Source organism: Acinonyx jubatus, chromosome B4, assembly GCF_027475565.1.
Source record: "Acinonyx jubatus isolate Ajub_Pintada_27869175 chromosome B4, VMU_Ajub_asm_v1.0, whole genome shotgun sequence".
NCBI classification, from domain to species: domain Eukaryota; kingdom Metazoa; phylum Chordata; class Mammalia; order Carnivora; family Felidae; genus Acinonyx; species Acinonyx jubatus.
In genome coordinates this window covers 133,744,784-134,274,088 of record NC_069387.1, presented here as the reverse complement: position 1 = coordinate 134,274,088, position 529,305 = coordinate 133,744,784, and the positions used below count along the sequence as shown (strand labels likewise).

General features: G+C 51.9%; 6 protein-coding genes, 3 long non-coding RNA genes and 1 pseudogene across 20 annotated transcripts; 5 read left to right on the top strand and 5 right to left on the bottom strand.

Moving 5' to 3' along the window:
• Window positions 1-17,332: 17,332 nt before the first annotated feature.
• Window positions 17,333-51,319, bottom strand: SAMM50 (SAMM50 sorting and assembly machinery component). The gene is made up of 15 exons (XM_027070513.2): window positions 51,143-51,319; window positions 47,082-47,192; window positions 43,858-43,959; window positions 42,051-42,138; window positions 40,077-40,183; window positions 39,095-39,225; window positions 38,767-38,854; window positions 36,377-36,505; window positions 35,877-35,948; window positions 35,084-35,170; window positions 32,472-32,542; window positions 29,945-30,012; window positions 25,064-25,210; window positions 24,250-24,391; window positions 17,333-17,517 (listed from the first exon to the last, which is right to left on the bottom strand). The coding sequence occupies exons 1-15, from the start codon at window positions 51,161-51,163 to the stop codon at window positions 17,472-17,474; spliced, it is 1,410 nt and encodes a 469-aa protein (XP_026926314.1). The 5' UTR covers window positions 51,164-51,319; the 3' UTR covers window positions 17,333-17,471.
• Window positions 51,320-54,102: 2,783 nt separating this feature from the next.
• Window positions 54,103-70,473, bottom strand: PNPLA3 (patatin like phospholipase domain containing 3). Its single transcript, XM_027070514.2, has 9 exons — window positions 70,151-70,473; window positions 67,315-67,547; window positions 65,636-65,701; window positions 63,143-63,352; window positions 62,218-62,278; window positions 59,666-59,881; window positions 57,916-58,048; window positions 56,840-56,945; window positions 54,103-56,413 (listed from the first exon to the last, which is right to left on the bottom strand). Exons 1-9 carry the CDS (start codon window positions 70,335-70,337, stop codon window positions 56,366-56,368), a joined length of 1,260 nt encoding a protein of 419 aa, XP_026926315.2. The 5' UTR covers window positions 70,338-70,473; the 3' UTR covers window positions 54,103-56,365.
• Window positions 70,474-70,697: 224 nt separating this feature from the next.
• On the bottom strand, window positions 70,698-77,655 carry LOC106967324 (uncharacterized). Its single transcript, XR_001428925.3, has 3 exons — window positions 76,092-77,655; window positions 71,831-72,003; window positions 70,698-71,008 (listed from the first exon to the last, which is right to left on the bottom strand). It is a non-coding gene; the product is annotated as an uncharacterized LOC106967324 (long non-coding RNA).
• A 20,476-nt stretch (window positions 77,656-98,131) lies between these two features.
• On the top strand, window positions 98,132-110,977 carry PNPLA5 (patatin like phospholipase domain containing 5). 2 transcript variants are annotated; one of them, XM_027070516.2, is made up of 9 exons: window positions 98,133-98,436; window positions 98,821-99,053; window positions 101,324-101,389; window positions 101,697-101,906; window positions 103,359-103,419; window positions 104,731-104,916; window positions 106,959-107,091; window positions 109,430-109,546; window positions 110,137-110,362. In XM_027070516.2, exons 1-9 carry the CDS (start codon window positions 98,244-98,246, stop codon window positions 110,219-110,221), a joined length of 1,284 nt encoding a protein of 427 aa, XP_026926317.1. In that variant the 5' UTR covers window positions 98,133-98,243; the 3' UTR covers window positions 110,222-110,362. The 2 variants fall into 2 exon arrangements, with proteins under 2 accessions (XP_053082882.1, XP_026926317.1); XM_053226907.1 differs by lacking the exons at window positions 104,731-104,916; window positions 106,959-107,091 and having other exon boundaries at window positions 98,132-98,436; window positions 110,137-110,977.
• A 9,580-nt stretch (window positions 110,978-120,557) lies between these two features.
• SULT4A1 (sulfotransferase family 4A member 1) lies at window positions 120,558-154,034 on the top strand. 2 transcript variants are annotated; one of them, XR_003424175.2, is made up of 8 exons: window positions 120,558-120,778; window positions 137,257-137,387; window positions 138,522-138,602; window positions 139,111-139,237; window positions 143,584-143,678; window positions 149,625-149,763; window positions 150,926-151,058; window positions 152,453-154,034. XR_003424175.2 is itself a non-coding variant. In XM_027070518.2 (7 exons), exons 1-7 carry the CDS (start codon window positions 120,610-120,612, stop codon window positions 152,563-152,565), a joined length of 855 nt encoding a protein of 284 aa, XP_026926319.1. In that variant the 5' UTR covers window positions 120,558-120,609; the 3' UTR covers window positions 152,566-154,034. The 2 variants fall into 2 exon arrangements, 1 of the variants encoding a protein (XP_026926319.1); XM_027070518.2 differs by lacking the exon at window positions 150,926-151,058.
• Window positions 154,035-165,998: 11,964 nt separating this feature from the next.
• On the bottom strand, window positions 165,999-167,388 carry LOC128316520 (uncharacterized). Its single transcript, XR_008300564.1, has 3 exons — window positions 167,256-167,388; window positions 166,897-167,046; window positions 165,999-166,419 (listed from the first exon to the last, which is right to left on the bottom strand). It is a non-coding gene; the product is annotated as an uncharacterized LOC128316520 (long non-coding RNA).
• An 859-nt stretch (window positions 167,389-168,247) lies between these two features.
• On the top strand, window positions 168,248-413,297 carry EFCAB6 (EF-hand calcium binding domain 6). 7 transcript variants are annotated; one of them, XM_053226901.1, is made up of 31 exons: window positions 168,248-168,471; window positions 191,944-192,089; window positions 200,456-200,667; window positions 212,749-212,837; window positions 218,455-218,521; window positions 236,696-236,832; window positions 240,385-240,497; window positions 250,531-250,655; window positions 257,266-257,414; window positions 279,267-279,377; window positions 283,794-283,899; window positions 290,288-290,455; window positions 293,454-293,507; window positions 293,604-293,764; window positions 299,133-299,306; window positions 300,894-301,062; window positions 323,148-323,262; window positions 325,518-325,651; window positions 330,350-330,582; window positions 341,212-341,308; window positions 346,997-347,115; window positions 355,963-356,157; window positions 361,379-361,534; window positions 367,826-368,018; window positions 371,260-371,451; window positions 392,756-392,983; window positions 402,014-402,247; window positions 404,754-404,919; window positions 406,710-406,894; window positions 410,716-410,865; window positions 412,982-413,293. In XM_053226901.1, the coding sequence occupies exons 2-31, from the start codon at window positions 191,951-191,953 to the stop codon at window positions 413,102-413,104; spliced, it is 4,494 nt and encodes a 1,497-aa protein (XP_053082876.1). In that variant the 5' UTR covers window positions 168,248-168,471; window positions 191,944-191,950; the 3' UTR covers window positions 413,105-413,293. The 7 variants fall into 7 exon arrangements, with proteins under 7 accessions (XP_053082876.1, XP_053082880.1, XP_053082878.1 ...); XM_053226905.1 differs by lacking the exon at window positions 355,963-356,157 and having other exon boundaries at window positions 412,982-413,297; XM_053226903.1 differs by lacking the exon at window positions 279,267-279,377 and having other exon boundaries at window positions 412,982-413,294.
• Window positions 413,298-425,320: 12,023 nt separating this feature from the next.
• On the bottom strand, window positions 425,321-501,336 carry MPPED1 (metallophosphoesterase domain containing 1). 4 transcript variants are annotated; one of them, XM_053226898.1, is made up of 7 exons: window positions 501,312-501,336; window positions 487,317-487,615; window positions 479,094-479,275; window positions 448,802-449,027; window positions 430,789-430,904; window positions 428,876-428,989; window positions 425,321-427,693 (listed from the first exon to the last, which is right to left on the bottom strand). In XM_053226898.1, the coding sequence occupies exons 2-7, from the start codon at window positions 487,538-487,540 to the stop codon at window positions 427,575-427,577; spliced, it is 981 nt and encodes a 326-aa protein (XP_053082873.1). In that variant the 5' UTR covers window positions 487,541-487,615; window positions 501,312-501,336; the 3' UTR covers window positions 425,321-427,574. The 4 variants fall into 4 exon arrangements, with proteins under 4 accessions (XP_053082873.1, XP_026926329.1, XP_053082875.1 ...); XM_027070528.2 differs by lacking the exon at window positions 501,312-501,336 and adding an exon at window positions 500,114-500,346; XM_053226900.1 differs by lacking the exon at window positions 501,312-501,336 and adding an exon at window positions 495,042-495,734.
• Window positions 460,607-460,707, top strand: LOC113602963 (uncharacterized; annotated as a pseudogene).
• A 97-nt stretch (window positions 501,337-501,433) lies between the features above and the next one.
• On the top strand, window positions 501,434-508,355 carry LOC113602695 (uncharacterized). Its single transcript, XR_003424176.2, has 3 exons — window positions 501,434-501,551; window positions 501,795-501,925; window positions 505,875-508,355. It is a non-coding gene; the product is annotated as an uncharacterized LOC113602695 (long non-coding RNA).
• The last annotated feature ends 20,950 nt before the right edge of the window (window positions 508,356-529,305 follow it).

The following is a 529,305-nucleotide window of genomic DNA, read 5'->3' as shown; positions in this document are numbered from 1 at the left end:
CTGTCTCTGCTCCTCTCCTGCCCATGCTCTGTCTCTCAAAAATAAACATTCAAAAGAATAAGTTAATTTAAAAAAGAAATAAATAAATGTCATTACACCATGAACAGATTTCTCTAGAAGACGCCTGGCCCACCTGTTCCCAGCAGGACTACTCACTACAACCAAGTGATTCCTAGCTGTAAGAGGAACTGAGCTGGGTTTTACAGGATAGTAGGGTTCCTAGAGTTTTGTAGGAATCGTTTGCACAAAAATATAATCATGTTTTAAATGCAGGCGTGGTGCTTGTTACCAAGAAATCCGTGCAAAGTGATGATGTCTCAGTCGTGTTTATAATCATTCCCTTTTCTGCAGAGACAACATGTGCACTCACACACACAATTTTCCTCGCACATTTTGGGCTGGAGAATTGGATGATCTCTTATTAAATGCAGCTTTGAAGGTTGTTTTAAATTATTGCGTTCGTTGTAATGGCTTGTCTCGTGTGTGTGCCACAAATAACAATCAAGAATCGACTTAATGGCCGTGGATTAATTAGTAATTTTTTTTCAGGGCTAGACGAAGGAGGGGCAATGATCTAACCCCCCAAAACTCTCCTTCCCTCCTGGCCTGGCTCTTAGGGATTTTATACAGCATTTCCGCTGGGGCAGTCTAACCCAAACCACTTTCCAAATCGCGGTACAGAGCAGCAAACATCGATACTCACTTGAAGACTGGAAAGTACTGTTTTTTCATTAAAAAAGAGAGAATTTCACAAGGAGCAGAAACGTGATCTTAGTTCTGTCCTCGCCAACTCGGCCTCCCTCTTCTTAGCATGTCACACACGTAGAGCCCACGCCCGTACTCTACATCCATTTTACATTTGGAGAATAATTACGAAAATCGGATTACACGCAGCTGCCCCTATGAAAGAAAACCATTTGATGTGCGTTTGGAGTGTGGCTTCCAAAGAGGCCAGTTCCTTAGGAGCTTCATTGAGGACAGGGAACAAATGTCTCCTGAGTGCGTGCCATTTGTCCTAACGCTTCAGCAGAGATCTCTCAAAGACGTTCTGTTGAAAGGCGAGGGTACACCCTTGAGGGAATCCACTCACTTGACGTGTAAGAACAGATGGCCTCTTTGCTACGATGACAGTGGTCCCCCCCCCCCCAAGGGCAGAGGGACTGGCCCGGATGCGGGCACCGGGAAGCACCTGGCCATGCGCCCGTTCCGTGCGGTGGTGTGGGTGGTAGTCACGTGGGTGTAGACCTGCGTGCTGAGGGTTTGCACGTTTTCCTGCATATCAATTAGTTCTCCCTCCGTAACGTCTTGGGGAAAAATCAACGACACCTGTAGGCAGGACAACTTGAGTTCTTTACCTTGCCTGCTTTGGGGTTGCGTTCCCTTAAAAACGTGCCTCTCACGGCACCGCAGCTCGGCTCTCGAAGCTTTTAAGGAGGGTTTTAGAGCTTCCCGCTTTCTTCTATTGCCCCTTCACAGAACTAAAAACAAGTGTCTCTCCAAAAACGCAAACCAGCCCTTAGCTCTTTGGGAGAGGAAAGGGAACCCGTCCAAGGGCGTATGGAGCCTGTGAAACATTTTCTTGTGTTGCTCATTCTCAAACCTCCTAGCAGTCGTGGGCGAGTCCCAAGTGTGTAGAGAAGCGAAGGGAATCGTTAATTCAGTGACGGGGTGCCCGCACCGTCTCTAAAGTCGGCTTTCGGGGGTGCGATGCCATCAGTTTGCTCCCGGAAGGATCTGGCAAGAGAGTACCGCGCGGTGTTCGCGGGAAACGCCGGGAGCGCGCAAAGATGACCACACTCGCCTGGAATTTAAAACCTGGCGCGGTAACGCTTTCTCCCCTACCGCGTGCGGATTAAACAGGAATCCCTGACAGCAGTGATCAGCAGCCTCTTACTTGGTGATTTTGGAAACATCAGCAAAGTTTGCAACAAGGGAAGTTGGATTTCCACTTATTAGCAACTCCTCTGAGTTTTCATTTTGCTTAGTAGGCAAACTAAACCACATAGGCGCTTTGTTCCTGAAAGCATTTTATAGATGAGGAGAGGGCGACAGGTTGGCACGGAGCTGTTGGTTCCTTCCGCGGAGGAGAGTGGGTGGGGCCCCCTGAAAAATGATGCATCCCCCTCAAGAAAGACTTCCCCCAAGCTTTTAGGGAGCAAGCCCCTTGAAAAATGCCAGCACTTTTTATATGGGTGGGCAGAGCGGAGGCCAGGCCTATTAGACATTCACACCTTAGTCTGAATTTCTTTTACTATTAACTTGCCTTATATATGTATCATCTGCCTACACAATGAAAGGCTTTGCTTTCCTCCTCCCACTTAACGTGGGAGCAGTGAGAGAATGACAGCCATGCTTTGGGTGGCGGGGAGGATGATGAAGGGTAGGGCACTACCCACTTCCTCCTGGCTGCTGGAGGGAGCAGACTCGGCCACCACAGCCCATCATGAGGACATCTCTGGGGCTGGGAAGGACAGTGGCATAGGGCAGGGGTCTGTTAGGGGGCAGACAGCGGATATTTTCAACTTCGCAGCCCATATGGCCTGTCACAACTCCTCAACTGTCCTGCTGCAGCCCGGAAGCAGCCGTGGACAATACATAAGCAAATGTGCGTGGCTGTGTTCCAATAAAACTTTATTTATGTGCACAGAAATTTACATTTCATAGCATTTTCACCTGTCACAAAAGATCTTCTTTTGATGTGTTTTTTTCCAAAACCTTGTTTAAAATGTAAAGCCATTCTTAGCTCACAGGCCATACAGAAATAGGCATTGGGCCAGATCCGGGAGCAGATCGTGCCCAAACCCAAACTGAATTTGACTTACTGCACATTTTTGCCAGAAAGCCCTAACAGCGGTAACGATGGTGAGACTGCTAAAAATCATCGTCTACAAGATGACCAGGATTCAGATCCTGTTGTGTTGAGCTCTGAGGAAGTACACAAAACCTTTCCTCGTGTTACAAATGCCTTTTTAACTTAGCACCTCCAAGAGTGGGTTGGTAACAATCCCACTTCTTACGTATTTTATTCTATAAAACTTTCTGTGCTATTATATAAAGTAGAAGTATATTGCAACATAGCTTGTCTTTTTGGAAAATAGGAACCACCTAAATGTGCATCCGTGATTACGTAAATCGTAGCGGAGTCCAGCTGCACCGAGAGAACATTTCGCGCATGTTTTCTCGCGCGGACGTACCATCCGTGGTGTGGTTTCGAGCGGAAAAGCATGATCCCAGACCTTGGGACACACTCGGAGCAGAAGCAAAGACCTGCCCGGTGGAGCTTACGTTCTAACGGCCAGGGAACTGAATTAGCGATCTGTAAAACCCACATCCACCCCTGCAAACGTTTTACGTACATGTGTATACACGCATACATTTTACACATGTACATAAACCTTTAGGGAAGCCCACCTTTTATTTATTTATTTTTTTTTTAATGTTTTGCTTATTTTTGAGACGGAGACAGAGCATGAGCGTGGGAGGGTCGGAGAGAGAGGGAGACACAGAATGGGAAGCAGGCTCCAGGCTCTGAGCCGTCAGCACAGAGCCCGACGCGGGGCCGGAACCCACGAGCCGTGAGATCACAACCTGAGCCGACGTCAGACGCTCAACCCACTGAGCCCCCCAGGCGCCCCGAAGCCCACCTTTTAATCTCCAGATACGCTGTCAAGGGGAAACGACTAACGCGAACTTTGCCTTTCCGTCAGTGCAAAAAGTAGCAAATGGGTGTTCACGCGGAGTGAGGAGACCTGACCTCAGGGCTAATTGGAACAGGCTGTGATTGAGAAAGCGGATCCTCAGGCGGAGCCGGAGCATCAGTTGAAAACAGTGTCATTTATCAGTGGTTCGCTCGGGTTCCCAGCTCGCAGGGGGAAAAGCGTGTTCCAGGATTATCCACCTGCCACACCTCCCACAGTCTGTTACTGACGGAGGTCAGAGGCTGAGCAGCTGGGAGCCAATTACGCTCTCGAATCGGGAGTGTTAAAACGTGAAGCTGCACCGTGTATGGCAAATTATCTCAAGACTGTCAAAATTTCAAACTTCAGGAAATCAGTAAAATGCAATGCTTGAAAAGACTGTTCAATCATCAGTGCTATTTAAGTGGTTAGTATCAAAAACTGTTAAAATATGGAGCACCCCCCCCCCTCCCGCCAGGAGCACCACGGCAGCCGAACGCGGGCCCTTGTGTCGCAGAGTCCGTCCAAGAAGACCTGCGACTGAAGACATTTTTCGACAACGAATGCGGTCGTTTCCACGTAATGTGAAAAAGAGATGTGAAACGAGAATCTTTGTTCTAGAAGCATCACGCATAGTAGATGTTCCGTGAATAGTGGATGAGTCACAAAAGCCTGTCTCTGAAGGGAGAAACGGCCCCAGTGCCCGTCGACAGGCGAACGGACTAACGGAATGTGGTCAACCCACGTGTATGCACCTGAGATTCTGAGCCGGGGCCACAGCACGGAACCCCGAGGATGTCGTGCTCGGTGAGATGAGCCCGACACGGAAGGACAACCTCGTATGATTCCCTAGAGGAGCCACAGTCGTCGAGATGAAAAGTAGAATGGCAGTCAACAGGGGCTGCCGGGGGCGGGGGGTTTGGCGGGGACAGAGTTTCGGGTTTGCAAGACGAAGAGTCCTGGAAACCGATGGTAGTGGTGGCTGCCTAACACTCCGAATGGACTTCGTACCACAGAATCATACACTTGACAATGGTTGCAACAGGTGCACCTCGGTGGCTCAGTCAGTTAAGCATCTGACTCTTGACTTTGGCTCAGGTCACGCTTTCGTGGTTTCATGGGTTCGAGCCCTGTATCGGGCTCTGTGCTGGCATCGGGGAGCCTGCTTGGGATTCTCTTTTTCTCCCTCTCTCTCTGCCCCCCCGCCCCCACTCATGCTCTCTCTCTCTCTCTCTCTCTCAAAATAAATAAACTTACAAAGATAGTTGTAGTAGTAAATTTTATCTTATGTATATGTTACCGCAATGTTTCTCATTTTAATTTTTTTAACCACAGGTTTTTTAATTTTTATCTACTTATTTAAAAAAATGTTAATGTTTATTTATTTTTGAGAGGGAGAGACAGCGCGCAAGCAGGGGAGGGGCAGAGGGAGAGGGAGACACAGAATCCGAAGCAGGCTCCAGGCTTTGAGCTGTCCGCACAGAGCCTGACACGGGGCTCGAACTCAAGAACCTCGAGATCATGACCTGAGTCCAAGTCAGATGCTTAACCAACAGAGCCACCTAGGTGCCCCCAAACTTTTTTTTTTTACATCCTGTGTCTAAGACCCAAAGTAAATCAAGCCCGCGAACTAAAGGCAATTTTAATAAACTGGAAAGCAGTGCATTGGGATGCAGGCGAGACCCGGCCCTTCCTACAGAGGAGAGGCAGCAGGAAAGAGAGACAAGGAAACAGAGCTGACAAAGAAGGAAGAACAGAGAGTAAGAGGGTGTGTCAGGGGCAGCAAAGGGTTCACCGGAGGGCCGGCCTTTGGCAAAGAAAGAGCCGAAGAAGATCGAGGCAGCAGCGACCAGGACCCGGAGGGGAAGGACGGAGGTGGGGAAGGCAGTAGAAACAGACCCTGGGGTGGCGGAGGAAGCCACCAAACAGGCCCCCCACTAACCTGCAGAGCAGGCACAGGGGGAATGGCCCTTGCTTAGGCGAAGTCGCCTGCAGTCTGATGGGAGCACCCAGCTGACCCCATCGGGGCCTCCTCCCAGCTGATTTGTCTGTGCTCCCTGCCAGACGATCATCATCTGTGCCTTTGTACCCCACATCCAGGCCTGGCACACACCAGAGCTGTGTTTGCTGAATGAGTGAATGAATGAATGAGCGAATGAATGAATGAGCGAATGAATGAGTGTATGAGTGAATGAGTGAATGAATGAGCGTATGAGTGAATGAATGAGCGTATGAGTGAATGAATGAATGAGTGAGTGAATGAGTGAATGAATGAGTCTATGAATGAGTGAATGAATAAATAAAAGGCAAATGATTGATGACAGTGGGTTGGGAGCAATGACTGCATAAGACTATCATGGCCACTTGGGGTTATGGGACGTCTGCACCCCCACAGGAAAGCTCTTCTCCATCGATGCAAATTATTTATAGCTCCTCATGCACTCAGCCCCAGTGACAGCCTTAGTGATGAGGGACACAAGAGAGGACGGGGTGGCATGGAAACACTAGGAACAAAGCTTCTCTGTCACCAGCCTTGTTCAGGGGGGCTCTGCTGTGGAGGGCAAGGGGGGTGCGGTGGGGAGCCGGGCTCTAGCCTCCAGGCAGAGGCTGCCGGTTCGGACCTCCCCGTGCTTCCCGGTGGGTCTAAAAGGCACACGCGGGTCACCTGGCGTCTCCGGAAAGCGCAGGTCCTGGCGGAGGGGGGCTGGGCTGCGCCCCGGACTCCGCACGTCCAACGCAGGTGCCCTCCGTACGCCTGCACCGCACTTTGAGTGGAGAGGCTCTTTGACCAAAGTGTCCCCCCTGGGCTTCTGGAGTGAGAAGTTGCCCGCCAGGGACGCCAGCTGCCTTCTCAGCAACGTTGATGTTTATGGGGCCAGGGAGACCGACTTTTAAGCGTCAGCTGCCTCGAAGTAAAGCACAGCACCCCACCTGCCACGAAGGCGGCACAGTGACAACCGAGGGACCAGGCCTGTGCCCGGGATTTCCGCACTCACAGTGTGTTAGCCAACCACGTGTTTCAAATAACTACTTTCTAAAACTCGTGTGCTGGCCATCTCCCCTCTCCCCCACCCTTTCCGTGAACAGGAGACCCGGTGGGAGCCAGGCGGTGGTGGGACAGGGAGGTGCTGACCCCTGACAGGGAGGAGGCGTCCTCTGTGCAAGAGAAGGGCACAAAGGTCATCATGACGTCCCCTGCACCGACACCTAAAGGTCCCCTTTGAAATCCAGTTCCTCGTTTTGTTTTTATTTTTTTAATGTTTATTTATTTTTGAGAGAGAAAGAGAGCGAGTAGGCAGGAAGGGGCAGAGAGAGAGAGAGAGAGAGAGAGAGGATCCCAAGCAGCCTCCACACTGTCAGCGCAGAGCCCGACGCGGGACTCGAACTCACAAACCGTGAGATCATGACCTGAGCTGAAATCGAGAGTTGGATGCCTAACCGACTGAGCCACCCAGGTGGCCCCCAGCCCCCCGTTTTAGGAAAGGAAGTGGAGTCACCACATGAGGCTCCAAAGGACAGGCCAAGGGCCTCTCCCATCCTGACCCCCACCCCCCCCCCCCCACACCTGCCGCTTTCCCTTCCCCCTTCCTGATGCCTTTCTCAGCCAGTCCAGACATCACGGCCCAGACCCCGCAACGTGTTACGACGTGGTGACCACTGGCCATGGCTTGAACCGTTTCCCCAAGAAACATAGGCTGAGTCCCATCCCCCCATCCCCCCCCCCACCCTGTCCCCAGGAATGTGACCTTATTTGGAAATGGGGTCTTGGCAGGTGTGATGGAGTTCAGGCACGCCATGGGTGGGTCTTCGTCCGACGCGGCCAGGAGAGCCCACGTGGAGACAGAGGTGGACGCTGGGGCCGGGATGCACCAAGGGCTCCTGGGACACAGAAGATGAGAACAGCGGGGGAGGGATTCTCCGAGTCTTTGGAGAGAGCTCCGCCCTGCCGACACCTTGAGTTTGGACTTGGGGTCTCCAGACGGGGACAGGATCAACGCCTGCCGTTTCAGGAGCCCGGTGTGCGGTGCTTTGTTAGGGAGGCTCTAGGAGGCCCACGCTGCCCTCCCCGAGCGCGGGCTCCTCTACCCACCCCGTCCTGGCGGGGTCTTGCCCCCAGAAGCCTCTTGTCCCTGGGCCGTGCCCCTGGGTGCTGTCATTCATCCCCACAGGCCTCAGAGCCCCCCTGTGCTGCGACTCCAGTCTGCGCCTGCAGCCCAGACACTCTCCCACGCCTCAAACTTCGGGCAGATTCTTCCCCGAAAGCCCACCCCTCCTCCAATCTGGTCCTCGTTCGCCACCCAGGACAGGCTGGGCTGAGCGGTGGGTACCCAGGAGGCGGGCGCCCGTGCCCCGCTGGTGCGGCCCTCGCTCGCTCCGGGGCCTGGTGACGTGCAGAGGCGTCCTCGAGTGGGGTCCAGCCACAACCAGCCCCAAGTTAGCAGAGGGGCACCCAAGGGACAGCAGGCGTATTTGGAGGATGGCACTGAAGCCTGCCATACTTAGTGAATTCACCCAGCCACCGGGCAGGGACAGGGGCCTCACCCGTGGCCGCGCCCCAAGCCCTGTGAGGTCGGCCTCCTCCGCGTCCCTGTCGCCCAGCCCCCCCCACCCCCGCAGGAAGCCTGCGTTCACACCCCCATCTCTCAGCTGGATCAAGGTAAGATCTCCTAACGGGTAAAACCCAAGCTCATCACCGCCCTCCCTGCCTTCATGGCTCATCCCTGCCGGGCCTGCTGCCCGAGGCCCCCACGGTCTTGCCTCCCGAGTGCCCAGTGTCACCTCCCGCCAGCCTCACGCCAATCACAGCCGCCCAAGTAAGCCACCCACAGCCCCCCAGGTTCTCTGCCCACCTCGCCCGGCTGGCGGGCACCCTCCTGCCCTGGGGACCCTGCTCTAGGTCACTTCAGCCTGACTCCCTCGAAGACCTGGCTGGCCACTCCCCCCGGGGGGCGTCTGTCTTTCCATTCCTCGGACGTGCTTCTGGTCTAGCAGTATCACACGGGGGAGCAACTGAGTGCTTTCCTTACACAGCTTACGTTCTGGACACAGATCACACACGCACACACACGCGGTAGGTTGGCATGACTGAAGAGCACTGTGTGGACTCAGCATTGATACTGAGAATTCCCACACACGTCTCGGGTCCAGCACTGGCCTGTGGTCTCCAGTTTCACCCCCTCAGGGGTCCGCGAGCTACACCCCAAGGCCAAATGTGGCCTGCGGCTGTTTTGTGTGGCCCCAGAGCTCAGGACGGTTTGTGCATTTTTATTTTTATTTTTTAGGGTTTATTTATTATCTTGAGAGAGACAGAACATGAGCAGAGGAGGGGCAGAGACAGAGGGAGACCGAGAACCCGAAACGGGCTCCAGGCTCTGAGCCGTCAGCACAGAGCCCGACGCGGGGCCCGAACCCACAGACCGCGAGATCATGACCTGAGCCGGAATCTGACACATAACCGACTGAGCGCCCCCCCCGCCGGGCGCCCTGGTTTTTATTTTTACATTTTTAAATGGCTGAAAATTATTAATGATAGAACACTTCCTGGCAACCTTTTGCCCTTTTAAGGGTCAAACTCTTCACCCCTATGGCAGATTTTGATGTGAGAGCACTCATTCTCCTTGGAGAGAGAAAGACATTTTTCAAGTGCTTGCTCTAACTCTGCTACTACTTGGAAAGATGACATTTGGAAATAGTCACAAGGAACGCTTGAGAGAAGTGTTCTGACTGGAGGTCGAGACTCCACAGCAGGGCCCAGGACACTACCGGTGGTAGTTGAGGTTTATACTCCTCGCTGGGTTCCAAACTCGGGCACCTCTACAAGCCTTTTGCCTGTGTGTCTGGTTGCACCTTATCAGTTTCAGGGGCGCATTAATTCATCTCCCCATGAAACAGCCAAGAGCTTGCAGGGGAACCACTGACCTCCGCCCCCATTGCTGTGGCCTTCCAGAACCATCCAGGCTCCCACAGGCACCGGCAGCCCTGTTTTGGGAGCCGTCAAATCTGGAGCCACGTCAGTGAAAGGGCTGCTTGCATCCCCAGCGTTTACCGACCTGCTGAGGTCTGTTTGCAGTTCACATTGATCCCACTTGTTTCCTAGGCTGCCTTTGCATTTCCGTTCCATTAGCAAAGGATGCGAACTCCAGATTTTAACGTTTACATCTCGGGATGAGCATCAAGACGGGATTGGACTTGGGGGCGCCAGGGTGGCTCGGTCAGTTGAGCGTCTGTCTTTGGCTCAGGTCATGATCTCGCGGGTCGTGGGTTCCAGCCCCTCGTCGGGGTCTGTGCGGACAGCTCGGAGCCCGGAGCCTGCTTCGGATTCTGCGTCTCCCTCTCTCTGCCCCTCCCCTGCTTACTCTCTGTCTCTCTGTCTCTCTCTCTCAAAAATAAACATTAAAAAAAAAAAAAAAGACGGGATTGGGACTTAAATCACCAGAAATATACACCTTCCCTATTTCATCCAAGTTTTCTTTTTATTTATGTAGTTAGTTTTTTATTTATTTATTTTGAGAGAAAGGGACACAGAGGATCCCAAGCAGACTCTGAGCTGTCAATGTGGAGCCCAACGTGGGGGTCGAATCCACGGACCGTGAGATCACAGCCCGAGCCAAAGTCAAGAGTCTGACTGACGCTTAACCAACTGAGCCACCCAGGGGACCCCGAGTTTTCCTTTTAAACCAATATTTCTTATGAAACCTGCCTGACAGACACACCTCAGCCAGGTGATGAAGGTGGGTCATGTGGGTGGCACATGCCCTGAAGCATGATGGGAAGGGGACTTTACCTCTGCAGTCTTCCTCCCCAAACCCCGTAACTCCACAGACGTTCTCATGTTTTTGGGAGAAAAGCACCACCAAGTCCAATTGAGGGACAGTCTACAAAATACTTGCCCAGAGTTCCTCAAAAACGTCAAGGTCGTCAAAAACAAGGAACGTCAGGGATACTGTCACAGCCAGGAGGGGCCTCAGGAGACAGGGTGACTCAGTGTAACGTGGGATCCTGGATGGGGTCGCTGGGCCAAATCAGGACGTCCGGTGGAAACAGGAAATGCGAGTACAGACTTTGGTTAATAATAATGTATGAATATTGGTCTGTTAATTGTAACAAAATGCACTCAGACTAACGTAAGACATTAATACTGGAAGCTGGGTGTGGGGTATATGGGAACTCAGCACCATTTTCAGAATTTGTCTGTAAATCTAAAACTACAAAATGGAAAGTGTATTCAAAAAAATACCATCATTGATTTTCACAGAGCTCTTGCATTTTCCCCACCTTTATTGCAAAATAAAGATTTCTAGAATTTTCAAAGCGCCTAAGGGGGTCGGCTGGGGAATGTGTTATGAACAAGATGCAGCACCCCAAGATGCTTTCGAAATCAGTCCTCTATTTTTAGAATCCTTTTGGACCAATGGTTCCTAACCTTCCTTAAAATTCACTTCAGAATTAACCCTTTTGCTGCTGGCTTAGTCAGAAGACAGGGGCAGCGTAGGCTCACGGCAGGGAAACGGAGGCGACCGTGGAAGGGCCGCCTCGTCGCCTCGTGCAAGGTCAGGCCGGAGGGGGGGGGGGTCACCCTGCCCGCAGCAAACCCGACCCAGCTCCTGCACCCGGGCACCGCGGCCGGCAGGGGGCGCCCGGGGCACTTGATCCATTTCCCCTTTTGTGTGCCTTCGGCTCTGCCACCAAGTCGCCTGTGTAAATATCTAGCTTGATTGGCTTTTTGTTTTTTCCGTTACTCAAGCCCAGAAAAAGGGGAAACTTACATACTTATTTTCTCTGACGACAGGGTGACATCCACACAGACCCTGATAAGGACCGCGTGTTTCCCGAGAACCAGAACGAATCCGTCTGTGTTGGAGGCACCTGCCCTGGCCCTCGCCCCTGGCCCCGGCCCAGCCCTAGCACGCGTGTGTGGAATGAACGAGCAGACGAACAACGGGAGTGGCAGCAGTGACAATTCGAGACGGCTCTGACTCCCAAACGGTGCTTTTCCACCCCGGGCCTGTTTCCTTTCCCCACCAGGAGGAGACAGCAGGAGGCAGTGTGCAGACAGGCAGGGGCCCTGGGGGGGCGGCACGGAGGCTGCCGGAGGCAGGACCCCCCCCCCCCAAACCGCCCCGGGGTAGTTCTTTCTCTCGGCGCCTGGTGAGCAAACGTGTCTGGGGTAAAGCTGCCCGAGGAATCCTACGAAACCTTTAGCAGCCGCGGTAACATCTGGGGAAACGCCACCCTGCTGACCTAAGCACTTCCTCCCGGTGAGGACGGGGTGTCAATTTCCATCCCTCCGTGTTCAGCGTCAAGGCCATACCACAGCCTCTTTATTATGCTCTAATATTTCTAGCAGTGCCTCTGCCTGCTTCGAATTTCAGGGAAATTACACTTAGATGAGCAGTAATTTCTGGGTATGATAATAAGATCGAAGCAATTGTACTTGGGTCTCTCACTCCATACGGGGAGGTCACCTTCTATTTCACAGTGATGGATGGATCCAGGCTTGCTATTATCTCAACCGTCTGAAGTCAGAGTATTTTAATTGACCAGCACATCTATCTAGTGACAAATGTAGGAAATGCTTCCTCCATTAGAAATGAATTGATTGAAAAGGAAAAGGAGGAAAGGAAAAAAAAAAAAAAAAACGGGAGAGAGAGGCTGTAATTTTCAGTTTGTCCAAAGTCACAGAATGTGTTCTCTTCAAAAACTATTTATTTTCCCAGCAAGATAATGGTGCATCTCCTTCTGTATGAGCGTTCTTTGTTCTCACGAGGCGTCTGATGATTTGGCAAAGGAATCTGGTGATTTACTCGTCACAAAAATGCCATGTGGAAAGTCACAACCCAGGCACGGGGGCAAGATGTCCGAGATGACCGTAAGCCCCACTCTAGCAAAGCCTTGTTCATTTTTAAAACCAGGGCAGCCGGTTTGACCCCAGCAAAGCAGTGCTGAGACGGCGTCCCAAAGCTCCCGTCTCAAACGGGACTAAGTGGGAACGTAAGACGCGTCCGTTTCATTCCAAGTGTATGCCGTTGTATTTTCTCTCTCCCTCACTTCCAGGCGATACCATTGCAGAAGAGACCCTATTTTCTGCCTGCTAACGCCGTCCTCTGGATCACATCTACCAGCCAAGGCAGAGCCCACGTGCACCGATGCAGACTGCGCTCCTGCACCCCTCGTACCCCAGCCCCCGCCCCCATACCCACTCCGCCCCCAACCGGGGCTCTGGGGCGCCAGGCCCTTTATATGCACTTCCTGCTACACACAGGTTCCTCCAGAAGAGCAACCTGAGGGCAGGGAGATGATGAGGAGAGATCAGCGGTTCATGGCGGCGTGTGGTCCCTGGGCCCCTGAAACTTTCACGGGGTCTGTGAGGTCAAAACCGTTGTTGTAAGACCAAGGCGTTACTTAGGGATCTGGCTCACAATGACATCTGTACTCCCTGCTTTGCACCGTGCGGCAGGTGGGAGTGCCAGTGCCCGAGTCCTCGCCTCCCGCGGTCACCGCGCTCTCCCCCGCACGCGCCGGGCAAAGCCGAGAGGCCAGACTCGCTGACCGGTGGCCTCAGGGAAGCAGAAATGCCCAATCCCCTTAAATCTCGGCCGCTTTAACATTCTGTGTGACGACACGCGGCGAGCTTGCGCACAGAGGCGCGTCTGCTCCAGGAAAACGCTACGTGGTGGGGCTTCAGACAGAACCAGCCACCCTTTTCATGGAGCATCGATCGTTTGTGCTTGGAGGAGTGACCAACTGGTTATTCAGACTTGGGTATTTGGTCGGCGTTTCCTTGAAAATGAAGTGAGCCTCAAGGAAAGCAACTGACAAGTATTCACCATCAGTGATAAAATGTGAGCTTCCGGGCAAAAACTGGACTCTGGGGGAATTTGTACCCGCCCCCACGAACTTGGGCAGCTTAAGGATTCTCCTGATGAAATCGGCGATGGCATTAACAACCGTGATCTTTTTATCTTACACGATCATGACTGGGCCACTATTTGGAAGATCTGCATATTTTCTGGGTCTTGGGCGCCTGGGTGGCTCAGTCGGTTGAGTGTCTGACTTCGGCTCAGGTCACGATCTCGTGGTTCATGAGTCTGAGTCCCGCACCGGGCTCTGTGCTGACAGCTCACAGCCTGGAGCCTGCTTCCGGTTCTGTCTTCCTGTCTCTCTGCCCTTCCCTCGCTCATGCTCCGTCTCTCTCTCTTGCTCTCTCTCTCTCTCAAAAATAAATAAACATTAACGTTTTTTTTTTTTTTACTTCTCAGTCTTCATACCCCATATGGTAAGGATTAGTATGAACCCACATAAACCAAAGCTCTTTGGGGGTTCTCCACAATTTTTGACAATGTGAAGGGGTCCTGAGACCAAAACGTTTGAGAATTGCTGTTATATTTAACAATCGTCTGATAAGATCAGTTAAAAGATTAAAAAAAAAAAAAAAAAAAAGGAATCTATTTACTGTTCCCGGGGCTCCCGTGCTGGGTGCTGGGAGCGAGCTTCAAGTGGTTACACTGTGGAGATCATCGGCCACGCTCCCATTTCGGAACAGGAACTGACAGCCTCAGAGACTTCTGGGAGTGTCCTAACCCGTGCCACAAGTGCCTTATCTAGCTAGTGGCAGAGCCGGGGGATGGCGTCCGGTCTGAATCCCGACCAGGTGCCGACTCCTCACCCCCTGCACCGAATGCTCAAAACCAGGCGAAACAGTCAACAGCGTTATGCATCAGCCAGCGTTTCTTTGGGGGCAGAAAGCCTTGGAAAACCCACAGGCGGCAGGCAGCCATCCAGGGCCGTGCAAGCCATCGCTGAAAGGTGCCAAACCAAAATCCTCTCCTTGACAGAAGACAACCCAAGGCCCGGAGGCCAGATGGGGGTTCGGCGAACAGCCCACAGGGCGAGAGCCAGGCTCCCGACCCAGGGCTGTTCCACCCCGACAGTTTCCCCCGGAAACTTGCCTCCTCCCCAAACATGCTGCCCCTTCTGACGGGCCAAAGGCAGGAAGCGCGGAGGAGAAGCCGGCGGGGCAGCCGCAGGCTACAGGAACACCACCTCCCAGCCCCAGCCCTCTGCTGCTCTCGGAAGGAAGGCTTCTCGTCGTCAGACCCAGTTTTTCACGAGAAGCTAGAGATCCGAATTTTGAGTGCAGATGCCGGAGTTTAAACACTTGGCTTAGAATGCAGTTCTCTGGTTCTGGTTCTCTAGACTGAGGCCTTCTCTCCCTTGCAGACCTTTACCCATACGGTGTGCCTGCACTCATCTAACTGTCCCAAAGGTTAGTTTATCTGGTCTTCAAAAAGAAAAAGGAAATCCACCAAGAAAGAGGATGCTTAGCTTAGGGAGGTGCACGTACGGGGAGGGCAGGGCCCCTGTAGGAGCCGGCACGGGGGGAAGGTGACCCGGTAACGCCAGGGGCAGATCGTCTCGGTGTGGCCGACTGGACCGTCCCCTGTTCCGGTAACTGTGGCACTTGCTCCCGGCTGGGTCATCGGACCGGCGGACGTGACGGGCACCGCTGGGTGAGCACGCTGCTGCTGAAGCCGCGTGGAAAGGTCACTCGAGTGGTGCAGAGACCACACGTCCGCGGTGACAGAGGACGCCAGCCGTCACGAGGGGCTTGCCTCCCAGGAAGAACGGGCTCACTGATTTCGTCTCCTCGTTACAAGGGACAGCTGAGCGGCCCGGCGCGGGACAGGGCGGCGTCCCGGTCAGAACAGAGAAGCGGCCTTCGTGGCCCACTGGCCGCAGCCTGGAGCCGGCGGTTAAGGAAACAAACATCCAGCTCTCTTCCAGACCCGAACACGCAGGGACTTACAGAAAAATGGAGGGAGTACACTGAGGACGCGAAGATTCACGGAGGCCGGGTGGTACTCTGCGGAGGGATTGGTTAGCTCTTCGGGTTTCCTTCCCGTCGCATGTGATGCCCTCAGACAGCAGTGATGGGCGATCACTTTCCACGACGAAACTCGCCTGGCTTCTGGCCATGTGAAGTGCGGCTCCAGCCTGCCCACCCGATTCCGCCTGGGAACGAGCGGATGTCTGACTTCCACCCGCCGCCGTTTTCATATCTGCTGCCAAGCGGCCGCCGGGCCACTCGTTGGCAAATGGCACGCGCCCTGAGCGCACTGGGGCGGCTGGACCCGGTGGGTGCGCTTTAATGAAGGAGCTGGTGCCAGTGACCCGGGCAGGGCTTGATGAGACACGTCCCCTTTCAAAAATGACTTCTCCTTCCAGCTCTCCGGTGGCGCAGTAGACGCATTCTCAAAGGTCACGGTGTCTGAGAGAAATACTCGGGTCTTTCTGTTCTTAATTTACAGTCTGAACGTGGCAGTGTTGTAACAACGGCCTCTTACTTTGCCAAAGGCATAAATGCGAGACCGTAAATGATGAAACAACTCGGGGGAAAATGTGTATTTCCCCATGTTCCCAACTAATCAGAGCGGTCCAACTGTTACGCTTCTTACATCTTCTCTGCACCATCCCTGTAGGCCACACAGGCAAAGGCAGGGCAGGGGGAGGGGAGACCGTGCTTGGGGGGGCTCGAGGGCCGTGGTCCCAAGCTGCTCCCGCCAGCCAAGCTCACTGGGCAAAGACACAAACAAATCACAGGGAGGCCTGGAAGTGAAGGAACTCAGCCCCAGCTGCGAGAGAGAGTAAAATGCTACCGGGCACTGTCTCCAACCCCGACATTTCTTCCACAGGGAGAATTCAGAGAGGTTTAACTTTCAAAAACACTTTTTTTTTTTCACGTGGCCAACTATGTATATCTTGGAAATGTGACTTTGACAGATACGAGGTGTGTTCAGAAGAATAAGGGCCCCCAAAGATGCCTGTGTTCTCATCCCGGGAACCTGTGACTGTCCCAGAACACGGCCAGGGGGAATTCACGTCATAGACAGACCCGAGCTGGCTGATCTTACATGAAGAGAGCAGCCGGGCTGTCCAGAGGGGCCCAACGTACTCACGAGAGTCTGAGAAAGCACCAGAAGGCAAGCAGCAGGGGGACGTGGGCAGATGCTGGGTGGTGAGCTTTGAAAGCACAGGACACGGCCATCAGCTGAGGCGGCCAGAAGGCCAGGAAGCGGACTCTCCCCTGGAGCCTCCAGAAGGAACGCAGTCAGGCTAACACTGGTTTCATAAGGCCCATTCAGGAATTCCGACCTCCAGACCTCCGGTGACTGTGTTGTGTTTGCGGTAACTCGTTAGAGCAGCTCCGGGAGCTGGTAGACTTGTCTTACTAACACTATTACCCCTAAAGAACACATTTTCCCCCTCTGCCTCGGTGTCCCCAGCGTTACACGTGATTCTTCCACGCCACCCACATGCGCTTAAAGGGCTCCGACACCCAGAACTGTGACTGCAGCGGCCACCAGAGGGTCCCCCCTCGGCATCGCCCGCACCCCACCCACACGCCCTCCGCCAGCAGCCCGGGCGTCCCTGGGGCTCTGCCCAGTACTTTCCGGTATAAGGGAACCAGACACGGAGGCTCGGGGAGCCTGCGAGGGAAAGCAATCAGGAGGCTGTCTGACGGGACCTTCCGTGGGGGCGGTCCCCGTGGAAGAATGCATGGCCATTTTAAACGCCCTGTCCCCTCCACGTGGTCCTTGGGAAAAGCCAGCGTGGGACACAGAGGTTGGGAAAGCAAATCACGTCCACGATGCCGCTGAGTATTCGTCTTTAAAATTTATTGACGTGCTTTCCCACAAGGATGGCAAAGAGTGGCTCGACGCGTCTGCTCGGAAAGTGACTCACTGCCACCGAGTCCCAGGGCTTCTCCTGCGGGGTCTAGAGGACGCGGTCAGCTTACAGGAACCTGATCCCGGCACCAAACTGCACACCGTCGCATATCCTAAAAAAGCAAAGGGCAGAAAGTCAACACCGTGGCTGCTCTGCTCACGCCCCCAGCATCATGAGACCACAAACGGGCACTGGCCTTCCAGAACCATCGGTGGACCGGCCCCTCTCCTGGCCCCCCCCCCCCCCCCACCAGCCCTGCGGCTTCCTCCTCTGCTGACTTAAGAACCAGCCTTTGGAGGACAAACAAATGGTTAAGAGGAGCGGGCACAGATCCCTCCTTCGTGCCTGCCTTTCGTGTCCTCCAGTCCTTCCCCCAGAGGCAAAAAGCAAAGAAGGACCTAGGAGAGAAATGTTTACAATAAGAAAACCCCTGAGGGAAAAACAACAGCTTTGGGTTTATTTCTAAGGCTGCCGGGCAAGCAGCGAGTTGTGAGAGGCTGGCTATGTGGAGCAGAGTGGTGACAAGAGAGGTGACCCGCCTGGAAGCCACAGAGGTGGCTGGGGAAGGCGGGGACAAACACAGCCCTCAGTGGGGTTGGGGAGGCCAGGAGGAGGCAGAGGGGGGAGGCTGGCGGAGGGAGACAGTGCAGGAGAGATGAGGGGGAGGGGAAGCCGGCGGAATTTGGGCCGCCCGGGCTCTAGAAGGATTCCGGGGGCCAAATGCCGTGGCAGCGTCCCGGCCCCACAGGGAACCTGCTCCTGACACAGGAAAAGGACGGGTGCAAAGGAGTCGCCCTGGCGACAATGCTGACGACAGGCTGACACTCCACAGGTTTTATTCTGTGGGTTTTACTCCACGTGCGGCCGGCAGACCACAGGGCCCATTTTCAGATAAGCGACAGGATGCGCGAGGCCCCAGTCGCAGCAGGAGGAGAGCGGGACCCCGTGCCCAGACACAAGGGCACCTGCGGGCCGTGCTGCCTGAGCCCAGAGGGCCCGAGCCATGGGGCCTCCTGTCTGCGCAAAGGCAGGGTCGCGGCCCGGCCACACCCGGGGGAGGAGACCCGGCACCCGTGCGGCGGACCCCATGCTGGCGCAGGGCTGGTCGTGGTGCGGAGGGCAGAGCCCGAGCCGGCCCGTGGCACTGCCCACCTGGAGGCCGTGCCCAGGGGCTGGACCCCCGCTGGACACGGGCAGAGGGGCCTGGCCCGGGGACGTCAACGCCAGGAAGCAGAAGCTTGGAGGAAAAACGGTTTTCTGAGCCCAAATGGCTGCTGACAGCGCATTCGCGGGACATGGTGTTTTCCCAAGTTGTGGACAATTCCCAGAAGATGGGCAACGAGGGTGGCTCCTCTGTTCTGAGGAAAAGTTGGCATTTTTATCGTCATAACACCCGTGCCCTTGCCCAACCTCAGGGTTTATGGCATATGAAAACCAGCAGGAAGTTTTTCTTCTTCAACCTGCAAGTGAGGGAACAGGACATCCAACCCGTGAGAGGCTCGAGGCGGGCCTGTCGCCATCGCTGGGACCCCTGCGGCACCCCTGCTCGCGGGCCAACTGCATTCGCAGGGGTGCTCCAGCCAGAAGGGACGGGGGCCCCTGTGGTCTATGGTAAACCGCACCAATGTCCTTAGAAACGCGAAGATATACAGCCCCAACCAGGGCTGCGTTTATGAGTTAGTTCTGCTCGAACCTAAGTGATTTGTTTTGTATTTTACACCCTGGGGTCCATGAAAGCCGTCACTGCCTGCACTCACTCCTCAGACAGACGCCTGAAAATAAGCTACAAGTCCGTCAAGCCCCGGCTTTCGGGCACAAGCAAAGGCTCGTTCACTCGAACCGCGTTTGGAGCCCGTCCCGGCGCAACAGAGAAAACCTCCCCCCACGAACACAACAGCGTCGCAGGGTTACAAGAGGCCACACATACCTTCCCGTCGTGTGTCCACCTCAGAAGGAGGTCCTCCGAATCTCCCCAGGGCCCCTTCCCACCCCGGGGTTGCGAACGGGCCTGGCCGCGTGCCCTCCAGTGCCACCGTAGACGACGACCCTGCCTGCACCCTGCCCGCCTCCAACTCAGCACCGTGAGGGCTGCCACGGGGTCTCGATGAAGGTCACGCCGGGGGACAGGCACAGACCCCAGGGACACGGGAACACCAGGTGCCAGCCGAGACACGGGGAAGGTGGTGGCGAACCAGGCACACGAGGGCCAGAACTTGAAGCCCTCACGTGTGCACCCAAAGTGAAAAGGAGAGAGAGGATGTGAGACTAGAGCGACCGGGCCCAAGGGCTGCCCGAACCTCCCTCCCGCGCCTACACGAGGACAGTCCTGGTGCCCCTGGCACTTTGCACTTGCACACCTGGGCTCGGGCTGCTCTGAGGTCTGGAGTGCCCTCCCCTGCGAGTCCCCAGCTGTCTGTGTCAGAAAGCTTCATCCCGGAAACCACCTCCCCCAGGAAGCCCTCGGACACCCTCCCCAGGTGGGAGGAGCCTCTTCCTCCTCTTCCTCCTCCTCGCGATGCATGTCTGTCTCAGGAGCCCCCCCATGTTCATCCCCAAGTCTCTGGGGGCCGCACTCAGGGAGACCGGAGCCACAGAACACGGGTAGGTCTCAGACAAGTGTGCCTGTCACCAAGTCTCCCCACCCCCCCCCGTATGAAACGCAGCCAACGTTTCTAAGCGGTTTCCGTTTGTGTAAAGGCCTGAAATGCTAATTATAGAGTCTGCGTGAAGAGTGGGGGGAAACCTACAGGTGATTCACACACACACACACACACACACACACACACCATCCCTGTCCTGCGACTGCCTAACTTCAGAAACGAAGATTAAACTGTGACGATATCACTCAAGCTTCACAAAACGCCCAGCTGGATAAAACATCACAACAAAGCCACACGTGGGGTAAAAGTGGGTCCCACGTCCCCGGGTGCCAGGCTGAGCCTGCGTAGGGGACACTGCAGCACCTGCTGCGACCGCCACGATCGGGGCCACAGAGCAGAGCCGGGCAGGGAGGGCGGTTTCCTCATGTTTGGGTCTTTAAATACCATATGCACAGCATGCCTCTTCCTCCCAGAAGAAACCACACTTGAGATTTGTGTCTGAAACAGATTTTCCAACTCAGAGAGAGGCAAAGCTGAAAGGTGAGCGGAAGCATTCTCTGTGAAGATTCTGTGAGTGGAGGAAAGCCTGGGGGCGGCTCCGGAGCCGGGTTACGGATCCTGGGAGCACAGCGACATCCAGTGGCCTTGAACGGCAGCGGGAGGGCTGAGCTGAAGGACAGGAGGCCCCACAGCCCCAGGCACTGGTCCCAAGTCCAGAGGAGGCCGGGGTGAGACAAGGCAGGGCCCGCCAAGAGGCCACACATCTCCTGCCATCTCAAAACTGGCCGGGAGAGGAGCAGTCAGTTCTTGGCGGCCGATGGTCACTTGGTTACACAGATGGTGTAGCTACAGCCAAAAGCCCACGTGCACTTCTTTCTAATACAAAGCAGTTAGAACGTACGCACTTACATAATTCGCACTAACATTAGCACAATTAACACACACTGAGTGTCATGGAAACAAGCTATATAACCTCTGAAATGAGAAACCACAGAATTTGAGTTTGAATAAGGAGATCTTCCAAGAAGACGAGTGAGGAAGAGGTGATTTTTCTCTTTCCATGATTAGTACACGAGGTGCAGAGGGGCGCCTGGGTGGTTCAGTCGGCTAAGCGTCCAACTTCGGTTCAGGTCATCATCTCACGGTTCGTGGGTTCGAGCCTGGCGTTGGGCTCTGTGCTGACAGGTCACAGGCTGGAGCCTGCTTTGGATCCTGTCTCCCTCTCTCTCTGCCCCTCCCCTGCTTGCGCTCTCTCTCTCTCTCTCTCTCAAAAATAAATAAACATTAAAAAAAAATACTCGAGGTGCAGAAAAGCCAGTGTGGGGATGAGACCACACCTGGTCTCTCAGAGGACTGGGGGGGTGGGGGGCGGTCCGTGCTCACGTGGTTTTGGTGCAGAGGAACAGACACAAGTTCTGGCCCCCGCTTCTGCCGCAGACCCACTGCTGGCCCCGCCGAGGCTGGCCGTCCTCACCTGTCAGCAGGGCTAACACCCTCCTCTGCACAGAGCTGTCGAGAGGCTTCTATAACAATACCAGGGGCTTCGCGCGACATCTCGTGCAAGGTAAGCATTCAATAAATACGAATGATCGCCTTCCCTCCGCAAACGTTCTCGTGGCTCTCGGAAGACACGGAGTGGGTCTCCCTCGGCGCGGCCGGTCCGCAAGCAACAGCCACACCACGAGAGCGCGTCAGGGATGCAGTGTCAGGGCCACCCCAGACGGAGGCACAAGATACTTTGAGAAGCGCGGGCTCAGGGGGCCTTAGCACCCACATCTGACCTCATCCTGGTGTTGGCGTGGCCTCGACACCTGCACGGCTGGTGCTCCCAGTTAGCTCCCAGTTAGTTAAGCCAGGGAGACCCACATTCGCACCTGTGGTGGGAAGAAGGCTTTGTGGAAAGCAGCCTGTAAGACTAGGCTCATTTACCCGAGACTGTAAAGGTATGGAAGCTGCTAGAAAGTTACCGAACGTGAAAACCTTGCTCTAGGAGAAAAATTCCTGTTTCACATTTCATTATCTCTGAAATCGGGAAACCAAATCCCATCTACAGCACCTCAGACGCGGCCAGGGGGCGGCCAGCGCGTAGGCGGAGGGAAGATGTCTCTGAAGGGAACACGCTTTGCTTCCTGCGTGCAAAGGGCCATGGCGAGTCCACGAGGCCCAGCGTGAGCAATAACCAGCATTTACGCACAGCACGCTGAGCACTGCTCCAAGTGCCTCCCGCACATTCATTCATCCGGGCAAGGTCACCAGCGCCCATTCTCTGGGCAGGAAAACTGAGACCAGAGAGGCTAAGTCCCTCACCCTGGGTCACACAGCCACAGAAGCACCAAGCCTGGACAGCGGGGCTCCCGCACAAACACGGGGTGGAGGGGAGTCATCTGCGGCGGGCACCGGAAGGAAGGGCGCTAACGTCACTGGGAGCCAGGGCGGCCCTAGAATCAGCCTCCCTGTTAGAGCCTGAGGAGCAGATACCTGTACGGGACCCGGACAACAGATCCTGAACTGCACCTAACAGCTAGTGCTTTCTTTTTGTATGTTTTTTTCTTTTTTTTAATTTATTTTGAGAGCACATGCACGCGCATGTGAACGGGGGAGGGGCAGAGACAGAGGGAGAGGAGAGAATCCCAAGCAGGCTCTGTACTGTCAGCACAGAGCCCGATGCGGGGCTCGATCTCACGAACCAGAAGATTGAGACCTGAGCTGAGGTCAAAAGTCGGGACGCTCAAACCAGCTGAGCGGCCCAGGCGCCCTGAGAAGGAGTCCTTTCTCAAAACCTGGCGACGCGGCTACCCTCTAGAAAGCACCACCACCGACCACGTCGAAGTAGAAGACAGTGGGAGGAAAGCCAGTAGTCTTTCCTTAAGTCAGGACAATCTCCAACGTCACGCTTGAGACTCGGGCTATGACTCAGACAGCACTGCCACTTGGTGGCCACGTAAGTGCAGAAAGAACGCAGAGAAGAGAAAAACACAGCCTACGGCACTGAAGTATCAACATGAAAATGACAAGAGACAGTATAAACACCGTTACGGGCAGAATGTTTATGTCCCCCCCCAAGTTCCTACGTTAAAGCCGTAACCATGAGGTGGTATCTGGAGGGAAGGTCTCTGGGGGGTAACTGGGTTTAGATGAGGTAATGAAGGAGGGGTCCCCACAGTGGGATTAGTGTCTGTATAAGAGGAGGCCTCACAGGGCTGGTGTGCTCTCTCTGCCATGTGAGGACACAGAAAGAAGGCGTCCATCTACTGGCCAGGAAGAGGGCTCTCGCCGGGAACGGACGTGGCCAGTACCCTGCTCTTGGGCTTCCCAGCCTCCAGAAGCGCAAGACGTGTTTAAGCCCTACCGTCTGTGACATTCCGTCGAAGCAGCCTGATGTAACGCAGACCAGGACAATACTTCTGGCCTCCTTACAACGTATATGGTGGATACCATATAAACCAAGAAATGGAATTGATCTGTGTGACCATAAGTGACCTCAGGCCACAGGCAACCACGCGATGTTGAACACATCTTGCTTAGTAAGGGGGCTGGTGGAGAAAGGCCAGGATGGCAGGTTCCTCTGCTCCCAAGAGGAGGCTCTGGAGAACGAGTCCCCTGTGGCCAGGAGCAAAGCCTTGTCCATTCCAGTGCTGAGCTCCTGGCCTGCAAAGTCACGCACCAGAAATCCCTCATTCCATTTTTAACGAGCAGGATCAGTGACGCCTCACCAACTCCTCCAGCCAGACCCGGACCCACGGAGGCGCCCGCATCATTTGGTAACAGGCTGACAAGCGGGATGGGAACACGTCACATTTTTCCTCCAGACTGGACGGAGGAAAACACCATGGAGAAAAATATTTTTCGCATTCTCTTTCTTTTTTTAATTTTTTTAGAGTTTATTTATTTTTGAGAGACAGAGAAAGAGAGAGAGAGCGAGCGTGACCAGGGGACAGCAGAGAGACAGAGAAAGAGACACAGAATCTGAAACGGGCTCCAGGCTCCGAGCTGTCAGCACACGGCCCGACGCAGGGCTCCAACTCCTGAACCGCGAGATCATGACCTGAGCCGAAGTCGGCCGCCCAACCGACTGAGCCCCCAGGCGCCCCTATTTTCATTGTTTTGCTAGCTATTCAGCAATTTTCTACTAAAAATCTTGACTCTTAAAGGCCACGGACAAAATGATTAACCAGGTGCAAACCAAAACAAGATGACTAGCCGGCACAACGACGTAACCGCGGGGAAGAACTCTGAACACTTACCTGTCCCCCTTCTGCACGCCCATGGGGACACAATAATTAAGTTCCAGCCGGGCGATGTTGCCGAGCCTGAGGACGATCCCGGCACCGTAGGACCAGCGGATGCACTCAGCCAGCTTACGAATGTGAGCCTTGGGGCCCTCCCCTGGAAAGAGGAAAGGGGAAGGAGGATGTGACCTCACGTGAGCTGTCCTCAGGCCCTGGCTCTCTTCCCTGCCATGTGGCCTAGCAATTCAAGGAGAACACATGAAGTGGGTCTAGGACGGAAATCAAGAGAGGGCTTGGGAGCGAGCATACTTCCTCTCACTGCCCCGGAAGCAATTCTCTGGGCCCAGCACATACTGTCCCCTCGGCCTGAAAGGGCATTTCCCCAGCCCCCGACCACCAGCACACCTCCTGCTCCACGCCTCCGTCTGAGGGCCTTGTCTTCCAGGGGGCTCTCCAGACACCTCTTCACAGCCCCCTAACTGGATGCATTGGCCCTCAGTCTCCTCCGCCCCGAGCCCCGTGAGGAGGAAGCACACCCAGCTCAGCTCTGTGGCCGTAATGACCAGCACAGAGCAGGTGCTCCAGAAATGTCTGCTGAGCGAATGTGTAAGCAGATTTTTGCAGGACAGCATCTGATGACGATTTTTCACCTGTGTTCCATTCACCAATTTTATTCTGAGCACCACGTCAGGCATCGTAAGGAGTTTTTGTCAGGCAAGGCCGTCTCTAAACATAAAGACTACGAAATCTACCACAGAGGCCACGCGTGCCGTGCTTTAAACACAAAGGCCACGGTGCCGCGGTGGCCTGCGAGCCCCCCAGGCCTTACCGTAGTTGAGATTGCAGAGATTCCCCGCGTTGAGGAAGAAGTGTGTTCGGAAGAGTTCTCCGAAGCCGCCCTGGCCCGGCCGGAAAGGCAAGGGGGTGTACAGGTGCAGGCCGCCGGCCCAGTACGCTTCTCCGCCCAGGTAATCTCCTAGTCAAGGAACAGGTGCAGAGAAAACAAAGGCTCACGCGTGCAGAATCACATTGAAGCCCCGCAAGCTGTACGAGCGAGGGTGTGTGTGTGTGTGTGCGCGCGCGCGCGCGCGCAGGCCACACACTGCGCAAGCTCGCCAAGTCCCCGTGCTGGCCACCTCACTTTGTTTCTTTTATTTTCCTCTTTTTAAAGTTTCTTTCTTTACTTTGAGAGAGTGAGTGCGCTCGAGAGCGGGGGAGGGGCAGAGAGGGAGGGAGAGGGAGGGAGAGCGGGAATCCCAAGCAGCCTCCCTGCCGGCACCTGTCGGTGCAGAGCCTGACGCGGGGCTTGATCCCACAAACCGTGAGACCACGGCCCGAGCCGAAATCAGGAGTCGGGACGCTCAACTCACTGAGCCATCCAGGGGCTCCACGCTGGCCTCACCTGGTGCATTTCTTTCTCACCTGGTTTATTTTATAAGCTTGGACTGGAAGAACGATGCTAGTGTCGTTTAGAAAAGGATGACATGAGAAATGTATCCTATCTGTAGAGTACGCGGGATAAGGCGAGAGAGCTCTTGGAAACCGCCTTTTCCACAACTGCTAGGTTACCGGATCGCGGCCGCCCGGCAAAGGAAGTGGATTCCTCTGCCACAAGTTCAAGAGCACAACACGGGCCAGCACGCAGGACGGGGCTCTGCGGTGTCGGGAAACGGCCGTCCGTGCTCGTCATCAGAAGGCCCAGCGCGCCCACTGCCCGCGGTGTGGGGAAGCAGCAGGCCCGGCTCCACATGCGCAGGGCAGGGGCCCATGGCTGACGGTTCGTAGCCGCCTACGGTTTGCTTGCTTCTTTTTGACCGAGGTTACTTTGGCCAAAATTGAAGGCTATCCACTGAGACATAAATGTATTATTTCTACAAATGCTCCCATCCAGTCCTTTTTAACTATAAACGACTATGATGTTAAAGCAACAAGAAAACAAAAATAACCCTGAATGTTTACACTTTGTTGCAAGACGCTATTTGTAGAGCCTCTTGCTCAGTACTCTTTAATACAAAATGACGGAATCATGAAAAAGAAAACCGTGGTGTCTCCAAGATTAACCTCAAGGAACAACCTGCTTGTTCATCCAAAGACCAGCCGTCTCCTCAGTCCCTGGTCTAGTACCGACCTTCCAGAGGGAACAAAAATGACCAGTAACAGGAGGTCAGCTGTGTTTGTTTGCCAGTTCCCAGTAACTGCCCACCTTTTAAACAACCTATTTTATTCTGGTCATAAAAGTAATACACTCATTGCAGAAAATCTGGTAAGTCTAGGGAAGTAGAGACAAGGGGAAATATCTTTTAATTTCTTTTTTCTAATGCGTATTTATTTTTGAGAGAACGTAAGCTGGGGAGGGGCAGAGAGGGGGGGACAGAGGATAGAAGCGGACTCTGCACTGACTGGCAAGCTGACAGCAGTGAGCCAGATGTGGGGCTCGAACTCACAAACCGCAAGATCACGACCTGAGCCGAAGTCGGACGCTCAACCGACTGAGCCACCCAGGTGCCCCTGTCTTTTCATCTCTACTATTAAAACACTCAATCAGCTAACACGCTGGTGTCTTTCACCCAGCGAAGTGTGATGAATCCTTCAGAAGATGAAATGTGAGTCATCACATACATACACGTATAGTTTAGTCCTGCTTTTAAAAAGCTGGTTTAATAGTTGGAAACGTGATTTCAATGCCTGAATAATCACTTGTGTACCACACTTACCTATTCCTGTCTACTGTCATATTGGTGTCTAACTTCTGGACAAGGTGGACACTAACCCGTGGAGTCCCCTGCACGCACAGTTAAACGCTTGTCGTGCAGCACAGTGTGCACACAGCAAAGTACGCACGTCCTAAGCACACAGCTCGGTCAGTTTCCCCACGGGGAACACACCCAGACTGAGAAACAGGCGTGTGCAGCCCTCAGAAGTCTCCGCTCTCCTTGCTGACCACTCCCCTGCTGTCCGAGGCACAGATTGCTCCAGCCTGTCTCTAAACTTTACGTGGATCGAATCCCATCTGACGCCTCCCCTGGGCCTGGCTTTGCTGTTGTTGATTTTGCACATTTCTGAGGCTCATTCCTGCGTATTCGGCCAGGGGCTCTTGCTCACTCAGCCTCCTCGCTGGGTGGTAGTCCACGGGGTGAAGATACCGCTATTGCTCGCCCACTCCAGGGTCGACGGGCATTTGGTTTCTAGTTCTCAGTCTGGAGCTGTTATTAACAGTCCTCGCACATTTTAGGCTCTTGATACGGACTATGAAATATCAAACTACTTTCACTAAAAGTTATACAATTTACGTTCCTGCCCATAGACTCTTCCCAAGGGCCTAGCTGATTGGGAACCATGTGGACTGTCATTGTGTTTTAATTTTCAGGCACATGACAAACTCCTAAACTTCCATAGAGTCACTATATAATACTTCCTTGTAATGAAAAGGGTAACACTACCCCTGATGTGTTACTTCTCTTTAAAAAAAATTACACACTAATAAACTACTCTAAAAACAAGTGACGAGAAATGTATACTCTGTCCAAAAATTTATGCACAGGGCAGCCATTATTTGTCACACTACAGAACGGAGACAACAAAGATACTAAAAGAACAGTTCAGAAAATCAGGGCCCAAGACTTTGTAATGGAATAGCACACATCCGTTCAAAGGATGTTTTTCAAGTTTTTAGTGACGTGCGGAAATACCTCGGATAGACTGTCGATGTCGGAGAGGGTTCTTGAAAACAGGAATTCTCACACTCTGCGGCACAAGTATGGCTGAAACAGCCTTTCCAGAGAGCAACGCAAAGCTTTAAAACATTCAAGATCCTTGACCTAGCAATTCCACACCTACAACTTCACATCATAGAGTAAAACTTAGGAGCACAGAGACTCAGCTTATTCACGGATACACTGTTTCCTGATTGTGCGGAAAAAAGAAGGCCTGAATGTCCAACGCTTGGGGTGTGGTCTGGGAAGATGAGAGTATGGCAACAGGATGAGATGCGCGGCCGTGAAAACCGACCGGAGTTTCGTCTCCCCGACTCACCGCTCGCGGGAGTGCAAACGCCGTGCCATCTTGGAAGACGGTCTGGCCATCTCGTACGAAGGCAACACACTTCTCTCCTCTGACGCAGCAACCGCTCGAACTGCTATTTCCCCAGGTCAGTCGAAAGCTGTGGTTTTATGTCCAGACAAAACCTGCCCGCGAACGGAGACGGCGCAGACACGCAAGGAACGCCGCTCGGCAGTAGAAGGACACGAGCAAACGCGCCGCAAGAGACCCGGAGGAACCTCGGGGAGGCCGGTGTGAAAGGGGCGCGTACCGCAGGATTCCAACTACGCGAGCCTCTGGAAAAGGCCGAACCGTGGAGACAGGAGGCGGCTCGGGGGTTGTCAGGCAAGGGGCGGGGGAGGGTGGAACCCTGGAGGGCGCCGTAACGATGGCTGCGTGCCAGAACCCACGGAACGCCACAGCACACAGCGGGAGCCCGAATGCAGACGGGGGATTTAGTGAGAATGCGTCAGTACTGCCTTACGACGGCAACTTGACCTCGGGGTTGTGAGTTCAAGCCCCACGTAGGACGCGGAGACGACTTGAAAACTAATGCGAGGGGCGCCTGGGTGGCACAGTCGGTTAAGCGCCCGACTTCAGCCAGGTCACGATCTCGCCGTCCGGGAGTTCGAGCCCCGCGTCGGGCTCTGGGCTGATCGGCTCGGAGCCTGGAGCCTGTTTCCGATTCTGTGTCTCCCTCTCTCTCTGCCCCTCCCCCGTTCATGCTCTGTCTCTCTCTGTCCCAAAAATAAATAAACGTTGAAAAAAAAAATTAAAAAAAAAAAAGAAAGAAAGAAAACTAACGCGAGACACTGGTCATCGAGGACGCTAGGGGACGGACGTGGAAACTCTCTGTACTTTCTGCCCAACTTTTCTGTGAACCTCAAACTGCTCCCCAAAACAAAATCTACTCATTTAGAAAAGTTACAGTACGTTTAGTAAGACGAACAAAAAAAAGACGAAGGTTATTAAAAACGACGCAGTACTCGTTCCCGTAAAACCCTTCCTCATACGCGCTCCTGAGGGCGGTGGGGGGAGCAGGTTGGAACGCAGCGGGCGGACGGACCAGAACACCGGCGCGAAGGGGTGCTTGTTCAGACGACAAACGCTCACGCGTATCATCGCTGGGGAGCGGGACCACGGGTCGGCGCGGAGCGTTTTTTACTTAGATTTTCTCATTTTTCCGCAGTTCCCTCAACAATTACCTGCCCGTCCCTGCCGTGGGATACACGCCATGTTAGGTGTGAATTGCGCCATGGGGAAACAGGAGCGTGTGATGCTGTGGGAACCGGAACAGAGCTGACCCCTGAACGACACGCTGCGGGCCGTGCAAGTGCACTTACACACAAATGTTCGCTAGGTACAGTTTTGTAAAAGTGTTTCCTCCTCCTCACGATTTCCTTCACAACCCTCTCTTTTCTGCAGCTTCCTTTAGTGTGAGGATAGAGTACATGAGACACACGACCTACAGAGTAAGTGACGACTGACTGTTACCAGTGAGGCCTCCGGTAGGCCATTCGTCGTGGAGTCTTCGGGAAGTCCAAAATTATGCTCAGATCACCTGCGTGGGGGAGGGGGCTGGCCCGCTTTGTTCAAGGGTCTGGCGCGCACACTTTCAAAAATGCGACGTGACCCTAATTTCGGCGCGGCGGTACCGTGAGCAGAGACTGACCTTCGCTCTGTGGCCCCACGCTGTGCATGCTGAACCCCCGCACACTGGTCGGTCCTCCGAGGTAAAACCTAGAGCAGAATGGCAGATGTCACGAGGGGCGCCTGGGTGGCTCAGTCGGTTAAGCATCCGACCTCGGCTCAGGTCATGATCTCGCGGTCCGTGAGTTCGAGCCCCGCATCGGGCTCTGGGCTGACAGCTCAGAGTCTGGAGCCTGTTTCGGATTCTGTGTCTCCCTCTCTCTCTGACCCTCCCCCACTCATGCCCTGTCTCTCTCTGTCTCAAAAATAAATAAATGTTAAAATAAAAAATTAAAAAAAAAAAAAAAAAAAAAGAATGGCAGATGGCACAAGAAAGTCACCAGGGGAAAACCTACAAGCTACAATGAAATGCAGAAAACACTCGAGTGAGGCTCACGTCTGCTACTGCATTATCAGCGACACTGTCACATGGCAAAACTTTGAAGGACTGGGAAGACGCACAGGAGTACTGGGGCATTTCATAAAAATCTAAACCAACACCTCAAACTTCTGGGGGATATAAGTGAGATAGGAGGCACAAATAAAGACCTCTCTATAGAGGTCTATAGACCGTCTCTATAGAGACGAGGGACAGTGTGGACTGTCCGTTACAAAGGAATTATCTCCTGTCTATAAGAATTCATTACGTCACAGCTCTGTTTCAAAACCACCTCCTATGTGCTCAGGGTGACATTAAGTTTTAAAAAGGCAAGATAAAAATCATACAATAGTACAATCCCAACTTACAGAAAGCGAAAAATAATACTAAAAGAAAACAGACCAAAACAGAATTATTGTTACTCTCGGGGCGCCTAGGGGGTGCAGTTGGCCAACTGTCCGACTTCGGCTCAGGTCATGATCTCATAGTTCGTAGGTCCGAGCCCCATGTCGGGCTCTGTGCCGACAGCTCAGAGTCCAGAGCCTGCTTAGGATTCTGTGTCTCCCTCCCTCTCTGCCCCTCCCCTGCCTGGTCGCTCGCTCTCGCTCGCTCTCTCTCTCTCTCTCTCAAAAGTAAGTACACATTTAAAAAAGTAATAAAACAAAAATAAAACAAAACTTCATTTTGTTCAAAAATAAAACAAAAAATCATATTCTTCACAGGGTTCCTTAGATGCAAACAATGAAACATTAAAATGTAGCTTTCAAACAATTTCTCATGACGTGGTGAATGGTTTACTCCACAATTTCTTTTTTTTTTAATTTTTTTTTTCAACGTTTATTTATTTTTTGGGACAGAGAGAGACAGCATGAACGGGGGAGGGGCAGAGAGAGAGGGAGACACAGAATCGGAAACAGGCTCCAGGCTCTGAGCCATCAGCCCAGAGCCTGACGCGGGGCTCGAACTCACGGACCGCGAGATCGTGACCTGGCTGAAGTCGGACGCTTAACCGACTGCGCCACCCAGGCGCCCCCTCCACAATTTCTTTAAAACTTTTTAAAAAGCAGGGAGAACACAGGGGCACCTGTTTTGGCTCAGTCAGTGGAGTATGCAACTTTTGACCTTGGGGTTGTTAAGTTCGAGCCCCATGTTGGGTATAGGCATTACTTAAAACGAAAATCTTCTTTTTTTTTTTTTTTTTAACGTTTGCTTATTTTTGGTAGAAAGAACACAAGGGGGGTAGGAGAAGAGAGAGGGAAACACAGAATCAGAAGCAGGCTCCAGGCTCTGAGCTGTCAGCATGGAGCTCGACGTGGGGCTGGAACCCACAGACCATGAGATCATGACCTGAGCCGAAGTCGGTCGCCCAACCGACTGGGCTACCCAAGGGCCCCAAAACTAAAATCTTTAAGGGGCACCTGGGTGGCTCAGTCGGCTAAGTGTCCGACTTCGGCTCAGGTCATGATCTCATGGTTCATGGGTTGGAACCAGGTGCTGGCAGCTCGGAGCCTGGAGCCTGCTTCAGATTCTGGGTCTCCCTCTCTCTCTGCCTTCCCCCCATTCATGCTCTGTCTCTCCATCTCTCTCAAAGATAAACATTAAAAAAAATAAATAAATAAAATCTTTAAAACAAAATGTAAAACAATTAAAAGCAGAGAGACCACAAAAGCGTATGCAAATTATAGTATGTTGACAACATAATGTGCACGTGAACGCACACACGCGCACACACACACACAAGCACACGTCCACAAATAACAGACTGGAAGGAAATAATTCCAAATGTTAACTCTGTTGATCACCGAGCAGGATTTTTTTTTTTACTTCCTTAAATGTCTATTTTTATGTTTCTGCAATGCGTGTGAACTATATTCTCTCATGGTCAGATGGGAATATAAGATTTTTAATACTATGAAGTAAGTTAACTCCCTCCCCATCAAAAAAGCAAAACCTATTCAGCATGAGGTATGTTGGATATTTTGAAGTTAGCTTAAACATAAAAACTGAAATAAAATTTAAAATATTCCCTCTCCCGAATGGTTAAGGTTCTCTGAAAGAACTTCTAAGAAACCAACCAAAAAGAGCCAAAGGAAAGCATGTGCAAGATACCCCCTCGCCCATTACTCCTTACCTGTCGGCAATGCTTGAGGGCTTATCGCCAATGGGCACCAACATCCCACCCCAGAGGGATGCGGAAAACACCTGCAGAAACAGACACACAGCCGTTTTCTTCCGCGCCCCTTCCCGGCGATGAGCCCCCTGGGCTGGAAACCACACCAAGATCTGGCCACAAGCAGGGGCAGAGCTCTGCGCTGGGGGCTACACGCCGGGAACATGTGGCTTGGTGACAGTCTTTTGTGGATACTCTGAAAACCTGCCACTTCCAATTTCAAACAAGATACAGGAACACAAGATACAAACCCCAAGCCCAAAGCCCCAGCAGGGCGTGGCTTCCAGGGCTTTGATTCCAGGAGGGGTGAGGCCGAGCGAGGTGGGAGACGCCCCACGCGGCCAGGGGACGGCGCCTTCCCATGTGTCCTGATCTCTAGCGGGCCCTTCGAGCCCCCAGCAGCGCTCCCCGCTTCCTACAGGCGCCCCATTCATCCCGACGGTGACACCAGACTGGGCCTCCCTCCCGGAGGAAACCAGTTTCACCTTCACGGCAGTGCCCAAAGCCCTCTGCCACCTGGTCCAACCTCTGTCCTCCCTGCGCTCTCCCTCCTCCTCCCCCTGTCTGGCCCCGGCAGACCCTGGCTCATCTTGGAACAGGCCCCACCCAGCTCGGGCCCAGACAGCCCGTGGCTGGCTCCCCTGCTCTGCCCTGGGTTCTGCTGCCTCACCCAGGATGCCTTCCCGGACTATCTTACAGAAGACAGCACCCACTTGGGGCCGCTTTCTCTTTGCTCTGTGGTCTCATTCCTCAGGACGCTCGCCGCCTGCTAAATTGCACACACACACACGGACCTGCTTGCGGGTCTCCCTTCACTAGAACGTGAGGGGGCAGGAGCCGCGTTCTACTTCCTGAGGTACTTTTGGTGCCCAGACGGTGCTGGGCAGCCGATACAGATGTGCTGGGTGAGGGGTGGTGATGAGTGACACCTGGAGACAAGCACAGGCGCTGTGAGCACCAAGCAGGAGCCCCGACCTGGCCCGGGGGTCAGAGGAAGCCTGCAGGAGATGAGCCCGTGCCAAACTGTTAACAAGGCTGGGACGAGAGGCCAGCCAAGAGCAGAAAGAAGGGACCCCAGCAGAAGACAAAGTACGAGCGCCTGGACGTAAAAGATCCTCGTCCTTCTGGGAGACGGGACGTAAGTTTAGCAGAGCCAAAGTACGGGGAGGAGGGGACAGAGACGGGACCACAGACTGCGTGCCCCGTCAACAGCACCCCCTTCACGCAGGACAGCGGTACCCCATGGCTTGCATTTCAGAAAGACCAGCACGTCTGCAGTGTGGAGGAGAAGGGGGAGCAGACATGGCCCAGAAAAGGACATCCCTGCCAAGGCGGGAAAGAGCGGCATGGTATTTGAGTGACACTGAGCGGCCAGAAGAGGCGGGACCTGGCGCCTGGTGGCCTTCAGGGTGAGGGCTCTGAGCGGTCAGGGCAGTCAAGGGCAGCTGGGCAGACAGGTGTGTGAGCCAGTGGACTCGGGAGCCCGGGTCAGGCACAGATTTGGGAGGGAGGGAAGAGCTGGTTTCAGACGCGCCGAATTTGAAGCGTCTGCGAGGAGGAACACAGTCAAAAGGCCTGGCAGCACATGACGCCGGGGGCGGGAGGGAGGACTGTGCCCAGCTCTGGGAGCACGGCACAAGGACGGAGCTGCAGCCCCAGGCGGGACGAGACGCCCCAGGGACTGTGGCTGCGTAGGACCTCTCGCCGAGAATCCAGGGGGAGTGTGACAGGCCACGACAGGACTCCACCAAGAGGAAATGGAGGGAGACCACTGAAACGACGGCACCCAGAGATAACGATGTCACGGGCTGTGGCGAGGCCCAGGGAGGGGACCTGGAGCCGCTCACTGAACTGGACAACAGCGAGGCCACCGGACCAGCAGCAGCAAGGGAAAGGCAGGAAGGAAATTCAAGGGGTGATGAGCCCAGGCCTGGCCAGGGGCAGTGATAAGGGACTTCAGAAACAGACCAGTGTATCATTTCATTCACGCTGGCTCCCCGAGTTTTACGGTAGCAAAGGGCACAGGTCGGGGGAAGGGGGGGCAGGGCACAGAGAGCTGTCCCCAGTCCCCGGGGCTCTGGGAGGACGGGAGAACACGTCAGGGGCTCCTGTGCCTCGGTCAGAATCCAGTCACTTACTCCCCATTCCTGAGCAAGTCAGGAGAAACCAGACCAAACTGGATTAAAGATCTAGAAAAGAAATTCCCGGAAGTGCGCAGAGCCCTGCAGACTCAGCAAAATAAGGTGAAGACTCAGAATTTCTATGGAAGTGACCTTAGGAGGGAAAGGAAGCACACTCCTCGGTCCTCCATACACGTTCCCACAACGGCCCCGAGCCGACAAACGGGGAATCTGCTCTCCTGGGTCCCGCATAAAATGGCTGACGGGTTCCTTATAAAGAGAAGAAGGATTGCTTCTCCCCAGAGTTTCCTCAACCCTGGCTAGGTTGGAAAGGTCAAGCACGAATGTTCTGCGCTTGTGGTCTGGGTCAGGCCTTCACTACCTAGGACCTGAGCTCCTGACAACAAATGCGGGGGACAAAAATGCAGGTGGCCGTTCCGGCTGGACACTCACTGAGTCGAATATGAGCTGTTTATTCAACTGAAGCTCGAAATCTTCTTTGATGAAGCTCACGTCCCCTCCGGTGTAGCCGGCCAGTTCCTGTGGGCGAATAATCCGCAGGTCAAAACGGAGCAGGCAGACTTAGGCCCAGGCTTCGACACCACGTCACCGCGAGGGCTCTTTAATTTTGTTGTTTTGTACTTTTAAACGGGCAAGAGACTGCTTCTGTCTGTGTCCTAGAAGCTCGATTCTAGTTGTTCTAGAAGGTACCGGGGGACTGTCAGAAACGGAGAGGCCTCAAACTTAGTGAACAGCTGCACAGTGACTCCCGCACGTGAGCAAGAAAGACCGGCAGCCCGGCTCGTTCCGCCCAACCAGCGTTTGGAAAACAGAACTCGCCCATCGTGTACAATTCGGCCCGCCCCAGAAAAAATCTGATTTCTCGCTGGTCCTCTCATCCCGAAGGCCAGGCGGACAACCAGGGTGCCACCCGGCCGGCATCCACAGTCTCTGCCTTGAGGTGTCTAACCAGTGCCAAGGGACTCATTCAGCCCACTCACAACCCTCCTCCCGGCCTAGGAAGTGACCCCAGCCCTAAGGCCAGAACCCCACCCCCGCTCCGTCTGTGGACGCAGGACACGGCACTACGGGGAACGGGTCCAGAGCCGACACCCCCTCCAGCCGTTCTAGAACAATCTCCATAATTAAAGGAAGGCGCGCCATACAGAGAATGTGCCTCCCGTGTGGGGCTCTCTCCCCTCCCGGGTCACCGGCCAGCAGGTCACACGCTGCGAAGGAAGGGTACCTGGTTAACTTTCAGCAAAGCACCTCTCCTGGGCATGATGGAGGAATTCCGGGAGTCGATGACCATCGCGTGCTGGAAGAGACGCGCGTGCGCATCGGGCATTTCGCTGTGAGCGGGCGCGTCAGGCGACAAGGAGCGCGTCCTGAGCACCAACCTCAGGCTGGACTCCCGGCCGCACCCCTTGCCCTATCACGTCACTTCGTCGTCAGAAAATCCCTCTGGGAAAGCAGCACCTCGTCCCTATTTCACAGCTGGGGGGGGCCCACAGGGTGGGGCAGACCTCTCAAGGAGCTTGACCCTGACCTGAGTGACCTGCGCCAGCTTCCGGCTACACCCCAGGACCGGCTCTCAGGCACACCTTTGCTGGCACCACTGACGGTACCCACGGTAACAGGGGCGGTGCCACCAGCCGCCCAACCCACGGCCCTCCTCGGTCCCCGGTGACGTGGAGACTACCCTCCCAACGCCTGCGAATCGCAGTGGGACAGGGGAGCCCTTACCGAAAGAGAGGACTTCAGCGAGTGCCCGCTTTCCTTCCGCACGGCGAAGGACGCCGCCCTCGAGAGGCAGCCCAGCTCCCGCCACACGCCGTCCCACTTGACCGTGTGGCTGGTCTTCCACATGGGAAACTGTAAGCACACATGGGGAGTCGTCCCCAGTCGGGCCTCAGGAGGAGGCGTCGTCACACGGCCAACCAGTTAAATACCTAAGATGCATTATTTTGAACGGTGGGCAGGAAGGGCAGCGGGAGGGGATAAAGCGGGGACACTGCTCAAAGCGGCAGGACCATGCCCCGGGGAGGAGACGGGCCGCCTGTGTGAGGGCCGCACTCAGCTCTGTAACCCACGGGCCTCTTTTCCGGCTCTAGGATGGCTTGACCTGGCCGCCCCCCCCCCACCCCGACCCTCCCAGCCCTGGATCCCAAGCCAGGCCGGGGGACGGCAGTGACCCACATCGGCCGGCGAGAAGAGGGAGACGGAGGCGCTGCTGAGTGAAGAGCGTCCTTCCTGCGGCCAAAGGCCTGAGCCAAGTGAACCGGGGCGAGTGGGACCTGCCTCTCGCCCCGACCCTCCGGCCCCCGGGTCAGGCCCACCTACGTTCCCATCTCTGAGACGCCCAGGTTGTTTGTGAGCAGTGAACGCTGGCTGGTGGCCTCGGTGCGACGATGAGGTGACTCTTATGAGGAAACCAGGTCACCTCACACTCCCTGGAGCGAGTCAGGCGCTGGGCACCCTCTCGGGCCTCGCTCAGGGTGAGAACGCGGGGCACCCGCGTCAACTCGATCTCTTATCAAGCACCCACCAGGCACCGCGTCAGGTGTTGGCGAAGCAGAGAAGATACAGGCCAGCCTTGCTCACCTGCCATTTCTGCCCGTAGGGCCGCACGAGACTCTGCTGCTCCCCCAAAATGCCTGAGGCAGGTGTACTGCTGGCCTAAATCATTTCTTCCAGAACTTATAAGGCAGCTCGTCCCAAGAGAAACACAACTGCCCACAGAAGACACATTTTATGTTTCGGTGTGCACAGTCAGGAGGACGAGGCAGAGGCCAGACGGTGCCTCTCGTCTCCCGCAGTGAGCCCCACCCTGCGTTGGCACCAAGAGCGCACCATGCCTCCAGGAGCTCGTCTCTCAACCCCAGGGCTGCCAGCCACAAGTGCCCTCTGTCCCTCTTCTCCCTTTTCCCCTCCCCCACGGCCTATTCCAACAGAGCTTCCACCTCTGCTATTTCCTGTGGATAAAGGAGGTACTTCTAAGAATCTGCTATTTAGAAAAGGCTTAGAACAAAGGGATAAAGGGGGACACAGGAGAAGGATGGGGAGAAAGCCTGCAGTCCCTGGCACACTGTCGATGGCCTCCGGAGAGGGCAGCGTCAGCCGGGGCTGGGGGGCCCTTCCCCACCCTGCACAGGGCGGGAGGGAGTCTGAAGGCTACTCCTGTCACACAGGGCAGGTGGCCACACGGAGAATCGAAAACGGAGCTACAAATGCTCACGTCGCGTCCTGAGCCAGGGGCCGCCGGTCCGCCTCCGTGCCGGGGGCTTCCCCGACCCTGGTCTGTCTGCGAGGCTGAGGAGCCCGAGTGGCCAGCGTCCCCCGGGCTGACAAGGGCCGAGCGGCACAGCAGCGCTCGAGCCCCGGGGGTGACGGCAGGGCTCCAGCAGGGGCTCTCAGACCAGAACCGCCAGGGAGCAGGCGGGCAGACGCCCCAAGATGCTGGTTCGGCAGGCAGGCGGGCCCGGGAACTTGCATTTCTAACCAGCTCACGGGCGAGGCCATGCTGCTGGTCTCAAGGCCACCCCTGGAGAACTGCTTTTACTCGGCACCGCGTGCCGTCTTTCCTCACTGACCGAAGCCCGAACAGGAGGGGAGGAGGCGGCACGAGTGTAAAAAGGAAGGGAGAGAGGGCAGGGTCGTCAGGAAGCCAAAAAGTGGTCCGACGGCAGGAATGCCACCTGCTGTGCTTTGCCACGTCCTGCTGGAAGCGCCCTTCAGGGCAAACCAGCGAGGGAGGCCCTCGGTAACCTGAAGCGACCCTGCCGGCTCTCAGAAGCTGTCGGCCTCAGCACATCCACGGAAGGATGAGCACACGGCCCCACGGGAAGCCAGAAGCGCAGCCGCCATGACGGAGCCGGGCCACTCTCTGACCCCCGGCAGTCCAAGCGCGGCCCGTGGCAAGGCGCCCGGACGGGAAAGCAGCCGACAGCAGAGGGCCAAGGACAGAGGGTGACCCTGGCCGCGACGCACACGCTGCGAGAGCCAGCCCGCTGCCAGGCCTGCCCGCCCCCTGCCCGCCCCCGGCCCACCCCCACTTGCTGACTTTGGCAGTCAGCTACGCAGGCGCCTGGTCCCCCACGCAAGCGCACGAAAGGGAAGGGCGGGAGGTCACTCACACTGTACTCGGCCGACACCCCTCTGTCCGTCTCCCGCAGTGAGCTCCAAGGGAACTGGCCGGTGACTTTATACAAGTTTACAGAGAAGCTAGGAGACAACGGGACAGAGCTTTAACAGCTGAAACAGGGATTATAACTTGTACACATTTAAATCAACAGACTTAAAAATACACTTCTGGGGTTCATCTTCAGGAGGAAACCTATGGCACGCTGTAACAGGGCAGAAGCGTCAGCCGATCCTGTCAAGTGTCTTTTCGCAACCAAGGCCTCTACTTTAACTCTTAAACCAGCCAGGCCACCGTACTCAACGATCTATTTGGCTTCCTACTTTCTTTCGAAGTTTCCGGGCCGTGGTTTGAAGAAGGACAGGCCATACGAAGTTTCTTTCGTTCCGTAGGAAAACTGAAAAGTCACCTTTTCTGCACGGCCTAGAAGATTAGGGAGTTTGAGGCCAAGCACCTAAGAGGAACAGAAAGACAGCGGTGGTTTAAACGGGAGGAATGGCAACTGTTAAGAAGGACTCTGCCAAGGGGTCCTCCTAAACACAGGACAAAAATGCAGACTGAAGGGCTTGCCTTTCATCTGGAATTGCTTTTACTCATCAAAACATGCCTTTGTTGGGGGCGCCTGGGTGGCTCAGTCAGTGAAGCGTCTGACTTCAGCCCAGGCCATGATCTCACGGTTCGTGGGTTTGAGCCCTGCATCAGGCTCTGTGCTAATGGCTCGAAGCCTGGAGCCTGCTTCAGATTCTGTGTGTGTGTCTCTCTCTCTGCCCCTCCCCCACTCACGCTCTGTCTCTCCTTCAGAAATAAACGTTAAAAAAGAAAAAACAAACATGCTGAGTGCATGTGCTCCCCACATACGCCTGGTGACGACAGACAGGCCCCACTTCCTAACTGCAAAGCCAGGGAATCAGGAGAATTTGAACTAGAAAACTTAATACAAACACTCCCCAAATCGTCCCTAATGAACCACTGACGTTACTATTGTTGTCAAACAATCTATAACATACTCTGGTCGGGATGGGTGAAGCAGGCGAGGAGCACCAGGGGTCCGGTGCGTGGGGCTGCTGAATCGCTACCTCGAGTGCCCACGCTAACGTAGCACGGCATGTTAACTAACTGGAAGCATAATTAAATTAAAAACTACAACATACTATGATCAATTCTAGGAAGATCGCTGAGAATCCACGCGTTAGCCCGCAGAGACGGCGGTGTGTGACAGAGTCTTAAACCCACCCTCAGTTTTGAGAACGGGCACAGTTTCAAAGCTCCTACGTGAAAGTTCCACCGCGAGGAAGTACATCATACCATACTGCCTTCGTTGTTCCCAACCATGGTGTTGTAACTGCCCGTCAGTCTCCGCAGTTCGGTTACTTCAAAGGTAACGTCCAACCCGTTTGGAAGGGCGTCATCACCTAAGTGTACGAGAAATGCTGGTCAGTAGGACAGGTAGAACCTGTGATTTCACGTAGGTCCCACTGCTAACAAGGAGACAGAGCCTTCTGAAGTCAGCGTGCTTTACGATCTTCGGAAAACACACCCTCTGTCTTAAAGTTTGAGAACACTCCGACACAAAAATCACAATTTACTCCTACACCTGAAAAGCTGTGTCTGGCTCCTGTGGCAGAAGAGACCAGAAACAGTCAGACTTTGCTACAAGGAGGGAACTACAAGCAGCAGGATTTGTTTCAGCACACGTCATTTGCTGAGGGCATTTGCTGAGGGGTCCTTGAAAACACGTGGGCCTCCGTGCAACTGACATTAAATGCAGAATTCCTGTGACCAGAGGGACTGCGGCAACCCCGAAGGAGGAGCAAGCAGTTCAGCACAAATTAAGAGGCAACTGTCCTCGTCCTTCTGCGAAGCCAGGGGTGCGGTGCCTGCAGCTGCCTCGACGCCCGCCATGTGCCCCGGGATGCCAGGGAGCAGGGCCGAGCTCTGCAAGGCCTGGGGGCCGCTCACAGAAGGGCAGGACCCACCCTGCCACCCCGGCTGGGCAGCGGCCACATGTGGCGAGCTGCCTAAACACTGGCTCCTGGATCCTCAGACACAGGCCAGGGTGCAGCCTTGGCACCATTTTTTTTCCTTTAAATCAATAGACTTCACTGTTGCGAGAGGCATTAGGTTTATAGAAAAATCAGGCAGAAAGTATAGAGAGTCCCCATAGAGCCACCCCCACCCCGACACACTTCTGTCTCCGATCATCTTGCATCGGTGTGGGACGTCTGTCACAAGTCACACATCAATAGCGAGACATCAGGAGGAAATACAGGGAGGTCTGCACGGTCCGTTCTCGGTGCTGCACATCCTAGAGGGTCTGACAGATGGTTGATGTCGAGCACCCCCGCCACAGAACCACGCGGAACAGTTCACTGCCCTACCTGTTCTTTTTCACAACTTCCCGGGTAATTCTAGCGGGCAGCTGGGACGGAGAACCCGACAGAAGCGCCCCCATGGACCACATGCACGTCACGTTTACGACAGGCAGGAGAACGCAGAGGCTACAAGCTGCCAACAAGACCAGCCAGGAGGAGAGCACTCTGGAGCAGCAGCAGGGGCCGCTTGGGTCACTGGGGCAACTTAAACCTCTCTGAGCCCTGGTTTCCTTATCTGGAAACACGTTTCCTGCAACAACACTAGCCCCGGGCCCGGGTTCTGGTGAGGACGGAGCTGGACACACGCGCGGAGGGCAGAGCCTCGCCCGGGGCTCTCCCCGAGGGCACAGAGGAGCTGGCCGCCCCGGCCCTGCTCCACCGGACTGGAAGCTCTGCCGCTGGACTCACCCTGGTACCCAGCACAGGGCCTGCCCGAAGCAGGTGCTCACCGGTCAAAGAAGAAACGTTGACTAGGTTGACAGCCTCGCACCATGTCAGACGGCAAACGAGCAAATGAGCAAAAACGAAAAAAGTGAGCTCTTGATTCCTGGCGCCCTCCTGTTTAAAGCACACGTGTAGGTGGAACCTGGCTGCCAAGAGCCCGTTCGGACACCTGCTGGGCTGGGCTACCCCGAATGAAGCCTGGCCCCCTTCCTCGCGGTCCTTCTCAGAACGCCTGCACTCTACAGGTTCAGACGACAGTACCTTCAAAGTTCACCAGTCTTCCCTCAGCCTGACATAAAACTCACCACCATCATCCCAGTTACTCCCCTGGGACGGCTTACTACCTATGTGCTCGGTACACCTCCAGGAGCAATCTACGTCTGGCCACACGTACAGCTTTCGTGATCCCGCAGGATGGGCGGGAGGGGAAGTCAGAGACACTAGGCCAACAACAGGTAGGTACCTTGACATGTGTCGATCAAAACATCCACTTGTCTAAATATTCCCAGGCGAAGCAATTTCTCCCGGGCTTCGTGAGATTTGCGCATCACCTGTGAGAGAAGGAAAAGAGACTATCTTCCTCCAGTGGCCAGGACGGAGGTTTAGTGCTTGGTGCCGAGCCACCAAGAAGAGAGCCCCGCTACGACGGGACGCGTGAGGGGACGGACGAAGCACGGGAGGAGGACGGCCAGGTATTTCACCCAGCAGGTGGGCACGAGTTCCACAAAAGAGCTCTCCACGCAGCGTCAAAAATGAAAGGTGCAGAAACACAGCGGTTATCACGGAAAGGCTGCACAAGGAGCCCCAGCCGTGCTACCTCTGCAGAGCGAGCCCGGGGCTGGCGGGGGAGGGGATACCTACCTTTCAGCTCAATGGCCTGGGGACCATCACACTGTGCTTATGTATCACCTTAATCTCTGTTTTTAATGTTTCTCTCTTTATTTTTGAGATTGCACGTGCGTGTCAGGGGGGCCAGAGTGGGAGACAGAGAATCCTAAGCAGGCTCCAGGCTGTCAGGGTAGAGCCCAACTTTAGTCTTTTTTTTTTTTTTAACGGCAATCTTTTTTTTTTTTTTTTTTAACATTTATTCATTTTTGAGAGTGAGAGTGAGAGAGACAGACCATGAGCAGGGGAGGGGCAGAGAGAGAGAGACACAGAATCCGAAGCAGGTTCCAGGCTCCAAGCTGTCAGCAGACGGCCTGATGTGGGGCTTGAACTCACAGACCGTGAGATCATGACCTGAGCTGAAGTTGCTTAAGCAACTGAGCCACCCAGGCGCCCCTAAATAGCAATTTCCTTAAGGTGAGAAAGGCCAAACAGCTGGGTACTGATGTGGGGAACAAAGGCAAAAAGGAAATGTAGCTAGAACTAAATTTCCTTACCACCTGCAGCGCACTGACAAACACCTGAGGCAGGCAGAGTAGAACATTCCTCCAGGAGCTCCCTAAGGTCTCAATGTTAATGCTTTGCCAGAGGGAAAAGCCACCTTAGCTTGACCGCAGCCAGGCCTCCAGTATCTTAGGAATCCTCTTTAGCATCTGAAAGTCCTTTTGGAAACCTCCCCCAACTCCCCCAGTACGTAACCAGTCACTCCTCACAATCCTAGGGCAGCTCTTTCTGCCCACGGCTCCTTGTCCCCACACTTTAATAAAACCACCTTTTTGCACCCACGACATCCCAAGAATTCTCTCTTGGCCAACAGCTCCGAACCCCAACAGTTTCCCACATCAGGTACTGACGGGCCACCTGGAGGAGGCTGTTGGGGGACTCTGCCCGGACATGTCCAATGTGGTTCCAAGGGCTGAGAAGGACAGAAGGCGCCCTCCAGGGAGAGGACCGGAGATGCTGACATCCAGGACAGAGACCAGGGGATAAACGGAGCCAAGGCCGCAAGGTGACAGCAGGAGTGGCTAACAGCGGAGCACCCACCACACATGGCAGCACGCTGGAGCACCGAGCGGGGTGCGAGGGAGAGAGCCAGCCGTGGTGCCTATGACAACGCTGGCGGGCGGCGAAGAACACGGGACGGACTAGCCTCTGGGGCAGGAGAGACCAGAGGTGAGGGCGTGTGCAAAACACATTAGGTTTGCGGGAGGCACTCGGGGGGACTGGGGAGGCTCAGCCTGGGCGCACCAAGGCTCCCCTTCAGGGTGGGGGGCAAGGTCATGCGCAGAGAGGCTGGGGCGCAGCTCAGTGGTTTGAGACAGACGTGGAGGTTCCTCGGGAGGGAATGGGAAACAGGGAATGGGAAACAAGTAGAGAGAACTTGCCTCAATAAGGTTTTTCGCCTTAAAAACATCTCCGATTTCACATATGATGAGATCATCTTTGGTTCTTCCGAGTCCATCAAAATGAACGTGTTGAACGACCACCTAAATGTGACAAAGGGACACTGATTGTCATTTTTTTGTTTTAAATGCCGTTTTGGTTTTTTTCCAATTGCAGTGGAGATAACATACAGTGTTATAGGAGTTTCAGGTGTATAGTGTGATTCAACACTTCCACACATTATGTTGTGCTCCCCACAGTAAGTGTCCTCTTAACCTCCTTCACCTATTTCCACACATCCCCCCCCACCAACCTCCCCTCTGGTGACCATCAGTGTGCTCTCCATGGTTAAGAGTCTGTTTCTTGGGGCGCCTGGGTGGCTCAGTCGGTGAAGCATCCCACTTCGGCTCAGGTCATGATCTCACGGTTTGTGAGTTCGAGCCCCACGTCGGGCTCTGTGCTGACAGCTCAGAGCCGGGAGCCTGCTTCGGATTCTGTGCCTCTCTGACTCTCCACCCCTCCCCTGCCCACATCTCTGTCAAAAATAAACAAACTTAAAAAAAAAAAAAAACACACACACAAAACTCTGTTTCTTGGTTTGTCTCTTTTTGCTCATTTCGCAAATTCCACATACAAGTGAAATCATGTAGTATTTGTCTTTCTCTGACTTACCTCACTTAGGATTATACTCTCTAGTTCTATCCACGTCCTTGTATATGTCAAGGTTTCGTTCTTGTTGTCTGAGTAATATTCCAGTGTGTGTGTGTGTGTGTGTGTGTGTGTCCATCTGTTGACGGACATTTGGGCTCCTTCCATAATTTGGCTACTGTAAATAACACTGCAGTAAATGTAGGGGTGCATGTATCCCTTAGAATCAGTGTTTTTGTGTTTTGGAGGTAAATACCCAGTAGTGCAATTGCTAGATTGTAGGTCAGTTCTGGTTTTAACTTTTTGAGGAACCTCCGTGCTGTTTTCCACAGTGGCTGCACCAAGTTGCATTCCTGCCAACAGTGCATGAGGGTTCCTTCTTCTCCACATCCTTGCTAACACCTATTATTTCTTCTGTGTGTGATTCCAGGCATTCTGATAGACGCGAGATGATATCGCAGCATGGTTTTGATGTGCATTTCCCTATAGTGAGTGAGGTGGAGCATCTTCTCATGTGTCCGTTGGCCATCTGGATGTCTTCCTTGGATGTCTGTTCGTGTCTTCTGCCCGTTTTCTAATTGGATTATTTGTCTCTTTCTGGTGTTCAGTTATATAAGTTCTTCGTCCATTTTGGATCCTCACCCTTTATTTGCAAATATCTACTCCCATTCCGTAGGTTCTCTTTTCATTCTGTTGATGGTATCCTTTGCTGTGCAGAAGCTTTTTATTTTGATGCAGCCCCAACAGTTTATTTTTGCTTTTGCTTCCCTTGCCCCAGGGGACCCATCTAGAAAAAAGTTGTTACTGCTGATATCAGAGAAACTACTGCCTGTGCTCTCTTCTAGGATTTTTATGGTTTCGGGTCTCACATTTAGGTCTTTGATCCATTTTGAGTATATTTTTTGTGTATGGTGAAAGAAAGTGGTCCAGTTTCATTCTTTTGCACATAGTTGTAAAAGGACACTGATTATTAGGTATGAGACACAACAAGAGATCAAGGCTAAAGACAAATGTCTGAAAAGTAAGTCAAGGATTTTTTTTCAAGTTTAATGATCCACACTTCTTCATTCCAGACTTTATTTATTTTCCTGCCTTTTTAGAACAACTGGTTATCTGAACCTATTTTTTGCCAGGTGTTTACTTCCTGTGACTGAGACTTACAAGGTCTCTGTAGCCAGATGATCGCTGATGCTATGACCTCCAACTTAATAACTGCGTATCTTGCTAGAGCACTTGTGCGCATTTCAATAAGCATGATACATGCTGGCTCAGAGCCTCTCGCCTCCCTGTCTGTAGATGCTTATTTAATTCATTTATTCAGTGACAGTGCACTGCACCGATTACCTACAAGCCAGGTTTTATTCTAAACATTGAGGATATAGTAGTGAACAGGACATAAATTCCTGAGTCAGTGGAGCTTATCTTCTAAAGGGGCTTGCAATAGACAAGTTTACAGTTTCGTAGATGGCAATGAGTAACAGAGAAATAAAGCAGAGATAATAGGGAATATTAAGGAAATGCATAACTGAGGGTAATCAGAATATTGCAAAAGGTCTTCATCATATAATCACTGAAAACGTGCTTACACTTCTTCAGCTGGATTTAAATTTCAAAGGGAGCAAGGTTTAGGAAACGTTTCACTCTTTTTTCTGGACACAGTATAAACTTAATTATGATTTGGGTTTGTCCTTGAAATACTTAGGTTTTTGTTTTGTTTTTTTAAATAACATAAATATAAAAATGTCTGTCTAAACTTCCCCAGGTAGAATGCAAACTGGTGCAGCTGCTCTGGAAAATAGTGTGGAGGTTCCTCAAAAAATTAAAAATAGAACTACCCTATGACCCAGTAATAGCTGCTAAGAATTTACCCAAGGGATACAGGAATGATGATGCATAGGGGCACTTGCACCCCAATGTTTATAGCAGCACTTTCAACAATAACCAAATTATGGAAAGAGCCTATATGTCCAACAACTGACGAATGGATAAAGAAGATACGGTTTATATATACAAGGGAATACTACCTGGCAATGAGAAAGAATGAAATCTGGCCATCTGCAGCAATGTGGATGGAACTGGAGGGTATTATGCTAAGTGAAATAAGTCAGGCAGAGAAAGACAGATACCATATGTTTTCACTCATATGTGGATCTTGAGAAACTTAACAGAAGACCATGGGGGAGGAGAAGGGGGTAAAAAAAGTTACAGAGAGGGAGGGAGGCAAACGATAAGAGACTCTTAAATACCGAGAACAAACTGAGGGTTGATGGGGGGTGGGGGAGAGGGGAAGGTGGGTGATGGGCACTGAGGAGGGCACCTGTTGGGATGAACACTGCGTATTGTATGGAAACCAATTTGACAATAAAGTATATAAAAAAAAAATAAAATAAAATAAATAAACTATTTCTCTAAAGCCAGAAGCTATTTTTCTAAAAGTCACCAGCCTTTCTAAAACAGTTGGCTATAAACTCTTCTTCAATGAAGGCACTGAGACAGGTTAATCCTCTGTCTCCCTGGGGCTCTATGGAAGCCAATGTCTCTGGCAGTGACTTCATCACGCACTTCAACAAAAACTCACATCTTTGTTTTCGAGAATCTCCTGTTTAGCCTCAGGTTCAACTTCAACAAACTCAGCTTCTTCTCCTAATGCCCCGAAATCAGGTCCATTGGCTGGAAGAGGCTCCAAACTCTGAAAGGGAGGGAGAAAACACAGTTAAATAAACTTACACAAAAACACAAAAATCTCTGGGGCGTCTGGGTGACTCAGTCAGCTAAGTGCCTGACTCTTGCTTTCGGCTCAGGGCACGATCTCACCGTTCAGAAGCTTGAGCCCCACGTCGGCTCCACACTGATGGTGCGGAGCCCGCATGGGATTCTCTGTCTCTGCCCCTCTCCTCTCGTTCTCTCTCAAAATAAATAAATAAACGTAAAAAAAAAAAATTTTTTTTTTTAATCTTTTGAGTTTTGTCTTTGGATGGTGTTCCAGAAAGCTCGGTACTGTGTTTCCCTCTGTTGAGTGGAGGCTGGGGAGAACAGGGCAGACGTAAGTACTGCTGACGTACAAGCCCCGGATAGGCAGTGAGCCCTTGGTGGCCAGTGTATTACTCATGACTGTGTCATGAACTGAGGTCTATGCGACTATGGCTGTTTGGTTCTGTATACCTAAGGCCCATCTCAAGAAAAAAGTAGTTCAAAATAAGATGCCACAAAGGCATTTATCAAAGATAAAACAAATTGTTTTGGTGTTACAGAAATTATCCTAATTTTTTTCATCCAGATTGGATATATCCTAGGATAGGATAACTACGTTGACAAACCAAGTTACTAAAACATGTTTTTCTGCACCCTGAAAGTCTCATTCACACATTAAAAGGAGCTGCGTATGTTCATAAAATGTGCCAGAAAGCAGTCACTTGCTGCAATCTGAACCGACATCATCTCAAAAGCATTAAAGCAACTTCGAAATAAGAATTGCACAGGCTGTGCCTGGTATAGACTTCCAGGGGGCCATGATAATACAACAGAATGTTTAAGAACACACACATGGTATTACGTGTTTAATATGGGGACTTGCCTAAGTACGGGGACTCCCAGGCCCTCCCGGATATGGATTCAGGGCCCGTGTGGCACTAGGCAAATGCACAAATTCGCAGATTTGGAGGAACACTGTCCTAACCAGTATCTGGCTGCTTCTTGCTCCCCCAATTCTCTACAAATAGGTGCTTTCAAAGCGCACAGAAGCGTTTGACTCTGCGGCGTGTGCCGCAATGGAGACTCTGGGACACTATCCCCTTTTCCCAGACATAAGACAGACTCTTGTCAGTACGTCCTTCCTCCAACACGTCACCGGTTCTCTGGAAAGGTAACGACCTGGCATGTCCTCTTCTCCACTCCTGCTCTAAAAGACTGTGATGGCCCTCAAGAGTGCCTGCAGATAGAGAATCCAACGAGATTCCTTAGCAGGGCGTGCGAGGAACCGCCACCAGAAAGCCCACACCTGCTCCTCCAAGTTCAACCCCCAGCACTCCCGACTCTTACGCGCACGTCTGCGCATACCTTGTTCTCTCGGCCCAGAATAACTTTCTCCCTAAAACGATCTGCCTTAAACGTCATCTATGTGAGTCAGGCTTCTTGGGGCAGAACCTGCCCTTCCCGTAGTGGGACACCTCTAGGTTCTGGAAGTCTGTGTTACTGCCTGCTGAGCACTGGGCTAACAGCCGGGGATGTAGCAGTGAACAAGACAGACCGAGCCCTTGCCTCACAGTGGCTGAAGCGGGATATTTACGTGAGTGAAAAGGGAAGACCACGCTGGACAAAGAATAGATCATTTATTTCATGTCGTCATCTTTTCATTTTTGTCGTGCGATACTTTTTTTAATGTTTATTCTTGAGGGAGGGGGAGAGAGAGAGAGAGAGAGAGATAGGAGGAGGGGCAGAGAGAGAGGGAGACACAGGATCCCAAGCAGGCTCCAGGCTCTGAGCTGTCAGCACAGCACGCGGGGCTTGAACTCACGAGACGGGAGATCACGACCCGAGCTGAAGTCAGACGTTTAACCGACTGAGCCACCCAGGTGCCCCTGTTGTGCAATATTTCAAAAAACTGCATCATTACTGTATTTCTCAAAATGTTAACTAATTGAAAAAGTAACTTTTTACCTGCACCATTTCACAAATATGCTTCCTGTATTTAAGTTTACACAGTGTAAAAAAGTATATTAAATTTGTGCAAACTTTGCAGAGTATACACTATGGTTAGGAACATATGCACGTAGTCACTCTATTCGATCTGAATGCTTAGCAAATACGCACAAGGTGCATAGTCCATTATGCAAAAAAAAAAAAAAAAAAAAAAAAAAAAATTCCATTACAGTTCCCGAAATTTCAAAGCATGAAATATGGTCTACCAAAGATCTGCCACTCCCATTTATACCCTTTAATCAGAATTTCAAACTTTGGAGGCACCTGGGTGGCCCAGTCAGTTGAGTGTCCAACTCTGGCCCAGGTCATGACCTCATGGTTTGTGAGTACGAGCCCCGTATCAGGTTCTGCACCGACAGAGCAGAACTTACCTGGAATTGTCTCTCTCCCTCTCTCTGCCCCTCCCCCACTTGTTCTCGCTCTCTCTCTGCCCCTCCCCCACGCGGACGGTGCACGCGCTCTCAAAAATAAATATTAAAAAATAATAAAAACAAGAAAAATAAGAAAACAAAACTGATATTTATAGTAAACACCACCCGCCAAATATAAAATGCCTTCTCACTGCAAATCCTGACCGAAACGTCCAAATAACACTGGCCGGTGGCATGTGCTGCTCAAATCAAAGAACATTTCTTGCCAACATACGAATCAAAGGAGCAGCAATGTCAGCGTCAAAGGAGCTCAATAAAAGCAAAGACTTTTGTCGTTGTTTTCTGAATCGCCAGCGCCTATAGCCATGCCAGGCACCTAGCAGACCACCGGTAAATGTTACGGTAATAAATGAGCGGAACGTTTACTTTGTTGGAGATGCTACGAGGGATGCAAACCAAGTCAGATGCAGCTCCTGTCGTAACATCTAGAAACTTAGACTGGAAGCGCTCAGACGGGCGGCACAGGAACAATATCAAGGAAGTCAGCGCGTCCAAATGAGGCCAGATAAGGAGGAGGTGTATGTAGCAAGTGGCCTGAACTGAGCTCTAGAAGATGGGACTGTGTCCCGGGGAGGAGGGGGGAACGAGTGGGGGGGGGGGTGAGCCAGGAGCCGCGGAACAGCAAGAACAGGGCAACGAGTGTGTCACCACAGCCACGGTGTTTCATTTGAACGCGTGATCCGTGAGGCCGAGTGAAGTCCAACTCCCAGGGCCAAGCCGAGGGGCCTGTGCGAAATACTTGGGGAAGCTCACGGCCAACTATGGGAAACTTCTGAGCAGGACAAGTGAAACAAACCGTGTCATAGTATAAAAGTAACGTTGAAGGCTGGGAGGTCTGAGTTTTGGAACATTCTGAGGCTCTAACAAGTGTGACCTGGGCCAAGTACTCATTCTCTGGCCCTCAGTTAAGATTAGGACCAAGGAGAGCAGTTTGGCCAGCAGGTAGGACGCACCAAGGACCCAAGGACCTTCACCTATCGTGTCTTAATTCTCGCAACAAACTGGAAAGTACTATTCCCGCCTCCACTTTAAAAGGGGTAACTAAAGCATGGAGAGGTTCTGTCTCTGCACCGTTAAGCAGGAGAAAGGCAGGCTTCTAGACGGGTCTGGGCCGGAGGTCTTCAAAGGATACTTGCTCTAGGGTGCACCGCGACCCCGGCAGGGGCTGAGCGGGAGCCTGCGGAAGGCGACCGGTAACCCGGCTCGGCTGAAGGTAGAGAAGTCAGGTCGTGCAGAGAAAGGCTTATTGCTCTGCTCCAGGTCACCACGGAAAGCTCGCTCGTCCCTTCGGGGCCACTGCCTCGCTGGGCGACCTTGGGCAAGTCACGTCCCTCCTCTGAGGCCCGGTCTCCTGCTCGGAGGTCTTTGCGGCCTCCTTCCACCCGGCCTGCAGGCCGCGCCGCCCCCGGCGCTCCCGTAACTGGGAGGAACCCCGGGCGCCGCGGCGAGAGCGTCTCCCCGCGGTGCCTGCCCAGAGGTCACGCGGCCCGCGGGTCGCTGGGCCTCTTACCCGGGCGTGCACTGTCCCCATGGCTCCCTTTCCGGCCGCCGCCTCGCAGAGCTCCCCGGACCCGAACGCGGCACGGCTGGCGAGGGCAGAGGGCGGGCCCGCGGTGGCGGAGCCGTCAGTCAGTACGACGCCTACAAGCCCTCGGACGGGGAGCACTGGGGGCAGCCATGATAACCCGCCCCCCGGCTCACGGTCTTTCCGCTCATTGGTCCTTAAGAGCCCATGACCCGGATGTTCGCACGGCCCTCGGGAAGTCCCGCGGCCTGGAGACTGCGCAAGCGCGGAGCCTCCAAAGACGCCCGCGTAGCTGCTGGCGCGTGGGGCGCGGGTCGCAGTGAGGATCCCAGGCAGCGGGAGTCCGGAGTCGCCCCCGGGAAAGAGCAAACCCGCTGGTGGGTGCGCTGGGGCTTCAGCCAGGTTCCTCCCTTAGTCCTCCTGGCGCCCCGGCCCGGCGGATGCTGTGCGGGCCCCACGCTCCCGCGAACCGCCGAGGCTCGCCTCCCTTGGCCTCGGGGGTAGCACAGATCCGGGTCGGCGCCTGCCCCCCTCCGGCCGGCCGCCCGGGTCCTAACAGTCGCGGAAGCCCCCGAGGGCTGTCCCCGTTCGGTAAAGGGAAGGGGAGGGTCATACCACGTCTCTGGATAGGAATCAGGGAGCGTGACAACGCCCGGCACAGCACAAGGTTCTGGGTGGGCCGTAGGTGCACGACCATCGTCCTTTCAACCGAGCCCATAAGTGCTAGCGGGGACTCCACCCCCCCCCCCCCCCCCCGCCCCGGGCACGGGCCAGGGGCGGAGAACCGGATGGCCACGGGGCTTCACCTCGCCCCTCGGTGGAGGCAGCAGCCCCCTTCCCTCCGTCAAAACCATGTCGTAAATAGTAGCCACGTGTAGTGATGAAAGCAGGGAGAAACAGCTGAGTGATGGGATGGGGGAAGAGGGACCATATTATGTGTCCTCTCCCTTCTGATAACAGTATCATTTCAACTCCTTTTCTTCTCCCCCCCCCGCCCCCTCCCAGAGTTCCTGACACCCTCTCCCATTTAAATAGCACCCCAAGTCCCCAGGGGCCCTGGAGACCACATTCCCCTTCTTGCCTGGGAAGAAACCCAAGCCAGCGCTGCTAGGGCCAAGTCCTAACCTCCCAGCACCCCTTGCAGGTTGACCTACCCATCTACACTCCCCCCTACCCACCCACCCCGCTCCTGGGGTTCAGGAAACCTGTCCCTGACCACCAAAGTGAGTCTATTGGTATCTCCTGAACCCCAGCTCAGACTCAAGAGGCTATTGGAGATGTGAAAACTTGGCCATTTTCAAAGCTAATCTAGGAGCAGACTTTAAGCACAAGTCACACAAGCTGGACACTTGCTCAGAATTCATTCTGCCAGTTCCTGTTTCCTCATCTGGAAAATGGGGATGATAGCAGTTCCTAAGGCATGGCGGTATACTGAGGATTTGATGAGCTAAAGCGTGGGGCCTGGCTCACTGCAGACACTGAATAAACTACATCTTCCTGCATTCTCTCCTTCATTATTGTCTTCTGAAAGGTAATCCATGAGGTTGACCTGCAGACGGCAATGAGTCCTGAGCCAAATATTCAAGAGCCTATTGTGTACAAGGCACTGGTGACAGAGTGACAGAAGCCACATCAGGAACACAGACAGCTTTATCCTCAAACACTATGTCTGACAGTCAGAATGCACATTAACATATTGAAGGCTCTGAGAAGTCCTGCAGTACCTCGATCTCACTTTCTTGAAGCCGGTATTTCCTGAATTGATTGGGTCATAGAGACTTTGGGTTCTGGTTTTTGAGGCTCTTCAGCCCTCGGTGACAGTGTTCATCAGGCAAAAGGTAGAGTAGCATTTCCCCACCCCCATCCATGTGACTTGCTTTGGTCAACAGGTTGAAGGCCAAAGGGATAGTTATCACTTCTGGATGACAACGTTTGAGCACCATATTCCTTTCCCACTGTCGCTGCAATCAGTGACCCTCCAGATGGGGGGACAGTTTCAGGCTAGGCCAGCCAAGTCTGATGGGTATGCAGTATAAGAAATCAACCTTCTGGGGGAATCTTTGTTAAAGGCCACCTAACCCAGACTAACTAACTGATCAAATCCCTTAGTGATACCCGCAAGGACACCAGCTTTTGAGAAACTTGGTTCACGAAGTATAGATCTGGCCCCGTGAGTAGTCGAAATGCAGTTTAGTGACTACACTGGCTCCCTTAATAAAATGAAACCTCAAATCTCAGAGGTCATGAGGAAGGGACACTGGGTCTTCCCACAGATGCCCATAGAGGTCACTCACCTCTTAGCTTGGAACACGACTGTTAGGATCCGGGCAGGCAGCCAGAGGGGAGCAGGCTCCCACCTGGATCCAGGCTACCCCCGAGGTCAGGGGAGGTGAGCCTTGGCACTTCGCGGGAGCGTGTGGCCCCACACGGCACCCGCCAGGCATGGGCTCCAGTGAGTAGGCTCAGGACGAGGCTGGGTTCGTTCCATAGTCCAGCAAGATTGGGACCAGCTGGAGGGGGCGGGGGAGAAGGGGTTCAAGGAGTCTCTGGTGCCCAGCTTAGGTGACTTGGAATCTGACAGGCACAGGGCAGTTGTGCACTGGAGGGTTATACTGGTGAGTAGCCGAGGAATGGCCAGTGGAGGTGGCCAGGTGGGCTCAGAGACTGGGGGGGTTCCTCAAGGTGAGGCCCCCAGATGCAGCTGTGAACTCTCAGTACAGCAGGCAAGGCTGAACCTTGGGGACAAGCCCAGCACTCAGGACAGTCTGGGGTCCCAGAAGGAGAGGGACTCTAGGGGAGGGTCTGGGCCAGTGTCTAGGATAGGGTCCATGTGGAGACCACCTGGCTGGCGGGGCCATAAACCTGGGGGAGGGGGGGCATTTGAAGGGGCTCAAGGGAAGAAAACGAAAGCAGGGCTTCTGGGAAAGGACGCAGACAGGACGGAAAACGTTTCAACATCACATTTATTAGGAGATCTTTTCCAGTGGAAGTGATAAGTATTTACCATAGAAATTTGCAAAACCCAAGTGCAACAAATAAACTACGATTACAGATAACAGCATAATGATCACTACCGTCAGTGCTTCTGGTGAAGATGCTTTCAGCCTTTTCTCCATAGACCCACATGCACACCTTTTGTTGTTGTTGTTGCTGTTGTCATGGTTAAACCAAGACTAGGTTCATGCTCTGCACCAAGTTTCATTATCTGTTCCCCAAATAAAGACTGTGGCTCCCTGGCATTCAGTAGACTACACAGTGATGATTCCTGACAGTGGAAAATTCCAGAGCACAAACGTACCATAAGGAGGAAGGGGTTCGTTTGCTAAGGTGGTAGGAACTTGAGAATGTGTTTCCGCGCTGAGAAGAACCCTCAGCAGTGCCGGAGAGGTGAGGGCCTGTGGGGGGTGCGAGTGGGGTGGCATTTAAGGCACAGGTGGTGAGTGGAGCCTTGGCCATTTCTAAAAGAGTATTATCCTTCTTTGTCTTAGCACACATTTTCTAAAAATGATAAAACACGTGTTCATTTTCAGGAGGTTGAACCATTTCCAAAAGTAGTAAGAAAATAAGTTGCATGTCATTCTACCAGCCGTTAACAGTTGCGGTGATCAGGAAACTTGAGAATCGGGGGCTCAGGGCAAGGCGCGAGGGTATGCTCCAAATTGCCCAGGTGGGTGTGGACCCGGCCTCTCCTACCCCCAGGCCAGCTCAGCAAGGGGGACAGTGCCTTGCTCTGGGGCTCAAGAGGTGGGGAGAACCTACCGCTCACGAGCCCTTGCCTCACTTAGGGGGCAAAGCGCTCTCAGAACAGGAGCCTTGGTGCCCACATCCTGGAGACACAAGGACCCAGCAAGGAGCCACAAGCGGGGTTCTGTGCGCTGGGCGGTGGCCACGAATGTTCACAAGGAGCCTGCCTGGGAGGTCCCAATCTCCTGGCAGCTCAAGGCTCACACAGAGGCTGTTCCTAGAACCACATTCTCTTTTCAAGGGGATGTGTTTGCAAGGAAGTGCTCTGTCTGAACCTGCTGGTTCTTCAGCTGCAACATGCTTACACAGTATAGGTGACGGCTGCAGCTTTGTGAGCTGATGCTGAGGATTTTGAGCTGATCAGTGTCTTTTCTGTTCCACTCGAATGCATAAATGGAAACAGCACGTTTCACCTTGAGTCACATTACTCTGTCCTTGCTGACAAACCACACCTGGGGAGAAGGTAGGTCCCTGTCTCTTTGTCTCTGTTAAGGCTCTGGGGGTACAGAAGCGGGAAGGGGCCATTGAGGAAAAAGGGGCGCAGACCACAAGCCCCTTCTGTTGTGCTGGGCTCCTGCCTGGGGGCCCGGGATGCCTATCTGTGCACCGGATTTTTCCTAAGGCTTGCTAACACCTCACTGATTCACATAACCTATAATGCAACAGATAATAAGATTCCTGTATATTTTATGCAAAACTCTTATCACATATTTAGGCTAGGGCAAAAAAGTGTTCTAAAACTTAAGTCAGTTACTGCCTTTTAATGGCCATGACCAGCAGCGCCCTCCCTGGAGAAGGCTGCCCCCCCCACCCCACCCCCCACTGACCACCTCCTCTATGGGAGATGGGATCACGTTTCTCTTCCTTGCAGCCCCCAAGACTGCACAACGGGCAGCCCAGCCCCCAGGCACAAGCCTCCCACCACCTGTCACGACACCGGCTGTGTGAGGAACCCTGCGCTGGGAGGGCTACAAGACGGAGTTGGCAACGCCCCTCCCCACCGGGCTTCCCGTTGCCTTTTCCCAGCCAGATGAGCTGACACACACAGGCACTTACATATCAGACTTCCTTATGCTCCCGACCACCACACACACACCCTAAAGTAGCTTAGCCTGAGCCTGGCTTTTCGTAAACACAGTACATCGCTTTTGGTTTCAACAATCTGTAAATTCGGCACAGAGGCAGGACCCCACGCGTCACAGACACTGGAGCATTAGACACCAGCGTGCAAGTACCCAGGCAAAGATCAGAAAGGCCTAGCATCTATGAGAGGACGTCCTAAACTCGTCTCCTCAAATGACTCAGAAACTCGTCTGCCCTCGGAGGGTAGGGAAGTAGGGGTCTTGCCCAACCCCAGCCCCAAAAGGCCAGGCCGGACAGGAGGGTGGCGCTGCTGAGTGGCTTGGCCCCTGGACGTCCACAGGTGTGCAGGTCCGCTAGGGAGCCAGGAGGCTAGAAACGCCCTCATGTTCCCCGGGGGAAGGCCGCTGGCTGCTTGCCGGTACCTGGGGTCTGAAACACATGAAGGACACTAACTCAGGTCTTCAGTCTCGGCAAGGATGGAGGGACACCACCAGCCAAAGCTGAGCGCCCCACCGTGCACGCTCTGGGCGCCTCCGGGTGGTGGTGTCCAAAGCCACGGCGTCCCCCACACTTCCATGCTGGGGTGATGTCACCATCCTGGGATTCTAAGCCTGTGGCCCTCCCAGCCACCTGGACACTTCCCACTGGATGCCCACGGGCACAACAGAGCCCATCAGTTTCCTCACACAGACCAGCTCACCCACCAGCCTGCACCGCGTGCCATCCCCGGGCCTCCTCCTTCTGACCGGCAAGTCTGAGGTCCGACGAGAATCTACGTGACTAGGCACACACACCCCCACTTCCAGATGAAAGGGGTGCCTGCCAGACCCACACACCCACAACCAAATCATCTACCTGGCGCGTGGGGAAGAGATGCGTCACCACTCGAGAACACGTGTGCAAGGTGATCCACTGTAGCCACCGGATGTCCTCAGGAATATCTGGAAGCCACGTCACCAGTCTGCAGGGATAAAAACAAGACACAGACACAAAACACACACACACGTAGCCGCATGAAAACAAGCCCAAACAAACACAAAACCAAAACGGAAGGCGGGTATCTTACCACCATGCCCTTTGTCCAGGTAAACCGCCAGAGGCACTCCTCTAATTCTAATCTGATCAATCCCAGAAGGTGGATTAGGGACGGTCAACCAAAGACAAACCGACGTAAAAGCCCCAGAGCAAAGTTAGGTCACTCTGGGCTTGCTTTCTGGGCTCCAGAAAGCTCAAGGGGTACACGTGGAAATAAAAGAAAAAGGGCCTGGTTTGCCAGGCTTCCCCCTTGGGGCAAGGTGCCCGCTGTAGCTTACGCAGAGAATCTCGTAGCCAAGGTAGCCCAGGGTTGTGTTCGAGCCCAGCAGACTCCCCCGACCCCTGACGCCCAGGTCACCAAAAGGACCCGTGTGGTGGGCTTTGTAAACGCCTGATCAGACCCAACCCCAGGGCAGAGGTGTCGGGGAGCAGACGGCTAATTCAGTAGAGCGGGGAAGGGATCTGGACAGGTTCACCAAGGACAAGAGGACTGAGCTGGATTCTGAAGGGTGGTCTGGCCTCTAAAAGGTGGACGGAAGGCCATGCCGACCAACCCCCCTAAAAAGACCGTAAACGCCAACGTGAATCTGAAGAAAGCAGACGTGACACAAATACCCTGAATTCAAGAGTCTGCCTCATGCCCTCCCGACACACCATGAATAAAATCCCCAAATGAAAAGCGCAGACCTACAAGAGGGAGCAAACGAGAAAAGCATCGAGAAAAGAGGGGGGCTCTTCATCGAGAAAAGTGAGGCACCTTTCGGGGTGCTCCTTACAGACAGGGAGCTCCATCCCGCTCTACCAGGAGCCAGGCCACGGGGGAAGACGCTCACGTGGATTCTCCCCATCTGCAGCCAACCAGGGAGGAAGGCACAAAGCCACACAAAAACGCTCACCTCTGGACCACAGCAACGGCAGATTCCACGGGCAACGTACAAGGCAGCATCGCAAAGGACAAGATCTTAACTGGCAAGGAGTTGCAAATCCTGCTCACGCATCTCTGCTGGCTTTTAATTGCTTCACTCAGAGCTGAAAAATACAATTTGGAGGCGTGCCTCCCACCAGTGTGAACACCAAACCACCTTGTCCAGCTAGTGCTTGGAATTTCTGTGAAATACATAAATCCTGGCATACAAAGAATCACACGCATTCACAAATGAGATCCAACGGGGAGTAAGCCCAGAAGAGCCCTTCGATAGCCCACAGGACAAAGGGTTCCCAACGAACAACTCTCTTTTAAATGAGAACCATTTTTCGGGGTGCCTGGGTGGCTCAGTCGGTTGAGCGTCCGACTTCGGCTCAGGTCATGACCTCACAGTTCATGGGTTCGAGTCCTTCTTCGGGCTCTGTGCTGGCAGCTTGGAGCCTGGAGCCTGCTTCGGATTCTGTGTCTCCCCCTCTCTCTGCCCCTCCCCTGTTCACACTTTGTCTGTCTGTCTCTCTCTCTCTCTCTCAAAAATAAATAAGCATTAAAACATTTTTAACAATAGCTAGTTTTGGTGGGATACACAAACTTCCCAAATACCCCATCGACTTTATGAACTTTTCTTTGGACCTACAGCCGCACTCTGCTTCCTTCTGCCTGGAACCCTCTGGCCTGCTACCCCTCCCCTCCTTTTTTTTTGTTTGTTTGAATTTGTTTATTTATTTTGAGAGACACAGAAATGGTACGGGTGGGGGAGGGAGAGAGAGACGGAGAGAGAAAAAATCCCAAGCAGGCTCCGTGCTGCCGGTGGAGATCCCAGAACTCCTGAAACCACAAGATCATAACCCGAGCTAAAAGCAAGAGTCAGGCACTTAACCTACTAAGCCACCTGCTGTCACCCTTTTGTAATGACCTCCTGACACCTCAGATCACATTAACCCAGGCAGCTGCTGGCTTGTACGGTTATCACAGTAGGGGTGTTGGTGCCTTGGGGCAAGGGATGATGTACAGTCCGTCTTTGAATTTCCCCAAGTGCCTGATCTGAAGCTGGCTTGGGCACTCCTGTCCACCTAATAGTTGATGATGTGATAAAAATAGATCACCACTTGGGGTACCTGGGTGGCTCAGTCGGTTGGGCGTCCGACTTCAGCTCAGGTCACGATCTCACAGTCTGTGAGCTCGAGCCCCGTGTCAGGGTCTGTGCTGACAGCTGGGAGCCTGGAGCCTGCTTTGGGTTCTGTGTCTCCCTCTCTCTCTGCCCTTCCCCCACTCATGCTCTGTCTCTGTCTCAAAAATAAATAAAAACATTAAAAAAACTTAAAATATCACCGCCCAATGGAGATTCAACATTGTTGGGGAGGCAGGGAAACACCGGGGCGGGGGATCCTCAAGAAAGAAGGCTTTGAGACGGGTGGGCAGGCAAAGAACGGTTCTGAAACAACAGACCCACCCCCGTGGGCCCCGGAAATCCAGTGTGCCTGGTACTCAAAACAGCTGGAGTCAGCTTCCCTCTGGCCATGACCCCACGGGAAGAGAGACTGAGCAAGGTGCCCGAGGCGGGTGATGGGCCTGCACCTGGAGCGGGGCCCCCACACCCCGCCCTCTCCATCTCCTGCAGGGCCGGGTCACCTTCCTCCACAACACACAGGAAAGAAGCCCCTTGGGTCGCTGTCACGGGAAACGACACCGCCTGCCATCCCCGCCCCCCGAGCTGCCGGCACCTGTGGTGAGCCTGGGCGGCAGGGTCTCCAGGATGCTCTCGTCCCAGGGCAGGATGCTGACACGCAGGTGGTCCAGCAGCTCGTCTCCCTCCATCTTCGTCCCCCAGGCAGCCGCCCTCGGGGGAGACCCCGGCCTCGTGTGTTCCGAGGAGGGCACGAGGAAGCCCCACTCTTCTGGAGATAAACTCGGGCCCGGCCGAGGCCCGCTGCAGATGCCTACCAAGGGTGCGGGAAACCAGGCACCAGGTGAACTTGGGCGGCCGGGGTCACTGCTCACACACCCACCCACAGAACGACGTGGGGGCAAAGCCACGGGCCGTAGGGCCTGTTGCCAGCCAACTACGAGGCGAGGCGGGGATCCACGAGGGCAGGCGTTCCCTGCCAGGGAGAAAGAAGGGTGGGACTTTGAAGCCAGAGAGATGTGAGTTTGGCTGGCTCTGGCTTGATCACCCACTAGCTGTGTGGGCTCCACAGCCACACGAGGGGGCATGAAGGTAAAATGGGAATTCTAATTAACGTGTAACGACTGAACCACCGGCTAAGCCTGTGTCGCGGGCCCTGAGTTAGGAACTTCATAATAATCTGTTCCCAGAGGACAACCCCTACCTGGGCCAGCCTGGCTGAGGGCCCCACTTAGATCTTTAGACTCAAACCCAGCACAGAAGCTGCAAATGCCAGGCTTTGGAATTACCAAGACTCCAACCTGGGCATTCTTAATCCAAACTCCCTTTGCTACAGATGGAGAAACAGAGGCCCTGGGAGGGAGGTGGTTTGTCCAAAGTCAGCGAGTTAGGAAAGTCACTGAATCACCTGAGTGCGACCCTAAGGGGTCTGCTGCTGTCACCGATTCCCAGGTTCCCTCCAACTTCCGTCCCCAGCCCAGACGGCTCTCCAGCACTTTGGGCCCTGACATCAACTGCCTCCAGCACAAGTGGCCAAAAATGTCCCTGGGGCACTGCACACCCACCCGGCCCGCAAGGAGCAGGCCACCCTTCCCAAAGAACACGTTCCCTCCCCCTCCTGAGAGCCCTGAACCGGGGGACAGAGCATCCCCTGCCCGGGCTGCTAAAGCCAGGACCCGGGACTTCGTTCCAGATTCTTCCCCTTCCTGAATCTCTAACTGGTCATCTTTGAGCCCTGTCCCCTCGGGCCTCGCCAGTCCCCCAGAGACCAGCATCTTGCCCTCTCCACCTGCAGCCAAAGCCCTCTGCTGACCCCCCTCACTCCTGCTTCAGCAGCCCTCAGTGGCTCCCTACGGCTGCAGGCGTCAGGAGTCAGCCAGGTCCAGCCCTGCCCCTCCCCCCCTCTGCCCACCTCTCAGCGTCCCCCACCCCCTGCCACTCCAGCTACGTGCACCTTCTTCCCATCCTCCAACCAACCATGCTCTCTGTGGTCTGCAAGCCTCCTGTTCGTGTCCCCCGTGCGTAGGACGCTCCCATCCATCCCAGAGTTGCAACATGATTGACATCTTCCTGAAGCCATGCCTTCCCCCAGGCCATGCAGATCCCTCCTGCGTGATCCTACGGCATCCTGTATCTTCCTATCAGGGCACTCGGCACACGTCATCCTTCGTTTACTTATCTGACCACCAGACTAAGCTCTAGGAGGGCAGGGGCCACATCTGCCTATTCACTGTGGCATCCCTGGCACAGAGCCAATAGCTTGGCACCTAGAAGGTATATAGTCAACGCTTTCTGAGTGGACAGATACGTGTGTGTCCTTTTAACCATGACTTCTCCTTGGTCTTGGCCAAAGACTAATTCTGAGAAGCCATGCGGAAAACATACGTACTTTTATTATTTTTATTTTTTTAAAGAGGGCGCAAGCGGGGCAAAGGCAGAGAGAGAGGGAGACAGAGGAACTGAGGACCCGAAGGCGGCTCTGCACTGCCAGTGGTGAGCCTGACGCTGGGCTCCAACTCGCCAACTGTGAGATCACGGCCTGAGCCGAAGTCGGATGCTCAACTGACTGAGCCACCCAGGCGTCCCAGGAACCAACGTTTAGTATTCAAGAAAAATAGCTCCAAACACATCTAATATTGTGAGAGCCCAACTCCCATAGCCCAGACCAGCCAGATGACCCAAAGGCAGGAACCTGTCCCACAAAGGACGTCAGCTGACCTTGTGGGTGTGACCCACACCTGGCTGGAGACAACTTGGGGCTCAGGGCCGGACACCTTGCTTAACTTCCTCTCTTGTTTACCGAAACGTTCAAAATAGTTCGAGCAGAAAAGAAAAATGAACAGAACGGCTTTTGCTGTTCAGACAGGTGCCACTAAGGAAGGAGAGAGCCCTGGAACTGTGACACCCAGTGTCCCGGCCCCAGCCCTGCCGCTCAGTGAGTGCAGTGTGGCCCCTGGCTCACATCCATCTCCCCCTTTATAAAATGGGACAAAGATTTCCTCTCTCACAGCGCTAACATGCGGGGTAAGCAAGTTGCGAAGTGAAGACCCTCAGCCCTGAGTTTCTACCTAACCTCAACCTCCAGCTGCTGACTGCTAACGAAAAGCTTGTTAGAAGGACACGTCTGCCCCCCACCTCGCCCATACATACCATTCTCTTCCAAGAATCTGGTGGCGTCTAAATACCCGCGAAGGCATATCTCTCCAAGCACCTGGCAACACATCGAGTAAGGTCACTGCAGTGGAGGGGGCCGTTCCGAAGGCTCCCGAGACAAACGGAAGAACCCTCCCCACTCCGAGCTGCTCAATGGCCCAGCACAGCCCCAGAGACGCTGGACAAAGGGCTCCGTGCTCTGAAAAAGCACAAGTTCCACTTTCATGCAAGGCTGGGCTCAGAGGACATCCCCTCCGTGGAGCCTTTGCTGGTGGCCCAGCATGACGGGGGCTGGTTTCTCTGGGCCCCCTCCATCCCAAGACCAGCCTCCACCCTAACAAATACCGGGGCCCGTTCCAGCTGTCACTGGGACAGTTAACGGCAGCCGTCTCTACTCCTCCGAATACAAACCACACATGCAAACCAAGGTCCAGCCTCCCCTTGTCGCCTGGAACACACACTGTCCACACAACAGCCTACACACAGCCTTCCTTCTCCCCAGAGCACCATTCGTGTCCAGGGTTTAGACGTTTTACGCTTTGGTTTTCTGTTTTTGTTTTTTGTTTGTTTGTTTGAATATTAGGGAGGAGAAACCTCCTACAACAATCGAGAAAGATGAAACCACCAAATGTGGTGTGGTTCTTGACCACACTTGGAGATAAGAATCAGAGCCCCTTGGAGGTGGGATCTGAGCTACAGGGCTGTTTAAATCTTCCCAGGTGATTCCAGTGGTCAGAGTGGGGCAGCACTGAGCTCCCAGGACGGACACTCTTCCCTGAGTTCCTTTTCACTGGGGGGGGGGGAGCAGGGAGGGGAGGGGAGGGATCTGATTCCGTTTGTGGCAAGAGCCATTGGTAGACATCCCGGCAAATGGGGAAGCAGAGAAGAGCTGCACCCCCAAAACACACAGCCCCCAACTCACCTTGAGATCTGGAGGAAATAACGCTCGTATTAGAAGGTAGACATTCTCCGGGCAGAGGCGCAAACTGAGCTTGGTTAATTCCACGTGAAGAAAGTTTGTGGACTTGACTTTAGGGCAGATATCATACTCCCCAAAGAAGGGGGACACGGTGATGGTCGTTTTGGAATCAAAGAAGGGGATGTTGTTAGTTATTCCTCCATCCACGTATCGCTTTTATGGGGAAGAAAAAAGGACGCAGCGTCAGAAACTCCGGGCTGGTGTTTTATGTGTATTTCAGATTGTGGGGAGAGGCCTCTCAGAGCCTCAGGCTGGTATGGTGAGAAGACAAGGTTCTGGAAACTTTCCGTCAACAAATCCTCATTGAACATTTCTATGCCAGGCCAGGCTCTAGGCTGGCACTCAGGATTGCTATATCCTGTTGTGTAGTTTGTGCACCGCACAAAAAGTGCCTGGCCATGAGGCGGACAGAGGCTGGAGCCCAGCCCACATCGTGCTGGCCAAGTCTGAAGCCCAGGAGGCCACCTCTAGGTGTGCCCATATAATTTGCATGAAAGGGATCTGTTTGGGCAGGAGCTCTGTGTGCGCTGGAGACAGAGTATGATGTAGACCCTGCCGTGAAAGTGACAGAGGTCATGGGTTAGATTCCAGACCCCTCTTGCTGCTTGGAAAATCAGAACGAGCACCTTGAGGAGCTTTGGAGACCTAAATGGCCGTGAACCTGGGATCAAGGCAGCCAGAAAAACATTTTTTGTATCCACGGCCTAGTGGCATCTGGGATCAGCTACTGTGGGCATCAATTTCCCTACATCCATATCCTCCCACAACTTTAGGCTGGCACAGGCAGGTTTTGGTACAATTTGGACAAAGTCTGCACCCATCAAAGTGAAGTCTAGAATGATTCCCAAATCCAAGGCCATCACAGCTCAGCTGTCTGTGCCCACAGAGGAAGGCCTTCAAATACCACAGCCGGAAGACGCCCAGCCAATCCTTCCCGAGGCCTAAACGAGTGCAGAGAACGGCCCATGCTCAGCCACATCTTAGGCATGAAGAGATGCTCGCCTTAGGGGCACCCGTGGCGCTCAGTCAGTTGAGGGCAGACTTCGGCTCAGGTCATGATCTCACGGTTTGTGAGTTCAAGCCCTGCCTCAGGCCCTGTGCTGACGGCTCGGGGCCTGGAGCCTGCTTCAGATTGTGTGTCTCCCTCTCTCTCTGCCCCTCCCCCACTTGCACTCTGTCTCTCTCTCAAAAATAAATACACATTAAAAAAACTAACGTATTGGGGCGCCTGGGTGGCTTGGTCGGTTAAGCGTCCGACTTCGGCTCAGGTCATGATCTCACGGTCCGTGAGTTCGAGCCCCGCGTCGGGCTCTGTGCTGACAGCTCAGAGCCTGGAGCCTGTTTCAGATTCTGTGTCTCCCTCTCTCTCTGCCCCTCCCCCACTTGTGCTCTGTCTCTCTCTCTCTCTCTCTCTGTCTCTCTCAAAAATAAATAAACATTAAAAAAATAGTTAAAAAAAAACCACATATATGCCTGCAGAACAGACAGCTCGGCCTGTGTATCCCCATCCCAAGTAGGGCTCAGCAATGGGCCAAAGCACATACTTGTGGAATGGAACCAAATCCAAGCCCTGTTGGCAGCTTCTGCCCAAAGTCATGGGCCGCAAAGGGCAGAATCGGACCCACGGTGGGCTGAAACCCTCAAGCCCTGAGAATAAAGCACTACCTTAAGCAAGTAACAGACCCTTAAGCATCTGATACTTTAACCAGGGCACCGGGGACCTATCCTTGGTGCTCTGGCAAAGATTAAGTGAATCAGCTTACCTTCCAGGTAGCCAGATAATTAATTCTACATGAAGGTGGTTTTGTTTCCCCGGGCCACCTAGAAGGGGGCTATGGCTAGGGAACCTCTGTCTGAAAGGCCAAGAGAGCAAAAGACTCTGCATTTGGGGACGGGTCCCAGGCTGCCTGAAGCAAGTGCTCTGCAGGCAGGAGCTGTGCAGTTAGTTTAAAAGCAGACTCGGGGCGCCTGGGAGGCTCAGTCGCTTAAGTGTCTGACTTCAGTTCAGGTCATGATCTCACGGTCCGTGAGTTCGAGCCCCACGTGGGGCTCTGTGCTGACAGCTCAGAGCCTGGAACCTGCTTCGGATTCTGTGTCTCCCTCTCTCTCTGACCCTCCCCCGTTCATGCTGTGTCTCTCTCTGTCTCAAAAATAAATAAACATTAAAAAATAAATAAACAAATAAAAGCAGACTCGGGGTGCCCGGGAGGCTCAGTCGCTTAAGCGTCTGACTTCAGTTCAGGTCATGATCTCACGGTCCATGAGTTCGAGCCCCGTGTCGGGCTCTGTGCTGGCAGCTCAGAGCCTGGAGCTCCTTTGGAATCTGTGTCTCCCCCTCTCTCTGCCCCTCCCCTGCTCATGCTCTGTCTCCCTCTCAAAAACAAATAAACACTAAAAAAAAAAAAAAAAAAAAAAACGAAACCAAAGCAGACTCACCACGCCTCTGAAGGAAGGAGGCATTAGGCCACAGTAGAAAGGGATGAAGGAGGAACAAACCAAGGCCTGAGGAGACAAAAGGAAGTGAAATTACAGGCCAGAACAGCCTGTCTTCGATTCCCCTGGGCCAGCATGAGCCTTCTTCAAATGGACAGAGAAGCAAGCCTAGAATGCTCTTTGGAGATGGGGTGCTTGCATGAACGAGCTGAATGGGTAACAAACAAACCCTCACGCTTGTATTTCAGGCCTAAGGAGAAGCTCCTAAAACACTGTGGGTATCAACTTCCTGTCCCTTTCCCCACGGGAGAGAGCCGTACGGGGCCCTCGCAGACGGGACCCAGCGTCGCTGACTGACAGGGAAGACACCAGACAGGGGCTTTGCAAATGCTGACCTTCCTTAGAATCACGTGGCAAGCATGCCGCCCACACGCTCCACGGCCTACCCCAGGATTCTGACGTAGCAGGCTGGAGGCACCCGAGAACCTACCATCTGAACAGGCTTCTAGGTGCTGCCGATGCTGGGGGTCCAACCAGCACACTGAGGAGCATGGAGCCATGCGGCGGGAAGCAGGACCGACCCCCTGAGAGAACCCGGCTCCTGCGAGCACGGGCCACTGCTGGCTATCTAGACAAGGCTTCTGGAAACAAGGCTAAACAGAGGTTGATCCTGGCTGCTGAGATGCTACTGGTTACACGTGCCAGGCTGCTGGCTCCTATGGGGCATATTAAGTGCAATATAGTCCGAGTAACTCTGGTAAAAGGCATCAGCCAAATTAAATGGGATTTTGAGGGGCGCCTGGGTGGCTCAGTCAGTGAAGCATCCGACTTCAGCTAAGGTCACGATCTCACAGAGTTCATGGGTTCGAGCCCCACGTCGGGCTCTGTGCTGACGGCTCAGAGCCTGGAACCTGCTTCGGGTTCTGTGTCTCCCTCTCTCTCTGCCCCTCCCCTCCCCTGCTCATGCTTTGTCTCTGTCTCTCTCAAAAATAAATAAACATTTAAGAGAAAAATAAACAGGGGCGCCTGGGTGGCTCAGTCGGCTGAGCGACCGACTCCGGCTCAGGTCACGATCTCACAGCTCGTGAGTTCAAGCCCTGCGCCAGGCTCTGTGCTGACAACTCAGAGCCTGGAGCCTGCTTTGGATTCTGTGTCTCCCTCTCTCTCTGCCTCTAACCCACTCGCATTCTGTCTCTGTCTCTCTCAAAACATAAATAAACATTAAAAAAAATTTTTTTTAATAAAGAAAAGAAAAATAAATAAATAAACAGGATTTTGATACAGTAAGTGATCTTCTCCGAGCTAGACCCTTAGGCCAGAGGCGAGTAATCCCACCCTCGTGGGACCTTACTCCACATGTGCTCATCGCAGAACACACATCATGGGGATCGGGATCCTTGGAAGACGTGGTCACGAGCCACGTCTTGAAGGGGGGCAGGTAGTATTTGAAACTGAAACTGACTGCGGGCATCCAAGGTTCACCTATGCTAGGACCAGACCACCGGAGGCACACCCAGTTAACATCACCATGGGGGCAGGAAGCCAACCAGCATCCCCCCTAATCCAGTTCCCCTGCGTCTTAAGAAACGAGGCCAGTTGCCCAAGACAGCCCTCTCTGGGTTGCAGCCAAAGTGAAATCGCTTTTCTTACTGGACAATCCCCCGTGTAAGCAAACTGCTTACATCCACAACTTCGTCTTTGGACTGAAAATCAGACACCAGCACACTTTCCCCATCAGACACTCTGGTGAGTGAGACGCACATTCTGCCAGAGACGAGCGTGTGGACGTTGGCTGGCAGGTGTCTGTGGAGATGTTCTCGAATGTAGCTAGTCGCACGGAAGGACGGATGGAAGATGCCGATGTTCCGTCTCCTGGCAGCATAGACGAGGCCCATGAGCACACGCACAATCTTGTCTGGGGGGCGGCAAGACACAAATATACAAAGGATGGTGCCCCGTGGAGATGGCAGTGACCAGAAACCAGGCGGCAAGGAAGCTGCCAACTGTTTTCCAGTCCTGCACGAACACGGCAGCCACAGGCGGCTACGGAGCCCTTCCGACGCGGCTCAGTCCAATCCGAGATGTATAAACGACGCACCTGAGTTCAAAGTCTTCGTACAAAAAAAAAAAAAAATCTAATAAGATATGTCATTAATAATGTTTTTATATCGATTAGCTGTGAAAACGAAAATGATAGGCTGGCTGTATTAGGATGAATGACATTTTCATTTCAATTGTATCTTTCGCTTTTTTTCAGCTCGGTGGCTGGGAAAATGTGAAACAGCACACGCAGCTGCACTGTCTTTCTATTGGACACTGCGGGCCCAGGTTCCCGCCGCGGGAACAGGCCCCCAGAGGCCCAGGGGAGCTCGCTCTCACCTACACGCCCCCAAAGCCCGAAGCGGGAACTCCTCAGGAAGGGAGCATCAGCACAAAGGACCTACCTAACACTGCAGGAAGCAGAGAATGAGTGCAGGCTGGGGCCCCAGTGCGAAGCCTGCCTCCAGCTCCTACTAGCCGAGCGACCTCAGAAAGTCGCTTCACTGCCTCTCTCCGTCCAGATTGTGCACGTTTTCACTTTGGGGACAGAGGGGATTAGATACACTACCATCTGTAAGGTACTTAACCCAGAGAAGGCTCCTCGTAAAGGACTAGATTTAATCTTCAGGCTCTGACACCAGGATTACCGCTGTCCAGTGGACATGGGCCACACTCGTGCTCCGTCCAACCTCACTCAGCGGCCTGGACCACTCTGGCTGATTTGCACGGCGCTGGCGTGGCAGGACCACGAGTCCCCACCCTGACCCCTGGGTCATAAATCCTGAGATGCGGAAGGACAGACATAAGCCAGCCCGTCTTGGCCCACCTCTGACCTCAGCTCAACTCTCCCGACACGTGTGGCCCCACGGAGCCCAGGTGGAAGGGGCAAAGTTGCACACAGCTGGCACATTCTGCCTGCCCTTCCTGCCAAGCACCTGGCTTAGAAGCACTCACGGGAACTCTTTCCAAGTTGCAGCCCTAGGAAACTTTCCTCAGTGGTCCCCAAATGAGACAGGAGGTTAAAGCAGGGCTCCTGCCCAAACCTCCAGACCCCACTTTCCAAGGATCTGGTGGTCCCCAAGCCTCCCCCTGTTCTACAGGGCACAGACCAGGACTGCACCTGTCCTCTGCCAGTTAGGAACCCTCTCTATACTAGAGTCAGCACAGGCCACCTTGACACACAAAGGCCGTCTTTTATCACTCCCGAAGCCCAGAGTGTGCCGACTGGCTATGCGGCCACACGAATCCTCCCTGAGGCCACAATTCCTGCCCTTTGCTCCCCTCCCTGTCAGTGGAGAAGCCAGCTGGGGCCTCTCTCCTAATCCCCACCTCCCAGTCAGCCCAAGGCCTGCTCACTGATCCTATCTAATTGCAGGGGATTCTTGGTCACCGGGATCAAAGTCATTCCCTGCTGGTGGAGTCTAACAGTCCCCATTCCCGGGAAAGGCAAAGAATAAACTGCTAAGGAAGTTGAGCAGGGGCCAGTGAGGTGCACGGTCTTCCGGTCTGGGGATCTCTGGGTGCCAACAGCTCTAGCTGCCACCAGTCCCAGGTCCTGTCCCCTGGCTCAGAACCCTAGGCCACACCCTAGTTTGGCCCAGCTGGGCACAAGCTCTACATCTGTCCCTCCCACAACTACCCACATACATAGATGTTTCATTAGCACAAGATTCAAATGCACAGGACCTCATTTCCAGCGGCACTGAGCAGGGTGGGGTGGGTGGAAGGATGGCATGGGGGATGTCCAGGGATCTACCCCAGCCCCTAGGAACGATATCTAGCACTCCCCCAATACACACACACACACACACACACACACACACACACACACAACATGCGCCCCACCCGGCCTTGTCCCTTTAACCTCAAATCAGCAAACCTGCCCAGGAAAACTCTGGAGGGTTGTCCTCCCCGTGAAAGGCTATCCAGCCCCCAGGAGGTGGGACGGAGGGGGGGATGTCCCCAATCCCTGTAGTCACCAGAGCGAAGAAGGCTCCCCCCACCCACCCACCCACCCACGGGTCAGAGGCCAACGCCCTGCTCCTGGGGGCAGGCCCGCCCTGCTCCGGACCCAGGGCAAATCGCCCAAAGCTTTGTGAGCTGATGGGGACCATAGGGGCCAGCTTCACCCTCGACGCCCCATCCCCGGTCCTGCTCCCTCCTCCGCGTCGCTCCAGATGAGCCCACTCTCAGTGCCGGGGCGAAGGGCTTCCCGCAAGCCCGGGCGCCAGGGCGGGGTTGGGGTGGGGATGCGCTCGGGGTTCCCACGCCCACGGCAGCCAACCCCAGGCGCGTCCCCCTCCCAGGCTGGCGAGTGAGCCACCCGCCGGCGCAGGGCGAGAGGACACTTCGGAGGAAGCCTCTGTCCGGGCAGGGGCCCCGGGGATGCACCCCGCGGTGTCCGCGTCCATTGTCAGCTCCACCGGGCGCCCCGCGACCCGTCCCCGCGCGGAGCCGCGGCGGCGGCCCGGGACATACCTAGGGGGATCCCAGCGAGGAAAGTGACGCAGTGCAGCGCCCCGGCCGAGGAGCCGAAAAACATGCGCGCGTCGCGGAGGAGGTGCGGGGCGCGCTCGCTCAGGCAGCTTGTCACCCCGATGTGGTAGACGCCCAGGAAGCCGCAGCCCGAGAAGGACAGGCTCCAGTCGCGCCTGGGGTCGTACATAGCGGCGGCGCTCCGGGGGCCCCGCGCGGGGGCTCTCGGGTCCGCGCGCGCCGCGGACGGCCGTCCAGGTCCGGGGCCGCGGTCCGCCCTGCACCGCCGGCGCCCGCGCGCGCTCCCGGGGCGGCCTCCACGCCGCGGCTCAAGCAGTCCCTGCGTGACGTCAGCCCGGCAGCCCCGCCCCCTCGGGCCATGCAAATGAGGGGCCGCCAGAGCTCTAGGGGAGGGGGGAGGGGGGAGGAGGGAGAGGGGGGAGAGGGGAGGGCGTAGGGGGGAAGGGGGGAGGGGGAGGGGAGGGGGAGGGGGAGGGGAGGGGGAGGGGGTGCTCCTGGGTCTCGGCTCGGGAGGCAGGGCCGGGGGCGGGGACGGAGAAGAGAAGAGGACCTTGCCCCCAGGTCTGCGGAGGAGGGAAATTTTCCATCCCCAAGTGGCCCTGCACGTCCTGGAGAGAAACCGCTCCCTTTCCCCGTTCCTTCCCATCCCTTAAGTCAGCGACAAGTAGCAGTTGCCCTCTTAGCTCCTTGGGATCCTGTGATACTATCTTTTCCCTTTTCACACGGGACCTCGAACCTCCAGCAGGCACCAACATCTCAACAGAGTGGAAGGTCTTTGCTTGATTTTCCTGCCGTTTTTGTTTGTTTGCTTGCTTGTTTTTTGTGTGATGCCTTCACTTCCTGGCAAGTGGTAGAGATTTTTCGTTGAGTGATACTGACATGAGGTTTCCGTTCCACCGTGTCATGGATAAGTTGAAGTTGGGGATAACCGGTGCTGGGGAGGGAGTTTGCGGGCATCTTTAGGAAGTGCCAAAAATGCCCCCTGACCCTTGTGCCCTGCACAGAGCATTTCCACAGCAGCCTGTGCAGGGAGGTTAGGCATCTGTCCGGAGCCAGAAGTCTGGGTCTCCCGGGCCATCCTACTTCCCTGTCGATGTGGACAGAGAAACCTCCTCCCTTCTCTACAGACGGGGGCGTGGAGTACAAGGAGTGTGGGCTTTGGAATCAGGTCACCCCTCCCTTTCTGTGCCTCAGTGTCCTCATCTGAAAATGACAGGCTTCCTGTCAGGATTCAAGATGTCACTCGTGGGGGCGCCTGGGTGGCTCAGCCAGTTAAGCATGGGACTTTGGCTCAGGTCATGATCTCACGGTTTGTGGGTTCAAGCCCCGCATCGGGCTCTGTGCTGACAGCTCAGAGCCCGGAGCCTGCTTGGGATTCTGTGTCTCCCTCTGTCTCTGCCCCTACCCGGCTCCTGCTCTGTCTCTCTCTGTCTCTCTCTCTCTCTCAAAAATAAATAAACGTGAAAAAAATATCAAAATACCACTTGTGAAGCGCCTGGACATGTGGACTGTGCATGACCTCCCCACCCACAAACCTTCCTGAGCCCGAGACATCCCCTGCTTTGCTGAGCCTGTGCCCGTGGGAGTGGGGAGCTGGGAACAGGGCAGGGAATTGCACAATGTGCTCCTTCCCAGCTGGGGTCAGACAGGGCGATGTCCAACCTTCTTGTTTCAACTCCTCTGTTGTAAACAGGTGTTCTTCTTGTGGCCTGCTGATTCATGGATGGATTTCACATTTTTGTGCTTTTTGTTGCTGATATTGCTATCTAAAATGGCTCCACACATGATGCTGAAGGGCTGTCTGGTGTTCCCGAGTCCGAGAAGGCTGTGCGTGCCTTGCAGAGAAAATACCCGCATTAGATACGATTCGTCCAGGCACAGGTTACAGTGCTGGTGGTGGCTCTGAGTTCAATATTAATGAGTCATCTAGATACATATATATTTCTATATAATATATACTTCTGTTTTTATTTTTTTATTTTTTTTTATTTTTTTTTTTAATGTTTATTTATTTTGGGGACAGAGAGAGACAGAGCATGAATGGGGGAGGGGCAGAGAGAGAGGGAGACACAGAATCGGAAGCAGGCTCCAGGCTCTGAGCCATCAGCCCAGAGCCTGACGCAGGGCTCGAACTCACAGACCGTGAGATCGTGACCTGAGCTGAAGTCGGACACTTAACCGACTGAGCCACCCAGGCGCCCCTATACTTCTGTTTTTAAACGGAAAACACGCGTAACTTAAAGGTTCTGTATTGATGGGTTGGCAAAAGTGTTAACGACCAGAGGCACATAGGAACTCAACCCTGTATCTCCTATAGGAACAATTCAGGGGTCACTGATTAAGCATAAGCATAATTCACAGCGATAGAACCACTGTGAATAACGAAGACTGGCTGTACTTCACCGAAACTCCGTGAAGGGGAGCAGGTGGGTTCTGTGGACCCTGGGGGTTCTTTCCTCCATAGAACCAAAAGCGCAGAGTTGTCTGCTCTGACGGTGCTCGCTCAGTCCCTTCACCTCCTCCTGCAGGGCTGGGCAAAATGAGAGCAGGCATCCTTCACCCAGTTAAGAAACCCCAACATCCGGGGACTGAGCCTGAGGGTTTGGCTTCTCTATCAACCTACCAGGTGTCCTGATCCTTTTTCTGTGCTCCCCTTGGTGCCCCTGACTTGCTTCTGACCCTTCTGCCTCCATATTCCTTGCTCAGCATTTTCTAACCGCCACCGGTGGCCTCAGGGAAGGCGTTCCCCTGATCAGCCCAGCGTCAGCCTCCCTTCACCTCCCTCAGCCCCCACCCTGGGCTCAGCCTCCTGAGCTTTGGCTGAAATTCACACTTTTCTCCTTCCCCTCCTCCTCCTCCAACGCCTCCTTCTTTAGCTTTGTAGTGAAATGTACCAAGCATAAAATTGACCATTTTAATACATTTTTCATGTTTATTTTTGAGAGAGAGAGAGAGAGAGAGAGAGCGAGCGCATGCGCACAAGAGCAGGGAAGGAGCCGAGAGAGAGGGAGACAGAATCCGAAGCAAGCTCAGAACTGTCAGCACAAAGCCCAGCGCAGGGTTCCACCCCATGAACTGTGAGATCATGACCTGAGCTGGTCGGATGTTCAGCCGACTGAACTGCCCAGGCGCCCCTTAATACTTTTTAACAGCTCAGTGGCACTAAGTACCTTCACAATGTATGCAGCCAACACCACTGTCCGTTTCAGGACTTTTTCATCTCCTAGAACAGAAACTCTGGCCCCATTAAACATTTCCCTCTTCCATTCCCCACAGCCCCTGGCACCCACCATTTCATTTTCTGTCTCTGTGGATTTGATACCCAAGGGACCTCAAAGAAGCAGAATCACACAGCATCTGCCCATTTGTGACGGGCTTATTTCGCTGAACACCATGTCCTCAAGTTTCAATGACGCAGGTGTCAGAATCTCCTTCCTCTTTAAAGCCGAATAGTGTCCATTGTACGTATCGATGGGGTTCAGAACACACCCCCCCAGAATATAGCTTCTTGGCGTAGTGAATATTTTCAGCTGAAGGAATCTGAGAAATGGCAGCTACGGGGACTCTGACCCACCCTGAAGCGGGTCTCAGACCCTCACGTGGGAGGTGGCTTCCCCTATGCCCGGAGGAGAGGAGCCTGCTTGTCTGCAACGATTCGGGGACAGAGGAATCTGAGCCAATGGGCCCTGCTAAGTTTCCAGCCGTGTTCACAACACTTACCTCTTACCCTTTGTCCTCCCATATTTTTCCACGACTTTCCACTCTTCGTTAAACTGAGCATTAAAACACTCAGGTTGAACCCTTCCTTTGGGTATTCATTTCTTTGTTGTTGTTTTTTAATGTTTATTTATTTTTGAGAGAGAGAGAGAACAGGCAGGGGAGGGGCAGAGAGAGGGAGACAGAGGATCCGAAGCAGGCTCCACACTGTGATCGCAGAGCCCAATGCGGGGCTTGAACCCAAGAGCCGTGAGATCATGACCTGAGCCAAAGTCAGATGCTTAACCGACGGAGCCACCCAAGTGCCTTTGGGTCTTCATTTCTAGATGAAGCCTCCTGTGTCACATTACTTATATTAATGCATAACTATGCTTCTCTCACAAATCTGTCCCAGTCGGGAACTGAAGAAGAGATTTCTCCTGCCTTCGGTACATTCCGTGTATGCGCATGCATTCACATGATTCCCTCCCGCATCTCCAGTAAACACCTCTCTTGCTCCATCCCGGTCCCAGGACCCCACTCTTCAACCCTGGTCCTCAGGGATGACATAATTTTCAGGTGTGTCCCTGTCCCCAGAACGGGATCCGGGAAGTCCTGTGTCATCCATGCATTCCCCCAATTGTCCTGGCTCCTGGGGAATAGGACAGTCCCCGATGGCCGTGTTGGGAGGGCATGGAATCGGCTCTGGGAGACCTGGGCGACGCCAAAGGTCTAGTCACTGAGCCGTGGGGAAGTCAGACGGACGTTCCCTGCCACACACAGAGGCTTCGTAGCTGCCGACCAGCATTGCCCGCCTGCCAGAGATGATGCTGTGCACACAGCCTGGCCTCCCCAGCCAGCCCCTCGCGGTGTCTATTGAGTGAATGAGTAAGTGAACGAATGAGGGAATGAACGCTAAAGCGCCCTCCTTTCCCTTGTCCTGGCTACACACGGACGCTCCTCCAAGTTTAACCACCTTCACAGACCTCCACGTTTTCTTCACTATTCGTTAGTAGCCTAGGTGTGGTCTTAGACGGATTCTTCCGGAAGCCGACCCAGAGACCAGGATTTGAGTGCCAGGTGATCCCAGGAGACACTGGGGAGGGGGGGGGGGGGTGCAAGGTTGGGGTCTCAGAGGCAGGAGATCACTCTGGGTAAACGGGGCTCACTCGCACTGGGGTCCTCGAACAGAAACAACACGCCATAGGGAGCAGATAGGAGGGTTTTTTTTTCATTTTTTTAATGTTTATTTATTTTTGACAGAGAGCGAGCAAGCATGAGTGGGGGAGGGGCAGAGAGAGAGGGAGACCCAGAATGCAAAGCAGGCTCCAGGCTCTGAGCTGTCATCGCAGAGCCCGACGCGGGGCTCGAACTCACGGACCGCGAGATCATGACCTGAGCTGAAGTCGGAGGCTTAACGCTTAACCGACTGAGCCACCCAGGCGCCCCACAGATAGAAGGTTTTTAAAGGCAGCAGGGGGCAGATAAAGGAAATGGTTTCCAAAGAATGCATTGTTTCTGGGCCCGTTTAAGGGGAGTGGAACCTGTCAAATGGGCAGATCACCTCACTACTGCTGAGCAGGTAATGCTGGGTTAACTGGTTGAGGGCTATATTCCTGGGAGAGGCTGAAATTGAAATTAGCTCAGGTATGAAGTCTTTGTTTGATGATCTGGGCTTAGCACAAGTGACTCCATTTCGAGCTTGTTATTTCTTCTTAACGCAAGAGGACGTGGCAGAGGGCCGCTGGCTGGGGGGCGAGACACTGTTAGCTGCAGGGGGGCGGGGAGGGAGAGCCAGGGAAGCCTTCTTGGAGTGTGGGTACCCTCAGAACAGATGGGATCAGAAGCAAGAGCCTTGTGACAAGGGGAGGGAGGGAGCCAGCCAGAGGGAGACAGGTGAATTGGGTAAGCGAAGTTGCAAGTTTAAGACCAGGCAAAAGGTCTCCAAAGCAGGGAGACAGGAAGATAAGGAGAGGAGGAGGCGGAATCTAGGGGACCAGTAGGAGTCCCCATGTGATACCTGCTGCAACAGAGAAGCTGAGGGTTTAGGCAGGGGAGTGGCAATCTTATTTACAAAGCAGGGAGAGCCACCTAGCGGAATTCGGCAGGCTGGTGAACTTGGACGGGAAAGAAGTACCTTTTCATTTTCACTGCGTCTAACTGCAATGTAGTATTTCCTTCACACGCAAATGTAGGGAACAAACCACAGTAGTGTTATTAGAATTACCTGCAACTTTAGGGGCGCCTGGGTGGTTTGGTCGGTGAAGCGTCCAACTTCTGCCAGGTCATGATCTCACGGTCCGTGAGTTCAAGCCCTGTGTCAGTTCAAGTCCCCTCCTGGAGTTCAAGTGAGTTCAGTTCAAGTGAGTTCAAGCCCCTCCTGGAGACTGCTTCAGGTTCTATGCCCCCCCCCCCACCCCCTGCCCTCTCTTTCTGTGCCCCCCGCGCTCGCACTCTGTGTGTCTCTCTCTCTCAAAAATAAACATTTAAAAAATTAAACTAGGGGCACCTGGGTGGCTCAGTTGGTGAAGCATCCAACTTTGGCTCAGGTAATGATGTCACGGTTTGTGAGTTTCTGCCCCATGTTGGGCTCTGTGCTGACACCTCGGAGCCTGGAGCCTGTTTTGGATTCTGTGTCTCCCTCTCTCTCTGCCCCTTCCCCACTCACACTGTCTCTCTCTCTCTCTCTTTCTCTCTCTCTCTCTCTCAAAAACAAATAAACATTTAAAAAATCAAATTAAAAAAAATAGAATCACCCGCGACTTTGTTCCTAACGGAAGTCACCGATCTTTTTTATTGCATTGCAGTTGTGGATCTGAGATGATATTTACACTTGTGGGTTTGAAATCCTGGTGTCTGAGAAGACCCCAGGTGTGAGAGCTTATTTAATGCACGGACAAAGAAGCACATCTGCTCTCATAGCCACGATTAAAACAGATTTTGATGACTGGATTCAAAACCAAGTGGTTTCCTTTGTGATTCCACGAATTTCATCTCACGTGTTGAAAAACCTTCCTCTGAGAAGGGGTGGCCGTGGGGGTGGGTTGCCGGCCACCTGCAGGGCAGGGGCCCCGGAAGAGGTGGGGCCAGTCACGGGCAGCTATTCAGGGGGTGCTTGCACGAGGGGGCCGGAGCTGGCGACGGAGGGGTGGGTGGGCTACTTGGGCAGCAGAGAAGAGTGGACCTGGCTGGTGGATGGAGGCGAATCCAGAAGGGCAAATGGGGGTCCCGCGTCTGGCGCGCTGAGCTCTCTGAGCCCCGCGAGCCTGCTGGACAGCCCAACGCAGATATCAGGTTAACACGATTTCGGGGGGGTTGGGGTATAGAGGTGGTAGTTAGAGCCCGGACACCAGAGGAGACCGTCCAGGAGGGGTAATAGAGAAACAGGGCAGGCCCACATGGGGGGAGGTGCTGGAGGGAAGAGAGAGACAGCCTAGAGAGCAGGTGTCACAGAGAAGAACCGTGGAGGTGGCCTTGGCACACGGGACAAAAACCGGTTGGGGACGGTGGGGGAGGAAAGCGTGGGGACAGCTGGCGGAGTCAGCTCCTTGAAGAAGCTGGAGTGGAGAAGGAGGGAGGGAGGGCAGTCAAGAGGGGCTTTTTGAAAGAGCTGGTGTTGGGGGCGCCTGGGAGGCTCAGTCGGTTAAGCGTCTGACTTTGGCCCAGGTCATGATGTCCCTGTTCATGGGTTCCAGCCCCACGTCAGGCTCTGTGCTGACAGCTCGGAGCCTGGAGCCTACTTTGGATACTGTGTCCCCCTCTCTCTCTGTCCCTCCCCTGCTCGCAATCTGTCTCTCTCTCCTCTCTCTCAAGAATAAACATTAAAAACTTTTTTTAAATAATAAAAAATAAAATAAAAAGCTGGTGTTTTTTATGCAGGCGAGAACGGTCAAGGAGAGAGGGCTGCATTGTACAGAAGATGAGGAGGACGTTGCTGGGCAGGTTCTTGGAGAAAAGGACCCAGTGGGAGGAAGAAGCTTTCCAGAGGCCATTGACTTTGGACGGGCCCTTTGGATTGGGCCCAAGTGTGGCCCAGGGGATTGTCAACATGAGACGGGATTGCACATAGTCTCTGTGACGATGAGGTCACTGGGTGAGAGTGGATGGCGAGGAAGGCGCATACGGGCGGGAACGGAGAGGTTTCTGGAGAGGTTCTTGCAAAGCTCGCAAGGCTGTGTAGGGCCTGAGCCCGCGAGCTCCAGGGCCGTCCATTGAAAGGGGGCCTCGGGATTGTGCTTTCTTCTCCAGCAGCTTCCACCCACTCTTGTGAAAGCGTAGAACTCCTGGAGAGGGTTGGGAATTTTACAGGTGGCGTGACAGAGGGAGAGAGGGAGGAGGGCTGAAGGTGTTTGTAAGGAAAGGGGCACCCGGTGTGTCAAGCTCACTAAACACGGAGGCCGTCAGACTGAGGTGGCTCCTCAAGTCTTAGCAGTCCTGCCTGTAGCGCCTCAAGGTTGAGAAGCCAAAACCCCTGGGCACCTGGGCAACTCAGTGGGTTTAGCATCCAACTTCGGCTCATGATCTCATGGTTCGTGAGTTCAAGCCCCGAGCTGGGTGAGTTCGAGCACCGTGCTGACAGTGCGGAGCCTGCATGGGATTCTCTCTCTCCCCCCACCCCCCGCCCCTCGCTCACTTGTGCCCATTCTCTCGCAGAAAAGAAAGAAGGAAAGAAAGAGTGAAAGGAAAGGAAACAAAATGAAATAAAATAAAATAAAAAATAAAAATATGTATAAAAAAAAAAGAAGAAACCAAAACCTAAGGACGATCCATCACAAACAGCCCACCAGGCTTTCCCAAATTAGCCCAATGCCCTAGTTACAGCCAGGCAATAAAGTCCTTGCTGTGCTTCTGTCCCCTCTAGAAAGTCCTGTCCCTGGCTCCCAACCACTTCATGTGTGACACGCCCCGGTTCACGTCCATTTGCTCAGATAAACTCTTACAGTTTTTAATCTGCCTCCGTGTATCTTTGAACGGGTGGGCCACAGAATGTAAGCTGGGGGAAGAGGGATGTGAGAGCCAGAAAGGGGATGTGGGGGGCGGCAAAGCTGCAGCGGGGTCAGTGACCTGGGGGTCTCGATGCGGCTGCGGCTCCCCTGAGGGGGGACGCGGCTTGCAGAGGAACGGGTGGGGGTCCTTGGACGGGAGGATGCTAACGGGGTCCCCCGGGGGATGAGCAGTCAGCAGAGGTGGTCACGTGAGGGTATGACGACGGGGTGGAGGGCAAGACCATCTACGGAACTCTAGGGCCCGGGAGCCTGGAACGTGGATGCCGTGGTCCCCAGGAAGGGCGGCCCGAGAGGGTCCATCCAGGGGCACGAGACCATCCAGGGGCAGCAGCAGCAGGCTCGGGTATGAACCGTGAAGTGGGCACGTGAGTCGAACACGGGGGATTGGAGGGATGAAGGAGGAGAGACAGTCTGGAAGCAGGGGTGAGGAGCAAGGAGGATGCCCACTGAGAGAGAACCCAGTGTCCTGGGCGTGGCATCGGGGGTAGACCTGCGGGGTGGTGGCTGAGGATCGCTAAGGACCACGGCCACCACCACCAAACTCTTAAAGGGTCTGTGACCCCAAGATGTTGAAGACACACGGCCCAGGTCTGTCCCTCGAGCCTGATACGAAACAGAAGCTCTGTGATGTGCAGGAACAGAGGGTTCAGCTCACCTCAGGCCTGGGGCCTCCCCCCGCCCCCACCCCGGCAGAACCAGAGGCAGCCTGGGACTCGGGGCCAGCCCCTTGCTGTCTTGGGATTTTTGCCCCTCCCCGTTGGGACATTTGCAGGCTGGGCCTGGTGTGGCCCTCTGGCGAGCTGGGGCCACCTCACCGCGTCCCTCTGGGGAATAGTCACTCCTTGGGGCGGTACTGATGTTAATACTAATATTAATAGCCATCGAGAGCGTGCTCTGTGACAGGCACTGTGCTAGGATTTGTACCCAGATTTTGTTTCACGCTCACAATAAGCCGGTGAGGGAAGCCATGTTCTGACCCCCACCCCCCCCTTTCACAGATGAGGAAACAGGCTTAGAGGCTGAGTGACTTGCCCTTGGCCAGCAGGAGGTGGGGCCAGGCCTGGAAAACCCAGGCAGTCTGATCCCCTCTTCGCTGGAGAAGGGCCACCTAAGTTAGGGAGGAGGAAGGGGGATCGGGGAGGGCTTCCCGGAGGAAGTGACATTTTCATGGATTTGAATCCACACATGTTACTTGCCTGGCTCGTCCCCTGGAGGCAGGGGACCCGGGTGGGCTGGTCTACATCTCTGTCCCGAGTTCCCAGCACCGGCCCTGGCGCAGGCGGAGGGGGCTCAGTGACTCTGAGAAATGAATGCGCGAGGAGCATCTTCTCTGGTCCCCGCCTCGTCCTCACTGACCCCACGCCAGCCTGTCTTGCTTACCAGGACAGTCCACCACCCTCGACGCCCAGTGGCCTTGGCACCGGGTCCCGGCACGCCCTCAGTCCTGGCAGTGAGTCCCAGGCCAGGGCCAGCTCACCTCTGGGCCAGGGAACTGAAGGGGTGGTGGGGCCGGCCGCGTGCGGACCAGTGGTGAGAACAGGACATTCCTGACTTGGGGAGACACTACCCCCGGCTCCCACCCCACCTCCCCAGAGCCTCAAGGTCAAGCCCCCTCCTGCCTCAGTGCATCCGCGGGGCTCACCGTGGTGCTGATCATCAGCCCCGGCAGGTGACCAGGGGCGGGCCCGGTTAGAAGTGGGGGCAGGCATTTCAGAAGCTGTGTGCGTGTGTTGGGGTGGGGAGCACGGGGACCACGCGGTTTGGGGAAGGTACCCCGAAGTGCTCCTGATGCCCACAGCCGCCTTGAAATCCAAGGCTGTTCCTGGGTTCGCGCCCTGCGTTGGGCTCTGAGCTGACAGTGCTGCACCCGCTTGGGATTCTCTCTCTTTCCCTCTCTCTCTCTCTCTCTCTCAAAAAGAATAAATAAATAAACTTAAAAAAATACATTAAAAAAAACAACCCTCTTCTATCTGTTTACAGTGACCTGGAGGCATTTGTAATGAAGGAAGCAGATTCCTTTGAAGAAATTGTAAAGGCGGCCGCAGAGGAGGAGGAAAAGCCGCTTTAAGAGCTCGTGCCCACCTAAAATCAGAAGACGGACCGGCACCCACTGCAGACTCCCAATGCCCCTCGCTCTGGTGCCTCCCGGATGGCGCCTCACAGGGAGGAAGGCCTTCAGCAGCCAGACAGGCTTCCAGAAGGGCCCGGCAGAGCGGGAGGGAGTGCCTGGCCCACTTTTCTGGGAGAAAAGGCAGCGGCACTGAAATGGAAGCAGCGAGGCTGACCCAGTGGGCAGGGCACAGACGGAAAACACTAGGGCATTGGAGACACAGGGCACAAAAAGCATCAGGTAACCCGAGGCCACACTGGGGTGGAATTTCTGGCTGGACTCGGCCTCTGCAAATGGCCCTGAGATGAGACGGACCTGCCCTGTTACCCAGAGAGCCGGTGGGACCAGCCTGCTCGTGTGGCCACCTACTGTATGCACAGGGTGAGCACACAGATGGCCAGGGCGCTGTGGGCAGGGCATGTGGCTCCTACAGGTCACTCGGGAAGTCTGCGTGGCCTTGGCAGGCTGGGCTTGGCGTCTGCGTCCGGGTGACCTCAGGCCTCCGCACGAGACCCCACACGACGCCTCAGGGTCATCGCCGAGAATTCGCCAGGTGAATTTATTTCTTAAAAGCCGGGACCGTAAGAAGCAGATGGGGTCAGCGTGGAGTCCTGGCTGCAAGAGCTTGGGAGAGCCCCGAACACAGACCAGCAAGGTCGTGGTGAAGGAGGCTGTTCCCCAAATAATTCCCTCGGGAAATGGGAGAGAAAGGGGGCAGGGCCGCAGCACGACGGAGAGAGAAGCCCGATGAAGCTGAGAAGGGACAGCTGGGGACGTGGGGACCAGCCAGGCAGGGCAGTGTGGGTGCAGAAGGCCACCAGCACCCTTCTCCGGTGTCTGGCCTGGGGGAGTGGCCTGAAGGTGAAACAGCCCTGGCCCTTGCCCTCACCCCCCAGGTGGTCTGTCTGTCCCTGTGGGGTCCCGTTCGCTCCCCTGCTGGCTCGCGGGGCCACCAGGCCAGGCCCCCGCCTGACTGGCCCTCTGGCTCGGGGCAGGCTGGCACTCCCCGCTGTCTGGGTGCCCTGCCTCTTACATCCAGTTCCCCTGGGCTGCTTGGTTTGGCTGCCCTGGGATTCCGCCCCCCCCCCCCCCACCCCGGGGGCTTGGCTTGGCTCAGCGAGTGAGGAGGGAGGGAAGGTGGGGGTGAGTGCAGAGGAAGTTCTGACACCCACGGGGTGAGCGTGACTGAGGGTTGTTGACCGCTTCTGTTCCCATCTCAGTGCTGTCATTTCCTGGTGCCGGACCCTGGGTCTCACGCCAAGGTCCTCAGTGTCACTGTCAGGATGCGGACAAAATACCTACCACCTGGTAAGGGTCTTGGGCATGAAGTGCCCCATGGCGCTGAGCCCTTAAAAGGCACCAGGGTTGGTGGCTGTGATTATCATCGTGGCTGGCGGGGGACAGACGGCCGCCATTGTCACGCCCCTGGGACGCTGGGGAGGGCGGGGCAGGGGCGGGGGCTGCTTCTGCGGCACCTTTCTGCTGCCGTGCATCCCTGCTTCGCTGAGTCCCCACAACCATCCCAATGAGAGATGCCCCGGTCACCCCCACTTTACAGATGGGGAAATGGAGGCCCAGAGAGGTGGAGTGACTTACTCAAGGTCTCCGATCTGGTCACTGGCAGAGCTGGGATTAGAAACACATGTGTCAGTTCGCAAAGCCCTTTGCTTACTGCCCTACAGCAGAGCCATTAAAGGTACTCAGGGCAAGAGTTTCTGGGGTCAGGGGAAGGACAAGCCCATCCAGAACCCCTACACAACAATTTGGGGTAGGATGGGCCCTCTGGACACATGGACGTGCAGCAGTGCAGGGCATAGACCAGAGCCAGGCTGCCTGGGCTCCAGACCCAGCATTGCTAGTATTCAGCTGTGTGACCTCGGGCAAGTGACTTCACCTCTCTGGGCCTCAGTGTGAAATGCAGGTAATCTGAGTGCATCGCTTCCTGGAGTCATTATGAGGAATGAGATGAGCTAATCATTGGAAAAGTGATGAGAACAATTTCTTAGTAAAAAGAGAAAAGAGAGAGAGAGAGAGATGAATGAGACCAAAAAGTAGGAGCTGGAGAGAGAATTGGGCTTTAGAGCCAAGCAGGTGGCACAGAGCCCCCAGGTCCTGAAACGCATCAGAAGTGACAGCCATGGGCAAGTTACTTCACCTCTCTGTACCTCAGTTTCCTCATCTTCAATGACAGGCGCAAGAAAATCCGCCTAAGAATCCGGAAAGTGAGTTCTGTGGTTCTCAGGAGGGGCCACCCTGTTCTCCTCTCCATGGGGGATATTTGACAATGTCTGGAGGCTTTTTTTTTTTTTTTTTTTTGAGAGAGAGGGGCGCCTGGATGGCTCAGTTGGTTGAGCGTCCGACTCTTGGTTTTGGCTCAGGTCATGATCCCAGGGTCGTGAGATCAAGCCCCACGTCCAGCTGAGAACGGTGAGATCGTGACCTGAGCCAAAGTCGGACGCTCAACCGACTGAGCCACCCGGGCGCCCGCCGCCTGTATTTATTTTTGAGAGAGCGTGACCAGCACACCCTAGTTAGAGAGATGGCCCCCTGCCCGGGAGCAGCTCTGAGCCTTGGCCGGAACATGTCCCTAAGGACCACGCTGCTTTAAAGAAAGGCTGGGGCACGCCCATACTTGCCCTCTGAGCAAACCTCACAATGTCTCCAAGGACCCTAAAAAGAGACCCCAGGGGAAGAAATGAACAAACGCAATTCACAGTCTCCTTGGTGACTCGCTTCCTTTTTATAAGCAAATTTAATTGTTCAATCTGTTGCATCAGGAGAGAAACTTTAGAAAACCCAGACGGAAAATCACCAGTAACCTCGCACCCTTGCCTCTCAGAGGTATTTTAGGTACTTGGCAGACCGGCTTTAAGGCATGGCCGGGCCTCAAAACTTTGTGGCTCGGGGCAAGTGCCTGGCCTCAGTTTTCCCTCCTGTAAAACGGGGACAATGGGACCTACCGCTCAGGACTCCCATGAGGTTAAGACCACGCATGCCAGCAGAGTGCAGATGAATCCGGGGACCCTCTCCACTGTGGCCTGCTTTCCGAAAGTCACCAGCGCTCACGCGCCCCTGCTCCTACGTGGTCACATCCTCACGGTTGGTGGAGACCATCCAGGCCTCCTCCGTGGCACACATCAGGACATCGCGGGAGCAGCCTGTCTGCCCCGGAGTGGCCTCGGAATCACAGTCACGGTGTATCGCAGAGAAGGAAAGGCGGGGAGTGGCCTGGGCACGCACACGTTCACAGCCGCAGGGACAAGAACCAGCCAGCGGTGTGGCCGCGGGGGCATCTTGTCTCCACCGATTTGCAGGGTTCTTTTGTGTTTTTTTTAACCACCAGCAAGAGCTCCTGGCCCTGGTCCCTGCCCTTCCCTCCTGCTGAAAAACCGGAAAGAAAGCACTTCCTGGAGCCCCGACCGGGAGGCCTGGATGGCCTCGCTGACCAGCTGAGTCGGTCATTTAACCTCTGTGTCGTGTGGGTCTGCTGGAAAGAGCCAATTGTCCTGTGAACTGGGGACTTCAGAGCCCCAGCGAGGGAGACTCGAGCGGTCTCACTGAGTCTCTATTTCCCAATCCGTACGTGGGGATGATGACAGGGCTGCCTTCAGAGGTTTGCCAGGAAGATGAAACAGGTAAGTGCTGTTCCCACTGCCTGGTAGAGGTCCCAGCCCCAGATCTCCCACGCCATTCGGGTCTCAGCTTCAAGTTCATCGCCTCCAGGGAGCCCCCCATGCAATATACAACACAATATCGAGTAGCCCCTCTCCAGTACCTGTCACTACACTTCTTACTGTCTGACCCATCTCTGGCTCACTTTCTTTCTTTTTTTAAAAATTTTTTTTAATGTTTATTTTATTTTTGAGACAGAGAGAGACAGTGTGTGAGTGGGGGAGGGGCAGAGAGAGAGAGAAGGAGACACAGAATCCGAAGCAGGCTCCAGGCTCAGAGTTGTCAGCACAAAGCCCGACGCGGGGCTCGAACCCACGAAGCACGGGATCATGACCTGAGCCGAAGTTGGACGCTCAACCGACTGAGCCACCCAGGCGCCCCTGGCTCACTTACTTTCGAAAAATGTATTTATTTGTTGGGTGCCTGGGTGGCTCAGTGGGTTAAGCATCCGACTTCAGCTCAGGTCATGATCTCGCAGTCTGTGGGTTCAAGCCCCACATGGGGCTCTGTGCTGACCGCCTGGAGCCTGCTTCGGATTCTGTCTCCCTCTCTCTCTGACCCTCCCCAAGTCGCTCTCTCTTTCTCAAAAAGAAACACTAAAAAAAAATCTAAGAATGTATTTATTTGTTTATTGTCTACCCCACAATAATAAACGGCAGGGCCTTTGCCCGTCTGGGTCTCAGCTGGATGCCCAGGACCCCGACCTCCAGAATGATGCTCCCAGATCAAGTGAGTCCTTCCTCTGGGAAGGCCTGCTCCCGTGTCCACACTGCTGGTGGACTCAGCCCCATCACAGGGCACCCCTCTGACATGCAGCAGCTTCAGAGCCAGCAGGCTGCCCCTGGCTTCCAGGCCCAGCTGGCCTGGGTCCTGGCATCTGGGGTGCCATCGGTTGGAGGAGTTGTCGGCCCTGACATGTCCTGCAGCCAGTGGACCTGGACTGGTCAGAGGAGGAGACACGGAGAGACACGGAGACCCTGGTCAAAGGGGTCAGGAGACATTTTTGTACTTGGACGTGTCCAGGTGTGGGGGGTGCTGTGACCCAGACTGTGAATGCTGGGTAAGCTTTCGCGCGGTGTCAGCCCCCGAGTGGGGGCAGGGGTGTGAATCTAACCCTCCCACCCCTCCCCCACCCGCCCCTGCCGACGCGAGCCGGGCTGGTCCCTACACTTCCAATGCCTCCCACTTCTACATCACGGAGCCTGGTCCGGCGCTGGTGTGTCCCCCCCCCCCCGCCGCCCCCCACCGCACCCCCACCTCCGGGGCCTCGGGGCTTCAGGGCAGACTTGAGCAGTGGGTGCCGGGGAGCTGGGCTCTGTCCATGCCTGGGGATGGAGGTAATGAGAGCAGGAGGGAGAACTGGGAGTCGCGGTGTGAACTTGGCCTCTCTGGGCGGCTCAATTTCCCCATCTGTTAGCCAGCGGCTTGGCTTGTCTGCAGGAGCCAGAGGGACCCCGGCGGCGAGGAAGAGAGTAGGGTGCAGCGTCCGGCCTGGGGAGCCCCAAGAACGTGCGCGCGTCGCGGACATGGTTGGGGGGCGCCCTCGCTGGGGCAGCGGGTCACCCGGACCAGGTAGAGGCCCAGGAGGCCGCAGCCCGAGAAGGACAGGCGCCAGCCGCACCCGGGCTCGTCCACCGGCAGCGGTGGGAGTCGAACCCCGGCTTTCCTATCCCTCCCGCTCCGCTCCGTAAGCGTAAGCGTGAGTTTGCGTCTTTCTAAGGCGGCGGGAGCACCCCGCCCCTCCCCGCCCACCCTCGTGACGTCACCGACCTCAGGCGGCTGGGCACGCGGACTCTCCGGCTCCGTGGATCACCGACCGGAGCAGGTGCGGCCGCGGCGCGCCGGACCCCGGCCCGCACACCGCACACCGCCCCGCGCTGGGGGTTCCGGTCCTCAGCTCCACGTCCGCTGGGCGAACTCCTACTCACCCTTTACCGCCCACTCAGACGCCACTTCCTGGGGAAGCTGGGCTCACCCTTCGCTCCTTACCCTCTTTATGTGACTCCAGACTCTGGCTCCAACGACCCCGCGTTTTCCGCGCTGCCCAACACCTGTGGCCGTGCGCCAAGCTGCCCCAGGGCCCCATCGCTGCTCTTCGCGTTTGGCCCCAGCAGTGCTCTCCACTCCGGCCTTAGGGTGCTGGGGGTAGCCCTCCTCCACCCCATCGTTGGCCTCTCCAAGAAGGCCTCTGCGGTCCTAAGTGGCCTGGGTGCACGCCGCCGGAGCGCCTCCTGCAGGTTGGGACCCACACTGCCCAGGAACCCCCCTGTCCAAATGGTGGACACCTGCTTTCTCCAAGTTTTCCCAAACCTGCCCTTGGGAAACTCCGAGGAGCTGAGGTTGGGGTAGCGGCTTCCGGCCTCCCGGGTCTCAGTAGAGACCCACGCCCCACCCCCAAATCTCCACACCTTCGTCTCTCTCTCCAGGTCGGCCGCGGGAGTAGGTGCCCTGGCTCTTCTGAGCAGGGACACAGAAGGAGGCGCACATCCGCTCAGCGCTTGATAGTTTCCAAAGCCCCTTTTCAAGCACGCCTTCTCACAAAGGTCCTCGCCCTGGTGACATGGTGACCGTGCCCATCTTAGCTCTGGAGAAACAGCGAGGCGACCTTCCAGATCACCCACTGCCCGGCTGTCAGTGCCGCAGCACTGTAGTGACGCTTTACTGGCCCACTGGCCCAGCCGTGGAGCTGGGAGGTGACGGGACCTCTGGCATCCTGCCGAGGCAGATGGCCATCCCCGCCCCAGTCAGCTGTGCCCTTCCTCTCGGCCTCTGTGACCTACTGTAGCACTGGTCACACTGGTTAGTTGTACCCGCCTCCCAGCTTGCATGGGAGGGTTCCTCATCCAAGCGGGGACTGATCTTGTTTACCTAAACTCCCCCGCACTCTGACTGTGTGAGAGGGATTTTGAAAGACCGAATGGTAAACAGCATGAGCCAGGGGCCTGCTACGAGCTTTACAAACGTAACCCGTTTAAATCCCTGTGATGACTGAGTTACGTCCTTTTGCGTCCCCGTTTATCGATGGAGGAAACCAGGGTGCTTGACGTCCAGCAACAGGCAGGGTCACCCGGTGAACAGCTGGGATGTGAGTCCAGGCTCCGGAAATGATTCGCACTGTGGTGCTAAGCAGCCCGCGGCGGTGCTGAGTAGGGGAGAGGGCCCCGGGAGGTTGCTCTACCCCAGGAAATGGAGGGGGATGTAGGGGCTCCCAAGGAAGAAAAGGTGGGGTCCAGGGGGTAGAGGACGGGGCTTGGAGGGGAAAACCTAGAGCTGGGGGCTAGGGGGAGAGGCTTCTATTTTAAGGTTTTTTATTGAGTTATAATACACCCATGGTCAAGGGCACTGATTGTGAATGCACAGGTGGGGGAATATCTTGATTGCAAACACTCATATAGTCAGATCAAACTGTGATGTGTTTCCAGCCCCCGGAGAGCCTGCATACTCCGCCCAGTCACCTGCCCCTGGAGAGACAGAGAGAATGCGAGTGTGGGCTGGCAGGAGGGACCCAGGGCCAGAGAGGGGGTGTGTGCAGGTGTAGGGGTGGGGTCTCTGAGCAGGCTTGGCTGCAGCCGTGCAGGGTGGGGGAGGGGGATAGTGCTCTGTGAGGGCAAAGCTGACTTTCTTTTGGATGTGCTTCTGTGGAAAACGGGTCCCGGGGTGACTATCTCCGGGAGATCTCAGACAGCCACCCCCAATTTGCAAACTCCAATTCCTGAAGCACAAAATACACGGAAACTCAGCTTGGTTCCCAGGCTTCTCCCGCTAACCCTCAGAGCCTGCTCTCTTACCTTACCCGATTCTCACTCCTCCCGACTCCTCCCTGCCTCGGTGCCTTGGCTCATGCTCTTCCCCTCTGCACCCGTCTTCTCTTCCCCACCTAGTGAATCCTCACGCAGCCTCCAACACCCAGCTCAAATGTTGCTTTGTTCTCTGAAGCCTCTGGGACTTGTCCCCACGGAACACCTGGCCCCTGAACTCTACCTTCTTCTGAACTCACATTGGCCATCACCACGTGCCCCAGCCTGCCCCCAGGCCATCACCCACGGATGTGTGTCTCCCTCAGTGGATGGTGGGCTCCCTGGGGGCAGCCACCTGCTCACTCCTCTCAGAGACGCCAGGGCCCTGGAGGCGGTACATACGGGGACATGTCAATTTCTCTTTCTTTCTTGAATTCTAGACCCTCACTGTCCAACATGCTCACTGTTAGCCACTTGTGCTACTGAGCACTTAAAACATGATCAATGCACCAGAGACACTGAATTTATTTTATTTCCAGTAATTAAATTTTAAATTTACAAACCAAAGCAGGTGCAAAATTTTCTTATTAAAGGACTCTATTGTTTTGGGAGGATTACATTCTACTTTAGCTGTTGAAAATTTAATATCCAAATTGGGATGTTTTAAGGGCAAAAGATTTAGAAGTCTTGGAGAAAAAAAGACTAACGTGTCTTGTTAGTACTTTTTTATATTTATTACACGTGGAAGTGATAACATTTTGGATATATTGAGTGGAATAAAACACATTATTGAAAATATCTCACCTCTTTCTTTTTAGCTTTTTTAAATGTGGCAAAAAATTAAAAGTATCATATAAGACTTGCGTTATATTTCTATTAGACTGTGCTGTACTCGAATTTAAGGGGGGAAAAAGGCTGCCCAAGTAGAAAATGGAAGAGGCGTGAAAAGATCCTTCATGAAAAGGAACTGAGCATTTAAGTGGCTGGACACTGTGAGATGTCAGTATGATAAGGCTTACCGGAAGGCTAGTGAGACCTGAGGCCACATTACCAGAAGCAGAGTGTCCATAATGAAGGAGGTGAAAGAGCTGTGGCTGTCCCCGAAGTAGGGGTTTCTGTTCTGGGTTTTGCATCTTAGAGTGGCACTGACCACCTAGAGCGGGTTCAGAGGGTCTACGAGACTCAGTGGTATAAGGACCTGCCTGAGGTCCTGGGTATCTGCCTCTTCAAGGCTGCCCCAGGCAGAGGGAGCAAGTCTGTTCTGGGGTCCCAGAGGGTTGAGCTGGAACTGGCAGTACAGGGAGGTAGATTCTCACACTTAGATTTCTCTTATGGGAAAGAGGGCTCCCTCACAAACAGGAAGTTCCCTCTCAGCAGAGGTGTTCAAGCAAGGCTGGATGACCACTGGGGTGTTGGTAAGGGGACTTGGGCATGAGCTGGGTCCCTAGAGGGTCTCCGGGTCCTTCAAGTCTCAGGCGGAGGCTCTTCGAGGCCTGGCACAGTCACGCCTGTGGGGTGCGGTGGTCCTGGGCTCCGTGTGGTGTGGTCTGGTTCCCTCCCGAGGGCCAGAACCAGCCTCTGATGGCCCTGTGGGTGGGACCCATTCTGGATGCAGCTGGGTCGCCTGCCACCAGGGTGGGTGAGTCAGTGCAGGACAGGGTGATGCCGACCCGGGCTTCCCAAGGCAGCTTGGCTTCTGAGCAGGGTGGAGGGGCAGACGAAGAGCCCAAGAAAAACAGAGTCCAACCCCAGAGCGGTGACTACAGCGAGATCCACCAGCAAAGTAACAGGATATTTGCTCACGCGCAGACATGTCTGGAAGGAACTTCCTACTGCAAAAATTTTCAAGCATAGACCCAGGTAGAGAGATCAGTATCACGGACCTCGCACACCATTGCCCAGTGGCCGCGGTGAGCCACGGACTCATGATGACAGGGGCTGCCTGTCAGGTTAGGGAGCAGGTTAGGGAGTGGGGTTCTAGCTCAGTACACCCTTTAAACCACAGAGAGAAAATGGGGCGGGGAAGTGCCCTGGGGCCTGCCACGACCTGGCTATCGTGAGGTGGAAATTCAGCCTCAGCAGTAAATTCAGGCCCTGACCGAGGTGTTTTCTAGATCCCAGAGACATGACTGAATCTGAATTAATCACCTGCTCCCAAACCTGTTCTGTCTGTGAGGTCCCCATCTCAACTGATGGCCCTGCTGTATACCGAGTCATCCAGATCAGAAACCGGGGTTTCATCCAGACTGTTCCCTCTGCATCGGCCCCGTGTGTGTCTTCAGTTGCAGGTGCTGCCCCATCACCCTCCTGAATGTCTTCCACGGTGGCCACCCGAATCCTAGCCCCATCATCATCTTCCTCTCTGCTGCCTACTGCACCAGTCCTAGCTCCGGTGTCACTCTTCTTACCCTTCCTCCGTGCAGAGGCCACGTCCAATGCCGATCACACTTAACATTTTAAGATCTGGATCTGATGCCAAGCCTCCGTCTGCCTGACTTAGAGGAAGGTCCATTTCCCCAAATATCTCTGAGGTTCTCTGTGGGTGCCTATATCCCTCAAAGCCAGAGGCCCCTACAACTCCATGGAGGGACAGATTCGATCCCGATGCCTACACCTGCTGGTCTCGTTAGGTTAAGCGTACTGGCTGCTGTGGATAGCCAAGTGAGGGGGTCCACACTGCCTGGACAGTCGTTCCCTCGGGGCACCTCTGCTGGGTGTGTCCCCACTCTTGTCACTTCTGTCCTCGTGGGGCTATGATGGCTGATCAGTCCTGCTGGATAACGAGAGAGTGAGCACGCTCCCCCGGCTCCCCAGGAGCCCCACAACCAAGCTGCCTGGGCCCCAAGTGATTCATTCCTTGAATCCACCTTCCCGTGTCCCAGTGCTCAGGCCTGGACACCAGGTCCCCTCGGATAACCCGTTGGGGAGGCCTTTCCTTTTCTTACCTACCACGTGGCCTCTTTCAGGGGCTCCCGTCTGTCTGTCTGTGTGCAACTGAACACGGAACACCAGGAACCCTCCTGCCACCTCTGTCCCTCTGTTCCCTGCTGGCACACCCGTGTTCAGGCTTCCACGCGGACCCCACACGGAGGAAATGCATCCAGCCCGCCCTCATCACCCACTCTCACCAGGGCGTGTCCAGGGCTGGGTCAGCCTCAACTCCACGGGCTTGCACCTGGCCCGGGGCACCGAACTGCTCACTCGGAGAAGCCAGGGCTCCCCCTTCACGCCTGGCCGAGCACAAGGGAAGAGGAATTCTACAGCCACCTCAGTGCTGGTCTGGCCTCTGTCACTGGTGCCTGTCACTCTCAGCGCTCACGAGGACAGGCTGGACTTCATTCCTGGCCCTTATGTACCCAAGAGAAATGGGTCTTTCTGCCTCTTCCTGTGGAAATGACCCATCCGAGCAGCGGGTCAAGCATTCAGTCCCCAAACATCCGAGCCCCGTTTCCTCCAGGCACAGGGGGGGAGGCATGGGCCCTACCCTCACGGTCTGTGAGAGGGCCACATAATTGAGACAGTAACGTGAACAGTAAGCACCGATCGGGTGTTTATCGTAGCCAGGAGCTCTCCCAACACCTTCCCGTATCTGCATGTCAGTCCTATGGAGTAGGCAGTGTTTTGTCCCATTTGAAGGGTGAGGAAACTGAGGCACAGGTCAGTTAAAATTTGAGGTCACCGGCCGATAAGTGTGCCGCCTGCTTTTGAAGCCAGAAAGCCTTCCTCCCTACATATCTAAGTGCGTAGGGCTTTACGGTGTATAAGCACTTGGGGGCAAATTGATCTCCATTCTCTGAACGAATCTGTGTGTGATATCTCATGTAATCTGCAGTTTGGGGAGAAAGGTGCTGTTCTCTCACGGTGAACACGTGCGCGTGCTAAAACAAAGGGGGTACACGGTGAATACATGTCTCTGTCCTGAGAAATCCGTCTGTCCCTGTTCCCCAGGGGCACCGTGTTATCCCCCCTTGTGGATCTTTCCAGAGACATTCTGTCTTAATATCCCCATGCGTTTATGTTCCCTAAAATCCTCCTTTAAAAAAAAAAATCACCCAGGTGGTCAAATCTTAGGCGCAGCGAGGGCAGAAAGTTGGCCCTTTCTCTGGGGACCGGTCCCTGTCAGAGATCTGCCCCCCCTGCCCCTCAACAGCTGAAGAACCTTGAGTGTGTGTTTGTGCCAGAGTTGGTCCGTCTGCCGGGTTGGGTTGTTTCTTCCCGTTTGTTTTAGTGCTTCTTGTTTTCATCCTTCCCTCCATGATTTGAGTTGTTCTTTGTGGGGTGTGTGTGTGTGTGTGTGTGTGTGTGTGTGTCTTCTGATAAACTGGAGGGCCATTATCTGCTGGCAGTGTGCTAGGTAGGCCTTGTCAACCCATACCTGGCGAGGAGATAGGCCCAGAGAGGGGCGGGCACTGGCCCGTGCCATCCAGCCTGTGCTGCCCCGTCTGGGCGAGCTGAGTCAGGAACCCAGCGCAGACGCACCCCAAACTCCAGCCAGCTGTGGCTCTGCAAGGCCAAGAGCAACAGCAGCCCCGCCCCCCATCCCCGGGCACGGGTAAGGTGGAGGAGTGCGTTCGGCCGGCAGGAAGGGATCTGGAAACACAGGGGGAGTTGGGTTTATACCTGCGTGAGGAGTTCGGAGGGAGGTTTGGGAGCCCGGGACTGGAGCCACCATGCAGCGGTTGGGGGCGGGGGGACGGGAAGGAGGTTGTCACTGGAGGCGGCTGCAGGTGTTGGGGTGAGAGGTGATGAGGTAGGGCACCGGGGAGGAGGGAGAGGTGAGGCATCAGAGGAGGCCACAGGAGAGGGCCTGGTGAGTGATGGCAGCACCGGGGAAGGCAGGGGAGGCCCAGTAACGCCTGGCACTGGGAAGGGATGAGAGGGGGCGGGAAGGTGGGAGGTGTGTGGATACAGGTGACGGAGAATTCCAGGCTGGGAGTTCGAGAGGCAAGGCTGGAGGCGCAGGTGCGAGAGAGACAGGGCCGGTGTCTGGAGCCCGTGGGGGAGGGCTGCCTCCTCTGTCAGGGTGGGAACACGGAGCCGGGAGAGGGCACACCTTTCCGTGAGGCCTCCCTTTGCCCAGGTCCCTGTGCCGGAAACATTCTGTGGCCTATTCCTCGGGAGCTTGGCGGGCACCTGGCTGCACGGGACCAGTCACCTGGCAGGACACAGAGACGGGGGCTCTCTGTCGCCTGGGGCCGTCCCAGGTCTGTGCCGCCCACCGACTCGGCCATTGCACCCCAGGCCACAGAAGTGCACCTGCTTCAGCCACACTTACTCCTTACTAACGGCTTTGTTTAGAGCGTTCTGTCCCCACCCGTCTTTTTGCATTGCTGTTTCCTGTTCACAGATGCGCAGACAAGCTCCCAGAGGGCAGCGAATGAACGCCCAGGCCTGCTGAGCCCAGCCTCCCGTCCGCGGGGAGCCGGATGAGAGACCCAGGAAGCTGGGTCCCATCCTCGGCTGCCTGGGACTCCTGCCTGCTTTCCTTCGTGGAGCCCGGGGCCCTGTATCCCAGAGCGGCGGACCTGTGTGTGGGATCCCGGGGCTGAGGCTGAGCCAGCAGCCTGTGTGTGTGTGGATTCTGCCTGTTACCTTCCAGCTGTGTGCCTGTCTGTGACTCAGTGTCCCCTCTGTGCAACGGAGGGTAATCACTCGGCCCCGTGAAAGCCAGGTGCCGGAGGCCTGAGGGCACTGGTGCTCAGACCCCTGTGTGCCCTTGTCCACCCCGCTCAACCCCCACCCCCTTGCCAGCCTCGTTTCGCATGCCTCCCCTCCATGCCGTCTGTTCTAGACCGTGGCTCCCCTCCCTGAGCCCCGGATGCACCCTCTGCTTTCCCATCTCGGTGTCTTTGCTCTAGAACGCCCTCTTTGCATCTCTACCTCCTCTAATCTTTCCTCCCTTCAAGCCCTTTCTGAACTCCTCCTGCAGGTAGGCTTCCCTGACTTGCGTGTACAGTGAGGCCCCCTCCTGGAGGCCCCTACCGCCCAGGTGCTTTTTCCGGGGTGAACACAGGGAGGGGAGAGCATGGCACCCGTGGGATGAGGGCTCCAGCGACAGCCTGGGGAGCTTCCCAGAGAGACTGGCAGTTCCAAACCCCAATAGCTCAGTGGTCCCACGTCTGGAGTTTTGCCCACAAGCTTTTTCCCTGACGCCCCCTCCACTCTCCCCTGGACGGAGCTCAGACACCAGCTCTGCTGTGCCTCATTGTCGACCTCAGTCTCATCTCCAGTATTTCCCCCTCGTCCCCGCTTTCCTTAGTTAAAGAAACCACATTGTGGGGGTGCCTGGGTGGCTCCGTCGGTTGAGCGTCCTACTCTGGATTTCGGCTCAGGTCACGATGCCACGGTTCGTGGGATTGAACCCCACGTCGGGCTCCACGCTGAGCAACTGTCATATGATACTCAGGGGCATTTGTGTGCATGCCCGTGTGTGTGTGTGTGTGTGTGTGTGTGTGTGTGTGTGTGTATGAAGCAGGATCCTCATTCTTGAAAACATTGGGGTCTGATGTAGTTCAATTTTCCCAACGTCCAAGTGGGGGAACTGAGGCCCAGAGCGAGGAAGTGACTTGTCCCAAACCTCAAAGGCAGAGTCCACTGCGGGGTGTAAGTAGCCAGGGGCCTGGCTCTCCAATCGGGGTCCTGGGCCCCGGGGTGGAATGATCTTGGGAGATCCTGGCTCATCAGGACCAGGGCCAGGTGCAGCAGCTGGGATGGAGGGCAGGAGCAGGCAGTTGGTAGGAACCAGAATCTGCCAGCTGCTGACGCCCCCTCCTTTCCCTCCCCCCCTTGTGCTGATGGCCCCAGGCCACATCGCTTATTGACCTCTGGTGTTTAATCCACAGTCTCTCGGTTTTCCAGATAACTCCGCCGCACCCCATCTTGGGCGATCAGGCCTTCCTAGGGCTCAGTCCTGCACCTTCCTTTCTTTTCTCTTTTTAACTTAAAAATACTTGACAAGTAAGCTTCAATAAGCAAAAGTTACTATGTTATTCTCCCAACAAGGGACAATTTCATCCTTTAAAAGAAAGTAAGGACTGGGACGCCTGGGTGGCTCAGTTGGTTAAGCGTCCGACTTCGGCTCAGGTCATGATCTCGCGGTTCGTGGGTTCGAGTCCCGCGCCGGGCTCTGTGCTGACAGCTCGGAGCCTGGAGCCTGTTTCGGATTCTGTGTCTCCTTCTCTCTCTCTGCCCCTCCCCTGCTTGTGCTCTGTCTCTCTCTGTCTCTCAAAAATGAATAAACATTAAAAAATAAATAAGTAAAGACTAAGACCAGAGGGCACAGGGATGATCTGGCTCCCGTCCCAAACGTGAACGGCCGATGCTCTTAGGAGAACGAGGCCACACACATAAGCTGCAGGAAATACACGTAGGGCTGCTGGGCCAGAGAAGGACGCGACGGAACACCATGAACCGTTGCCAGGCCTGTACAGAAGGGAAATGACGGGCTGAATCGTGACTTTCTGACACCAGAACAGACCACTGCACCCCGTGCACAAGGTGGTTTGGTTCCATCAGTTTAAACCAAGCAGGCTTAATTTTTTTAAATATATATTTTATTAGAGAGAGAGAGAGAGCAAGAGTAAGCACACCAGCAGGGGGAGGGGCAGAGAGAGAGAGAGAGAGAGAGAGAGAGAGAGAGAGAATCCCAAGCAGGCTCTTCACTGTCAGCATAGAGCCCAAAATAGGGCCCGATCTCAGGAACCATGAGATCATAACCTGAACCGAAATCAAGAGTCTGATGCTTAACTGACTGAGCTGCCCAGGCGCCCCGTGAACATTCTCTTATCAACATTTGTTTTGATGTTCAAATCGTGCTGGATTTAGCCAGTGAAACCCCCTCCAAGCTGGCTTCTGTATCCTTTGGACGAGTCCTCATCATTTTTGGAATACTTCCTTGCTTTTCGGCCTAAGAAGATGCTCCAGGTTCAGCCTTCCGGGATTTTTCCAGAAGCACGGTTCTTCCCTGATGCCTGCAGAGACACCTGCACACTCCCTGAGTCATGAAACCTCATGCCCACCAGCCTGGTCCCTGGGGACCCGTGAGGCCTGAAACTTAGGCGGTCCCCCCTCTACTTCCTGCTCCCCTCCTGTTAAGGCAGCAGGGACACAAGTGGAGCTCAAACCTTACTGGCTGGGCTCTCTTGGGTTCCTGGTTTCTGTCTCCATTTCTTCATCGGCAAAATGGGGTTGGCAGGACTTTCCATCTCAAAGGGCTGTGGCGAGGATAAAATGCGACAGCCTAGGCAAAACACTCAGCCCAGGGTCAGGTAAGAGGGAGACGCTTGCAGAGGTATGTTGCCCACCCGTGAAGCCTCTCCTGACTTCCCAGCTCCCACCTCCAAGGAGAGAGGCCCGCAGAGTTAGGTGAGTCCAGGAAGGTCTAGCCCACTGGTCTGCCCCCTGCTCGGTCTGGGAGTGGGGCAGGGCGGGCCTGAGCCTCGGTGCAAGTCTGGCTGCTGTTTCCCGGCCGCGTCCCCTCAGCTTCTTTTTAGCAACTTGGGTGCACACCATCGGGTTTGCTGTACTATTTTACCCATTGTCCATCCCCGATCTCTGTTTCCCTAGCCTTCCACTTCCCGCTAGCACACCCTCTAATATATAGAGCCATCTCCCAGGCTGTCAGAATTTCATTCTAAAAAGACATGGTAATGCTTTGGGAGTGTTTTTAAATGTTTGCGTAAATGAAGCCAGGCAGTCAATAAACCCCATTGTTCTTTCGCTCCTCACTTCTGAGGCTCTGCGACCTTTCGCGAATGTCCCGTTGTGGCTACTCATCCATTCCACCGGGAGGGGGCAGGAGGGAGGGAGAGTCACCTACGCCTGCAGCCAAGGCAATGCTTCCGCCCACCTCCGTGTCTGCCACACGCCGGTGAACACATCACGTAATTTGCGGGGGGTATTTAATTTCACTCGTTGCCTGCTTGACTTACAGAACCACTCACTGGCCCCGTTTACAGGCTGTGGGCAAGTTTTCTTGGAAGCACTTTGTGGCCGTACCCGTGCCCAAGCTTCTCCAGGGCTCAGGGTCCACAAATGGGTGTAGACACGGTGATCCTGACCCACACGACTCTGTGAGGGTGACTACAAAGAACGCTCGGCACAGTGCTTGTGTCTGCTGCCCCCGTTGCCACCCCACCCCCGGGCTGGGTCAGTCGATGGTGAGTCTGGGCCAGAGGAGCAGCGATCAGAGCCGAGAAGGCTGGCGCCCAAACCCCTCCTATCACGCTGAAAAACTGTAGCCCAGAGAGAGTGGGTAGTTTGGGCAAAGCCGCACCGCTGGCGGGGGCTGGCTCTGCCTGTGCCTGGGCCTTGAACTAGCACAGCTGCAGAGTTAAGTCTGGCTTGACCCCCAAGACCCAGTGTGGGTCCAGCTCTGCCACATCCCGGTTCTTATTTGCCTTCCCCGCCCTCAGTTCCCTCATCTGTAAAATGGGGGCGGGAGAAATGCTTCTGTCAATGCTTCCAGGGATCAGGCGAAAAGCTGGTGCCATTCCCCGCCCCCCTCCCCGGGCCGGTCACCCCGCGACCTGGGGCCGTGACCCACCCCAGTACAGCAGCGGTGTGGGGCGTCTCCGGAGTCCGCCCAGCGAGCTGGTACTTCGGGGGTCAAACCTGCCACACCCCTGAGGGCGGGGCATCGCGGCCCTGGAACCTCATTGGCTGGGGCGGCGGGCGACCCAGCCCGGGGCGGGGCAGGTGCACGGGGCGGGGCAGGTGCACGTAGGGCGGGGGCGGGGCCCCGGCTCCCGCCAGAGCTTTTCTTCCGAGCGACCTCTCCTCTCCAGCGCTGACTGTCCCCGTGCAGCGGCCCGGCCCGTCTCCGTCCCGACCCCAGCCCGGCGGCCCCGACCGCCATGCACTGCTACGAGGAGGAGGGCAGCTGGAGCCTGTCCTTCGCGGGCGCCGGCTTCCTGGGGCTCTACCACGTGGGTGTGACCAGCTGCCTCAGGGAGCGCGCCCCGCACCTCCTCCGGGGCGCCCGCCGCTTCTACGGCTCCTCGTCCGGGGCGCTCAACGCCATCAGCATCGTCTCCGGCAAGACCGTCGGTGCGCGGGGGACGGCGCGGGCGAGGAGCGCGGCGGGACGCTGGCTCCACGCGGGATGGAGGGCGCCGAGAGGGGCGTTTCGGGGCCTCGTGCCGGGCGCTGGGGCCTGCGCCCTTTGCATCCAGCATGCTCCCATCTAAGCCTTATGAGAACCCTGAGGACTCGGGGCTGTGGTTACCCTTGTTTCGCAGAGGACCGAGCAGAGCTGGGGATCCTGCTCCCGAGATCACAAGGTGGACGGAGCATTTGAACGCAGGGCTGGGCACAGAAAATCTGAGATGGAGAGGGGGAGACACCCGGGAAGGAGGTCAAGTCTTTGGGACGGACGTGGGCAGACCGCCTGGGTGGCTGAGGACCCTCTCCTCCTGTCCCCCGCACCCGCAGATTTCTGCTGCTCCCATGTACTGGGCATGGTCAAGCAGGTGGAGCGCCTCAGCCTGGGTATCTTCCACCCTGCCTTCGCGCCCATCGAGCACATCAGACAGCAGCTGCAGGACTTACTGCCCACCGACATTCATGTCCTGGCCTCCCAGCGGCTGGGCATCTCGCTGACCCGCTGGCCCGATGGCCACAACATCATAGTCACCGACTTCGCGACCCGCAGGGAAGTCATCCAGGTGAGAGCAGGGGTGGGACCCAGGCCCTGGAGACAGGGGACTGGGCCCCATCTCCTACCAGGGACTTTCAGGTGCTTTCCAGGGGCAGACACTCCTTGGGGGTGGGGTGACCTTAGCCTTGGGTTTGTTTACAAACAAGACAGTGGAGGTGCAGAGAGGAGCCACAGGGTGAGTGCGGAGTGTCCATACTCCCGGCTTGCTTTGGGAAGGCCCCATGGCTGCACACAGAGAAGGGTATGGCCGGGGAGGGGGCAAAGTCAGGCTTCTGTGCTCAGGGCCCCTGAAGGGGCTGCTTTTCCAGAGGCGTGCCTGCCCACGATGGAAGAGGAAACAATCCAGTATTGTTATAAAACAGGAGGTTGTGACAGAGAGCCACAGGTCGGGGAGAGAGGCCGGTGACAGGCTGTGGGGGTGTGCAGGCGGGCTCAGTAGGGGTTGGGTCCCCAGGAGAGCTCAGGCAGGTAGGGAGGCAGGTCCCTACCCTGGAGGGCCTCAGCTTCCCCATGGCAGCTCTGCCTTCCCTTCCTGTTAGGGTCTGTGCCTTCCACCCAGACTGGGAGCCCTAATGCAGAACCTGCTTCACCTTGCTGACCCCAGCCCCCAGCCCCCAGCATGGGGACTGTTTCTGAGTCTGTGCCTCTGTGCTGATTGGAATTCGTCATGTGTACAAGAGAGGGGCCAGTCCCTTGCTGTGTCTTGATGTCCACTGGCTCTTGATGTCACTGACACCTAAAGGGTGTCCCAATGTCTTTGCCTGTATGGCACATAGCACAGGACCTGGCACATAATAGGTACTCAGTAAACATTAGCTGCTGTCACTGTTATCTGTGAGAACAAGGCTCCCACTTGCATTTCCAACTGGTTAGGGACAGGATGCCTTCTGCATTTCCCAGAGAGGGTTGGAGGCATATTTCCAAGGAGACCTCGAGACAAGGTTCCATGCTTGATGAGTTTGGTAAGCTCTACATCAGTGTTTCTCAACCAGGGGTGATTCGTTTGCCTCCCCATCCCACCCCCCAGTGACATCTGGCAACGTTGGAGGCATTTTTGGTTATCACAGCTCTGTGTGGGGGGCACAAAGTACTGACACTTCGTGGGTAGAGGCCGAGGATGCTGCTAAATATCCCACGGTGTTCAGGACAGCCCCCTCCCACCCCACCTCCCACTCACAAGGCAGAATTCTCAAGCCCCCAATGTCAATATGTTAAGCATCGTTTTCACTGCAGGATTTGTCAGAGCCTCTGCTGGGAAGGGCACAGAAAATCTGAGATGGAGAGGGGAGGTACCCGGAAGGAGGTCAAGTCTTTGGGACGGACGTGGGCAGACCCTCTGGGTGGCTGAGGACCCTCTCCTCCTGTCCCCCACACCCACAGATTTCTGCTGCTCCCATTTCCTGGGCATGGTCCTGGGCATGGGAAGAGTGGACACAGTGTTTCCCAAGTGGGTAAATAAGTCAGGGTTTCTTCTTCTTCTTTTTTAAATGTTTATTTATTTATTTTAAGAGAGAGGGAGAAAATTCCAAGCAGACTCTATGCCATCAGCTCAGGGACTGACTTGGGGCTCCAACTCCTGAACCGTGAGATCATGACCTGAGCCAAAATCAAGAGTCGGATGCTTAACTGACTGAGCCACCCAGGCGCCCCTTTTAAGGTTATTTATTTATTGAGAGAGAAGTGAGAGAGAGAGAGAGAGAGAGAGAGAGAGAGAGAGAGACAAAGAACATGAGTGGGGGAGGGGCAGAGACAGAGAAAGAATCCCGAGCAGGCTTGGCACTGTCATTGTGGAGTCCGATGCGGGGCTCAAACTCACGAACCGCCATGAGATCACGACCTGAGCTGAAACCAAGAGTCTTACGCTTAACCGGAAGTCAGGGTTTCTTATTTGAGATGCCTCTGGCTGAATCGGTGTTCAGGGAGCACACCGTGGGAGGCATATCTAGATTGTTGGTGGAGAGTTCCTGCCCGCTGGGTGAAGGGGAAATGGGTACTTGGTGCCTCTGTTTGTCCTTGGGGGAAAGGGAAGTCCCAGCAGCAGTTTCGAGTGAGCAAGGACCCATCGGCAAGAAGACAAGGGTGGGTGTCATGACAGGCTTGCCTTCAAGTACCTTCTCGACCTAGAGAACCCAGCTGGGACGTGACACCTCTCTGGGCCTCATTTCCCTTCCCTGAGCACAAAACTCATGCCGCGTACTTCGCAGGCTGCTCTGCCCCGAGCAGGTTCCGAACAGCAGGAGTGTGAACAATTGTGTTTCCACTTACTCGTTTTCCCAGGCTCTGGTCTGTACCTTATACATTCCTTTCTACTGTGGGACGATCCCCCCCGAATTCAGAGGGGAGGTAAGTGCACTTGGGGGGCTTAATGACTGAGTCCCCGTCCCGTGCTCTGGGTGGCCCAGTGTTCCTAGCGCTGACAGCCGTGTGGGGGGAGGGAACCCGTGCCTCTTGAGCACCTGCTGCGTGCTAGCCCTCCACCCCAGATTCCCTGCTCCTGGGGGGCGGTGCTCAGAACATCCTGGGCTCCGGTGGACCCAGTGGCTCCGGGGCAGCTGGAGGTCACCGGCCGCAGCCCATTTCTGGCCGGTGGCTCCATGGCGGTATGGGGAGAGGGCAGGCATCCTGAGCAGACAGCCCACCCGAATTGCAGCGCTACTTTGATGGGGGCCTGAGCAACAACCTGCCCTTCGCGGACTCTCCCTCCACCATCACCGTGTCCCCTTTCCACGGGACAGTGGACATCTGCCCCCAGAGCACCTCGGCCAGCATTCACGAGCTGAACACCTTCAATGCGAGTTTCCAGATATCCACCAAGAACTTCTTCCTGGGGTTTGCCTCCCTCATATCCCCCAGCCCTGAGGTAGGTCTGGCCCCGGCACCCGCCTGGAAGGTATAAGAGGCTTGGCCATGATCAAGGGTCCTCTGAGTCAGACTGTGTCCCCACACCCTCCCCGCCACCTCAGGGAAGTTAGGATACACGTCCCGAGTCTTACGTCCGAGCCCTTGAACCCACAACTCGGGGCTCAGGTGGTGCCCATCCTCTCCTTCCCCTGCCCGAGCAAGTCTTGAGTTGGGACTGGGCCCATATCAAGGCATGCTAAGGCCAACTCTCCCGAGCTTGGGGTTGAGCCAGGCCTCTGCGGATACTTCCCTGGGTCAGGCTCTGTGAGAAGGTACTGTTATCATCTCCTTTCTCAGGGGAGGACACCAAGGCTCAGAGAGGTTAAGCCACCTGTTCAGAGTCACACAGCCCAGAAGCAGCAAAGCCAGGTTCCAAATCCTCAGCTAGCCCAGACCCGTGCTCTGAACCGCCACCACCCTAGACTGTGGCCAGATTGACCATCCCCGTGGAGGCGAGGCAGAAACACAGACAAAGGTGGACAATAGACTTACATTTCCTGCTTTTTTTCCCCTGGTATTTTGGGGAAATGGGGAATTTGACAGCAAATGGTTTATCCCCATAACACACCCAACCGTGCCTTGGCCTCCCCTGTACCTTCAGACGTGTTTTGGTTCTGTCGTGTTTTATTTTGTTTGGTTTTTTACTTTAAGTAAACTCCGTGCCACACCAGGAGCTCGAACTCAGCCCCGAGATCAAGAGCCACGTGCTCTACTGACTGAGCCAGCCAGGCACCTCGGTCCTGTCGTGTTTTATAATCTATGACACAAGTTCATGTTCCCGTCCTGTCATCTCCCCTATACCTGTGGGGTGGGCAAAAAATCTCAGCCCCATCTTACAGTCAAGGAAAAGCTGAGGCTCTCAGAAAGGTGGCGTGGCCTTTCCAAGGCCCCATAGCGTGGGAAGGTGGAGCTCCCTTCGGGCCCGATAGGTGCCTTTTCCCCACTAGGGGAGCTCTGATTGAGACAGGCAGGTGTGGGCCCCCAGTTTCCTCTGCCGTCTCAGGCTGGTTCTGGAAATAAACACCAAAGGACCATGCATTGACCAACAGGGAACCAGACGATGTCCCAGGCATCCTGACCTGGGCTGAGTTATCTCATTTTCCAGAGGAGGGAACTGAGACCAGAGAGAGGAGAGTCTGGAGCAGGAGCCCCCCTTCCCGCCGAGGAGTCTTAGAGGAGGGAGGTGACACGGGGTCATGGGGAGGGAAGCAGCTTGAACAGATCGCAGATCTTCAACTGAAAGCAGTCCCCGCCCAGCAGTGGGGGCCTTGAACCCTGCTGAGGGGCCTCTTGGGAGCGTGGGCTGGGCAAGGATTGCTTCCGGTTGAAGACGGGTCTCTGGCCTACGAACTGCCAGCTCGAGGGGCGGGTCCGGGCCTTCCTCATCCCACCCTGACCTGTGTGTTGGCAGATGGTAGCTGACAATTGCAGACAAGGCTACCTGGACGCCCTCAGGTTCCTGGAGAGACGCGGTAGGTGGCTGGGCATCCTGCTTCCCCGGGGTCCCAAGTGGATCTTGCTTTGCAGGTGTTTGAGTTTTTCGGGACCTCAGCTCACTTATTCTCTTCCTCAGCATCTACTCTGTGCCTGGCCTGAGCTGGATGCTGGGGACCCAGAGAGGATCACACATGTGCCCTGCTCTTGAACTGTTCTTAGTCCGGGGCGAGGGAACAGACCATCTCCCCACGGAGATGGAGGGATGCTCACGCCTACGGTGTCAGAGGGGACACTGACCCAGCCTGGGGGGTGGGCAAGGAGGGCTTCCTGGAGGCGGCGGCAACAGATAAGCTGGGTTTTGACTAGTTATGAAAAATACGGAAAGGTTGGAGACAGAAAGGAAGAGGGCGGATGAGCAAAGGGACAGGACACAGCACCTTCAGTGAACACAGCTCAGTTTGGCTGCAGGAGTGTGTGTGTGTGTGTGTGTGTGTGTGTGTGTGTGTGTGTGTTCATGCGGGAGGGGTGGGCCAGAGAGGTCTTCCCAGTTGGAGAGCTCGATTGTCCTCCCACAGGACACTGCTTTTTTTTTTTTTAATGTTTATTTTATTTTTGAGACAGAGACAGACCATGAACGGGGGAGGGGCAGAGAGAGAGGGAGACACAGAATCTGAAACAGGCTCCAGGCTCTGAGCGGTCAGCACAGAGCCCGACGCGGGGCTCGAACTCACGGAGTGTGAGATCATGACCTGAGCCGAAGTCGGACGCTTCACCGACTGAGCCACCCAGGCGCCCCAAGAGCACTGCTCTTCAAAGGGGTAGTTCTGAGATTTGAGCCCAGGCTGGCCGCTCCAGAACCCAAGTCCTTTACCCTCCACACTACAGCCCCAAACACACAGCAGCGGGAAGAATCTGCTGAGCGCTTAAAATGTGCCCAGATCTGGGCTTGAGCTTTAGGTATTTGTCTCGTTCAATTCTCAGAACAACCCCATAAAGCAGACTGGAATTTTCTCCTTTGTCAAAGAGGGAAACTGAAGCGTTGAGCACCTAGACCACATAGCTAGCAGGTGTTGGCATTAGGATTTGAACCTTGGACCGGTTCGTCATGGTCTGGGATCTGATTAACCACTAGAAAGTGCACGGGAAACAGGGAGCAGAGAAGGGCCAGGGGAGAGCAGGAAGAGGTCGTTCAGGATGAGCCGCGGGTCCGTTCGGCAGCGAGCAGGTCCCCAGAGCTGGGTTTGGGGATTGAGAGGTGCAGGTGGCGTGGAGGGCCAGGGGAGTCACTGTCGCCAGGGAGCTCCAGGTGTGCTGACCTGTCGTGTCCCTCTTCTCTGCTGACCCAGGACTTACCAAGGAACCAGTGCTTTGCATGCTGGTGTCTAAGGAGCCCCCAGCCCCCGCGAATGGGACCCAGGACACCGACCATGACGGTGGCCAGAAGGGGGGCCTGTCTGTCAACTGGTCAGTGCCCAACGTGCTGGTCAAGGACGTGCCCGACTTCGAGCGGCTCTCACCAGAGCTGGAGGCTGGTACTGCCCTTCCTTCATGCCCTTGCTCACCTACCACGTGCCCTGCGCACAGGGGCCTGGGGGCAGGGACCCCACCCTGAAGGGCCTCGCGGCCTGGAAGAGGACAGGACTCATTTACTGAGCGTCTCCCGAGTGCCAAGTGTGATGCGAAGGCCTTTTTACCTATTGTGTCACTCCACTCCACAACCGTGCGCCCTGGTGTTTTTCTTTTTTTTTTTAATTTTTTTTTTAACGTTTATTTATTTTTGAGACAGAGAGAGACAGAGCACGAACAGGGGAGGGGCAGAGAGAGAGGGAGACACAGAATCTGAAACGGGCTCCAGGCTCTGAGCTGTCGGCACAGAGCCCGACGCGGGGCTTGAACTCACGGACCATGAGATCGTGACCTGAGCCGAAGTCGGACGCTTAACCAACCAAGCCACCCAGGCGCCCCAACCCTGGTGTTTTTCTTGCCCCATTCCACTGATGAGGAAACTGAAGCTCAGAGAGGCGGTTGGGAGATTCACACCCAAATCCGTGCCTCAGAAAGCCAGGTCTTTGCCCACTGCCCAGGGGAAGCGCAGGAAGTCCTGAGGGACCTAAGAGAGTCACACACAGAGGGTTCTGGACTCTCCACACATGATGATGGGCTCATCTCACCCAACAATGCCACGAGGATGGCACTGAATTGTCCCCATCGTACGGAAACTGTTGCACAGAGAGGTTAAGTGACTAGTCCAAAGTCATACAGCTAACAAACTGCCACAGCAGCGAACCATTCTGCTGTGAACCATTTAGTCTGCTCTCCTGCTTAGTGACCCCAGAGTCACAACTACCACAACAGCAAAGTCCAGGCATGTGTAATGGTGGCGGGGACGTGGGTTTGAACAGCATCTAAGTGAGACTAGGAAGGAGGCGTGGTGGCCAGGCAAAAGGGGGCAGACGAGTGGCCAGGCAGAAGGTACAGCATGTGCAAATGTCCTGGGTTTGGTGGGGGCAGCTGGAGGCCCCTGTGGCCACAGCATTGTGGTTGAGGGGCAGGGGAGCAGAGGCTGGGAGGGTCAGGCAGGTGGCTTTGAAACTGCAGGAGGAGAGAGATGGGGAGCCACTGCAGGGGTGGGGGGTGCTTACAGAGGGCACCCCCTCCTTTTCAGAGTTGAGTACTTCTCTGAACTCTAGATCCTGTGTTCACTGCACCTAGCTGGGGTGGGACAGGCTACGGGTGGGGGTGGGGAGGCTGGAAGCAGAGACGATGGTGGTTGAGGTCAGAGCAAGGACAATGCGGGTGGGCGAGGGGACGCAGCCTCCTCCTGCGCCGGAGACCAGACAGGCGTGCGGAAATGGGTCTGGATCTGTGCTGAGCCCCTGAGGTCCAAGCTTGGAGCTCTGGAACCAAGGCAGCATCCCTGCCGCCACGTGGGGGCACCAGAGAGCCGCCTCCGGGATGGGGCGTCACAGCCAGCACGCCCCTGGGACTGAGCTGGCCAAGCCTTGACGGACATTCCCTAATCCTCTCCTGCCTGCCTGGGAGGGAGATCCTTTTCAGAGGAGGTAGCCTCGGCTCAGGGAAGGGAAGGGACCCGTCCTGGGACACGCGGCAGGTAAACGAGCAGCTGGGTCTTGGTGCCGTGCTGTCTGTGACCCCTTCAAGTGGCCGTCTCTAGACGGCCATCTAGAGATGGAAAGAGCTCGGGGAGCCTGGCAGGCCTGGGGTCCACCCTGGCCCTGCCTCTTCCTGGGATGGTCTTTGGGCAAGTCACTGCTCCACTCTGAACCTCAGTCTCCTCATCTGGGACAGGGGCACGCCCTGCCAACATCAGGGACACTGATGCGAGAGCACGACCTGAGTGCCTCGCCCCCTGCCGGCTCCTGCGAGGGGCTTGATCAGGCGTGCCGTTTTTTTTGTTTTTTTTTTTTTCCCTCTGCAGATGGGGGGCGGGGGGGCAGGCGCAGTTTGCAGACTGTGTGAGGTGGACAGGGGTTCAGGCCACCTTCCCTAAGGGTGATGGTGGAGGGGGTGCTGTCTGGAGGGCTGGCTGGTCACGCCACGGCTTCTCTCGTAGCACTGAAGAAAGCATGTATGAGGGACACCAGCCCCTGGGCCCAATTCTGTCGGTCAGGGCCCGGGCGGGCCCTGACCTACTTCCTACTGCCCTGGACGCTACCCTTCGAGTATGTTTACTTCCGGAGCAGAAGGTGAGGCCCAGCCAGGGCTCCTGGGAGGGGCCTGGCTTGTCCCGGATTGTGGCGGAGACCAGTGCCCATGGCGGGAGGGGCAGCCGGTGCGCCGGGTGGGTGGGGCCTGGCTGGCCTCCCCTGCTGCTCAGTCTTGGTCACACAGCCCAGAGGAGTCTCGGTGGTCTCCCCCTGCGAGACGGGACCACTGGGGAGATGGTGTAGCAGCTGTGACCGACTGATCAGAAATGGGACCCCCGGGTCAGCACCTTGGCCGCTCGCCTGTCTCTAGGCCCTTTGGCCCTTTGCTCTACCCGTTAGAGCCTCAGAGAAAATGCGCTATGTCTGGGGAAATAACTCCAGGGGGTTCTGGCTCCGATTAGCTGTGTGGCCTGGGACAGGTCTCTTGACCTCTCTGGGCCTCAGTTCCTTTTCTGTAAAACAAAGCCCATGGAGTGCCTGGGTGGCATCCAGCTTCGGCTCAGGTCATGATCTCACGGTTCGTGGGTTCGAGCCCCGCGTCGGGTTCTGTGCCGACAGCTCGGAGCCTGGAGCCTGCTTCGGATTCTGTGTCTCCCTCTCTCTCTGCCCCTTTCTGTTCATGCTCTGTCTCTGTCTCTCTCTCTCAAAAATAAACATAAAAAACAAAAAAAAACAAACAAGGCCCTTCCAGGACAGACTGGTTGTGGTTAAGCCCTCACTAACCATTTTAACTTTGCTGACTAATGAATCACTCTGCATTTTTGGTTTATTCATTCCACCAGTAGTTATTGAGGGCCTGGCCAGGGCTTGGCTGGGGATAGGGAGGCAGCCCTGACTCAGATCTAGCCCCTCACCCTGTGGAGCTCGCAGCCCATGAACCATCACACCTCTGTGCAATCACACCTCTGTCCAGAGATACCTAGAGAGGTCTATACTGGCTGTGTTTCCTAAAAGAGGTCTACACTGCCTGTGAACTGAGACAGCTCACACTAGGGGCAATCGGGTCAGGGAAGGCTGCCTAAGGGAAGTAACTTCTGAGTCCTAATCTGAAGGATGGGTCCACCAGGCAAAGAGGGAAGGGCAAAGCATTCAGACGGACGGAACAACATATGCAAAGGTCCTGGGGCAGAAGGCAGAGGAAGTAAGGCTCTTTGGAGGCCAGTGTGGCTGGAACCAAAAGGTGGGGTGCTGTACAAGATGGGGATGGTGGTGAGGTGGTGTGGCGGTGGCTGGCAGGGGCCAGACATGCGGGGCTCTATAGCCAAGTGAGGACTGTGGTTTTCGTCCTAACAGTGGTGGGAACACAGTGCAGGGTTTCAGTAGGGAAGGGTCATGGGGAGAATTGCATTTTAAAAAAAATTCTTTATTCGCTAAGAGGTCTATGACAGTGGCCACTGGATCAGCCCTGATGCTGAAATTGCCAGTGGCCCAAGGCCAGGAGAGAGCTTTCTGCTGACTCAGATTCTCCTCGTGCTGAGCTGTTAGGTTGAAACCACAGGCTGAAGTCAAAAAGGATAAAAGCAAAGTCTAACCTTTTCAGCCAAAACCAAAAAACAAAAGTCCAGATACGAGCACTGATGGGAAAACTTGTTCAGACCACAGGGAAGTTCTTCCTTAGCATTCTCTGTAACCTACATGCACATGCAGGTTACAATAATAGAGATAGAAGGTCCAGAACAAGGGAGGTGATGGTCCACTTATGTTTTGCTTCTCATACTACACCCTGTGGAGCGCCAGTTCAAGGCCCTGGTTTAGAAGCTCTGCTAAAGGCGACACGTTGGGAGTGAGGCCCTGCAGTGTCCCGTGAGTCTGGGAAGGTGCCCAGCCAGGCACGCTCTCAGCCATAATTGGATGAGCTGGCCCTCTGCTGACCCGGCACATGGGGAGCCACGGGAGGGTTTGGGCTATGGTCAGATGTATGTTTCAGGAAAGTCACTGGTGCTAAGAGGAGAGTGGATGGAGGGCTGTGGAGGAAGGAGGGCAGGTCTGGGGAGGAGAGGGTGGGGCAGAGATAGGAAGGAGGTTAGGGACTCTAGGCCAGGTGACGGTCCTCTTTAGGCGGGTGAGGAAACTGAGGCCCGGAGAGGTTCCCTGACCTGCCCAGGGCACACAGCTGATGAGCAGGGGGGCCGGGCCACAACCCCGAGGTGGCCTGACCCCAGAGCCCCGCCCTTTCCCATTTGGGCTTCCCGTGGAGTCGCTACCCGGCTCCGTGGCGGGGCCGATACCGCGGGGGCTTCTCACCCCCTATTTCACTTCCTTTGGGCCTGGGGCCTCGGGTACAGGGAGGCACCCGGCTGTGCCCTGGGCCCGCGGGGAGGGGGGGCTCTGCTGGGCCGCACGCTCAGGCTCAGCTGTTTGCTGCCCTTTCCTCCAGGCTGGTGGCATGGCTTCCGGATGTGCCGGCCGACTTGGGGTGGATACAGGGTGAGCTGCAGAGCTTGGGCCTCCGGATCTGCTCCAGGTCGAAGGACCAGCTCCGCAGGCTGTTCAGGTGAGGTTGGCGGACGGGCCTGGGGCGGAGGGGGAGCTGGGTCCCTGGCAGAGAAAGGCTGTTTGTCTGGATCCTGGACACGCAGGGCGGCACACCTTCCGCGTCCTTCTCCCCGTGCTCCCGCGCGGTCCCTGGCGCCTGTGTTCGGTCACCGCCGTGGGTCAGACCTGTGCTGGGCCTGGATGGAGGAGCTGACCGGCCACACCGGTCAGCCTGCTGGACCTGCTCACAGAGGCAGGGTCCAGGCTCACGGGCCGAGTGGCTTCCCCTGCTCTGCCAGATCCCAGCCAGCCCTTCCGACAGCCTTCCAGATGTCCCTCCAGGTCCTGTGCGGGGTCTGGGTTGGGGCTGCTGTCTCTCAGCCTGCCTCCCTACTGGCTGGAGACCCTGATGTCCTCCCACCCCACCCGACAGACACTTGTTGGGCCATGCCGGGAACCCCAGTGTGGCCGGAATGAGGGGCTCGGGGCCTTCCTCATGGCAGGATCTGGGGGCAGAGGGACTTCACTGGATGCGAGGGCTGCCCCCTGCCCTTCGTCCAGCCCCAGGCTCTGAAAGCTTGCATTCACCGCCTTCTGCTTCCTCCGCAGCCTGCCGGTCACCAGCCCCCTCCAGCCCGGGGCACCTCCTCCTGTGGACCCGGCCAAGGAGCCCAGACCTCCCCATCAGGCCTGAGGGGCACAAAGAGAGCCAGACCAGTGACTGGCCTCCCCTGGCCCTTGCCCTGGCCCTGATCCTGTGCCCACATCTGCCTCCAGTCCTTGAGTCCTGGCTCGTCTCCCAGAGCTTAGAGCCCAACCCTCGGCCCAGGGCCAGCACTGGAATTGTCTGCCAAGTGGACGATGGAGGGGACAGCCTCCCTTTCCTCTCAGACTCTGGTCCCTGACTGGGTGGGTGGGGTGACCCCCAGGAACCAGAGGAAGTCCCACCAGCCCCTCTGGAGCCCCTGCTCCTTGGAGCCAGCTCCCTGGGGCCCAAAGACTCCTTTTTTGGGAGAGGCCCAGCCCGTTGGTATGTCCCTGGGTCACTGTATCCAGGTCACCCTGCCCCTGTCTCATCAGAGGGAAAAAGGAAGGCAGGAGCTGAGACACCCATCTTGGTTCCAGAATTTCCGTGTCAAGGGGCTTGGGGGCAGCATGGGCTGGGAAGCAGGATTCGGGGTGTTGCTGAGCTGTTTGAAGGGCACCTTACAGGAAATGGAGAAAATGCCATATGCTCATACCGGAGATTGGAAGGCAAATGGAAATGATGGGATCCTTTCTCTGACCTCCTTTGTCCTGCACTAGCCCCAGGGTAACCCCCATGGCCTGCCTCATTCCAGGAACCTTGATCTCTGATGATTTCCTACTGGGTCCATACAGCGGGAGCCCCCACAACCAGGAGATAGGAAGGTGCGAGGAGAGAGAGGGGTTACAGTCTTCTTAGAATCCCACCTCTAGGGGCGCCTGGGTGGCGCAGTCGGTTAAGCGTCCGACTTCAGCCAGGTCACGATCTCGCGGTCCGTGAGTTCGAGCCCCGCGTCAGGCTCTGGGCTGATGGCTCAGAGCCTGGAGCCTGTTTCCGATTCTGTGTCTCCCTCTCTCTCTGCCCCTCCCCCATTCATGCTCTGTCTCTCTCTGTCCCAAAAATAAATAAACGTTGAGAATCCCACCTCTGTGTGCCCTGTTGGGGTGCCCGAGGGCCCCTGGCTGCCAGCACTGTGGCACTATCCCCTTGTTGCTTGAGAAGTCTCATGGCAGAGCTGTGCCTCCACACACCCCACTCCCGGGCCCCTTTCTCTCTCGGGCAGAGAGTAGAGAGTGGAGAAATGGAGGCATGAGCTAGAGGAAAAGGAAGCAAAGGAATAAATCTGAAGAAAAGAGATCACGAACCATTCATGCATCCGTTCGTTCACTCATTTGACTTATACTTAATGGGTTGTAGGCTCTGGGGTCACAGCCGCAAACGCAACTTGCATTCTGGTGTGGGTGCAGGAGCACCTGCTAAACAGCCAACAGAAGAATGTGCAAATAAGATCATCTGAGGAGCGGCAGTGCTGTGAAGAGAGGGGCAAGACGGGATGGAAATGATGGCAGGTTGGGGTGGGAGTGACATCGCATCAGTGGTCCAGGAAGACGTCTCCGAGAAGATGGTGTCGGGGGTGAGGCCTCAGACCTGCGGCAAAGAGCGGGAGGGAAGAGCTTTGCCAGCGGAGGGAACGGCAAGTACAAAGGCCCTGAGGTTGAAATGAGGTCAGTGTGTTTCAGCCACAGAAAGCAGCCAGTGTCCCTGGAGCTGCGTGAGTGACGGGGTGCGCAGGTGGAGGGTAGGCAGAGGCTGGGTCACAGAGGGCACTGTCCGTGTGATCAGGACTTTGGATTTGGGCAGTCCCTGGAAGGTTGGGAGCAGGGAAGCAGATAGGTGAGGGTAGAGGGGGTGAGTGGAGCATTGGAGGGCCTGGAGTGGGGGTGGGGGTTGAAAGGGAGAGAAGAGGCCCAGAGAGTTAGGATATGTAGGAGGACCCACCTCCCCACTCATCCCCAGGATCCACTGAGGCTGGGTGGGCTTCTGTCCCCTCTTGCTGTCACTTGGGTGGGGACAGGCACAGATATTGTCCCCTGCAGCAAGAAGGGGCCTGTCCTACCTCGAGTCAAGTGATCTTTAAGCTCCAGGGATTCTCTCTGCACAGAGCTGGGATGCCTTGTGTCCACTCCCAGGTGCGGGGCTTGGGATTTCTGGAGAGGGGACGACTGGCCCCCTGGGTCTCCAGGTTGAGAATCTAGAGGCTCAGGAGGCCTCTGAGAATATTCCTGCCCCCCTGTTCTCTGTCCTCCATCCAGGAGGACAAACACACCTCCCTTTATCACCCCCTCTCTCATAGGTGCTTTGGGGCTTGCCCCACGGCCATCTCTGCTCCCATAGCTTTGTTTTGTGTCTTAGATGGAGAAAGGTCCTTGGCTGCTCCCACCTTCCTCTCCATCATCCTTCTGAGCAGCATGTTGCTAGGTGTTTGTAGCTTACATGGTTGAATATCGCAATTGCTGATAATGCTCTGCTCCGAAAACTTCTTTTTGGTCTCTAGTATTTGTGGCTCACGTCACCTCTGCGCAACTGTGGCTGCAGAGATTGTTCACGAGTATCGCTCACAGTGCTTTACAGTTTGTCAGTGTTCCCTGATTTCTCTCCTCCTGAACTCTTAGACATTTTCTCATGCAGCTTGAAAATCTGTTTGTGGCTTTCTCCTTTGGTCCCAGCTCTGCACTCTGGGCCCACGGACCCTGCCTGCTCCCTCTGCCTGAAGACAGCCTGGCAGGGATAGAAAGGTGGGGATCTGGTCCCTCCGAGGCTGCTCTTCTCCACGATGAACAGCCTGTGCCTTACAACCCCTCCTCAGGAACATCCCTAACCCAGACTTGCTGCTCAGCAAACTACAACCACTTATCCCTAGTTTGTTCAAATCCCTCTAGGAGTATGGGGTCCAGTGCTGCCTCTGATATGGTATGACCACTACTGGACCTAAGTTGCCTTTCCCTTCCCACCTCCTGGTCGCTGCCTCTATTGATGTAGCCTCAGAATGAATGAGCTGAGCCCAGGCAACTCCTGTGGACTTTACTGAGCCGCCATCCATCAGCAGTCTCGTGTTCCTCCTTGAACCTGGAGGTGGCTCGGCTGATAAAGCAGACAGCCCAGGAGCTGATCCAGGTCAGAGTTCCCTGGCTTGTTACCTAGAAAGCCTCCTGGCACAGAGCCTTGAGGTGTTACAGAGCAGAGGTGGGATCTGGGGTTCTGAACTGAGGTCGACTTGGGTTTGAGTCCCATCTCTCAACTCCGCATTTGCAACTGCGCGTTTGCGCGAGCTAGGGAAATCCTTTCGCCTCTCTGAGCCTCAGGGTCCCTTTGTGTAAGATGGAGATAGTAACACGAACCCCATGAAGTATTAGCTTGAGGAAAGTAAATGTTCCTGTAGACGAACATCATATGGTAGGAATTACTGCTCAGAAAGAAGCAGCAGGAAGTGAAATCACTAACTTCACATCTGCTCTGTGGGAGGCACCAGGCTGGGGGGACCTCTCTGGGCCTTGGAGCCTTGGCGCGGCCATGGCTCCCATTGTCAAGTCACATTTCCAGGCCAGCTGCAGAACCCCCACCCCTGCCTGCTTTTCAGAGTGCCAATGTCTGTTGGGTGTGTCCTGATGCCTGAAGCAGAGCCCTGCTCCAAGGAGCTCACCTGCCCCTGTTGCTATCTCTGTGGGAGTAATAGGGAATCTAGCCCTTACAAGTGCACTCACTTTACAAAGTTTATTATCTCAATCCTCGCAGCAATGCTGGGAAGTTGGCAACATTCTCTGCATTTTATGGATGAGGAAACTGAGGTACAGAAAGTTTTATGTTCACTGGCAAGTGGTAGAGCTGGAAATGCCGAAGTCTGTGCTCCAGGAAACAGAAAGATTCCCAGACCATTAAAGCTTCATTGTGCACCTGCTCTGTGATACCAGGCAAGTTCTGTACTTGATCAATTCCTCATTTCCTTGTCTTTAAAATCAGGGGCTGGACTAACTTGTTTCTAAAGGCTCCAGCTCTGCTCTGAGCCCATAACATGGACAATTAATACTACTGTATTAGAAGATGGTTCCAGGAGGAGATTAACCACAGAGGAATGGGTTTCTGAACTGGGTCTTCATGGAAGCCTAGAATTTGGGGTGGCAGAAAGTTATTCCAGGAGAGGATTCTGCAGGTGCAAAGGCAGGTTGGAGGAGGCCCATGGTAAATTAAACCCACAAAAAAAAATCTGAGGTTCAAAGAGGTGAAGTGCCTTGTCCCAGACACCAGTCAGTGGTGGGGTTAGCATTCAAACGCAGGTCAGGCTATAGTTCTATTCTGTCTGCACACTAGAATGCTGGGTGGAAAATACTGATGCCGAGGACTCTTCTGCAGAAATTCTGATGTAATTGATCTTGACACAGACACCTGTCTGGGCAGGAGTGTGATTGGAGCCTGTAGTGTCCTAGGCACTGGTGTCTTCAGGGACAATTCTGTGCGTGTGAACACCTGCCTGAACCAGCAATCTGTGTCTCAGAATTGCTTAATGTCAAATGTCATCTGTGGCAGGCAGGCTAGTATGTGCCAATCTGGCTGGGGTCATATGATGCTGGTGGGATGATCTCTGTCCCAGCCCTAAGTCCTGGCTACATTTGGTATCCCCAGGAAGCTACCTCAACTCCTCTGAGCTTTGAATCGCATCCATGAATCTGATCTTGTATACTAACCAAATATTTGGTGATGTTGAGGAATATCCATTGCTTTTTAGTTGTGTTCATATATTGGGAACATGTTCACAAGGAGTTCTTGTCTTTTAGAGATCTATACTGAAATATTTATGAATGAAATAATATATGATATTTGCTTCAAAATAATCTGGATGGGGAGCTAATGAAACGGGGATCAATAACAGTTGACACTGGGTGATGAGTTCACAGAAGTTCATTATGCTATTTGCTCTAATTTTATAGATGTTTGACATTTCCATAATAAACGAGTACTTATCCTTAAAGATTGGATAGTACATGCAAATAGAAAATACCCAGAATCCCAGACTGGGAGGGCAGTAGGATGTAGTGAACTGTGCGCTTTCAGCACCACGGACAGCAACCAGCGGCCGCTTCCCTGCAGCTTCGGCAGCCTTGGGGATCCCAGGGCAGAGAACTTTGGGATCCACCTTGGGAGGCGTCTGTTCAGGACAGAAAGCTATCCAGCCTCTTAAACACCTCCAGAGATGTAGCCGTCACTACCCACTGGTTAGACCAGGCCTTGGTGGGCAGCTTTGGCTCATAAGAAACTTCTGTTTTCTGCTCCTTAAGGATACCTTTGTCCAAAATCAATCGTCTATCTCTGTGTGCCTATTTCTGGGCTCCGTATCCTGTTCCATTTATCTGTATGTCTGTGCTTATGTCAATTCTATGCTGCCTTGATTTGTAGCCTTAAGGTAAATAGCTTTCTAGTAAGTCTTGGAATCAGGTAGTATGAACCTCCCAACTTTGCTATTCATTTTTTTATTAAAAAATTTTTAAAAATATTTATTTAGTTTTGAGAGACAGAGACAGAGCATGAGCAGGTGAGGGGTAGAGAGAGAAAAGGAGACACAGAACCCAAAGCAGGCCCCAGGCTCCGAGCTGTCAGCACAGAGCCCGACACGGGGCTCGAGCTCACGGACCGTGAGATCATGACCTGAGCCGAAGTCGGACGCTTAACCGACTGAGCCACCCAGGCGCCCCGATCTCTGTACCTTTAAAGTCCAGAGATTTGGAGGCACCTGGGTGGCTCAGTCGGTTGACCATCTGACTTCGGCTCAGGTCATGATCTCATGGTTTGTGGGTTCAAGCCCCGCGTCGGGCTCTGTGCTGACATCTTGGAGCCTGGGGCCTGTTTCAGATTCTGTGTCTCCCTCTTTCTCTGACCCTCCCCCGTTCATGCTCTCTCTCTGTCTCAAAAATAAATAAACGTTAAAAAAAATTTTTTAAGTGGAAGAGGGATGCAAAGGAGGAGTCAGTCAGTGTCAGGGTGATATAATGTCAGAAAGACCAGACCCACCATTGCTGGTTTTGAAGATGGGACAAAGGGGCCACAAGCCAAGGAGTTTGGGCGGCCTCTAGAGGCCAGAAAAGGCAAGACAGTGAATCTAACGCCAGAGTCTCCAGAAAGAAGTGCAGCTGTGTGGACTCCTTGATTTATCATAGTGACACCCTCATTAGGCGTCTGGCCTAATAGACCCATCAGATAATAAACTTTAAGTCACTGAGTTTGTGGCAATTTGTTACAGCAGTCATAGAAAACTAATGAAACAACGAACGCATACCATCACCTATGCTCTCTAACTGTGGCATTTGCCACATATTCTCTCACTGTATATATGCACATGCACTCACATTGGTGTTAAGTGTGGCCGTTCTTTAGAACCGTTTGACGATGAGTTGTGGACATCATGATTCCACACCCCCCAAATCCTTAAGTATGTACCTTGTAAGAAAAAAATGCATTGTTGACACAACCACGGTACGGTTTTAAAATTCATGAAATTTAAAATTAGTACGATATTACCAGCTAACGTACAGCCCATATTCATATGTTGCAAATTGTCCTAATGATGTCCTTTATGGCTTTTTTTTCTCCCATGATCCAGTATCCCATCTGGAGTCACAAGTCACATTTAGTTGTCAAATATATGTGGTCTTCTTTAATCTAGAACATTCCTTTCAGCTTTTTGTTTGCCTTTCGTGACACAGACATGTTTGAAGTGTACAGGTCTGTGGTTTTATAGACTGTCCCTTGGCTTAGTTTTTGTGTTCTCTCCCTATTATTGGATTCAGGATATGAATGTTTGGTAGAAAAACCACACAAGTATTTCTACGTCCTTCTCAATACATCCCATCAGGAGCCACAAGGCATCAGTTTGTCTGGTATTAGCGATGTTTATTTTGATCACTTGGTTCAGACGATGTCTGCCAGATTTCTCCACTATTAAATTACCTTTTTCCCTTAGTAATTGACAAGTAATCTGTGGGTAGATGCACTGAGACTGGAAAAATACCATCTTCCTCAACAAATCTTCACCCAATGATGGTTTTAGCTTCAAACGATATACTTATCTGTTACTGTAATGGCTGAAAAATGGTGATTTTATAACTCCATCTTTCCTTTAATATTTATTAGGTGCCATTTTATTGGAAAGAACAGTTTTCTCTAATTATTTCTTAGTTTCAGTGTGGAATCATGGGTTCTTTTTTTTCTATCATTCCTTTCCTAATTCATTTTAAAATATGCTCATTTAAAATATTTCGGTTTAGGATAAATGCATATGTACATAGCCATAGTAAATTGTTATCTAGGTATAACGTACATACACAAATCTCCAGTGTATACCATGATAATTTTTTTTGCATGTACATCTATATAGGGCATAATTTGCAGGTCCCAGTACAAGATCAAAATGTAGGGACCCTTGTACAAAAAGAGGAAAAAGTGCCACTAAAGTTACTAAAATATAAAGCTTTCCCCTTCTGCAATCTCTTTCTCAACCTGCCATGATGTTTTTAATTTTCCATTTATTGTCACTTTCTCCAGCGCCGGAATGCTTGTAAGGTACCTGCAGATACTCACAGGAGCCTAGGGACCCACCCCACAGCTCCGAGAGCTGCCTATTTCCTCCTTTCAGCTGTGAGATCAAACACATCATGCCCTGACTGGGAGCAGGGAACTCAAGCCAGGCATTGCCCCTTCCTACAGGTCTGCCCACCCCAAGGGTATGGCAACCTCCACACCAGAGGAATGGGTACTTAAATTGATGGTAGGAGAGAGGCTTACCTTTTTTTTTTTTTTTTAATTTTTAAATGTTTATTTATTTTTGAGAGAGAGAGAGAGAGAGAGAGAGAGAGCGAGCATGAGCGGGGAAGGGGCAGAGAGAGAGGGAGACACAGCATCCAAAGCAGGCTCCAGGCTCTGAGCTGCCAGCACAGAGTCCAATGCGGGGCTCGAACTCACGAGCCGCAAGATCATGATCTGAGCTGAAGTTGGACGCTCAACCAACTGAGCCACCCAGGTGCCCCAGGAGAGGCTCACCTTTGTGATTCATCCACCAAATGTGCTGTGGTGCTGCTAGTCCAGGACAGAAATGACAAGGATGCCCCAGCATCAGAGCAAACCCTCTTTCCGCTGATGCGCTGGTCCCGTGGTCACGGGGCAGGGGCAAGAAGAGAGGTTGGGCCGAGTTAGAGCACCACAGGACAGGAGCGGGTAGTAAAGAACTTGTTCTGGGAAGGTGGCAGGAGGTGGGACTACTCATGAGCTGAGGCTCCAAGCCCTCGACACATGCTCCATTGCCCCCATCAGACTTCATTTATAAAGCAAAGTTCGAAGACAAAATTATTAAGAATTTCAAGATAGTGACCACAGACTATGAAACCCCAAGTGCAGGGCCATTCTGGATATGACTCCGCGGGCTGCATGACCATGAAGCAGGCCCTGCATATACATGTACATGTGTAACCATATTCACACGTGTCTATATCATCATGTACCATCACCGAGAGCGAGGTATAATGTTTCCAACACTCTGGAGGATACTCTTGTGTCTATTCCCAGGCACCCCCCTCCCTCTGCGCCAAATTAAGCACTTCTCTGACCTCCATCACCATAGATGAGTTTTGTTTGTCCTTGGATGGTGTAGGAATGGAATCATACAACATATCGCCTTTTGTTTGGCTTACTTTGTTTATCATTTTGATTGTGAAATTCACCTCTGTTGTTGCACATACCAGTAACTTTTTTTTATCGCCGTGTAGTTGTTTCATTGTATGAGTATATCACAGTCTACCTCTGATGGGCATTTGAGCGTTTCCTATTTTTGTCTGTTATACACAAAATTTTCCTGATTTGGCCTTCCAAGCTAGCCCCGTGTCCTTTGGACCTATCCCATCATTTTTCATACTTTATTTTTTTGCCCAACAAGAGTTTTAGGCTTATTTTGTACTTTTTTTTTTTTTCTTGCCCAGCCCTGGAATTGGCCTTTTCCCCAAGAAAGTCTGGTTCCTTTTGCTTGGGAGGTATTGAGAAACCGCTATATGGGCTCTGGGTGTGCCTAGTTATTACTGAAATACCAGTACCTGCAGGTCTTTTCAGCAAAGGTGAGAAATAGGTATTTTTAAAAATCATAAATTCATGTCAGTGCTTCAAATCCCAATCCAAGACCATCTCCCTTGCCTTCTCCCATAGTGAGAGCCCTCATCTGAAACATGAGGGCATTCATTCATTCGCTCATTTCCTACAGCCTTTGGCCAGCCGTCTGTGCCATTACCTAATTGTTCTTAATGTCTTGGGGACTTGGATAGTCTTTTGTTTTGGTAAAGACAACCACAAGACTTCGGACTCAGGGTTACTTGCTCTTTCCTCTCTCTGACCACACGGCCCATGCCTCCCTGCTCATGTGTGTATGTCCCTTGCCGGACTCGGAAGTGTCTCATTCCACAGCAAGGAGAGAGAGCAAGTAGGTCCTGTCCACTTGCTTTACTCAGGATTCTTGCTGGTGCAGTTATCTCTGTCCATCCTCCCAGTTATAGAACCTAGGGATAGAGACTGTCATTCCCTTTTCACGGTCAAGGACATTGAGACTCAGAGAATTAGACCAGAACCCCCCGCCGTTTTCATCTTTGCGTTCCCCAACCCCAGGCATGTGGTAGGTGCTTAATACGTGTCTGTTGAGTGAACGACCGAATGTGGGGTCATGCTAACACCTCTTTAGAATTCGGTTGTTCTCAAATCGTAGTCGGAACAAGAAGTACCTTATCAAGTGCAGATTTCGGTGGCGCCATCCCGAGAGACTCTGTCTCTTGAGGTCTGGGGTTGGCCCTGGCATCTGAATCAACACTCCCCCCCACCCCCACCCCCCGCCTTCCGCCCGCATATGCTTCATAGCACCTGTCACCACTTGCCATGATCTTGGTTACTGACAAATATCAGCCCCCAGAGGGCCGGGCTTTTGCCTGGAGTATCTCGGGAACCCAGCCCAGGGCCTGGTACCTATCAGATGGTCCCTCAGTATTTGTTGATGACTCTGTAAGGTCACTTCTAGCTGGAGTGTTTCTGAGTCTGTGTCGAGCGCTTGTTGGATGACGGCGGGATGATGAATGAACGCGCGCTGGAGGTGACGCGGACTGCCTGCGGCTTGGAGGTGGGCAGGGGTCTGGCCCGTCCGGGGCGAACGCAGGCCGGCCCCGCGGCCCTACGACGTCACGTCGGCGGAGGGCGGCCGGAGCGCGGCGGGCGGGGCCGTGACGTCAGACCGCGGAGCGCAGCCTCCCGGCCGGCTGGGGCGCGGCGGCGCCGTGACGTCACGCCCGCGGAGCGCCTTCGCCGGCGGCGGGCGGGGCGGGGCGGGGCGGGGCGCGGCGCGGGCCGGGCGGCGCCGTGACGTCACGCCTGCGGAGCGCGGCGCGGCGGCCGGGGCGGCGGGCGCGGGCGCGTGCGGGGCGCGGGCGCGGGGCGGGGCGGGAGCGGGCGGCGCGGCTGCGGGGCCGGGAGGCGGCGGCGGCGGCATGGCGGAGAGCGAGGCCGAGACCCCCAGCACCCCGGGCGAGTTCGAGAGCAAGTACTTCGAGTTCCACGGCGTGCGGCTGCCGCCCTTCTGCCGCGGGAAGATGGAGGAGATCGCCAACTTCCCGGTGCGGCCCAGCGACGTGTGGATCGTCACCTACCCCAAGTCCGGTGAGCCCCGCGCAGACCCCGCCCGCCCGGCTCTGCGGCGCAACCCGCGCCGTGGGGGGGGTGGGGGGGTGGGGAGAGGGGGCTTCCCGTTGCGGGCGGGGAGGGCGGGGGCCGGAGCACTACAGGGCGGGGTGGGTGGGGGGGGTCGGCCGGCGTTTGGGGAAACCGAGGCCGGAGACCTTCGGAGGTGGGCCCGGGTGTCCACGGCTGGACAGCGTCCGCTGGGGATAGAGCCCGTTCGGTCGGAGCTGAAAGGAGGACAGGCCCAGGGCCGCCACCCCTCCAAGCTTCCCCCCGCCCGTTACCCAGCCGGCTGTGTGACCTTGGGCAGTCACTTAACCTCTCTGTTCTGGGGCCCTGTTCAGCCTTTGATGAGTGCAAAGTCCTGGTGGTTATTTGGGGAGGGGGGATGAAACGGATGTAAGGGCGTCCCTCATTTCCTGCGTGGGCACTGGGTGGGGGATGGGACCAGCCATGCTCGGAGTGCATGCCCGGCTTTCCCTTGTTTTAGGGCCGCCTCCATCACCCAGGAATCATCAGGCAGGACCCAGGGCATCGTATTTCCTAGCATTAACTAATCTCGTATTCACGGAAGGTAGAGACGGTCGTCTTCACTTTACCGTCTAGGCAGTGAAGCTCAGAGAGGGGCAGTGGCTTGCCCAAGGTCACACAGCTGGTAAGTGGCCCAGCTGGGATTTAAAGCCAGGCTCGTCTGCCCAGGACTTGATGTTAACAGATTATCACGTAGTGTCTCTCCTGAGGTCTGTAGGGAAAAGAGCCAGCTTTCCCGTTCTTTGAACATACCAAGGGTTCCCCTTATTGCCACTGTATTGGAGAGGGAGGGAGACACCTGGATCCAGACCGTGCAGTGTGTCTGTAGCCTGGTGTAGAAGGGGGCCAGCCTGGAGGTCATGTCGGATCAGCAGCGGTATAGCTTGCTGAAAGACCTGTATGCCTGGGTCTCGTAGCTGTGCAGGGTCCCAGCCCCCTGAGAGGTAGGCCTGATCCTCTGAGGAAGGTTGGGGAAGGGGCTGTCCGTGGAGGGGGTGGGGAGTCTTGTTGGTTGGGGGAGCTTGAAGAAGTCTGGAGGTGCTGCCAGGCTGTCCTTGGGAAGGGGGAAAGGAAGGAGACACACACACCGTGCTTGCCACGGCCAAGGGCTTTCCTTCTGCTGCAGCCCCACGGCCCCGTGGGTATGGGGGCTCAGCATTTTTCCGATTTTAGCGCCATCGATATCGTATGGCTGGAAGTCCCCCGGCCAGATGTGGGGCTGTACTTTGGACCCCCACCTTAAAAGTGGGAGCAATAGAGACTAAAAAATCATCTCATGTCGGTTTAGGACAGGGTTTGCCTCGAAATGAATTGTGAAAAACTTGGTTTGGGGAGCGCGTTACGATTTTTGAATTGCAGATGAGAGTTTGTGGTTTTGTGTTCTTTCCTCCATTTTATGAAGTTAAGAAGCTGGTGTGGGAGGAGGCACGGATCAGGAGGCCCACTTGGAAAGCTGTGCCCTTGGAGCTTGTGGGGGACGCTTTAGAGGGACCCTGCATCGGGGGTCTGGTGGGTTCCTGCGGGGACCTTTCCAGGCGCCTTGATGGGGAATGAAGTGTTAGTTTAAGGTAGTTTTGTAGATAATCCAGACTCAAATCTTGTTTGAACTTGCATCGTTCAAAGACAGATGGAAGCACATCGTGGATTTTTTAATAAGGAGAATAAACAGGGCTCTTTCCCTTGGTGACAGAAAACCCAGTGGTGGCCTTGAGACCCTTATGCCTTGTGTGAGGCCCCTTCACACAGAACCCTAGAGAGCCACCTCTTTAAAACTTAAAAAAAAAAAGAAAACATTCCAGCAGTCCTTATGGCCTCTCCAGGCTCTCATCCGTGCCTCCGAAGGCTTTCGCTCCCCCCACCCCACCGTTCGTGAAGTTTGTTACATGAAATGATCAAGGGGGTGGGAAACCTAGTCCCCAAAGGGTGCCATGAAGACTCCCTGTCAACCAGAGGAAAGGGCTCTGGAAGTCATTGCCAGTGGCCTCTGGTAACAGGAAGATCTGGTTCTAGCAAGCCACTACCCTTGGGCACGTCGGAGCCTTGGTTTCCTCTGCCACGGAATCTGCAGCTTAAACTGGGCAATTGCGGGGTGGCCCTGGCCCTGGGGTCTTGGAGGCCATTATCTTGAGCACAGGCCGGTTGCGGCTTAGGATGCACCTGGAATGCTTTAGGAATAGGTGAGCGGCCACTTACCCAGTCCCACATGTCAGGTGCTCACCCCTCGGAGCTGCGGTTTCCGCAGGGGTGGGGGAGACCACCTTACCATCTTGATGGGCGGCTGTGAGGAAGAGGGGGATGATGCGCGAGCACCCCTCCCCGAGCCAGATGCACGGTAAGTGCGAGGAAGGGTCGTGCTGTTGATGCGGGCCTTCGCTCCCCGGCACCTGATGTGCCCAGGCGCTTTTCTAGGTGCTGGGATCAGGTGCTGGGGCTGCCGAGAGCAATCCCATCTGCTGCCTGCCCTCCGTGAGCACACTGTCTGCTGGGGGACAGGGAGCTACAGGGTGGCCGGTGCCAGGCTTGGGCAAGAAGCCAGAACCAGCGGAGGCCCCTGAGAGAAACCACAGGGCCACTGGGGTTTCCAGAGCCCACGTCTGGGAGATCGTGGTGAACTTGCAATTGGTCAGAGCTGGAAGGGCTTGTAGGGTCCTTGTCCCCTCCCCTCCCCCACACTGATGCGGAACAGGGGTTCACGGGGCCGGGGGTTTCTGGTGGGAATTAATCCTGGCTTTTCCCTCTGCGCTCCACCATGCTCTGGGAGTGTTTCTGTGTTTCTGACGTTTTAGCTCAGGTGGCAGGGTAGGACTGTGCTGCCCGGTTCAGTAGCCTGGAGCCACATGCGGCTTTTTGGATTCGATGAATCGAAAGGGCATAAAAGTAGAAACTCGGTTCCTCAGAAGCACTCGTCATGTCTCGGGTGCTCAGTAGCCACAGGTAGCTTGTGGCTGTCATACTGGTCTGCACGGGGGTCAGAAACTGCCATCGTGGCCGGAAGCTCTCTGGGATGGCCCCAGTTCATCCGTGATCCAGGTACGGGGAGCCCACTGTGCCTTCTGCAGAGGACTGTTCTCTTTATCTCCGTCCTCGTTTATAGTCCTTCATTTTCGCCACCTCTTCGATGCCAAGTGTTAAGTTCGATTGTCTGTGGAAGCGTCTTGTGACCGTGCGAGCCGGTCCCTGAAGTCACGAAGCATCAGCTCTGGGAGAGGCTCCTCGGCTGAAGCCCATGAAAAATGAGGGGATTGGGTCTGATGGATTCAGTTGAGTCTTAAATCTTAAGACAGCTGGGGAGGCCGTGGGGAGATCCTAGGTCCCAGGCCAGGCGGATGACTCTTCTTTGTATACGCGTGCCACCAGGCCTAGGGGAGGCCGACTGGGGAGTGTTGTGAATGTGGGGACGCTCTTCTCAAGGAGCTGGCAGTGACATCGGGAAGCCAGGCTCCTGATGCTGAAAGCTGACTGACCGGACAGGGTGGTGGTTCTCAAGGTCAGGTCAGGGGCCCAGGAAGGAGGATCACTGGAGGACTGCATGGGGGGGGCGGCCGTATTGTGAAGCTGGGTGGGATTACCGACTACAGCTACAGTCCCCCTGTCTGCCTCTTTTGAGCCTGCGAACAGTCTTGTGTTCTTTGGATTGTTTCCTTTTTGTAGATGGATACAGGTCCGGATTGGGGAAAGGAGGGGAGAGGGTGGAACCGGCATCTGAGCGTTCGGACAACGGAGCTGACCAAGCCCCGGAAGAGTTGGGGAGAGGTCACGGGGGTGGGAACTCGCATTTGGCCAGCACCTGTTCCGTGCCAGGTGCGTCCCGGGTGTTCACATGCGGCATCTTGTTTGCTTTTCCCACAGCCTGGGGAGGGGGCCGTTGAGCACCTCAGTGCGTGCACCAGGAAGCGGGCTGCGAGATGCGGAGGGAACCGCCCCCCCACCTGGAGCTCACGTTTGTCCCGAGACCAGCGTGCACCCGTGTCCCTTTCAGTGACCCCACACGGCGGCTAGTTACCCACCTCCCGGGGGAGAGGGCAGAGGCTTGAAGAGCGTAACAGGAGGCTTCGTTCCGGGGCGGCTGTGCTGCTTTTCCTTCCTTTCCCCCCTTCTCTTTTCTGCTCCTCTCCCTGCTCCTTCCCTTCGCTCTCACTCCGGCTACCTGCACCCAGTCAGGAGGGCTTGGGATCAGGGAAGAGGGCAGCACGTCCAGGTTCCTGGCTTGGCGCAGGGAGCCTCTCCCCTCATCGCCGCTTGGGCTTGGAAGAGAAGGCCTGCAGAACCGCTCTCAGGGTTCTGGAGAGAGAAAGGAGGCGGGGCCTCTGGGAGGAGCGTCTTTCTGACCCCAGTGGAACAGGAAGAGACTCCCAGGGCCCTCTCTGAGCTCCAGGGTCTCACCCTGGTGCCTCATGTCTCATTCGTCCTCGACAGGGATGACTTCTGCCTCTCCTCCCACACGCACTTCGTTACTGGTGTCTGCTCGTTTGTCCCCTGGCTGCCCCGCTGGTGGGGAACGGGCTCCTGGGGCCTGGGGATTTCAGCGCTCTACTGCTGAGAGTATAACGGAGCTGTCACAGAGGACTGCAGCCAGTGAGTGCTCCCACCTGTCCACCCCTCTCTGCCCCGGCCGCATCCTCGGGAGTTCTTCCTCTCGCACCTGGAGTCTTTCCCCTTCCCGTCCCGCCTAGTTTCCCTTTTACTCTGCAGCTAAAGTGACCTCTTAGAAACAACTCTGACCTGGGTCTCTCCCTCATTAGACCCCTTCACTGGCCCTTCTTTTCCCTCCGGCAACATTAAACTCCGTAGTCTGTCCTCCTGTGATCTGGATTTCACCTGTTCTGTGTCCTTACTTGCCAGCTGCATGGAACCGTTGGGACCCGTCGGCTCTTTCCCTCTTGGCTTCGCCCCCTCTCTCTGGCGTACTCTTCCCCTCCCACCTCCCCCGTTCCCTTCCGCTAAGGGAACTAAGTGGAAGTCCCGTTCCGCTAAGCGTGGGACTAAACATCGTTCCTGGGTCCCCCTCCTTGTATCGTTCGGCACACCAGATGTGTCACCCCATTGTCCCATGGTTTCCGACGAGCGGTCAGTTATAATTCTCTGTTCCTTTGTGGAATGGGTCTTTTTTTTCCCTGAGTGCCTTCAAGATTTTCTCTTTATCGCTGATTTTCAGAACTTGGAATATGATGCGTGCAGGCATATGGTTTTTGGCCTGGTGGAAGTGGATACTGATCCTGCTTGGGGTTCCCTGGGCTTCTCCGATCTGTGGTTCGTTGCCCTTCGTTATTTTGGAAGAATTCTCTGCTGTTGTCTCGTCAGAGATCTCTTCTGTCCCATTCTCTGTCTCTCTGCTTCTGAGATTCCAGTTATACATGTGCCAGATTGATAATTGTCTTACTACTCTTGGATGTCGTGTTTATTAACTCTCTGCGTGTTTCAGCTTGGGAAATTTCTGTTTCCTTCTGAAATTTCTTTCCGAGATTTCCTTCAGGTTAACTGATTTTGTCTTCTGCTGTGTCAGATCCACAAAGTCAGGTCTGTGAGCCATTCGGAAGCATCGTACATTTCTGTTTCTGTGTTTTTGTTTTTCCTCCAGCGTTTCCACTTCTGGTTTCCATCTCACTGCCAAAATATCCTGTCTGTTCAAGCATGCTGTCCACGTTTTCCATGAAGTCCTTTAACATATTAATCAGACTTACTTTAGAATCTCTGAGTCTGATTCTACTGATTATTTGGTGTCTTGACATGAGATAATTCTTTTTCCTTGCCTTTTTTAACGAGTAGTACTTTTTCAGTTGAATGCTGGACATAGCGTACTGACTTTGGAGATGAAGGTCGTTTGTGTTTATGCTTGGAAACAGGCCTGCCTTTTTCTGCCAGGCCATTAGTGTTGGAGGGGAGTTGGTCTGGTGTGAGTTGGGCCGTGTTTGGGCTCTGTTGTTGCTCTGGTCACTTGAATGACCGCTGGTTTTAATTCCTTTAGCATCGCCTTGTGCTTAGCATGGGGGCTGAGTTTCCAAAGGACCTTTCCTCACCGTTCCTGGCCCCCTTTCACCTTTGGGTCGGAGCCTTGGAAGGGTCTCTCCGCATATCCTTGTCCCTCCTCCGGGGGTAGAATGGTTACTTGTGGCTCTGATTCACTGGCTTAGAGAGGAAAGGTTTCCACGGGGAGGCCCTCTGTTGTGTGGCCCAGCTGCACCTTAGAGCTTCTGCCTCAGGCATCTCTGAGCTCCTGGGTTTCGGTGGGGCTCTCCCAGTGATCCTGCACCCCCCCCCCCCACCCCAATGACGGCCAACTCTGCCTTGATGGTGGATCTTGTACAGGAAAATCTTACACCTCTCTTCCAGCATTTAGGGGTCTCTGATAGAGCCCAGGAATGGTATCTGCCTCTCCCCAAGGCCAGCTTTCACCCATTCTAAAGCCATATTGGTTCTTCACCAGGGCCCTTGGGACAGCAGGGTTTGCTCTTCTGCCCCCCGTGTCTGAAAGCATTTTTCCCTAGAGGGAAAAGGATCCTGGCAGGGTTTTCCCTTTGTCTGCAGCCCCAGCACTGGGGAAGTGTCTCTAGGCTGCCATCCCGTCTTTCTTATGTGCACCTGCGTAGGTCTGCAGAGGTGAGTCCATTTGGTGCCAGCCCTCTCCTGTATCTGGCTCCACAAGCCCACGATGCACCACAATTTGTGAAAGTTTTACCTAAATTCTTCTTTCCCACTTGCGTGGCGCCTTGCTTCTCTTCTGACTCTCTGGAGGGCCTGTCTTTCTGGGGTTTCAGCTCCGACGGCCTTGGACTCAGCTGGGGGTCTTGTTCACACAGCCTTTCCTTGTCGGTGTGGGAGCCACACTTCTTCCAGCTCCCTGCAACCTGGGGGAGGTGGCCCTGCTTCCCGGTACCTTGAAAGTCGGGTGAGGCAGTGGGCCTACCTACAGCTTCCGGAATGTCAGACAGTGTGCAGTACAGCATGGTCCTCTGCCGTCAGCAGGGAGCGAGGGGACCCAGCATGGGTTTCCGCAGCGCGTTAAGGCAAGCAGAGGGGCCGGGCCGTTGGGAGGTGGAAGTTTCCCTACGGACTGGAGTTTTCTGGAAGCTGAAGTCATTTCCGCTAGAAAGCCAGAGACCCCAGCTTGGGCGTTGTGTGTGTGCTGTGGCTCACCGGTAGCTCTCGTGAGGCCCAGCTCAGCCTGGAATGAGCCAGGTTCCCCTGGGCCCCTGCCCCGGAGCGGCCGGGCAGCAGACTGGGTGGTGGCCGTGTCTGTCTTTCTTAAGCCCCGAGCAGACCAGGAGGTGCGAGCACGCCCCACGTCTGTGGCGTTGCCGTCCTCACTGCTTCGCTGGGCAGGGGCCCCTCTTGCAGGTGAGGAACCGAGGCCCGAGGAGAAGCTGGCCCGGGTGCTGGCAGCAGTGGGAGTGGCTCTGGCCAGGTCAGCCCCCGGGGGCGTGTGTTGGGTAGGTTAACCTCCTCTACCACCATGGTCAGCCCCACGGTCACCACCGCTGACGCCTTTGGTAGCCAGGCGATGGCATTTAACCCCCGCATGGTGATCTTCGCCTTCCAGGTGGGGAGACAGACCGAGAGGGGCTCATTCTGGCTCAGCATCGAGTGTTAGGAAGCGGCCGAGCTGGGATTTCAGACACGGCCTCTAGAAGCCAGTGCCCGTGTGGCCTTGCCTTTGGCCGGTTTGCCTCTCCCGTGGGAGGGGGTGAGGCCAGCACGTGAGCGGGCGTATCTGGGCCCTGGAGAGCCCGAAGCAAGGGCTGGAGTGGACGGGTGGGGCGAGGTGGTCACAGGAGGGGAGGGGAGGGGAGGAGGTACTCTGAGGCCTGGTACTCTTGCGGGTGCTGGGGCTCTGCCTGCCGGGAGCTCCAGAGACGCTGTGGGGAGGGCTCAGGGGGCTCCCTCGAGGGACAGGAGGCCGGCACTCACCCGCCACAGCTCCTGTCCCTCAGCGGGTGAGGGCGCCCAGGACTTTGGCTCCTGGCGCTTCCTGGCCTGCTCCTCCAGTGGCTGAGCGAGAAGCAGGCGGTCCACTCGGGCTGCAGGTGACGTTCAGGGCGGTTGAGGCGGGTGGCCCGGACACTGAGAGGGTCTGCTGGGGGAGGGGCGGGTTACCAACACCTGGGCCCGAGTCTTGGGGGCGAGGCCCTCACCCTTTCTAAGTGTCCTGCTGTTTTGGGTGGAGGTGACGCGCTCTGTTTCGCAGGGGCTTTTGGGAGGGGACTGAACGTGCTGATGTGCCTGTGGCGCCGTGCTCGGGCCTCGCACTTTATTAGCCGCTGTTTTCTTTGTCCCCTCTTTCGTGTCAGCTCCACCTGGAACGTTCTGTGCCGGTTGCTGCATAAGAGCCCGTCTGGACTCGTGCCTTGAGACGACTCCGTGTCTGTTGTCACGGATCTTGGCCCAACCCGCCATGTGTCTGCGGGTCAACAGGAGGCTGAGGCTGGGCTTGGCTGGGCAGCTCTGCTGTGGGGGTCTCTTCCCTCGTCCAGGGACTGTCCCTCTAGGTGATGGAGCAAAGCACAAAAGGGCAAGCGGAAGCACGCGGGGTCGTGCGGCTTTGCCTTCCCGCCTGGGCCGTGGCCGGTCTCCTGGCTGTGCCCAGCCCAGCGTCCCCTTCTTCCAGGAGGGGCTGTGAACCCAGGTGGCGAGGAGTGCGTGGCGAGGAACCGGGGGCCCAGTGGGGAGCGGGGTTCCCTCTGCTGTATGCCACGGCCACCCTGCAGCTCACTGGCTTGTCCTGTCCTGAGGCTCTTGTGTCAAATGCTGCTTTTAAAAAAAATTTGTTTTAACGTTTATTATTTTTGAGAGAGACAGAGCGTGAGCAGGGGAGGGGCAGAGAGAGAGGGAGACGCAGAACCCGAAGCAGGCTCCAGGCTCCGAGCTGTCAGCACAGAGCCCGAGGTGGGGCTCGAACCCACGGATTGTGAGATCATGACCTGAGCCGAAGTCGGACGCTTAACTGACTGAGCCACCCAGGCGCCCCAAATGCTGCTTTTTTAAGTGGAGCCTCTCCTGACTTTCCTGGGCCCTCCTGGCGACGGGGCCCCTCTCTCAGGGAAGAGCCACGTGCTCTGCCTGGTGGGCTCTGTGCGCCTAGAGGCTGAGCTCCCGCAGTGCTGGGGAGGCCTCCCGGCCCCTCCTCCCTCTGCCTCAGCCTCGGTCTGTCCTTGCTATGCTGGGGTTGAGGGTTCGAGCCGTAGCCTGCAAGTGAGAACGTGTGGCTCGAGGCCTTGGTCTTGCTGCCCGCTTGCTCGGTAAGAGTGGGGGTGTGTGTGGTGTGTGTGTGTCATTTGTGTGTGTGTGTGTGATGCATGTGAATGTTGGGACGTGGGGTGTGTGCACTGTGCGTGTTCCTGGGTGTGGTGTGGTGTGTACGTGTGTGCGTGTGGTGCACGTGAAGAAGCTCTCAGCTCCAGAGTCACAGTTTTGGGTTCTGGGCTCACGGTGTCGCGTCTGTGGCCTTGGCCAGTTCACCTCTGAGCTGGCTCTTTGTGTGTGGGGTGTGATGACGGAAGCCACCTGGGGGCTTGTGCGAATCCACCGAGGATGGGGTTGAGTTGCTGCGACAGCGCCTGGGACGCTGAGCACGGCCGTCGCTGTCACGGAGGTGACTGCTGGGTGCCCGCGTGAGCCGCTGCGGGCCTCTTGCCTCGGTTCCCCTCCCGGTTGCCGGCGTGGGACTGGCCTGCACCTATCATCTCCCGAGAGCCGATGGGGCGTATGTGAAACCTCCCAGATGGGGACAGGTGCTTTCCCAGCGAGGACCTGGAGGCCACGTCAGCCTCTGTCGGGAGAGCGGGTCTGACGGCTGGCGAGGGGCCCGCGGGAGCCCCAGGTCCTGGGTCGCCTGGGCCAGCTCCGCGAGGCGCGGCTTCGGATGCTGGGCTCTTGCTGTTTCTGGACGGGTCCCACTGTAACGTGTCGATGGCTCCCGGCTCCAGGACACCCGGGGCGCATTTGACAGGGTGGTGGGTTGAACGCACGTGCTCTCCTCTGCTTCCTCTTACGACCTCGCTGCGTGACGATCCCGGGGTAGACACGGCGTAGACCGCAGACCAAGGAGTAGACCTGGGGTTGCAGGTGCCCGCGGATTCCCGGTGATCGGGTGCGGTGGTTGAGTGTCGTCCGCCGGCTTAGCTGGCGGGAGAGCCCGAGTGCCGGCAGCGGGAGGGCTGCGGGTGCACAAACCGGTTCCAGCCGAAGGGCTCCGGCCGTGGGGTGCGCCCCTCAGAGGGTGGCAGCCACGATGGGATAGACGGCGGGAGGCCGTTGCAGAGACGTGTTTCTTGGGGGAACTTGATCGGGGAGGCTGTGGATGTGGGCACGCCGAGCACAGCGTAGGCTGAGCTGCGGTGCCCTATGGGAAACGAGGGTCCCGTGAAAGCCACGCCCTTGAAATGGAGGTTCCCCGCCCCCACCCCTGCTTGGCTCCCGGCATGCAGGTGGTCCCTCGGGACAGAGAGTAGAGGCATCTCCTCTGGAGACATTGACCCCACAGATGACCGTGAGAATCTGCACGTGCTCAGCTGGGAGAGCCCCCGGGTGGGGCTGCCGCCGCAGACACGGGAATCCCCATCAGCAGGCCCTGCCCCCCGCATGGCTGCGTCTGGATCATTCTTACCTGCCGTTGGACTCGAGCTCACCGAGTCTTCAAGTCTCCAAGATGAAGGACAGAGACCTGTAAAAACCAACAGCGGAAAAAGGAGCTTGGAGGAATCCAGGGCGATGTATAGAGCGGTAGAAAACCTAAAACAGCAGAGCCCCACCCGCATCGTGACCCTCCAGAGCCACCCTGGAGAGCGGAGACAGAGGAGCCTTCCCGGAAGAAAGCGACGGCACCAGGCGGGAGCACGGACAGATCACTAAGGGGCTCTTGGGAAGCTGAGATTTTGAAAACTCAGTTGTGAGCTTTGCATGGTCAAGCGGAGGAAGTAGCCCGGGAAGTAGAAGAAAATTTTTTGCAAAATGATGGCAAATAGGAGCAAAAAATAAGAAAATTGGAAGTTGTCAGGGGTGCCTGGGTGGCTCAGTCGGTTAAGCATCCGACTCTTGATTTTGCCTCAGGTCATGGTCTCATGATTTGTGGGTTCAAACCCCATGTTGGGCCCCACACTGACAGCGCGGAGCCTGCCAGGGATTCTCTCTCTCTCTCCCTCTCTCTCTCTCTGCCTCTTTCTCACGCTCTATGTCTCTCAAAATAAATAAGCCAAAAAAAAAAAAAAAAGGTAAGATCTTGGAGTTCCAGAAAAAGAACAGTGTATGTAAGAGAGAAGACTATGGAAACTGGGATGTCCAGAGCTTGAGGGCATGAGCTGGAGAGCCCCCGAGTGTCTGATACGACGAGTGGGTGAAAGCAGGCTGGAGGCCCTGTGGAGTCTCAGCAGGAAGAGGAGGCCTTAGTCTCCAGAGCCAGAACGGCAGGTTCAAAGGCGTGGGACCCAGGAACTCAACGTTCTCACCGTGCTGTCTGTCGCACGTCTGGGGCAAACGCTCTCCAGCTCGGAATTCTGTGCGCAGCCAAGCTTCCGGTCATGAGCAAGGTGGGCACGGATGCTTGTCCTGCTCGGTCCCCAACTCAGGCAGCAGCCGGAGGCGGGCTCAGCCAGTGCGTGGGAAGACAGCAGGGAGGGCACACGGATTAAGGACGAGGTGCACCGGCCCGAGGAGATCCAGGAGGACGCTCGTGGAGAGCGGAGGGGGCAGCGGAATTGGCAGGACTGAGAGCGTCCCAGAGGGCTCGCCACAGAGTCCCGGAAAGAATCACCAATGGCTACGGGGAAAGCGAAGCAAGCAAGCGAAGGCAGTGATTTACTCTGGGAAAGTCGACGTCCTGTGTAAGAAAGTCAGTGTGACCATGGTACAGTGTGTGTCGAACAGAACACTCAGTTAAACTCTAGGGAAGCCCGGAAATCATGCCGCGGCCACACTGGGAGGAGGGAAGCTTGTGAGTGAACTTGGCCAGGGCCTGTCCTCATCAGTTGAAAATCAGTAGACCCTGGAAATCACACAGATCGTGAGAGGGCTGTCTGAGCACATTGGACGTTTGAGGGTAAAAGAACCAGCCGAGGGTTTGCTCTCGGTGGGACTGGGGCCGGGAGGAGAACTGGATTTTCTGTTACTCGTCTTCCGGTGTCCTGTGACTTTTTAGACCAGCGTGCGTCTGACCTTCGGAAGCGATAAGAGTGACAATAAAAGAAGGCCCCGGTGGTTTGGGGCCCAGGCCCGATCGGTTCTCACCAGAGTGCCGGTTCCTTCTGTCCCCAGAGTTCCGGTGGGAACTTTGATGGGCTCCACCCCCCGCGTTGTGACAGGCGGGCCCTCGATTCCTGGGGAGTCCCGCCCACAATGCCAGACACTTCCTAGGGGTCTGGCCCCAGAGGTCCAGCGTCAGAGTGCACCTCTGCCGTGCGAGCCGCGGTTTGGCTGGGATCAGCAGAAGCGCTTCTGGAAAGGATCGCATCCAGTTGGCTTGAAAATGGAGCTGTTGGGAAGCGTGTGGCTCGTGTCACTCCCCGGGAAGGCCACGCCGCCCGGCCGGCCCTCCCGGGTGTCTGGTCTGGAAGCCTGGCTCTCCTCTGCCTCACCTTGGGTCTGCTGGCCGTCAGCCTGCCCCTGCTACGGGGCTCCTCGCGTGCTCGCCTCCCTCACAGGCCTCAGACCACAGGAGGACGGTTAGGGGTGCCGAGGCCCCACCCCACCCCTGCCTGCGCTCGTCGATTTTGGCCCGGTGGCTGCCGGAGCGGAGCAGTGCCTTCTCCCCCGTTTCCCTGCAGGCTACAGGCTGGGCTTCAACAGGGCTGGCTTTGCCCTCGTGTCTGCTGGGCGTGCTCGGAGGCCACGGTGGTGGAGGGGGGGATTCCGTGGCCTTATTGGTGCAGGAGTGAGCTGTAGCTGTCGCCCAGGGCGTGGTTTCGACAAGAGGGGCCTGACAGCTTGTGTCCCTTGTCGGGACGAGGGTGGCCTGGGTGGGCAGGAGGCCGTGCAGTGTCCTCGTGTGTGAGTGGCCCTGGTGAGTGGAGCCTGTCGTGGTGCTGGGAGCTCGGAGAGATCTTCATTTGCCTTGAGGTTCTCTGGCCTGGAGGAGGTCACCTTGTGGCCCTGACCCCGACCACCCCGTGAAGAAGAGAGGGGTGTTGCCCTGTTTTTCCAGGGAGGAGGGGCAGGGACTCCCCGGGCCGGCTCTCCGTGCAGGCTTCTTGAATGAATAGAGGGACATGTGGGGGAATAGCCCTCGGGTGGCCACCACCAGATCCCAAGTGAGGACTGTGGGCTAATCCCTTGTGGGAGACACGTGGCTCCACTGAGGGGGTGTCCCAGAGCGGGGGAAGGCACTCCGAGCTGGGGTGCCCAGGCCGGGAGGGTCTCAGGGGAGAGCCCACCTGGGTCTGGAGGACATGTGGGTGAAGACCAGTCCCGTTTCCCAGGTGGGTGGGGGCGACTTTAGAGCGGCTTCGTTCCATCGTCCAGGCCCGTGTGCTTACTCAGCACCTCGCCTGTGTCGGGAGCCGTGTTAGGAGTGTGATGGGAGTGTGGTCGGTGGAGTAATGACCCCTGAAGTATCCACGTCCTAATCCGCGAACCTGTGGGTATTTCGCCTTACGTGGAGGGGGAGGATGGAGGTTGCCAGAGCTGCCCTTCGGGTGGGAGATAGTCCTGGATTATCTGAGGGAGCTCCGTGTGTGCACAGGGATGCCTGGCAGAGGAGGCAGGAGGCGGGGTTAAGCAGTGTGGCTCCAGCTGGACAGGGCGAGCAATGACGTCCTGATTTGAGCCCAGCAAGGCCTGTGTTGGCCTTCTGACCTCCGGAGTTGTGGGACGGTAGCTGTCGTTTGAAGCCACGGCAGCCGTAGAAACTAATACATAACTAAGACGTGTTCTCAGTCCTCGCAAGACCGCCGGTCGCACCAGGGCACCAGGTGTAGTAGGACAGAGGGACAGGGTGCCGTGGGGTTGGGGGACGGCTGCAGATGAGATAGGGGTGTCCGAGAAGGCTTCTGGGACCAGTGGCCCAAACGAAGACCAAGTCTAGGCTGGTCAGGCAGAAGGGCAGCCTGGTGAAGCTGGGGCCACGAGGGTGCTGAGCTCTGGCGGGGGGGGGGGGGGGGCTGGAAGGCCCGGCCACAGCCCGGAGTGCCAGGGGGTAGAGGGAGGAGAAGGGCCCAGGGGGGCCGCTCCCCAGGAGCCGAGAGCCACGGGGACACGGCAGGTGGAAGGGTCACTGCAGCCGTGGTGGCCGGGAAAGTGGGTGGAGGGGCCTGCTGGGCTCCTGCTGACGTCCGGGGCCCTGCTGGGTGGTGGGACCTCCGGTGGTGGCAGTGGACATGGAGAGGACGGCAGCAGGGAGAGGCATGCGTGCCACTGGTGCCCGGCCGGACCCTTGTGGACGGTAGAGCCTGAGTTTGGTCTTCGGGAAGGGGCTTATGAGAGGGGTGTCTGGAACCACGTGTGACTGGCCAGTGTCGTCGTTGCCGTCCTCTCTAGCTGGGGTTTCCTGTGACCGTTCCGTCCCCTCTTGCCAGCTGGCTCTGGCCCTGGAGAGGCCAGGGTCTGCCCGCTGACCGTGTCCTATGTGCCGGGAGGCGTGCAGCGTGGCCCCCCGTAGCTGGTGCTGAGGCCTAGGAAAGGCCAGGCCCAGTTGCTTGACCGGGAAGTGGACGAGGAGGGGCTGGAGGGGCCCCTGGGGACAGGCCAGCGGGGAGGCAGGTGCAGGGCCTCCTCCGGCTCCAAGGTGGCCAGCCTTCCCGAGTCGGTATTTACGGAGGCGGGATGGGGCTTCGGGGACTGATTCGTCAGTGTTAACGTGCGGAGAACGTCTGTCCGGGTCCTGGCCTGTGGGGGCACTAAAAACGGGTCCTGAAGATGTCACTGGGAGAGGCCCGTTTTGGGAACTCTGCCCACACTGATTTCTAAGGGCGTGGACTCCCCGGTGCAGGTGCCCTGGGCTGTCGGGTGAACGGGCCTCTCACCAGGAGGAATGGGGTGGATGCCACACACCGGCTGTGTGACCTGGGGCACGGTTTGGCCTCAGGTTCCTCATCCGTAGGTGGGGGTGATGGTCCCCCCCCTTTCGGGTTGGTGGGAGGATCTTGTGGGTTAAGAGGTGAAGTTACTTCTGTGTGAATTTAAAAAGCCACCGCGCTGTTTTCTTCAGTGCCTTTGCTCCGAAGCTGCTTCCTCTGGGAAGTCTTCCTTGACCAAGCTGTCCTCTTCTGATCACTTAGCAGCCAGCGTTTGTCCGTCCCTTCAGAAGATGTGAATTCAGCACGGCCAGGTGCCGGCTCTCCTGGTGCAGCAAAGCTCCTGTGTCTTTATGGTGGGGGGGGGGGGGCCTTAAAGGAACGCGCAGACTGTCCCGGGGCGTGGCGCGGCACGGGGATGGGGGCCATGTGGGAGCGTTAGACGTGGCCGGTCAGGGAGCCCTCACCCCCGGAGGACCTGCGGGAGGGAGGAAGGGGCTGCAGGCAGGCGCCTTGCAGGTGCAGACGGTGGGGTGGGCTTGGCACGCTCCGACCTGCCAGGAGGCCAGTAGGAGCTCAGTGGACCGAGAGAGGGGGTGGAAGGGGGCACAGAGTGCCAAGGGCAGGCCTGCAGGCCGTGGGGAAGACTTTACCCCGAGGAGAAGGGAGGCCCCCCCGGAGGGCCTTGGCGGTGGTGGGGGGGGGGGTGCCGTCTGACATCCAGGCTGGAATGGTCGTTCTCCTTTGTTGAGCAGGGGGAGGGTGGGAGCCAGCCCAGGTGAGTGGGGCCGAAGCAGAGAGCGATGGGGACTCTGGAGGTGCCCCCGGGGGCGAAGGGCCAGCTCTTCACTCACCTTGGTGGCAGAACCCGAGGGGCGCAGAGGCCCGAGCAGGGGCCACAGGCGGGCTGGCCGTCTGCTGCGGGGCCGCCCGTCCCGGGGAGGCGACGGGCGGCGGGTGTTCCTGGGTTGACAGACGGGCGTGGGGGTGCGTGTGGGGCTGGCTTCGGTGGGGGGACGGCATGAGGCCCTCTGGGGAGTGCAGGCAGGGGTGTGAGGCAGTGCTCTCGGCAGTCAGCGTTTCAGGGTGGGGGGATGGGGAACGGGCAGCAGGCCGATTCCGCCAGAGTAAGACGACCACGGTCTTGAGGAGAGGCACCGGCCCGCTGTGTTTGTTTCTTCTGAGAGGTCAGGTGGGATCGTGATGGGATAGCCTTGGGCTCGCCGGGGACCCGGAGCTGAGAGCCTGTGCAGAGTGGGGTCCGCACACGGGGGCCAGAAGAGGCACCCGGAGCCACCTTTCTCCCAGGGGTTACCCCGTCCGTGCTGGCGCTCTTGCTTGCCTGTCCTGCCTGTTCCTGGGCGTCCTGCTCACCGGGGCTCTGCCCTTGGTGGCCACGTGTGTGGTCTTGGGCAGCAGGTGCGGCCTGGGGAGCGGGGCTGGCCCCCGGGCTTCCTCTGAGCACCGCTCCCTGGGCTTCTCTCCCTCCAGGCACCAGCTTGCTGCAGGAGGTGGTCTACTTGGTGAGCCAGGGGGCCGACCCTGATGAGATCGGCTTGATGAACATCGATGAGCAGCTCCCGGTCCTGGAGTACCCGCAGCCGGGCCTGGACATCATCAAGGTACTCTCTGGGCCAGCAGCGCCCAGGCCCTGGGGCTCCCTGGGGTCCCCGAGTGATAGTTGCTCCTGAGGGGCTCAGGGGGCCCATGGCTGGGGGGAGAGGGGACAGCCAGGACAGACTGGGGCCCGAGCCCGAGGTAGGCAGTGACGGTGAGGTTGGAGCGGTGGGTGTCGTGGGTGACTTCGAGGTAGAAAGGGGGCTCCCCAGCGTGGCTCACCCCGTCTGTCGGGGGAGTGGAGGAGGTAGCCCGAAGTCCAGTCTATCCTAGTGCTCCGATGGAGCCTCCCTTCCTGTCCGTCACCTCTCAGCCCAGACCACGGTTCCTGCGTGGACTGCCCGTCCGTTCTCCCTCCAGACGAGCGTTCTGAAATACAGCTCCGAGGGTGCACCCCGCCCTCCTCTCACTGCTCTCCGGGTACGGTCCAGAGTCCTGTGGGAGCCGGTCTCTGCCTGCACCCCGGCCTCCAGTGCTCACGCAGCTGCCCCGGGGCGTCTGCACCCCAGTGTTGGCCACACGGATCCAACCCGTGTCGACTCCTCCGTGGAGCCCTTCTGTAGTGCCGTGCCCACCACCTGCGGAGCCCTGCCTTTGACCCTGGCGTGCAGCCGAGGCCAAAACGGACACGGCTGTCGTGACCCTCCGAGAATTTGCATTCTAGCGAGGGAGACCAGAGGGGAGGAAGAGCAAGAACCTGGGGTTTAATGGCGATACCGTATAGGGCACAAGGCGGGACAGCACACAGGACGGCAGGCGCCTCTCGGGGATGGCTGAGTAAGGTCCCAAGAGGGGAGCCACGCGGGCACGCTGGGACGGGCAGCAGGGAGCGTGGGCCTGGCACGTTCCGGGAGCAGCAGGAGGGCCCGATGCTGATGTGACTGGTCCAGCAGGCGCCCCTGGGCACCTCGGCCTCCTGCTTCCTCTCTGCCCTTCACGGCCCGGGCAGGCCCTCTGAGCAAGCCCCTGTGCCAGCGATAGCTTGGCTCGCACTGTGGGTGCCCGAGGACAGGGACCGCGTCTCGCCCGGTCTGGAGGGCGGCCAGATGTCGGGTGAGGAGCTTGTCAGGGGCGCTGCTGGTCCTGGGGCGGGCGAGCAGCCGTGTGTCCTCTGACGCTGTCCCCCCGACCCTCTGCAGGAGCTGACGTCGCCTCGCCTCATCAAGAGTCACCTCCCCTACCGCTTCCTGCCCTCCGATCTCCACAATGGCGATTCTAAGGTAACCCTCCTGCCCCCACTCCCCGGCGGAGCCCCCAGCAAGCAGAGACCGTCCCGCAGGGCTCAGGTCCCAGTCCTGAGTTCCCAGAGGCCCAGGCGTGCTAGGACGCGGTGGAGGCCAGCTTTGGGCTCCCGTCCCTGGCGTTTTATCCGTGGTTCTCATTTAGGCTCTTCCTCGCAGCGGAACGTGGGCGTGACCCGCCTGGGTCCGGCCTTGGTCCCGTGGGGCCGAGGACCCACGGCCGCGTTCACGGTCTCTGACTTTCCTCACTTTCTTGGTGTGCTCGGTTCGAGACGCTTCTGATTCTCATCGGCAGGGTCCGGACCGGCCTGCTTCTGTCCTCCAGTCCCTTTGGAGTCATGGTGCGGGACGGGAATGTAACACGGATGCCCGTTGCAGGGGGAGGGTGTCCTCGGCTGGAGCGGGGCTGGTCTTGGGGTGGGGGGTGGGGCGTCTGCGCGGTGGCTCCGAGGAGCAGCGACCGAGCCGCCCCTCCCTCCCGCCGCAGGTCATATACATGGCTCGGAACCCCAAGGACCTGGTGGTGTCCTACTACCAGTTCCACCGTTCCCTGCGGACCATGAGCTACCGGGGCACTTTCCAGGAGTTCTGCCGGAGGTTCGCGAACGACAAGCGTAAGTGTGTCGGCCGGCGCCATCAGTGGCTCCCTCGTTGCCCGTGCGTGCGTGTGCCTCGTGCACGATGCCCCCGGTCCCCACGATAACCGCGTGGGTTGGGCCTGCTTTCCTGCCCACGGGCGGAGGAGCGGGGCCGGGGTGGGGGAAGCTCCCCAGGGCGGCAGCCGGGGCTTCCAGCTCAGAACCCCGTCTCTCTGAGCACGTCGTTGGCGTCCCGAGAACTTCCCCAGGTAAAAGCGCTTCTCTTCCTGCCGGGATTTTGAACAGTAGAAACGGAGGCCCAGATAGTCCTGCTGTCGGGGACAGAGGCCCGAGCGGGGGCTGCGGCTTCGTGGACCTTCAGCTGCCCCGGAGGATGGGGCAGGCAGGCTTGGGCCCCCAGCTCCCGGCTGTGTGACCGGGGTCTGCTTGGGGTTAAGGGCAGGCCGTGCTCTGTACAGGAGCTCGTCTGGGCAGGGAGGAGTCAAGCTGGGGGGCCCGGCTTGCCAGGGGCCCTTCTGTACGTCTCCCCCCGCTCCCCGGGGCGGGAGAGCCCGGGCCACACCCACTGCACTGGGGCCTTGTCCGTGGAGTCGGCAGCCCCTGCCCGAGGTGGCTCTCCTGTTGCCATCCGTGGCCTCTCGGGGGACCCTTCTGGGCCCAAGAGCGGGAGTTGAGTGCGGGTTTGCACCCGGAAGGCTGCAGATGGGCCACGTCAGTACTTCCGTTAGATCCGGGCCCAGACGATTCCATGCCCGAGTCTGAAGATACACTTCTCATTTTATTTCCCGTCTCCCGTCTCAGCGCTCAGCCTCGCTGTCCGCTGGTGCGGCCCAGTCGGAGGTTCCGCACTGAGGTTATGGGACAAGACCAGGGTGAGGTGCACGGGGGAAATCAGGAATGTCGTGTCCCAAATAAGTCCCGGGCAGCTGAACCGGAGCTCCCTCACAAGCCTCTTGGAAGGCCGGCCCCTCACGGGTGCAGTGGAGCACACGTGGCCCTCGGTGCCCGGAGCCTGGAGCCCAGAGCTGCTCGGAATCTGCTCCAGCTCTGCTGGGGGTGGGCGCGGGGGAGGTGGCCACTGCACTTGCCCCAAAGTCCCTGGAGTCCACGAAAGACCCTCTGCCCAGCCTCCTCCCCCACCCCCCCGGCCTGCCTGCCGTCTGGCTCAGGTCCTTACGGTCTGCCAGGCGTTTGGAGTAAGCCATTTAGTGTGGTTTCCAAACCACGTCCTTAAGTCCCAGCATGTTCCGCTGCCTCTAGAGAAGCAGCCACCCGCATGACGACAGCGTCCCGTGGACAGGCGTCCACCAGCTTCTGACTGCCACCTGGTGTCGGTCTTAAATTAGCTCCTGCTTGGGCCAGGGCGGTTAGAAGTTACCCCGATACAGGCGTTCCCGAGTTTTAAAGGTCACGGCACGGCCCGACACTGCAGTTCAAGGCCACACACAGTTGCTGCCATCCCACCAGCGTCTCCCGCCACGTGTACTTAGCCCCCCCCCCCCACGTCCTCTTTGTTCTCCCATTGCTGGCAGCCAGCGCACCTCATCTGGGGCCCTCGGAGGCTTGCGCTGTCCTCTCTGTGTGAGGTTCCAAAGAATTTGAAGAATACAGTGCAGAAGAAGCCGTGGCCGGGCACCGTTTGCTAATAGAGTGACCTTAGACGACCTGCTTCCAGAGCCCTGCGTACGGGTGTTGAGGCTTGTGCACTCGGGGTGGGGTGCCTGGGGCCGCATGCCAGGTGACGGAGCGTGGAGGCCCGTCCCGCGGGCAGGGTCACTCACACAGAGTGGGGAGAGCGAGCTACTCTTCTCCCAGCTGATCTGCTTGGATGAGCACGTTGACTTCCGGGAACGGAGGGAACACGGTGGGGGGAGGCAGAGAGGTACCCTGGCGGAGCTTCCTTCCCAGGGTGGCACAGCCCGAGTGGGAAAAGCAGTGTCCCCGCCGTCGGGGTCTGTCCCCTCTCTGCACCTGCTAACCAGGGCCGGGAGAGACACAGGCATGTGCCGTCCTTGTGATCATCGGCCCTGTGTGAGTGACCGCTGTCCCCATCTCTCACTGTCCCTGCCACCTGTTCTTATGTGCAGTGACCACTGTCCTCACCGTCCCCACGTCACCCCTCCTGTTCAGTCCCCACCTCACCCCCCATGGGCATTGCTTGCCTGTTCTGCAACTTTTCTCACACAGCCCCTTGGGATGACAGGGATTTTTCTTGCCTTCTCTGTTCATGACTGTTGGACTCCTGCTCTGTCCCCGGACTCAGGTCACCTGAACTGTGTGCCAGCGCGGGCAGTGACCCGGGAGGCGGGTTCTCCTCTCGGGGCCCCCGTGCTTATTATTAGCCCGTTGGTGAGTTGGTCCTTGTTCCCTTCTCTGGACTCTGCCTCGTCCTCTCAAGTGGGAAGGCTGGCCTGCCTTTTAAGGCCGGCCTGCTGTGTATGGGGTGGGCGGGATGTGCCGGGCTGGCCGTGGGAGGCGTGCCGGGGGGACCCCGGGCCCAGCAGCTAGACCTCTGCAGTGAGGAGACCGAGGCCCTAGCGGGCTAGGATTTAACCCACGGTGGGTCCCTAACAAGGCCTTTTGGCTGAATCCATGTTCGCTTTGTTCTGTCATCTCTGCCTCTGACCCCGACCCCTGCCGGAGCCCCTGGGAAAAGCCCAAGCTTTTCCCTTGGGATCTGGGCCTTCGGGCCACCCCTCAGTGAAGTGACCCCTGACGGACTCCAGCTCCCTCCGGACGCTCTTCAAGTGTGGGGCCGGGCTGCTGCTGTGCTGCCACCTGCTGGCGAGACGGCAGACTGACGTCATGGCCCCGGGCTGGCTGGGCATGGCAGGAATGGGTTTTCCCAGCCTGTCACGCACTTAAATCCATGAGGTTTTCTGCAACGTGGGGGGTGGAGGCTGCATTCCTGCTTGAGGTGTGACTCTGACAGGGACAGGAGCAGTCCCCTGCCAACCCCTGGCCTCCGTGTCCCTCGGCAGTCCCAGTCTGCGCGGGACCAGAGGGAACAAGTCGGTGCTTTCCCCCCAACAGGCCCTGGGGCCGCGAGCATTACGTGGGTGTTCTCGCCGTGCTGGCTGCTGGCTGCCCTATAGGTCCTGTTGTCACCCCGCTTGTGGAGGACGAGGCTCAGAAAGGCTAAGCGGCCTGCCCCGGTCACACGGCCGGCGTGGGATCTGAGAGGCCGGGCCGCCTCACCTGGGGCATTCCTTTGCCATTCCGCTGTGCCCCCTCTGTCCCGTCTGACCTTGTGCTCTGAGCCACCTTGATGGCCTTCCTGTCCTTACACCTTTAAGTCCATTCACAGCCCTAATGCACCCTCCCGGGTCTGTCCCCACGGGGGACGGGGCCCCTCGTGTCACAGTGCCTCCCTCCCAGTGTCGGTCACTCGTATCTTCGCCGCCAGTCTTCTTGGTGACTCCAGACAGGCTGGGAGCAATTTGAGCCCAAGAAGCGGGATCCACGGGCCCAGTGTTTGTGGGATGGATGGGCACCCGGGGGGGGGGGGGGGCGGGGGCGGAGCAGGGCTACGGGCAGTGTGGCCAGCGCTCCTGGCTGGCGCCTAGCACCCGGCCGGGCTGCTCCTTGGTGCCTGGCAGGGCCCCGAGTTCTCTGGCTGAGGCCTTCCTCCATTTAACACGGAAGGCCCCCGGGAAGACTCGTCTCGCTGAGGGAGCGGGTGAGGATCCGTGGTGTTTATACAGAACATTTCGAAGCAGTGGGGCCGCACGGACTGGCAGCTGCCCCCCACCTGCCCATGTGGCAAACCAAAGCCCTGAGGGGTGTGGAAAGTGCGGGGGCTGTGGTGTGGGGCGTGGGCCTCGTGTGTCAGCGCACGCCGCCCCTCCTGCTCCCGGCGACTTCCTGGTTCTGCCCGGCATTGTGCCCGTGGCCCTCTTGGCCTGGCGGGGCCTCACGCTCGGCTCTTAGAGCTGCCTGTACTTTGTCCTGCCCCCGGCGGAACCGACCGGCCCCGTGTCTCCGTCGCGCCGGGCGTGGCTCCCTTCCTGGTGACCTCGTGTTAAACAGAAACTCGTGGGAGCCCGGTAGCGTCCTTCCCGCTGCTGAGCAGAGGCTTTGCCCCTGGTGGTCAGGTCTTCAGGGCGTCCGGGGGTGGGGGAGGGGAGGGGCCGAGGACCGTTGGCAGGAGACACTGGCACACAAAGCCGGGGGTCTGGGACTCGAGAAGGGGCTCACCTGGGGTACTGCCCCCGGAGCTGAGAGCTCGTTCTCCCCTTCCTGGACCACAGCTGTTGGCCAGTAAGAGCGGAACCTCCCGGAAGGCAGGGAGCCAGGCCACCCCACTTGTGCACGTTGGTTCCCCCTGGGCTGTGATTTCACCTGTCCCCTTGTCTCCGCAGTGGGTTACGGCTCCTGGTTTGAGCACGTGCAGGAGTTCTGGGAACACCGCATGGACTCGAACGTGCTTTTCCTCAAGTATGAAGACATGCACCGGGTGAGTGCTGGGCGGGCAGCTGCCGCGGGCTTGGCGCCTTCCGCCCCTGGGCTCCTGCCGCAGGAGCCCGCCTGCCCCTTGAATGCCGTGGCGGCCGTGACCGGAGCGTGCGGCCCGGCCTCTCCGAGACCCCCAGCTTCTGGGCGAAGGGACTCCCGTGTTCCAGGTGTGCCCGGAATCCTGGCGGCCGGTCTCCAGGCTGCGCTGGCACGTGGGACCCTGCCCTCGTCCCCCAGGCCCGGGCCCCAAGGGCAGTTTCTGGGTTGGACGGTGTGCACTTCAGAAAGCCCCGTCCGTGATTTGCCTGCCGTGGCCGGGGGAGCAGGGTGACGGCCAGACTCGCCCTGCTGCCTCCTGGCACCCGCTCCACAGGTGACTGGGGGAGAAGGGCTGAGACGGCAGAGCCCGAATGTCTCGTCTCTCGTGGCCTGATTGCCTCAGAGGGGCAGCGCTCAGATGGCTGACACGGCGGCTCCCAGGGCGAGGGCTTCTGAGTGCCCGACACCGGGTGTGGAGGAGGAAATGGCATTAGGTGGTTGTTGCCTGAACGTTCCGGGCTCCGCCGTGGTGGGGGAGCAGTTGAAGGCGAGATGTGCCTGTGCCCTGGAGGGCTCGCCGAACGGAAGGAGGGCCGGCCGTGTCACGTGTCACGTAGTCATGTGTCGCATCATCGCTTCCATTAACGTTTTTAACGGCCTTACCGTGTGCTGAGTTTTATCGAAAGTTCTTTGCACGTGCGTTGGCTCACTTAATTCTAGAACGCCGTTATCCTCTCTGCTGGGGCCGCATCGTCTCTGGAGGGACGTTTGGACGGCTCCCCTTTTTTAGGACGGACGAAAGGCGAGCCTGCCCTAAGCCCCTTCCCTCTCTGGCTCCTCTGCTCCGCTTTGCCGCAGGTCCCCTCACAGTTGTCACCCCTCCTGAGCCCGCTCTGGCTGGGCTCGCCCCTGTACCCCCACGCTGCTCTGTCAGGGTCACCTGTGGCCGCCACACAGCTCAGTCCCGCGGTCTCCGTCCACGTTGTCCCGCGTGACCTCCTGGCAGCAGGTGACAGGCGTTCGCCCCCTCCCCCTGGCACTCAGGACGCCCCACGGTCCCACGTCCCTGGCTGCTGTCTTCCCGGGTGCTCGGTGGTACGCCCGGGCCTCGGGCCTCAGGCTGGGCTCTTGTCTCTTGCCATCCCTGCTACCTCCCCTGGTGACTGCCCGCCAGACATGGACCCTCCCCGCCCTCGCTCTCCACTGGCCACCCCTGCACCTTTCTCCCTGAAGGGCTGCCTGGGGAGTCTCACCAGAGTGCAGGTTTCCCCTCAAATCCTCCACAGCTCCTCTGTGCGAGATCGTGGTGGCCAGGTCCATCTGTGTCCCTGAGGTGAAAGTCATGAGTCACCCTTAACTTCTGACTTCGTCTCGCACCTCGTGTCCCTCTTCCCAATCCCGTGGCCTCTCTTTTCCCAATATGCCCCTATCTGACCACTCGGCCCCCAGTCTCCGTGGTCCAGGTCAGCATCACTCCAGCCTAGGTCATCACTCGTGCGGCCTCCCGGGTGGCCTCCCTGTGTCCCCCAGGCCCACGCCCTGTGTGACTGCAGCACGGCGGCTGCCCTGACGGTGCGCACGCCGGTCAGATTGTGCTCCTCCGGCCACACGTCGCTCTGAGAGCAGGTCAGGTCTCACTCAGCGGCCCGGTGCCTGGGCGTCTGGCTCCACACTGGCTGCTTGTTCTTGCCACCTGCGGGGCCGGCTTCTGTTTCAGGGGCTTTGTTTGCTGTGGCCCTGCCTGGAACGTCCGATCCCCCACCTGCGTGGGTCGCTCCCTCACTTCTTTGGGTCTCTGTTGCCATTGGTGACGCTTCCCCTGATGCCCGCTTGAATCGGCCCCTCCCCATCCACAGCGTCCGCCCTTTCGCCCCGTGCTTTGTCACCTGTGTCTGTGTTTTGCTCACCGTCTCCCCTACCAGAGTGAGCTCCACCGGGGCTGGGAGTTTCGGTGCCTATTTCTGCTTTTACGTCCGTGCCTGATGCGTGACAGTTCTCAGGACGCATTTGTAGATGGATACGTGGCCTTCGCGGCAGAAGCCCTTCCTCCTTGTTAAGAAGCCAGAGGCCCAGGGATCGAGGGGCTCGCCTGGGGTGGGCTGCCGCAGGCTCCATGAGGGGACGGTGAGTGAGTGAGCGAGCCTGGGAGGGCGGCTCCAGGCAGAGCAGCCCGGCGTCCTGACCAAGGCCACAGCTCAGGCGAAAGAGTTCATGTGGAGAGTCCACGTGGTTCCTGGTGGTGGGGTTGGGGACAGGCACTGGGAGGGGACTCAGTGACACTAGGTAAGGTAGGCAGGGCACGGTGTGGAATTTGGCCTTGATCCTACAGAGATCTGACTGGAAACACGGAAGGAGGAGCAGGCTCTGCATGAAGAGGGGAGCTCGCTTTTGGCCTTGTTGAACTTGAGGGGACCACAGGACGGCCAGCAGGGATGCCACGAGCAGGAGGCCACGTGACTCGAGCTCAAGAAGGGGAACAGGTGGTGTGGGGCCCTCGTGAGTCCTGCCTCCAGTGTCTGTGCCCTCCTGCAGCCTCCCATGCCGACACCGGGCCGGGCCATGCGAATTTGGAGGCCTGGCCAGGCACGCCGCTCTCAGGAGCTGGGGGAGGGCTCACGTTGCTGGGCTGGCCCTCGTAGACTTCGTGGGGGATGCCCGAGTGTCCCACTGGCGACGCCGGGGAAGAAGAATGGTGGCCCAGCCGCCAGCCCTGCCTGACCACCAGACGTGAGCAAGGCCGTCACGCGTCTCCCAGGCCCAGGCGTCTACAGATGGCTGCAGGCCCGGGAGGGGGGCCTCCGGGAGCCAACTCCCTCCTCTCCCTGGTGCCGACCTGGGTGTGGGTGTGGGACCCGCTCTTGTCGAGGCCTGTCCGGGCCCCGTAAGCCGGGAGATGAGACTGCTCCTCCGTCACAGGGTTATAAGAGGATCACAGGCGGCATCATCTTCGAGCAGGGCCTAACGCACAGGAGGTCAGTAACACTCAGCGAATGTCCATCATTGTTCTTTTTTCACATCTTAGGGAGATGTAGTGCATACGGTCCAGTATACAAATCATATGTCCACAGCTTGATAGGTTTTTTTACGCACATACATCTGTGTAATCGTCACCTAGATCGGGATCCAGAACATTCTAGCTTTTTCCAGTCAACACCTCTGCTTCCCATTGGTGACCAGTCTTCTATCTCTGTTGGTTCCGGTTAATTCTGCTTGTTTTTGAGCCTCCCATGAACGGAGTCCTGTGGCACATACGCGGGTGTCTGCCTTCTTTTGCTCAGTGTAACGCTTTGAGCTTCGGCAGTGCTTCATGGGGCAGGCTGGTTCTCTGTTGGTGTGGTTTTCCGTTGCGGCAGGGACACGCCAGACGCCACAACTCGTTTCGCCATCCAGTGTTGCCGGGCGTTCGGGTTGCTTCCATTTGCAGTGGTTAGGAATAATAACGTCCTGTGAACGTGCTTGTGTCTCGGCAGGCAGAAGCTTTCTTTTCCCCTGGGCACTGACCCGGGGGGGGGGGGGGCACTAGGCATGCCGGTTCCACGGAGTGTTTCGCGCCCGCCTGTACCATGGGCGTGCACTCCCACACCACAGGCCTGGTGTGCAAGGAGAAACCCCGAGCCCGTTCAGCTGCGTGCACACGCACAAGGGCCCGGACAGCGGCTTCCCGGAGCCTCAGGTGACTCCGCAATGAGTAACTTGACCATTATCTTAGTTACTAAACCATGACGGAATGGGATGTAGCACGTACAAAACTTAGCAGCTACACCACAGACCTGTGCCTGGCTTCTCTGGCTTCGTTCCAGGCCCTGAAAGGTGAGGGTTCCTGCCGTGCCTTACTGGCCTCCTCAGCAAGAAGCTCAGACCCCCAGCCCTGCCTGCACCCCTCTCAGCTGGGACTCACATTCCCAATGCCAGAGGAACCAAATGGCATTTACTGTGGCCAAGGGCCTCACTTTTTTTTTTTTTTAATGTTTTTATTTTATTTTTGAGACAGAGCATGAGTGGGGGTGGAGTAGAGAGAGGGAGACCCAGAATCTGAAGCAGGCTCCAGGCTCCGAGCTGTCAGCACAGAGCCCGACGTGGGGCTCGAACTCACGAGCTGTGAGATCATGACCTGAGGTGAAGCTGGACGCTCGACCGACTGAGCCACCCGGGCGCCCCCCACGGGCCTCACTTCTACCGCTTACTCTTTTTTCAGAAACCTCAGTAAGGGTCTGGATGTCTCTAATAGAGATTAGAGAACTGTCACATTTTTAGGAATTCACGTTGTTTGCATCTTACGCCAAAAAAATACCCCAGGTGCACGTCATCGGGCTCCAGGAGTGTGGACGGGCCTGGCGTGTTCTCGTCTTGGGTGGGACTACTTAGCAGCCGAGCTCTCTCTGCCCTGTGCGCTCCCCCAGGGGCTTCTGCGTCTCCCCCCGGCGCTGGGGGCTGTGCCCGTGAGCCGGACGCCCAGCCGGCTGCCCCAGGGTGTCAACCCACAAATCCTGCCGTCGTCATCTGTGGGGTGGTCTCACCAGCCACAGGTGAGGAGTCTCGACTGTGACCGGCGGACCAGACGCGCTAATTTCACAGACGGGCAGTGAGCTCCGGAAGCCCTGCCAGCCGTCCAGAGCTGGCCCACGGTGGGGACGCTGCCTGCCCGCACGGCTCGGTCTCATAACCGGGGAGCAGGCTCGTGGCAGGCGGCCGCACCTTCCTCCACCGGGTGGATGTTGTCCCCACCGGGATTCTGTCGAGTCCCTCTCCTGTGGTGTCTCCCCTGAGGGCCTGCTGTCTCTAATCTCCGTTGCTGTTTTTTTTCCTTTTAGTTAGAGCTACCGCGTGGCAGGGCAAGTGAGGGGAGCTCTTTCTAGTCCGTTTCCTTCTCACGTCTCGTGTGCTCCGATCCTGGCCGAGCCCTGCACACGGGGCTTGGAGCCGAGCGTCGGAGCCCCTGCCTGGTTGGAGCCCCTTCCCCGGGGGTCAGCTGGGAGGGCAGGACGCAGGGCCCAGTGGGGAATACCCTGGGAATCCAGAGAGGAGCCGACACTCAATCCAGCTCTCCCAGAACCCTTTCTTTCTTTAAGGTTTACAAAATACCGCGTCAAAGAAATTTAATGGGTTTCTTTATCCAGGCTTTCTCAGAGGCCTTAATGTGGTGATGCTTTATAAACCATCAAGGAGGCAACAGCGTCCAGCATTTTCCTAACTCGGGACCTGGACGCTGGCAGAGTCTGGAGACTGCCTGGTGACAGGTCAGGGTTCTGGTCGCATTTGGCCGTGCACAGATTGAGACTATGCGGTGCCTTGGTATTTCCCAGGGAGACAGTGGCAGTGGTGGGGAGGGGCTCTGTGTGCCCCTCCGGAGACCCAGGCTGTGTCGCTAACAGTGTCACTGTCCAGAAGTGAGGAGCATTGGGACCAGAGATGGGCTTCCGTCCATGGAGTCGAGCGTAACTGAATCTTTACTCCAAGCCAGCTCCTCCTGCCTGGCGAGGGGGGCTGGCCCTGGGGCCTGTCTGGGGGCCATAGATGCCACCTTGTTCTCCCAGCTGATTCCAGCTGATTGCGTGGACGGAAGGGGAAGGGGAGAGTCTGGTGGTCTGGCTCCTGGCACGGTTCTGAACTGAGTTTTCCTGTCTTGCTGCTGTTTTAAAATGACCACTGTGATACCAGGACCTCGCGTCTGCTCCAGGTGCCCCAGACGACTGGGGTTTGAGTTCTGGCTCGGCCCCTTGAGAGCCAGGCACCCTCGGGCAATCTCTTAACCTGGCTTTAACTTCCAGACCAGGCCAACATCAGGTTTGTCTCAAGGACTAAGTTAGGAAGTGTGAACAGAGCACCTGGTGAGTGACCGGCCCAGAGCGCTCGGTCAGCAAAGGCGCTGCCTCTGACGGGCCCCCTGTTCTCTGCTCTTGTATTCCAGGACCTGGTGACGATGGTGGAGCAGCTGGCCAGATTCCTGGGGGTGTCCTGTGACAAGGCGCAGCTGGAGGCCCTGAGCGAGCACTGCCACCAGCTGGTGGACCAGTGCTGCAACGCCGAGGCCCTGCCCGTGGGCCGGGGTACGCACGCGGCCCCTCCCCCCTGCCCCCCACGTCAGCATCCTCTGCCCTGGGCCACGTTTCTCCAGAGCCCTCTGCTCCGTGAGGGCCAGAAGGCCATCCGAAAGCCGGCTGCTGTGGATGGAGCCCCGCGGGGCCCTCCGCTGGCATTTGCCTTGTAGCCGTGCGGGTGGCCTTTTAGATCACGGGGAGAAGGCTGGGATGTCCTGGGCTTTGTGGGTGGACGTTTCAGGCAGACGCCTTCCCAGACACCCCGCCCAGCAGAGCCCGGGAAGGGCTCGGGGCTGTGAAGTTTCGAAGCTCGGGGCCTGCGGATGGGCCCTCCATCCCCGCGGTGGGTGCTGGTGCTGCGCAGGCTTCTCAGAGGCCGGCACTCGCTCCTGGCACAGAGCTGGCTCTCGGGCCTGAAGCACCTTGAGGTGGAGGACACAGTCCAGGCAGGAGCCCTCTCCAGGTCTGCCCCGGCTGCGGTCTGTCCTTCAAGGCTCATGATATTTGAAGCCACCTGACCGTGGAGAACTCGGGCATTAAAATAAATGCCCTGTCCCCCGGTTGGTGGCCGTGGGCACGGCAGCCACCCTCTTGGCAAGTGTGAATTGCCCGTGACGCTGGGTGCCGCAGACCTGCCTCTGGTTCCCAGCTGGGTGAATTCAGAGCGTCCGCAGGTGACGGAGTGTTCCAGGGGCCGGCCCGGAAGTGCGGCTGGAGCCAGCTGCGCATCTTGGACGCGCAGGCCTACCTGGGCTGGCGCCGCGGGCCGGACACTGTGGCGCGTCCTGCGGAGGGGCCCCTCCAGCTTTGTGCCCTTCCTCTAGACCGGGGCGGCCCGAGGCGGCCGTCCTCAAGGTCAGGCGGGGAGTGCCCTCCTGTAAAGGCAGAGCAGTCGACCGAAACCGCAGTGCCTCGCAGATGATTTCCCTGGCTGCATCTTCACAAATATTTATTATTTAAAATTTATTTGCTCTTTTTTTAGTTTTGCTTTTGCTGTGTTTTGTTATCCTTGGATGTGACCTTCTCCAAAATACCCCTTTTGGTTCGTTTGCGTGGTAACGAAGTGGCGAGAACATACTGCGTGCCCATATGCTCCTTCTGATGTGTTTGCTTTATCATTGTTTACCTTGGTTTTGCTTTATTTCAGTTCTTTGATTTTGTTTTCTTTTAGCACATTGCCTCTTTGCTCAGAAGACCTCCTTGCGTTGGTGAGAACGTAGGGCTTGAGCAGACAGCTGCGTTGCTTAAATTTGATTCATATCACAGCATATATTGCACTGTCTTGATTCCAAACCCTAAACCAGGTGGGTGACTCCTTTGATGAGCTCTTAGCTGCCTCAGCTGAGAAAAATAATCGTGGAAAAATATATTTACAGTGTGGCTGGTCTAGAAGCTTCTAATTTTGTCCCTTAGGTATCATTAGAGGGTGGCAAGAACAGCTTCTCCCGTTTGGTTTTTTTTTTTCTTCCTCACCGACACTGATGTCTGATTTTGCATTACCGACGAGAAAAATCCTCGTCGTGGCAGATCTATTGGCTCAGCGTTTGCGGGCTTGCAGTTTCATACTTGAGGTCCTGCCAGGACAGGGGCTTCTGTTGTAACGGAGCTAACGAAGTCTGTTTGCTGGAGATGGTCAGAGCTCCGATCTCAGAGATGCTGACGCGGAAAGGAATTCTAAATGAGCATTTCTGTCCCCCGAGGCTGTGTTACTCCAAAGCATGATGGCAGTGCCCCGGTGACGGCCTTCACGGCCCCTGGAGATGGGGGCTTAGAACCCCCCACTCCTGCCGCCCTCCCGGTCACCGTTCACATTTGACCAGACCAGCCGAAGATTTTGCAGTTCAAGAGGAAAGTGAGTTCAGTGGCTTCGGGGAGGCATTTTGGGCTCTCTTTCCCCGAAGCCTTCATGAGTGAACGGGTAGCCCGTACCTGCTCGTTGGTCAGCGGGCTCCGTGCCCCTGCACGCCTGCCAGGAAAGGTCTTGTGTTTTGATCGAGCCCCTGCCTGAGCCGGAGCTGCAAAGAGCGGCTGGAGATCGCCCGCGACCCACGCGGGGCTGAGTGGGCGAAGCACACACTCAGCGTCTAGTTGTGCAAGTGCGTTTCCAGTGGGGTCTTCTGATCCCTTTAAGTTCCTCCCCGAGGTTGCAAGGGCGGGCTTCTCAAAATCTTCACCCTTGACCCAGCCAGGAGGCCTCCTGCTCACCATGAAAGGTTCTGTCTTTTTGGATGATTTTTTTTTTTTTTTTTCCTTTTTAAATTCTCCACAAGCAAATGCTACCTTGGCGGAGCTGTCGAGTCGAGTGAATAATGCTGGCACAGAGGACCCAAGTCCTCACGATGCCTAGAGCAGCAGATTTGCTCCCCGGAGACTGTCTGTCCTCCAGGGTGTTGTGAATCCCCCGCCCTGTGCCTGGGTGCTGGGCATCCGCCAGGGAACAGGGGCAGAGGCCTTGCTTGCGAGCCTCAGCTCTGCGTATCTGTGCCCGTGGGCCCCACCCAGCAGGGAAGGGACACCAGGATGACCAGCCTCAGGGAAACGGGCTCCGGTGGCCTGTCCTGCCCCCGCTAGGCCAAGCTCAGAAGGGTCCAGAAATAGATCTGGAACCTTCCAGAACCATTTCCAAGGCTCCCTTTGGTTCGGTATCTGGCCCGGCGGCGAGTGAATTCAGCACACTCTGCTCTCGTTTGTGTTGCAGGAAGAGTCGGGCTGTGGAAGGACATCTTCACTGTCTCCATGAACGAGAAGTTTGACTTGGTGTACAAACAGAAGATGGGGAAGTGTGACCTGACGTTTGACTTTTATTTATAATCATGGCGACGGCAAACTTGCATGCTCACAGCACCCAGACACTCTACTAGCTAAAAGTCCCGTATGCACTCATTTGTTCCTTGCTGGACGAACTCCGGAAGCAGCGTGAGGCCGGGGGGAGGGAGGGAACGGCGGAGACGCCGGAGGAAGAGGGGGCCCTGCTTCCCCTCCGGAGCAGCCGTGTCGCCTTTGGGCTTTGAAGTCTCTCCGTGTCCGACCACAAGCGTTGTAAAGCTGGCGGTTCTGACGGCCTGTATCATAAGTATAGAGTCTGTAACATACGCAGCTAGAACGTCTGCCTTTTACAACCCCACATTATTTATTGTATTTTATAGAGCTTTTCACTTGGAAATCTAAATAAATGTCAGTAAACCAAATAGAAGTTCATTTCCGAGGGGACTCAGGAGCGAGCCACACCCAAATGGTAGGAAGATCTCAGGGTTGACTCTTTATTTTTGTAGTTCTGTTCTGTATGGCACAGCCATTCTGTTCTCACCCGGTTCGGAGGTGAAGACACAGGAGGAGTTGGGTGTGTGGGGGCCGCTGTTCCTTTCGAGGAGTTCAGTGCTCTGTAACCTTCCTGAAACAAAGCAGAGACCGTCCGCTCGGCATCTGCAGGGAGGATGGCCCTCTGCCAGGGACTCCCAGCGGGTGGCCTCAGACACCCGATACGGAGGAACCAGCAGAACGTTCCTTGAGGGAACCTGCCGGGGAGGCCGGCCGACGGGCTCTCACGCGGTGACCGGAGAATCTGCCGCAGAGACCGAGCGTACGTGGAGTCTGAGTTTTCCTTCCACGAACTCTCGTTCCCTGAGGCAGAGACCTCTTTATGCTGGCGAGCAGATGCTCCATAGTAAGTTCCTCAGACTCGCTCATCGGTCAGTCTGTTCTGTGTGCACCCGAGGCTCCCGGCCACGGGAGAGCCACTTTGCAGGTTCAACGCCCTGTTTCACTCAGACTGGTTGGCCGCCTCGCCTTTGCACCCCAGTATACCTGCGGGCGCACGGCCTTTGCACCCCAGTGTATCTGCGGGAGCACAGGTGATGTCTTCACCGCCCCACCCCTTGCTTCATCGTCTGGCCCGCATTTGGCTGGGGAAGCAATGAGACGCGGCCAGGCAGCGGCCGGGCCGGCCGCCAGTGTGCGTGTTGCCGCCGCGGCGGGACTGGGGTCGTCTTGGAAGTTTACGTGGCCGGCAGGCGCCCCCGGTGGTGGCTGGAGGGCCGCCACCACGTGTAAGGGTCTCTGTGCTGTGTTGCTGTCTTGGAAGAGGTGCAGACACACGCCGGTGTTTTATGCGGCATTGCATGGTGGGCTTGGCTGCGCCTTTTCTGTGTATCTGTGAGGGAGGCTGCTTTCTGTGAAATTTCTTTTCTATTTTTCTATTTTTAGTACTGTATGGATATTACTGAGCACCACACATGATCTGTCTGTGCTTGCTTGCATCTTTAATAAAGACACGTCCCATGCCTCGTGTTGAGCGCGTGCTGATGAGTGCAGAGGGGTAGCCTTCCAGGGCAGTCGCGACTGTGAGCCCCGCTGACACCCGGTCCCCGGGGTTGGCCGCCGAGGGTCTCAGACCCACGCTGGTTTGGCTGTTTCTCTCCGCTCTAGACCTTCCAGGCGGTGAATCCCCCCTCGCTATTTGTCCGGTCACCTTTGGCATTACTTACGGGCCGAAAGGAGGGCTAGGGAAAAGGAGATCGGGGCGTGTGGGGCCTGCCCAGGGAGACCCCGTGTTTCACGCGGCACACGGCGGTGTGTTGAGACCGACCCGGCTGATTGCACTCGACCACACTCGACCGCTTTGAATTCCAGAGCCTGCCTTCCTGATTCCTGGTGGCAGGAAAATCCAGGACATTGTTTTACCTGATAAAGCTGGGGCTTTCTGGAAAGCACATTTCTTTTCAGACGGGACCTTTCCTTTAGGACTCGGGTGGAACCCCAGAACTGATGTTGGTCTCTGAAATTACCCTGGATCCCAAGTCCCAAGTTAGTCAGTGGAGTATCCAGTCTGCTGCCCCAGAGGGTCTGCTCCCAGCCCATTTGTCAAGCACCTGAAATAAGGCAGCAAATGAAGGCAAAGTGGGCGAATCAAGCAGCAGGGCGGGACTGTGTAATCGAAGTGCTGATTTACCAAGTGTCTCCCCATCCCTGCAGACTTGCTTTCACTTCCTTTCCTGGACTCGTTTATTCAGTAAACACTTGAGCACCTACGATGCCCCGGGGCTGCTGTAGGCGCTGGGGGTACGGCCGGGAGCATAGAAGGGCCTGGCCTGCATGGTGTTCCTCTCTGGGGAGGAGATGACGCCCCTGTCACAAAACCTGTGTGAGGTCAAGCTCGAGAGGACTCCAAGGGACCCGGTGATAGCCGAGATCAGGAGGAAGTGAGGGGACCAGGCTTGAGGCCCTCTGGGGTGGGGGGCCCGGGAGTGGGTGGGGAGGGCAGGGAGAGGGCTGGGCAGCGAGAGGAGGCTGGTGTGACAGGAACTCAGTTTTGGAGGGTAGGCAGGAGCCAGCTCACCGAGGGCCTTACAGGTCACAGGAGTTTGGATTTTGTCCCAAGAACTAGGAAGCCACAGGAGGGTTTAATCAAAGGGACACTGACCGGTTTGCATTTTTAAAAGCCCCCTGACAGCAAATGGATTACAAGGCCTTTCTCCTGGCTGTGTGAGTCACTCAGTCACAAAATGAGGGGTGGGGGGCTATTTTAAATGATCCCAAGGGCCCTTCTGACCCAATAGTTGGCTCTACGCGTTCGTGGGCAGTGTGTGCGAGGGTCTGCACATTACCTACAGTTCCTGCCTGGGGCCCTTGGAGCTAAGACGAGGGCAAAATGATTCGAGGCACAGGTGCCGTGCAGCTTGCGACGAGGCCCCGGACGGGTGGAGCAGGTGAGAGCGGCCGGGGAAGACGGTGGACTTGACTGGACAGCTGCCGCGGGATTCCCAAACGGCAGGGTCACAGACCAACAAGATTGCGACAAGCATTTGGGGGACCAGCAGAGAGGGCTTTACTCCCAAGCAGTAGCGTTTGGCCGCAGCCCCGCGGCAGTGTGTGTGCTGGCCTGGCTCGACACTGGGCCACCTGGGACACGCCATCTGTTTTCCCTCCACGCGCCCCCATCACTTCATCCGAGGGGGGACCAGGAAGGGCTTCCCAGCACAGATTCACTGGCCCTCCCATCGGAGCAGATCAGCCACGTGACTGGTTTGACCCGGTGTCGCAGTTTACACAGTGGAGACCATCTTCGTCCATACCCCCTTCATGGCGGGGACCTAACAGGAGGCGGTGGCTTCGGACCAGGGATGGAGCGTCAGCACCGCCCCCCTGGTGGCCACGCCCCCTCCGCCACGCCCCTTCGCAGGCCACGGGATGGAGCGTCAGCACCGCTCCCTGGTGGCCACGCCCCCTCCGCCAGCCGGCTTCCTCGGGGCCACAGCCCGGAGGTCCCTCCCTCCCTCCCTCCCTCCCTCCTGTGGCCTCAGGCCTGGGGATACAGGCCGGGCGCCCAGTGTCTGTCCTGGGAGGTCCCAAGTGCGGGACAGTTTTCCCACCACCTGAGCGGTGACTGCTGTTTGAAATGGGTGGAGGTCAGGTCCTCGGGTGCCCATCGCTCTCCTGTAGCGTTTGGTCCCAGCCCCTCCCGTGCAGCATCATTGCCCACCCTTCATTGTAGAACGAGCATTTGCAGACTGGAGTGGCACTTTCGTCGGTCAGAGGATCCAGCCTTACCCACCGACACCGACGTCTCTGACAGCCGGACCTCCCGTCCCTGACAAGCTGGCCACCTCTGGGGACAGCCGTTCCGTTGCTGGCAGTGCTGTCCAGCCACGTCCTCTGGCCCCTGCCCTGGCCTGGCCCCGCCCGCTGGGACCCCCAGCCCTGCCTTCGCCTGTGAGCATCCCCCTGCTCCCTGGTGCCCCCTGCTTTCCTCTCTCATCCCTCCCACCTCACTGCTCTACAGCTGTCTCCCCCCACCCCATGGATAGTGACACCCCGAAAGCAGGGCCGTGCTGTGTCTTTCCCTAGGTTGGAGTTTGACATATAATCAGCGCCTAATAATTGCTAAGGGAGTGACATCTTTCATGGTCAGAGTGGATTTTGCTTTTTCTGAGAGCCATCTGCCCTGTACCTTCCTGGCTGCGCCCTCAGAGGCTGTGTCTTCCCAAACAAGAACGAGGCTGGCCTCCTGACCCTGAACTACCCCACTGGGCCTCTGCCCCGACCTCTGTGCACCTCTTTCTTTACTGCCAATGGGCCGTGGTGTTCTCCTCTTCCAGAACATCCTTCCCGACCACTCACTGGCTTCCCAAATGTCAGTGTAACTGGGGGATGGATTGTCTGGTGCCCATACTTCCCCTGTCCTCCCTCTGTCCCAAAGCCCGGAAACACAGGACCCCTGAGAACTGCGTCGACCCTTCGGTAGCCATGCTTCTCCCTCTTCCTTTCTCCTTCCTTGGTGTTTTTTGAGCATCTACTCTATGCCCCGGTGGGGGTCCCGGAGACACACCCGATGTCAGTGCCTCTCCCCTGCAAATCTACCCCACTGTTACATCCTCTGGGGACCCTGCTCTCATTCCCACCCAGATAGATACCTACAGAGAGACGCCTGGTGGGGGATCTGAGGACCCCGGCTCTAGAGTCCCGGTTTAGTTGTGTTTGGCTGCGTGACCCAGGCGAGCCACCTGCCTTCTCTCAGCCTCAGGATCCGTCTCTTCCAAAAGGATGTTTTGTCGTAAACAGTCTCTAAGGTTTCTTCTGCTTGTTCAGGGCTCAGTGAGCTTTCTTGGTACACGCAGCGGAACCCAGCCCCGTTTACACGCACGTCGCCTCGGCAAACAGGAAACAAAGGCGTGGTGCAGAGAGCTGGCGCCACGGAGAGGTGACACCAAGGACAGCAGGGGGACTGCTTCATGTAAGAGGAGGGCCGCGGGTTGGGTTCTGGAACCAGGTGGGAGTAGGTAGGGCAGGGGCCAGCGGGAGGCATGGCAGGTGGGAAGAAATAAGATACGCTAGACCGGGTTGGGCACCCGGTCCCGATTCCGGGTGTCGCCGGGACCACGGGGGGGAGCCCCTTTTCACCTCCTAACAGGGAGGTCTCAGCCCAGGGGTCTCGACGCTCCACCCAGTGCGAACAGTCTGTGACTCTTAGGCGGTCAAACCGTCTGTCGACTCCACCCAGGAGGAGCTGACGAGTGGGGGAGACCGTGAACTTTGAGCCAGCCATGGACTCTGCGGCGAGGGCAGAGAGCACCCGTCACGGTGCACCTGCCACACAAGCTTGGGCCCACGGGCACCATCGCCAAGGCGCGCTGAGCCTTTGCCAAATCTACACATCAGATGACAACTTGATTCTCACGCTTGGATCCCTGCAAGCTAGTTGGCACCGGATGCCTGAGCCACAGTCCCTAAATCTGTCCCTCACCATTGACGGAAGGAGTCTGTGCTCTATTAAAAGCACTCTTCAAGCACCAGAGAATGCGAAATGTGTTTAAAATATAAAAATCAACCAGAAAATGCATTTTTCTTCTCTTCACAGTTGTCATCTTTGCATATCTCCATGGCGTTGAGCGCCAGCTGGGAACAGAAGTCCTAAAATACCCAAGCGAGGCCATCTCTGCAGAAGGAGAGACTCTCAACGGAGCCAGCAAGACTCTCTCTCCTCCAATTTATGCATCCTCAAAAAACTTTTAAGTGGATTGGTTGAAATCTTGTTTTCCCCCTAGTGTTCCTGTCTCTCACTTCTCCCCTTTTATACTCCATGGTATGTGTGATTTCCAGAAAAAACAAATCCCAAATACAATTAGTAGCTAGGAACCCGTCTCACTGTGCTCAAGAACGACTGGCCGTTTGGACCTCTGTGTCCACTTAGGCTGTTCCCCTCTGCCCGGATTGCCATTCCTCAACGTGGGTGATGCCGATTTAAGCTTTGAGCTCAGTACAGGTGGGGTCCTAATCCAGGGACCCCGATGTCCCTCTCCCACTACTTCCAGGGCTGCTACTTTGGCCCTCACTGGTGCCCAGTGACCATCTGCTTCTTGAGGCTGGTCATGTCTCTTCCTGGGGGTAAAGAAGTTAGCTTCCTAAGAGGTGGTCGGTCAGTGAAACCTTGATGACTGGAACGTTCTCACTGTCTGCTGAATTCAGCCGCCCCTCCACAGGTCCTTGTTCTGCAAGCACGTCATTTGTTACTCGCCGCACGGGCCCCCTCTGGCCTGGCCGTGCTGCTCAGGGGCCCTGACCTACACGCCCAACGCTCTCTTCTCCAACAGTCTCTTCTCATGGACCATTTAGCCTCATGGAAAAGCCTTTCCTGCTATTTCTTTTAAAAAATTTTTAATGTTTATTTTTCGAGAGAGAGAGAGAGAGAGAGAGGCACAGAGAGGGAGACGCAGAATCCGAAGCAGGCTCCAGGCTCTGAGCTGTCCGCACAGAGCCTGATGCGGGGCTCAAACTCGAACGGTGGGATCATGGCCTGAGCCAAAGTCAGATGCTAAACCGGCTGAGCCACCCGGGCGCCCCCTCTGATTTTACCAGAGACATCAGGAGGGCTGCTGGTCACGTCAGACGGACTGACTTTCAGTGGCCGGAGGCTGCCTCTGTCTGGGGTCTCTACGCCACTTGGGCCCCCCCGAGGGGAGAAGGCCAGAAGCACCCTCAGCCCGGAGCTTGGGGGACTGCTATGTCCCGTCTCCACCATTCTCAGAAGAATTCTCAGAAGGGAGCGTGCCAGGCGTTAGAGCCTTCGAATTTCAAAGGAGTGATAATCCCCTGTAATCGTATATTGGTTTGCATTTGTTAAGAAAACATCTGAGTAACTTCTCAGGTTTCCTGGCCAAAGACTCCATTCACAGCCCCAAGTCGACAGAAGGAGGGACGGTGCCCGTTCGTCTTCTCACTGCTCGGCTGAGTGCGGCGCTCCGTTCCTATCACATCATCCGTACGTGCTTGTTCCCGAACGAAAGGCAAGTTAAATGCTAAACAGCACTAATTACAAGCTGCCGCAAGATCCTGGCTCTTAGTGAAGAGAATTACCTGTGATTGGCGGGGGGTTGCAGGTTGCCCAGATGTATGGGACATGAAATTAGCTTCGAGCTGCTGCTTTATTCCGGAGGGTGGGCCGTTACTGTCACGGAATGTTCAGGGGGCGGGATGCGTTAAGATTCTAAGTGCCGGGGTTCTACACCGCGGAATCTTGTTCAGGAGCAAGGTAAGTGGATTTCGATCCCTGTTTCCGTGAAAGGAGACAGCCCGTAACTGAGCTCACGAGTGGATCAGCACACCGGAGGGGAACGAAAGCAGGCGAAAAGGCTACACGGGGTCTGCACAGTCTTTCTCCACGGGCAATCCTAGAGTAGGTACGAGAATGACCCCCTGTTTACAAAGAGTGATCAATTATTTGTAGTGACAGTATCTAAAATGTAAAATTTAGGGGCGCCTGGGTGGCTCAGTCGGGTGAGCATCTGACTCTTGATTTCGGCTCAGGTCATGATCCCAGGGTCGTGGGATCGAGCCCCCATCAGGCTCTGCGCTGAGCAGAGAGCCTGCTTAAGATTTTCTCTCTCTCCCTCGGCCTCTTTCCCCGATGCATGCTCTCCCTAAAAAGAAAGAAAGAAAAAGAAAGAAAGAAAGAAAGAAAGAAAGAAAGAAAGAAAGAAAGAAAGAGAGAGAAAGAAAGAAAGAAGGAAAGAAAGAAAAGAAAATACAATTTAGTTTCTGGCTGGTTGTACTAAAATGAGAAGCTGCATCAGCTGTCAAGGTAAATATCAGAGAGAAAGCATCTATTTTAGTAAAGGAAAAAAAGAACCTCGGTAGCTTTTCCAAAGGAGCTACTTAGACCCTCATTTGTTTTTCTTTCTTTCTTTTTCTTTGAAGGGCAGCTCAGGAGACTCTGGTGTCCATCTTACAAGGCCGTGAAAAGGACAGTAGTCAGAGAAATCTCTCGTAGCAGATTTCCCAGAGATGTCCTCAGCCCCCATTTAGATGCATCATGTATCTATGCCCTGTGTTTGCTGTTCCCTCCTTCTTTATTAATAGACCAGGCAGAAAATAGTACTTAACTTCTTAGGGGTTAATCAGCTCCTGCTGTGTATTTCTCCTTTTGAAGGCATAACCTCCGTTTACAACCTCATGATTGATGACTGTGAAATAATTCCAGGCTCGGTCTTAGTGCCCAGTCTCCAAGGCGTACGTCATTGTGATGAGCACTCAAAACCTGGAGGGAGGGACAGAGGATTGTTGCCACACAGCTCTCCACGATCCCAGGTTTCCTCCTGATTGCTGATGGAATGAGCTGTCTGCTGGATGTTGTAAGTGTGAAAATATTTTCGCCACAACTTCCCATGGCTTGCTTCTCCAGATTATCACGAAAGGTTTTGAGCAGCAGATTCCTGCATGGGAATGAGTAGTGGAGACTGTAGCAGTTTCTTGGGCAGGAGCGTTATACATTTAAATGATGCTGGAAGGTATCATGGCCAAGTTGATAGGTTCGGCCCTGTTGAAAGGAGACCCACTGTAGGACATCTAAGGGAGCTGGCAGCATTCTTTGGAAGGTATGGTCAAGGAAGACCGAAAATCTCCAACAAACTCCTTGGGGCCACCATCACATTACAGAACTCTGGTCTGTGTGAACAAAGATCACACGGAATCTAAAGCATTTTATGGGCTTATCAGGACAATAAACAAATGAGGTGAACTGAGATCTTGTTAAAAACAAAACACCTAAGTTAACTCTTTGCATGGAAGTGAAGAGTTTCCAGGAGCAGGGAAAAAGCTTTGGAGTGAAGATGCTCTTAAGAAAAAAAGGAAAAGAAAAGAGAATTATATGACAAAACCTCATGTCAGATTTTTTTTTAATGTTTATTTTTGAGAGAGAGAGAGACAGAGACAGAGTATGAGCAGGAGAGGGGCAGAGAGAGAGGGAGACAGAATCTGAAGCCGGCTCCGGGCTGTCAGCACAGAGCCCCATGTGGGGCTCAAACTCACGAGCTGCGAGATCATGACCTGAGCTGAAGTCGGATGCTTAACCAACTGAGACACCCAGGTGCCCCTCATGTCAGATTGATTTAGTCACTTAAATACATGAAAAAAAAAATCATCCGTATTCAAGGAAATAAGGATTTTCAGTTTCCTGATTCTTGGCTATGTTGCCCCAATCATATGCTTCACAATTGAGTTCAGATCAGCTCAAAGGACATTTATTAAGTCCCTACTAAACAGTTTGCTCACACAGCCAGCTACCAGTTTTTCACCTGTAATTTTCCCTCAGAAAAGAGTGTTAACATTTACCACAATTGGTCATATGGTGAGCCAGGAAGTCAGTCTCAAACAATTTCAATAAACCAAAATCTTACCTTTGTGTTTCTTGGACCACAGTGGAATTAAGCCGGAAATCAATAACAAAAATACAGCTAGAAAATGCCCAAATGTCTGTAATTTAATATAGCTCTGTACTACCATGGGTCAACAGAGACATCGCCATGGAAATTCAAGCCAGATTTTGAATTGAATGCTAATTAAGATGTATCCTATCAGAGTTTGGAGGATGCAGGTACATTCATGCTTGGAGGGGGATTTAGAGCCTTAACCACGACCTAGAAAAGAAACAAGGGTGAAAACCAGTGATTTAAATATTGATATCAAGATGCTAGGAAAAGGAGAGCAGCAAATTAAATCCAAAGGAAAGAAAGAAGGAAAAATAACGAGCAAGAATCAATGATGTGATTTTCTTTGAAAAGGCTAATAAAATTGATAAACCAAAAAAAGAGAAGGTGTCTCTTTGGATCTGACCGTCCCAATCTGCCTGGACTGTTCAGGTCTGCACTGAAAGACTCATGTCTCAGGAAACCCCTCCACCCCCTGGCAAGCAAGGTGGTTGGCCACCCTAGCTCCTACAGACCCTGTACTAAGGGGACGTTATAAACAACGTTGTGCTGATAAGCTTGACAATTAAGATGATCTAGACAAAGTATTTGGAGAACATAAGTTGCCAAAACAAACACAAGAAGAAACAGAAAGTCTGAATAGTCTTGTAAGTAACACAGAACTTAAACCAATTATTAAAAACCTCCCACGAAGAAAACGCTAGGACAAAATACCTTTGCCGGTGAATTTCCCCCGACATTGAAGCCAAACGCAAATATCACATGAGCTTTGAGAGAGCCGGGAAGGTGGAAGCACTTTCCAACTTACTCTGAGGCCAGTATAACCTCAGTATTAAAATCTGACCAGAGCATCACAGAGAAAGGGAAGTCGCTGGTCACGGCCTCTCATGACAATGACCAAAGACTGGCAAACTAGTTTTTGCAAAGGGCCAGAGAGTCAACGTGTGTGCCACACAGCCTATGCTTCACCGGCTACACGCCGCACCGTAGAGCAGAAGTCGCCCCCGGGTGGCACGTAAATGAATGTGTGTGTGGCCGTGAACCCAATAAAACTTGGGGTGTCAAATAGACAAACATCCTAAATAAACATTAGCCAATTTAATCCAGTGATATATAAAATAGTAAAGAGTTACCCCTGGAATTCAAAGAAATTTCGACATTAAGAATTCATCACATTAGGGTCACCTGGGTGGCTCAGTCGGCTAAGTATCCGACTCCAGCTCGGGTCATGATCTCACAGTTTGTGGGTTCAAGCCCCGTGTGGAGCTCTGTGCTGACAGCTTGAAGCCTGGAGCCTGCTTCGGATTCTGTGCCTCCCTCTCTCTCTGCCCCTTCTCTGCTCATGCTCTGTCTCTCTGTCTCAAAAATAAATAAAACATTAAAAAAATAAAAAGAAAACAAATCTAAAATACAAGGATGAGAGAAGAAAAAATAAAACTCATTTGCAGGTCACACACACAAGATTGTGCAAGTTAAAAATACCAAAGATGCTTAGCATTAGCTGGAACTGATCCATGAGAGTCACTGGCTATAAAGTCAGCATACAGAGCGGCAACGATCTTCCTATATATGAACAATACACAATGAGAAAGGGAATTCAAAAAATCAATACACTTCAGCACGGTTACAGACTTTTGTGCGTGAAAAGACCCTATCAAGAGAATGAAAAGAAAACCCACAGAATGGGAGAAAATATTTGCAAATGACACAGCTGATAAGGGTTTAATATCCAGAACACGTAACTCCCAGAACTCAATAAAAAGACAACCTCATTAAGAATAGGTAAAGGACTTGAATAAATATTTCTACAAAGAAGACCTACAAATGGCCAATGAGCATGTGAAAAGATGGTCAACATCACTTAGGGAAATGCAAGTCAAAGCCACAGCGAGATACTGCCTCAGGCTACTACGGATGGCTGTCATCGGAATAAAACCAAACCCCCAAACCAGAAAATGACAAATGTTGGTGAGGATGTGGAGAAACCGTAATCCTCGTGCACTGCTGATGGGAATGTAACATGCTGTAGCCGTTGTGGAAAAAATTTCATGATTCCTGTAAAAGTTAAACTGAGAATTGCCACGTAACCCAGTAATTCCACTCCGAGAAATACACCCCTAAAAATTGAAAAGACGGACTCAGAGACTCGTATGCCAATGTTCATAGCAGCATTATTGATTGTAGCCAAAAGAAACAAGTTGATAGTGCCCATCAACAGATGAATGGTTAGACCTGTTTTTTTTCTGTTTAAAAAATTTTTTCTGTTTCCTGATGCTTTGCCATCTCGGGGCCTTGCTCACACTGGAGTGACTGTCCCTCCCAAGGTTAGCCAATTTCTACAGATAGTAAAGATCTTGCCAAAATTACTCCAAGTAGCCAATGTTAAGCCTGCTGACCCTGCCTTGCCTTTCCCTTGGGAACCACAGGAAAGGCTCTGTCTACATTTTGTCCTCATTAGGCGGGGTCGTGCTGGTGAGGCTGGTGACAATGGATGAGTGAGATCACAGTGTACATATTCTGGCAATGGAACCAAGAAGACTTTGCTGAAGGACTAGATGGGGCGGGGCGGGGTGGGGGGGGGTGAGGCAATGATCTTGCTGAGGGAAGACAAGGTTTCCTGCTTTGAGTGGTGCCATTTACTGACATTGGCCAGAGTCAGGGAGGTCAGAGGACCAAGGGCTGTGTGGACGGCTGAAGTCAGAGGAGTCTCTGATTCATACCAGTGGAGGGGTCGCAGCTGGGGATAAGTGTGAGAACACCACCTAGGTCAGAGCCAGAGGGGGGAAAAATCACGAGTGGGGTCTGAGAACTGAGTAGTTGGTGATTTAGGGCGAAACTAGGGTTGTATGGCTTCAGAGGAACAGTAAGAGAGTGTTTCAGGTAGAAAGGTGACCCACTGGGCTGAATGCTCCTGAGAGGTCGAGGGAGGCAAAGTCGGGGACAGATGAAATATTCATGAAAACTGACCAGGTACCGGGGAGTCATGGAGCTATGCCTCTGGGAAAACTGATGGAGAGTGAATAGTAACTGAGAGACCCGTGTGGACAGATAACTCTACGGAGAGCTGGGGTAGAAGCTAGAAGATAATTTTTTTTTTTTTAAGATGTCAGATACTAGAGCATATTTTATGAGGGAAGGAGGTGGTGGGGGGAGGGAGGAGGAATGAGACCTTGGCCTTTATGGGAGAGGCAATGACCTAAGCCCTTTTGCTCTCAGGACCAAACCTTTTGGCCTCAGATCTATTTACACTCTTAAAAGAATTGGGGGCGCCTGGGTGACGCAGTCGGTTAAGCGTCCGACTTCAGCCAGGTCACGATCTCGCGGTCCGGGAGTTCGAGCCCCGCGTCAGGCTCTGGGCTGATGGCTCAGAGCCTGGAGCCTGTTTCCGATTCTGTGTCTCCCTCTCTCTCTGCCCCTCCCCCGTTCATGCTCTGTCTCTCTCTGTCCCAAAAATAAATAAACGTTGAAAAAAAAAAAAAAAGAATTGAAGACCCCAAAGTGCTTTGGTTTTTGTGAGTTCTATCAATATTTACCACATCAGAAACAAAACAGATACAAATTTTGAATTTTGTTTACCAATTCATTTAAAATAGCAAGAAACCCATTACACATGAACTTTTTTTAATGAAAAATTATTATGCTTTCCAAAACAAAGTGTGTGAAAAGAGAGGCAGTTTTATATTTTTGCAAATCTCTTTAATGTCTGACTTAAGAGAAGACAGCTGGAATCTCCCATCTCCGTCTGCATTCAATCTGTTGCAGTGTCACACATCGTGTAGCTTCTAGAAAACCCTACCGCACCCCTCACGAGAAAGTAAGAGTGAAAAGGCGAGTCCCATCTTCGTATTACTATGGGAACAGTTTGGACGATTATGGACTCCCTGAAAGGGTCTCAGGACCGCCAGCGGTTCCCAGGGCACATTGTTGAGCACTGGCTGACCTAAGCAATGAAGTCTCTGAGAAGGCCATTGGGGGGTGGGGGTGGGGGTGGGTGGGATTGAGGACATACGTGGAGAGGCTGGAAGAAGAGCAGCCTCTCTTTGGAAGAAGAGCAGCCTCTCTTTGGAAGAAGAGCAGAAGAGATGGGCGTCTAAGAGGCTGCGAGACAACAGTGTGCTCCAGTCGTTTGGAGTCGAGGGGACTGGAGGTGAGGCCAGGTGCCGGGGATGGGGAGGGAGGGTGCGGGAGGTCTGAGCAAGAGAAGATGGCAGTACCCCTCGGTGAGAAGAAGACCAGCTTCCCCGCGATGTGCAGTCAGGTTGCCCAGCGTGATAGCGGACGATCGCTTCGCCGCCGCCAGAAATGGGTGCAGGGGGCTCCTCAGCAAGGCTGCCCCTCTGGTCCCTTCTCCCCGACAACGGAGAGCAGGGCCTGGCCTGCCTTGGTTCTAACTCCGGTTCTGCCATAGACCAGCTGCGTGTCCTGGGACAGAAGACCCCGCTCTGAGCCTCGGCTTCGTATCTGCAAACTGGAAATAATCAGGGGGACTGTGCAGGTCACACGGCCCCGGGGCGGAGAATGCGGAGGGAGGGGCAAGCTGGTCCCGCCTCCTCGCGGCTCTCGGGCTCCTGGGGGCCCGCAGGGCGCAACCACACATGCGCACTGCCTTTGGGCAAGGCCGCAGCACGTGCTCGGGGCCGCGCACCGACGCTCCTCCCTCCGTCGTGACCCAGGCCCCGCGCGGCTACGCTGGGCTCTTCCAGGCACGGGAGTCTGCCGCTCGTGTGGGGCCGGGCTTCTCTCTGGCCACGCGCTTCGAAGCGGTTCCGAGGGACCAGTCCGATCGCCAGCTCGCGCGAAGGCCACGTCGCAGAAACCCTCTCCCCTGACGCTCGTCGCCCCGGCGCTCCGCGGGTTCCCGCGCCCAGAAGCCTCAGGCTTCCGGCGGAAGTTCCTCCCGCGGGGGCGGAGCACCGGGCAGATCTGGTCACGCCCCTCCACTTACCGGCTTAGCCAATCGGAGCTGCTCTCCTTGTCGGGTGCGCAGACTCCTATTCCAATCAACGAGTGTCGCCGTTGCTCGGGCAACAGCGTCCTAGAGCCGGCGAATGGGCTGGGCTTCTGTGGCCGAGCGGCCTGGGGTCCCCGCGCTCTGCTGTGGCCCCGCGAGGCGGAGAATCGAGAAGGGGGCTCGGGTAAGGCGGCGCGGCCACGGCGTCCGGACCCCGCGCGCGAGCGGAGGGCGAGAGGAGGGCCGGGGCGGGCGGCTCCGAGGGTCCCACAGCCCTGAGACGGCTGCTGCCCGCCTCCGAGACGCCTAGCCTCCCTCCCGCAAACGTGACCTTGGGCTGGTGACTCGCTTACCCCGTTCAGCACGTGTGTCAGCCGCCGTCGCCGGCCCTGGCGGTACCGCGGTGACTAGCGCGGTCCTCTCCCCGTGGGCTGACGTCGTATTTGGGGAAGACGGACCACAACGCGGAAGGTAGTGACATCTTCCCCCCCCACCCCCCCCGGATGTGTGTGGGTCACACGGGAAGTGTGTGGCACTGCCTTCGGTCACTCCGGTTTACAAAATGTTTCATGTCCCTTATGTCATTTGCCCGCACAGCGCTCTTGAGTGTCATTGCCTGCCCCCCGTAGAGGGCGACTTGGACCCTGTGGAGTGAAGGGGGTTGTCCAGACTTCACACAACTAGGAAGTCGCGGAACCCGAATTCAAACCCAGCACTTGCCTCATGTTAAAAAACAAACAAAAAAACCCCCCAACTCTTTCTAGAACATTCTTTTTTCCCTTCGCACCGCCCACAGTTATCCCTGCCTCCCTCCGGAATTTTGTCCGGAAAGCACTTTTTGAAACGTCCTGTTGCAAAGAGCACGTTTAAGGTCACCGTCTGGGGCACCCCGATCCTTTCCTTCTCCGTCTCCCGTTTCTTTCCCTCCTAAAAGTCTTTGCCTCGCAGAATGCCTTGCCCGTTAAGAGGACTCTTACTTGTCTTTCAACAAAGAGTAATTTAATAATTTAATAATGTTCCTCGAGTCCTGTGTGCCCCTAAATGGGTGGGCTTTCAGAAATGCTGTAAGTAAATTCCGCTTTCACCACCGCCGTCCCTTCATCGCTTTCTTCCGTCCGTCGTCTTCCATTCAACAAACGTTTACTGGGCTAAGTTGGGGGAGGGGGCTGCAGGGTTCGAAGGTGAATCAGGCATGAGCCCGTGGGTTATCTGCGAGCATATTTGCCTCCCGCTCAACCTCACTGCAATGTCCTTGAGAGCAAGGGCGTCACTTTCGCCGTGCTCTCCTTTCCCTCTCCTTTTGGTGCTTGCAGAAATTGGCCGAGAAATGCTCACTCGAGACTTTAAATTTGCTCCCCTTTCCCCGCCCTTTTCCGGCCACCCGCCTCTTCCCCGTGCGCAGAGAGGTCCACAGCGCCCACGCTGTGACTCCGACAGGCCGACGGGCACGCGGAGGCAGAACCAGCTGCAGGAAGGTGTTTCGTGGTCGGGTGCCCACCCAGCGCGGGACGCCACCGGGAGGCCCCTGGCTGTTGACAAGACAATCGCTTTAAGAAAGCTTCTCTCCAGGTGCGTATCGAGAGCGAACGTTGAAGGTCGGTGGTCGCCGGGGGTCCCCGGAGGTCCTCCTGGACGGCCCCGTCGCCTGCCAGGACCGGAAAGTCAGTTGCATAACGTGCATGGGAAAATGTGAGACAAGAAGCTAACGGTTGGCAGCTTTCTTCCGTTAAATACCAGGAGCGAGCCGGCCTTTTTGTGAGGTGTATTTAAATGTAGGCTCATAGAGGTGGGATTCTTGTAATCTTTCCTTTTTTTTAAAAAAATGTTTTTTAATGTTTGTATTTATTTTTGAGACATAGCGAGAGGGAGCATTGAGCGGGGGAGGGGCAGAGAGAGAGAGAGGGAGACTCAATGCGAGGCAGGCTCCAGGTTCCCAGCTGCCAGCACAGAGCCCGACGCGGGGCTGGAACTCACAAACTGCGAGGTCATGACCTGAGCCGAAGTCGGCTGCTCAACCGACTGAGCCACCCAGGCGCCCGTATAGTTTTTCAGTATTAATTCACCTTCAACAAGATACTCTCCAGGATATCCATGTCGTTGGGAAGAGGAGCTGTAAAGAAAAGGGATCTGTTTGAGAAAAGTCTGGCATTAGAGACAACATATAAATATGTTATTTTTTCAGGTCTAAAGAGCTTCTTCTTCTACCTTTTTCTTTGTTTTCTCTTGGTTTTGACCTTTTACTGCTCTCTTTTTTTGTTTGCTTTGTTGCGGATGCTGCTGTTATTATTTTTTCTCTCTCCATTTATTAGCAGTTTTACGCCTTCTTCTCTTTTTTTTTTAAAGTTTGTTTATTTATTTTTGAGAGTAGGGAGGGGGCAGAGAGACAGAATCTCAAGCAGGTTCCATGCTGTCAGCGCAGAGCCTGATGCGGGGTTCCATCCCAGGAACCGTGAGATCTTGACCTGAAACGAAATCAAGAGTCAGATGCTTCACCAACTGAGCCACCCAGGCGTCCCTGCACTTTTATGACTCCTCCTCCTACTGGCCCTAAAGTGCTGGTACTCCTGGCTAATACTTATTGAGCACTTACTGTGTTCCAGGCACAGCCTGGGGGCCTCACATCCATTTTTAAATTTAGTTCTTACCCCCTGCTTACAAAAGGGCACGGTTAACTTTTCCCGTTTTATGGATAAAGCAACAGGAACTCAGAGAAGTTAAGGGCCTTCCAAGCACATAAATGGTGGAGGGTGCCTTCTACTCCAGGATTGCCTGACAGTAGGACCTGTGTGTTCCTGACCAGTGCTCTAGCCCTCAAATATTTATATACTCCGTAAATCCCCTAAGGCTTTGAGATGATTTGTAAGAATACATGTGATACGGTAAACTAAAAACACGTAAGTCAGGATCATGGAGAATACAAATAGAATAGTAAAGTAACATCTGGAGGAGAGAAAAATACTCTGATTGTCCATACTGGTTAATACAGTTGGGCTGCGGATTTAGTCGTGAACTTCTTGTCGACTCAAGAAAAAAGAGAATTAAAAAAAAAAGAGAAGTTGAATTCATTTTGGCCAAAGAAAACATTTTCATTCCTCTGGAAAACTAAAGCTTTTCTAACGTGTAGGTCTTCATCGTAAAACCTGGGCAGGGCTCGATTGCTACCAGATGGTTCAGTTGCAGGCCCGGGGTCCTAACCAGCTAGGGAGAGAGTAGGGACTCTCACACTTGAAGGAATATTTGGAATGAAAGTACTCTGAACGGTAACAGTTTTCAGTAACACCTTCTGAATATCCCCCCGCCCTCCCCCTGCCTCCAGGACTTTGTAAAGGCTGATGCCCTGTCCCCTGGGGTGGTTCCAGTCTTTGTTTGCTCTTAACAGTTCTTCATTGAGCCCCTGCCGTATGCCAGGGCCTGTCTAGGCATCGAGGACCCCGCGGTGATGGTCACGTCCCCACCCTGATACCTTTGGTGCCTCCACCCTGTCACTGTCTATTACTGGGTTTTTTTTTCTGGACTGACTTCGGTTTACCCTCCTTTCACGGTTTTATAAAACCCCATGAAGACACTCAGCACCTTACGCTGTAACTGTCTACGTCTTCCGCCCTGTGCTGTCTCTGATTCAGGTTGCTGTGCGTTTCCAAGACCTAAAAATAATAGCAGCTGCCAAATGGGGAACACAGCCTACTGTGTGTCAGGTGCTTTAGATACGTTTTCCGTGACGCTTCCACAGCTTGTAGAGCGGCGGCACTTGAGCATTGTTGGTTCACCTGCCTTTTAAGAAGCTGGTGAAAGTAACATATCCCCTAGAAAAATCATCTCATAGCGCTTTTATGTTTAATCTCTGAGGGTTTGAAGAGCCACCAAAGCACACGGGTGGACCGCTTCCCTAGATCCTAGGTTAAGAATACCTGCTTTAAAGGGGCGCCTGGGTGGCTCATGCAGTTAAGTGTCCTACTTTAGCTCAGGTCATGATCTCGCAGTTCGTGGGTTCGAGCCCCGCGTCGGACTCTGTGCTGACAGCTCAGAGCCTAGAGCCTGCTTCACATCCTCTACCCCTCCCCTGCTCGTTCTCCCTCTCTCTCAAAAATAAAGAAACATTAAAAACTTTGGAGACAAAGAATATTTCCTTTAAAGAGATGTGTTACTTCCATTTTTCAGATGAGGAAACTGGGTCAGGAGGAGGTTAATTAACTTGCAAGTTGGACGGTGGATAGTGGAACGACCTTGACCCTAAGTCCTCTTGACTCTAAACTCTTTGTTTTTCCCATTGTCCAAAAGTATAGATGCTCAGTAAATAACTGAGTGTGTGGAAGGCTAAAAAGGGAACTTTCTAGGGTATGTGTTCCAAAATATAATAAAACATCCATATGATAATCAGATTAGACAAGAAGATTTTTCTCAAGTATTCGGACTTAACTGCCAAAATCTTTTGTGTTGCTTGCAACTTTTTCCAAGTGACAATCTCCTCCCACCGCCCCCCCCCCCTCCGCCACTCCTCCCCACGATACCAGTTCCAACAGTTTTTGCTTCTGATGCCATTTCTGTTTGGCTGTGCACATTTCTTACTCTTGTGTTGAATTATGTTTTCTTCGGGTGCCAAGGCAGATGGATGGCACTTTTGTTATGATTCAGATATAAATAGCATCTGTTAAAAACTGGACATTAATACTTATCTGGCAAATAAACACACGTATCAGTGAAACAGCCCTCTGATTGTGTTTGCCAGCGGTCAGGAGTGTATTTGATGGCCCGTCACTTGGTGCTTGTGTGGGCGCATTGGTTTCGTAATGCGTCTTAATCTCTACCTCACCGAGTCCTGAAGTCATTAATTAATGTCTCGGAGTTCTCTGTTGAGAGCCCAAACTGAGGGTGACGTGTGGCCAGAGGCGACCTACACAGACCTCATCAGAGCGCCGTGCTCAGACTCAGGGAGGGCCCTGTTCAGCTTTCAGAATCAAGGGTCAAATTAGCTTAGCTTTCTTGCCCTCGCAGCACTAGGTGTCCGCCGTGGTCCATCGCGAACGAAGCTCACCGTGTACCAGGCTGCGTGGTAGGCGCCGGGTGTCAAGAGGGGAGGTCGGCCAATCCCACCACTGGGGAGGCTCACTAGCCGGCAGGGGCCACAGGTACACAGCCAACAGAAGATCCCCGAAGCAGAGGATTAGAGTGAACATAGAGTTAGGGCTAGAGTGATGGCCCGGGAGGCGATAATACTTTATAGTTTTGGTCCCACCTGGCCCCACAGCAAAGGAATGGAATTATGGTGCCTTTGACCTTTGTGTCCTTTTCTTTATGTTTATTTCAAGTTTATTTATGTATTTTGAGAGAGAGACAGAGACAGAGAGATCACGAGTGGGGGAGAGGCAGAGAGAGAGAGAGAGAGAGAGAGGGAGAGAGAGAATCCTAAGTAGTCTCTATGCTGCCAGTGCCGAGCCCGACGCGGGGCTCAAGTCCATGAACCGTGAGACCATGACCTGAGCCGAAGTCAAGAGTCTGACACTTAACGGACTGAGCCACCCAGCGCCCCTGTCTTGAGTAAATCAAACAATTGGTAAAACAAAACTGTGAGACCAGATTCTCCATAAAAGCACGAGTAGTTTTGTTTAAGGAAGATAGGAAGGAAGGCCTCATGAAGGAGGGGCTGCACCCTCAATCTTGAAAGATGAATCGCAGCGTGCAGGCAGGAGAGGTGGAAGGAAATCCTAGCAAAAGCGTGAACCAGAACTCAGAGGTGAGGAACGACACGGCGCGTTCCGAGTGCTGCCTGATGATGCCGCCCGCGTGGAGCGCTGGGATCTGCTGGTCGCGGGGGGGCCAGCATGTTAATGATGGGAATGATCCTGTCCCCACAGTTAAGAGTTTGGTTTCAGCTCAGATAACCCTGGAGAAGTAGTGTAGGTTTTTTTTTCTTTTTTAAACTTCATAATTTTAGACTCACAAATCTGTTACAGAATCAGTACAGAGAGTTCCTCTGTGCACCCCGGTGCCCCCCTAACCCGCCGCACCATGATAACACCTTACCAAGTAGTCGTAGTACAGTGATCAAAATCAGGATAACGCCATTGGGACTGTACTAGTGGCTAAACTATGGGCTGTATTCAGGTCTCACTAGTTTGACATGTTTTCTCTCGGTACGTAGTTCTATGAGATTCTAACACATGTATAGTTTCACATTGTACATTTTTTTTTTAAATTTTTTTTTCAACATTTATTTATTTTTGGGACAGAGAGAGACAGAGCATGAACGGGGGAGGGGCAGAGAGAGAGGGAGACACAGAATCGGAAACAGGCTCCAGGCTCTGAGCCATCAGCCCAGAGCCCGACGCGGGGCTCGAACTCACGGACTGCGAGATCGTGACCTGGCTGAAGTCGGACGCTTAACCGACTGTGCCACCCAGGCGCCCTCACATTGTACATTTTTAAGCCAGGGAGCCACACAACTCTAGCGCTTTCTAGTGCGCTAGAAAGAGAAATCCTGGCAACAGAGGAGACGGGTTGGAGGGAGAAGGTGGGATCTGGAAGTGATGTGCGGGGCTATTTCTGTAACCCAGATGAGCGAGGATGAATGGAGCAGTGATGGAGGGATGGAATGGGGCAAGGAAAAGACCGAAGAGTGTTTTGCAAGTAAACTTGACCATCCTCGCCAGCCGCTCAGAAAGAGAGCTGGAGGCCAGAGTCAAAGGCAGGGATTTCTGCCGTAACTTACCAAGGTTCAGGAGTGGAAGCAAATTCATTTGTTTACTCAGTGAATCTGAACACCCCTGACCGCTAGTCCCTAGACCGGGACCTGAGGCTGTACCGATCACACAAATTAACCCGGCCCTTGCTTTTTTTGGAACTTAAAGTCTACGAGACAAGCATTAACTGAATACTCATGACAAACTGGGCTAAGGGCTGTGAAGGACAACAGAGGTCGTGCGTGTGTGTAAGGGGGGTGTGGCCTAGTGTGGGGGTGCCAAGGAAGACTGCATCTGTGGCCTTGGTCTTGGGCAGCAGCGGCCCCTGGGAACTTTCCAGTGAGGTGAATTCTCAGGCCCCACCCTCCCCAGGATCTAGATCTAGAATCAGGACCTGGAGCTGGCGCCTGGGGATCGGTTCCTAACAAGCCCTCCAAGCGGTTGTGACGGTCACTGGAGTTTGAGAACCACTGATCTTTGGGAGGAGGAGGAGAGCATTAGGCAGACCCTAATGCGAAGGGCGAGTGGTCTAGGTGGGGGGGCCATGGCTCTGAAAACAGAGCTTCCGTGCAGGATAGGCCACATCACACAGATGGCCAAAGGCTTCTGTGGCTGAGGTTCAAGGAACTGGGGAGAGGGAGACCGATGGAGGAGCAGGCAAGAGCTGTCCCACAGGGCCTCGCGACACCATTGAGGGCTTTGGTTTTAATCCTAAGGACAACAGGAAACAGTTGCCGTTCTTTTGATTTTGTTTCTTTAAGTTTTATTTTAAGAGAGGGAGAGAGAGAGAGAGCGAGCGAGCATGAGCGGGGGAGGGCAGGGAGAGAGAATCCCAAGCAGGCTGTGCACTGTCAGTGCAGAGCCCGATGCCGGGCTTGAGCCCATGAACCGTGAGGTCATGAGCTGATCCGAAACCAAGAGTCGAATGCTTAACCAGCTGAGCCACCCCAGCACCCCGGAAGCAGTTGGGAGTTTTTCCAGCAAGGAGGAAACACGAGGATGTCGGCACTTTAAAATGTTTATTCTGGCTGCTGTGAGGAAACTAGAGGGTGTGTGATTGTGGTGCATGTGGGGCGCGTGTGTGATCTGGACACAGGCAGGTTAGTGATGCGCCTACAGGGCTGACATAGCTCCCCCGGGAAGCCTACAGTTTAGTATGAATTCACGCGGAGGACCTGCCTGAGGCTTTTGACACGATTCTCCAGTCGCCTGCAAAATCAGCTGATGATTTTACGGACCCACAGGCTCCACTCTTGTGGCTCGATAGGCTAAACGAGAAAATCTGCCTGCCAATCTGTGCTAATTCCTTGCTCTCGAATTTTTCAGAACCCACAGCTTCCGAAGTAGTTAGTTTCGAAGGAAATGAGACGAAATAGCCCCCAGACGAATGTTGCCACGGTCAACAGCACCAAGTCCTGCAGTACCAAGGCCAGCTGAGACACTGCTCGGGCGTGTGGCTCAAGTTCACAGTACCGTGCCGGGCGTAAGGCTTCGAGAGAAGGGTGCTTTACTGGCTGTTAATGATACCGTTATCAGTCCTGTCTGGTTGGGGCCAGTCATTCATGCAGCAGGCACATACCAAATGCTGATTTTTGTGCCGAAATTGTCTAGGGACTTGCATATTTGTCATATCAGCAAGTATCAGCTTATTCATTTTATTTAAAAAAAAATTTTAATGTTTATTTATTTTTGAGAGACAGAGACAGAGCATGAGCAGGCAAGGGGCAGAGAGAGAGGGAGACGCAGAATTGGAAGCAGGCTCCGGGCTCTGAGCTGTCAAAACAGAGCCCGATGCGGGGCTCGAACTCACAAACCACAGGATCGTGACCTGAGCCCAAGTCGGATGCTCAAACGACCGAGCCACCGGGTGCCCCTCGACTTATGCGTTTTAAAGCCGAAGGCCCTTAATTTGGTGCTCAACACGACTACAAATATTTGACGAGTCTGGGGCCATCGGAAAACCATGGAGCACCATGGAGCCTGCCTTGCCACGGGGGCCGTGGGTGCAGGTTTGCTGGTGGCCACGCGCTCGGTTTCCCCCATAGGTGGCGGCAGAAGCAAAACTTTCCCTTGCCGAGAGCTCAAGTGGGAAACCAGCGCGGCGGGCCTTTGCCAGCATCTGAGGACTTGCTTGGGCCCGGCAGCACTATAAAAATAGGCTATGTTAACCGCTCCTTGTCTGCTCCCGGGAGCTGGAGGAGAGAGCGTACTAGTTTCCAGCTCGTGCATTTGAAAAGGCTGCCAGCGAAACAGGTTTTGAGCTGGGAACAGCTGTTTGACAGCCAGCGCACGGGCAGGTCTTCTGACACAACTTGGCTGTGGCCTGTTGCCGTAGCTGTGTCGTCGTGTTAGGTGTTGGGGAGTCTGAGAACGGTCATTAGGTGAGAGTGGATTTCTGAGCCACCGTCTGAAATGAGATTTTGGGGCTCGCGATCGAGAAAGCACGTTACAAACAAAATGGTGTAAGCTTTTTCTTTAGATCTGTGTTCGGGAGCAGCCAGGCATTCGTGCTGATAGAGGTTACCACACAACCACAGCACTCGGATCAGTTAAACTTAACGTCCATTGTGTTTTGGACACCGTAATCAGACGTGGCCCCTGCTGTCATGAAGTTAAGAGCCTAGCAGGGAAGGGAGACGCGGAACAGTCATAAGGGTCTTGGGTGTTAATTGAGACCTTTTTGACCCTGGTCACCAGTGCTCGGGGAAGGGCCCAGAGTGAGAATCATGGGTGATACTGAAACTGCTGTGTTGGGTGGTGGGAAAGAGGGTGACGACCCTAAACGGGACCCAGAAGTGGGAAGAGGTGCGTGTGTGTGCGTGCATGCGTGTGCGTGTGCAAGTGTGTGCGTGTCAGTATGTGTTGGGAGGAGAGTGACGTTGAATGACAGGGCTGTGAAAATCCTTCACTCATTAATTTGAGAAACACTTCTGGAACCACAGTCATGTGTTGGGTACTCTGGGGCTGGGAGTTCAGTGGTGTAGAAGTTCTGGAGCCTATTATTTCATGGAGCCTATAACGGAGGTTGCCATTTCTCAAATGCAAGCGTGACTCCCAGCCGTGGTGAGTGCGGCGCAGGGGAAGGACTGGCTTTGATGAGAGAGTGTGGAGGACGATGCAGATGGGGTAATCAGGGAAACCCCTCCCAGGAGGTGACAGTCACACCCATATCTGCAGGTGACAGGAGTTGGCTGGGTGGGGAGAGGGACCCCCCAGGCCATGGGAGGCCAGGAGGGGCGAGGGAGGGGGCCGGAGCTAGGTCATGGGCTGCCTGGGGGGGCCCTGGTAGGCATGTTCTTTCTAACATGCTGCGAGACATTTGTTAAAGAACATTTAAAATAAAAAAGATCACTGATTTCCTCCCTCCCCCCCCACATGCCAACATAGCTATTTTTGTCACATCTTGTAGACTCTATCCACATGTGAAAACACATTTTTCATTCATTTTTTTTTTTAATTTGTTTATTTTGGAGAGAGAGAGAGAGCACACCCATGCGTGCAGGGGAGGGGCAGAGAGAGAGGAAAGAGAGACTCTCAAGCAGGCTCTGCACTGTCAGTGCAGAGTTCGACGCGGGGCTGGATCCCATGAACCATGAGATCGTGGCCTGAGCGGAATGAGAGTCGGACGCTCAACCGGCTGAGCCCCCCCGGGCACCCTTGTGAAAACACGTTTTTATATCATTGTGTTCATAGTACTTTTTCTCTTAACATTGTTCTAAACACGTTTTTATGTTTCGACATACTTATAATCGTTATTTATGCTACTCCATTAAGCATGTTAACGTTGAGAGGTTTGTGTTATATTTTGAGTTTGATTTCTGAGTTTGTGTGGATGTGTCTTGTAGTGTGGGTGGGAGTAGGCTTGGAATTCATGCTGTAAGGGGAGGTATTGGTTAAAATGAGGTTTGGGAAGGGGCGCCTGGGTGGCTCATTTGGTTAAGCATCCGACTTGGGCTCAGGTCATGATCTCACGGTCTGTGAGTTCGAGCCCGGCGTCGGGCTCTGTGGTAACAGCTCAGGGCCTGGAGCCTGCTAAAAGATTCTGTGTCTCCCTCTCTCTCTGGCCCTTCCCATCTCGAGCTCTGTCTCTCTGTCCCTCTGTCTCTCTGTCTCTCTCTCTCTCTCTCTCTCAAAAATAAACATTAAAAAAAATGAGATTTGGGAGGAGGGTGAGAGCCTGTATGGGGTTCTGGAGAGAGCATGAGCAGGGGGGACCCTTGGTGGAGGAAGCCCGTGGCTCAGACATGTGGAGCCACAGGCCCTGGAGGCAGGTCACTTAATAACCACGGATTCTTTCTGCTAAATTGAATTCGGTTGACTGGCTAAATTGTTTTTTACGATACCCTATCATTTGGAATATATTTGTAAATCAGCTTGCATTCTTGTAATCCCTGTGTTTAGAACAGTAGACAAGGGGTTGCCAGCTGAGTCTAAGAGAGTGAGGGGGGTGTGAGGCTGGGATGGAGGAGGCAGCACAAGCCCCGGAATCCTAATATTTGATTAGATTATTATGTAGATGACTCACATTTAATTTTCCACATGTTCTTTTAAGTAGGTTGCAGAATTGTGGGGCACTTTGGGCAATGCAAGGTACCCCTTCTTGAGTATTGACAGATTTTCTCATCTGTGCGTTTCTATGAGAAGACACACAAATCACTCATGCACGAATGCAAGTGCATACACACACACACACACACACACACACACACACACACACACACACAGCCCTGGCTCAACTGGGCAAAAAGCCTAACGTTAAATTCAGGAGAGTTCAAGTCTTGGCCTCATGAGTCAATTTGGCTTTTCTCTCTGGATTCACCGTTTGCCAGCAAAATAGGTGCTCAGTTATTGCTAGGCGGGTCTACATGGAATCGCTTTGGTGTAATGTTTGTGGTCTTTTACTTCATTTTGATATTAAGCAGGGAACTTTACGGAGCCCCCTTCAAAAACTATAGACTCATAAATCAGCTTCTGGGTCTTCTGACCCAACGGTTTCAGCTTGTTAATGCACACTTGGCTGGGTCAGCCCCAACCCCCGAGTTTCCGATTGGTTGGTCTGGGTGGGGCCTGATAAAATGCCTCTCTAAAAAGGTTCTAGGTAATGCTGCTATTGTTGGTTCAGGGACCACATTTTGAGAACTACTCGTTTAAAGCTACCTATCTGCCTGTGTGTCTGCTTCAACAGCCTTTAAAAAAATTTCTTTAATTTATTTTGAGAGAGAGAGAGGGCATGCATGTGCATGAGCGGGGGAGGAGCAGAGAGAGAGGGAGAGAGACAATTCAAGCAGGTTCTGCACTGTCACTGCAGAGCCCAACATGGGGCTTGATCCCATGAACCACGAGATCATGACCTGAGCTGAAATCAAGAGTTGGGCGCTCAACCGACTGGCCACCCCGGCGCCCATGCAATAGCCTTTTAAAACCATGGCATTTCTGCATAAGGAATCTACAAATGAACTAGCTTTCCCCCCACTTTGACATGAACTGACAGTGGCATCTCTTGGGAAAGGTCTTTAATCTAACCCCAGAGCAAGAGTGATTCAGTGCACATCCTGAGCAACTCGAGGACAGGAAGTTGCTAAGTTTCTACATGCCGCCTCAGTGCTATTGCACTTGCTGTGGGTAGGCCCGCTCCTGTGCTTGAAAAACATGCCGCGTTTTCCTAAAATCCTGAGTTAGATGGTGAGCGGTTGGAGGTTGGGCTGCACCCTCCTCCCTCCGTCCCTCCACCCTCACCCATGTGCGGCCTGCAGCATTTGCTCAAGAATGAATCGCCAAGGGGGTAGTTGCTTGGAAAATGCTGATACCGCAAATGTCCATGTTGAACACCAAACAGGCTCCATGGTCACAGCTACCTGGATCTGGCTCTTTGGAATATCCGTATAGTAAGTGACGTCTCTCTGGCTTTTATGATCCTGCAATTGGTAGAAACTGGAACCAGAGAAGACCCAACAGGTCACAGACCATTCTCCTGCTGGAAGAGGATTATTCCCTGCGGTGTGCTCAGTGGCATTAGGAAGAATTACTTTTCATATGATTATTATTTTTTTTTTCCTGCTGTCTTCAACTAAGTGTTTCTTGAATTGAATCGCTTTGTATTCAAGTAATAAAATGCACAACAGGCAGTACATTTCTGGGTGATTATCTCACTCCTCAGGTGGTGTAATAAGGCACGAGGCCAAGGCCCTGGCATGCCTTATTGTTATTAGGAAGGAAATTTATGGATAAAATAAAGCGAGCAGTTATTTGCATCAGCAGTAACCACAACAAGGAATGCAATTATGGCAGGTCCTCCTCACGTGTGTGCAGAGCAGGGTGAGGCGGGGCGGGGAGGGGGGTGCGGTGAGTGCTCCCTAACCAGCCATACAGCTCGGGTAACCAGAGATTTGTCCCCTCCTGCAAGGAGCTTGTTAGGAATTGTGTAAAAAACAACAGGAAGGCCTTGGCCACAGACAGCCGTATGAACTTGGTACCTGGGATGAGCTCTCCCCCGGACCCGCTCTGGGCTTAGCAGCTGCGTCGTCCTGGACACCTTGCTGGCCTCTCCTGAGTGTCAGCGTCGCCACTGATGAAATGGCGTCGCCACTGATGAAGTGCAGCCAGTGGCTGGGCATGAGGAGGGTTCAGTGGTGGGTTTTCATGAATCTTAAGCACATTTCCTGGCTCAAAGTAAGCCCCCAATAAATGCTAATGGAATTAGAATTTTTTTCCTTCTTTTTAAAAATTTTTTAAAAAATTTAATTCCAAGTTCGTTAACATACAGTGTACCAATAATTTCAGGAATAGAATGTAGTGATTCATCACTTACGTATAACGCCCAGTGCTCATCCCAGCAGGTGCCCTCCTTAATGCTCCTCACTCCTTTAGCCTTTCCCCCTACCCAACGCCCCGCCAGCAACCTTCAGTTTGTTCTGTGTATTTAAGAATCTCTTATGGTTTGTCTTCCTCTCTGTTCTTGCATTATTTTTGCTTCCCTTCCCTTATGTTCATCTGTCTTGTATCTTAAATTCCCCATATGAGTGAAGTCATGTATTTGTCTTTCTCTGACTGACTTATTTCACTTAGCATAGTACACTCTAGTTCCATCCACGTTGTCGCAAATGGCCAGGTTTCATTCTTTTTGATCGCCAAGTGATAGTCCCTTGTATGTATAGGTATATACACATATAAATATGTATGTGTATCTCATCTTCTCTATCCATTCATCGGTTGATGGACATTTGGGCTCTTTCCACACTTCAGCTCTTGCCGATAGCGCTGCTATAAACATTGGGGTGCTTGTGCCCCCTTTGAATCAGCACTCCTGTATCCTTTGGATAATGATCTAGTCGTGTACAATTGTGGAGTCACGGGGAGTTCTATTTTGAACTGTGTGAGGAAACTCCATACCATTTTCCAGAGTGACTGGACCAGTTTGCATTCCCACCAGCAGTGCAAAAGGGTTCCTCTTTCTCCGCATCCTCGCCAACATCTGTTGTTGCCTGAGTTGTTAGTTTTAGCCATTCTGACAGGTGTTGAAGTCTGACATTGTGATGCTTCCTGCTTTGGTTTTCTTTTTCAGGATGGCTTTGGCTATTCAGGGTCTCCTCTGGTTCCATACAAATTTTAGGATTGTTTGTTCTAGCTTTGTAAAGAATGCTTGTGTTATTTTGATATAGATTGCATTGGATATGTAGATTTCTTTGGGTAGTATTAACATATTAATAGTATTTGTTCCTCCCATCCATGAGCATGGAATATTTTTCTGGTTTTTTGTGTCTTCTTCAATTTCTTTCATAAGCTTTCTATAGTTTTCTGTGTACAGAGTTTTCACCTCTTTGGTTAGGTTTATTCCTAGGTATTTTATGGTTTTTGATACGTTGTAAATGGGATTGATTCCTTGATTTCTCCTTCTTCTGCTTTATTATTGGTGTATAGAAATGCAGCCGATTTCTGAACATTGATTTTATATCCTGCAACTTTGCTGAATTCATGAATCAGTTCTAGCAGTATTTTGATGGAGTCTTTGGGTTTTCCACATAGAATATGTTGTCTGCAAAGAGTGAAAGTCTGACTTCCTCCTTGTCAATTTGGATGCCTTTTATTTCTTCGTGTTGTTTGATTGTTGAGGCTAGGACTTCCAACACTATGTTGAATAACTGTGGCGAGAGTGGACATCTTTGTCGTGTTCCTGACCTTAGGGGGAACGCTGTCCGTTTTTCCCCATTGAGAATGATATTAGCGGTGAATCTTTTGTATACGGCCCTTATGATCTCGAGGTGTGATCCTTATATCCCTATTTTCTTGAGGGTTTGTTTTTTTCAAGAAAGGTTGCTGTATTTTATCAAATGCTTTTTCAGCATCTATTGAGAGGATCATGTGGTTCTTACCCTTTCTTTTGTTAATATGATGTATCACATTGATTGATTTGTGGATATTGAACTAGGCCTGCATCCCAGGAATAAATCCCACTTGACTGTGGTGAATAATTCTTTTAATGTATTCTTGGATCCAGTTTGCTAATATCTTGCTGGGAATTTTTGCATCCATGTTCCTCAGGGAAATCGGTCTGTAGTTCTCTTGTTTAGTAGAGTCTTTATCTGATTTTGGAATCCAGGTAATGCTGGCCTTGTAGAATGAATTTGGAGGTTTTCCTTCCATTTCTATTTTTTGGAACAGCTTCAAAAGAATAGGTGTTAACTCTTCTTTAAATGTTTGGTAGAATTCCCCTGGAAAGCCATCTGGCCCTGGACTTTTGTTTGTTGGGAGGTTTTTGATTACTGATTCAATTTCTTTACTGGTTATGGGTCTGTTCAAATTTTCTCTTTCTTCCTGTTTCAGCTTTGGTAGTTTATATGTTTCTAGGAATTTGTCCATTTCTCCCAGATTACCCAATTTGTTGGCATATAGTTGCTCATAATATTCTCTTATTATCATGTGTATTTCTGCAGTGGTGGTTGTGATCTCTCCTCTTTCATTCGTGATTTTATTTATTTGGGTCCTTTCAGTTTTCTTTTTGATCAATCTGGCTAGAGGTTTATCAATTTTGTTAATTCTTTCAGAGAACCAGTTCCTGGTTTCATTGATCTCTTCTACTGTTTTTTGATTTCAATATCACCGATTTCTGCTCTAATCTTTATTATTTCCCTTCTTCTGCTGGTTTTGGGCTTTATTTGCTGTTTTTTTTCTCCAGCTCTTTTAGGTGTAAGGTTGTGTATTTGAGACCTTTCTTCCTTCTTTAGGAAGTCCTGGTATGCTATATGCTTCCCTCTTATGACCACCTTCACTGCATCCCAGAGGCTTGGGCTGTTGTGTTTTCATTTTCATTGGCTTCCATGTACTTTTTAATTTCCTCTTTAATTTCTTGGTTAACCCTTTCATTCTTTAGCAGGATGTTCTTTAATCTCCAATTATTCATGGTCTTTCCAGATTTTTTTCTTGTGATTGATTTCGAGTTTCATAGCATTGTGGTCTGAAAATATGCAAGGTATGGTCTCGATCTTTTTGTATCTGTTGAGGGCTGATTTGTGATCCAGTATGTGATCTATTCTGGAGAATGTTCCATGTGCACTTGAGAAGAATGTGTATTCTGCTGCTTTAGGATGAAACATTCTGAATGTATCTGTTAAGTCCATCTGGTCCGGTTGTCATTCAGAGCCATTGTTTCCTTGTTGAGTTTCTGCTTAGATGATCTGTCCACTGTTGTAAATGGGGTGTTGAAGTCCCCTACTATTATGTCATTGTTATCAATGAGTTTCTTTATGTTTGTGATTAATTGATTTATGTATTTGGGTGCTTTCACATTGGGGGCCTAAGTATTTACAATAGTTAGATATTATTGTTGGATAGACCCCTTAATTATGATATAATGCCCTTCTTCAGTCTTTATTTTAAAATCTAGTTTGTCTGAAAGAAATATGACTACTCCACCTTTCTTTTGATGACCATTAGCATGATAGATGGTTCTCCATCCCCTTACTTTCAACCTGCAGGTGTCTTTAGGTCTAAAATGAGTCTCTTGTAAGCAACATGGAGATCGGTCTTATTTTCTTATCCGTTCTGATACCCTGTGTCTTTTTTTTTAAATTTTTTTAAATTTATTTATTTTTCAACGTTTATTTATTTTTGGGACAGAGAGAGACAGAGCATGAATGGGGGAGGGGCAGAAAGAGAGGGAGACACAGAATCGGAAACAGGCTCCAGGCTCCGAGCCATCGGCCCAGAGCCCGACGCGGGGCTCGAACCCACGGACCGCGAGATCGTGACCTGGCTGAAGTCGGACGCCTAACCGACTGCGCCACCCAGGCGCCCCTATTGGAGTGTTTAGTCCGTTGACATTTAGGGTGAAAGATACGAATTTAGCGCCATTGTGTTGCCTGTTGAGTTCGTGTTTCTGATGATGTTCTCTGGTCCTTTCTAGTCTTTGTTGCTTTTGGTCTGTTTTGTTTTGTTTTGTCTTTTCTCCACTCAAAGTGTCCCCCTTAAAATTTCTTGCAGGGCAGGTTTAGTGGTCACGAATTCATTTAGTTTTTGTTTGTCTGGGAAACTCTTTATGTCTCCTTCTATTTTTAATGACAGCCTTGCTGGATAAAGAATTCTTGGCTGCATATTTTTCCAATTCAACTCCTTGGATATATCCTGCTACTCCTTTCTGGCCTGCCAAGTTTCTGTGGCTAGGTCTGCTGTGAATCTGATCTATCCTCCCTTATAGGTTAAGGACTTTTTTCCCCTTGCTGTTTTCATAATTCTTTCCTTGTCTGTGTATCTTGAGAATTAGACTGTGATTTGCCTTGGAGATGGTCAGTTTTTGTTGAATCCAATGGGAGTTCTCTGTGCTTCTTGGATTTTAATGTCTGTTTCCTTCACCAGACTAGGAATGTTTTCCACTGTAATTTGCTCACATAAACCTGTCTCTTTTTCTCTCTCTTCATTTTTGGGACTCCTATGATTTGGATGTTACTCATTTTTAATAAGTCACTGAGTTCTCTAAGTCTTGTATCATGATCTTTTGCCTTTGTTTCCCACTTTTTTTCTGCTTCATTATTCTCCATAATTTTATCTTCTAAATCACTGATTTGCTGCTCTACTTCATCCATCCTTGCCATTGTGGTATCCGTTCTGGATTGCGTTTTGTTTATAGCAATTTTTTAATTTTTTTTTTTTTAAATATAATTTATTGTCAAATTGGCTAGCATACAGTGTGTAAAGTGTGCTCTTGGTTTTTGGGGTCGATTCCCTTGGTTCATCACTTACATACGTCATCCAGTGCTCATCCCAACAAGTGCCCTCCTCAATGCCCATCGCCCATTTTCCCCTCTCCCCTACCCCCCGCCCAATCCACCCTCAGTTTGTTCTCTGTATTTAAGAGTCTCTTATGCTTTGCCTCCCTCCATCTCTGTTTGTAACTATTTTTTCCCCTTCCCTTCCCCCATGGTCTTCTGTTAAGTTTCTCAAGATCCACATATGAATGAAAACATATGATATCTGTCCTTCTCTGACTGACTTATTTCACTTAGCATAATTCGGTTATAGCATTTTTAATTTCATCTAGACTAGATCTTATTTCTTTCATCTCCGCAGAAAGGGACTCTCTGCTTTTTTTCAACCCCAGCTAGTATTCTTATTATGGTTCTCAATTCTAGCTCAAACATCTTGCTTATATCTGTGTTGATTAAGCCCCTTTCATTTCTTCCTCTGCTTTGTTTTTGGGTGAATTCCTTCACTTTGTCATTTTGGAGGAAGAAAAAAATTAAAATAAAAATTAAAAAATTAAAAACAAAACAAAAAAATCAAAGAAATGAAGCTAGATCCTAGGTGGGTGTGTTTGGTCAAGCTTGCTGAAAGGAGCTTGATAGAATAAAGAAAAAAGGAAAAGAAAAAAAATTAAAAAAATTTATATAATAAAATAGAATAAAATGAAATTAAATAAAACATTTAAAAAATAAAGCAAAAAAAAATAAAATTTTCTCTTTCTATACCAATGGTTTTGGGGGACAGATTTGCTCAGCCCCCTGTAAGTGTTTTCACTCTTTCTCTCTTCTTCTCTCCAGCCACTTATGGGGAGTGCTTTTCTTGAACAATCCTGATGTGCCACATTCTCTCCCTTTCCCTTTCTCTGTCCTCTCTGCAAAACAACTCCCTACCCTCCACAGCTTTTCTTTCCTCCAGTTCACCTCTCTGTAATGCGTACCTGCCAAGTTCTGTGGCTCAAGTTATGCAGATTGTTGTGTTAATCCTCAGATCAATTTCCTAGGTGCTTAAAATGGTTTGGTGCTTATCTGGCTGCATTTCGGGGACAAGACAAGCTCAGGGTCTCCGTGCTGTGCTGCCATATTCTGAAACCTTTTTTTTTCCTTCTTAAAATTCTTCATGAACTTGAGTTTCTGGTCTCTTCACTTCCTTAGTTTTGTGCAATTATTTCAGAGACACCAAGAATTCCCATCATTCTTGGGGCCCCTTTCTGGACAATATGCGCACGTGATGCCCCTTGCTGTATAGCACTTGCTTTTCAAAACCTTGCCCCCAATTAAATCCAACTCTCCACTTCCGTGGGTCTGGTTCTTGAGTTCATGTCCATGGACCTTGGATGGGCTATTACAACTCCTTGCCCGCCATTCTTCACCTCCCACCTCACGCCCCCTTGCCATCTCTTCTGGACCACTTTTTACTTTTTGTCCTGGATGCCTATCCCATCCTCAATGATGCTGATGGCCCAATCTCCCATTTCACAGAGGACATAGACACGAGCTGGAGGGAAGCAACATGCACTCTCCTCACCGCATCTGTGTCTACTGTCTTCTCCTTTGTCACAAGTGATGAACTGAGTGTGCTCCTCAGAAGGCTCATCCATGGGATGAGATCCTGCCTCCACTGGTGAACCCATGGGAACTGGTGACCCCTCCTTTCAGTCCTGCTTCATTATTCTTTGCCTTGCCATTGGATCACTACCAGAAGTCTTTATAGCTGCTTCCAGTTCTCCTGTCTTAAAGACATTTCTTCTTCGACCTTCATGCCTCCTTCAGTTACCACACTGTTGCTCTGCTTTAAAGCAGAGATTCTTTTACTCTGAGTTTATGTGTACCTTGATTAGGCTCCCCCTCTAACTTCCCAGTTCCACCAGCCTGGTACCTCTTGGGGTGATCAGTACTGGTTGCATGGCTTGATCCGAAGGGCAATTTTTGGTCCTTATCTTCAATGATGATCACTGTAGCTTTTGACATGTACCATGACTCCCTCCTTGAAATATGTTCCTTGCTCAATTTCCAGGACACTTCAGTCTCCTGGTTTTTCTCATTTCTCATTGGAGCTCTTTTTCATCTTTTGCTGGTTCCTCCTCATCTTCTTGAACTCTGAATGTTGGAATACCCCAAAGCTCAGCTCTGACATGTTTTCTCTTTTTACACCTGCTTTCATGGTGGGCTGATCTGACATCATGCCTTATTTCCATTATATGCTGACAGTCCTCACACTTGTATCTCCAGTCGCAGACTCTTCCCCAGACTCAAGCTCCAATATCCAACTGCCTATTCAGTATCTCCCCTGGGAAAATGAACATGTATCTCCAACTCAACATGTGCAGAATGAAACTTTCGATCTTCCCCTCAAAAGCTGTCCTTTCCCATCTCAGTTAATGGCCACTTCCTTCAGCCTTTGTCTTGCATGCCAAATCAAATCTATAAGATAATACAATTGACCTTGCCTTCAGAACATATTTAGAATATGACCATTTCTCAACACTTTTACCAAAACGACCCTGGTCCAGGCCACCGTCTTTTCTTGCATGCATTATTTCAGTAGACTTATAATTGATCCCCCTGTTTCCTCCCCTGCCTCTATAAGTCTGTTCTTGACATGTAGTCAGAGGGATCCTTTAAATGCAAAGGCCAGATCATAACCCTGTACATATTTCTCTTCTCTGTATATAACCCTCAAGTGGCTTCACATATCACTCATGGAGAGAGCCCAGCCATCACAGAAGCCTATGTGGTTTTCCTCTGTCTGACCTCCTGTTGTCTCTTTGTCCTCCCAATGGCATTGTTCTCTTCCTGGTTTCTGTCAGATCAGTGTTACCTAGTCCTCCCCACCCCCCGCTGCATTTGTCTTCTCAGTACTTAACCACTTGTATCATTCACTTATTTATTGTTTGTCTTCCAGGACTAGAATATAAGGCCCACCATGTCCATGATTTTGTGTTTTGTTCATTGAACCCCAGACCTCTAGAAGGAAGCTCATTAAATATATTTTGGCTCTGTGAACACATACCAAGCCATGTTCTTCTATAAATTTACCCATGCTATGATTCTAGGTTTCAGTTGAATTTAACTAGTTGAATAAAGATGTATGTGGGACTCCACTGTCAGCCTCACATGGCTTCAAGCCCTGGTATTGTCCCGGCTCACAGGGACCTGTGTAAATAAGGCAGGTCTAGACCAATACCATGCTAGGAAGTCAGGGGCTGCCCAAAGAGAGGTAAACCAGAGCACCAGCCAGTGTGTATTTCTTTAACGTTAAAAAAAAATTCTGATTCATTTCTTCAATCCTGTAAACTTGAGATTCTTAAAATCTAGGGCTTTAGATATATTGTCTAGTCTGGTTCTTCATTCTCAAATAGTGCCACACACATGTATCTATTTTTGAATATTAAATAATTGTGCACTTGCATTTAAAGGTGAAGTCTAATAGAGAAAACTTCTTCCCTCCCCTTCCCTTTGAAGGTTTGCTAAGTTAGGAGCCTCAGACAAGTGATGTTATAAAACTTACTTGTGCCGCTAGAGCTGGATGCCTTTTTCCTTTTTTTACCAAATTGCTCTGGCTAGGACCTTCAGTACAATGTTGAATAGAAGTGGTGAGAGCAGACATCCTTGCCTTGTTCCTGATTTTAGGGGGAAGGCTTTCAAGTTTTGTTCTTTTACCATTCTATACTATGGTAGCTGTTGGTTTTTTACTCATGCCCTTTGTTGGGTCAAGGAAGTTCCCTTCTATTCCTAGCTTGTTGAGTGTGTTTATCAAGAAAAGGTATAAGATTTTGTGAAATGTTTTTTCTGCATCTATTGAGGTGATAATTTTTTTTTAAATTGTATTAATGTGGCGTATTACAGTGACTGCTTTCTATATGTTCAATCACCCTTGAGTGCCTGGGATAATCTCACCTGTTCATGACATCTAATTCTTTTTTAATGTCACTGGATTTGTTTGCAAGTATTTTGTTGAAGATTTTTCCTATATTCCTAAGGAATATTGGTCTTTAGCTTTCTTTAATTATGACTCTGTCTGGATTTGGTAATGCTAGCCTCACAGAATTGTGTTGGGAAGTGTTCCCTCTTATCTGTTTTTTTTTTTTTTCCGTTTGTTTGTTTGTTTTGGAAGAGTTTGTGAGGGATTAATTGGTTTTAATTATTCTTTAAATGTTTCATAGAACATACCAGTGAACCCATTTGGTCCTGGGCTTTTTTTTTTTTTTTTTTTTTTGCAGGAAGTTTTTGATTTCTCATTTAATTTCTTTACTTGGTATAGGTCTATTCAGATTTTCTATTTCTTCTTCAGTCAGTTTCAGTAGCTTGTGTCTTTCTATTTTGTGTAGATTAGCTAATTCATTGGCATACAATTGTTCTAGCATTCCCTTATCCTTTTTGTTTTTATCCTTATCATTTTTTCTTAGAAAATCTAGCCAGAAATGTGTCAATTTTGCTAATCTTTTCAAAGAACTAACTCTGTTTGTTCTCTCTTTTCAATTTCATTTATTTCTGCTCTAATCTTTATTATTTCCTTTATTCTGTTTATTTGGGCTCAGTTTACTCTTATTTTTCTAGTTTCTTAAAGAACAAGATTAAGTTATTGATTTGAGGTTTTCTTCTTTTAAAAAATAATGCAGGCATTTACAGCTGTCAATTCCCCTCTTAAGCACTACATCCCATAATTTTTGGCATGTGTGCCTTCATTTTCATCCATCCAAAAGTATTTGCTAATTTCACTTGTGTTTTTTTTTTTTTTTCCGTTTGGTCCGTTGGGGTTATTTAAGAGTGTGTTATTTAGTTTTGACATATCTGTGAATTACTCAATTTCTTTCTGTTATGGATTTCTAATTTCATTCCAGTGTAGTTAGAGAACATCCTTTGATTATTCATATATTTAAAAATTTTTAAGACTTGTTTTATGTGCTAACATATGATTGAATAATGTTCCATGTGCACTTGAGAAGAGTGTATATTCTACCATTGTTGGGTGGAGTGTTCTTTACATGCCCGTTAGGTCTAATTGGTTTATAGTGTTGTTCAAGTCCTCTATTATTGATTTGTACAGTTGTTCTATCCACTATTAAAAGTGGCCATTGAAGTCTTCAGCTATTATTGTTCAGATGTCAGTTTCTCCTTTCAGTTTTATCAGTTTTTGCTTCATGTATATTGGGGCTCTATTATTGGGTGCATATGTGTTTATGTTACCTTAATTTATGCTTTTTCTAATGCTCCTCTTTTTTATGTAACTTTAAGTTTCTGACTTGTATAATTCTTCCTTCTTTCTGAAGAATTTAACCTTTTTTTTTTTTAAAAGCAGGCTTGCTGGTGACTTATCCTCAGTTTTTGTTTGTGTAAGAAAGTATTATTTGCCTTTAACTTTTGAAGGATAATTTTTCTGGATACAGAATTCTAGGTTGGTAGGTTTTTTTCCCTTTCTACACTAAATGTTTCACCTCACTGTTTCCTAGCTTGCATGGTTTCTACAGGTATGTATGTATATATGAGTCTTTCTTTTTTCTTTCTTTCTTTCTTTCTTTCTTTCTTTCTTCTTTCTTTCTTTCTTTCTTTCTTTCTTTCTTTCTTATTTCTTTCTTTCTTTCTTTCTTTCTTTCTTTCTTTCTTTTCTTCTTTCTTCATGTTTCATAATTTTTTATTGAAAACTAGACATTTTAAATAATGTGGCAATTTTTGAAACATTCTTTCCACTTGTCAAATTTTTGTTTTTGTTTAGTGACTCCTCTCCTCTCCTCCCCTCCCCTCCCCTCCCCTCCCCTCCCCTCCCCTCCCCTCTCCTCTCCTCTTGTAAGCTTCACACTCAGCACAGAGCCCAGTGCAGAGCTTGAACTCAAGCCAGGAGATCAAGACCTAGCTGAAATCAACAGCAACCCACTGAGCCACCCAGGAGCCCCTGTATAGTGACTTTTCTAAACTGACTTTGTAAAGTCTGTATTTTTTGTCACATATGACCATTGAAGTGTCTGATTGGTTAGTTTAGTGATCAGCTCATGATTGGACAGAGATTTCCTTAAATGCCTGCAAATAATAGTCTTCCAGTCTTTGCTGAGGGGCTCTTTGTGTGTATTTGAGTGTTCCTTTAATACTCTGACGGGCAGTTTAGAGACCTACCCTAGGCTTCATTTCCTGCTTGTGCAGAGCCCCAAGGTCAGCCCCAAAGTAAGAGTTGAGGGCCTGCTCCATTCTTTCCTGAGCAAGCACACAGCCCTGGGCTTGTTCACAGCTCTATATGTGTGAGTGGCTTTCTAGACTCCCAAGAATATGTGGGAGCTTCCCTATGGACATCTCATTCCCTAGATTTCCCTTTAAGGTTTTTTTGTTAGTCTATTATTTGCTCCATCTCTTATCTGATCCTTTAGGCAGCTAGAAGCCTAGACAACAGTTGCCTCTGATTTTTTTCAACAAATGCCTTTTGACAATTTCTTGTAATGGTGCTTGAAGGAGCACCAACCCCATTCTCCCCTTTCCAGCGATTGGCAGACTGCTGGATTTTCACTGAAATTGCAGGCTGTTGGTTTCAAGGCTACTGCCTATTTGGGGGCGGGGCGGACGGGAGCAGGGGAAGTTGAAGTGCCACAAAACCTGGTGTTCATACTGAGATTCTGCCATTGTTTATGAATAAGGGCTCCCTAGATTTCTGCAAACCTTTGGTTAATTTCCAGAGTTCTGAAAAAGTTGGTTCTGACGAGTTTTGCCAGTTTTCTTATTGTCTTCATGGAGGAGAGGATTTTCAGAGGTCCTTACTGAACCATTGTTGGTGGTCTTGCCATCTGCTCTGCCTCTGGGATGGATATGCAGTGAGGCACTTGAGGCGAGCATAGGGAATCCAAACTTTCCATCCTTAACTCCCACCAAAGGAATGAGCCAGTGGTAGTCAAGATGCGGATGGATCTTCCTACCCAAGAACTTCCTTATTTCCCCATTTTTGAAAACTATTGGATCCACTGAAAACAGTGAGTCTAAAATCATGATCTTGTGTTCATTTTAAGAAGAGTTTTTGAAACATTGGCAAGAAGGTCACGACTAGCATTGTTAGAGTCTCCAGCTGTCCTTTTGGAAGAGGAATAGGGGGGAGGTTGGCCACATTTGTAATGTGTGCTCAAAAGTAACGTACTCTGCTTTCTTTTATGTCACAGGGATTTAATGTGCAAAATGGCGGTTATACGGGACTGGCATATTTCGTATCCTCCCACACACAAGTTCATGAATTTAAGACCTCACTCTTCACCATGTAGAGTGTATTCAAGGAATGGTTTCCAACGTGTGTTTAGACCTTCTTCAAGTGAGTATTCGTGAAGAAATAATGCTAACGGTAGATATTACTTGTGTTTAGTATGTACCAGACTCTGTACAAAAGCTTCACATATCATTTAACCACACGCGACAGAGCTATGAAGTAGACTCTCTTACTGTCCCTATATTCTTTATGGGGAAACGGAGACACAGCTCGATCAAACCACTTGCCCAGAAGTTATATAGTTTTAAAGTGGCAGGATCAAGATTTGAACTCAGACAGTGTGATTCCAAAATTACCGTGTTCCCTAGTATATCTCCTTACTTAGTTTTTCTTCATTAGGGACTCTTTATTTTAGTAGTTTTAGGGTTACAGAGAAATGTAGCTGAAGTCCAGAGAGTTCCACACACCCCTTTACTCCTCATCCCCATTCCCTTCTATTGACATCTTGCATTAGTGAGATGCATTTGCTACGATTGATGTGCTGTTATTGATATGTTGTTAGTGACCAAAGTCTGCAGTTTACAGTCGAGTTGTTCTTTGTGTTGTGCATCCTCTGGGTTTTAATAAACATATAATGGCACGTGTCCAGGATGACGATATCACATGGAATCATTTCACTGTGCCACAAAATCCCCTGTGGTCCACGCATTCATCCCTCCCTGCCCCTAATCGGGGCAACCACTGGTCTTCTTACTGTCTCCATAGTTTTGTCTTCTCAGAATGTCATCAAGTTGGGATCATATCGTATAGAGCCTTTTGAGACGGGCTTCTTTCCCTTAGCAGTATGCACTTAAGCTCCTTCCTGTCTTTTGATGAGGCAGTAGCCCAGTTTTTAACCTCTGAAAAATATGCTCTTACATGGATGTACCACGGTTAGCTTATCTGTTCACTACTGAAAGACATCTTGGCACTCATGAATAAAGCTGCTGTAAACGTTTCCGTGCAGGTTTTTGTGTGGATGTAAGTTTTAAACTCGTTTGCATCTCTCAGTGTTAAAGCAGTAAAATTCAACGTAATCATTTCCCCAAAGTAGATATCTTTTCATCTCTCCCCCCTCTCCCTCCCCTTTCTTCTTTCCTGAACATTTTCTAAGCCCTGACATGTGACAAGAACTGTCATAGGTACTGAGGATAAAGAGGTGGGCCCAGCAGAGGTCCCGCCCTGATGGCACTCACAGTCCGGGGGGGGGGGGGGTAAAGAATTTTAGTGGCTTGAGGCAAACACTACCAGAACGGAAGTGCATGTGCAGAAAGCATAGCGAGCACACAACCCGAGGTGCCAGGAGGCCTCAGAGGGGACAAAGGCACAGATGCACTGAATTCTGCCTTGTGAGGGGGGAAAGGCATTCCTGTCAAGTTGGACTGGACACTGTGCTTCCTCCCAGTGGATCGCAGGGTCACAGGCATCTACCCGGGAGTCTGGAAATACAGATCTCTAGGTGGCCGAATGTCTGCCAAAATTTGAGCATTTCTGTTTCCAAGGGAAAAGGGGAGAATAGATGGGGGTCGTCAGCAGCTGCCAACACCGTTCAGCAGCCCCACGTGTCCGGTGCCCTCTGGACGCGTCTTAGCTGACCTTTCTGATCCTGCAGAGCAGCGTGGATCGAGGGGTGTTCCCGCCGGGCCTCTTGCGCTCTGCCACATTGGCCTTTGGAAGTGTGTGCCTAGACATCCCCGCAAGGAACACTTGAAAGTGTGGACCTCGAAGTATCCTAACCCAGAACTTCGCCTCTTACGTCGCCTCACGCACAAGCAGGATTCTGTTGTGTCCACTTGCCTTTCCTGAACGGGGAGGTGAACTTTGATTGTCCAGTTTGCAAGCTTTCTGTCCCTCTTTTGTGAGCCGCCTGTTGATATCCTTTGCCCGTTTCCCTGCTGTGGGCTGGTCTTCGGGTGACTCGTGGGCGCTCTCTTTGTATGGAAGGTACTGGTCCTTCACCTGCCTTACGTGCCGTCAGTGCCTGCTTTTCCCTTTGGCCACTTGCCTTCCGTTTTTACTGGTGGTAATTCTCAGTACTGAATTCCTTTTTCTTGTTTAAAGTAAAAGTCTCCTAGCATCTTTTGCCTCCCCGAAGGCGGGGACCACGAAGTGTTTGGCTGCCCTCTGTCTCCTGCGTGGTGGTGCACATGGAGGTGACGTACTTGCATAATTCATATTAAATGAGCGCTGTTCTTGGGGAAAACCACAGGCCTGGGACCCCTGTTTCCTTTTAAAACAGTTTTTTGCTTTATGTTCAGATCTGAAGGATTGCTCTGGACCTGACTTTATATTCATGAGGCTTTTCTTCTATCGTGTGCAGTCTGCGGTTAAGCAGATCAAATGAGGTTTTTCTTTTTACTTCTGATCTTATACTTTTAATTTCCAGCTTTGCGGTGTGCTTTCAAGAACAGTTTTCTTTTTCCCCGCTGAAATCCCCTGTATATTCAGCGTGTTGTTGGGTTTGCCTGTCATCTCTCGAACGTGTTCACCGTTCCTGCTTTACACACCTGATCATTTCTCCATCTGTTCTCTCTGTGGCTCTTCTTGGTTTCGCTCTTGGTTCGGTCACCTTTTCTCATTTCACTTGTCTCGCAGTTTTAAAAAGATTTAACGGCACATGTTTGTGTGGAGCGCGGAGGAAGCAGAAGAAACTGTTGAACGCCTCTTCTCTCAGGCTTCAAGTGAGATGGGCTGTCTCCATTTCATCTCCAAACTGAGCTCTCGTCTGGATTCGGTTGCAGCTGCCCCTGGTTTTCAAATGCTTTGATCTGGACATCCGAGCGCTGCCCAGTCTGGCTGCTGGGTTGGCCCTCTGCTTTACGGCGCCCCCTGCCAGTTTCGGAGGGTCTCTGGGGTGGGGGTTCTCTGTCCTCCAGCCCAGCTCCTCGTTTTCTGCTCCTGAGGAGGCCTGTCTCTGCCCTGCCTGCCTGCCTCCGCTCTGCAGGTGGGCCCCTGAGGTGGGCTCAGCCTTAGGGACTCGCCTCTGCTCTCGTGCTCTGTCCTCAGCCTCTGGTGAGCAGGTGCCTTACACTCAGGGAAGAGCCTGCCCACCTGGGCCCTGTCACAGCCCTGTACCTCGTCCCCAGCAGTGGGGTGCCACTTCCACCCCCGCGGGAAGGCGCAGGAGGCCGGGTGCGGACTTGCCCTGTGGCTGAGGCCCCGCGGCCTCAGCCCATCACACCTGTCCCCGGGCGGCCGCTGAATGGTTGGTTCTTTTTCCCTCACCCCGGTCGAGAATGAATGTGCTCTGCTTCCCCTGCTCCTGCAAGGGTAAAAGGGTCCCGGGTCCGTCCCCTCTGAGGAGTGGCTTGCCCTTTCCGGAATTTAGGTTGTTGGCGTCCCTCAGTTCTCTGATGGGCTTAAAACTGAGCATCCCACTTGTTCTCATCGTTAGGGTGAGAATGACAGTCTCTTGTGACTGTTGTATATTCTAAACGGATGCAGAAAAGGTTGTCAACTTGCCCTTTGGAAAGATGATATCAATTTGTATTCCCACCAGCCGATTATGTGAGTGTCGTTACTGCTTTCCTTTCAAACCTTGGGAGGCGCGTTAGGCACATGAAAGAGTTTTCCTTTTACTGTCCACTAGTTTCAAACCAATATTTCTGATGACTTTTAAATTAGAATTGTTGATTGCAAAGATGGTGCTTCTTGGGAAGCAACTAAAACTAGACGTGAAAAGTCCAAAAAAAGGTTTCAAGGTGGAAACATAAGTTGACAAGAGAGGCTCCTCCATGACCCTGGGGCCAGAGGAGGAGTTCGGGGCTGGGTGGGCAGAGGGCGAAACCGGGTTCACCAGCCCATGTGGAGCCATGCAGCCCCTCCCTGTGGATCGGCTGCTTCTGAGATTCCGGGGACAGTAATGGAGTGGGGGGGGGCGGCGGGGCCCCTGGAAATCTGGGACGTTTAGGTCTCTTCACGCTGGGGGCTCCTACTCGGTCCTCTTCCCCGCATCTGCTCCCTCCCAGGTGAGCCTCTGACTCCACGTCCCCGCATCTCTACGCATCACGCATAACCAGAGCGATAGCCCCGTTCTGACTTCCCTCCTGAGCTCCAGATTGAATCTCCAGGTGCTTCTCTGACCTTTCTGCCTGGGTTCATCTGATGGGCATCTCAACCGTGAGCCGCCCAAGCAGAGCTCTTCGTTCCTGGCGTTCTCCATCTCGGTGAATAGCACCATCATTTATGTGGTTCTTCGAGCCCAGCCCCCAGTTATCCTTGGTTTCTTCAGGCTCTGCCCTGCTGAGCCGATCAATCAGCAAAACCCCGTCCACTCTGTCTCTTGACTATACCTCCCATGTGTCTACTTTCCCCCCCTGCCCCACATCCAGGGCCACCACCTGGTTCAAGCCACAGATACCTCTTCTCGGACCCTTGCAATCGCCTGCTCTCTGGTCTTCTTCCTCATTTCTTGCCCCTCTGTAATCTATTCTCTACACAGCAGCCGGAGTGATTTTTGAAGACAACGTAGGTTAGAGGGGATCACCGCCCAGCTTGAACTCTCCCGAGCTTTCCTGTTGCATTTGGAGACAACCCCATGTTCTTGTGCAGACACTGAAGCACCACCCACCCTGATCTCAGCAATTTCTGCCCTCCGTCTCACGCGACACACGCATGCTGTGTCCCCTCTAGCTTCTCGTCTGGCTGGCTCATTTTATCGTTGTGGTTCAGCTCGTCAAACACCTAGAGAGGACTTCCCTGACTACTGCACCTAAAACAGCTCCCCCCTGGCTCTTCGCCTTGTTCTTTCTCACCGTCTTTGTGGCACGTGCACTGCCTACCATTATTTTATCGCTTATTGATTATCTGTTCCTTGTCTTTACTCTTTCCTCCAGATTCTAAGCTTTACAAGAGCTGATCTCCTCCGTCTGGTTCACTGTAATACCTCAGTGCCTAGAGCATTGACTGAAATATGATGGGTGCTCAATACATATTTTTTGAATGAATGAATTATACTTCCTTAAAAGTCAGTGTTTCTCAGGGCTCCCTTCTTCTCTTCATGGCGTGCTTCCCCCATGGCTTCTACATGGCCAGTTCCCCCACTTCTGATCTCTAAATGTTTGTGTTCAGCTTTCAAGTGGACATTCCCACTCAGAGATCCCAAAATGAGTTCATTAGTTTTCCCATAAACTTTTTTGTCATCCGTTCCAGTATGTATTGCTATATACAAACTCCTGTAAATGTAGAAGCTTGGAATAGCAATTATCATATATTTTGCTCACAGATCTGCCATTGGAGCAATAGGGACTTTACCTGGTCTATTTCAACTTCTCGTTCATTCACTCCTACTTTTCCCTCCGTGCCCATCATCTTAGGGTAGACCTCCATTAATACATGCCTGAGCATGCTGTTAGTTAACGACATGTCTCCGTACTGTCACTGGGTCCTCCCCTTTCTGTCCCTCCTACATGTGATGTCAGAATTCAGTTTAAGAATGAAAATTGGGTGATGTCATTCTCTCGATGGAAGTCCCAGCTTGGTGTCCCATGACCAGAGCATGAAGCTGGATGGGAGCCCCTGGGATTTGGCTCCTGCTGACTTTCATAGTCTCATCTCTGGGCTGATGCCTCCTATGCTTGTCCCTCTGTTTGCCTCAACCGGCTGTCCTCCACAGTACCCCCTGCTTCTAGCCTCTCTCATTCTTGGGAGCACCAAGTTCCAGTTGAAGTTGTCACCTCTTTCTTGTAAGCAGCTTTTCCTGAGACCTTCAGCCTGTCACCCCAAACCAGCCACCCTCTTTTCTAGGTCTCCAGTGGGTCCTGGTTATGTGTGCCCCTCCCCAAGGAGGCAGTGGGCATGGTGAGCGAAAGGCATCCCAGCACCTGGCATAGGCTTCCTGGGTGCTCGGCGAGCATCAGGGAAGGTGAACATCGGTGAAAGCTCATGCCAGAGAGGCATGATACCTGGATAAGAAATTCTCATTTGAAGGGAAATAACTAGAATCATCCTTCCCTGGCTCCTGCTTGTGAATGAGTTTATAAAAGAAGAGATGACACTAAAGACATTTAACACACATCCAGAATTTACTATGTAAAGCAAAGCTACTGAGTAAACTGTAGTCACCAAGCCTTTGCTATCTCATAAGTCAATAGAACAGATTTACCAAACTACCTTTCGTTTTAGGCTCCTCTTTCTTGAGTAGGTTGTAAAATATCAAAAGGGAACAATCACGTGCTCATGCTTATGAAACTGACTGACAACCATGAGTTGATTTGTACTTACTGTATTTACTTGTTCCCACGGCTGTTTCCATCTTAGGATGGAGGCTGGGGTGTGTCCACTCTCCTCTGGTGACACGGGGACCCCGGGATCTACAGCGCCACAGGCCCCACGTGGCTGCTTTTCCTCCCAGGAAGTGCAGCCCTCTCCCCGCCCCCCACGGGAACTTATTTAGCACCTTCTGACATTCTTTCATTACCTTCCAGGGGAGCAGCCATTCTCATCCCTTCCTTGTCTTGGAAAGGGAAATGATCTAGATTTGAGAGTTACACGTTTTCCCCTCAAAAAGTGGCAAGGGGGTGAAAAGTGAATATGATATTTTGAAGCTTTATTTGAAATGATACTGTTCTGATTGAATTTTCTTCTGAAGACCATGTTCTTTGCTTATAATGATACATGTCCTGTACAGGGAAGATTATCTTTGCTTTGCTTTTCCCTTTCAGAATTTTCTCTTTATCCTTGTATTTTGCCAGTTTCACTATGATATGTCGTGCAGAAGATCGATTCAAGTTACGTCTGAAGGGAGTTCTCTGTGCCTCTTGGATTTCAATGCCTTTTGCCTTCCCCAGTTCAGGGAAGTTCTCAGCTATTATTTCTTCAAGTACCCCTTCAGCACCTTTCCCTCTCTCTTCCTCCTCTGGGATACCAATTATGCGTATATTATTTCTTTTTAGTGTATCACTTAGTTCTCTAATTTTCCCCTCATACTCCTGGATTTTTTATCTCTCTTTTTCTCAGCTTCCTCTTTTTCCATAACTTTATCTTCTAGTTCACCTATTCTCTCCTCTGCCTCTTCAATCCGAGCCGTCGTGGTTTCCATTTTGTTTTGCATTTCGTTTAAAGCGTTTTTCAGCTCCTCGTGACTGTTCCTTAGTCCCTTGATCTCTGTAGCAAGCAAGAGATTCTCTGCTGTCCTCTATACTGTTTTCAAGCCCAGCGATTAATTTTATGACTATTATTCTAAATCCACTTTCTGTTATATTATTTAAATCCTTTTTGATCAGTTCATTAGCTGTTGTTATTTCCTGGAGATTCTTCTGAGGGGAATTCTTCCGCTTGGTCATTTTGGACAGTCCCTGGCGTGGTGAGGACCTGCAGGGCCCTTCCCCTGTGCTGTGGTGTATAACTGGAGTTGGTGGGCGGGGCCGCAGTCAGGCCTGATGTCTGCCCCCAGCCCACTGCTGGGGCCACTGTCAGACTGGTGTGTGCCTTCTCTTCCCCTCTCCTGGGGGCGGGATTCACTGTGGGGTGGTGTGGCCCGTCTGGGCTACTTGCACACTGCCAGGCTTGTGGTGCTGGGGATCTGGCGTATTAGCCGGGGTGGGTAGGCAAGGTGCACGGGGGCAGGAGGGGCAGGCTTAGCTCGCTTCTCCTTAGGTGATCCACTTCAGGAGGGGCCCTGTGGCAGCGGGAGGGAGTCAGACCCGCTGCCGGAGGGGTGGCTCAGCAGAAGCACAGCGTTTTGCGCGGAGCGAGCAAGTTCCCTGGCAGGAACTGGTTCCCTTTGGGATTTTGGCTGGGGGATGGGCGGGGGAGATGGCGCGGCGGGCGCCTTTGTTCCCCACCAAACTGAGCTCTGTCGTCGGGGGTCTCAGCAGCTCTCCCTCCCTTTGTCCTCCCGGCTTCCCGCTTTCAGAGCAGAGCTGTTCACTTATGACCTCCCAGACGCTCAGTCGCGCTTGCTGTCGGAACACACTCCGTCGGCCCCTCCGCTTTTGCCAGCCGGACTCGGGGGCTCTGCTTGGCCGGCGAGCCGCCCCTCCGCCCCGGCTCCCTCCCGCCAGTCCGTGGAGCGCGCACCGCCTCGCCGCCCTTCCTACCCTCTTCCGTGGGCCTCTCGTCTGCGCTTGGCTCCGGCGACTCCGTTCTGCTAATCCTCTGGTGGTTTTCTGGGTTATTTAGGCAGGTGTAGGTGGAATCTAAGTGATCAGCAGGACGCGCGGTGAGCCCAGCGTCTCCTACGCCGCCATCTTCCCAGTCAGTCTGCTTTTTCTCTTTAACGTGATTACTGTTATTTTATATTGACCAGATTTCAGAGGTAAAAAATGGCCGTAGATTCGCCGTCGCAAGTCAAGCAATGCTTGGATGCGTAAAGTGAGATACAGTAGAAGAAAGAGTGTTTTAGGAGTTTGTTGGATCCTAGTCCGCAGTGAAGTGGTTTTGGAGATCTTTGCTTTAAGCACGTCTAATAAACAACTGTATCTCTTTGACAGCCACTGCTATGGCAAATCCGATACTGTCCTTCTTAGATGTCAAACGGATTTTATTTCAAAAAATTACCGATAAAGGAGACGAGTTGAGAAAGGCCTTTCAGCTGCTCGATACCAATCACAACATGACAGTGTCAAAGAGTGAGCTGAAAAGAATTATCACAACCTTCCTGATGCCTCTCACAAGAGAACAGTTTCAAGATGTCCTGGCTCAGGTACTGTATGCACAAGCAACTTAGAATAACCCAGTTCTGGAAAAGATGGGGTTGGTTACTGCAGCGGGCATTGTGTTCTGCTTTTCCCCCCCACGGTTCCAAGTGAGTGGTTCAAGTTTTGTTTATTTTTCACAATTTAGTTTAAATCTGGCGGATGTGGGGTGATCAACATGGACGTGAGTCATGTTTTGTGTGGACCACTGGTACAGCTGTTTCCTTTAGTTTTTTTTTTTTTTTTTTTTTTTTTTTAAGGCTTCCACATAAAGAGTATTTGGTCAACTCATATTTTGGAAGTTAGTATTTTGGCATTTGTTCTTGCACTGAATGATTATTGAGCACCTACTGTATGCTGAACCCAATGCAGAGCAATCAGATGCAGGCCTGCCCTTGAGGGGGTCCCAGTCCCATGAGACGTATTTGCAAGTGTTGCTAAGCGTGGGCATTATAGGCAGGAGAGTTGCCTAAAAATGGGGTGGTAGTCCAAGAAGGCTTTGGGGAGGAAGCGGTGTTTTTGGTCACGTTGTGATGGAGGGGTGGATATTAGCCAGATGAAAAAATGGAAGGGCATTCTAGGCAGAGAGAATAATAGCCCAGGTGAAATCATGCATGTCAGAATCAGCATGGCATGTCTATTCAGGGAACTGGGTAGTGCTGTTTGTATCAGAAGCAAAGGCATATGTGTCAAGTTGTGGACAGGGGGGCCAGTCCTGAAAAGTACCATGCAAAGGAGTTCGGCTTCTGTCCTGGAAGCCGTAGGGGGCCAAGGGTTTGCAGCAGGGAAGATGCAGTTACTTGGGGAGGGATATGGAGGACAGGCCCTTGGGCCTTCCGGTGGGGTACCATACCAGGGGGCTGTAAATAGTCAACATTTGGTGGGTGAGCCCTCAGGGCCTTTAAAAAAGGAATGCACAATACAAGAGTAATTAAACACTCTCAAAATAAATCCATAGGGAGCGATGTCATAATATAAAGTAGAAAAGTTGGTTGGGAATATCAGTAGTGTGCCTTCCAACCCAATAACCCAATTATTAATTTGTACACACACACACAGGCACATGCACACACACACACACACACACACACACACACACACAAATATACATATTTTTACTCATTACTTCTTCATCAGAGTCTGGCATTTTATAGTATTTAAAAGCCTATTTCCTTCTAGAATTTGGTGACTACCTCCACCCAACTCAGTTTGCTTTCTTTTACCACAGGGGAATTATGTGTTAGGAAAACAAACAGCCCAGAGAATTTTGGGTGTTCCTGAATTCTAGTCTTAATCTCAGGGACTGGCTCTTCTTCCTTTGGCTGATTTAAGATGAAATTGTAGACCTATTTGTTGTTTCTTCTTGAGCATACCATGGTACTGTTTCAAGGATTTCTCTTCCTTTAATTTTGTTTTTCACTGAATGTGGGGTTTGTAGCCATTCTTTTCAAATATATATATTTTTCCTTTATCTTCTCTGAGACATTTTGGTATTGTCCCCAGACCCTTGAGGCTCTGTTCATTTTTAAATCTTTTTTTCCCTATTTTTCAGATGAGATAAGATCTGTTGATCTGTCTTCAAGTTCAGTGGCTCTTTCTTTACATCTCTGTTCTGCTAGTAAGCTCATCCAGTGAATATTGAATATTAGACAGTGTTTTTCAGTTCTAGAATTTCCATTTGGTTCTTTTTTATAATTTCTATTCATATGCTTACATTTTTTTCTTCAGTTATGGGCGTATTTCTTTTAACTCATTAAGCAAGGTTAAAATAGCTGTTTTAAAGTCCTTGAGTGAAGGGCACCTGGGTGGCTCAGTTGGTTGTGCATCCAACTCTTGATTTCGGCTCAGCTCATGATCCCAGAGTTGGGGGATCAAACTCCACGTTGGGCTCCATGCTGAGCACACAGCCTGCTCGAGATTCTCTTTCTCTCTCTCCCTCTGCCCTTTTCCTCCACTTGTGCTCTCTCTCTCTAAAATAAAAATTAATAAAGTCCTTGAATGATAATTCTAGTATCTGGATTGTCTCAGGGTTGGCCTGCATTGGTTTTTTCCCCTTAACGAGGGTCACATTTTTCTAGTTCTTTGTACTTGAGTGTACAGTTAAACTGTGGTTTGTGAGCCTAATTCGTTCTGGAAACACGCTTGCAATCCAAAGCACTGGTATATCAAAGCAAACTTCCCCATAAGGAATAATGGAAACTCAGATTATTTGTTCCACAACCCAAAAAATATTCACATAAAAATGATCACAATACTGTAATATAATACAAAATAATAAAGAAAAAATAAAGCAAAATAAACAAATTACCCTGCACTTACCTTTGAAAACCTTCTTGGCTGGTATGAGGAGACAAGAGAGAGGAGGGTTATTGTGTAGGACGACTTTCACTATCACTAACGGAATCACTAATATCTATTGGCTCAATGGAATCTTTTTCATTTCATGCAACTTTAACAAGGAATATATCCAATAACACTTGCTTTTGCCTTCTTTTGAGGATTTCACAGAAATGTGACATTGCGTTGTCATTCAACAGATTCATCACTCGCACTGCTATAGCCTTATTTGGGTGATGCTTTTCTACAAAATTTTGCACTGTTTCCCCCATTTTACACGTATCCATAATCTCATTTGAAGTGAGGATTCCTCTGCCTTTTTCTCCTCCTCTTCTGTGACAAGATATAGACGTAGACTTCTTATAATATCTTGCAATTTCGGCCACTCATGTACTTTGTTCATACTTCTTGATTTCCGTCTTAACTTCCATAGTAATCATCTTCTTCTTCTTAACACCCTTCTTTTCAATTATTTTCTGTGTGGGGGCCCTTGTATATGCTCACACGGATGTTGACTATAGTAGAGCATTAGTAAACTCTTATCATATACTGTATATAATGTAACTGGCAATTAGGCAGCAGAGGAAAGGGTCTCTATCTGCAGGCAGCCTGACCTAGAAGGAAACAAAGCATTCCTAAGCTCGCTCTTGGATGGAAAAGCCAAGGACTGTCTGTAGGTGCCTCGAAGTGACCAAAAAATACACTGGTGCCAGTTGTAGGCACCTTCCAACGTTTTGAAAAATCACTGATTTCTGCCAAACACCACGGCCTGCAACTGAGCATCTGAGCATGGGAGACAATCACCCACAATCCCACAGAGAGAGAGAGAGAGAGAGAGAGAGAAACCATTGGCTCAGTTGTGATCATGTGACTTTCGATGTCACGTACTACTCATATTGCAAGACATCACTCATTTATCAAGTTAAAATTTTATTAGAAATGTTTGCTCATCTTGCGGAACACTCACAGAACAAATTACTCACAATTAAAGGTTTTACTGTATTTGGATTACATCCCAGACCTGTGTTATCCAATAGAAATGCAGCGTGAGAGGTGCCTGGCTGGCTCAGTCGGCGGAGGACGCAGCTCTTGATCTCGGGATTGTGTTCATGCTCCACACTGGGTGTAGAGATTACTTCAAACTAAAATTAAAAAAAAAAATTTTTAATACGTAGTATATATATATATATATATATATGTGTGTGTGTATATATATATATATATATATATATATATATATATGTAGTGACTCACATGTGTAACTTAAAATGTTTTAATGGCCACCTGAAAAGAAATAGGTGAAATTAATTTGAATATTTTAATTTAATGAACGTGTCCAAAATGTATCATTTCAACATGTTATCACTATTAAAAATCGACAATCAGTAGTTATTTTGCATTCTTTTCTGTGTACGAAGCCTTCAAAACCTGCTATACACTTTATACTTACAGCCGACTTCAGTCTACACACTAACTTTCCATTGGAAATACTTGATCTATATTTAGATTTCATAAAATTTATAATTAAAATACAAGGTTCATATACTTAGTCGTTGCAAACATACTTCAAAGTTTTCCAGTCATGAGCAAGGGAGAGGCAGAGAGAGAGAGAGAGAGGGAGACACAGAATCCGAAGCAGGCTCCAGGCTCCGAGCTGTCAGCACAGAGCCCGACGCGGGGCTCGAACCCACGGACCGCGAGATCGTGGCCTGAGCCGGAGTCGGACGCTTAACCGTGAGCCACCCGGCTGCTCCTCATTGAATTAATTTTAAAATTTAAATTAATGAACATGAATAAAAAGCTTCAGTTCATCAGGTGCCCTAGCCTCGGCTCAAGTGCTCGACAGCCACATGTGACTGTGGCTGCACATCAGACAGTATAGGGCTGAACACTATAAATACTGTGCTGTGGAGACTGGATTCTGTTACATTTCTCTGAAGACTGTCGATGCTCCTGCTCTGGCAGCAGTTAACCTGCAAACTCTTGTCTCGCTGGCAGTGAGCATTTGCTTGCATTTGCATTCATTTGCAAATGCTTTGCATTTGCGTGCATTTGCATGAGTTTGGCCCTTTTGTTTCTCGGTGGGTCTCTGAGTCCGGCTTGCACACACCTGGTTCGGGCATCCGTTGGAAACCTGGACGGAACTTAGAACAGCAAGCGGGTCTCCTCCTCTCTCCTGTTTGAGACTTCCCTCACATTTTTAGTGGCCGTGGTTGCTTCAGGTTCCGCACACTGGTTCTTCAGGCCAGAGGGACTGGGTTTTCTTTTGGGGTTTCAGCTGCTGTGCTGGGGAGTGACTGTGGCTTACTCTTAGGCTCAAAGCCTTTATGAATGGGAAACTCCCTCCGTACTTGTCCCTTTTCCTGAGTTTTGAATTTCTCCAAAGTCTTCCTGCTTTCGTATTTGCCAGTTTATAGTTGTTTTGTGCGGGAGATTGATCTGTTATGAGCTGTATCTACCACAACTGCTGCTTTATCTGTTTTTAAAAGCAGTCACAAATTTACAGAGAAAGTGGAAGTTTAGTGGGAAGAGCAGTTTTTTTTTCTTTCCCTGACCCATTTGGGAGTAAGCAGCCCCATCACCCCAAATATTTCAGTGTGTGTGTCCTTCAAAACAAGGATAGCCTGGGGCGCCTGGGTGGCTCAGTCCCTTAAGCATCCGACTTCAGCTCAGGTCATGATCTCACGGCTCATCGGTTAGAGCCCTGAGTCAGGCTCTGTGCTGACACCCAGAGCCTGGAGCCTGCTTCAGATTCTGCGTCTCCTCTTTCTTCCCTTCTCCCATTCGCTCTCTGTCTCTCTCTTTCTCAAAAAAAAAAAAAAAAAATCAAAACAAGGGTAGCGTTCTACATAACTGCAACCTGACCACCGAAACATGGATATTAACATGAGCTCATGACTACCGTCTCAGCCCCAGGACCCAGCCTGGTTTTGCCAGTCATTCCATGCAGGTCTTGTATGATCCAGGCCAGAATCACGAATTGCATTTGGTTGTCGTATCCCCCCAGTGTCCTTCAGTCTAGAACAGTTCCTCAGTCTTTCCTTAGCTTTCCGGACCTTAACACTGAAGATTGCAGCGTGTAGCATGTCCCGGTGTGAGTTTATCTCATGTCTCCTTATGACCAGATCAAGGCTTGCATCTTTGGGCAGCAGTACTGCAGAAATGCTGCTGTGTTCTCACTGTGTTTTATTAGGTTGCACTGTGACCCTAGTTTGTCCTGTTACTGTTATGTTCACTTTGATCACTTGACTATCTGTGGGATACTGGGATCTGTCAGGCTTTTTCATGGTAAGGTACTCTTTATCCACTTTGTAATTAATAAGCATTTTGTGGGGAAAATTTGAAACTATGTAAATATTCCATTCCTTACCGAACTTTCATTTATTCATTTACTGTTTTTATATTTGCAGGGACTCAAGATTTCCTCTTTTATCAAGTGGTTATGATCCATTACGTTCTTCATTTATTTTGATTTTTAAATTGCCTCTACTTTGACCAGTAGGAGCCCCTTCCTGCTGGTTTGTGTCCTTTTGGCATGCCCCTGTCATTCTCAGAGCACTTCCTTCGTTTCCAATATAAAATATTCTAAACTCATCTGTACTTTCCTTGCCTCAGTCCTGGAATTATCCATTTCCCTAAATAGCTTTGGTCCTTTCGATGGAAACGAAATTCAGAATCCAGAATCTGGGCACTGGGGCTGCTCATTGCCACTGGGATGGCACTCCAGGCCTCTCAGTGGGCAGAGCTCTAAGGGTACCTTTCCCCCCAATACACATGTATACGTTCATTTACATCTCCGTTCATTTCTGTACCAACCTCTCTCTATATTGAAAACCATGAGTCTACACCAGTACTGCCAATCTAATCCTACCTCTCAGGGTTCTTTCTAATTTTCTTGCTTTTTCATATTTGCAATTACCTTTTCACACAACGAGAAGCTTGGATTTTGTTATTCTTAGTATATTTCCTTATTTGATCAGTCTCCCTGGTGTGTGATCATCTCCCATCCCCAGAGCCTCGCCCTCGCGTGTGGATGCTCTCTTCACCCCACCTGGGTCACGTCCTGCTCTGGACTCCCATGGTCCCCCCAGCATGGCAGACATTGTTTTTTCTCTGCCCCATCAGACTCTAGGACTGACTTATTAGGGAGGGAACAGGAAAGCAGGGAAGAGAGAAGAAAGATGAAAAGCTTTTCTCCTTAAAAAAAAAAAAGTTTCCCCTTTATTCACTTTAACTAAAAATTTCACAAATAAGACGTATCAGTGATTTCATGTGTCACTTTTGACTGTACCCACAGTTTTAAAAATCTGTTTATTTTGAGAGATAGAAAAAAAGTGCAAGCAGGGAAGGGCAGAGAGGGAGGGAGAGAGAGAACCCCAAGCCGACTCCACGCTGTCAGCGCAGAGCCTGATGTGGGGCTCGATCGCGGGAACCATGAGATCATGACCTGAGCGGAAACCAAGAGTCAGATGCTTCGTTGACTGAGCCACCCAGGCACTCATGTATCTCTATTTTTATTAAAAACTTTACTAAGTTATACTTTATATTATAATAAAATTCACCATTTAGAAATTTACAAGGTACTGGTTTTCTGTATATTCAGGGTTATACAACTATCACTGCTGTCTAGTTCTAGAAATTTTCATCACCCCCAAAAGAAACCCCGTACTCATTAGTAGTCACTCCCCATTTCCCCTCCCCTAGTCCCTGATAACCATTAATATATTTTGTGTCACAGTAGATCTGCTTCTTCTGGACATTCACTATAAATGGAGTAATATAATACGTGATCTTTTGTGTCTGGCTTCTTTCATTTACCATCACGTGTTCAAAGTTCATCCGTGTTGTAGCAGGAATCAGTACTCCCTTCCTTCTTATGGCCGACTCGTGATCCATCGTATGCATAGACCACCTTTTGTTTATCGTTGGCTGATGGACCTTCAGGTTGCTTCCACTTTTTGGCCTTTGTGAACAACGTTGCTATGAAAATTCACGTACAGGGGTACCTGGGTGGCTCAGCCGATTGAAGGCCCGTCTATTGATTTTGGCTCAGGTCGCGATCTCACAGTTTGTGAGTTTGAGCCCCACACTGGGCTCCACGCTGACAGTGTGGAGCCTGCTTGGGATTCTCTCTCTCTCTCTGTCTGCCCCTCCTCCACATGTGCCCTCTCTCTCTCTCCAAATAAATAAATGAACTTAAAAAAATTCACGTACAAGTTTTTGTGTGGACATGTGTTTTAACTTCTGTAAGGTACGTGCCTAGGAGTAGAATTGCCGTGTCACGTGGTAATGTTCTCTCTCGGTTTTTAAGTTTTTATTTAAACCCCAGGCAGTTAACACACAGTGTAGTATCAGTTCAAGTGTGCAATCTATAGTGATTCAACACTTCCATACAGCACTCGCTGTTTATCATGACACGTGTACTCCTTAATCGCCATCACCTGTTTCGCACACACCCTCCCTCACTCTGGCGACCATCAGTTTATTCTCTACAGCGAAGAGTCTGTTTCATGGTTTGCCTCCCTCTGGTTTTTTCCCCCCTTGCTCATTTGTTTTGTGTCTTAAATTCCACATACAAGTGAAATCATATGGTTATTTGTCCTTCTCTGACTGATTTCGCTTAGCATTATACTCTCAGCTCCATCCACATCATTGAAAAAGGCAAGATTGCATTCTTTTTGATGGCTGAGCAATATTCGATCACACACACACACACACACACACACACACCCCACATCCTCTTTATCCACTCATCAGTTGGTGGACATTTGGGCTGTTTCCATAGTTTGGCTGTTGTTGATAGTGCTGCTGTAAACATCTGGGTGTGTGTATCCCTTCAAATCAGTATTTTTGTGTCCTTTGGGTAAATACCTAGTAGTGCAGTTGCTGAATCGTAGGGTAGCTCTATCTTTGACTTTTTGAGGAACCTCCATACCGTTTTCCAGAGTGGCCGCACCAGTGTGCATTCCCACCAACGGTGCGGGAGGGTTTCCCTTTCTCCGCATCCTCGCCAACACCTGTTATTCCCTGTGTTGTTGATTTCCGCCGTTCTGACGGGTGGGAGGTGGTAACTCGCTGTGGTTTGGATTTGCACCCCCAAGGGTGAGGGCAACTGGTACCGTTCTCTTGTTTTTAAGGAACATTTGTCCTTGCAAACCCTGTAGGAGTTTCCTCATAAGCTTGATTTGACTGATACTTTATACCAAATGGAGAGTTAAGATATTTTTCCTGCTAATGTCTCCCTATATTCGTGATCTAATGTTAATTTAAAATTTTGACAACCTTCCCAAGCTAATCAGCTATGCAGGAAGAGGAAAAGTACAGAAAATGTGAAATGTGTATCCGTTTTTAAAAGCTACATCTGTTTTTAAGAGAAGTCGCTGAGAGCTGTAGAGATTCAGAGACTTTAAAAACCAGGCCCTGGTAGTCTAGCTGAAAGAATAAGCATGGCTTTTCTAGAACCTCGAGCTCCCGTGACCGTGTGTAAACCAAGGAGGCTGGAATGGGGTGCATTTTTAGGAGGCCAAGTTCACTGGGAATGAAGAGCAGGGTTTCTCTTTCCAGTCACTGGAGTTCACAGGGCGGGTGACTTTTCTAGATCTTTTACCAGCGAATCCCTTTTCCAATAGTGAATGTAAACCTAACTGGAAACATAGAAACCGGTAAAATATTTCAGGGGAATTTCACTGCCAACATTAGGTAAGAGTTTTCCAGTTACAGTGAACTCACTTCAGCTTCAATTTTATTTTAAGAACCACGTTGAGAACTTTTGAATGTCGGACAGTTTCGGAGACCGATCAGGGCAAGAACGGTGTGGCATTGCTGGCAGGGCATCGCCCTGTACCTTAGTTTCCACTAACGGTAGAGTGAATCTTTCTACGAAGGTGGCCCCGGTCTCTGAACGTTAATAAAAGTTTTATGAAAGGAGTTGAATTGGCAAAGAGATTCCAGAGAAGAAAACCACAGCTGTGGTCTGGTCCCGAAGGTCGTGCTGTGTTGGGGAAAGAGATGTCTTTGAAGACACTTGTCGACACGATGGATGTGGATTTAAACACTACCCTCTGCCACCCTAGTCTAAGAGTTTACTTTTAGTGATTCATCGTTGGGTGGTTACGATTCTTAAACATTTTTGCCAGAATCACAAATACTGAAAAAGTGAATTCTTAGCAAAGAGCCTCTCCTTCTAGACTAGATTCTTGGTTTGTTTAATGGACTGAGCTTTGGAGGCTGGACATAATGCAAAAATGTATCTGCCACGTTAGAATTTTCATTAGACCATAAGTAACAATGTGAAATGTGACAAAAGCTTCAATAGGTTAATGGACTTCCTCCCTCCCTCCCTCCCTCCTTCCTTCCTTCCTTCCTTCCTTCCTTCCTTCCTTTCTTTCTTTCTTTCTTTCTTTCTTTCTTTCTGTCTCTCTTTTTCCTTCCTTCCTTCCTTCCTTCCTTCCTTCCTTCCTTCCTTCCTTCCTTCCTTCCTTCCTTCCTGGCAGGGTGGTTAGCGCAGTGACAGGAACTTGGGCTCTGGAATCACAGAGAGTTCTGGCACTTAATGGTAGTGCCGTGCAGGGAGGTCACATCCCTGTTCTGTGAAATGTGGAAAACGACCACACCCGCAGAAGCTGGTTTTGGGACTAGAGGAGTTAACTCCTGTAAAACACCAAGGGTACTGCTTGTGCCCGTCTGTTGGGTATGAGCTCTGCAATTGTACGTTTCCCCCCTTGTCATGAAGCCTTACTCCCCAAACCATGAGGCCTCCTGTCTTGGAGCAGCACACACACCCTGTTCTCGCCCTTCTTCTGTGGGGTTAGGCAAACTCTGAGGTGTCTACCCCAAAATGACATCTCCTAGTAAATACCCTATCCGAAATAGAAATCACGGATGTGCTTTTCAGGAAACGTCTTCACGAAGGCCCACACCGTGAGCCACTCTCCCTCTGGTCCCATTTTCTAGTCACACATGTTTTAAATAGAAAAGAGAAATTTGTCCTTTGGGGAAGACTGAGGTAGCCGTGTAGGCTTTGAGGCTGGAATTTGAAGGGCTAAGTGAACATCAAATTTGACTGTATAGACGTGGGAGCCGCTCAGCTGTATGGGAAATTGTACTTTGTGTGTTTGTATGAGGCTTCATAAAATATATCTGTATTGGTTACACGTCTTTTTTATTTTTATTTTTATTTTTTAACGTTTATTTATTTTTGAGACAGAGAGAGACAGAGCATGAACGGGGGAGGGTCAGAGAGAGGGAGACACAGAATCGGAAACAGGCTCCAGGCTCTGAGCCGTCAGCCCAGAGCCCGACGTGGGGCTCGAACTCACGGACCGCGAGATGGTGACCTGAGCTGAAGTCGGACGCTTAACCGACTGAGCCACCCAGGCGCCCCTGATTACACGTCTTAACTTTAGTTTCCGAATCCTTTTTTGGGGGAGATAATTATTTTCACTTTTTAAAAAATTAGACTTTTTCTTTAGAAGTAATTTCAAACCTCCAGAAAATCTGTAAGAATGAGAATAGTACAAATAGTACCCATAGACCTTTTACCCAGATTTGCCACTTGTGAACATTTACTCTCATTTGCTTCTCCTGTGATCTTTTGTTATCTACGTGTGGTCTGTATGCAGATGCAAACGGTGTACAAGACATATACACTGTGTACATCATTTTTTTCTGAACTCTTTAAGAGGCAGCCGCTTATATTATGGTTATTTACTTGTAAAAACTTCACTGTGTATTTCCTAAAAATAAGAACTATTCTCTTACACGATCACAGTAATCAACATTAGTAAATTAAACATTGAGATACTACTTTAATCTATAGCCCATATTGACCCACTTGACCCAATAATGTCCTTTATAGAATTTTTAATTTAAAAATGGCTTTTTTTCTACCTTAAAAGTATATGAATGTACAGAAAGTTCACATGACCCTCAGACGGTAAAACTGTGCTGTGGCCTCACCCTTTTGGGGAAAAATATATATAATATATACATTTATACATATATACACATAGAAGTACATATAAAATGTATAGTAGAACGTATTTCTACTAATTTTACTCTATTTTTAAAATTAAAAAAAAAATTTTTTTAATGTTTATTTTTGAGAGAGAGAGAGCGTGCGCGTGCAAGTGGAGGGAGGGGCAGAGAGAGAGGGAGACACAGAATCCGAAGCACGCTCCAGGCTCCAAGCTGACTGTCAGCACAGAGCCCGACATGGGGCTCGAATTCGCAAATCATGAGATCATGACCTGAGCCGAAGTCAGATGCTCTACTGACTGAGCCACCCAGGCACCCCTATTTATTTTTATTTTACAGAGAGATCCTGTGAGCGGGGGAGAGGGCGAGAGAGGGAATCCTAAGCAGGCTCCACTCTCAGCCTGGAGTCTGAGGAGGGGCTTGACCCCATGACCCCGGGACCATGACCTGAGCCCACACCAGGAGTGGGGCACTCAACCAACTGAGCCACCCAGGCACCCCTAATTGTACTCTGTGTTTTAGATAGAACTAGATTTCAGATAATTTTGTAGACAACTTGTTGACTTTTAATTGATCACAGATTGGCCAGGCATTTATGCTATTTGTACCCGGTTTATTGAGGATGTATGTCAACTCAGACACCTAGGTGAAGTAGCTGTGCCTCCTAGACTACCCGCCCCTCTGATGGCATCCTGTCTTACACCATGAGAACTCCTGTGCGGTCTACTACTTGGATCTGAATCCTCTAACAGGCTGTCATTCTTGTTTGAATGTAGATCCCCCTCACCAGTTCTGGTGCCGTTCCTTACCTTGAATTCCTGTCCGGGTTCAGTGGGATGGACCTACATATAAATGTTATAAAGAGGTAAGTGGTTTCGTTTGCTCATATGAAAATGTGAATTATGGAATGACAAGAGAGAGGCTATGAGGTCATGAGAGCTAATCAGGTCAACAGATATGTGTGGAAGATGAGTTGGTAGAGCTCGTCCATATAGAATTTAATGGAGTTAATCCTCAGTCAAACGTATATGTAGACAAGTCTTTAGTAGCCTCAATGTAGGATGCATTTTAGAACAAAAGAAATAATACTGTATTGGAAATGGAAACGTAACAAATTAAGACAGTGCTAATATATATTATGTGCAGCGTACTTCAGGTTTGGAAATAATACATTTTAATTTTGAAGTAAAAATGTTAAGATGCAGAATTTAAATTTGTTCATTTTTATTTTATTTCTAACGTCTCTCATTCAAAAGCGATCATGTTTTAGGAGGTACAAATGAAATATTTTTTAAAGAGGTCCTTTGGATTCTGTAACTGTAGCATGCGCTTGGGGCTCGCTCACTTTACCTGCAAAAGGGGAGTGTTAGAGTATGAACTCTCATGTCTCCATCAGCTGGAAGGTTCTTTGATTCTAGCATGTGATTCAGGAAAGGCCATTTTAGTAAAAAAATTACTCAGATTATCTGACTCTAAATGAATAAACCTCATTTTCTCAGGAGTCGTGCAGTTGTAAGAGTTAAATCTGATCCTGAAGCATTAGCAAGTTTTGGTGTGATAGCTTTCCTGACGGAATCAGTCGTGGATGCAAGCGTAGGTGTAAGAAATCATGCAGCAGAGGGGAGGCAGAGCAGGGATTGTTCAATGGGCGTGAGTTTCAGAGACGTGGTGCATAACAGTGTGCATATACTTCACACTGATGAACTGCACGCTTAAAAATGATTAAGGTGGGAAATTTTATGTTGTGCGTTTTTTTTTTTTTTTTTTTTGGTTTGTTTCTTTTGATTTTTTATCACAATTAAAAAACAGAATCGGTGCAGCAACGCCAACACGAGTGACGAAGTATTAGCCCCTAGGCAGCCGGGGACTGCTCTGTGCTCTGTGTAGTTAATGGTCCGTAAGTGTTGGGCTGAGATCATCTCCAGATTTATTCAAAAGAATGACTATTTGTTTTATAAACTGTATTTTGATGCTCCTAACCTAAAGCAGTCCCCATCTGTGATAAGGTCGCTGGGTAGACAGTCCCCTCATTTGAATGTTACTTGTTGGAAAAGCTAAACAACTAGAAAACCCGAAAGCAGGAGAGTTCTTTTTTTGTCTTTTGTTTTTGTTCCTTTGATTTTGAAACATCAGTCTAATAATTAGCTTGAGATGAAAAGGATCACAAGTTACTTCCTTAAATATAAAAGGCTAAATGTTTAAACTAAGTTTGAAAGGTTTAGCTGAAAACTGACTTAACCCGGGGGGCTGAATTTTCTTTGCTGTTGGAGACAGTGAATCGTAGCCAACAGAGATGCTCCCTCTGGTAATATGGTAGGGTATATCCATGAACGCACTTCCGCTGGAAACCACTAAACTGACTGATATAAGGTAAAACGTATACATGCATTTTCATTCATTAGTGAGCTGGCCAGAAAGCGAGGACTCCTTAGAGGCCAACATGAAATGAGACGAAAGCCAGCTTTTGCCCTGAGAGTATTAGCTAAATCCCGGTGGATGTGTGTTTCAGCTCGGTTGGCTATTTAGAGTGGAGGGGACAGGAGACACACTGAGGTGGAGGGACCCAACAGAAGACCAGTACATATAAAGTTAGGACACCTAAACCCTCATGTAAGCGTAAGTTATAAATATAAATCTGCATCACAGAAGGGCACAACAAGGAAACCTACCTTTTCCCATGCTGCATTTGGGCAAAGCGCAGTAAGTCAGTATTTATGCAAGTCTGTGCCTGAAATAATGCTACCTGTGTGGTCTGAGAAGTCTTAGGCTAGTAGTTCACTTAAAACTGGTCCTGGCCTGGGTGTGGCCTTCTGTAGAGGAATACATTTTCAACCTAGCCCTTAAAGAATTTCCACAAAGTGCCAAGTAATACCAGACCACACACACAAAATATTGAAAAATATGAAGAGACAAAGAATGAGGTTGGCAAACCAATAGAAGCAATGTCCCCTAGGATCAGATATCCAAGTGCTCGAAATACTGGAAGTATCGAATATAGAATCTAAAACTATTTTAGAATGTTCAGAAGAATGAAAGAATGGACTCAACATATAAATACGAAAGAAGAGGCCAAAAGGGAAAAAAAAAAAAGATTTGGAAAAGTACGGAGCAGAACTTCTGGTACTTGAAAGATGCAATAACAATTGTTGATATAAAATTCAGTGGCTGGGTGAAAGTCGTGGATTAAACACAGCCGAAGGGAGCATTAGTGGAGTGGAAAGTAGTTCCAAAGCAGTTATCCATGAAGGCCACCCAGAAAGACAAAGACAGATAAAGTATGGAGGACAGGTGTAAGAGACATGGTGGGGAGAAAGAGAAGGGCAAGAGATTTCTTACTGGATTTCCAGATATGCAGGGAAAGGATAGGGAAGAGAGATATTGAAAAGGATGATGCCTGAGAAGCTTACGCCAGCCAAATGAAAAGAAACGCCTACGTAGACATGTCCCAGTGAAACTGCAGAGCAGCAGAATCGGAGAGAGGAGAGGAAAGGCAGCAAGAGGAGAAACCAGACTGGCCTAGGGGACCGACCATAGACTGAGACTGGTGTCCCTGGTTTGAAACAGTGCGAAGGCCTCTCCCATGCACGGGGAATAAAGTATTTGCCAGCCTAGGACCTGTAAGGTCTCTTTCTGTGGGAACACCGGGGCCCTTTTCGCTTCTCGCCATAGCATAAGCTCAAGCACTGATGCCAGGCCATGTGGAAAAGGGAGAAACACGTGTCCCCTCTGCCTGTGGTGTTCAAGGTCACCTTTCAACTAGATCCTTCCTTTGTACTACAAAGCATGCCTCTTACTTTTATACACACATGTAGTATGAAGGAACCCCTACAATTGGAGAAGGGCGAGTCGGGGGCCTTTGTGTTTGGCTCTAACTCTTGATTTGGGTGATTGTTAAGTAGGCATTTGCCTTAATAATAACTAAACTATGAAAATACATATTCTTTTCTATCTATAAGTCATATTTCATAAACACAATGTAAAACTCAGTAAGTTCAAGAAACAGATTAGCTGTAGCAGAAGAAATAAGTGAACTGGAAGACCGGCCAGAAAAAAACTTAGCCGGAAGGCAGCACAGAGTCACAGAAATGAAACTGGAACTCTATGAAGATGGTAATGAGAGATGGGATGGGGTGATACCTGAAGGAGCAATGGCTGAGGACTTTCCAGAACCGAGGGAGGGTTCTGTCCCGCTGACTCAGAAAGCCAAAGAAGTCCCGAGCAGGATTAAAGATGGGGGTGGGGGCACAACTACCCCCAGACCGAGAGATCTCCCAAGAAGCCAGAGGGCAACAGCTAGACAAAAGTGACTTCTGAACAGCAACAGGGATGCCAGGCGAGTGAATTGACGATCACAGTGTCTGGAAAGAAAATCTTAGAAGTATATATAAAGGACATATCTTTCAGTATTTTCAGAATTGAAATAAAGACCTTGTAAAACAAAAACGGATCTGGCCCCCCAGCAGATCCAGTGAAAGAACTTTAAAGGATGGACTTTTTAGGTGGAAGGAAAACGCTCCTGGCTGGACAGTTAGAGGCGATGCGGGGAAGAGTGAAGGGCAAAAAGGACAGTGAGTGTGCAGTTGGGTCCAAACACCCGCTGACCTGAGGAAGCGCTAAGGGCCAAGAGTAACGATGGCTTTGGGAATTTAAAACTAGAAGAGAATTAAAATACACGACAGTAGCAATATATACACGGAGAGGAGGGACTGGCATAAAATGTCCTCGAGTTGTTACCTTGTCCAGCAGGAAGATGAGAAATCTTGATTAACTTTAGACTTTGAAAAATATGCAGGTTACAATTTGCAGAACAACTGCCGCACGATTAAACATGGAGTGTTTAGAGGCAAACAAGTGGATGGAATCCTGAAAAATGGGATTAACCGAAGGAAGGCAAAAGCCCGCAGAATAGGGCAGAACCAATAGAAATCCCAAATGTATTGGCGATTGTAATAAATGTTCCACTTAAAAGGCGCAGATTGTCTGACTAGGTAACAAATAGTAAACTCCACTAAGAGAAAAACCTAGACAGGCTTACAGAAAGGTTAAAAAGTGAAAGGGTTTCAAGACCCACCGTTCTGAGAAACACTAAAGAAAGAGGGCGCCGCTAAGTTAATAGCTGATAATAAGCTGTGTTCTCCCAAAGCAGACAGAAAGATGGAGTTCAGGGGTGCAAGACGCGGTGTAGGGGAGACAGCTGTGAAGGGAAGAGGGCCAGAGGGGAGTTGGGCCCAGGAGCTGCCCTGTGGACCGGAGAGGGAGGGAGGGAGGAAGGGGGAGATGGGGAGCGAGTTTGCACCCGGCTCCGGGGACACCGGGCTCCGGGGACACCCCCGCTGCTCCATTTCTCCAGCTGACGGTGGGTACACAGGCATTTGTCTGTTTTTGTTCTTTAAGTCTGAAACGTATCTTCAAAATAGTGTTTTGTGTCTCTTCCGATACATAATTAAGACATGAAAAATATTACATTTAATATAGAACCATAAGTCTGGAATCCTGGCGAGTTTCCCTGTTGAAGTTGGGCACTTCCCCCTCCCAGCCTCAGTTTCCTCCAACGTAAAATGAAGTTAATTTCTGCTGGAAACGCTCCAACGTCTTCCGCTTACCCCAGTATGAAGTCCAGCTTCCTTATCATGGCCACAGCACCGCAGAGCTGGCATCCATTTCCATCCCTGCACTCACCCGTGTCCCCTGCCCTGCCGGGGGGGCTCTGGTCTCCGTGGCCACCGCCAGTAGCAAAGCTGGGACGTGCTGAGTTCCGGCCCCCTCGGCCTCATGCCGCTGTGTCCTCCCTTTGCTTTGTCCAGAGAGCTTTTCCTTCAAGTGGACCGTTCCTGGCTTCTCTGCTTGTAGGTGTCCGTCGGATTGTTCCAAAGAGGGGCTCTGAAGTAGTTGATAGATACGTGGATAGTGGGAGAGAGAAAACAGTTATAAAAGCAGATCGAGCCACGGGGATGGTACAGACATACATCCACCACGAAGTCCTTTACAGCGTGGCAAGGAGTGCCCCTGGAGTGGACTGGGGACCCCTTAGAGGTCAGAACACAGGACTGCAGCAGAGGGGTGCGATGTGGGGTGTGACCCGGCACCTCCACTTCTGCAGCCATGACCTTCGTCTCCCTCAGTCTCTTTGTCTGCAAACCAGGACGATCATGGCCCCTGACCCACAGTCGTCGTGAGGATTAAATCAGATGGGGCTCGCCGTAGGAAGCGCTCATGAAGTGTCAGCTCTAATTGCTCAGTTCCCACACTACCTGGGAGGAATAAATGTTAGATTTCATTTTATGGATGAGGAAACTGAGGCATGGAGAAGCTAGGGACTTGGTCCAGGTCTACACTGCTGGCAGATGGCAGTGTGTAAGAAATACCTCGCGCTTATAAATATATAATTTAGAAATCCTTATAATTTTGATCTCTGCATGCCCTACATAAGCATTTATTTGGTTAAAACATGTTAACAAAAAGTCTTTATTTTTATTTTTAAGGGGAGGTGGGAACGAAATGCATTGCAGTCGGACAGTAAAAGAACTTGAAATCCAAGTAGGAGAGAAGGTAATAGAGATCTTTTAAAATTCTTCCCCCGACCCTTTGTCAAAAGTATTGTCAGCAGAGGTAGATGAAGCAGAATGGGCCACATCTTGCTGTCTGCACTCTCCCGTCAGAGCCGTCTGACAAATAGATCCGATAACAAGCCCGTGTGAGAGCTTGCATTCAGACGGTCTCGGATGGCGTCTCTTCGGATGAGTGACACCAACAGGGAGTCCTGGAATATGAGTCACTTTTGTAGTAACTTTAGATCCTCAGTATTAGGGCTGCCCTTTCTGGATTTGTCGAAGACTGAAGCAAGGATCTCTTTGGAAAGAGAAAACTACTGCTTTTCAGCAGCAAATGCCAATTAAGAGCAGCATGGCAAAAATGACTGGTGACACTCAAAGTGGCATATATTTAAGTATTGAGTAACTTTGCCACAGAAGCTACTACATGTGTTTAGGAGAGGAGCATATAGCTTTGCTCCTTCCTGTTTGCTGATTATGGCTGGACATCGTCGCGTACGGCTAGGGAGGGAGGAGATGTGCGTGGCTTCCCGGGGTTGGAATCGGACCCCTTTTAAAATGCATTTGAGCCTGTCAGTTACACAAGCAGTTTGAGAATCATGATTTAATTCGCCCGGTTCAATATGTTGGTTTGAAATGTGACAAATCTTCTTTCCTTTTTGAACCTTCTGGGATTTTCATACATTTCAAAATTAAAAAATCGCCAGAAATCCACAAAATGTTTGCCTGAATTTCCCTGGCTGAAGCCACCGACATCAGAAAATTCATCTTAATGTGACATTTTTTAGCATTACATACTCCTAAAAATCTGGTTTCACTATGGTCTATATTGGTCAGAACCCTGGCGTAATTATCTGCCTCTGCTATTGTGGTTCATTTGTTATTCTGTAAGAGATACATAATATGATTGGTATCATTTATGGCACGCCTTTAATTTGTCTCTTCATAAGCTGTGTTAATCATGAAACACTCCTGGGAAAGTCAACCGTTTGTCAGAATCATCATATCAACATAAACACCATCGTGGATCAAAAATACAGCATTTCAGGGGCGCCTGGGTGGCTCAGTTGGTTGAGCATCCGACTCTTGATTTCAGCTCAGGTCATGATCTCACTGTTGGTGAGAAAATAAATAAACAAACATTAAAAAAAAAAAAATACAGCATTTCAGCGAGCGCAGTGCGTAGGGACCTAGGCCGGGATTGGAAATTACCAACAATAAGGCCTCGCCGAGGAAAGCCACAAGGGACCCTTGATCTAATTCCTCTGTTATCTCAGCCCCCTCCCTCTTATCCTAACAGTGGGGGGAGCCCTCCCACTGGTTAGGAGCGAGTTAATCAGTGGGCTTGCACAGTGCAGCTTTCAAGCAACTTCTGGGGAAAAGGCCGAGGAGGGGTGATTGCAGAAGCACTAAATCCCTGGGTGGCTCGGGGAGTTCTCTGCCGTGCATGCTGGCCAGCGTCCACCGCACCCCAGTTCTACCTGGGGCCCCGACTCTGGGCAGGCAGGTGGAGTAGGACAAGACTGATCTGGGGACTGTTAAAAAACAAAAAACAAAAAACAAAACTCAACCGAGTAAATGTGAAGATCTAATTGGCTTCATTAAGCCCTTCGTGAATTGAACAGCATCCCCAGGAAGCGAAGGAGAGGGGAGCTGCAAGGAGGTGGATTTTATTGGGGGGGGGGGGGGGGGGGGGCAAGAAGCTGTTAGCGAAGGGAAAGAGAGGATTGTTTCAGGCCAGGTCACCTTCCCTGGGGCGAAGGACAAGGGTCTTATTAGGTGGATCACCTCACCTGTCTTTGGGAGAGGGAGGAATAGGGAGGGCCCACGAGACAGATGACCTCAACCGTGCTGGCCGGTAAATTCCAGATTGATTGGCTTCAAATGCCAGTCCTGGAGAAGCTGAAACTTCAAATAAGTCTTGGTTTGCTCTGCGGAGGACAAGGGGCTCCATCGAGTGCCCGTGGCTTTCTTTTTAACAGGACCGGTCGGCTCTGGGTTTCCATCTTGGAGCTTTGCCACTCACCAGCGGCCTTGACAAGTCTTTATCACTGGCTTTCCCTTAGCGGGGATAATAGCACCACCTTGAAGTATAACTGAGCTCAAGGGGTTCGCCGCTTAGGGTGTGTCAAACTGAACACAGCCCAAGGAAATGTTGAAAGCAAAGAGCTTTGCGTTACCTGTTACAAGTAAGGAGACAGGGAGATAGTTCTCAAAGCGCCATCTCCCTGTGGGGTTAGTACAGGAAGCTTTCATTCCGTGTGTCAAGGACAGGGGCAGGAGCTGACGGAGGCACTTTTGGTTCAGTGGGACACGCCAGCGTGTCAGCATGCTAGGGTGCATACATCGTATGTTTAAAAAAATGGCGGAAAGCTCTGCCTGTGGGAGGGGATCTTAGTATTCTAAGGAGCGGAAGGTAACTTCAGGGCAACTCGGGGGGGGGCTTCTGCACGGGTCCTCAGCTCCAGTCCGGCTCATACTGGCTCTAGCAGGGGGCTCTCTGGTGAAGCGTCTAGCTGGATGTCTTCTTGGCCGGACCTGTTGGCTCCACAGAACAAAACACATCCTTCCCTTCTTCCCTTCTGCTGGTAGCTTTTCTCCCTCCTATTTGAGTAACTTCCCGTGGCATCCTGCTTCCCAGAAGTGCTGTTGTGTGCCTTACAAATACCCGGTGTGTAAAGCACCTGGAACAGTTGGACAAGGCCAGCTATCACTGTCTCATTATTACGGCAGGTGCCTTTGAAGGATAGACAGGAACACCAATGGACCTCATCCCTTCCCACCCACTCCCCAAATAAACAGAACCAAATATCCTCACCTGTTAGCCATGTGCAGTAGCGTATTTCCAGTTAAGACTATTGTCCTGCGAATGGCCCCCACAGGAGCGCTGGTGGCTGCGATGAATGCCTGGGAGGTTTTTTATTTTTATTTTTGTATGTAATTTATTGTCAAATTGGTTTCCATGCAACACCCAGTGCTCATCCCAACTACCTGGGAGTTATGAAAAACAGGGTCTCTTTAGACATGTGTTGTCCCTGCCGGGTGATCTACATGGTTTGGGAGAGCTCATTATTTTGTTTTAAATATAAGTCCACGTGGCTTGCCAGAGCCGAGAATGTGTGCAAGTAAGTGTCTCTGAATTTTGGGAGCCAGAGTTTTGCTAACTGTGTGTGTGGTCTAGCCTTCCTAAGCCGACAGATAGTTAGCAGTCAGGGCCCCAAACTGACTGAACCCCAGTGCTTGTGTTTCCTCATCGTTTCCCCTGCAGTGAGCTTGGTCTGATGGCTGGTTCCTCGGCCTTTCCCTTTTCATGGGCACTTTGACCCTCCAACAGGTGTTTACATTCCCGCTCGTTGTCGAGTTGAACCCTTGGGCTCTCTGAGCCCTGTTTTCTCCATCAGTCACGGGGTGGGATAGGGCGGGCCAGACTGGATGATCCCCAGGTCCCGTGTCTCCGTCTTCTGGTGAGTGTGATCCGTGGCTTCACAGGAAGAGGTTGCCGTCTGACCCCAGCGGGCCCTGTGTGTGGGAGAAGAGAAGCTGTGTTAGCCCAGGTAGTCCTCAGGGCGTCACATTCTGGCTCCGGCTGGTCCTGGTCCCCTGATGGCGCTGCACTGCGTCCTACTCGGTAGGGGCTCTGAGTCCTGTGCTTTCCTTCCTTGCTCTCACTCCCTCGATCCTTGCTTTTCATTTGGTCACAGGTACGTTCTTTCCTTTGCACCTCTTCTGTGCCGTGACTTGGCATCTGCTTGACGGGTCCTTGAGGTCTCTGGTCTATTCAATTCCCTGCTCTCATAGTCTCCTAGGGAAGCAGAGGCATTTAGCGGGAATCAGGCACACCTGGCCCGAACCAACCCTGATTACTTTCTGGGGGTGTGGCCTGACTCCCTCCCCTGAAGCACGGGGCCACCAGAGGGTAGCTCTCGGAACAAAAATGGGAAATGGAGGGTTTTGTTAGAAGGAGAAGGGAATAGGGGCAAGGGGATTTGCAGAAGGGGACCAACAGCACCCGCTTCAGCCTCCTGCCGAAAGGATCCCGCCGCCCCCGGGCCTTAATCCTTTGGACACTATGTAATTTTTTGAATTTTACCAGCTCTATGAATAACAGCACTGATTGAGCACTTACTAGGAGCTGCTCTAAATATCATATGGTGTTAAATTATTTCGTTCAAGGGGCGCCTGGGTGGCTCAGTCAGTGAAGTGTCTGACTTCAGCTCAGGTCGTGATCTCGCGGTTCGTGAGTTCCAGCCCCGCGTCGGGCTGTGTGCTGACAGCTCAGAGCTTGGGGCCCGCTTGGGATTCTGTGTCTCCTTGGCTCTCTGCCCCTCCCCTGCTTGTGCGCATGCTCTCTCTCTCTCTCTCTCTCTCTCTCTCTCTCTCTCTCTGTGGGTCTCTCAAAAATAAATAAACATGAAAAATATTTTTAAAATTATTTCATTCGAGGGGAGCCCCACGAGGCAGGTGCCATCCTTACCCCACACTGATATGGAGGGAAACGACAGAGGGTGAGCATTGTGACCAAGGCTGCGGAGCTGGTGGGCGGAGAAGCTGCAGTTCCCTCCGTGGCCACTTGGCTGCAGAGTCCTTGCCCTTAACCAGTAGGCCGCCCCCCCCCCCCCCCCCCCCCCCCCCCCGGCCTCTTGGAGGCCCGGTTAGAAAAGGTATCGATGCTTCCTTTGCATTTGGCAGACGTGACCCTTTGTTATGCCCGCGGGTAGACCAGGCCAGCACAGAGAAGTCTCTCGCTCACCTTCGCCGTGAGCCATCTTTTTGTACAAGTGACGTCTGCTTCAAGGGGGCATGTGGGAGTTTTCTTCCTTTCCTCACTCTGACGTCCTGCCTTCGTCGCCGTTCTTCCCACATCCTCAGGCTTTTATGCTCCACGCCTGTCCTGCACGTCTCCAGCTTCATCCTGCGCCAGTGGCAGGGGTCAAGGCCTAGGACATTCTTCAGGGGAAGGATCTCCCAGGAAGGAAAGGACCAAGGCAAAGCTTCAGCGCTTCAGCCGGGCCAAGCAGCCGGGTCTTTGTGCTCTGTCTTATCTCTTACCAACTCCCCCCACCAAGGGTGAGGTAGAAATGCCAGAAAATCTCATCCTGCTACTTGAGGTGGGGCGGATGCGCATTATGGGCTGGGACCAGGGAGTTCCTGAGAGACAGGAAGCTGTTCTGAGCCATATAAGAACACAGGGTATGTTTGGAGAGGTCATGACCCTTCCCCGTGGCCCCATCTACAAAAGCAAAACAAAACAAAACAAAACAAAACTAACCTGTATAATTCAGTTAAAGACACAAAAAAAGAAAACAACAAAACAAAACCCAGACACATCCAGCGCCCCAGGCTGTTTGCTCTCTACCACGTCACCACCCAAATCAGGGACGCTTTTTTTAAGCCTGGGCGCCATGATGTCAGAACATCTGGTCCACCCAGTCAGCCGTGACTAGTGTGTCTGTTGGACACCAAGTGATCTGACACAAGTTTTTATGGGATTACCCTGGTGCCTTGGACTTGGATGGATGCAGCCTGAGTCATTTCCGAAGCAATTAGTAAATAATGAGGGGTCCTGAGCTGCCTGCTTGGTTTGTTATATCCTCGTGTGGAAGAGACAAAAGTAATGGGTCGATTCATTTTCTTAAATAGGTGAGTTTTCCTAAAAAAAAAAGGAAAGAAAAGAAATTAAAAAAATTATTGCTTGAGAAATAAAGCAGCAGTCATTAGAATCACAACCATTTCATAAACGTACCTTCACATTACAACACCACATTAGCATGAACGAATGTACCAGAATGCAGTCTGTTTGCCTAATAAAAAGACTGTGTCAAACTCAAAATGAGGCCATTTACTAAAACATACAAGCTCTTGGTTAATTTATAATATTCTCCTAATCCCACTTTTATCACCTCTCCTTTGGTGCACTTGGTATTAATTGCCTATTATAGCAGGTATTTGAACACATCTCCTCTTTCGTCTGAAGAAAATATTAGCATATCGTAGAGCTGTTGGGACAGATTGTATCTGAGCCACTTTTTCCTCCCCGCAGAAAAGCCTATCAATCATAACTGAGTATAGTGATTAATAATGTCACATCTCTTATTCGTGTGTCTGTGCACAACTAAATGAAGTAGAATGCTTACGTTCTGATCTGGAGAATCTCACATAACAAAATCATCAGTTACCATTTTCAAAAAAAATTGGATTGAAGATGCTTCTCTCCCAGGACCTATTTTTGGTTGCTCTATTATTAATTTACTAAAGGCTCTGCCAGGAAGCTAACACAAAGATTCTGTGACATCAGAATTTGTATCATTTCAGACTAAGTTTATGGTTTTTTGTTTTTTCTCATGAGGTTATTTATTTTTGAGAGAGAGAGAGGCAGAGGGTGAGCAGGGGGAGGGGCAGAGAGGGAGGGAGACACAGAATCCGAGGCGGGCTCCAGGCTCCGAGCTGTCAGCGCAGAGCCCGACGCGGGGCTCGAACCCACGGACCGCGAGATCGTGACCTGAGCCAAAGTCAGACACTCAACTGACTGAGCCACTCAGGCGATCTGAATGTTTATTTATTTTTGAGAGAGAGAGAGACAGAATGTGAGCAGGGGAGGGGCAGAGAGAGAGAGGGAGACACAGGATCCGAAGCAAGTTCCAGACTCTGAGCTGTCAGCAGAGACCCCGACGCGGGGCTCGAACCCACGGACCGCCAGATCGTGACCTGAGCTGATTTCGGAAGCTCAACCGACTGAGCCACCCAGGCGCCCCGTTTTTGTTTTTGTTTTTGTTTTTGTTTTTTTAATCTTCTTGCATGTGGCAAAATCAGTAGTTCAGTCAAGATCGTAGGGGAGATGGGCTGGGGCACTCGGGCCGCCACTCACTGTCCGAATGCCCCTGTGCAAGCCAGTGTCTCTGGAGGCTGTTTCCTCGGCTGTGAAATGGAGAAAATATTGTGAAGTTTTTCCAACATTGTCTAGATTCTTGGTGGCAATAAACATAAAATGAACTTGTTCTAGTTCTGGGGCCGTAGAAGTTACTCAAAAAACCGGGAGTCTGCATTTGGAGGAGAGAAGACATGAGTTGTCACAAGGAAAGTGAAATGATGGCATGTGGTCACTTGTGGTTTTAGGCCACAAAGAGAGCTCTGTGCCCCAGGCACGTCTGGGCTCCGGACTCACCACTGTCTGCAGAGCAAATGGCAACTTTTCCTTGTATCTTATTTGCGGTTTTTCTTTACTGGCCCTTCGTCCACGTCCAGTCCGTCAGCAAGTCTGTCTGCTGTGTCCTTGTGTCGAATCTGGAACCCGTCCACCTCTTCCATCCCCGCAGCCACCAGTGTCCCCACCCTGTGCTTTGTCAGGAACCCCCGGACTGCTTTTCCTGTTCCTGCCCGGGCCCCTTACACTATTCCGCAGGACACCCAGAGTTATCTGTTGAAGACAGATGTCAGATCTCACCAGACCCCTCTGGTTAAGATGTCCTGTGGCTTTTGGTTGCCCATCGAGGAAACATCCCCCAAGCATCCCGGCTTATAGTGCTCAGCATGGGAGCTCTCTCCAGGGAGATTTTTTTTTTTTTAATGTTCATTTTTGAGAGAGACAGAGAGACAAAGCGTGAGCAGGGCAGAGACAGAGACAGAGAGGGAGACACAGACTCCAAAGCAGGCTCCAGGCCCTGAGCTGTCAGTACAGAGCCCGACACGGGGCTCGAACTCACAGACCGTGAGATCATGACCTGAGCCGAAGTCAGACGCTTAACTGATTGAGCCACCCAGGTGCCCCCAGGGAGATTTTTTTTGACCAGCCTATCTAAAATTTCATATTTCCCCCAACACTTAGAACATTCTGAGGTTTTGGTGTGTTTACGTGTTTGTCACTAAGATAGATGTTCCCCGGGGAGCGGGTGCCTTCTCTGTCTTGCTCACTGTTGTGACTTTAGTGCCTTGAGCTGATCCTGGCACTTAGGGTGACCTCAGGAAACATTTACTAAATGGATAAATAGTTCTGTAGGAAAGGTTCCCAGTAATTAGAGTAGCCGGGAAACACTGCATGGGACAGGTGAGACTGGTGGTCAAGGTGGGCCTTTGATGGGGTTTCAATGTGCTGAGGACAGAGCAAGAAATGGGATGTGGGGTAGCTTTATAGATTTGGCACCTTTTAAAAAATATATACAGATTAAAAGAAAGTTTTTTAAGTTTATTTATTTTGGTGGGGGGGGAAGAGGGTGTGTTCAGGCGGGGGAGGGGCAGAGAGAAGGAGAGAGAGAGAGAGAGAGAGAGAGAGAGAGAGAGAGAGAGAGAATCCCAAGCAGGCTCCACACTATCAGCACAGAGCCCGATGAGGAGCTTGAACTCACAAACTTCGAGATAACAACCTGAGTCGAGATCAAGAGTCAGTCGCTTAACTGACTGCCCCACCTGGGGAACCCCTAGATTTGGGACTTTTAAAACCTCTTGTTCTTTAGACGTAGGGCTTATTTTCATGGCTGTGTCAGAAGTTCCGTGGTAGCTAAAACCTCTTATTGGAAGTCTTTATGTGTTGCAGGTAAACCTTCTGCAAATAAAAATCAAAGGTGGGAGAAGGTTTACCTGGCCTGTGGTGTATGTAGCGACGAGTTTCCCTCTTCATTCTGGCCGCAAGGAAACCCAAAGCCAGGTTTTTGGAGTTTTGCTCCATTGTAGCAACTCTGACTCTTTGGTTGCTTTAGCTCTTTTTTCAGCACCCTCTTCTCTGTTCCCGTGGATCTCATTTAACCGTCTTTTTGTGGAAGCTTGTTCAGTTTTCAGTAAAGGCAAGATTTGTCTGCGTTCAGTAAGTAAATGCACCGTTCTGGGCCCGTGGGGGCGAGCGTCAGAGCGGTGAGAGGAAGCGTCAGCCCTGGGCACCGAGGCGAAGCCTTTGTTAAAGGTGAACAACGCCCGGCCACTGCCCCTCCCACATGTCCCCAAATTGAAAGTTTGCGTTTATGGGGTTCTGAATGTAGTCTAATTTTTTCCTATCTGGTTTGGCTCATCTCTACCAGCTGGTAAATAGGAAATGTTCACGGTAGGAAGCCAATACTCTGCAGAGTGTAAACAGATGGAATCGATATAAAGTGACAAGCTAGACTGTGCTATTGAGAATACAGAGCCAAAAGTAAGAACATAACAGTCAAGCTACTTATTCCGTTCCAGTTCATTTAGTCCTGAATAGCGCCTCATATCTGCACAGCTGTGTTGTTCTTTTTTTCCCCCTCTTTCTTTCTTCTGGGTTGATAATGACAATTTCAAAGAAAAACTTTAATTAAAGATTTTATACGAAATAGCCAAAAGTAGAATAATAAGGAAAATGAGCACTGATGTGTTTATTGTAAGAAAAAATCCTCTTGCACGGTTTCATTTAAAAAATTTACTCCTTAAATTTAAAATGAATGTAGTCGTGGTGACAGAAAGGTGCCAGACTGACAGCCGTGGATGCTGAACCCTTCCATTTGGGCTGCAGAGCCAAGACTTAGAAGCTGCTAGAAGCCCCCTCCCCTTGGGGCTCTGTCCCCAGGCAGGCGGGGAGAATGCCGCGCTGACCCCCTTGCGCTAGAAACCGGGCAAGGAAGGGTGATTCCGGGGGAGGAACCGCACAGAAAATAGTTAAACGGGAGCCAGTAAGATACCAGTGTGGACACTTGAAGTCAATTTACCGTTCGGGTTGTGCTCCGGCGTGAAGAAGCTTGGCCTTCCTCCGGGAAGGGCCACATCGGAGCCGGGTCTAGAGAAGGATTATTTTGCAGCCTAGCTGGGGCTTCTGGGCTTCTGGGAGGGAACATTAGGCCTTTTCTCACCTCCTTTAACGTCTGGGTGGTCATATTTATTTGGGTTCACAGCTTTCCTTCCTGGAGCCCGAAGTGCCATAAAAAGAATTTTCAACAAAGAACCGTAGAGTACAAATAACAGCCACTGTTAGCAGTTTATTGAACCATCTGAACTCGGTGGGGTACAAATATGAAGCAGCTTGATTGCTTCTTCTCACTGTTCTTAAGCAGCCGCTAGCAAATTTGCCTTTTCGTCCCTTAGGCGTATCTCAGGCAGGTCTCCTGGCTCTCTGGCCACATTTACTTACGCACACGTCTCGCACGGCCTAGTCCGGTTTCAACCTTGAGCTCAGGCCCAGCTCAGCTGGCCACCTCCTCCCCTTCCCGCTGCGCGAGCGGCGCACGACCTGCTTGCTCTCTGGTCCTTCTCTCCCTCTCCCCCCGTGACCGTTGGGGTCTGTGATGAGGGCCGAGGAAAGGGAACGTGTCTTTCTCTCTCTGCACTGGTGTCCTGGTGTCCTCTGTGGGCAGCATATAAAGGCTCCTCCCTTATGGGGCACAGGGGCAGTTGTGAGGACTGTGCTGTGTGGGCCTTCAAACTCTGTGGTTCCCTGATGCAGAGGTTCAGTCCTGGCTTAACGCCCTCTGGACCTCCTCAGCTCTACTCCTGGTGGTCCAGTGCACATCCTCAGGTGCATGGGTCCCTTACCTGAGGAGCAGCCCCTGGGAGCGGGACAACTCAAGCCCTGCCTTTCTTGGTCTCCACTTAACCCGGGGAAGAATTACACATTCCATCCATACCAAGAGTAGGCTTGCAGGCTGCTCTGACCTGCCCCTCCCGCTCTGCTGTCTCTGTCCCGTTCAACTTACCCCAGGATGATATACAGCAGATCACTGAGTCCGCTGGGAAATGAGATCCCTACACATCCTTCTTGTGGTTACCTGTCCTATCTGTACAAGGATTTACTTGGCCTACTAATGTCTCTTTCCCCCCATAAATGCTGTAGTCACCCCATCCATCCATCTATCTGTCCATCCATAATCTATCCATCATCCTTTTATCCATCCATCCATCCATCCATCCATCATCCATCTATAATCCATTCATCCATTCATCCATCATCCATCCATCCTTCCATCCATCACCCATTCATTTATCCATCTATCCATCCATTATATGTATATACATTCACCCATTCAACAAATATTCATTGATCCAGGCCCTCTTCTTGGTCCTGGACCCTTGCCTACTGAAGAAGACCTTACACTTTCTCAAGCTGCTGTTAACTTGGCCTGGGAAGTGGGGGCAGTGAAAGGGTGAGAGGAGTTGGCTGGGGTGTGAGGGAGTAGTAATACTGCAGCTGCTCAGTATTCTTCAACGTGGGTATGTGGTTATTTGGTTGTTTGGAACTCTGTCCTCAGCCTTTGGTCCCAATCCATAATTCCCATCCCACCACCATTTACTGAATATGTTCCACATGAGGTACCTGCACACATGAGCTCATTTCATCTCAACCACATACTGATGGAATGTCTTTATTCATTCCCATTTCACAGATGAGGAAACTGAAGTTCAGTGGTCAGGTTACTGTTTCAAGGTTACTTGAAAACTAGTGCAGAGCTGGGATTCAGAGTCTTGCTTCAGAGCCTGCCTCTGGTGCCCTACGTTGCCTGGAGGTCCCTTGTGGAGAGGGAGGGAAGGAAGCGTTGGAGCACTGGCTTTGTGGTCGGGGTGGGGCCCCCACTGCTGCAGCCCAGAGCAGTTGATGCGGTGTTCAGTGCGGTTCACCACCATGCCTGGGGGAGTTTTCTCTCCTCCCATCTCCCTGCTTTGCTCTTTTTTTTTTTTTTTTTTTAACATTTATTCATTTTTGAAAGGCAGAGAGAGACAGGGTGCAAACGGGGGAGGGGCAGAGAGAGAGGGAGACACAGAATCTGAAGGAGGCTCCGGGCTCCGAGCCATCAGCACAGAGCCCGACGTGGGGCCCCAACTCACGGACCGCGAGATCGTGACCTGAGCCGAAGTCGGACGCTCAATCGACTGAGCCACCCGGGCGCCCCTCCCTGCTTTTCTCTTAAAGGTCAGATGTTCTCTGCTTCTTGTAATAACACTTATGAGTCTTCCCTCCGTAAATTCATCTAAATCTTATTTTGAATATTTTAATTTTGCTCCTGTTGTTGCCCCCATACCCACCCGTCTCCCCCTTCAGTAATCACTTTCTCTTTTCACTTCACTCCTATGTGAAATAGGGCTTCGTTTCTTTCCTGGAAATGTTAGGTGAACGAGTCCCGGTTTGTGTGGCCACACGGCAGAACTTAAAGCTTTCTATCTGCTTTTCTCCAGTCCTGCCGTCCAGGCGGAAGAATCTGGGCTTTTTAGTCTGTCCTCGTTGTGGTTCACCACCCATCATCCCCCTTGTTCTTGGCTGTCTCCCCAGCCTGGGGCTCCAAGGACGTGGAGAGGGCCACATACTGCCCTGCTCTGGAGGCATATGGTACTGCCCGGGGTGCTGGGTGCACTGGGGACCAGCAAGGGGGAAGGCAGAGGCGGCGTCCAGGGTACAGGGGGAGCTAATGCCAGCTAGCATTAGCGGGGGAGGGTAGAGGTCTGTGTCTGTGGTGGCCAGCACACAGCCTGGTGCGGGGCTCGCTCAGAGAGCCATGGGAAGCAGCTCCTGTCTGGGCCCAGGCTGCCCAGGGTGGGCCGGGACTAGTCTGGTGCAGGGGATGGGGAAGATGGTTGGGAAGAGAAGACTTGAAACACCGTCCCTGTAGCCTCAGACCCATTTCCTGGCTCCAAGTCTTTATTATTATTATTATTATTTTAAAGGTTTTTGAGAGAGAGAGAGAGAGAGAGCAAGCAGAGAAGGTGCAGAGAGAGAGAGAGAGGGAGAGAGAGAATCCCAAGTAGGGTCCATGCTCAGCATAAAGCCTGACGCGAGGCTCGATCTCACGACCGTGAGATCATGACCTGAGCTGAAATCAAGGGTCGGACACTTAATTGACTGAGCCACCCAGGCGCCCCATGGCTCCAAGTCTTTAAAGCCGTAAGTAGCTACTGTTCTGGTTTCCTTTTAAATCCTCAGGGCTTCTTCTGTGTTTGTGCACATAAAGCTCCTCGACTTCGGATAGAGGTAGGTGGGAGTGGGACAGGGGTCGTGAACTTGTTCTGTAAAGACAGTAAGTAATGCTGTCTTTGTGGGCCAGGTGTTCTGCCCAAGTACTCATCTCTGCCCCTGTTTGTAGGGGGAGGCAGCCAAGGGGCAACGTGCAAATGAGCGGGCATGGCCGGGCAGCGTAAAATGTGCCTGTGGACTCTGAAATGTGACATTCATCTGTCACATGTCACCAAATAGCCTTCTTTTGAATTTGTTTTAAGTCGACCATTAACAAATGTAAAAATCATTCCTAGCTTGTAAGCGACAAAAATAGGCGGTAGGCAAGACTTTGCCGCGCCCGGAATACAGGAGAGGGAGTCGGGCCTCTGTAGTCGGGGACGCCAGGCTAGGAGAGCACCCCTTTCCAGGCCCATCTCTGGGCAGTAAGGAGGGCAAGGCCACGGGTTCTTTTCTGGGAAACTTGCCGGTGTGGAGGGAGGAAGTAGGGGGCTCTTCTTTTGCTGACAGTGGACCAGTGTTTGCCTCTGTCCGTGGGTTTGGCCCTCTGGATCACCCCTCCCTCAGAGCGGTGGGAATGGAGGGACGGAGCCCTGGGGAGCAGAGGCTAGACAGGGAGCTGGGTGCCCGTTTCAGGCTTGATCTTGTCATATCCCCCGGTGACAAGATCGAAGCTAGGGAGCCAGCGGCCGGGTGGAAGTGTAATTAGGAAAGCCAGTGGGAGGGCACGGGATCCTGCCCCCCCAAGGAACTGTGGCAGGGCCGGGGGAAGGGCTCAGGGCAGCAGACCCAGCTTGCTAACTCGCTCTGCAAATATTTATGAACATCCACGCTGTCCAGGTGCCGTTCTAAGCCCGGCGGGTATAGCGGCAAATAAAACCACGTCCTTCTCCTCGGAGTTTACGCTTCAGTGGAGGAAGGGAAACGATAAGCAGATACAGAAAGGAAATATTGAACGGGCCCGAGTGTAGATGAACGCCAAGAGAAAAAGAAAGCGAGAGGTCGGAAAAGGATGCGAACACAGGCTTCTGTGCGGGCCATCGAGGAGGGCTTCCCAGGAGCAGGCGGCGGGTGACAGACCTGAATGAAGGCCAGGAGGGAGGTTCAGGAGGAGGAGAGCGAACGTGCAAAAGTCTGGAAGGATGAGCATGCTTGGTACGGGCCGGAGAAAGCAAGGCCACCGGGCAGCTGGAGCAGAGAGAGCCGGGGAGGGCAGGAGGGGCGGGGTGGAGAGGGAGTGGGGGTCGGACGACTAGGGCTTCGCGGGCCTGGCGGGGGCTTTCCAGCCTGTGCCAGAGAGCCTGCCGGGCTTGGGAATTTGAGCAGTTCGCTGTGGCTGGAGCCCAGGGACTGTGGGAGGGGGCGAGATTGTGGGATTTGGAGCTGGCGTGGGGGGTAAGCAGGAGGCCCAGAGACAGTGGCTCTTAATACAGACATGTCCCACTTATACCAAAATGGCCCACGTCTAGCTGGCCTAGAAAGGAGCTCGATGCTGCCCACGCCATCCTATTTTTCTGTCTCCACCTTCTCCTCCCCTGCCTCCCCCCGCCCTCTCTTTCCAAGGGAGCCGGGACACGGGATGGGGCACGGCCACGGCCACCGTCGTGCCCCCAGCCATTCTGTCCCTTGATACTCTTTTCTTCCTTCGTGTCGCGTATGGGACGAGTCTTCTACACCGTGGCCCTAACTCCGCGGCTTTGATAAGCCTCGCCATCTGCAGCTCAGTTCAGATCCTGCCAAACTCCAGTCTGACAAATGATAAGAAACTTGGAGACATACCTCTGGTGGGTGTGAGTTCTGTGCCAGACGGGCTGCTTCCTGGCTTTCCACGCCGGAGACCCATATGGGCCGCTTCGGGGTTTTAAAAAAGCGCATCGCCTCATGTCCTCCGTTTTACCCGAAGAGGTGAAGCGAAAATTTGGCGGCAGACAAGGTGCCGAGGTTTCTGTCTGACCACAGAGCAAGTGCGGCCCGTGGCCGGGGCTCCGTTCTTTTAGACAAAGCGGTTGGGCTGAGGGCGGACGCCTGCGAGCCGCGGCCTCACCTTACCGGATGCGGTTCCCGCTCCTCCTCGCTGGGCATTCCCCGTTTGGGATATTAAGATGGTCTTAGCCGGTGTTAGAAGTGGGACATGTGTATGGAACTTAGCGTGGGGCTTGGCACAGAACAGACATTCAATTAATATTTGGTCAGTTATCGTATGATCGTAACCATTATTACACAGTAGATGGAATCATTCTGACATTCAGGATCGGCCCCGCGGAGGTATTTGCAGACGCCTAACAAAGCTTCCTCAGAGGGTGGCTTTTTCCCAAGCAGGAGAAAGAGAAGGCAGGTCGTTCCTTCATTCATTCGCTCAGACACCTACTGAGCCGGACCCCAGAGCCGAAGCCCTGAGCCCTGTCTGGGGAGCTGATGCTCCAGAAGGAGAAGCAGACAGTAAAGATGAGCATTAAATCAGCTGGTGAGGGGGCACCTGGCTGGCCCAGTGGGTTAAGCGTCCGACTCCAGCTCGGGTCGTGATCTCACGGTTCGTGAGTTCCAGCTCTCTGCTGTCAGCGCAGAGCCCGCTTTGGATCCTCTGTCCCCCTGCCCCTCTCTGCCCCTCCCCTGCTAACGGTCTCTCTCTCAAAAGTAAAACGTTCAAAAAAAAAATCAGCTGGTGAGAAGTGCTCTGGAGACGAGAATCTGCGTATCGGGGATGGGGACCTGACTTCACGCTCGAGGTCAGGAAGGCCTTTCTGACGAGACGACATGTGGGCCGAGATCCGGATGGAGTGAGGGAGTGAGACAGTGGGTGTCTGGGGAAGAATGTTCCAGGCAGAAAGAACAGCAAATGCAAACGCCTTGAGGCGGGAGGAGCCTGGAACTCGGGAGGAGCAGCATAGAGTCCGGGGCCGGAAAGCAGCGAGCCAGGGGACAGGTGGCGGGGGACGGGGAGGGGGGCGGCTGAGGTGACAGAGCCTCCTGGGGCCGGTCTGTGGGGCCTGGCGGGTCAGGGTGTGTGGGGAGACGTGAGCGGGGCGATGTGGTGTGGGGGACGGGGTCACGAGTGTCCGGTGGGTGGCGTCGCGGAACGGGGGGTGGGGGAGGCCTCTCACGTGGGTTTGGAGTCAGACGGACTTAGACGCTGGAGAGCACGGGGCCGTTGTCTTAGAGCCACTTCTGTTTTCCTGCATAAATAAGGAGCGAGGCTCTCAGCGGGAAGGAAGGCCAGGGATGGGAAGGGAGGTGCGAGGATGGAGAAGGTGGACAGAGTCTGGTGGGGGTGGTGAGTGACTAACGCAGCAGAGCAGGATCCCACAGCGCCCTCGAGTGAGGGGACCCAGCTGAGTGGTGGATGGGCCGCCCTCTGCAGCCACATCAGGTGCCTGGAATAGGCGGGGAGTTGGATTTAATCAGGGATGGGGGCTTGCGAAGGCTGAGGCGGGAGTGGGGAGCACGTATGCAGTGGTGATTACAGAGACTGGCTGGGAGGGAGCGAGGACTGTGCACAGGAATTGGAGTGGCAGACGGGGGCCCTCGTGGGGAGAAGGCTGTGGGGTCCTGCACTCGAGGGAGGGAGCTGGAGCAGGGCGGGGGTGGCGGGAGCATGGGGCCTGATTCTGGAGAGTGGCCGTCACTGGGGATGACAGGGCTGGAGTCTCAGCAGGCAGCGGTGACCTCAGGCCGGGGGGAGGGCCAGGAGCTGAGAGATCTGGGGTCAGAGGTAGTCTTTGGGAAGCCACGAGTGGTCCTTGAGGCAGGGCAGGCCTGGCCGGGGCTAACAGCCCAGCTAGGAGGGCCTGGCATTTGTAGGTCCAAGCAGCCAGGGAGGAGAGGGAGCGGGTTCCTCAGCTCAGTGGTTCCTCGGGTGTGAGCACGAGCGCGGCCACTGCAGAAGAGGGTCACCAGGAAGGGACCCATTCCCATCCCTGGAAGGGACTCATTGGAGGAAGTGTTGAGGAACTAGGAGATGTTAATGAGAGAAAAGGTCTGCTCGTTTTAGAGTTTTTCCCAAACCCCGTCCTTGAGGGGCACCGATCACCTGACTCTGGGCTGGCCATAGACTTGACTTAGTGCAGGACGGTAGAATCAGACCTTCTAAGGCTGTACCAGACAGACATTCATCACTTTTCATCCACAGTCCGAACTCCAGCCTTCACGCTCCACCGTGCAGAATGCCTTCCCGCCCTGCCCCTGTCACCCCTCAGCTCAGATGCCTCCTCCTGCAGGAAGCATCCTGGACGACTCAGGAACTCTCTGTGAAGGCCTATGGCTCCACACTGTCTCCATTATCTGGCTCTTGTTCCCACAGCCCAGCGTCAGCGGATACTCATCTTATGTCTTGTCTTCTCTTTGGGTAGTGCGGCGAATGGGTTGGCTTACATTAGAATCCCAGCAAAATGGAGAATGGTGCTTCCTCCCCGTGGGCTGGGGGGGATTCAATCACACAGCTCCACACGTGAGCCCCAGCAGATGTTGTCCTCTAAGTACAAGTAGCCTTGGGATAAGCACACAGCTTAGTATTCTGCGTCTCCGTAGGGCTTATCCAAATGCCTTTCACGTCTGTGTGCCCAATAAATATGCATTTGCTGAATTTGGGAACGATCTCTATACAGATTTTCGAGAATAGTTTTTAAAAATTCAGAGGGGTTGGGGCACCTAGGTGGCTCAGTCGGTTAAGCGTCCGACTTCGGCTCAGGTCATGATCTTGAGGTTCGTGAGTTCGAGCCCCTCGTCGGGCTCTGCGCTGACAGCTCGGAGCCTGGAGCCCGCTTCGGATTCTGTGTCTCCGTCTCTCTCTGCCCCTCCCCTGCTCGTGTGCTCTCTCTCTCTCTCTCAAAAGTAATAAACATTAAAAAAATTTAAAAATTCAAAGGGGTTGAGATCTACAGTTATGCTTTGCAGCTGCTAGTAAAGAGAGTTTGCAAATGGCTATGAAAAAGATTGTACAAGTCCAGCCTTACCTGAACTGTAGTTTGTAAGTATCAATTAACAAAAAAAAAAAGATTTTTCGTATGGCTCTAAAAGGGAATGAATTGTTTATGAGACTTACTGCTTTACATCAGAAAGACTTTTTAAAAACTTACTAACACCATTTACAGAGAAAATTGCTTTGCAAACATTCAATAAATGCAAAGTGTTCTTTTTTCCCATAGACCTGTCATTTCGCAATACCTACAACTGTGAGTCTTTGAAAACATTGTATTTTACAAGAAGTATTTTAAACCGTTCACATTTTTTATGACCATTCTGGTTTTTAACACTGGGTCTTTTGACTTCTCCTAAATCACTTTCTCTACACAGATTTTCAAAAACATGAAAACTGTTATCAAAGCCTTCAAGCTCATTGATGTTAACAAGACTGGTCTGGTCCAGCCCCACGAGCTGAGGAAAGTTCTGGAGACCTTCTGTTTGAAGATGAAAGGCGATGAATACAAAAAGTGAGTAAACGAAGGTGTGGGGAGAGATTGTGCGGTAGAACTTAACCCAGTTTCAAAGTGGGACCTGGCAGGTGCCCTGGGGTCCGACATCATCCCCTCCTGCCGTCTCCATCTTGGCTTTCTAAAGGAGGCGCTCATGGCGTTTCTCCTGGGCCCGTGATGCTCCCTGCAAATGCTCATACTCGAGAGCTAATGGTTCTAATTCCGAGAGTCCCCAGGGTGACAGTCATCTGGCCTGCAGGCCTGAACACATCTCGATTATTTAAGCGATCCATCACCCAGTTGTCTCGCCTTTCTGGTTGGCACCGCGCCTGCCATCCCCCGCGTTTCCCGTTCACAGTTGACTTTTACTCAAGGCCTGGGGTTAGAGAAGAACCAATTCCAGGATTTATTCATTAGCTGGTGTGCTCCCTGTTGGCTCTCCATCGTGATATCATAACAGAAACTTAATTTTCCTCTGAGGACTGTTGTTGCTGGGGTTGGCGGAGGGCACCGCTGCAGGGGGACCGCGAATAACCGAACGTTTAGCCGCCTCACGGCTCTCCGAAGCCGCCGCCACCTGCTCCTGACTCGAGGGCAGTGTGTGGAAGCCTGCGCGGGCATCTTTTTTTTTTTTTTTTTTTTTGAGCCTCCAATAAACTCCAGATCATTTAGAAGAGGCCAAACGCTTGGCTTCCGTGGCTACCTGAGTTTTGAATGGAAGCCACTAGAAGGGGGCCCACGTTGAGCTTCATTTCTGTGGGACTCCGCCAGGAAGCTCTCTTCCTCTTCCTGCCTTTACCCACTCTACTCAGCATCCCCCAGGCTGTTAACAGAAGTACCAAGCCTTATTATTTCCCTCCGCGCTGAAGAGCCTCACATCACACTGCAGTTATAAATCGCTCTGACAATGGCGGCTGTGCCTGCTTTGCGTAGCGTCATAAAGACGATGTTGCTTCTGTCCGGAGAAGAGGAACCTGCTCTTGTAGCAAGGAAGCGTAGGGGGCCTGTGAGCGTGGCAGGGGCGCTGCGGGGTCTGAAACTCAGGGAGACTTTATAGAAATGGGTATTGCCTGGTCTTTTGAATATGTTCTTCCTGTTTTCCTCTTCCTAACCCACCTCAGAATATAAAAGGACATAATAGATGTTTTAATTTTTACATCTTTCCGACTGGGAAAGTGTCCAGAGTAAGATCCAAACAAAACAAATTAAATAATTTTGTGCACGCAATTATAGAACAGAAGCAACACCCTTCTAAAACAGGCAATCAAAAAACAAAACAGTGTTTTATTTGACAATAAACCTTGTGTTTGGCACTGCGGTCTCCAACCTAGTAAATCTATAAAAAATGTTACTGCCTGTTTCCCCATCTCGTAAGTATTGAATAATAAAGAACTCCACAAATTTTTATTTGAGTTTTTTCCCTAAGCCTCGAGAACAATACTGTTTTCGTGATAAGGCTCGGGAAACTTAACATAATAGAATTGCTTTTCTTTAGAACAGAAACGCAAAGGATCAAAAGCAGACCATTTCTTCAATGGCTTTAATGCTTTTCTTATAGAAGCTCAAGAATATACTCTTTCCCTGAGAAGCTGCTTCAGTATTAACTTGGCCATTTTAGGTTTACCAGGCGGTAACAACCTGGGCTTTGAAGTCAGGCTCCGCTTGGGGTCAGGTCTGTGCTGCGCCCTCCCCGGTTCTAGGGCTTTGGGAAGCTCCTGGGCCCCTCCGAGACCCAGCTTCCGCTTAAAGAAGTTTCTAGCTAGAAACCCCTTGCAGACTGACGCCAAGATGCTCCATAGTGTATAAAGCGGGTCTGGGATGCTCCTGGCGCAAAGGAGGTGCCACTTTCCCGGCGACTCTGTCACGGTCATAAAGATTCCAGGAACGCACTCCGTTCCCTAGACGACAGGTCTCTTTAGGCTGCAAAATACCGTCCAGTGTGTGTGCAGAAGAGGCGAGAGAGAATATCCTCGCCAATTTTACACTTGATCAGCCCACCCTGAGACCCATTGGGTTATGCTTTTCCTTTCCCATCTCACACACCCTACCGTCCGTAGCCCCACAGGCCCAAGCATTTGGATCCCAGTAAAACAATGAATGGCCCGCCTAAAAAGCAAACAAACTCACTCGAGGTCAGCCCACTGCCTGTGCAGAGGAGTGAAGCCCAAGGCTGGTTGTAGGTGGTGATGCCGGAGAGGTTCATGGGTCGAAGGTGTCGTTCCCTTGACCCTGCAGTTGGCCTTCCTGTGTGACCCACTCGCCTGGGCACTACTGAGACTTGGTTTTTGAGATTTTTATCTGTAGGAAATATTATCATGGGATTCTGTCTGTCTGTCCTCGATGAATCTGCAGCAGGGATTATGAATGCGGATGGGCTGGGTATTAGGAAAGGTGAGGATTCTCTTAGGAGGAAATACCAGTCTGAAGGAATGCTGGAGTTTTACGGAAAACAGGGAAGTTGGTGATGAGATATTTATCAATATCCGGACATTTTCCTGGAGCATCAGAGTAGCCAACGCTTTCTTTAGGACGGTAACTCAAATAGGAGCACAGTAGGTCAGCCTTCCGGGTCCCCGAGCCCACAGCCGTATTTTCACAAGACAGAGACTGTGGATGTAAGACGCAGCTACTCTGGGAGTTTCAGTGTTAACATCTGGCAGCTATCCTATCTCCAGATATTTTTTCTTATTAGAACAATGGGCAAGATTCGTCAAAGTGGGTGAGAAAAAGGTATGCATTGAAATGAACACATGACGTTACTCTTTGTTAAATTTGGAAAACAGAAAAATAACAAATACTTTAAGTGATAATTGCTAAATTTTTAGAAAGCAGCATGAAATGAGATAATTATAGAAACCAACACATATGGAGATAATATAACCAAACATTTAAAAACTGTCAATTTTTTCTCAATGTAATAATGCAGAAATCATCTAGGAAGCCATTTATCAAGTGGCAGATTTGAATAATAGAAGATTCATTTTGAAAAGAAAAAAATATTCAAACATCCTATTTATCTGAACTTAGAAAGAAAGAGTGTCTCAGTATATTTCAGGGAGAGATCATTGGTTTTGCCCCTCACCCCAGTGAACTGGGCCTCTGTTTGTCTCTGTGAAATGCTGTGCTGGGTCAAGAGGATGGGCTGGGTTCTCCCCTACACCCCGCTCTGGATTTCTCTGGTGACAGTGGCTTTCTGCTAATTGACTCATGGCCCAGATCCATTGCCCCCTATTTATTAAAGGAAAGTGGGACCTGCTTTTGCTGTCTGAGTGCAGCCTGAGTCCTGGCTGCTCCCTCCTCCTTCCAGAGAAGGGAGAAGACGGGTCCTGAGATGCACCTGTACTGTTCGAACCCTCACGCACGTGTCGGTAGGCCAAGGAGAATGATCTCCTTCGAAGTATCTGTGTGTTTGAGTCTTATGCTAACCATTCTTAGCATTGACTTTTTAATTCCAGCTCTAGCTAGAAATGCATTAAAATGAATGCCAGCCCCAGTGCTGAAGGATACCTTGCCTCGTTTTAGATTCTCTGTATTGTAATTTCCGATTACCAAAGAACATTTCTATTTCAGGTTTGCAAAACACTACAACATTGATAAAGACACCACAGTGGACTATAATGTTTTCTTGAAGAACCTCAGTGTAAATAATGACTTGAATCTTAGATATAAAACGGGAAATCCAGGTGAGTGTTTTGAAAGTACATAGCTAAAGATTTCAATATCCTTTGGCACAATGATTCCTCTTCTAGGACCTATTCTAAGGAATACTTACAAATATGGAAAATGCATTAGGTGCAAAGATAGCCATGGCCTCATTGTTTAGAAGAATAACATAAATGTCTAACAGCAGAAAAAGGGTTAAGTGAGTCACAGAGTATCCATGCACAGCCACGAGCAGCGATTTCCATGAAGTTAATGGTAAACGTGGAAAGTGGATGGGGTGTTATCTGTAGATGATTAGAAAGAAAATTCTAAGACACAGATCGTCTTTAAGTGATATGTGCCAGGGTGTTGTTTCATTCTTCTTTCTGCTGCTTCTGTATATTCAAAAAAAAATTTTTTTTGTTTGTTTGCTATTTATTTATTTATTTATTTATTTATTTATTTATTTATTTATTTATGAGACAGCGAGAGACAGAGCATGAGCAGGGGAGGGGCAGAGAGAGAGGGAGACACAGAATCAGAAGCAGGCTCCAGGCTCCGAGCTGTCAGCACAGAGCCCGATGTGGGGCTCGAACTCACAGACTGTGAGATCACGACCTGAGCTGAAGTCGGACGCTCAACCGACTGAGCCACCCAGGCGCCCCATATTCAAAAATTTGTAATGAACACATTATCCCTTTAGTGATGGGAAAAAAATCTTAATATAAAAGGGCAAATAGCTGAGTAGTTTATGCATTCTCTTAGACACATAAAGCCAGGCTCACACAGGCATGTAGCCTTGAGACGGAACACTTTCTCCTTGCGCCGATGGCGTTTATCCCAGCCTCATCAACAAAGTGCCCAGAGCTGTTGACCTGCTGGATAGTTCTGGAGAGAGCAGAGTCCAGTCCCCTGAGGATGAATTTATGAAGAATGCAACTGGAGATTCTCCCTTGGGAGCCTTTGGTCATTTGAAGGCAAGTGATTTCTTGCCTCGAGACGTGGTGTCACTGTCTGGTTTCAATTTAATTCAGCACAACAAATACTCATCGAGCACCTTCTGTGATTCTCAGATTTGCCACACTGGCAGGCTTAACAATGACAAATTCTCAGATTTTAACTCGGTTCCTCTAAGATCACTGATAGCAGACTCCTTAGGGGGTCTCCTTGTTAACACCTCTCGAGTTTTACGAATAACTAGACCAGATGCTCTTCCAAGAACCTGTTCATCCCTTATGTTTTGTTAGTTCATGTGCACAGCACTGGGCCCTTCATTGGCTTCGGAGCCAAGTAACATACTCTGTCTTTATTTTTTTTTTAATTTTTTTTAATGTTTTTTTTAAATTTATTTTTGAGACAGAGAGAGACAGAGCACGAGCAGGGGAGGGGCAGAGAGAGAGGGAGACATAGAATCCGAAGCAGGCTCCAGGCTCTGAGCCGTCAGCACAGAGCCCGACGCAGGGCTCGAACTCACGGACTGTGAGATCATGACCTGAGCTGAAGTCGGACGCTTAACTGACTGAGCCACCCAGGCTTCCGTACATACTCTGTCTTTAAGGAGTGTGTGTGTGTGTGTGTGTGTGTGTGTGTGTGTGTGTGTGTGTGTGTTTTAAATGGGGCAGGTAAGGCATAAAATAAGTCACATAAAAAAGAAATAATAATATAAAGCACTAATTTGTTGTGCTCTGTATAGATACTTCATGAGCCTTAATTTTAATTTTTATTTCTCTCAACACCTTTGTGAGATGGGTATTATTATCCCATATTTTAGATGAGAAAACTCACACTCAAGGGTGCTAGATGAAGCTCCCAAAGTCATAGAGCTAGTTTTTGGTGGAGTTGAGATTTGAGCTGTTTAGCTCCAAAACAAACTGTACAAATGCCTGAGAGGGAAGAACAGAATGTCGTGGGGTGTGCACAGGAGGAGGAGGGCGGTCCAGGGAGGAGCCGGGAGGCACTTTTGCAGGCCCAGAGTTCACAGGATGCACATGACAAGTGTGGAGGGAATGAGAGTCTCCCCCCAAAGGGGGAACGTGTTTGGCCGGAGCATGGGCTGTGAACTTTGTCCAAGGGAGATATAAGGTGGTGGTCTCCCTTGATCATAGAGACTTTTCATCACAAGTAAGTTTAGAGTCCTAACTTGAGAACCGTAACATTCCACCGTGCTTACCGAACATTCGTCCCATGCCAGGCCTGAGGCTAAGCACACTCCTGGACTGTCTCTCTTCATATTCTCCGCAGCCCTGTGAAGCAGACACTTTGGCAGATTAAGTAAAAAGATTGAAGTAAACAGTCAAGCCAATCCTACCACCCAGAATTAACCACTGTCAGCGTGATGCCTGGCATCTTTCCGTGCAGATCTGTGGAAAGGAGAAGCAAGACAGACAGTCAGAAATAGCTTTGTAGAAATGGGTTCCTAGAGATGGCCTTTTGTATCAGTTTTGACTTTTACTTGAGCATATCAGAAGCACAGGAATTCCAACGAAACTAAAGAAAATCCTGACTATGTCTTGGCTGGAGGTAATACCCGCGGGTCACGCGTTCCCGCCCCCCAACGTCAGAGACTTTGACCCACTGCCTCTGATACTGATGGGGCTGTGGAGAAGTCTGACGCTTGCCTAGTTTCCCCCTTATCCACGACGTGCTTCTCCTAGCTGGCTTCCCAAAGGAATTACTTGGTCCTGAGTTTCAGAAACGTAGCTAGGATAGGTCATGCTGTTGAGCCTTTTGCACAGTGTGTTTTTAATCTGCAAGTCCAATTACTTTTTCATTTCAAGATTTTTTTTAAGTAATATTACATCTTCGAATAAATCTTTGGTTTCATTTTCCTGATTTTTAACTTCGCTGTTGCAGATTATCCTTATGTTGGATTGTCTTTGTCTTTTGTGTCTGTTAAGTTATCTTAAAGTGCCTTTCTATTTCTTTGCGTTTTTCCTCTGAGGTCACAGTGACATCTCAGTCTTTTATCTACACTTGTGATCTGATTTTTGCCAAGGTCTTTTTTTTTGTTCCATGTGATTTCTACCTTATTTATTACTTCTATCATGGCATTGCCTTTGGTTTACGATATTACTTTCCCTCTCGTTTTGTTGTGTTACCATCTTGTTTGACTGAGTTTGTGTGCTTTTTTCATGTTTACTTGTTTATTTTGAGAGAGAGAGAGAGAGCATGTGTGTGTGTGAGTGAGGAAGGGACAGAGAGAGAAGGAGAGAGAGAATTCCAAGCAGAATGTGTGCTGTCAGCTCCATCACAGGGCTTGATCTCATAGTTCGTGAGATCATGACCTGAGCCAAAATCAAGAGTCAGATGTTTAACTGACTGAGCCACCCAGGCACCCCTGAATTTGTGTTCTTATGAAGATGTTCTTTTTTAAATTAATGTTTATTTATTTTTGAGAGACAGAGCACGTGCGCATGCGCTCAAGTGGGGGAGGGGCAGAAAGAGAGAGGGAGACACAGAATCCGAAGCAGGCTGCAAGCCCCGAGCTGTCAGCACAGAGTCTGATGCAGGGCTCGAACTCACGAACCATGAGATCAGGCCCGAGCCGAAGTTGGACACTTCACCGACTGAGCCACCCAGGCACCCCTGAGGATGTTCTTTGAAGCAATTTTGTACCTTTTATATTTTATTCCAAGATGAGATCTTTGCCTTTTTGCATTATGCTCCTCTCCTTCTTTGTCAGTCCACCTACACCAGCCTCCCACACTTTTCCAGTATTGTTTTCATAATTTCGAGAACATGGGGTAAACTGATGATGTTTTTTTATTCTCTTATATGTCTTTAACTAATTAGAGTCTACCTCAATCTAATATTATACTAATTCTCATGAAGTATAAGGGCTTTACAACAGTATTTGCCCATTCTTCTTTCCTGTCTCTTGCTACAGTGCTGTTGTACTTTTATGTACACTAGAAACACAGAATGCATTGCTATAGCTTCTGTTGTTCTGCTGAGATTTGCTGTCTGTTTGCTCATTAAGAGTATAGTTTCCCTTTTGTTCTCAAGCACTTATGTTGAAATTAAAACTCTCAAAAGCTTTAAAATTTTTATCTGCTATTTCCAGCCTTTTAGGTCATCTCCAAGTCTGGTTCTTTATTGATTACTTTTTTTTCTTAAATATGAGGGATCACAGTTTTCTGTCTTGTTTTGTTTTGCGACGTCTCGCAACTTTGGAATTTAGCCTGGATACAGTAAATTTTGCATTGTAGAGACTTTAGATTCTGTTATGTTCCTCTGAAGAATATAAGTATTTGTTTTAGCAGCCAGTTTATTTAGCTACACTCAGACTCTAGTCTTTGTCCTCCCTGAGGGCTTTAAACACTTGAAATCTTTGTTCTGCTATTTTAGCCTTAGCTGGGCATCTTATTGTCTGCTCTATATATCTTGTTCAGGGATTAGCCAAAGATTTTGGCAGAAGTTATGCACAGACTTTGGAAATCCTTCTCCAAGGCCGCCTTCTTTTTTTTTTTTTTTTTTTAATTTTTTTTTTAACGTTTATTTATTTTTGAGACAGGGAGAGACAGAGCATGAACAGGGGAGGGTCAGAGAGAGGGAGACACAGAATCTGAAGCAGGCTCCAGGCTCTGAGCTGTCAGCACAGAGCCCGACGCGGGGCTAGAACTCACAGACTGCAAGATCATGACCTGAGCCGAAGTCAGCCGCCTAACCGACTGAGCCACCCAGGTGCCCCCCAAGCCCTTCTTTTTGGTCTTTCCTCACTTTCCTACTTTCCAGATACTGTGTAGTCCTGAACTCTGTCTTCTGATTCCTAAAGCCAGCAGGATGCTGGAAAAGCCAAATAATAAGAAATGCATCCAGAGTTACTCTCTTTTTCCAAGTGTCAACTCCAGTTTATGTCAGTTGCTCTCTAGTGCCTTCAGACAGTTTTTTGTTTATATTTTGGCCAGAGTTTATACTTGTTATCTGCTGGGAAGATAGGTTCAATGTGAGCCAATCTACCATAACTGGAAGCAAAACTTTCTGGTTGCCCGTGTTAAGAGTTTCTTCTTGTGTCAGTCTATGCTGGTAATTTATTGATTTTTCTAATTTTTACTATTTTTTTCTTTTGCCTATTTCACCAGGTATTGTAAGAAGGTGAGTTCTATAATACAATTTCAGTTCCAGCATGGGAATCTCAGTTTTTTTCACATTTTGTTACCGATAATTGGCAACATTTTTGTTTGTTAGGGGTACGTAAAATAATGATGCATCTCACAAGGAAAGGCAATTTTTATCTGATTTGATATGAGATATATATCTGGCTGTTCTGTATATTCTTGTTCCTGTAGTGTTAGCTCAAGTTCTCATTGCTGCCTCTTAACTGGTGCCATCGTCTGCAGCATGGGCCTATTCCGATCTGTCTTCTATACCCCAGTCGTAGAGATCATCTTAAAATCTTAATCATGCCACTTTTTCCTCTGTAACTTTCACAATTGAAATTTAAGTTCTTCAGTTAGAAGACAAACTCTTTTTTGTGGGTGTTCTAACTTAAAGATACACACTGGACCCAAACAATGCAGGTTTGAACTGCATGGCTCCATACGTACACAGAGCTTTTATACCATAGTACTGTAAATGTATTTCCTCTTATGCTTTTCTTGACGTCTTTTCTCTTTCTTACTTTGTTGTAAGAATACAGCATATAATACTTATGACATGCAAAATACGTGTTAATCAACTGTTCATGTTATCAGTAAGGTACCTAGTCAACAGCAGGCTATTTGTAGTTAAGTTTTGGGGGGTCAGAAGTTCCATGCAGATTTCTGACTGTGTTTGGGTTGCCACCCCTAATCCTTGTGTTGTTCAAGGGTCAGCTGTAGTAATTTGGGGCTGTGGGCTGCATTATATTAAAGCTCTACACCGAGGTTGTCAGCAGAGGCCTATTTGTTGGTATGCGGTGGCAAGGGACAAATCGCCGACGCCAACTGGTCATTGTTCACATTGCCATCCTATCAGTTCAAAATCCTTAGCACGTAAGTCTGAATCTCATGGCACCAGCATATCCTTTCTGGTTGGCTCCTAATGGAATTTATTTTATTTGGCCCATGGCTTGGCTAATTTGAATCCCAACCTTACTGACTGGTTTTGGGAAAAGCCAAGACATCAGACAGGTTGCTCAGGGTAGCAATCAAACAGAGAGACGTTACATGGAACAGTTCAAAGGTCCTTTCTAGGTTTTCATTTATCTTCTAATGTGTCTCTGTGTAAGTCATAAAGAAGTAGGTCTTCCTGTCTCACTGACCCAGCTTCCGTCAGATTGCCGCATTAGGAGCGAGGTCTTTATCACACCTGCTTGCGTGCTTCTATCTCTCTTATTTGTCTCTCGAGTCATTTTGGTGATTTGAAGCTTGTCCTCCAGTAGACTTCTTGTGAAGTGCCCATGGAAATGATATTCTCTGATTTCTTACAGTTTGTATGTGGCCTATATAAAAAATCATTTGATAAAATCCTTAGCTCAGATTTTCATTCCTTAAGGATCTTAAATATCTTTACCCAGTGCCTGGTGATGTAAAGTTTTGCCGAAGAAAAGTTTAATGACAGACTGACTTTCTTTCCCTCATTAGTGCCTTGGTCTTTGTGTTCAGATAGCCAGCACATTTTTCGCTTTTTATTTAAAACCCAGTAATTTTGCTAGAAGTCATGATGTTGGACACTTGTGACTGATTTTATAAGTATTCAGGTACTATTTGAATTGCTAGGCTTGAGTCTCTTTTATTTCGGGAAGACTTCCGGAATTGTAATTTTTTAGCATCTGAACCATTCCACTGTTACGTTTTCTTTCCAGTGGTACGTTGTGCAGGTATCTTGGATTTCTTTTCCTAGCTTCTGTTTTAGACTATCACCTTCTTGCACATGTTCCTTCCTGCCTTCTTTCCTTTTTGCTTCCTTGATACATTTTTTTCGCCTTTTTCACCTCCTGTGACTGTCGTTTATTTGCTCTTGTGTTCCTTTTAGCCCAGCCTTTATTTCTGGAATGATTTTATTTCGAATTTGCTTTGGGGCTCTATCATTGAATTTCAGAATTTTTCTAGCTCTGATTGACACGAGTCCTTTCTTGTCTCCTATCATTTAAAACATTTCTCGTCAACCAATAGGTAGCTAATGTGTACTGAGCATCTTGTGGGCAAACTCTGTGGCATTTCTGTCCATTTCTTCTTGCAAATGGGGACCCAGAAGCACAAGCCTGTGTGGGTAGCCCTGGAAGGTCGCAGAGTCAGTGGCTGGATCCAAAGTGAGTCCTCCTCACCTTCGTACTGTTTTCAGGGTTTTTCTGAATCTTACTTTGGAGCTTCCACTCAGAAATGCTTTTCTTGGCACTCCAGCCATGAAGCACTTTGACGGATAAGTAAATTCTAGACTGTTTCTGATTTTTCTAGAGTGAAATCTTTACTAGTGTTTTAATAATGTTTGTTTTCTACATGGTGGTTTGGGGAAAATAGTCTCAAGAGAGCAATAATTTTAAAATAATGTGTCCCCTAGTGCATTTTTCCTAAAATTTCACTCTCTTAAGTAAGCACATAATTCCACATACTTCTTTATATCTGTTTCTGTTTCTCATATGAACTCCTGCTTTTTTCTCTTATCTATGAACTAGAAATGATAAGAATAAAATCTGCTTCTGTAGGTTCCTTTTTGGGGAAAATGGGTCCTATAAGGACTTATTACCAAGAGCTGCTGGTGGGTTTGATGCTGTTGCTACCTCTTATCAGGGACGCAGTATGTCATATATTTGCAGGCATCGTGACCTTTGACTTTTCTAAATGTATAGAACTATGTTTCCTGTTGATTTTGCATATTTCTGGTTTTGCTATGTTGGTGTTCTTAACAAGCCATCATCATCTTGCTTATCAAGGACACTATCTATTTGGCACCTGAAGAAGTGACATTTGGGGGTGGGTTTCCTTCTGCTGCATCTATGACATGCATAAATGCCCCCCTTAAGCTTTGGATTTCCTCTTTACCCCATTTCAAATCAGCAAGAACCCTTCAGAGGAAATCTGGGGACATTAACAGGTGGTGGGAATTGTTATGCCCGGCTGAAGAGTGAGGCCTGGCATAACTGTGACGAGAGAGGTGCCCTTGAACGTGGCTTGGGTGAGCTTCATAGCCAGCTTATGGTGGCAGTATAGCTGCACGGGTCCCTGGACTGTGAGCTCCCCAAGGGCAGGCCTCACACCCCAACCCCCCCTCCCGCCCCCATCCTCCAGAACCTGGCATCCTGTTTACAGAGCATGGATGGGTTTCCCTTGATGTGCCCTGTGTCCCCGAGAACTGTCATTAGAGTACCAGTGCCCCAGAGTGGAGCCCGCACCAGGGCGCAGTCTCAGAAAGCCCGACTGGAGACCTCTGTGTGCCCAGCCGAGTCAGACCCTGGTTCTGTGGGTCGGCTTCCCCGTCTCTCGACGAGGCTCTTGCAGTGTGCGCGCTCTGAGATCCCAGTTTCAAGTGCTTGGCTCACTGATGCCACAGAATTCCAGACCACGTTCTGGAAGAATGGCTTTGTATTTCATTACATAGCCAGATGGGGGAGGCTGCTTTTCTTCTTCTTTTTCCCTTGTTTTCTTTTCTTTTCTTTTTCTTTCTTTCTTTCTTTCTTTTTTTTTTTTTTTTTTTTTTTTTTTTTGAGGTAGGCAATGGGATTCCAGAAGACTGGCAGTTTGTTAACTACAGCTGAGTCGTTGTAAGTGTGCTTAATTTGAGTGAAGCGTATTTGCAGACAGTTTAGGAAATAAATCTGGGAAACCATTGGTGATTCTTTGTAGTCGACTTTGAGAAAGAAAATGGCTATATTGTAGATTTATTTTATTCTTTGATTATAAAAGTAATACATGTTTCCTGCAAAAAAGGCAGAAAACACGAGAACACAAATAACCATCCCCGTAATCCTACCCCCTGAATCCTCCCACTGTATTCTTCTTGGTGTAGTATCCTATTAGATTTCCTTTCGGATGGATGGATGGATGGATGGATGGATGGATGGATGGATGGGTGGGTGGCTGGGTGGCTGGGTGGCTGGGTGGGTGGATGGGAGGATGGATAGACAGGCAAATACACAACGTAAGTATTAAAATGAAAATTAAATCATGCTAATAATATCTCTTTCAATCATGATACAATATAAAGGAAAAATTTCCATGTTCATTAACTTAGGCAGGCACCTTTGTTTTTAATGTCTGTGTGGTATTTTATAGGCTTGGTGAACCATGATTTATAAAACCAATCCTCGATTAATGGGCATTTAAATTGTTTCGGTTTTGTAAGTCTTTAAACAGTGCAGAAAATATCCTTACCCACATACATTTGTTGGACGGTCCTATAATTCCATTCGTGTAAAATTCTAAAAGGAGATTTAAAAGTATTCAGTTACCAAGTTTTCTATACACAGGCCAGGACTGATTTCTTTCTCTATTATTCTCTTTTATCCATGCCTATTTGACAAGTGGAAACATATCGTTAACTTGTTTTAATTAGAGTTTGGGTTACCAATGAGTTCAGTACTTTTTTGTGCATTTGTTGGAATTTTTCATTCTTTTTATGTGAATTACCTGTTTACAACCTGCGTCTATGTTCTACTGAGTATTTATTTTAGTGATTTGTAAGAGCTACTCATGCATCATGGTAATTAACCTATAGTTTTTCTCACGTTTCTTTCATTGTGATTTGGGAGTGTGTGTTTTTAACCAAACCAAGAAAAATATTGATGTCGTCAGGCAGATCCATTATTTAAGTGATTCGGGGCTGTAATGTGTGTCTTGGAAAGGACTTCCCACCCAGAGATTGTGTTCTGTGTAATATTCATCTTAACTTTCTTCTGCTTTTACGGTTTGATTCTTCTACTTGATGAACCGTTTACCTAAGGTTTATCCCAGCACAAGCTAGCAGGTAGATTAATTTAACTTTTTTTCTAAAATGTTCTGCCAGTCATTTCAACACCATTTAGTACATAGTTCGTCGTGCTTTTGGTTCATTCAAGTCTTACATTTTTGCCAGGCAGGTGACGATGAAAAGGAAACACTGAATATTCAAATGGATCTTTGACACCGTCAATAAACGAAAATTCTTTTGTCTGAACAGAGGTCTCCTGGGAGAGTCAATCCGTCAAAAATTCCAAAAGGGAGTGCCCTCACAGCTCTGTTTCATCCGAAGAGGTCTGGAAAAACTGTTCCCTGGAAGAAGTTGAGACGGCCTTCTGCCAGGAGGTAAGAGTGTCTCCCTAATGCCCGGGTTCTCTAAAGTGCGAGCACAGGAGATTGACAGCTGTGGAAAACCATTAGGTCTGGACGCTATTTCTAGGCATCGTGTGGATCCTGCCTCCACCTCCTGGGACCCTGAGGCCTCCTCCAACCTGTCGTGACAGCCTGTCCGTAACAGTACTGGTGCTGAGAGGCTGGTTCCGACATATCTCTTTTGTGCTGCTCACGCACTTAATCTGGTGAAGAAGATTCCAGACTCCTGTGAGGACGTGAGGCATCTTTATTGAGCAAAATAAAGGAACACTTGAGTAAATGAAGAGGTCTTTTTTGGTTCTTGGGTTGGAAGATTCAAAATTAATGTCTGCTCTCCCTATTTCTGGATGGATATACATATATATTTTTTTCTTTTGAAAAGTAGTAATAGAGGACCCCATAACAATATATCACATAAAAATATAAAGGTATGCTAAGCCTGTATGGCACTGGTACAACCATCTGACATTCAAATTGACTTAAGATAATAGTTGGGTGATGGATCAGTCTGTGTCTGTGAATTCAGCATATGATATCAGGCATTCCAGTAAAGTGTGGCAGGGATGCGGACTGGCTCACTGGGTAATTATTATTGGAAAAATTCACTAGCCAGCCATGCAGGGGGAAAAAAAGCTCGTAACCTGCCATTCTTCACACCAAAATTCTGTATGAATCAACTATTTAAATTTAAAAGTACTGCGGGTGAAAATTTTTTAATCTTGAAAGCGAGACTACCTTTCAAGCATGATGCAAAGCCCAGAAACCATAAAGAAAAAGATGCTACATCTGATTACATTAAAATGAAGAGCTTTTGTACAGCAAAACTTTGTGTAAGCAAATGATAAACTTGACAAAGTATGTGCCATGTAAACCACAGACTAAGGTGCGTCGAGCTTTTAAAAACGAATGTAAGGTGTTCAGTAGAAAAATGTCAATGAGGAAAAAATTAACAGAAGCCAGTGTTGATCAAGGTGTTGGAGAAGTGGGTCTGTAATATTGTGTTGGTAAATTAGTAAAGCTTTGTTTTCTCTTATTGTGGTTAATAAATTTATTGTTTTCATAAAAACAGAACCATTACAAAATACATTAGTGTTACAAAAAAAGTAAGCAATTCTGAAAAGTACAAAGAAGAAAGCATAAATTATTCAAAATCCACCGCCCAGAAATAATCAAAGGCAACATTTGGTGAACATAATTCTCGGCCCGTCTTTATTCATATATATAGAAGGATGACTGCCTCGGTGGGTGGGTGGGTGGATACATAGATAGAAATAATTTTATAAGAAGAGAATCGTGCTCCTTTTACAAATAAGATGTATTTAACGTAAATGTCTTTGAATTTACCAGAAGCAAAGGAGACATCACCACCCTCTCCACCCTCGTAATTAACCCTTTTGTGGGGCCCGCTGGGTGCGAGGCAGGGTCCTCCTCAGTCTTCACAGCAGCTCCGTGAGCCAGGCCCTGCTATCATCCCAGCTTCAACGTGAGGAAACTGAGGCACAGAGAGGTTTAATGACGGGTCTAGAGTTCCCCTGCCAGTGAGGCCTGGGCCAAGTTTAAATCCAAGTCCTTGCTGACAGTGCTGTCTTCAAGTGAAGCTGAAGATATTTCTGTACTTTGGATAAATATTTCTTTACCACAAGATAATATCAGGTCCCCAAAGGGACTTTGAGACAAGAAGAGAATTAAGAAAGCCATTAAGAGTTGCAGAAATTACGGTGTTTTTGAAGGATCTTTCGATCGCAGGCGGTACGGGAGGGCTCTCGCTTCCCGGTGTTCCTTCCCACCTCACAAGTTTTGTTGTTTCTATTTTGTCCTTAGCCAGGGTTTACCATGATATTTACATTCTATTCCGGTCCTATAATTTCCCCGGTTGTTTGGCCTTCGTTGTGTATTTACGTGGGTTTAAGACACATGACTATTCTCCAGCGTTTACCGTAGTTAATCCCTTTCTGAGTTCATTATTTTGATTTATTTTTTGGCTGGCTGGATTTCATAGCCAAGTAATTTCCTTAAGAAAGGCTCATGGGGGCTTTATTCCCTTTGTTTTTTTCATATTTGAGACTGTCTGCCTCTTACTTTTCTACCAGAAACACTTGGCTGGGTGTAATTCTTCCATCTTGCTTTCTTTTCCTCAAGATGTTGTAAGCCTTGTTCCGTTGTCTTCTGTTCTTGTTTTATTAAGTTTAGTTATTTACTTTAACAGAGACAGAGTGTGTGTGTGGGCGGGGGAGGGGAGAGGAAAGAGAGAGAGAGGGAGAGAGAGAATCCCAAGTAGGCTCCACCAGCACGGAGTCCGGTGAGGGGCTCAAACTCATGACTGTGAGATCATGACCTGAGCTGAAGTCAAGAGTTGGATGCTCAGCTGACTGAGCCACCCAGGCGCCCCTGGCATTGGGTGTCCTGAAGAAGCCTGAGCTCACTGATTTTTTTTTTCCCCCCTTATAGGTAATTCCTTTTTTCTACCTGGATGCCTAAAGTATATATTCTCTTTAATCCTTGAAATTAAAAAGCAAAACTAAGCCATACTGGCATGGAGCATTTTATGTCAAAGTTTCCTGGAACACAGTGTGTTCTTTTGAGGTACAGATTCAGTCCGTCATTTCCAGAAAACTTCTCCTGTGTCACTAAAATCCTCTCCTGCTCTCTGTCCCTCTGCCTTCGCAGCATCTTTCCTCCCTTCAGTGTTATTCCCAGTTACCCTCACACTGGGTCATCGTTGTCCTCGACAGCTGCCGCCTTCTCCCAGCTTGCCTTCAGCCTTTTTCCCCTGCCTTCGTTCGGAGTCTTTCAAGCCTTTCCTTTATTATTAATTTTAATTCAGACTTGCGTCTTACGCTGTTATTTCTAATTTCTTTATTAGGTCCTGTAATGATACTATTTTTGTTCTCAATTTTCCTAGCTTTGCAATATCCCTTCTTTTTCATTGTTTTATCATCTTGACTTCAAGCTTTTCTTATCATGAATTCATATTCTTAGTTTCTTTTTATGGCACGAAACCTTTGTAGGTGATCACGTGTTTATATTTTTTTGTATTATGTTTCCTTAGACTGGGTTCTTTGTCTTTTGCCTGATCTGCCTGCCTGCCTGCCTTCCTTCCTTCCTTCCTTCCTTCCTTCCTTCCTTCTCTCCTTCCTTTCTTTCCAAATTTCTATAGTTGCAAAACCACTTATTTTCATCCTGCTTGTGCTCAGGTTTTAAGTTTATTTATTTTGAGAGAGAGAGAGAGAGTGAGCGAGCAGGAAAGAGGCAAAGAGCGGGAGTTAGAGAATCCCAAGCAGGCTCCATGCTGTCAGCGCAGAGCCTGATGTGGGACTTGAACCCACAAACTGCAAGATCATGACCTGAGCCAAAATCAACTGAACCGAAATCAAGAGTCAGACGCTCAACTGACTTAGCCACCCAGGCGCCCCTCCCCCATTCTTGATAGAGCTGTATTATTATTCTCACTTCTCTACAGTTTTCCATCATCTGCAACTACACAAATGATGCATTCTCTTACAGAGGGATGTTTAGATTGCTTCCTGGTTTGTGCTGATCCCAGTGATGCTGCTGTGAGTGGTTACATACGTATGTTTTGGGGCGTGTGCACAGACATCTCTCTAGGAATAGCTTACACCTAGGAGTGGAATTACCTGCTCGGTTGTAAGGGACATGCACCTCAGCTTTAACTGGCAGTATCGAACTTGTTTTATCTATGTGCTCTGACTGTTCAATTTCCCTCCACAGTGGAATGAGTTTTTGTATCACTTTCTAGAGTTATATGTGTGTATCATCAGTCCACTCTATATTCTTTTTTTTTTTTTTTTTTTGAGAGAGAGGGGGGAGGCACAAGTGAAGGGCAGAGAGAGAGAGAGAAAGAGAGAGGGAGCGAGAGAAGTGGAGCTCACCCAAAGTGGGACTCACGCTCACCGGATGCGGGGCTCAAACTCAGGAATTGTGAGATCATGACCTGAGCCGAAGTCAGAGTCAGATGCTTAACTGACTGAGCCACCAAGGCTCCCTGCAGTTGCAAATTGTTTTTCAAAATACCAATATACAGTCCCACCGGAAGCATATGAGAAAGAATTCCTGTCGTTCTGCCTACTCACCAACGCTTAATGTTGTTAGACTTTAACCTTTTTACATTCTGATGTGGCTAGAATGACGTCTGAGCTATCATTTTAATCTTTATGTGCCTTCCTACTGATGTGTCAAAGCTTTTGACATTTTGCAACCCTTCTTTAGAACATTTTTGGTCAAGGGGCGCCTGGGTGGCTGAGTCAGTTAAGCGTGCGACTTCGGCTCAGGTCGTGATCTCGCAGTTTGTGAGTTTGAGCCCCGTGTGCGCACTGTGCTGACAGCTCAGAGCCGGGAGCCTGCTTCCGATTCTGTGTCTCCCCCTCTCTCTGCCCTCCCCCACTCGCACTCTGTCTCTTTCTCTCTCTCTCTCAAAAAGAAACATTAAAAAAATTAACAGTTTTGGTAAAAATATATTCATTTAAAACAAATGTTTATTGAATGCCTCCAGCATGCCAAATTGTGCTTTATTCTAGGTAATTATGAGTGAACAAAACAGACACACCCAGCTCTCATGGAGATTGTACAAACTTACATCGGGGGAGAGGTGTTACACAAACACATTCACAAACACGATAAATAAATTAAAGGACAGGGTGTTACAACAGAGAATAACAAGGGGGACCTCATCTGGATTGGGGATCAGGGAAGCATTTGTAGAAATTAAATGTACAAACAGAAAATGGGTGTCCTTTTTACTGGTCTATCAATAATGTGATGGTGTGCCATGCATCATTTAAAAGCATGATGTAGAGGGGCACCTGGGTGGCTCAGTTAAGCGTCCGACTTCGGCTCAGGTCATGATCTCATGGTTCCTGAGTTCGAGCCCCGCATCGGGCTCTGTGCTGGCAGCCCGGAGCCTGGAGCCTGCTTCGGATTCTGTGTCTCCCTCTCTCTCTGCCCCTCCTCTGCTCTCTCTTTCTCTCAAAATAAATAAATAAGTAAACTTTAAAATAAATACACGTTAAAAATTTCATAAAAAATAAAAGCATGATGTAGATATGTATTAGTGCTTACAGAAAAACATTTCATGACATATTGTTAAATGAAAAAAAAAATCTGTCAAATCTGGATGTATAGCCATGATCCCAATTTTATAAAGTAGTATGTTTATATGATCGTTACGAGAGTTTCTGGAACACTATGTAAAAAAAATTGGATGGAGAGACTTCCAAGTATCTTTATGTCCTTCTTTTTACTTTGCTGAATTGCTTGTTTTTTTTTTTTTTCCTTTTGTAAAGAGTAACCACTGAAAATTTCCTTTTATAAAGAGTAACCATTGAAAATTCCTTGGTATCATGTCACCAAGACACTATTTCTGTTTCCTACCCCGCTTTTTTCCTAAAAGCTCTTGATGGTGTCAGAAACACGCTCCTGAAAAAAATCTCATTGGAGACCAATGTCATCAAGATATTAAAAGTGGATTTCATTAATCCAGTAAATACACTGAGACTATACCCCACATCTGGCTCTGGCTTCTCTCTGTCAACCCACCTCCCCAAAAGAGAGAGGGGCAGATGCAGGCACATTTTGGGTTGGTTCTGTGCAACTTTCGAAGAGGTCTAGGCCCTGAGATTCTCTAAATATTTTTAAAGATTTTCCCGTTAGATTTCTGACGTTCCTGTGCAAGCTATGGGAATGTCAATAAATCTGCTTCTTATTCCTATAGTGGGTACAGATTCTTGTACATGTATTTCCACGTTCCAGCAGGTTTTATGTTTGTTTGTTTGTTTGTTTGTTTTTCTAAGAAAGTCACCTTATATCCCAAGTTGATGGTTATTTTGTTTCTCATTGAAGTCAGGAAAGACCGAATTCAGACAAAGTGAAGAGGGTTGGAAATATTGGAGAATATTGTTATTACTCAATAATAAACAGCAGGAAAAACCTTTGGAAATAAAACCCATCTTCATAGTATTTTTATGAGTCATATAAAAATCAGCGGTTAACCGGCTCTACTGAATTTTAGAAGTTCCATAAAGCAAAACTCATTCACCCTGATTCTTTGTGATTCCCCATTTAAAAAAAGAAGAAGAAGAATTAAAGAAATGCACAACGTGTACTCTGTTTATGCAGCCTTTATATTAATGAGTTGCTTTACTCTGAAAGCTACTTCTGTTCTTAATAAAATGTCACCGCCTTTTTTGTTTGATTGACCTGATTTAATCAAGAGACACGTAGCATGGGCTCACAGTAGGAATGGCTTGAAAGTATATTAAGAAAGATGTATCAAACTGGCACAGCCAGCGAATATTTTTAGCTCTGAAATTTGAGGTGGAGCTATTATATGTGCTGTTTTTCCCGGAGAAACTTGTCTACCCTGTCAGTTGAGTAGCGGTGACTGGGGATAGTGTTCTGTAGCGAGCTCATCAATTAAACATTTGAAGTTCAGTACATGCCACCATAACCTTTTTGATCAGTTTTTGGAGGGGAAAAATGTGACGAGGTTTTGGTAAAAATAAGCTGGTTGAATAGCGCTTGAAGTGGGTTTCTGTGAATGCAATGCTCGAATTTTTATTCCCTGCAGCTTTCCAAGTCCTATGGAAAGGTTGAAAAAGCCCTGAGTGCAGGGGACCCCTCCAAAAGTGGCTGTGTGTCTTTGAATTACCTAAAGATTGTCTTCGACACCTTTGTGTACCGATTACCAAGGAGGATTTTTATCCAGTTAATGAAGAGGTAAGAGTCCCATTGTTTCCTTGACACTTTTTTTCCCCCCAAACGTCAGCCAGGAGAATACGGCACAGCTTCATTTATTTTTTATTAATGTCTTCTACTTTTTTTTAGTGAAAATTTCAAACACATGCAAAAGTAAAGAGAATAATATAATGAATCCACTAAGGTACTCAGCTTCAACAGTCAACTCATGGTCAATCATTTATCTTCTTGCCCATTTTTCCTTAACCCTGGATATTTTTGAAACAAATACCAGACGTCATATTTCATTGAAAAGATCTCACTATGTCTTTCTAAAAGATAAGGAGTTTTTTTTTTTAATTTTAATGTTTTATTTTTGAGAGAGAGAGAGTACAAGCAGGAGAAGGGACAGAGAGAGAGAGGGAGAGACAGAATCCAAAGCAGGCGAGAGAGAGAGAGAGAGAGAGACAGAATCCAAGGCAGGTGAGAGAGAGAGAGAGAGACAGAATCCAAAGCAGGCTCCAGGCTCTGAGCTGTTAGCACAGAGCCCGACGTGGGGCTCAAACTTGTGAACCGTGAGATCATGACCTGAGCCGAAGCCAGATGCTTAACTGACTGAGCCACCCAGGCGCCCCAAGAAGTCTTTTTAAGAACATGGTGGAAATCCTGGTTTCACACCTAATAGAATTATCAATAATAGTAATACATACCTAGCCAGGGTTCAAATCTAACAGATTGTCCCAGATTTTCTTTTACAGTTTGAGTCAGGAATCCAGATGAGGTCTGTACATTACAATAGATTGATTTGCCACAATTCTTTTTTTTGGTCTGTAGGGTCTCTCTCCATTTGTTAATTTGTTCCCTTATGACGCATTTGTAGAAGTCTGGATTGTTTATTACGTGGAGTTTCTTGCAACTGACATCTGACAACCGACATCTACAGTGACATTAACATGTTCTCCTGTCTCCCTCTCCCACCCTCTCCTGCCCCTAAATGGATAGATACACAGATATCTGTTCATTGTTCTGGCAACAATACTTCATAGGCAGTGGCAGTGAATGTGGACTGGTTGTCTCTCTTTTCGTGGTGTTAGCAGCCATGGTTGAAAGTACTTCTCTCCACGAATTCACTGGGGATTATAAGGTGGTGATATTTCACATCTATCCTTTCTTCTTTTATTGGTTGGAGTGCTTCTGTAATGAAAGCTTTCCCTCTTCAACTACTTGGCGACAGTGAGACACAGCTGGTCTAAAAAGGCACAATGTCCTTGGTCCTTTCCTTTCACTTACCACCTTCCAAAATAGTGAATTGGTTCCTTAGCATACTCCGTAAGCGAGCAGTGAGTGGTTTTTCCTAAGTTACCACAAACTCATGAATGGAAACATATTTGATGTGTTGCAGTTCATCAGTGTTCTCACTGATACTCAGTCGTTCCATCTTGGCCAGCGGGACCTCCTCAGTTGGCTCCCGAGACCTGTTGGTGTGACCCTGATCGTCCCCAGTAGGTCTCTTCCTTTCTGACATGGCAAAATGCTCCTGGCTCTTCTGGGACATCCCTTGCCCTCAACCTGGAATCAGCCATTTCTCTAAGGATCGGGATAATTGGCGGACACCTCGAGTTCTCTGGAAAGGAGAGGCAAGAGAGGAGGAGAAGGAAGAAATACTGTTAAGTGAGGCCAGCTAGACCCATTCTCCACAGCCTCCTCTTTCCTTTTCAGAGGTGAGCCCTGCGTATTGCCACTCTGGCTTCTAGAGTAAAAAGCAAGGTTTGGCCCTAGGAGTGAGTATTCCCATGGCTCAGAAAACAGCTGTTTTTCTGCCTGTACATGGTGATGATTTTTAAGAATTGCTCTGCTGAATAACTAAAAGCCATATAGTCATTTCTTTGTATTTCGTTTTCAAAATTACACAAGTCATAATTTAATGGCAATAATGAAACTGAGGAGCAGAAAGTCACAATACACCTTCTATAACGAATTTACCGTGTTCGTGTTTCCACATTCCCTTCACCTGTATCCACATACATATATCATTTTTACGTGTTTGTAATGAAAGTACCTCTACAGTTTTACATTGTGCTTTTTCAATGGGAATGCCAATTGTAGATACTCATCCTGTTGGGTTCATAGTCTTCCAACTTATCATTTGAATGGAGGCCTATTGAGTCCCTTTCTCTGCCAGATATCGTGGGAGGTGCTAGGAATATGGAAATAAATAACGAGTAGTTGCACAGCAACGGGGTTCAGCAGAGGAATGGCAGCTATGAAGACCACCGTGGACGCTCAGAGTGTACTTGTCAGGATGCCAAGGGCAGCCAGGTTTGCACTGTTGTGACAATCTGTTCTGACCAGGGACCCAGGGATTTTTGAGTCGTGCCCCCTGTCACATTCACCCCGAATTCCCAGTAGAACCGGGCACAAGGGAACAACAGCAAGTGAATACCCAAGTACGATATTTTGAATATCATTTTAACGTTTCTTCATTTTCGAGAGACAGAGACAGAGCGCGAGCGGGGGAGGAGCAGAGAGAGAGGGAGACGCAGAATCCCAAGCAGGCTCCAGGCTCCGAGCTGTCAGCACAGAGCCCGACGCGGGGCTCGAACCCACGGACGGTGAGATCATGCTCTGATCCCAAGTCTGACGCTCAACCGCCTGACGCTCAACGCAGGCGCCCCCTAGTACTGATATTTTGAATTGTAAGTTAGGTTTGTCTTCTGGTGCACATATCTGCCAGTAAAGGTTTGTCCTGTCTTCCTGATCAACTGTTCCCTTTATAATTATGTAGTTATCTTTCTATCCCTCTGGCTTTCATGGTCTATCTTATCTGGTACTAAAATATCCATAACAGTTTTCTTTGGATTAGTATTTGTCCAGTATATCTTGTCTCATTCTTATTGTCACCCTTTGTGTTTTAGGTGTGTTTCTCGTAAAATAGCATATCTGAATCTTAAAAATTCCAAAATGAACCCCTGGGCCTCTTTAGTGGTCAAATGTAGTCTGTTTCCATTTATTGTGACGGGCATGGTTGGATTTTTCCCCTCTACCACTGTGTTGTTTACTGTCTCTGACTTCTCGGCTCTGTGTTTTTCTCTTTCTCTCCTCCATCGTGTTTGTCTCCGTCCAAGTTTTCCTTCTCACACTTGTGTTCCCCTCTGCTGTCTTGAGAATTAAATATTTTATTTCTATTCTTACAGAGGAGGTGACCCTTAAATTTTTAACATGTGTTCTCAACTTAGAAAGCCCAAAGTTCACAATATTTCTACCGTCCTGAATATAACGAGCAGCTTCAACTTACATGTTACCAACGGCTAGTGTTTTCATGCAGCCTTGTTCTGACAACAGCCAAATTAGACATTATTATTGTATTTTTTTATACAATCCATGTTTGTTTAGGCTTTCCCGTGTTTGCCGGTCTGTTTGCTCATCCCTGCTTCTTAAATCTCACCCCTCCTTCAGAATTCAATTTCCTGAAGTATATCCTGTAGTAGTCCTTTAAGTGAGGTGCTGTGAGTGGTGGGTTCAGTCTTGTTTTCAAAAATGTCTATTTTCTACTTACTCTTTAATGAAGATTTTGCAGGGAATACAATCCTTGTCTGAGAGCTATTTTCTTGTAGCACTTCAGAGACGTTCTTCCCGGTCCTCTGGCCTCTAGTGTTGTTGTTGAGAGTCTGCTGTCTAATTACCAGTACTTTCTAAGTGATCTGTTTTTTCTTTTTTCTGGTTGCCTTCAAGATTTTCTATTTTTGTTGCTTTACGGTTTCCCCATGATGTGTCTTGCTAGCGATGTCTGTTTATTTAACCTTCCCAGCCACATGCTGTCTCATGGTGAGGATGAGTATTTTTCATGAATTCTAGAACATTCGTGGCTGTTGTTCTTTGAGGATTGTCTCTACCCCTTTCTCACCGGTCTTTTCTTCTGGAAGTCTCATTAAATATTTGTTGAACCTCCTCCTTCTATTTTTTCCCTCGTCTCCTAGACTCTTTGGCACTTCCCATGTCTTTGTCTGGGCGCCATTCTGACTCTTTTCCTAGATTCTATTTTGGTTCACTAACTCTCTGCCATGCCAGATCTCCTCCCGGTCTTGCACAGTCCAGGTCTCCTATGCCCAAATGAGCATCAAACCCCAGCCTCTTAGTGCCAGCATGAGACCCTGGGGCTTCCTGTAGCACAGCCTGCCCTGTCCGGGTCTGATGCACTCCCTGGGCTCTTGTGGCCATAACTCACATTCCCACTGCACCACAGTCCGTTCCCTCCACGCCTCTAGCACCTGTGCATTTCCCCTTCTTGTTTTCAACTTCCGCCATATGTTTTAAAATAATCTTGTTGATGTATTTATTCCAGTAGTCATTGAAATTTTTGATGTGTTTGTTGATATATTTCTGTGATGAGACCAGGAGGTTTGGGGAGAGATCCACTGTGTTGCCAGAAATCTTACCTTAATGTGTTCATGCTGGCTGGGAAGTTAGAAAAGTCTCCAGAGAGTCAACAGAACTGAATGGGAGCTTTGAGAGGTGAAGAGGAGTTTCCCACACGGGTGGCCGGAGAAAGACATTCCATCCAGAGGAATCAAACAGCACGTCACAGGGACTGGTTTGATGGGGTCACGATCCCTTGTTAGGGCTCTTTAATTTTATATACCAACATGTTTTTAACCATTACACTGCATTTGAGTCTTTAGTCTCTTTTTAGTTTTGCATATGTTTGTTTGTTCATTTGCTCAGCCAGCCCACAGATCGTTCTGGAGCCTGTACTGTGTAACCCGGCACTGTGCTCACTGGGGGCCCAATGGAGAGGAGGATATGACCCCTGCCCTCAAAGAATGTTACTCGCTGGCGGGTGAGACAACATGCGGAGACATACCAGTAGTGGAAGGAAGGGCACAGGGTGACAGGGCTGTGCTGAGAGTGATGGGGAGAACCTTGGACCCTCTGGGACGGCTCTGGAAAGGCCTCTCTGCAAAGGTGAAGTTTAAACAAAGACCTGAGACGTCAGGAGGAGAGCCCTGGGAAGGGCTAACCCATGGACGATGTTCTGGGGCCTGGCAGGAGTTGGCAAGAGGGAGTGAGAGGTGAGGTAGAGGGAAGGCAAGGGCCTGGGAGGGGACTGGGGTCGGGATCATTGCTGAGGGGGTTGAGGACAGGCTTTGAGTCAGATTCAAGGCTAGAGTGTGAATACTTTGGTGCATTTTTATAAGGATTGCCAAATTGCTCTCTGAAAAGATAGTCATGATTTATATTGTCAACATCGTGTGGATGTTCTAGTTTCCTACTCTTTCCAGCATTGAATATTAACATTGTTTTAAAATATTGATAGCTTAAGAGGTATAAAATGGTGCCTCATTATCGTTTTAATTTATATTTCTTGGAGCGATATTGAGCTTGGACATTTCCACGAGCCTGTGTGCTGATTGTATCTCCCCTGACGTGAATTCTCCTCATGTCCTGATTGGTTAATGCCCCACTGATGGTTTTTTAAGTCAATTTTATCACCTTTTTGTTTAACAATTTTTTATAATTAATTAATTATTAAGAGAGAACCCTTTTCTGTCATAAGCAGAATATTTTCTTGTAGATATTTTTCCCAGCTTGCCGCTTCCCTTTCATTTATGTGATACCTCATTGTTTAGAAGTTTACATTTTAATATAATCAAATACATTAATCTTCTTTGGGGATGTCTTCTGTTGCTTAATCTATAAATTCATCATTCTTACTCAGCCTTGAGAAAAACGCTTTCTACTCTGCTTGTTTTTTTTTTTTTTTTTATTCTTTGAAAACAAAACACTTTAATCCATCTTGACCTAAGGTGGGTATCCAAATTAATTTTTTTTTCCCAAATAGATAATCTATTTTACCACCACCACTTGTGAAATAATTCTTTCCCCATTGTTTCTAATGTCTGCTTTGTCAGGCATTCGATTCTCTCCACAATTTGGTTTAACGTGTCCTTCTAGTGTGTTCTATCAGTCTAGCTTTCTCTTGTATGTGGACGTTTCTATCCAGTGCTCGGTCTACACTGACCCATCCAACTGCCCTTTTATTTTCTGTTTTACCTTTAGAAAGGACATTGGGTTCCCTGCACTGTCACATTTATTTCTTGAATTTCATCATTATGTCACCTCCTAGAAAGAGAGAATCTGCAGGATTCTACCATGAAAACATTGGCCCTCACAAAACCGGCTTTAGAGGTGGGACTGGGGACCTGCAGTGAGTGACATTGTTTACTTACCACGACGAGTCCATGATTGTGTTGGGCCAATTCTGTATGGCTTTCGTATCTAAAAAACGAGTGAGAAGTTTACTAAAAAATCGGTACACAAGTGTTCACAGCAGCTCTATTCCTCATTGTCCCAAACTGGAACCAGCCCAGATGTCCCTGAGCAGGTGATTGGGTAGGCAATCCGGTTCATCTATACGCTGGCGTATTTCTCAGCAATAGGAGGGAGTGGATGAATCTCAGAGACATTCGAAGGGAGCTGGTCTCGAAGGTTGCTACTCTAGGATCCTGTCTAGGTGACATTGTGGAAAAGGCGGGACAAGAGGATCGGAGAAGGGGTCAGTGGTTTCCAGGACTCAAGGGGGGGGGAGGCCTGGCTCCAGAAGGGCAGCACGAGGGAGGTTTTGGGGTGGTGGGGCCTTTCTGCATCCTGGGTGCGGCGGTGGTTGTGTGAATCCGTACATGTTAAAACTCCTAAAAGTATATACACCAAAGGAAAAAGTCCATTTCAGTGCATTTTAATTGGCTAAATAAAATTTTTAAATATGTCCTTTAAAAAAAAAAAGGCAAACAACACAGTAAAGAATAAGGCAGGAAGTAAAATAAAATCTAAACCCTCATACTAAAATAGTTTGAAAAATTATTCTTACTATCCAATTCAAGAATGGATAGTATAGGGGGAAGAAGTCATCTTTTTGAATTTGTTGTTTTTTTAAAAAAATACTCAAGATCTAGGGCCTAAATTAAAACCTCTAACATCTTGGTAATAAGACATAAAATCTTGATCCAAATAATATTTTAGAGATTTTAAAAAGCTGTTTTCCTTATATATACATATATATGTATATGTGTATATATATATATATATATATATATATATACACATATACATATGTATATATATACATATACATGTATATATAAGTGTGTGTGTGTGTATATATATATATATATTATTTTTTTTTAACGTAATGGTAGGCTTTAATTGAACAGCTCACTTGACCTTTATTGCTAACATGCTGTGTTTTCAATGTCACCTAGGCTTTTATATAAGACACAGCTGGTAAAAGGTGTTTAAATATGAAGAGTGAGGTTTGAGGGAGAGCCAAGAGGGTGGAATAAACGCGCTGACTTGCTATAACTTTCCTATTCACCACATGCTTCCTCCATCCAACATGTGAGCAGGTTCTCGCTCAGAAACATCTCCTGGTGAGAATTTTCCCATTCACTCTGGTAACATTACTGGCCTGACGGAAGCCATAGAAGCAGACACAATAAGCCATTTAGCCCAAATCACATTAAATGTAGAAGCAACACCCAGTATCGCTTCTCGGCCTTTTGGCTAAGATCAAGTGAAACAATACCCAGTGGTATATTTTCAGTTATCGCCCAACCTCTTTAACCCACACGTCTAGGATCTCTTCCGCCTGTGGGACATTCTGGAAAAGGCAAAACAATAGGAACAGAAGAGAGATCAGTGGTTGCCAGGACTGGAGGGGAGGAGGGTGTGATTCCAGGGGGCAACACAAGGGAGGTTTTAGGGCAAGGGAGCTGAGAAGGGTGGGGATGGTCAGAGGAAGAATATCCAGTGCCAACTACCATTCTGAGCCTCAGCAGACTTTCAGGGATAAAAAAACAAAACAAAACATACCTTGTCCTCTGTAGGGATGAAAACCTTGTATCTCCAAAGCAGGAGCTACTCAAAGTCCCGCTTCCTACCTGAAATCTAAAATGTTAGCTACTGTTAGTGTTAGTTAGTCCCTCACATAAGGAAGTGAGGGAAATAGGAAAACACAAACAACATATAAAAGAGTCTCTAAACTCATATTACTGTAAATGGTCATGAGATCTGAGTTGATAATTATAGTGTCCTCCTTCCATCATCCAGTCTCTGTCCCTGCTACTTTCTCTGCCAACATCTTTGCTGGACAGCGCTGCTCACCTGCTGGGGTCCCCAACCTTCGTTTCACAGGATCTCAGTCTTTGGTGGCCATCTCTTTATTGGGCTGCCTCAGCTGGCTTACTGCACGGAATGTGGTCTATAGAAAAAGCACCCTAACCCCTAGGGATTTCCTCTCAGCTGACTCTGTAGTTGAATCACCAGCAAGGTACCAACCATTCTATCAAGTCTGTTCTGGCGATGGGTTATGTGACAAGACAAGTGTGTTCTGTGGAGCTGAGGTTATTGCCATCCCGTCACCACCATCAAATGAGTCCCTTAGTTACTCTGATGCATGGGACATCACGGTGATGGATAAAACATTCTGGAGGTCCGTGGATGATGGTAATGGAAAAAGCATTTCAGGCAGGGAAGGCAAATTTGTATCTAGGATATGTATGGAGACAAATCACTGCTCCCTCCACGATGGAGGGGCCCCATGTAATCTTTGCCAGGTGACTGGAAAGCCCACCTGGAGAAAGGGACCATATGAGGGTTCAGCGCTGGCCTCTGCCATTGTTGGCAGGCTGAGTACTTAGCTGGGCAGTAGCCAGCTCAGCTTTATGATGAGAAGTCCATATTTTCAGACCAAGGCACAGCCCCTATTCCTGTCTCCACGAGCACATTGGTATGGAAGTCCATGAACAAGCACCAGTTGCCTGGGCAAAGCGACTAACTGTCACCTGCAGGAACAGGTCAACTTTCCTCCTAATAATCCATGTGGGTGCCTCCCAGTGGGGCACTTACGTGGGCCATAAATACCTTTACAAGCTGTGCTGCTTTTCTTTGATGAGTCAACAATTTATACTACAGCCTGGGCCTTCTGCAATCGCTTTTTCTTACTCGACGCCCCACTCAGAACTGCTGGGTTGCCCAAGAACAGCAGAACAGATCAGAAGAGCAGGACAAAATTGTCTCCAAAATCCAGAGACACCCTTCAAGCATATGAGTCTTTTTTGTGTGATGGGTGGTAAGAGACTTATCAACTCGTCTTTCACTTTATTTTTTTTTTATTTTTTAATTTTTTTAATATGAAATTTATTGTCAAATTGGTTTCCATACAACACCCAGTGCTCATCCCAACAGGTGCCCTCCTCAATACCCATCACCCACCCCCCATCAACCCTCAGTTTGTTCTCAGTTTTTAAGAGTCTCTTATGCTTTGGCTCTCTCCCACTCTAACCTCTTTTTTTTTTCTTCCCCTACCCCGTGGTCGTCTAAGTTTCTCAGGATCCACATAAGAGTGAAAACATATGGTATCTGTCTTTCTCTGCCTGACTAATTTCACTTAGCATAACACTCTCCAGTTCCATCCACGTTGCTACAAAAGGCCATGTTTCATTCTTTCTCATTGCCACGTAGTATTCCATTGTGTATATAAACCACAATTTCTTTATCCATTCGTCAGTTGATGGACATTTAGGCTCTTTACATAATTCGGCTATTGTTGAGAGTGCTGCTATAAATGGTCTTTCACTTTAGAGGGACTATTCCAACATGCCTCAGACATCTGGATCCCTAAAAATGTTACCAGAATGGCAGACCCTTAAAGTTTCTTAGGGTTTATCTTCTCCCCCTTTCTGAGGCCTCTGGGATATTTGCTATTTCCTTCTTAGTAGGTGCAGTTAATAAGATATCATCATGCAGTGGGCCAGTGTGGTGTCTATTGCACATCATAACCATACAGAGACTTGGTAAATATCTATAGGACCCTCTGGGCAAGCCTTGCTCAGAGTTCCTTCCCATTATATTATGGCAGGAAGCAGGTGAGTTGACATAGTCCTGAGATAAGGTTGAAGGTATAGTGATCTCCCTGCCATGTAAAGGAAAACTGTTGAAAAGGGAATTGAAAAATTAGCATTTGATATGTCCATAGCTCCATACCAGCTGCCAGGGGCTGTGTTGATTTGCATGTGTGATTGGCATCATCACTCGATTAAATTTGCAATCATCCATAATCATTTTCAAATATCCAAGTAGTTTTTGCATTGGGACACAGTGATTTGGATGGCTTATGGTAGAAATCAACCCCTTGCCCTGTCTTTCTTTTACTCTTTGATGCACCCCGGGGAAGTTATACTTTTTAAACTCTCTGCTGAAGAGTTGGATCTTCTACTTGGTCCTTTCTGCCATCATAGCCCCTTATTTCATGGATCAAAGAACAGATGTGAGGATTTGCAGTGACCAAGAATATTTATTTCTGTTATCTATTCTGAGTCTAGAGAAGTAACCACAGGGGGGTCTGTCACCTTACTGGACCCACTAGGACATGGACTTGGGCTTCCTCTATCCTCCATAGCCTCCAGTCTGACCCAGCAGACCATGTTGGCACTTTGGTTCTCCGTGAATTATCATTAGTTCAGAGCCACTACGTAATAACCCTGAGTGGTCTAGGTATTTTCTTTCCCTTGATGCGTAGCCATTGTGGTAATTGGCTGAAGGATCTTCCGGGCAGGATTTGAAGGAAGATTCTCTGGACCCTCTGGGCAAGGTTTAAAGGAAAATTCTCAGTATATGTGTATAGCTGTATTGCAGGGTTGCTCCTCAAAGGTATCCAGATGGCCCCTTAGTTAAGGGGCTCTGTATCCGTGAATTGGTTTTGGTCCGTGACCTGGGGAAGAGGTCATGAATTCCCACTTTCATGACTCAATTCAGGCTTCTGCCCATCAGACCTGGAATTTTCTGTGCATTCTGTATATATCAGGCAGCACCTTAGTCTTTGCCAAGGACCTTGTGTTCAGTAAGCTAGTGCCAGAAATCCTTGTGCCCTGAAACACCCGAGTGATGCCATGACTTCCTGTGGTAAGCACTCCCCAGGTGTAGCTCCAGAAGAAAGTTTCCCAGCTCCCAACTATAGGACATCTCCTAGCTGTGAGTGTGTTTCACTTAACGTCACGAATATCCGTGAGGGGAATATGTGGGACTTCCTACACTTGCCTTGTTTGCGGAATGATGCCGCCCTAGGTGGTCACAGTGGCACTGTGCATGGGCCACCTCTGTGCTCCACTGCCACTCAGGCCTGTCCATCTCAGGCCCCCATTCCCCTCTCCTAGACCCGTGGTTCTGATTTTCGGTATGATGGCACACTGGAATGGGGCGATAGGCTGTGCAGTGTGGAATGTGTTGCGAGCGATGTGTTAGTGGCTACTAATAAAGTTAAAATATGCAAGTGACTTTGTTTTCTGGCAAAGTACAGCGGTTGTCCCTGAGCTAACACCGCCTTCAGTTACTTGCATGGCCTTGTCTTTGAAGAGAGAAAGGGGCAGGTTACAGCTAATGTTAGAACGTGCCCGTACCTTGGCAGGGTGTGTGCGCGCGCACAACTCACACCGAGTTGGTGAGATGAACCGATTGTTGTGGGAACAGAGGGGAGAGTGAGTACTTCTGGCTGGTGGGCCGGGAGGTGGGTGGGGGCATTTGTCCAGGACACTGGCAGCAGCAGTGTGGATTGGGACTTGGCAAGGCCCTGGCTATGATCTCCTTTCATCCACAAGACAGTTCGAGCCTGTATCTCATGTACTTTGCTTGGTGCATCAGCTTCGCTCCCTCCTCCAGAGTTTCTTTGGCTTTCTGGTGGAGTTTGATTACCTTGGCTGGTTTACTCTGTGGTCCCTTTCTCTTCAGTGACCTCTAAATCTTGACCCTGTAGTTGTTGTCCTCTCTGTGGCCTCTGGTGGGGTGCCCATAATCTCCCTTCAGAGGATCCTTAGCAATGCAGTGTTGGTGGGCTTGGGAAAGAGGATACACAAGTCACTGAAAGTGCTTTTTCGTACCAACACGTATTGTTGCGTCAGAAATAAACAAACCAATGATAAATCGCGATGCATGGGGGCAAACCTACCCCAGATGAGGCATCAGGGAAGACTTCTGGGGGAGCTGGCATTTAACGTGGGTCCTTTATGAAAGCATCAGGCACAAAGAAAGGAAGTCTGCTGTGTCACACACATTCAGAGCATGCCAGTCACATTGTACTTGCTGTGGGACGAAGAGCATCCCAGGCCGACAGAGGCCGGCATGGAATGGGAACTCAATATATTTGAAGACGGGAGGAAGGAGAACAGATTAGGGGACAGCAATGAAGAGTTTAATACTAGGGGCGCCTGGGTGGCTCAGTCGGTTAATTGTTATTGCTTAACCCAGCAGTAACAATTAGAAACCTTGGGATCTACAACAACACGGATGAATCTTAAAAACATGGTAAATGAAGGAAGTAGTCAAGCACAAAAGAGTACACGCTGTATGATTATTCCATTTACGGGAACTCCTAGAAAAGCCAAAACCGGACTGACCGTGACAGAGAGCGATCACTGGTTGCCGGAGCTGAGGTCAGGGGAGGGGCTGGTTCCAAAGGCCAAGAGTAGAATTTTAGGGTCGTGGAGGTATTCCTTAATACTGGCTGCGGCAGTGGTTAGATAAATATATAACTGCCAAAACTCATGAAACTATATACTTAGGAATGAATTTTATTTTATGCAACTTATACTGGGGTAAAAGAAAACATTTTTAAAACACAGAAGATCGTCAAAGGACACGAATGAATCATTCACAGAGAAAGTACATAAAACTTTTAAACATGAAAAACGTGTGAGTGCAACAGCAAAGGACACGCAAATCAAAACAGCAGTGAGGAACTGTGCCTTCGCCTGTCAGATTGGCAAGGATCTGGAAGTGGCGGTGGGAAATGCTGGCAAAAAGCCTCTCACGGACCCTCCCTCATAAGAATAAATTAACACCGGGGCTCCTGGGTGGCTCAGTCGGTTGAGGGTCCGGCTTCGGCTCAGGTCATGATCTCACGGTTTGTGGGTTCGAGCCCCACGTCGGGCTGTGTGCTGACAGCTTAGAGCCTGGAGCCTGCTTCGGATTCTGTGTCTCCCTCTCTCTCTGCTCCCTCCCACCCATGCTCTGTCTCTCTCTCTCTCCTTCAAAACTAAATTTAAAAAAATTTTTTAAAAAAGAATAAATTAACACCTTTATGAAGTACATTTGAGCAATATGTAGTGGAAACCTTAGACACGTCCACACTTTTGACTCAAGAGTTAACAAAACACGTGGCAGCCATTAAAAGTTAATTTCAGGGGCGCCTGGGTGGCGCAGTCGGTTGAGCGTCCGACTTCAGCCAGGTCACGATCTCACGGTCCGTGAGTTTGAGCCCCACGTCAGGCTCTGGGCTGATGGCTCAGAGCCTGGAGCCTGTTTCCGATTCTGTGTCTCCCTCTCTCTCTGCCCCTCCCCCGTTCATGCTCTGTCTCTCTCTGTCCCAAAAATAAATAAACGTTGAAAAAAAAAAAGTTAATTTCGAAGGTTTTTTAATGACATAAAAAATGCTCCTGATAAATACGGTGAGAAAACAGACCGTAACTGATACCTCATACGATCTCAATGATGTTAAGTATGCACGGAGTGTGTGTGCCTGTGCACACAAAGAAATTCTGGAAGGAAATATACTAAAATATCAGTAGCGGTTATCTCTGGCTGTTATAATTATGAGTAATTTATTTTTTTCTTCATGGTTTCCCCTGTTTTCCAGTTTGAGACTGTACACGTTTTATAATCAACATGAATAAACACATGAATGAAACAATTTTCAATAAATCAGCACACACTTTGCCAGAAATCACATGAGCAACCATTATCCAAAGTCACAAAGATATAGCCACGTTTTTTCACTCTTAAAAATGTCCCAGGGCACCTGAGTGGCTCAGTCGGTGAAGCGTCTGACTTTGGCTCAGGTCATGATCTCACGGCTCGTGAGTTTGAGCCTCACGTTGGGCCCTCTGCTGACAGCTTGGAGCCTGGAGCCTGCTTCCAGTTCTGTGTCTCCCTCTCTCTCTGCCCCTCCCCTGCTCGCTCGCTCGCTCTCTCTCTCTCTCAAAAATAAAACATTTTTAAAAAATGTCCCAGTGGCTCTTTTTTTTTTTTTTTTGCCTTAGGCAGCTCTCCCTCTGGATTTCTTTTTTAATGTTTTTATTTATTTTAAGAGAGAGAGAGCAGGGAAGGGGCAGAGAGAGAGGGAGAGAGAGAATCCCAAGCAGGCTGCATGCTGTCAGTGCAGAGCCCAACTCAGGGCTCCATCTCACAAACTGTGAGATCGTGACCTGAACCAAAATCAAAAGTCAGATGCTTGACCGACTCAGTGTTTGTTTACCACAATTTGTTAATCCTCTCAACAGTTAACAGACGTTTGGGTTGTTTTCAGTTTGGGGTCATTATGCAAGATACTTCTGTGAACATTTGCATACAATTCTTTGTGTGGATACATGTTTTCATTTCTCTTGGGTAAATACCTCGTAGTAAAATTGCTGGGTTGTATGAGTGTATGTTTAAATTTATAAGACACTGTCAAACCCTTTTCCAAAGTAACTACCATTTTGTAATTCCGTCAGTGACACGTGAGAACTCCAGGAGCTCGACATCCTCATCAATGCTTAGTATTGCCAGTCTTACTTTTACCCATTCTGGTGGTGTGTAAAGGTATTTCATTCTGATTCAAAATTTTTTCTTAATGTTTATTTTTGAGAGAGAGAGAGAGACAGAGCATGGGTGGGGGAGGGCCAGAGAGAGAGGGAGACACAGAATCTGAAGCAGGCTCCAGGCTCTGAGCTGTCAGCACAGAGCCTGACAAGGGGCTTGAACTCGTGAGCCACGAGATCATGACCTATGCCGAAGTCAGACGCTTAACCAACTGAGCCACCCAGGCACTCCTCATTCTGCTTTTAATTTGCATTTCCCTGATGACTAATGATGTTGAGACTATTTTCATGTGATTATTAGCCATTCATATATATTCTTTTAAAAAGTATATGTACAAATCTTTTGCATGCTTTATTGGTTTGTTTATTTCCCTAATGATTTGCAAGTGTTCTTTATATATTCTAGATATGAGTTTTTTTGTTGGCTACCTATTTTCACATATTTTCTCAGTGTGGCTTGCTTGTCTCTTTGTATTTTGAAGTACAAAAGTTTTTAATTTTGATAAAGCCTGTTTTATCTATTTAAAAATTTGTTATGGGTAGTTTTTAGGGGAGATCCATTTCTGGATGGTTTTTTAGTATGGTGTGCGATAAGGTTGGAGGTTCATTTTGTTTCTATCCAGGTATCCCGTTGTTCCAGGAGTCTTTGTTGAAAAGGCTACTATTTCTCTGATGAATTACTTTGCACCTTTGTTGGAAATCAATTGACTATATAAGTATAAGTAGGTTTCTGGACTCTAGGCTCTTCCATTAATCTATAGGATTATTCTCACATCAATACCACACTGTCTTGATTACTGTAGCTAAATGGTTTAGTCTTGAAATTAGATTGTGCAAGTCCTCTAGACGTGTTCTTCTCTTTCACAATTGTATGACTATTCTAGGGTCTTTGTGTTTTAGAAGCAGTTTGTCAATATATCAAAGGAAAAAAACCTGCTAGGATTTTAATTGCAAATACATTGGGGAGAATTGCCACTTTGACTATATTCGGTTTTCTACTTCATGGACATGGTATAACTTTCCACTTGTTTAGGTGTTTAATTTTCCTAGGCAAGATTTTGTTGCGTATAATTCTCAAATCTTACACATATTATGTTTATTTCTAAGTATTTTTTATTCAATCGTAAATGAATTTTTAAAATTTCATTTTCCAACTATTCATGGCCAGTAATTAGAAATACAGTGATTTTTTTGTGTATTTACTTAGAACACTGTGACCTTACTAAATTCACTGGCTAATTAGTTCAAATATTTTTATTGTAGATTTTCTAGTGTTTCTGAATATAATCATGTTGCCTACAAATAAAAGCAAGCTTACATCTTCCTTTGCAATCGGTATGCCTTTTGTTTCTTTTTCTTGCTTTATTTTACTAAGTAGGACATTAAGTGCAATGCTGAGCCGAAATGGCAAAATTGGACATCTTTGTCTTGTTCTGACCTGATCTTAGGTAGAAAGCATTCCATCTTGTAACATAGTGTGATGTTAGCCATGGGTGTCCTCCAGATGCCCTTTATTAGGTTAAGGGAGTTCCTTTCTATTCCTATTTTGATGAATTCTTTTTTTATCATATGTGTTGAATTTTGTGAAATTCAAATTTCGCAATTCAATTTTCTGCATCTGTTCTGATATTATGTAATTTCCCTCCATTATTCTATTAACATAGTGAATTATATTGATCAACTTTTAGTTCAGCCAATTTACATCCTGGGATTAAATCCCACTTGGTCATAATATATAGTATCCTTTTTATATATTTAATTTTATTTGCTGAAATTTTGTTAAAAATTTTTTGCATCTTTTTTCATGAGTGACATTTGTCTAAAGTTGCCCTTGCTTGTAAAATATTTCTCTTAGTTTGGGATCAGGTTAACATGGGAAAATCTGTTGAGAAATGTTTCCTTCCTCTCTACTTTCTGGCCAACATTATTTATTTTCCTTAAATGTTTGATATAATTCACCTGAGAAGCCATATAGGCCTGAATTTTTCTTTTTAGGACTGTTTTAAGATAAAAAAAAAATTTAAATAGAGAATTATTCAAATTTTCTATTTCTTCTTGGGTCATTTTTGGTAATTTGTGTTTTCTTTTTTTTTTTCAACGTTTATTTATTTTTGGGACAGAGAGAGACAGAGCATGAACGGGGGAGGGGCAGAGAGAGAGGGAGACACAGAATCGGAAACAGGCTCCAGGCTCTGAGCCATCAGCCCAGAGCCTGACGCGGGGCTCGAACTCCCAGACCGCGAGATCGTGACCTGACTGAAGTCGGACGCTTAACCGACTGCGCCACCCAGGCGCCCCGGTAATTTGTGTTTTCAACACATTCCATTTCATCTTAATTGCCAAATGGGTTGACATAAAGGTATATATAATAGTCCCTCATTATCCTTTTTAAACATAACCTTTTACTTCAGAAGTTTTACATTTATATAACTATTGTGGAGATAGTGCAGAGAATTTTCATGTGCCCCACACTCAGCTTCCCCTGTTATTAACATCTTACACTATTAGTATCGTAGATTTTTCCCAATTGATGAACTAATATTGATGTATTATTGTTAACTAGTTAGTCTGTACTTTTTTTATATCTCCTCAGTTTTCCCCTAATATCCTTTTTCCGTTACAGGATATCACGTAGGATACATCCGCCATTACATTTAGTAGTCGTGTGTCCTTAGGCTCCTCTTGGTTCTGACAGTGGCTCAGACTTTCCTTGTTTTTTAACAACCTTTCCTGTTTTGGGGATTATTGGTCAGATATTTTACAGAATGTCCCTCAATTGGGATTTGGCTGATTGGACTGACGTAATGTGTTTTTGGAAGGAAGACCACAGGGGCAAAGTACCATTCTCATTCCATCGTTTCTAGGGTGTAGAGTATTAATATGACTTGCACTGTTGAGGTTGCCCTTGATCATGTGGTTTAAGGTAATGTCCCTTTTGTCAACCTATCTGTGTCTTCATATTAATTGTGCCCTTTTTTGTGACAGCATACATTGGGGTCATAAAGAAGATCCAATTGAAGTGTTTGTTTAGTCCGTTAATATTTAAAGTAATTGTTGATATATTTGGATTTGGATCTCCCTTTTTTGTTTTTTGTTTTTTGTTTTTGTTTTGTTTCCTCTTTTTCTTCCTTCTTCTCAGATATTTGGAACATTTTTTGGAATTCCATTTTAATTTTCTTATAGTCTTTTTAGTTATGCTTTTTTACATAACTTTTCATGGGGACTGTAGTATACATATTTACCTGCTCATCGTTAGCCTGCAACCAGTTGACGCTGTATCACTTCACGTAAAATGCAGAACCCACGTGAGCATATAGGTCGCTGTCCTGCCCCACCGTGCCCTTTATACTGTGGGTATTATATGAATTATACTTATCCATATTACAAATGCCACAAAACAATGTTATTACTGTTTCGCTTTAAAGAACTAGAAATAAATTTAGAAGATAAAAAGCCAAAAAAAATAGCCTCTTGTATTTTTTTTCCGATATTTACCATTTCTGACACTTTTCTCATTCTTTTCTGAAGAGTCGAGGTCTCCATCTGCTATCGTTTCCCAGCAGCCCGAAGAACTTACTTTATCGAGGCACCAGTGTGCTCAAGACGGGTTCCCTTAGCTTTCTTTTATTTAGAAATGTCTTCTTGTACCCTTCATTTTTGAAGGATATTTTCTTAGATGAAAAAGTCTTGGGTGAGTTCTTTTTCTCTCTTGGCCCTTCAGGATGTCGTTCCACTTCCTTCAGCTTCCATGACTTTGGATGAAAAGCCATCTGTTAAAATGTCCCCCGAACGTAATGAGTAATTTTTCTCTTGTTGCATTCAGGATTTACTCTTTGAATTGGACTTCGTCATGTGCCTTGGCATGGCCTTTTTCATGGTATTCTACTTGGTGTTTGTTCAGCATCTTAATCTGTAAATGGATATCTTTAATCAAATTTGGGGACATTTTGGCCTGTCGTCTCCAAATATTCTTTTCTGCCCCATTATTTCTCTCCTCTCCTCCTGTGATTCCAATTGCGTGTATGTCAGACTTTTCTCCCTAGAATGTTCCATCTTCCATGGAAGTTCCAAAAACTTCCATCTGGGTTTTTTAATATGTTCCATAATTGCAGATTCTGCCCTTAACTTTTTGAATATTAAATCATGAAGACTCTAACTCTTGTTATTATTTTTTTGATGAGTATTGTTTCTTTCGTTTTCGCTAGGTGGTTGTCTTGGTTGGACTCAAACTTCATATTCTGTTTCTTGGGTGGCAGCTCTGATCTTAGTTCAGATCTTTTGTGTTCAGCTAAGTATTACGAGAAGGTTCTGATCATGTGAGATTCAGAGCCAGTCAGAAATGTGGTAGGACAGAGCTTGGGGAATCCCTCTCTGGCTCTTTCTCTTCCAGGATTTCCCCCCTCTCTCTAGGGGTCTTGGCTCACCTGGGTTTGGTCTTCTAGTGTTCCAGGCCATAAAGGCTACTTTTTTTTTGGGGGGGGGGGGTACTGGTACCCTTGGCAACCCTCATGCTACAGCACCTAGCACCAAGCTGAAAGCATTGAACATCCTCTTCACAGCTCGACTCCTCTCAGCACGGAGTCCCAACCGGAGTTGGGTTTTGCCGTCCCGACATCTGTTCACCCTGTAGTGCTTTTAGGTAACTGCTTTTGATATTATGCCCAGAGCTTGTTGTGACTATCTATAGGCGGATTAGTCCAGTAGGATTGGACTCCTCCATTACTGGAAGAAGAAATCAGGTTTTAGTATTTTTATATTAATTTGTATAAGTGCTTTATGTTTTAAGAAAATCTGCAATTTGTTATGCATATTTATGTTACATAACTTTACAAGTCTTTTTTTTTTTTTTTTTTTTGGCCTTTTTTTGGGTGGGGGGGCGTCCATTGTGGTGCTTGAACTCATGACCCTGAGATCAAGAACTGAGTTGAGATCTAGAGTCAGATGCTCAACTGACTGAGCCACCCAGGCGCCTCTGGTTTATGGCTCTTAAGTTTTGTTTCAATATTTCTGGCGTACGGAACTTTTTTATGCTGATGGCATTGACTAGGGAAATTTGTGATTTCCCTTCTTAAATGTTACTTAACCCATTCCTATTCAAATACCAGTTGAATATAGATCTAGATTTTCCTTTGCTAGTGGTCCTTGTTTTTACGTTTCACTTCTTCACTTATTTTGAATTTATTTTAGTATAGAGAATGGGGTGAATCTGGTATTTTTCCCAAATATCTAATCTGATATTTTTCCCAAAGAGCAAGTAATTTCCTACACATAGCATATGAAGCTGATTGCATTTAACAGTAGACCCAGTGTTTCCATTATAGAAAATTAATTTCTAACCTGCTGAAATCTAAGGTGGAAATATATAGCGTTAACAAACTCTATCCAGGTTGTGGGCAACGTGAGGAAGGAAGGCCAAGAATGAAAGGCAAAACTTTGTTTTGTATGTGAACAGCAAGGCATTAGGCCACTGTCGCAGTCGCCTTCTTAGATGTTGTCATGTATACACAATGAAAATCAATCTGTCGGTATCTCCCGTTCTCATGAAAACATATATGGTCCTAATAGCAGAAGCATAAATAATAACCATTTATCAAGCATTGGGTGCTATAATCATAACATGACCCAGGTGCTATGCAAGTGTTAAATGCTAATAATACTAATTCTTAGTGACAAATGCTCATAATATTAATCCTTAGTGACAGATGCTAATAATACTAATCCTTCATGATAAACGCTATAAAGGAAGGAGGCAGAGTGCTATGGGACAGGCTAACAGGGCAAAGAGCCCTGGTTATGGACATCGGAGAAGGCTTCCCTGAGAAAGTAATGATTAAGTTGAGCTCGAAAGAGGAGTAGAATTAAGAATGGGACGTATGATGAGGAGTGCGGCATTTGTCAAAGGAAGCAGCAAATATAAGGGACCTTGGGCAAGGAAGAGCATAACCCTGAACTGAAGGGCCACACAACTCCGTGTGTGTTTGCGTGTGCACACATGCATGCTGGTACTTTCTCACGTGGCCCGCGTCTGATCCACCCGAGACCAGTTTCCTTACAGCCACTAGTTTTGGCCGTCAAAACAGGGTAGTCTGTCTTGTGGCGTTCCCCACTTTCGCATCTCGTATCTGCCGTTGAAGAATCTTAGCCCAAATTCTTTTCGTCCCCCCCGCCCCGCCCCGTCATGGAAGTGTGGGTGATGCTTAGCGGCTGGGTCACATAGACAGTAGGGTGGCGCGTGTGATGGGACACCTGCTGGTGATCCAATACTCAGTAGGGGCTTTTCGATGTAGTAGCTTTAATCCTTAGAGCAACCCTCCCCGAGGAGGACGTTATGCTCATTTTATAGATGAGAAAAATAGAGCATCAGAATAGTGCGCAACGTGTCGGAGGCCACACGGGTAGGGAGTGAAGGAGCCAGGACCGGCTGTCTGGTGCGTCTGCGTTCCCGTCAGGCGGCCCCCGCTGGCACCTTGCCTTTCCGAACCCCCGGGCCCGAGTCACGGGGCCACGCTGGCTTTGGTAGTTTCCTTTTCAACAATTTTCCAGTTACTCGTTCCCGCTGTGATTTCGCGTCTGTACTTGCTTTCAGTTGCTGCCGTGACAAAGCAGCACAAGCCGAGTGGAGAAATGCAGAGTCCGTTTCTCGCCTTTGCGGCCTCCTGGAGGCGCCTGCTTCCTGGGCGCGCGGCCCTTCCTGCATCTCCAGTCACCTCCTTGGCCCTTCTCCTGTCCTCACGTCTTTTTCTGGCTACAGCTCGGAGAAACTCTCTGATATGGAGAACTCCTGTGATAAGATCGGCCCACCGGATCCCTGGTTAGCCTGGGTACCCTCCCGTCTCTGCACCTGTGCCTTAATCACATCCGCACAGTCCCTTTTTGCCACCTGAGACCACACTCACAGATCCCGGGGATTAGGAAGTGGATGCGTCCCGGGCCTTTACTCGGCCTCCCGCGGTGACTGAACTCTCCAAATAGTGACTTTGAAAGAATTATCTCCTGAACATGAGAATCAAATTCCTTTGTTTCTTCCTTCAACTGTATGCTACCTACCGCTAAGGGAATACAGGAACAAGGAGCTGTAGCGTCAGTTTGGTTTTCCTTGCTTTTTTAAAAGTCAATTGGTAGTACTATTTTACTAAATTATCTTGTTTATTTGCCTTAGATTTGAAACTTCACCTAAATTCATTGCTGCACTCTTCAATATTAAACATCTAATCCATGAAACATTATACGAAAAATATTTAAAGTAATATTTTTACTTTTTTAAATCCAGATTTGGACTTAAAACCACCGCTAGAGTCAACTGGAAACAATTTCTAACCTCATTTTATGAGTCCCAGTGGTTGGAAGTCAACAACACAGTTCCCCCGACCGAAAGAAACAGGTATGTGGGAAGACAAAAACAAAAACAGAAGAACCAAATTTCAGTTACACCTATTATAATCTATGAGAATATCTGCATTACTTTTTCTTCAGGTTTTGAATCACAAATTAGTCTTCATGGGATAATTATGAACCTTGACATAGCGATTTACCATTCATCAACTGTTTCCCATACAGGCATTCTTATTTCAAATGGCCTTAAACTATAAGATGGGTATAATTATTATTCCAGTTTCTAGATGAAAACCTGAGGCTGTAAGGGTCTTAACTAGACCTGCCACTTAGTGAGCGCGGTGGAGGCAGAAATGGAGACTGAGTATTGGACGTGAGCACATCAACGCTGCCAGCGTCACACTGAGCTTTGCGTGTGTTCTTGGGAAATTGTGTAGAAGCATGTTGTGTTAAGTGTTACACAGAAAGGAGCAATCCACATTCATTTGTCTCCTGACCACTATGCGTGGTGCAGTTATCGTGGGTCAGGGGGATTTTTTGCCCCGAGCGCCATTATTTCTGTTTTCATTCTAACGTCTGTTACAACTTCAGATTTACGCATCACGTAAATTGTGGTGGGGCCGAAAATGTAAAACAAGTACTTAATAATATGACATTTTAAAGTTTAGGCTTTTGCTCTAAGAAGTATTTTGTTTACGTGAATGTGTATCCTGTATGGATCGCCCTATGTACATTTTAAGGAAAAAAACCAGGCTTTATAATCTCGGCACGTTCATTGAAAGCACTATGCTCTGTTGTAAAGTAAAATATGAGAAAAATAGAGCATCAGAATAGTGAGCAACGTGTCAGAGGCCACACGGGTAAGGAGTGGAAGGAGCCAGGACCGGCTGTCTGGTGTGTCTGCATTCCCGTCAGGCGGCCCCTGCTGGCATCTTGCCTTTCCGAACCCCTGGGCCCGAGTCACGGGGCCGCAGAGTTAATTCCCATTTCACTAGGTCCGCTCTGTGTCTCAGGGGTTTATGAATATTTGACAAACTGCCCTGGTTACTGGCCTTCCAGGTATTTAAAGCTCCCTCCCCACCCCTCCACCCCCCACCCCGTTCCTGGGATGCAACTCCGTGAGCCTATTTCTTAAGTGAAGTTACTTCTGTTTTTTTGCTATTTTCTTAACTGAAAGATAGGAAAGAATTAAAATGTGAGTTTCATTTACTTTAAAACAGTGATTCTCAGGGCACCTGGGTGACTTGATTGGTTAAGTGTCTGACACCTCTTGATTTCGGCTCGGGTCACTATCTCAAGGTCATGGGATCAAGCCCCACATCACGTTCTGCGCTGACAGTGGAGAATCTGCGTGGGATGTGCTCTCTCTCTCTCTCTGTCTCCCTGCTTCTCTCTCAACATAAATAAAGTTTAAATAGTGATTCTCGACTAGGTGCAATCCCAGCCACCCAGAGACGTTTTTGGTTGTCACAGCTGGGGTGGGGGCACTAATGATATCTAGTGGGCGGTGGCCAGGTTTGCTCTAAACATCCCACAGTGCCTAGCACGGTACCCCCTGTCCCACCCCCAACACACACCAGAGAACTACTGGGCCCCCTGGTCGGTGGTACTGTATAAGGTGATGATTATTGCAGAAGCATCCATTCATTCCTGTGCCAGTGATCTTTCGAAAAACCAGGTTGCAGTAGTCACATGAGCAACCAGACTCAGGAATTCTGCTACTTTATATATTTCTTTTAAAAAATTTTTTTTTAGTGTTTATTTTTGAGAGAGAGACAGAGTGCGAGCTGGGGAGGGGCAGAAAGAGAGGGAGACACAGACTCCGAAGCAGGCTCCAGGCTCTGAGCCGTCCGCATAGAGCCCGACGTGGGGCTCGGACCCACGAAGCGCGAGATCATGACCTGAGCCGAAGTCAGACACCCAACCAACTGAGCCACCGGGGCGCCCCTACTTTATATATTTCTTAGAAATGGTCGTAGGTGTGTGTGTGTTTCTGTGTTTTTGTACAGCTGGAGAAAGGTAAGATGGCTGTGTAGATGCAGCAACCCCCCTGCCCCAAACGGATGTGAGAATTGTTGAGCTGATTCACTATCATTTTTTTTTAATTCTAGAAAGAGGGAAAGAGCACAAGTGGGGAAGAGAAGGGCAAAGAGAGAGGGAGAATCTTTTTTCTTACTTACTTACTTACTTACTTACTTATTTATTTATTTATTTTCAAGTTAGCTAACATACAGTGTGGTCTTGGCTTCAGGAGTAGAACCCAGTGATCCATCTGTTACACACAACACCCGTGCTCGTCCCAAAAAGTGCCCTCCTTAACGCCCATCACCCATTGAACCTCTCTCCCTCACCCCAGCCCACCCCCGTCAACCCTCAGTTCTCTGTATTTAAGAGTCTCTTGTGGTTTACCTTCCTCTCTGTTTTTATCTTATTTTTCCTTTCCTTCTCCTATGGTCGTCTGTTGAGTTTTTCAAATGCCACGTATGAGTGAAATCATATGATATCAGTCTTTCTCTGACTGACCTATTTCATTGAGCATAATATCCTTCAGTTCCATCCACATTGTTGCAAATGGCAAGATTTCATTCTTTTTCATCACCGAGTAATATTCCATCGAATATGTATACCATCTCTTCTTTATCCATTCATCAATTGATGGACATTTGGGCTCTTTCCATAATTTGGCTATTGTTGATAGTGCGTCTGTAAACATTGGGGTGCCTGTGCCCCTTCAAATCAGCATTTTTGTATCCTTTGGATAAATTCCTAGTAGTGCAATTATTGGGTCACAGGGTAGTTCTATTTTGAATTTTTTGAGGAACCTCCATACTGTTTTCCAGAGTGGCTGCACCAGTTTACATTCATACCAACGGTACGAAAGGGTTCGTCTTTCTCCACATCCTCGCCAACATCTATTAGTTTTAGCTATTCTGACTGGCGTGAGGTGGTATCTCATTGTGGTTTTGATTTGTATTCTCCTGTTGCTGAGTGATGTTGAACATTTTTTCATGCGTCTGTTAGCCATCTAGATGTCTTCTTTGGAAAAGTGTCTATTCATGTCTTTTGCCCATTTCTTCACTGGATTATTTGTTTTTTGGGTGTTGAGTTTGATAAGTTCTTTATAGATTTTGGATACTAACCCTTTATCTGATACGTCATTGGCAAATATCTTCTCCCATTCCATTGGCTGCCTTTTAGTTTGTTGTTTGTTTCCTTTGTGGTGCAGAAGCTTTTTATCTTGATGAGGTCCCAATGGTTCATTTTTGCTTTTATTTCCCTTGCCTCTGGAGACATGTCAAATATGAAGTTGCTGTGGCCGAGGTCAAAGAGGTTGCTGCCTGTTTTGTCGTGTAGGTTTTTGATGGTTTGCTGTCTCACGTTTAGGTCTTTTATCCATTTTGAATTTATTTTTGTGGATGGTGTAATCAAGTGGTCTAGTTTCATTCTTTTGCAAGTTGCTGTCCAGTTTTCCCAGGCCATTTGCTAAAGAGACTGTCTTTTTTCCATTGGATACTCTTTCCTGCTTTGTTGCAGATGAGTTGACCATACATTTGTGAGTCCATTTCTGGGTTCTCTATTCTGTTCCCTTGATCTATGTGTCTGCTAAGCAGCCTCCATGCTCACACAGAGCCCACCCAGCTCAGGGTTCAATCCCACGACCCTGGGATTGTGACCTGAGCCAAAATCAAGAGTTGGTCACTTAACTGACTGAGCTACCCAGGCGCCCCTCATTCTTTTTTTAGTGGGAAACATCATCCCGTCTAACTGAACATTGAAAAGCAGAGGCCGACAGGGGTATCTGTAGGTTTGTATGATGAGATTCTGCAGCCCCCTTCTGATCAGAGTCCAGGGTGAAGTCGGCTTTGATTTCTGAGTGGGGTGGTCATAGGCCTTCAGGAACACACGTACAGACTGATGGACCTGCGCTCAGGGGACGATTGCAAGAGGGAAGAAAAGGAGAGGAGAGGGCTCTGATGATGTCGGTGGCCGTGGCCATTGTCAACAGGGAGGGGGACGTTGTTAAGGTTGGCATTCCCACCGTTTTAACACGGGAAGCGTGTGCCCTCACTTACCGTGTGGGTGAGTGTGCCTTGACGCGCTCCCCCTTATACACAGCGAGGTGACACTCTCAGCGGTGATCGTGATCTCTTTCCTGGCCTCTTTTGAGACCAGGGGCACAGACTGGCGAGACAGCTAGCCATGGTTAGCTGGCATGGGAAATGGAGAATGATGGGACAGCAAGGCTGATGGCATCCACACCGTCTCTCCTATCAGGTACCGCACTGCCTGAGCGACCAGTGGGCCCACACAAGCACAGTACACTTTCAGGAAGAAAAGCCATCCGCTAATAAAGCATTGTGATGGTTGTAAGGTGCTTTTTTTTTTTTTTTTTTTTTTTGCATTAAGGAAGAACAGAGTTCAAGAGCGTAACCTTATTCCTGTTTTTCTCTTCATCCTCTTGTAGCATCACTTCTAAAAATCAATCTTGCGAGGAAAACATTATCCCCAAGTTATCTAGACACGAGGGTCACTCTGCGTCACTGAAGAAAGCACTACTGAACGCCAAGACTGTAAGATTTCGAACCCCTTCCCTGGTGAAAACCTCACTGTTTCTCAGAACGAGAACACTCAGACCCAGGCTAACAAAAACTGTATTTTCATCCATTTACCCAACCAACACACGTTTTGAGCTCCTGCTATAAGCTAGCAATTGTCCCGAGTGCTTAGGGATATAACCTCACTCCTGACCTCAGGAGCTGGCTGGGATTGGGAGGTCAGATAACATAAAATGTCCTGCACCGAGGTGAGGGAGATGCCAGGGGATGAGAACACCGCATGGCAAGGTCGCTGAGGGTGCACTGTCTGCTCACCACTCACTGCCTAATGAGTAAGCCGGACCTGTTGAACCTTCCTCACCCCAGCCCAGAGGGTGTGGGTTCGTAACAACGTGTGGCCCATCACAGGAACGTTTTCTTAGTTCTAAAGAGCCTATTTAATGGTTTAATTATGCTGCGGAAGGAGGCTAATTCATGAATTTGTAACTCGCTTTAAATATTAGCTCCTGTCCCACCTTAATGTGTATTTAGAAAGCAGCATTTGGATACCTTGGAAACGTGCAACATTTTCCCAAGTTGGCTGCTGACTAAGCACATTCAACAGCCGAATCCAGTAAATATGGAGGAGTCCAGTGACTTGCTTTGCCTCAGACTCAGATCTGACTGTGTGCAGAAGAGGAGACACTTGGCCTCGGCGCGAGCCTTCCTGCAGGACGGCTGTAGGGCAGCGTTCTGGGGAGGAGCCCACGTGGCCTGGAGGCGGACCTCAAGGTTCAGAGGTTTGCTGTCTATACTGGAGACTGTGGTTCCTCGTCTCCGTTGATCTAGAATGCCGTTGCTTATGGTTTCTGAGCCTAGTGTAGACTCAGAGATTTGGGGTTCTGTTTTCCTGGGGGAGGGGAGCATTTTAGCTAGCCTGCCTGTTCTAAGTAATCTTTAGAACTAGATGACCTGGTCTCTTACACTGAGTGAATGATGATAATGAGTGCTTACGACGTGCCGGGGACTGTCTCCTGTGACTTACCCGTCTTCACTCGCTTCCGCCTCTCCACACCTCTGTGAGGTAGACACTATCACGATCTCCGTTTAAGCCTTTCCCTTTGCCCTCATCTGCCGAGGAAAGGGAACGGCAGTGTTAAGTATCCGGCCTGAGGCTCCCAGCTCGTGAGTGGCGGGGCTTGACTCAAACCAGCTGCTCCAGAGGGAGGCCCACTGCAGCCTTGGGCAGAGCCGCCTGCGAATGTGTCGGCTGGGCCTCCTCTTGGACACAAGTGAAGGCTTTTGTGTGTTTACCCGCCTCAGCGCCTAGTGGTCCATTGACGTAATTTAATTAAAAACAGTGAAATCTCATCTCCGTTAATGGAGGGCTGTAATAATGCCAGCCGCTCCAAATATGAGACTATTTAGCGGTCATTGATGTGCTGTTTCACAAACAGAACCGATCAACGAACACGCAGGGGTGAGGAATCGAGTGCCTGCCCCATGCTGGGCCATGCGTGCCTTGGGCCCTGGCGCTGATCGCACAGATGAGTGACGCAAAGGCCTGGCCAATGATGAGCTCACACTCTGGAGTGACACATGACAGCAGTGAGCGTCTGATGCTTAGAGTTGCCGGATGCCAAGTGGGATTTCCGACCCCCCCCCCCCCCCACCTCCGACCGCCATTTGCCATGGTCTTGGGCACGCTCTGGAACCCGGAAGGAGGCAGGCAGAGGGAGAGAGCCAGGAGTAGGCAGGAGAGGGCATTTTTGCCTGGCTGCAGAGGACGGTGCGGGAAGCACGTCCCTCTCCTGCTGTAGACAGGGATGCAGAATTGTTCCAGAAAGAAAGGCAGCTTTACGTCTGCTCCGACTCTTGCCTCCCAAGTAGCTATGTGTGCTCTTTCCACACACCACCACCTTCCCTCTGAGTGACCCAGTCACCTCGATCACTTGTATTGAAACCTGGCGTGGCTCACTTTCTGTCACCCAAAAACTATTTGTACCCTACGTGTTTATCCACCCTTGTTTTCAGTGTTGTTTGCAGCCCACGTGATTTTCTCGGTAGAAAGTCCAAAAGAATCTTCCAGAACATACTAGAATTAATAACAGAAGTTAGAAGGTCAGTGTCCAAACATCAATAGTATTTCCATAAGCTGCAGTAATCAATTAGAAAAGTAAACTTTAAAATATCATTTCTAATAATTTTATTTAAAAAAATCAAATGCCTAGAAACATAACCTAACAAAAAAAAAATGAAAATTCTCTACATTGAAGACTACAAAGATTGCTTATAGAAATAATAACAAGTCCTTCACAAACCTCCGGTAAATATCAGAGGAAGGAATGCCTCCCAACTCATTCTCTGAGGCCGATGCTACTTTAATACTAAAGCCAGACAAAGAGATCACAAGAAAACGAACAACCAATATCCTTCATGAATATTGTTGTAGAAATTCTCAGCAAGACATAAGTAAACCAAATCCAGCAACACAAACGAAAGATTAAATGCTATGACCATGTGGGATTTATCCCAGGATTGCAGGCTTGGTTCGACTTCCAAAAAATCAATTAATATAGTACACAATGTTAATAGAATTAAGGGAAAAAAACCACACGATCGTCTTGAAAGATGCAGAAAAAGGATTTGCAAAATCCAGCCCTGTTTCGTGATAACTTTCAACAGACCAAGAGCAGGGAAATTCCTTAAACTGAAGGGCATCTACAACGAACCCATAGCTAACAGCACAGTTAACGGTAAGAGACTGAATAGTTTCCCCCAGGATGATGAAAAACACAAAATGTCAACTTTTGCTACTTCTCTGCAACATTGCACTGAAGTTCTAGACAGTGCAATCCTGGAAGAAAAGAAATAGAAGGCATCCAGATTGGAGAGGAAGAAGTAAAACTGTGCTTACTTACAGACAACACAGTGGACACACACAGACTTCTGCAAATAATAAATGTGTTCATCAAGGTTGTAGAATATAAGACCAATATACCAAAATCAGTTACATTTCTATCAACTAGCAACGAACAATCTGAAAAGGAACTTCAGAAAGCAGTGCCACTCACAATAGCATCAACAAGTATAAAATACCCAGTAGTAAATTTAACAAAAGTGCCAGACTTGTACACTGCAAATTACAAAACACTATTAAAAGAAATTAAATAAAATGTAAATAAATGAAGAAACATTCCACAGTCATGGATTGGAAGATTCGATAGTATTGAGATGGCAGTTATCTCCAAATTGATCTATAGGTTCAACAGGTTCAATGCAAACCCTGTTGAAATGCCAACTGTCTATTTTTTTAATGTTTATTTATTTTTGAGAGAGAGAGAGAGAGAGCATAAGCAGGAGAGGGGCGGAGAAAGAGGGAGACACAGAATCCAAAGCAGGCTCCAGGCTCTGAGCTGTCAGCCCAGAGCCCAACGTGGGGCACGAACTCACGAACCTTTGAGATCATGACCTGAGCCAAAGTCAGACGCTCAACTGACTGAGCCACCCAGGCACCCCAATTTTTTTCAACTGTCTTTTTTTTTTGCAGAAATTAAAAATTGATTTTAAAATTCATATGGAAATGAAAAGATTGCCAAATAGCCAAAACCAATCTTGGAAAAAAAGAACGAAGTTAGAGCACTTTGGGATCTTAGTACAGAGCTATGGTGTCAGAACAGTGTGGCAATGGCAGGAGGATAGACAGATTGCTCAATGGAACAGAACCGAGAGTCCAGAAATAGACCTTAATGTTCATGGTCAATCCATCTTTGACAAGATCAGTGGGGGAGAGGATCATCTTTCCAACAAATGGTCCTGAGACTGTTGGATAGCCACGTGCAAAAAAGAGGAACTGCCTTGCCACATACACAACTAAAAATGGACCATAAACCTAAATATAAGAGTTAAAATGACAAAACTCTTAGAAGAAGGCATGTGCGTAAATCTTTGTGACCTGTGTTGGGCAAGTATTTCTTAGGACACTAAAAGCATGATCCATAAAGGGGGAAAAAGCCCCCATAAACTGGAATCATCACAATTAAAGAATTGTGCTCCAAATGATACCATTAAGTATCTCCCAGAATGTTCTGGGAGAAAATAAATGCAAATTATATATTGGGTAAGGGACTTGCCTGGAGACTATGTAAGAACTCTTCGAACTCAGTAAGAGGACAACCCAATGTAAAAAATGGGCAAAATATTTGAATAGACGTTTCATCAAAGAAGATACATGAGGGGCACCTGGGGGGCTCAGCCACTCGAGTGTCCGACTTTGGCTCAGGTCACGATCCCGCGGTCCATGAGTTCGAGCCCCGCGTCGGGCTCTGTGCTGACAGCTCAGAGCCTGGAGCCTGCTTGGGATTCTGTGTCTCCCTCTCTCTCTGCCCCTCCCCCACTCACACTCTGTCTTTCTCTCTCTCTCAAAACTAAACATTAAAAAATTAAAAAAAAAAAAAAAAAGAAGACATATGAATGGCCAATGAGCACGTGAAAAGATGGTCAACATCCTTAGACACCAGGGATGCGAGTCAGAAGCATGCTGGTGCACCACTTGCCAGTTTATGGTGACGATGAAGTCACAAAGGCAGCAGTCAGTGGACCACGTCAGGGACGTGGACGTGGAATTTTCTCTCCTGCTGGTGGAAATAGAAAATGGTACAGCTGCCGTTGAAACAACATGGTCGTTTCTTTAAAATTTAAACAGAAATCTACCACCTGACCCAGCAATTCCACTCACAGGTAGCTGCCCAAGGGAAGTAAAAACATTTTGTCCACACGAAGACTTGTGTGCAGATGTTCGTACCCACGTTATTCATAATCTCCAAACGAGGCGATCCAAGTGTTTTTCTGCTTGCGGTAAGAGAAACAAAATGTGGCATATCCATACAGTGGAATAATAACACGGATGAAAAGGAACGAAGTACCGATCCATGGCGCATCCTGGATTGAACCGCGAAAATGTTATGGCAGGTGATAGAAGCCAGATGCAGAATGCATACTGATGCATAAACTGTATGCTTCTGTATACACGAAATATCCAGACCAAAGCAAACACCAAGAGACAACAAATAGATCGGTTGCCTTGGGTCGGGGACGGAAGTGAGGAGTGGCTGCGAGTGGATGCGAGGTTTCTCTTGTGACAGAAATGTTCCGGAACCAGATGGTGGTTGATGGTTGCACAATGCTATACGCTTACTGAAAACCATAATTGTCCTACTTGGACAGTAAATAGTTGATTATCACTCCCAAGCTAAAAAGTAAGCGGGCCTACATTCCTCTAAATTATCTAATTTTCCCTGAGACAACCTTGTATCCTTTTCTGGCTTTGGACCCCAAAGTAACGGTTGACATTTGCACACCACTTTGTCACTTAGTAAGCCCCTCTGCCACGTTAATATTCACACTCCCTATGAGGAGGTAGGGGTTCTTTATTCCCCGTTTTTTTCCAGTAAACAGTATCTCTTAATTTTGATACTTAATTTACTTATTGGTAATTTTTTATTCTGGCGGAAGAATTTGCCTCACAGTATTTTGCTGATAATATGTTTTCTTTATGCAGCATGGCTGAGATTTTTCTTGCTAAGTAATTGTCCATTTATGTAATTGATGAGGTTGGTGGTAGTGAAAATAAGCATCATTAATATTTTTAGTAAATCGGCAAGTTGTTAATTGAATTGCCGGGAAGTTGGGTGCCCTGTATGACGGAGCCACATAGCCCTCAGGTGGGGACAGGGTAGGAGGAACTGTCACCGCCAGCGCTCAGCCTGTCCTGGGGAGGGCATCAGCCTGTGCCTGAGAGATGGGTCTCCCTCCTCCCTTGGGGCCCTCTCCTGCCCGTGCCCTGACAGACAGCATTGTGGGAGCAGCCCTGCAGGGTCCCAGCGTCCCCCGACCCTTGCCCCACCCCACACACTGCCCTTGGCTCCCAGTGTTACATAGTGACCACCAACTGAGGGATTATTGCTTCATCATAATTCTCTTCGGCCAGAGCCCACTCTTTACTCAGTGATGTCATATATATATATATATATATACACACACACACACACGTATATATGTACACACACAATGTACATATATATATACACACACATATATATAAATGTATATATATACACATATATAAATGTATATATATACATACAATGTTTGATGTTCTATATATGTATGTTATATATGTTATATATGTTTATGTTATATGTTATATATATATAATGCTTTCCTTCCTTTTTCCTTTTTTAAAAAAATTGCCTTTTTTAAAAATATATATAACATTTAAAATATATATATGTTTTATCTGTTGTATATATGTTACACATATATGATATATATATGTTATATACGTCATTGTATGTTATATAATGCTTTCCTTCCTTTTTCCTTTTTTTAAAAAAAATCCCCTTATGTACATTCTCATGCTCAGAAACCCGACGGACGAATAACAGGGGAAGAATTGCGACATATTCTAAATTGCGAGGTTGTAAAAATCAGCGATTCAGAATTCAAACAACTAATGCAGACCCTTGACCCTGGGGGCACTGGATGGGTCAACGTCAACACGTTCATCCAACTGCTTGAAGAGAACCCTGAGGTGAGTTTTACAACAACTCCATGTTTGATTTTCTCTTTATGGCAGGAAATTAAGTATTTTTAGTGAAATATGGGATGCAGGTGAAATTGGCCTTAAATAAATGACTACACGTTTTTCAGCTGAGTTGATTTTCATTTTAAGGAAGAGTTAAGTGTTTGAGTTGTTTGATTTTAACTCTTGATGTCTAAATCTTATCCAAGGGTGATGTTTGACGTTTTCTGGGAAGCCATCCTAGAATGAGGGCACCTATATATGCAGGATGTAACCTTCTTTTCACAGCGTGCCAGTGACACCCCTCCTGCAACCGCGTCTTACACAGTTTCCCATTTTAAACAGTAACTGTTTATTGCCTCTAGTGACCAATACTTTTCTTTTTTTTTTTTAATTTTTTAATGTTTATTTGTTTTTGAGAGAGAGAGAGAGAGACAGAGCACGAGTGGAGGGAGGGGCAGAGAGAGAGGGAGACAGAATCTGAAACAGGCTCCAGACTCTGAGCTGTCAGCACAGAGCCCGACGCAGGGCTGGAACTCAGAAACCGTGAGCCGAAGCGAGACGCTTAACCGGCTGAGCCACCCAGGTGCCCCCAATACTTGCTTTTCCTTTGATCGAAAGGCTGACAGAATTTTATTATTAGAAATGTTGTTTTGTAATTTTAATAGCTATTAGCGCTTAAAAATTTTAAGAACTTTAAAATATTAGATTAGTGTCAGGCAATGCATTGGATAGGCATTGGGAGATTCTTGTTGAAGTGTTTCTTATAGACTTCTTTTAGCAGGTGCAAATTAGCTTTTCATCAATGTTACGATTTCCTGAGCACCCACCTTGTGCAAGGTGGCGACCGCATCCTAAACCAACGTCGTTTGGTCCTTCTTGAGTCCTAGTTCAAAAGTAAGTCCCAGGGCCCTCACACAGGACAGAGTGATTGGACCTTTTCCTGAACTCTGCTGTGCGGCTCCTGTGTTAGCTGCTGAGAATTGTGGCTTCTGACCATCACAGCAACCCCACACGCAGCATCTTTCTCGAAAAACAAAATATGGGGGGGGAGGGCATGTATCCAATTTCATCTCAGGTCATGATCTCACCATTTGTGAGTTCAAGCACTGTGTGGGGATCTGTGCTGACAGCTCGGAGCCTGGAGCCTGCTCGGATTCTGTCTCTCTCTCTCTGCCCCTCCCCTGCTCTCACTGTGTTTCTCTGGAAAATAAATAAACATAAAAAATTAAAAACAAAACATGGACATGGAAACCATCTGCTCTCCACGTGGCAAGTGGCATGGTCTTTGCTTAATATAAACCACACCCAGCAGTCTCCATGCTTAAAAGCCTCAGATGGGTGTCAGGGCTCCTAGGTGAAAGCTGAAGTTCCTACCCTGGTTGGTAAGGGGCCCACATGGTCTAGCCCTGCTGCCCGGCTCCCAGAAGCCTCATAGGCCACACTGGCTCGGGTCCTCGGGCGCCCCCAGGTCCCTCCTCCATTCTTGGGGTGCTGCTGCTCCTGCCAGGATTCCATCCATGCCGCTCTCCCCTGCTGGGGCCATTCTGCAGGTCTTGGGGCACCGGTGCCTTCCCAGGGACCCTCTGTGGCACCTCTGGCAGCCAGCGACCTCACACACCTGCCCAATCATGGTGTCACAACTTTGTCATTATGTGGTCACGTCTCCACAAAGACGGAGGCCCATCGTGGCCACGGGGGCTAGCCCGGTGCCGGGCACTCACAAAACAGTGTGGTGAGTGGATGAATGAACATATACGAACGAACCAGAAAGATTAGAAAACACAGGTGCGCACATAGAAGGAAAAGAAAAACACCACTAATTCTAACGTTGAGGAGTTGTTACCCACTCACTGTTACCCTTTGTTGTATGTGCTTATGAACCCGTACACCCACACACGCGTTGTTTTCAGCTTTGTTGCCGTTATTATACAAAAGCTGTGCATATTTAATTTATGCAATTTTATGAGTTAGATACATACTTCGATATATGATATCTATTCTATTTTAAAATGAGATACTATAGGGGCACCTGGGTGGCTCAGTTGGTTAAGCGTCCGCCTCTTGATTTCAGCTCAGGGCATGATCTCACGGTTCATGAGTCTGAGCCTCTGTGCTGACAGTGTGGAGCCTGCTTGGGATTCTCTCCCTCTCCTTCTCTCCCTGTCCTTCCCCCACTCACACACTTTCTCTCTCAAAATAAATAAATAAACTTAAAATAAAATGAAATGAGATCCTATAATTAATGACTTTTCAGTCCATGCTGTCCCTTATTAACATGCTGTTAACACTGTTAATAAAAATTCTGTATGATCTTAAAAGATGCAGAGTAACGATTCCCTGTTGCAATGCAGGTGTTTGGTTTTTTCCCCTTTTATAAATTTTGCTACAGTGAATATTGTGGTGCCTGCTTTTTCAACCACCCTATGAGTATTCTTTTAGTATAGATTTCTAGAAGTGGCATTATTGGGTCAAAGGATACATTTCATTCTTTAAGTTAGCTTAATTATTTGAGAAGGGGAATATATGTGTGAAGTACAAAATGCAAAAGGTGCAAACGGGAACACGGTGACAGTTAAGTTTTTCTTCCACCTCTGTTCCCTCCCCACCCCCACAGGTGGTTGCTGCCGCCCCACGGCCTGTGGATTTAGCAGATTGTCCACGATTAGCCCGTGTCGATACTGGCAATAGTCCTCCTTTCTCATTTTTACTATTCTGAAAGGCAGAAATGCCATCCCATTGTTGTTTTATGTTGCGTTTACTTACTAGGTGATAGACTTCTTTTACGTTTATTGTACTTTTTTTTTTTTTTTTTTTAATAAGTTCAGGTTGAATGCTATTATCCCCATTTCCAGGTGGGGATTAGTGGGCAAACTCATTTGCTCACGAACTCAAAGTGAATTGGCGAATCAGGAGCAAGGCTGACAGTCCATGTGTGTCTGCCTCCAAAGGTCCTCCTGCCTTTATGAGTGATTTGTGTTTATATACTTTTCTCTTTCCCAATTAGACAGGAAAACAAGTTGCAGACCCCAAAACGCCTCTCTTCCTGGCTTGGGATTCAGTAAGTAACACTTTCCCACGTGGTCCCAGGGTGCCACCACCCCAGGTTACAAATGTGCCGCTTGGTAGATATGTTTGTTTGCTTTTTTTATGATAGGTGGAAGAGATCGTCCATGACTCAATTACTAGGAATCTACAAGCCTTCTATAAAATGCTACAGGCATATGACCTCGGAGACACAGGGCTCATTGGTCAAAATAATTTCAAGAAAATCATGCATATATTCTGCCCCTTTTTAACAGCTGAGCGTTTACTGAAGTAAGTTTCTTGGTAACAAAATTAATCCGTGTCGTGTTTTCATCAAGCCCGTTTATAATCCTCAACCTTTTCCTACATATGTTTGCAGTACCGATAGGGAGGACTGATAATAACTGCTGGTTACTGGGTGCTCACTAACGTAGGACACTGGTCGAGAGTTGGGCATGTGCTCTATGATTTAGTCCTCGTGACAACCACGGAAGGTGGCTGCTACTCCTTTTCATGGGTAAGGAAGCCGAGGTCTGGAGAAGCCACGTAGCTATTCAGAGTCGTGTAGCCCGGAGGCTGTGTGCAGCCTCGTTCCTTCCCGGTCTCCATGACTTCTCTGCTCTCAATCGTGATACCATTTTTCCCTCCCGGGGCGTCTGGCTACGATCAGCCATCCTGTGGAGAGACGCCGGGATTGTGGCTCTATCTCACTTGAGTTTAAAACTTGCCTCGTGGTGGCTGAGCGAAGCTGGAGGGGGGCAGGGATCTTAAGAGAGAGAAGAGGGCCCCTGAGGGTCTCCTGCCCCTGTGTCTCGTTCACCCTGCCCACGGCTGCCCTTAGGGCGTGGGGCCCCTTGCCCCCTCTCTGCAGTGACCTTGAGAACCTACGGCCCGAATCTTGCCATTCTGCAGGGGGTGACGCTTCCCACATGACTACCCGAATGTCCCGCTGTCCGCTGAAGCTTGTTGCTGTAGGACTCGGAGCTGCATGACCTTAGAGACTGGTGCATGTGTCCTGCTGTGGACGGTGATCTGGGAGATCACTTTCGGTGGAAATCCAAGAGAGTCGGGGGGACGGAAGTTACTCTAATTCCCTTTCAGTCCTCTCGCGTGGAAAGTTTAAAATCTTGTATTTGTCGCTTTTGATTGCATTACATTGATTTCAGGTGACCCAAAACACAGTCGGTCTCCTGGTAGCTGTTGGCCGCTTGAGTCTCCTCTCTGTGAACCTTCCTGTTTCCTGACCCGTTTTCCCTGTGGTTGGTTTTTGTAGGAAAAGAAGGGTTTACAGGAAGAGGGCGAGGCCGAGGCTTTCCTGAGCAGGAGGGGCTCGCAGAGCTCGGTGTTTGCGTTCATCTGAGTTTATTGGACGTTTGCAGAAAGGCCGGTTTGCTGGAGGGTGGGAAACATGGGAAAGGGGAGAGACAGGTCCAGCAAGTCCAGAGAGAGGGTTCTAGAGGGAGCTCAGGGGGGACTGGGTGGGGCCCGGGCAGGGGAAGAAGCGAGTGTGCAGAGGAGCGGAGGCACATTGGGCGGCTGGCGAGTCACGTGGGGCTGTCGGGGCAGGAAGTTATATAGGGAAGAACAGCAGGGCTGCTGCCGAGGGCCAGGCAGGAATGACCCAGCCCAACCAGGGGACGGGTCAGCCGGCAGGGTGTCTTGACAGGTCATCTGGTTCCCTAGCAGCATCTTAGAATCACCTGGAGAGCTCTGAAACCCCCAGTGCCCATGCCCTGTCCAGGACACCGTTATATTGAAGCCCCCCAGTGGCTCTCACGTGCAGCCGTGGTGGACAAGCACAGCCCAGGGGTCAGGTGACAATTTCAGATTTGTGCTTTGCAAGGATTACCGTGGAGAAAGTGCAGGGCGAGAGGAGGATGGGTGGGTGACGTGGAGGTGGCGGTGGCACCACAGAGGGGCGGCTGCGGGTGGTAAGCTTGACAGAAGGACGAGACCCGGTGACTGGACGTGGAGGTGGACGGGGGCGGGGGAGGGGGCCCCGATGCCGGCCAGAGGCAGTGTCGTCGGCCAGTTAGGAAACACGGAGTGACACTCCGGAAGGAGACTCCCAGAGGGTGTGGGTGCACAGAGCGGCCTGGGCTGCAGCACGGTTTGGAGTCTTCCTTGCACGGACGGCCTGAGCATCTGTTCGGCAGGGGTTCATCTGGAAGCACGTAGCAGACCGTCTGAGGTGAGAGGGTGCGGGTAGGACCTGGCGGAATACCACCCACTCACCAGTGACCTGGCTGGCACAGCCAGCAAGGGAGGCGGAGAATTCTGGTCAAGGTGACGGTCCAGAGCCTGTGGTGTTGGGTGCTCAGGGAGCAGGAGGAAGTCTGTGGGTCAGGGGGCACGCGGGACGGAAGCACGGGGTGAGCACTCACAGAGTGGCTGTTGCCTTAGCAGACTAGGCCTCAGGAGAGAAGCAGGACCCGTGGGGCTGGAAGGGGCAAGGTGGACCCAGCAGGTGCGGTGAGCTTGCAAGGAGGTTGGAGAATGCGGTGTTGAGAAGTGATTGACTCCCGAAGCTCCAGTACCCGGGGTAGAACAGCGTCCGCGTGTGGTCAGGGCTTAGTAAGTGTTGAGTGAAGGATGAAAGGGAGGGAGGGAGGAAAGAAGAAAAGGGGGAAAGAAGGGAGGAAGGAAGAAAGGGGGAAGGAGGGAGGGAGGGGGGAAGGGAGGGAGGGAGGAGGGAAGAAGAAAAGGGAAGAAGGGAGGGAGGGAGGAAGAAGGGAGGGAGGGAGGAAGGAAGGGGGAAGGAGGGAGGGAGGAGGAAAGAAGAAAAGGAGAGAGGAAGGGGGAAGGGAGGAAGGAAGAAAGAAAAATAAGTAAGCTGGGGCGCCTGGGTGGCTCAGTCAGTTGAACCTCTGACTCTTGATTTCAGCTCAGGTCATGATCCCAGGGTCATAGGATTGAGCCCCACATCTGGGCTTAAGATTCCCTCTCCCTCTCCCTCTCCCTCTCCCTCTCCCTCTCCCTCCCTCCCTCTGTCCCTCTCCTAGCTCTCTGTCTCTCAAATTAAAAAAAAAAAGGAAAGAAGGAAGGAAGGAAGGAAGGAAGGAAGGAAGGAAGGAAAGAAAGAAAGAAAGAAAGAAAGAAAGAAAGAAAGAAAGAAAGAAAGAAAGAAAGAAAAAGAAAGAAATCCAGTGGATTGGTCATGCAGGTAGTTGGGTCTTCGAGATGGGAGTGTGTCTAATCCATTCTCCAGTCTCCAGTCACAACTACAGATCTGTTCATGCTAAACCCTGCTTAAAACACTTGCATACTGTTGCTGTTAGGAAGACATCCAGACGCTTTTAAGAATGACTTCCCAGGCCCCTCATGATCGTCGCACCCCCAGAACCCGGGCTCTGCAGCCAGACTGCCTGGGTTCACATCCCGGCTCAGCCCTGAACTAGCTGTGCACTTGGGCAAGTTCCTTAACCTCTCTGAGCCTCGATTTCCTTGCTCAGACGTTACTTAGGAGAATGTGGTAAGGGTCAAGGGAGATCCTAGACGCAGAGCCCTCCATCCAGCGCTGAACTTAAGAAACGTTTACTTCCGCTGCTCTCCATCCAGCCCGGACTGAGCTGCTTTCTGTTCCCTGAAAACACCCAGCTCTCTCACGTCTGGGCTTCTAGATGGCCTCTTCCCTCGGTTCCAAATGCCTACTTTCCCGGCCGCTTGGCCCCATGAGGTGGGGACTGTTCACAGTTGTAGCTGTGACGCTTAGCACGGTGTCATTTACCTGGCAGCATAAATATTCCTCGAAGCAGTTCTATCCATGGCCGGAGCTTCCTGAACCGAGGATGGCCTCCGAGCTCGTGCGGTGCCCCTGGTTGTGTGTAAAGCATCATCGTGATAATCGCGATGCTGTTATCACTGCTGCAGTTTCTTGAGCGCATGCACACGTCCGTGTAGTGCTAGGAGCCTTCCATGGATCGTGTCACTTAATGCTTATAGTAGTCCTCTGAGGTAGGTGCATTTTATAGACGAGGAAACTGAAGCATAGAAAAGGTGATGTGCCCCAGGTCGACGATTCTCTACCCTCTGATAGGCTTAAAAGTTCTTGAGGGCCTCAGAGTTTTCGTTACATGGAATAGATCTCTCAGTATGACTGTATTAGAAATTCAAACTGAGACCTTTGGAAAACGTTATTGCAGAAGATCAACGTGTATTTCCCCATTGCGTTTCCCTGTAGGCTCCGGAGAAACCTGGGGGTTTCAAAATAATGACATATTGGGTGATGAGGAGGGTACAGAAATTAGAGCAGGTGTAGGCACAGGTAGCCGGTAATGAGCTAGTAAAAGGCTGTCAAGAAACTAAGCTAACCCCTGAAAACTCACTCTAGCTCCTCATTTATACCCAAAACATTTGTACAGCCTTTGAAAACGTCAGAGGACACAACCTGCCTGAGCACACATTCTGGCGCTTGTCACACGTCATGTGGCCTCCGAGAAACCCACTGTGCACCAGAAGCGCGGGGTAGTGCTTGTATGAAAATAGTTCGGGTCCCTCCCCCCCCGCTTGCCCTGGAAGTGCCCACCCACCACACCTCCTGCCCGCTGCCCCCAGTCATGGGACTGTTAAGTCCAGAGCTGATATTCAAGCCCAGGGAGGCAGATTCCAGGGCCCGCACCTGGAGTCACCGCGCTCTGTTGCCTTTTGTATTTTAACAAATACGTGGAATATTGTTTTGGTCTCTAGGCTTTACCAAGCTTGCCACAATGAGCATGTACAACTTTTATGATTAGAAAAATATTAACAAATAAAATGTGGGGGGAGAAAAGTAGTCCTTGCCCTATTGGTGGGTTCCTACATTTTTCTAAAATAGTTGCCTATGCCAAATTTCCAATATAGGTCCTTCCATGATTCCACAGCAGAACTTGCAATTTAAAAAAATTATTCTTTTTGTATGTGTTATATCTCTATCGCAGCATTCTTCACAAACTGTAAACTGCGCGTATTTAAATGATACAGGTTGAGGACCTCCATCATGTGTCTATATCTATGAAGCCTTCACAAGCCATCAGTCAAGATATCAAACATTCCCATCCCTCCCCCGCCCCGCCCCGCAAAGCTTCCTCATGCCCTTCTGTGAGTCATCTCTTCTACAGCCCTAGCAACCTCTGATCTGCGTTCTGTCACTGCACATGACTTTGAATTTTCTAGGGTTGTATATAAATGAAAGCATGTGAGACGTTCTCCTTTTTGTCAGGCTCTGTTCCCCACGCATAATGATTCTGAGATTCATTCACGTTGTTACGTGTATGTGCAGCTGGTCTCTTTTTATTGCTGAGTAGTATTCCATTCCTTCCCACAGCTTGTGGAGCCACTCATATGGGGGACCTTTGGGTTGTTTCCAGTGTTTGGCTACTGCAATAAAGCTGAATAGATTGTACAGGTCTTCGTATAGACCTACATCTCTATGTCTCTTGGGTAGATACCCGAGGGCAGAGGGGCTGGTTCCTCCGGATGAGTGTGTATTTAAGGTGTGTATGCGAGGTGTATGTTCAAGGTGTATGTGCCGGGTGAGTGTTCAAGGTGTCTTCCAGAATGGTTGCACCATTTTGTACCTCACCAGCCACAGGTATTCCCATCCTTGTCAGCACTTGGTAGGGTCAGTCTTTTTAATTTCCGCCACCCTAATGGGTGTGTTCTGATTCTTTTAAAAATTCAGACTCTGCAGTAAGTTTCAGGATATCACTTCAGGAAGAATCCTTTACAAGGAACTTTTGGCACGCGTCGGAATTAGCGGTCCACCCACCATCTCTCCAGCTCTCGTTCCGAAGGATCAAGTGTTCGGTGAACATTTTCATAAAGAGGAACAGCAGCAGCCAGACCTTCCTGAGAGGTAAAACAGAACAAAAGGAAAACGCGTATCAAAACCACAGTGTCTGTTGTAGGGGAGGTGGTTCGTAAATATTCATTAACTAAACGCATGTCTTAATATTTTATTACTTAAATGAGAAAAACAGCAAACCATACATACGGCGAGTAGAGTCAGGGGAGTTGAGAGCAAGCAGAGATCTTAGGGATCAGTGGGTTGACCTATTAATTCTGGAAATGAAAGCACTTAGGTCTGCAAGGTCTGGGGACTGACCTCAGGTTACTCGCAAACTTAGTGGCCACCCTGGGTCAAGAACCCAGGACCTTCAACTCCCAGAGAACCTGTCTGCCACACAACCAATACATGCCTGTGTTCACATTTGTCCTTTTCCAGAAACTTAGACCCCTTACGACTGTTTAATATTTATGGTAAAATATACCCATTAAACCAGTTAACGTTTTCTGACATGAATGATAGAATTATTCAAATGATCACCAAATTGAATTGTAACAATAAAACATGCTTAGCAAATCTATTAAACATTGGACTGATGAATATTCTAGCCCTTCCTCATTTTGAAAAATATAGGTTTAGTCTAATGAAAAGATACTATTTTAACTTGCTGGTTCATAGCTTATAATAAATCCACAAGGAAAGTTAAAATGTAGACCTATTCAGCAGACTTCGCTCTGTCATTTCCCTTTAAAAAGTTCTTAAGTATAGAGCAGTGGGAATATTTTAATGCTGTGCTAATGAAATTTGAATATCTGGACATTTCAGTGGTAGCTTTATAAATGGGCAGAAGGATGGTATTTTAAGGGAAAGGTTAAATAGTCTGTGACAAGGTATGTCTGCCTCCTAAAACCAATGGAAGAAGTAATGATAATTACGTGTTTTATAAAATGTGGGCATTCCCGGAGAGCTCTTCAAAGCTGATGGAAGCAGCAGGAGAGGAAAAGTCCTTTCTCCAAGAGAAAGGCTCAGCTCTTCCCCTTCCCCGACTCCAGTGGGGTCCCGAGACTTCTGGAGAGCTGAAGAATTCATTATCCTCAACTGCACACCCTCTCCCCCACACAGCACATGGCATAAAATCTGGGTTTGATAAATCCAGTTGACTGTGTAAATCAACTTGGAATAATTGCAAACTTCCCTTCCTTCCCATGGCTGTTTGATGACTTTTTGGACCTGGCTATCTCTAAATGGCCTATTTAATTTAAAGCTTTGTAAAGGGCTGTGACTTTTCATCTTCCGACTTCACACAAATATTTACTTTTCCCCGCCATGTCGGCCAGTCACATGCCCTACTGAGCCAGCTCAAAGCACAGTTGAGAACGTTAGCACGAGGATAACAATTTCCTGGAGCTCCCCGCTCCGGCCTGTGGCCACATACTCGCCACACGGGGAGAGTTTTCACCTGACACAGTGCTGCGGACCTCTCTGGAACCCACAAGCCATGGGCGGGTACGAAGTTCCCCAGCCACTCCATCTATCTGAGAATCTGGTTCCTTGTTGGTGAGAAGGGGCTGGTAGGCCTCCTGTTGCCCTGGGTTGAATCGAAATCGGGTGAGGTCTGTAGGAAGCACTCTGCTAAATTCCCGATTGTGATTTTAGAACCAAGCCCACTGGGGACAAAAGCACCCTGACCAAGAAGACGACTAAGGAGGAAGTGATCGAAAAACACAAAAGATGCATACAGCAGCAGGACCCAGCATTCCGAAAAATATTTCTTGACTTCAGCAAGGAGCCGGCTGGCAAAGTTAACGTGCATGACTTCAAGAAGGTAGGGGAATGGGTTTCTCTGTGTTTCTGGGTTTTCTTTTGCTCCTGGAGAGGTTCATACTAACAGGCTTTAAAGGGTAGGCATTACATTTTCAGTGAGGGTTTATTCCCTTACCGGCAAAGCACATTCATTTCTAGGCACCGTTCAACAACGTAAAAGGATTCTTTTGGCCAAAAATGTCCTTGGCAACTTCCTTCAGAGGATACGTATGGACGTGGCTAGTTTGGGATATTTAAACTTTCGAACGAAGCATTCACTGAAGTGTCGTTCTGGACGGCTGCGGGGTGCCTGGTTCCAGCATTGCGCGTGGAGCGCATCCTGGGGCAGAACGGCGGTGCCGGGAACAAAAACTTCTCAGGCCCCTTCCCTGCCAGCGAGGAGTTTGGTGATGCTGTGGTCACAGAGCTGGGGTTTGTGCCTCGAGAAAGTGAAAAAAAAAAAATCTGGCAGTAAAAGCTGGGAAGCTGAGAGTGCTGATTTGCATGCGCTTGTGGGAGCTGGAAGGTTCTGCCAGAAAGGACTCAGCTTGAAGGGTTCTGCACAGACTTCTCAGGAATTAATTTCAATGATTGCTTAAAATTCCTGTTACGACCCCTCCAGCTAATCATCTTCAGCTATTTTTAAGAAAAGCATTGCAGTTAATATGTAGCAGTGTCTGTGTGGACAAATTTAGAAGAAGGCAATGAAATGTATTTCCAAGAAGAGAATAATTATATCAGTAGCTACTATTTATCTGCCTGGGGGTGGGATGGGCAGCTACTGAAACAGCCCAGACCTCCCGCCACCCCCCCAAGACTGGATGATGTGCAGACATGGGGCATGGTGAGGGGGACAGATTCAAGAAATATTTGGGGAGAATGGGTAATGGATAAGAAAGAGGCAAATGGGCAAGGATAGTTCCTCCATCTCTGGTTTGAGGGACCGGCTGGCTGATAATCAGTCATCGGTAACTCCGGCGAGCGGGACGGGTGGTGGTATGCGGGTGTGAATCACCTGACGCTCCCAGGGTGCCTTGTCCTAGACTCCTTTGTCCCCACGTCCCCTGGCACAGTCCCGACCCCTCACGCCCCACAGTCTAGAACGACCATAGTGCTCAATGCTCTCGATCATGGAGTCGGTTCACAGGTTCACAGGTTCACAGGAGACCAGGAAGGAACCCACCAGGCTACCGCTGGTTGTTCAGAAGGACGATGCTTCCCTCAGAGAAGGGCGGTGGGTGGCGGCAGAGCAGGGACGCCCGCCCAGAACGCAGACCCCCCGCACAGCTCTTTCCACTGCTCGCCAGAGAACAGGCCAGTAAGCTCAGCGGCGGGTTCTTCCATCCCAGGGCTTCTGCGCCATCGCTAGGCCAGCGACCCCCTTGCGGGCACCTCTAGTTTGCATCCCGGAGCACCGTCCTAAAACTTCAGTCTCTGCTCCCCGCCTGCCTGCTGTACTTCTTCACGCGGGTGTCTAGAGACCCCCGTGTTCTCGCCAAGGCCGTTCTGCTGGCAGCCTGGCCATTCTCAAGGACGGCCTCTTCCCAGTTGCCGGGGGCTCCAGTCTGGGGTCTTCCTTGACTCTCCTCTTTGTCTCACACCCACCGCCGGTGCATCACCAGAGCCAACGGGCTTTGTGTGTTCTCAACCCAGCAGCCTGTTGGAGAGTCACACTCCAACAGGTCCGACAGAAGGGGCCACTCCTGCTCGGAACCCTCCCACGGCCCCCCACCTCGCTCGCATACGAACCAGAGTCCTCCCAGGGCCTAGAGGCTCCCGCGCTGCCCAGCCCCTCATCATCTCTCTGATTTCCACTCTTCCCGCCCTCCCCGCTGCTCACTTCGCTCCGGCCACGCCAGCCTCCTGCTCTCCCGCAGACCGCTCCGCCTTGGCACGGGCTGTCCCCTCCACCTGGAGGACTGTCATTCCTATGGCAAATACAACCTGCCCTCCCACCTCGATCTCCTTTACCCCATTTTTCTTCTCGCGATGTTACCACCCACTACCATGCATCTTGTGCTCAGAACCCTTTCGTTCGTTCCTTCGCTCTGCTGTTTGCTCGATTTCCTCCATTAAAACGTATGCTCTGAAGGTGGGCATTTTTGTGTCTTTCGGACAGTGATGCATCCCAGATGCTTGGCGTGAAGCAGGGCCCTACATTTGCTGAATGAGTGGATGAGCTTGAAGAGTAACTATAGAGTCCCCAGGGGAGCCCAGAACGGACGCCGCTTGGGGACTGAGGGAGACGGGTGTGTCGAAAGCCCATCAGGATTTCTAGGCATGAGGCTGGCTCCCACACCGCCCGTGGCGATGCCCAAGCCCACCCAAGCCCCCTCCTCCGCCCCCTGAGTTTCCCTGCGTTCTTGCTGACCTTGAGGGGCAGCTACTAGAACACTTGTTCTTTTGCCTGGTTCCTGGCAGTGCCTGAGTGCCTCTCCTTCTCCCTCTCGGATCTCCTGGCTTCCCCAAGACTCCCCTGCCTCCTGAAGATGTGCCCACGGTGAGGGGACAGGGAAGGAGAAACCACAAAAGGACAGGGCCAACATGCCGGGAGAAAAGTTGATGGGTGTTTTAACGACCAATTCGCTGTGAACCCGATGAGGCAGATTATCGGCTGATGTCCCCCCTGGTGACTTGCGGGGTTTAACCTTTGGGAAGCATCCTTTTTTTTTTTTTTTTTTTCCAATATATGAAATTTATTGTCAAATTGGTTTCCATACAACACCCAGTACTCATCCCAAAAGGTGCCCTCCTCAATGCCCATCACCCACCCTCCCCTCCCTCCCACCCCCCATCAACCCTCAGTTTGTTCTCAGTTGGGAAGCATCCTGTCGTTGACCAACCTTTTAGCCCAAAGATCAACAGCCATGGGGTGATTTTAAACAGTCCACCTGGGACCTAGGTTTGAACTTCAAAAGCTAATAACTTCAAAGCATTATGTAAATATAAACTCCATTGTTAATCGAAGAGCTTGTTTCTAGATCAAGGCGCTTCTACCAGGGAGGTGGGAGCTGGAGAAATGGTCTTACACCACAGAAAGAAACAAGAGTTTAGATTAGACATAATGCAGGGCATCTGGACATCGAAGGCTTGGGAGTGTCGAACTTCAGTGGTAACGGTAAGGAAACCTTTGGAATCGACTCCTCTGAGATCTTCAAGGATAAATGACAATAGCCAGTGTGTAATCGTAGTAACAGCGGTAATAGCGGCCATGACAATGACGGCCGCCCCTGGAAAGTGACAATGCTGAGCGTGCTCATCACGACGGCCACCAGAGGTCCAGCCCCTCCTGTGTGCCCACACTGCGCCCTGTTGCTTCGCGTATCTGATCCCTAATCCTCACAGGGACACTGTGGGGTGGACGTGACGCTGTGCCCGTTCCACAAGTGAGGGGACCGAAGCTCGGAGTTAGGACAGTGGCTCAGTGTTGTTCAGCTGGTCAGCCATTCAGGCACTTGGACTGGAGTCCACATCAGTCTCTCTCAGCCTCAGACCCTTGCTGGGTGGGTTTGCTGGGTGCAAGATGGGGTTGCTGGATATAATTGCTGGCAGCTTTGAGGTTGTATCTGGCCTCAGGATTTTGGAAGACAAACATTCATTTTACTAACAGTGTTCTGTCATTTCTTCCTTTCATTTTGGTCATGGATATGCAACGTTCTTGCCCTCCTTTCCCCCCAAATGTGTACCGCCCCAATTAGTTTGATACGGTGGTTGCCGATATTCATCCCAGAGGACTTGGGAGTGAGGCTCTCAGTCACATGCACCTGCTTGCCCAATTATGCATGCATGCGGTTGTTCATAATTTGAACGGAGGCAGCGCTTAGCATTGGTCCAGATACCTTGTCCTCTAAATGAGAAGTGCTGATTATTTATTCCCACCAGCCATTGCCTAACCAGCGGCCAGCCGTACAGGTTCAACGAGGGAAAGGTGTAATAGAATCTCAAACCGGGTGGGAACTTAGGGGTCACCAAATCCTGGGAGCCCCTGTGTTGTCATTGCTGGGAACACCGTTTCAGGTTTCACCACCTCGGTCAGGAAGATTTTGTCTATAGTATGATTCATTTGTTAACTAATAGCCTGTCTCCCCCTCTTTTTTCTCTCTTTAATATAAAAGATTTCAGAGTTTCTGGAGAGTGAGGTGACCAGCGACAGCACACGGAGTCGACAGTCCTGCCAGAGGCAGAGCTGTGGGGGTCTTAATGACCTCGGTGTGCTTTCTGTGGTTAAATGGGTCGTTTCCTCTGGGGATGGTGGGGGGACTATTCTTTCTGGAACACCACTAGATCTGGTCTGGGCACGTTGCACCCGACGTTAAACCATCTCTCACAGCAGCCCTGAAGGCGTATCTGTCTCCCAGGAAATGCCCCTCTCCCTGATCATTGTTTGCTTTGGCTGCTGTACCGCACGGCCTGTGACTCTCGCATACTTCATAACGTGTCGTTTTATTTAGATGACAAGTTGAGAACCGGCAGTGGTGCAGGAAACTGGCATTGAACTTCAGGGTGATCTAGAATCTTTATAATCCCTCTCTGGGTGCTTTTCTTTTCTTCTTGCCCTCTCCTGCACATGCTGAGCTAGCAGAAAAACCCCTAAACCGTGTCTTATGTAAGAGAGGTGGTTACTTTTCCATCATGTAACAGGGGGCCCAGATGCTACCTGGACAGGCCAGGGTATCAGCTCTGCAGGGTCTCAGAGGTCCAGGCCGCTTCTAGCTTTCTCCTCTTTCAGCCTCCTGCCCGGGCATGGAACACAGCTGCTGGAGCACCAGCCATCACACACACACCTCTCAACCATAAAGAAGGGGCAGGTGAAGGCAAAAGGCTTGAGCCACACAAGTCTGCCTGCCTGCCTGCCTGCCTGCCTGCCTTCCTTCCTTCCTTTTTTTTCTTTTTGTTTTCTTTTCTTCTTTTCTTCTTTCTCTTTCTTTCTTTCTTCCTTTCTCTTTCTTTCTTTCTTCCTCTCTTTCTCTCTCTTTCTCCCTTCCTTCCTCCCTCCCTCCCTCCCTTCCTCCCTTCCTCTCTTTCTCTCTCTCTCTTCCTTCCTTCCTTTCTCTCTTTCTCTTTCCCTTCCTTCCTTCCTTCCTTCCTTCCTCCCTTCCTCTCTTTCTCTCTCTCTCTTCCTTCCTTCCTTTTTCTCTTTCTCTTCCTTCCTTCCTTCCTTCCTTCCTTCCTCTCTTTCTCTCCCTTCCTTCCTTCCTTCCTCTCTTCCTCTCTCTTTCTTCCTTCCTTCCTCCTTTCCTCTCTCTCTCCCTCCCTCCCTCCCTCCCTTCCTTCCTTCCTTCCTTCCTTCCTTCCTTCCTTCCTTCCTTCCTTCCTTCCTCTCTTTCCCTCTTTCTTTCTTCACTCTCTTGGAAGCTTCTCTCAGCAGCTTCATCTTATGGATCAGGCTGTGTTATGCAGAGGGCTTATAGGCAGATATATGTGATTTTTTGCTGGGTACATAACTACCTTTAGAAAAAGCAAGGTACCGTTCCTAAGGGAGAAGGAGAGAGTGTACATCAGGCAGGCGAACATAATGGTCTCTGCCGTCCTTTCTCTCGGTAAATATTTCGAGGCTGCCTGCTCACACTTGGTATGGGACTAAACCCCATGGGGATGTGGAGAAGGCAGGGGTTTCGTTGCTTGGGGCCAGTGACCTATGGGGAACATGAAATGACAAAACATCCAAGGACACGTGAGTCGACATTAGTCTAATTGTGTAATTAGACTAATGGAGCTGTTCCATCCATCAGGAACTTGAGGGCAGCTTTACAATTACACTTCCCTGTAATTGGCTGTTCCTGATGGGACATCGTTACTCTTCGTCCGCAGTAAATACACTGTATGTTGTTCGGTCCACTGTTCTCCTTAGTCCCATCCCCGGAGTCCCAGCTGAGGCCTCTGGAGACAGACGTAGGGCTGCAGAGCTCACCAGCAAGCCTACAGAGCCCCTGAGGCCTATATCAGCAAAGCGAGAGTCTGTAGCAGCTGCCCCCACCCCGAGTGCCCCAGATTCTTGCTGCCTATGCCTTCTGGCTTCTCACCTGCCTTACTTAGGGGGAGGTGAGCTCTCCTTCCAGCAGAGCGCCCCACGCCCTTTGGGTGCTGGTCAGACTCACGTGTCCAGGAACTGGCCCCTTCCCACCCCTAACCATCACTTCCTAATCACACAGCCTTTCCCACTTGGGGGTCAGGGGCCTGAATATAAACCAAGCTTCACAAACACCATCGAGCCTCGCAAGGGCCTCAGGTGTGGATGAGCAAATTAAACCAGTATGGTGACTCGTGGAGAAGTCGATTTTGTTTTCAAGTTGGGTATTAAATATTTTCCTTTGTCTGGTTTTAAACCTTCCATTGGGAGCATACGACTCCGGTAAATAAAACAGATATGTAAAAGCTCCTGGTTGTATATTACGGTCAGTTTTGTGAGGGGGGAAAGCAAAAATAAGGGAACAATAACAAGGACAAACATAGAATGAATTCTTGCCATTTTTGACCACATGGATGTATCCCGGGGGCATTATGCTCAGTGAAATAAGTCAGACAAAGACCAATACCATGTGATTTCACTTACATATGGAGTCTAAAAAACAAAACAAAGGAACAAGCAAAAGAAAGGAAGAGACTCATAGGTACGGGAAAGTGTGGGTTCCCGGAGGTGGGAAGGCCTGGTGACATAGGTGAAGGGGGATAGGTGACATAGGTGACGTAGGTGAAGGGGATTACAAGCTCCAGACTTCCAGTTATAAAATACATAAGTCATGGGGATGTTATGTACAGCATAGGGAATACAGTCAATAATACTGTAATAACTTTGCATGGTGACAGGTGGTAACTAAACGTATCGCAGGGATCATTTTGTAACGTATAAAAACATTGAATCACTATGATGTATACCGAAAACTAATAGGATATTGTATGTCAATCATACTTTGGTTTTAAAAAGTTTAGGGGCGCCTGGGTGGCTCAGTCGGTTGAGCATCCGACTTCGGCTCAGGTCATGATCTCACGGTTCGTGGGTTTGAGTCCTACGTGTGGCTCTGTTCTGGCAGCTCGGAGCCTGGAGCCTGCTTGGGATTCTGTGTCTCCCTCTCTCTCTGCCCGTTCCTACTCAAGCTCTGTCTCTGTCTCTCAAAGATAAATAAACATTGAAAAAAAATTTTAATAAATAAATAAGAAGTTATAAAAGGGCAAACTGAAGCTCTTATAGTAAGAGACACAGATACACCCACAGAGTCAGAGACCCTGAAAGCTGATCTCTGTGGGGTCATCTCCCCACATTTGCCCTTTTAAGGGCATTGCTGCTAAAGCCTTCTGATATCACGTTGCATTGTGACTGTTGCGCGGACAGAGAGAAGTTCTCGATGCTCAATCTGCCGGCCCAGTCAGATTCAGTGCACGGAGCCCAGGCTGTCTGTCCTTGTTGGGGGAGAGGGGGCTCATGACTCAGGTGAGAAAACGCTTGGGGGGGAGCAGAGGAAGTGCTGTGCTCTTGAGGAGCGGTGGCAGGGGTAGGGCGAGTAGACCTGGTGCTTTAGCTTTGTTCCAAACAGCTTCCCGACGGTGCCCGTGTTTTAAGGGGTGACGGCTGTGTGTTCAGAGTCCCTCACATGCTCACTTCCGCTGTACCACGCCCAGCACACCGTCATCAAAAGGCTGTATTTCTCCGCCTTCTGGCAGCAGCTGCCCTGCCAGAGGCCACAGCTGGATTCTTTCAGCATCTGGCTGCGCCCAAGTTGGCCGGATCCTCCAGGGCAGGAGCCGTTCGTTGGTTGCAGACGCCCGGTGTTCAACAGACCACGCCTCCCGGGCTTCCGTTTTGCCACGTGTTCTCAGGGCCTGGCCCCCTGGAGGGCCTTGGTCTCCTAAATACCACAGTGTGGGGACTTGCATGCAGGTCCGGAGCTGGGCGCTCGTCTGGAAAGGGAACCCAGTCAGGGTGTCTGCTAGGGCACTAGGAATTACTCCATCCCACCCTGAAGCGGTTGGAGTCTGTCCGTTTTATGAGTCTTCCCAAAGTAACAACCTCGTGTTGTTATTCTTTTCTCATGTATTTGTTCTATATTTGTTTATTTCTGCTGTGAGGTCAATGATCTTTTTTTTCCTGCTCCTTGATTGGGATTTAATTTGCTTTGCTTTTTCTCGTTTCTTGAGATAGAATGTGAAATCATTGCTTTTTAGCCTTCATTTCTCTCGTGTATGAATTGTTGGCTACACATTGCCCTCTAGGTACAGGCTCAGCTACATCCACAAGTTTGGGTGTACCATTCATTCATTGTCATTCAGTTTAAAATATGTTATAGCTTCCCTTGTGATTTCTTCTTCTTCCAACGGTTTATTTAAGGAGTGTGTTGTTTAGGGACGCCTGAGTGGCTCTGTCAGTTGAGTGTCCAACTTCAGCTCAGGTCATGATCTCACAGTTACGGGTTTGAGCCCTGAGTCAGGCTTTGCACCGACAGTACGGAACCTGCTTAGGATTCTCACTCTCCCTCTCTCTCTGCCCCTTCCCTGTGCGCTCTCTCTCTCTCTCTCTCTCTCAAAAATGAGCATTAAAAAAGTGTATTGTTTAATTTCCACACAGTTGGGATTTTCTAATTTACCTTTTATTACTGATTTTATTTTATTATTTATTTATTAAAAAAAATTTTTTTAATGCTTATTTATTTTTGAGACAGAGAGAAACAGAGCATGAACAGCAAGGATCAGAGAGAGAGGGAGACACAGAATCCCAAGCAGGCTCCAGGCTGTCAGCTGTCAGGACAGTGCCCAACGTGGGGTTCAAACTCACAGACCATGAGATCATGACCTGAGCCAAAGTCGGAGGCTCAACCGACTGAGCTACCCAGGTGCCCCATTACTGATTCTAAAGTCAATTCCATTGTGATCAGAGAATAAATTCTAAAGCCTAAATGACTTCAACCAATCCTTTGAGATATATTGAGGCTTGTATTAGGACGCAACACATAGACAACTTTGGTAAATGTCCTATACGTCCATGAAAAGAATGTGTACTCCATCGTGGTCCTTCAGTTTTCTAAGTATGTCAATTAGGTTGATTTCATTAATTGTGTTTCAGAACTTCTGTATCCTTATCAAATTGTTGCCTGCTCATTCCATCAGCTATTGTGAGAAGTATGTTAAAGTCACTCATCTCATTTTGGATTTGTCTAGTGAGATCCTTCTTTATTCTACTGATTTTTACTTTATTCAGTTGACACTAAATTACTGGGTACACATAGATTTAGAATTGCTGCACCTCCTTTATCATTATGACATGACTCTTGATACTGAGCAATGCTACTTGCCTTCAAGCCTATTTTTGTCTGATGATGATACAGTTACTTTGACTTTCTTTTGATTCATGTTTGCACAATGTAAGCTTTTCTGCCCTTTCAATTCAAACGTTCTGGGTGCCTAATTTATTATTATTTTTATTTAAAAAAAATTTTTTTAACGTTTATTTATTTTTGAGACAGAGACAGAGCATGAACGGGGGAGGGGCATAGAGAGAGGGAGACACAGAATCAGAAGCAGGTTCCAGGCTCTGAGCCATCAGCCCAGAGCCCGACGCGGGGCTCGAACTCACGGACTGCGAGATCGTGACCTGAGCTGAAGTCGGACGCTTAACTGACTGAGCCACCCAGGCGCCCCTCTGGGTGCCTAATTTAAAGTAAGTCTCTTGGGGTACCTGGCTGCCTCAGTCGGTGCAATGTGTGACTCTTAATCTCAGGGTTGTAAGTTTGAGCCCCATGTTGGGTATAGAGATTACTTAAAAATAAAATCTTTTTAAAAAAAGAAATAAAAGTAAGTCTCTTATAGGCAGCATATAGTTGATATTTTAGAAGATGTGGGTGTGACAGTCAGTCTTCTATTTCAAGTATCCTGCCTGTTTTATATTTAATTACTAATATTGTTGGTTTTATATCTATCATCTGAGTTTTTTTTTTTTTTTTTTTTTTTCTATTTGACCAGCTGTCTCATGGAGCTTCTTACCTTTTTTTAAGAGTATTCAGCTAGGGGCGTCTGGGTGACTCAGTCGGTTGAGCACCGGCTTCAGCTCAGGTCATGATCTCACAGTCCGTGAGTTCGAGCCCCGCGTCGGGCTCTGTGCTGACCGCTCGGAGCCTGGAGCCTGTTTCGGATTCTGTGTCTCCCTCTCTCTGTGACCCTCCCCCATTCATGCTCTGTCTCTCTCTGTCTCAAAAATAAATAAACGTTAAAAAAAAATTAAAAAAGAAAGAGTATTCAGCTATTTCTTTTAGTCCATTTCCCCCTCTGTTAGCTTATTGGTGAGAACATTCTTCTGTCCTTCAGACACAGGCTACACTAGTAATTTCAACATGCATCCTTATCTTAAAGTTTGTAGTTAACTATAGGTTATTATGTTTACCACTTCCCTAACAATGCTGGATTTCAAAATGCTTTAATTTCAGGGTGTCTGGGTGGCTCAGTCAGTTAAGCATCCAGCTCTTGGTTTCGCCTCAGGTCATAATCTCATGGCTTCGTGGGTTCAAGCCCTGCAGTGCAGAGCCTGCTTGGGATTCTCTCCCTCTCCCTCTCTCTCAGCCCCTCCCCTACTCATGATGTCTCTGTCTCTCTCAAAATAAATAAATAAACTTAAAAAGTGCTTCAACTTCAGGTATCCCTGTCTTTTGTGAGTTATTGTTGTCACACATTTAAATTTATATGTAAGTTAAATCCCACAAGACATTGTTGTTATTATTATTATTATTGCTAATAAGCTGTCACATGTATCTACAGGTCTAGTCTTCTCTTGTTCTTCCATCGTACGTTTTTGTGCTTGCACCTGGGCTTCTTTTTATTCTGCGTAAAGACCTCCTTTTTGTCCTTCTGCTAACATGAGTGTGCTGGAAACTAACTCTGTTTCCATGGTTTACTCCGTTTTCCTTAGTTGGTACCTCAGGTCCGTTTTCTGGTCCAGGACCCCACCCAGGATCCCACATACAGTTAATTGTCACATCTCCTTAGCTCCTCTTGGCTGTGACAGTTTCTCTCTCAGACTTAACTCGTTTTTGATGACCTTGACGGTTTTGAGATTACTGGCCAGATATTTTGAGAATGTCACTCTGTTGGGATTTGTCTGATATTTTCCTCATGACTAGAGCAGGGTAATGTTTTTGGAAGGAAGACCATAGAGGTCAAGTACCCTCTGATCGCATCTGATCAGAGGATATGCCATCAATATGACCGATCACTGTCGATATTGACCTTGATCACCTCGCTGAGGTGTCTGTCAGGCTTCTCCACTGTATATGTACTCTCGTTTCCTTCTCTTTCCATACTGCACTCTTCGGGAAAAAGTCACTATGCACAGCCCACAGTGAAGGAGTGGGGAATTATTATGCTCCATATCTTTAAGGGCAGAATATCTACAGAAACTATTTGGAATGCTTCTGTGTGGGAGAGTTGTATCTTCTGTCCTATGTATTAACTTACTCATTTATTTATATCAGTATGGATTCATGCTTCATTATCCTTTAAATGTCTGTATGATCCTTCTAGGGCTTCCTTTTCTACTCCTGGTATTGATAATTCTTTAATCTTTTCTTTGTTTCTCAAATAGTTTAGCTGGAGGTTTATTGTTTATTTGATTGATCGTTTTTATTTTTATTTATTTATTTATTTTTAAAATTTTGTAATGTTTATTTATTTTTGCAAGAGAGAGAGCACAAGCAGGGAGGGGCAAAGAGAGAGAGAGAGAGAGATCCAGAATCCAAAGCAGGCTCCAGGCTCCGAGCTGTCAGCACAGAGCCTGACGTGGGGCTCGAACTCATGAACCGAGCTGAACTCATGAACTCATGACCTGAGCTGAAGTCGGACACTTAACCGACTGAGCCACCTAGGCACCCTGATTGATTGTTTTTATAAAACAAGCTGTGTTTTCACTGATTTTCTCTATTTGTCTATATTCTATTTCATTCATTCATTTCTACTCTTATGTCTCATTTCTTTTTTTTATACTTACTTTACTTACTTATTTTTACTTCTTTTGGATTTAATTTACCTGACACAGAAGGGGATTTTTCCTTGGAAGGTTCACCTTGAGAACCTGGTGGAATTCCTGGTGGTAAAATCCATGAAAGCGTGCCCCTCCCCCTCAAAAAGACTGGACCCTCCCCCACCTCCCCACCCCGGAGTTTCTCAGTCTCAAACTAATGCTCACTTAGCCTGCAGCAGATTGTCAAAATTACCACGTAAATGTTTTTACCAGTTTGTGGCTATAGTGGCTTCTGCTCCAGGTTAGCTGATCTTGGCTGTCATTGTGTGTGTTCACCTGTCTCTCCAGATGTCAGATTTCTCTGATGGCTCTAAGAAAGTTACTGATTTTCAGTATGTTCATCCTTTTTCTTGTTGTAACAATGGAAGTGATGACTTCTAAACTCTTCACATGTTAAACCTGGAAGCAGAAGTTCACACTTACATTTTAAAGATATTTTAGCTGGGGATAATAGCATTTTAGGTTGGCAATTACTCTCTCCTGGCATGTTTAAGATATCATTCCACTGTCTTCTGCCTTCTATCAGTTGTGTTGATAAATAAACCATCAGTCTTACTGCTGTACATTTGAATGCAATGTGTCTTTTTATTTTCTCTAGACGTTTTTAGGATTTTTCTTTTGGTCTTTGGGTTTTAGCAGTTTTCTAGATGTGTCAAGGTATTACTTTCTTTGAATGCATTCTGCTGGAGTTTGCAAGTCTTCTTGAATCTGTAGGTAGATGTGTTTAATAAATAAATTGTGGAAAATGCCCACCCATTATTTCTTTTCCTTCTACTTATGCCAGTTTTCTCTGTCTTTCTTAGATTCCAATTATGGATGTTAGACCCTTTGACAATATCTCACTTCTATCTCACTCTTTTATGCATTTTCCACTATTTTTCTTTCAGGGTGTCAGCCCCAGAATTTTCCACTGTCTTCTAGTTCATTAATCTTGTGTTCAGCTTTTTCTAATCTGTGGTTAATTTTATTCATATAAGTTCTTAATTTTAGTATTTTTTCAGTTGTGGGGTTTCCATTTGGTTATTTTTAATATACTCCATATTTGTGTCTTTTCTTCTGTTGTCTCAACGTATACCTGTATTTTATTGAACATATTATAGCTATTTAAAGAACTTTTTTCCTGCTAATTCAGTATCTGTGTCACCTATGGATCTTCTTCTATTGTCTTTTTTATCCCTTGATTTTGAGTCAGATGGCTCTGTCTCTGGGAGTGCCAGACAGATTTTTATTAAACGCCAGATATTGTGTTAAGAAAATTGAGAGGCTCTAGATAGTGGTACCATTTCCTTTGCTAGGCAGATAGAGTGGAAACTGATGACCTTAATCTAGTTAGGGACTGAGTCGATTTGAGGCTGGATTAAAGGCTCCACTTGATTTTATTTTTAAATTCCTATTCCTAGAGTATAGCCTCCAAAGTTTGCAACCCAGAATCTGGGTTATTCTCTGAGCCTTTGCTTCTGAGAAATCCTGAACTTTAAACTTTTGTTTGTCAGGACCACAAAGTGACAAAAAAAAAAAAAAAAAAATCACATCTGCTTTTTAGAAGCTTTCTACCTTGATACTTAGCTTTCTGTTCCACATAACTTCTGAACTCAGCAAACATCTTGAGGGGGAAACCAGTAGTGTTGGGCTCAGTTCTCTGCTACTCCTTCTCACAAGGAATCTATTCAAGTCTCTGGTTTTGGTATCAGGGGTCCCGTGGGCTCATCACAAGTTCTGTTGGCTTCTCCACCTGCTGGTAGTGACTGTCTGCCTGGGTCACCAGCCACATCCAGCCCTGAGTCTCTTGTCCTGCTCCCAGAATGCTTGAGTGAGGGCCCCCTCCTCTCAGACTGTTGTCCCTTGGGGTCCTGGTTGCCTCAGCAGCTCTCTGTACTTCAAACAGATGTTTTTCTGTATTTTATCTGGCTTTTCTATTTGTTCTCAATGGAAGTATAGACCTTCTACAAGGTGCTCCAACACACCGAACATCAACCATTCCCTTTCTGATGGGCATTCACTTCTCTTTTCCTTTCTAAAATCCCTTTAAACTATCTTTCTTTATGTGTCTCTAATACTGATGTTTTTATTTCTGTGGAGCAGATTCCCAGGAGTAGGATTGCTTGGTCTAACATTACACACACTCACGCGCACGCATTGTCTGCTTTCTAAAGCCACACTATAGCATTTCCTATTTCTAATAACTATGTATGAGAGTATATTTTTCTCCAGCCTCTGTTAACAATAGTCATTATAGCTCTTTTAAATTTTTGCTGGTCTGATAGTTTTAAAGTAATAGTTCAGTTTAACTTTAATTTGTATTTATTTCCCTGACTACTAGTAAATGTGTGATTTTCTTGATATTAGGATTTCTTCTCCTGTGAGTTGCCTATTTACATCCTTTGCCCTCTTATTAATGTTTAAGAGATGTTTATTATAGATATCGTTATTTATCCTGTGTTCATAAGATGCTTTGAATTTCCAGTTTACCCCTATTCTCTGGATTCTCACCCTTGTGACTCTCTTCCCTGCAAGTCTCTCTCTCTCTCTCTCTCTCTCTCTCTCTCTCTCTCTCTTTTTAAAGTTTATTTATTTATTTCGAGAGAGAGAGAGAGAGAGTGCAAGTGGGGAAGGGGCAGAGAGAGGGCGAGATGAATCCCAAGATGGCTCCACACTGTCAGCGCAAGCCCCATGTGGGGCTTGAACTCACAAACTGTGAGATCATGACCTGAGCCAAGATCAGAGTCAGATGCTTAATTGACTGAGCCACTGAGGTACCCCTGTATGTCTCTTAATTAGAACCCAGCCTCTGCCCTCCCAGCTCCTACCACTCTTCTCTGACACTTTCCCATTTGGCCAGTTCCAGCCCGGTTCTCTCCTAGGGCACTGCTTACTGGTAGCCCCATCTCCCTCACTCAACTGTGGGCTCAACAAGGGCAGTTATCTGTGTCTTTTTCATTCTCTGCCTTATCCCCAACATCTAAAACAGGGGCCAGCATAAAAATGCTCAATAGATTGGGGCGGCTGGGTGGCTCAGTCGGTTAAGTGTCTGGCTGTGGCTCAGGTCATAATCTCACCATTCTGAGTTCGAGCCCTGCATCGGGCTCTGTGCTGACAGCTGAGAGCCTGGAGCCTGTTTCAGAATCTGTGTCTCCCTCCCCCTCTGCCCCTCCCCCACTCGTGCGCTCGCTCTCTCTCTCGGTCAAAAATAAATAAACATTAAAAAAAAAGTGCTCAATAGATATTTTTTAAATGAACCCAGTCAATTTTGGAAAGCATTCAAGTGTCATGGTTTAAAATGTAGACTCTGGATCCAGACTGCTGGAGCTGGAATCACAGCTCTGTTATTTAATACTTGTGTGACCCAGGTGCCCGGGTGGCTCAGTCAGTTAAGCATCTGACTCTTGATTTCAGCTCAGGTCATGATCTCCCGCTTCATGAGATCAAGACCTAAGTTGGGCTCTCTGCTGACAGTGCAGAGCCTGCTTGGTATTCTCTCTCTCCCTTTCGCTGCCCCTCCCCCCCCAATAAATATTTATTTATTTATTTTCCATTTAAAATGGAAAATTCTTTTAAAAAATCCCTGTGGGACCTTGGGCAAACCTCTTTATGCCTCAGTTTCCTCATCCCTAAGATGGAAATCATAGGAGTAGCTACACCATAGGATTGTTATTAGAATAAATGAGCACATATATGTGTATTAGTTTCCTAGGGATTTGTAACAAATTACCACAAACTAGATGGCTCAGTACAACAGAAATTTATTCTCTCGCAGAGAATACTCCTGGAAGCAAGATGTCCGAAATCGAGGTGTCCACAGAGTCAGGCTCCCTCTGATGGTTGTAGAAGAGGATCCTTCCCTTCCTTGACTGTTCCAGCCTCTGATGGTTGCTGGCATTCCTTGGCATTCCTTGGCATTCCTTGGCTTTGAAGCTGCCATTACTCCATTATCTGACTGCTTCCTTTTGTGTCTCTGTGTCTTTACATGCTGTGTCCTCTCTGTGTGTCTGTGTCCAGAGTTCCCTCTAGTAAGGATTCCATTCACCTACTAGGGTTTGGGGGCCCACCCTAGTCCAGTATGACCTCATCATAGCTTGATTACATCTGCAAAGACCCTATTTCCATTCAAGGTCCATTCACGAGAACCTGGGTTAAGACTTGAACGTATCTTGGGGCGCCTGCATGGCTCAGTTGGTCAGGTGTCCGACTTTGGCTCATGTCATGATCTTGCAGTTCGTGAGTTCGAGCCCCATGTTTGGTTCTGCGCTGACAGCTCAGAGCCTGGAGCCTGTTTCGGATTCTGTGTCTCCCTCTCTCTCTTCCCCTCCCCTACTCACACTCTGTCTCTGTCTCTCTCTCTCTCAAAAATAAACATTAAAAACAATTTTTTTTATAAAGACTTTAGCACATCTTTTGGGGGGACATAATTGAACTCCGTACCATATGTAAACCCTTTCAGTAGGGCTTGGCCCTTGGGTTCATTCTTGTATCCTTAGTGCCTTCGATAATTCCTGGCCTTCAGGTGTCCAAAATAATCTGGTGAATTAATTAATGGACCGATGCTTTGTCCTCTGGCCTACAAATATATTTTCAAAACCTATCATTTGTCTTTTTGTTTCATTATATCTTTTGCCATTAAAATGTTTTAAGTTTTGTACAACCAAATATATTTGTCTTCCTTCCTGGCTTCCTTTTTTTCTTTTTTTAAAAATAGATGCTGGGTTTGTAGTCTTGGTTAATAAGTTCTCATGCCTCTAGCCCCCAGGTTTCCCTCCCATATTTTATAGATAATCTCCTAGACTTTCTTACAAGAATTTTTACATTTTATTTTTTAATGAAATGCTTAGTCTATATGGAATTAATGTTTGTTTTTGGTATAAGATGGGGCTCTTCTGTATTTTCCCACTGGATTGTCACTTGTGAAATTCTCATTATACCAGAGTCTAAGTCTGGAAATTTCCATTCTGTTACACTGGTCTTACATCTTTTCTGTATCAATGCAATATGTTTTTTTTTTTTAACTTAGTGAAACTGATTTTTCCTCCTTTTTCTTCCTTTTTATGTTTTTTAGGCTATTCTGAGGCTATGTTTGTATTTTTCCATATAAATTTTACCCATTTGTCCCCCAAATGCATTATTACAATCACAATTGGACTTACATTAAATTTACGTATTAGAAATGTATCTGCTTTGGAATCATGGAGAGAGAGCATACCAGGATGTGCAGAAGGGGAGAACGGAGAGCCTTTTGTTGCCTAAGGGAGTGCAGTCATTCAGAGTCGGCTCTGCCCACTGCACTCGACCCTCAGCTCTGGGTTTCACAGCTTGTGTCCACTTGCCCCTTGGACAACAGATCAGGCCCTAGGACTTGAGAACAGCCTCCTCTAAGGGAGGAGTGGCTTGTCTGCTCATGTCTTCAGTCTTCACAATTTGTTACTCATCCGCCCACAGAACTCTCTAAGATTTTACACATGTGTGCAAAAATGAGCCGGGTTCTGGGTATTCGCCACTAGAAGTACGTGTCTGGTCGATTTACTCATTACGCCTGGAATTCCTCTTGACGTTGAAAACCTATCAGAGCACCTTATCTTTTATTCTCAGACGGAGGCTGTCTCATTTGATGGTTTTTGAAGGTTAGTGTTGGTTCAGCATCTTGTCCTTCTGAGCCATTGGAACACAATTCTAGTCTTGTTGGATTCTACAGGAATACATATTTTAAAAAATCTAAACGAAATCATCATTGTCATCATCATGCCCGCAGCAAAAGAGAAAAGAAAACCTATGGTTTCACAACTTGGGGTCGCTGTTGACAAGCCATTGCTCTGTCTTGAAGGTCCGCGGTTGGGCCCTAGGTTGGAGGAAGGATTGTTGGTGAGAAAGCAGTGCAGTCGCATGGCTGGGGGAACGGGTGGGGTTACATCAGGTGGACCAGACAGAGCTAGCCTTATGGACTAGAAATTTCTAGATCAGGGATGTGGTCGGACTGTGATCATGGCGTGTTTCCAGTGGTCACAGCATTGCCACCAAATTGATAGAATTTCATAGATGCAAAGAGCTGGAAAGGCCCTCAGAGCTGGCGCGCACCTATCGTTACCCTCTCTTCACCCTGGCTCCTCCGTTGTTCACCATCTCAGTGGATGCTTCCCTTACCCAGGGGCGTCGGGCTTGGTCGTGTGGCTTTCCTTGACCTGGCGTGCGGCAGACGTGACCTGAGCAGCAGCCTCAGATCTGCTGCGTGCTTTTGCTTGGCCTGGTGCTCCAGCGATCTGCCCGTGGAAGGGCCTGCCCGGGGCAGCTGTGTCCCTTCAGTTTGATCCCCAGAATGAACGCACGCGGAACAGGCCGGAATCCAACCTGCGGCCCGATGCCAAGCCAGTCGACCCGCAGCCTGAATCAGAAACACCCAGCCAAATCCGTCTTACATCCGCCAGACTGCACTTGACCCGCAGAGCCATGAGCGTGAGAATAAATGCTTGTTTCCTTGTCAGCCGCCGGGCTTTGGACGGTTGGTCATGCAGAAGCTGGCTCATAGAGTCCCTGTTCCCGTTGCAACCCTGTTCCAAACATGTAGTACGTCTAGGCTGGGGGACTCTCAAACCCAGCCTCAGTGGCATCCTCCGTAGACTGCCCAGGCTGTGTCATTTGAATGGGGAGTGACCCACTGGCCAGCGTGTGGCTGTGCGGCAGAAACCACCACTGCTCATTATTGACAGAGCCGGAAGCCTCAACCGTGAGTCCAGACTCAGTCGCCAGTGCTGGGCTGTGTGTGTGGGTTAAAGCGTCCCTGGGCAGTCACCCCCAGTGCAGTTATTGGAGTGTCTGCAAACTATTCCCAGGTGTCCCCGGCCTCCGGGCTCCTCGTCTGTAAAAGGCGAGGCTGAAGCTGATGCTGTCCAGGCTCTCCCGTGCGACACCTTGGCTCTAGCAGCTGTAGCTGTGTCTTTTCAGGAAACAGATGGCTGATTTAGCCTTCCCCCTGAACTTTGACCTCCTCATTTGTGAGACGGAGCATTGTGAAGTTTAAATAAAATAACGCACAAAAGTCGCTTGGCACGGTGGCCGACGCCCGGTAGCTCGTCAGTCAAATTCTCCTTCTCAACGAAAGAGAAGGCCCGGCTTCTCTTTCTCGACGGAAGCCTGGGAAGCTTCCCTTACTACCTGGAGTCAGGAAGGCGTGTGTAGGGCGGTGAGGCCAGCCCTTGCCCTTGTCGTCAGACCGTCAGTGCTGAGTCTCTGTTCCAGACGCTCGCCAGCCTGAACTCTCGCACCTGAGCCACCGTCTCCGGAACACCTCCTGCCAGCAGTGTTCTCATGCCGGGGGCTTTTATCTGAGCCGCTCCGGACTGCGGTGATTCACTGCAGGCAGATCCTGGCTGTAAGAAATGCTGAAGGCGTCTGATGCTAGGTGGAGCTCAGATGACCAAGAAGGAATAAGGAACGTTGGAAATGGTACTTAGCTGATGAAATACAGAAGCCTGGTTTTTCATCGTTAAAAAACATGCACCTGAGTGCTTCAAGCAAACATTATAACATTGTCTTGGGTTAATAACATATGTAGGCCTGTAGCTTAGAGGACAGGGGGCAGGGTAGGGCCTGTGTGGTTGCTAGGGTTCTTCATTTTATGTGAGGTGGTTCGCTGTGAGCTCCAAATAGACTGTGAAAAGTTAGCGGTATATATTCTCGCCGGAGCAACCACCAAGAAGAGGGTGCAGAGAGCCATAGCAGACCAGCGTGACTCACATGGAGAGACTGGTGATGTTTCTATCCCCGGATGCTCTGCAGTGGCCGGGCTTGGAAAGACCAAGTCCCTCACCCAGCTTCTTGCTGTGGGCACCCCTTGGGGAGCACCTGTCTTCACCGAGAGAGCCAGCAGGGGTCCCGTGGAACGACATGGCCTCCTGTGGAAGAACCAGTCTGCGATCTAAGGGACATCCCAGGGACAGCAGAAGTGACAATTCTGTGAATCAGAATGTGCCAGACCATGGCTTGTCACTCTTTGAGGAACTCATTTCATGAGATGCCTCCTAGAAAAGACCAAAGGACTTGGCTTGAATGGTTAAACGTTTTGAAACCTGCCTTGTAAATGCTGCAGTTTGGGCTTACGCTGTTTGGCACATTGCCTCCGAGCGTCATGATAAATCTAGCTGATTTGCTGCTGTGTTCCTCCCAGAAAAGAGAGTGTGCAAAGGGGAGGCTCTAGAGACACGCATGTTTGGAAAGTGCTTAGTGCCTCTTCTAGTGATCACACCCTCCGGGTTTCCCGTCCTCTGTGATGCTCTGTGCCCGCAGGGGAGGGCACGCCTACAACCCCAGGACAGGCTGCTGAAGGCATGCCCAGCCTCCCTGGTGCCTCACAAGCCTCCAGGCTGCAAAACATTTGCCTACAGACATTTCCTTACTATCCGCTACATATGTTTTTATGAAAGGACTGAGCAGGAGGAATTTGCAATGAATAATTCATGTGTAATTGTTTTCAAAATATAAAGTTATTTTTCAAAGAAGGCGACCAATCTATCCGTTTCAGAGTCCCCCTGCCGCTTGGGTGCTTCTGCGTGGGCTGCAGCTTTCCATCGAAACCCTCGTGTCGTCCTGTGCTGGGCCAGTCTCCTCCGCAGAGCTGGGACGGGGTGCCTGTGCAGATGGCGCGGAGCTGTCAGAATTCCCAGCCAGCGCTGCCTGCCCAGGTCCCCAGGCAGGCCTTTGGGGACAGCCTTGGCATCCGGCGCTGCTCTCCACCGAGCCCCTGCAGACAATACCACAACACCTGCATTCCCTTCCCTTTCCACTCTGCTTCCAATGCTGCACCAAATACATCCCGCGGCTTGTTTACTTTAACCCACACACACGAGCCAAGCCACGGCCAGGGCCTGACCAACTGGGCTGGTGCAGATACAGCGAGCCACAGTCCCATTCAGTTCATTACTGGCACTGATAGTGAGAATAAGAGCAAGGCAATGGTGCCAGCTCCCTGGGTCCTAGTCCTACACACCAAGAAGGACGGCACCCAGACAGAAGGAGCCAGGCACTGCACACAAGTTGTAGGCACCCTGCTGCAGCTAAGTGGGTTTACATTCTGCAGCTCTAGTGTGAAGAGGCCGGGGCAGAAGGCTCTGTATCTGTAAAGACCTCAGCACAGTCCTGGCACGTAGCAGGCAATAAGCATGATGATGGTGGTGGTGATGGTGACGGCGATGATGGTGGTGATATTGATGATGATGGTGGTGATGGTGGTGATATTGATGATGGTAGTGATGGTGGTGATGGTGATGGCGATGATGGTGGTGATATTGATGATGGTGGTGGTGATGGTGGTGATATTGAGGATGATGGTGGTGATGGTGGTGATGGTGATGACGATGGTGGTGATGGTGGTGATGGTGATGGCGATGATGGTGGTGATATTGATGATGGTGGTGGTGATGGTGGTGATATTGATGATGATGGTGGTGATGGTGGTGATATTGATGATGATGGTGGTGATGGTGGTGATGGTGATGACGATGGTGGTGATGGTGGTGATATTGATGATGGTGGTGGTGATGGTGGTGATGGTGATGACGATGGTGGGGTGGTGATGGTGGTGATGGTGATGGTGATGGCGGTGATGGTGGTGATATTGATGATGGTGGTGATGATGATGGTGATGATGAGTACTATCTCATCCCATCCCCTATCCCTTTCCCCCCTTAGCTTTCTCCACAGAATGCAGCCACCCTGCTTTATTTGGTTTGTGTTTCCTAGGATGTGTGTGAATATAAATCTAACTAATGAGAGCCGAAACCACCGCAGTCACAGTAGATGCGAGTTTGGATACCTTGGATGGCATGGCCTTTGGAAAGGTTTGCAGTGCTGACTGCAGCCTCCGGGGCCATGCCCGCTGAGCCCAAGGCTGCGTGCGAGCCCACTTACCCCTTTGTTCGCTCGCTCGCTCAACAAACACATCTCGCCCAGGGAGTCAGGACACCTGGGCCCCGCCTGTAGGGAGCCTGTGGGTGGAGACACATGAGTAACAATCACAGGCCAGAGCGCAGGGACCATGGGTCCAAGCCCACCGTGGGTCTGGAGGGCCTCGGTCAGCCGGGACCCCGGGACCGCTCGACTGCCTTTTTCCTCGCTTCCTTCCTCGCCAGGTACCGGGAAATCGCGGAATGCCCGTGGATGATGACCAGTATGCTCCGCTCACTGCAGAAGTAGGACATGAGAAAGGAGGGACGAGCTACCTGGACTTGGCGGCAGGCCTTGGAGGTAGCTAATCGCCGGCGCAGGCCCTGCCGGGACGCGTTTCCCACCGGTGGCGACGCCAGTCTTTGCGAGCGCGGCCGTGAGGCCACTGGGGTGAGGTAGTGTGAGCTGAGGTGCCGAGACAGCGTGTGTTCTAAGACTGGAAACAGACATTCTTGTTTAGCTTCATCTGACTGTGTTTCGGCCTTTTTCTTTGCACTAAACCAAACTGTGAGTGCAGAATTTTGCCTGACGGAGCCTTCTACAAACTCAGAGCACAAACAGCTTCTAAAATTTGCTCCAGAGCCTATGCTCCTTCAATCACGCTTCATGTCCTTTAAGATTTTCCTCCTAAAAACAGATGCTGCCTCTCTGTGATTAGTGACACCCAGGCATCAGCAAGGCGGGTGTTCCTTCTCCTTTTTGGTAGATAAGGACACAGAGACCCTAAGAGATGCGGGGACATGCCCAGGATCGCTGAGCCGCGGTCCCTCCCCTCGCCCTGCCCCCAGCGGTTGCCAGGAAATCTGTCGTACACGGTGCAGTCAAGCCTGGAGGCTGGGTCCTCCTGTCTGCCACCTGCTCGGATTCTGCTCTCCGGTCTACACACCTGGCAGGGAGAGGACGAGCAGCTGGGTCATCCTCCCCCTCGCATCCACTCTTGCCAGAGTTTAGATGGACAGAGAAGCCCTCTAGAAAGGCCACAGTAATCCCACAAATACGTTGACAGAATACGCTTCCTTTTTTGCTGCAAATGCAGCGCAGGCTGGACAGGGCAGAACCCAGAAGCCCTGTTTGCATTTTGCCGTCTCCCCCGCGTTCGGTCTGGGAGATGACAGGGCTGTGCAGTGGGCCTCCCCGAGAGAAACTGGCAGCCGGGACTCCTCACCAGGAAAATGAGAAGGTCAACCATCTGTGTGGCCACACCAGAGTATCAGCTGACAGGCCTGTCCTAGGGGAGAGAGGGCGTGCCCACATGAGAAACAGGCAATTCGAGAAGCCATAGAATGTACCGTTTTGACCCCTTGGGTATACGTTTTGACACTTTTGAAGGAAGATAAAAAGAAGGAAAAGGTTTTCACATTTATCTTAGCGCTCCCAGTGTGCCGGCTGAACTTGTCTTTCAGGTGAGGAAACTGGGGCGCAGGGTGAGTCAGTCACTTGCCCGCGGTCCCAGAGTAGTGAGTCGGCGGCTGAGTGGGAATTTGACTCAGTAGTCACTGAATGCTCTTGGCTTCCTCCCTGCCCCGCTCCTTTCCCCCCACTGTCCCCCTCCTCCTCTTCCCTGCATCTGTCCCGCACCACTGCCTGTGTCCCCACATGGCCAGACGCTGGCAGGGGTGGGGGTAGAGACCTCGGCTCTGGGCCGGCCCCAGGCCGGGGACCCGGGGTGGCAGAGGGGGAGGTAAGCAGCAGGCCCAGGTGGAGGCGAGGCAGAAGCCAGGTTCGAGACTGGGCCATAGGGTGCCCACGAGCTGCAGGTGCCCCGCCCACCATCCATCCCGCAGACTCATGGGTGCAACTTGTGCACCGACAGGGCCACCCGGGCGCCCCTGGGTTGGTTTTAAAGCAGAGATTACAGTGTCTTCCTCAGTTTTAGGGGAGAGAGGCCATAACGCAGTAGTTAGGCTGCTGGGCTCTGGAGCCTGACGGGCTCCATGAGCTCTGTGACCTTGGGGAAGCCGGGGAGCCCCCGAGCCCCCATCTCCTCGTATGTAAGATGGACGTAATAACGGATTTCCTTGTGTATAAACGAGGCACAAGAAGAGAATCTACCTCTTAAGGTTGTTTGTTGGGAGGACCAACACATACCTGAAGGCTCCTCCTACAGTGTCCGGCAGACATGTGGCCTGTGAATTAACAAACATCGACTGACTTCCGCATTGCTCTGTTTAGGACACGATTCTAGGAACCGAAGCCAGGCAGGGGATTCTCCTCCTCTGCCCCCAAGAATGGAGAGATCAGTGAGATACAGCCCGGTCCTGTAGGAAGGGCAGGGCGGGGAGACGAGGGAGTGTGCGAGGCGAGGCGGTCGCCATGTGCTGGACAAGAGCCTGGCCCCGCAGTCTAGACAGCGCCTTCTTTCTGCAAGGGTAGAATTTCTAGGAAACTGAAGGAAAAGAACCCAGCCCATCACAGAGTTAGTGCTACGTTCGCGTCGCAAGGCTTACCGCTGTCGAGTATCCCGACGGGATTTGGGACAGAAAGAAATCCAGTGCCCAGATCGAAAGACGTGGACGCGCCATTAACGGAAGGCTTCCGGTTTGTCATTGTTTCAGACGCTCGGAGGAATGGGCCAGAAGGGGCTCCATCGCAGACTCCGGTTCTTTCGAAGAGTAACTTGGACGGCTACTTTGTAACCGCTGAAGAGTGCGTGAAGCGCTTCCCCCAGAGACTGAAGGAAGCCTTCCGGGTAAATTATGACCTATCTACTGCTTGGCTTATCTGGACACCCCCCACCCCACCTTGCTCCCAGCCATCCAGCCCCACCGGCTGGGACTCCTGGAGCCCCGGCATGCCCTGCGCTTCACGGGACCCAGCGCCCCTCGCCGTGGACTCAGGTTCACCCCTTCTCCCCTTCCTGGGGAGGGGGGCTCGGGCTTAACTCTGCAATCCCCTCCCAGCCCTGAGGTCCTCCCCTGCTCCCGCTTTGCCGGGTCTGCCTTCTGCCTCTCGAAGGCTTTGGAGAAATGTGGAAGGAGAGGGGCGGGTCAGGGAGTTAACGAGGAATTCGGGATGCGCATTCGTCCATCCTATCCGCGCCACCCATTCACTCGGCAGACAAGTAGCACGCACTCACGATCTGCTGGAATTTCTGCTAAAGGCTGGAGATGAAAGAGGGGGCCCCAGTCCAGTCTAAGACACAGATGGTAAACAGATAGTTCAGACACATGGGGTTGCCTGTTGTAGAAGGAACGACAGCATGCCATGAGGGCACGGGGAAAAGACCCCACTAAGGAGGACTTCCTGGAGGAGGTGGCCCCTGAACCGAATCTTAAACCCCCAGCAAGTGCTGGCCAGAAAAAGGAAGGAGCAAACAATAGGGGAGGGAGCTTGCCCCAGGCAGGTGGTGGACAGGTCATGGTCATGGGCTTTAGGGAAAAGCTCACAGATTGCTAGGGTGGGTTGCATGTGGAAGCTGTAATGGGTAAGACGGGGGAAACGGCAGCCATTTAAACACAGAGGCAGGCAGAAAATGACCTAAGCTGTTTCCGTGTTGAGAAGTAAAGGAGCAGTGAAAGGGGGAAGGTCAATTTAATAAGCCGACTGTAGTAGCTGCAAGGCAGGGTGGAGGCCCCAGGGTGTGCAGGAACGGGTAGGCGAGAGGGTGAGGGGGTGAGAGGGCAGGAGGGGAAGCAGAGGGTCACTGGGAGCAAGCGTTCCCTGCTTGTCACCAGGGTGGCCCGGAGGGGTTCACGGCCAGCACCCCTCTGCCATCTTCACCCAGGGGGCCAACTCACCCGTTCCGTCGCAAGCCAGCCTCCTTTCTCTGGCCTCTGCCTCCACCTCTCTCCTCTGCTCACCTTTCCCAGCGAGGGGGCGTAGGGGGAGCCAGGCTCTGTGCTGGCACCCCTGTTCGCCTGTGCAGCTTGGTTACGGTGCACACACGTGCCATATTTCCTAATGATCTTTATTTTGAATAATTACATAATGAACCGAGTCAATGAGCATTCACTGCCACCCGCTCTATCGTGCCAAGAATTTGTAATCTAGGGTTGAGACAAAGAAGTGAATCTCTAATTGCCAGGGTTTACATGATCCGTACTAGGGTGCAGGTTAGTTCTGGGATCACTGGGGATTTGCTTGTCGTCCTCACAGGTGTATAGTAATGAGACCGAGTGTGCGCCTTGATTTTTGAGCGGGAAGGGACAGTCACCTTACTTATTTTATTGAGTCCCTATTCGTGAGAAATTCCTGAGCATCTCTCCTCATCAATAATGGAAAACCCACCTTGGGTTGGCCTAAAATTACTATTACAGCCGCTGCTGTTGTTTGCCTGGCAATTTTGTAGCCACGCGAGGCCGTCTCAGCACTCAGCTCAGGTTTACAGACAACCACAAAGCCAGGTGAGTTAGTTGTGCCCCCACGGCTCAGGTCCAAGACCATGAAGAACTGAGGAAATCATTCATCATGACCCAATAAGAGACATCTCTTCTGCCCGACTGTGGTGAGGAAGGCAGGCACAGACACCCCCGGGTGAGGCAGGGGCATGACCTGAGGACGGGTTCTCCTTCGGCCAACGGCTCCCCCTCCAGACACCGTCTCTGCCGGGTCAGGCATGTGTCCCCGGGTTCAGGTATTTATTTCAAAGCAATCAGAATCTGGAACCAACCCCCCCCCCCCCCCCGCCCAGAAATGGGTTCATTCTCTACATACATTTCTGCAACTGTACTTTTCACCTCACTGTCTATCTTCGACGTCTGACCTTGCGTGGTGATCTCAGCATGCACCCTGATCAGAGCATCCTCTCCGTCCTTAGGACCAGCCCCCGTCCTGCCCGCCCGGCCTGCGGGCCCCGGCTCCGCACTGGCTGTGCCCACCTCACCTCCTCCCTTCACACTCCAGCCAGTGTTCTTCATGTCTTTGCACATTCTGTTCCTTTGCCCGGACTGCCAGTCCAGGCCCTTTGACCAGTGAACTCCTACCCAGGCTCTGGTCTTTCTTAAGCACTCGGGCCTTCCACACGCCTTCAGATCTTCGGGGAGATCTGCCACCGGCCCGTTCCCCTCCCGGTACAAGCGTGTGTGGACTTGTGATCCTAGGAGACCGTAGGGCTGAGTTGTTCCCAAATCATCCAAGTAACTCAGACGGCCACCACAGTGCTTGACATGCAATCGGTGATCAATATGCATTTGCTGAGTGAACAAAAGGCTTCACGTTACGTGTAGGCAGTGAACCGGACGGATTACATCCGTGGCCTCCTTTGTTTCAACCCTCACAGGACCCGCCCAGGTAGGCATTCGGGTTCCCATTTCACAGATGGAGAAACTGAAGGTCCGAGACAGGGAGAAACTTACCCAAAGCCACATGTCTCGCAGAGGTTGGAGCCAGGAATTGAAACAACATCTACTTGACTCCAATAAAAGTAGGAGTCTTCATTCTGGGAGGCCAAAGACCGAGATGAGGGGAATGACGAAGGTTTTGACATGTGTGCGGATTATAAACATGCATTCCACGGCATCTGGACTGTCCCTGTCGTCCGGCCAGTCCAGGCTGGCAGTGAGCACGGCCTTCACACCCGTCTTCCCGTCCCTGCCACACTGATTTGCTGGCACGTTAGCAGACAGGCCTTTCTTCCCCACTAGACTGTGGGAACCTTGGTGTCGGGGACCACGTTGGGGCTAGCTGGTGTCTCTGTGCTGAGCAGAGTGCTCGGCACACAGTAGGTGCTCAGGAAACACTTGTTGCCCTCCGCATAGCCACCGGCTCCGTGCCGCAGGTGTTTACTATGCACTGCTCTGAGCTGGAGGTACAACAAGGGACAGACCTGAGCCCAGGCCACATGTTCACCTTCCAGAAAGGGGAAGGCAGTGAACACACACATCACCAGCTCGTCAGCCGGTGACATGTTCTGTGAAGAAAACTAAGGCCGGGTGAGTGTCAGGGACCAGGGAGATGCCGTTGTACAGAGAGGGTCAGGAAATGCTCCCGGAGAGGTGACATTGGAGCAGACACACGGAAGGGTGCAGGTACTGTGGAGAATTCCCTGAGACGCCCGAGGCAGGCTCGGCGTGTGCTCGCAGGACAGCAAGGGGGCAGAGGAGAGGAATGGGGGCAGAGGGGTGGCCAAGAGGTGGCCCGCAGCCCCGAGCAAGTCCCCACCGGTGCTGCTGCTGGACAAGAGGCCACCAGGCGGTGGCCCAGGAGCCTGCTGGATGGCGGTGGCCCTGGGAGGCACCTGGGAGGCAGGGCAGCATTTTCAGTGGGTCCCCATCTGTTCAGCCCAGTGTCTGCGCATTATGAGGTGCTGAGTGAATGAATGACTGCGGGAAGGCAGATCTTTCCACAAAGTCCCAGAACGTCTTAATTAGGCCCTTGAGGTCTCTGTTGTAAACGACCTCTTACGGCAGATCCTGGGACGGGAAGGTATGAGTGCAGCGCCTCCGAAGTCACCACAGAAAGCCCCGGTGGGGGCCGCGTCAGGTCCTGATGGAGACGAGGGGTGCTGGGGCCGCGTCGCCAACTTTCCGAGCCTGAGACCCAGGAAGTACAGACGGGGGAAGCACACGCACTGGCCCAGGCAGAGCCCGTTCAGAGCCCCAGCGCCGGGCACTTGCTGTGCGGCCTCAGGCGACAGCAATAGTAACAAACAACATGTTAGGGCACTTAGAAAACAGCATATTCAACCCTCACAACCACCCCAGGAGAGAGGGACTTCCGTAATCCCCATTTTACAGGTGAGAAAATGGAAGCACGGCCAGGCTAAATATCTTGCGTACGGTTTCGCCAGTATTAACCGGCAGAGCTGAGGTTTGAACGCGGGCAACCTGCCGGCGAGTGGCCCTCGGCGTGCCGCGTGGCCTCTAAGTCACAGGCTCCCTCCCAGCCTCCATCTGCTCATCCGCAAGATGGGGATTGTGGTGCCCTCGTGTGGCGTCACCGACGGAGCAGAGCACCCGTGCAAAGTCCCTGTGGCTCAGCAGACAGGGCCAGCTCGTCAGCACCGTCACCCAAAACCGGGTACTGGCCCCCGGATGGCCCCTCGAGGTGACATTCAGGACCGCACTTGTTTTCCTGTAGACAGAAGCTGCCACACATCATGAAGCTTCTATAGGAACATCGATCGAGGGCGAGATTTTTATCTGTCCCGAAGAGCTCCAGCATCCTCTTACCATAAAGGCAGAGAGGGGAAGGGAAAGAGAAAAGCCTTTCTTGTCCCTTGCCCTGGCCTCCCCGCGTTACAAGAGGGCAGGGGGAACGCGGTGCGTGGTTCCTTGGGAAAAGCCTATGGCGGCAAGGATGTTCCTGGAGGAGGGAACTTGCCCACGGAGCCGTTGCGGGGACACCGCCCCTTCCTCATTTTGGAGAGGAGCCCACCCGCACGGGGTTGTAAGTGTGTTGTCGCGGGGGTTCAGAAGGAAGCGCTTTGACACGTGCGTTTTGTTTTTAGGACCCCTACTCCGCCTTCTTTAAAATAGACACTGACAGGGATGGCATCATCCACACGCGCGATGTCCACAGACTGCTACGGCTCTTACTGTTCAATCTGAAAGACGACGAGTTTGAGCGCTTCCTGGGCCTTCTTGGCCTGAGACTCGGCGTCACGCTAAATTTTCGGGAATTTCGAAATCTGTGTGAGAAGACGTCTTTGAGAACAGACGACCCGCCTCAAAGACTCATTGGGTAAGAGCGCACGCGGCTCAGCGCCTTTGCCCGCACGGGGTCCGCTGCTCCCGCCGGGCCCACGGAGAAGGGGGAGGAATGGAATTGCCCCCCCCGGGGAACGATCGTTTCGCCTTTTGGGGGGCTCGAGAGAAACCACGCAAGGAATAGCCTTCAATGCCGAAAGCCTGAAAGATACCGGGTGCGGATTAGAAGGTACAACCCGATCTAGCCACCCGTGAGCGTGGGTTTCGCATGTCACTGTGAATCATGCCAGCCTTCCTTCTAGCCACACAACAACTACGTGCAGGCACTTCTGTGTTTTTTCTTTTATAAAAAGCTGGGGTCGGATTTATGGGTGTTGCCCAGCCTTGCGAGACCTGTCGGCCCCCTGCCTGTGAGCTGTGCAAGCTAACGCTTGTCTAGAGAGCACTGGTCCAGGCACTAACATGTCAGCCCAGGCAATCACATGACTTGGGGAACCACAGAGCACCTTCTGGTAATTGATGGAAACTGAGTATCACGTCAGGTTTTTTCTATGAGTGTAAACACATAGATACACAGGGCCCTTAAATAACCACAGGATGCTTCAACCCTGCAGCTTGACTTATATGTGGATTGGGGGAGGGGGGAATAAATACAGTGTGATTATGTACATGTGTTTTCTCTTAACGATTTTCTTCACACGTCCTCTTCCCTCGCTTACTTTATAGTAAGAACACGGTGTATTACACATATAACGTTCAAAATATGGGTTAATCGGTCGTGTTACCAGTAGGGCTTCCAGTCAACAGTAGGCTACTACTAATTAATTTTGGGTGGAGTCAAAAGTTATATGGGGATTTTTGACTGTGGGGGGGGTTGGCGCTCCCAACCCCTGCCTCGTTCAAGGGTCAAGTATACGTCTTTTACTTTCTATAAATCTGGGGTCAGCTGAGCCAACTGTTTTGGGGAGCTACAAGGACGACGCCCCCACCACCCCTTCCCAGGCAGTGTTCCACCCCCGACCTCTGTCTACTCCATGCCAGCCTCCCTCAGGTCAAGGAGGCGAGTCTGCGTGTCAGCTGGACCGTGATTCGTCTCCTCCATTTCTCTCAGTAAGCGCCTACGCCCCTTCAAGCAGGAACAGCAATGGCAGTACATCCACCCCATTGAGATCTGTTGATGCCAACAGGCATGAATGAATTAGCCCTTCAGCTCCTCCTTGACCAATTATTATAAGTGGAATAGTACTATTTTTTTGAAACCCTCCCATCCACTATGATAATACAGAGATGTGTTCTCTGCACCGTAGTAACATTCACTAGGCTGTTTTGCCCTGGAGGCACCGGCGGCCCCACCCCTTCCCTTCCGCCAGGCTGGGGAGCTCCCTGGAGCTGAGAACTCCCAGAAGCCCCCATTACTGGGCCAGATTACGCAATTCTTGGCTAGGCTGCAGAGGCCCTCTGATATCGCTCTTTAATTTTTCTCCCTGAATTCGCTGGTTTTGTTTTGCCTGTACTTTAAGAAAAGCCGGCCAGAAAGAAAACAACTGCGGTCTCCTTCTAAGTGAAAGAAATGATCGCATAACACGTGAATTGGACACCTGCTTCCAATTGCTCAAGTTCTGAGGAGCTGTGATAGGAGACTTGATTGCTTACCATTAAAACAATACAAAAATATCCTTCAGAAGGAATTTTCTGGAGAATGTGTGCAGAATGAACCTAGAAAATTTCAACCACAGAGCGCAATCTTCCCATTCAAATGACTCAGCCTTCTTATTTGTATTCATTCCTTCGCTCATCAGGCGTTTACTGAGGGTCTGCTCCGGGCTAGATGTGGCCCCAGGACGAGGTGGTACAAAGACCGCCTTTGAGGGGCTCACGGGTGAATGTGGAACAGGTACAAAAATAAAGAGCTATAGTGAAACGCAAGGATGTCTGAAGTGCCTCCGAAATGGGAACAGCTAAGCCTGCTTGAGGTGCACGGGAAAAGTGGGACATCTGAGTTGCATCTTGAGGTGTGAGTAGGAGTTTGTCAGGTGCAGGCTACCAGATGGTGGTTCGAGGCCAGAGAACAGCATTTACAACACCCTAGAGGTGGAAATGTCTAGCGCATTCAGGAAACGGGGAGAGGATGTGTGTGCAGAAGTGGCATGCACCGTGGGGGCATGGTGGGAGGAGAGCCCTGGAGAAGGAGGGCCAGCTGAGAAGGGGCTGGAGAGCCAGGCTGAGGAGTCCATCCTTTACCAGCAGACAGGAGAGGGTTTCACGTTGTGGAGGCGGAGGGCCGCATTGTGCTGCAGAAAGACCCTTCGGCAGTCGGAGAGCAGAGGATGGATGTAAGGAGGACTGTCCCTGCAGTCCAGGGAGACCCAGCATGGCGTCCAAGGGTCTGGTGGAGAGACCTCAACCAAGGCACTGCCTTAGAAAGCCACTGCTTTAGAAGGCCTCCCATGGCCAGACCCCATGCCTCTGCTTCGAGAAGATGCATCCTCTAGTACTCTACAAGGAGGCCCTATCACTTGACTTGCCGGATGAAGGACCCAGGTGATGGGTGGTGGGCAGAGATGTGAACGCAGGGTGCCTGTTTGGAGGGACCCCTTTCTCTGCCTGGAGGCCTCCCCCTCCTTCACCCGCCTACCACACCGGCCTCATTTTTAGCCACCGGCCACACCTAGACACCATCCCTTTCTGGAAGCCATCCTGCCCTCTTGTTTGGGCCCCTCTACCTTCAGGGCCTTCCCTTTCCACCAGCATTATCAAACACAATACTTTTGGGAAATTTGGGGGCTCATAATTTTGTTGAGGAGAGTAAGACCACCTTGTTTGTTTCATAACCCGCAAAACATTTTCATTTTTAGATGTATAAATGCCAATTAGAACGATCAGTCCAATGGCCTGTTTCATTTCTCCATCATCTATTCCCTTCCAATCTGTTCCCTTGTTTAAAACATTCCTGCCTGTCCATTTATCTACTGACAACCCACATCAAGTCCATATTGGTTCACGTACATCACAAAAGATGAAACAACACTGTCACGTGCCCTTTTAGCAAAATTTGATGCTTCGGCCTCTTGTCGCAAAATAGTGTATGATCAGGTCTTTCATGTTGAATGGCTAGCTGAATCGAAAGGCCAAATTTCCCTTTCATTCTTAGAAATACATCATTCGTTTGTCAAAAAATTTGGCTTGTATGATCAGTCTCATCATCATCTCTGGAATCCAGAGTCCTGTTCTGTCTGTGTGGATTCCTCTTCTGGTTCATCTGATCATTGGGAGATGTTTTCTTCCCTTTGCCATTTGAACATGAAATAAGAGTTCTGAATTTTTAGCTATGTTTGATAAAAACTGACATAAGACTGCAAAGATGGTGTTGCTGTGTTCTTTTCACCTTCTCTAAAGATGCTGTTATACTTTGGGCAGTGCAGTCAGGACACTAGGGAGTGATTCATTTCAAGATCCTGTCGTTGGCTAAGTAATTCCCTCATTTTCTGTTTTCTTCTTACTGCTTTAGTCTCTCTCTCTTTCCCTCTCTCTCTCTCTCTCTCTCTCTCTTTTAGCATAGTTGGAAATAATTAAAGAATAAATGATTGATCGTTTCTTGGGATAATGAAATCGATCTAGTAAAATTGAAATCAAGATCACTAAGACCCCATGTATGTAAGACCCCATTGACCCCATCAATGGACCCAGGTGGTATTGCAAGATAGAATGAGTGTTATCTCATAAAGAAAATAATTTTGTTGTTGTTGTTGTTCTTTGAAAGCCCTCTAAGAAAAACTGAGAGTCATGAGTGCCAATTCTCTTCCACTTTCCGGATTATATAGAATTGTTATTTCTTTCTTAAATATTTGATATAATTCACCAGAGAACTGATCGGGTCCTGGAGTTTCCTTTGTTGGGAAGATTTTAACTATGAATCTCATTAATTTAATAGATCATTCAGGGTTTCTATTCCTTCTTGAATGAGTGTTTGGAGTTTGTGTTTTTTGGTCCATTTCATCTAAGTTGTTAAGTTTATGAGGATAAAGTTCTTCAAAATATTCCTCCCTTACATTCTTTTAATATCTGGAGGGTCTTTAGTGTTGTCCCTTTTATCATTTCTGATACTTGGTAGGTAATGTCTTCTCTTCTTTTTTCTTGATATGTTTCACTAGAGATTTATCATTTGATTGATATTTTCAAAGAACCACCTTTTTGTTTCATTGATTTTGCTCTATTGTTTTCTGTGTAATAGAAACAAATTTCTGTTTATTGATTTCTCTTCTTTATTACTTCCTACTTTCTTCTTGCTTTGAATATAGTTTACTCTTCTTTTTTATTCTCTTAAGTTTGGAAACTCAGATTTTTTATTTGAGTTCTTTCTTTTCTAACAGCGCCCCTGAACGCTATCAGTTTCCTTGTAGGCACTGAGCTGGCTACATTCTACAAACCCGGATCTATTACAGTTTTAAGTTTCATTTACTCAAAAATATTTTCTAATTTCCCTTGAGACTTTCTTTTGGATCCACAATTATTTATGTGTGGTTCTGTCGATTTTAAAATATGTCCATGGTTTCCAACTATCTTTCTGTTATTGATTTCTAGTTTAATTCTGTTGTGGTCAGAAAACATACTTTGTATGATTTGAATTCTTTTACATTTGTTCAGCTTTATTTTATGACCCTAGAGATGGTCTATGTTGGTGAGTATTCCATGGATGCTTGATGCGAATGTGTATTTGGCTGCCGTTGGGTGGAGTGTGCCGATGAGATCAAGTTAGTTGATAGTGTTCAGGTCCTCAGTGTTCTTGCTTATTTGTTTGTTCTATCACTTCCTAGAGAGGAGTGATGAAGTCCCCAGCAACAGTTAAGCACTTGTCTATACCTCTTTCCAGTTCGATCCATTTGTGCTTCATGAATTTTGAAACCGAGAAAAATAGTGTGTTTATACTTGCCATTTCTGCTTCTCTTCCCTTATTTCTGAAGTTCTGTTCCTCTCTGTTATCACGTTCCTTCCTCAGAGAAGCTTCCTTCAGCAGGTCTTTCAGAGCATGTCTACCGGAGACAGCTTGTCTTAGTTTTCCTTCACTGAGAAAATCTCTCTTGCTCCTTCATCCCTAACAGACATTTTTTCTGGGTATAGAATTCTGGGTTAACAGTTATTTTCACAGCACTTTAAAAATGTCACTCCATCGTTTTCAGGCCTTCATGGTTTGTGGTGAGAAGTCTGCAGGAATTCAAGTGGTCTTGCCCCCTCGATGGCCTGTGTCATTTTCCTCAGGTTACTTTCAGGAGGTTTTTCTTTATCTTTGGTTTTTATTAGTTTTAGTATGATGTGTTTGGGCATGACTTTCTTTGTTTATCATTCTTTGGGTTTCCTGAACTTCTTGAATTTGTAAATTTATGTTCTTCATCGAGTTTGGGAAGGTTGCAGCTATTATTTCCTCATGTTTAAAAAAAATTTTTTTTTGGTATCAATCTCTCCCTCCATCCACCCCTTGTGGTATCCCAATGACATGAATGTAGACTTGTTGATTTTGTACCACTGGTCCCTGTATTAGTCCCTGAAGCTGTATTCTTCCCTTTTTCCCCCCATTGATCGGATTGGATTAATTCTGTTCATCTGTCTTCAGGTTCACTGACTCACTCCTCTGTCGTCTGCATTCTGTCATCGAGCCAATCCAGTAAAAATTTTATTTCATTTGTATTTTTCATTTCTAAAGTTTTCATTTGGTTCTTGTCTTCCCCCAGCCTTCTATCTCTTGGCTCATATTATCTGCCTTTCCACGTATTTTGAGGACATTTCCTTTTACTTCATGTTTCTAATAGCTGCCTTAAAATATTATAATTTCAATATCTGGGTCATCTTGGAGTCTGTTGTCTTTTACCTTGAGAATTGTTGAGATTTTCCTGGTTCTCTGTATATTGAGTTATTTTGGATTGTATCATGGGCTTTTTAAGTATTATATTATGATACTCTGGCCCAGTTAAAATCCTCAGTTGTGTGTTGATTTGTGTTTTATTTATGTTTTAAGCAAACAGTCAATCCAGTTAGGTTCAGACTGCAAGTCCTAACCTGCCTTCTGTGGTTTCTATGTCCGTTGAGTTTCAAGGCCACTGCAGCACTATGAGGCCAGCCCATGTGCGCAGCCCCGCAGGTGGGGAGTTGTGGGGGGAGCAAGTCTTCAGTACACAGTAGTGAAGTTCTCAGAGCTTCTGCTGTGCTGCTTTGGATTAGTTTCACACAAGAGCACAGCAGAAGTGAATCTGGAACTTCCCGCACAGATTTAGGCATCCTGTTTTTCAGCCCTCTCGTATGATTTCTCCCCACACTTTCCAGCCCCCAGAGAGTCCCCCCACCCACCTGTTTCCTCTCTCTTTTTTTTTATTTTTATTTATTTATTTTTTTTTTTTTTGGCCTTCTTGCTGGAAACCCTTAGGTTTGGGCCTATCTGCATGGTTATGTACTTCCTATGACTGGGCCTACCCCCAGTGCAACACAGTGAGAGGAAAACAATAATGTGGATACCTTCAGTGTTCCTTGAGCACAGAGTGTGTCTTCTGGTGAAAGGGAAGAGTTTTAGTTTTAGGCACTTACTTGGCCACTACTGTTGCTGGCTATGTCACAAAAGTGTAGGTGTGTAACTCAGAGTCTTTGGATCAGAACAGGGAGGATGAAAAGAGACAAAGGGGGCATTATATCCCCCACATACTTTGTACTTCAGGGCTATCCTTTCTGGTTCTTTGGTCAGAAATACAGGCTTTCTTGTGGAGCTTTTTTGGCCCATGCCCGCTGCATAGTTCCAGAAGTGGGACTGTCCTTAAGCCTAAGCTGGGAATATGGGCGATAAAGAACCCATGAAACTCATATCAGTCATTCTTCAAGTTTTGATTTCCCTCTCCATCATCCTTCTTTTTTTTTTTTAATGTTTACTTATTTTGGAGAGAGAGGCAGAGCGTGAGCAGGGGAGGGGCAGAGAGAGAGAGAGAGGCACAGAACCCAAAGCAAGCTCCAGGCTCCCAGGTGTCAGCACAGAGCTTGACATGGGGCTTGAACCCACGAGCTGTGAGATCATGACCTGAGGTGAAGTCGGACGCTTCACCAACTGAGCCACCCAGGCACCCCCCTCTGTCATCTTTCTATTATTTACTTTTGGGTGTTCTCAGAATTACTTCTTGTATTCCGTCGAGAGCTTTTAGTTGTAATCAGTGGGGGAGAGAGGGTGCAGTGTGTGCCTTCTCCATCTTAGCTGGACAAGAGGGACAAGGACTCTTGCCCTGCCTGGAGTGCTGGTCCCTGTGATCACACAGCTGCCTCATCACCACTCATGCCTCAGAGAGCCGCTCCCTGGCCTTCTTAGCTGAAGCCTCCCCTCTCACCCATCACTCTTGGTCACATTCATATCCCAAGTTATCTGATTCATTCATTTTCCACATGTTGCTGTAAGTTCCCACAGTCATGGTATGAGCTCCTTGAGGATGTGGGCTCTGTCCACATCGCTGGTCAGGGTGTCTACAGAACCCAGAGCAGCACAGAGTAAGAGGTCATATATGTTTGCATCGGACAGACTGCCTGATAACAAGGCTGGGTCTCCCTGACTATCAAGATCTAAAGAGTCAGGCAATAGAGGAAATCAGTAACTTTTGGAAAAGCCATAGAAAAACCTTCTGATCTCTTGAGGAGACAGTATATAAAATGGGACGGGGAGATATGGGTGGGAAAATCATAGGTGTCCCTGGTTTGAGCCTGGCTCACTGAGAAAACATTCAAGACTTACGGCCTAGAAAAGAAATTGGGTTGGTGGAGGCCGTTCAGATATGTGTTTAGATAGCGAGATCAGTTTGGGTTCACTGACTTTGCAGACACAGAACATGCCCCTCAGAATCTCTATCCTTTGGGGGGAGTTCAGGTGAGTCCTGTGGGTACAGGTTGGATTTAGGAGGAACTTAAGGTGAAGACAGGGGAATAGGCATCATTATTAGGACCTACAGTCCTCTTAAGCAATAATTGTGAAAATGCAACCTAGTCCCCCCAACCTTCCCAAACATTTAGTGGTGAACTAGTGACAGAGGATTAGATTGGTTGACCTTTGGATCCCTTTCCACCCTGGAAATTCCATGATTCTGTGAAGTCCAGTAGTCAGTTGGAGAAAGATGGAACAGAAAAGTAGGTGAGGAGATTACAGCCCCAGCGGTACAGATGTGTGGATAAATGGCGGAAAGGCATGGTTGGGGACATGAGAAGGGATGGCCTTTCAGAAGAGTAAATAAGCTTTGGGGTGGAAAGAGAGAGGAGTGGTCAAGGTTTGGGGGAGCCAGGTGGGGAGGGAAAACCATACTCACTGAAGGCACACGTCCACCCGGCCCCAAGATTGGTATTCCAACACGTGGTGTCACCTAAAGCGCAGCATGATGAAGGCAACCAGAGAGGGGAGAGATGGTTAATAGGGGCACATGGAACACACAAGTCAGCGAAGACCCCTGGATTCAGCAATATAGAAGCAAATGGTGAATTTAAAGACCGGGGTGGGCTCTTAATAAAGGGAGGCGTGCCCGCCATAGTTTACCGTGCACCCCCACGAGCTGGCATTTTCCAGGAGGGAAAATGAAACGGGGAAAGCCCTCATTTGGTCTGGTTCAACAGTCGCAATGTAGGAGTTTGTGCTCGCCAAACTGTGGGGGTCACAGTTTACGTAATTCGCCAAAGAAGAGCTGCTTAAAATAAGACGCTGTGTGGCCCAGTATAGCCCAGTGTAGGTTTTGGGGGTAATCATGGGTACCAATGCACCTGGTGACTCATGGGCTCTGGGCACGGTCAGTCATCAAGGAACTTGAGGAGCGGTCCAGGACAGCTGTCCGGGGGCAGCAGAGCGTGTTGGAAGGGATTTGAAGAAGCCACATGAAGAACACTGATTGCTGCTTGCTTTGTCGATTCGGGTTGCCGTGACCTGGCTTGCCGTCTGCTTCTGAAATGCGTGCCAGGGTGGAACTTCCAGGAGAGCCTTGTCTGGTGGGCGGCAGCCGCAGACTCCACTTTTCCAGCCTTCACACCGAGCCCGGCGCTCCAGCCACGCACTGGGCAATGCTGCGTTTGTTGAACGGAAACAGAAATGCTAAGTGGAAAGAGGACCCCCAGTGCGTAAAAACCAGAGGTGTCCCTCACCTCTGTGAAGTGTAATATTTCAGGGATCTTTTCCTACGAAGAGTGAACTTACAGGGGCAGCAAACCTGTAGCTTCAGATAAAAACCAAATGGTCACGAGAAAGGCTAGCCATGGCATCGGAGACCTGAGTCTGAATGGTTTCCAGGTCCTGGCTGTGTCATTTGGCAGGTTGGTTAATTTCCCGAAAACACAGCTTCCTCTTTCGCAGAGTGGGCTGGTAATGCCGGCATGGCTGGGAAAACTCCAGATTCCATGTGTCACTTGACTGGCTGTGCTCAGCACCCGCTGGTCACTGACCTCGTGGTGGCCATCAGCACCTGAGAAACCCACACAGTGCTGCCGACCTGAGTGTCACATACAGAGGGTCACGTTCAAAGCGGCCCTTCTAGGGGGATTGTGCAAGCCTTTGACCTCCATTGTTTGCAACACACAAATCCCTGCATTCTCTCAACTGGCAGCATACTGGTTGACCTTAGACTTTTTTTCTTATATGCGGTTCATTTGCAGAAGCGTAAATAATACTTCTTTAAAGGGGCTCTGTGGGGCTTGCTTGCTATCCATCCCCCACACTGGTCTTCTGGGGACCCTTCAGGAGAAATTTCTATTGGGGTCTCTATGGGCCTCGGTCTGGTGGCAAGATGTGCTTAGCACCCAACATGCCTGTGAGTAAGTGCAGGTTCCAGGTGGGGGTCTCAGATGTGGTCCCATTTCAGGAAACTGTCGGGTGATGTGGATGTGGTCAGTTTTGCCGGGGGAATGTGCTGAGCACCCTGAGATCTGCAGGGAAAATATTTCAGATGCAGATCTGGATGTGGAAAACAGCTCAAGTTGCCAGAAAGGGAGGGATAGGTGCTCCGAGGAGCAGAGCAATTACAGAAACAGAAGTGGGGAAGGGTTTTACAGATTTTATCCGCCCCGTCCTTCGAGTGGAGGAATCCAGGGCTTAGCCACGGTGTTAAGCGTGGGGCATTTTTTTAAAGTGTCTTTGGCGTCCATCATCCTAGGAGGAAATAAACAGAATTTTGATCATTTTACATACTTGAGCCCAACCTTTGAACAGTAGCTGGGACCGAGAAAGCGATGCCCCCCCCCCCACCCCCGCCCCGTGTTCCCGAACCGTTTGTTAGTCTGCATTATTATTCCAATTCGCCAATTCAGAAATAGAAGTTTGTGGTTGCTTTCTTCTGAAGAGGCTTCACTGTTCTATGGTGTTTTTTCCCCTTCTGAGAAGAAATGAGCCCTGTTTGTTTTGTGAGTGGCAGAGAAAGTTGAACAGCATTTATCTGAAAATAAACAAGGACTTATAAAATTTAAGAAGACTTCCCTAACATGCAGCTGGGGAAATAAGACTGTATTTTGAGAATTAAGTTAGACCAGATGTGAAATAACAGACTTTAACGGTATCTTTGAAACAAACGGGGATGGGGAACCCCTTGGGAGATTAATGAGTCCATTAAATTTAAACACAGTTATTTATTTATTTATTTATTTATTTATTTATTTATTTATTTATTTTTCTTTTAAGACCAAAACAGAAGGTCGCAGATTCAGAACTAGCTTGTGAGCAGGCTCATCAGTATCTTGCTACCAAAGCAAAAACCAGATGGTCAGACTTATCTAAGGTAAGAAAACGATGATTTCCTTAAAAGGAAAGGGAATCTATTTCAGTGTTCTCAGATCATTGGGATAATCAAGCTGTTTAGATCCCGTCGCTGAGATGGGAAAACAATGTTCTATACCCAACTGGTGACTCCTTTTATTCCTAAAATACTTTTTCAGCATAAATTCTCCCATCCGAGGTCAACTGATGTTTAGAGAAAGGAGTATTTGTAGGAGTTATGTGGACAGAAATTCCTAGATGTATCTCAGGTTTGATATGAATTAAAAATTTTAAACAAACAAACAAACAAAAGAACCCTGTCATATTATTTTTACCCCATTCAAAACCTGCATTTCTGGGTGGGTGGGATTTCTTCCTGTCTTCCAAAACGATAGAAAGCACATTGTGAAGGTGAATGCTGTAGATGGGCAATCGTGTAAACCAATTTGGTGTTGAGATGGGCGCGTAATCTAATGACAGTTGTACCCACGGGACAGTAGAACTGAGCCTGCAGGCCTGAGTTCATCCCCAAGTGGGTGATCATTTCGTAACCCAACAAGGACACAACACCTTCACCTTAGGAAATGTCTTTAAAACTGCACTGTGGAAGAATTTTCTTTTTGTTTTTTTTTTTTTAAGTTTATTTACTTTGAGAGAGAAAGAGAGCACGAGTAGGGGAGGGTCAGAGAAAGCAAGAATCCTAAGCAGGTCCCGCACTGTCAGCGCAGAGCCCGACGTGGGGCTCTCGATTGATCTCACGAACCGCGAGATCATGACCTGAGACGAAATCGAGTCGGACGCTTAACCGACTGAGCCAAGCAGACGCTCCCAGAAGGATTTTCACGTTATTGTGAAGGACACCTCCACTTTGTTTCATCTGGTCATTTCCTTTCAATGTTTGCCTCTCTTGGCCTGTGTCCGATGTGAAGTTCTGTCTTGTCAGTCCTGTGCCGCCCCCGGGCTGCCTCTCCCCAGTCCCCTGCCGTCAGAGTTGACTCTGCGGCTCAGGGTGGCAAATCACACGGAGTCCTCCCGCTCCCACGGGTACGGCTGGCCTTCCCGAGCCGTCCTGTGGGAGTGCGGGGCCAGCCCTGGGCTGTACTCTGCGACCACATGGGCATGGCAGCCGGGAGAGGGCCGAGCTCACTGTGTGACATCATCCTCCACACCCTGCACCCCAGCTTCTCTGGGCCTGCCTCTCCCCTCCTCCCTGCTATTTCTATCCACTCTTCCTCCTGCCCCTATAATGCCCCCTGTGCTGATGCTGCCCTCCGTGGACCCAGGGGCTCCCACGGCCCCTTCCAGGCCCTTCCTGGATTCATCCTGGCCTGCTCTGATGAATGTTGTGCAGCCCATCTCTGGGGTACGTGGGTTTGTGCTGGGGGTTCAGTGGTAACGAAGGCCCATCTTCTTCCAGCCTTCGGAGCTCACAGACCAGGAGAGGTGGCGGTTAAGGAACAAAGGCAGCTCATTAACAAAGCAGGTGGGCACCGTGGGGAAAATGAGCAGGCTGCCGGAGGCCTTCGTTTCTGCCTTGTTGCATCCGTACTTCCTGGAATGCTTCCTCCCCTGGCCCTACCATGGCTCTGTCGGGCCTCCTCCACTCCCTGTCTGGACCTGCCCCCTCTCGGGCTCGGTGACCCTCTCTGTCTGTGTTCACTCCCTTGAGCACGTCCTCTGCACTTACCTCTCCATACTTTGTTTTTGTTTTTGTTTTTATTTAGAGAGAGGGAGAGTGGGGCGGGGGGAGAGAGAGAGGAGAGAGAGAATCCCACCAGGCTCCGTGCTGTCAGCACAGAACCCGATGCGGGGCTCGAACTCGCAAAACTGTGAGATCATGACCTGAGCTCAACCGACTGAGCCCCCCAGGCGCCCCTCCTCTCCACACCGATTCCCGTGGCCTCTCATAACCATCTTTATCCCTGATGTTCTGCAGAACCCCAAGTGTGTTTAGGGGAGGGGCGGGGGCCCTGGAGTGCTCTGCGGCTAAGCCAGCAGCCTCGGGTCCGTCCCTTCTAGAAGCGAGCCTGGTGGAAGTGTGGGAAGGGAAGAAGACTTGGAGGCTCACGGAGGAAGAGGAATCAGCCGGGGCACGTGGAGCCACTTTGTGGGGGGTCAAGCGTCACTTCGTGCCGGGCCTCACACCTCTCTCGGCCCCCCCGCGGGACTGCGTGCCCCTGTGTGTTTTTTATTAGTATTCGATCGGAGCTTTCTCCCACTCTCTCAATTTATCTTGAAGAAAGCTCTAAGCTTTTTGGGATTCGTTCTGAATCCCAAAGCTGCGGAAAGTAGGGTGACGCATAGATAAGGCGCATTAATGACGGACCCCTGGCGACGAGGCGGGTGTTCTACCATCCAGCACAGCCTTGCTCTTCCCTTCCGGGTCGTGGCAGACACGCGGCATTTGGCTCCTCTCTGGGCACTTCTGTGGGTTCGCCAAAAAGACCCGCGAATGTCGGAAAGGATGTGGTCCCCAGTAAAACTGCATTTGGAACTTGAACAGTCAGGTACTGCGTCCTCTAGCTGTCCTCAGCGAGGGTCCCCGGCTGGCCACTCAGCCGGGCTCAGCCAAGGACACCGCCAGCCGATCTCTTGGACGCACCCGCAATCGGCCTCTTCTGGGCAGCTTAACAGGCTCACTTCCGTTTAAGTATGTTTGGAAAACAAGTCCATCGATTTCTTCAGCAAACATTATTATGAGTTAACTATGGACTGTTGCAAGATATTAAAGACACAGCGACCAAAAAAAAAAGACACGGTCTCTGATCCCAAGAGACTTGTGGTGTAAGCACCAATAAGAGTGCTAAAGAATTGTATTATAATTGAAGTAGCTTTTTTTAAAGCTCATTTTTCAAGTTGTGACTCAACAGTGCAATGTAATAGCAATACATATTATATATATTATATATATATAATGTGTGTATTTGTACGTGCATAATATGCACGAATGCATATAGTGTATGTAGTAATAACGTACAGTAATAATATACATGCGTAGCTTAGGTACGTTTAAGGTAGTCACCGCGTATCCCAAGTTGTATCCCACCACGTAACCCGCCATCCAGATGAAGGAGGAGAACACTCTCAATGTCTTAGCGCCGTACACACTTTGCATCAAGGGCCAGGCAGTGACCGACCTTGGCTTTGTGAGGCAGGGGCTTCAGACACAGCCGCTCAGCTCTACCGTGTGGCCCTCGGTGCTGTCAGACTCCGCTTCCTCCTCCCTAGTGGATGCGTAACAGCGTGTCATTCTAGTTTTAGGGAGCATGTGTTGGTTACTCGTGAGCGGTGAGTATCTTTTCGTTTATTCCTGAGGCAGGTTTCCTTTCTCCGTGAAGGGCCTGCTCGTTGGTTTCCTCACTGGGCTCTCTCGTGATTTCTCGTTGGTCGATAGGAACTCGTACCATGGTTTGGCTGCTAGTCTTTTGTCGATGATACGTGGTTCTGCGTTTGCACCCTTTTCATATGATATCTTTTGGTAAATATAAGTTTGTTAAAAAAACTTTTTTAAAATGTTTATTCGCTTTTAAGAGACAGAGACCAGGGAGTAGGCAGGGGAGGGGCAGAGAGAGAAGGAGACACAGAATCTGGATCCGAGCTGTCAGCACAGAGCCCGACGCGGGGGTCGAGCCCACGAACCGTGAGATCGTGACCCGAGCCGAAGTCCAACACCCGACTGCCTGAACCATCCAGGCGCCCCGGGTTCTTCTTGTCGATAGAGTCAAATGCGAAATGTGTTAACATTTCCTGTAGGTCTCACCCAAGAATCTGTGTTTCATCTGAAGTCATGAAGACCTTTCAGCAGCTCTCCAGTGAAGCCTTTCCCATCCTGGTCTTGAAATCCACACCACGTGTCACCTATGTGTTGGGAGGCAGGGGTTTGCTCCCACTCTTCCATATGGAGACCCGGTTGTCTAGCCCCCGTAAAGCCCATCCTTCTCCCCCTGACGTATGGCATCACCGCTGTCCTGCCTCGAGGCCTGCGGGTGTCTCTGGGCTCCTCACTCTGTTCCCCGGGTCAGTTTGTCTGTCTTGGCACCTTCACCACATCACTGTAATCACAGTAACTCGGTAATACGTCTTGATCAGCTGGTAGGCAAGTCCCTCCCCCTGTCCTTTGAGAGTTTATGAATCAGTTTGTCAAGTTCCATAAGGCAACAAAGCGTTTGGAGAGAAATGCCGTCTTTACAATTTTGAGTCTTCCAGTTCACGAGCACGGTATGTCTCCATTTATTCTGATATTTTTAAATATCTTTCGATAAATTTTTAGACTTTTCTGTGTAGCGGTCTTACGATCATTCGTAAGGTTTATTCCCTGGGATGGGGCACCTGTGTGGCTCAGTCAGTTGAGTGTCTGACTTTGGCTCGGGTCAAGATCTCACGGTTTGTGAGTTTAAGCCTGTCAGCATAGAGCGCACTTGGGATTCTCTCTCTCCTTCTCTCTGTGCCTCCCCCACTTGTTCTCTCCCTCCCTCTCTCTCTCTCTCTCTCTCTCTCTCTTTCTCAAAATAAATAAACTTAGAAAAAGGTTTATTCCTAAGACTTTCTATGTTTGGTGCTATTATAAATATTTTTTTTAATTTGTTCTCTGTGCCTGATATGTAAGAACATGAATGATCTTGCCTATTGACCTGAAATCCAGATTTCTTGCTAAATTCTCTTAGCATAGTAATTCATTTGTGGATCTTTCCTACGTATCCAGCCACATCGTCTGTGAATAACGACAGCTGTATTTCTTCCTGTCCTGTTTTTTACCTTTTATTCCTTTTTCTTGCTTGACTACCCTGGCTGATACCTCCAGTACGACGTGGAAAAGAGAGCAGCGGAGACCTTGCCTGTTCCTGGTCTTAAAGGGAATGTCTCCACCTTCACCATGGAGTGTGATGCTTGCAGAGGACTTTCTAGACGTGCCCCTGCATCTACCTCATGGTGTTGTGAGGAAGAGGGTCAGAGGAGCTATTACTTCCAAACAGTTTAAGTCAGTGCCGAGTGCCACACGTTACCTGCTAGTCTGTGGCCCTCTTAACAGGCCAAAAATTCCCCAGATACCTTTTGCATCCCTCGGGGACATTAAAAAGGTACTGTATTGGGGCGCCTGGGTGGCTCGGCGGGTTAAGCGTGCGGCTCTTGATTTCGGCTCAGGTCACGATCTCACGGTTCGTGGGTTCGAGCCCCACGACGGGCTCTGCTCAGAGGCGTGGAGCCTGCTTTCGAGTTTCTCTCTTCCTCTCTCTCTGCCCCTCCCCCCCCAAATAAATAATTAAACTTAAAAAAATAAAGCTACCATATCATCGCATCATCAGAGCTGGGGTCTCACGTGCCTCATGCCTGTCTTACAACCAGAGGACCAAGTCTGCTATGTTGTCAAGATGACCACCTCCAACACGTGGGCTACTGTCTCATTCCCCAGGCTCTGGGACCCTCATTTCTAATAGCTCTTGAGCCCAAGTTGTTGGCCGGGTCATACACCTGAGACCACTCATCACCCAGAAACCAGCCCCTTCCAGTTCATGATAGTTGTTTGCGTTTTGCTCGGTCACCTTCTTTACCGAAATGGTGAGGGTATCTGAAGCTTTGACTGAAAAGTAATTAAGCGGGTAGAGAGGGGAGAGACACGTCTTCTGTTGTTCAGGTATCGGCTGTGGACAATCCTTTAAACTACCACGAACACACTGTGTAGGTTACTAAATGTCGTCTTGTGATATTGTAGAATTTTATAGAAACCGACAGTGAGGGCAACGGCATTCTTCGGCGGCGGGATATAAAGAACGCGCTGTACGGTTTTGATATTCCTCTAACACCGAGGGAATTTGAAAAGCTCTGGATGAGGTAAGTGGCATCCACCAGTCGACCCCCTTCCATCCCGAGGGTCCCAGGTTGCCGGCTGCTGCAAATTCAGCACCAGCCTTGCTCTGCTACTAGGGGGCAAGGTGCTCAGCTAGGAATGGTTTCCTCTGGTTGTGTCTGTCTGCTGCCCTTCCACCCCATAGAGGCTGGTCTCCGGGAACATGGAGAATCAGGGTAAACCCTCATCATCGATACCAGACTTAAGATGTTTGCATTTCCAGGGAGCCAGGAGTTCAAGCCCATCCTTATATCACTTTAGAAAGCGACGTCACTCCCCAAAGACTTAATCCTAACGCAACTAGCTCAGCAGACAGTCCTGCCACGGGTGTGGGGAGAAGCAGTCTCTCCCCATCGCCTACAGATGGAAATCAATGTCGCACAACTGTTTTTTGTAGATACGTAATTCGTTGAAAGAAAATAACCAAACTTTTGGCAACTTGGGGGAGTTTCCCGGGGGTGTCTTAGACGGAAAATAATACCTCATATCGGTTACATTTTTCAAAAAGTATTTTCGATTCAGCTCTTCTTGAATCAGGCCCCCAGTTGCAGTATCCCCCGCGTGGGGGCCTGAGTTTCCAGGTGCGCTAACAATGCGGTCAGTTTCCGAGTTCCAGATCCATCTTTGAATTACCTCCGTCCTCGTCGTGTGTTGGTTGCCGCTCCCGTCCCCGCAGGACGGTGCACGCTATTGTGCATCCCCCCAGGGGCAAGCGCACGGAGCAGCTCCTGTAATTTTTTAGCTTTTCATCTGTTCAAAGTGGAAGGCTGAAACGTTGGCCGAGTTTAGAATTAGGTGGGCTGTTTTGTGTCTAATTTAGAAAAGCAACTTGAAGTTCTTATAAAATCCTTATTCTTTTTTAGATCAGCTCCAACACAGGGCCAATTGAGGCTCTCCTTATTCATATTCTCTTTCAGTAGATTAAATGAGTGGGTCCCACCGAGTAACCAGAAGATTGGGCTCCCCGGTCTTTTGGATGATCCAAAGACGACTGTGTGGTCTCAATACTCGAGGACCTGTCAGGGGATACAAGCAGTCGCCCATATGCGGGGGCACAGTGTCGCCTATGATAAATGCCAGAGGAGGGAACGTGTGGAGGAAAGAGGGAGTAAAAGCAGGAGCGGCAGGTGGGGGCGGGGAGGGCGTGTGGCGGAACAGGAAGCTGTCGCGGTCGGAGGGAGGTTGAAATAGCTCCCGGGGGTCAGAGGAGAAGGGGGATCCCCTCACCCATGGGATGTCGGTGAGACGTTCCATGAGTGCTGGCCCAGGGCTCCCAGGGTGAGAAAGGAGGGGTGGGGCCATCAGGGCCCCAAAGCCCTGGTCTTCAGGCATTATATCAGCCGGGCATTCGGGACTAGCGAAGGCTGATCACCCAGCCATGCTTCAGGAAGATGGGTCAGGGAACGTTCAGAGAAGGGATGGGTGGGCCCAGAGACTGTCGTCTGCATCCCGGTGAGGCGGGACGAGTTCCCGGGCTGGGTGTGGGCCACGGGAAAGAGGGGTGTTGGGGCCAAGTGTCCCCCTCGAGGGGGAGAAGAAGGGCACGCTCACTCGTCTTCCTGACGGGGGGGCTAGAGCACGTGTCCGTCTCAGTGGGAGTGAGACACTCCCTGCCGCTTCGGGCTCAAGTTTCTTTATACGTTTATTGACATTATTAAACGTACACACGTCTGCCCTGACAACTGCGCGAAGTCAGAATTGCATCTGCGTTTGTCCGCGGACTGCCCGCCACGGGTGCTGAGGGACCCAAAGGGAGGGCGCCCCGCTGCCAGACGGGTGGCCATGGCTCCTGCCTCCGTCCTCACAGCTGCGGGGCCTCTGTCAAGTTACTTCACTTCTCTGCGCCTCGCTCTGCTCCGCTAAGTTTGCTGCATGTGTCGGTCAGGGGAGGCCAGCCGCGGTGACAGACAATGGTGTCCTGATCTAGCGTGGGCGTCGTGGGGGGGTCTGCCCACAAGCCGCTGAGGGGACCAGGAGCCCCACCACCCCCTGGAGCTGTCGTGACACCAGGCCTGGGAACGCGGCCGTCACTTTCCCCGAGTTCTGTTGGCCAGAGTCCTTCCACGCGGCCGCGCCCACTACGGGGCAGGCTGGGAGAAGCGGTCTGGAGTTGTGTCCCGGGCAAAAAGAGACGGGGACAGGGGAACTCAGTGGTGACGTCTGCCACAGGTGGAACTACCCCCGAGGGATGAGGAAGAGGGGCATTCGAGACAAAGGAAACTTCAGGAATGTTAGACACCGGTATCTGGGCAGGAAAGCAGAAACCACTCTACTATTTCTGGCCAAGTGGGGCTTAAGGCAGTGATGGACGACAAAGAGGTCAAAGGACCGGAAGCCTGGGCGGGGGGGTGGGGCGGGGTTGTGGTATTACAGGCCAGAGGCTGCCGCCCCCCTGGGCTAGAAGAGGAAGAGGAAGGGGGTGACCCAGAGATCAGGAAACCGCTCCCTAACCTGGGACTGGAGGACAAACGGGAAACGGGGCATTTCTGGAGGCATCTCACCCCAAGGCTGCCTCCGAATCTGCTAGAATCTCAGCCACTGTGCGGAGCAGGAACCACGGCCACGGCGGGAGGCACACCGGACACAGCCGGGGACTGCCCTCTTCCTGCCTTCTGACTGGGCCCACCTCCCCGGGGGGAAGCCGGCGGGTAACTTGGAAGATGTGCCGAAGGATGGGCACGAGGTTGAATGCCACCAGATGAACATCCAGCTGACGGGCCAAGGAGGGATTCACATCCCAGGACCGCGGATTGACCTGAGCGGCCGGGACGTAGGCAGCCTGGGCTGTGCAGGAGAGCGGGCCTGCTCGTCCACTGGACCGGACTACGAAGGGCAGGATGAGGTAGGGACGCTGTCGTAAGGCCAGGTGGCTAGCAGGGAAAGACCTAGGCAGCCCTGCGTTCTAGAAAGATCACTCTGGCCATAGTGGGGAGGATGAATTACAGGAGACTGGGTGGGCGGCACAGAGGTCAGCGGGCCAAGTGAGAGGACGTGGTGAGCTTTCCTGGCAGTGGAGGGAGGTCTGGGGAGGAAGTGACAGGTGTGAGGAGGATTTAGGAAGAGAAGTGAGCCTTAGCGGCCTGGAGGGAGAGGCTGTGTGAGGAGATCGGATGCCCCTGCGGAAGTTGGAAGTGGCTGGGTAGCCTGCGGCTAAGGGCTGTGGTCTAGCGAGGGCTGCACCTTGTCCTTGTGGTGCCCCAGACTGAGCTGTGTGACCCCGGGCCCGTGGCTCGCCTTCTCCGGGCTTCAGTCATCTATCAAATGGGATGGCAACGGGGACCAAATAATATATGGGGAATACCTGGCGTACATAAGCGTAAAAAGTGGTAGCAAAAAGATGATACAGATTTGAGACTCTTTTCTGATTGCACTGTTAATGCAACACTCGTTTTAGAAGTCTCAGAAAATCCGGAAGAGCGTAAAGGAAAAGACAAGACAACAGCAAAGCAGCCGTAATGATAAATGGTGACCTGGTAGTGTGACTGTTCCACCCATCGTGGTCTCAGCTGGTCGTCCTCACCCTCACTCACCCTTCTGGCCTGTTCCTCTCAACCGCTCGGTCTTTGCTGGCAATGGCAGGTTCCCCGCCCTGCTTCGCGCCCCTGGTCCGGCTCTGGACCACAGGGCAGGAGGCGCTGAGCCGGCGACAGGGGGCTGGCCAGCCATGGGTTGTCTAGGCACCAGGAGCCTCCTTCCGTCGCCCGCACAATGGGAGGGGCGTTCTCCCCCACCCAGAGGGAGCTGGGACCGCTGTGACATGCTCTGTCAGCCCGGGGGGTCCGACTGTCGGAATAGGAAAGCCCCCCGACATGGGTAGGTGGACGTGAGCGGACAAATAACATCTGCTCTTTCAAAAATACAAAATTTAAAAATAGGGTAGAATACAGACAAGGAAAAAAAATAGCATCCATTATTCACTCAACATTTATTAAGCACCTGTGAAGTGCATTAGTTTAGAGCCTCACATGAGTCTGGAGGGTCTCGTTTATGCTGTGGAAGTAAATTAATGAATTAACCCCCAAATCTCAGTGGCGTAGCACACCGATGTTTTGTTTCTCCGTTTTTTTTTCTTACTCATCCTACGTCTATAGCACGTGTAGCATCTCTTCTGGACGCTTCTCTCCCAAGCGGTGATTTGGGGATCTGGCCAGCTTCCAGCCTGTGGCTGCCTTGTCTCAGCGGGGGGCATCTGTGGAACCACAGGATCACACGGGCTTTGGTGGGCTTCAGCCCCAGGTGACACCCTCCTGCCTGCGGCCTGGGGCTGGTCCACTGCCCTGCTCAGGCACAGGGGCCGGACAGATCGGGGAGCACCTGGGAGTTAAGCGAGCCATACCGTGGACTGGCTTATCGGGGATTAAAGGAACAAAATGTTCGAGCCTGGAGGAGGCTGGTGTGAAAGGAAACCTGCTAACTGAAGCCAAATTAGGATCTGTAAGGAGCAGTGTGTTTGCTTTGGTTTTGGAGAGCCCGCTAAGAATAAATCACAAGATGGAAGCATCTTCATTCATGCCTTCATTCATCTGAACAATCATGAAGCAGGGAGTTTTTGAAACTTCCTGCGTTGTAGGCCTTGTGCTAGCTTCTGGGGTTCCAGAGATGAGGCAGCCCTCACTCTCAGGCGGCTCACAGCTCAGCAGGGAGGGCAGACAAGGAACGCGACGGTGGCGGTGGCGGGGCGGTGGGAGCCGCGTGCGTGTTCAGGGGAGGGTCCCCAGGAGACGCGAGGACGCCTGAGCTGAGTCTTAATAAACAGTCATTAGCCAGGGGTGGGGAAGGGCATGCCGGTGAGCAGAGGCCCGGGGCAGGTCTGAGACGGGAGAGGAAGGGCCCTGCCTGTCTCGGCAGAGCCTGTCCAGCACGGGGACCACCGAGAGGCCTGCCCAGGACCCACTGTGGGACATGCGCACCGTGCTGAGTACATTCTCTAGCCTCGTTTCGCCACACAGAATTCATCTATTTTGGATCTAAAACAGACTTTGCTGAACAACCATGAAAAAAACACACTGTAAAAATTCACAGAAGACTAAAGCAGGAAAGCAAGTCTCAGGATGAACGGTAGAGATGATTAGTTGTATAAAGCCAGCCGACCAAGTGGACTTGATGGAAAGCTTTGGGGATCACTGGTGCCCCGTTTTTGCACATTTCATAATTTCGTAGTAAGTTATATATTGGTATTCCGGCATCAGAAGAAAAGACGGTGTCAAGATGCCTGTGCCAAAGGTACCAGCTCCCTGGGAGCAGCCCGGACTCTTAGGTTCCCAAGAAGCTGGGTCCTCGGCATCGGCTCAGCCACGGCAGCCTCCTGGCTGGAACCTGGGAGCATCGGGCTGTGGGACACCTGGACACGGAGAGCCCCAAGGTGGGAATGGACTTGAAGGGGTCCAATGAGCAAGGTCTGTAGATTAGGAAGGAGGAGCCTGAATGGGACACAATGGCAGGGAAGGAGTTTTGGAAGCACTTGGAGATGACTGGCCACATAGGCTCCTAGCTCAGCATAAAGAACTATTTATGATTCAGGTTGTCTGGCACTCCAGCGGGCGGTCTTTGAAGGGGTGCGTTTCCCATCCCTGGCGTGGTTTTACCCAAGGCCGGACCACTACTTGCTGGGGGGCACAGAGAAGGGATCGTGGCCCCAGATGGCTCCAGAACCCGTGATTCCACCAGGACTTGCCGAATGCCGTGGCCGTCAGACCACCCTCACAGGCGACACCGGAGAGGATTCCGTGCGTCCCAGGCTGCCTGGCCTGAGTCATCAGTGGGGCTTACCCCAGACCCTCTGACTCTGGGGTCGGTGTTAGGGGGTAGACCTGTCACTGACAAGAGTCGAGCACCTAAGCTGAGCACAAAGGACTAAGACTTTCCAGCAAAGCAATCAGTGCGAAGCTATTCGAATCATGTGTATGACTGAACTGCTGTGTGTACAATAAATGGGCAGGGTAATCTGATCATATCATAAATTAGTGGCCATTGCCACGTGCAAATGCAGGCTTTTATGGGTCCTCTGTTTATGTGCACATTTTTCCTAGCACATCTGCTGCCGAACCATTTTAAAATTCAACCTTTATAGGCAAGTTGATTTTTTAAAATGTTACACAAAGGATTATATAATGAAGGGCGAGGTTATGTAAGCTGAATTAACTCTCTTATTATTCACGTCCACAACAATATTTTAGTGGCAATTGTGCAATCTGGTCTTCTGTTCCCCTGCGAAGAGAATAGAATGTTTATGATCTTTATTAATGAAGTAATTAAGAAGTGTCTTTTCATTCAGTTCAAGTGTCACGATTCAGAGTTTGTTGTCAGTAGTCTCTTGTGGATAACACGCCAGGATGTCAGTGCTTCCTGGGGAACACGCATCCTTTGCCTTCGTTAGCTCAACAGACAAGTATTGATCATGAAGCTTTGGGAGGCCTGTTGCCGGGCGCTGGGAGTCTGTTTGTAAGATAAAGACAGCGTGGTTGCTCCTCAAGAAACTTGCCATCTAGCAGGGGAGGAAGGCATGTGCTAAAGATGCAGAGGCAAAAAGAAGGACGTGGTTGAGCCTGTGGGGGTCAAGCAGCCACAGGACACTGGCGTGTGCTCCCTGGGTGCCAGGCCCTGGTCTAAGCATTTACCCACCGACCCTCACCAGACCCCAGAGGAATCCAGGGGCAGGTGGAAACACAGCAGTTGCGACTTAGGAAGAGAGAGGGGTCGCTTGTCAGTGGGTGGTCTACGCACCATTCTTTCCGGAGCCCTCCTGTAGGGGTGGGGAGCCCTTGGGGGCTTTATTCAAGGGGGGGTCTTGACCAGAGTTGCATTATTCTATCGCTCTGCTGGCCCAAGGCTGGTCGGGCCTGATGCAGTTCAGGGAGAGACGCACGGCCCTGGGATCACCCTAGAGGCTCAAGGAGTGGCACCCCTCCCTAGGTACATCGATGGAAAACTCCACTGCCCTTTCTGCAGCCGGAATCTTACCCCCAGTAGCAGGAAGAGCTGTTTGCTAGAGGCCTTGTGCCGCCTGAGCATCACTACCCTGCAAGAATCACAGGACGAGCCTTGGCAAGGAGATACCCCACCGGCCCCCTTTGGTGGGTGTGGCCCTTTGTTTTGCTTTAGAAACAAAATCCACTGAATGCAGGTAGAATGGTATCTGGCCGGGGGGGGGGGGGGGGGGGGTTGCAAGTATGAAGGTCGTACTAATGACAGACACCTGGAAAGGCCTCAGAGGGTTTCATGAATCTAGTCGGAGGGGCAGTCCGGGTGCCGATCTGAGACGTTAGGTCTGGGAAGGCCTTTGGCGGCTCCCCGATGAGGGCACAAAGCTCCAGAACGGCTGAGCGCCTTGCCAGGGTCTCCGGGCCTGGGAGCTTGTGTTTGACTTGGAGTTCTCTGCCCCGGGCCACCTCACGATCACTGGGGGGGAAAGCTCCTTCCTTTGTAAGATAGTACATGGCAAAAATAGGTCTGGGTGCTGATAAGGCACGTAGAGTCAGACACGGCGGAAGGAAGCTACAAGCGTGTAGGGCACAGAAGCAAGAGTGGGGAGGGGGAGAGGCCTCCGGTTCTGTGGACGCCTCGGGGGAACAGCCCCCTTGGCCTTGGGGAAGGGTGGACAGCATTCCCACGCCTGGGACGCGCTGCAGGATTTAGCACAGGGGCATGGAGTGTTTGCCTGAACTTCCCACCCCTCACCCCCCACCCACCACCCCGCCCCTCGAGGACAAGAGAGTCAGGTAAATAAATACATCTCCTTCATTGCTGCTCAACTGAAGCCGGTGGAAAGGTCTCCGTGTGTCAGAGGCGAGCGAGCGTGGGGTTCGGCAGATTTTTCCTCGTCTTGTCAGTTAACGAGCAGAGGGAAGCTCGGCCTCACAAAGGAAAGCCGTCCGCCCTAATGCTCAGACGAACGTCCAAACAGCCTTCCAGAGGATTATGCCCACAACGCTGTTTAAATATAGGATTGGTTCTTGTAACTCTTGAGTTCATCTGGGAAAAACTCACATCCGCAAATGGCATTTTTATCGGTTAGATGAGGACCAAGATCTTTTGGTAAAAATAAATGCTTTTTTTTTTCCTTTAAAGAAAATTGGCAATTTGCCTTAAAATTTTTATTGAAGTAATTCTATTCTATTTGAATAATGCTGGGAGATAAAAACCCTCCATTACGCCTTTTTTAATGAATTATAATTCAGAAACATCTCACTAATAGAAAATGACATAAAAGGTACGTAGCATAATTCTTATCTTGTTTTCCTTACTGGTCTCGCTCGTTGGTCGTATGTAATTGGCATCTCTTCAAAGAGAAAATGGGGAATTTGAATCAAATGGCCTTCATTTATTTGCGTTTTAAGATTGAGTATGTTTTTTGAAGGACTTTCTTCTAAACCTTAACATAGTCCTTACATGTAGGTGCTCAATAAAAAAAAAAAAAAAAAAAAAAAACCACACTGCTGAATGAATGGAAAGCTTGATTTTCATTTTCTGTGGCCACGGACATCTTTCTCACAGCCTGACAAGTGCATGAATTCGGACGCCCTCTCGGGGTGGCCAGGCTCACCTCACGTGAGGTGTGATCATTCTGTTGATAAGAGGTTTCCTAGTTTGATGTGCCTGTGAATCACCTAGGGATCTTGTTAAATGCAGATTCAGGTCAGGTCTGGGTGACCCCAGAGACTCTGCATTTCCGGCTCCCCCTGTTCAGCGGTGCTGCCCATCTGCAGGGCACACCGCGTGGCGAGGAACCAGACGAGCCCCCACCTTGCCCACAAACAGTGCAGATATTGTCAGAACACTGAGCACCCACACACCGTGGTGGCTACTGACGAGGGTCCTGTTTGTTTCTGAAGCTATGACACTGACGGAAGAGGACACATAACTTACCAAGAATTTTTACAGAAATTGGGGATTAACTACTCGGCAGACATTCATCGGCCCTATGCCGAGGACTACTTCAACTTCATGGGCCATTTCACGAAGCCACAGCAGGTGCACGAGGAGGCCCGACAGCTGCAGCAGAGCCCAGACAGGGCCGGGCCGGCCAGGTGAGTGCGTAAGTATCGCGGGACCGTGAGCTGGCCACCTGTTCGACGCGTACCCTTGCAGCCAAAGTGGGTTTGAAGTGGTACCTCCCAGGGCTGGCAAAGTCATCATGAAATTCTACTACTCGCTGCTGTAGGTTCTCGAAATGGGTGCGAGGTCGCAGAGTTATAAAGGAGTTAAAAAGCTATGAGCCGTCTTCAGTCATGGCCTCACATCATTCCTGTTTTGTAGGTCACCTTTGAGAACTTTTCAGGTGTTTACTAACCTACACACCCAGGACCCACCCCTCGCCCAACCAGATGGCAAGTTCCAGAAGGACATGTAGTGCAGAACACTGCCTGACTCCTCGTAGACGCCCCATGAACTTCTGTTGGTGAATGGATGAATGGATGGATGGATGGATGGATGGATGGATGGATGGATGGATGGATTCATGAATGAATGAATGGATGGATGAATGAATGGATGCATGGATGAATGAGTGAATGAATGAATGAGTGAACGAACAAGACATATTCCTTAGCTCAGTACTTCCACTTGGGGAACTTTATCCCAGAGAAATAATGTAGTAGAAGCCAACCGTTTAGTGGTTGGAAGATACGATTTATAGCGTGTCTTCAACAACAACTAAAAGGGACACCTGCCAGTCACAGTGAGCGTGCTGCCTTATAAAGTATGGCCCCAGGAATATGAAAAACTACATGCCTGTTCAGTTAGCATTGTGAAGACTGGAAAATGTTTGTGATCAAAGGCTGATTGGAAATGACATTTTAACCAGTAAGTGTATCATGACTGGAACCACGTCAAACGTGGGTGCCTGTTCACAAGGACCAGAAGATGATGTGCGAGGGGTAGTGTGTTGTATTTGGATGATGGGACTGTATATTACTATCTTCAAAGTTTAAAACCAGTTACTAATGTACTACTTAAAAAAAAATTATAACACAGGATGGGGTGCCTGGGTGGCTCAGTCACTTAAGTGTCCAGTGTTGGCTCCGGTCATGATCTCGCGGTTCGTGAGTTCGAGCCCCGCGTCGGGCTCTGTGCTGACGGCTCGGAGCCTGGAGCCTGCTTCGGATTCTGTGTCTCCCTCTCTCTCTCTGCCCCTCCTCTGCTCGCTCGCACTCTGTCTCTCTTTCTTTCAAAAATAAATAAACATTAAAAAGATTTTTTTAATTTATAACAGGAGAAAATTTTGCTGCATTCGATGTAACTATCAAGCCATGGGACAGATGTCCCTGATCAGTCCCAGGCCCTGGTGGTCTCCCGTCAGCACCCACCAAGGCTGGGACTCTAGCTCCATGCTGTTCTCATCTGTGTTTCTGTCTGTTGCCTGTCACTTCAGCTCTCTGTCACCACCACCACCTCAAATGGCACCGGAATGAGCGAATGGGTTGTTGCTAAAGAATCCCCACAGGAAATAAGAACCCCCAAGGACACGGGGAAGAAATGTAATGGCTAAATGGGGTTTACGAGAAGAGCAGTTCAAACACACCCCTGAATGAGGTCCCAAGTTCACTGAGTTATGAAGCCTGAAGCAAGAGAATCGAATTTGTGAGATTTGAAGTAAAACTATGCTCAAGATTGGTATAAATCAAATATGCCATAAAACTAACGAGAAAGTGGAATTTATCTTTACCAGACAGGGCTGGCCTCATTACCCACTCGTGTCTTCCCTCCTGCTACTTGTGAGTAATGAGGCTCCAAGAGAAATCTCACACCCTCGGCGGGCTCACGCCGCATTCTTTCTCTTCTTGAGTTTCCGTTTATTGTGCAAACGTGGATCGCAGCGGAAAGAACTGGGAGCCACCAAACAGTGTGTCTCAGATCCCCGAGCTCAGTTAACTGATTCACACTCACCCTGCCCTCTCTGCCATCAGCACACTTTCTGACCAAAGAAGGCAAGCCTGATTTCATGAAAACGCATGACCGACTTCTGTTTCCTCAAAGACGTCAGGTTATAAAATTGTCGAGTAACTTTGCCCTTCAGAATGGCCCGCTTTCAAATTTGGGGACAGTGAGTCTTCCTGGTGGTTCCAGGATCTTCTAGCTCCTCGGATGAGAAATGAGGAGACAGGTCTGTTACAGTGACTGAAATTTTGATTTGCCTCTTAAATCTGAGAGAACTTGTTCGGCGTGCCAGAAATACATCTTAAAAAATTATGAAAAATCCTTTTTCAAACTCATGCTTGTTTTCCACGCCTTGCTCTGTTTTGCCCAAGTCTGAGTTGAAGATTTGAATCAGAGCAGAAAGAGTGAACCAGCCACGGAAGCCATGGCCTGTTCGAAAATCGGATCGGGAGGTGTGTGAACAAAACCAGAAGAGCCGGGCCCGGCAAGGTGGTGTCGGGGAGGGCTCTGTAGCCGTCCCACTGGCCATGACTGTGCCCTCTTCGGACTCTGCCTCGTTGTCCGGACCAGGAGCCAGCCACGGGCCCGGAGCAGTGGCAGCCTGTCCCAGAGTGTCGGCCCACACTCGTTCAGCTCAGCGGTATGGTGTGATCTGTGCTCGAAACCCTCATTTACTCTGTGCGCATATTTACTCTGCAAGGGAAGTAATTACTGCCTAGAAACCAGTCCAAGAAATGCTGAATGCCTCAATTTTCTAAAAATATGTATCTCGAAAAAATGTTTTGATTTTTTTATACCTTCATTTGCTTTCATTTTGAAGGATTAAGTGGAATATAATAGTTGTGATGACGAGTAATCATTCTGTAATGCGGGACTGAATTCAGCACACACCTGTAAGGGAATCCAGAATGTTGCCGCTGTTGGTATACATTTGCCGAACAGTTAACGCAGCTCATTTGTGTCCGTGGCTCAAACGAGCTCAGTCCTCAGTTGGCCAGCTCCAAGCTGGAGGCCAAGGAGGGAAGGGGGCAGATGATGACCCACGTAGCTTCCAAGTCAGTGCCACTGTCCCCTTCTGACCTGCACGCTCCCGCTCCGCTTCCCCCCCTGACTCTCCTGTCTGGGTGGATTCTTTTTTCTAGGCATGCTCAAGGAACTGCTGTCTCCACAAATACATATCTGGGGTGGTAGACAATTACCGGCAAAGATTCCGGGTTTGGAATTTATAGCACAGTCTCTTCCCTGAATAAGAACCCCACAGCCCAGCCCGAGCCCGAGCCTGCCAGACAAGCATGTCGCTCTTCTTAGAGACCTGGGTGAGCCGAGGTCATGGAATTTACAATCAGTTCACCAAGGCCGGGTGCAAGATTGTTCATGCTGAAAGGTTTCTCCACTTGTTTTAGTCCCTTAACAATATTTGTATTTTTCCCCCCGTCGGGGAAGAATTTTCTTGACAGATGGAGTCCTACATTCTTGAACGTGTTCTCTAAGGAAAACAGCCCTCCCGAAGGGGCTGTGGCCAGGCGCCGCCACTGTCCCTGCGAGAGGCAGGTCTGGATGGGCCCACTTTACAGACGGCACTCTTGTCCCTCGTCTGTAAAGTGAGGAGATAGTTACCCACCTCCCTTGCAGGGTTGTTGAGAAGAGTCAGTGGGAGAATGTACATGAAGCCCACAGCTCCAGCTTTGCCCGTCGACGCACACAAATGGCGGCTGCGTTTCCTTCCTTCCTTCCTTCTTTCTTTCTTTCTTTCTTTCTTTCTTTCTTTCTTTCTTTCTTTCTTTCTTCTTTCTCTTTCTTTCTTTCCTTCTTTCTTTCTCTTTCTTTCTTTCTCTCTTTCTTTCCTTCTTTCTTTCTCTCTCTTTCCCTTTATTCCTTCCTTCCTTCCTTCCTTCCTTCCTTCCTTCCTTCCTTCCTTCCTTCCTTCTTTCTTTCTTTCTTTCTTTCTTTCTTTCTTTCTTTCTTTCTTTCTTTCTTTCTTTCTTTCTTTCTTTCTTTCTTTCTTTCTTTCTTTCTTTCTGTTTATTTTGAGAGAGAAAGAGCCAGCAGGGGAGGGGACAGAGAGAGAGGTAGACCAAGAATCCCAAGCAGGCTTCATGCTGTCAGCGCAGAGCCCGACGCGGGGCTCAAACTCACCAACAGCAAGATCATGACCTGAGCCAAAATCAAGAGTCAAGACACTTGGGGCACCCGGGTGGCTCAGTCAGTTAAGCGTCCAACTTTGGCTCAGGTCAGGATCTCGCGGTTGGTGAGTCCAAGCCCCGCGTCGGGCTCTGTGCTGACAGCCCGGAGCCGGGAGCCTGCTTCGGATTCTGTGTCTCCCTCTCTCTCTCTGCCCCTCCCTCGCTCATGCTCTGTCTTTCTCTCTGTCAAAAATACATTTAAAAAAAAAGAGTCAGACTCTTAACTGACTGAGCCACCCAGAGCCACCCAGGCGCCCCTGGTGGCTGTGTTTCTTAACAACACAGTACCTAATAAAACTAATAAAATGCCAAATGCCAAGGGGTCTCTGCCCCTGAACCCAGGAGAGCTCTCTGGGGGTGGGGGTGGGGGGTGACACCCATCTCTGCTCGAGTGCCTCTTTCCCCGAGAGGCGTACCTGCACCTCCCCATGGGCATTGCAGCCTGCTCCCAGGAGGGGTCCTCAGTCCTGCTCCCCAGTCTCCACTGACCCCCTGCGCAGTGTTCCCAATGTCTTCTGTCTCAAGCCGGCCTCGCCCCACTGGGATGTAAGTTCTTCTGGGGATGCCTGTTTGAGCCCCTAGACGCGTCCCGATGCCCAGAGCCGTAGCTGGCATGTAAGAGGTGCTCCCCCAGTTTTCACCGAGCGCATTGAGGAGCGTCGCTCTCTGTAGTTTTTAATTCCTTGTTCTATTTTTAAAGTAACAAATTCTACGGGACGCCTGGGTGGCTCAGTCGGTTGAGCTTCCTACTTCAGCTCAGGTCACGATCTCGCGATCTCGCGGTCCGTGAGTTCGAGCCCCGCATCGGGCTCTGGGCTGATGGCTCAGAGCCTGGAGCCTGTTTCCGATTCTGTGTCTCCCTCTCTCTCTGCTCCTCCCCCGTTCATGCTCTGTCTCTCTGTCTCAAAAATAAATAAACGTTAAAGTAACAAATTCTAGTAAAAAGAAACAAGGTTGTAATTTCTATAATATAGTTCTGCTAAAGATAATAATAAAATGATAACGGTACAAACTCACTATTTTTTCCAGAATACCTTTTAATGCAAAAGTTACACCAAGGCTGCAAAACGCCTTCAAGATCAGTTCCTCGACGACCCAGCAAATCATCACATTAGAATAATCACCAACTCTTGCTTTAAAGAAATCTGTTTTCCTGGTTTGGGGATGCCTAAAATGTATTCTCTTTCAGGGACAAGCTTAAAGACCACTATCAAGATATCAGCAAAGCACTCACCAAAGTCGATCCATCCCCAAATGGCTACATACCCGTAAGCAAGATGCAGGAAGTGTTGCGGGGATGCGGTTGTCACCTGAAGGAAGAGGACCTGGCTGATCTTCTGAACAGGTGTTCTTCCACTGGGTTCACTGTGCCTCTCACATAGACGGGACGGGAAAATGGGCTGGCGCATTGCTTTTGCTTCTCCCTCCCTGCCCGTTCCGACAGCCTTTCGCCACTGAGGTGACGCCCAGGCATCCCCGTGGCTCCGTTGTAAGCAGCTTGAGTCAACCCCCAGCACAAGGAGAACGCAACCTCCGAATTTCCCCGTCCCCGGAGTCAACAAGTCTGATGGCTTCGCGGATCCCTTCTGGTCTTTAAGTCGAATGTCTAAGTGACAAGCTTCTATAGCTGCTTCCTGGTTTTTAACTTTTAGATGGTGTCTGTTGACTCCGTACCTGGAAGCTGTGGGTTTAACCGGCACCCACCGCCTCACCCACTCCGCCCCCCGCCTCTCTGTGGAAACCACACACACTTCCCTCCTCGGGCCACCATGCTGCTGCATCACGGTTTCGGGTAGATCAGTATTCGGGGTTTGTAACATCGTGACTTGTTTCACGGATCGCTTTTCCCCTCCTGCATACCATTTTGTTTTCCCCGGAATTAATAATTATCTTTTCTTTCTTTCCTGTTGGCTTCGTTTCCTGCGTACTTACGATCAGTAATTAAACGCCCAACTCACCTCTGGTTGTAAAATCTTTTTCTACAGTGTTCACACTCATCTTCCTGGATGGCCTTTGTCATGTCCTTTAATTCTGAGAAAGTTTCTTGATGATTTCATTGACTTCCTCTCCCGTTCTTTGGGAAACTCCTATTTTTATTGAACATTCAACCACGTAGGATGTTTCCTTATATACATCTTTAAGTTTATTTATTTACTTTGAGAGAAAGAGTGAGCAGGGAGGGGCACAGAGAGAGAGAATCCCAAGCAGCCTCCACGCTGTCAGCACAGAGGCCAACGCGGGGCTCGATCCCAGGAAGCGTGAGATCATGACCTGAGCCGAAGTTGGACGCTCAACCGACTGAGCCACCCAGGCGCCCCCTCCCCCTTTTTGTTACAGTTTATTTATGTTTCATTATATTTTCAAGTCTTTCCCATCTTCCATCTTTTCCTTCCTGCTTCCCTGTCCGGAAGATTTCTTCAATTTCACTCTCAACCCTTTCTTTTGGGACTTTTGTTTCTGCCATCACACTTAACCATATTTCTAATGACCAGAACTTGTCTTTGTTCCCAGGGTGTTCCTCTTTCAGAGCATCACGGTCTTGTGTCCTGGATGTGTGATCTCATTTCTCTGAAGGTGTTAACAATGGAATTTTTTTTTTTTTTTAAGTTTTCCTTGCCTGAGGAGTCTCTCCTCCATGTTGCTTTTTTCTACTAGTTTCCTTGTTCGAAAATCTCCACATTAAGAGTGAGGTCCTAAGAAGCAGGTTAGAAGTTCTGTGCAGAGGGGTAGAACTTACTGACTTTGCTTTGAACTTTCAGTGTGGACTACTGTGGCAGAGCAGTCTGGCATGCGGTTTCTTTGGAGGACCCCCAGTGTCAGGATCTTTAAAATTTGGAGAGGGGGGCAGTGCTGGTCAGATTTCCCAGAGACTGGTGTTGGCACCTAACATATAGGGATGCCCCGTTAGATTTGAATTCCGGAGAAACAATAATATTTTTAGTTTAAGGATGTGCCATGCAATATTTGGGATACATTTATGTTAAAATTATTTTGTTTGTCTGAAATTCCAATTTAACTGGGTGCCCTGCTAGACTATCGTTGGTCTGTTTTTCTAAATCTGGCAGCCCAACCAGAGAAGATTCTCTGGTCCCCTGCTGCCGGCAGTCTGGGAGCTGATTGGGAGGGGAAGCCTGGAAGTTTCAGCAGTCGGTGTGATAGGCTGAATAACGCCCCCCAAAGTTACCCCGGTCCTAATTCCCAGAACCTGTGAATGTGACGTGAGATGGAAAATGAGTCCTTGCAGGTGTGATTAAGGGTCTTGAGGTGGGGAGATGATCCTGGATCATCCGGGTGGGCCTCAGATCACCAGTGTCCTTATGAAAGTGAGTCAGGGAGAGGCGTCACCCAGACATGAGCACAGGGGGAGAAATCGGCATAGCGTGGCCACAAGCCAAGGATCTCCAGCAGCCACCAGAGGCTGGAGGTGCAGAAGGGATTCTCCCATAGCCTCTGGAGGGAACACGGCCCTGCCGACACCTTGATCTTGGCCCAATAAAACTGATTTCTGACTTCTGGTGTCCAGAACCATAAGAAAAGAAATGTGTGATGCTTTGAGCCACCCGCTACTCTTGGTGTTTTGTTGCAGAGCCATAGAAAACTATTTAGTACAATCAGGATATAAACTTCTGCTTAATCCCTCTTTTCATTAAGAACCCTCCCTATCTTGCACTAGGGACGCATGCTTTTCAGTTGAGAAACACTGACTCCAGAGAGCACGAATTCTAGAGCCCCCCTTGCGAGTGCTGGGGGAGGGGCACAGGTACCCAGACGCTTGGAATTTGGGGAGGGACATGGGGCCCAAGTGCTTCCTGCACACACTTTTAACCAGTCCTTCTAGTTTTCTTTTCCTTTTTATATGACATAATTGTTTTCTTGTTTTCCTTCTCTTTATTTTGTTCATCACGGTAAGTATCCCCCATCCCCCCTCCACCTCCCCTCTGGTAACCAGCATTGTGCTCTCCATAGTTAAGAGTTTGTTTCTTGGATTGTTTTCTCTCTTTTTTTTTTTTTCCCTCTGCTCATTTGTCTTGTTTCCTAAATTCCACTTATGAGTGAAATCATACGGCATTTGTCTTTCTCTCTCTGCCTCCTGTCACTTAGCGTTGTAGTCTCTAGTCCCATCTATGTCTTTGCCAGTGGCGAGAGTTCATTCTCTGTGACGGCTGAGTAATATTCCATTGTGTGCACGCACCACCTGTCCTTTATCCATTCGCCTGTTGACGGGCACTTGGGCTGCTTCCATAATTTGGCTCTTGTCGATAACGCTGCCGTGAACATCCGAGTGCATGGATCCCACTGAATGCGTGTCTTTGTATCTTGGGGGTAAATACCCAGTGCGACTACCGTATTGTGGGCTGGGTCTATTGGTAACTTTTTGAGGAAGCTCCATGCTAGTTTCCACAGTGGCGGCACCAACGTGCGCTCCCACCAACAGTGCCCGAGGGTTCCCCTTTCTCCGTGTCCTCGCTGACACCCGTGGTTTCCTGTGTTACTGATTTTAGCCATGCTGACGGGTGTGAGGTGACATCCCATGGTGGTTTTGATTTGCGTTTCCCTGAGGATGAGGGATGGGGAGCATCTGGTCCTTCTATTTTTAACCCCACGTTGATGCCTACTTCTAGCTGGAGAGGGGCCCCCGTGAGTCTCTTGCCCGCACACAGTCCATTCACGGCCCCCACCGGTTTTCCGCGGTGTCTTTTAAGTGTTCCTTCCAGCCTCCAGCTCCAAAGGCTTTCAGTCTAGGAAAGCAGATCTTAGCTGTAATTCTCTGTATTTGCCCGGATCCCTCCAGATTTGGGGGAGACGTTTTGCCCTGTGACCTCAGTTTTCTTGGGGGACAAGGGAAAGCTGTTGGCTTTCAGTCTGTTCGACTTTTTTCTTACCTCCTGTTTCTGCGCATGCCAGCCTCCCCTCCTCTTTCTACCACTGTCCCTCTCTGGTTCTTCCATGTCCCGTCTTTTGTCAGGTGCGGTTTTAATTTGGGGAAAAGGAAGTTCAGCTTAACCTTCTATCCTGCAGCCACAACCAGGCCTTCTGTGCTTGGTTCACAGGTTGATTCTAAAACTCAAAAACCGTTGACCAGCATTTCACAATTATGATTATGTGTTCAGTGCCCACAGAATGAATGAAAATTAGCTTTCCTCCCGGCGGCACCATCCCTGAGCCTCTGTGTCCACCTTGTTGTAGGCAAACCTGGGTACCCATGCGTCTTTTCTAGGTCACATGGGGGAAGGTGGTTCTTTGTGTAAGCTGTTTCCAGGAACGTAATCAGCTGTTTTCTAGGAACCCGAGTCTCAATTAAAATTGAACGTTGTCACCCTTCCGCGTTCCCCAACACTCCATGCCACTTACAGTTCTCACAGGTGTTCCTTGGTACCCTCCACTCTGGAGCCGGGCCCCCACATTGTCCTGTCCCAGGTCTGTCCCTACCATTCCCCAGCAAGGTTGGATCCCATTCCCGTTTCCTGTATCACATACCTCTTTCTTTCTTTCTTTTCTTTCCTTTCTTTCTTTCTTTCTTTCTTTCTTTCTTTCTTTTAAATGTTTACTTATTTTTGAGAGAGAGACAGACAGACAGGGCTTGAGAAGGGGAGGGGCAGAGAGAGAGGGAGACACAGAATCCAAAGCAGGCTCCAGGCTCTGAGCTGTCAGCATACAGCCCAACGTGAGGCTCAAACTCACGAATCACGAGATCATGACCCGAGCTGAAGTCAGACGCTTAACCCACTGAGCCACCCAGGCACCGCCCCCCCCCTTTTTTATTTCTTGATTTCCATCCTTGTTTTGTTGGAGTACTTCCTGAAGTAACTTTTTAAGAAAGGGCAGACAAGAAATAAATTTTCTGGGTTCTTTGTCTGAAAAAAATTATTTAATCTCCTTCACACAGATTGCTGGCCTGTCTGAGCATAGAATCCTAAGGAGAAAATAATTTTTCCTTAAAATGTTGAAACCATTACTCAATTGTGTTTGAGCTGAGAGAAGTTCAATGCAGTGTGTGTGTGTGTGTGTGTGTGTAACGGAAGAAGAATCATTTCATCCTCAAATATGCCTATATGTTCTCTTCTTCCTTAAACAGGATCTCCTCTCACTAAATGTATTTCCAGCTGAACGAGAATTCATATGCATTCAATGAATAAATCATAGAAAAACAGCACCAGATAAATAATTAACTAAATGATTGTAAGAGAGTCTTGTTAAAATATAGTTAGGCTTGGTACTTTTATAAATAACAACAAAAAGACTGTGGAATTTCTGTAGTCCACCTTTCAATGGGGGTGATCAACTTTTTTTTTACAAATTGAAACCTTAATAAGGATCCATTGCTCAATTGCTTGTTTCTTCTCAAAGACCTCTTGATGATAAACATCTCTGTTATTTGTAATTATATGTAGATTATTCATTTCTAGATCCAAAATAGACTTTTCTAAATAATACTGCGATTAGCATATGCATTTGATTTTATTACTAAATTTTAATACCAAGTTGGCAATTTATCCTGCTGATGAAATAGAGTTGATTAGCCTTTTCCCCCATGTCTCCATCATAGGAGCCAGCGACATGGGGCCTGTGGAAGGCCGCTCTGCAGCTGTGGGTTGGAAAAGCACAGCTCTTGGCTCATTTTCTTTAGAAGCAGATATCTGAGTCACTAGAAACTTCTCTCTCTGGCTTACCAACATTCCACACTGTTCTTCTCTGACGTGGACTCCATCCCACTGAAAGAAAGCTTAGGTGTTAAAGTGCCAGCAGTCCCCAGAGAATTTAAGTGACCAAAAAATGTGAACTTTGAATGCAATTAAACTTTATTTTGCATCAGTTTACATCTTTAAATAGGATCTATGTTCTCATGAAACTTTGGGATTTTCTCTCGCCGTATTTTCTTCTCGAATGTAAAGGTATTTTCTTCTGTGTCAGAGTGGAGGGCAGGGAGGAGTCTCCACATGGCTGTCCTCATTGAGGCATGCACTCAGAATTTCTATCTGAGAAAATACTAAGCTGTATAGGTTTTGTGAAACTGTCCCCTGAATGCTTTCAGCTTGACCACTCAGTTCTGACCAGTCTTGAAAAAGAACTTGACATACATTTTACTCAGTTCCTCGTGCCCTTTCCACTGCCTTTGTTTGACATGTTTCTCTTTTTTTCCACCTCCCCCAACCATTTCTCAGTCCAGCCCTCATGAGCCGAGGTCTCGATGACCACACTCCTGAGCCCGCACACCCTCCAGTCTTATTTCCTGACCGCCCCTGATGCCAACTGTCGCGTGTATCTTCCCATAACACTGCCCTGCCCCCCCTCGTCTCTGCGGAGGCATCTTTGTTTGCCCCAGTCAGTGCATCAGGTTCCTAAGCTGGGCCTCCTTTTCCCTTCCTCTGCTGTCCAAAGCTGTGAGCCCCGCTGTCCAGGCTTTAAGTCTGTGGCCCCCGCAGCCCTCACCTCGCTCCGTCATATTGCATTGTCGGTGTGTGCCCGTCTGCTCTCATAGCTAACTGACAGGTGAGCACCTCCGGGCCAGAGAACAGCGTCCTAACGTTATTCCTGTTCTGCACGCTGTTCTGTGCTCAGCAGCTCTTTGTTGAATGAATAAGCGGTGGGGTTGCTTTTTGTAATTAATACATTCCTTTCTTTCTTTGGGGACAAGTTGGGGAATCCGCTGGCACGATAACTCCTTCAATTACCTTGACTTCTTGAAGGCGGTGGAGAACAGCGAGCCAACAAGACCTCCGCCAAGAGAAAAAGAGGGCGCGCCCCTCACTTTTGCGACACTAGACCCGGCGGAGGTTGTGAAGAGTATCCAGGAAGTTGTCGACTCCTCCAATGCGGCTTTGTCAACGGTAGGACAGAGCGAAACGTAGTTTTACTTTAGAAACTGAAGTCCCGGTGCTCATGTGAATTCACGAAGAGCTGCTGTCAGCCCTCCCCTCCTCCCGGCCCCCCGCCCCTCTCTTCCCTCTCGTGGGGTGTCAGAACTCAGATGGGTCAGGCAAGATCAGCTGGTGCCTTTGAGCACATGTGTACCCGTGTTTGCTCTACAAGGAGCTGCCAGGATTGTGCCCAGCGTGTGCTCTCTGAGGTAGGAGTGCTCAGTGTTTAGCAGGCGCTGTGTCTGCGAGGGCAAGGGGCTCTGGGCAGAGAGGGCAGAGCACAGAGGTGCCGAGGGGAGAGCAGGCCCAGTGTGTCCCGTGAGCACCGGGCCCATAGCACCAGGTGGCCTTGGAGAGGTTGCCCGGGGCCCGGCTGTGGCACAAAGACTCATCGGGAAGGACACCGGGAGCCAGGCGACGTGCAAGGTGCTCCCCCAAGTACAGTGACAGATACTTGACCGCTGACATCTGTATGACACTGCAGAGCGTGTAGGGATGATGCTGTGGCCCGTGCTGGAGTCCTTGGAAAACAGTGCTGTGGCCGTGCCCGTGGTGGGGCGGCGGTCCCCGAGACTGGTCCATACCTCCATTTCCCCTACAGCAGCAGCAACAAGAGAAAATGCTGTCTGCAGAGGGCAGGCCTCGCAGTTTAATGAGATCGAAGGTTCAAAGCAGCCGGGGCCATGCTGGACACAATCAGAACAAGACTGTCCTTCAGACACTGTCAAAAACCTAGGACCGTGCTCACTAAATCCCCGGAGCGAATAATCCCCTAGGCTATGGCGGCAAGGTGGGCTCTGGGGTCCAAGCATAAGGGACTAGAGAGAAGGAGAAAGTCAAGTGCCACGCAGCCAGCCTGTGAAAGTTCTAGAATGTCAGCCAACTTGACCTTTGTGCTGGTAAGCAGACATTTTTCACATCTAGGAGTTCTCTGGGAGGATTTAGGATTTTTATGTCTTTGTTTTAATGATTCTGCAAAGATAAAAATTAGTCTGCACACGCGGGTCATCTGGAAAGCACACAGGCCATCTTCTACGCACCTTCCAGCGCCCGTGTGTGAGATGGCGCTGGGCCCAGCGGTCACCCCGTGAGCATTGCGAACACGGATGTCCACCGGGATGAGGGTCATAGAGACGATGAAGGGGCCCAGGCAGTGGCCGCAGCAGGCTGGAGACCCAGCCCTGTTGAAAGGACAGCTTCTCCTCAGTCTCAGCCGACTGTTGCTGAGCTGAAAACTGGCCCCACTTTGCTAGAGCTTTCCAGTTTTCATGAGACACTCTGGAACCTCCTGGTTTCTAAATGTCAGGACATATTTCAGGTTTCTAAAGCACTCTCCAGACCAAACAAGTCCATTTGCAGGATGGTTTTGCCTCTTTCTGACGTAAAGTGGCACTATTAACATCCATCGGGATGTTTCTCAAACTGAAGTTCGTGGAACCTCTAGGGGGAACCATGACTCTCACCTCTGAGAAACAGTCCTTAGGCGGTGATGTTTTAAGCAAGAGAGTGAGGTCGGGCCAAGAGAGCGGCAGATGGAAGGGAGAGAGGGCATCTGGGGCAGCGAGGCACAGAAGGAATGGCGAGGTCTGAGGACAGCCATCAGCGAGGATACCGGGCACGTTTGTGCGTCTTTGCATATCACTGGAGATGTGTCTCAGATGCATCTTGTTTCTGAAACGACATCACAGTAACTTATGTTTCTATAGAGTTTATAGATTGCCCAGCACACTGCCTTCTGTCTTTTGGTTAATGTCTATTTATTTTTGAGAGATAGAGACAGAGACAGGGCGCAAGCAGGGGGTGGGGCAGAGAGAGAGGAGACACAGAATCCGAAGCAGGTTCCAGGCTCCAAGCTGTCAGCACAGAGCCCGACCTGGAGCTCGAACTCACGAACCGCGAGATCGTGACCTGAGCCCAAGTCGGATGCTTCACCGACGGAGCCACCCAGGCGCCCCTCAGCGCACTGCCTTCTAACGTCCTCGTAACACAGATGCTCAGCTGACTGGGCTCATTTTTATGGTCATTCTCCACATTTGTTGAGAGCAACTGTGTGCCCAGTACACGTACAGCTGTTTGCGGGCCGTAGTAAAACAACAATGTGCGTTGCAAAGTCCGTCTTTTCCTACCACAGAGGCTAAGGTCATGGAGGCTAAGACCTCATGGTAGGAAAGCAGAGGTTCTGAGCAGAGGTGGGGCGCGGAGGGGGGTGTCCCGGGCTTTTCCACCACCCACGGCTTTGTCCCGTTACCACACGCTAAATAAAAACTTGACGCTAGACGGTATTTTAAGGTTAATTTGGTTGCACACATATCACCACCCCCGTGGACGGATGGGATGGGCTTAATTAGCCCTGAATGAGAATTAACCAGCAGGGAATGTGGTTTGGGGTCGGCACGCACATTCAATTCTCACTTTAAAAAAAAAAAAAAAAAGATCCTAACCCACCGCTTGATACAGATTTCCTAGTGCAATAAAAATGAATGATTTTGTTCCGACAGATGGAAAAAAAATGTGCTTTCTTTTTATAGCACGTTTTTGCACTTTTTCAGTTTGACTGGAGTACGGCTGGGCTGGCCCTGGCCGCCCCCCACCCCCGCCCCTCCAACACCGGCTCGTGGCCACGGGGATCCACCCATGAGCCGAGGCCGCACGGGCACTGGCCCTGGGTCGCGGAAAGGGCAGCAGCCTCCCAGTATAAGCCTCGGGGTGGGAGTGGGGATGGGGCGGTCCCTTAACTGCTCCTCCCGGCCACTTCTCAATCAGGCTGCACCTTGAGACCCCCACCCCACCCCTACTGTGGCAGAATTGCATCTGAACCCCCTGTGACAGTCACTTTGGGCACGTTGTTTCACCCCCGGAGCCTCTCTCCTCCCCCGCCAAGCTGGCCTCCTTGGAGCTCGGGTGGCTTCAAAGCCCTATGGGAAAGGGGCCAGGGCTCCTCACTCCCCTGCCTCTCCATAGCCACACGGTGGGGGGCCAGTGAAGCCACCCTTCCCTGCAGCACAGAAGCTCTCACACCAGGCCCATGCTTCCTTTACCTGTCTCAATGTCTTAGTCATGGTGCCTTTGATCAGTAAGGTAGGACTTATGCGGGACTCGAATACACTTGACTTCACTCGCAGTCCGAAAAGTAATACATAAAAAAAATATTTTTTAAATATTCACTGGATGGTAACATCTGCCTTCTCTCTCTCTCTCTCTCTCTTTGCAGGCATTTTCTGCATTGGATAAAGAGGACACTGGGTTTGTAAAGGCTTCAGATTTTGGACAAGTTCTTAAGGATTTCTGTCACAAACTCACAGATAACCAGTATCATTATTTTTTGAGAAAACTAAAAATTCATCTAAGCCCCCATATAAATTGGAAATATTTTCTCCAGAACTTCGACTCTTTCTCCGAAGAGGTAAGGATGTTGGCATTACCTGAGCACCTCTCTTTGAGACCGGGTTAAAAGTAGTTTTTGCCAAACGGGTAATTGATTAAAATGACATCAAGTAAAAGGGCAATCGCCTCATGTAATTAGCTAACTCCAAATGAAACTTTGGTATAAATTCTACATAGAGTGTTAAAAGGTAAGTGTGTATACTTTATGGAAAACCTTTTTATTTTGTTTTGTTTTGGTTTTCTTTTGTTTTGTTTTCAAAGAACTTTGGGAGCTTGCTTTAGTCTGGTTGCTTCAGAATTCTCCGGAATCTTAGATCCCTGAAGATGACCTGGTGTCCACAGAAGTGAGGCCCACAGTGTGTCGGGCCCGGAGGCGGAAGTGAGGGAACCGGGTCTCACTTGGGAGATGTTTGTTGAGGACACCCTATGTGCCGGTCCCTGGGGCGTGTATCAGCCAAATCTGGGCTGGAGATGAGCGTGGAGAGGGTGGGCTTTAACAGAGACATGATCAGCAGGAGGAGAGATTGCTGGGAAAGTCAGGGAGGGCTCCCGGGAGGAGGGTGTGTGACTGACTGCAGGGCTCTTGCTCCTCCCCCCAGACTGCATTTCTGGCCACACCAGGTATTTACCCTGAGGCTGTTTCTTGATCTCTAACCGTAAATGGACCCGAATCGTTAGCAACAATCACAGTCCGGTTTCAGCCAACACGGATTTCTCTGATCGCCATTCCGTGCTGAGAGGGAACAGAGGGAACAGAGGGAACAGAGTGGCATGGTCCCCGCCTGCATGGAAGGAGAGATGAAAATAAACATGTGAGCCATCCACAACTAATGCAGCGGTCAAATCACAGGGGGTCTGTCCTGCCGTATATTGAACTGTCCCTCTGCAGCCGGATACCTACGTCATTTCCAATGGCATATGCTCTTATGTGTGACGAACACCTACGTTCACAAATCCTTGATCACTGATCCAGGACGGACCCTTGGACATTCACATACTCGAGCAGACAGCGTGAACATTTTTAAGTAAGATCTGAGGTTCTTTGTAATGCTAACAACAGCAAACGCTACACAGTGCCTTCCGAGGGCCACTCTTCCTGGTCCTTTACATACATGAACCCGCCCAGTCCTTTAATACCAATACTTGGCATGTGCTATTAATGTCCCTTTTTATAGATGGGGACCCTAGGGCACAGAGACATTAATTTGCGCACAGGCCCCCTGATGGCAGGTGGCAGAGCTGGTCTGTGAGCAAGAGGTCTCTCCCAGCTCCAGGCCCCTCGATGCTGTGCCGTGTCTCCCGTGTGGGCTGTGACTTCTTTCCTCGTTGCCGTTTAGACGGACATCCCTCCCTAAGCAATGGATGCTGTCGGGTTGCACGTTTTCAAACTGCATGCCAGTGGTACTCCATCGAATACTGTTTTCTGTGCTTACTTTTTTTTGTTTGCTCTCACGCGTTCAGGACTTAGCCGTGTTATCCCTTTGGTCTTACTGCATTCCCTTATTAAGCTGCCATAAAATGAATCCATCAAGTGAATACATTCTGTTAAATGGACGCACCCTGTTCGGTTATCAGCCTCCCGCTAATGACCGTGTAGGCTGTTTACAGTTTTCTCCATTACAAGCAGAGCACCAGCCAGCCTCCTGCGTCGGTCCCCTGGTGACACTCGGAGTTACCCTGCGTGGGATCGGAGGGCACGTGCATGGGCAGCATCCCAGGGGCAGCATCCCAGGGGCCGCCGCTGTGGCTGCACTGATCAGTGCACGCTCCCACCAGCCTTGGGTGAGAGCTGCGAACGCTCCAGGTCTCCAGGAGTCCTGGGTATCGGCAGATGTTTTCATTCCTGCCCATCTGAATATCAGTAAGCCTGCGCGTTTTCTTGTGTTATGAGCCATTCAGGTTTCATTATCTGAGAAGGGTTCCTGTCCTTTGTTGGTACGTGAGCAGCAAATACCTCCTCCTGGCCTGTGACTCGTCTTCTCTCTCTGTTTATGGTGATGCTCACTATTTTTAACGAGTACACTTTTTTCCCCTGACTTTAGATATTCACTGTGGGAATTCTGGCAGATCCAGGAAAGTGCAAAAAAGAAAACGGGGCTCAAAACCCCATGCTGATGCCGTGTTGGCAAGAACAACCCCCACCGTGTGCTGGGCCGTTCTCCCCACACGGTCTCACCAGGCTCTTATCCCAGCAAAGCTCTCCGGAAGTCAGACTCCCGCCGGGTCAACTAGCAGAGGAGACCAGGCAGGTTCAGCTCCGGAGCAGACATTCTCGATGTGCCACACTGCCTTGGAGATCTCCGCCCCGCCCCCCCCCCCCCCCCCCGCCTTCTTAATGCATCTTTTCCCTAGTCCTTTTATCGTGACGAAACACTCTTACCGTAAAACTTACCATCTTAATCGTTGTTACGTGCACGGTTGAGTGGTATTAAGATCCATACACACGGCTGTGCAACCATCACCACCACCCCCTCCAGAACTCTTTTCATCTTGCAAAACCGAAACTAGACACTAATTAACCCCCCAACCCCTTCTCCCCAGCCGTTGGTGACCACCGCTCAGCTTTGCGCCGCTGTGATTTTGACCGCGGTGAAGTGGAACCATACAGTATTTGTCTTTCTGTGGCTAGCTTATTTCGGCTCAGCATAGTGTCCTCGAGGTTCATGCGTGTTGTAGCCTGTGTCCGAATTTCCTTCCTTTTTAAGTCTAAAAATAGTCCACTGTAGGGATACGCCCGGTTTTGCTTATCCGTTCATCTATCGGTGGTTGCTTCCACGTCTTAGCGGTTACGAATAATGCTGCCGTGAGCACAGTGTGCAGATATGCTCCTTTCTTTTACAGAATGGAGGTGACACTGGCTATGTGATCGTGGATCTTGCTTCTTTTCTCCTCCAGGTTAAATTGCACCACGTCGCTGGAAGGTTTTCCAAACATGGGCCAAAACGCCTTTGTAGCACTCCATCTCCTCCCCGCTTTTTAAGCGTCTAGATTTTTTTCCCAGCTTTTGCCGTTGTAAGTTACTCCGCCATGAACACTTCATATGTAAATCTATATCTGCATTTTGGATTCTTTCCTAGAGAAAAGAGTCCAAAGAAATAAATAACTGAAGTCAAAAGATAGGAATATTTTTATTGGTCTCAAGAGCAGCCCCGTACTTTTTAAAGTAATTTTTTCTATTGGGTGGAATCACATGAAGTCGCCGTTTTTAGAGCCAGACGTGACCGAATACTGACAATTTGATGTGGCCTAAGCTAATATCTGTAGAAGTCATTTATGCCCATTTTACATGATCTGGAATATTCTGGTAATTTTGAAGGAGAGAATTAAAGTTATCCCTAGGGACAACCACTATTAACATTTTGGTGTATTTACTTCCAATCCTGTTTTCTGTGCGAGTATCCTTTGGGGGTATGTGTAGGACAGCGCGCATATGCTGCTGACTTGGGGGTTGTTGGCGGATTTTCTCAGCTCTTAAAAGGCTCTTTTTCAACAATCGTTTCGTATTTGTATCGAAGTAATATATGCCCCGTGGAGAGGAAATTGAACAGTGGCGAGAGCGTTAAAAGCAGAGATTACTGGATCAACTCTTCACCCCTCTGCCCCCCCAAGAGCAGTCACTGAGACTTGTTCCTGCAGCACACCTTCTTCCCTCTCGGTCACCCTTGGATTTCTTAAAACAACCCTCCTGGGCATTTTTCGGGACTGTGGGTACGAGAGGTGAGGTCTCGCTTTCTCATTCCACCTCCCAGCTTCTCGCTGCCCCGCACCGTCTCCCCCAGAACTGCCATTTCACTTACTGTGGTGTCACTGGCATCTTCCAGGCTATTGATTTTTCTCCAGAACCTGGATTTCCTTTGACGCGTGCCCTCCCACGCTGTGGACTCACTCACTCCTCCATCCGCCAACGTTTCCTACATGCCGGCGATCAGCTGGTGCTGGGCCAGCAGTGACCCAGACAGACGCGGTCCCCGCCTTCCAGGGGCTTGTGAGATGGGGAGATGAGAAATGAGAAATGTATCCTACGTCAGATTCCACAACATGCTGCCGAGGAAAATAAAGCGGGACAGAAGGAGGGCATGTCTGAAGAGTCTAGAGGAGGTGGCCTCTAGGGGAGGGGCGTTAGGGGACACAGCTAGTTCAAGGACTCGGCAGGAAGGTGTCCCATCAGCTCGCGGCGTGTCTTCCCTGGGCGTGAGAGAGGAAATACAGCCGGGGAGGGATGGGGCAGGCGGCCTTGTCGCCTGGGGTCAGGGTGCAGGCTGTAATGCTTTGACTGTAAGTGACATACGGAAGCGGCGGCTGGAGGAGTACGCTGACCTGGGGCAGAGGAGCGTCGGTTAGAAAGTCAGAAAACTCACTGTGGCTGCTGTCTGGAGAAGAGACAGTGGGGCCAAGGACCAGAGCGAGGCGGGAGGCTCACGGCTCCGGGAGGGATGCTGCTGGCGTGGCTCCGTTCTAGAAACATTTGGAAAGCGGAACAGACAGGCTTCACTGATCCATGCTCCGTGAAGGAATGAGAGGCAGGAACAGCCGCAGCTTTCTGGCCTCTAGGGGGAGGAAAAAGGGAGGAGGGGTCTGCTGGGACAGGTGTCCTAACGGACTTGGCCGATCCCCCGGCGTTGGTCCTGCAGGTGCCTCCAGTGCTCGGCATTCTAGTGCAATAGCGTGCCTCTGTCGAGCACTTAGGAGTATGAGCCCAAACCCTTCCAGCGGCGTAGTGCCTGACCGCCTTGAGCCCTCCCAACAGCCCAGTGCCAGGGGGCAGCCGGCCCGCCAGCAGGGGAGGGAAACCTCAGTGCGGCCACAGCCATCCTCCCTCACAGGTCACCATGAGCATCTCTGTCCACTCGGGAATTCCCGGACCGAGGGTGAAGCTTCCAATGTGGCCAGCTTGCTTTGCGAACATTAGTTGTACCTGATTTTCCTTCCCAGAGTCTCCCTCGCCTCCGGAAACACTTTGCCGAATGTTCTCGCGGAGAGGTTTCCGGATGAAGTGCAAAATAAGTGATGATGCGAAATGTGCTCAGGGACGGGAGTGAGCGTGCTGGGCCGGAAGTGGCCGGGGCTGGGGACACGGAGACGGCCTCGCCCGGACCCCTGCACAGCCCTCCTCCCGCTGTTCCTGGCGTTGTTGAGAAGCCCGAACTTGGGCAGAGGCGCGTCGACCAGGAGAACAAGCAGATCAAGGGACTTGTAGGCTGAAAGTCCGGCACGAAGACAGGGTCTGTGGCCTCGATGTGCGGCGACCATAGGCAGTTCGAGACAGAGCAAGCAATGTGGGGGTTTTCCTTCTTCCTGTTTCTCTGCAGAGGGCGGGAGGGGCAGGGGCCACCCCTGCCCTTTGTTCTCTGCCCCAGAGTTCAGTCCCTTTGAGATCACTGAGACCTCTGAGCAAGGGCGTGAGTTAGCTTAGTCAGGTGGCTGGAACGGGGAGGAGGCTGTGGGAGAGCCGAGCCTCTTTCTAAAGTTCAATCCTGGGCTGGCATTTTTAATAGAAGAAAAAGAAGTAACAAATAATGGGAATAGTTAACGCATCGTCCTCAAGCTCATTAAATATGATACCACTCATCCCTCCCCTCTAGGGGACACATGGGAGACAAGTAATTAAAAGCAGATTACCAAAATGTAATTAAGACAGCCAGTACCGCTCCCTGCAAAGGAGGTTCACCCTGAATAATCCCTCGCCAAACCGAATCCGTTCTTGGAAAAGGAACAACTTTTCAACACGCTTTGTAAGGCCTCGGATAGATTGAAAGTATGCAGAGAGTAGAGACGAGAATTTTGCACCTACTCACAACCCGTTTCTTATATTGGATACCCTGCTACATCTGTCCTCCGAAACTTCTATTGATCTCCTGTCTCGTATGCCTGTCACACACGACATGTGAAAATCATCCGAGCGCTTTTCAGAACAGATGCCGCATTATTTTCAGATCCTGGTATGGAACTCTGGCATGGCGCAGCGTCTCCTCCGTGCTCCTTCTGCCGCCTCATTACGCACCGCCAAAGTCAGACAGCATTTCTCAAAGCGCGGGTCACGGGCCTCGGGCCAGGGCGGATCAACACGCCCCAGCCCGGGCGGGGCCTCGGGGCGGCGCGTCATTGTCGCGCACCACGCTCGGCTCCGAGAGCCACACGCAGGGTTTCCTGGGGGCCCAGAGACTTGTGAGCCGGGGGAACACAGAGGGGCCCCCGTCTTTGCATGCCTCCTCCCTCCTGCCAAACCGTCACACCCCGATTCAAGACGAGAAGCACGAACCAGTGTGGCATGAAGGAAGGGGGGACAGAGTACTGAAACCGAAATGCTACCCGGTGGCTTAGTTCAAAAGAAGAAAAAAGACAAGTACTGAGCCATGGTGTCGGTACCTTTTTCACACGATTCCCACAGACTGGGTGAAAACATTATCTGAATTTCCAGCCTATGCAAATAGCTCTTTTTCACTTCTGGGAAAAACATTTTACATTCAAAACGCTATGTGCAAAATAGAGAGTATCACCTTGTTTTTAGAAAATCGTCCCCGCTTAACATTTCTTTTAAGTCTTAAAGTGCACTTTCAGTATCTTCCGTGAATAGAAAAATATCGCTCAGAGCAGAAATAGAATTTTTAAAAGACATACCAGAAACCCATATAAAATCTCTCTACTTTATTACCATGGAAATAATGGAATTTTTTAACAAAACGCATCCTTATTTAATGCAGAGTAATTATTTTGTCACATTGGAGCACACGGAGAGCCAATGAGATCCTCCCATACTTTGTGTTTATAATATATGGTCTTTAAAGTCATTCAGCGAGATGTTAAATAATCTGAAGACGGGTTTTTCCGAGAGAGAATTTAAGCCTGTAGTTTTTAGCCGAAGAAGGAACCGTAAAGCACATCAAAATGTTTGTAATCTTTTATGAACACTGTATTTATGTTAGTTGTTAACAGCGTTACTTGGATTTATCTTTCTTTTTATTGTAAATATAATGGTGTCCATGTATTTTTAATGAATGGATAAAAAATGAGGAGTTCCCTTTTCAGGAAACAGTGCTAAGATTATTGGGGATAAATTAAGTAAATTATTAAGATGTATCATTACTGTTATTTACTCTTGCTCCCAATGGCAAGAAAGGCGAAGTCCTCTTGATATGATTTCCATGATTTTTTAAACATTTCCCCTAAACTTCACTCACTCTCCACTTGCTAGCCAACATTTACTACCTACTGTCTTCGAGACCACTGAGGACATGGCAGGTTGTGAGGGACAGCACAGGCCGACTTGGACGCGTGGGGTGGCCCTGGTGACTGGCCAGGGGGAAGGGCTCTTGGGTTGACTGTGCCTAAAGTGAGAAAGAGGAGTATTGTCACCCATAGCCTTGGATATTGGCAGCAGCTGCCCGGCGGGGCCTCCAGGCGTTGGGTGGCTCCCCGTGGGAGTCAGGCAGACAGGACACATCCACCTCCCCACTCTGGCCCTTTGGGCTGGGTGAGCCGGCTACCTTGCTGGTGGTCACTGCCGGCACCTCGGCACGACCAGATGTCTGTTCCCTCTGGGCATCAGCGTCTGCACTGGTCCTAGCGCTGACCCAGCATTTGCACAATACAGACAGCCCGCTTGAAGCCAACCGTAGCGATAAAAGCCGCAGAATGAAAATACCGTCGTCCCAGAAGATGAATAATTCGGTGTACAACCTGGTAAACTTACGTGGCTGCCACTTAGCCTGGGCAAAGTCATTCTTTCAAGGTTAAAAACTCTCCCAGATCGGCTCGGTTACAGCTCCTGCGCCACGCATCCCGGGTCCCACCTGCGCCTGGAGCCACCTCCGAGGAAGGATTGGGGCCGGGCGCCCGCTGCCCTAGCAGCTGCCAGCGAGGACGCCCTGGAGGCAGGACAGGGGCTGCCGCCAAAGGGAGCGTAGCCTGGATTCTGATGCCCCTGGCAGAAATGTGAAGGGGGCCGCAACAGGCTGGCTTCCACCTGTGCAGGGAGGTCACGTTGCCCGCCCACCACGTCTCCATCTGAGGGATCCCTTCTCAAACACAGTCGTTTCAGGCAGACAGGGAGGTGATCCTGTCCAGTCAACAGGGTTTGGAAGAAAGCATATCCATGTTGAATTTCTACTCAAGTAGTTACTATGAATCTGAGTGAGTGAATTTTCTCAAACCCAGACATTCCGTGCTTGGTGGGAGGGGGTGGGCGGGGACGGGCTTTCGTCCACCTCCGTGTCCCAGCTCCTCCGACGCTGCACCCTGTGTCTGTCACTCGCTCTGGCATTCTCAAAACACTCTCACAAGCACGCCCTCTCCAATACGCGTTGGCATCCTTTCTTGATTCCTAGCCTCAGTGAGATGCTACCTAGATGTTCAAAATAAATGGACTGTGACGTGGCCGGGCCAGGCAGGTCCCCATTCATTGGTCCCTCTGGAGCCAGGACAGTCTAAGTTAATTATAATTTGTGGTCAATTAAGGACCAGAGTTGTGCTGTACCATTGGCTGTACAAGGTCATGAGTGTATCAGGAAGCCAGGAATCAACCCAAGAAGTCATTGTCCCAAATAAGTCTTGCAGAGAAAATCCAGAATACGGATAGGGCTGGTGTCTTGTTTATTGTCCTATGCCTTGGTGTCTAACTTGTAGGCGAGCTATCTATGGTCTGGCTCAGATGCAGTATTCTCCTGGAAGAATCTTAACTTTCTTTTTTTTTTTTTAATATTTTTTTAAGTTTACTTATTTTGAGAAGAGAGAGAGAGAGAAAATCCCAAGCAGGCTCTGCTCTGTCGGCTCAGAGCCCGACCCAGGGCTCAAACTAACAAACCATGAGATCATGACCTGAGCCTAAATCAAGAGTCAGACACTTAACTGACTGAGCCAGCCGGGCTCCCCAAGAATCTGAGCTTCCAACATTCATCAAATGTGGATGAGAATGTGTGCCAGGCACTGGGCCCATCTTGGGGGCCGGGCAGACGGGAAGACAGGTAGACATACTCCCATTTCCCTCCGAGTGTCTCCTGCTCTGGCAGAAATAGCTGTGACCACTGGCATACAGACTGGAAAGTTCCATCTCTTGACTTCTACTGAGGCCTGAATTTGGATGGTCCATGCTGAGAGATTAAGAGGAAGGAGCAAGTCGCCCACCCCCCTAATGATGGTACCTGGCCAGTTACCAACACCATCTTGTCGCCCACAGTCAGACTCCAGCATCCCAACGGATGTACACATTGGGCAGGCGCTGGTCTAAGCGTGTACGTAAATTAACTCAGCCAACCTCCTGACAGCAGCCTTTGAAGGTACGGGCACTATCATTATCCCTATTTCGCAGTTGAGGAAACTGAGGTACAGAGAGGTCAAGGCATCCATTCCTGGTCACACAGGTAGAAGTGAAGAGCCAGCAGGCTCGTGCTCTCAGAGTCTTCCCGTCAGATGGGACCCGTCCTCACGTCCACCCTGTGGGACTGTTACTTGGATTAGTGGGTTAATGCAGAAAGAGCTTTGCCTGGTACCGAGCACAGCAAACCCCAAATATTTGCATTCACTATTCTTTTTTTATTCTCTCCTTCTTCAGTGAGTGTGTGTTTAATGTTTAATGTTTAGTAATGATGTGATTATATGGTGTGGGATTTATTTGAGTGGAAGAATTTATTTTAATAGTTTCATAAACGACTTCAGCCATGAGTTTATTGACTCATTAAAGGGTTGAAGGGGTGGCTCAAATGTTTCCTTTATTTCCCTGCATTTTATGGCAATTTCACGCTGGCGAAGGGTTTGTGAATTGGGCGTTTGCAAAGGCATCTTGGAGAGATCCTTTGTGAGTGTCGGGCTGTCTGATGGAAGTGAGCTTGGAACCAGAGGAGGGAGGACTTACCCTGCATCATCAGGGCAAAGAGGAGAGCCAGCAGCTTTGATGAGCTTGTGCCAAGCCGGGATGTTAGGAGATGGGGCTTCCCGGGTGGGCACCCGCGCGTGCAGAGACCCGCGTGGGGACGGCTCCTCACTGTGGGCATGACTCGCATGGGTTGGGGTGAGGGGAGAGGGCAAGAGCAGTGGGGGTGAGGCCAGAGAGGGAAGGGCTCAGGGAGGCAGGCCCAGGGTGGGGCTGTCAGGGTGGGTCTCCCTTCCCCGCTCGGCTCCCCCAGCCACCTGCAAAAGCTTCCACTCCTCCAGGGCAGGGGGTCAGCCTGCCATCCAGGCCTCTGTTCCCAGTGCCTGGGCCAGTGCACGATACACAGTGGGTAGGTCCTCGTCCTATGTATGAGTTGTCACGTCCTTATGACTGGTAGGTACTTACATTCTCATGCGTGTGGTAGGCGGCTATGGCCATGCTGCGTGGGAGGAGCGTAGCCCTGACTTCAGACCATCTCGAGCTCTATTGTCAGTGGAGGGGAGTAGCCTGGGGTCCAACCGCAGGGGAGTCCTTACCCCTCGAAGCTCAGCCCCTCTTCCTTTGTCTAAACAACAGGGAGAACCATGGCTGCCTCAGGGGGCGATTCAAGGATTGGAGGAACTTCCATAACACCCTAGCCCAGCACCTACATGATGGAGGCGCATTGAAAGGTGGCCTCCGGAACGGGGTCTCAGTACCTTGGTTCAGTTGACTGGAAGCATGTCTTGGTTACAGACTTTCCAAAGGAAGTTCTGGGAACCTTTAGACCGACCATTACTCATTGCCCAGAAGGAATTCTTGCATGGAAAGAGATCTCAGGTCTAGGCAGTGGTCATGGCGCCATGAAACCTGGGTTATGCCTGGAACCCTACTGTCACTTCCCCACTTCCGCAAACGGCGCACTGGGTCATGGACACCAATTCACTGGTCACTCAGATCTCGAGACCTCCTAGTGGATGAGAGTCCACCCTCGGGGGGAGTTGGGGGGCTCTCAGAGTGGCAAGCGTCTGGTTCACGATACAGTGGTAAGGGTCTACAGCAGTGCGCTTGCGCAAAGAGCTTCCACTTTATGCTCATCTGGATTTTTTAACGTTTTATCTTTTTTTCTTGTTTTTTGACAGGCAGTCTCGCTTATGTTGTTATTTTTAACATTCATTTATTCACTGTAAATACAAATGAAGATACAGTACAATTAATTTTCTTTGCTAATCAAAATATTTGATCAAATGAAGCAGTTTTTCGATTCTTAGAAGTAATTATACTGTTCTTTAAAAGGAAGTGGAGGAATTCTTTACAGAGTATTTCTAATTAGGAGTTTTGCTACCTGCTGTGTTCTTATTCTGTATGAAGTTTCGAGGTTGTGTTTTTTTTTTTTTCCTCCTGTAAGGAATCCTAGAGAAACTATAGAATTGTGTCCCTAAGTATTTAGAACAAAACTTAGTAGGAGAATTGTGCTATCTGATTAGCTAATTACAACCTTCATAATAGCTAAATTAATACACCGACATATTTCTTTAAAAAAGTGTTTTTAATGTTTATATTTATTTTTGAGACAGAGAGAGACAGAGCATGAGCAAGGGAGGGGTAGAGAGAGAGGGAGACGCAGAATCAGAAGCAGGCTCCAGGCTCTGAGCTGTCGGCACAGAGCCCGACGCGGGGCTCGAGCCCATGAACCGCGAGATAGTGACCTGAGCCGAAGTCAGACGCTCAACCGACTGAGCCACCCAGACAACCCTACACCAACATATTTCTAATCTGACGCCTGGATACACCACACTGTCAAGCCTGTTGCTCCCAGCCAGGTGACCGCCACCTGGGACACCTGCAGGAGGAGGGTCCCAAAGTTCCCTTGCAGCGTGCCCATCGTCAAGGAACACTGAGCGCAAAAAACCATCCACACCAAACAACATAACTCCTTTTCTTTGTACTCTGTGCCCACCCTCGTCTATTTCTTACTAACTAAACATTCAGAACTGTGTTGGTCAGCTACCGCTAAGTAACAAACAACCACGACCTCTCCACAACAGCAGCATTTATTTCGTTTTTCCATCTGTATTGTGACCGATCTAGGCTGGCTCAGCTCTGGGTGGCATGCCTGGGTCATCTCTGTTCCACGTGTTCTCACCCTCCTCCTCGGACCAGTGCTGTGCCCCAGGCCTGTTCTTCTCAAGACAGTGTCGCTGGCACAGGAGGATTTGCCCAGTCACACAAGTGCTTTTTATATTCTTTGTTCATGTTATACTTGACAACATTCCCTTGCCCAAAGCAAGTCGTATGGCTGAATCCAAAGCCACGTGGCAGACAGAGGACGTGGATACAGGGAGAGTTGAGAAAAATAGAGCCTTGAATGCAATATCCCACAAGGGAACAAATACACGTGTGTCTCCGTTTCCAGCTCTATTGGGTTAGTGGACAATTCAGTCCACCTCTTCCCTATTACGTTCCCTCTTCCCTATTATATCTAGAGAAGTTGTTTGGGATACAATGTAGTGCAAAATCAATTTCCTAAGTCAGCCAAGACCGTGGCTGGACATAACTTAGTGACAGTATGCTGGAAGGTTCTTTTCAGGAATCATTCCCCTATTCGAGCTGTTGCAAGAAGCGTACGATAGACTGCATGGGAGCTAACAAAATTCCGGGTTCAGTTAACCCTTCTGGAGCACACACCCTCGTTCTTGCCGCCGGCTTAACCCCCTCCTCAAGTGCTGCTCCCTCTCCTGGGTTAGAGGCAGGTCAGCCAGCCCCTCGCCTGGAGCTTCCCCCGCTGCTTCAGATGTGAGTTTCCCGCAGCAGAGACAGGCTAATTCATCTTTATCTCAGGCGGGCTGGTACAGTGCCTTCCTGAAATGGATGGTGTGCTCCTTGATTGTGTCTGCGTTGTGCTGGATGGTTCTCTTCGACTGCTGTGGCTGTCACTACTTTACAGACAGAGAGCCTACACCCAGAGAGGTGAAGTGACTCGCGTGAAGTCGCCAGCCACACGATGTCCGAGCAGGGCGCTGGCTTAGCCATCCTGAATCCGAGCCCATGACCTGGCCTCCGGCACCCCTGCCGCCCAGGGCCCTGGGGCAGCTGCTCAGGAGACCCGGGTCCTGTGGAACAGTCACAGGGTACCTGGGCTCATGCCCCAGCTCCTGGGGTGCGTGACCACACCTCAGACCTGGCTTCCACCTCCCTGGCAGGCGGCCTGACCTACAGGTATAGAATGCACCAGAATGCCTCCGATTACTCAGGGTAGAAACGGTGTTAACCGGGAGCTGAGACTCAAACCCAGGTCTGGCAGACTCAGGCAAAAATATCTGTAATAACACCCCCAGCAGCAGCAGCAACAGCAGCGAGAGTGGCAGCCCGCGTTTGCCAGGCACTGAGCCAAACACTGCACCGTTTTATTCTGCTGAAATCCCAGGCCCGCCCTTTGTGATGGTTCTGTTTTTATCCCGGTGAGGAAAATGAGGCAGAGAGGGGTGTATGTCTTGCTCAAGGCCATAAGAAAAAGGCAGAGCTCAGCTCCATTCAGCAGCCCCAAAGCCCTTGGTTCATGTCCTTGCCCTCCAGGCCCAGCACCCTCCGCCCGAAGGTCTGGCCCCGGCAGGTGCACTCCATCCGGTTGGCACACCCTTGTTGGATTACTGTGCTCCCGCAGCGGCCAGGCGGGCCCCTTCTTAGTGTGCTCGTGCAGGGGCCCAGAGATGGCCCTGGCCTGAGCGGGGAGGATGAGCCACGGGCTGGGGATCCCAGCGCTGTGCCTACAAGGCTCTCCCCATGTCTTCAGCCAATGGCTGTGTGAGGGCCCAAGACAGTGGCAGAGACATCAGCCTGCAAGAGGGAGAGGAGCCCTGAAGCTGGGCCAAAGAGATGGGCTCCAAATGAATTCTGTGTAGGTCCACGCTCGCTTCTCTTTGACCCCCTCAACTTAGACTTCTTCCCTCTGGTCTCCCCCACCCAGGCTGCCTCCCTCGGACCCCCCTAGACTTCCTCCCTCCGACCTGCCCCCACACACTGCTTCCCTCTGACTCCCACCCACTGGGCAGCTTTTGGGGGATCCTGAGCAATGGCTAGATTTGGAACCACAGGTTTATGTTGTAAAGCCGGGACTTGGTTTTTACTAAGTGAGATATGTGGATATGTTTGAAACTGAAGCACTCCAAGTTATTTGCAGGCTCTGTGAGGATTGTATACGTCATGTACTGAGACGTTATTTCTTTTATACGTTTCGCCAACAGGCACCAGGAATTTTCTTTGTGGCAGTGGGGGACGGTATTTCTCTGCGACATCAGGAGGGACAATGGGTAAAACAAGGCTCCATGAGTACCCTTGGGTAAATGAGAGAAAATTCCTTCGAAACATATAAATCATTCTCCAACAGGGTCAGACCCATGGTGGACAGGATTCCACTTTTTATTTTCTTTTTCTTTTTTGCATTTAAACAGTACCCGGCACAGCCAGGCATGCATACAGTTGTCAGATGAGCCGTCGAGGGCTGGAGCACCGGGGTGCGGGCCCCGCGGCTCCCGTTCCAGACAACAGTGTGGATGAAGGTGGGCGCCCGGCACCCGATTCCTTCCCTGTATAGCTCTTGGTGCTGCAGCTATGATTGCTATGCCGGGTGAGGGTGCCTTTTATGGGAAGCGTAGCTAGTATTGGAAAGTGACATTTGCATCTCAAGATAGTGGTGTCCTTTCTGATTAGGAGACACATTCCTTCTAGTTATAGAAAAAGCACCATTTCTTTCCCCCATTCAGATATAATGATCACGTGAGAAGCTCCAGAACACAGACGCGCCAGACCAAGAGCCATCTGTTCTTCCCTGGCGTCTTCAGTCCCTCGGAGCGAGGCTGGCGGTGGCTGAGCGGCTTTGTTAAAAAGCAGGGATGGGAACCAGAATGCGGGTGCCTAACGGATTCGGCTCCTAAGCGCCCTGACGGAAGAGCCAGGAGGCTCTGCCCTTCAGAGGCCGGTGGGTGCCCTGGGCAGCGTGGCGTGCGGAGCGGCCGTGGGCCCGGGGACCTCCAGGTCCGTGGCACATCCCTGGGCACCGAGGTGATGACGGTGGTGCCGCTGGGGGTGGCGTTATTGGTGATCCTCGCGTTCTTCGTACCCTTTTTGTCGTTGCTAAGTTTTCGACAGCGAACACGCAATAATTGTTGCAGGCAGGAAAAGAGTATTTCCCTCGGGCAGCAAATCCACCTTGGTGAGAAGTTTCAGTCACCCGCACTCTTGTGTGTTGGCCACGAAATTGTGCCGCTTCTGTTCTCCTTGAGAAGTGCCTGCGTGTGTCCCCGGCCCGGGGGAGGGCTGGGGGAGGCGTGTGTGCAAAGAGCCCGGAATCTGCGGGCCAGCGCCTTTGTCTCTTTCCGGCCCCGGGCATTCCCCAGCCTCCCGACCTTGCCGTGTGAGGACGTGGCCTCCAGCTCTGGGTCTTTGGCTGACTTGCCCCTGCCTTTCCTTGCCTCCCAGGCCAGTCCCTCCTCCTCAGGGAGGCCCAGCTACGTCCCTGGCAGGGTGCCCCCTTCTCAGAGCACGCGACCCGCTTAGAATCTCCGCTCACCCCTGAGACTTCGCCCCGGTCTCTCTCTATCCCCCCCTCGACACTCCCCCTGGGCAGAGACTTTTTCAACGGATTACTTCTTAACCTCCGCCTCCCCAGTATCCGGAAGAGCGCCTGGCACACAGCAGATGTCCCACGGGTGTTGGTGAGACTCCGTACAGTACTCGAGGGCGTGCATTCCACGTTCATTCTCTGCGAGTACAGGTGCTCACCCGTGTGAGCACAGGGCTCTGGGAGTCAGGCATCACTCAGATGCGTGCACAGGTGGAGAGCAGGGGTCCCATTCACATCCAGGGCTGTCACGCCGAGCAGGGCTCCCTGCCCAGGCTCTCAGCAGCACCGTTCACAACCAGACTGTCCCAAGCCCCGGACCTCAGGACCCCTGGCCCTCGGGGGCGGCAGGACTCCTGGCTGGGGAGTTCCCGTCATCCTCCTGACTTTGTCTTCCCTTACCTCTCCACCCAGAGAACAAGCACTAATATTCGTGTGTCTGTGTCTTGTGTCTGTGTTTATGTGATCACTTGGACCATTTTATGGTTCTTTTCCACTTAGTATGTCACAGACATTTTACCGTATTATTAAATAATTCCTTAAAAGACTGTAAATAGCTGCATTGTAATCCATCCTATAGAAATACCATATATCTTATTTAACTGTTGCCCCGATGTCAGACATCCAAATTGTTGCCAGTTTTTTTTTTTTTTTTTCTGTCTCGTAAATTTTGTAAATAATCCTGTAATGGTCATAATTCCATGAGCTCACTGTGTTTCTTTCCTTAAGGAGAGTCCTGAAAGGAGAGGTGCCAGGTCACAGGAACTTGTTGCGGCTTTAGATCCCTTATTCCACCTGCTCCAGCATTGAGCTCATCAGTCAAAAAATGTGCCAGTTTGTTAAAAGAAAACAGCCGGATCTCATTTTCATTTCCACTGCTTTGCATCGTGACAAGGTCAGAGACTTTTAGCCGTAGGTTCAGGGCCACTGCCCCAAGTGGCCCACAAGGATCCCACCAGTTCATTCGTTGTATTGGTCGTGACATTTTCCGTTCTATGGGTGCATCGCTTATCCATTCTTTCTTTGAACAAGCATAAGACCCTGCTGTGTGCCACGTCAGTGGGGGATTCAGCAGTGAACAAAAGACTAGAGCCCTTGCCTTCATGAGGGTTATCTTCTGTTAGGGTGAAGAAGACAATTAAGGAATAAACACACAGGGGATCAGAGAACAAAAAGCACCACAGAACACCAGCGAGGACAGGGGAGAGGGAGTGTGGAGCGTGGTTCTAAACATGTTCTAAAGACCTTGGAGGAAGTCTGCAAACGGCAAGTGCAAAGGCCCTGAGGCAGAAAGGCGCTGGCTGTGTTTGAAGCAAAGCAAGAGGCCTGGTGGCTCTGAGCAGAGTGAGCAAGGAAGACAGTCACAGAGGCGAGGTCAGACGGTAATGAGGGCAAGTCGGGGAGGGCCATTGTGAGTCTCTGCCTGTTACTCTGGGCAACAGGTGAAGCCTTTTGAGAGTTTTGCTTGACCTGATGCACACCTTAAAGAGATCATTCTCAGAAGAGAGGGACGATGGCTTTTTAATGATGGCTCTGCCCTCGCCTACCACTCCGTCGAGGGAACAAGTGTTAATACTTGGGGGGGGGGGGTGTGTACAGGTGTGTGTGCACTTTAAAAAGGTCATCCACAGAGGGCAGTGGCTGCGCGCGGAAGCAGGGAGACAGTTGCAGTAATCTGTGCAAGAGATGATGGTGGCTTGGACCAGGAGGTGAGAATGGAGAGTCAACTTCCATTGGGATCGTGGGCGGTTAGGGAGTGGGGGTAGGTCTCTCGCAGGTGACTCCGGGCCTGAGCTACTCGAAGCACATGCTCCATTTGCGGAGGTGGAGACCTCGGGAGGCCGATGGTTTGAAGTTGACGAGTCAGGAGAGAAGAAGGAACTTTCCTTGGTGAAGCTCGGATGTTCTTTCTTGCTTGTGAGGACCGCTCTTAACCCAGAGCTGACTTGGGGTCAGCCACGCCGTTCCCCACTCCTTCAGTAGCCTTGACGTCATGGCCCAGCCACAGCAGAGGCCTGTTTCCCACCCATCAACAGCCCGAGCAGGTGGCCACAGATTTACTGGCATGGTCCGAGACCAGCTACACTACTCTGATCATAGCACGTTTATGACATTTTAATATCCAGCAGGTCAAAGGCTTGATTACTTGCCTTTCCCAAAAATGTCGTGGCTATTCTCTATATTTATTTTTCCGTATCAACTTTAATGTCCATGTGTCTAATGGTTTAAACATTTTTTTATGTTTATTCATTTTTGAGAGAGAGAGACAGAGCAGGAGCAGGGGAGGGGCAGAGAGAGAGAGACACACACAGACTCCAAAGCAGGCTCCAGGCTCCGAGCCGTCAGCACAGAGCCCAACGTGGGGCTCGAACTCACAAACCGTGAGATCGTGACCTGAGCCGAAGTCGGACGCTCAACCCACCGAGCCACCCAGGCGCCCCATCCATTGAGATGTTTCTTGGGATTTTATTAACTTGTATTTATAATTTGAGAAAGCCTTTTGAAATCCAGTCTTCACATCTGGGATCACAGTGCACGTCCCTTTGCCATCCCATCCTTGCTTTCTACCCCTCCCCCCCCCCCCAGAACGTGCACAGCTGTCTCTGTATACCTTACTCTTGCATATGAAATTTCTCCCAAGGTACTCAAGAGCTTGTCACTAATGTAAACGTGTGTTGTTTTCACAACACAATTTCTAATGAGTTATAATTACTGCCCCCAGAATGGTCTTGCTTTTTTGCATTTTTGGCTTCATTCCAGGCACTTTCCTCGTTGTCTTGAACTTCCCACTTGTGCAGTCACATCCACAAATAAGGATGAATCTTGTCTTTCAACATTTATACTGTTTATTTCATCTTCTTGTCTTATTTCAAAAGCTGGAGGCTCTAAAAATGTGAATCATTGAACTGACAGTGAGCATGCCTATCATGTTTCTGACTTTAACGCTTTGTCACCCATTTAATATGTTTGCAGATGGCATCTGGCTAATATTCTCTTATAGGGAGGGAGTATTACACATAAAGTCTTCGTTTTATTTCTATGTGGTTTATCTATTGTATTCTATTCTATACCATTTCTATCAGGAAGAGCTGCTGAATTTTGTTAATGCCTTTTTGCCATCTGTCGGTATGTGACCTAATGTAAGGAACTGAAAGATTTGCTAATTCTTTAAAATGTTTTTAATTTTTATTTTTGAGAGAGAGACAGACCGACAGAAGGCAAGTGGGGGTGGGGCAGAGAGAGAGAGAGAGACAGAATCCGAAGCAGGCTCCAGGCTCTGAGCTGTCAGCACAGAGCCCGACATGGGGCTTGAACTCAAACTGCGAGATCATGACCTCAGCAGAAGTCGGACGCTCAACCGACTGAGCCACCCAGGTGTCGCAAGATTTGCTAATTCTTGGAGGACTCGTATACTTGGAATAAATCCTAGTTGATTTTTTATTTAAAAAAAAGGACAATGGTGCTAAATATCTCTAATGGTCTTTTAAAAAATGTTTTAATGTCTTCACATTAATGTCCACAAATTAGGTTGGTTCACATTTTTTATTTCAAGTGTTTACCATATTTAGGTATTAGGGAGATATATAACGGGCTGGAATACTATGTATTCCTGTCCGTGTGCTGGAACAATTTGACTTACATAAAAATTATCTATTGCATAAAAGTGAGATTCAGCTTGCCCTTAAAATCAGCTAGGCTTGGCACCTTTTTAATAATAGACGGTAGATCTTATAACAGCCTTTTCAGTTTCTTTTATGGTTACCTGTCTATTCAGACCTTTCTAATACTCAAGTTAAATTTAGTAATCTATATTTTGCTTAAAAACGATTCAGTTTCCTCTGGAGCTAAAACCATATTAACCTAAGGTTGCATAATCCGCCTTGTGAGGATTCTTCTATACCTGTTGCTAGAAGAGTAGTACTTCCCATTTGCTGTGTGTTTCAACACTTTCAGAGAGCACTCACATATAGCATCTCATGTCACCTTTACTCTGCCCTGATGGATGAGGAGACTGAGGCAAAAGGGGCTAGTGGCTTGCATGGGGCCACACAGTGTGTTAGAGGGAGAGTCTAGCGTCAGACTCAGGGCTCCCACCTTCTGGTTCTAGATTGTAGATCGTCCACCCGTGTTCTTTCCAGTTATGTCCACCTGGGGCCCATCCTTCTCAGGACACAAAGGAGTGACAAGTGTGAGGATGGAGTCTGAGCGTGACCCTCCGTCGGGGGGGGGGGGGCTCCCTTTGCAATCTGAACATCAGCACCCCTTGGGACGTTTGGGGGGCTAGCCACGTGCTTAGCTATGGGAGGTGAACTTTAACTGTTGGAACATGTATCATCTGCGTCAGTGACATCACTCTTAGTTTCTAGAATGAAAAAGGAAAGGCATTCATTTGCTTTGAATGTCTCCAAGAGGACGTATTTAAAAGCTCCTTTTAACCTTTCGGCGGTTGAAGATGAGACAGGCTGTGGCCCGAGTGTAGTGTGGCCACATTTTTGAAGATATTTGCAGCAGCACTCTGTGTTTGACCCAACTTCATAAAGTAACATTATGATCTGTTCTGAAGGATAGTAACGCATGATACGTATATTGCTGAAAATGAGACATGACCGTTTGGGGGGGATTAGTCGTGAAAATCTCGTAAAGGTCTCATCACAGCGCCGTGCGTCATGAGAGGTGCTGCAGCTGACAGGCACGGCGGGGTTTGAGGGAGGCGGCGCAGCGTATTTCAGAGTCCACCCTGGTCCGGGGACAGCTCTTGTGCGTCGTCACCTGTGGGTTCTCACGGAGCCCGGTGTCCCCTCCCACCTCCAGCCTCACCCCTTCCTCAAACCCGAAGAGCTGAGCTGCTGATGCAGGGGCCACAGGTCTGGTTGTGGAGGGCTTTTTCTGACTGCAGCAAGTAGGTGATGCGAGGACTGCATCCCTGAGCGCTGTCCCCTCTCAGGAGGCTCGGGACGCAGCTGCCCTCTGAGCCCCGGTCTCCCACGTCTGGCTTCATTGTGAGCTCAGTCTGTGCTCCTGACTGGCCCACCTGCTGTCCCGCCTGTCCGCCATTGTGGGCATCAGCATGTGCAGAACGTGGGCTGCGGTCTTCCCCAGACCCCTCCCGCTCACCTTGCCCAAGCCCTCTTGCCAGCCCAGAAGCCTAAACATACACTAAGAACATCCTCCTCTGCCCCTCTTTCCCCAGAGCCCATTCCTCCTCCCTCCAGAAGGGGGTCCCTGAGCCCAGGTTGCCGCTAGCCCTTCCTCGGGGCTCCCGGGCACCATGGACAGCGTCCTGAGGCCCCAACCCGCAGGCGCGCTGCCCAGGGAGAGGTGTAGAATGCTAGGGGTCTGGTCCTCTGCCCGCCTCTGCCTCCGACCCCACAAATTCTGCCCTCGCCGTGACTCAGTCTCTGTGAGCCTTGAGAAATCTGGGGCTTTAGGGAACACTTAGCCCACAGTGGCACTGCAGCATCACGTAGTAACGGCCATCGAAACCTGCCTTTCAGATTCTAACCGCTGTAAGTATAAATCCACTGCACTAATGTCGGGAAATAAAAGCAGTCCAAAGACATACCCCCTGTTCCGTCCCTTCCCTCAGAGCAGACACTCGCTGTGTGTTTGTGAAATGGACCAAAAGACAGACCGAGTGAGTGAACGGATGAGGACAAAGTCCCGTCCTCCCCGGGCCGACTCTGCATGCAGCCTGCCTGGTGGCACTGACTCACTTTTGCTCCTTCTTCCATGGTCAGTGAGCCCAGGCTTACCCGTCCGCCAGGTCTGAACCTCTGGTTGGGGCTCCCCCGGGGCCCAGAGCCACGAGATGGTTTATAATTTATTAAGTGAATCAATCTTCCTTTCTGCTCTGCCCAGACTGCTGCCGAGTGGGCCGAGAAAATGCCCCAAGGCCCACCACCCACGACTCCCAAGGAAACAGCACACCAGGAGCTCCTGGCTCGGATCCACAAGGCAGTGGGCTCCTGTTACTGTGCGATTGCTCAGGAGTTTGACAACTTCGACACCATGAAAACGAACACCGCCTCCAGGGACGAATTCAGGGCTCTTTGTGCTCGCCACGTGCAGGTTCTGACCGATGAGCAAGTAAGAAATGCATTTGGTTCCTCATCCTAACGTATGAGTGCCCGGCCAACTGTTCCCCAGGGCACGAAGAGTTTAGAATACTTGAGGGCTTGGGGGCAAAGCAGGGGGTGGTGTCGTCACTGTTTTGTTTTCAATCTCATTGAAGGAGTTTTCTGTTTGACAAATAAGATTTGCAACTTTTCGATCGGGGTGCAAATTATGTCACTTTTTTTCTCTATTCTTTAAAGTTTATTGAGAGAGAGAGCACGAGTGCACAAGAGCGTGTGTGCAAGCAGGGGAGGGGCAGAGAGAGAGGGAGGGAGGGAGGGAGAGAGAGTGACACAGAGAGAGAGAGAGAGAGAGAGAGAGAGAGAGAGAGAATCCCAAGCAGGCTCTGCACTGTCAGCATAGAGCCTGACACGGGGCTTGATCTCATGAACCATGAGATCGGGACCTGAGCCGAAATCAAGATTTGGATGCTTAACCAACTGAACTGCCCAAGTGCCCCAGTCACCTTTATTTTTTAAATCAAATTAAACTCGGCTCCAGCGGCCACTGTCCCTCTCCTTGCCTAGATAATCCCAGAGCTTGTGTGACCCCAAGAGGCAGCCGGTCTTCCCCCAGCACCTGAACGGGGCAGCTCAGAGCCTGTGAGTTGCTCTGGGCCTCCCGCCACCCTGCCTCCCCTCCCCTTCCCTCTCCCTGGTTCTGTTGCTAGCACTTTCGGATGCTCTGGGGATCCCACCCCAGGCATGCTGGTGACGTGCCCACCGCACAGGCTAGACAAGGCCACCCTCTCTGAGGCCCTGCTGCCCCACACAGAGCCCCCAGAGGGATTCTCTGCGGCTCCCTCCTCAAAAACCAGCGGTGCTCTGTTTAGCTCTGGCAACCTGCCACCCTGGGCTTCTTTGGCCCCTTGTGGCCTCCCAGGGCCTGCCAGCAGGATGGCGTCCGGAGGACCTGCCTTGCAGTTTCCCGACTTCAGTCGATAGTAACACTAAATGCTAGTGCCGGGGGACGGTTCCCCGGGTGGCTTGCTCCTCGCCGTGGCCCAGACGCCGAAACAGAGCCCGGCACAGAGCAGGTGCTCAGCAAGTCCCGGTGAACGGATAGCGTGGCGGGTTTAGTGTGCACGTTCTGCACCCCCACCGCCTGGTGCCCGAACAGCTGGGGTGACACAGAGCACCGACGATCCGAGCACGGAAGCAGAGCTTCCCCCCCCCACCCCCGACAGCAGACACACTGCTGCAAGCCCTCCCCACTTGTCAAACAAGCCGGTACCCTAGTGCCACAGAGTCACTCAGGTGGAAACCGAAATCCAAACTACTTCGGAAAGTACTCCACCGCCCTCCTTCCCCAGTTCAGCCCGAGTAGCTTCCTGCAGCTCCCGGTGGAGAGGTCACCCTCCCCTCCCAAGATGGGGCGCTCTACCCTCAGGCCTCATTTTCTCAGGGGGTCCCGGGTGAGAACTAAGAGTATTCACATGGAAGGGAGACCGTCACATTCGATGCCCATCGCCACCCAGGCCTCGGGACTCCCCACCCTAAAGAACGAATTCACTAACGTTAAGAATTTGAGCATCAGATTTCACTTTTCTAAAATATCACCTTTTTAAAGCATCATGATCATTTTTGCTGAGCCGAATTAAAGTGCTTTTCCCCAGTTCGGTCTCGTAGATCGTCAGAGCTGAGCGAGATCGCTGTTTGCAAACGCTCGTCCCCGTTACTATACATGGATGGAAACCTTTACGATTAACCCAGTTGTGTTTATGGTTCTATGGGGCAAACTAAGGTTTTACTAATGAAGATTTTCATTTCATCTAAGTGAGTAAACTGTTACTCTCATTATAGATATAAATTAGTGATGTGCTAGCATATCTGACACCTGTACCAGAGAATCTGATTTTAATTGTCCACCAAGAAAGCTTCACCATCCCCGACACATCCGGCCCCCCGCCTCTGCAACAAAATCAAATACTTTTTTTTTTTATTCTGCCTTCTAAAACTATGCAGACACATCGCAAATACAGTCTGCATCACCGAGGACATCAAAATCTGGCATAAGAACCATGGTTTAAGTTGGGTGATGATTAGCAAAACTTGTGCACTGTTTGAGAAGGGAGCTTCTGGACACAGGCTGGTAAACAGGAAGCAAAGATCCTTGTGTGACCCGTGGGCCATGACCTTCTTGGTTCGATGGGACAAGGTGTGGTACAGGGAGACACAGAAGTAGTTTGGCTCCTTAACATGTCTAGACCCCAATTGCCACTACTCAGAAGGGTTCCCCGAAGATTCTGGGACAGGTCCAGCCGTGTTAACCAGCATCTGAGTACAGATCTCATGTCTTCTAAAAACGATCTCATCCTAAAAAAAACATCCAACTATCATGAATCCGAGAGGTCAGCTTTCTTGGATGACCGAGCTCCGAAAGCAGGGAAGTACCAGCTGTTTCGAAAACTTCCGGTGTAATTAACCTTTCAGAAAAGGAGAGCAACTTTCTGAGCAGGTGGAGTTGGAAACTGATGGGGCTTTGTGGCTCCCCGGAAAGCGTGTTATAAAGGCCTGGGAACTGGGTCCACTTGGATATTGCTTAAGAAAAGAGAGACCCACAGAGAGAGCCTCTCCCGGTCAGGCAGTTTCGGTCAGTCTTGGTAATTGCGTGAGGATTTAGCTATATTTACAGCTACGTTAGGGAAAGGAAGGATCAGACATTTCCGACCATTTCAGGTGTGGTGTTTCTTTTTTCTTTCTTTTTTTTTTTTTAAATTTATTTTTGAGAGAGAGAGAGAGAGAGTGCAAGGGGGCAGAGACAGGAGACAGAGAATCCCAAACAGGCTCTGTGCTATCAGGGCAGAGCCCAATGTGGGGCTCAATCTGATCTCATGATCCATGAGATCATGGCCTGAGCTGAAATCAAGAGTCAGACGCTTAACTGACTGAGCCCCCCAGACACCCCTCAAGCGTGGTGTTTCTTAAACAGACACCTCTAGGCCACTAGAAGAACACAGACAAAGAACCAACAGTCTCTCAGGCAGACAGGTGGGGGTTTCAGTTCTGCCTCTGTGCTTGTCCAGCTGTGTGACCTTGGACAAGTTACACAACCTCTCTGAGCTTCATTGTCCTTCCCTCTGAAATGGGAGCGCACAACACTCCCCAAGCTCGATGCCTTCCCCTCCAGCCGGGCTCTTCAGCCTCTCCCGCTCGCTGCTGTCTCCCTACCTCTGCCCCCTCACATCTAGCCACGCCAACTCCTCCTTCAGGACTGGCTCCAAGCCAAGCGAAGCCTTTCCTGACCGTACCTGTAGCTGGAGGAACTGGCCATGCCCCACTCTGGCCTCCCCGCCTCTACCCTGAGCTCCCGATCCCCTGGCCTGGCTCACAGGGCACGTCTGCCTGTTGTTTGGCACAAGGCTGTCTGTCCTGACGATGCACTGAGTGGCTGAAGGCGGCACCCATCTGCTCGTTCACTTACTGGGGGCCCTCTGTGCACAGTGGTGATGTTAGGTCCTGAGCAACGAAGGGGGGGACCTGCTCCCTGCTTCCTTTGAGCTTGGATCCACGGAGGGGAGAGCTGTGCGTTATTTATGCTGTTACAAGCTGCTCCCTGCTAGGATGGGCCAGCAGTGGGGGCCTGGACCCAGGGGTCAGGGCAGTTTCCCTAAGGGCGTGACGTTGGGGTCGTGGGAGTTGCCACTGAGAGGAGACAGGAGAGAGCAGTGCAGGTGGAGGGAACATTCCGGAAGCAGGAGCGGCGAGCGTGTTGCATTAGATGAGCTGCTGTGGGCACCACAGATCTGCCCTCGTGGTCTGCGCTTTTTCAGGGGGAGTGAGTGAGACGTGCGTGTTGGCTGGTGATAAATGCCGCAGAGGCCCCGGGAGTGGGAACCAGGGTGGTGCGGAGGGAGCCTTTGCGTAGGGCAGTCAGGGAAGGCTCCCTGAGGAGGCAGCTCGGGGCCTGGGAGCAGAGGAGGTCGGGTGTGCTGGAGAAGGGTGAGTGGACCACAGGAGCCCGAAGGGCAGGGGAGCCGTGGACAGGGGTGGGGTGCTGCGGGTGGAGGGGCTGGGCGGGGGCGATGTTGGGGTCTCCTGGGTCTCTGCCCGCAGCCACATCCGCCATGCACTCCTGCTTCCCGCTCACTCTTCTTCCGTGAAGCTCACTTGCTTCACCCTTCTCCTTAGGAGATAGTCTGGGGACGGGATTCTGTGTCTGAGGTTTCCCCCCCGACACTGCGAAGAGAGCGCTAACCTGTCTTCCAGCGTCTCTCGGTGCTGGTATCTGCTAATTTGTGCACGCTTTCTCCGGGCGCCCGACCCCAAAGAGGAAGAAAGCACCCCGTCAGAGACACGGGAGGAGGAGGGACAGAGCCAGGAGGCTGTTCGAAGTCCCTGACACCTCCACACGCAGCTTGCCCGGCGTGGCCCTTCCACGCGGCCCCACGGCCAGGCGGTTCGCCGTGGCTCGGCCTGGTTGTGGGGGCTGGACGCCTCCCACCTCGGCCTCGGGGTCTGGTCCTCGGTGACTCTAGAAAGGCTGCCCATTGGCAGCACAGGCCCGTCCCAGCTCTGCCTGGCTGCCTCTGTTTCCCCCTCAGGTAGCAGGTCGGTGGCTTGCCTCTAATTGCCCACCTCACACGGGGCATCTTGTCCCTGTTCCTGGAAGGGGTGCCGCCCCCCACTACATGTAGCTGACGCCGGCTCCTGTGGGCCACACACCCACGGGCCTCTGGTGTCACGGCTCCGTTTCTATTCAGCCCGATTTCCCCGTTGTGCTTGAACAAGACGGTGCATTTTTACTGTTATTATTTTTTTTTAACTTTATTTTGAGAGAGAGAGAGAGAGAGAGAGAGGAAGTGGGGGAGGGAGGGAGAGAGAGAGAGGCTCCCGAGCAGGCTCTGAGCTGTCGGCGCAGAGCCTGATGCGGAGCTCGAACCCACGAACCAGGAGATCGTGACCTGAGCCACAGTCAGATGCTTAACCAACTGAGCCCCCCAGGCGCCCCAGGACACGTATCTTCAAAAACTGCTTTTCATCTCTCTACCCCTTCTATTCGTGCAAGTTACATACCTTTTCTACTCGGTCTGCTGACGTGTTAACCGCAGTTGTTTGAAAGTCCTTGTCCGATGACCCCACAAAAGGAGCCTCCTCTGACTCTTGTCGGGTGATTGCTGTATCTCTTGGCGATGGGTCAGTTCATCTTTTGTCGACAGGTCTAGATTTCCTTTCTTCTTATTGAAAGCCAGACGTCATGTAAAGAAGAGTTGAGACAGAGATATCAATAGTATTTATGCCTGAACGTGGACATACCTCTTCTGGCTGACCGCGAACGGGAGGGCATTCCGGAATCAGTCTGGTCGGCAGTTGAGCTGCGTTCGAGTGTTACCGTTGCTGCCCCCACCCTAGGGGTGCGTGGTGCACAGGCGTCAGACCCTCCAGCAGGGAGAGATGCCAGGACGCTGCTGAGTATTCCTCCTGCACGTCCGGGCCACAGGACAGGGTCCCCCGTGCTCAGGGCCAGGCTTACGCAGGGTGGCGCTGTCTAGGCGTTCCTGGTCCAGCCTGGTTTAGGCCAGGGTGGCGCCTTCCCCGCCTTCCTGCCCCTCCACACCCCCTTCTGTGGCGGTCAGACTCTGCCCGTGGTGGGTGGGTCTTGGGCGGGAGAGGAGGTAGCCGACCTCTGACCTTTGCTTGGTAGAGGTACAGATCCTAGGGTCGCTGCCCCTCCTTCAGAAGCACGGGGCTTTTGCCCACACCCTTCCCCCTGGGGCCGTGGATCTGTGGATCTACCCCTCCTAGAGACACAAGGGTTTGCTTCCTTCCCTCCCCCAGGGGTCCTGGTCTTGAGTGGGTGTGCTACGCCTCCCCCAGTGGCTTAAGGCTTTCGCTTCCCGTGAGAGGAGGGTCTGGAGAAGCATGCGGTGTTGCGAGTCTGTCCCCTCCCGTGCTCTCTCTCTCCGGAGCAGCAGCAGAGGCGGGTGGAGGGGAGCTTGTGAGCGTGAGCGTTCCCTGTCTCTGGGCCTCTCCGTCATCCCAGCCTCACGTGCCGGCACACGCTCGGCCTGGAACGTGCTAGCTGGCTTCTTCCTGAGTGCTGCCAGGCGTGAGAGCTGGCGTGTCTGGCTCTCCTCGGAGACTTGGGGCTCCGTGGCATTCGGTCCCCTCGGCTCCTTGGAACCTCAGCTCTCTGATGGGCTCTAAAACAGCTCTGATTTCATTTTGTTTTAAGTTTATGTATTTATTTTTTTGAACGAGAGAGAGAGGTGGGCAGAGAGAGGGAGAGAGAGAATCCCAAGCAGGCTCCACACTGTCAGCACAGAGCCCGACACGGGTCTCGAACCGACAAACGTGGGATCATGACCTGAGCCGAAACCAAGCATTGGACGCTTCACCGACTGAGCCACCCGGGCGCCCCGAACCCTTCTGACGGTGTCGATACTCGGCTTTCTCTTGCTGTTAGATGCGAGTGGCGATCTCCGGCAGCTTGCCTCCCTGCAGAAGTGGGGCCCAAAGTCAGAGATCTTTAGGCGCTCGGAAGGTAGTTAACGGCTTCTCTGCATTTGAAGGGGACGTTTCAGGAAGCACACCTTCCACCACCGGGACGTGGAAACTTACTCGCTCTCAACTCGCTCACGAACCATCAGAATTTTGCCCGGGTTTCATGCCCAGCTCACAGGTCAGAAGCCCCTTGTGTGGTGCCCTGTTTGCAGGCTTCTTGATGCCTCTCCTGTCCCCCCAGCCCCACCCGCCTCCATCCCCTGCAGCATCTGTAGGGCTCCATCAGCATTCTGGGGCGCGATCTGTCAGGACTGAGGAGCCACGTGTGGGTTTCCCTTTCGCACCCACCCGCTTCGGTGTCCTCCTGGCCACGTTCATTCTGCCTTCATGGTGAGGCTCCTTTGGCGAAGAGAGGGCTTCCGGGCTCCCTCCTGGACTTCATTTGCACCAGAAGATTACAGGAGACGCCGTTGCTGTCCTTAGCGGCTTTATAAACGTCCTCACTCCCATGCTTCAGGTTTCCACGGGGTCCATAACACTGGCACCCTTCTTTGTATCTCCCCTTGATAACGTGACCTTCCTCCTCCTTCCTCCCCCACGTGGCTAACATAGGAGTGCACGAGAGCCCGTGGCGCCCGCTTCCTCTTCCAGGCCGCATCCTGCTCTGCTTCCTGAAAGCCTTTCGTGATGAATGCGATCACGATGTGGCTTAGCACCGACCCTTCATTGTTAAAGGGTCTTGCCGTTGTCTGATCGGTCTTAGGTGAGTTTTTCAGGACTTTCGGCAGCCGAGCAAACATTTCTAGAGCACCTGCCACGTGCCGGCCCCTTCGGGAGATGCAGGACATTTCAAGGTGAATCTCAGACGACCTTCAGAGAGCTGCAGGACCAGGCAGGTTGGCGTCACCTGCAGAGGTGGCTTCAGCACAGGCGGGAAGGTAGAGAAGAGCGCCGGACATCTGCTCCGGGGCGTTGGGAGAACTTTCCTGGAGGGAGACGGGTGGCGAGCCTCCTCCTGACTGGGGGTGATGACCGCCATTGGTGACGGTGAGGTCTGTCTGAGACAGACACGTGGTCACTTTCTCAAGGTCTCTCACTTCCCCTCCACCAGCTGGTTTGACCTCACCGATCAAAATTAAAGCAACACGCTTCTGCATACGTCACAAATGACGTTGAACCGTCCGTACACGGCACCGTCCACAACCTGGTTTCGAAGTTGTTCCCGAAGACGTGACCTTTAGGGGACGGTACCAGGGTTCTCTCTGTACCATCCCTGCAACTTCCTGCAAATCTACAATTCTTTTGAAATAAAAAGTTTAAAACGTGAATCAAGAATATTGTCCCAAACTATGGGGCGCCCGGGTGGCTCAGTCGGTTGGGCCTCCGACTTGGGCTCAGGTCATGATCTCACGGCTCATGAGTTCGAGCCCCACGTGGGGCTCTGTGCTGCCAGCTCGGAGCCTGGAGCCTGTTGCGGATTCTCTGTCTCCCCCTCTCTCCGCCCCTGCCCTGCTCATGCTCTCTCTCTCTCTCTATCTTTCAATAATGAATAAATGTTAAAAAAAAAAAAAAAAAAAAAGAAGAATATTGTCCCAAACTAAACCCTCTTCCCTTCTCAGGGCCTAGAACATTCCTCCTCTCTTCCCCACCCCCCAGTACTTCATTTCCAGAATTTCAAACCCAACCGGTACTGTCTCTCATAATTTGCCTTTTGGAAACCCCAGCGGAGGCCAGAAGCAATGCTGGCCTCCGGTCAAGGTCAGGCCCGAGGGACAGACGGGAAACACCATTCCCCTTGCCCCTAGAGGCCGCTGCTCTCCTGGGTGGGCGCAGGAGGCTGGGACCCCACTGGTTCTGAATCAGTTACCCCTCTTCTCAGCTTCCTGAAAACCCTCAGTCATCCAAAGTGGCTCATTTAGGTTGCTGGAGTCATTTTGCTCCACCGGTGTGGTTCCGACGTGGCCTGTGACGTCAGACGGTACCAGCCCAAAGCCATACCCTTCTCTCTGGTTTCCCAGAAGCCTCCCTTTCCACCTTGTGAGAGGACAGGGCTGGCCCTTCGGGGACATGCACCTGGCCGTGAACACAGCGGCTGAGGGCCGCGGTACCTGGCCAGCTGTTGGCAGAACTCAGGCGCCCACGAGGAAGAGAAATGAGTCCGGCCGGGCTTCCCCGGGACCAAGGTGGGCCAGGGCCTTGATTTGCATTTTCTCCTAAAGTGTTCTCATAGACTGCCGCTCAGTCTCTGTGACTAATCACAACATTTAATGGCGTTCAACTGCTCACTAAGGGCCCAATTCAATTAAAAAATTGTCCTGTGGAAGCCGTGAATAATCCTCTTGTCTTCGCTTTTCCTCTCTTACGGATGCCTCCATCAAGTGGAGGCTGAGCGGATTTTTTTTCTTTTTCTTTTTCAATTTGTTTTCATTGCCGCAGGCCTCGCCCCCCCGCCGACGTGAACGCTGGCCTCCACTGGCTTCTGTCCACTCTGGTGGGCGCTGCGGGGACTCTGCTGGGCTTTTACACTAACCCCTGGGAACGACTTCTGCTTCTTTGCCAGTTTGACAGACTGTGGAGCGAGATGCCGGTCAATGCCAAGGGGAGGCTCAAGTATCTGGACTTCCTGAGCATGTTCAGCTCCGAGAGAGGGGCCACACCGCCAGCCACTGGCAGTTCCGCCAAGGCCCAGAAAGGCTGCAGTGTTCCCGAAGTCTCAGAGAGAAGCAGATCCGCAGCTTCATCAACGCCTGCTCCCGACCTCAAAGCAGGGTTGAAAACGCAGAGCCACCCCTGTGTGAGTCCTCGTCTCGCGGCGCCACTGCGCCCCGGGTCCCCAGATCCCCAAACCCCAGTGGTCCTGAGTGGCAGGTGACCGACAAGGTGCCATAGGGTGAGCCCGGGGCGGGGGCACAGGAGAGGAGCCCAAGGTGGGTCCTTAGCACTCACCTGCCTGGAGGGGGGAGGGAGGTGTGGGGAAGGGCTGGGGGAGGCTTGGGTGGAAGGAAGGCGTGAGGGCTGGAAGGAGGAATAAGGGGGATTCAGGGTAGGAAATGGGTACGGGAGCGGGGACAGAAGACTCTCGATCAGCGAGCTGGGCATTCATCGAGCAGGAAGGCGGACACCCCGTGGTAGGCGTCCGCTTTGTGCAAGGGCCCTACACGCGCCCAACCGCAACGTGTCGTCACCCCCATTTTACGGTTGAAGATACGAGGCTCTAAGAGGGGTCCTCATGTGCTCAGGGTCCCTCAGTTAGACACGGGGAGATCCAGTTTCCAACCCAGGCCTGCCTAACTCTGCGGCTCTGGCCCCGGGCTGAGCCGCCCGGTCTGGGGTGCGGGAAGGGGGCCGGCCTCACTGAGGCGCTCGCCTCATCTGCAAGCCGGAGGGCAGCAGCCCCGAGAAAGGGTGGTTGAGAGGATCCCAATCGTGTGCAGAATTTATTGCACATCTACTCTGTGCTGGGTCTTTTCGAGAGCTGAGAGTGAACAAGCGTCCCTTGCCCTGGCGGAGTTTACATTCTCGTCGGGGATGATGGGCACGTCATGTATTTAGCGAGTTGGAGACACTGAGTAGAGCAGAATGAAGGGGTGGGGTCAGGAGCACCCCAAAGGTGTCGGTGTCCTAATCTCTAGGACCTGTAATATGTCACCTCACGTGGCGCGGGGGGATCAAGGTTGCAGGTGGAATTAAAGGTGCTAATCAGCCAACTTAACAAGGGAAGATCCCTAAGTGTCCGGGTGGGCCGGAGGCAATCACAAGGGCCTGTAAACGGGGGACGCAGAGGCAGAAAGGTCCGTGTCGGAGAGACGCCATTTGAGAAAGTCTCCACTGTTGCTCCCGACTTGGAAGGTGCGGGAAGGGGCCACAGGCTAAGACGTGTGGGCGCCTCTCGATGCCAGAAAAGGTAAGAAACAGAGTCTCTCTTAGAGCCTCAGAAAGAACACCGTCCTGCTGACGCCTTGGTTTTAGCTCAGTAGGACCCACCTCAGGCTTCTGGCCTTCAGAACTGTAAGAGAATAACTGTGCTGTCTTAAGCCACCGCGTCTAGAACTGTCAGGGAAGCCGCGGAAAACACGCTGGGGAGGTGCGGGGGGGACAGGCGGGCGGTGCGGGGCGACTCTGGCTTTCACTCCAGAGGCTGGAGCCCTTGCAGGTGTTTAAACAGAGGAGTGATGTGGGCTGCAGCGTCTTTAAAAAGCCTCCCGTGGATTCTGTGTGTGGAATAGAGACTGTGGGTGGAGTGGGGGCTGGAGGGGTGGGCAGAAGCGAGCAGGTGGGGAGGAGGCTCCAGTGGTCCAGGGGAGAGGCCCGGTGGCTCTGAGCGAGATGGGCAGTGGGGAGCCGGCGGCCGGCAGTCAGGTAAAGCCAACAGGATTTCCCAGTGGATTCGGTGTGGGGTGGAGAGGGAGAGAGTCCAGGAGAGCCTCTAAGGGTTTGACTTGAACACCTGGGAGAAGGGCGTTACATCAACCCAGAGGGGGAAGGCTCGGGGGGTACAGAATTTGGGAGAAAGACCAGGAATTCAATGGACTTTGTTCCTGTATTGGACTTTTTTTTTTTTTAATGTTTATTTTCTTTTTGAGAGAGAGAGAAAAAGAGAGAGGACCCGAAGCGGGCTTTGCGCTGACAGCAGACGGTCTGATGTGGGGCTCGAACTCATGACCCGGGCCAAAGTCAGACGCGTAACCAACTGAGCCACCCAGGTGCCCCAAGTTCATTACTCTATTAGATAATGACAGGACGTGTTCAGGGGCGATGCCTGGGCTGCATTCAATTCATTCCCCATATTTAAACAGAAAATGCAATAAGATAGCCTTATAGTTGGTCCATGTGATTTCACAATATAGGACATTCTGGAAGGGAGTACAGGATTGGACATCCATGAAAATGACAGGTGACTCCCTGTCTTTCATAAGACTCTTCCTCTGGTGAAAAATATTGTCTCTCTCTCTCTCTCTCTCTCTCTCTCTCTCTCTCTCTCTCACACACACACACACACACACACACACCCGTAATTAATATAGTTAAATAACATCTCCCTAAACTTGAATCTTGGCTATATGTTTACTTCCAAAACCATGTTGGTTACTGTGTTTCGGCACAAATATGGCCCGCCGATGGAAATGGAAGTTAAATGGCAGAATTACCATCTACGCTTTGCTTTTCCCTTATTTCTGAGCTCATCCTGCCGGCGCAGTTGTGAACCTCAACCCGAGGCCTGTCTGTGATAGCTTGTATTATTTCTTCGTTTTGAATCTCACGCTGCAAGACCCCCTCCTTTTCTCTCTCTCTCTCGCTAGACCCTGGCCAGTGCAAGCACAGCAGACACCCTGCCCCTGCAGAACTGTGAGCCGATAGAGAGCAAGCTCCGGAGGAGAATTCAGGGCTGCTGGCGGGAGTTCCTGAAGGAATGCGAAGAGAAGGACGCGACCAAGCAGGGGGAGATCACCACAGCTGAGTTCCTAGGTACGTTCTCACAACGGGGTCGCCTGCCGGCACAAATCCACAGGAACGGGCGGGAGCATCTCCCTCGCCGTGGCTACCAAGCACCTCCATAAACGCCAGGCTCGAGGGATAAGAAATAGTTACAAACAGAGAGGGAGGGAGGCAAACCATGAGAGACTCTCAAATACAGAGAACAGACTGAGGGTGGATGGGGGGGTGGGGGAGAGGGGAAAATGGGTGATGGGCATTGAGGAGGGCACTTGTTGGGATGAGCGCTGGGTGTTGTACGTAAGCGAGGAATCAGGGGAATCGACCCCGAAAACCAAGAGCACACCGCACACACTGTATGTTAGCCAACTTGACAAGAAATTATATTTAAAAAAAGAAATGGGGCGCCTGGGTGGCTCAGTCGGTTAAGCTCCCGACTTCGGCTCAGGTCATGATCTCGCGGTCCGTGAGTTCGAGCCCTGCGTCGGGCTCTGTGCTGACGGCTCGGAGCCTGGAGCCTGATTCACATTCTGTGTCTCCTCCTCTCTCTGCCCCTCCCCCGCTCATGTTCTGTCTCTGTCTCTCTCGCTCGCTCTCTCAAAAATAAACGTTAAAAAAAAGAAAAAGAATTCCTAATGCCTCTCAACCCACTGCAGGGCACGTTCATGCCTGGGTGACCAAGTCAGCAAGCCGTGACTCTCCGCCTTAGGAATCACAGACTTGGTTGTGGTCTCTGTTAACAGACTTGGAGAGCTCCAGGGTGGGACAGGTGGAGGAGGGCAGTGGCTGGGGACATGCAGGCCCATCCACCCCATTGCTTCTGTCCCCACTGATCCAGCTGTCACCACGTGTCATTTCGATGAGCTCTTCAAATTCCATCAGGTGGATTTATACTTGCGCTAATGGTCGCGTCTTGTTTGTGCAACATTTTACACGATCGATCTGGCCTTGTCGCCCCCCTGCTTGGTGGCCCCCTGAAGTCGGACCCCCCTCCTCTGACCTAATCTTTAGATCCCTTTTTAAGGAAAGTTTCTGTTGAGAATCTCCAGTATTAATAAATCACTTTGATGACAATCATGGCTTACCAACGTGCAAACGAAACAACGTGTGAACTCTCTCAAGCGAACAGCTCCTACAAAAAGTAGCCACTTCTAAATGAAATACAAAATATGAAACCACTGATAGTCCAACGTTGCTCCGCTGTGTTAATGTGACGTGTTTCACCGACACCAAATCAGCAACGTTGGTTTTAACGCATGTTTCAATTTCCACTGGTGTTTTAGTTAACCCTCTTGGTTTTGAGACTGATGAACCTTAGCTGGCCCTGCTGGCAGCATGGTTGCTGTGTTTAGTTTTTAACCACGAACCCACTGAAGCCACCAGATCTTACTCTGCTCAGCTTATCCGACTTGAGTGGTACATCCAAAATTCAATTCTGCAAAAAAAAAAAAAAAAAAAAAGTATGTATTAATTCTCAGAAGTTATTCTGTATTTTCCGTGCCCTGCCGTTGACCTCCTGCAAGTTGGAACATCAAAGGCATTTTCAGGCCACTCCCGTGGGCTCCCCAGCCCAGCGTCACCCTGCCCGGTGAACGCCGGTGACGCTGCTTCTGCTGTTTCCCCGGTGCCAAGGCAGAGGGACCTCCGTCTGCCCATCACACACAGCAGCATCTTACGGGCTGCGCTTGGCTGGAAGGCATCACTTATACAAAGTCTGCCTTTTTGGCAAGGACCCAAGCCAGGGCCTACGACATGAATGCGTGCGTGAACGAACGAGTGAGTGAACAGTTTGCCACCAACTGAATTGACGTTTTTGTCTTTAGCTCTCGTGGAGAAGTTCAGACTGGACATAAGCAAAGAGGAATCTCAGCGGCTTGCCGTGAAGTACGATGTAAAGAACAGCGGGAAATTTGCTTACTGTGACTTCATTCAGAGCTGTGTCCTCCTGCTGAAAGCGAAGGAAACCTCGCTGATGCAGAGAATGAAGATCCAGAACGCAAACAAGATGGTACGTAGACTGACTCTTGGAAAGTGTGGGCGTGGGCCGCCCCTCTGTCTCAATTTGTCATAAGTCCATAGAAATGGTGGACGCGGGGCGCCCGGGCAGCTCAGTCGGTTAAGGGTCTGACCCTGGGTTTCAGCTCAGGCCATGATCTCCCGGTTCGTGAGCTTGAGCCCCACGTGGGGCTCTGCCCTGACAGCGTGGAGCCTGCTTGTGATTCTCTCTCGCTCCCTCTCTCTGCCACCACCACCCCCCTCGAGATAAATAAGCTTAAAAAAAATTTTTTTTAATGTTTGTTTATTTTTGAAAGAGAGAGACAGAGCATGAGCGGGGGAGGGGCAGAAACAGACAGACACACAGAATCCGAAGCAGGTTCTGGGCTCCGAGCTGTCAGCACAGAGCCCGATGTGGGGCTCGAACCCACAAACTGTGAGATCATGACCTGAGCCGAGGTTGGATGCTTAACCGACTGAGCCACCCAGGCGCCCCCCTTTTTAAAAAAAATTTTTTTAATGTTTATTCAACTTTTTAAAAAACTAAAAAAAAAAAAAAGAAGAAGAAGAAGAAAGAAAGAAAAGGTGGATGAAGTGGACACAGAGGCTCCGGGAGGCCGCTGGCTAGTGAGGACCCACTTGTCAAATGTCTCCAGTCTCACTGCCACCTCCACGTGGACCCAGAAAATTGGCTGAGATGTTCTCTATACACATATATGTGTATATCGCGTGTGTATGACATAAAAGATACATGTGTATCACAGGGTATGATATACACGTGTGATATGTATGTATATCACATGATACGTGTATGTGCACATGTGATATATGTGTATACCACACAGGATATGTGCGTGTGCACGTGTGATGTGTGTGTGTGATGCTTATGTGGCCCGTGTTTGCACACGTATAAGGCATGTGTATATACACTTGTCACGCAATTCTTTGTTGCCCGATCTCCTCCATTACTTAAAGGCCTGTACAGCACGGGGCACTTTTCAGGTGAGCACCCGACCGCCAGGGTCTGCCTGGCGGGCCCAAAGCCAGCGAGCTGGCAGGTACTTCGGGGAGCTTTTGCCTGGGAGGCAAGAGGTGTAGCTGAAGGTAAGGCCTCCGCCAGGCTTCCAGAACCTTGCAGACAGCTCAGAATTTCCTTTCTTGGAAATAGTTCAGACATTTTCTTTCTCTCCTTCTGGAGCCCCGTACGGGTCTGGAGACCCAAGACTGGGAACCCAAGACTGGATCTCAGGTCCTCAGACTCCCCGGATGGCTGACACCTGGTTATGGTGACTCTTCCCCCAGCACCTGGAGACATCTGTATGGCGGACAGTCAGGGACAGCACGGCTGTTCATACGAGGCACAGGGAACAGTAATCAGTCAGTTAACGGAAAAGGCGAAGCTGGGGACAGGGGCGGGGGGGGGGGGGGTCATAGCAAAGTGAAACATTTTTAACGGACACATCGAAGTGTATTCATTCATCAGCCACCTGAAGCAGGCCAGACCCTTTCCTCTGGGTGCACAGTGGTAGAGGTTGGAGACTCATCATCTTTCTGTATAAACTGCACCCACGATGCACTGACTGTGGTTTTCTTTCTTTTTCTCTTTCTTTCTTTCTTTCTTTCTTTCTTTCTTTCTTTCTTTCTTTCTTTCTTTTAAGAGGAATGGGAACCTAAAGATGCTTAAATAGCAGCTGGAGGATTTTTACCATTGTTCTCAATGATTTGGACCCACACACAGTCCAGCCAGTGTTTGCCCAGACTCGCCTCTCTCCGGTCTTTCCAAACTATGAAGGAAAAAAAAAAACAAACCACTTTTTCCTGCTCATATTCCATCATCTGTAACAGTGAATTCCATTCTGTTGAATTAATGAACAAGTCGAGTACAGCTGGCATTGTCCATCTGGGGAACCAACAGCGGCTCCCAGGCCCCTGAGGGCTCAGCGGCGGGGACCAGGGTGTGGGGCAGACCCGGCCAGCCCCAGCCGGTCCCCGCCCGTGCCTGGCAGCCACAGGGTCATGACGGGTCAGCCCAGCAAACAGTGGATCCCTTGCAGAAAATTTCTAGGCAGCTAAATTTGTAGGTAGTTTTGTGCAAGATCAGGTCCCATCCGAGTGGAATTTCCACTTTAGACAAGCACGAGCTAGCATCAAAGGATTTGGCCGCGTTACGGAAGAAAAACTTAAAGTTGAGACACTTGTTCCTCTAAACTCAGTTCCTCTGTGAGCAGAGAGAGGGCCGCCTTCCTTAGATCTTCATGGGACCCAGGAGCACAGGTGGGGAACGATGGAGGCCACACAGCCTGCCAGGCCCCCTGCCAGCTCTGGCCTTCCTCTGCCTCTCTGGGCCTCAGTTTCCGCTTCTGGAAACGAGGGGGCGATCCGCTGGGTTCTAAGGCCTGCGAAGGGTGAGCCCTTCCGAGCCCTGCCCCGTACAGAGACTGTGAGGCTTCCAGACCCTCCACCCATCCACACCGAGGTGCCGGGAACTCGTAGGAGTGTCAGACTGAGATTGTATTCAGTGAGGTGATAGGTGCTCCAGTCCGGCCCCACTGGGAGCCGGGCCCCTGGGCAGAGGTCCCGGCACACGCCCTGTGTGCTCTATCCCGCCCCCCAGCTCTGGTGTTCACACCCCGACAGACGACGGCTGCCACTCAGAAAGGGTCCTGCCTTCCATCCCGTCCCACTCTGCGTTGTGAGTGACAGCAGGAGACTTCTCCCCAGCGGCCTTTCCGAGGAAAGAGCAGGGCCAGCCCCGCCTGGCCCTGGTGACTTGTTCCAGGCCCGTCCCCTCTGCAGGCCGCCAAGGCCCCCACCACACGAGTAAGGCGCCCAGGCCAGCAGAGACGCCCCCCTGGGGAGGCCACCTGGGACTCTGCTTTGCGGCCACGCTGGAGCTGGGGGCAGAGGCCTTCCAGAGCGATTGGTTGTGCTGTGCGAGGACGGGAAGAGGCTCTCTCAGATGGCACATGGGTGTGGGAGGAGCCGACACAGAATCCTTGCTTTTTCCAGTGCAGATCAGCAGATTGGGTAAATTGGCAGCTAATTGAAGCTATAGGGTATCTGGTGAGTTTCCATCCTAGGTGCTAAAGGATGTAAAAATCGAAAGCAATTCAACTTTGCGCTAATTGGTCTTATGTAGTGCCGCGTTAAAATTAAACTTTCCCAAAATGTGTTAACACGTTATTGCCTATGGTTCACCTCTGATATTCAGACACGCGTTAGGGTTAAATCATGCTAAAATATCTTGTTTTCTATCTAATAGCACCTAAATGAAATAATCACAGGGTAGTGTGCTGTCTAATTACAAGATATAATTACAACCTTGGAATTTTTGAAAAAACTCTGTTCATTATGATAAACCTACTAGGAGACCCAGTCTGAAATCTCTTTTTCCTTCAAACTGTTTTAAAACCGGCCGGCTATCTCTGTCTGGCCCTCTCTCTCCTCCTTCACCTGGGAGGAACGGAGCCCAGATCGGTCCTGAACCTGCCACTTCACGTCCCCAAGCCTCCCGTTTCCCAGTCCAGGAGATGACGGGGGTCAAGGGAGTGACCTTCCTCCCAGGTTGGAGGGGCCAGGGGAGGCGGGGGCTGCCTTGTACCAACAGCAGGGTTAGCGATCTACCATTATTCTCGTGAGTCCGGCCGGCAGGCCCCATTCTACAGGGGAGTGGGCCGGGGGGAGCCCAAGGCAGGGGTGAGCAGGGGCAAAAGCAGGGCTAAGGCCCGGGAGGGGAGCGCGCGGCCGCCGGGCTGTGCCTGTCTACCCCATGCTGCCCATTCGAAAGCTCCTTTCTCACCACCTCTCGGTTTTTGTGGGTTTTTTCTCCCCCAGAAAGAAGCTGGTGCTGAGACTTCTTCCTTTTACTCGGCTTTACTGCGGATTCAGCCCCAAATTGTGCACTGCTGGAGGCCGATGCGACGCACCTTCAAAGCCTACGATGAGGGCGGGACGGGGCTCTTGAGCGTGGCTGATTTCCGGAAGGTGAGCTCAGCTGTTGGGCGCCTGCGGCGTCCGAACGGGGAGCAGCGGCCAGAAGACCTCAAAAGAGGACCCCTCACCCCCTGTCCCCCGGCAGAGGCCCCGGTGTGAGCGGCTGTCCCGGACCTCACTTCCTTGGGACCCCAAGTTATCGAGGGCTACGTCCACCTGCCCCGCACCTGCAGACCCCAGGTTCTCCTCCCTGAAGGTATCTAGAACCCCGTGGGGACATGACCTGAGGGCTCAGGTCACCACCACAGGTGCCAGTGCTCCTTGGAGCCCAGACTGGCTGCATAAGACCCACAGAGCAGGTGGCCACATCAAGGAGCTAAACAAAGCAGGGTCCCCGCTGTGGCCACCGAGGCAGCAGAGCCCAGCACTGCCTCCCGAGAGCCGGTCACTCACTCCTCTCTGCCTCTTGCCCCCGTGTGCTGCTGGCCACCCCCCACAGCAGCCGGCCGGTCCAGCAAATAATTGAGGTCCAGACATTAGATTCAAAATCACATATTACAGTCAGAAAAGAACAGTCACAACATCAGACAGACACGAAGGGTTATGACCTTGAAATGCACTTACAAAAAAATTGTCCCTTAGTTTCATCTCTGCTTCAACGAAACAAAAAAAGTAAAACCCTCTTGTTTTAAGCCGGGAAGATGAGTAGCACAGGGTGGGTGGGCAGGGCTGCAGGAAGGAGGAGGGCCGGTCCCCGCAGCCCCCAGGGACACCTGCCCTCAGCACCCGCCCCCCCATGACTTTCCAGTTCACACTGTCTGTCTTGTCTTTGGGCTCAAGTCAGCTCTCAGCCCCGGGTTCCCCTTCAGTCTCCAGCAAAGAGGAAGGAGGTGGCTGGGGTCCTGTCTGCGTCCCAGGAACCAGGGATGGGCGGCAGAGGGAGGGGGGCACTAGAGGGGCAGCCGGGTCTCAGCAGAGCCTGAGCCAGAGGCCAGCTGGGTGCCAAGGACCCTCCTCAGACACCCAGGCTCAGCTTCCTCGTCTGCTGCCAGCCCTCAGCCCCACAGATGGGGCCCGTCACCGGCTGCCCGGAGGAACCCCGGGACCTTCCAGCCCCACGTTCTAGTCCCCTCTTAGAAACAAATCACAACACAAAGCATCGGTAGGAAATTAAGTTGCAACTTTTACTTCCAGCGGGGGAACGCATGTAAGGGATCTGTCTCAGCCGCGGGTAACAGCGGGGACCCGGCGGCTGAAAGTCCGTTTCCCTCTCACTTGAAACAAGTCACGAGCTAGGAAGCCAGAGCCAGCACGGGGCCGGACAGCCACTGGGGCCTTCATTTTTTTTGCTCTGCCACCCTCAGCACCTGGCTTCCGTCCACGAAGTCGCCTCATGGTCTCTGGTGGCTGCAGGGGCTCTAGCATCGCCTCCATATTCCCGGCCGCAGAGAAAAGGAGGAGAGGAGAAGGGGAAGGGCCTCCTCTCTAGAGGAGGCTTCCCAGAAGTCCCACATCACATTCCCGCTTAGGTGTCACTGGCCAGGACGTACCTAGCCCCAAAAGAGGCCGAGAAGTGTTGCCTTTTAGCTGGAGACACAGGGGTCTGCTCACTGAGGAGGAAGGGGCAGTTGCTGTCGGGTGGGCAGCTAGCTCTGCCGGGGGCTGTGGCGCTGCGGGATCCGCCACGCCCCGCGCCCTGCACCTGCAGCCCTGCCCTCCTCCCCAACCCTGGTTAAGGCCCTGTGGCCAGGGCCACAGCCCTCTCTACTCTCCGTCCAGGCCTTGTCTGAACGCATGGACCAGCCTCACTACCCTGCAGGGAGGCAACGGTTATTAACCTGTTCTGGGAGGGCTGGGGGCGGGGGGGCTGGAAGGGGGGGAACCAGTACCTTCCGCTGTTCTGGAAGTCTTCCATTGTCACACCCACTGGCCCTTGGGAGGGTGAGGGCCTAGGAGAGAGGAGGTGGGAGGGAAGGAGGGAAGAGTCGGGGGAGAGGGAGGGAGAGGGAGGGGGATGTGCACCGAGGGAGACGACTGCTTGGGGCAACTTTGGAGGTGGGCCTTTCAGGGTCCGAGGAGGAGAGGCGGGTGGGTCCCAGCCCCTTCCTGGCTGCCCGCCCCCTCGAGTGTCACCGACACCAGCGGGGGCTGCTCTCCTCTCCGACAGGTCCTGAGACAGCACAGCATCAACCTCTCGGAGGAGGAGTTCTTCCACATCCTGGAGTATTATGACAAGACACTGTCTTCCAAAATCTCCTACAACGACTTCCTGCGGGCCTTCCTCCAGTAGGCGGCCGACGGGTGCCTCCAGTGCAGACGGGTGGGGACCACGCAGCCTGTCCCTAAGATGAATGAGATCACAGAATCGGGGGCGGGGGGGGGGGGTGCTCCAGAAAACGCAGCCCCGTGTCTTTCCCGGCGGTTAAGGCTTTGCGCTGCCCCACGGCCATAGCTTCAGCCACAGCTCCGCCCCCACGGAGCCACGGGACCCTTCGCTCAGTTGGAGCAAATAAAATGTTAGTCTTTGCAGAAATGATTCGTAAGACTTCAAAAGAACCACCAATGATACGATGCTTAGAAACTTAGATTTCTGGAGGTTTCATTCATGACAGCCTGCATGGTTGCCTAGGGGAGACCAGAGGCCTTCCTGCCTCCCGGATTGGATCTGTGTCTCCGCTGGGCTTGTCTGCATGGCTGTTGCTCTGTCCCTAGGGACGCGGGCACCAGCCTGACTTCACGGTGGGGCAGCCCACGTCTAAGGCCTCGTCCCTGTTCAGCCTTTCCAGGGCCCCGCCCAGCGGGCAGCTGATTAGAAGCACCCACCAGTGACCTTTTGGGGAGGGACCCTTCCTCAGACATGACGGGTCTGACAAGCCAAGAGAACTTTCCAATCCCTGCGACCCTTACCACCTTTTGTAAAGCAAATGGAAGAGAGACGTAGAGTTTGCTGCCTTCTGGAAGGTTCTAGAAGGAACTGGGAGGAGGTGCCCCCGAGTCGTGTGGCCACTGGCCATCAGGGAGGGGTGGGAGCAAGGAGTCCCCTCTGTCACCCCACCCCAGGTGGCTCCAGAGGAGAAGCAGCACCAGAACCTCAGGTCCAAGACCCCTCCCCACCGGGGGCCCACGGAGGCAGCAGCTCGAAGTACGCAGAATTTCGAGGGGGGGCGGGTCTCGGCCTCCCCGCTGGAAGCCAGTGAGGTGTGGGGAGAAGAGCCACGCCCACCACAGGCCCTCTCTTTCCATGAGGGTGTTTTGCGGACACCTTGGTCTCCCCGTGTGCTGGGTCCCAGCCTCAGCTCGGCCAGGACCCCCAGGCCCAGAGGGGTGAGCTCGCGCTGGAGGCTGCCCCGTCAGCCCGGAGCCAGGAGGAGGCCCCCTCTGCCAGATGCTCGCCTTGGGGGTAGTCACAGGCCCCAGAGCGCCGGCTCTGCTCCGGCCCAGCCTCGGGTAGCCCCGGACCCCCAGGCTGGAATCGGAGGCGGGGAGAATCCTCTCTTGGCTTCACTGCGTTTGGTTTTGCTCGCTAATCGACCTAAACTGGTGCAGCTGTGGAAATTCGCTCTCAGCCAGACTCTGTGGGTCTGGGGGCCTCACCAAGATGGGGCCTGAAGAAACACACAGGACTTAGTTTCCTTGTGAGGGAGGCCCAGCCACCAGGAGGGCGGCTTCGCAGGGGCCTGGCCAGCGGCCTTGATTCTCTCCCTTTCCCGTGGTGTCCACCCAGTTCTCAGGAAGAGCTGTCCTGGGGGCACTCCGACCCCCTGGCCACACCCCCTGGCAAGATGGGGTCCCACCCCCACTGGAGATATGGCAACACCGAGGCCGGTGCTGAGAGAGGCAGGGAGGCCCCTGTGGCAGGCGAAGGCAGTGGCAGGTTGGCCCTGGGGAGTGAGACTTCCCCAGCCTGGCAAGGGGGCATCGAGGGTGAGGCTACGGGGGCTCTGGCCAGGGCAGGGGATGCCCCAAGATCCCAGAGAACCTGGGGGCCCAGAGGAATCTCGGGGAGGAAGATGCCCGCTGCAGGGAAGGGGTGCCCAGGCGGCCTGAGTGCAAGGAGCAGGAGAGAGGGCCATGGCCCCTGCTGACCCCAAGTGGGTGTCGTGTCGCGCGGATGGCCCTGGCCCCGGCCCCAGCAGCTCTTCCTAGGAGTGACAGGTGGGTGGATACCCTTCCCGGGTGCCCCTGCCCTATTGTTCAAGGCCCTGCCTACGTGCCTAGCCGCAGTCTTCCCCCAGCGGGCTTGCTCCCAGCCTCGCATTCCACACCTGCTGTTTCTCCCACCTGCTCCTCAGGAAATGCCGACGTGTCCTTCAGAACTCATCTCAGAGCCCCCTTTTGCAGGAAGCCTTCCTGACCTCCCAAGGCCGAGCCAGACCTTTAGTCTCATGCCGTCCAGCGGCCTTGTGGGTCCGTCGTTGAGGGGTGTGGGGAGCCTCCAGGTCAAGAAGGGGCTTCAAGAGGCAAATGGCTCATCCTGACAAAAACAGGACTCTGTGTGCGGTCACAGCTGGCCAAGGCCAGGTAAGCACACGGGCAGCGTTTTCAGGGCGGCTCCGCTGTTCGTGAGACTGGGTTCGAATTCTAGCTGTACCAGGAAACCCGGGCTCCTCTGAGCCTCAGTTTCCACTCTTGTAAATGAGTGATCAACTCAGAGGACATCGGGAGGGCCGAACGTGGAAAGATCTAGCACGCAGCTTGGCACCAGGAAGTGCCCACACGTCTTCTCTTCCTCAAGCCAGTGTGGGCCGTCTGTGGGCTTGGCTCAGCGGTGGGGTTTCCTGGGGAGCTGGCAGAGTTCCCAAGCTGAGGGTTGCGGGCGAGTGGGCTACCAGCCATCTCCTCCCTCAGCCCCAGAAGAGGTAGGCCAGCCACTTTCCTGATGCCTGGACCCTTCAAGCCTGAGTCAGGAGAACAGTGCTGGACTGAGGAGGTGTCCGGCCTCCCCCTGCCCATCCCCTGTGCCACTTACCCCTCTGGACTGAGCCTCTACTTACGTGTCTGCAAAATGAAGGTACTAACCCCTCTCTGCCTTCCTCTGGAACCATCTATCCGTGGGCCCGGCCAGCTGGCCAGTTCACCCTGTGCCTGGCCCCTAGAGCTCCCAAAATGGTAGGTCACAAGCAATCGAAAGAGAGGAGGGTTAGGGCTCTGGCTTCGGGGGAAGCCCTTGGTCTATGGGACCCCAAAGGGCCCCAGCCCTAAGCACAAAGCCTGGAGCTAGACCTCAGGACAGGATTTCAGCAAGGGGCCGAGAGGGAGGTCAGAATCAAAGGCAGGAGGCTGAGAGGCCTGGACTGTTACCTAAAGGGGGATAAGTCCCAGATGGGACTGCCATCCCCCCCCCCCCACCCCTTCCCTGGGCCCTGCATCCCCGATCAGGTGTCTTCGGCTCTGGACAGCCTTCCCTGAGCCCCACCCAGCTAAGTGCAGTGTCCCCTCTGAATCCTATCATGTTAAAAAGTTCAAGTCCCCATCTCTCCACCCCTGGTGGAGCTCCTCCTATCAGAACAAATGGCCCCAGTCATCTCCCCTTCATGTGTCTGTGCCCGTTGCATTTGATCTGCAAGTTCCTGTCTCTAAAGAAGCGACGTCCATTTCCCCGCTCCCTGAATCCAAGCTCAGCCACATGACTTACTCTGGCTTACTCTTACTTTCGAGAAACACCGGTGCTTTTCGGCTTCTTCGAGGCGGGGAGCTGGAAGGAGCATCACTAATGCAGACTAATGACTTTTCTTCAATCCGTCTGAGAACAGAGTTCGCCAAAACCACCCGCCGCAATCCTGGGGGAGGCAGGTGCCTGCAGGGAGCAAGCAGCAGGGCCCAAGCGCTTGCTTGGGTGAAATTGTACCACCAAACACCACACAAGCCAGTAAGAGGATTCAGCTGGAAAATGTTAACGAGTTGCTAAAGGCCAGCCTGAGCATGTGAAGGCTCTGGGGGCTGTTGGCCCAGGGGCGTGTGCATCCTTCGGAAACGCCACCGGGAGCTCCCAGAAGTCAGGGAGAATCCAGAGAATGCTGCTTCTCTCCTGTTTGCCCAGTGATGCCGGCTGGGAGAAGAGAGCCTCGGCCGCTGCGGAAACTCTGCCCGAACCCACCTCTTGTCGCTCAGAGGGAGCAGGAAAAGTAAGGTGTAGAAGGACGACAAAGCTGTAGCCCGAGGGCACCAACTGGAACCCAGTGCGGGTGAGGGAGCACATGAACAGAGAAGGCCCTGTTCCTGGGGGAGAGGCAGAAATTCGTGCTAGCTAGCAGTACGTCCGCAGGGGGCAAAAAGCGTCAGAATCAACGCTTTCAAAATTCTGGAAATTAACCAAGTATTTACATAGGAACCCAAGGAGCGTTTATTCAAGAAAAGCAGCTGACTTTTAGAGGAAAAAAAAAAAAGAACAAGTTTTGTGACATTTTAACTTGTTCTAGTCCCATCAGCCATTCTCCAGCTCCACGATGGCTCAGGAAAGTAACAGCCTACCCTCTCCGTGCACAGTGGCGGTCCCCAAGGGAGTAGAATAGAGCCGGAACACTTTGAAAGCCTCATTCCCAAAGAGTCGTCACATTTGATTCGCCTGGTGATTCCCTGGGAGACTGTCTGTACTGAACTGACTCAGAGACCGCTCAGGTACAAAAAATCTTTTCCCGAGAGTCCAAAGGGCACGTTTGTCAAAAACAATTACAAGCAAGTATCTTAAATTTGCAGCTGCTTGAGGTACTGGATAAAGTTAGGCCAACCAATTTAAGAAAACCTAAAAATAAGATGTTCACAGAGACTTTGAAAGGTCCCCAAGATTTTCCTCGGCATTCTAGAAGGCCATGTGTGTGCACAGGGCTGGCACGTGTCCAGGGATGTGCGCATGCTCAGAAAAGATATGAGAAGGACCTATGTTTGCACCTTTGCGTGACCTTAAGGCCCCGCACTAGCAGGAAATAAAAGCTAAGGCAGAGTTTTCAGCCACCTGGCTGCGTGTCGAAGACGTGACTCCACATACACGCAGAGCTCGTCAGCAAAGTCTGAGTCACTGGTTCCAAGTGCTTAAGGGAATCTCTGTCCAATGTTTAGCTGACCACTAAGCTAACAGAAGAGACCTCAGTGGCCACACAGGAACAAAGAATATAGACGTTACAGAATTAGTTCAGAAAGGTAACTAAACAAACAACAACTACAACAGGCAACAGTAACAAACCTTTGGAGGGAGCTAGAATCTAATTTCCAAAGTTGCTGCATTATGTTATTTAAAATGTCCAGTGTTTAACAATGAATCACAAGACATAAAAAGAAGAAAGTATGGCCCATACACAGGGGCAAAAGTAATCAATAAAAACTGTCCCCGAGGGTGGGGCGCCTAGGTGGCTCAGTCTGTTAAGCATCTGACTTGGTTTCGGCTCAGGTCATGGTCTTGTGTTTTGTGGGTTCGAGCCCCATGTCGGACTCTGTGCTGATAGTGCAGAGCCTGCTTGGGATTTTCTTTCTCTTCCTCTCTGCCCCTCCCTCTCTTGTTCTGTCTCTCTCAAAATGAATAAACTTAACAAAAATAAAAATAAAAAAAAACAAAACTATCCCTGAGGAAGCCCAGATGTTGGATTTAGTAGACAGATCTTTACGTTGACTATTTTAAATATATTCACATAGCTAAAGGGATGCATATCAGAATAACATCTCACCAGATTGAAAATATTACAAGTATTAAATAAAGAGATTTAAAGCATTAAAAATAATCGAATACAAATTCTGGAGTTTGAAAACTATAACATACTAAAAATTCACTGGAGGCGGGGCACCTGGGTGGCTCAGTCATTTAAGCATCCAACTCAGGTCATGATCTCACGGTTCATGAGTTCAAGCCCCACGTCAGGCTCTGTGCTGACAACTCAGAGCCTGGAACCTGCTTCAGATTCTGTGTTTCCCTCTCTCTCTGCCCCTCCACTGCTCTCTCTCAAAAATAAACATTGAAAAAAATTTTTTTAATTCACTAGAGGAACTTAACAGCAGATTTGAGCATGCAAAAGAAATAATCAGGAAACTTGAAGATAAGTAAATTGAGATCATCCAGTCTGAAGAGCAGAAAGAAGAAAATAAAGAGGGAAAATGAACAAAGCCTCAGAGACCTGTGGCGTATCATCAGGCATACCAGCATAAACACGATGGGAGGCCCAAAAGGAGAGGAGAAAGCAGGTGTCGGCAAGAATAGTTGGAGAAACAGTAGCCAAAAACTCCCCAAATTCGAAGGAAACTATGAATCTATGTATCCAAGTTCAATGAACCCTCAAGAGGACAGATTCTCAAGGAGAGCCACACTTAGACCTGTCGCATCAAACACAGGATCATCTCGATGCAGAAAAAGCATTTGACAAAATTCAGCATGGATTCATAGGGACAACTCTTAGCAAACTAGAGCAGAAGGGAATTCCTTCAACTGAGTAAAAGACATGTACCAAAAACTACAGCTAACACTCACCACATATTCAGTATCATACTGCAAGTCCTAGCCAGTGCACAAAAGCAAGAAAAACTAAAAGGAAAAATCAAAAATGGAAAGGAAGAAATAAAATTGTCTCTGGTTGCAGATGACATGATCGCCTAATAGGAAATTCCAAAGAACCCACCGAAAAGGCTAACTAAGCTAAGTGAATTACAAAGTCATTATGCAAAAGTCAATCGTATGCCTATGTACCCACAGTGAGCAACAGGAAATTAAAACTTTAAAAACAGTACTATTTGTAATATTCCCCCCCAAAAGAAGTACTTAGAAATAAATCTAACAAAATGTGTGAAGGATCTGTACGATGAAAACTGTAGGACATGGATGAAAGAAATCAAAGGTCTAAACAAATGGAGAGAGAAATGTTTTTCATGAAATGAGGCTCACCATTGTTAAAATATCATTTCTCTCCAATTTCATTATAAATCCCTTAGAATCTCAAAATCTCCACAAGATCTATTTTATATGTCAACAAGTTCATTCAAAAATGTATATGGAAGGGCGCCTGGGGGGCTCGGTTGGTTAAGCATTCGACTGTGGCTCAGGTCATGATCTCACGGTTCATGAGTTTGAGCCCCACATCGGGTGAGCCCAAGCCCCTCTTCGGATGGGCTCAAGCTCTGCTTTGGGCTCTGCGGGATTCTTTCTCCCTCTCTCTCTCCCTCCCCCCCACTCCCTCCTCTCTCCTCTCTCTCTGTCCCTCATGGGATTCTCTCTCTTTCTCCTCTCTCTCCCCTGCCCCCCTCGCTCCCTCCTCTCTCTCTGTTCCTCATGGAATTCTCTCTCTCTCCCTCTCTGCCCCTCACTCACTTACACCCTCTCTCTCAAGAAAAAAAAAAAAAAAAGATGGACATGGAAAGGTAAAGGAACCAGAAGAGCCCAATCTAATTCTGAAAAAGAACAAAATTGGACCTCTTACACTATCCAATTTCAAGATTTACCCATAAAGTTACAGTCATCACACGAGAGAAGATACTGGCAACAGGACAGACATATCGATCAGTGGAAGAAAATAGAGAGCCCAGAAGTATGCCCAGACAAATACAGTCAACTGATTTTTGACAAATGCACAGAGGCAATTCAATGGAGAAAGAACATCCATATGTAAAAACATGAAACTTCCGCAAACCTCACACCTTACACCATAATTAACTGAAACTGCATCATAGACCTGAATGTAAAACAAAAGACTATATACCTTCTGCAAGAAAACATCAGAGAAAATCTGTAGGACGTTGAGTCTGGCGCTGAGTGTTTAGATACTACACCAAAAACATAACTCCTAAAAGAAAACTTGGGTAAATTGGAGTTCAGCACAATTAGAAACTTTTGCTCTGAGAAACTGTGAAGATAATGAGAAGACAACCCACAGACTAGAAGAAAAGGTTTGCGAGTCACATATTCAATTAAGGACTGTATCCAGGGGCACCTGGGTGGCTCAGTCGGTTGAGCGACTAACTTCGGCTCAGGTCATGATCTCATGGTTTGTGAGTTTGAGCCCCACGTAAGGCTCTGTGCTGAGAGCTCGGAGCCTGGAGCCTGTTTCGGATTCTGTGTCTCCCTCTCTCTCTGCCCCTCCCCCACTCATGCTCTGTCTCTCTCTGTCTCAGAAATAAATAAACATAAAAAAATTTAAAAAAAAGGACTTGTATCCAGAGCATAAAGAACATTTAAAACAAACAGAAAAAAAAAAAAAAACCAACCCAGTTTTTAAGGAAGAGGACAGAAAAATCTGAAAAGACTGTACGTGAATGGCAAATAAGCACATAAAAAGATGCTCAACGTCATTAGTCATTGGGGAAATGGAAATTGAAACTACGATGAAATACAAGACACACCTACTCAAAGGGCCAAAATTTTTTAAATGAACAAATACCAAATTGTGATGAGAATGCGGACCAGCAAGAACATTCAGTCATTGCCAGTGGGATTATGGAAACAGACAGCCATTTTGGAAAACAGTATGGTTCAAAAGGGGTCAAACAAGGGGAATTTTTTGAGTGATGGAACTGTTCCCTAGGGTCCTGGGGTGGTGGATACCTGACTCTGCGTTTCTGAAAACCCTTAGAACCACACACCACATAGAGTGACTTGGCAGTATGCATATTTAAAACAGTCAACCAGGATGTCAGGGAATCTCAGGATATAATGCAGACTGCAACAGCGGAATTGAATTGCACCACGTGTGACATTACCTCACCAAACTGGGTTGGGAGAAAGGACCTGATCAATTTACCCTTGGAAAACAGAGTTTCAATTGTCAAACTGAAGATGAAAAGGATTCTATGGGAACCCTGTACCGTGTCACTGTGTTTCTGATGGGGCTATGGATCAACCGTTCTGAAACTGCTCTGTGGGTATACTAGGATAGAACACACACATGATTGCAGACATGGGAGCTGGGCTCCTCCTTGTCAAAGGAACAAGTCACAAATAAGCAAGGTGAAAGGCAAGAATAAATTATGCATGCTGCATTGTGCATTGCTGTATCAGCGTGAATTAATGCTTATTTTAAGATCAATAGATGATAGGTGAGTAGGTGGATGGATGGATGAATGGACGGTGGATGGATGAATGGATGGATGGATGGAAGGATGGAAGGATGGATGGATGGATGGATGGTTGGATGGAAAGATGGATGGATAGATGGATAGATGGATGGATGGAAAGATGGATGATGGATGGAAAGATGGATGGAAAGATGGATGGATGGATATAGATATACATATTGGAGAGATACATGAGCATATAGATGGGTTAATATACTACATATATTTCCTCATTCTGTCCACTGTGAGGACCTAGAAGTAGAAATACCCCAGTAGCAGCTAGCACATCTACCACCTAGATCTTAGTTTCTAAAAGCAGTTAGAACTCTCTGGAGAAATGGCTGATTCTGTGGCAGGGGCAAGGAAAATGCAAGATGGATTTGGAGCATCTGGTAGTGCTAGAAATCAAGGAAGTCAAGGCAAACGAAAGATAGGAACATGTGAAACGAACACAGGAGCCAACTTGAAAGAGCTCCCAGTGGACAAAATGAAAACAATCTGAGCAACAAAATAAATAATGGTAGTACTAGATTTTAACCTAATGGATAAAATAACCATGAGCCTGTGCTGATAGAAAATAAATGGCAGAGAAGAGACAAGCCTTCCTTACAGAACAATTCCAAATAAGAAATGTCTGAGGAAAGAACTAGAAAATCACCATGAGAGCACCTCAGTAATCATTGCTCCAGACAAGATCCCTCCACAGCTGATGCTAAAATGAGCAGGCAAAATTTGAAGGAGAAATATGACATTTGCATGGCCTGAAAATACCTCCCCCAAATATTTATTAATTAATGTGGTGATTTTAACTGTGTCCTCAAATTCTTTGCTGCTCTTCCCTCTGGAAGGGAGCGCTCGATTCACCTCTCCTTGGCCATGAGCCAGACTGGTGTCTCAGTTCTAACAGAGTATGGAAAACGAAGGCTAGCATCTTTATGGTGGAGAAACCCAGCAGACATCCCCTCCGCTGTGTGCTCAAGATTGACATCAGCAGTGATAAGTCATGGCTGTATCATGTTACCCCAGAGAAGATGCCTTGAGGACCCATCAGCTCTGTTGTATTTTCACCATACATAACCCCAGACTAATCATGAGAAAACACCAGGCCCACCCAGCTTGATGGACATTCTCCGGAGCATTCAGCCAGTATTCAAAACTTTCAAGGTCAGGCAAAGCGAGAATAGACTGAGAGACCATCCCTAAAGAGACATGACAACCATATGCGATGTGGTAGTGTGGACTGGGTTCTGGAACAGAGAAAGGACGTTAATCAAAAACTATTGGAATCCAAATCAAGATTATAGTTTAATAGTGTTGTATCAACGTTCATTCCTTGGTTCTGGTAAAGGCATCACAGTTATACAAGATGTTCACGCCAGGGGACACTGGGTGAAGGGTAGAGAGGAATCATCTGTACCACCTTACAACTCTTCTGTAAATCTACAATTTCCAAATGAAAAGGTTTTTTTTTTTTTTTCTTTAATGGGAAAATCATATTCTATTGTTCAGGGCCCAGCTCGGTTCCTTCCTCCAGAACAGTTTTCCCTGAGCTCCCTGTACGCTGGGCTTGCTCTTCCTCAGGGCCCCCAAGCCCATCCCCTCTTTGCTCTCTGGGCCCCAAGCATGGAAGACTTGAGGCTTCTCCTTCTTTTCTGGGATCAGATGAGCCTCCCAAAGTACACCACGAGCTTCCAGACATCAGATCCCGACTCCCACATCTTGGAGACCTTCACAGTCTGCGCCTTCAATGGGAGGGTAGGACTGAGGGCCCCCAGGCAGGCTCGGGCCCAGCGGGGAGCTGGGGGTGGCATTAGGGGAGAGCACGGGATGAAGCCCTTGTCTGTAGAGCTTGTCACCTCCACTGGTTTACTCAGGGGGCTGGGGCAGGGGTCTCTCCTGGACAGTGAACTTCGGGAGGGGAGACGGCTTGCTGCATTTGCCCACTAGACTCCCATGGACAAGAGGGTTGTCTGAGACGCCATCCTGTATGGCAAAGATGGCTAAGTGTGCATGAGCCCCGGGTACTGAAGCACTAAAAGGCAAGGGGCTAGAGGCCCTGGCACCCTTGTTGTGGGCCCCCCTCCACCACTTGTCCAAAGCCCAATCAACACCCGTCTACACTGAGGGCAGCAGGAGCCCATGGCTCAGCAGCGGCTGCATCTGGAGTCTCAGCAGAACTCGGGGACCCGTGCACTAGAGCAGGGCCTACAGGAGGCAGCAGCCACCACAGGGTTCCCTGCCTCATGCCCAGAAGCACTGCTCGGGCTCACATTGGCCAAGGACAGCAGCCGAGACTACCCAAAGTCAAGTGGCTCCTCCTTGTTGCCCACTGATGGGGAGTTGTTGCAGGCACCTTTGAGGCCCCAGTGGAGGGGCAGTTTACAGGTGGGGTATTCTGAGGACACGAAAGGGTCACGGAGAAGCTGAGAAGTCGGCCCCAGGCTGCTCCTCTTGCCCTCCCCACACCCCTCTGGGAGGCCTCTTCCAGACCCGTGGCTTTGGTTGTGACCCACAAATGTAGATCTCCACAGAGGCTCCTCTCCATCCAGGGCCATTTATCCCTCCAGCCACTGAACTCCTCCCCCTGCATATCCCAAGGGCACTTCTGGCTCCAGTCCGAGACAGAACTCAGGTCCTTCCTCAAACCTTCCAGCTCCCATTGTCCCTTCCATGACTGGCAGCCAACATCCATTGTCATCCTTGGCTCTCCCTCACTCTCACCCCCACATCCATCCCTCAGAAACCCTACCTCCTTAACCTACCACCACCTCCCTAGTCTGAGTCAGGCCCATGGGAAGGGCTCAGTGAAGGTTTGTGGGCCTGGGTGGATGGATCTATGAATGGGTGTGTGGGTTGGTGGATGGATGAATGGATGGATGGATGTGTGGATGGCTGGCTGGCTGGACGGATGGACAAATGGACAGACGGACAGATGGATGGGTGTGTGGATGGATGGATGGAAGGAAGGAAGGAAGGAAATGGCAGGACTTTTACAGCTTAGGTGGCTCAGTGTCTGGCGTCATTAGACCTGTCAGTGCTCTTCTTAGGCAAGACCTGGACCCTTGGTTTGATAAGGACTGAGTTGGACATACTGCTTCCGGGAAGGCGTCATTAGACCTGTCAGTGCTCTTCTTAGGCAAGACCTGGACCCTTGGTTTGATAAGGACTGAGTTGGACATACTGCTTCCGGGAAGGGCCCAGAGCTAAGACCATCCTGAGGTCCTCTGTTTTGAGGAATCAGTCAAAACACCTGAACACGATAAAGCACAGAACGGCCCATGCCAACCGCCTCTGAGACTGGCCCGCCCCTGGGGACACTGGAGCAAGTGAAAGGATGCCTGCGGCTGCCGTGTGGACGGTCTTTGGCCTCTGAACTCTGCCCAGGACTCAGGACCGGGCGGAGAGGATGCCACTCCTCCCCCACGTGCCTCACACGACACCCCAAGACGCACACAAGAAGAGGCGCCACGTGGACATCTCCTTCTTTTTACAAAGACTTTATTGTCTGACATGCTTGACAAAAAAAATTACAGCCACAATCAAGTTATGCCAAAATGATTGAGGAGCACGCCATTGTCTTTCATACCTCAAGGACTTTTAATGAATTTTCTTTCAAAGTAACAGCTGCCTTCATAACTTTTCTTTTCCACATAAAAATACACCATATTCTGAAGATACCTTAGGAAAAAAATTTTTTTTCAAGTTTATAGTTCTTGGTCCACATAGAAATTTGGTAGAGGTGTCTGAAAGGGCCTTGTGTCTTCTCCACCCCACGCGTGCACATGGGTCATGCATCCGGGGTTTCCCCAGAGACCTTGTAAACATCCTCGGCCGCCAGGAACCACTTGCCCGAACGGACTCCCGAAGTCCTGTGCCCCACGGAGCCCAGCCCGCCTCGGTCAGGGTGGTGCTGCTAGGCTCCCGTCGTGGACGATGCCCCGTGGGGAGCCCCACGTGAGTAAGGAAGGAGTCATGGTCTCCAGGGATGCCGGGTGCTGGGCTCAGAGATCAGGATCCCTCTGTGGGCCCCAGGGGCTCCCTATGAGGAACAAGCTGGAGGGGTCCCGAACCGGACCCTTAAAACATAAGTGCCTTGTAGGGGTGGAGCTTTGGGTGGTGGCAAAGCAGGGGTTATGAACCCAGAGACCAAGGCTCAAGGCCTGCTTCTGCCCCTTTTGAGCTGTGCACCCTCAGGCAAGTGACCTCACCTCTCTGATCTCCATCTCCTCATCTCCAAAATGGGGCCAGCAGGGCTAACCTTGCAGGACTGCCTGAGGATTAAATGAGATTGTATCTGCAAAGGGCTTGTGAAGGGCTGGGCCAGGGGTGAAGTGAGTAAGGCCCTCCTCCCAGAGGCGCGAGGGGGGGGGGGGTCCCAAAAAGCTCGGCAGGAGAGATAAATGTGATGCTACTTAACCCAACGTCTTTTAAAAATCCAAATCGATTCAGAAAAATAGCCAGGATGGACAAAACATCAAAACTGAAAATAAAGACAGGATCTGACCCTGCACACGGGGCCCCTGCCTCTCTGGCCTCGCCCTAACGAGACCCTGCTGGCTCCCTCTCCCTCCGAGACCCAGCCCAAACCCCCCAGGCCTAATTTAAAGAAAAGAGAAGCCCCCTGCGGGCAGCTGCCGGAGCCCAGGGCCCCTCTGCCACCATGCCGCCCTCCCGTTAACAGGACAGACACTGACAACAAGGACTGGGAACCATTCAGCCTTCTTCAGCTGTGGGCCCGCCAGACAGAACCCAAAGGGTGCTCGGGAAATTGCACCGAGGGATGGAACCCCATTCAAGGACGGTAGTGAGAAACACGGGATCCACTTTATCAAGTTGAGAAGTGCGTGTGTGTGTGTGTGTGTGTGTGTGCGTGTAGGTGCACACACACTCGCGTGGGCACACACACGTGGCAGCGTGGCCTCAGTCTGCAGAGCCTCCAGCCTGTTGAACTCTGTGGAGCACGGGACCAGGGGCCGTCCATGACTCGGGAACCCTCCAGCCAGTCCTGGGCACTGACATGGCTCGTTCTGTAGAACCGACCCCCCGGATCCAGGCTCCGAGCAAGTACCTGGAGGTTGAGGCCACTGATCAAGTCAGCAAAGATGCCCACAGGAAGAAAGCAGGGCCACAAGGCGAGGCAGACGGCTTATTGGCCTGGCCGGGTGCGGTCTGAATTCCTGAGACGTCCCTGATCGCTCCCTCGAGGGCCTCGGCTGTGAAGCAGGCCCGTCTCCTCTCCAGCCGGGAAGGAGAGGGCGGGCTGTTCGCACCCCGGCTACAAAACCTCCCACCCACCCCCAACCCTGGGGCTTGCAGCCACACAGACCCTCGGTTAGAGGGAGCTTTTGTGCTAGAACTTCTAAAATCGGTCCAGAAGCAGCAGCTTCCCAAACCCACGAGGGTGTCCGACTGAGAAGGACGAAGAGGCCGTCAACTCCCGAGCGGGACGGGACCACAAGCTCGTTAGGTCCTCTGACAAGGTACACGCGGAAATGTACACGCAGAATAATGAGCGCGGAACCCCTGACAGGGACCCGCAGGCTCCTGGCTCCAGGTGACCGAGGCTGAAGAGTCAGGGGTGATTTTCTTCATTCCAAGGCCTCAACCCATCCGTTGGGCTGGTCCCCTCGACCAGACAGGTTGTCTGCATGGAAGGAAGGGTGGTTGGGGGTCCGTGCTCTCGGCCAGGCGTACGTAGCTGATGTGGGCAGGAAGGGCGGAGAAGGCAGGGGCAGTCAGGAGTTCCGGGGTGTGGGGAGGTCAATGACTATGGGCGGGTTCACAGGCTGGTAGTTCACGGTGCACACAGACGCGTTCACATAGGTGGTCGTCCCATCTGCCATGACACCGTACCCTGGAAAGTAAGCACACGCCTTTCAGGGCTGAGGGGTAAGGCCAGGACCCAGAGCAGTGAGGGGGTCTAGTGGGTGTGGTGCTCAGAGGGCGCTCGGCCACGGTGGGCTGAACAGGTCTGGGGCAAGCTGCCAAAACCCCACCCCCCACCCCCCAGCTTCGCCTCTTCATCTATAAACGGAGGCGATGGAGACAGATGTTCCTTCCAAGTCTGCTGTGAGGACCAAATGGGATACTAATCCATACACATCACCGGTGAGCTCCTCGGGCCCAGGGGAGGGGAGGTCTGCTCTCTCCTGCCCTCTGACAACGCCCGGCCGTGGCCCTCAGGGAAAGGGCTGAGGCTTGTTTGCTTCTGGGCTGGTAAAGCGATCTGATGTGGACCAGGCTCTTGTGAGGCCCAGCGGCCCTGGCCCCACGCAGACACGGCTCTGGGGGAAAACACGTCAGGCCCCCTGCCCCGTGGGAGCCCGTGTGCTTTCTGGCGGGGGGGGGGGGGGTTGCGGGTGGACAGGGAGGCCTTGGACAGGTGGGACGAGGGCTCGAGAGGAACAAAAGGAAGGGTCTGCCCAGCTGGTAACTCGGATGCCGTGCGTAGGGTGCGGGCGTGCGGGCAGGCGGGGCTGGGGCTGACCTCACCCGTCACCTCACGGCCGCCCCGCCCGCCGCCCCTCAAGGTGAAGCGGCTGTCCCCCGCCATCCCAACGATGTGGACACGACGGGTGCCCCCAGCCCCCCCCGGGGACAGAGCCAGAACGCCACGTCCATGTGTGTGGGGGCCGAGGGGGTCGCCAGAGCGCCTCAGGCGAGCAGGTGGCCCTCCACAGGCTGTAGGGACGTAGGCGACAGGACCGGGCCGCCAGCCTGAGGGCGCGCACAGCGCACCTGCCGAACCTGACCCGTCCTCCATGCCCCATCCGATGGCCGCTCCTCCCAAGAGCCCGTGACCCCGAGACTTCCCGGGCTGGAGGCGGGGGCTCCCGGTCAGCAAACTCACCCCTAAGTCCCGCCAGATTTTGCAACCGTCTTCCCCTCATGCAAACATCTCGGCGGGAGCCGGCATGTTGGCACAGCGCGTGTCAGCAAGGGCTGAGACGGGGAGGAGGTGACGGGGCTGCAGGGGGACGAGGCGGCCCCTGGAAAGGGCTGGGGAGGAGCCCCCCTTCCCCCACCCCCCACCGACCTTCGTGGATGTGGCCGAAGACGTGCAGCCGCGGCTGGACGCGCCTCTGCACCGTGTTGAGCAGCTCCACACAGCCCACCCTCTGCATCTTCTTGGGGACCCAGTCCAGGAAGCCTGAGCGAGGAGACAACGGGAGGGCGATGACGGGGTCCGGAGGCCAGCCCCCCCCCGCCCCCGCCCCACTACAGCTCCCGCCCCCAGCGGCCTCAAGGGCGGCATCCACCCATTACAGAGATGAGCAAACCGAGGCCTGAAAGGGACGGCTGAAGCCCCAGGGCACGTCCCCCCCCCCCCCAGCTGGCAGCGGGGCAGCACCAGGAGCGAGGTTTCCACGTCGGAACCTTCCCGAACAAACATCACAGACTCACGAGCGTGAACCCCATTCCGCACGGCGTGGCCCACGCTGCCAGCCTCCCGGAGCCGCCCCATATGGCGGCTGCTTATTATCCTCACATGGCTACACAAACGAAGAATAATTAATGACTCCAAGCGAGCCGCTCGGGTCCTTCTCGGCCCCTCGGCCCCTCGCTGTCTGGGTGGGTGAGACGGGTTTGCGCATGCTGGGGAGGGAAAGGGGGATCCTCCGAGTCCCGAATCAGGAAGGCGGCAACTGGCAACCGATACTGCCCGGGGGGATAACGGAGGGAGGGAGGGAGACAGACAGAGAAAGGGAAAGGAAGGGAGGGAGGGAGGGAGGGAAGGAGAGAGAGGCAAGGAGAGAAAGGGAGAGGGAGACAGAGAGAAAGAGAGAGACAGAGACAGAGGGAGGGAGACAAGGGTGCCTCTGGCCTGGCCACTCTGTGCCCCTCTACCCGGCAGCCTGCAGGCCCTGGTAAGCGAGCACCGCCCAGGCTGGCCCGCCGTCCAGCGTCGCCCGCCCCATCCAGCGTCACCTGCCCCGGCCCCACACACTGCAGGGGTGATGGCAGGTTCTTTGGAGGCAGTGGGAGGAAGAGGAGGCCAGTAGTGGCTGCACTGCTGCGAGTTTGGACAGCATTCTAAGGACTAGGGGAGCTATGGAGGGCTGTAGAGGGATAGCACGGCATAGCTGCCGACTCAGAGAACCCCCCTCCTGCTGCTGTGAGGAGACTGGAGCGGAAGGGACAAGACTTGGGGGCTGGGGGACCAGCGAGGAGGCCGTGGCAGTCATCAAAGAGACAGAAGACGCCGGCCTGGACCCGGGGGGGGGGGGGGCGGGGGGACGGCAGTGGTGGAGAGGAAAGGAAGGAGCTTTAGAGGTGGAATCGGAGGGGCGTGCAGACAGACAGGAAGTGTGTGTGAGGAAAGGGGGACGGGAGGCCTGAGAGAGCCCCTCGTGGGGCAGCCAGAGGGGGCCCAGAGGCGGTTAGCAGACTAACACAGGGCCGGACGAGTGGGTGAGTGGTGACATCAGCTCGGACCAGGATGGTGGCAGTGGGGGCCGGGAGGGGAGCTGTGGAGGGTGGAACCCACAGGCCCTGGAGACCGTGGGGGTGGGTGGGGGTGAGGCCCCCCCAGGTGTCTGATGGGGTGGGAGGTGCACAGGATGAAGCCTAGAGAGCAACCTTGAAGGTATCCGGCCCCCAGGATCCCGGTCTGGAGAGTCAAGGCCCCAGCCCTGCCTTTTGACCTCCCTAAGCTCCAATGAGCCCCACGCGTAAAATGGGCAGCGATCTGACCTCCCTGAGTGGCCGTGGGGAGTCCGCGAGGTAACAAGTTGAACCCCCAGTACATAGTAGGTGCTTGGGAAATAAGGGGGGCGCTGGGGGCAGTTGTCCCCAGTGCCACAGCAGGTCAGACTCAGAACAGAGCTCATCCGGGATTCCTCTCGACAGGCCCGACAGATCCCTGATCTCGGTGCACAGGCCGGGCCACGCCCCAGCCCTCTGCGTCCGCTGGCCAGGCCAGCCGAGCAGGGGACAGCTGACTCTTACCCAGTGGTGGTCCGTGGGTTATCAGGATGTCTACGCCTTCGGGAATGAGGTTCCATTTCTCAAGCAGCGCTTGGCCTCGCGGGAGGTTAAAGCCCCAGCCGTAAAACCAGGGCTGCCTACGGAAGAAGAACAGGCAGTTCAGAGGGGACCAGTGAGCGCGTGGGGCGATCACGGGAAGGGGAAGCAGGCCACAGCTCCCAAGAATCTTCAGGGCTGGCTCGATGCTAGAAACCCAAAGTAAAGATGGGTATCGCCTGTACTTAGCCTGAATCCTGACCAACTTGTGGGCCGTGAGATATCCCGAGCATTCTCTTCCCTTTTCCCTTCCTTCAACACAGTGTCTGGTTTTCTATGATGAATAAATATTATTTGTATCATTTTTATTTATTTATTTATTTTTAACATTTATTTCTTTTTGAGACAGAGAGAGACAGAGCATGAACGGGGGAGGGTCAGAGAGAGAGGGAGACACAGAATCTGAAACAGGCTCCAGGCTCTGAGCTGTCAGCACAGAGCCCGACATGGGGCTCGAACTCACGGACCGCGAGATCATGACCGGAGCCGAAGTCGGACGCTTAACCCACGGAGCCACCCAGGCGCCCCTATTTATATCATTTTTAAAAACGAGAGTTTAAAAGAACCAGCTTCTGCCAAAGGCCCCTCTTGTTCCAAGCCCTTCCGAGGAAATTCACAGAGAACACACTCACCTACCCCTCCCCGGGAAAATGCTCTCCCGACCCCCGGCCCACAGTTGGGGCAGAGGGAGACTCAACCCAGAGAGAACGGGTTCCAAGTGGAGGACGCCCGTTCCTGCTTTCCCCTGAAGCTCCCACCCAGGCTGAGTCCATCCCAGCTCTAAGGACAAGGCCAGAGGGACCTAGGCCAACGAATGGAATCTCAACGTCACACGTAGACTGAGCGATACAAGCCATTCCCTTGGGTTGGCTCCGGTGAACATGTAACCTAGGTCCCTCCCCGTGGACCTAGGATACTGTCATCCCTGTGTATCAGTCAGTGAGCTCCTTGCCCTGGAAGCTGTCAGCAGCTATTAAGCCGTCCCAAAGGGCGACGGCTGGACCACAGGGCCCTGGGGAGCCGGCCAGATCAAATTCACACCAGACACCCCCCATACCTCTGCGCTTCTCAATTACATGGGCCAACAGGAAGCCATTTGATTGGGTTTTCATTTCTAACAAAAGCATCCCCGCTAAGAAACATCCCTTAAGCACTAAGTCGTTATAAGTTCCCACGTGAGCATAGCCTTTTGGTGTTTACAAAGCCATCAGCATCGCCACAGTTATGGGGCCGAATCGTGTCCTCCAAAAACATATGTTGAAGTATTAACCCCCAGCACCTGAGAATGGGGCTCTATTCAGAAATAGGGTCCTTGCAGATTTCATCAGGTTAAGATGAGGTGATACCAGATTAGGGCGTGCCCCTCATCCGATGACGGGTGCCCTTACAAGGTCATGTGAAAACAGAGACACAGAGAGAAAAGGGCCATCGACGATGGGCTTAGAGATCAGAGCGATGCTGTCTCCAAGCGAAGGAGTGCCGAGTACCCCTAGCCACCACCAGAAGCTGGGGGAGGACAGATTCTTCCTCAGGACTCTCGAAAAGAACAAACCCTGGTGACACCTTGATCTCAGACCCCAGCCTCCGGACCGCGAGAGAGTAAATTCCTGCTGTTTTAAGCACCCTGCCGCCGCCACCTCCCCACCTGTTACCCCAGGGACTTTCGCACCCGCGGCAAGGGTGGGCAGCCAGGTCTCTTCCTGTTTTACGGATGAGGAAACTGAGAAGAAGGGAGCAGGAAATAGAAACCGTCACCTGCATTTCCTGGATACCTACTTTTTTTTGGCCAGGTGCCATCTAAGCACATCACAGGGATGGCTTACCGGTCACAAGAACCCTGTGAATTAAGGACTAAAGACGATCCCCATTTTACAGATGAGAAACCAGAGGCTCAGAGAGGTGAGCTAGCCTGGGGATTTGGGCCCCAGCGTGTGCTGACTCCCGGGCTGGGCACCTCACTACCGCTCGCCCGGCCAGCACAGACCATTTAAGTCAGCAGTGGAGCTGGGCTTCTGACTTCCAAGTCTCTCCCGTGCCCGAAGCTGCCACTAAAATCCCTCCCACGGCCCACATGCCCTTCCACGGTGAGACTGAGGCCTCTGGCGGTCGACCCAACAGCTCTAGCTTTTGGCAGCCACCCAAAGCACCTCTCTGGAACCCCGGGGGTCTCAGAGAACACACTTTGAAAACCCTGATCTGCTCACAGCAGGTTCCGGACAAGGAGACTGAGGTTCGGTGAGGGGCGGTGAGGGGCCCAGGGGCCCGGGTCACACAGCTTGTGAGTGGAGAAGTCATTGCTCAGCCGGATCGGACACTCTCTCCCCTCGGCCTTCAAAGCCCCGTCTATTCCGTTCCTCCTCTTCCCTTGCACATCCGGGACCAGCCCAGGGGCAGGGAATAAACGGCGGGTTGACAAATGGTGTTGAGTGAGGCCTAAGTGAATAAATCAGTCTGTTAACAGCTGCCAAATAGGACTTTTCCTGTTGCCTTGGGATTGAAGCCGAAGCCTCAAAACTGAAAATGATGCCCCGTATCCAAAAGACAGACCCCAGGTGCCAACCAGGAAAACCTACAAAAGTGGGCAGAACCTACCGGGCCACCATCTCCCCAAGCCCCTGCCAGTCTAAGTTTTGGCCTCGAAGGGAAGGGTTGTAGCTCCTGTCTTCTTCTGTAGGGGGAGCCAAGGAGGGTTCCTCATACCAAGAGATGAATGGGCCCCAAGAGAATCACCTGGACCTGGGGGCCTGGGATCTGCACTCTGAGCCTAAGGAGAGATAGATGGTGAGAAGCAGGCACAGAGGGACTGGGTCCCCAGGTTTGGGCTGCCCAAGGGACCCCCAACCACCGGAAGCACCTGCCAGGTGACAAGACCAGGTGGCCGGGGCTGGGGAACAGCATCTGGGTGGGTTGGCCTTGGGGACAGTGCCCTCAGAAGACACCTCCTATCACTGGCACATCCACATAGGGCTGCCCTTGCACATCTGAACAAAGGTGAGAGCTCTCTCCACAGAAAATGCACCCCTGCACGCACACAATTTTATACCCAACTTCATGGCAACCTTGGGGTCAGACCGAGCTGAGTGACAATGGGTACACCTCTTACTACCCGTGTGACCAGTGGCAAGTGAGTCAACTTCTCTCTGGGCCTTAATTTCCCCATCTGTACACGGGAATAATAATACCATCTCAATAAGGCTGGTGGGAGGAATAAACCAGTGATTCCACCTAAAGTGCTTCAAACAGCGTCTAGTTCAATGCATTTCAGCCGCCATAATCACCCCCATCACCATCGTCATCGTCCCCATCACTCTCACCACCATTGTTGTGGGCCCCTCCTGAAATTCATCCACGGGGCTGCATGAAAAACCTTTGACCTAGGGCTGGGTTTTTCAAACGGCATTTTGATGGGTCCCAACATTTTTTTAAAAAAGAAAAGAAAACATCACAGAAAAAGGTACCTCCTAGCAGGGAAAGGATTCTTCAGTTAAATATATTTATATGTAAATAGACACCCACGGATAGATGTACTGAATCACAACGTAAAATACTTCTCTACCACGGTTCCTGGTCAGAAACGGTTGACAGTCCCGCTCCAAGGGCCAGCCCAGGCTCCTGCCCTAATACGCTGAGCTCCTGGCTCCGCAGTTTCTGAGGCCCTAGAACCCTGAGCGCACGCAGAGCCCCGCTTTGGCTGAGCCAGCGTTCAGGCACTGCAGGGAAGGCGGCAGCATTCTGGAAGCCACTCAGAAAGCCAAGCCTAGGGGTCCTCCCAGGAGCCCAAAGCCCCGTCAGCCTCCGGGGAAAGGAGCAACGTGTTTCTGGTGCTGCCTTCCAAATACAGGATCCATTCTTCAAAACTCTAATCAAATATTTACAAGACGGGACGAGGCCTCATCTGCATGGAGAGAAGGCATCTGTTAGTTCCTGTGAGCCACAGCAAGGGGTGGCTTTTTGAAAGAGACGCTTAGAAATCCATCAGAGACCCCGCAGACCCCCAGAAGCCAACCCACGCTTGCCTCCGCCTGCCCAGCTTCTCCTCGCCCAGCACCACGGAGCCTTCCCCTGGGGGTGGCGTCTCCCCATAGGTGCACCTGCCGAGTTCTTGGAGACTCACCACCTCAAGTCCTGGGATGCTGGAATCCACCCTGCCCCCGGGGACGCCCTGAGAGGCTGCTCAAGGCCCTGAAGTTGGCATCAGACATCCTTCCTGGTTCTGCCCCCGGGCCGCTCACTTTACCTCTCCCAGCAGGACAATGGTGCCTATGTCCCCAGGCGTTACCCCATGAGGGCAGGGGTGGGGGTCCTTCTTGTTCAGTGCTGTACCCCTGACACAGGGTGCAGGAAAAGAAGAGAGGGAGGAGGTTTAAAAAGGACGAAGTTGTACTTCCATTAGGAAAACGCTTTCTAAGTACCCAGGAGCTCTGTCAATGGGAAAAGGGGGTGTTTTAGCTCTTACTGAAATTTTAGGGGGAACAGGAAGGGTCAAATCACACAGGCAGACATCCACGGGAGACATTTCCCAGGATGGCCCATGGGTTGGGGAGCACCCTTGTGGGGCCAGGGGCTTTCTCCAGGGTGGCCAGGAGCAGGACCAGAGCACTTGGAGAGACAGCCTCTTCAGGGTGAGCGCCCTCCCCGGAGGCCTTAGACCAGCCCACGGGGCCCGGAAAACTCTCCAGCCCCTCCTGGATGATGTGCATTTGGGTTTCTGCCACGGGAAGAGGTGGTGCCAGTTCAAGGTGAAGTCAGCCCCAGATGGCCCATCGACCTCCTCCTCATCCGGTCAGGCCCCTTAGGGGCCAGAGGTGAAGTGCAAGGCTGCCCGGGTTTCCAGGCCGACGACAGGGCAGGCAGAGGCTCAAAGGCCTCCCGCCTAAGCAGCCAGGGTCCAGCACCCCCACCCACCCCCGCTACTGACCACCCACATCAGGAGCAGCCAGTGGTCTAGGACTGCGAATGCTCAAGACAGGATCCCGGGACCCTGCAAAAGAACATTCCCCGTCTCCAGTGTGACCTAGCCCTGGGACCCAGCCTCTCCACGAGGAGGACCAGGAACCCAGCGTCTGCACGCCTTCCAGGACACGTCCCAGACCCCAAGGAGGTCGGATGAATCAGAAACCCGACTGAGCGATGGGAAGCGGCTTTATGTCCTGAATTTCTGTCTTTCTGTTCTAAAGTAACCATTGGAATAATTTTCTTACAGAATGATAGTTGCCATGACAACCAGAGCAAATTTTCCTTTTCTGAAACAGATGTCTCATTTAGTTGAAAATTAGAATGTGAACAAACCCATGGGAAAAATTAATTCAAACTTTAACAGAGCGCTGAATACAATGTAATCTCTCAGAGGTTAACCCCTTAACAGCTTTTTTGTGCGCTTATGGTAACCTTCGAATCCAGTCTAATTAAGCCCGCTTAGCCAATATAAATGACCTCCTCGTGGCCAATCATTAAATGATTTCCCCCCGAAGCGTGAATCCTGGGTCCCCGACGGCAGAAGGGAGGGGGACGGTGCTCGTCTAGAGCCGCTCTGCTTTGCCAGATAAGGCGTGCAGCCCCCAGGCGGGGGTGTCCCCTGGGGCCATTCAGGTAGCCTGAGGGGTGGCCACCCATTTCCCGGGGATGCTGGGGTGTGTGGACAGAGGAGGCCCCAGGGTGCCCCAGAGTGGGGCTGGGCCCAGGGGCACACCCAGGCCAGGCATCGGGGGTTCCCTCGGCCAATGCCGAGGGGCGCTGCGGGGACCCCAAGAGGGCACCCACACCAGCACACCTCCAGGGGTGTTCCATGAGCCCCCCGTCCTCAGCAGCTGCCATCACTGCTCCATTTTACAGATGCAGAAACTGAGGTGTGGGGAGGAACAGAGACTTGCTCAGGGTTACCTGGTGACCAAGTGACGCAACCAGGGCTCAAACCCAGGGAGCGGATTCCAGAGCCTGGGCTCTCTGCCTTCAAGCCAGAATTATGCAAATAGGACCAGGAATCCTGCCTCCCCTTCCTCAGCAAACCCCTACTTTACCGGCCACTTCCCCATCTCAAATCAGCCAGCCCTCAGGACAAAGTCCAGGGAGGCTCTCACTTTAAAGTCAAGGAAACAATGGCACAGAGAGGTTAAGAGGTGTGTCCGAGGACACACAGGAAGCAAGAGAGATTCCGGGGGTTCCTGGTTCCCGCCTCCTGTGCCCAATGGGCGACTGGCCCAAAGAGGATCCTGCTGGGGTGCTCAGGCCACAGGTTCCCCCCTCTTCAATGGCAACTGCCTGCCTGTCCCTCCCAGTCTCCCCTGCCAGGTCCCAGCCCCACCCCTGGCCCTGCCAGGTCCCCTCTGAGCCTGGCTGGACAGAGAGGAAGTAGCCTGTGATTCTGGCCCTTGGTGCCCCACCTCTCAACTGTTCCCCTATGTGACTCCTCTACTCCAAAGCCTTCCATGGCTCCCTATGCCTGCAGGACAAGCCCAGACCTCACGGCCTGGCACACCGGCCCTTGGGCTCTGTCCCAGCCCACCTTTTGAACTGTCCTGCTCAGATTTCCTGCTGAACTCACCACCTGCCGGCCACAACAAGCCTCTCTGTTTCCTGAACACAGCCCAGCCTTGCCCCACCTCTGGGTTTTTGCACCTGCTGTTCCAGCCATCTGAAAGGCCCTTCCTAGCCTCACCTCAGAGTCCATGACCCATTATTTGTTCAGGCTTGGCTTAAAGGCTCCCTCTTCCAGGAGGCTTCCCCTGGTCACATCATCCCCCAAGCACAGGTGACCCTCCCTTCTCTGCGTGCCCTCATGGTGGCTCCCGCAGGGCAGGCCGAGGTCAAAATTCCTCCTGCCTGACAGATGGCAGAGCCCAGGCGGCCTCAAGGAGGGTTTGCTCCCGGGATGCAGGAATGAATGAATGTAGGATAGAATTAACAGCAGGTGCTCTACCTGGAAGGCAGGCAGGTGGGAAGAACTAAGTATCAGCCCCCTCTTCTGCGCACCCTCCCAATGGGAGCCCCGCCCCCCCCCCCAGAGCCCCTGGAGTCCCGAAGCCCCGAGAGCTGCAGCAGGAACCAGCACGAGAACAGACACTCAGCCTCCACTGGGCATCCCGCCTCCCATGACCTGCCCGGGGGGCTCATGTGCCCATTTCACAGATGAGGCCTCAGAGGTGAAGCAGGCTCAGTGTGCTCACACCCTCTGCTGCGTCCGACTCACCTCCTTTGGGGGAATCCCTGCCTCCCCAGGCCGCCCACTCCTGGGCTGGGGGTTGAGGACGGCTGCCCTGCCAGGTAGAGGGGACAGCCTGTCACAGTGGACCCCGCGGGGCCACACATTCTCACTGCCACCCCTCATGCTACGGAGGCAGAGGCTGCGTTCTGAGGAAGGCAGTGGCCCCACTCCCCACAGAGAGGAAGCTTCCGCCTTCTCTCAGAGACGGCCAGTATGGAGAGCATCTCAGATGAGGCTGCCCCGTGTCACTGTCCCCAAGTGCTGCCCGGGACACTCTCGGCACTCCAGGGAGGTTGTGCTCCCATTCGGCAGCAGGGGAAACCGAGGCTCAGAGGTCAGTGACACACCCGGGTTCCCCGAGAGGGTTCATGCTGACCCCTCACCCCACAGGCGGTCCCCTGACCCCTGGGGACATCCCACAGTGCAGGCTGCCGCTCCCACCTGCCCAGCTCTGATAGAGGGGTTGGCCTTTCTCCTCTGCCCTCCCCGAGGGCAAGGGCGAGGCTGAGGGAGCCACCTCGCAGCGGCAGGGGCAGCGGCAGGGCCAGCGGCTGCCAGCGAGGGGGCAGGGCCACGCGGGCTGGCAACACGTCCCCAAGGACTGTCAATCACACACCTTGCCCTGGCACACAGCAGTTACCGCAAGTCAGCAGCAAGATAAGTGGAACCGAAGAATGGGGTCCTTTGTCATTCCTAATTAATTTCCCCCACCCTTCGGAGGTGCGGACCATTCATCTTTTGTTTCGCTGGGACTCAGAAGGCAGACAATTCGTTTCAAACATTAATCTCCTGTAGAATCGTGCGCATATGTGTTGAGGGGCCCTCTGCAAAGAAAATAACAACAACGTGGAAGCAACAAAGATAAGGACAGGAAAGGGGCAAAGGAGAAATTCCGCGTGAGAGAGAGAGGAGCGGGTATGTGTGTGTGTGTGTGTGTGCGTGTGCGTGTGTGTGAGTGGAGGCAGCACAGCATAGGACCAGGGACCATGAGGAATTTCTTCCCGACACCAGAGTTCGCCGGCTGCCTGTGGCATGTGGGGCTGGCGACCGCCGGAATCCAGCGGAGGGAGGAGACAGGACGTGAGCAGCAGCCGGACCCTTGGTGGCGGGCACGCCTGTGTCGGCTGGCTCCCGACCCCCTTCGCACTGTCACAGGCCGGCATCAGGCTCGGGTGGGGCTTGCGGCCAGTCCCAGGGGCAGGCGGGCCCCGTGGCTTCCACTGAGCACAGCCCATCCCCGACCCGAGGGGGCAGGCGGGGCAATAGCACCGAGGTCGAGGTCACTGCGATGCCCCCCCCCCCCCCAGTGGCTCTGCGTGCCGCCCTCATCCTGCCCTTGGCTGGCCCTGGGAGGGGAGAATCTGAGTCTGATTTCACAGAAGCAGGACCCGGAGCTCAGGGAGAACATGCTGGGCCCAGGGATCCAGGAAGCCCAGTTGGGGCTCTGCATCCCGCCAGCGTAACAGGGCCAGAAGGGAAGAAGGGCAGAAGGGAAGGAGCAGCTGACGAGGTTGCCTGCTGGCCGGTCCAGGCCGGTCACTCCCAAAGCTGACCAAGCCCACCTGCCTGGGCTGGACCCCCGAGCAGCTCTGCCTAGGGCCGAGATCTCAGGCCAGTTCCTCGGCTACCCAAGCCTCACCTTCCCCATCTGCAAAATGGGGATGAAAACAATCCTGACTCGCCCCTTTGCTAGGCAGGCGGAGCAGGCCCTGGGGAGCTTGCTGAGTGAGGGGTCTCAGGGGTCGTGCTGCAGAAGAGGGAGGAAAGCCGGGAGAGGAAGGCCACAGCCCCGTGCTAACACCACCTAGAAACACGAGACGAATTCTAAGAAACACAGCTTTAGGTACACAGAGACCAGCAGCCTTTGAACTAGGGAAGGTGGGTCTTCCTGGCCCAGAAGTAACAAGCAGGAGGCCTCAGGGGCTTAAGGGGAGGGAGCTGGGCCTGCCACCCTCCCTCTGTAAAGCTGGGCCCCCAGAGGGCTTCGGGGGGCAGGCAGGGAAGTGGAGCAGAAAAGGCCACCCCGTGACCACATAGAGACAGGATGATTCCACCAGATGGAAGATGCCCTTGACCCCCGGGCCAGGGCTTGTCCTCCAGCAGGTGGGTCCACGCGGCCCAGGAAGCCCTCAGTCAAGAAGCAAAAGTAAACCATCCCCAGCCACGTGCACCCACAGACCGAGGCAGGCACACTTCTGTCTTATGGGCACCCCGAAACCAGGCTACATCCCCAAACTGGGCTGCCTGGGACGTCCCCGGGCAGAGCTTCATAGCACACCAGTGTGCAATCCCACTGGCCAACGCCCCAAACAGCTTGGGCAATTATTAGAGGGAGACTAAAAAAAAAATAAACGTTTTTTTGAAAGATTGAAAAGGTTTTCTTAAGAGAAAGAGCAAAGCATTCTGGGTAAGCGGCTTGGAGCTGAGCCACAGCGGCACCTTCCCTGTGCCTTCCCTGGAGCGCGGTGGAGAGGGCACCAGTGGCAAACGGACTCCGCAGTGTTCCTGGGAAGGGCGGTGTCCCCGAAGTCAGGGGGGCCGTGGCCACGGGGCAGGGGGGGCTTCCCTGTGCCCCCAGCAGCCTCTGGCTGCAGCCGGGCACAGCGGGCCACGGGCGACCACAGGCCTCAGGCCTGGAGGGTCCCAAGGCCTCAACCACATCCTGGCGGGAGCCTCCGGGGCAAGGAAGAAGCCAGGACTTCACTATATTAGCCTCTATTCTTTTTTTCTCAAAAAGACTTATTTAATGAAGTTAAAAAAGAAACCTTTTAGCACCTCTCTGTACCCAGTTCTGGCAGTGGGGGGGGAAACCGTTCTCCATCCGGGTGGAACCCGCCTCTCAGGCACGGGGGCACCCGAAGCAAGTCCCTTCCCTTCTTGGGTCTCAGCCTCCTCAGCTCTCCAGTGGGGACAAGGGTCCAGACCCCACTGACGGCTAAGAAGGTTAGAAGCGGCTGAGCGCAGGGCCTCCAGGGCAGCGGTGAGAACAGGTGCCATCGGGATCATCCACCGACAAGCAGACCTTTGCCCCTTAAACCGGCCAGACGGCTCAGTTCCTGCCCCCACCCCTCCCGGCGGCCTGTCCTGCACACACAGGGAGGGAAGGACATGGAAGGTTCAGCCCCTGCCCGCACCCCGTCCCCCGGGGCGGCTCAGTGGGCACCCCCTGGCTGTACAGGAAACCTTGATCTCTGGGCAATCCAGGCAGCGAGCTGTAGAGGGTTAGGGGGTGGGCGGGACCACCGTGTGCCGACTGGCTACTCTGTGCCAAGCACTTTATACCCATGACCTCCCAGAATCCCGAGAACAACGCCACAGGGGGTCTACCCATGCTGTCATCTCACAGAAAGCCTGGATTCGGACCCCAGATCCCCCGGCCGGGACCCGCCCGGCAGCACGAGCGTTCGAGCGTGGCCTGGCGTGTAAAGAGAGCCAGTCCCCCAGGCCCCTGGCTCCCTGGGAGAGGGGCAGGGCACTGCCTGGAGGAGGCAGTGCCAGGCCGCCAAGCTGAGAACCAGGATCTGCGCCCAGACGCCCAGCAACGGCCGGCAGCCACTTCTCAAAGTTTAATGTCTCAGCAGGTTTACATTCCTTCTTTCAAAATACCAGAAGTAATTAGACCAGATGGACAAGCTGCATGCCAATTTCACTCCCTCCCGCGCTCCTCTTTTTTTTTTTTTTTTTTCAAATCAAGGCCGTTTTCAGTTAAATGAGAACAAAAAAATGTATCCAAGACCCATAAATGAATACGGTATGTATACAGAATTTTTTCCCAACGCTTAAGATTCTGTAACAGCTGAGTTCTTCCTCTCTTCGGCGGTTGGTTCCCACCCCTTCCTCTAAGCCGGGCTGGTGAGGGCTCAGCGCAGTCTGTTCCCGAGGGACCCGGACGTGGCTCCCCTGAGGCCTGGAAAGTCGCGGTGCCCCAGGGACAGCGGCCCAAACACACACAGCCCTGGCGAGACTCTGGACTGCGGGCCTCAGTGATGGAGCCTCTGCCGGGGTAGGGAGGGGACGGGGTGCGGCAGTGGGGGGGCAGGGATCTGGCCTCCAGCCTGGGGGTAAGTTGAGAGACAGCATGGGCAGGCCCCGATTTAGAGAGACCAGCACGGAGGAGGAGGAGGAGGAGGAAGAGGGAGAGGAAGAGGAGGAAGGACGCTGCAGGCAAGGAGGCTGAGGGTGCACTTGGAAGAGGCCCCGGAAAGACAGACGCAGGAACGCCACACCAGGTCTGACTTTTAACTGAGTCCCCACGGCCCGCTATCTGTCACCTGTCCATCCATCCATCCATCCATCCAACAAACATTCATTCTGCTAAGCCAGGCACTGTACTAGACTGGAGTGAGGACCACCAAACAGAGATTCAGGTCCCTGTTCTCAGGAAGCCCCAAACGTTCCAGTAGGAAAAAAAACTGTCGCCAGAGTAATCACGACAGGGTGGCCCTGTCGTGGACGGTGCGGCCCTAAGTGGACGGAGGGAGCAGCAGAGGCCCACGCACAGACCCCACGCGTAAGGGGGAAGTGGCAGTACCGAGCAGGAGCAGAAAAGGGCAGAAAGGGCTACACGGCAAAGCTTCCGGAAGACAATAGAGACGTGTCTTCACGATTCCAGGGAGGCGGAGATTTCTCGAACAGAGCACGGAAAGCAAAACACCAATACGGCCGACGACACCAAAATTCAGAGCTTCTGGCCATCTGAAGGCACCGCAAAGAGAGAGAAAATCACAGAGGAGGAAAAGCCACTTGTAACGTTACAGCTCCTGTTCGGAACCCCTGAAGAATCTCTATGAACCAATAAGAAAGAGACAGACAACCCAATTATTTTTTTTTTTTTAAGTGGGCAAAAGACGTGAGCACTTCTCAAAAGAAGAGATCCAAGGGTCTGACAGAAGAGTCTCAGCCTCACTGGCCATCGGGGGACCGCGAAGGAAAGCCGGCCTGAGGCACCAGCACAGCAGAATGGACGTAATTTAATAAGCCCTTACAACACCGGGGCCCCCCGGGGGGCTCCGTCCGTTCAGCGTCCGACTTCGGCTCAGGTCGTGATCTCACAGTCCGTGGGTTCGAGCCCCGCGTCAAGCTCCGCACTGACCGTCAAGAGCCTGCTCGGGATTCTTTCTCTCCCTCGCTCTCTGCCCCTCCCCCACTTGCGCTTTCTCTCTCTTCCAAACTAAATAAATAAACTTAAAAATAAATAAATAAAACACAGCACGATATAATACTGAGTAGAAAAGAAGACACCACACAATGCCCAGTGTAGCAGCCCTTTTCACAAAGAACCAGACTATCTCAGGCCAGGGGGTTCATTGTGAACTTCAGATAAACAACAAAGAATTTCTTAGTATACGTATGTCCCAAAGATTGCATGGGACATACTCATAAATTATTCTGTCTGGCTCATCACTTGCTACAGGTAATGATGCCCTGTCATGGGGGGGAGGGGTGCATATCAAGGGCCGATGGGAACCTGAAGGCAAGCCTGGGGCCAGGGACGGCCTGGGTCAGCACGGGGTGTCAGCGGTTATGGACGCCCCCCACCTCATCTGAGCTCCCAGAGGGCAGAGCCAGGCCTGGTCCATTTCGGGGTCCCCAGAGCCCTGCAGGGGGCTGGGCACATGACGGCCTTGTAGCCTTCAGGGTAGGTGGCCCCACAAAAAATCGGAACGATTCTCTCTCCCAAGCACAGCATCTATCTCCTGGTGGCACCACTTAGAAGAAAAGCCGATCGCGGTGACCACGTGTTTGCTTTCTGTGTCCCCTTCCCAGCTGGTTCTGGAGAGTCCTCAATGTCAAGGCCAGCCTGGGCACACTGCCCTCCCTCCGAGTGCAGGACCAAGTGCAGAGCATGCCAGTACGTCCCTCTGCGTGGGGGTCATCAGTGCAGGCAGATGCGGGAGGGGCTGGGAGGATACCAGGCCCAAACACAGCGGGTCTGTGCTTGCACGCCCCTTGTGATGGGCGGCTCACCACTCAGGAAGGTCTCACCACCTCTCTTCTGGGTTCCTGCCTGCAGGATAGTCTTCCCTCGAGGATGAGAGCCTGCCTTTTTCTCTGCCTTCTGTGCCCCCCCACCCCATGCCTGCTAGGGTCACACTAAATAGGTCTGTCTCTCAACCTGGGTCAGCCTCGCCCACGTGCTTCCGACACCGATGCTATGAGGTCACTCGTGGCTAGTCCTGCTTTATTCAGTCTCTGATCTTCCCACTGGTATAACTAGGCATCTAAAGCTGGAGAGAACGTCTCCTTGTAGTGTCTGGGTGAGTCCACATGTGAAGAGCAGGGAAAGGAAAGGAAAACCCGAACATCCGAATTTAGTAACAATTGCCACGAGCTTTGCCTTGTGCCCAGGTGGCGGGGGCTGGGGGCTGAGCCTCGACAGACAGTTGGCGGGAGTCGGTGCATGAGCCCCGCACCAGGCAGAATCGGCCCCGGCTGTGAATAGCCTTCCAGGGACAGGTTCGTGCCGTTTCCCACGGTGCCCCTGGTGCAGTTGGGACCCCAAGGCTCAGAGAGGCGTGACTCCCCAGGTCAGACATGGGGCGAGAGGCAGAGCCTAGGGATGCGTCTGCCGTGTCTGGGCCCAGGGAATGAGCACTTGACTGACAGCCGGGCCTGCGCCTCTGAGCGCGGTCTCCCTTCCGGGACTCAGCTGTGATGTGCTGGGTCCCCATGGATTGATAACACAGGGCGACAGGCAGAGGGAGCTGTGACTCACTGAGAGAGCTGAGCACCCAGGGTGAGGGCCTCCGCTCTCCCACCGCGACCCACCCCCGGGCTGGAAGCCATGCTCCGCGCCCAGAACACCCACGGCCCCTCAAGCTGTTCCCTCTGACCGTCACACCCTTCCCCGGCCCCCCCACCCTCCGTGGCCACCTGTGCCTCTTCAGCCCCTGGCCCTCCCATGGGAAGCCTGCCCGGAGCCCAGCTCCCAGGCCCTGGCCCCCTGGCCTTTGCGGAATCAAGGACTTGGTGGCTGATGTGCCTCCCACGGGGGACACAAACCCCGTGAAGGCAACAGCTGCACCCGTCTGGTTCCCAGCATGTCCCCGGGACCCAGATCACTGTGTGGCACTCAATAAAGCCCTGACAAATGAGGTAGGCAATTAACAGGTCACCCTGAGAGCATCAGTCGGGTGCCCTGGCCGCCATATCCTCACGGGGCCAATAAGGCGTAGGCGCATCAGAAGGCTTTTTGGAGAACCATGGAACACACATAGAGCCTGTGGTTCTGGGCCTGGCACGTAGTAGGTGTTCATACGAGGACACCGAATGGCCTCTAACCTGGAGCAGAAAGAGCCCAACTAGGAGTCTAGACAACCAGTCATTATATAGACAGCCAGTCATTACAGACAACCTGGGCAGGCCAGGTCCTCTATTTGCCCTTCTGTGAAATGGGATCATTAGAGTCCTGGCCCTGCCTTGGGGGCTGTTGAGATATCAGCCAGAGGAGAGCTACCCTCCCAGCCTCCACCCCAGGGGTTCCCGGGTAACAGCAATTACAACCAACCTCCAGGGCCTCGCTCTGGGCCAGGCCTTCCTCTGGATGGGCCCACACAGACCTCACAACTGCCTGTAACGTGGGTGGTGTCATTTCCCCACTCTACAGAGGGACCAGAGAGGTTAAGGCACTTGCCCAAAGTCACACAGCTACATAGTCACGGTGCCCCGATCTGAACGGCCTTTCCCTTACCAACCAACTGCCCGGCCACTGCTGTTGCTATGATTCCCGCCACCTGCTCCCAGCCCCAGATGGGGCCTACGGGAAACCAGGGCAGCTGCTAGAATGCCAGCTCCCAGCCTGCACGGGGAGCACAGAGGAGGTACCATTTAGCTCTCAGCATCGAGGGCTGTGAAACAGCACCCCAAAGAGTCTGGTGGAGCCCAGCACAGAACGGGGCTCAGAGATATGGCTCCTCTCCTGCCTCCTCCACCTGTGGAAACCCCACTTCAATTCCCCCCTCCCACAGGGAGCCCTCCTGGATTTCACCAAGGCCTCCTTGGGTCCCTTCTCTGTCCTGCGCCCCTCCCACTCCCACAGACAGTCAGGACGACAGGTAAGGACGTCAAGGAGAAAGCAGTAAGGCCCCAGGAGAACCAGAACTAAAGAGTCTAGAACTGTCCGTGCTGGAAGTCACAAAAGCCAAACGCAGGAACCACTGGCGGCCCAAGCACAGAGCAGTCGCACCAACCGCTGGCCTCACTCTGGCCTCGGGAGCACGAGGATTTGGCCTCCAGCTGGCACAGGGGACCACGGGGCCCTGGCCCTGGCCCTCCACTCACCCATGAGCCCTAAGAGAAGGCTGCCAAAGGGGTTCTTCAGTGCCCAGCCCTGGGGGTGCACACAGCTGTTCTGGGGGGAAGTGGGTGGGCGCCGGGGGGCACCTGCCAGTCCCCACCCCCTGCCTGTCCTCCGTCCCACCTACTGGGTTCTGGCCAAGCGGTGTCAGAAAGTTGGCCTCTGGAGCAAAGAACAGCAATGCTGTCTCTGTTCGCGGAGAGCTTGATGGTGGGGGCACCAGGCCCGGCCGAACCCCCCGACACCTTCACGACCACCCTCTGCAAGAGGTGTGCTGCCACTCCCGTTTGGCAGGGAAGGGAAGTGGGGCACAGAGAGGTTAAGTGACTTGCCCAGGGTCACACAGCCCATCAAGGGTGAGGCCCAGGTTTCAGCCCAGGCAGTCTGGTTCCAAAGCCACACTATTAATTCCTACAGAACATGACATTTTTGAGAAGGGGTGTGTGTGCATGCGGGTGTGTAGGGGCAAGGGGGTGTGGGAAACACGGGGCACAGAGATGCTGTCCAGATTGGCTGGTCTGGTACCTGAAGGCCTTCCCATTGGCCCTCCTGACTCCCTCGTGGGCCTCCCGCTCTAGTCCTTCCCCTGTGCCCAGCCAGACTTCTTCTCCAAGCCTGGGCTCCGGCGGCCTGCCAGGCAGATTCAGCCACCTCCCCTCTGCTCCTGTCCTGGGCACTGAGCCCACCACATCCTCCAGTGCCCCAGCAGTCCTCATCTGAGACCTCAGAGGCTGCGGGGAGCTCATGGAGACCGACCGCGGACACGGTGAGGACCAGAGAGATGACAGCAGGCGCCTCCTGGGGCTCAGGGACGGTAGGACAGCCACATGATCCCTCTGCCCCACAAGGAGGCCTTGGCAGGATGGGACAAGGTCCTAAACCCACCCGCAGCCTCTGGCCACCAGGCGTCACTGTGTGACGTCCAGCAGGCAGCCCAGGGGTTTCCCAGACACTGTGTTGGTAACAGCTCTTCCTGAAGTCCCTGCACCCTACAGTCCCCGTGTGCCCCCAAATCGCCCCTCAGCCTCCCTGCGTGTACTGCTCTGACGGCTTCGGGCCCTGTTACCCCTCCATAACTGGGGAGGCCCTTCTCCTCCCTCATAACTCAGGTCACCTCACCTCCTCCAAGCAGCCTTCTGGGATCATGCCACACTTTCAAGGACATGTGGTCTCTCTCCACCGTGTATAGCACCCTCCTCACCCTGCCAGCACTTGGCACCCTGTGGCTATTGCCAGCTGGGCCTCTAGGGAACGCTTGACCTGTCCACCTGTAGAATGGGGACAGTGAATCGGTCCTCTAGGGCCGAGTACGAATTAGAAACAATGCTTATGAGACTTTAGCCCAGGGACCAGCTAACAGAATTTGCTCAGGAATGATTTGTTGCTGCCACTACCACCATCCCCATCATCACCACTATAACAGCCATCCCCATCATCATCACCATCAACATGACCATCATCACCATCATCACCACCATCATCAACATGACGATCATCATCACCACCATCATCACCATCACCATCACCACCATCACCATCACCACCATCACCATCACCATCCCCATCATCACCACTATAACAGCCATTCCCATCATCATCACCACCATCAACATGACCATCATCACCATCAGCAGCACCATTACCATCATCATCACCATCATCACCATCACCTTCATTACCATCATCACCACCATCACCATCATCACCGTCACCACCATCATCATCATCACCACCATCATCAACATGACCATCATCACCATCATTATCACCAGGGCCCCGATGGACCCACAGACCACACACAGAAGAGTCACAACTTGTTCTCACCTTGATCCCCACCAAGACAGGGATGAGGCCTGATTGTTCTGCATGCCTGGCAGAGGGTAAGGGTCTGATGTGGACTTGTGATTAAAACGACACAGTACACCAGGTCTCTGGCCTTCCACGAAAATTCCAGCTGCCTTTCCTCGGCCTGGCTGATCAATCGTCCCCCCTCACCTACGCCTCTTGTCAGGGGACATGGCGATAGGGAGGCTCCTGGCATATAGAATGATGGTTGAAAGCATGGGTTCTGGAACCGGAGTGCCAGCTTTGCCCCCTCCCTAGCTGTGTGACACTTGGCAAGGTCCTCACCCTCTCTGTGCCTCACACTCTCACCTGGAAAACGGGGTTGATGACAGTACCCACCTGTATGTGAGACAGTACCGCACGGAGGACACAGCTGATATGACTACTTGCCAGTTAGATACGGGGAAACCGAGGCTCAGAGAGCAGCCGTGACCTGCCAGGGGTCACACAGCGGGTGAGGGGAGAGCCCAAATGCAGTGCCCAGCAGGGATCCGGGGCTCCCCGGTGCTTGTCCGCGCCCCACCTCCCTCCGCGTGTTCAGCCTCAGCTCCTCCAGCGCCCCCAGCCGAGGTCGGGAAGGCGCTCGGCGCACTCACCACGGGGAGCCGTAGATCCGGAAGCCCCGCACGGTGACCTCTGAGTCCTGCAGGTAGATGCAGTTGGTCAGGAGGGACTGCACGTTCTCGTAGTTCTCTGGCTTCAGCTTCGACACGGACGGGAAGTAGTAAAAGTCCTGCTTGATGAGGTCAGCCATGAACTCCTGGTCAAAGGTCAGCTCGTGGTTGCCAGCAATCACGATCTTGTACTCGTAGGGCAGGCTCCCTGCAGAGGCGGACGCAGACAGACACACAGCACATCGCTGTCGGCCTTCTGAAAGCCACGACAAGGCCCGGCGGGGGGGGGGGGGGGGCAGCGGGGAGGGACAGACGATGGCCACCGGCATCCCGGGCAGAGCAGCTCCTGCCGCCTGCTCCCAGTGGGTGCCCTCGGATAAGCCCCATCATCATCCCCGCAGCCCGTCCGCCCAGGCGGCCGCTAGGGGACAGGCCACCAGACCCCAGGCCGGCGGGAGGGGCCTGCACAGCTTCCTCCAGGCCTCTGAGCTGCAGCGTGCCTCGCCCCACGCTCAGGACTTGCCCGCCTCTGTTTTCTGTGTCTGGGAGACTTTTCCCCAGACAGGAGACCCTGACCTGGACCCCCAGGCCTACTCCCCCAGCCTCACTGTCCCAGGGCCCACCATGAAGTCCAAGTACAACCAAAACAAAGCTGGCTATGCATAGCATACATTGAACCAGTAACAGGTCCTTCTGGCCTCGCTCTGCGCAGAAGCCCAGGCAGAAGCCTACGCCATACCTCCTGCCTGTCTTCCTCTGGGGCCCCACCTGGCAGATGCCCTAAGCAGGTGTGGGGGCTGCCTCCCAGATGCTTCCAGTGCAGCTGCCCCCCCCCCCACCAGCACAACCCCGTGGACTCAGTAAACCGCCACCCACCCCCAGCCCCGACCGCTCCCCAGAGCCAGCCTGGCCCCAGGCTCGGGGGCCCCCTGACTCCCCATCTCCCACCAGCCTCAGCTGCCGGGCTCGCCGGGCCTGGAGAAAGAGTCATGATGGCACCTGTGGGCCCTGATTTGGATGAAAAATGAAAAGCTGAAGGTGAACCAACCCAGAGGCCCACGCCCTTCTCGAGGCCCCTCCCGGCGGGGCGGGTCCTGTGGGTCGGGCGAGCACTAGGGGTTCATGAACACAGCAGTCCAGCTCGGGGCCTCAGATAGGAGTGTCCAGGCAGGCAAGTGGTGACGTTCCATGGCCATTCCACAGAGAAGCAGTCGTGGCCATCGGAAGGAACTTCTAAATGACCTGACTCTGGTTTCTGAAGGAGCCACAGCGACAACAGGGACACTAAGCTTTACCATCACCTGTGTCAGCAAGAGAGTCAGTTCACTTGTCCCAAATTCTTCAGCATAAATGACTAGCTCACGTGATCCCAGAGGGTTGCTGGAGCACATACATTGCGCCAGGCACCCACCACGTCCACGGTGCCGATGTAGAAACTGAGGTGCAGGGGACACCCGGGTGCGGTGGTGTGGAGGACGTGTGGCCTGGGGGTGGCAGAGCTGGACTCTGAGCCAGCCCCGCGTGGCCCCTGACACTTTCCACCTGCTTGGGGAGAGCCCAGGAGAGCGCCCCAACAAGCCCAGGTCACAGAGCTGTGTCCCAGCACACCGAAGGCCACGGCCACAAAGGGGACCCTCCCAGGGGTCCTCAACCCCCCCTGGCTCCTGGCACATGGAGAAGACTGTCTGGCTGGTGGAGACCCCTCCCTCACAGTGCATCTTCTCTGATCCCGGGTCACCGTGACCCCCACAAGAGCAGACACAGGGTAAAGTGCTTAGTTTTGGGGCCAGCTGACCTCGCCTCAAATCCCGGCTCCATCCACCATCATCTGAGCAAGTCACTTAACCTCTCTGAGCCTCAGTTTCCCCTCTGATCAAGGTTGGTGTGCCTGGGGAATGCCCCTTCCTGGGGGCTAAGGATCTCTGTGCCTCCCCCCCGCCCAGGCTCCACAGAGTCCCTTCCCTGTGACTGGCTCCCCAGGGGGGAACACAGTCCAGGAACAGCAGGGCCTTCCCACCCTTGACTGTGACATGAAACCCTATGTCCTCTGCTGTCTGAGTGTTTTGTCATGAACCCAATTCCAAAAATGCTCCAAATCCTAAGGATTATTTGCCTTGAGAACTGACACCCACAAGGTTGGATCACATGTGGTCGACCTGTGGTCAGACCCGACTTCCCATAAGCCTTTTAGGGAGAAGTGTGTCTGCCCAGGCCTGTGTGAGCTCCAGGAAGGGGCAGAGTGAGTCTCATGGCAGACAATAAATCACCATCATAATGAACAATAACAATGTTTCAGGTACTGTACCTACAATTATTATGTGCTAATCGCGAGGAAACAGAACAGTCCAGAACCCAGTTAGAAACTTCCTTCTCCACATCCCCACCCCGCCCCGGAAACTGGGACACACAAATCCTGTCTAGCCTTGAGCTCTGTGGCTGTTCGAAGGCCACCTGATTCCCAGCACAGCCACGGGGGGCGGGAAGAGGGGAAGCCAGAAGTGTTTTCTGAAAAACTGGCAGAAAACCACAATCTGCTCACACTTCTCACCAGCCACCCCAGAATTCTTCACAAGCTTGAGAAAAGAGTGTTTTCTCCTCTTCGGTGTTTCTCACCTCGGGGAGGCCCCGAGACATGACAGACCAGCTCTGTCACTAACCAGCTGTGTGCCTCAGTTTCCTCACCTGTACGGTGGGAAGAAGAATGCCGACCTCGCAAAACTGTTCTGGGATTTCAGAAGGGCCGGAACAGAGATCACAACACAGGATACTCACATGATATTCACAGGCAGCTTTCCCGGGGCCAGAGTTTGCAGGCCAGACCTGCCCACAGACACATGTTGTTTGGCGTAACTTTTTTACTTGAATTTGTTGCCAAAACACACACACACACACACACACACACCTCGAAAAATTCCCAGTAAAATGCCATTCTTTGTTTTCTAACAGTCGATCAATCGATTTGCACATTTCATGATCCTGGCCCAGTCAAATGCTGCGGATCTGTGCCTCCCTTAGGCAGGAAGTAGATGCCGGTTTGCCCCAGTCCCTACACTCAGCCCATGTCACTCATTGGAAGTCCTGCCCACTCCCGGCAGGCACCTGGCTTCTGGCCCTTGCTGCATCCCTGGAGACTTGCAGGGAACAGGCCTGGCCCTTGTCCCTCAGTGCCACCAGTCAGGCGGGGGGGGGGATGGGCTCTCCAAGCCCTCTGCCTCCCCACCTACTTTTATCACGACCCACCCTGCTGGGCCAGCCCAGGGGTGCCGAGTATCTGCTTGTTCCCCAAAGCCAGAGAGCCCCAGGAGCACAGGAGTAGACGTGTTGGCCTCACTCCCCTCGTGCCCGGCTGGTCCCAGTAGAAGTCTGGCAAAGGAAGCACCACAGGGTGACAGGGAGCAGAGAACCTCGGTGGCCCTGCTCCAGCTGCCAGCAGGGAGGGAGGAGGTTCGCAGGGGCCTGAGCAGCTGGGGAAAGGCTGGTCCCTCTGATCCCCCGAAACCTTCCGAGATACACTCACGTATTTATGTCATGTCTCCGACTTGGGGGTGTTCCTTAAGCAAACTAACAAATTACTCCAACTGCACGGTTTCATTTATCTCCGCGGCTCCCGACTACCGGGGATCGGGGAGCGAGCACGAAGCTGTCAGCTCTCTCCTCCTCCTCCCATCTCAGCAGAGGAGGGAACTGAGGCTTCTCCCCTCCCAGGGAAGAGTGGGTGGGAGATGGGGGGGACAAGGCTCCTGTACACAAAGCCAGGTGGGGAAAGGAGCCACGAGAGGCTGCACGATACCCTCGAATCCCGTCCGGGATCTCCCTTCCCGGCAAAGTGGGCGCCGTGCCCCTCTGAGCTGGAGGCCCAGCCACAGACACATCTGTCTGGATGGCCACCTGAACCTGGCAATTCGCCAGCTGTGTATGACATTCACAGACGCTCAAGTGTAGGTATTCCCATTTTGCATCTGGGAAAAGCCGGGCTCGGTGAGGTTGCCTAAGTTTTCACAAATCAATAATAAAGTGACTCGTCACCACAGAGGACGCTGGACACGTGATAGACCCTGTGGCTCGGCCTCATCAAAACTCATCTTGACCTGGCCCCCCAACTATCGTGCGCACTGCCTTCTCCAGATGGACCTGCTCTCTCGCTAGGGGAGCCAGAACCAAGGCTCTGGAACAGCCTGACCATCCTGGAGGAGTGTGGAGAAGTCCCCTCCTCTGTTCTAGAACTGCTACCTCTGTTGTTACAGCCTGAGGCTGCATTAGCTTTCAGGTGGTCACATCATCCTGCAGCTCTTACAACCTGACCGGATAAAACGCCCAATGGCCAATCATGACAGGCTTTCTTGCGTGGCGTCAGCTCCCCCCTCTTTATCTGTGCAGTGAAGGAGGGGGGCGTTTAGGGACTGATTAATTTGCAGGGGCTTTGTGGGTAAAAAGACGTGATGAATACAAAGTCGTCAGCACACAGAGGAAATTAATGCTCTTCCCTTTGTCCCTTCCTGCTGCTGTCCCTCCTGGCAGCAAAGAAGCGGGCTGGCATGCAGGGGGGCCTCCCTGGAGCCTGACAAGGTGCCAGAGGTGCCCGTACCGCGAGAGGGAGGTGTCCTCCGGGCAGGTGTCGGGGCGGCCGTGCTGGCCTGGTGAAGAGAGGGGACAGATGGGTCCAAGTGCTTTTCCCTACTCACCTCCCCTCATCAGCCCAACAGAAGCAAAGAATCCAGTCAGCCTATCGCAAAAGCCCATCAAGCCACACACTCGCTTCCTTCCCTGGGGCCTGTTGTAACACCACCCCACGCCCTGGTCAGCTGTCCACAAGCTCTGATCCAGCAGGAGCCCTGTTCTAGACCCTGGTGAGACACCGTCGGGGACCCTCTGGGGAACAAGACTGAGTCACGAGGTCAGTCCCAGTAGGGACTAGTCCACACCACTTAGTGGACAGAGGAGGCAACTGAAGTTCAGAGAGGGGAAGGCGACTGCCTGAGGTCACACAGCGAGACAGCGGATGGCCGGGGTTTGCACCTCGAGACTGCCAATCAGCAGCCAAACCGGCCTCTGGGGCCACGTGCCCGATAAGCTGGGGACTTTGAGAGAAGCGGAGAGTGGCCTCGAGGGGCAGGTTAGATCGGGGGCCAACCTGATCTCTGAGAAGCCCCAAGTCCTCCTGGAAACCAGCCCTATTTCCCCCGCCTCCAGGACTGTGGGACACTGTCATACCTTTATAGCCTGCACAACAACGTTCGACCATCTTCCCCAAATGCTTCCTTTCCTCCGGGCAGATGATTTAAGACCCTGGCATTTGCTAGTCATGGGGGTAAAAAGACCATTAGGTACGAATCAGCTGAGCACCGGTGGACGACCATCCTGGTTTAACTTTCCATTTGCCGTATATACCCAAATAGAAACGCATCCACGTACAGAAGCCACACGGAGCAAGTGCGCGCGGCGTTTGGGGCTCGCGGAGGGACACCCATCAAAACCGCCGCTTCTTGCGCTTCCAAGATTACGCTCCTTCCGAAAGGTTACGATTCTTTATCGCTAACACTTACCCATCCCGTTGAACAGAAAGTGTTGCCTCCAAACTGCGTCATCTGTTAAATTCAACAAGATATGTGCACGCTTGTCTGTAATCTATGCCATTCCAGGAGTGGCGCATTGAGCCCGGCGGAGTTTTAGTGCGCTCTAAATGCGGCAACAATCAGGAAAATGCCCACTTACGGCTTTTCCCGCCCATTCCCATCTCACCGAACACAGCAGAGGGGGATGGAATAAAGAGACGGCGTAACGATCTCTGATTGCCTTTTTAGTGCATCCTTGTCAGTTCTGTGTTTAAACACTTGCCAACGTCTGGGAGACTCACGTTAGCAGGCTTCTGGGTATGGCGCCCGGTCTAGAACAACACCGGGATGGGGCAGGCTCCCCAACTCAGCTTTGAGCCCCCCGTGGGTCTCGACACAGCTCGGGCGCGTTAATGCCGGTGATAGAATCACACAGCCAAGCACACACGGAGGACGCGGGCTGGCAATTCGAGGAGACGGGGAATTCTCCAGAACTGACTGGAGAGGTCTGCAGACGCGTGCCTGGGCCAGTGGCCAGAGCCGAGGCACAGGAACACACACATGGGCTGTGCCTGCAAAATTTGTTTCTTGCTGCCCTGCTGTGAGCATTTTCCGGTGCTAGGCAGTGTAACAGGCAATTTACATTCAGTGCTTCTAGACGCTCCTACCTCCCCAGGTGAGAGGCAGTAAAGTACAGTGGTTAGGGCTGCACGCCGCAGAGCCAAAAACGCCTGAATCCCTTTTCCACCTACTGGCTGTCTGGCCTGGGGTGAAAACTCTTACTTCTTGGAGCCTCAGTATCCTCATCTATAAGAAGAATGCTTAGGATTCTTGCAACAATCACCGTAGGAAGACGTGTAAAGGTTTGTTTTCATCAGGTATAGTGAGACACGCACACATGGAAATGACTGTCGTGAGTAAGGAAGTCTATACTCGCAGATCCCTAGACACAGGTGGCGTTCAGGGCCACACCCGGCCACACGGGGAAGCCAGGGCCGGTCAGGAGGCAGAGGAAGTAAAAAAGAAACCTGGACTGGAGCCTTTGTTGTGGTTTCCAAGGGAAAAGGCAGGGGAAGCAGGGGAAGCAAGTTTAGGATTGGCGAGTGTGAACAATTCTGGCAGGCCCTGGGGGACAGGGGCTGCCCCTAGGGTGACTGGTCAGGGGATAGGGGGCTGAGAGCATGAGGGCCTATAAAGGAGGCAGTGGGGGGTGGGCAGGGGCTCTGGGTTGGTTGGTTTGTACCTGGGGGGCTCAGTCGATTAAGCGTCCAATTTCAGCTCAGGCAGGTCATGATCTCACGGTTTGTGTGTTTGAGCCCCACGTCGGGCTCTGTGCTGACAGCTCAGAGCCTGGAGCCTACTTCACATTCTGTGTCTCCCTCTCTCTCTACCCCTCCCCTACTCATGCTCCCTCTGTCTCTCTCTCTCAAAAATGAATAAACATTAAAAGAAAATTTTTTAAAAAAGGAAAAAGAAAGGCACGCTCAAAAGTGGGTCCTTCACTATCTCTAGAATCGCTTACCTCTGGGAGGACCCTCCCTCCGGGCTCAGCAAGGCCCCAAGATGTCAAAGCATCAAAATACAGAAGATTACAGGCACGTGAATACAAGCCGGATAACAGCACGGCCACTGCCTTCCAGGGCCGTTAGGAGGAGCAAACACTGTGTTCTACGACGCGGTCCAGAAATGTTCGCCGGGAAGGTCAAGATGAAAAAAGGAGGCTAGGGAAGTCAGGTCACCTGCCTGGGGTCACGCTGGCAGGCCGGCCTGCCCAGAGCTGGGTGTGGAGACACCCAGGGCGGGAAGGACGCGTCCCAGGACCGCAGGCGCCGCGCGGACCCTCAGGCGGACCCCAGCCTGCCGGGCCCGCTTGGTCCAGCGTTTGCGAGGGTTCTGGATCCACAACTCAGCGCTGGCCCCCATATTTAAAAGGCAAATGCAATTTTTCCTCTGTTCCATCCTAACAGCCAAAATGCTTAACTTCCAAACGTTTGTTTTTCCTGGGAGATGTTTTAAAAACGGGAATATTCAGTCCTAAGCCTCTTTAAGTGCTTGTTGGTTACTGCAGAGCACAGGTGACTTGAGACTGCAAAGGACAACCCAAGAGTTTCTTGTTTTTCCTCCCCAGAACGAGAGCGAATGCAGCCAGAAAGGTCTCACAGGAACCTCCCCGGAAGTCCCAGCCCGGAAGAACGCACTTGCACAAAGGTGTTCAGCAAACGCCCGGGCCTCAGCTGGGGACCAAGCTGGTAAGGCCTGGCGCTTGAGGCTATGGCGCCCCCTCCAGGCCAGGCCCTGTCAGTGCTCTGACCTCACCTTGTACAACACCCCCAGCCCTGCCCTGCCCTGCCCTGCCCTGCCCGAGCGCCCCTGGGCTGCCGAAGGCCTCCGGACATTTGCTCCTGCTGTCCCATCCACCCAGGACCCCCTCCTCGCCCTTCCTTCTGAGGCCACTCCAATCCCGCTCACCCTACACAGTCAGCCCAAGTGCCGCTTCCTCCAAGAGGCCTGCCAGGAACACCCTCTTGCTCCCAACCAGGGCAGGGGGATGGGGGTTCCCCAACGCCCAGGGCTCCCAGCCCTGTTCAGCCGCTGCTCTCGTATCCCCCACCAGCCTGGGCACCCTGCCGGGGACCTGCCCAGCACGGGACTAGTACAGACAGGTAGGTCGTCACACACATTCACTGAACCCACAAGGTGTCATCATCCACGTAGGGCAGACGATGAGGCTCAGAGGGGTCAATGGCTCACCTAAGGCCTCCCAACCAATCCTCTAAGGATGTTCTAGAAGGCTAAGCTAATTAACGTGAATGGGACTAACGGTCGTTAAGGCACAGACCAGCCTATCACATGGCGGCCTCCACAAGTCGTGGTGTTCACTCAACAGACGTCAGGAGTCCGTGGGCACCAAGGCCCAGGGCGGGGCCGTGGGAAGGGCCCCGGACTGGAGGCCAGGAGGCCTAGGTTCGGCCTCAGCTCTGCCTCAACCTCACCAGACCTGGGCTGAGGCCTGAGACCCCTTCTCTTCCATGATGAGGTGATGTGCAGGTCTTGAACCCTGCGAGCCCTTTCAACTGAGACCTGCCAGGCGGGTGCGGGAGCGAGGCTGGGGTGGGAGCTCCCCAGGGGGGTGTCACAGGGTAAGACGGCAGGACCAAACGGGCACTTGCACAGCACGGGCATTTGCAAGGCCCACGTTCCTCTCCTTGCTGCTGACATCCCATGAAATCAGCAGTAAAGGAATCAAACAGGCACGACCCTCCAAAGGTTTGGGAGTTGGAGGGACGGAGGAGTGGACTGGCCTGGCTGAGCAGACAAAACTGAAACCAAAGTCTTGGGAGGGGGTTGGGGAGAGGCGGGGAGGGGAGGGAAGGGGACCCCAGGAAGCAGACCCGGCTGTGGCCAGAGTCCCAGGCAGCTCAGGGATGCAGACCCAGGTGTGTGGTCCGACCTAGCACCCGTGGGAGCAGGTGGGGCTGGGGCTCTCTCTTAACACACGCATTCAGCCCACCCGCCCCTCCCTCCCTCCCAATCTCCACAGAAAGAGGGAGTTTAGTCTCAAGGGAAAATAAACAGCTCAGAAGAATCTCATTTAGGGACCATCAGGCCCCAGGGAAGATGGACAGCAAGGTAGGGGCTGAACCAGAGGAAGACGCACTGAAAGCATAAACGTGGGGACTTTGGAGAGCCCAGGCCCCTTCCCCACTCAGCTCTCAAATTCCGGGAGCCAGGCTTGCCAAGAGGGAACCCCTCTCTGGGGAAAAAGACAGGGCACAGGGGGTTCCCCCAAAGAGATGGCCGGGTCCCCGTCACGGCAAGCCACTGCCCTGCACGCACAGCTTTCAGACGCATAAACACACAGGACCGCCAGACCTCGGAGGAAAACCTTCAGGCTGAACCCAGCTAGGACCAAAACGACCGGAGAAAAGGAAATTGGGGAAAATGGGGCTGACACAGGAGAAATGACTTAGTATATAATTAACGCCCTTGGTGAGATAATAGAAGATAGGGCACCCGTGAAATTCTACCAGGATGTTCTTCACAAAAGAAAGAAAATCTTAGCAGAGTTTCTCAAATTTGGGCACAGAGCGGGAAGATAAATTTGAGAAACTCTCCCAGAGACAGAAACAGAAAGACAGGGACCTGAGTACCAGTCGAGAAAAGATACAAAAATCAGTTGTATGAGTGGTAGAGGGAGACATCAGAGATAAAAGAGAAGAGGGAAGTTTTTTAAAATATAATAATATGAGAAAATGTCCCAGATTAAAGGACAAAGTTTGTTCCATTAAAAAGGCTGCACAAGGGGCGCCTGGGGGGCTCAGTCGGTTAAGCGTCCAACTCTGGCTCAGGCCAAGATCTCACGGTTCATGGGTTCAAGCCCTGCAGCGGGCTCTGTGCTGATAGCTTGGAGCCTGGAGCCTGCTTCAGATTCTGTGTCTTCCTCTGGCTCAAAATTTAAAAAAATAAATAATTTTTTTTTTTTAAATTAATGTTTTTTTTTTTATTTTTGAGAGAGAAAGAGACAGAGCATAAGCAGGGGAGGGGCAGAGAGAGAGGGAGACACGGAATCCAAAGCAGGCTCCAGGCTCCGAGCTGTCAGCACAGAGCCCGACGCGGGGCTCGAACCCACGAACGGTAAGATCATGACCTGAGCCGAAGCCGGGCGCTCAACCGACTGAGCCACCCAGGCGCCCCCAAAATTCTTTTAAGTTTAAAAGGCTGCCTGAGTACCCAGAAAAAATAAATGAGAAAATACCCACACCCAAGGCACACCGCCCAGAAACAAGACAGCTCATATCCTAAGGATGGGGTATCCCAACAAGAATGGGGTACAGGAAGCTACAAGAAAGTTTTTGGAGTCATGCTTTTCAAATTCTGAGGGGAAAAGGTGTGCTGCCTGCAATCCTACAGCTGGGCCAACTATCAGTTAAGACCGAGGACGGAATAAGCACTTTTTCTGACATGCAGCTTTGCCAAATTTTATGTCTGCCGCACTCCTTCTCGGAAGAGCCACGAGAGGATGCGTTCCCCCAACAGGAGGGAGTAAAGCAAGAAAAGGGAAGCCACGGGATGCTGTAGGTAGGGGCTCCAGGACAGAAGAAAGGCGGAGGGAGACTCCAGGATGATGGAAGTGTGCAGGCCCAACTGTCCAGGCCGGGGCAGCCGTCAGAGGCTCAAGGGAAAAAGAGCCTGAAAATGGCTTAGCGTGGCCCGCTCCTCAGCTGAGGGGCATTTAAAACTCGGCAGGACACGGGGATGACCCACGATGGGTACACAGGAAAACACGCAAGAAAACAAAACAATTAACTACTTTAGGAAAGACAGTAAGTTGCACAACAAATAGTGAACCTAAAACTGCCTTAAAATGCTATTAAAAGGACAGGAGAAGAGGGGCGCCTCGGTGGCTCAGTTAAGTGACCGACTCTTGATTTCAGCTCAAGTCGTGATCTCACAGCTCATGAATTCAAGCCCCACGTCCAGCCCTGTGCTAATGGCGCAGAGCCTGCTTGGGATTCTCTCTCTCTCCCTCTCTCTCTGCTCTTCCCCCACTCACGTGCTCTCTCTCTCTCTCTCTCTCAAAATAAGTAAATAAACTTAAAAAAGGACAGAAGAGATGTGTGTATACGGGTGGAGAGGCTAAGTCTAAATCGCCATTTTTTAATTTTAAGAAATTAAAAAGTAACATCAAAAATTGAAAAAGGAGGGGCGCCTGGGTGGCTCAGTGGTTAAGCGTCCGACTTCGGCTCAGGTCATGATCTCACAGTTTGTGAGTTCGAGCCCCGTGTTGGGCTCTGGGCTGACAGCTCGGAGCCTGGAGCCTGCTTCGGATTCTGTGTCTCCCTCTCTCTCTGCCCCTCCCCCACTCACACTCCGTCTCTGTGTCTCTCAAAAATAAATAAGCATAAATATATATATATATTAAAAAATTAAAAATAGCAATAAAAGTTGTTACTTAGAGGCACCTGGCAATAAAAGCCACCAGATCTATATGGGAAATGGAAATCGAGACGGCTGGTAAGCCTCACGGCACACTGTGACTAACTGTGTGTGCGTATTGCCTTAACACAAATACGACTTTAATTAAATAAGAAGGCAACAGGAGGCCGGGCACCCCTTGACCACTTCCTAGTTCTCCCCAGGGGCAGCCTGGCCTCTCAGTTGCTCCGCCTGTTGTTCAAGACCTAGAACCAAATCAAACCAAAACATAGTTAAGACCAACTAAAAGACAAAACAGGTGCTCGATTCGGCAGCACGTACACTAAAACTGGAACGACACGGGGAAGATTAGCGCGGCCCCCGGGCAAGGACGACACACAAAGTCGTGAAGCCATTGTTGCGCTGTATGCTAACTAACGTGGACGTAAACGAAAAAAATAAAAAAACAAGAAGACATTAAAAAAAAAAACAAGACAAAACAGGCAGAAAATCTTAACTGGTTGATTCCTCTGATATTCTGAGCATCTAAGTGCTGGGATGACTCTGGCAGCAGGTCCCACAGCAGGTGATCTGGCCAAGCAGCTCCTCCCCCCTCCCCCTCCCCGGGCTGGTCAGGCAGCCATTAATGACGTCACAGCTGTCACCTGCTGAGAGCCTGAGACAAGCCCCCTCATCCCTGTTTGTCACTCACAATAACAGCCTCACAAAATGGGCACCATGCTTGACAGATATGGAAACTGGGGCTCAGTGCGGTTACAAAACCACACAATTGATAAGCAGAGAAGTGAACGTCCCTCTCTCTGTCACAATCAACACGTATTACACGTGCCAGAGTTTTTTAAATCAAATATTCCTCAAAAAAAAGACTATTGCCATATATTTAAGTCCTCACAAGGTCGCTCCTGTTATGAGGAGCTCTGAATGCCTTTATTTCAAATAGCACAATGCTTTGGAGAAGATCTTGTGGACACTGTAAACAGCCTTTGAGGACAATTTTAAAAAGCAGGATAGACGTTAGAACAAATTAAATGAACGCAGCAAAGATGCAGGATACAAAAACCAGGTGCAAAAACTCAGTTGTCTTTCTATACACTAACAATCAATCCAAAAATAATCCCATTTGCAATAGCATCCAAAAGAACAAAAGACTTAGGAATTAGCTTAACCAGAGGAAAAAGATTTGTATGTTGAAAACTACAAAGCATTTGGTGAAAGAGACTTAAGAAGTCGCCAAGAGATAAAAAGGCATCCCATGTTCATGAATTGGAAAGCTTCATATTGTTAAGATATCAATACTACCCAAAGCAATCTACAGACTCAATGCAATCCCTACCAAAATCCCAATGACGTTTCTTGCAGAAGTAGAAAACCCATCCTAAAATTCATATGGAATCTCAAGGGACCCTGAATAGCCAAAATAATCTTGAAAAAGAAAAACAAAGTTGGAAGTCAAACACTTCCTGATTTCATAACTGACTAAAAAGCTACGGTGATTAAACAGTATGGTACCAACATAAATACAGACATCTATCAATGGAATAGAATAGACAGCCCAGAAATAAATCTTCACATATATGGTCAAATGATTTTCAACAAACGTGCCAAGACCGCTCAATCGGGGGAAACAACAGTCTTCCCAACATGTGGTTCTGGGAAAACTGGCTATCTTCATGCAAAAGAACAAAGGTGGACTCTTACCTTACACTACGTACAAAAATTAACTCAAAATGCAACAAAACCCTAAAAGAGCTAAAATTACAAAATCCTCAAAAGAAAACAGGGCAATGCTTCATGACATCAGATTTGCCAACTGATTTCTTGAATACAACACCAAAGGTACAGACAACAAGAAAAAAAATAACTTCTAAATTAAAAACTTCTGTATATCACAGGACACCATCAACAGAGTGAAAAGGCAGCCCACAAAATGAGGGGGGGGGGAGAATATTTGCAAATTATATTTCTAAATTTTTTAATGTTTATTTATTTTTGAGAGAGAGAGAAAGAGAGGAGGGGCAAAGAGGGAGAGGGAGCAGGCTCCAGGCTCTGAACTGTCAGCACAGAGCCCGACGTGGGGCTTGAACTCACAAGCTGTGAGAACATGACCTGAGCCAAAGTCGGATGCTTCACCAACTGAGCCACCCAGGCACCCCACAAATTGTACTTCTGATAAGGGGTTGATATCTAGAACATAGAAAGAACTCTGGAACTCAACAGCAAGAAAAACGTGGGCAAAGGACTTGAAAAAAACACTTCTCCAAGGAAGACATACAAATGGCCAGTGAGCACATCTGTTAGGATGGCTATTACAAAATACACACATACACACACACACAGACAACAGAAAACAACAGGCATGGGTGAAGATGCGGAGAAATGGGAACAATTGGGCACTGTTGGCGGGAATATAAAATAGAGCAGCCACTATGGAAAACAGGATGGCGATTCCCTGAAAAATTAAAGATCGTAGAACTAGCATACGGTTCAGCAATTCCACTTCTGGGCATATGCCCCAAAGAACTGAAATCAGGGTCTCAGAGAGATATTTGCTTACCCATGTTCGTAACGGCATTATTCACAGTAGTCAAAATGTGGATACAACTCAAGTGTCCATTGATAGATGAACAGATAAATACAATATGGTATATCCACACCATGGAATACTGTTCAGCCTTAAAAAGGAAGGATGTTCATTCCGACACATGTGTGAACCTTGAAGACATGTTCAATGAAATAAGCCAGTCACCAAAGGGCAAACACTGTGTGATTCTACTTATATGAGGTACCTAGACTAATCGAATTCATAGAGACAGAAAGTAGAATGGTAGCTGCCTGAGGCTGGGGGAGGGAAGGGAATATGGGGATTTATCGTCTAATAGGTATGGAGTTTCAATTTTACAAAATGAGAAAGTTCTGGAAACAGATGGTGGTCATGGTTGCACAGCAGTGTGAATGTCCTTAATGCCACTGAACTGTACATGTTCTTTAAAAAATGTTAAAATGAAGGACGCCTGGGTGGCGCAGTCGGTTGAGCGTCCGACTTCAGCCAGGTCACGATCTCGCGGTCCGGGAGTTCGAGCCCCGAGTCAGGCTCTGGGAGGATGGCTCGGAGCCTGGAGCCTGTTTCCGATTCTGTGTCTCCCTCTCTCTCTGCCCCTCCCCCGTTCATGCTCTGTCTCTCTCTGTCCCAAAAATAAATAAACGTTGAAAAAAAATTAAAAAAATAAATAAAATAAAATAAAAATAAAAAATGTTAAAATGATATTATGTATATTTTACCACAATTTTTTTTAATCTCAGAAGAAAAACACCAAGGACCCTGAATCCCAAACAACTAGAATTATGAGCAGGTAGAACCATAGGTTCTTGGGAACTCAGAATGCTAGAAATGGGGTTTTCAGAACTTTAGAACCCAATCATTCTAATCGTAGATACAAACAATTTTAGAATTTCAGAGGCCATCATGGTTTAGAGGTGAAAAGGCTAAGTGGCCATCCAGAACCTTGGCCCCCTCATCATCACCCCCTCTCCCCCCCCCCCCCCCCCCCCACCGCATCAAAAAGTCCTAGCGGAGAAGTTTTGGTACAAGAAGCCCCCGCCTCACCTGCGTAACCATTCCCAACACAGATTTCACCTAGGGTTTGACAGCCTGGATTAAAGGCATGGCTACCGGGTCAGATACCTGGTCCTTTCCAAAAGGTTCTACAGGTGCCTTCTGCTATAAACAACCCTTTTAAAGAGGGGAAAATATGGCCCAAAGCAATGTTCTTTGCTGTAGCCACTGAAATAGGTATTCGAAAATGACGAAGACTAAAGGTTCCTATTTTTAAAGTATTTCTTCAATAAAACCAAGCATTTTGAAGCTAAAAAGACATTTTGGTTGTTAAGATGCACTAAAGTAGAATCAGCCTGCCACCTCTGTTTATTCATTCTCGGATTCCACAATCCTTTTCCTTGGCCCTAATAAGTGCTGGGGACTGGGAACAGAGACGTCCCAACACAGCCCCTTCTCCTGCCCTCCAGTGTGGGAAAGATACAGGCAAATAATTTGGGATCTGTAGTAGGGGTGATACCAAGTCATAGGGGACGATACAGCACTAAGTTTTCCTTTCCCTGACTAGGAGCAAGGGAGGGGCTCTGAAACGGTGGGTGAGAGAGATAATCATAGAAATAGGTATCACAGATGAATAGAGTAGAATGAATAGGTTCCCAGGGTAGAAGGGCATCCTAGGAAGAGCCCCTCACACAAGCAAATGCTTGGAGGTGAGAAAATCCACCTGCTAGGTGGTTGTCAATTGCTCAGAAGCCCAGGGCGGGCAGAGTGGGTGGAAGCAGGCCTGGGAGGGACAACTGGGATCACAACCACAGTGGGCCTCCCCTACGAGGCAAAATTCTGGACTTTACCCAGGACACAGCAAGGAATCAGTGAAGAGTGCTAAGCAGGAAGGGGACAGAGCTGGATCAATGAACACAAACTATTCTTTAGAACACCAATCTGACAAACGTTAGTCTGGAAAGACTATTTGGAGAGGTTGGGACATTACCAAAGAAAGCCCCACTTTGTCAGCTCGATGCTTCCCCTTCAGTGTCGTGGCTGTCAAACGAGCCCAGAATTAGCTCCAAACGGCCTTCGGTGAGTCTCAGATCTTCATTTGCATCGTGCACACTCAGAAAGGTGTGAAATTCGTCTTCTTCTTAAGAGAAATCAAAAAAACAAACCTATACGCTTAAAAAAAATCTTTCCTTTTAAAACAAATTTCAAAGAACTAAATCCTAACTCTTAGACATCCGATTGTAAAAAAAAAAGGCGGCATCCTTGGAGATATTAATAATAACAATTAAGGCTGCCATCAGCTTAGTATCTACTTTGTGCCAGGCACTTTAGATGCATTCATAAAATAGCTACAACAAAAATAGGAGCTGAGGAGCACTTGGGTGGCTCCGTCGGTTGAGTGTCTGACTCTTGATTTCGGCTCAGATCGTGATCCCAGGGTCATCGGATTGAGCCCTATGTGGGACTCCGTGCTGAGCGTGCAGCTGCTTAAGATTCTCCCCCCTCTCCTCTCTCTCTCAAAGTAAAAAAAAAAAAAGTAGCTGAATATACGATGTGATTATCCTGTGCCAGGTCCCATGTTGAGCCCAGATCACCCCCTGCCTTACTGAGCTCTGTCAATATTCGATCCCTTTTACACAGGAGCAAACTGAGGCTCAGAGAGAAGACGTAACATGCCCATGGGAAGAATGGAGCCAGGATCCAAACCCATGGGATCTCTCTGGACCCACATGCTTAACTAAGCAGGATCCCAACTGCAATGCCTTACTCAATCCTCACAATAGCTCTACAAAGAAAGGGCATCATCCTACCTGGTACCTCACTTTTGGATGAATACACTGAGGCAGAAGAGTAATAACTACGTCAAGGTTGCCCAGCAGGCATGTGGCTGGTCAGGGCCAGGGAGGGGATCCGCCTGCTCCAAAGGCAGCATCCTTCCCACTGGCTCCTTTCTCATGTTAGGAATTTGATTTAATTTATAAATAATAAATATGAAGTGCCAACTGGGGGTGCTGTCTGTGGTGCTGAAGTGGAGGCACGCAGGAGACCAACAAGATCCCCGCCTTTGAGTAGTGGACCCCATGCGATGTTGGCAACAAAGGAATAAACAAGTAAGTACCAGGTCAGGTGGGGATACTTGATATGAAAAAAATAAAGCCAGGCAGGCGAGCTGGACAGAAAGCATCGGGGTGGGGAAGCTGACCAAACCAGGGAAGGTCTGAGAAGGTGACCTCTGAAAGCCAGGACTTCGGGCGACCTCCAGGAAACCACATCCCTGCACTGGGTCTCTGTCTCCTCATCTGCAAAGTGGGGACAACATTACAAAGAACGTGGGCTTTTTGTCGCGGGGGAGAAGTGAGCAAACAACATGAAAACACCTTTAGACTGTAGAGTGTTTTTGAACTATAAAGTGCCATCCAGAGGAAGGCATTATTGGTAAGCCCCCATGAGACTTGGAAATGAGTCTTTGTAGCAAAATGTGTTTTTCCGAATATGACACGTAGGGTGTCGGACAAATTCTCACATCCTGTCAGCAACTTAAACATGACTTTATTTGGCTGGCCCCGATGCTATAAAGTATTACTCATGACCACGAATATCAAAACAGTCTTGAAAAGGAGTGATTTGCTAATTGAAAAGGCCAGGGTTTTCTGGATACACAGGACAAGTTCCCATATTTAAAAAAAAAAAAAAAAAGGTCACCTTAGGTATTAAAAAATACTACAAATTTAAGAAAGAGAACAGACCTTGAGTGAGAATCCTGATTCCACTTTTATTTGCCGTTAAGATCTTGGGCAAGCTCTTCACTTCCCTGAGCTCAGTTTCTCCATCTGTAGAGATACTAACACCTCAAGGGGCTGTCTAGCTGTGTTATCCCATACGATGGTGATTAACCCCCCATAGCTATTTAAGTTCGAATTAATCACAATGAAATAAAACACAACAGTCAGCTTCTCGGTCGCACTAGCCACATTTCTAGTGCTCAATACCCACATGAGGCCAAGTGGCTACCATACTGGACCGCACTGGTCTAGGGCCTGACTACTCACCGCCTGGGAGCTTGTAAGAAATGTGGAATCTCCAGCCCATCCACATCTGCCAAGTTGGGACCCACATTTTACCCAGACTCGCCCTCCAGGAGCTTCTCACGCACCTGAAGTCCGAGAAGGGCTGGCTGTCAGGATTCTGTGAGAGACCCGGCAGGGAGATGCCCCATGAGAAGGGGCAGCTCTGTGATAACGACAGCAGTGGGGGCAGGGCAGTTTCCACGCCCTCTCTAAGTGGTGATCACAGTCTCCAAACGAAACCAGACACAGAGCTTCCGACAAAGTCTATGCTGAGCCCAGGTGCAGGAGGCATGCGGGGGAAGGTGCGGACAGAGAAAGGGTGGGATCTTCCAGACATTTCAGAGGTTTGTGTGCACACGGGGACAGAATATTTCATTTCTGTGCTAGCCAGGATGTTCGAGCGGTGGACTATTCCTGTTTTGGAATGAAGTCCAGCATGAAAATGACATTTTAAAAAACCCACAGGCTTATTTCACATCCAAACACATCGCTCCAAGCTGGTAGAAAAAAAGAAAAGAAGCATACCAGCAAGAAAATCTTGCCTCCTCATCTTTTGAATGACCGAGCCGGTATTTCTCTACTAACCAACAATTCCCTCCAACGGTTCTGCAGCCTCGAACGGGCACTAAGGAGTGAAGATGCCCCGCGGGGTGAAGCGAAGGGTCATGGAGGGAAACCCAGCAAAGCCTCTGAGCCCGTGTGGTTATTAACACATCATCCTTCCTCCACACTTCCTCCAGTCTGGGAGGATCCATTGTACAGATGGGGACCTGAGACCCAGGTAAGTCCGTTGCCCATGGTCCCATACCTGGCAGGCAGGTGAGCTGTGAATTAAACCTCCATGGGTCTAACTTGATCACAGGTTACCACGTCAGGCATTATGTCATGGTGCTTTCTCATTTACGTGTCTCTTCAGTAGAAATCTTGTTTGTTTTGCCACCCACTGTACCCTCAGCGTCTAGGACTGGGTCTAGGACAACACAAGTGCCCAATACGTGTTTCTTGAGGGAGTGAATGACTGCAAACCAATGGCAAGTCAGAGCTCCAGCCTCAGACCCTTGCTTAGCCTGCCCCTTCGAGCTGGAAGGCCTGAACCCACCCTTCACCTGACCAAACGTCGCTCAGATGCCAAGGTCTCCCTCAACTCCCACTTCCTACGTGAAGCCTCCTGACCTTCCTACTTGGTTCGCGTCCCCTATCCAGCCTCCGCTTCTCCCACTCACTCACTCCCTCGGGCCCTCCGTGGCAATCCAGCCATGCCTGCCCAGTGGCCCTCAAAGGTGCCACCAGCACTGCTGACTCGAAGCTGCTGCCCCTGCCCAGAATGCTCTCCCTAACTGGCTCCCCCCGTTCGGCACTTTGTTCAAATGTCACTTCATCGGGTCCTGCCCCGACCCCTTATTCTGACTCTCCAACACACTACAGCTCTCTTTACCCATGGCCTGTCTTCTGTTTGTTCACTGCAGCATCCCCAGTGCCCAGGATCATGCCCAGCACATAACAAGTGCTCAGCAAACATACGTTGAGTAAACAATCAACTGTAAACTGGAAAAAATTATTATTAATAATCATGATGGCGAATACTTCAGGGCAGGCTTATAAACAAATTAGCAGTGAGACACCAGACAACAAAGATACATAAGGTGGCAGCAAGAGGGGACGGGGTGGGTGCGTTCCAGGGACCTTCAGGGAAGAATGCAGACATCGATTAATTTTAGATTGAGTTAAGTCAGATATGCATATTAAAAATTTATGAGCAGCCACTAAACAAATTGAAAAAGAATGTAGAATTTCCAAACCAGTAGAGGGGAAAAAAGCAAACTTCAATCAATCCCAAGCAGGGGCTGGGGCACACAATGAATGGCAGAAACGGACAGGTTTAATATAGAGGAAACACCAAACAAATATTCATTGGTATTATTCAAATACAAAAATCTTTACCAAGATCCTCCTACATTTAGAAATGACAGGGACACAAGTCTGGCCTTCAAGACACTCACAGCTGAGTGAGACGGATGCCCAACATGACACAGAGTGTGGATCAGAGTGGCTTGAAGATTTCCTCCTTCCAATTATCAAAGCCATTTACCAAATGCATCACCCTTTTCACTTTGGCCCTCAGGAAGCTCAGGCTCCTACTTCCAGCTCACAGGGTCCATCTAGCCCTGAGTGTTGATATTCTAGGCTCTCCTTTTGAACTACTCTAATTTCTTTCTTTTTTTAAATCTTGGCTTTTAATTTATCAGTGATGTGTTACCATTTTACTATCCTTACTGCTTCTATAAATCATCTCAAATCTTTCGGCACAAACTGGGATATAAATAAGCAAGCATAAAATCCCCCAGAATAACAAAAGGAAACGAAGGAAGAAATCTCAGAGACCCCAGGCCTTTCAGAGATGTGCTTCTATACCTTGTTTAAGCATAAATTTGTTGTTGTTGTTTTTAACTTAAGGCAGAGATTTTTAGGATGATGGTCTTGCAAAACATGTTTGAAATATACACATGCGGGGCGCCTGGGTGGCTCAGTCGGTTAAGCATCCGACTTCAGTTCAGGTCATGAACCTCCTGTTCATGAGTTCGAGCCCCAAATCGGGTTCTGCAGTAACAGTACAGAGCCTGCTTGGGATTCTCTCTTCCCTCTCTCTGCCTTTTCCTCTCTCTCTCTCTCTCTCTCTCAAAATAAACAAATAAACATTTTAAAAAAGAATACACACACACACACACACACACACACACACCCACACACACATACACCCCAGTGGGTCTCATTCATTTCCAAAGCCATTCTGTTGCAAATAGATAATTCGCACTTAACCACACTTCTCAAGGGGGTTGGTTATATGTTAATATGAAAACACTGCAATTATGCCTAGCCAAGATCATTTGACCACAGCTAGAAATTCTAGATTCTTTCACCTTCATTAGAAGTTAATTTTCTCTCTTTTAGCCCCTAAAACACGCTTTGGCTTTGTGAAGAATTTTTTTTTTTTGATGAGTATAAAAAATTAATTTTTTATTTTTTTTTATTTTTATTTTTTTTTTAATTTTTTTTCAACGTTTTTTATTTATTTTGGGGACAGAGAGAGACAGAGCATGAACAGGGGAGGGGCAGAGAGAGAGGGAGACACAGAATTGGAAACAGGCTCCAGGCTCTGAGCCATCAGCCCAGAGCCCGACGCGGGGCTCGAACTCACGGACTGCGAGATTGTGACCTGGCTGAAGTCGGACGCTTAATCGACTGTGCCACCCAGGCGCCCCAAAAAATTAATTTTTTAAATGAACACCAAATTTGTGCTGCACTGTTCACCCATTTTTTTAAAATCTGGGCATCAATCTTGCCCCTGAGAAAGCACCTGGTCATCCCTCACTTTGGCCACTGTGCTATCTACAACCAAATTCCTCGGGCACCATCCAGGCTCCTGACCAGGGAGCTGCCAGAAATGGGGACCGAAGTCAAAGAAAAATTTTGCATTAAATATTCAGTCTTGGGGCGCCTGGGTGGCGCAGTCGGTTGAGCGTCCGACTTCAGCCAGGTCACGATCTCGCGGTCCGTGGGTTCGAGCCCCGCGTCGGGCTCTGGGCTGACGGCTCAGAGCCTGGAGCCTGTTTCCAATTCTGTGTCTCCCTCTCTCTCTGCCCCTCCCCCGTTCATGCTCTGTCTCTCTCTGTCCCAAAAATAAATAAACGTTGAAAAAAAAAATTTAAGTATTCAGTCTTGAGTCTTTGCAAGAATAACAGGTTTCTGGAAATGTCTGAATCGGGCCATTATATCCAACTAATGAGGAAAGGAACCAGAATCCACGTTAGATCTAGTATCCGCATCCAGTGATGATCCCTGTAAGATCTTTAAAAAAAAAAAAAAAAAGGACTCTTTCTTCTTAATGTGTATTTATTTTTGAGAGAGAGAGAGAGAGACACAGAGTCAAGTGGGGGAGGGGCAGAGAGAGGGAGACACAGAATCCGAAGGAGGCTCCAGGCTCCGAGCCGTCAGCACAGAGCCCGACACGGGGCTTGAACTCACAAACCGCGAGATCATGACCTGAGCTGAAGTCAGACAACTGACTTCAGACAACAGCTCAACCAGCTGAGCCACTCAGGCGTCCCTGCACATTTTGATTGATGTGACCACATGATAAAATTTCTCTTTCTTTTTCTTCCTTTGCTTAACAGATACGGGTTGAGCGCCCTCCTCAGCCAGGCCTGCCGGGCTCCGTGGACACCAGGTCAGTGACCCGCCTCCCCCTCCACCCCCACCTCCCATCAGCAAACCCTGTTGATGTCATCTCCACAATGCGGCCGAACCCTGCACTTTGCACTGTGCCCTCGGCCACCCCCAGGTCCAGTCCCGGCTCCCCTCGCCTCTCAAGGACACCTGTAAATTCTCTCCTGGTGCCCCAGTAGCCGCAGCCCAGCTCACCCAGCAGCCAAAGGAGTCTTTCAAAACACTGAGTCAGACCATGTCCTTCCCCTGCCTCTGCCCCAGTGGCCACTTTAACACTTAGAATAAAACCCACGTCCTCGCCCCAGCTTCTGGTCAGCAGGACCGGGCCTCCTCCCTGGCCTCCAGGGCCACTGTGCTCAGCCCTGAGGGCCTCTGGCTACCCTCCAGGCAATTCAGAACTGGGTTCTTCTCAGCGCAGGACCCTCTCGGAGGGGGCTTCCTGGACCACCTTATGTCAGATAAACCCCTGCCCCAGTCACTCTCACCTCGCCCTGTTTGCTGACCTGATTTACTGATCTAATCACCAAAATGATCTTGTCTATTTACTCTGTTTAATCTTTATAACCCGTCCCTGCCTCAGGCCCCTCGGGCAGGAACCACACCCGCGGTGGACATCCCTGAACCCCCAACACCGAGCCAGCGAATGTAGTGGGCTCCTGAAACCTGTATTGAGCGGGGTAAGTGTGGGCCCCTCCCCCGTGCCCCCACGGTCACAGCCCAGCAGGAGAAGCAGACCCTCGCCCAACCCACCGGGGCCCAGAGGCCAGGAGGAACGTGGGCCTGGGGCACTGCTCCCCGGACAGCGCCCGCACAGCCAAGCAAGAGCACTGGGGCGGCCCTCATTAACACATGGTCCACATGTCACATTTTATGGAGGTCGGACACTCAGCGGGGGGAAAGCGAGGTCACCCGATTGGTGCAGGGCAGAGCCAGAGGCGAGCCCCAGGAGCCCCGACTGCTGTTCTCTATCCCCTGCTCTGGTTGAAGAGGCTGCGGGTCCTGTCCACGGAGCAGGGTGAGGCCCGGCCCCGAGGAGCTGAGCTGCTTCCACCCCTGGGGATCCCGGCCACGCCGGCAGAGCTCCTCGCCTGTGCCCTGTCCGCACAGTGCTGGACAGTGGGAGAGCTCTGCTGCCTGGAGAGCACGCTGCCGATGCCGGGGGCACCCAGGAAGGGTCCTGCTCCACAGCGGGGTGCCCTGGGACCGGGGACGGTGCAGGGGCTCCGTGTACTATCTCTGCAGGGGCCGTCTCTGCAGCCTTGCACGCAAAACATGAGACGCGCCACGGTCACGGCCCAGGCGTGGCAAGCAGGTGACACGCACACAGACGAGAAATGTTTGGTGGGGAGAGGCGGGAAGGACGGAGGTCAAAAAGTTAAAGGGATAAGACAAAAGCAGGGTCTCGTGCTCACACACGCTGCCCGGGACAGAGCTGAGGGCGGCGGTTGGGGACAGCTCAGCCTTCCACGTGAAGGGCGGCTACGCTGCCAGGAAGGGCAGACCGGAGATCAGGGAACAGTCAGAACCTGGGACGTGGCTGCCGCGGGAAGGCAAGTGGCTGAGCGGTGTTGGCAGGGTTGGGGGTGGGGACCCTCCAGCCGCACAGGGAGCCCATCTTTTCCCGCAGGCCCTAACAATCCCTGTGCCTGGGGGCACCCTCCAGCTCCTGCGTGGGGAGAGCCAGCGCCCTGCGCGTTCCCCGGGCCCCTCACCTCCACCTGCAGCCATCCCGCGGGCTCCTGGGCTACATCGCAAAGAGGCACAACGCTGCGGGCGGCCCACTCCTGCGGCCGAACCCCTGCGGCCCTCGGGCCTTCAACACTGTGGCAGATGAGGCGAGAACCAAAAACACCGCCATGGAGTGATTTCCCCATTTCCCTTCCTCTCCCTTCCTCCCTCACAGACTTTAATTAAGGGTTTACTTGCAGGAGACCCAGCTCTATTTAACTAAATCCTTGGACCCCTTTTATATTGTCTTATATCTCGTTTCATGCTAGGGCCCCAGTAAAAAGTTAATTATAACTTCCAAATACTCCATTACCAGGCCCCCATCTTCCTCCCCTGCCTGATTCTGCTAAGGGTAGTGCCACTTAATTAACTGGAGCATCTTATGCTTGTCAGACGTCTCCACGCTTTATTCAACCAACACCCGCCCAGCAGCCCTCAGGGCCAGCGGGGGCGGGGCTCTGAGGACCCTCGCTGACCCGGGGCACTATCTCCACCCTCTAGGGGTTCACGGGATCCGGCAGGGGGAAGGCGAGCCTGGCTGGCCGGCCCGCCTGGGGGCCCACGGTGGCTCAGCAGGTAATATAAGCAGGTGAAGGGGCCAGGCAGACAGCAGCAAGGTCAGAATACCAGTGACAGCTGATACCGGCCTCAGAGGGAAGGGAGAGGGCACGCTGGAGGGATGCATGCAGGTTTGGGACAGAATGAGTCTGAAATTCTGGTGGACAGCCAGGAGGAAGTGTCTTCTGAGAAGAGTGAACAATACACCAGCTGGATCTCAAAGGGAAAGCTAAGTGTGGAAAGACGGGGCGGGTGTCTGGGCAGCAGCAGGAGCTGGGGGCCTGAGTGACTGTCATCTGGAAAGAACCAAGGCTTCAGCGGGCAGGGGCAAAACAAGGAACAAAAGGAGACGGGCATGGGGCGGTGCGGAGAGGACGGTGGTGTGGAGACTGCTGCGGGAGAACCCAAGTTAGATGGGCAGTGTCCAGCCCGGGCGGTGGGGGCAGGGGGGAGGGTGGAGAAGCCAGGAGGGGAGGGGAGGGGAGGGGAGGGAACAACTGGCCTGTGGCCTCCGGGGCCCATGCAGGGGTCTGAGGCCACCAAAGCTAGGGGGTGGGAGTGAGGGCTGCAGAGGCCAGGGCTGAGGAGGCCAGCCTGGCACCTGCTGGTCACAGAGAGCGAGCCTGGTGACCCTATGTGAATCAGTCCTTCAAGGCACGGCCGCCAATGGAAGCCGGCAGCCTGGTGCTCACGCCTGGGGCGGGATGCGTGTGGTGTCAAGACCCCGGGTCAGCAGCAGCCTCGGCAGCCAGCATCTTGGGAGGTGGGTGCTGCTGGGGCTCAGCGTCTCCTCCTGCTCTCGGCGCCCCTGGCCTCCAAGGGGGACCCCAGACAGCCACCTGAAATACCAGGCCCTCCTTGGTTGGGTCCAGATCCCTGCTGGCCTCAGCTCCTGGCCCATCGTGCAGACCCCAACTCAGCCTCCACCCCTCGGTCTTCTCAGACCCACCCCAAGTTCCAAGTTGCAACAGCCACAGCTCACACCCTCCTCTGCAGGAGACCTCCCTGCCCTCCCCAGAGCCCCCATTTACGGCTGCTCCCACCCAACGACAGTCAGCTGTGCACGACCCTGCTGGGGACACAGTGACCGGCTCACAGCACATCAGTGTGCCGCCCACTCGTCCATCCCGAGCCCACAGCCTCTGGCCGCCCCCCCACCCCCACCCCCACCCCGGGCCAAGTGCTGCCTGGTGCTGGGAATGAGGCTCAGCCCTGCCCTCCAGGCGCTGATGGCCTAGGTGGGAAACAGGGGCATGAAGCCACAGATAATGCCCTGCCACCACCAGGATCTGAACGGGGAGCTCTGGGTGCAGAGGGAAGAGAGGCCAACACTGCCCTACTGGGCGGGGCAGGCTTCACGCGCAGCGACTGGAGGGCGGGCAGGACTCTGCACGACAGGAGGAAGAACATTCCCTACTGCGGGGAGAGCAGGAGCCAAGGCCAAGAGTGGGGACGGAGGAGCACAGCGTCAGCTGGTTCGGGTGACACTGAGGTCATTAGCTATGGAAAAACAAGGAGCTTCCAGCACATTCCTTTCCATTTTCAGCAAGTTTTGCTGTTCCTTTCACCCTTTCTAGCTGAAAAGCCTGTCCTTAGTGATCTTTTAGCTGTTCCCAGAACATTTACAAACCGAGCTGGCATTTCTACTTCATGAATATATTTGGGATATTAATGGGCAACGGGAAAGGTATTAACGGTCTTCTCAGGAGAACCCTGTCGCCCCCAAACCTGCCCCCCTCAGACCCAGACCCAGACAGAACCCTGCAAATGGGCAAAACACGGTCACCACTCACAGCCAAGCCCAGAGCAGTGCACCTGCCAGCAAATTAGAGTCAGCTTGAATTTAGCCACACACACCGCAGTTAGGTGTCCAATCTTGACTTGCAAAGAAGGTCTTTATTAATTTCTTAAATCCCCTCTTGACTGCCTGGAGGTGACCCCTAGAATATGATTTTAAGTGCTTTCTGTGAAATCAATGAACGGGGAAGAAGCAGGCTACTATAGATTTCAAATCCATAACTTTCTTATCCAAGGAGAAGAGCCTGGCCCTTCCAGGGACGGGGAGTGAGGGGGAAGCCCTGCTGTCCTAGGGAAGGGCTCCAGGTGGCATTCTGAGTAGATGGATGACACCAGGCCTGACCTAAGGCCAGGACTGCCCCCACCCCCATCTTGGGACACGTTTTGCACCAGATACCAGAGAGGCCAAGATTTCTTTTAAAAACGATAAGGTTTTACTGTTGCCTTTATATGATGCACATGCTCCGTACAGAAAATCCAGGTAGAGGAGAGAGAAAACCATAAAGAAGAAAATACGCCATGACCCACCACCCAGACATCAATTCTGGAACATTCCAGAGACTTTGGTCTCACTCTAACTCCGTAATTCAGGCCTTTGAATACCTTTTTAAAGGTCACTCCCCTACACAAACCTCCCCCAAATCCCCTTTGCACTTGGAACCAACCCCCAAGTCCCATCCTTGGCCCACAGGCCTGCGAACAGGAGCCCCCCGCCCCCCGCTCCTCAGATGCACTGTGTCCCCATCACCAGAAGGCAAGCATGCCCTGTCCCTCCCACCGCGCTGTCACCCCGGTGCCTGGGACACACATGGCACGTGGGAGGTTCCCAGTGAGACAGACCAAATGGACGAATGAGTACTTCCTTCCAGTCTTTTCTCTGTGTGTGTGTGTGTAACTGCAGACATAGCTAAGATCATACGTCAACACTTCTCAGAAACTGCACACACTTTTGCCCACACATTGTTCTACCAATTCTTCTGCTACTCACCCCCATGGCTCAGATCAGATGTTCCCCTCTCCTGGGGGACCCGCCCATGACACCTACCTCTACCCCAAGGGGAGACCTGATCTGGCAAACGCCAGCTCGGGGTGGGGGGGGGGGGGCGACAATGTCACATACACAACACTTCACAGAAGCCGATCATTCCTCTATCCTAATGGAGCCTCAAAACAACCTGCTTCCAAAGAGGTAGGCAGGGCAAGGGGAGCCTGACCGCCTGCCTCTAAAGGGAGGCCGCTGAAGCCCAGACAGGTCGCGTGGCTGCTGTAATTACCCGGGCAGGAAGCAGACCCAAGATGGCAAAGCGCACACGTTTACGTTGAATCAGAGAGGTTTCACCGTAAGAAGAACAAGAAAGGAGATAACGGCTGAGGAGGAGCTCAGCTCCAGAACCCAACTGCCTGGGTTCGAATGCAAGTAGCTCTGCCACACGCTATCCGCGTGGCCTTGGGCAAGTCACGTGACGGCGGTGGGTCTCGGCTTTCTCCTCTGTAAAATGGGGGTGACAACGGCTCCTGCCTCATTCTGTCGCCAGGAGGATGAAAGGATTTGATAAGACACACCGAGCGCAGAGAATAGTGCCCCGCACACATCAACACTCACTAACCGCTAGGCGTCTGTGAGAGCGCACCTCTCCTGACCATGCACGTGGGCCTAATGAGCCCCCAGCCCGGCTCTCAGCCACGGTCGCCACCTCCCGGGGCCCCGAACTGCCAGCCCACAGAGGCGGAGTCTCACTTCTCACTTTGGGCGACAGGCAGGCTCCCTAAAAGCCCGCTGCAGGTGGACCTCTAGGAGCCTGCTCCTATATACATGCTCACTCACGGGCAAATTCCCTGCCGCTCAGTCAAGTAGGGGGAGGGGCTTCTCATTCTGGAGTCTGGAGTCTGGAGTCTGGAGCCCCCCCCCCGACCCCACCCTATCCCACTTGAATGACGGGCACTGACATCGGCAGACACTTCAAGGCAGCAAAGGGGAGACGCCTGGGGGACCCCCTGTGTAAGCTCATCCTTCCACCTGCAACAACCCAGGCAGATAAATCGATCCAGCTCCGGGTCACATGAAGACCCCGCCACGCCCCCCCCCCCAAATTCCCACAGCACGTTGTTCTGACTCCTGTGAAAAGGCAGCTAGAACCATCTTTCTAAAATGGCCGGCTCGCCATGCTGGCCCCCTGGGGCCCCCAATTCCCCTCACGTTCAGAGTCGCGGTCAGCCCAGCCCTCCTTCCGGGGCCCTCACCCTCCACGCCCCAAACCCCCTCACCCCGGCCACAGCACCCGGCCACTCCTCTCCAGTGCCCACCAGCACGCCTGACCCCAGCTGCCCCTTCCCGGCACCGACTCGCAACTGCTAAGTCAGGGCCTGGCCCGGAGTCAGCTTCCCCAGGAAGCCCCCCCCTGCCAGCAGGAGGCCATCGTTGGCCCTGACCTGTGCTCCCGGAGCACGTGGCACCATCCCGGCTGCACGCGCGGCCGTTTGCTTCACTCACCCCCTCCGCAGTGACGGGACCTCGTCGGAATCAGTCCCCACCCTTGAGACCCTCGGGCTAACTCTCCTTCTAATTGGGACGTAAAGAGCACCGGTCCTCAAATTCACCTGGTTCCCAAAAGTTAGGTAGGCAGTGACGGAGAGGAGTCTGGCCCACAGCGGGAGCCTGGCACCTGCCTGGGACACAGGCTCGGCTCAGCCTCACATCTTTGGAGCCCCGCAGCCCGGAGTGGAGGGAGCGGGGGGGACGGGAAGCCGGCGGGGACCCCATCCTAGGGGGGGCAGCCCGGGGCCAGGAGGCAGCACGCGGCAAGGCAAGGAGCCGTGAGACAGACCCGCCCTGCGGGAGCCCTCTCCCACCTCGGCCTCCACACATTCCAGCCCAAACGGGGCGCTTGACCGGAATCTCCCGTTTGAAAAATCAATATTTAAAGCTCCAAGCCTGCCAAGCGGAGGGAAGGCCTTGCTTGTAAATATTTGTCTCGACTGGCAAAGCTGGGCCTCTCGCTCCTGCGGCTCCCCCCGCCTCGCTCCTGGCCCTCTGCTCACGGAGCTCCCAGCCAAGTGCGCGGTGGGGGGGGGGGGGGGGGGGGGAGGGGTGGGGACCGTCTGGCGGCCGAGCAGCGCTGGGCACGGAGGTGGGACTGCTCTGCACCCACACCTCCAAGCCAGCGCACTGGCACGCTGGGCCGCCCAGGGGCCGTCCATCTGTCCCCCAGGCCACGGCAGAGACGGCTCGCTGTGCGGTTTCTCTGGATTCCGGGCAGGTTGTTTTTCCCAGGAGGCACTCCACATTTATGTTTTTTGTTTGTTTGGGAAGAAAGCAAAAAGCTGAAGACAAACCCCGGGGGGCACGCTTATAAATCATCGTCCACCATCGCCCATCGAGCTCCACTCCTTCTCCCAACAGCTGCCCCCGGGGAGGAGTCCGCACGGGTCCCCTGCCTGGGGGTCCCCTCACTGGGGAAGCCTTCACGCCGGTGGTGGTGGCTGAGCCAGTACAGACCAGCTGGGTGCCTGCCCTGGTATCACCGCTCGTAGAGACTGATTCATTCATTTGCCCACTCGTGCCTTCATTCATTCACCAATTATTTATTGAGCACCTACCTGTCTCAAGCGCCAGGGGCTCCACACGCAAATGGACATAAACAAACCTCGACAAAATCCCTTCTGGAGGGCGTCTCCCAGGCCAAAAGAATCGCACAAACTAAGTCACAGTGGGAGGCAAAAGCTGGGGTGGGAGACATCGAGGCGTGGCCGACAGCGGGCAGTCAGGGAAGGCTGCCCAGGGGAGGTGGACAGGCAAAGCGAGGCTGGAGAGGGGGGCCCCGGCAGCCCAGGAAGGCCACCTCCGGCCCGGCACCTACCGAGCCACTCGTTGAACTTCTTCACCTCGCTCGGGAGCCCCAGCTCCGTGAAGTCCCCGGCGTGGATGAGCACGTCGCCGTAAGGCATCTGGATGGGGTCCGTCCTCGAGTGGGTGTCAGACACACAGACAAAGCGGGTGTAGCCGGGCGGCTTGGGGGCATCGTGAGGCACGGGGTCCACCCTGCGAGGAGAGAAGACACTGCAGGCGGTGCGTGACCAGCACGAGGCCCGGGCACAGCTCACGGCCCCAGCTCACGGCCCCGCCAGCCACGGACACAGACGGTGCGCCCGGACTTCCCAGTGGGCCCTCGGGGCTCCGAGTCCTGACTCTCCCGCTTGCTGGCTGAGCAAAACGTGTGTCCCGCTGAGCCTCAATTTCCCCTCAGTAACATGGGGCCCTCAGGGGCTAAAGGAGGTAACTATCGAGTGGAGAGCACCTGTGGGCACGGTGCAATTACGACGGCTTACCTGCTGTTTGGCTACTGCGGCCCTTTCCATCATCGACCCTGTTTAGATGAGTTTTTCCCCTACTCGCTCCCTTCCCGTGAGGTTTTTAACCCCACAGATAACTGTTCGTGTATGTATGCATATCTGGGCTTTCTAAGAAGAATAAGCTTTCTTCACCCCCTAAAAATGAGTTTCACCCCCCTCCGGAGATACCATCAGCCCCATCAAGAATGTAAGTTCTACGGCCTCTGGTCCGAGTGAAAGAACCAGCCCCAGGCACCGTGCAGGGGGGCACGCAGCATCCAGGGAAAGATGGGTGCAAAAGCAGGGGTGGGGGGATCTCACAGCAGCGCGGGAAATCAAAGCACGAAAGATAGGCAGCAAGTTTTCAAAACCGTGAGATGGTCTCATCATTTTTAAAACAAGGGCTTTCCAGGGTTGTGCGGGCAAAGGGTCCCCGAATCAGACCGGGCTTCAGGTCCCAGCTCCGCCATTTCTCACTGACGTGTGACCTTCAGCAAAACACGTGGCCTGGTTCCGCTCGCCTGTAACGTGGAGCCACCTCACGAAGCAAAAACCATAGGGAAATTAAAAAGAGCTGCAGAAAGGTAAGTTCTTGCTCCGCGGAGCCCATCACAGCCCTCTGGTTTCGAGGACGACAGTGCTGAGTTAAGTGGCCCCGCGTGTCCCAGGGAACAAAGGGAGACCGTGGCTCCCAGTCCAGTGCTCCCCAAACCACGCTCAGCCTCCTCAGCTGAATGATTCTGCCAGGCTCAGAACTCTTAAAAACAACGCAATGACATTTCAACGAGCGGCTCTCTCCAAATGAGTATGCCGCTCGAGGAGTTGTGTTTAAATCTAATTATGCGGCAAACCAAAAGCGGTACCGTATCAGTTACATAAATACTTTTAAAGACATCTTTCTAATTATCCTTTTTTTTTTTTTTCAGACAATATACTTCGAAGAAATTTAATTAACACCTTACAAGAGACGTGGGTTCAGCATGCTAATGTGCGGGGAGCGTTAGCGCGCTCTATCCACCACAGTGGGAGGCACCAAGCCAGCCTCCCCTCGTCCCGGGAGGGAGCACGCTCGGGCCTTTCCGGGGCCGGTCAAGGCGAGTTAGACTCCAGGCAGGTCAGAGTGGGGCATGACCGGGGAGAAGAGGAAAACCCCCAGAGTCTGATGATGACCAACAAGAAGGCACCGGCACCCCCCCCCCACCCCGCCTTCCTTCTGCCTCCATCCATTCAGTCAGTCACTCATTCATTCAGCCAAGCACATTCTGCCCACTCACTGTGGGCCGGCCCCGAGCTCAGTGCCGGGGCCCCGGGGATGAACCGGGCCTAAACCCAGGCCAGGAGACCACAGACTGATGGTGGAGGCAGACTTGGCTAGGCAGTGACAATAAGGCCACCGGCTTTGACCGGGCAACGGAGAAGCTGGGGGCCAGAGAAGGCCCTAACCCAGCAAGGGGCTCCCTAGAAGCTTCCAGGAGGAGGCGGGACCTGAGCTGGTCTGGGAGCTAAAGACTCCCTCCCATCCCTGTGTCCTCAGAGTCCCTGCCCTCCTCCCCTGCCCCCAACCCTTTGACAGACGGTCTGGCAGGCAGCAGGCCTGTGGGTCACCTGTACATCCTGCCTGCCCCCAGCGCAGCCGATTGGACAAGGGGCAGACGGTTGCTACTGGGCTCTTGTCCTGGCACAGGAACATGAGTGAGCCAATCAAATTCCTTCCTTCCACCCTCCCTCCCTCCTTCCTTCCTTCCTCCCCTCCCTCCTTCCTTTTTTCCTTCCTTCTTTCCTTCCCTCTTCTCTTCCTTCCTTCTTTCCTTCCTTCCTTTTTTCCTTCCTTCCTTCCTTCCCTCCTTCCTTTTTTCCTTCCTTCTTTCCTTCCTTCCTTCTTTCCTTCCCTCTTCTCTTCCTTCTTTCCTTCCTTCCTTCCTTCCCTCCTTCCTTCCCTCCTTCCTTTTTTCCTTCCTTCTTTCTTTCCTTCCTTCCTCCCTTCCCTCCTTCTTTTCCTTTCTTCTTTCCTTCCTTCTTTCCTTCCTCCCTTCCTTCCTTCCTTCTTTCCTTCATTCTTTCCTTCCTTCCTTCCTCCCTTCCTTCCTTCCTTTTTTCCTTTCTTTTTCCTTCCTTCCTTCCTTCCTTCCTTCCTTCTTCCCTTCATTCTTTCCTTCCTTCCTTCCTCCCTTCGCTCCTTCCTTTTTTCCTTTCTCCTTTCCTTCTTTCCTTCCTTCTTTCCTTCCCTCCTTCACCCCTACACATACCGAGGTCGTAAGCATGTCAAAGGTGACAGAGGCCAAGTCAAAGAGACAGAGAGGGATGATGAAGGGGGAGAGAGACAGGGAGCGAGAGGCCACCTCCAGAGCCACCTCTGGCCCCAACAACCTCTCCTCCTGTGAACCCTTAGCATGGAGCCTGAGCAGGCCTCAGCCCCGCCCACCATCAGCCAGCCTAAAGCAGGACCAGTTCCGAGGGCTCCAGTCGGGCTGTTGGAGCCTGGGCTCTTTAATTAACTATTCTTATTTCCCTCCACCCCGAGGCTACTGCGCTCAGTGAGGATGCAAACCTAATAATCCCCTGAGGAAAAAATAAAGACTCTTGCTTCTCTGCACTGTCCTCCGGCTATTTAGATTGTAACAAATGCTCAACTTGAAATAACAGCAACAGTAATGACACCGATGCTGGGTGCTTCCCACGGACGGGAGCTCATCCTGTCCTAAGCACGTTACATGCACCCACTGTCTTCGCACCGTGACCGTCTGGGCAGGGTATTATGGGTATGCCCATATTACAGATGAGAAAACTGAGGCTCAGGAAAGGCTTGCCCGGGATCTCAGCTATGCAGGCTGGTAAAGCTGCAATTTGAAGCCAGTCTTTGGTTCCAAAACCCCCACCGGACTGGACTGTTTCCAGGCCCAGCTCATTTCATTCAGTCAATCTACGCGCAAATGCTTCCTAAGGGCCTCCTAAAGGCCGGGCACCTGCCAAGCACAAGGGATATACCTGTGGACAGGATACCCCCTGAGGTCACTTCGTGGAGTCCCCAGAAACCCAGCCTGGAAGTGTTTGGGAGTGAGGAAAAGAAAAAGGAGAGTCAAGATACGGAGAAAGAGAAAGAGAGAGCAGACAAGAAGGTGGGAGAACTTAACAGCATAAGTTGGTCCCTAGATCCAGCTGTACCTGAAGCTGGGTCCAAACACGGGCTTTCTTACTAAGTAAGCCAGTAAACTCTTTTATCCTTCAGGCAATTGACACTGAGTTTCTGACACTCGTAATGCAACACCCTGGCTAACACCTGAGTCACAGCAAGACTGTGGAGTCACTGAGGCTGGAAAAGTTAGTCCCATATCCAAGGCCCTGGCTAGTAAGTTACAGAGTAGATTGGCACCTGGGTCTCCACAACAGGGCTCTGGGCATCTAACCTGCTGAGGCTAACAAAGCAAAATGGTTATTTTCCAGCGACATTCTGCGGGCCTCAGAGAACAGGGGACGGCCGCGGCTCTCTCTCCGAGACCTGAAACCTGTTGCCACCTGTCCCCAGCCTAACAAGGGGTGTTCCCACAAGAATCACGGCAGCAGGAAGGATGCAGAATAGAGAGCACGGCCTCTGGCACCCAGGCCTCGGCCGGCACCCCAATTCGGCCACCTCCTCGCCGTGCCCTGGACCCTCCCAGCCCCCAGGCCAGCTCTGGAAGGTGGGAGCCACCCACTCACTCTTGGACAAGGCGGGAGAGCTCAAGGACCCTCGCAGCTGGAAGCCTGGACGTGAGTGCCCCCTGCAGCCGTTCCCTGGGCCCCGGCGTCCTCCTCGGCCTCCCTCTCCCATCAGCCACCAGCTCCCCGACGTCAGAAGCACAGGCCATCTCCCCCGTCATCTCTACTTCTGGGGAAATGGGAAGCTCTGAAGGCCAGGGGGCTGGGGCCAGAGGACTCCTCCCTTCAGCGAGGCTCTGACCCCGTCCGGACACGTGACTGGGCAGCAGCCACGGCGGTTCCCAATGGGAGAGTCTGCCAATCCCCTCATTCTACCGTGAGGAAACTGAGGCCCAGAGGAGGGCAGTGACTGGTTAGCTTGGTGCCCACTGCCCAGTGCTCTTCTCACAAGGCCCTCGTTCTGAGTCCTGCGCTGCCCTCCCTTTTCCCTTCCCACCTCTCAGCCTTTGCTTTTGCTGGTCCCCCAACCCCAGGGGCTATGCCACTGCCCCCGGGAAGCCCCTCCTGATCTCCCCCACTCTTCCGGGGCCATACTCCCTGCCTTATCCTCACTCCCTTTTCTTTCTTCTTTCCATCTCTCTGCTGTGCCAGGCTCGAGGAACCAGCCCCATGCTGGTGGCAGGGACAGACCTTAGAGCCGGACGGTAGGGGGTAGGGTCAAGGGAAGGGGAGATCTGGTCTGGGGAGCGGTCAGAGGGCCTTCCCAAGGAAGTGACATCTGGGTGAGATCTGAAGAATGAGTCCGTGTTAGCAGGGCAGAGCATGGAGGAGGCACAAAGGACACCATGTGCAGAGACCCGAGGCAGAAGGAGGCACGGAATGTTCCAGGCTTAGTCCTCTCCTCCTGCCTTGCCCCTTCACGCTCCCCGGGCTCACAGCGGACCCTCATTGTCTCCTGGGGGCCTCTCAGTGCATGGACAGACTGGGGATCCCTTCTGAAGCCCAAGCCCACGGGAGAGGGAGGTCAGCGCCGGGACCGGGAAGTGTGGCCGGGAGGGGGCCTCCCCAGGCCTGACACACAGCCCCGCTCCCCTGACTCTGCTGTCTTCTTCAAGACATGCTTGGAGGGTCTTTACACAGGATGACTCAAGTCCCCACCAACAGGACTCCTTTTAAAGGCCAGAGAAAAGAGTTGCTAGGCCTGGCACCAACCCCCAGGGCACCTCTAGGGCAGACCCCCCAGGATGACCCTGGCCTGGCGGTCAAGTCTTCTCACCGGCCACCGGGCCCGGTGCCCGCCCACCCACCCAGGTCAGAAGGGCTGGTGCCTGGAGGGGCTCTCCTGAGGCCACCGCAGGGTTTCCAGGCCCTCAGAGTGAGGGGTCCTGGGCCTCAGGGCCCCAAACCGGGAGGCCCAGATCCAGACATTCATTACTGAGGCAAAGGCAGCCTCGCCACCACCAGGGTCTCTGGGGGCAATCGCATAAATCACGCAGCTCAATCGGAGGCCATGTTTGGGTTGTCACTGTTGTTATTAAATATAAATTGTGGATTTATTAAATAAGGCCCCCTCGCTCCCTCACCCCGGAGACAAAGCCCAGGGTGGTGATAAATCACGTGTGGGGAAGCGGCGATGGAAACTCGTCATGGAAATCCAAACAGCCGCCTCCAGCAGCCTGCATGCTTCCCTCGGGCTTGGGGGCTGCGGTCTGAAAGGAGGGGGCGGGACGAAGCAGTCCCCCCGGGTCCCTGCATGGCCCTGGCTTCACCCAGCTTTATGCAAAGCTCTGTTTCAGAGCCGGGCTGGTCTGAGCAGGCAGTGAGGGAGCACTTGACGGGGAGCCCAGGACCGGGGCTCAGCACACGCCCTCCCCGAGGCAGTGCCCGAACCCCCTGAGCCCCGCGGCCAGTGGAAGCCGGGAGCCCCATGTCAGGTGGTGGCAGCTCAGAGCAGGCCAGGGTGAATCCGCTCTGCCTGCTCTAGCTGGGTGACCACAGGAAAGCCAGGAAGCATTTTCCCCACTGCACCAGTGTCTTACGCTCTGACACCCTGCCGTGACGTGTGCGCTAACTGCTTGCCACCCCGTGGGAAGGTCAGCTCAGCATGGCAGGGACGCGTCTTTGATCGCTGCTGTATCAAGCACCTGGCCCAGCCCAGTGTGGACTAACAGCACGGAACATTTGCTCCCTGGCCCCGCTCTGGGTGGATCTACCTACTGAATCCTCGGCGTTTTCCAGATGGGGAGACCGAGGCACCCAGAGCCCCCTCACAGGGCAGTGGCAGAGCCAGGGGCTCAGAGCCAGGCAGGCGGGCTCGGGGCGCGCATTTCTAACGGGCATGCTATGCGCCTGTTCACAAACATCCTGACCCCGCGGCTGCTCGGGGGTTAAAGGGGGAGATGGCCCCTCTCTCACGTGGTCGCTCACTGCCCTTCCTCAGGATGCAGCCTGGCCTGCAGGGGTCCGCACGGCAAGGCTTCCCCCAGCCCCCAGCCCCCAGCCCCCAGCCGGGTGTTTTCTGCATTCCTCACGTGTCCCCTTTTCCCGACCCTCTCCCAGCTTGCTGCCCTCGCTCATCTTCCTCGGACCTCAACCTAGAAGTCATCTTCTCCAGAAGGTCCTTCCTCCGCCCCCTGGCCCTCTTCTCCTCCGACCTCCTGTTTCCCTGGCTCTGTCCTGGGGCAGAGGCCTGCCTGAGTGTCTGCTGGGTCCGGGCAGGGGCACTGTAGGTGACAGCACGGTGCCACGTGGAATTAGCTCTGGCACCCGGGGACCCTTCCTCCTTTTTTTTTTTAATGTTTACTTATTTTGAGAGAGAGAGAGAGCAGAGAAGAGACAGACGGAGAGGGAGGCAGAGAATCCCAAGCAGGCTCTGTGCTGTCAGCACAGAGCCCGACGCGGGGCTCGAACCCACGACAGCCGTGAGATCGTGACCCGAACCAAAACCGAGAGGCGGACACTCAACCGACGGAGCCACTGAGGCACCCCATCCTGGGGACCCTTCTAAGTGGGGGCGCACAGGGGGCACTGGCCACGTGAACCCCACCCGCTCTGCCCACATGTTCTTCTTGTGCGTTTCCGCTGGGGCAGGAGTCCAGCCCAGCATCCAGGGACCTCAGGCCGGGTCCCATCCGGCCCGGGAAGACTAACCCCATCGACGAAAGAGAAAACCCGGCCTGGGGAAGGCCCCCCTCCCTGCAGCAGCCCTGCCGGGCCTCCAGGTCCCGGATACTAAGAATGCTGAGACCTTCCTGCCCCAACCTGCCGATCTGGCCCCAAAATGGAAACAGGAGGCCGTCTCCCAAACAGATAAAGTAGGCAGCTACAGACAACACCAGGCCTCAGTCCCTACAGAAATGAGCATTTTTCCAAGCAAGCACGGAGGGAAGATGGGCTGGAGCCCACCCCAGGCCCGGTGCCCGCCTGCCTCCCTCAGCCCTTCCTCCCGTGAAGAAGCTCCCCGCACCCACCCTTCACAGCAGAGGACGGCTCTCGGCTCTCGAGGGAACCACAACCCGTCCGCCCCCACCTCCTGGCCTGGGATTGGAAACCCCGCCGGGCTCCTTCTCCAAAGCGGTCCACGTGCCAGATGCTCCAGTCTCCCCAAAGGAACAGCCGCCAGGCCCCCACGGAACCGGGGCTGCCTAGAGACGGTGCTCGCAGCCCTGGAGGAAGTGGGGGATAAACGAGGAGGAGGGTCTCCTAGGAACGCAAGGAGCTAGCCGCCTGGGGCAGAGCAAGGAGTTTATCCGTCTCCTCCCTGGGCCTCCTCTCCTCTCCAGACCTCAGAAAACAATCCAGGGAGGGGAGAGGTTCCCCCCACCGGTCGCGGGGGCTCTCGAGTCTGTGCCCTCGCCTTGGCCTTACTGCTGGGACATCGCTGGCCTTTTCCATCAGCCTCAAGGGGCAGGGAGCAGGACTGGAAAAAGCATCTCTGCTATCTCAGTAGAGGCAAAGGGGTCTGGACGAAAGGGAGGGAGGGAGGGGCAGAGGTGAGGGAAGACAGGCAGCCTAAAACTAGGGTCCGAACCTGCCTGGAGCCTGTAGCAAGCCCCTTCCCGCCCACCCCCCTCCCCGGCCCCGGGCAGCCGGGCCCGCCGAGAGCCTCCACTCACATCTGAACGTGCGGGGGCTGGAAGCGGCCCTGGTTGATGTTGTAGAAGGTGAAGGCCTGGGTCGGGTTGGAGCTGTACTCGTCCACCTCGATGATGAGCCGGCTGTGCTGGTGCCTCCGAGCGGCCATCACGTGGGACTGGGAGAACGCCATGCCCAGGCCGCAGGGCAGCAGGGCCAGGGCCTCGGCCTTCAGGACACCGGGGTCCCACCTAGCGCGCCACATGGGCCTCCGCTGGCCGCCCGGGCATCTCCCGCAGCCACCGCCGCTGCCCGGCCCCGAGCCAGACCTGGGAACAGACTGAGGAGACAGAGCAGAACCGTGCGGCAATGAATCTGTTTGGGATTTGCTTTATTTAATGTCAGATGAAGATTTAGAAAGAGGAAGGGGGGGGGGGAGAGAAAAAAAAAAACACAGTCATACAGCTCAAAAACTCATTACAGATCTTTCCAACTCAGCAGTTTGATGAATATACTTTGGTAGAAAGTAAAAGAAAAGGGAGGGAAGAGACCAAAAAAAAAAAAAAAAAAAACCCCAAAAAACAAAACCCACAACGCTGGGAACGGATGCACGCGTGGTCCGACATGTTTAAATACTTAAGACTTTTTTTTTTTTTTCTCTTCGACAAAATCCTCCAGAACCCACAGGGTGACCGTGAGATGGGGCCACACGATGGCTGGTGTTCTGTAACCAGCGAAGGCAAGTTTTACTTTTCGGAGCGGGGGAATCGGGAGGATTCCCCTCCAACCCCACCCCCTCCCCACAGAGCCCCCGAAACACACCGCACCCACACCCCCGCCCCCCTGCAAGCCCGAGCAGGTGCAGAGCACGGGGCGAAAATTCCTTCCTCAACATCAACGTCGTCGCCTGAAGATATCTCTGAGCGGGGCTTGGAGAAGGGATTTTCCCAGACAGATTGCCATACACCAACTCAGCTCAGGAGGTGGCCCGGGGTGGGGGGAGGGAGGGCAGGGGAGGATCTACTTTAAAAACAAAAGTCTTCCCGAATGCCTTGCAAGGATCTCGGGAACTCTGGTGTTCCCGTCAAACCTCGAATCCATACAGAACCGCAGCTTTGCAAAGGCCATCCTCCGGAAAGTGCGGTTTGCACCTGCAGCTACTGGGTTCTAATGTCCTTTTGACTGATTCCGACGTGGAATCCTGGGAACGGGGTTGGGGGGTGGAGGCGGCTGAGTCTCCATCCTACCCGGACCCGCTCACGCACTTCACATAACGGCCAGCGCCTCCTTTCCTGCGACCGGCTAGCGTTCTCGTTCTTTGCTGGGATTATCCTTTTAAACTGTGTAAACAGATAAGGCCTGGAAGATACTCTGTCGTGTCTCGTTTCAACGCGGGGTCATTAAGACCCTCCGAGGCTTCCGTGTCCACGGCACCGAACCAAGGGGAAAATGACATCACTTAAACTGCTCTTGGTCAGTCATATCCCAGTCACGTTAAATGGAGAAAAATCCCCGTGCAAAGCAAAGGGGAGTCACCACCGTCAGAAAACAAATTAGATTAGGAAAATGACAAAAATTAGAGACTGGAGAACATTTTAATTACGTGCGAAGGAGAAATGGATTATTAATTTTTTAAAAATCTCAACAATCATGCCCATACAAGGTGTAATAAACAGCGATATCCTCCTCCTCCTCCCCCCACCAAAAAAGAAACGCATCCCGATTCACAACACATGTCCCTCCCTCTTCTCCACTTGGGGAGGCAAGGAAAAAACTCTGCTTTTCCCTCAGGACAACACTTGCTCCTGTCCTTTGTCCTGCTGATTGTTTCTCTGATTGGTTCTGCTGATTGGTTCTCCCAGCAGATACCTCCGGGCAGGCCTCTGAGGGGGGCAAGTGGGGGTTCCTGGCTGTGGGACTCACAAAATCTCGGTGGGAGCTGGCCCTGGTCCACCTGCGACCCTGGGAGAGGCCTGGGGGCAGCAGATGCCGTGGCCCAGGCCTCCAAGGGCCCAGATCTGGACAGGGGTTTGAGCCCCAGCATTGCACTGACTCACTGTGTGACCTCAGGCTGATGTCTTAACCTCTCTGAGCCTCAGCTTCCTCTTCTGGAAAACCGGTATGACAACAGTAACACCACCTCCCGGGCAGCTGGGCAGGTTAAACAAATGGGGGTCCTAAGCACAGTGCCTGGCAGGTATGAAGTGCCCAGCTAATACTCCGGGTTACTATGTAATCACTATTCCCTTCAATGTGACACCTGCCCATGGTGGGCCTGCCGTGAGCAGGTGCCGCCCAGGTACCGGGGCGTCTGTGGCACAAGGCTGTCAAGGGGGAGCCCCAGGAGCCCTGGAGAACCTGAATTTTCTCAAAGCCAAGCCTACCAGATCACACCCCTGCCTGCCACGTCTTTGCACGGCTCCTCCGATGAGGGCCCATGTCGGCAGGCCCTGCACGGCCTGGCCCTGCCCACGCTACAGCCACGCCGCCCCGTGCCCAGTGGGCTCAGGTGCCCGGAGGCCCTCGGCTACGAGGTGCCGTGCTCGTGTTCAGAGCTGCCCCATCCAACGCTTCACAGGCTCGCCGCTGACCTACGAGATGGCCATCCCTACGCCTCCCATCCCACAGAGGAGAGAGGCCTGCCTCCGCGAGGGGAACTCTCTTGCCCAGCTCAGCACAGACAGTGGGCACCACTGAGGGCTGGCTGTTAGCAGCCTGACCCCAGGGCTCTGGCTCCTTCCCCCCGGGCCTCTTTGCCTTCCTCTCTGGCTGGCAAAACCTGACTCGCCCGTTACCCCTCGACCAAGCCGGCATCTTCTCAGAGATCGGGGGCCCTCGTTCCAGGGCGCCACGAAGGGCCACACGCCTCCTGGAGGCAGGGCCTGGGTCTCACTCGCTCCGCACCCCCCTCCGTACGTCAGCGCCAGCCCTCACCAGCTCTGTAGTCCTGAGCCAGTGGCTTAACTTCCAGGAAGCTCAATTTGCTCATCCATGACACGGAGAGAAAAACAGTACCTACCTCATGCAGTCGCGAAGATGAACTGGGGTGACACATGTACACTACTTGTCACAGGACCCGGCACATAATAAGCGCCCAACAAATGTCAGCTATTGTTATGCCATTATTATTATTGTCACCCCAGGGATGTGTGGCTGGCTGGCTGGCCGGAAGGATGGGTGGAAGGATGGATGGATGCATGGACGGATGGAGCGAATGTTGGGGGGATGAACAGACGGATGGAGGAACAGAGTTCGTGTCTTGCCAGTCTCTTTCCCCAGCGCCCGGCACAGGCCTGGCAGGGACTGAGTGCCAAGGGGCCTCGGCTAAAGGCTGAAGACTCACGGCCCCTCCCCCCACCCCCGACCCACCGCACAGCCCTGCAAGGAGGCTGGCCAGGCTGGGCACCACCCTCTGAAAGGCGAGGTCTCGGGCACTTCCGCCGGTCCCTGGACCCGAGGGGCCCGCACCTCCGTGGCCCGCCTTCAGGCCGGCGGCAGGGGGAGGGTGCCTCTGCACCAGGGGACTCGGCCGGAAAAGCGGGCGGCAAGGCATCCCGGGAGGCGCTCTGCAGTGAAACGCTGCGTTTCACATAAAGGGGGTTCGCAACGGGCCCTGCTTGAAGGAATCAGGGAAACTGGGAACGCAGAGCCTTCTTTTAATACCCGTTTAATATTTATGGAGCCACAGCAGCGCGTCAGCCAGCGTGCGGAGAACACAGCCGATCCACGGAGGGGAGCGGCGTGGCCCAAACAAACGGCTTTTAGCTGGGAAGCGTTTACACCTGGTCCACAAAACAGCACAGCATGTGGGCAGTGCGACGGGGCCGCTGGGACCCCACTGGGTCCCGCTGCGTGGAGCGGGCTTGGGCTTGTGTCCTGACTCTCTCCATCCAGCAGAGTGACCTTGAGCCACACACACACATCCTGGCCCGGCAGCAGGTGCCTCCTCCGTGCCAAGGAGTGGAAGAAAACGCACCCAGGAGGAGGAGGGTGGGGTGAATTCATTAATGCATTTACTTATTCAATAAACATTTACCACAGTCATTGTTCCAGGTGCCAGAAAGAGCAAGGAGAAAGCAAACAGGTCACTGCCCTCAAGGAAAGGGCAGGGGGCAATAAAGTAAACACGCAAGATACACACGAGATAATCATGTGCCTGGAAGAAGAACGGAGTGATGTAATAATGAGTAATGGGGAAAAGGGGACTGTTACTTAAACTTGGGTGATCAAGAAAGGCCTGTCTGAGGAGGTGACGTCACCTCAAAAGCGAGGGCTGAGAGGGAGCCAGCCACACCCAGACCCGGGGAAAGGCGAGCCCTATGCAATGCAGAAGCAGCAAGTGTAAAGGTCCTGAGGCAGGGGAAGCATCAAGAAATGGTCTCTCTCTTATTGTCTTTGTTCTCGACCACTGGTGTGCTTCTGCAGTGGAGAAGACCCTGAACTTTGAAGTCAGGGGCAGCGGGTTCAAATTCGGTCTCCAGTGCTGCTTAGCTGTGGGACCCCGGGCAAGTCACTTAACCTCTCTGTGCTTCCACTGCCTCACTAGTCCCCTCGCCGGGTAACAGAGGAGAAGGGAGCCTTGTGCCTGCTTCTCCATAAAGGTCCCAATCAGCCCAGTTAGGAGGGTTGAAAATTCTTGAAATTTCTGGGTCGAAAACTTCTTGTTGAAAAAGCGCCTCCAGGGGCGCCTGGGGGGCTCAGTCGGTTAAGCGTCCGACTTCAGCTCAGGTCATGATCTCGCGGTTCGTGGGTTCGAGCCCCGCGTCGGGCTCTGTGCCGACAGCTCGGAGCCCGGAGCCTGCTTCGGATTCTGCGTCTCCCTCTCTCTCTCTGCCCCTCCCCCCATTCATGCTCTGTCTGCGTCTCTCAAAAATAATTTAAAACATTAGAAAGCAAAAAGAAAATGTAAAAAAAGAAAGAAAAAGTGCCTCCATTTCCCAGGGCTCCCTTTTTCAGTCCTTCTTTCACAGAGTGATCTGTCTTTCTGTTTCCCTCTCAAAGACATGTACTTGTTGGTCAAGAGGAACCTGGACATCAGCCGAGGCACGAAGTAGCAAGGAGCTATTAGGCACCAGCTGTATTGCAAGGTCACATGGAGGAAAGAGGCCAGCTCCAGGCCCTGTGCTCTCTGACTGCCCCCACAGCCTTGTCTGGCCTTCTCCTGCTGAACGGTCAAGGCCAGTGCCAAGCCAGCCTCCAGAATGAATGTCCTAAAACGCACTTTTGACTAAGCCATTCCGTCCGGCGCACCAAATGTCCTCAGGGGCCATCCTGCTGCTCTGGGCTAAAGCCCCAGGTCCTTGGATGAGCTCAGAAGCCCAGGCTGGGTCCCCGGCCTCCCTCTCACCACTCAGGCCAAGCTCACCACTCCGGGTTTCCCCAGCACACCGGCAGTCCCGCCTCTGAGCCTTCACACGTGCTGTTCCCTCTGCTGAAAGGCTCTGCACGCTACCCTGCCTCTGTGCACACACACCTGCTTCCCAGACGTGTCCTCGACCTCCCCAGGCTGGGCCAGGCACTGCCACCTGCCACCTACAACTCCCCAGGACATCTCTCAGCAAAGCCCCCATCTGAGCTGAATGAGAAGCCAAAGGATAAAATGATAGGTGATCCCAGGAGTGGGAGAGGGACGCCGCACAGGCCCTCACAACTCACAACCCGGATTCAAAAGCAGCGTTCGCCTCCCAAAGCTCAGGTGTCTCCCCTACAACCACGGGGACACTAAATCCTCCTTCCCCAGAACCACTGGGACGATTACAGGACACAGTACCTGTGAGAGCACCTGGCTGAGGGCCCAGCACACAGTAGGCGCTCACTAAGTGTTTCTTCCACTCTGGTTAGAAAGCTCTGTTGCAACCCAGGAGCTCTGTGGAGAACCTCTGAGAATCCAGCAGAGATTTTCGGATAATCAAGGGACCCTCCTGCCTTGCCGAGGAAGCCGGACTCCTGGCCCCTTCCCTCTCGTCCGCTGCTGGCTGAGTCCCTGGTTATTTCACTTCCTAGGATGTTGTGATCGGACACGTCGCGAACAACCCGCCCTCGACGACGTTTCCCAGGGGAACTCCTCACCACCCGCCTCCCCCAAAACACTGCGGGACACCCGCTGTCCCCACTCCAGGGCGGACCCCGGGCTGAGACCCAAAGGACTCAGATGTGCAACCAGCTCTCAAAGGGCTTGGGGCCCAGGGGGCAGCCAGGCGGATCAAAAGAGCAGCTTGGAACCCTGTGAGGATGAGGCAGAGGGAATGGGGTCTCTCCCACCAAACCGTGAGACCTGCCAGCACACGCCGAAGGCCGGAATGGACGGACTGAGAAGCGCCTTGGCCGACCCTGAGCATCTTTGCAGCAGGTGGCTTTCTGCAAGGGAGACACTTGGGTCATTCCAGCAGCCCAGGTATGTCTACCAGATACGGGAGGGAAATCTATGGGCATCTGCAATGCCAGGGGCGACGTGAAGATCGAAGAGAGATTTCCTTTGCCACGAGGCTTGAGGCATCCACGTCTACCCGATACCGCCTCCTTAAAGCCAGGGCGGGCCCAGGACAGTCCTGGTTCATGCCAGTCATTACTGCCAGCACCTTCTCTGGCTGTCAGAGGGTCTCCATTTCGATATTGGAAATGTCACAAAGGGTAAAGGTCTCCATCATCAAAGCCACCCTGTTAAGGTAACCATCCCCAAAAGGCACCCATGTTTCTCAAACATCGGCGTGTTTGCAGCCACAAGGGTGAGGCTAGGACAACACTGTGTGGTCCTGGGTCGGAAAACAGGTGACACTGACCACACAGGAACAGAAGAAAGCCCAGAGAAACACCCGTCCCCACCAGTCACTGTCCCCACCTAGAAAGCCTCCTCCGGGGTTCTCAGGGCATCCTTACCCCACACCTCGTCTTCTTCAACGACGAGTGGGGGGCATCTCCACAGGTCAGCCCAGTATACAGGCGGCTGTCCCCACCGATCACCCACAGCCATGCTGGGAGAAAGCCAGCTCAGCGGAAGTCACTGCTCGCTGAGGCTTTTGTTGAGAACTCACTGCGATGTGGCGAAATGTCACAGAGAAACCGCGCGAACACCTAAGTAGTCCTCCCTAAGCAAAATGCAGGCGAAATAATATTGAACAGGAAAATACCAAGGTTGGGGGGAGGGGTGGGAAGAATTCTTTCACAAGCCACCCTTCCACACAAGCTCAAAATCCCTTCTAAGTGGTTTTGTTTTTCCTTGTTTGGCTCGTGCCTGAAAATATGCAATTGATCAGTCAATAGTTGAAAATGTCATAAAGGGTAAAAAAAAAAAAAAAAATGAAAAGAAACAGAAACTTAAAGGGAAAAGAGCATATAGCCCAGCGGAGGGAACTGGGGGTGGGGGGGGTGGGAGAGGGCAGGGATCAGACCTAATCCAGCACGTCCCGAAAATGACAGCCCTCACATCTGACCCTCCCCCTCTGTCAGCCGCGGGTCCAGGACGGAGAGCGCCAGCCCACGGCTGGTCCCCGCGACCACGCCACATGATGAATGAGTGACGGGCCGAGCCGACGAAGGAGTGCACGAATATCGTGAAAATTACACATATTCCTTGAAAAAGGATCAACCACGAGTGCCTTTAAAGCATTTACCACTTAAAAACCTTTTAGCTGGGCCCATTTTGAATTATGACTACATGATTTTAAATTACACTTTCTAATTCCTCGCCGCCCACCCCCAAGCGGTGGCTGCCGTTTCATTTTCCAATTATGTACTTTTATTTCAGAATGATCAAGAGTGCTGCTTACTGGATCATGTCCTGTCTGCCACAAATAGCTGCTCACTTATTCCTTTCAGACACGAACGCAGTCCGTTCATCGGGCCGGTCTTCAAATTCTGAATATTCTCCATCCCCACAGCACCAAACGAGGCCCAAGACGCAGAGAAACCCACAAAGCTCGGGCTGGGAAATATGTTTGTAAACCAGCGCTCCGCTCCATAAATTATTATAATTCTTGGTGCTTTCTCTCTCCATCTAGCAGATCAGCAATCACATAAATAATAGTGAATGGAATGATTTTTCTTCTGCAAAGTGCTATGTCCTAGTTTTCAAAATAAAGCATTTGGAGACTCACGTATCTGCGGAGTTGACACAGGAAAAGCTGCTCGGATCCGTTTCAAACGTGCACACAGACATACCCACACACAAAAGGAAACGAGAGGTAAATGTGTAAAAACCAGCATTTTGTAGCTCGTCAAGTCCCACTCAACAGTCGTGGGGGTTTGGGACACACGCGGTTGGGGAGGGGGGAAGCGAGAGGGTCCTGGTTGCTCACCATTGAAATACAATTTGCAAAGAAAGTGAATGTGGATTTACAGTTCTCGTGGAAATCTATTAAGCAGATGTCACTGAAGCATAATCAAATCGGCACTATGCTAATGCTACACTTAAGTCTGAGATTGAGGTTTTGCCATTTTTACGATCAGTATCAGTGTGGTTTTTTTTTTTTTTTTTTTTTTTTTGCGATCATGCGGGAATTGGCAACTAAGGATTAAGCCTCCAAAGTATGATCAATTAACTAATGTGTCTGAACGACAAAAAAAAAAAAAAAAAAAAAAAAAAACAGCAAAACTCAATTCTCTCCCCCCACACCCCCTTTGTGCAGGGAGCCTAGGGTGGGGGAGGGAACATTTGCCTTTTCCACGAACGCTGCAATGCAAACAGCACTTCGTCGTGAAGGGGGAACGACGAGGCACGGCGAAGGGCTCACGCTTCTCAGGTAGCCGGTGCAATATATATTTTGCAGCCTTCCAGTATGCAGCACTGTCGGAAAATGCAAAGGAATGAAATGAAGGGGAAGCAACGGGTGTGTGAGAAATTGCAAGTAGGCATCATTTGCTCCTTAAAGTGATGGAATTAGCATGGGCCACGCCAAAAGCCTTTTGGTGTGCATCAATGCCGAGTCTCAAATCCTCCTCGGAAGGGAAGGCGCGGATGGAAATATGAAGGCATTCAAAAGAAGCAAACTCTCAGGTGTGGATTTGGACGGGGGGGTGGGGGGGGAGGTGGAGGGAGGGGCCTCCCTCCATCCTTGGCTCTGAGCTCAAGGAGTATCACCATCAGCCAGAGGGGAGAGTTCTTCTTTTCACTGCAGCTGCTTCCATTTGCGACCAGGTTGTGACATCAAGCTGGCCAAGTTCACGTCCAAGAAAACCCCCGAAGAGTAATGGACAGAAAGGCATGAAAAGACCAAAGACTATCTCAAGCTTGTATCTGAGGTTAACATTAAAACATACAGGGGCGCCTGGGTGGCTCAGTCGGTTGGGCATCCGACTTTGGCTCAGGTCATGATCTCACCGTCCGTGGGTTCGAGCCCCGCGTCGGGCTCTGTGCTGACAGCTCGGAGCCTGGAGCCTGCTCTGGGTTCTGTGTATCCCTCTCTCTCTCTCTCTGCCCCTCCCCGCTCATGCTCGCTCTCTCTCTCTCTCTCTCTCTCAAAAATAAACATTAAAAAAATTTTTTAAATAAAACATAATCTCAATTTGTTATGATTTTTTTTTCCATGAGATTGGGCTGTCCTCCTCTGCCATAGATATTTTAAATGGAAATAAAATATAAACTAAATCTCGTCTCATTGGGACCAAAAAAAAAAAGTCAAAATAAAGTTGGCGGCAGAACGGCCAGATCACCAGGGAGAGAACCACAGTGAATCAAATTAACCGAGGAACTATTTATACCTTCCCTCCAACACCACCCCCAAAAAAGGGATCTCTCTTTTTTTTTTCCTTTCCCTTGGGGTTGCTTTTGCTTTTTACATTTTCTTCACTTCTCCAGACTCAAGGCAAACAATTTCAGTGGCAGTCTGGAGAGGATGCTAGCTGGGGTCTCATGCCATGGGGATACCCACACCCCAGGAACCACAGCGACAGGGAACTGCTTTCAGAGTGACCCAGCATCATCTACACGGCCCTTACTGTGTGAAACAGGCCCTTCACCCCTCTGTCACCTGCCCCCCAAGCGTTTGGCATGTCTGATCCCAGAGGGCGAGGCTTTTGGCCACAAGGAAGACCCCACAAGCAGCCTGTCTCATCTGAGATGCCATTAACCGTGATCCGTGGGCACAGAGTGAGCCTGAGAACCCATTCTCCGGCCCCTGCACCTGGGGAGGCCCTTCCCCCAGGGTCCCAGGCTCCAGAGGGGCAGGCAGACAAAGGTACCAATTGCCGAACTGAGAGATCTCAGGGAAAAGAAGAATGGGGTGGGGGGGGAAGCTTGAAAAGACCCTTTTTCTGTTCGCGGCGAGGGAGGGGCGACGGGAGAGACGTGTCACATTGTCACATTAAAGATTTTGACAGACAATTCAGGGATAACGCAGAAATTCCGCCCTTAACTGCAGCTCGGCCTCAACTTGAAAAGCATTAACTAACCTCCACTTAATTGCATGTTTTTCTGTGCGTAATATTTACTTGTTAAAAGTCTTTGCCTGGCCGATTATTTTCCTCTGCCCCGCTATTCAGGATCAGTTCACAGGCCCGAAACTAGAAAAACAAAATCATTTTGATAGACTGAAAGATGATGGCATGTGGGGGACGGCTTTCCTTCTCCCCCTAGTCCGGACCCGGAATGCTGATTTTTCTCCTTGAGTGCTACCCTTTAGTGAAATCCTGCTACCTTCCTCCATTCCTCAGACGAGAGCAAATTCTCTCTCCTGTGTCCTGCGTTACATGAGCACGCGAGGGGCTATCCCTGCCAGGGAATGTAGCAAGTTCAAGGAAAACTAATGAACTTAAATTACTTCCATCGGATGAAGACTTCACAGTCTCAGGGGTGGACGGGGAAATTTTTCCAAAGCAGGTTTTTTTGAAAGCTTATTCTAGACGTTGGTCTATGCATTCCTGACACAGTTCAGACACTGGCAGAAAGACCCCAAAGTCTGGGTCTTTTACCTAAACTTAGACATGTTCTGTCCATAAACATGGCCCACGGGGCATCAGCTAGGGTGTATGTAAGGGACGCTAAGGGCACACACACAGCAGGCACATCAGACATACGGCATCCCACATGCAGATGACCCTGAGCCTGCCTACATCAACATTAAAGGGAATCTACCCCAATCCAGGTCTTTGGAAATTTCTAGGGTGGAGAAATAAATAGAAAGGCAGCCCCATGTTGAACCGCTCCCAAACACAGGATGCAACCTCTGTGAATGGATTATTGCTTTTTGACCAGCCATCGGCCAATTACTGTACCTCGACCGACTGAGTACTCAAATAGATGTAACCATTTCGCAGAAACCCATCCTGAGAAAAAAGATTTTACAAGTGTTGTGGGGCCTGCCACTTGGAAAGCCAATTTGCAGGGAGCCGAGCCTCGTGAGGCACAGTTGATTATGCACGGCTCCCGCACCACAGGCCCCTGTACACAGAGCCCAGCTCCAGAACGCCTCCCGATCACCACCGGCTGGCTCTCAAGCCCCGGGATGCTCCCCACGGCCAGAAGCCTGCTTCAGCCCAGCCAAACACTCCCCCCGCCCCCCCAAGAATGGTCTCCCAGCGCCTTGGTTCCCACGGACCAAGGCCTGGCTTCCAACTTGGATGTGGCAGTCAGCTGGTGGCCTCACCAACATTCCCCAGAGCATTTTAGCCAATGTGACAAATTATTCATGAAGTTGGTGTAATTTTTTTTTTTTTTTTTGCAAAGACCGGCCAGGGTATTGAGGCTGGTAGTGCCTGCCTGAGTCACCCCCCACCTCCACCCCCATGTGGCTGGTCGGTGCTAACAAGTCTCCCACCACCATTCAAGTCCTGTCCAGCCGGCTCAAGCATCCACCAGCCCACCCACTTTCGTTCCCCAGTTTAATTTCATAATTGTCTGCTACTTAACAAGCTCTCCTCTGGGGCCTTGGGAATGGGAAGGGAAGGCAACCAAGCTCTTGGAGGGGAACCGGAGAGGTCTGAGCCAGTGCTGGGGGAAATGCATCTCAGAGAGGTCAGCTGGACAGACTTGGGGGCCGGGTCCAGCGTGGGGCCTCCCGATCCCACCATCTGGCCTGAGTGGAGACAGGGACGGGAGGGAATGGAGGGTGGTGGGTCTTAGACCCCAAACCACGGTCTGCCACCCGCTCCTGGACACATCAGCTCTCAGACTGACCCTCCTCTGTCTCCACCTGGATCAGGGGAGGCTGTGTGTGAATTCGCTCTCCTGTAACAAGTTCCAGAATAAACACACAAGAGCCAGAACTGCTCCTTAGCATGGAAATATTACCTGTGAGGGCTGGGACCTGCCTGATTAGCCACTGAATCCTCTGGGCAGGGCACACAGCAGATAGTAATAAATACCGTGGAATGAGTCAGTGGATGGATGGAAGGATGAATGGGCGGATGGACGGACGGACGGACAGATGAAGTTTCCAGCAATGCCTTGCAAAAGTGGCCACTAGACCGGCACCAGCCGCCCCCTCCCTCGCCCCCCAAGCACCAGCAGGGGCTTCGCTGCGCACAGTAGGCTCTCAGCGACCAGGGGCTGCTATTGTTATTACCATCACCGTCACCAGTGCCCCGCCAGTCCGCTTCCTCCCCCAGCAACTCCGCCAGCAGCCAGCCAAGACCGGCGAGCCGGGGAAAAGTTTCGCTGACCCCTCGGCCGCAGTCAGAGTCCAGCGCCCCGGCCGAGGCCCCTCTCGGCGTCACCCGCTCGGCGGGCCGGGCGGCGGGGGTCCCCGGCCGGGGCGCCGGCACCCGGCAAAGGCGGCCAAAGTAACTTTGCGGGCGCCCCTGCGCCGCGCCGCGGGCGTCATCCGGCGCCCGGGGAGGGTCCCGGCCGCGCCCCCTCCCGCGCCCGCCGCGCCCCGGCCCGCGCCCCGGCCGCCCCCGGCCCTACCTGGCCCCGGGCTCCTCTTCGGCGGCCGCGGCGGCCGCGAGCAGCAGCGCGCACGGAGGGAGGCAGGGGCCCGGCTCCGGGGAGGGAGGCGCGCAGGGGCGGGGGCTCCTCCGGCGGCGGCCGCCTCGCCGCGCGTCCGAGGCAGCAAGTGGGAGCCAGACTCCTCCTTCGGGGGGCGGGGGGCTCCCCGCCGCCCCCTCCCTCGCCCGCCGCGCGGCTCCGAGCCTCCCCGGCTCCCCCTCCCGCCGCCGCCCTCCCTCCCTCGCTCGCTCCCGCCCGCCCGCCTCCCCCGCCCCGGCGCCGGGAGGGCCGCGCTCGCGCCCCGGGTCCCCGGCCCCGCGCGGCCGCCCGCCGGGGCCCCTGCCGCGCCGCCCAGGCCTCGGCCCTCGGCCCCCGCCCGGGCCCGGAGCCCGCATCCCGCCGCCGCGGGGAAGGGAGCGGGGAGCCGGCCGGACGCGGGGAGGCGGAGCGGGCCCGCGCTGCGGAAAAGAGCGGGCGGCCGCCCCGCCGCGCCCCGCGCCCCTCTCCGGCCCGCACCCCTCCTCCCCCGGGGCCGGGGCCGCGCGCGGGGTGGGCGGGGAGCGGGGCGGGGGCGCTCTCACCTCCGGATCCGCGGCCGCCGCGGCGGGGACCGCGTGCCGGGGCGTGCGCGGCTCCTTCCGGGGCGCTGCGGCCCCCGCCTCCGGCCCGGACCCCCTCCCGGGGCCGCGAGGGCACCCCGCTCCGGACCCCTTCCCCCCGCCTCCCCCCCAGTCTTCCGGGGAGACGCGGACCCCAGCTCCGAGGCTGCAGAGGCCCCGGGTGCGCCTCCTGCGCCCCCATCACTTCCTCCCCGGGGTCCCAGGTCCCTAATCCCAGGGTACAGAGGGTGGCCGGCGGAGGCCTGACCCGGAGCGGGGCAGGTAAGCAGGTCAGGGCCACAGAGAACCAGGCCCCTGGTCTGAAGAAAGTCCTGCCTGGTCGGGGAGAGCAACACCCCCAGAGGCCGTGGTCCCACCCTGGGGAGCTTGAGGGGCCCCTGACGACCTCCAGCCCCCTTACCCGGGTGAAAGGCCGCGTCCACAGGGCCTGCAGCCAGGGCACGGGCCGGGCCTGGGCCTCCCAGAGTGGGAGCAAGGTGAGAAGGGGGTGTGGCCCCTCAGAAGCCCGTGGAGGGCACCTCCATAATGTTCGTGGGTCCCTCCCCCACCACACTCACATGGCAAGGTGGCTCCCACTCCTGCATTCTCCACGGCTTCAGACTCAGTCTGAGGACGCTCAGTGTGGGCGCCTCAGGCCTGGCCTGCCCTTGGGGACAGCCCAGGCTGGTAGGGAGGCAGACAGGAACACAGAAAAATTCCCCGCACAAGTGCCGGAGCAGAAGCGGGGCCGGCTACCTGGTGTGGCTTCTTGGAGGTGGACACACCCCAGCTGAGAAAGTGTATGCCCAGGAGAGAAGGTAGGGAAAAGGCCTTCCAGGCAGAGGGAACAGTGCATGCAAAGGCCTTGGCATGTTTGGAATGGCAGCTTGGATGGGTCTAGAGAAAGAGGAAGTGGGGGGGAGAAGGGAAGATGAGGTGGGGGAGGGGGACAGACAGGAGCCAGAGCAGGAAGAGCCTTGGATGCCTGCCTAAGGGGGTGGACTTTATCAGGGACAGTGGGGAGCCATAGAAGGTTCTGAGCAGGGGCATGCCTTGGTCAGGTTTATCTTTGCAGAGATCGCTCCGGCAGCCCGGACAGAGGAGTGAGAGGGGCTGCTCAGGGAGACGATGGAGGCCTGGCTGGGGCCCTGAGGCCAACGAGGGGTGCAGAGACTGGCCGAGGGGGCCACAGGTGGGCACCGGGCCTCCTCTTCCTTGTCTGTAGACCTGAATTCTCCCACCCTGGGCTGGGGCGATTCTGGGGCAGAGTGAAGAGGCCAGGCTAGAAATACAATCTCAGCCAGGCAAGGGGGAAGGATGGTCCGACAGAGGGTAAAACCCTCCGGGTGGTGAGCACAGTGCCAGCAGCCCCTACGCTTTTCCTGGGGAGCAGGAAGCTGCCACATGGTCGCCTCCCAGGGTCCGTTCTGGGAAGTGGGTTCCCCAGTGCCCTCGAGCCACCAGGCAGGTGCCCCCACCACGATTACCCGCTCTGTCCCCCGGGGCCACGTTGACCTTTGCAGAGGCCCAGCTCAAGTCTGCCTGCCTAGTGAAGGTCAGAGCCCCAAGGCGGGCTCTTCCCAAGCCAGGAAGAGAGGAGTGGGAGAGCAGTCACCTGGGAATTCGGGGAAGAAACCCCAGATAAACACACAGGCCTGCTGCCCAGGAGGAGGTTTGTTCAGTGGCCCAAATCCACGGTCACCTCCACTGCTCAGGTGGCCACAACATCCATTGGCCACCTGTGTCATCCCGGAAACCTGTGTGTGCCAGGCTGTGCCGGGGGGGCCGAGGATGCAGGGGGCACCCGGATGCGGCCCCTGCCATCCAGCCGTGGCCAGTGAAAAGCCACGGGGCAGACATGCCCAGAGACCAGCCCGGACCGAGTGTGGGCTGGGGAGGGAGAGATACCCACCCTGGGAGAGGGGGCCGGCTTCCCGGAAGAGGGCACCAGGACTGGGCCTGGAAGAAAGTACAGAAGGTGGACAGAGGAGATGGCTCGATGGGGGTTCCCGATGGCGGGAACTGCAGATACCCAGGAGGAGATGTGAAGGAAGATCGGGAAGGCGAGGACTCCCTAAGGATGGGAGCAGGCCCTGAGGCAGGCCATGCGGGGCCTTGAGTGCCAACGCTCAGCAGGCCACAGGAGGCCAAATGCCCTATGGTGCCTTGTGACCAGCGCCCAGGGCAAGGCCAGTGTCTCCTGAGTGAGTGAGTGAGTGAGTGAGTGGGCATGGGAAGGGTGAGACGCACTGACCTCAACTCCTCTTGGCACACGGAGCCTCCCAGCTCCTCCAGCCACGCTGCCCCGCCCTGTGGAGCATGAGGGGGCATCACAAACTGGCAGGGAGCATCTTTCTCGCCCTAGGGCCGCAGGCTTCTCCAGCACAGCATCTCCAAGGGAGACGATGAGGAAACAGTCGTGCTTGCCTGAGAGACAGGGCTTGGGCTCAACAGCCCAACAGACTCCACCTGCTGCCTGCCAAAGGCAGAGCCACAGCTTGGTAGTGGCCTCGGGAGACCCTGGAGGACATATGGTCCGGGATAGCAGAGGACTGTCAGTCTTGGTCCCTGGGGGGCAGAGCAGAGAAGTTCCTGTGACGGTCATTCTCTAAAGCTGGCTTCCTCACCACCTCCAATCCCCCCCAGCCCGCCCTTCAGCTCCCAGACACCATCTCTTAACCTGCCTGCGACGTGCATTTATTGAGCACTTGCTGTATGCCTGACGCTTGGCGCTTCTTTTGGAGCCAAGCGTGAGCTCCCCACCTAAAGGGCCCGCCGTTACCTGCACCACCCAGTCGCAGGCACCGAGCTCGGAGCTTGACCCACACCTGCCTTGGTCCGGGTGGCCTCTTGCTTCGCCTCGGTCCCCAGCACAGCCGCCCTCAGGGCCTCTAGCTCAGTGGGTGTCCGGAGAGCGGGCTCTGAAAGATAGATTGAGGAGTACAGGACGGGCAGGCTAGACCCACTCCTAAAAGAGCAACCAACTAGCAAACACAGCAGACATTCTGCTTTTGGAAAAATTTAATAAACACAGTGGCACTTGTTCATGGAGACTAATAGAAACACCACACAATCCCACACTGCTAAGCACATCAGAGGAGTAAGATTTCGGGATGACGATAAATGACAGAGAGACCGCCCAGCGGAGGGACCAGCCTGTGCAAAGGCACAAGAGTCTCGAAAGAGCGTGCTGTGGTATCTGCTGGCCAAGAATTCGCCTTCTGGAAAGGCATCCCGAGACAGCGGCTGCAGTTGTTTGTAATAGTCCCACATCGGAAGCAAGCTAAGAGCCCACCAAGAGGGGATCGGTTTAAAAAATTATGGTATGTCCAGAGAATGTCAAGCAACCACTTGCCAGCACGTGACATGGCAGGAAGATGATGTCCGTGCTCTGCACACATCCCACAAGCCAGCAAAGTAGGCTACACAAAGTAGGCACCTGAGTCTGTGTCGTGAAAAAAGAAAGGCAGTGGGGGAAGAACATAGGGAGCACGGCACAGCAAGGTGACCCTGGGGATAAGATTATAGGTGATTTTTTTTTTTTTTTTTTTGCTTTTATTGATGGGACGCTTTGTGGTGTCCAACTTGTCTATGACCGTCGGAATATGGTGAAGAAAGAGTGGGGGGCGTTCAGGGAGGGGTGTGAGCACCATGAAGGGTGCATGTAGGGCAGGGGCTGGGAGGGGCTGGAAGCATGGGCAAGGCCAATGCCACAGACGACCTCTCATGCCCCAGTGGCAAAGGAGCTTAGGTTTTCAGGACCTGCTTAGGTCCTCCGTGGTGCCGGCACACAGCCAACGCGCAAGCTACGGTGAATCTCTTGGCGAATGGTCACTGGGCTCCCACAACAGCCAGAGCTGTGTCAGGCCCCCAGCAGTCTCCCTGGCAGGGGAGGCCGGGGCAGTTCAGAGAGGGGACATCAGTATGTGCTGGAGGGGTGGGGAGAAGCTCTCTGGGGTTGGGAGGATGAAGCCTGGCTCTGCACCCCCACCTATGCCCCATTATGACCTCCAAGGTCTCCACCTGCCAGCCCAGGTCTGTCCGAATCCTGACACAGCCCAGAGGGAGGTCGATTTCAAAGCAGCTGTCTGACACGGCCTCATCCAGGACCTTCCTCCAGGCCCAGGGTGGAAAAGCCATGCCCTGTCAGGGACCCGAGGCCCTGCCCACCTCTGGTCAGACTCCAGTGACTGCCCCAACTCCTGAGCCAGGCCCTGACCGTTGGTTCAAATCCTGCCTCTGCCACTCACAGCCTGTGACTCGGAAACCCAGCCTCCTGACCTTTCCTGTTGTGAAGCTGCCCCAATAATCTCAACCCCGGGGAGGGAGGGGCAGTGCCCATGGAGAGCCTGGTATACAACTGGCGCTCACTAGTGGTGTTTGCTAATGCTGTCAGGGTTCCAGATCCCAAGTCTAAGGATATGGATTCTAACCCAGTTCTGCCAACCGGCTTGAGACCTTGGCACATTCTCGTGTCTCCCTGAGCCTCAACTTTCTCAACTTGAGGGGGGGAACGATGTAGTCTCTCACTCCCACCCTTGACCAAAGATGAAGCAAGGAGATGCGGAAAGACCCCAAGAGCCCCCTCTTCTTGCCCTTGACTGAGGGTCCAGCCAGACTGCTGTCCAAATGAGTCCCCCCCCATCCCATTCATTCCAGGACACTCCCCCATATGACTCGGGCCATCACCCAGACAGCCGGGTATGGGAGGAGCCTTGTAAAAGTGAACTTCAGGACACTAGCTAGCTGATTATGCCACAGGGGACGGCTCCAGGGAGGCCAGCTGGGAGGGGGAGGCATTTGTCACTAGAAAACTGGCCCAAGATATGCCTCAGGAATGATGGCCTCTGCCCCAGGTGATGCTGCTCTAGGTTTGGAGTCCCCAGGAGCTGGACAGAGGCCACACCCAGGCAGGGCCAGCCACCCTCTGCAGGCTGCAGCTCACCGCTCTCTTGGAGCAGGAAGGGTGGGGGAAGCTCTGGGTGTCACCGCCAGGCACCCCCGCCAACCCTCCGGTCACCCCTCCTAAGCTTCCCCCTGTGGGTGGCCTGGGCTGTGAGCCCTCACGCTGCCTGTGAGCCCCTTTTCATTTTTAGGGAACTTTTCCAGTTGCCTGGTAACTGGTTTATTTCTCACAACAGCCTGGCTGGGACCTCAGCTGGGGGCAACCTGCCCTGTGAAGGAAGACTACAAAGCCCATTTTACAGATGAAGAAACTGAGGCCCAAGAGGTTTCGAGACCTGTCCAGCAAGTATCTGTTACAGTTGGGACTGCAAGGCCAGTCTTCAGACTTCAGGACACCTGCTGTCCCCTCCGACCATTCTGTCCCCCCTCAGGTGTCAGGCAGGCCCCTTCCAACCTCTGTAAAGGCCCCCACACATCTCAGTTACCATCCAGGCACGCCAGGGCCTCCTGGGCTCTGCTGAGCTGTCCAGGGTCCTGGCCAGGCCCAGCCTTGCCCCGAAGTCTACTCTGATCCCCCCCAGGCTATCACTTCTGCCCGCCTCTTGGATATCAAAGAAGCAAGAACAGGGGAAGTTGCACCTGCCCCCCAGCTCCGCCCCTGCACTGCCTGCACTCCCTGTGAGCCCCGGGATACCACACGCAACTCGCAGCTGTTCTTCTCTTCCAGAGAATGGGTACAACGTGGGGCAGACCAGGAGGGGGTCCATATTCAATACATTTCCACGGGTATAACAGCCGCCTCCTCGGGGCCAGGCAAAGCCAGAGCTGCGGAGAGACTGGACCCGGCCCTGCCCTTGAGCAAATGTGGGGGCTGGAGACCAACAAGGGCCACACGCTGATGGGCAGAGGGGAACACAGGCTGAGGGAGCACAAGGGACTTCCCACCCCTCCCAGGGGCAGAAAGGGGAGGTGCTTGGGGAGTGCCATGTGACAAGGGCAAATACAAGAGGACATTCTGGGGTAGGGATGGAATCAGCCAAGACCTGGAGGCAAGAGTCAAAGGGGAGCCTGGGCTAGAGGAGGGAGGGACCCAGGAAGCGGTGGCAGCTGTCCCAGCACCTCCGGAGTCCAGAGCAGAGCCCCAGGGAAGGGCAGGCCTGGCAAGCCCGGTCAGATCCCTTGGGACAGAGGGATGGTGAAGAGGTAGGAAGGCCAAGCCTCCGTGACTTGCAGATACAGTCACAGTAGCTCGTCCCAGCCACTTGACACGTCTCCTTCAGTCTTCGTGGCCCCGCCAGCTCAGTGTGAAGCGGTGGGCAGGGACCGGGACCCAGTGGGCTCCACAGGCTGCTACTGTCCCCTCCAGCTGAACGCGTGATTTCCTCAACATCCCTGAGCTCTGCGTCCTATCTGAATAAGAGAAAGTACCGCCTGACCCGGTCCCAGTGAGGATCAAGTCAACTGTCGACCGGACCTGAAAATCGGGCTCTCTGTCCTTGGCTCACGCTGCTGGAACTCATTAGAATTCTCCCAGGGTGGCTCCGGCATCTGCTGGATCCTCTGTGTCTTCCTCTGTCTGTGACAGCCACCTAAGAGCTGCCCTACACCAATAACTCTGTCCAAACCCAGCTTGGATTTGTGGGCACTGGGACACAGGTGACCCCATCCACACGAGGACCTCACAGAGGGCCCAGGTGCCACGGCTAGTAGCAAGAGTACTGGTTTGAGTCAGACTATCTGGCCCCAGGGCCAGGTCAATGTTGGGGCCAGAGCCAAATACGGAGAAGAAGGGAGGAAATTTGGGCTTGCTCCTGGGACCCAGGAAAGGAATGAATGGGGGGGGGGGGGTCTTGGCTCTCTGGCTGTAGAAGCCCAAACCCAGACCCTTGCTGCTCCAACTGGGAGGCCTGTGGGAGGCTCAGATAAGATGCCTGGGACACAGGCCTGGGTCCCCACACAGACACCTGACCGGGACCCAGCAGACAGCAGGGCCCCCAGGGTGGGCCAGACCCTGGAACGAGCGCCCTGGGGAGGCGAAGGCACTAGGCACCCATTCAGAGAGGGCAACTCCTTCAAAGGCAATGAGAGCTGAAGGCTGGCCATCCCTGTGCCCCACCTCATGTCTGTCACTCCTGCATTGCGCCGCGCCCCAAGCCCGGTCCACCTGTCTCCCCAAATCCAGCCCCTCACATCCTCACGTCCTTCCATGGGGTTCCTGCTCCCCACACTGCAGTCGTGGTGCCCCTGCCCTGCGTGGAGACCCTCGGTGTCTCCCCACTGCCCCTATGTCTGCATCCTGCCCCTCCCACCCAGGATACACCTGCTCAGGCAACCTATCCCTCCTGGGCCCCCCCACCGGAATGGAGCTGTGCTAGTCTGCCTCCCTCCGCCCGTGGCCGGTAAGCGGCGCGGCCCTGAGCCTGTGAACCTCGGGTGGGATCAAGAGCCAAGGGGGTAGCCGGCAGGCCTGGGCCTGGGCTGGGGGCCTGGGCAGGGTGCTTGACCTGTCGCCTCACTTGGAAGACGAGGGTAAAGTCACCCGCCTTGTTAGGTTGCGCTGATCACATGGGATAAGGATAGTGGGCTGCTGAGTGCTGGCTGTGACTCTCAGGAAGTACAAATCAGTGACGGTCCCCAGGAGACCCAGGAGGCTCCTGCCCGAGCCCCTCCTTGATACTGGTGTCCCCAGGCTACTCACTGCCAGGCCCCAGCTCCATTCCTGCTACCCAGCAGGCTCTCGGCAAACACTAAATGCACCAGAGGTATGAGAGGAACCCCAGGAAGCACCCCCACTTTTGTTGATGCCTGAAATCTCCGCACTGGGGAGCTGTTATCCTTGGTGAAAGACAAAAATCCCAGGGCGGCATTACAGTAGGTGGGGGAACAGCAGAGCTGGGGGAGGCCGAGCCAGCCTCCTCAAGCAGATGGCCCCCAGCCCCCTCCTTCGGAAAGGAAGCCCCCCCACACTCCCACAGGGAATCGTGCCTCTATTTGGCACGTCCCAGATGGCCACCATGCCCTGCTTCTCCAGAGGTCATTTCCTATCAGAAGTTCTTCCTTATGTTGAGCTCGTAGCTCCTTCCCCGCCTTGCTCCCCACCCAGCTTCCAGGGCTGCATGGAATCCGTGAGGGGCCCTGGGCCCCCCAGCACAACTCCCCGAATCTGCTCCTCCCCAGACTCACAGCGCCATCCCTCAGCGACTGTCCCTCAGCTAAGCTGGCCACGTACCCCCTGCCCATCTTGGTCCTCTTCTCCAGGTTCTCTCTTGCCTCCAGGTGTGACATCCAAATCAGCACTGTAGCAGTCATTCACACCCTAGTCTGAATGTTTCCAGCCCTTTTCTAACAGAATAGTTGAGTCAGAATCATCAAAGGTGGGTAGGGAGAGCTCTCATTGCCCTTCTGTTCCAATCTCATCTTAACTCCCCAGCTCTACAAATAGAAAACTGAGGTCCGGATTACAAAAGAAACCTAGGAGAGGGAATACTCTGTCTCCAGCTTAGAGGGAAGGATAAACAGCTCCTGAAGAGGAGGGTCAAGGGAGGGGGACGGGGGCTGAAGACAGACTTGTGATCTCCCCATCTGGGACTGACGATGCCTGAGGCCACAGGGGCTGCTGATAAACCTTATTGCTCTAATTCATCAGGATAGTCACCCATTCTACAGATGAGGAAAGTGAGGTGGGAGCCTTTGAGAGACTTGCCAAAAAAGGCATTGCAACTGCCCGGATCTTCCTGACCTCAACCTCCACGTGCTTCCAGGTGACAATGCCCTGCAGGCAGCCGAGGGAAAGGGAAAGATGGGTGTGCCTGGACCATCCCCAGGCCACCCCTGATGGAACATCACTCATTGAGCCTCCTTCCTGACTCCCGTTCTCACACACACACACACACACACACACCCCACGCCCTGCCGCTGTAGCACATCCAGATGCATTATGCTTTTAGTCCTCAAACCACCTGGAAAGATGGCACTGTTATTTCCAGGTTACAGATGACAAGCTGGGGCTGAGGGAATGGACTTGCCCAAGGTCGCACCTCGAACCCCTGGGAGGGCTGCAGTGACACCCAGTTCCGGCCCCATTCCATCCCAGGCCTCTGGCTCTCTGCGGCGGCCTGGGCCAGAGGGGCAGCACCGGAACAGCTCGAGCCCTACGCGTTCCATCGTGTGCCCAGAGCAGACATCGCTAATCGATTACAGTGCTCCTGTGTCCCCTGGGATGCAGCCTCAGACTCCTTGCACAGGGCTGAAGGCAGCCTCTGTGAGGAACTGGCCCTAGAAACATCGACTTGCCTCCGCCAGAGGACCTGCTGGACCGGCTGATCTCCTAGCTGCCTGTGGGGCCTCATCGTGCCCCGCCATGTGTAACAGAGGCCGTCTCTTCCCTGCCACGTCGGGCCTGGAGCTGACCAGGGACTCACGGTGGTTGTGCAGAGCTCCCCAGCCGTGTACAACACCCTCTCTCCCCACAGACCTGCCCCTTCCCCATAGCTCTCCGGGGCCTCTAACCACCCCAACCTTGAAGATGGCCATTTTTTTTGCACCATTGAGCCTTGAACCACCCCCCCCAAACCCAAAGCTGCAGCCCTTCCTGAAACCCCCTCTCAGACTTCCCCTTCAGCCTCTGGGACCCCTATAGCCTCTGGGACCCATATAGCCAATACGCCAATATGTCCTTTGCCACATCTTTGAGCATTCCCAGGAGATCGGTTCCTCTCTGCCTGCCTTTATACCTGCTCATGTCTCCCAACTCAGGAAATAAGACTTCTGTCCCTCCCACGTCACCCTCCAGCTACTACACATCTCTTCCCGCTTCTTAGCCAAGTTTCCCAAAAAAGGGCCTCCACACGTGCCCTCTCCCCTTCCCTGCCCCACCTGCCCTCTCCTCAGGCCAGAGCATGGCCGCCAACAGCCTCCTGGTGCCCACGATGATCCAGCTCATCCCCAGCCATGTAGGCCTCTCCCCCTGCGATCGGGACAGAGTCCAGCTTCCCAGCCATGGCCTTCAGCTCTGCATGTCCTGGTCCTGGGGACATCTCCAGTCTCGCCCTGTGCCCCACCCTCCACCCTACTCTCCAGACACCCTGACCAACTTCCTTCTGGTTGGCTCTGGGACTCCACTCTGGCTCAATCCTCTGCCCGTGGAGAATAATCACAGTAGCAATAACAAAACTGTCGCTTGTTCAGAACTAGCCTGCACCCGGCATCGTGCAGAAACAGATCAGCTAACCCCGTCCTCCATCGAGTCTATTTTACTCACTGACTCCAAAAACGCTGACTTGTGCACCTACTATGTGCCGCACTCTTTTGTAAGCACGAGGGTAGGGCGGTGAGTTGCGATGCCGGTATTTTTGGTCCAATTGTGCAGGAGGGGAAACTGAGTCTCACAGAGGCTAACAGGCCTGTCTGGGCTCACACAGCCATGAGGCAGACCCTGGCACCTCACACCCACCCAGCCCCCCATGTCACGCCTCCCCTCCGAATGGGACCCGGAATCCTGCCCACCCCGCCCCCTCCCCTCCTTTGCCCCTGGGGTCCGGCACCCTCGGCTCTTTGTTCTCCTCCCTGGGAGCCCCCTTCCACCATCCCCACCACCTAGCCGCCAGCCTGGCTGCTGCCTCCTCCCCGGGAGCCACTGCCAAGCCGTCAGCTCCTTTCATCACCCCGAGGCAGCCGGCGGGAGCGCCAGCAGCTTCTTTGGCACAGACCCGCCTCCGGCCACCCGCCACGCGTTCTCAGGCACAGACGTCAGGCCGGCAGGGCGGGCACCTGGCCCCAGGCCCGTGGCGGCAGAAGGGGGGAGGGGGTCAGCGCGGGGGGGATCCAGCCCTCCCCATTTACAAACCAGGAAACTGAGGCTGGGGATCGATCGGTCTGCCTCTTTTGAAATTGTCTGAATTTGCCAAGTCAACCCACTGAGCGACAATCTGTGGAAGGCAGTTCCCTCTGCTGGATGCTCTCCATTCGACCCGCTGCCGTGGGCGCCTCGCAGCTCAGCAAGGGTGGGCACTTCCTCAGAGGGTCCTGCCTTTCATCCGGGTACAAGCGCCCCCTCAGCGTTCGTAGCACCCACCCCAGACGCCTGGCGTGTGGTCAGCCCAAGGGGCATCTGATGACTAAGGAAACTCAGGGCTCCACCATCCAGGCACCTGGCCGGCCTTTCAGGACAGCTGGGCTTGGCTCCTACAGGCTGCACCTCTGCCCCCATCCTGACTCTGAGCCCCCAGGCGCAGCTGAGAGCTGGGCAGGGACACCTGACCCCACAGAGAGGCCCGTGACCTTAGGAAACTCTGTCCCACATCTTTGGCAGTGAGCTTTGGACGCGAGCCCGGCTCTGGCTCCAGGATCAGCTCCTTCAAATCCCTGCTGGTTCTCTGACACTTCACTTCCTCCTCTGCCAAATGGATTCTTCGTGGTCAGGCCGGTGACAGGTGAAAGGGGGTGACAGACGCGGCCTGCCCTCGCCTGTCCTGCTGCTGCCCTCCCTTCCGTGAGACAGCTGTGAGTGGTGAAGGGCCCCTGCAGAGAGGCAAAGGCAGCGGCCCGTCCTGTCCGGGGCCTCCGTCTGCCCCCTCGGGGTGCCGTGGAGAAGCACAGACCAGGCCTGCAGGACACGGGATGCCTGCTGGAGGCAAGGGCCCCGCAGCGAGGAAGAAGAGCTTCCGCAACGGGAACCACGTCTGAGGAGGGTAAGCAAAAGGGCTGATACCTGCGGGGGACGGTGAGTTGACAAAAGGTCGAGACACAAGCATGTGGAAGGGCAAGACCCACGCAGCCCTGAGGCCCCGGCCCCCACACCGCCAGCGCCCAGCCGCCTGCCCACTCCAGGCCCCGGGTCTGCGGGTTCCACCTTCCTGCTCATGGGCAAGAATCCCATTGGGCCGCTCTTGGGTCCGGTGTCCAGCCTGGACCAATCAGCTGTGGTGGGGAGGGCGGGTCCCCATAGCGCGGAGTGAGCCTGGCCAATCAGAGAGAGGAGAATCTGTGGGCGGGGCAGCCGTGGGCAGGTGTCTTCTCATTTCACCGGTGGGAGGTTGGCCGGCCTCCCCAGGTCCAGACGCCCCTCGGTAGTGTGTCCCAGCATTCTTGGACCAACCCAAAAGCCTTGAGATGGGAGGGAGCCAGATATGCTTCAGATGAAGAAGTGGAGCAAGGCCGCAGTGGAGGGGACCCTGACGGCAGGGGGTGGACTTCCGGACATGGGGCAGGACAGACAAGAGGAGGTCCCTGTTTTAAGCATTGATGCTGGTAATGAGGGGCCAGGACGTGATCCAGGAGGAGGCGGCGTGGATGCCGACAGGAATAGGAGAGTGTACTGTGACCCAAGCCACTGGGAGCAGGTGGAAGAGGAGAGGACGCTGTGGCCAGGGTTCCAGGGTGCATGGGGGGCTTTCTGGGTGAGAGGGCGAATGGAGCGAGGGAGGGAAGCCAGCTCGGGGGGAGGTTGGAGAGGTCGGTCTGAAACACCCTGAGCCTGAGGGAGAGAAGACGAGAGGGTGGAGGCCACGGAGGAGGGGGCCTGGGCTGCCATCAGGGATTGCGGGGTGACTGGCATGGGCAGAGGTCGCCTGAACGGTCAGGAGAGTGGTCCAGATCAGCTGGGGGATGCTTAGAAAAGAAGGGAAGTCAGGACAGAGTGTGAAGAGCCCAGCATTCTAAAGAGGCTCATGGGAAGGAATGGGAGGAGTGGGCAAGGAAGCTGAAAGAGAACGGGAGGGACGAGACCCAGTCCCGGAGGGCCTCAGTGGGAGAGCTTGGACTTCACAACCAGAAGGTCACAGCAGACCTTGAGGAGAGGGTCCCCGAGGGGGCCGGATGGTGGAAGTGAGAAGAGAGACGCTCCCCACAAACAGACCACACTTCTCTGTGCCCCAGATTCTTCACATTTGGGTGCAATTCTCTATTGTGTTGAGAACAATGACCACGATGTCCATCAGGGGCAGAGATTTCTTTGGCTAGAAGGAGCCAGGGTCTGAAACATGCTGGGAAATAGCAGCATTCCATTCCCAGGGCCTCCTAGCAAAGCCAAGGTTGTCCCCATTTTACAGATGGGAAAACAAATGGAAGCAGCCCATCTGAGGGCACACAGTCAGAGGCAGAACTGGGACCAGGACCAGAGACCCTGGTGCCCAACCCAGCATGCGCTCCTCCTGACCCCGTCCATGCTCCAAGAGATGCTATGAGTCAAGTTCATGGCCGTGAAATGGGAGTGGGAGGTGGAGAGCTCTGGTTAGACCTCCTCTCCCCAGTCCTCAGCCCTACCATCCGGGAGCCTGAACTGGGCCTCTGCTTGGCCACAGTGCCCTCTCTAGACTCACCACATGAGGCTGGAAAGAACCCCATCCTACAGGTCTCCCAGCTCTCGCCGGGAAGCCAGGAATGAGCCAGCGCCTCCACTCTGGTCAGCCACCAGTGTCTGGACTCCAGGGAAAAGCTGCCACGCACACCAGTGACTTCAGGAAGGAAGCATGAGGCCAGAGGAGCTCTCAGATGGGGGCCAACTCCAGAGGCGCCATGACCTCCCAGAGCCAACGCAAGCTTTGGAGCTTGATGAGACCAGGCTCATCCTGAGACCAGCTAGGAGACCAGCTCCTGGCTCTGCCATTTGTTACCCGAATGCCCTTGGCCAAGCCTGGACCACCTGTCAGAGCCTTAGTTTCGTCATTTGTAAAATAGGGTTTATATGCTTGTCTCCCAGGGCTGGTATACGGATTAAGTGAGTTGACCTTTGAACGGTTATCTGGCACGGAGAGGGAGGGGCCCTGTTGATGCTGGGTGTTGACCAACAGGAATCAGAAGGGACATAAAGAGGGTGCCTGGGTGGCTCAGTTGGTTAAGCGTCTGACTTCGGCTCAGGTCATGATCTCGCGGTCTGTGGGTTCAAGCCCCGCGTCGGGCTCTGTGCTGACCGCTCGGAGCCTGGAGCCTGCTTCGGATTCTGTGTCTCCCTCTCTCTCTTCCAAAACCAAATAGATCTTATAGAAGTGTCGTAAAGATAAAGGATCTGCCCTCAGGTAGCTGACGGGCTAGAGCAGCAGGGGACTCAGTCTGGCAGTGCTGTGGGACCTGCACAGTCCCAATATTTACTGTGAATGTGATCCAGTACTTTCCCCCCCGGTGCCCCGGTCCCTTTGCCTGTGCTGGGCCCTCACTTGTTGTGCCTGCATCACACCCATCCCTTGAGCCCTCTGGGCTCACCTGTCTGAACATGAAGCTGGTCACATGGTCCCAGCTGAGTCCTGGCTGAGCCTGTCTCTTTGACAGCGGTCATCGGTGTCACACGGACAGCCCCTTTGAAGCTCGCGTTCAAAACAACCAGCCACCCAGGGGCCCAGGAGGCCCGAGGAAGCCAAGTGGACCCCCCACCGCTCTTGCCTGGCACTGAGGGAGGGCAGGCAGGACCGGGCAGCCTCACACAGGAAGCCAGGTGTTTGCACTGCAAACAGAGACTTTGGAGAGATTGCACTGTGGATTCAGCGGCGGGGAGGTGCAGACGCCCAGGTGCCTGGCGGCATGTTTGTCGTGGTCCCCGGGGGTTCGCGCTGCCTCCCGCACCCCAGAGCTTGATTAGCTCCATTTGCTGTCCCGGTGTGCGGTGTGCCATGTAGGGGTGGAGGGATGCGCTTTACCCCCACGTGGTTGGGGGAGCAGCCCGTGTGCTGTGCCTCAGTGAGCTGGCTCCCTCCCAGCTGAGCAGCCTGGCCCTGGTGAGCAGGGTAGCAGAAACACAGAGCGGGCCAGCTCCCTGCTCCCTACCCTGCCCGGCCTCGGCAGCCCCAACTCCCCGTCTCCCGTGCTACCCGCCACACCGCCCCCCGCCCTAATCACTGTCAACACTGTGCCCCAGAGACTCATTTCCATCCCTCACCCCTTTACCAAGATGCTCTCGTGCCAAGGCCTGTGCTCATGCCAGCGGGTGATGCAAAGGAGCTGGGCTCTTGCCCAGGGGACAAACAGAAGCCGTAACAAGAAGACGGGAGCTCACCGGTCCAGGAGCTGGACTCCCAGACCTGCCTCTCACCAGCTGGGCGAGCTTCCACAAGTCACCGCACTGCCCTGGGCCTCATTTCTTCACCGGTAAAATGGAACGATGCTAGTTGTGAGCTCCACTTGTAGGGCCATCACGGGTATTAGATAAGTCGGGGCAGGTAAAGTGTTTAAAAAGCGCCTGGCACGGCACATGGGTTCAGCAGGTGTCACTGTGGGTCCGGAGGAGGGCCAATGACACGTGTACTTGTCACCTCTGCCCTCGTAAGCCCTGCCAGCTGTCCTTCGTCAGACCCATAGAAGAGAAGAGAAAACCGAGGTCACCACAAAGCCTCCAGGCAGCTGACATCAAACTGGGAGGTGGGGGGCAGGGGGATGGGGATGTGCAAAGTGCCTGTCAGAGAGGCTCCCCAAGAACTCCCGGTGTCCGTGCGCCCCAGGAAGCCAGCAGCCCTGTGGCCGCATCTCAGGTGGGGCTAGGGAAGCCACCCCTCCCACTGGGCCGTGGACGCTGGCCTACCTGTCCCCTCCCTCCGGCGGGGACCTTCAAGCTCCCCAAGGTCCCGGCTCCAGTGGGTCCCTGCCCCCTCCGGGTCCTTCCTTCCAGGCTGGTGAAATGCAGTCCTCTCCAAAATCACCTCTGTCATTCACACAGAGCAGGTGGGGTGGGAAGAAGCCTTGAGGAATTTCTGTCCTCTCTCAGGGGCCCCTGCCAGGGTCTCGTGCCCGGAATTCCCTTTAGGCCTGTCTCACGTCCCCTTGAATGTCTTGAGCCCCAGGACCTGGAAGGATGATGTATCAGAATAAGCAGAAACGAGGAGGCAGCCCGCTGGCAGAAGCCCACAGTCTGGGAGCCACTGCCACCCGCCCCCTAAGAGCCACAGCATCCACGGGAAACCCAGGGTCCTGACGAACTGCCGTGAGCCTCTTCCAGCAAACAGGGCTGGCGACATCAGGCCCGTGGCAGGTACACAGCACATAGTAAGTGCTCAGCTGAAACGTGCTGTGCTTGCTGTCATCTGCCCCCTGAGCCCTCCTGGGAAGATGCTTTGTGGAGTGCTATAGTCATGGGGCGGTGTATACAGGGGCTGCAGAGATGGGTGGGCATGAGGGACAGAGGCCTGGCAAAGTGGGAAGAACCCAGGCGAGGGGTCAGGTAGACATGTTTCCCCATGTAAGAGCTGGGTGACCTTGGTCACGCCATTTAACCTTGCTAGACCTCTTTGCAAGGATTAAACGAGAAAAGGTGTATGAAGGGGTCTAGGGCGTGTCTGCAAACAGCAGGAGCTAAATTAATGTCAATCTTTTTTTGTTCATGTTTATTTATTTTTGAGAGAGAGAGAGAGAGAGACAGAATGTGAATGGGGAGGGGCAGAGAGGGAGGGAGACACAGAATCCGAGGCGGGCTCCAGGCTCCGAGCTGTCGGCACAGAGCCCGACGCGGGGCTCGAACTCACAGACCGTGAGATCATGACCTGAGCCGAAGTCGGACGCTCAACCGACTGAGCCACCCAGGCGCCCCTGGGCCTCAGTCTTTATGCACAAAGGGGAGAAGCCTCCTGACCACCCGGGGTGGTTATCAGATTCAATACACAGGGACAAGATCCTGTGCTGGTGAACCTTTAACAGTGGGTTCTCCGGGGGGGGGGGGGGGGGGGGGGAAGCCCTGATTTGCAGCATTTGCTGATTTCCAGGGTGTAAACCCTCCCACTATGATCCATTTCAAGCTCACGGCCTGCACACTGAGCTGGGAACGGCTGCATGCAATGGCTCTGGGGAGCCAGCTCCAAAATCCTATGGCTCCGCATAGCCTCCCTTCTCCCTCACCCACCGCCCTTCTACCGCACAGGCCATGTTTCTGATCCCCGCCCAACCAGGCATGCTCCCGACTCAGGTACTTATGGTGTCCTCTGCCTGGAACATTCCTCCTCTGGTTGTGGCATGGCTGACCATGTCTTGCTTTCCGGGTCTCGGCTCGAATGTCACCTCCTCCAAGAAGCCTGCCCTGACCACGTCGACAATATTGCCCCCCCACCCACCCACCCACCCTGCTGCTTTCTGTGGTTTCGTGCCATCTTATTTCCATCGTGGCACTTGACTCGTGAATGCGATGCACATTTATCTGTTTGCTGCTTGTCTTGTCTACCCCACGGTTTGCTCCAGTGGAGCCCAGCCTTATCTGCCGGGTCACTGCTGTGTCCCTGTTGTTTATAGCACAGTGCGTAACACATAGCAGGTGCCCAGACAATATTAACAGCATGAATGAATGTGTGTGTGTATGCGTGTGCGTGTGTGTGTGTGTGTGTGTGTGTGTGGATGAATGAATGCCCGATCGGACAATGAGGGCTGGAGCCTACCTGACCTGATCCTCGAGGCCTGCCTGCCCCCCTGCGCCCTCGCCCTCCCCCGGCTCCCTGCAGCAGCTCTAATTGGCAGGGGCCCCCTTGACAGCTCCCCATTGTGGACCCTGTAATTGCAGCCTCCTGCCTGTCTCCCCCACCCCGAGTCTCCCTCTTCAGCAGAAAGCAGACCCTGGCTCTATTGTGCAAGGATGACCTCACCAGGGCCTCCTGAGATGGGGCCCAGGAGGGGAGCGGGGGGGGGTGGGGGTCGGCCAGGCCCAGGTTGGGAAAGCCCGGAGGCTGGGGTCTGGGACAAAGGGGCAGAGGGGAGCGAAGCCGTTCCCGAGAAGGAGAGTTTCCAGGGGAAAGACAAGGGTGCTTTTCATCACAGGGAAAATTGGGGGGTGTGGGGTGAGGGGGATTAATCCACAAGAAAGGATCCCAAGGGAAGATTGGACCAGGAGGCCACGTGCCTAAGGGGGACTTTGGAGACACAGAAGACAGACAGACGTGGGCCTGAAACCTGCCTAACGTGCAGCCTTAGACCAGAGACGTCCTTACCCCGAGCCTGTGTCAAAGGGACAAATAGCCATGTCTTCCCCACAGGTTGTTACGAGTCTGTATGAGATAACAGATGTCGGTGCCACGCACACAGTAAGTGCTCAGTAAATAGTCCTAGACTTCCTTCACTCCTTACCGTCCAATCACCCAGGCTCACTGACAAACCCCCCCAGGATGCCCATCCCAGGGCTGACCCCAGAAACCCAGAGCTTGGCAGGGCCCCCTCCCCACTGTCCCCTGGGCCCGGAGAACCAGCATGCTTTCTGCTCTGGGCTCCTAAGCTCAGGACCAGATGGACCGAGGTTCGTCCTCAAGGGGGAGCCCCGCGATAGGTCCACCTAGCCTCTGCACCTGAATCTCTGCCTGGGGCGCCGCCTGGTTACTGCTCCAGCGCTGAGTACCACACCCCTGTCCCCGTACCAGAGGGCCCCTGAGGAGGGCACACCTCTCTTTGCCATCAGGTCCCTCTATCTGGGAAGGCAGACAGTGCCCGGGTCGGTGCCGCTGTGGGATGGAAGAATCAGCTCACACACATGTCTGTGAGCCCCTCGCGCTGGGGATCAGCACGAGGCCTGGTGGGGACACAGTGTGAGCCATGAGAGAGAGCAGGACGTCTGGCCCAGCCTTCTGAGCCCCTGGTTTATGAAGACACACACTTTCAGAATTTCATCGACGTCGTATCATTTTCAAGACTACGGTTTTCCACACTGAAGCTCCTAACGTCGTTAATTTCGTTTCTTGGTTGGGCTTCTCCGGTGTGGTTAACCTGTTTCCACTTTGTGATTTTTGTTTTCATTTTCATTTTACTGGGCTTATTTCCCAAAGGGATCAATATCTCCCCCTGCGGTATTTTCACTGAGGGCTCCGTCTTTCAAACGGTTTCTTCAACCACGCCGCCCTCGACCATTCCGGCTTCTGCCACACGGGCTTCCTCTGGTGGCAATTCTTTTCCGACAAGGCCAATGTTTGCAGGACTGCTGTTGCAAGTTCGAAATTGGGTTGGAAAGGTCTGATTCTTCCTTCAACCCCTAAATGAATACGGTGTGGGAGTCTCATTTGGGGTTGGGGATTCCCCCAGTGAGATTTTTTTTTTTTTTCCTGTGCCGGGTAAAACACTGGAGGGTTGTGTTGACTCCTGGTGTTAAATCGTTTTAGAGATCGGGGGCACCTGGGTGGCTCAGTCAGTTAAGCATCCAACTCTTGATTTTGGCTCAGGCCATGATCTCACCATTCATGAGTTCGAGCCCTGCATCAGGCTCTGTGCTGACAGCGTGGGGCCTGCTTAGGATTCTCTCTCTCTCCCTCTCTCTCTCTCTGTCCCTCCCCTGCTCATTCTGTCTTCTCTGTCTCTCTCTCTCTCTCTCTCTCTCAAAATAAATAAATTAACTTTAAAAAACTGGGAGCGCCTGGGTGGCTCAGTCAGTTAAGTGTCCAACTTCGACTCAGGTCATGATCTCATGCTCCGTGAGTTCGAGCCCCAGGTCGAGCTCTGGGCTGACAGCTTGGAACCTGGAGCCTGCTTCGGGTTCTGTGTCTCCCTCTCTGTCTGCCCCTCACCTGCATGCGCTCTCTCTCAAAAATAAATAAACATTAAAAATGTTTTTTAATTTAAAAAAGAATGCGGGTTGGGGTCATCCCACAGGCGAGGACCCACGGCCAGCTGAGGTGCTTGTCCTCTGTGCCCAAACCTCTGCCCCAGGGCGGAGTGTTGCTGTGGACAGCTTCTACGAGGACCACCGTTGATCCCCTTGAGTGTGGGCAGATTCTGTGACTTGAAAGGAACCCAAACACTATGGGAAAGGGGGTGAGATGTCACTTCTGCGATGAGGCTCCACAAGATGGTGACTTCGGTCTTGCTAGCAGGGTCCCTCTCTCGCTGGCCTTGAGAAGCATGCTGCTGTGTTTCGGCTGCCATCTTGGGAGGTGCCCACATGGCAAGGAGTCAACAGCCAGCAAGGAACGGAAGCCCAACCAACAACCAGGAGTGTCTGGGAGTATATCCTTCCCTGGTTGAGCCTTGAGGTGACACTGTAGACGCTGGGCCAACGCCTCGACTGTGACCCGTGAGAGCCCCAGAAGCTGGGAGGACCCGGTCAAGCCATACTCAACCTCCTGACCCGTGGAAACCATGAGATCATAAACGCGTGTTGTTCGAAGCCGCCAATGTCGTGGTGATAATTATGCAGCAACAGACAATAAGCACATCTCCTGACACTCAGCGTAACCATCGGTGGTTATCGTTTGTGGATGAAAACACAAACTCCGAAAGACACGCCAGAGCAAGGCCCAGATCCCAGAGCCCAGCTGTGTGCTAAGAATTGGTCAGAGAAAGGGGAGTGAGCCCAGGGACAACCAGCCAGTTCCCTTTCTTTCTCCCAGATCCGTCCCCTTTCCTCCGTGAGCACAGACACCCTTTGTCTTGTCACGAACTGATCATATGGACACAAATGCACCTGCAATATCGTTCTGCAGACACATTTCCCAGAAATATAATATCAATTTTACCTGCACTTTTAATAAGCATTTAATTCCTTCAATTGTCTGGTGGTCCATTTACAGGGGAAACTGAACTACCTGATCATTTCTCACTTCACCTGCCGTACGGGAAATAGATTCAATTAGAAAAATCTATTGCTAATTTGAAAGCTCTGATTCTATAATTTCCTACAGGGAAGACATGTAAATTACGTGTTATTTAACACCTTTCATGGCAGGTGAGTTCCGCGGGGGGCAATTATCATCTGCTCTCCACTCTTCTTACAGATTCCTGACAAGGCAGGGAAGAGGGAGGAGGGAGACTGAGGAGGAGGGAGAACAGGAAAATATTTTGAAGGTTGGTCTCCAAGTGGCTTTAGGAACCCCCGCATTGGAAGGGCCTGGGTGTGGTCAGCCGCTGTGGTGCCCACCTGCCCACCCATCGCCGGGCCGCTGTCCCAGAGGTCAGGGTTCCCAGGTGCTCTGCCCCTTCCCTCACCACCTGGTAGCTGGAAAATCATGGGGAGGGAGAGGCAGTCAGGACACCCAGCGCTGCAATCCAGGACCTCTGTCACCAGCTATGTGGCACGGGGCGGTCCCTTTGCCCTTCTCGCCCTGGTCCCCATTTTTAAAAGGAGGAAACTGCAGTATGGTCCAAACGAGCTGTTGGGATCCTCAAACCCAATATTGAGCATAAAATTTTAAAAAATGCGGGGGGGGGGTTGCAAACCACAAAGCGCTGTCACCAAGCTTGGGGAGTCAGGCTCCGAAGCCCCCACTTGGGGTCTGCTTTCTACCCTCTTCCCCACCCCCACAAGCTGCCAAGAAGGTCTTTCTCGAGTCGGACCCAAATCTTTCTGGCTAAGGGGTTTTTTGAGATAAGACCATTTCTTCCCACACAGTTGTGGCTCTGTGCACACCCCCCCCCCCCCCCGCACACGCACACACATACAGCACACAAACACACAGATCTGGGCAGAAAGATGCTTCTGGAAGAATGTTCAAGAAGCCAGAACCACAAGGGGTCTCTGGGTGGGGAGCTAGGGTAGGAGGGCGGGGGGAGGGGGAAAGAGAGAGATCGAGTTTTTACTTTATGCCCTTTTGTACTGCTTGGGTTTCTTCCCTCCCTTCTCCCTTCTTTTTTCTCTCCCTCCCTCCTTCCTTGGGCACTCATTACGTATTCAAAAACGATTTTATAGATGTAGGCATCTATTCATTTCTAACCAATGAAACATGAGACCCAGGGGGCCTCCCTCCTTCCCACGACCAGAGCCTTCCTTTCTGACTTCTCTAGCCTCATTCCATCATTGGGGTCACAATATTTGAGCACCTTCCGCAGACAAGCCCCAGGCTGGGCACTGCGTAAAGGTCCCCTCCACCTGGAGCTACCCCTGAGCTAGGCCTTGAAGGAGAGGCAAAAGTCCCCCGCGCCCTCCGGGAACTGTGGGTAGACACGCCCCGCAAAACGAATACATTGGGATCAGATGCCCCCCAGCCGCGACCCACTCTGCAGCCGGGCGCCCACTGGGCTGCGGGCAGGGACGGGCGCCACCTGCTGGGCGCAGCTGAGATGTGCATCTGATGCCACTCTCCCCTGTGGTTCTTCAGGACTGAGGCTGTGCTGGGGACTGCAGCCCCAGGCAGGTGTGCCCTGAGCTCCGGCGGGAGGGAGGGGGGGGGGAAGCGGGGAGGGGGAGGGATCGCAGCATTCCCTTCCCCAGAAGTTTCTCCCAACAGCTATTTCACACGCCTTTCACAGAGGTGACGTTTTTACATGTCAGGAGTGTGTCGCTCTTTGGGTGTATCAGCCACTAACTCCCCAGATGTGCGCCCAGCGCCAGCTTCCATTCTAGGCACTGATGCCATGGTGACCAACAAGACGGCCACCTTCCCTGTAGGCCTTGAAGGCAGGAAACCGAGATTAAACAACCTGTTGCACGCGAACCCGTTTAATTACAAAGGTAATCGTGCACAGCGGGGAAGGGGAGAGCGCACATTGTTTCCATCGAACCGCCAGGCAGTTCTGCCAGGGAGGATGTGATTGCTGTTCTACAGACGAAGCCCAGGAAGGTGGAGGCGCTCAGGCAGTCATCCAGGCAAGCCAGGCCCCTGGAAACAGGAGGGTTCGGGATCCCCGCCAGATCCATTGCTGGGCTGCAGAAACAGCCCCCAACTCCTTCGCTGAAAGGCCCCAGGGAACAACTGTTTCTCCAAAGGCCGGTTTCAGTGGGTTTCTGCCGTTGCTAGGAGTTAGACCAAACCTCCTGCGGGAAATGTGCTCCTCCTGTCCCATCGAAAGGGATGAGCAGACAGAACGTGGAGTCCTCGAATTCTGTCCAACAAAGACCACCTTCTGCTCTCCCCCCCCATCCCATTTTCATCAAAGGAGCCCAGCATCCTTCATGAGGGAAAAGGATCTTGCACTACGATGTGTCGGTCCCCGAGCCGCCTGCGAATTGCCATCTCCTCCCCCGCCTCAGTTTCCCTTCCCGTCTAGCGAGAGGTCAGAGCGGATATTATCAAGAGCTAGGTCGATCTGAGTAGTATGCCCTCTTCACCCACCTCCCTTCATCAGCACACGCAGAGATGCACTGACCCCTTAGCAGTGCTGGGCGTCCTCAGTTTCCCCAAGGCGACCCATCTTCGAGAGACCAGAGCCAAGACGATTCAGATTGCAAAGGCAAATCAGACTCCCTGTCCACAGGGCGGCACAGTGATGCAGCCCCAGGCCACCAGGAGGGCTCAGTAGGCCAGACCCGCGGGCCAAGTCCGCTCCCTCTCTGTGTTCTGGCCCCTCCATGTATTTGCAGACCCTCCCTGAGTGGGCATCCAAAGCCCTCCGGTGGCTAAATTATGCACTCCTCCATAAACAGGGTGCAAGAAGGGGGCCAGCTGGCATCCGGCAGCAGCCGCGGGGCAGGTCACCTAACTTGTCTGCTAGTGTCCCGTCTCATCTCCGGTGAGGTGGAGATGATGGTGGCACCTGCCTCCCAGGTGGTGAACGGGACAGTTGAAATGGCCCTCTACACAGAGGGCAGGGCGCCTGGGCATCGTTGGCGCACAGCGAGTCAACCCCGCCGGTGAGCGCGTCCTCCCCAAATGCGGAACGAAGACCTGACGGCCGGCACACACACCAATCACCTGCACAGTGCTTGGCACTTGGACACCCACTTAACCCTGCTTCTACCCGCCTTTTTCAGCCCAGAGAGGAGGGACATTCCCAGCGTCACACTTTGCTGGATTCAAGCGGGGCAGCTCTGGAATCAGAGCTGGTCTAGGGCTATGTCAGCGCCCACCCACCAGGGGAGCAGCCTGGACCCTGGGCCAGGGTCCTTGCAGAAAGTCCCAGGCGCCTTCATCCCCATGACAGCTGGCACCTCCCCACCGTGGCCACAGGGGGGCAGCAGCATCGCGGCCATGGGGGGGGGGGGGGCCTCCCTGTGCTCCGAAGGGACAGGGAGGCCAACTGGAAGGGAGTCCCAGGTGGTGGCAGGGCCAGGCACAGAGGAGGACGTCTACGGTTTTGTTCAATCTATAGAGTTTTTCAAAAAATTATAATTGGTTGCCAGCATTTTTAAAAATCAGATCTCATACCCAAATTCAGATTTCCAGGCAAAAAAATCCGGCAACAGTGGGTGCCTACCCAAGTAACAATGGAGCTGGACACCACTGTCCCCCACCCCCACACACTCATTCCTGTGGCCCTTGGGTGTCGGGGGGCATTAGCGTTGGAGGCCGCCGGGGACTCCCCAGCAGCGATGTCCTGTAAGGCGGCATTTCTCAACCTCGCAATTGACAATTTGGGTCAGATCATTCTTTGCTGTCTGAGGGCCGGAGGGTCAGGTCCAGAGGGACAGGTCCCAGACTCTGGGACAGCACAACAGGGTCTGACCCTCTGGTCCCCGGCTCCCCCTAAGATGAGCTGCAAAAATTCATAAGGGAACTCCTGGGAGGGGTGCTCACGTCAGTCTGAAGTTTTCACGGGGTCTGTCTGTGCGCGACCCCAGCGAGGCAGCCCGGGCTCCGGACGTCGCGTGCTTCTCCCAGGCGTGGAGACCACACAGACCTTTCATTTTGTGAAGGAAGTAGAAGCCTGACAGGCGTCGCTGCCTCCAGGGTGATGAGGAGATTGCAAAAGGCTGACGTGACTTGTCCGAGGTCACATGCCCAGTGTGAGGTAGGAGCAGAGCCAGGACTCAGACACCGCACTGGGCCCTTGCCCCCATTTCTGAAGTCCCACCGTAATTCAGGGAGAGCTGGGCGGCCGGCTGAACCGGACGCGCCAGCAACCGCCTGCAGGACGCCCACAGCTGATCACAGACGCAGCCCGTCCCAAACCTCTCCCCTGCCTCCCCGCCCGGCCAGCGGCATCGCTGCACAGAGTCCTTCGAGCCTGAAACTCAACTTTTCTGATCACCCCCCACCCCACTCCAACCCCACATCCCACACCCAGACTGTCGCCACGCCCTGTCAGTTCCCCCCAGGCCCACCTTTTAGGACGACAAAATTGGCTGGAGCCTCGTGAAAGCTGTCCCTTTGGGACGGACACAGGCCACACCACTGCCTGCCGCACCTCTGACTTCGGGACCCCCTCTCGGCTTTGATCCCGCATTAGGGTGCACCGTGTGCTCCTGACAGTGCAGGAAAGACGGCTGGGCAGAGAAGCCTGCCTCTTTAAAGAAAAAAGAAAAAAGAAAATCAGAGGCAATTTTCTTCGTGGGGGAAAAGGCGCGTTCCAAGGGTTAGCGCGAAACCAACATGTGTCTGTCCATTTCTTATACTCCGCTCACATTATCTTTGTCGCCGCCTGTCTGCCCCCTGCGGTCTTTGGCGCTGGCAACCCTTGGGGTGCAGCTTACATCTTGGAGTCCATCCTGTCCAAAGGGGGGGCTTCCGGTCCCTACCTCTGAAGTTAGCACCTCACAGGGTGGATACTATTTGTCGTTTGGTCTAAAACTCTTAACAAAGAAAGCACCGCTTCTGGACCTCAGGCGGTGGGTTTGGTGACCGCCCCCCACCCCCGGTTCCCTGCTGCCCTCTGTGGTACGGGAACTGTGTCAGCACCCACCTTCTCGGCTGGGGAACCTTCCAGAATCACAACGAGCTGCTTCGGTTTTTCATGCCACCTCTCTTTGTTATCCATGGAGGGCGGAAGGCTCAATCTGGGTTCAACCCTTGGATTCCATGCTCCTCCTGCGATGGGGCATCACTAATATTTAAACCTCAACCTTGTTTTGTCCCTTCCCCACTCCCTAGATGTAGTCCGGGTGGGGACTCCCCTCTGCCTTCTTCCCTTTTAATTTTTGTCCCCTGCAAGAAATGAGGATGATCCTGGGTGTGTATTCATTATTTTCCTGTGTTTAAAATTGTGACTGTATTATAAAAAGGAGTATACGTAACTGTTAAGGCACGATAATAAAACGCTCTCCCACATACTCACGGCTCGGATCAAGAAAATAGAGTATTGTTCTCCCCAGAAGTTATTGCTTTCCTGACCTTCAAGTTAATTGTTACATTTCTCTTCTCTTCTCTTTTTTTTCTTTTCTTTCCTTTTTATATGTAAAGAGAGAGCAGGTGAGCTGGGGAGAGGGGCAGAGGGAGAGAGAGAAAGAGAGAGGGAGGGAGAATCTTAAACAGGCTCCACACCCAGCATGGAGCCTGACATGGGGTTCAATCCCATGACCCTGGGATCATCACCTGAGCCGAAATCAAGAGTCAGATGCTCAACCAACTGAGCCAGCCAGGCGCCCCTCCCTCGCTTTTTAAAAATTTTTTTTTAATTTTATTTCTTTATTTTGAGAGAGAGATCACAAGCAGGGGAGGGTCAGAGAGAAGGAGAGACAGAATCCCCAGCAGGCTCTGCACCATCAGCACAGAGCCCATGCAGGGCTTGACCTCATGCACCCTGAGATCATGACCCGAGCAGACATCAAGAGTCAGATGCTCAACCCACTGAGCTACCCGGGCGCCCCTCCCTCGCTTTTCTTTTACGGTCTACTACCCATGATGGTCTGGCCTGTTTTTAACTTCATATAAACGGAAGCATGTGGTATCCTTCCGCAGCTTGGTCCTTTTCCTAACTCGGGAACTCATTCGTGTTGTCACACGTGGCTGTAGTTGAGTCAGTGACACCGCTGTACATATGCATTCCGTGGTGGAATAGTCCACACTGTTGGTTCATTCCACGTCCCCGGACATTTCGGGTAGCTTCCGTTCAGGGTGTTAGGATCAATCCTGCTGTGAACATTCTCTTCGCGTCTCCTGGAGCAGAGGGGCAAGCGTTTTCCCGCGGTGCACCCCCAGGAGAGGAAAAACGGCTGGGTCACAGAGGATTTGCACCTGCAGCTTTTGGAGGGAACATTACAGTCTCTACCAACCCTTGGTTTTGCCCCACTTCTTAGATTTTGTCCAAATGGTGAGCATACAGCCGTATCTCCTGAGGCTTCACTTTTTATCTCTCTGATTTCTGATGAAGTTGATCATTTTTTTCATGTGTTTACAGGCCATCTGGGTTTCTACTTCTGTGAAATGCTTGCATATTTTTCAACCGTTTTTCTATCAGGTTGTTTAGTTTTTTTTTTTTAATTTTTTTGAATGTTTTATTTTATTCTTGAGAGAGAGAGAAAGAGACAGAATGTGAGTGGGGGAGGGGCAGGGAGAGGGAGATGCAGAGTCCGAAGAAGGCTCCATGTTGTGAGCCGTGGGCACAGAGCCCGACGCAGGGCTGGAACCCACGATCATGAGATCATTACCTGAGCCAAAATCAAGAGTCAATGGCTCAACTGACTGACCCACCCAGGCAACCCGAGTTGCTTACTTTTTCTTCTCGGTTCTCAGGCATTCGTGATATGCTCTGGACAACCCTTGCTTGGTTTTACACGTTGTAGACATCCCAACTCCGTGACTTGTCTTTGCCATCTATTTACGGTCTTTTGATTTTTTTCAAAAATCTTAATTTTCGTGGTGTGAAATTTATCAACTTTTCCTTTACCTTTCTACTCAAAGTCATAAAAATATTCTCCTTTATTGTCTTCTTATATGCGTTGTCTGCTATGTGTTAGTATGATGCATCAGATCTGATATGGTGTGAGGAAAGGATCTTTTTTTTTTTTTTTTGGCATGTGGATATCCAGTGTCCTGGTGCCGTTTCTTCAATGATCTGAATTGCCAGATCTGCCATGAATCAACTTTCCACATAGGGGTGGCTTGGTTTCTGGGCTCTGTAGTCGGTCTGTCTAAACAACACCATAACGCTCTTAATTTTTACAACTTTATTTTACAGTATCTCACAGAGCAAGTCTTTCTCTTGTTCATCTTCTTCAGGAAAGTCTTGGCTATCCCTGGACCTTTTCTCTTCTACATACATTTTAAACTCAGCTTTTCAATACTATAAAAAAAATTCTCTTGGGGTTTGCATTGAAATTGCTCATAATAATTTTGGGAGAATTGAGTTTTTCTTTTTCTTTTTTAGTGTTTTATTTATTTTTGAGAGAGAGACAGAGTGTGAGCAGGGGAGGGGCAGAGAGACAGGGAGACACAGAATCCGAACAGGCTCCAGGCTCCAAGCTGTCAGCACAGAGCCCGACATGGGGCTTGAACTCCCAAACTGTGAGATCCATGACCTGAGCTGAAGTCAGCCACTTAACCGACTGAGCCACCCAGGTGCCCCAAGGAAGAATTGAGTTTTTAAAATATTGAGTCTTTTTATCCAAGAACATGGGATATCTCTGCATTTGTGTAGATTTTCTTTAAAATCTCACCATTTAGTTTATTTTTTTAATTAATTTCCTTTATTTTTTTAATTTTTTAATGAAATTCATTGTCAAATTGGTTTCCATACAACACCCAGTGCTCATCCCAACATCACCATTTAGTTTATAATGTTCTCTATAAGAAATTATTTGGTTGATTGATTCCAAGGTACTTTATCTTTTTTTACTATTGCTAAATAGTATTTTTAATTACATTTTTAACTAATTGTTAATGATATATACAAATACAATTGGCTTTTTGTGTTTTTATATATTGAACAAAATTGTTAGATATTTAATTCTAATAATTTATTGGTAGATTTCTCTGGGTTTTCTTCATAGATGATCCTATCACTTATTCATAGTATTAGTTTTATTGCTTCCTTTCAATCTTTATGCCTTTTATTCATTTTTCTTGTATTACAACCCTGGCTAGACCCTAACCACAATGTTGAAAAGAATTAGCATCATTGACCAGTTTCTGATCTTAAAGTTAATACTTTTAATATTTCATTATTCTTGATGATAGCATCTATATCTATCTAGGATCT

Excerpts from the sequence above, each read along its gene's own strand:
- SAMM50 (XM_027070513.2), bottom strand. The coding sequence starts at position 51,163 with ATGGGGACAGTGCACGCCCGG. Across the intron at positions 40,184-42,050 it reads TTTGATCGACACATGTCAAG|GTGATGACGCCCTTCCAAAC; the intron begins GTACCTACCTGT and ends TCGTACACTTAG. Across the intron at positions 30,013-32,471 it reads CCCTCAAGCATTGCCGACAG|GTTTTACCTCGGAGGACCGA; the intron begins GTAAGGAGTAAT and ends ATTCTGCTCTAG.
- PNPLA3 (XM_027070514.2), bottom strand. The coding sequence starts at position 70,337 with ATGTACGACCCCAGGCGCGACTGGAGCCTGTCCTTCTCGGGCTGCGGC. Across the intron at positions 67,548-70,150 it reads CCTCGCTGGGATCCCCCTAG|ACAAGATTGTGCGTGTGCTC; the intron begins GTATGTCCCGGG and ends GCCGCCCCCCAG. Across the intron at positions 56,946-57,915 it reads GCCGTTGCTGTGGTCCAGAG|ACTGGTGACGTGGCTTCCAG; the intron begins GTGAGCGTTTTT and ends TTATCCCTGCAG.
- PNPLA5 (XM_027070516.2), top strand. The coding sequence starts at position 98,244 with ATGCACTGCTACGAGGAGGAGGGCAGCTGGAGCCTGTCCTTCGCGGGC. Across the intron at positions 98,437-98,820 it reads CGTCTCCGGCAAGACCGTCG|ATTTCTGCTGCTCCCATGTA; the intron begins GTGCGCGGGGGA and ends CCGCACCCGCAG. Across the intron at positions 107,092-109,429 it reads GTTTACTTCCGGAGCAGAAG|GCTGGTGGCATGGCTTCCGG; the intron begins GTGAGGCCCAGC and ends CCTTTCCTCCAG.
- SULT4A1 (XM_027070518.2), top strand. The coding sequence starts at position 120,610 with ATGGCGGAGAGCGAGGCCGAGACCCCCAGCACCCCGGGCGAGTTCGAG. Across the intron at positions 137,388-138,521 it reads CGGGCCTGGACATCATCAAG|GAGCTGACGTCGCCTCGCCT; the intron begins GTACTCTCTGGG and ends GACCCTCTGCAG. Across the intron at positions 139,238-143,583 it reads GAGGTTCGCGAACGACAAGC|TGGGTTACGGCTCCTGGTTT; the intron begins GTAAGTGTGTCG and ends TTGTCTCCGCAG.
- EFCAB6 (XM_053226901.1), top strand. The coding sequence starts at position 191,951 with ATGTGCAAAATGGCGGTTATACGGGACTGGCATATTTCGTATCCTCCC. Across the intron at positions 293,765-299,132 it reads ACAGCTGAGCGTTTACTGAA|ACTCTGCAGTAAGTTTCAGG; the intron begins GTAAGTTTCTTG and ends TTAAAAATTCAG. Across the intron at positions 361,535-367,825 it reads CTGGCTGATCTTCTGAACAG|TTGGGGAATCCGCTGGCACG; the intron begins GTGTTCTTCCAC and ends TTTGGGGACAAG.
- MPPED1 (XM_053226898.1), bottom strand. The coding sequence starts at position 487,540 with ATGTGGCGCGCTAGGTGGGACCCCGGTGTCCTGAAGGCCGAGGCCCTG. Across the intron at positions 449,028-479,093 it reads GAAGTTCAACGAGTGGCTCG|GGAGCCTGCCCTACGAGTAC; the intron begins GTAGGTGCCGGG and ends CCGCCTCTGCAG. Across the intron at positions 430,905-448,801 it reads CGGATCTACGGCTCCCCGTG|GCAGCCCTGGTTTTACGGCT; the intron begins GTGAGTGCGCCG and ends CTTCTTCCGTAG.